This window comes from Giraffa tippelskirchi, chromosome 10 (assembly GCF_054371585.1).
Source record: "Giraffa tippelskirchi isolate mGirTip1 chromosome 10, T2T-mGirTip1v1.2.pri, whole genome shotgun sequence".
NCBI lineage: Eukaryota > Metazoa > Chordata > Mammalia > Artiodactyla > Giraffidae > Giraffa > Giraffa tippelskirchi.
The window spans coordinates 92,636,751-93,134,970 of NC_137284.1; the positions used below are offsets into that span (position 1 = coordinate 92,636,751).

General features: G+C 43.1%; 5 protein-coding genes and 2 long non-coding RNA genes across 34 annotated transcripts; 2 read left to right on the top strand and 5 right to left on the bottom strand.

Annotated features, from left to right (window-relative positions):
- Nucleotides 1-39,481: 39,481 nt before the first annotated feature.
- On the bottom strand, nucleotides 39,482-92,076 carry PUS7 (pseudouridine synthase 7). 7 transcript variants are annotated; one of them, XM_081535881.1, is made up of 18 exons: nucleotides 91,871-92,076; nucleotides 87,519-87,643; nucleotides 82,247-82,667; nucleotides 80,954-81,038; nucleotides 80,719-80,820; nucleotides 74,502-74,646; nucleotides 68,165-68,276; nucleotides 65,969-66,046; nucleotides 53,278-53,406; nucleotides 52,189-52,314; nucleotides 48,622-48,683; nucleotides 47,511-47,671; nucleotides 46,746-46,838; nucleotides 46,109-46,235; nucleotides 44,784-44,885; nucleotides 42,272-42,401; nucleotides 41,234-41,325; nucleotides 39,482-40,633 (listed from the first exon to the last, which is right to left on the bottom strand). In XM_081535881.1, exons 2-18 carry the CDS (start codon nucleotides 87,604-87,606, stop codon nucleotides 40,497-40,499), a joined length of 2,190 nt encoding a protein of 729 aa, XP_081392007.1. In that variant the 5' UTR covers nucleotides 87,607-87,643; nucleotides 91,871-92,076; the 3' UTR covers nucleotides 39,482-40,496. The 7 variants fall into 7 exon arrangements, with proteins under 7 accessions (XP_081392007.1, XP_081392006.1, XP_081392009.1 ...); XM_081535880.1 differs by lacking the exon at nucleotides 87,519-87,643; XM_081535883.1 differs by lacking the exons at nucleotides 46,746-46,838; nucleotides 87,519-87,643 and adding an exon at nucleotides 69,721-69,738.
- Nucleotides 92,077-97,134: 5,058 nt separating this feature from the next.
- On the top strand, nucleotides 97,135-122,101 carry RINT1 (RAD50 interactor 1). Of its 5 annotated transcripts, none has more exons than XM_081535879.1 (15): nucleotides 97,135-97,308; nucleotides 97,753-97,798; nucleotides 103,477-103,665; nucleotides 105,449-105,690; nucleotides 107,903-108,076; nucleotides 108,175-108,324; nucleotides 108,877-109,033; nucleotides 110,848-110,958; nucleotides 111,055-111,280; nucleotides 112,020-112,161; nucleotides 113,983-114,178; nucleotides 117,559-117,773; nucleotides 119,362-119,542; nucleotides 119,616-119,734; nucleotides 120,645-122,101. In XM_081535879.1, the coding sequence occupies exons 4-15, from the start codon at nucleotides 105,599-105,601 to the stop codon at nucleotides 120,835-120,837; spliced, it is 1,956 nt and encodes a 651-aa protein (XP_081392005.1). In that variant the 5' UTR covers nucleotides 97,135-97,308; nucleotides 97,753-97,798; nucleotides 103,477-103,665; nucleotides 105,449-105,598; the 3' UTR covers nucleotides 120,838-122,101. The 5 variants fall into 5 exon arrangements, with proteins under 5 accessions (XP_081392005.1, XP_081392004.1, XP_081392002.1 ...); XM_081535878.1 differs by having other exon boundaries at nucleotides 112,020-112,157; nucleotides 113,979-114,178; XM_081535876.1 differs by having other exon boundaries at nucleotides 103,477-103,661.
- EFCAB10 (EF-hand calcium binding domain 10) lies at nucleotides 119,487-136,241 on the bottom strand. Of its 3 annotated transcripts, none has more exons than XM_081535888.1 (4): nucleotides 136,107-136,241; nucleotides 122,309-122,473; nucleotides 122,111-122,198; nucleotides 119,487-119,532 (listed from the first exon to the last, which is right to left on the bottom strand). In XM_081535888.1, exons 1-4 carry the CDS (start codon nucleotides 136,213-136,215, stop codon nucleotides 119,487-119,489), a joined length of 408 nt encoding a protein of 135 aa, XP_081392014.1. In that variant the 5' UTR covers nucleotides 136,216-136,241. The 3 variants fall into 3 exon arrangements, with proteins under 3 accessions (XP_081392014.1, XP_081392013.1, XP_081392015.1); XM_081535887.1 differs by lacking the exon at nucleotides 119,487-119,532 and adding an exon at nucleotides 120,950-121,027; XM_081535889.1 differs by lacking the exons at nucleotides 119,487-119,532; nucleotides 122,309-122,473 and adding an exon at nucleotides 120,950-121,027.
- Nucleotides 130,782-133,065, bottom strand: LOC145524149 (uncharacterized). The gene is made up of 3 exons (XR_014067258.1): nucleotides 132,446-133,065; nucleotides 132,187-132,325; nucleotides 130,782-131,223 (listed from the first exon to the last, which is right to left on the bottom strand). It is a non-coding gene; the product is annotated as an uncharacterized LOC145524149 (long non-coding RNA).
- A 15,779-nt stretch (nucleotides 136,242-152,020) lies between the features above and the next one.
- Nucleotides 152,021-407,438, bottom strand: ATXN7L1 (ataxin 7 like 1). Of its 16 annotated transcripts, XM_081535896.1 has the most exons (14): nucleotides 407,229-407,361; nucleotides 406,649-406,717; nucleotides 309,224-309,328; nucleotides 260,735-260,916; nucleotides 197,686-197,908; nucleotides 179,773-180,056; nucleotides 176,503-176,585; nucleotides 175,383-175,639; nucleotides 165,927-166,122; nucleotides 161,929-162,050; nucleotides 160,148-160,453; nucleotides 156,761-157,700; nucleotides 153,894-153,968; nucleotides 152,021-152,269 (listed from the first exon to the last, which is right to left on the bottom strand). In XM_081535896.1, exons 4-14 carry the CDS (start codon nucleotides 260,769-260,771, stop codon nucleotides 152,228-152,230), a joined length of 2,565 nt encoding a protein of 854 aa, XP_081392022.1. In that variant the 5' UTR covers nucleotides 260,772-260,916; nucleotides 309,224-309,328; nucleotides 406,649-406,717; nucleotides 407,229-407,361; the 3' UTR covers nucleotides 152,021-152,227. The 16 variants fall into 16 exon arrangements, with proteins under 16 accessions (XP_081392022.1, XP_081392017.1, XP_081392016.1 ...); XM_081535891.1 differs by lacking the exon at nucleotides 260,735-260,916 and having other exon boundaries at nucleotides 152,021-152,266; nucleotides 407,229-407,438; XM_081535890.1 differs by lacking the exon at nucleotides 260,735-260,916 and having other exon boundaries at nucleotides 407,229-407,438.
- Nucleotides 407,439-407,463: 25 nt separating this feature from the next.
- LOC145524155 (uncharacterized) lies at nucleotides 407,464-408,869 on the top strand. Its single transcript, XR_014067261.1, has 2 exons — nucleotides 407,464-408,103; nucleotides 408,574-408,869. It is a non-coding gene; the product is annotated as an uncharacterized LOC145524155 (long non-coding RNA).
- A 74,127-nt stretch (nucleotides 408,870-482,996) lies between these two features.
- Nucleotides 482,997-483,599, bottom strand: LOC145524153 (GTP-binding nuclear protein Ran-like). The gene has a single exon (XM_081535908.1). The coding sequence runs from the start codon at nucleotides 483,597-483,599 to the stop codon at nucleotides 482,997-482,999; it is 603 nt and encodes a 200-aa protein (XP_081392034.1).
- Nucleotides 483,600-498,220: the final 14,621 nt, after the last annotated feature.

The following is a 498,220-nucleotide window of genomic DNA, read 5'->3' on the forward strand; positions in this document are numbered from 1 at the left end:
TCCAACTCCTCAGACATTTCTTTAGTTCTCATTCTTTCTTTCTTCTTTCTCCTCATGTCCAATGCTATATTCATCATCACCTAACATCTAAATAATCTGGTCATCACAAGTTGGGTGTTGCCTCAGCTGTCTATGGCTACAAAACCACCCAAAATCAGCAGCTTAAAACAATGATTTATTATTATTGGGTGGTTCTTCTGATCTCATCTTGGTTATTCATGCCACTGCATCCAGCTGGTAGGTCAGCGAGACCTGGAGGCCCAAGGTGACTCCATCTATATATCTGGGGCCTTGAAGGGACTAAAAGACTCAGAACTCTTTCTGTCCCCAGGTTATCTTTCATCATTAATTATTCTATCTGAGCTTCTTTACATGGAAAGTCACAGGAGAGTTATGGCATAAGCTGTGAAGACTCCAGAACTCACATGACATTGTTTTGACAATATTCTATTGGTTTAGGCAAATCCTATGGCCAGATTCAAGACTGCTATGGCCAAATCAAGACTGCTGGGAAAAATATCAATAACCTCAGACATGCAGATGACACCACCCTTATGGCAGAAACCAAAGAGGGCCTAAAGAGCTTCTTTATGAAAGTGAAAGAGGAGAGTGAAAAACTGGCTTAAAACTCAACATTCAAAAAACTAAGATCATGGCATCCGGTCCCATCACTTAATGGCAAATAGATGGGGAAACAATGCAAACAGTGACAGACTTGATTTTCTTAGGCTCCAAAATCACTGCAGATGTTGACTGCAGCCATGAAATTAAAAGACGCTTGCTCCTTGGAAGAAAAGGTATGACCAACCTAGACAGTATATTAAAAAGCAGAGACATTACTTTGCCAACAAAGGTCCGTCTAGTCAAAGCTACGGTTTTTCCAGTAGTCATGTATGGATGTGAGAGTTGGACCATAAAGAAAGCTGAGTGCCGAAGAATTGATGCTTCTGAACTGTGGTGTTGGAGAAGACTCTTGGGAGTCCCTTGGAATGCAAGGAGATCAAACCAGTAAATCGTAAAGGAAATCAGTCCTGAATATTCACTGGAAGGACTGATGCTGAAGCTCCAATACTTTGGCCACCTGGTGTGAAGAAGTGACTCATTGGAAAAGACCCTGATTCTGGGAAAGATTGAAGGCAGGAGGAGAAGGGGATGACAGAAGATGAGATGGTTGGATGGCATCACTGACTCGATGGACATGAGTCTGAGCAAGCTCCAAGAGTTGATGATGGACAGGGAAGCCTGGCGTACTGCAGTCCATGGGGTCGCAAAGAGTTAGACATGACTGAGAGACTGAACTTATGGCCAGATTAACTGTGAAAGGCAGCCACACTAGGGCATGCATTCAGAATTCAGAGAGGCAAGATTCATTAAGGTCGTTTTACAACAATCTACCATGGGTGTGTATCTGTATCATCCCATTGGACTTCCTTTGAAGCATATTTTTTGCCAATGCATGTAAGCCTCTGTAAGGTCAGTCAACAGTTTTTTTTTGAGCAGCCACAAGGAACAAAGTAATAGGCTAGGAATATATATTATCAATTTCTGGCTAAAAGAATGCTTTCAAATCCTTTTTTTTTGGTTGCACTGTGTCTTCATTGTTGCACATGGGCTTTCTCTAGTTGCAGCGAGCAGGGGCTACTTGTCGAAGCAGTGCACTGGCTTCTTCTTGTGGTGGTTTCCCTTGTTGTGGGGCACAGGCTCTAGGTGCACAGACTTCAGTAGTTGTGGTGCACAGGCTCAGTTGCTCTGCAGCATGTGGAATCTCCCCAGACCAGGGATCAAACCAGTGTTCCCCTGCATTAGCAGGCAGGTTCCTATCCACTGTATCACCAGGGAAGTACTCAAGTCCACTAAAAAAATAATTTTTTTTTTTTAAACCCACCCTGTGAAATAGGTAAAGCTGTATATCTTGGTGGTACTGATTATAATAAGAAATACATTTGGTCTTTGATTCCTGTCCCTGGCACAGACCTTTGGGATTTCCTGAGTAACAGGAGTGCCTTTTGTTATTCATAATAAGCCCCTTTATATATGCCTGGCTAACCTAGGTTAGGGTCCCTAGATTGTCTCAGGATGAGGCCAGACATCAAAGATCAAATGATGAGAAAGTTGGAAATTTCAGCCCTACCTCTCACCTCCAGGGAGGGGAGGAGAATTGTTCTATAAAAACTCTCGAAGGAGATTTGAGCTTCAGGCTGTGAACCCTCAAGGTGCTGGGAGACAAAAAGCCCACAGAGGAAATAGAAACTCTGCACCCCACCACCCAATTCCTAGTCCTATGCATGTCTTCTATTTAGGTGCTCTTGGGTCGTATCCTTTATAACAAATCTGTAAAATGCCTTCCTGAGTTCTATGAACTGCTTCAGCAAATTATCAAATCTGAGGAGGGGGTTATAGGAAGCCCTAGTTTATAGCTAGTCCAGTCAGAAGCATGGGCAGTCTCTCCAGGACATGCCTGAAGCTGGGAGGGGAGCAGTCTCATGGGACTGAGCCCTTGAGCTTTGGGATCTGCACTGACTCTGGGTAGCTGGTATTAAAACTGAATTGAATTGAGTTGAATATTTCAGTTGTTGTCTGGAGAATCAGAGAACAGGTTGTTGGCTTTGGAAAACACCCTGGAGTCCCCATTTTGCAGTAGGAAGGAGTGCTAGGGCACACACACACTCTTTTTAGTCAACATATACTTCTTTTTCGACATTGGTTGCTCCTCTCAAAAAAAAAATTTTTTTTCATGAATCACAAGAGTTTGCCCCTGCCCTCTTTGTATGTGTGAAAGAACTAGAGAACATTAAACCTAAGGCCAAAGGGAGAAATTGGAGAGTAAGAATTCCACATCAGACTCTCCAGCTCTAGCAAAACTTTCTGGAGGGAATCAAAGCTCTTACAACCCAGTCCAAAGTTCCAAGGAGAAAATTGAGTTGACAGTCACATATTTATGTATATACACACACAGCACCACTAGAAATGAGGCATCTAAGCTGTCTGAAAACAAATAAACTGAATATCATGAAAGCAAACATATCTGCTTATAGTTCCTGGCAAGCATTAAAATCAATCTAGAGAAGATAGTGATGCTGGAAGTGTCCGGGAAATGAATTATGCTGAGACACTAAAAACAAACAAACAAAAAATTCTTACTATAAATATTTTCAGTGGGATAAGGTCTACAAATAGACCTAAGTCTTTTAAAAGCACAGATTGGTAGCTGTATTATATAATGGCAATCTGCAGTTACAGAGTATCGTCCTGCCATGTTATTCTCTAAAGCAGTTTGGGAGCCCCTCCCTGGGTCCCGTGCAGCACCTTGGACAGAGGAGAAGGTGTTCTCTCAGCCTCAGCAGCTTTCTGGGGCCCCGATTTAGGATTCTACCTAAGAGCCTCTGAGGTCTATGAACCCACTCCCCAACTTCTTCACCTTGGAGTGCAGATGTCTTCTAAATAGTTTTCTCCTTATATTGTGCTGTTTGACTATATAAAATTGTGGTTTCAAAAAACATATAATCCAGGGGAGAAAGGTAAAAATATTTTACACTTAAGGTACAAAATTACTGTTAATATAGTCGCTCAGTGGTTAACTAGTCTCCTAAAACCAGCCTTCCTCACTACAAATAGTCTATACTAGTAACACTTATAGCTACTAACACTATAGCCAGACTTTCCCTCTGTTTCAGACTTCTCATTGCTAATCACAGCCTTCTAGAAACTTGTTTCTTGCTTCATACAGACATAATAGAAGAAAAAGTTTACTTTTTTTGGCCTTCCCATGCAGCGTGTGGGATCTTAGTTCCCTAACCAGGGATTGAACCTAGGCGCTTGGCAGTGAAAGCACAGAGTCCTAACCACTAGACCACCAACCAGGATAGTCCCCAAACTTACTTGTTCTGCTTTTTCTTGGGTCACTCTTACACTTCCCTCCTCATCTGTCTTATACCCCAGATCCAAACCAGCTCCCTCCAGTAGCAGACATCATTGCTCAACTGGAAACCATCTTCCTTTTCCTCCATAGTTTTTGTTTCCGTATCCATCATCCCTCCATGATTTGAGAATATTTTAACTGATCTAAGCTAGTAGTTCTCAAACTTTTTGACTTCAGGATCTCTTGACACTCTTAAAGATGGTGAAGAACCTCAAAGAACTTCTGTGTTATATTCTGCCCCATCATTTTAGAAAATAAAACCAGAAAAATATTTATGTATCAATTGATTTTAAGGAACAATACACCCACTATATGGTCATTTAAATAACATGTTAAATGAAAAAAATAACTCTATTTTCCAAAATAAAATCTTTAGTTAGAAGAATGGCACTATTTTCACATTTATGCAAATCTCTCTGCTGTCTGACTTAATAGAAGAGAGATTCTCACACCGGCATGCGCATTCAATCCGTGGCCATCCTAAGTCACAGAGCCTCCGGAGGACTCCTTTGCACATTCCTGAGAAATATGAGAATGAGAAGGAAAACACGAAAAATGAAAATAGTTTGGACTACCTAAAGAAGGTTTCCCAGACAGCATGTTAGGAGTCACTGATCTAAACCAAGCATGGTTGGTGGTCCTTCAGGGGTGAGCACGTGACCAAGATCTCCTCAACGAGGCATGTGACCCAGTTCTCAACGAGATATGAAGAAACTCTTCTAGAGGGCTTTTGGGAATGGCTTCTTTGCCCTTAAAAAGAGAGAGAGAGACAGAGAGATGTTTATCAACCAGTGACTGGTTTAATAATAGAAACTACTCTAAGTATATCAAACAAAAATGGACTTCATACAGGGAATAAGGTGCTTAGACAGTCACTGAAAGGGCTGGGAGAGCAGACTAAGAGGCTGCCACTGGACTTTAGCTCAATATCACATCGCTGTAGCTGCAATGCAAAGAAGAGAAAGCTGTTATCAGTGCCTCATACTCACAAAACTGGCGATTAGACTTGGGAATTCACAGTAAACTCTGCCTCGGTCATCTCAGCCACAAGAAATGCTTTCCTTCTCATTCCCATATTTTACCTCTCTCAACTTCATCTAGTTGGCAGGACCTGATTTTCCAGAATTCTACTGTCAAGGAATATGGAAAATACAGCTTATAGCTTTCTCGACTCTCCAAAGAGAAAAGAAGTAAAATGGATATTGAGAGAACCAGTCCAAGGATCTGCCACAAAAGGCAAAATAAGAATAAATCCTTTTCTGGGATTTCCTTGGTAGTCCAGTGGTTAGGAACCTGCCTTGCAACGCAGGGGACATGGGTTTGATCCCTGGTCAGGGAACTAAGACCCTGCAAGCCGTGAGGCAACAAAGCCTATGAGTCATAACTACTGAAGCCCCGCTTGCTCTGAAGCCCATATGATGCAGCTGGAGAGTCCATGTGCCGCAACAAATATCCTGCATGCTACAACTAGGACCCGATGCAGCCAAATAAATAATTCATTAATTTTAAAAAAGGGAATAATCCTTTTCTTTCTGCAGGATGCAACCACGAGGAGAATTGAGAGGGAGTTCATGAAAAGAGAACATAAGAAGGATGGCAGGGGGAAGTGGGGAAGGATATTGGGCCTTTGACAACATGATTGAGCTACTGAATTAACAAACCTTGAAACTGCTTACCTCTAGGTTTGTCACTATATGAGATAATAAATCTCATTATTAAAACCATTTTGAGTTTTCACCCAACCTTTCCTTTTTTCCCATTTAGTCTTCTTCTATCTTCAAGGGCTTGCCTTTATGTTTTCATATGCATGAAATAAACAACCTGCCTTCTCCCTTTTCAATCTCAGCTACAATCCTCCTAAAATATAGTTTCTCTGAAGAACCAAACTCATTTTATTTTTAGAGATCTGAGGTAGTTACTTCAATGGTAAGAATTTGGTGGTTTACTGAAGGCTCCTAGTTCAAATATCCTTCCACCATTGCACAGAGATTTCACCATTAGAAAATCATTTCTTTGAGGCTTTTAATCTCAATAATTCATTTTTAATTTCTGGGTGAAATTATATAATTTCTGGGATTTGCTAAGAAATTCCCCAGTGGTGCAGATGAAGAGTGGGTAGGGATATAGGTGAAACAAAACTGGCCATGAGTGGATAAAATTTTTGTTTTTGTTTTTTGTTTCTGTTTTACAGGAGTAAAACAAAAATTTTCTTTTGTATATGTTTGAAATTCCTCATATTATCACCTTAAAAAAATCATCTTGAAAATTACACACCCTTGAGACTTCCCTGATGGTCCTGTGGTTAAGACTCCACACTTCCAGTACAGGGGAGGTGGGTTAGATCCCTGGTCACCGAACTCAAGATCCCACATGACACAAAGTACAGCCACCCCCCCCAAAAAAAAATTACAAATACTTTACTTGAGGGTTATATACTAAGAAATTATCAGCCATTAACATCTAAAGAGGCGTTAGATGTTCAAACTACTGTCCACTGCAACAACTAGGCTAGAGGCCATGGGATATGAGCTTCACTGGAAGGAAAAGAGGAGGAAGAAGGAGGCAGGGGTGCCATATGGGGGTGCTAAGACTGTATCCAGCCTGTCACACTAACATGTTCTCTTGGCCCACACAGTGTGCAATGAAGCATGGTTAAAATTATTTTGTTATCTACATCCAAATATTGAAAGATTTTGTAAAAAGGAGTTCAGATTTTCACCTTCTGCTAAAAGCATAAGCTCTGTCCACACTGGAAACTCATTCCACAAGCAGTACCTATTCTCTGTTTGCCAGCATCTTCAGCAAGCCTGCCTCACACAAAGACATTCAGTATAGACAGGGGTGCCAGACTGCTCAGGGGTGGGAACCTGGCTCCACTATTTTCTGTGCTGCTACACAAGAAATTTAGTTTCTCTGTGCCACAGCTCCTTCTTGTATGAAATGAGGATTATAATGATATTTATGTCAATGGGTTACTGAGAAAACTAAAGGAGTCAAAATATGTCAGTTGCTTAGAATAAGTCTATTAGTCACAAAATGAAGAGACTTTCATTTTTACTAAAAATATCGTCTTTCATTTCATCCTGGTGCTTAAGTTTTAGTTTGGTACTTGGTTTTTATCATTATCAAAGCCCAAAGGGTATCCCATGAAGGTCTACAACACAATAAACATATATGGAAAAGTTTATCAAATAATGATAATGGATAGAAATGCTTATTCAAATAGTACTCATAATTTTCTATTTTTAACCCAGTTCTTCTTAAATCTGAGTAGATCATTGTTTTTATCTGGTAAAGTAGCTTTCTAAGAGTTTATACTAAATATACACTTATTAGTTTGTCTGTCATTGTTAGTTTTTGCCCACATATTAGTGTTATCTTCAATTTGTGATTTCTCAAATTTTTTGGTCTCAGGACCCTTTTCTACTCTTAAAAATTGTAAACACTGAGCTTTTTTTTAAAATGTGTGGCTAAGGAGTTCCAACCAGTCAATCGTAAAGGAGATCAACCCTGAATATTCATTGGAAGGACTGATGTTGAAGCTTGAAGCTCCAACACTTCGGCCCCCTGATGTGAAGAGCTGACTCACTGGAAAATACCCTAATGCTGAGAAAGACTGAAGACAAAAGGAGAAGAGGGCGGCAGAGGATGAGATGGTTAGACAGCATCACTGACTCAATGGACATGAATTTGAGCAAACTCCGAGAGATACTGAAGGACAGGGAAGCCTGGCACGCTGTAGCCAGTGGAGTTGAAAAGACTCAGACATGACTTAGTGACCGAACAACAACAACAATGTATCTACTAATATTCATCATACTGGAAATCAAAACAGCAAATTTTAAGTGCAAGAATCCACAAGTACACATTCTATTTGCACAAGAATGCTGATGTCATCACAAGTCACAAAGCCTCTGGAAAACTCCACTATAAACTCAGGAGAGATGGAGAGTGGAAAAAGGCATATGCTTCCTTAGTCCTATGTATCTGGGACTTACAGATCTTCTGTGGGTATCCAGACCACATGTTGAGAATCACTGGTCTAGGGGAGTCTTTTTAAAGCCAAGGTTGATTTTCTAAGGGTTGGTTTCATTAAACAAAATAATAAAACCTACAAATCTTGAAGCTAGGCTTATGTAATCTGCAATTAGCCCAAGAGTCTAAAGTTTGATAGCACCACTCTCAATACCTCCATGTCAAGGAACTCTTGCTCTCTCCTCAGAAGAGCATATTTGACACTGAATGACTGAGGTTATGAACTGACAGGGTGCCAGAGTCAAAAATCCACACACTAAACATTGGCTGAGCTGAATTTTACATTTATGTACAAATAAATATAAATACAGGGTATAATAGTTATTCAAATCCCAAGCTTCCCTGGTGGCTCAGATGGTAGAGAATTGGCCTGCAATGTGGGACACCTGGGTTGAATACCTGGGTTGGGAAAATCTCCTGGAGAAACGAATAGCTACCCACTCCAGTATTCTTGCCTGAAGGATTCCATGGACAGAGTAGCCAGGCAAGCCTCAGTCCATGGGGTCGCAAAGAGTAGGACACAACTAAGCAACTTTCACTTTCACTTTCAAATCCCAAGCAACCAGCACTCTACTGTAGACCACTAGGTGTAGTATTTGGGGGTATTATCTAAAGAGAAGAGCCTAGCAGAGGGCCCTAGGGTGGGTTGAGGTGTGTCCCCCGAAAGATATGTTTCTATCTTAACAAACGTACTCTTCACCCCCATATCTGTGAACATGACCTGATTTGCAAACAGTTTTTGCAGATGTCATTAAGATGAGGTCATACTGGATTAGGCTGGATCCTAATCCAGTGACTGGTGTCCTTACAAGATGACAGAAATTTGGATATAGGAATATAGAAGACATGAAGATGGGCCCCATAGTGGAGAGGTCTTTTGAGTCTTTGAGAAGATCTGAAAATAGGGAGAGGAAAAACAAATTTCAGGTGGTATTCTCCAGCTTTGTCTTTCAAAATCTATTAGCACAACTAGTTATATGTCACATTCAGAGCAATTATTATTAATTATATATATATTTTTTCTTTATCCTAATTTGCTATTTACTTTCTTATCCTACTTCTATTTCCCAGCTCAGCAACAATCAAAGCAAAATTCTATTCCTTATTATGTATTTCAAATAAACCGGTGTGACCTGGCAATAAATAAATTGCAATAAATATTTATTGTGTGTTAGATGCTCAGTCATGTCCAACTCTTTGCGACCCCATGGATGGTAGCCCACCAGGCTCCTCTGTCCATGGAATTCTCCAGGTAAGAATACTGGAGTGGGTAGCCATTTCCTTCTCCAGGGTATTTTCCCAATTAACCAATAATAAATAACATTATTAACTAATATCAATAAATATTTATTAACTAATGTAAGAAATAAGAAAGTTCTTCTAAAGGATACATATCTACGCAAGTCTTAAATTTCTGCAGCTTAGAGTCTGCTTAATATAAATTGCTATAGCCACTATGAAAAACAGCTGGAGGTTCTTTTAAAAATTAAAATTGGAGCTACCATTTGATTCATCAATCCTACTCCTGGATATGTATTTGGAAAAAACAAAAACTCTAATTCAAAAAGATACATGTACCCCAATGTTCACAGCAGCACTATTTACAATAGCCAAGACAGAGAAACAACCTAAATGCTCATTGACATATGAATGGATAAAGAAGATATGGTACATATATATAATGGAATACTGAAACCGAAAAACTTGAACTGTTAGTCACTCAGTCGTGTTGGACTCTTTGTGACCTCATGAGCTGTAGCCTGCCAGACTCCTCTGTCCATGAGATTTCCCAGGCAAGAATACTGGAGTAGGTTGCCATTTCCTTCTCCAAGGGATCTTCCCAACCCAGGTGTCCTGCATTGCAGACAGATTCTTTACCATTTGAGCCACCAGGGAAGCCCCACAATTAAATACTGCTACTGCTGCTAATTCGCTGCAGTGGTGTCCGACTCTGTGCGACCCCATAGACGGCAGCCCACCAGGCTCCCCCGTCCCTGGGGTTCTCCAGGCAAGAACACTGGAGTGGGTTGCCATTTACTTCTCCAATGCATGAAAGTGAAAAGTGAAAGTGAAGCCGCTCAGTCGTGCCAACTTTTAGCGACCCCATGGACTGCAGCCTACCAGGCTCCTCCCTCTATGGGACTTTCCAGGCCAGAGTACTGGAGTGGGATGCCATTGCCTTCTCCGCAATTGAATACTACTCAACCCTAAAAAGAATAAACTATTGCCATGTGCAGCAACATGGATGGACCTAGAGAACATTATACTTTGTGAAGTAAATCAAACACCACATGATATCACTTATATGTGGAATATAAAAAATAATAAAATGAATGTATATACAAAACAGAACTAAACTCACAAACACAGAAAACAAACTTATAGTTACCAAAATGGAGAGGGAGAGAAGAGGAGACAGAGACAAACTCACAGTGCAAGATTTAACAGATACAAACTACATAAAATAGATGAGCAACCAATAGGATTTACTACATAGCACAGGGAATCATATTCAATACCTTATAATAACCTATATTGTAGTATAATCTAAAAAAATAACTGAATCACTTTGCTTTATACCTGAAACTAACACAATATTACAAATCAATTATACTTCAATAAAAAATTCTTTTTTATGCTGAATATCTGTTAATTTTTCTCATCAGTAAATTTGAGTAGAACACTCCGCAACTGGTAAGAATTTTACATATTTTTTTGTTTAGGGTATTTCAAAATGGCTTAAATGGTATAAATTAATTATAAATTTCATTGTTTATAATATATCAAATTTGTAATTTTTCAAATGAAATAAAGCATTTAAACTATTTTACCATCTATTAGAGCCCAAAACACAAAGACTTGTTCTTTTCTCCTATTTTTATACATATAGTCTGAAGTCATTAAATTAATTGCTCAAAAGAGATTTTTAAGAACAAAGTGCCAAATCTGATGATTTTTTGCATGTGTGTGCAGTTAAGCCTAAACTTTTCATCAAAATGGGCAAATAAGTTCACACAAGTTCCTACAAATAGTTGTGACTGTGTTCATTTTAAAATCTGTGCTGTATTAACTATTCATTTAATAAGTTCATAGCATGAGTAAATTTATAATAAAATGGTAGTTGGAATTAACACTAGGAAGGAAGTGTCATTTAAACAATCATATTGAATTCAACACCGTGTCTGAATCCTGGCCAGTAGAAGGCCAACTGATTTCCGTCCCAGCTCTGCCACACCCTAGCACCGACTGTAGACAAGTAATTCAGTCTTTCTGGGTCTTATAGTCTTCTCCTCTGAAACACGAGATTAACAATATTTGCCTCATGGGGATTTTGTGGTTTTGTAAAAAATGGAGTTAAATATGTGAGAGGCACCTAGCACAGTGCCTAACAGATAGCAACTGTCAATGAGAGGACATCATTAATAACAGTATTGATGCAATTAAAAGTTCAAAGACAGATGTGAAATTCTTAAAGTGCCACAGGACTTGAGAACAATGACCCATTTGGCTAGTGAGGGTATTTGTCCTAACAGTAAAGGACATTACATAAAACACTTGCCAGGACTTTCTGTCAAAAAGGTTAAACACATTTAGAGCTTGGGGCTCTCTTATACTTATAATTTCCCTGACTTCTTCATCATATATGGAATTCTGATCATCATACTCCCTATTCATAATATGCTCCATAAATGTATCTGCTTTGTAAAGTAGCACTTCTGTTTTTTTATCCTAAACAAAACTTTTCAAATTATAAAAATTTTCTCATTCTTATACTGTTACTGAAATAATTATAAAATGGTGTACTGAAACAAAAAGAAAAGCAAGCTCAAAGGAAGAAATGAAGTAACCTCAGATTAATAAAATATAAACTGTTTTCCAAGGACTTACTTGGCAATCCAGCGGTTAAAATTTTACACTTCCATTGCAGGGGGCATGGGCTGGATCCCTGCTGGGGAAACTATGATCTTGCATGCTACACAGCATGGCCAAAAAGCAAAACAGGCAAACAAACAAAAAAACTGTCTTCCGTTAACACAATTATTATGTGTATAAGAATACCAAAATGATCTCTTGAATTTTTTACATACTTGAATAGTAGTTTTTGGTTTGAAATAGAAGTATTTATAACTCTTAGAGGCACATACATTTTACAGTATACACAGGTACATATAAGGCATATATAATAACACATACATAATGTGTAATTCTTAGAGGCATAAAACATTTTAAACAGGAATGAGGTGGTGGTCTTTATTACTTAAACTTATGAAAAATTAACCTATAAATGGAGACTATTTGAATGAAAGATGTTAAAAGATAAACTGTGATATATTAACATTTAGAAGAGTTCATCTTAGCAAATACTTGGCAGTGCCAAACCAAGAATGGTTAGAAGTGTTCTGGTGACAGTAGTTAGGGGAAAGACTTTGAGAGAACAGCCTGGAAGCAAAGCAAAGAACTTATTTGATTGACTAAGCAATTGCCTTTTTTAGGAAAGCCTGGTTGGCTTTGTAGTTGGTTGTTCTTAGGTTTTGATTTCTTATGCTTGAGACATTTACAGGAATCTACTCTGGCTTAGGTTTGCTTAAGAAGGCTAACAAGACATTAGAGCCACCTTAGTCTAATAGAGGACTTGTTTGATGACATAAAATATCTAAATATCATCTGTTCTTTAACCAAAGAAACGTTTATAATGAGAAGTATTTTGGATGGAACAAAAATATATTTTCTTCTGACATCTGAAACTGAAATTCTTCATCCTTGAAAATGAATAAAACAGTGGGAATGGATTTAGTAATAAGCCTTTTATTAGCTGGCAGGTTGGGGGGGGGGGTAAAGTTTGTAAACATTTTAAAATTATAATGAGTATAAAAAATGGCAGCTACAAAAATATAATCAAGGATGGGTTCCCATTGACTTGGGGCAAGCTATAATAGGAACACACTACATTCAATTCTGAGAAGATGCTTGAAGATCAACATTATTCAGTTGAGGAAATACATGAGAGATTACTTAAAGAAAATAGTGTGAAGGTTTTCTGAAAATATGGTGATTAAGGCAGAAGGAATGCAAACTGGTTCATATAATTTTAGTATTAATTGTTAAAACATATTGTCCAAAACCCAGAAATAAGGCATAGAGAGGTCAGCGTGTCTTTTCAATGACACATCGAAGTACTGTTTAACAGGCTCAGCAAAGCATTAAATTTCTTTATCGATTATAGAATCTAAGGGCCAGTAGACTTTTTCTGTATAGAGCCAGATAGTAAATATTCAGGTTTTAGGTTTGTCTTTTTCTGTTTTTGTTTTTTACAATCCTTTAATAAAAATGTAAAAGCCATTCTTAACTCATGGGTTACACTGAATCAGACTAGCAGCTAAACTAGCCAGCTGACCAGTCTGCTGACCCTCTTCTAAAGGAAGCCCCTTTATTTGTTTCACTATTCAGTACTGACTAAAGGCTTAGATTTTATGAATTTACATGTTAACTTACAGATTTTTGTCCAGTAAAGGAGTTAATTTGGTAAAAATATAACAAGTTTGAATTTTGAGATTATTTCAGGTTAACATGCAGTTATAACAAATAATACAGAACTGTTGTACATCCTTTACCCAGTCTCTCCAGTGGTACCACCTCATCCAGTGGTAACATCTCTCCAGTGGCAATACTGACCTGTAATACAGTATCACGGCAAGAATGTTGACATGCATAGAGTTAAGATGCAGAACATTTCCATCATGATCAATCTCCCTTATGTAATCTTTTTTTTTTTTAACTGAAGGATAATTGCTTTACAGAATTTTGTTTTCTATATATATATACATATATCCCCTCCTTTTTGAGCCTCCCTCCCATTCCCCTCCCCATCCCACCCATCTAGGTTGATACAGAGCCCCTGTTTGAGCTTCCTGAGCCATAGAGTAAATTCCCTTTGGCTATCTATTTTACATATGGTAATGTAAGTTTCCATGTTACTCTTCCCATACGTCTCACTCTCTCCCCATGTCCATAAGTCTATTCTCTATGTTTATTTCTCCATTGCTGCACTGTAAATAAATTCTTCAGTACCATTTTTCTAGATCTGTATATGTGTGTTAGAATATGGTATTTATCTTTCTCTTTCTGACTCACTTCACTCATGTGGTCATTTTATAATAGTCACATCACCTTTCTCAGGACTCCACTCACCTCCTTCTTAACCCCTGGCAACTATTAAAATCTATTCTCCATTTCTGTAAATTTGTTACTGCAAGAATATTAAAAAATTGTATAGTATGTAATCTTTTGGGATTGGGTTTTTTTCACAGAGCATAATTCTCTGGAGATCCATCTAGGTGAAAGATGAACACCCTGACTTAAAATTTCCCTTTGGAAAGGCCTCACAGTACCTAGTTCCTCAAATACTCTTTGAACCAGCTGTATCATTCTGTTTTTTCCTTCACTAATGACTTGAAATACTTTTCCATTTGGTAATTCTCTACTTGTATGAGTCATACCTTAAACTTTTTGAAAATAATACTTTGATATAATTGCTTATCTTGTTTGCCCCCTAGAGATAGTTTCCAGTTGGCTCAGTTTTTTATTTAGAAAACTTCTCTGTAGTCAGAAAAGATCAGACCATATCTGCTCTCCTCCAGTCAGAATAAAAATGTAATTTGCTTTGTTTGAGTTTCAAAGTAATGATAAGAATGATAAGATATTTTCTCTCCAGTGACAGGTCATTTCTGTGAGATATTTGGGTGAGTTAAGAAGTAAGTTTTAAAACAGCATTTTTATCTGATGCCACTGGCTCTTTTTTTCATCTTTTAAGCAATGCTTCCAACAGTAAATCAGCACAGAGATTTATGAGTAATTGGTCAAAAAACCCCATGAGTCCTTCAGACTTTGATTTTTTGCTTCTAGTGAGAAGTAGAAAGTTTTATGATAGAGATTATCATTTAATAGAAAAAGCACATTTTCTTGGATGGGAAGATTAGAAGCCAGTGAGTCCACTCCGCTACTTTGGAGCATGACTAAAATAAACTTTCTTTTAAAAAATCAAACAATGATTTATCATGGAAAATCTCAAACATTCACATTTGTAGGAAGAACAGTATAATAAAGCCCCACATAACCATCATTTAAATGCAATATTAGTATTATTTGGATAATCTTGCTTCATATATACCCATCATTTACCCCAATTCAGTAAATCCCAGATATTATATAATTTCATCCATAAATACTTCAACATATATCTGTAAGAGATAAGACACTTTTTAACATAACAACTCCATTATCAAACACAAAAAATATTAATAATCCCTTAACATAATCTAATACCTAGTCAGGATTTAAATGTTCCCTCTTGTCTTAAGCATCATTTTACAAATGATTTGAAACAGGATCTGAACAAGACCTCTGTGCATATTTGGTTCTTTTTTTTAAACATTAGTTATTTATTTATAACAGCTTTACTATGGTGAAACTGACTTACCAATAAACTGTACATGTTAAAGATCAATTTGATAACTTTTAACATATTATTCACCTGAAAAATTATTACTACAACCAAGGTGATGAATATATCCATCACCTCCCAAAATTTTCTCATGTTCCTTGGTAAATCCCTCCTTCCCAATCTCCTGAAACACTTCCACTCTTAAATTAAGGAACTACTGACCTGCTTTCTAAAGATTAGTTTGCATTTTCTAAAATTTATTAAAAATGGAATCATACAGTATGTATACTTTTCTGGTCTGGCTTCTTTCCCTCAGCATAATTATTTTCTGTGTGTGTTCAGTCGCTCAGTCATGTCTGACTCTTTGTGACCCCATGGACTGTATGTAGCCCACCAGGCTCCTCTGTCCATGGAATTATCCAGGCAAGAACAATGGAGTAGGTTGCCATTTCCTTCTCTTCCCAACCCAGGGATCAAATCTGTGTCTCCTGCGTCTCCTGGTTGATGGGTGGATTCTTTGCCATTGCTTCACCTGGGAAGGCCCATAATTATTTTGAGATTCATAATATTGTTGCATGTACCATCAGTTCATTCCTAAGCAGAATTGTGTTGAATGGCTATATCGCAATTTGTATAACTATTCACTTGTAGACGGGTATTTGGACCGTTTCTAGTTTTGGGCTATTACAAATAAAGCCGCTATAAATATTTATATAAAAGATTTTATAGGTACTGTGGTTTCAATTTTCTTTGAAAATACATAGGGATGGGATTACTGGGTCATACGGTAGGGTATACCTTTAACTGCAGACCCCATGGACTGTAGCCTGCTAGGCTCCTCTGTTCATAGGATTCTCCAGGCAAAAATACTGGAGGGGGTTGCCATTTCCTTCTCCAGGGATCTTCCCCACCCAGGAATCAAACCTGGGTCTCCTGCACTGCAGTCAGATTCTTTACTAACTGAGCTACAAGGGAAGCAAATACACTAATAACAGAGAATGGTTACAATCCATCCACCTCTGGGTTATGAGCCCAGCATACTTCTGCTGCACCATTCTGCTGTGACTCTAATTTTTAAGAAACCACCAAATTGTTTTCCAAAGTGGTTCTACCAATTTACAGTCTCTCCAGTAACAGAATGAGAACTATGAAGTTCCAGATTCTCACTAACATCTGGTCGGTCCTTTAAAGTTTAAATATTAAGATTTTAAACATTTTGATAGGTGAACTCCCGCTTTTCTAACTGCATTTGTTTAAGGGCAGATAACCTTCAACCAAAACAATATATTGCAACAGGATGAATGTAAAAGCAGATATGAAATCTAGCTATTTTCTATCAGACCAGACATCAAAGAGGCTTGCCAAAATGTAAAACAATACCCTTCTTACTATTTTGTATCTTGGAAATATAGTTTTTCCCATTAGAATATAATTTATAAAGTTTGTTATCATTATTAAAATGTTTTAAAGATAACATTCACACAAAATGAAATTCACCATTTTAACCCTTTTGAAATGCACAACTCAGTATTTTTCAATTATATTCACAATGTTGTGCAACTATCATTATCTAAACCAGAGTATTTCCATCAAGCCAAAAAGAAACCCCGTAACTTCCAATTCCATATCTCCCAGCTCCCGGAAACCACTAGTATATTTTAAGTTACTATGGATTTGACTATTATGGACATCTCATATACATGAAATCATGTATGTGACATTTTATATCCCAAATCTCTCACTTAGCATTGTTTTCAAGGTTCACTCATATAGTAACATGTATCAGTACTTCCCTTGTGGCTCAGATGGTAAAGATCCACCTGCAATGCAGGGGACCCAAGTTTGATCCCTGGTTCAGGAAGATTCCCTGAAAAAGGGAAAGGCTATCCACTTCAGTATTCTTGCCTGGAGAATTTCATGGATGTAGGAGCCTTGTGGGTTACAGTCCATGGGGTCACAAAGATTCAGACACAACTGAGCAACTAACATTTTCACTTTTTTTTTTCATCAGTACTTCATCTCCTTTTATGGCTGAATAATGTTCCATATACTATGGAATATTTAGCTGATGAAAATTTAGGTTGTTTCCACTTTTTTGTTATTATAGGTATTAATGTACAATTTTTTGTGTGAAATGTTTTCATTTTTCTTGGGTACATAGCTAGAAATGGAGTTTTTGGCTCATATGGTAACTCTGATGTTTAACAGTTTGAGAAGTGCCAAACTGCTTTCAACAGCAGCTATGCCATTCTACCCTCCCCTCAGCAATACATGAGAGTCCAAATTTTTTTCACATTTGGACCGATACTTGCAATTATATTATTATTATAACTACAGCCATCCTAGTGGGTGTAAAGTGTTATCACATTGTGGATTTGCTTTCTGTTTTCCCGATGACTGATGATGCTGTGCATCTCTGCACGTGCATTTTGGCCACCTGTATTTGGAAAAATGCCGTTTCAAATAATTGGGTTGTCTTTGTTGTTGAGTTGTGAGCCTTCTTTATATGTTCTGGATAACAGATTCTTATCAGATGTATGATTTACAAACATTTTATGGGTTGTCTCTTCACTATCTTTATAGTGCCCTATAACACAAAAAAGTTTGAAATCTGGACAAAGTCTAATTTATCTACTTTTTCTTTTATTCTTGTGCTTTTGATGTCCTATCAAAGAAGCTGTTGCCTAATTCAACATAATAAAGATCTACACCCATGCTAAGAACTGACCACAGATGTACAGATTTATTTCTGGATTTTCTATTCTACTCCATTGATTTTTACGGATGTTTTGAAATCAGTAAGTATGAGTCCTCCAACTTGATTTTCTTTTTCAAGACTGTTTTAGCCATTTGGAGTCACTTGCATTCCTTTTTGGCCACACCATGGGTCTTGTGGGATCTTAGTTCCCTGAACAGGGATCTAACCTGGATCCCTAGCAATGAAATTGCAAAGCCTAATCACTGGATTTCCAGTGGTGGAGTTCCTTGCATTTTTCTTTTCTTTGTTTTTTTGGCCACACCGCATGCCATGAGGGATCCTAGTTCCCTACTCAGGGGTAGAACCCGTGCCCCCTGCAGTGGACGTGCAGAGTCTTAACCACTGGATCACCAGAGTCTCTTATATTTTTATCTGAATTTTAGGAACAGCTTGCATCTCCTGCAGAAAAAAAGGCAATTGTTAGGGTTTGCATCAAATCTGTAGATCAACTTGGGGATTATTGCCAAAAGTTACTATTATAAGTATTTTGTAGTGTCCTTTTAATTATCCTATCCATAAATGAAATTTGTTGATCATATTATTTTTACTCAAATATAACTTCATAAAGGATCAAGATAATGAATGTTCCAACTACATTATAAACCAGAAATAAAGGAGATAGGCATTTGCATTTCAGACATTATTACACAAGAAACCTTAATGAAATAAATCAGACAATTGAATCTCAATGTAATATCGAAGTAAATGTGATCAGTTATAAGTGAAAGTGAAAGTTGCTCAGTTGTGTTTGACTCTTTGCGACTCCATGGACTATACGGTCCATGGAATTCTCCAGGCAAGAATACTGGAGTGGGTCGCTGTTCCCTTCTTGTGGGGAATCTTCCCAACCCAGGGATCAAACCCAGGTCTCCCACATTGCAGGTGGATTCTTTACCAGCTAAGCCACCAGAGGTCAGTTATAAGTGCAAAGTAACTCAAGTGTGTTGTATAGTGAACTGAATATCCTGCATGGTGCTGACATAGGTGATATGCTGAAAGAGTGAAAAATTCTTGCTAAGGATCAGACCATAACCCAGTCAAATCTTCCTTGAATATATATGAAAACTGTTTTCTTGGGAAATTCGGGATATACTTTAAAATGTGTAAAAAATACTTGTGTTTATGTGTAAAATGAAGTTTATTTCCAAGGTCACATAAACAGATTTTCAACCCACGTTTGATAGGACATTTGGAAGTTACAGGGGTGAATGACAAGACTTCATTAAACGTGAATGTCCCTGTATGGCAGACATCTTGTATCTGCAATCTCCATGCATTAAAAAGCCAGTAAAGCCATCCAATTATTGTGACAACTGACAATGCCCTCACACATTTTCAAAATGCTGAGAGGGCACTGCTGCCCACTTTGAGAAGCCAAGGTAGAGGAAAGAGCACTGAAAAGTGCTGGAAAGGTGTTAGAGATGAGAGGGGAGCTCACTGTGGCCTAAGTCAATATGTTACCCTGGGTCTCATTTTCCTCATCTGGAAAATGGTCTCCAAGAGCTTTCTGATGATTCATCATAGACTGATATCCTTCTTTTTGCTAGTTGAAAAGTATAGCTGCTACACAGAAAAAAATGAAATTAGAACATTCTCTTAGACCATGTACAAAAATAAACTCAAAATGTATTAAAGACCTAAAAGTAAGACTGGATATTACAAAATTCCTTGAAGAAAATGCAGGTAGGACACTGACATAAGTCGCAGCATTAACTTTTTAGATCCATTTACAAGAGCAATGGAAATAAGCACAAAATCAACAACTGGGACCTAATTAAATGTAAAAGCTTCTACACAGCGAAGTTAACAATAAACAAAATCAAAAGACAACCTACAGAATGGGAGAAAATATTTGCAAACAATACAACAAACCAGGGATTAATCTCCAAAATATACAAACAGCTCAAAATAAACAAAGACCAAACAACTCAATCAAAAAATGGGTAGAAAAATCTAAATAGACACTTCCTCCAAAGAAGGTATACAGAAGTCCAAAAGCCACATGAAAAGATGGTCAACATCACTAATTATTACAGAAATGCAAATAAAAGCTACAATGAGGTACTATGTCACTACAGTCAGAATGGCCATCAACAAAAAAATCTAAAAACAAATGCTGGAGAGGGTGTGGAGAAAAGGGAACTCTTCAGCATGGTTGGTGGGAATGTAAATTGGTGCGCCTTTATGGAGAACAGTACGGAGGTCTCTTAAAAAACTTAAAATAGAGCTACCATATGATCCAGCTGTCCCACTTCTGGGGATACACTTGGAGAAAAACCGTAATTTGAAAAGATACATGCTATGTTCACAGCAGCATTATTTACAATAGCCAAGATATGGAAGCAACCTAAATGACCATTAACAGATACACAGATAAAGATGTGGTGTGTGTGTGTATATACACACACACACACACAATAGAATATTACTCAGCCATAAAGATGAATGAAATCATGCCATCTGCAGCAACATGGATGGCCCTAGAAATGATCATACCAAGTCAGACAGAGAAAGACAAACTTCATATGAAATTGCCTGTATGTGAAATCTATAAAAATGGTACAGATGAACTTATTCACAAGAAAGAGAGAGAATTACAGATAATAGAAAATAAACCTACAGTTATCAAAGGGGAAAGAAGGTAGAGAGATGGATAAATTAGGAGGCTGGGATTAACTTATACACACTACTATATATGGGCTTCCCCAGTGGCTTAGCGGTAAAGAATCTGTCTGCAATGCAGGAGATGCAGGAGACACAGGTTTGATCCGTGGGTCAGGAAGATCCCCTGGAGAAGGAAATGGTAACCCAATCCAGTAATCTCACCTGAAAAATCCCCTGGGCAGAGGAGCCTGGCAGGCTACAGTCAATGGGGTTGCAAAAAGTCAGACACAACTGAGTGACTAAGCACAACAACTACGTATCAAAACATATAACCAACAAGGACCTGCTGTATAGCACAGAGAACTATACTCAATATTCTGTAATAACCTATAAGGCAAAAGAATCTGGAAAGGAATATATACCTGAATCACTGTGCTGTACACCTGAAACTAACATGATATTGTAAATCAACTATTCTTAAATTAAAAAAGAAAAAGAAAAAGAAAAAAAAGTGTAGCTGCTAAAAGCTGTATAGCCTTGTCTCCCTCTGCTGGCTGAGTAACATGTCATAAATGTCAAAAAAAAGAAAAGATTTCTATTCTTTTAAGTGTTGAAGTTGTCATCTTTAAGAATTTATAAACCACACACAAAATGTTAACCAATTACAAAGAGAGACTACATTCAAGTCTTGGTTACCATCTTCAGTTTTCTAGGTCCTTTGTAAATATATATGTATCCCAACAGTGTCCATCTTCTCTTCATGTAAATTAAATTTAGAAAAGCAGGTTAGATTTCAAATGAAATTGACATATTATGTTGGTCAAGGACTTTTGGCTGGAATTATTTGGCTCATTCTCTCAGATGTCTCCAGTGGATCACTATCTCCAAAAAAGGGAATTTTCTGCTGGAGTTAACAGAGAAATATTCAATATACAAAAAATAGTCAGCAGAGCATTAATCTCTTAATGGCTAAGCCATGAGAAATCTGTTACATACATGTTAAATAATTTTTAAAGACCAACGTTACCTTAGCTTCAAACTTGCTATGATGATTTTCTCTCCTTCCCAAATTCATCTAATTATTACTATTATTTTTGTCGCTTTTTGTGTATTTGTAAGTTTCTTTAAATGCTTTTGGAACACGAAAGATTTGGTACTATTTTTAAACTATTTAAAAATTACAGTGCACACCCAAGGTTAAAAAAAAAAAGGCAGAAAAAAATTGAAGTAGTACTGAAGGGTAGAAAATGAAAAGTGAAAGTCCCCCTCACTCTCAGGGACACATACAAAGACAACCACTGTTCATAGTTTCTGTTGAATTCTTTAGTTCATTATAATAGTTAAGTTCCTTTGTTTTTGTATTCTGAATTATCAGACATTAGACTTTTTTACTTCCTGGTATATAAGGTACGTTATCACCCTTACGACAAATCCCCGATTCTCCCCATTTACCTCTCAACAGGTCTAGTTGACTTTTATTTCTCCTTCTCCTAGTGGCTACCTTTTTGTCTTTATTATATGAAGTCATCTATTTCTCAAATGATCAATGTCACATTATCTACTGATCCTTCTCTGAAAATCAGTAAGTTGATACACTTGTTCTTTTTCATCTTGTTATATTATTATTTTACTTTGTTGACATAATATTTACAGTTTATCTATTTAAACCTAGAGCTAAATTTCCTCTTTGCTGCAGCCATACATACATGTTTCTGCCTCAGGGCCTGGACATTTGCTCTCCATGGCTTACTCCCTCACTGGATTTTGATCTTAGCTCAGATGCCAGCTCTCCTGACTAACTTACCTAAAAGAGCAACCTTTCTCAGTCCAGCCACTCTCTGTTCCCTTCCTCTAGTTAACTTTCTTCACAGCATTTATCAAGGGCCTTCCAAGTGGCGCAGTGGTAAAGAATCCACCTGCCAATGCAGGAGACACAAGAGGCGCAGGTCTTGATCCCTGGGTCGGGAAGATCCTCTGGAGGAGGAAATGGTAACCCACTACAGTATTCTTGCCTGGAGAATTCCATGGACAGAGGAGACTGGTGGGCTATGGTCTGTAGGGTTGCAGACAGCTGGACACGACTGAGCATGCACACTACAAAAAACAACATTTATCATGACTTAACATTATATATTTAAGTTTCCCCACTAGAAGGTAAGCCCACGTGGGAAGTTTTGTTGTGTTCCCCTGAATATGCCCAATGCCAAGAACAAGTCCTGGTACATAGGTGCTCAATAAACATTTGTTGAATGAATGAATAAATCCTAAAAGAAGAAAATCGTAGTGTCATAAAAGCTATGAAAATCCAAATATCATTACAGAAGCAAATAGTCTATTGCAACCAATGGAAAAAAGGAAACTATAACCCTATGTTGTTAACATATTAATGGCAATCAAACGAGAATCTTTCAAATATCAATATCTAATGTATTCTCTATCATTAACCATATTGTATTATACTTTCTTTCTGCTACACCTATGTCTTCTTCTTCTTTTGGATTTATTTTGATATTGCTAGAGAATCTTTTCAAAAAATTTCTCATTAGGGAGACAGATTTTTTGAATATCTCTATGCCTGAAGATATCTTTATTTTGCTTCCACATTTGGTATATCTTAGCCAAATATAGAATTTTTTAAATTTAAAATTTCAGGTTCCAACCCTTTTCTCCTCTAACTTTGAAAACATTGCTCCAGTGTTTTCTACCTCTTGATGATGAGAAATCTGAAACTGGTCTGATCTGGATGCTTTGCAGGTGTCATGGCTTTTCACCTTACTTTGTGGAAAATTTCTGAAATGTCATCAGAATGTGTGGACCTCCTCTGCCCTTTGTTCTCTCCTTCTTTACATTAACATATCCTCCATCTGCTGGCTTTTTGGTTTCTGAGAGGCTTCCTCTCCTTTATCCTTCCAGTTACTCAGCCTCCAGGTTTCTACTTTATCGTTCTGATCCAGTTGGTTATTCTGGCAATCACTCTTTCAGTGGTCTGACTGATTCCCTTTCATGGCAGACTCGGTGTGATAGATGCACTATCCTCTGAGTACGCTAATTAGGACAATTTGAAAGTCTCTTCTGTTTTTAGATTTATCTATGTCTCCTACAGGGCTTGTTATTTCAGTGAGTTCATTTGGGTCCTTCTCTTCCGTGCTACTGCTGCCTTTCCTCTCGTCTGGTGAGCCCTGACATTCACTCAGATGTAGGAACAAAGAAAGGCCTCATTGCTTAGCCTGGACCATGGCGGGTGTGTTTCTTCAGTAGTGGAGCTCTCCGTTCCCCAGCTGGCCTCCCTCAAGCGGAGCAAGTGGCAGGGCTTGCCTTCCAGCCTGCCTCACCAGATGTGTGGGTGCAGAGGCAGCAGGCAGGCTGGGGAACCCCACAATCACCTAATTAAGGAGGGCTGTGCTTTGCATGGAGCAGGTTTAGCGTGTTTCTCTCCCTCTGAGCTGCCTTTCCTTCTCCCCACCCACAGCTGCCTGCCATGGAGTTCTGAGGCTCGGGCTCTGCTCTCCTTCGCCCAGACTTGAAGCACTTCACTGGGTGCCCTCCTTAGCCCATCTGCCCACTTTCTTCAGGAAAAAACACTTGGAACAGCGCCTAGTGCTTTGCAATGTGCTCAACAATTCTTTGTTGAATAAATACATGGTGGAAGATAAGTGGGGAGGGACCCAAATCTCCCTGTGATTCCAAGCATGCTTTGGTACTCAATGGTCCTAAAGAGGCCTTCCTGGTCCAGCCCTGCTCTTGTACTGACCTCAAACTAGCCAGGTGCCAGGATTTCCTTCATTACATACCGTGTGTGGAACTAAGTGCAATTCCCTCGTCTTTTTCTCTATCAGTGTGATCCCACCTGCTCACTCTCTTTTAGAATTTCATAATTTAATGAGACCTTGGGAGAGAAAGAAGATGTATGTGTGTTCAGTCTGTCATATTAAACCAGAAATATATTTGAAAGGAAAGCTACCAAAAGAAATTTATTTTCAAACATTTGTTGGACTCTTACAAGATGGAAAATAGAAAAACTTAGTTCAGCTTTTCCTATTTATTATATGTTGCTATTTTATTTGGAAATTAGGAACATAATGATATAATTGAATACTTGTATGAAAAACAGTGAGAAATGAATTAAAATGTTCTGGTCTGTATTTATCAGAATCACATTTTAATATAGTATGAATACAGTGTATTAATATATGCTAAATATAATGTATATATTAATAATATAAATGAAATTTCAGGACTCCTGAGGAAAAGTCCAATTTTCTCAGTTGAATATAAACCTAACTTGAAATAAATTTAGCTTTTAAAGAGAAAGGAAGTACAGAGAATATTAAGTGGAAAAAGAAGTTGCAGAATCATATGATACACACATTACCATCACATAAAAAATGTGTCCATATATATGTGAGTACATACCTATAGAGGCATATGGTATATACACACATATAGATACAGATAAATACACATATATAAACAGAGGAAAAAATCAGAAATCACAGCAAAGTGTTAACAAGTTATTTTAGGTGGTTTGGGTGTTTGAGAAGCACCAGCATCGTAAAAATTTATTTCAAGTAAGAGGGATTAATTACATAAATGTTTAATTTGAAAAAATACACACGGAGGGGCTTGAAGAGTCAGCTCTGATACACTGAGTTTGGAAGCTGTCTCTCACATCATTAAAAGAAAAAGGATGAACAAACTGAAAAATCGATGACTTTAATGGCTTCATTTGGAGTCAACAGAAAATTGAGGCAGCAGGACAAACTGTCACCTCAGAATCTGGAGAGAGAGAACAGAGTGAATCACAAAGATCAGTTTACCTGAAAAAGAAGCTGCAGGAGCCATAAACCAGTAGGAAACTAACATGGAAACTCTGATGAATTGCTAAAGGCTGGGTATGGATACTAACATTAGAATGAAAAACTCTTGAGGGGCTGTTTTCGCAGAGAGGCCTCCATCCTTCAGTGGACGTTACTTCCAGGAACCCCACTAGGTTCTCATCATGAAGAGCCAAGAAGAAACACTTGTGTTTCTGGCAGGGGGAGGGGAAAAGTAACCATTTTGAAATATGCCCAGTGTTCTCCTTAACAAAGATCTATTCAGCAGGGAGAAAATACTTCACCAGAGCCTTATCTGACTTGGTGGAAGGGAAATTACCCAAATTAACACCCCCACCACCACCCCCAGCTTTCTTCTCTCACCTTAGGAGGAAAAGTGCTGAGAAACACTTGTGAAAGTTCAGGGTCACAGGGCCCATTAAAAGACTGAGATTTAAACACAGGATGATAGAACATTTCCTCTCTGGCCAATACATTACCAGGTCAACAGGGCCACGGCTGTAACAGTGGATTACAGCTGAAAGAGCTGCAAGGTGCAGATTCTATTCAATCACAGAGACAACAGGGAAGACAGAAACAAGGACACTAGAGGAAATGAGTCTCTGACACCTACAGCTACAGCAAATATGAAATACAGTTCAACTCTTAGCAAGATTAATATAAAACTTCACACGGAACACCTATTGATTTCAGTTCTTATTAACTAATACACAATGTTTGGCTTTCAACAATGATTTACAAGGCATATTAAGTTTTAAGGCAAGAGGCAAAAGGCAAGCATCAGAAATAGATTTAGATACGGCACAAACTTTGGGATTTAAAATAACTATGATTAAGGTTCTAATGAAAAAAGTAGATAATATGCAAGAACAGGTTGGTAATGTAAGCAAAGAGATAGAAACACTAAGAAAGAATAAAAAAATACTAGAAATTTAAAAAATCACTGTAACAGAAATGAAGACTGCCTTTGATGAGCTCATCAGTAGAGTGGACATAATCAAAGAAAGAATCAGTGAGCTTGAAAATGCTACTATATAGTCAATGACTGTATTCCAGGAGTGCCTATATCTTCTCAAGCTCACGTGGAGCATTCACCAAGAATAACCATATTATGGGTCATAGGATACACCTGAAGGAACTGGAAGAGAAAAAGAAAAAAATCTAAGTATATTCTCACTTCAAAATGAATTAAACTAGAAATCAAGAACAGAAAGATAGCTGGAAAACTCCAAAAATATTTTTAAATTGAAGTGTAGTATATCATGGAGAAGGGATAGGCTATCCACTCCAGTATTCTTAGGCTTCCCTGGTGGCTCAGATGGTAAAGAATCTACCTGCAATGCGGGGGACCTGGATTAGATCCTAGGGTTGGGAAGATCCCCTGAAGGAGGGCATGGCAACTCACTCTAGTATTCCTGCCTAGAGAATCCCCATGGACAGAGGAGCCTGGAGGGCTACAGTTCATGGGGTCTCGAAGAATCGGACAAGACTGAGTAACTAAGCACAACACAGCACGTATTTGATTTAAAGTATTGTGGTCATTTCTAGTTGAGGCAGTGATTCAGTTTAACTTACATATATACACATATGTGTGTGTGTGTATATATATATATATATATATATATATATATATATATATTTCTTCTTCCTTATGGTTTACTACAGGATATTGAATAGTTTCCTGTGCTGTAACAACAGAATCTTGTTTATCCATTCTATATATAATAATAGTATTTTGCACCTGCTAGTCCAAAACTCCCAATCTATCCCTCCCCTGCCACCCCAAGCCTGTAGCAATCACAAGTCTGTTCTGTCTAGTTTTTGTTTCATAAATAAGCTCATCTGTGTCATATTTTAGATTCTACATAAAAATGATATAATATTTATCTTTCTCTTTCCGACTTACTTCACTTAGCATGAAAATCTCTAGTTTCATTCATGTTGCAGCAAATGGTATTGTTCTTTTTTATGGTTGAGTAGTATTGTATTGTATATATGTACCACTTCTTCTCTATCCATTCATTTGTTGATGGACATTTAGGTTATTTCCATCTCTTGGCTCTTGTAAATAGTCCTGCCATGAACACAGGGGTGCATGTATATTCTTGAATTATAGTTTCGTCTGGATATATCCCCAGGAGTGCGACTGTTGGATCACAATGCAACTCTACTTTTAGGTTTTTGAGGGACCTCCATACTATCCTCCATAGAGGCTGTACCAATTTATATTCCTACCAGCAGTGTAGAGGAGTTCCTTTTTCTTCACACCCTTTCCAGCATTTATTTGTAGACTTTATAATGATGGCCATTCTGACCACTGTGAGGTGGTAAACTCATTATAGCTTTCTTTTGCATTTCTCTAGTAATTAATGATATTGAGCATCTTTTCATGTGTCTCTTGGCCATCTGTATATCTTCTTCTGAGAAATGTGCATTTGGGTTTACTGCTCATTTTTTGATGGGATTGTTCGTTTTTTGTTACTAAGTTGTATGAGCTGTATGTATATTTTGGAAATTAAGTTCTTGTTGATTGCATCATTTGTAAATATTTCACCTAGCCCATAGGCTTTTTGTTTTGTTTATGAAAATTTTCAAATATTTGGAGATTAAACAAGATTCTTTAAATAACTTATCAGTCAAAAAAAGAAGTCAGAAGAAAAAAATTTAATATTTTGAACTTAAATGAAAGTGAAAATACAACTTTTCAAAATTTGTAGGATGCAGCAAAATCAGTGCTTAGTAGGAGATAACATTAAATGTGCATTTCAGAGAAGATCTAAAGTCAATAATCTAATTTTCCATCTTAAGAAACTAGAGAAAGAGCAATTTATGCCTAGAGCAAGGAGAGAAAAACAATGTAAAAATCAGAGCACAAATCCATGAAAAAACAGGAAAACAATCGAGAAAGGCAATGAAATCAAAAGCTCATTCTTTGAAAAAAAATACAGTGAATTCTTCAACATTCGCTTTGATAGTTTTTGTTAGAAAGCCTTTAGAAGATGAGCTGTAAGAAAAATCATTTGTAGTTATTTGTATTAACATTAATCTTGCCATTAATATTTTATTGGATCACAAATTCTCTGGTTTTCTTAACACAGCTGATCTGTGTAGTTATGTCTTTAAAATTATGTCTTTGCTGAGCATCAAATTAGGAAATTGCTCATCTAAGGAGAAATATATTCTTTTACTCATTCAATTTTTTAAAATTGAAATGTACTTTATTTACAATATTTTGTCAGTTTCAGTACAGCATTGTGATTCAGCATTACTGTGATTACACTGCATTACAGGTTATTTCACAATAATTGGTATAATTCCTTGTGCTGTACAGTATATCTTTGCTGCTTATTTCATATATAGTAGTTTGTAGGAGAAATATATTATTAATGTGTCTAATGTTACAAACTTCACATTCAAAATTTTGTGAAAAGCAACTATCTCCAGTCTCTTCATTATCCACTTAATGTCCATTTTCTGATTCATTTTCATTTTATTATGCAGTCAGGCTTCCCTTTCTAGCATGCTTTTGGACTGTTTTTTTCCTGCCATCAGTTGGTATATACAGGAAGGAAGTACTGGACAAACTAATTTCAAGAGCTCCTTGAAGGCCAAGGTCTCCTTAAAGATAAACCAACACAGTGCTTTCCATATACAGTCATACTCAGACATACTGTGGGTTCCATTCCAGATCATCACAGTTAAGCATATATTGCAATAAATGAGTCACATGAATTTTTTGGCTTCCCAGTGCATATAAAAGTGTTGTACTATTAACTATGCAATAGCATTATATCTTAAAAAAAAAGTAAATACCTTAATTAGAAAAATACTTTATTGCTAAAGAATGCTAACCATTATCTGAATCTTTAGATAATCTTTTTGCTGGCAGAAGGTCCTACCTGGATGTTGATGCTGCTGATCAGACTGGTGGTTGCTAAAGGCAAGGGTGGCTACGTCAATTTCTTAATAAGACAACAATGAAGTCTGCCACATCGATTGACTCTTCCTTTTGTGAACAAGCTCTCTGTAGTATGCAAGTGGTGTTTGATGGCACTTTACCCACAGAAGAACTTCTTTCAAAATTGGAGTCATTCCTCTCAAACCTTCAAAAAGTTGAAGCATCAGTCACTCTCTGCAATGTCATGAACTGTAGCCCGGTGGACTCCTCTGTCCATGGAATTTTCCAGGCAATAATACTGGAGCAGGTTGCCATTTCCTTCTCCAGGGGATTTTCCCAACCCAGGGATCAAACACAAATCTCCCGCATTGCAGGCAGATTCTTTACCATCTGAGCCACCAGTATAATTGTCTAAGTTTCTATAATATTCTAAATCCTTTGTTATTATTTTAACAATCTTCTCAATAATCTTCAACTATCTTCTCAGTCTACTCCTTGCTAGGAATAGACTCCATTCTCAAGAAACCACTTTCTTTTTTCATCCATAAGAAGCAACTCAACTGTTAGAAGTTTCATCATGATTGCAGCAATTCAACCTCATCTTCCACCTCCACTTCTAATTCTAGCTCTCCTGTTACTTCTACCATGTCTGCAATTACTTCTCTATTAAAGTCTTGAGCCTTCTCAAAGTTATCCCTGAGGGTTGGAATCAATTTCTTCCAAATTTCTGTGAATGTTGATATTCTGGCCTCTCCCTATCAATCAAGAATGTTCTCAATGGCACCTAGAATGGTGAATCCTTTCCAGAAGGTTTTCAATTTATTTTGGCCAGATCCATCAGAGGAATCACAACCTATATTAGTTGCTGCTGCTGCTGCTGCTAAGTTGCTTCAGTCGTGTCAGACTGTGTGACCCCATAGACGGCAGCCCACCAGGCTCCCCCGTCCCTGGGATCCTAGGGCCTTAAAAAATGTACTTCTTCAATAATAAGACTTAAAAGTTGAAATTATTCCTTGAACATAGAATGGATGTTCTGTTAGCAAGCATGAAAACAACTTTTAAATTCACTGCACATCTACATCAGAGCTCTTGGATAGCCAAGTGTTTTGTAAACAAGTAGTAATATTTTGAAAGGAATCTTTTTTTAAAAAAATCTTTTGTATTGGGGTATAAGCTATTAACAATGTGATAGTTTCAGGTGACCAAGGGGACTCAGCCATACGTATACATGTACCATTCTCTCCCAAACTCCACTCCTATACAGGCTGCCACATAAAACTAAACAGAGTTCCCTGTGCTATTAAGAGTTAAGTCCTTATTGGTTATCCATTTTAAATACAGTCATGTGTACATGTCCATCCCAAACTTCCTAACTATGGAAAGGAATTTTCTTTTTTTTTTCTGAGCAGTTAAGTCTCCAGTGTGTTTAACATATTCAGTACACCATGCTGTAAACAGATGTGCTACCATCCAGGCTTTGTTGTTCCACTTACACAGCACAGGCAGAGTAGACTGAACATAGTTTTTAAGAGCCTTAGGAGTTTTTGGAATGGTAAAAGAACACTGGTTTCAACTTAAGGACACCAGCTGCATTAGCCCCTAACAAGAGTCTTCATCCTGTCTTCTGAAACTAGGCAATGACTTCGCCTTTCTCATAGCTGACAGTTCTAGATGGCATCTTCTTCCAACAAAAGACTGTATTTTTTGTCTACAATGAAAATCTGTTGTGTAGTGTGGCCACCTTCATTAATTACCTGAGTGTGATCTGGAAAATTGCTGGAACTTCTACATTAAGATTTGTTGGTTCACCTTGAAATTCTATGCTATGGAGATGTCCTCTTTCCTTAAACTTCATGCTAGGTTCAAAGTTTTCTTCTGAAGCTTCCTCACCTCTCACAGTCTTCAAAGAGAGCGTTAGCACCTTGGTCTGGATTAGACTTGGCTTAGGGCAATGTTGTGGCTGGCTTGATCTTCTATCCACATCTCTAAAACTTTATCCATCAGCAATAAGGTTGTTTCCCTTTCTTATCACTCACATGTTCACTGAAGCAGCACTTTTCTTTCAAATTTCTCTGCATTAACAACTTGGCTAGCTGTTTGGCACAAGAGGCCTAGCTTTTGACTTTCAACATATTTCCTTGCTGTTTAATTGATTCTAGCTTTTGATTTAAAGTGAGACATATGACTCTTCCTTTCACTTGAACACTTGGAAGCCATGGTAGGGTTATTAACTGGCCTAATTTCAATATTATTTTGTCTCAGGGAATAGGGAGGCCGAGGAGAGGGAGGGAGACTGGGGAACAGCTGGCAAGTGGCGCAGTCAGAACACATATAACATGTATTATGCTCACTATCTTACATGGTTACAGTCTGTGGCATCCCAAAACAATTACAAGAGTAACATCAAGGTCACAGATCACCATAACAAATATAATAATGAAAAAAATTGAAATATTTTAAGAATTACCAAAATGTGACAGAACTGTGAAATGAGTACATGCTGTGAAGAAAGAGGCCAATAGACTTGATCCACATAGGGCTGCTACAAACCTCCAATTTGTAAAAAACACAGTATCTGTGAAATACAGTAAAATGAGGCATGCCTGTACCAGGAATGCAATAAACATTTGGGGTAAGAATAATGCCTACATTTTCTTTATAGAATTAGAGGTATCAATAAGCTATGCTATATTTAAAGTAAGTGATGTCTAAGTTTGAGTTGTCACTTTTGGGACTTACTCACATCATGACTTCTTCCTAACTAAAGCACAAGGGCCTGGCCCTAAAAAGCCAAGATGGCACATGAAAAGAAACAGACAGGCTTTAGCTCCACATTATCAGACAGAGTATTAGAATCAACTAAGGCAGTATCATTTTTCCAAAGGGTTAAGTCAGTGGACGATGGCTTCCTTGTCAAATGAAGTAACTGTGTCCTCTAGACCAAGGTTTTTGAGAGTGAAATATCTTGGTTAAAATCAGATCTTCTATGTTGAAAACTATTTGTGTTCAACTTTCTGCAACCCCTTAGACTGTAGCCCGCCAGGCTCCACTGTCCATGGAATTCTCCAGGCAAGAAGTGGAGTGGATAGGCTTTCCCTTCTCCAGGGGATCTTCCCAACCCAGGGATTGAACCCATGTCTCTTGCATCTCCTGCAATGGCAGGTGGATTCTTTTCCACTGCGCCACCTGGGAAGCCCAATTAGTCATTAGGGAAATGCAAATCAAAACCACAGTGAGATACAACTTCACAACCACTAGGGTGGCTATAATCAGATAAAAGTGTTGCTCAGGATGTGGAGAACTGGAATCCTCTTACACTCCTGGTGAGAATGTAAAATGATGTTTTGGAAAACAGTATGGCAATTTATCAAAAGATCAAACACAGAGTTCCTACATGACCTGGCAATTCAACTCCTAGCTATGTATTCAAAAGAAATAATAACATACATAACAGAAACTTGAACAAAACTGTTTATAGTAGCATTATTCATGTCAGCTAAAAGATGGAAACAACCCAGACATCCATCAGTTGATAACTGGATAAACAAAATGTGGCACATTCACATATGGCATATTATGTGGCAATAGAAAGGAATGATGGATTACAGCCTTGTCTTGGTGAAGGGGCTTGCATAACTCAATGAAGCTATGAGTCATGCCATGTAGGGCCACCCAAGACGGACAGGGTCATGGTAGAGAGTTTTGACAAAACATGGTCCACTGGAGAAGGGAATGCCAAATCACTTCAGTATTCTTGCCTCAAGAGCCTCACGAACAGTATGAAAAGACAGAAAGATATCACAACCGAAGATGAGCTTCACAGGTCGGTAGGTGTCCAATATGCCACTGGGGAAGAGCGGAGAAATAGTTCCAGAAAGAATGAAGAGGCTGAGCCAAAGCAGAGATGATGCTCAGTTGTGGATGTGTCTGATGGTTAAAGTAAAGTCCAATGCTGTAAAGAGCAATATTGCATAGGAACCTGGAATGTTAGGTCCATGAATCAAAGTAAACTGGACATGGTCAAGCAGGAACTGGCAAGAGTGAACATCGACATTTTAGGAATCAGTGAACTAAAATGAATGGGAATGGGAAAATTTAATTCAGATGACCATTACATCTACTACTGTGGGCAAGAAGCCCTTAGAAGAAATGCAGTAGCCCTCATAGTCAACCAGAGTCCAACTGCAGTAATTGGGTGCAATCTCAAAAACAACAGAAAATAGTGCACTGATCATAGCAAACACCCTCTTCCAACAACACAAGAGAAGACTTTGCACAAGAACATCACCAGATGGTCAATGCCAAAATCAGATTGATTATATTCTTTGCAGGTGAAGATTGAGAAACGCTATACAGTCAGCAAAAACAAGACATGAAGCTGACTGTGGTTGAGATCATGAGCTCCTTATTGCAAAATTTAGGCTTAAATTGAAGAAAGTAGGGAAAACCATTAGACCATTCAGTTATGACCTAAATCAAATCCCTTATGATTATACAGTTGAAGTGACGAATAGATTCGAGGGATTAGATCTGGTAGACAGACTGCCTGAAGAACTATGGATGGAAGTTTGCAACACTGTATAGGAGGAGGTGACCAAAACCATTCCAAAGGAAAAAAAATTCAAGGCAAAATTGTTATCTGAGGAGGCCTACAAATAGCTGTGAAAAGAAAAGTAAAAGGCAAAGATATACCCAATTGAATGCAGAGTTTCAGAGAACAGCAAGGAGAGATAAGAAAAGCCTTCTTAAGTGAACAATGCAAAGAAATAGGGGCAAACAACAGAAAGGGAAAGATTAGAGATCTCTTCAAGAAAACTGGAGGTACCAACGGAACGTTTCATGCAAAGAAATAATAAAGAATAGATATGGCAAGGACCTAATAGAAGCATAAACTATTAAGAGGTGGCAAGAATACACAGGAAGAACTATACAAAAAAGGTCTTAATGACCCAGATAACCATGATGGTATGGTCACTCACCTAGAGCCAGACATCCTAGAGTGTGAAGTCAAGTGGGCCTTAGAAATATTACTATGAACAAAGCTAGTGGAAGTGATGGAATTCCAGGTGAGCTATTTAAAATCCTAGAAGATGATACTGTAGTACTGCACACAATATGCCAGCAACGTTGGAAAACTCAGAAGTGGCCACAGAACTGGAAAAAGTCAGCTTTCATTCCAATCCCAAAGAAGGGCAATGCCAAAGAATGTTCAAACTACTGCACAATTGCATTTATTTCACATGCTAGCAAAGTAATGTTCAAAATCCTTCAAGCTAGGCTTCAACAGTATGTGAACTGAGAAATTCCAGATATACAAGCTGGATTTAGAAAAGGCAGAGGAACCAGAGATCAAATTTCCAACATCCATTGGGTCATAGAAAAAGAAAGAAAATTCCTGAAAAACATCTACTTCTGCTTCATTGACTACACTAAAGCCTTTGTGTGGATCACAACAAACTGTGGAAAATTCTTAGAGATGGGAATACCAGACCATCTTACCTGCCTCCTGAGAAACCTGTGTGCAGGTCAAGAATCAACAGTTAGAACCAGACATGGAACAACAGACTGGTTCAAAATTGGGAAAGAAGTATGTCAAGGCTGTATATCGTCAACCTGCTTATTTAATTTACATGCAGAGAGCATCATGCAAAATGCTGGGCTAGATAAGTAACAAGCCAGAATCAAGACTGCTGGCAGAAGTATCAACAACCTCAAATATACATATGATACCCACTCTAATGGCGGAAAGCAAACAGGAAGTAAAGAGCCTCTTGACGAGGTGAAAAAGGAGAGTGAAAAAGCTGGCTTAATGCTCCCAACATCCAAAAAACTAAGATCATGGCATCCAGTCCCATCACTTCATGGCAAATAGATGGGTAAAAAGTGAAAACAGTGGCATATTTTATTTTCTTGGACTCCAAAGTCACTGTAGATGGTGATTGCAGCCACGAAAGACACTTCCTCCTTGGAAGAAATGCTATGACACATCTAGACAATGTATTAAAAAGCAGAGACACACTTTGCCGACAAAGGTCCATATAGTCAAAGCTATGGTTTTTCCAGTAGTTAGGTACAGATGTGAGAATTGTACCATAAAAAAGGCTGAGAGCCAAAAAATTGATGCTTTCAAATTGTGGTACTAGAGAAGACTCTTTAGAGGACAGCAGGGAGATCAAGCCAGTCAATCCTAAAGGAAATCAACCCTGAATATTCATTGGAGGGACTGACGATGAAGTTCCAATACTTTAGTCATCTGAAGAGTCGATTTATTGGAAAAGACCCTAATGATGGGAAAGATTGAAAGCAAAAGGAGGAGAAGGGGAGAGAGGACAAGATGGTTGGATGGCATCATCGACTGAATGGACATGAGTTTGAGCAAACTCTGGGAGATGGTGAAGGATAGGGAAGCCTGGTATGCCACAGTCCATGGGGTCGAAAAAAGTCAGACATGACTCAGCGACTGAACAACAATAACAAAAAGGAGTGAAGTGCTGATATTTACTACACCATGGATGAAACGTGAATACATACGGTAAGTGAAAGAAATCAGTCACACAAGATCACATACTGTATAATTTCATTTATACAAATGACCAGAACAGACAAATCTATAGAGACTGAAAGTAGTTCTTGCCAGGGGTTGGGCATGGAAAGTGACTGCTGATGGGTCTGGGGTTTCTTTTCTGGGGTGATAGAAGTATTGTAAAATTGATTGTGGGGATGGCTGCACAACTGTGAATATACTAAAAACCCCTGAATTATATACTTTAAATGAGTTAACTGTACAATATATGAAATATATCCCAACAAAAGCTATCAGCAAAAACAAGGCAAACACTTCAGCCCTGCTTCAATCACCTTACCACGTCTGTACAAACAACCTGAGCTCCCCAGCTTTATATGCTAACCAGTCACAAAATCCTCACTCTCATCCCTGAAAGCTCAATTCATATTCCATATATTTGGAATCTAAAATTTAAAAAGAAGTTGCACTAGGGATTAGCTCTGATTTATTCAGAGGAGAGAAAATTACACTGTGTCATTGGAACTGCTTAAGGAAAATTTCAAGCATCCTGAAATATTTCGCATCTATTAGCAGTCATGTTTGTTATGTGCTCCCATTGCAAAAATATTTACTCCCAATCACCATAAAATGTAATCATCTATTAAGCATTTCAAAATCACATTTAACCAGCCTTACTCCCAACTGACATATTCCCAGTTTTACAAGTTAAACCTTAATACTCAAGACAAATGTACTACTATAACAATGACATGCAATAAAGAAGTGATCTTTCAAAACCTTATTGTCTAATATGGTAGCCATTGGCCACATGTGGCTATTGAATACTGACATGTGGCTAATCCAAACTGAGATGTGTTGTTAAGTGTAAAATGTACACAGCATTTTGAAACAGACTCAATGTGATTACTAGAACATTTTAAATTATATACGCAGCTCACATGATATTTCTATTGGAAAGAGTTGCTCTAGAAAAACATTTAGAGCTTTTATGGGGATGGTAAATATGTATCAGAGAACAGGGCTCTGAATAACTTCTCCCATTACAGCTCTCTGTTGCCACCTCTTTTATATACTGGTCACTTGGCAGGAGTCTTCAGTATGGGTGAAAAAGCTGTAACACAGTCATCATAGTACTTCTCAAGACAACAGAATCATATGAACCCTTCAACCCTTCTTGCTTTCATAAGAAGCTATAGTGTGTACCAGCCGGGAAGGAAAGTTTTTAATGACAGCAGTTTAGACTTTTTTCTGATTAAGCCATCAGTGTAAGCCCCGGCTCTAACAGCACTGTAACCCCACTTGCACCTTTGGAATGTATTTACCTGAGCATTTGCCTTTCATCATTAGCATCACTGGGTGTCGCACCTCCCGTGTATCCTGGGTGACGGATTTGTTATCCAGAGCAGTGCTGTCTTACTAGCCACACAGATGGCTATGGGGCTGTTGAACTGTGCCTAGTGTGACTGGGAAACTCAATTTTAAGTTTTATTTTTAGTGAAATTTAAATTAACCACATGTGGCAAGTGGCTGCTATACTGCCCAGCACACTACAGGTCTACAGCCTTGCTTCCCCAAATGTGGTGTGCAGACCAGTAGCATAAGCACTTCTGGGACTTTGTTAGAAACACAAATCTACCTGGACTTCCTGACATACCGTGCACTGTAACAAGACCAGGTGATTCCCATGCACATTAAACTCTGGAAAGCACTTATTCAGAGTAGGGGGTCTTAGCTGAATATTACACAAAATTGTATGAAAAACTGGCACGTGTGTGTGTGCGTGCGCGCACATGTGTGCACTGAGTGTACACATGCTTTACCCTTTTCTTTCCCCTGGAGACAATGTCCATACTTTTCCCCTGATTTTCTAAGGAGTTTGCCATTAAAGACAGAGGTTTTATCCTACAGGAATGTAGCCCCATAAAATAGATTTCACTGAATAAAGAAAAGCCTTTCAATTATCCTTTGTTTTGCAAGTACGCTCTTCAATTTATGAAGGGCAGAACCTGGCCATCCACGGCTTTGAGGTTCTTCCACTGTATTTTCACCCATGCTAACCACAGAGTACAACGCTCCTAGACTGTTTTTATGTCTCAAAATACCACACGTACACACATTAGCACAGATAAAAAGTTAGTATAACATTTATATATATTCTATTTTGTATTATGTACCCACACCCATATCCTTATTTTTTAGCGCGAAACTGGCCACAAAATGCATCTCAGGGCAAATACATACCAGTTTGTGCCAATCTGTACAGCCTGGAACAATTGGTAGAGTTTTAAGTATGGATGGGCTATTGCAGCTGCTACTAGTTTTTCATTTGATTCAGGAATCAACCAGGAAAAAAAAAATTTTATTAGTATCATAGCTGTCTAGTTATTACCTACTACATAAAACCATGAACAACAAAACAGCTGGTCAGGCTATGATTACTGAGCTTACTTTTCTATTAGTAAATAGAACTGCTTTCACATTATAATAAGAAATACTCATCCTTTATTATTTCTTTCAGGTAAAAATTTAGGAAACAAAGAATTTTTTTTTTTTTCAAAGATACTTTTATGTTAAGGATGAAGTTGGTGCCAGGCATCATTAATCTGCCTCAGGAATCCTGTCATCCGCCTCCAAGTGTTAACAACAAAATGCTAAGGCAATGATTTCTCCCAGTCGACCAAGTCCCTAGAATTAATTGTCCCCAAGTCTCAAAATGGCTCTGAGAATCTGCCGTGAACCATTATTTTCCACTGGTGTCTAAGAGGAGACATATACAAATTGGTAGTTGGCTTATGCAGCCAGGAAACTTAACTTGTCACAAAGAGCCACAGGTATTTCAAAAATGAAGAAAACATAAGTTTAGCCTCACTTTTTTGGGGGGAGTAAGGTAAATTTATAAACGCAGCAGTACTGAATGTACTTACAATATGTAGAGTCAGGTTCTCATAATAAATACTTTCACACTAATCAGTCTGATGAAGAATAACTTGCTAGCACTGTAAAGTACAAACAGTCCAATATACATTTAATACCTTTGGTCCTTGTGAGGCAAAAGATTCTTTAGAAACTAGCCAGCTGAAAGGCTAATTTACCAGAAGAGTTCTAACCTTTTTAACCTCTACAATGTGACAGACAGCATTAAAATACCAGCACTAAAGAACAGTTTTCCACCTTGTTTCCACTGCCAGACAGAGGATGGACAACATCCACACTCCCCTGGTGTGATGCTCCTGGCAGGGCAACTTTTCTCCATCCCTGTCTCTTCCACCGAGAAAGCACGCTGGAAGGCAAGTGAGTCGTGCTACTGTAAGAATCACCTTGCCTCCAGTTTCACAGGGTCTATCAGCCCTACAATTCTACATGCCATCATTACCCCACACTCGCTCATGACACACCTGTTCTGAGGAGCCCTTCTTCACCTGGTTTTTTGCCTTCAGCAGGGCCAAGAATCTCATTTGCATTCAGTTTTAGGTTTTTATGTCATTTATTAATATTACCAGTAGGACAGAGTTTTAAAAAATATTTATTATATTTGGTTCTAGAAATGATAGAAAATAAAAATTGATACAATAATGTCACACACCCTTGGAAAGGCATATTTATGCTTTCGTACCAGAGCACAGTTTGATGCATGGCCAGAACTGGAAAGATCTCCGCCATGGGTAACAAAGGGAATGCTGCTGATAGGAGGAGCCCTTGTTAAGTTTGCAAAAGTTTTCTTCTCTATCATTTATTTTTGGGCAAATATCAGTCCAGCGGAAAGAGTTAACATAAAAGGCACCTGAAGTAAAAAGTAGATCTTAACTAAAAATAGCTGCACATGTTTACATAAAGAAAAAAAGCCCTATTGATGCAACTCTCCTGCAAGGCAATGATAATAATAAATGCAAAAGCTATTGCAACCGGAAAGTCTATAATACACTTAGTCGAACCTGGTTCATGGATAATAACAATCACTTTTGTGTTTATAAACCTGCGGATGTTTTACCACCATTAATATAAGCATGAGTACTGTTATTTATATTTATAGGGTTTTTCTGAGGGGAGGGGTGTCACTAATTATTATCCATAGTCGATATTTGTTTCATTGCATTTTCTCTTAAAATGCATTGTTATGTATACATTCAGAGATGCATTAAAAATTCCTATTGCCCTTCAAGAATGTAGCAAAATGTAAAACTGCTACTTTAAACCAAATTTCTTTAAAATGACTATAAAGCCAATAAAAGCTGACATTTTGCTATGATTTAAGCACCTGAAATATATTCTAACCAATTTATATTCTCTGAACTAGAGTGAGGATCCTCACGATTTCTATATACGTACAAATATTGCAAATTAAGCTAATAAAAACTTGGAAAAATACAAATAGTCTTTTACTACAAAGATCCAAAATCCACACAGGGGTCTGCACTAAGAGGAAAATCAACAGGAAGCCAGCCAACACAAGTCTGCATTTTCTAATATGGGGACACAGGCCTTAGCGGAGCCAGGTGGTGTTCAGCTGGGTCTGGTTCTTGATGCTGGTATCCATTTTAAGCACTTCGCGAATGGCCATGGTCGCGTAGGTAGAAGGAGGGAGAGAAAAATCCATCTTCAGAGCTCTGTATTTGCCGTCTGCCAGGCAAGAAAGGAGACAACAGACAGAAAAGTAAGGCAGCTGCAGACAGCCTGGTGTGAGTCACGTAATCTCCATACAAAAAGAACTGTGGTCCTTTCCTCAGCTGGCTTCCCAGAGAAGGAGGGTGGCAGAAGGGGATCTGTGAGTAAAGGATCCAGCTGACTCTCTACAATAATTCTACCTGGACCCTTCCTAAAAAGGGTGGGTGACAGAAAAGGAAACCCATGTACAATGTTTTCACCACACGGTGAAACTGGACAAAGAAAAGGCAACAAGAATTTGATGGTGAAAAGGCAGACAATGTCTTAGACTCTCTTGCTGGATTTTCACTCATCTTCGTTAACTCTCTATGGTGGAGGGGAGGATATTCAATCACATGATATTATAACCTTCTATAATGTTCATTCATTTTCAGTGCAAAACACTGCTTTCATCACTGACCTCCAGCTCTAATCTTAAAACTAAGATGACAAAACACAAAATAGAAATCACAGAGTGGGCTGGGAAGTGGTTGGTGATGGTAAGTTTTTTAAAAATGTTTCTGTATGAGAAAACACCTCCAAGTTGACACAGAACTGGTGGCTAAGTAAACTTACCAGAAGCAAACACTGGTGGTGGTTTACCTTCCAGGTTGTCCACATCTGTGTTGAAGAGTGGAATTTTAGGATCATCATATGCAACAACTTCCCTTCAAACATATAAAGAAAGAAAAGTGTGAATGTGAATTTCTATAACAGGTACTAGGCTGCTCATCACCATTTGCTTAAGAAAAACACATAGGCCTAGTGGAGATAATTCTAGGTGAGACTATTCAGCAACAGAATAAGGCTAGATTTTATATACAAATACTACACAGCAAAGTGACAGATGATGGCAATCTATGTGAAAGACGAGAGATGCTTCCCTAGGATGGAAATTCTTTTGTATGTGGTTGATATGTAGTAAACTTCACTTGGCAGAGATGAGACTGAATTAATCACAGCATTTATATTTTTTCCAGAGTGGTTATTACCACTAACAGCACTGTGTCATTTTGAGAAACTGCTCTCCAGAGTGGGCAAGAGCAAGGACAACTCTGCCAACCTCTTCCTGCAATCCAGAGAACAGGAGGGAGGAGGCAAAGCGAGAAGAGGAGACAGAGAGAAGGAAATGACAGAATTTCCTGACAGTGGGCAACTGGTCCAGGCTTTAAGTTTTTATTTATCAAATAAAGCTTTACATAATACTAAGTATTAAGGAATTTTAAAATGGGTTAATACAAATGTTTTTTTCTCTCTAGAAAAATGGTGTTGAAACAATCAAAACAGTGTGGAACTAACAGCTAATTCTGAGTAAGATAGCTAGAAAATACCAAGTTTCTTTAGAAACAGGGAAAAAGTTCATTCTCGGCACATCTCTTCAATAATTAACCAATGTCAATAAGATGTAAACTTAGCCACTTTCACTATATTTGAATTCATTTATCTCCTGATAACTTGAAAAATACTGAACAGTAGTAGTTATGAGAATACTATTTAATAACAACAATAACACTCATATACCAGGCTGTAAGCACTGAAAAATATTTATGTGATGCAAAAGCTTAAAATCTCACATAGTAATTCAGTCCTATTTCATTCAAGACTATTACTCACCAGCTGACATTCTGAGGACGAATAATGATCTTTCGGTAGGCCCCTGATAAGGAATAATCTCTAATTTTGTGTCTCATGTTGTCAATATCAAGATTGTCTGCTGTGAGCATTTCCCTGTAGGCTTCACTAACTAATAAAAAACACAAAAAAGTTAGGTGGAACGCTGCATGTCAGCAAGCTACCTTGAGCTTGACTACAAAGAAGGTAACAAAAGTTCAGTTAGATCATCTTAACAAAATTAGTCACATCAATTTATAATCCAACCTCTTCTCTGGAATTAAAATTTACTGCCTTACTAACTAGTACTAGGTGTGTCCAGTTTAGGTTTGTTTCCAACTTGTAGATTATCTCTCCCACCAGACACAGTATCTGGGTATAAGGTTCCCAAGCCAGGCACAAAAGACCATTTCATCAGAAATTACTCAACTGCAACTTACATGTACTCAGAGTTGGAAGAGACTATATACAGAGCCTCAAACTCTTTCCAGAAGAAGGTAGTTATAAATAATTGTATAAAAATAAGAGACCTGGGAACACCATCTGGCTCACCCTCGCACCTGATGCAGAATCTTTTTTTATAACACCAGAGAGAGACAGGCACCCAGCCTTTGCGTGCACGTTGCCATCCACAGGGAGCTACTACCTCGTGAAGCATGCAATTATTGGAAAGATCTTCTTTTGCCAAGCTGAAATACTCTTTGTGTGACTTCCGTTGACTGGTTTCAGACACAGATCAATTGCCCCCTTCCACAGGTGTTCATAAGTACTGGGACTTTAAGCCATCTCTTCTCTAGACCAACATGTTCCCCCAAATGCTCTGTAGTCCCCACCGAGTCCTAATCTGCCTTGGGTGACAGGTTTATGGTATAGTAACACTGGATAGCTTTTATGAAGACTACCACCAAAGTAGCCTTTTCCATCTACACATTTGATCTTTGAGCATAAATGTGAGAATTTACATTTAACTGTATTAAATGCCCTCTGTGGTACTTTAAATACCTTTTAAATACTTACTTTTCATATAATTAACTATTTTGGGTAATACTACTTGCAAACATTAAATCAGATTTCTTATTCAAGTCATTTGTAAAAAAATGTTAGGTAGACCAGGGTCAAGGAAAGACCTCATAACCCACTTATGAGGACAACTGGGAATGCCTAACCCAAAGTTTCTGACCTTGAGAGGTACCAGAAAGAAGAAAAGAATGTTTTCTTTTACTCTCTTGGAAAGAGGGCAAGTGTGGCTCTGAGCACCTCAGTGCCTTCTTTCTCTAGCTCCTGGTACAGGTCTCCTGGGTTCCCCACCAGGCCATGCCCACCAACCCCACGGCACAGGCAGGCCGCGTCCCTCGGGCATGCACCTCCTTTACTTCTTCTCCCACTCTTCTCTAATCCTTCTCCCTCCATGAGGCCAACTTCACACAGCAATGTGATTAGGTCAACATGGAAATGGAAGATAACCACTCAACTCTTTCATAAGTATTTGCCTTATAAAAGAAGGGTGCTAATCCTAAGCATTTTGTTATTTCAAGGAATATAACATCAATAAGCAAACTATTTCTGTCCTCTCAAGAGAATTTTTAACAGGAAAACACCTCCTACAGACCAGCCCTGGCGAGGAGTAAACTTTCAGGGTCAGTTCCACCAAGTTGGTCCCACACTCAGGGCTGCTTCTTTTTTTTCAAGTTCTGAATCCTTGAACAATGAAAGTTCCAACCATCCTCCCCCCACCCCAGCCCCCGCCAATGGCATCCATGAAGGTACAAAAGTAATTTTCAACAGCCTCTAGGACATGGGAAATAAGGGTAGGGAATTTCCAGTTTATAAATTTTCTAAGTTTCTGGAAATTTCTAAGTTTCCAGTTTATAAACTTCTGAGTCCAATGAACAATATTACTTATATGGTTAAAAAAATAAAAGCTTTAAAAAAAGCAATGTTAAGTAGAATTGGGGCTTCCCTAGCAACTCAGTCCATAAGGAATCTGCCTGCAATGCAGGAGACCCAGGTTTGATTCCTGGGTCGGGAGGATCCCCGGGAGAAGGAAATGGCAACCCACTCCAGTATTCTTGCCTGGAGAATCCCATGGACGGAGGAGCCTGGTGGGCTACAGTCCATGGGGTCGCAAAGAGTCAGATACAACTTAGCAACTAAACCACCACAAAGTAGAATTATTCAATCACTTTCTCAATGACACTTTCCAAATCCTTCCATCCTTAATAAGAATTAGCGAATTTCAGAAATTTAAATAATAGTGCCAATAATAACAGCAACAACAATAATAATACCAACAATATCACTATCACCACAATCTCCACCATCTGGTTTCTTAATTTAAATCATCCATCTGAATGCATCCATATCAGGGAGACTTTTACAAGTAAACATGGCTTACGTATATTTGAAATCTAAACATTTTTTTCAAGACTGATGGAAATTAATACTGATTTTATTTTCCTCTCTCTGTACTCTGTACTCTTAGACTTTAACTATTTTCCCCACACAGGGAACTTACTTTTATGCTTGGGGTAGATAACATCAAAACCAGGCAAAGGCATTACCACATCATGGATGGAGTAATTATTAACATCATCTTCCTCAATAAAGGTGGCTGTGGCTGAAAATACACCAATGAATAAATTAAGAATATGGGCAGCATTTTCAAGAGTCCAATCTTCTAAAATTACATACATCTAAGCAATCAGAAATGCAAGCTGATATAGGTTCAGTGGCCCATGAAGCTTAAAGAAATTAATTTGGAATATATGCCTTTCTGTCTTTTCTATTTATCTATTTAAGAAATAAATATGGATTTAGAAAAAGCAGAAAACTTAAAGTAAACCATTTCTCAGCTGCAACTTTATGTTTTAGGAATCCTTTTAGCTTTTTCCTCAAATAATACTACAAAATACAATCTTGAAAGCTATCACAAACGAGTGCACTTTGCTAGAAGAATAAACTATGGCGAAAAAGACAACCCGGTCAGTATTCACAGGATGAAATGTGGTGGCACAGGGGACATTAAAACCCACCAGATGTGAGCACTATTGGATAAGGAACAATTAAATCAGGAACAGATTAATTAAAATTTCTGTACAAATTAAAAGCTCTAGTGGATTTACTGGGCACACCTACAGATGAGCAGGCTCTGTCCCCAGACAGTTTCGGGGCAGACTATACCAGGAGAACATCGACTTTGGAAATGGACAGACTTAGTTCCATTCCCAACTTTCTCTGTTTTTTAAACCAGCTGTGGAACCTTAGGGTGAGTGACTGAACCTCGTCTGAAAAACAGCATACTTCACAGTAATACTGAGAGCTTTAAAGTAAAGGGCTTACTTAGAAGACCTGGCACACAGTAAGGGGTCAATAGCAGATGGGGCTGTTTGCTCATTTTATGAACATGTCAGGCACTGAGTATGCACTAAAAGTCTATCATATCAGAGCCCCCAAGCAAAGTGAGCTCCAGTCTTGTGTTGACTAAAAGAAACTCTTTGAGGCTGACCTAGAACAGCAGGGAGGCTGAAGTACCTTCAGAGGTGTAGAGAAGTATTTGACAGACGCAGGTTAGGATCTGGAAAGGGATTTTAGGCAACACTTATTCCAAATCTTATCCGAGTTAAGACAATGGAGACTAAAGTGCATATTTTCAACTCAGAAGCATTTTTCTTTAAAGATAACAGATCCAAACCAGTCAGTCTGAGCTTACACTGTCCTTTCATCTCAAGCTTACCAGACACAAGCTCTCTATCTTAACCAGAAGCCAGGCTGGATTTTCAGCACTAGTGTCAAACAACTGACCCCAAAGTGGGCTGAGTAAGGATGGTGTCTGCCTTTTACCTCCTTTAAGAACAAGGTCGCCTGGCACAGGCTTCAGCCCGTACTCATCAATCCTCTTGCTCACCATGTTGTTCCACACGTAACTCTGATAGCTGTGAATGTACATTAAGCGATTGTTTCTTGGTATCTGAGGGGAGGAAAAAAAACAAGAGAAAAAAAAAATATTCTGAATACTAAAAGTACTGTACTTGCCAAGATATCCCATTTGTTAAGTGGCACGCCTCATCTAAGAAATTCCTAACTTCCATCTCCCACTTTTTCTAAGAGCTTACAGAAACAGCGACTGATCCATGGCAACCGATTCAGAGATGGAACCCCTCAGACTGCAAGGTATTCACAATCAGCAGCAGCTCCCTTTTCGTACCCACACAGTGCAGATGTGAATGTGAAGAAAACAAGTGCTTTGGAATTCATACTCTACATCAGCGGTTCCCAACTTTTTTGGCACCAGGGACTGGTTTCGTGAAAGACAATTTCTCCACGGACACAGAGGGTGGGGAGGGGTGGGATGATCCAAGTGCATTATGCTTACTAAGCCGCCTCTGATCTGACAGGAGGCGGAGCTCAGGGAACAATGCAAGAGATGGGGAGTGGCTGTAAATATAGATGAAGCATCTCTCACTCACTCACTGCTCACCTCCTGCTGTGCAGCCTGGCTCGTAACAGGCCATGGACGTAACAGGCCATGGACGGGTATCAGTCCGTGGCCCAGGGGCTGGGGACCCCTAAACTAAATCAAAGACACAGACTTCAAACTCAAGGAACTTACACATCACACATCAATCTTAGAGCTAACAGTGCTTTCTAATTGTACAGAAGGCAAAAGCCTATATGAGTGATTGAGAACTAATTTCCTGGAACAGGAATCCTGATTTTTTGGGGGTACATCTGGGGAACAACAAGCAAGACTTAACAATTAAAAGTGAAACTTTTAGTCTATTGGGATTACAGTATCCAAACACAAATATAGGCTATACTCACCAGGATGGTACCCAGAGAAACCACACTAAATGTACTGTGTAACCCTCTCACTGAGGCAGGTTACATTCTAATGCTGGAGAGTGATCAAGAAATGACCTCTATGATGAGTTCTGAATTTCTCAAATACCAAGACATTAATACCTCATTTAAATCAAACCTCCTCATAGCTACTATTTCCCACATGGATGCTTTTTTCACGCCCTCCATGTTAATTGTCACTGCTCCACTGGCTGCACCCGCCGCCCTCCCAGTCACCATCCAGGGTCTAAACAAGGATCAGTCAGGTAACACAGCTCTCAGAGATCACCAAAGGAGCCTTATTTACCTTCTGTTCTTTCGAAATTTAGTAAAGTTTAAAGATAAAAATTTCAAAGCATTAAGCGACCTTGAGTCAGGGCCTGACTTCACAAATTGCACTCACTATGCCAAATGCAGAGACTATATTCTTCATTCCGTATTTTGAAAGTCCTCGGAGAAGCTGCCCTTCCACACACCTTTTGACAGGTAGTTTTCGGAGGGCAGCGGCTGGGTCTTTGGTCTTCGCCCATTCCTCCCTGCATTTAACCAAGTACCCCTTTTCAGCTGGGGGGGGGAGGGGCGGAAAAAAAGCAGTGATTAAACACTTTATCCAAAAGACAGACTTCCATAACTTAAAACATTTCACAAAGACAAAATTAGGAAGCGCTATTTATGACAGAGGTACTCGGAAGAGCTTCTGCTCACCTGATAGTAATAATCAGAAATGAAAAGACAGGAAAGGCAGAGAGCTTACAGAACTAGACGGCTTTCATGCTACCATCTCAGGACTTAAAGTCAACTGCTGAGCACTGCCAAGCCGACTCAACGTCAGACAAAACCTAGGCAGCCCTTTCTTCCTTCCCTCTCTTTTTCTACTGTATTGTCAAATGTAATGGGTTACGTTCCATAAAATTACACAACCTTATCTCTTTTTAATGTGCAAATGAATAATCATCCACAGTGGACATAATTATTTTGGTGATTTATAAAGTGATACTTAAATCCTTTTTCAGTACAGTATGACATTAGAATTTTTAATGAACTCTTCGGACAAAAATTCTCAGTGTGCTTTCTCCAAGTTTTTATATTATATTACACTCTGTTTTTATAACAAATTCAGTTCAGTTCAGTCGCTCAGTTGTGTCCGACTCTGCGACCCCATGAACCGCAGCATGCCAGGCCTCCCTGTCCATCACCAACTCCTGGACAAATTAACCACCAGTGAAATCTGTTTGGATTCCTGTACATTCAGAGATTTAGTAGTGCACAAAGAAAAGGAAATGAATGTATTCATTTATGAGTTAATAAATTAGATGAGCTTGAGCTAAAGAGCTGAAAATAAGAGATAAATTACAAGTCTCTAATATATACATAAGACTTGTACAAAAATAAAGATACAAAAATTTTGAAATAATGAAGCCAATTTGCACCTATACTTTTACTCAAAGCAATTTCATGAATATCGAGTCATATATTCTTTTTTTTTTTTTTCTTAAGATGATTTTTATTCTCACCTCCAGAACGGGGTTTCAATATTAAATCCATGACTTCAGCCCAGGAATTTTGTAGTATAGCTCTAAAATTAAACAGCATTTATTTTACTTAATTTTGCATTAAGATGAGTTTTATCTGTCCAAATTTGTAGAGTCAACAAATCATGTTAACTTTATATATTTTATTAAACTTAAAAGCAGAAAAACTAATATTGATATAATGACATGGGTTTCAAAGGTAAATGTCAAAAGAACTAAAAAGAGAAAAGAAAATTAAGAATATAACATTTATATCATTTAGTACCATAACATTTAGTATCATCTCATCTTTAAAATGCTATACAGTATAAATACTATCTAGTCATGCTTTAAGCTGTTATACATGGTATTATCTGTATAAATCAGTCTTTACATATCAATATTTGAAACTTTCAAAAAATTTCTCCCCTATATTAAAAAATTTCTTGCCTAGGTAAAGAGAATAAATACAATTTATCTTTCTGCATTATAATTCTCACCAAAATGGAAGTATCTTTACTTTTGCTAAGTTATACATGTTTCTATAAAATTAAACAGTACAGAACAAAGGAGGTTACCTGGTATCTAACCTCTAAAAAACAAACACTGTTAACACTTCAGAGTGTAGATTTCAAGACCTGTTTGATCTTTACGTGTATTTTTCCTTTTCCTTTTATTATACTATCTTTTGCCACTCAGAGGATATATTTCGTGTATCTTACCTGAACATTTTTTCCTCGTTAAGATTTCTGGGCTTGTAGTCAGAAAGCCCTTCCTACTACCAGAAAACAAAAATCCCTCCTATTAATTTTTCTGTTTTTCTACTTAACTAGGGTTTTTATTTTTCACACTTAAGTTAATCTATATGAGATATTTCTTGTGTTTTATGTAAAATGCTACTGTATATACTAATGAGATCACATTTTTAACCTACTAGTTAACTAACTAGTAGTTAAATAACTAACCTACTAACTAGTTAGTAGAGTTTTAACCTACTAGTGCAATGAATTATTCTAAAAGATATCCCACTGCTGGCCATTCTTGAAGTCCTGGAACAAGCCATGCTCCAACAGTCTTTAAACACCCTCCTGAGTAAAACATTACTCAGCTGGCCTAGGCCTTCGGTAATATTTCCAAAAAGAGCACAGTGCTAATTCAGGACGAGGTGGTGGTGCACCAGGTAACATGAAAAAAAGACTTCTGTGTGCAAAAACCTTTGCTCTCTGGCTGACCACTTGATTTTGCAAACAGTTCTACTGAAAACCAGCCGTGTTCATTAACATGTGCTATCTCTGGTTGCTTTCACCCTGTAACAACAGTGCTGAGGAGCTGCCGGACACACTCTGTGGCCCACAAAGTCTAACTATTTATGACCTGACCCTCTACAGAAAAAGTGTGCCAACACTTGGTATAATGTAAAGTTGCTTAACTACGAGACTTCTTACATAACACTTTTAAGATACTACCACATGCATGAAGGTTCAGTATATGTCACCATAGTAAAGATGGATATATGTGGTTTACAATAAGCCATCCTATGTTAAAATGTTTTCTACTTTTCTGACATTATTAGTATATTTCCTTTTTTCATCTTCTTTTATAAACTGTGTAAAGTATATATAGCATAAAATTTATCATTTCAGCTATTTTTAAGTGGACAGTTCTGTGACATCAAGTCCAGCCACACTGTCATATAACCATCAGGACCATCTGCCTCCAGGGCTCTTCAATCTTTCATGACCAATTCAGGATTCAGTAGACAGGAACTCCTTCTTTCCCCTCCCCACAGCTCCTGGCAACCACCATTCTACTTTGTCTATGAATTAGACTACTCTAGGAATCGCAGGTAAGAGGAATTACATAGTGTTTGCCCTTTTGTGACTGGCTTATTTCACTTCGCATAAAAGTCTTCAGGTTTATTTGTGCTGTAGCATGTGTCAAAACTGCCTTCCTTTTTAAGGCTGCATCCCACTGCATCTATGGACATTCTGTTTATCAGTTCATCTGTTAATGGACACCTACCTATTTGGCTGCTTCTACCATTTAGCTATTGTGAACAATGCTCTTCTCAACATAGGTGTATAAATATCTGTTGAGTGTTTTTATTTCTTTTGGGTATACATCCAGAAATGGAACTGCAGAATCATATAGTAGTAGCTCTGTGTTTTAGTTTGGGGACTGTCCATGTCATTTCTACAATGGCGGTTCCATTTCATATTCTCACCCGCAGTGTGCAAGGGCTGCAACTTCTCCACACCCAACACTTACTTTCTTTCCCTTTTTTTAAGTAACAGCCACCCTAATGGGTACTAAGTCATATCCTACTGTGGTTTTGATGTACATTTCCCTAATAATTAATGGTACTAAACATCTTTTCATGTGTTTATTAGTCATCTGTGTATCTTCTTTGGGGAACAGTCAAATTCTTTGTCCATTTTAAAATTAGGTATTTTTATTGTTATTGAATTATATGAGTGGTTTTTGTCTTGTTTTTTTTTTTTTTGGCCACTCCATGTGGCGTGTGGGATCTTTGTTCCCTAACCAGGGATTGAACCCTTGGCAGTGAAGCACGGAGTTCTAACCACTGGACTGCCAAAGAATTTCCCCCTTTTTCCTGAGCTTTTTACCCTCACAACACAGTCTCAGAGAGGTAGAGGAAATACTACTACATGATATTTTCATTTTGTGCTCTTAAGGATGCGTGAACAAATGCAACTTCATAGAGTCATGGACTGAAATCATGGGACTGAAGTTGAGAAGATCCCTCTCCTCTCAGGACTGCAGGTGACAAACCAGTGAGCTCCAGCTGCGTCCCCAAGCCCAAATTTCACCTTTGCTAAAGCAAAAAATTTGAAGTGCCTGGAAGAACATGAACTAAATAATCTCTCAGATCACTTCCAACTCAAGCTTCCCAATCCTAACTGCCATGTGAATAATCATTTAGGTAACAGAGTATCCACTGGACAGCAGGATAGTGTAAGTAAGCTTAGAAACCCAAGTCTTTACTGATGGGATTCCCATCCAACTCACCTAGAGCGATTTCCTATTATCACAAAGCTGATCAGAGAGTTCTTAAAATAAATTTTATGTGCTAACTGCATCCTACACCACTTTCTTTAAAGGGTGAGGGAAGGGCAGGTACCAGTTTAAGAAATTAGGAAGCACCTGTTAACAGAGACCATAAACTGTATGTCTCCTTCAGGCTACTCTGGGCCTGAGTTACCCAACTGCTACTGCTGGGTCACTTACTGAGCCAAGATGTACCTGTGTAAAAGAAAACACAATCCCTGGATGGGCTATTAGGTGGGAGAGAAAAAACTGACTTATCAGGTTAAAGCTCTTTGAACCCTGACTTACTTTTTCACCTTGTACATGAACTATCATAAAACAGAACAAAACTTAGAAGGAGGCTGTAGATCAGTCGGTCATCTAAAAGGATTTATTTGGTCCAGTTTTCCAGGAAATCTAGAAATAACTAAAAACCCCACTGACCAAAAAAAAAAAAAATCCTTCTTTTTTTTTTAAATGAGCGAGTTCTTTCAGACAAAAGTTAAGAAATTAAATACAAACCTTCCAACTTGATATGTGGGGACAGCTGTGGTTCCGAACCTTTGCATTCCATAGTAGTTGATAAACCCAATCTCCTTGAGAGAGTTCATGGCTTGTTCCACTTGGTTGTCTGTTCCTGTTATATTTCTGGGGGGCGGGGGGTGCCAAATGACCCAGAGAGAAAAATTTACAGGCAAACACATTCAGAGATGCAAATCATAAGTGGCATGGCTTGGCTCCTGTGCCTTTTCCTTGTCCTGTGGAGCTTTCTCTCTACCTCCCAAGGATTTTGTCTTTTTAAAAATTGCAAAGTATACACAACACAAAATTTACCATTTTAGCCATTTCTAAGTGTGCAATATGGTAGCATTAAGTACATTCACAGTGTTGTACAACCTCTACCACTATATACTTCCTGAACTATTTCATCTTCTCAAATTGGAAACTCCAGTTACTGAACAGTAACTCTTCATCTTCCCACCTTACACCCCTGCTGCTGCTGCTGCTGCTAAGTCGCTTCAGTCGTGTCCGACTCTGTGCGACCCCATAGACGGCAGCCCACCAGGCTCTGCCATCCCTGGGATTCTCCAGGCAAGAATACTGGAGTGGGTTGCCATTTCCTTCTCCAGTGCATGAAAGGGAAAAGCGAAAGTGAAGTAGCTCAGTCGTGTCCGACTCTTAGCGACCCCATGGACTGAAGCCTTCTAGGCTCCTCCATCCATGGGATTTTCCAGGCAAAAGAGTACTGGAGTGGGGTGCCATTGCCTTCTCCGCTTTACACCCCAGGTAACCTTTATTCTACCTTTTTGTGTCTACGAATCTGCCTATTCTAGGTAGGTGGAAGCGTAGGCTGTCTTTTGTATTTCAAGGAGACGGCCTCACTCCAAAGGTGGCGCTGAGTGAATAGCGGAGTATTGGTACAGTAGTGGCTGTATTGGTACAAACACTACAGCTGGGTTTGCTCTCCCAGCTCCATCGGACCCCACCTCACCTTCCTAGGCCGCCAAGACCATTGGTGCCAGCTCACTGGAATTAACAACCATTCTGAAGAGACTCGAGGTGACCCAAGAAGATCCTCCCTGATCTGCACTCCCTGCTGCAGCTCTTTACCTGAGGACAACCGTGAAGTGATTTCCTTGAAGCTCTCCCAATTTCAGAGGGTTTTTCTGATAACTGAAATTCCCCAGCTTAAAGTTCATCAAGCACTTGTTCAAGTGGGCAAGTCTTTGTGCAGTTATTCTAAAAAATACAAAATGTAAAAGGAGCAGAAAGATGGTCATGACATGTTGCCTGGCTAATATGATCTAGGACAGTTTATGACAGAAAATGGCAGCTTAAAATGAGACTGTGATGACAGAAGCGAAAGGCACCAAGGCCAGTGGGGTAAGCTACCTTTCATTTGCCCCTGGAATGTTTCTCCAGCCTGAGGACACCTGTTCCTACTGGAATGATGTAACCTGGGCCATCGTTATATTCTTAAGAGTCTCATGTTACTTGCATACTGATAATGGAACAATTCTGTTTGAAATTTGAAACTCAGTCTCATCAGCTAAAAAAAAAAACCGATAGTATCTAACTTTGAATTTCCTCCTTTGAATTTCTTTCTTTCTTAAACACACGTCAGATATATGTATATGATCTTTATCTGACTACATATATTTAGTCAGAATCCTATTACCATAATCTATACTTTCCTGCTATCATTTAAAAGGTATTTTACTAACTTCTTTAACAGCAATACACGTAAAAAAAGAAGTACAGTACTAGAAAGCCTCTGCTGTACCTCTGTCCCTCAATACCCTGCTCCACTGGCAGCCAACATGAACAGTTTCTTGTATATCCCTCTAGAAACACTTTCTGTACACATAAGTGTTCCTATTATCTTCTCTCTCTTTGGAATTTCTCAGTAAGCTTCTAATATATGTTATATGGACAGATATGCTTGACAGATTTTCAGGAAGTGAATGCAACCATGTAACCAGTACCCAGATCCTCCCTTTTAATAAACAATTTTTGTTACATTTACAAATTGTTTACCATCTCCCTTTATTCACTGAAAACTGGAAAACTGCATATTAGAGACCTGCCTTATCCAGAGAGTCCTTTCAGAAGCTGCCTCGCTCTGTGTACAGGTGCACAGGGTGGCAGCCGCACTGCCTGGATCTCTTCTCTGGCCTCATCTGACCAGTGCCCTGGGATGGCCATTTAAATTGCTACTCATCTTCTGCTATTATTATAAAGTACTCTCTAACAAACATCCTCATACAGACTTCATGGTGCACTTACATAGGTGAGTGATTTAGATATGCTCATACCTAAGGAGAAGGTGCGGATTTTAATTTTTAACCCCTACTGTCCCCCAAAAAGGTTATATCAATTCACACTCACATCATTAATATGTCAGTGCCTACTGTCTCATGCCTGTCTCCTCACACAGCATGTTATAAACCTTTTTTTAACTCTGCCAGGCAAAATTAAAAATGCTATTTTCATTTTTACTTACCTGCTTTCTTACTGTGAGAGAAGTTAAACATTTTTTCATATCTTGACTGTGGAGTACCTGTTCTTCCTACTACCTCTTTTTCTATTGGATTGTTAACACTCTTCTGTTTTCATAGATTAAGGAAATCTATCCTTTACCACATAATGAGAAAATATTATCTCCCATTTTGTGGGTTCACTTTATTTACAATATTTTTATACTTTGGAAAATTTCCCAACTTAATGTTAAGAAAAAAAACTGGTTAACACTGTAATGAAGTCTTCTACTTTACACTCAGATTTACCAATCGCTAACATTTTCCCACTGTACTTTACATGTATTTCTAGATATATGAACACCCCCATACCACACACACATGCACAGATACACATACACACACATACACACATTCTCAACCAAGTGAGAGTGAGCTGCAGCCTGGGGACATCTCACCCTTAAAGAGAGTGCAGTGTGAGTCTCCTAAGAACAGCAGTCTCTCAAGCTACTCACCACCAGTAACCCTCAGGGAGCCTACAGGAATTCAGTGCTATCGAACAGCAGTCCAGATTCAAACTCACCCAATTCCCCCAATAACATTACTGAGACTTTTTTGTGTGTGTGCTTAGTTGCTCAGTCGTGTCCGACTCTTCGCAACCCCATGAACTGTAGCCCACCAGGCTCCTCTGTCCATGGGGATTCTCCAGGCAAAAATACAGGAGCGGGTGCCATGCCCTCCTCCAGTGGATCTTCCCAATCCAGGGATCGAACCCAGGTCTCCCGCATCGCAGGCAGATTCTTTACAGTCTGAACCACCAGGGATTTTTAATGCTACTTAACTTCAGGATCTAATCAAGGACCAGGACAATCATTATTTCCTCAACAGTAAGATTCCCATAGATTATGCTCAAAATTTACTGTGAGGAAACAATGATAGTCCTGGTTCTTGATTAGATCCTGAAGTTAAGGAGCTTAAAAAAAAATCTAAATGACGTTATTGGGAGGAATTGGGTACGTTTGGACGTGGACTGCTCCTCAGGAGCACTGAATATTCATTGGAAGGACTGATGCTGAAGCTGGAGCGCCAATACTTTGGTCACCTGATGTGAAGAGCCAACTCCTGGAAAAGACCCTGATGCTGGGACAGACTGAGGGCAAAAGGAGAAGGGGCAGCAGAGGATAAGATAGTTAGATAGCATCACCAACTCAAATGGACAAGAATTTGAGCAAACTCTGGGAGACAGTGAACGACAGAGGAGCCTGGCATGCTGAAGTCGATGGGGTCGCAGAGAGGTGGACATAACTTAGTGTCTGAGTGACATGACACTCACGTCTGAGTGACTGAGCAACAAAAAAAAGGACTCCCATATTTTGGTGGGAGTGTCACGCAGGTGATGCTATGGCCTTTTCAGTGTATCACAGCAAAATGGTACCTCTCTCTCCTTTTCCTTTTTACATTTTTAACCTGCGGGGTGCCATTTTAAAAATTCTGTGACTATCATGTTTCCCCACTGCCTTTCATCCAATTGTTTAGGTACCCAAGGATAACTGTTGGCTGGCGCAAATATTACTGTGTTGACTGTGAAAGAGTGTTTTTTTAAACCTACCATTCCTCCTATATCAGTTGACATTCTACAAATATGGACTAGATAGTAAAATTTTAATTAAGAGTTTTTAAAAATAGCTCTGGGATCTAAGGTTTACTTAGAAAGGCTGCTCCTAGTTGGAGATTACTTTTTTAAACAGTATCCCCAGGTGTAAGTAGAGTGCCTTTTTTTTTTTTTAACTTTTTATTTTGTATTGGAGTACAGCCGATTAACAAACAATGTAGTGCTTTTACACTTGTTCAGTTGTTGTTTCAGAGTAAAAAGGATACTTTTTCTTCTGTTTCATTTTGGCTTACAGTAGTGATGTGTCTCATTTACAGCAGTGCTGGCCTCCATGCAATCATTAATACACTAATCTTCACCACTGGTCTTTTACAAAAGTTTACACTGGCTGCAGCAAAAAAGGAAAGAACTCCGGGCACTGGGGTTCCAGGGCTTTGACTGGGAGTTTCTGTTTACTCTCCCCAGTCAACTGCTGATGCCAAAAGTGGCTCATTTAGAAAGGAGGGGGATGAGGTCATGCTTTCTCTCCCGGCTTTAAATTATGGACTCTCTTCATCCCAGGCAACAAGGAGACTAAGGAAAGAAGAGGGGAAAGTTTTTCACACAGAAGCCAGTAACTGCATCAGCTGCTGCTCAGTGGCTTTGGTTCTGCATTTTAAATTAACAGTATCACATGTTTCTTTTTGACTTTTTTTTTTTTAAAGGTAGATTATGGAGTATAAACACTACATCAAAGACTTGGCCACAAAAAATAAATATTCACAAATTCACTAGCTCAGAACATCTTTCCTCTGCTGATTTTAAATGCTACTTTGATTACACACTAACTGTGGACATATCTGGGTCTGTAATTATTCTAATTCTACCCATTTATGTGTAAGTATCACACTGCTTTAACTGCTATACTTCTATAACAGGTTTAAAATATACTGTGGCTAGACAATCACATGTAAAAAAATGAAATTAGAACAAATTTTCCAACATCATATACAAAAATAAACTCAAAAAGGATTAAAGAGCTAAATCTAAGACCAGATACTATAAAACTCCTAAAGGAAAACAGGCAGAACACAACTTGACAAAAATCACAGCAGTATTTTCATAAGTCTGTCTCCTAGAGTAATGGAAACAAAAGCAAAAATAAACAAATGGGATCTAATTAACCTTAAAAGCTTTTGCATAGCAAAGGAAACCATAAACAAAATAAAAAGACAATCTACAGACGGGGAAAAAAATATCTGCAAATAATACAAGCAACAATGATTTAATTTACAAAACATACAATTTATATAGCTCATTATCAAAAAACAAACAGTGCAATCAAAAATGAGCAGAAAAAAATAAATAAATTTTTTAAATGGGCAGAAGACCTAAACAGACATCTTTCCAAAAAGACATACAGATGGCCAACAGGCACATGAAAAGATGCTCAATAATGCTAATTATTAGATAAATGCAAATCAAAATTACTGTAAGGTACCATCTCACACTGGTCAGAATGGCCATCATTAAAAAGCCTACAAATAGGGCTTCCCTGGTGGCTCAATGGTGAAGAATCTGCCTGTCAATGCAGGAGACATGGGTTCGATTCCCGGTCCAGGAAGACCCCATATGCCTCAGAGCAACAAAGCCTGTGCGTGCAACAACTGCTGAGCCTGAGCTGCAACTACTGAAGCCTGTGCACCCTACAGCCCATGCTCTGCAACAAGAGAAGCCACCACAGTGAGAAGGCCATGCACTGCAACTAGAGAGGAGCCCTGCTCACTACAACTAGAGAAAGCCTGCACAAAAACAAATACCCAGCACGGTCAAATACATTAAAAAAAAAAAATTTACGAATAATAAATGTTGGAGATGGTGTGGAAAAAAGAGAACTCTGTGCACTGTTGGTAGGAACGTAAATTGGCACAGCCACTATGGAGAACAGCATGGACATTCCTCAAAAACTAGTAACAGAGTTGCCACATGATCCAGCAATCTCAGTCTTGGGCACACACCCAGAAGAGAGGAAAACTCTAATTCAAAAAGATACATGCACCCCAATGTTCATAGCAGCACTATTTACAGTCCTAGTCAAGACATGGAAACAACCTGAATGCTCATCTAGAGATGAACGGCTAAAGAAGATGTGGCATATATATACAATAGAATATTACTCAGCCATAAAAGAATGAAATAATGCCAGCTGCAGCAACATGATGGACCTGGAGATGATTATCCTAAGGAAAGTAAGTCAAAGACAAATATATGATATCACTTACATGTGGTTAAAAAAAAAAAAAAAAGGAACTTGTTTACAAAACAGAAACAGATGCACAGAGAAAAACAAACATGGTTACCAAAGGGAAAAGACAGGAGGGAGGAATAAATTTGGAATGTGAGACTACCATATATACACTACTATATATAAAATAAACAAGTGTGTACTACATAGCACAGGGAACTATATTCATTATCTTGTAAAAACCAATAATGGAAAAGAATCTAAAAAAGAATATGTGTTTACATATAATACAAGAATAAAATCGACTTTGTCGTTCATCTGAAACAATGTAAGTCAATTGTACTTCAATAAAAATAAGTAAATTACTCTAAAAAAACCAGGTGATAAGTGAAAGAAATAGATTATTATAAATCCAGAAATATCTTAGGGTGGACAGTGTGGTAAAAAGGTTTTAGTAATCTAAATGTACAATTTACTCCAAAATCACCATGGGACTGTTTTAGTAAGAATACTTTTAAATGATATATATATATATATATATTTCATTATATATTTTGACACTAATCCCCCTTTATTCATCATTTCTTCCAGAGTTTTTATGGTTAGTTCTGACTCTTTCCCACATTATGATCAGCTTGATTAGTCTGAAACAATCTATTGGTATTTTCATTTAGTATCAGTATAAATGTACATATTTATTAAAGAACATTTGCATGTATCCAAGGACAGATTACAGCATTCACTTACTCAAGTTCTTTTACATCTATCAATAGCATTTCAAAGTTTTCTTCACAGAGAGATCTTACACTCTCCAGAAAATTTTTGTTTCTAGGTATGTTCTTTTCTTCACCTTCTTTTGTGTAAAAGAGTTTTTTCTGTTATAATTTCTAATAGGCTGTCATCTGAATACTGATTTTTGTACATACTCTTTCCTATCTTGTATAACTTTCAGTCAACTCCTTGAATGGAAACAATCATATGTCACTAACAAAACTGCAGTCTGGTCTCCTCCTAACTTTTACATCACTTATTTCCTAATTATTCTTTGTATTGCAGTATGCCAAGAACAAAGATAAGTAGTAGTAGTAATAGTGTGGTCATCTTCATTTTGTTCTCAGTTCTAATAAAATGCTCTAATACTTCATGGTTAAACAAGATATTTGGTTTTTCACTCGCACATTTTGCCATTTTAAAATATTTTCACATTTTCTTATGTTAGTATTCATCTTTCTCTACTTTAGCAAAGAGCATTTTAAAAAATCAGAAATAATCTAATATAGTAAAAAATAACCCATCAATTATAATTTACTTAGTCATTCATTTTATTTAAGACTTTTCAATTTGGGTCACCTGGGTTGTTGACAATTTTTTAAAGCTACAAATAACGCTACACAGTACATCACTGTGCCTCAGCAAGTGGTTTTAACTTTTTTTCTGAATTCAAGCTTCCTCTGAAGAGCTGAGGAACTACCAGAACAAAGGGTGTCTGAGCTCCACTTTGTTGACTACACTTCTCTCATTTTATGACTCTGGACTGCATGGTGTTTCTCAGAGTGGGCCCTTGAGCACATTTTTACTGGCTCTTGTTGCCAGGAGCCACATTCCAGCTTTGGCGGGAAGTAACTACTGGGGTTGGGAGGGTCTGGAGGTGGCTCTTGGGCCCTGGGCCTGCATGAGAGGCTATTCTGCCCCTAAGTGCCTGGTCTAGAGACCCAGGCCTGTATTTGGACTCAGACCATAATTACGGAAGCAGCCCCACAGGGGCCTGTGCAGCCTACCAAGTCCCAACATTACATGAAAAATTACTGGGGAAATTTTATCTTAGTTCTTCATTAAAAATACACTGCTACTGAGTTAAATTGTTTAAAATCCACCATATAATACCAGTTTGCCATTTCATCTCAGAGAATTCTTGTTCCCTTGCTGAAAATTTAGCCATATTCCCTGAAGACAATCAATTTCTTGATGCATTATCAATCAATTTGTTTCCTGGTTCAATATGTCCAGAAGCAGCCTGACCAAATTTCTTAAGGAAAGAAGATGTGTCACTGTCCACTAATTATTATAAAATGCAGGAAGCTAGCCAGAGAAGCAGGCAAAGCTCACATTCCATTACCCTCTCTCCTGGCCCTGAATGCCCTGTCCAACCCTAGTACCAAAAGGTGTGAAGTGGGTCTGTACCGGCTTGGGCCAGCTGTTGAGGGGAACCAGGTCCTTGACTTTAGATATACGGAGATGACAGTAGAACCACAGGGCATCAATTAATCCAGAAACAGTATCCCAACGAGTCCAGGAAGCAGAGGATCAGGATGAACAGTGGGAGGAAAGAGAGGACAGAACCCCTCTTCAGTCAGTAACTATTGCTATAGAAATGAACAGGAAATTTAAGAGTCAGAGGGAAGAAGGAATCAGATAGGCAGCTTGGCAGTTCTGGAAAGAGATTAGGGAGACAGCTTCCCAACAGCCATGATAGACAGCTTTGTTCTTTTTTTTTTTTCAATAAAGTTGAGCTAAAATGAACGTAACAAAAAACTTATCATTTTTTTTTATAAATTAATTTATTTATTTTAGTTGGGGGCTAATTACTTTACAATATTGTAATAGTTTTTGCCATACATTGACATGAATCAGCCATGGGTTTACATGTGTAAAACTTATCATTTTAAGCATTATAAAGTGTACAATTCGGGGGGTTTTGGTATATTCACAATGTTGTGCAACTGTCACCATTATCTAATTCCAGAATATTTCCATCACTCCCAAAAGAAACCCTACACCTATGAAGCCCCTTCCCTTTCTCTGTGACCCCAGCAACCACTAACCCATTTTGTCTTTACAGATCTCCCTATCTGGGACATTTCATACAGATATAATTACATAATATGTGGTCCTTTGTGTATGACTCCCCTTACTTAGCTTACATAATGTTTTTTAAGATTCATTCGTGTTGTAGTATGTATCAGGGCTTCCCTGGTGGCTCAGTCAATAAAGAATCTGCCTGCAGTGCAGGAGACCTGGGTTAGATCCTTGGGTTGGGAAGATCCCCTAGAGAAGGAAATGGCAAACCACTTCAGTACCCTTGCCTGGAAAATCCCATAGACAGAGGAGCCTGGTAGGCTGCAGTCCATGAGGTAGCAAAGAGTTGGGCACCACTGAGCAACTAACACATGTACTTCATTCTTTGTCATGGCTGAATCATATTCTACAGTTGATTTTTGAATACACAAAAACATGTATTTGTGAATCCCACTAGCACAGCAGAAAGCAAGAGAACACTCAGTTCTTGCTGGTGTGGGTGCTCCTTGAGAACTGATGGGATGAAGTTGACAATACCTTTCATGATACTGTTCACAGTTTTAATTTTGATGATCCTGGATCAAGCTCTTTGGTTGTAAATTCATAGCAATCCTATGAGTAACTTGGGAATACCAAAATCTCACTTTTAAATACCAGGAGCCAACCTAAGCGGCATGTTGCACAAAATGCTTTTATTAACAAAGCCAGGGAAATACTGGCCCAGGCTCAGAAAGGAGACTGGCAGGAAGAGGCAGGAAGAGAAACAAATCATGCTGTATGAGGCTGTTCCTGCTTGAGATCCTGTGAAAACTACTAGGTGACTTTGGAGAGTTATATGAAGCTGAAAAGCTGCTTATCCCAAACACTGATCAATTCAGCAGTAATTAAAATCCTTGCGTGGCAGAGTGGGTTTATCCTGTCTACCAGTTCTCACGGGAAAGGCCAATCCACTCGGCCCCACATACCCATTAAGCAAACGAAGGGTGTAGCCTGCATCCGTGAGATAAGTGCTATGTGCTTTCCAAAGGCCACCGTTTAGGTGTTTAATATGGTTTCTTACTAAGTCAACAGGAAGACGATAAAGGCAGCAAAGGTCTATGAAGACAGAGTCGCAGTGTGATCAAGTATGACACCTGGTGGCTGACTAAGAAGAGAAATAAGTATACCTTCATTCTTTGAAGAGGTCACATCATAAAATGAAATACAAAATAAGGAGATGCCCTGTTTTGACCCTCAATATTAGTAAATATCTTTTTTTTAAGATTAAAAGGTGTCAGGGAGGATTCTGAAGAAGAATAAAGGTGATAAACTGGTACCACCTTTCTAGAGGTCAATTAAACTCTGGATCAAAAACCTAACACCTAGAATTTCAAATTCTGCTGCTAAGTGTATCTTTTTTTTTTTTTTTGCTAAGCTTATCTTAATGAAGTTATCACAGATGTATGCCAAGATTTAGCTACCAATATGTCCATCATGGAACTGCTTATAATAGCAAGAAATGGGAAACCATGTAAAATTAAAAAATAGAGTAACAGCTCATAAATTAGGATACACTGGAAAAGACCCTGATGCTGGGAAAGACTGAGGGCAAGAGGAAGAAGGGGGTGACAGAGGATGAGATGGTTGGACAGTATCACAGACTCAATGGGCGTGAGTTTGAGCAAACTCCGGGAGACAATGAAGGAAAGGGAAGCCTGGTGTGCTGCGGATCATGGGGTCGCAAACAGTTGGACATGACTTAGCGACTGAAGAACAACGACATATATTTAAATATCTTTTGCTACACGCTAACAGGGAAAGATGTACATCATTTACTGTTTGCAAGAAAAAACACACTTTAGTTTATAAGGAAAAAAAAGTCTTCCACAAAAAATACATCAAGCCATGAACAAGGCAATCTGAAAAAGTACAACTGTGGTAGTACTTTCACTTTCTACCTTATGTTTTCTGCGTTGAAAACAAAACAAATGAATCTATCTTTAAATTTAGGTGGAGAAATTCAGAGCCAGCTGGCCAGAAAGCACAGGAGTTGACTACAATGATATTTCAGACACCAAAGAGAAGGCAAGAACCCTCTCTGCCCCATATCGAGTATGGGGAAGGCTGACCCCTTGAGCCACTGCCAGTCCCCTGTTCTCAGGAGCTGCTGACCAGCCCATCACCCACAGAGGCTATTTCAAATCTTCCCAGTCTTTTCAAGTTCCCTTTCCCACTCCCATCCCCTTCAGTCTCAGCAGATGACCCCACATTCCACGCGTCTCAGGAACAAAGAGACCAGGGCAACAGGTGGGAGCGCCAGCATCTTCAGGTGTCACTCCCGCTCTGTCCCAGACACGGCACCATGCACACCACTGCTAGTGAAGTCGTATCGTAGAGAGCGGATGTTCTCGACCTGCCTTTATGCCTTTACCACGACCTCATGCCCAGGGTTCAAGGTCAAGGAAGAGAAGGGCTGGAAAATCCATTAGGATGCAATTGGGAACTCAATCCTGACACTATCTCAAATGAATCAGAAGGCAGGAAGGGAGCCAAATGGCAGGGGACTGTGGGGTGAAGAGGAGGTGCCACCTTAACTTCTTTATGAAAAGACAGGGGAATTACAAGCACACATATGCCTTTATTTTAAGTGGGGATAGCAAGCACAGATGACTTTAGAATTATCAAGTTGGTAAACTAAAATGCCAGACTGGATGAGTTATAAGCTGGGAACAAGACAGGCAGGAGAAACATCAACAACCTCAGATATGAGGATGATACCACGCTAATGGCAGAAAGCAAAGAGGAAATAAAGAGCCTCTTGCTGAGGGGGAAGGAGGACAGTAAAAGAGCTGGCTTAAAACTAAATATTAAAAAAACTAAGATCATGGCATCCAGCCGCAGCACTTCATGGCAAATAGAAGGGGAAAGGGCGGAAGCGAAAGTGACCAATTTCCTCTTCTTGGGCTCTAAAATCACTGTGGACAGTGATTGCAGCCATGAAATCAGAAGACTATTGCTTCTTGGCAGAAAAGCAATGACAAACCTAGATAGTGTGTTGAAAAGCAGAGACATTACTCTGCTGACAAAGGTCTGTACAGACAAGGTTTTGGTCTTCCCAGGGGTCACATATGGTTGTGAGAGTTGAACAGTAAAGGCAGAACGCCAAAGAATCGATGCCTTCAAACTGTGGTGCTGAAGAAGACTCCTGAAAATCCCCTGGAGAGCAAGGAGATCAAACCAGTCAATCCTAAAGGAAATCAACCCTGAATACTCATTGGAAGGACTGATGCTGAAGCTGAAGCTCCAGTATTCTGGTCACCTGATGAGAACAGCCGACTCATTAGAAAAGTCCCTGATGCTGGGAAAGATTGAGGGAAGAAGGAGAAGAGGGCGTCGGAGGAAGAGATGGCTGAATGGCATCACTGATGCAACAGACATAAACTAGGGAAAACTTCAGGAGATGGTGAGGGACAGGGAGGCCTGGTGTGCCGCAGTCCATGGAGTCACAAAGAGTCAGACAGGACTGGATGACTGAACAACAATAAACTGTACATATGCAAAATGTACAAGTTTTAACACGTGAATAAGCCTGTGAAACCATCACCGCACTCATGACAACAAGCATCTGCAACCCCCATTTCCTCCTGCCCCGTTACTTCTCCTTTCCACCACCCCCCACCTCAGAGGTACGTAAGCATGGACACCTGAGCCTGTCTGACCGCCCAGCCTTCTAGAATCGAGGATGGACACCTGAGTCTGTCTGACCACCTGTCCTTCTAGAATCTAGACCAGTGGTTCTCAACCAGGGCTATTCTGCTCTTCAAGAGACATTTAGCAAGGTCTGGAGACATTTTTGTCTGTCACAGTGCTGACATGAATGGGAGAAAGTTACTGAAATCCGGTGGTAGAGAGAGACCAGGGCTGCTGCTGAACGTCCTAGAGTGCACAGTATGGCCCCTTCAATAAAGAATTATCCAGCCCAAAGTGTCAGCAGTGAAGAGGCAGAGAAAGCCCAGTCTAGATTAAAACTCGAGCATCTAGGGAATTCCGTGGTGGTCCAATGGTTAGACTCCACATTTCCACTGCTGAGGTCTTGGGTTTGGTCCCTGGTTGGGGAACTAGGATCTCACAAGCCGAGTGGCACAGCCAAACTACACAAAGAAAAAACCCTCGAGCATCCCATTTTCTGTGAAAGCCTCCCTGGCCTGCCCCCCACAATGAGTGCCATACTTTGTTATCAGGTCTACCCTAACACCCCAAATACACTTCTATTTTAGCATTTATATCACTGTGTGTAAATTCTGATTTACCTGTCTGCTCCATTATAATTACTTCTAAAGCAAAGACCACCTTTTTCCTCTATAGATCTTCAGTGTATAACAAAAGAGCTCATTCACTGTTTTGTAATTAAATTCTAAATAACTTACATTTAACAATCAGTGAATAAGAGACAAAAGAGAAAGAAGCACATATTCTCTTGGTTCTACCACACAAATCCTTTAAAAATGACATAAGCAATACGAGCTTGCTGCGAAAATATTAGGGAATGCAGATAAGCAAGAAGAAAAGAAACAAATAGAAAAGCAGTTTTTTGAATAGAAGGAGGCACCATCTAAAGACGGAAGAGGTAAACCCCAGAAAGCAAATCATCGAACTTGGAAATACAGTGCTAGGATTTTTACAGAACGAACCCCAGTACGTACTCCTACTTACTTGAGAACAGCAACCTCCTGAACGGTTATGGCCCTTTTATCTTTGGTCCCCATGTAGGAGAATATGTTTGGCTTGACTCTGATGAGACAAAAGCAAAACCACATGAAGTCGTATACTGTTAGGAAATCACGCTTCTCATAATTTAAGATTTAAAATAAATATACTTAAAATAGTAAATATTTATTTAAAAAATATTTTATATATATATATAAATATATATGTAAATATATATTTATTTAAAAATATATCCAGGAAAACATAAATTAGTGTTTCTTAAAAGCTAAGAAACTAAATGATGCCCGGACAACTCCCTCCTCATCTCTGTGTGACTTGGAATGTGTCAGAAAAGGAAGTAATGCACTTCCTGCTGATTTCATGCAATTCATATAATTACATAACTGTGAAGGTAAAGAACTATCCATCCTAGATGTATCATGTATCACTTCAAAAATTTTGTATTTTCAATTTCCAAAAGTTAATAGTTATATGAATTTTCCATAAATACATGCTATTTCTTTATATAAAGCCAAATGCTACAACAAGGATCAGAATAGTTTTAATACGAAGATACAAGTAAGCTAGATAACTAAGAAGAATTTAATAAAAACTGCTCCACATGAATAGGAGAGAAACGGGGAGGATTTCTTGAACTCTGAGCAATCCAGATCTCAGAGGAGCTCTCTTCCCAACCGTTTACTCTTACATCGGAATTGTCTTCTCCCTGGGGTTCAGGGACAGACAAGGCAGGAGAGAAAGCTAGCAGTAAATAAAATGTTGCTTTATTAGGTACTGTGTCCTATGGGATGAACCGTGCTCCCCTAAAGTTTCTGTGTTGAGGCTGACTCCCGGTAGCTCCAAACCCAACAGGATTTGGAGCCAGAGCCATAAAAGAGGTTATTAAGTTAAAACGAGGCCCTCATTCAATTAGACTTGTGTCCTAGTATAAGAAGAGGAAATCTGGACTCACAGAGGACTCTGGGACACACACACTCAGAGGCAAGACCATGGGAGGGCACAGAGGAGGTGGCCACCTGCAAGCCAAGGAAAGGCCTCAGCAAACAACCAAACCTGCCAGCACCCTCAGCTTGGGGCTTCTAGCCACCACAACTGAGGAAAACGAATGGCTGTTATTAAAGCCACTCACTTCTTGTTAAGGCAGTCAGAACTAACACAGTATGTACTATGTTTAAACCAGGTTAAATACATATCAGAAAGTATATTTCCATTGTGTACAGATTTGCTCTGGTACCTGAATCCGTTTCTGAAAATAAAACGGCAACCTGGCCCATCCTCAGAGACCCAAATTCTATTGCATTTGCATTCCTATGAGAAAATCTGACTGGTCTCAGGTTTCCAATCCAGTTGATCTCTAGGAGTTAAGAACTCAGATTTAGCAGCAGACCTCTGCAACCACATCAAAGTATGAGTTTTCAGGAGAGACAGTTAATTTTTCTTTTTTTTCCTAAATATTTATTTTTGGCTGTGCTGGGTCTTCATTGCTGCAAGTGGGCTTTCTCTAGATGCTGCGAACAGGGGCTACTTTCTAGCTGTGGTGTGCAGGCTTCTGACTGCAGTGACTTCTCTTACTGCAGAGCATGGGCTCTAGGGCATGTGGGCTTCAGTAGCTGCAGCACTCAGGCTCAGAAGTTGCAGCTCCTGGGCTCTAGAGCACAGGCTCAATAGTTGAGGTTGAGGTGCAGGGGCTTAGTTGCTCTGTGGCATGTGGGATCTTCCTGGACCAGGGATCAAACCCACGTCCCCTACACTGGCAGGTGGATTCTTAAACCACTGGATCAGCAGGGAAGTCCAGCTAATTTTTACTGTAGCTGGATGGACTAGTAACTCTCTACTGCATGTAACCATTTACTTAGAGAATTGTCATTTTGAATCACTGACCATATGCAAGGAGGTTAAAAAAAATTAATTCAACTATTGTCTACAAAAACTAAAATTGGGAATTCCCTGGCAGTCCAGTGGTTAGGACTCAGGACTTTCACTGCTGTGGCCCAGTTTCAATCCCTAGTTGGGGGACTAGAATCCCACAAGCCACAGCCAAAACAATTTAAAAAACTGTAATTGAGAGGTACATTTGCTACCTGTTTGCCTATTTTCCCATTCCCTTCTCATCAGCATGCAAAGAAAAAAAAAATGTTTCTGTGTTTTGATTTTGCATAGGCCCAAGAACAAGATACTAACCTTAAATATTTGGACAATAGATTAATAGCATCCATGGTGTCTTTGTTTTCCTTGTACAGTACAAAGTGACAGTAACTTCCCCTAGATTTTGGCCAAGAATGTTTCCTTGGATCTTAAAAACAAAAAAAAGTTAAATGTTATGTACACCATAATAAACATTAGCTGAGTTTTTCCTCATGAAACTCTACAAGATCATTTTTGCTAGAGAATCCTTGAACGAGAAATCAGATCCAGACTGACAAGAAACACAGGTTAAATGGTTATAGTTGTGTGGACCACTGGCATTATTAAACTTTCTGATTGCATACTTATCTGTCTCTATTTGAAATCAAAAGTGAGAAGTTCTGGTCATACGACAAGTGATTAAACCTAATGAGCGATCTTCACACAGAGAAACACAGAGAAGTCCAACCATCCCCTGGTTTAGTTGATAAGCAGGTGTCTGAAAGGGGGTCAACGGGCTCTCCAGAATGTATGCAGGCCAGGGGGGCACCAGAAGTCATGAAGGAACCCACAAACCTTGCCTTGCCTTGCCAGTTAGGTGTTCCCACAACAAGCTGGTCATTTTGGCAGGGATGGGGGTACAGTTTGTGAGGAACTGGCTTGGTGACACGGTGAGACTTTCTAAAGGCCACTTCTGTCACAGAAGTTTAGTTAACACTAGATCATTTACAAAGGTCTCCAGACAGAGAGAGCAGCTGGCATTCAATACCTAATTGTCAATCTTTGGGCAAGAGGAGACTTTAAAAATTAAAAGTCTGAGCCATTGCTACTTCAACTGCTCAACTTTTTAGAAACTGACAAACATTTCAAGACTTTGGAGAATCTGACTTCACAGCTGTTCTTTTAAACATTTAAATTATACTACCAGAAACATCTATTCAAACAACATTAAGATTTAGACTTCATTGCTGAAAGGTGTTCTGAAAAATCAACACTTTGGGAAAAATGTGTAAGCCACAACTGCACTTCCCAGATGTTGTACAAGAATGTCCATGAGTCTCATGTGACACACAGATGCAGCTGCTATTGACAATGCATCTAACTCACTTCATTTCTGTAACCCGTTGAAAGAAACAGACTGTGAAAAAGTATTTCACACAATCCCTAGAAAAGTCTTTGTCTTTTAGAAATGTTCCTTTTTCTTTGTGCATAAAATAACCCTTTAGCATCAACTCATGAATTCTGCATCTTTAGAGACACAACAAACTTCTGGTACTAAAGTTACTTACACACCTGCCTTTGCCAAGGCAAAAAGCGTTGCTTGACAGGTTAGTTATGTAAGCTACAATGTATAGAACAACCTCATCAATAAGCCATTTGGAAAACTGCCACAGCATGTATGCTTAAAGTATTACAGAAAAAGCACTGCAAGTATTTCTTTGGTTCTTGGTGTGAATTCCTTACAACTCATCCTCAGGAAATTGTGAACAGGGATACTATTTTTGGTTTTCCTTCCAGCTCCCTCCATTTAAGCAAAGTTGTCTATACTTAGTACTTGTGACAAAAATCATTGGCATTTCATTTTACCTACATGAAACGCCAACCGCTCTTACCTGCTGCAGTTCTGACCTCTGTCCAAATGCACAGCATAAAGAGCACAAGAGAGCAGTATTTAATTTATAATAACATTAAAGTGCTTTAGAAGTGAACATGCAAATGATCGCATGGGAAGTTGCTACCGAGGAACTCCTACAGCATCTGGTGGTTATGTGGTGGGTTGACAGTGACTTAGACATTAACAATGGAATGTCGCAGAGGCAAACAGTGAACAAGCAGAAAACTCACCGACAGGTTCAAGCCTCCCTGTCTCAATGGCCTTACAGTGGCCTGTTCATTGATCCTCAAAGCTGCACTGTCTGTGCCCACAGGACATAGCAAAAGGTGTGAGACTGGATGCAAAACGCCTCCCCATCCAGAGATTTGTTTTCTTAAACATGGGAGGACGTGTACCAGAACACTATTCGTAATTATCTTTTGGTTGTTGAGGCTGCAAGTGATGACTGTTTTGTATTGTGCTTTTCTGTGTTCATGAATTTTCTGCACTGATTTTTTTATTTAAAAAAAATGCAGAAATTATGGAAAACACTTTTCAAACCAATAGATAAAAAGAGGTTGAAGAGACATCCGTCGAATGCAATGTTCTGACCTTGTCTGTATCATGATTTAAACGAGTCCTCTGTATGCAAAAGGCATTTCTGAGACAATCAGGGAAAAAACTGAACATGCACTGGGTATGAAATATTAAGAAATTATTCCTGATTTTGTCAGGAGGTGATACTAGTTTAGGGCTTTAGTCCTTTACTATCAGATACATGCTGAAGTATTTATGTGTGAAATGAAGTACTACATACGATTTTCTTTAAAAACACCTCAACAAGGGAAAAAAAGTGGGAGGAATAGATTCAACAATAAAATGTTAATAACACTGAAGATGGTTGATGGGTACACAGGGGTTCAATATACTACTTCCTTTACTTGTCTCCATGTTTGAAAATGTACATAATAAAAAGTTAAAAAAATATTTGTGATAAAAGCTGATGAAGTGTAAGCTACATTTTCCTCTGACTACCCATTTGGTACATTTAGTGACAAGAAACAAATGAAACCACAAGACTAAAATACTAAGTGCTCTTACACCTTACAAGAAACCATGACAACCGATATGAGTTTGGCTCACAAACATGCATCTTATTAGCAAATCCAAGCAGTGAGCATGCATTCAATTATCTCCTCTGTAAATAACATACAAGGATTCTTTTTCCAAGTGCACTCAGTACACAAACTGTTAATAAGCATATGTATTGATTAACTGGAAATGTTTTGAAAAATGAAAAATCAGTGAGTCTCAACTTCCTTTGGGCGATTTGTTTGACTTTATAGAACTCCAAATCCTTGGAATGTTAGGTAGCAATTTAAGTGAATTTAAAATAACTTTCACATATTTTTGAGACACGCTGATTTAAAATGCGAAAGCAACGAATTCTCAGGCTAGGAAGCAACCTTCTGATGGTCTGATACTGCAGCCCCAGGGAGAGGAGAAACAGAATCCAGATAAAAAAAGAAAACTACATTCAGGAAGATTCACATATTGAGCAGAGATCCACATGAATAAAGAAGGAAAAACGTTTGCAGCTCAAGAAAGACGACAAGATGGGTAGCATGCAGAACATTCTTTCCTTCTCATTCAAGACAATTTCCCCTGCTGCACCCTAGCACACCCACCCTGCAGCTTCCTCTGGGGTCCTGCTCTAGCCTCCATCACCCAGCTCCCTCTCCATCAGCTCTTCCCCTTCAATATATCAATATGCTCAGGGCTCTTGTATTTTAGTCAAACCTACGTCTCCCTCTCCTTAAGCATGTTCCTTTTCTTTGTCCTTCTTTTTATGGCGGATTTATTATCTTTCATCCTAACCTACTGTGTGAACTGGTTTCCAATCACTCCACTAAAACTGCTCTGGCAAAGACACCAATGATCCCCAAGATCCTAAAAATTGGTGGACGTGTTTCAGAGTTCTTATGTTGCTGGACCTGTCTGTAATATTTTCCATGGCTAACCACTCCATCACTGAAATCCCCTCTTCCTGTTGATTCCATAACACCAGTCTCTCCCAGAAAATGAACTTTTTATCTGTCTGACTCTTCCTCCTTAGTCTCTGCAGATTCCTAGATACAGGTGTGCCCCCTGGAAACCATTAATTTCACACAGAATGGAGCATCTCTACGGTGAAAAAAAAATTTTTTTTTAACTTAAATCTTTAAAAAGTTTTTTGGAGATGTACACTATTTATCTCAAAATATAAGTTAATTTACCTAAGTACATGGTCTATGATAATTATACAGTATTTTCAGAAAAATACCATAAGTATGCTTCGGTAGATAAATCAATGTGCCCTGTCTATCAGGTTGTATTAACACATCAAATAACATTAGGGTTAAAAGAGCTGGTATCGATAATCTGTGTTTGGCCACCATGATTTAGAATCTATCACACCGGCATTTTAGGCTGCGTGGCTCTATCTGAGGTTAAAAATGTTGCAAACCTGCTACATGGTGCCTGGCCCACCAATAACAATTTACGTCAGGGTTTGGTAGTGAGGCAGCTCAAAACATTCCAACTTAGCTTTGCAATGAGACTTTAAAAGCTAATCTGTTCAAATAGCAGGCGAAGTGCCCTAGGAGGACAAGCTGTCACTGTTTCTGGGTTCTGTCTGCATAGGCAAGAACTGCCGTCTCCAGACACCAGCTCTCCCTACGTCGCCAGTGTTGCTTACTTGAGGTGGCCCCCAGCTCGCAGGTGGGGGCCGGACCTGGAGACGCTCACGGGCTCTCCGGTGCCAGTTGGGCCTCTGAGGCAGTGGTAGAGAACACGCAGAGAGCAGGCCTCTAGCCCACCTCTGAATAAACACCACAGCCCCTCAAGCACCAAAGGGCCAGATCTTCATCCACACACTGATTCAACTGGACTTGCCTTCATGCTTCTTTTTTATAGTGAGAAATTAATATTTTATTGAAAATGTGAGAAGGGAAAGGGGTGGTTCATGTCACACAGCTCAGTACCTCACTTGGAAAACCTTAAGGAAAGTTTTTATTTGGCGGGGAAAAAAGGAAGGTGTGGTGTGGTGTAAGCACAGAAAAGGTGGATAAACACAGAACATCAGAGATTCAGCACCACTCACTTGAGGGGCAAACTGCCAGCCACTGTGGCCTGCAAATACCAAGATCACAAAACTTGGCTGCCTCTAAGGAGGAGCAACCATTTCCAAGAAGAACCAGTCTGACAAACACAGGCTTTGCCTTCCCTTTTCCAGTCTGCTTCCTCAGGACCACCTGTCAGAACAAGACCCTGCCTCTTCCTCCTGCCTTTGCAAAAAGGCGGCTGACCGAAGAGGACTGCCTCTCTCCAAGGAACATCTCCGCAGCAGCCCTTCTCAACCTGGGTTCCTGGAGAGAATTAAGACTGAATGCAGCAAATCACCTATGTACAAATTCACCTTCTCTCCTCCACTGCTAGATAAGTTACCAGCTACATGCCCACTTGTGGGAGAATGGAAAAAACAAGAGTCACTCACGTCACTCCCCACTGGGCTTAAATCTCCCAGACAACCCCGGCTGCAGAACAGCTGTCAAGGTGATATTTTATACTGTCACTCAGTCATCAAAGAAACATATAGCACTCAAGCCATGAGCCTCTGAACTGAAAAGTGATTAACAACTCATGCCCTCAAGCAGTCCCAGAACACATCCTCTCACTGCCCTTTCTGGTTATCTGCTGTGAAGTGACCTCCAACCTCCACTTTCTTCTCCCTATTGCTCAAGGATTCTCACTTCTATATCACTATCCAGATCTACTGACTTGACGACATGATTTTCTCATGCACGGCTAAATCTTATTTCTGCTCCCATTTTTCTCACATCCTCTCCTTTCACTACAACCACAGTTATAGATAAGGCTTCATCCACTCACAGCATTATCCCAAGAGAATACTGACAAAGCACTGATGGTTTGAACAGTCTTCTGTTACATAACAATTGTGGAGTTTTACTCCAACAAATACATCTAGAAGTAACTCTTCACTAACAGGAGTCATCAATGGTAGGGGAGGAGGAGAGGAAACAATTTTTCCTTTTATAATTTTCATAAAAACTTTATCTACTGATCTGACAAATAAAAGAAGAAAAGTTATCATCCAATATTTCTTAAGGTTATATGCAAATAGTTATTTTCATGGTTGTAGAACATAGAACACAAATAAACAGGATTCACTGACAACATACCCACTTCAAATGAATGCTACTCAGTGAAACACGGGCTTGGGTGAAGGGGTGGTTTTCTATATATTCCATGTTTTTTATGTGTAGTCAACAAGGTACTCACGGTTGGAAAGCAGCGGCACTGTCAATATAGGGACTTTGCAGAATATGCCACTGGGAGAGGTGACAAGCAGTTTCTGTTCATCTGAAAGCTTTCTTACCCCCATTAGGAGGGACAGAAAGAGCAATATTCTTCTGTCTTCTTCTTGAATTACCACTCAGCCTGCTCTGCTCGTCAGGGAACGTATTAAATTACATAAGACTCTCTCTGGCACCACTATCATTACAGCAAATCCATACTCACATGTAAGACCTACTGCCCCCTTTACCAGACACATGATTGTGTGATTGTGATTGTGATTTCAGATGCAGGATTCCTCTAGCATCTGAAAGACTGTTCACTTTCTTTGAAGGAATGATATGGTCAATATCCTTCTCGGAACAACTGCAAAATGACCCTTGAGTGTGAACAGGCAGGGAGAATGAGGAGGCAGAAGAAACGCCAGGTCACAAGCCCACTTACTTGCCAGAGCCTTTTTTCCAGCTGCATGATAGGCTACTATATATTTCTTCCCCTCTCTGTCTTCTGTTTTTGTCTCTAATCCTGGAAACAGAGATTTAATCGCTTGATGGATGATGGTTCTTTTCTCTTTGGTGTCCTCAATAACCTATTAAAAACACAGATAATGATACTAATTTAACAAACAGTAAATAAAGGAAATAATACTAAAGAATTAGTAAAAACACTAATTATCTTAATAATGATATACAGTAATCAAAGTAGAAGGGTACAATTTCAGAAGTCTTTTTTTTTCTTTAGTTAATTATTTTTTTATTGAAGTATAGACCATTTACAATGTTTCAGGTGTAGAGGAAAGTGATTCAATTATACATATATAATCACAAGATACTGAATATAGATAGTTCCCTGTGGTATATGGTAGGTCCTTATTGTTTACTATACATATAGTAGTTTGTATCAGTTAATCCCAAATTCCTAATTTATTCTCCCCTCACCCCTTTCTCCTTTGGTAACCTTGAATTTGTTCTCTATATCTGTGCGTCCGTTTCTGTTTTGCAAATAATTCATGTGTATCATATTTTAGACTCTACATATAAGTGGCATCACATGGTATTTACCGTTCTCTATCTTACTTCCCTTAGTAGATCCCTCCATGTTGCATGTTATTTCATTCTTTTTTATAGCTAAGTAGGATCCCAGCATATATATGTACCACATCTTATTTACCTATTCATCTGTTGAATGATATTTAGGTGCCTTTCATATCAGAAATCTTTTAGACCTTTACAAATTGCAAATCATAAGAACCCATTTATTGAGTCTGTCCAGCTGCCAGGTACTGTTACCAATCATTTCACAATCACTGTCTTATTTAATCCCCATCAGTTCCCTATCAAGCCACCAGCACATTTATTTAGAGATGAGAAAAGTGAGGCTGAGAGAAGTTAAGATTATATATTTGGAGGGGAGCAGAGCCAGATGTGAATTCCTCACCCATCACAGACGCTGCCTTTCAGGGACTCAGCTAAACAATGAACACCTCAGGGCTCACAGATGGAAAAGCAAGAGAGCTGTGTGTTTGGGGATATCAGAAACTCGATTCCCTGAACAGTGCACTCTAATCTACTCCTGCGTCTAATGAACCCTGCCCTATACTGAGGAACTTCATAATGATAATCCAGTATATTTGTTTACTAAAAGAGAAAAATCTACATCAAGAAAATGTAAACTAACTAGTTATACAACTGTTTTTCAATTTCTGAATGTATCTTACAGTGAGAAATACATTTCATACCTGGATTCAGTATCCAGCAATATATATTAATATGTGATGGGTTTGTTGCTAAGTTGTGTCTGACTCTTACGACCTCATGGACTGTAGCCTGCTAGTCTCCTCTGTCCATGGGGTTCTCCAGGCAAGAATACTGGAGTGTGTTGCCATTTACTTCTCCAATATATTATTATGTATATGCACCTTATTAAAAATCTAAAAAAATGTACAGAACAGTACATAATCCTTATAATGTGCAATGCACTGTTATTTTCTAGTTCACTTCATTATGTTATAAAAATGTTGGTTAGCAAGAGCAGTTTCTCTGAAGAGGTAAACAAAAATCGACAAATCTCTGGCCAGGCATTCCAAATAAACAAAATAAGAAATTAAAAAGAAGAAATAATAACCAATAACACAGAAATACAGAAAACCATAAGAGAATATTGTGAACAACTATATGCCAATAAAGTTTCTTTGCCAATCTAGAAGAAATGGATGAGTTTCAAGAACATACAGTCCACCAAAACTGAATCAGGAAGAAACAGATAATTTGAACAGATGGAGCACTAGAAATGAAACAGAATCTGTAATAAAAAATACTCCCTGCAAACAAAGGTCCAAGACCAGATGGCTTCACTGGGGAATTCCATCAAGCATACAAAGAGAAACTTACACTGATCCTTCTCAAACTCGTAAGAGGAGGGAACAGTCTCAAAGTCATTTTAAGAAGCTATTATAGGCAATAGCACTTCACTCCAGTACTCTTGCCTGGAAAATCCCATGGACGGAGGAGCCTGGTAGGCTATAGCCCATGGGGTCGCAAAGAGTCGAACACGACTGAGCGACTTCACTTTCACTTTTCCCTTTCATGCACTGGAGGAAATGGCAACCCACTCCAGTATTCTTGCCTGGAGAATCCTAGGGACGGCGGAGCATGGTGAGCTGCCGTCTATGGGGTCGCACAGAGTCGGACACGACTGAAGCGACTTAGCAGCAGCAGCAGCATCCCATACCAAAACCAGACAAAGACACTATAAAGAAAAATATTATCTTTGATGTAAAAAATTTTAACAAAATATTAGCAAACTGAATCTAACAACACATAAAGATTATACACTATAATCCAGTTGGATTCATTCCAGGGTCACAAGGATGGCTCAACACATGCAAATCAATCAATGTGAGGGACTTTCCCTGGCAGTCCAGTTAAGACTCTGTGCTTCCACTGCAAGGGGCAGAGGTTTGATGTCTAGTAGGGAAACTAAGATCCCACATGCTATGGCCAAAAAAAAAAAAAAAAAAAAATTAATGTGACACATCGCATCAACAAAAGACAAAACCATATGATCATCTCAATAGATGCATAAAAAGTATTTGATAAAATTTAACATCCATTCATGATATAAACTCTTACCAAAGTGGGTATAGAATACAAACAAAAGCAAAACAAATGGAACCTAATCAAACTTACAAGCTTTTGAACAGCAAAGAGAATTATAAACAAAAATGAAGACAATCTACCAACTGGGAGAAAACATTTGCAAATGATGTGACTGACAACAGACTCACTTCCAAAATATAAACAGCTCATATAGCTCAATATAAAAACAAACAAACAAACAAAAAACCCAATCAAAAATTGGGCAGAAGATCCAAATGGCTATTTCTCCAAAGAAGATAATATAGGTGGCCAACAGACATGTGAAAAGATGCTCAACACTGCTAATTATTAGAGAAATGTAAATCAAAACTACAATGAGGTATCACCTCACACCAGTCAGAATGGTCATCATTAAAAAGTGTACAAATAAATGCTGCAAAAGGTATGGAGAAAAGGAAACACTCTTAAATGGTTGGTGGGAATGTAAACAGTGCAGGCACTATGGAAAATAATCTGAAGGTTCCTCAAGAAACTAAAAATAGAATTCCCATATGAACCAGCCATCCCACTCCTGGACATATATTTGGACAAAACTATAATTTGAAAAGATACATGTTCATGGCAGCACTATTTATAATAGCCAAGACATGAAAACAACCTAACTATCTATTGACAGGTGAATGGATAAAGATGAGGTATTTATACAACAGAATACTACTCAGTCATAAACAAGAATGAAATAATGCCATCTCCAGCAACATGGATGGACCTAGAGATACGTATATAAACGAAGTCAGAAAGAGAAAGACAGATAAAATATGATATACCTTGTATGTGGAGTCTAAAATATGATACAAATGAACTTATTTACAAAACAGAAACATACTGACAGACACAGAGAACAAACTAAAGGTAACCAAAGGAGAAAGAGGGTGGGAGAGGAATAAATTAGGAGTTTGTCATTAACAGATACAAACTACTATATACAAAAACATAAAAAACACGGTCCTACTGCATAGCACAGGGAACTAACATACTCAATATCTTATAATAAACCCTAATGGAGGGAATTCCCTGGCATCCAATGGTGAGGACTCCATGCTCCCACTGCAGTAGGCATGGGTTCAATCCCTGGATGGGGAAACTAAGATACCACAGGCCACAGTGAGGCCAAAAACAAACCCAGAAACAAACAAACCTAATGAGAAGGAATATGAAAAAAGAAAAAAAAAAAATATATATATATATATATATATAAAAACTGAATCACTTTGCTGTACACCAGAAAATAACACAACACTGCAATTAAAAAATAATAATGTTGGTTAAGATACAGTACACTAATTTCATGACCCACTGATGGACTGTAACCTGCAAGCTAATAAGATGTAATATAACTACTACTAGCTCAACCTAAGAATATTCTAGCAAAATAAAAAATATAAATGAATATGTATCTAAAAGAAAAATACATTATAATATAGATAAAAGAGATTTTACATATCTAAAAGTGAGTCTAGGGCAATCTCTGGTGGTCCAGTGGTTAGGACTCTGCAGGTTTGATGCCTGAAGGGGGAACTAAGATCCTGCAAGTTGGGTGATACAGCCAAAAAAAAAAAAAAAACAAAACCTGAGACTAGATCTAGAAAGCAATGAGATGGAACCATAGTTTGTATGTATGAGTGAATACATAGTCAGACCTCAAAAATTCAGAAAGTTTATCTTCCTATTTTATAGATGAGGACATCTACCCAGGGTTCATGCTCTTTAAGGTAAAATCTTTCAGTAGATGGCATAACTATAATTTTTAAGGTGATAGTAAATCTTGCCGTCTCTGCAGGAAAAAGCATATTATAGAGATAATATATCACTGCACTGCCTGGACCATCCTCCTAGAGTGCCCTCAAAACCAATTCTTGGGAATTTTCTTCTTGGCATTGTTGACTATTTTGTCTATGAGTAAATTCAGTCATTTAAGATCTCTAAAATTTTAATAGTATATACTTCTGAGAAATTTTGGTGGGGAGAAGAGGAGATGAGAGTTGGAGGCAAATAATAAATTCTGAAAGTGAAAAAAGTGAAAGTGACATCGCTCAGTCGTGCCTGACTCTTTGCGACCCTACAGAATTTGCCTGCCAGGCTCCTCCATCCATGGGATTTTCCAGGCAAGAATACTGGAGTGGGTTTTCTTCTCCAGGGGATTTTTCCCAACTCAGGGATCGAACTCAGGTCTTCCACATTGCAGGCAGACTCTTTACCGTCTGAACCATGAGGGAATCCCCCAAAATTCTGAGAAGTTACAGTAAACTCTTTTTACATGGGAGCAATGGAAGTGGCAACTTCAGACAACCCAAAATCCAGCAAGTCATCAAAATATAGTACAAGATGAATTTAACATAAACTTACAATTCTAAAAGTCTTGTGCTACAAGATTCTTAGAATCTTGTATTTTCTTTGCTATAGAGATCACCTAGAGCTGCTGTGTCCCTTATGGTAACCACTAGCCATACATAGCAACTGAGCACTTGAAACATGGCAAGTCTGAAATGAGATGTGCTACCAGTATAAAGTGACACAGGATTCTGAAGACTTAGTAGGAAAAAAAGAAAACAAAACATGTCATTAGTAATTTTGAAAATACTGATTATATATTGAAATATTTTGAAAATAGTAGGGCAAATAAAATATACCGCCAAAATTATTTGCCTGTTTGTTTTTACATTTTTTGAAGATTTGAAATTAAAAACATGTCTCGCATCACAATTTCACTGGACAGGATCGTGGTGGTGGTAGTTTAGTTGTTAAGTCATGTCCAACTCTTGTGACCTCATGCACTGTAGCCCACCAGGCTCCTCTGTCCATGGACTTCTCCAGGCAAGAATACTGGAGTAGGTTACCATTTCCATTTCCTTCTCCAAGGGATCTTCCCAAGCCAAGGACTGAACCCACGTCTCCTGTATTGCAAGCAGATTCTTTACCACTGAGCCACCAGTGACAGCACTAACTGAGAAGAGTAAAACTTCCATAACAAACAGCTTTCAAAAACACATTTACTGTTATATTTAGTAGCTGAGTTCTTTTTTGTATGAACAGAAGTAGTCTCAAGATAAGCAAAGCAACACTCCCTTACCTCCTCCCCCCAATTCCCCTCCCTTCCAGTGACTCATTTGAGACTAGGAGTCCTTTGGAGCTGGGGCCATGGCCTCCCTGTCAGGACCACACTCAGTCAGGCTGTGATAGTCCTTTGCAGCAGATACTATGTGATACAATGGTCACTCTGCAATTCCAAACAGATTTTTTTGTCGATTTGTGGTCGTGTAAAAAAAATTTTTAAAGCAAAAACATAACTATTTTTTTCTTTTGGCCATAGCTTATCTGAATACTTGTTACCTACCATTGATAAAAAACATTTTTTAATGCAATGCTCTTTTAGATCAAATAGGGCAAGTCCACCCTTTCGTTACCTACTGTAATTCTTCCAGAAGACACTTATTAAACATCTATCCCAAAAGATGCAATTAAAACCTTAAAAAAAACTTTTCACATGTTTTTGCACTACTTACCTCAATCGCAACACTGGTTTCCTTATTTTTAAAAAGCTGGAGCTCTTCTAAACGCTGCTTTTCTTCAGCTGTTAAAACTGTAAATACATCTTCTGAAGGATCCTTTAAAATAACCATGAGAACTCCCAGTGAGTCACACACAGAATTTGAGGCTGTCAAAGCTCTGTATTTCTATGATCTCCAGGAAATATTATTTTTATACAGAAGGTGACTTTTGCTAGGGAGCTGTTCCTACCTCTTCATCTACTGGGACAGACAAGTCACTCAAATGGCTGATTTGTCCATCTCTTCCTATTTCGTGAACGACAAAGTCAGAGTATCTGAGGAAAAGAAAATCAGAGCATTAACATTTTGCTGCCTATTAATTTTAGGAGAAAGAGTGTCAACAGTAAACCTTATTATTGTGCTAAAACAGGTATTAAAAACAAAAACTTTCAGTGCAAAGTCATGTAGTTATTTTTTCTGGTTTTATGATGAAGTCTAATCCACACCTTGGCCTGGCACCAGGTACAGAAAAGACCTTCTGAGCTTCTAGAATATTCTTCCAGAAAAATGCCTAGATCAAAGCTTATTAATGTTGCCCTATGATTATATAGTTCATTCTAAAGTGAATCATGAAACACAGCAAATTTAATTAAATTGGAAGCCAGTGTATCTACCTTGAGCCACCCACCCTGAAGCTTACCCTTATGCTAAATACTTTACATACATTATTTAAAGTCCTATTAACTATTCCTAGGTAGCATTATGACCCATTTTTCAGACAGGAATTCTGAGGCTCAGAGGAGTTAAGTAACTATGAAGTGGCTGAACTACATTCACATCTAGGTCCACCTGGCTACAAAAACCACCTTCTTTCTCCTGTCAATGTGGCCCATTCAGGTAAAATAGTTTAAGACTTTAAGATCAATTCAAGGGAAAACTCAAAATCATTTAATTACCGTTGAAAGTAATTTATTTTCAGGAAATACCCATTCACATACTAACAAAGCATGCCACAGGGAAATTGCTATTTTTACTCAAGGAGATCCAACCAGTCCATCCTAAAGGAGATCAGTCCTGGGTGTTCACTGGAAGGACTGATGTTGAAGCTGCAACTCCAATACTTTGGCCACCTGATGCGAAGAGCTGACTCACTGGAAAAGACCCGGATGCTGGGAAGGATTGAGGGCAGGAGGGGAAGGGGACAAGAGAGGATGAGATGGCTGGATGGCATCATCGACTCGATGGACATGGGTTTGGGTAGACTCCGGGAGTTGGTGATGGACAGGGAGGGCTGGCGTGCGCGATTCACGGGGTCGCAAAGAGTCGGACAAGACCGAGTGACTGAACTGAACTGAACTAACTCATTTTATATTCAAATAGTTTCATTTACTCATTTGGGCAGCTTTCCTTCATCCTATTCCTGACTGACCACTGCTGTGAAAAATCCTTGGGGACAGAATGCTAAATGGAAGAATAGACTGATTTCTTTTTAAAGAAAAGAATTAATAAAACAAAAATAATTTGATACAAAAACAAAACAAACCTTTCTTTTAAGATTCCTGAGAATCCCTGGTGAGAACTTACGAACTTGGTGATGCCCACATCCAGCTCAGTGAGCCCATGCTTCATCATGTCTGCAAAGCTCTCCGCTTCCTCCTCCTCCTCACCCTCCTCTGAGAGGCCATCTTCTTCCTCCTCTTCCTCTGACGGAACTTCAGAGTTCTTTTTACCCTGTCCAGCAGTTTCAGGAGGCCCAGGCACCTTTTCGCTGCTGGGTAGAGAGCTGTTCTCTAGCCTGTCTTGACCTGTGGTTGGACAGCATTCTGAGACCTTCTGTCTCTTGGCCTCCTCAGCTGGGGACACACTGTCATTATCTTCGATGGCAACGGACCCCCGCTTCAATGACACGCTAGTCATTTCTGTCATCTCCATTTTCAAGTATCCAAGAAAACATTTAAGAGAACCTTTTAGAAGGAAGAGAGTAGGTGGTAAAATCACTTCTATACAGAATTGGGTTTCAGCAAACAGAGGCACAGTTAACTTTGTTCCTAAGGTCCTAAGTATCAATCATTAAAATAATTCTTCCAAATATGCTTTTAGTGGCATAGAAAAAATGGTACAACACTTCTGCAGGGAATTTGATATCAAAAGCCTTTAAAATATGCATGCCTTTTGACCCAGAAATACTTCTTTAAGGGATTATCCTAAGAAATTAATTAAAGTGCTTCAAGTTTTAGCTGTAAGGATGCTCATCTCAGTGCTTTTACATAAAAAAAAATTAAGAACAATGACATTAAGGTACATAAGCCGAACAATATGTAAAAACAATGTTCAAAGAAACAGGAAAAGGCAGTTACTTCTAGGAGAGGGTACAGGTGGCTGGGGACAGCAGGAAGACTTGTTTTCACTGAAGACCACAGTTGCATTATCTAACTTTTGCTTCAAGGATCTTGCTATCTTTTCGAAAAATTGATTAAGATAAAAGTTTATACATATATTTACTGACATGAACACATACTCATACCATGTCATTTTTTTTTTTTAAAAGCAAGGAGAATGAGATTTCCCTAGTGGTCCGGAGCCTTCCAATGCAGGGGATGTGGGTCTGATCACTGGTCGGGAACTAAATCCCACGTGTCTTGGGGCAACTAAGCCCGAACCTTAACTACTGAGCCCAAGCACTTTAGAGCCTGGGTACACAACTAGAGAAGCCCGCACGCCACAATGAAGACTCAGCACAGCCAAAAAATAAAAAACGGGCTTAAAAAAAAGTGAGGAGAATAAAGAGTTGTTTAATTTAAGTATAGAGTTTCAGTTTTGCAAGATAAAAAAGAGCTCTACATATTGGCTGCACAATGTGTATGAACTTAACACTACTGAACTATATATTTAAAAATGGTCAGAATGATGTTGTGTGTATTTTGCCACAATTAAAAAAATACAGAGCATTTAAAGCTAGTACACAAATTACTGAGCAAAAGTCTAGGAAGCCGTATATACTTTGCAGCACAGAGCACACATTTATTAATATCTAAGACTGAAAGTGCCTGTCTAATTTGATTTTATTTGATGCTCTAGGTGAAACAGGGATAAGGTTTTTTCTTATTTTAATTATATGGTTATTTAGTCACTAAGTCATGTCTGACTCTTTTGTGACCCCATAGATTGTGGCCCGCCAGGCTCCTCTGTCCACGGGATTTCCTAGGCAAGAATACTGGAGTGGGTTGCCATTTGCTTCTCCAGGGAACCTTTCCAACTCTGGGATCGAACCCGTGTCTCCTGCATTGCAGAGTGGATCCTTTACCACTGAGCCACCTGGGAAGCCCTATATTAATTATATAGGGAGATGCTAAAAGTAACATACAAACTCAGTAAACATAAAGAACATAAATGAGCAGAACACCCTAGTTCTCCTTCTCTTGGTTAACCAGAATCCCATCTATAGAAGTATCTACAGCAGAGGAATAATTATGAACAAAATTTTAAGAATCCATGTTTGATCTTGCCTCATTGTCAAAAATCAAGAATGGAAAGAAAAGGAAAAGGAAAAAAGGGTCATGACGGCTACAAAAAAAGGGGGGGGAAGGTAGAGGAAAATGTCAGTAAAAATAATTTTGTTTGAAAGACAAAAAAAAATTAAGAAAACGGAAGAAACCAAGAAACAGGAATAGAAGTGGACTGCAACTAGTTATACAATTTATAAAATTATTTCTTAATTCAAGTAAGAAAGCACTTATTTTTTATGTGTTCTAAGCAAGATACAACAAAGGAGAACACTGACTTATGTGATGTTGGTGCTATTTCATTCTCATTTTATTTCAACAAAACTGCCCTCAGAGCTTGTACATCAGTGAGGGAGGCAGACAGGGCCTGGGGCTTACTTGGAGTCATTAAACACACAGAAGACCATGGGGGCACTGGTGGTGAGGGTGTCTGAGAAAACCCCTTCCTAATGAAAGACCAGAAGTGAACACCTGAGCTAAGCTTTGGGGAATGAGTAAGAGAGAGGCTGTGGAAAAGGGGGGAGGAAGGTGGTGCAGCATGCATAGAGGCTCGGAGAGCTAGAGGAACCCCACCAAGCTGGTCCCGCGTCACAAAGAGTGAAACATGCAAGGAGAGAGCCTGGAGTTAAAGCTGAGAGCTGGTTGAAGCCACACCAGGCTGAATGGAGGGAATTACATCTGAGAAACCAAACTGCCATCTGATTCATGAGTCAGATATATTTCACGGCATCTTTTCCAAAAGAAAGATGGGGTTAGGCTGGGAGATTAGGTAAGACAACAACTGGGGAAAGAAATCAGCTTGAGCTAAGGCTGAGGCAAGGGTAACAGAAGGTAGAGGTGGGTTCAGGAATATTTAGGAGGTGGTGTGGACAGGACTGGGTGACCAGTGTGGGAAGAAAGAAGAAATACTATAGAATGACTCAGGTTTTCCGTCCTGGGGACTTCAGAGGGTAGGGGAACTCTTCCTGACATGGGAACCCCAGGAAGAGGCATGGGGACATGGGGGCATGGGGGTGGGGATGAGACAAGCATGTGTACAGTCCAGAGATGTTGCTGGCACCTGGCGGACATCCCTGAGTCACTTACTACACTGTGTCACACACAGTCTTCCCCCCAAACCCACAATGGCTCCCCAGCAGCAGTGTGGACCTCAACCAGGGACTGAGCACATCTTGTGAGCTGCTGACCCGGAACCGTGGCCTCCAGAGCAAGCGGCATGGCTGCAGAAGTGCCTGCAGGAGGCCAAGAAGGAGGCGCCGCCCACCGAGAAGCCCCAGGTGTGAAGACACAGCTGTGCAATGTGATTATCCTGCCTGAGGTGGTGGGCTGCACGGTGGGCATCTACAATGGCAAGACCTTCAACCAAGTGGAAATTAAGCCTGAGATGACCAGCCACAGCCTAGGAGAGTTCTCAGTCGCCTACAACCCAGTGACATCAGGGCCACCCACGTGTCCCAATTCATTCCCCTCAAGTAGCCTGCCAGCCAAAAGAGACACAGACATCTCTAGAAGAAAACAACCCCCCCACCCTAAGTTCCCAGCTGGCATGACAGGATCTATCGGGAGGTCCTGATACCGTTCCGGGTCCTGCACTCTGCTCTCTTCAGGCAGGGCTCAGGCTTTACGGTGAGCTGCCCATCTACCTCCTTCCCAGAATGCAGAGAACTCATCAGGCTCTTTCTCAACAACCTGAGGACCACGAGCCTTGACAGAAACACCAGTTACTTCCTCTTCCCCATTCTGCTTCGGCACCGTCCATCATCCGGCACTGTGTTGACTTCCAATCCTCCACACACGCCTCTCACTCAGGCCCAGCCCCCACGGGTCCCAATCCCAGCCTGACTGCTCACAGAACTCTCTCCAGTGGGAGGTCCTCCATATCTGTCTGTATTCTCAGATTAACCTAGTCTCACCTGACTCGATGGACATGAAACTGAGCCAACTCCAGGAGACAGTGAAGGATGGGGGAGCCTGGTGTGCTGCAATCCATGGCAGTGCCGAGTCCGACACGACTGAGCAGCTCACCGCCACCACCACCAGTCCTTTAAGACTCATCTGAAGACCTTGAGGCCCAAATCCCATGCCCTCCTCTCTACTAAGTCCACGTCTTCCCATTTTACCTCCCTTCATGTGCACTACCCATATAGGCACCCAAATACCAGGCTTTCCCACCCCACTTTCCAGCTGTGTAACTGGCCAGAGTAAATAACCTCTCCTGGCCCCTGTTCTTCAACTGAAAAACATGAATAGTATGTGCTTCATAGGACTGTTGTGAAAATGAAATGAGATGACAAACAGAGTGGCTAGCTACAGTAGGAACTGAATAAATGCTAGTCTTTTGTCCTCCTTCAAGAGGTGTGCAGACTCTGAGGATATTAATTCTCTAATACCTGCCAGAGAATCCAGAGAAGTATAATAAGCATGAGTAGATATTTTTGAGAAGTCTTGAAACAGGTGCTGAAACTCTTCCCCATCTACAGAGATCAAAGATACACTAAGTAGCAATTCCCTAATGAAATACTGGCCCTGGACAATGACATCAACGGCCACTAACATCACAAAAAAGAGACAACCAGACGTTGCAGGCCCCTGAAAGGACACGCTGTCGTCTATGAAGTTCTTACTGACTGAAACTATGTCTACTAGTTTAGATGGCATAAAGAGACAGAAGATGTTATGTTCACCACCACCACGGGGAAGCAATCAGCAGAAGTCTGAATGTGGAAAACTCAACAAGGATCAAGACAGTCCCTCAACTAATGAACAGCAACAAGAAAAGGAGGAAAGGGGAATGTACAAATAGATAAACCTGGATCCTTCTTTGAATCCAGGTTTAACAAGCCAACTGTTAAAAATGTATTTATGAGACAATCAGGGATATTGAAACAGTGGGGACAGTTGATGACATTAAGATAGTATGGTCAACTTCTAAGGTGCAATATCACTCTTCAATTTAGTTGCTTAGTGGTGTCCGACTCTTTGTGATCCCATGGACTGCGGCATTCCAGGCTTCCCTGTCCATCACCAACTCCCAGAGCTTGCTCAAACTCATGTCCGTCAAGTTGGTGATGCCATCCAATCATCTTGTCCTCTGTCATCCCCTTCTCCTCCTGCCTTCAATCTTTCCCAGCATGAGGGTGTTTTCTAAGAAGTCAATTCTTCGCATCAGGTGGTCAAAGTATTGGAGCTTCAACTTCAGCAATATCACTGTGGTTACACTTAAAAATAGAATCTTTATGTTTTAGAGATACAGACTGAAATCTTTATGGTTGAAAAGATATGAAGTCTGGACTTTGTTTCAAAATAACTTACCAGTGGTGAATGGAAGTGGAGTGGGGTACAGATTTAAAACAAGACTGGCCATGAGTTGATAGTTGTTGAAACTGGATGATGGGAACATGGGGCTATCTTCACGTCATTCTCTCTACTGCGCATGTCTGAAATGTTTTATTATAAAAGTTCAAGGTATAAAAAGATACACTAATTATTCCACTCTCATCAAACCACCACTGTTTCCAGCTCTACTGCTCCCTCTCTCCCATCACCTGTTCTTCAAACACACCAAGACCTCCAGTTCCAAGATACCACCTCTTCCATCTTCATTTCCTCAAGTACTCCAAAGCTCAACAACTCCAAACTCCTAACCAACACTCAACACCCTTGCTCACCAGTCCTGCTGCAAGATCCCTGCTAAACCTCAACTGAGTACCAATTCTGCTGTCTCCACCCGGGCTCCTGGCCGGAGAACACAACGCCAGGTGAGTGGACTTCTTCTCGTGACAACCCTCCAGGCTGTCTTGCCATCCCTCCAACTCCTGTGTGACATTCACAAAGAAAACAGGGGTCCTCAGGCAGTGCACCTCCTACCAGCACATTCACAAAACCCCTTATTATAACCATTGCCAAGCAACGGCAGCCCTCTGAAGGGAGGTCCAGACTCATTTTAACACTCATTCACTCCTCGTACCTGTACTTCATCCCCTCAACAAACACTCACCATGCACCTCTGTGCCAGGCATTATTCCAGGCACCATACACGCCACAACATGACACACAAGCAAATCAAATAAACACCCCATCAGCATGAAGCTTACGTTCAGGTGGAAGATCTGGCCTCTACTCCATGCTTTTCTCCTGCCTCTCGAGGTGCTCTTTTCCCCTCCTGCTCAACTTGCTGCTTACATTTGGCTTCCCCGGGTTCCTTCCCCCGTCTTGATCCCTTCTCAGTCTCGTTTTCCAGCCAAGACTCATCTCCAACTCCCTGTTCACTCGAGGGTCCAAGGCAATGGGAAAAACAGCTAAACAATGATAGTGTGTGCACACTGAGCTCATTCAAGCCTCTCTTCAGCCCTGTGACTTATGTGTTATTATTATTCCCACCTTAGCCCCTAAAAAACTGAAGCCCAGAGAGTATCTTGCTCTAGTTCACATAGCTAGTAAGAGGTGGAATCAAACATCAAATTCAACACACCTTGAAGTGATCTCATCTTTTCCCAACACAAATGCACTTCTTTTAAATTGCATCTCTTACCTCAAAGAATCTTACCAACAAACTACCAGTCACCTAAGCCAAAATACGGGTATCACTCCATCCCCTCATCTTCCCCTATGTGAATGAAATTCTAGAAGGCTTAGGACAGCATTGTTAACACCTAACATCCCTGGAATGAGGATATTAGCAGATGGTGGATCTGAAGTATCAACCACTGGTGTCAACTCTTGTTTGGTGAGTGGCAGTTTGGGCATAGGACTTGGAGTCTGATCTAGATTGTGCCATTTACCAAGTGAGCCACCACTCTTAAGTCTCAGTTCCTTTCTCTGTAAAGCAGAAAAATGATGACTTGGTCAAAGGTCTGTTCTAGCTGTTGCTATTCAACTGTTGGTCATTAATATTTATTATGGATGCTTTCCATCGCAGAACTGTGCTGCTGAGTCTGGGAAAAAAATCAAAGCTTCTTATGGTTCTTTTGTTTTCTGGGCTAATGGTTAAGCATGGCTCTCTCCTTCAAACATCGTTTCAATTTTAAGAGACCCTCAAAGCACTGCCAAGAGCACCAAATAAATGGGCCTTTAGTGTTTTTTGGCAGTCTTTTTCTTGATACTTGTGGACATTTGCTTGATCTCTTTTTCTTGTTACATTTAATTGCAAAGACAAGCTCATTAAACAAAATTATACTTTCCATTTGTTTTAGCCGATGGCCCTAATACAGACATTAATTATTAAGGTATATGCAGCACAAGTGATTATAAATCACTTAATTTATATTTTGCTAAGTTCTGTCTGTGGGCCTGGAAGCTGAGAACATATTTACTAGGACAGCTGTGCAAAATTCTGGACCAGGAGAGGCAGAACTAAAATCAGTGTCAATTTCTTAAGCAGAAAATACATAAACGAGAAAACTGAAATGAAATATAATTTCTAAATGAGAGAGGACCATGTGAACATCCAAGAGGCTGAGAAGAATTTAACCAGAAAGATGGAACAACCCTGACTGCCCCCATTTGATGGCTCTAAGGAAATGAGCTTTGCATTCAGGAAAATCCAAATATACATATTCAAGTCTTCTACAGCAAAGCTGTAAAAAATGACTGGCTTGAAAAAAAAGGGAGGAAAAAAAAGGGGGAGGCAGGGATAGGAAGTAAAAGGCCTAGCTTTATGAATTTTTAAAATGGTATTAAAATTCCAAAAATTTTCAAAAAACATAAAGTTGCGCAAATACACTATCCAAAATAGTAAGACAGCATCTCAAATGTCAAGCAATCTTTATTAGAGACCAGAAACTTGATGTTTCTGGGAAGAAAATGAAATCCACTGATACGTACCCATGAACTCGAAGTCCTACACAACACATTAGAGGAAATACTAACGTAATAGATTTCATTCCTTTTACACTCCAAATGAACCAAATGGGATTAGAAATTTTACAATTTCAACAGTTTTTAAGTTTTTCATTAAGAAATTAGATTCACAAATAAGCTTCCTCTACAATCCACAATAAAAATCAAGTTTAGCATTTTCAAAATTTTAATGCAACATTGATAGTCCCTTAACATATTTCCTGCAAAATGAACGTCGAAAAAACAGCAATATTAGTCTCAATCTCATCTGTACTTCAAAATCCTCCATAACTTATCCTTTTTAAATGCATCTCTCTTCTTCTGCAAACCATTAAGAATCCCTCCAGCTCTCACAATAAGGAGCCCTCTCATTAGGGCAGGGCACACACTACACTCTTAGAATGTGAAGTAATGAAGTCCGTTAGATTTGTTCATTTCACAAATATTTATCGAGCACCTCTTATTTGTCTGGCACTATTCCAGGCACTGGGGAAAAGAAAATTTCCTGCCCCCACTGAGCTTACATATCAGAGAAAAAAATTAAAACAATCTCAGGAAACGCACATCTGTAAAAGCCACAAATCAAGCAGAGTAAGGACAGTGAGAATAAGAGGGGTGCTCTTCAGTGAAGTCTAAGGAGGTGCCTTGTGAGCAAAGGCTTGAAGCAAGAACTAGACATGAAAAGATGTGTGTGTTCTGGGCAGCAGCGGAAACAGGACCAACAAAGGACCTGAGATAGGAGCAAACTTAGTCAAGGGACCAGCTGGACTGTCATTTCTCTCTCCTATCCGGGGCCAAAAGCCATGTTTTACTAATCGCTCTACTGCACCAGTTTCTACCAAAATATCAGTTCAAAAGGAGTTGTAAATTAATACATACGAACTGTTGGCTACTCTGCCTAATGACTGACCAAAATCACTGCATATCCAGCAGTCCCTTTTCAGTGTAAGTGTACAGTAGTCTGATTTTTGACAGTTCCCTCAACTGCCAAAGCATCCCCAGGTGATGGGGCATGCCCGATTCACAGATAATTAGAGACTTGAAACAAAAACCAACCTTTAGTTATCCTATATTTTCGGAATAAAAAAAAAAGTGGTCTGACAACAGAACTAAATATGTGACAGACTAAACTCTCCAAACCTTATTTCTTGGCAGGCCCTATTACCCAGGCAATGAGAGTGTACTTTTAAATCTCTCGGTGCAGGGCTGGCGGTAAAGACACCTTGCGGATTAGTTTCAACACGCCCAGCAACCCCCTGCTGCATCCACTCATTTAAATCTGACCGAGAAAAACTCTGGTTTGCTCCTACACTGGGAAACGTGTATAAAACAGTCACCTGAGAGCCTGCCCTGCACATAGTAGGATCGCTGTTAGTAATGAGAGATAAATAAGACGATGAAAGAACGTGGGCGGGAGCAGCGGTGCACCGGAGCGCTGTAAAGGGCTTCAGGATAAAGGCGGGTTGTCTCTTCCGGGAGGAAGAAGAGTTTAGGAACCCTCGGGGGCAAAGAGAGGAGTGGGACAGGGATCCAAGCGCTGACAGCGCCGCTGGGAGGAGAGAGGGCGCGGCGGCCGCTAGGACCCGCCCGGAGAGCAGGGGGCGGGGCGGGACTGGCACCGCCGAGGCGCAACACCAACCGGGCTCCAGCCGGGTTCCCGCGGGCACGATCCGTAATGGAGGTGCCGTGGACGCGCCACGGGCTCAGAACACGACCGGGACTCCTTCCGAGTCCATGCTGCCCCTCCAGGAAGGGTTTCGGGCCGGGGCGCCGGGCCGAGGGTTGGCCGCGGAGTCCAGGCGGTAGAGGGGAGGCCGCACACTTACCCCGGGTTTGAGAGCGTGCGCGCGGCGCAGGCAGGGCGACGAGAAGGCGGGCGCGCTGCTCCGGGCGCAGGAGGAAGGCGGAGGTAAGGGCCACTCGGATGAACCAACCGCGAGGGCGGCCCAGCATAGGCAGCGAGCGCGGTTTACGCCGAGGCCCCCGCAGCGCTCAGGCCGACTCACAGCCGCCTCGCTCGCACACGTGCGGCGCAGCGACGCGCCGCTGCCTGCTGGCCCCTCCCATGAGGGCGGAGCCTGCCCTCCGCCGCCGGCCCCGCTTTTGGCCCTGCCCACCGATCAGGGGAGGTGGTCTCACCCACTTCATCCGGCTCCTGCTTCTTGGACCTGGGGAGGCATAACGCTCGCATCTTTTGGCCTCGCAACCTGTGGGGGCTGGAGCTTACTGTGGTCCTTTCACTCCAGGAGCTCACAGGCTGCCGCACTTGGACTTTGGTGGGGTTTAAACCCAGAGAGAAATTGCAGTGTCATATGGTAATTATGTCCATGGGGGCTATGGGGCCGCAAAGAGACACCACTGAACGACTGAACAACAATGGTAATTTAACATTTTTTGACTAACCCCCATATAGTTTTCCATAGCAGCACTTCAGTTCAGTTCAGTCGCTCAGTCGTGTCCGACTCTTTGCAACTCCATGGACTGCGGCACGCCAGGCTTCCCTGTCCATCACCAACTCCCGGAGCATGCTCAAACTCATGTCCATCCAGTCCGTGATACCATCTGTCGTCCCCTTCTCCTCCTGCCTTCAATCTTTCCCAGCATCAGGGTCTTTTCCAGTGAGTCACTTCTTCACATCAGGTGGCCAAAGTATTGGAATTTCAGCTTCAGCATCAGTCCTTCCAATGAACACCCAGGACTTATCTCCTTTAGGATAGACTGGTTGGATTTCCCTGCAGTCCAAGGGACTCTCAAGAGTCTTCTCCAACACCACAGTTCAAAAGCATCAATTCTTTGGTGTTTAGCTTTCTTTGTAGACTTGTTTTTAAACCCTGGGTTTACATGTGGGAATCTGGTTAGCTGATTATAGGTAATTCGTGCAGACTGGTAGCATTCTATCCTGCCTTCCTCTGATATTATTCATCTCAGTTAAGTACTTCGGGTAGTTTTCTGTCCCTAATGCATGTACAATCACATATTCTTGAACTGTGGTTAGTTCATAGGTTAATGTCCCAATAACAGCAAACTGCAAATATTTTTACCACACCCACACAGTAGAAATTCAATCTAAATTTAATTTTTGCATACAGTTGACCCTTGAACAATACAGGGGTTAGGGGCACCGACTCTGTTCAGTTGTTGTTCAGTCACTAAGTCGTGTCTTTGGCGCTCAGCCTTCTTTATGGTCCAACTCTCACATCTGTACATGACTACTGGAAAAACCATAGCTTTGACTATATGGACCTCTGTCACAGAAGTGATGTCTCTCCTTTTTAATATGCTGTCTAGGTTGGTCATAGCTTTTCTTCCAAGGAACAAGTGTCTTTTAATTTCATGGCTGCAGTCACTGTCTGCAGTGATCTGGAGCCCAAGAAAAGAAAATCTGTCACTGCTTCCACTTTCTCCTCTTCTATTTGCCATGAAGTGATGGGACCATATGCCATGATCTTCGTTTTTTGAATGCTGAGTTTCAAGCCAGCTTTTTCACTCTCTTCTTTCATTCTCATCAAGAGGCTCTTTAGTTCCTCTTCACTTTCTGCCATTACGGTGGTATCATCTGCATATCAGGTTGTTAATAGTTCTCCCAGCAATCATGATTCCAGCTTGTTGTTCATCCAGCCCAGCATTTCACATGATATACTCTACATGTAAATTAATGAAGCAGGGTGACAATATATAGCCTTGTTATACTCCTTTCTCAATTTTGAACCAGTCAGTTGTTCCATATCTGGTTCTAACTGTTGGCCCACATACAGGTTTCTCAGGAGACAGGTAAGTTGGTCTGGTATTCCCATCTCTTTGAGGATTTTCCAGTTTGCTGTGATCCACACAGTCAAAGGCTTTACATAGTCAATGAAGCAGAAGTAGATGTTTTTCTCTGTCCAGTGGAAAATCCAAGCATAACTTGATAGTCAGCCCTTTGTATCTGCAGTTCCACATCCATGGACTCAACTAACCGTGGATGATACAGTACTGAAGTACATATTTATTGAAAAAAATCTGAGAAGTGGACATGGGTAGTTCAAACTTATATTGTTCAAGGGTCAACTAACTGTCCTTTAAAAAGTTATCTTCTCTGAAACTGTGGACCAACTCCTTACAAACACATATGGAGGAAAGAATGTTCACATTTTTTTGTACATTAACTAACTCTGTGGTCAAAACTACCCTCTTTGCATTTCAGCCTAAGCTGCCTTAGGCAAGATCCAAGTAAAATATACATTTTTACTTTTTTTGTTCTCCAAAAAGGCAGTTCTTGATTGGCTTTTATAGTTAAAATAACACAGAAATGTTCAAAACTTCTTCCCCGTTCCAACTCCCTTTAATAAACATTTGACAGTTTAATGTTCTCTTTGACTTTAAAATTATATCCTAACATGTATATTATGTGTAATATTCAGGATCCTGCTTTTACACACTAGCACTATGGATTGGGCTTCCCTGGTGGCTCAGACGGTAAAGAATCCACCTGCAATGCAGGAGACCTGGGTTCCATCCGTAGGTGGGGAATATCCCCTGGAGGAGGACATGGCAACCCAATCCAGTATTCTTGCCTGGAGAATCCTCATGGACAGAGGAGCCTGGCGGGCTGCAGTCCATGAGGTCGAAAAGAGCTGGACACGACTGAACAACGAAGCACAGCACTATGGATTGCTAACTGCCTAAAACACACAGTTTATCTCTTGTTTCATCCTTATTGTCTCATATTCTGCCCATCTTATATGCCTCTTTACATTTTCCAGATAGTAGTTAATTGTTTTTTGTGCTCCCTCAATCAATGCAAACATATGCCTTGTTGAGCTTACCTGCACTCAATCTTACATTAATATTCATGTCTATTTCCTTCACAGGACTGAGAATTCTTCAGAGGCAAAATTTGGGGTTTAGAGTAATCTTTTTTCTCTTAATCTATTTTTTAAAATTTTTATCAGAATTATACATATCTGTGAGTTAGAGTCAATTCTGCAAAAATCCTGTAAGTTTTGCAATGAAACAGCAGAGTCTATATTCCCACCTCACTCCTTCCCCATTTCTTCTTCCTCAAAGTCATTTCACCTCTTTCAATTGGTTATGTTAATATTTACCTTCATTTCTATGAAATGTTTGCATTTCTATTGCTTGCTGTGTCACTTTTAGGCACTATCTATTGACTTCACTTAATGAAAAATGAGGGTTTATCTCGTATTCCTTCCCTTAGCCCTTCCCCAACCCCCACCACACTTCCCACCTCTTTATGTGCCCAATATCGTTATATTGTACTTGTAAAACAGATTTGTGTTAACTTCATTATGATTAGGCAAATATCTTGAGCAAAGTAATATATTTTGATTAATTGTATTCCCTTCACAGTTTTTGTTTTTCTTGAAGTTAATAATGGTCTTATTTTGTTTTACTATTCATCATTAAACCAAGCCCTGCCTTCTTAATGATTGTTTAAACCTCTCTCTCCAGAGATTCTGACAGATAAGCAGTCTCACCTTCTATCAGTCTCACCTTTTCGAAGGAATCTCTTCTGGAGCCTTTTGACCTGTACCACCTATGTCAAGTGCACAGCTGTTGTTAGGGCTTCCCACTTTATTTTTCTCCTGTGCTGTATCTTCTGTCTCCTGTATCACGTGCATTCTTTTCCTTTGTTTAGTCCTCATTTTAATGGAGTACATACATCTCCAGTAGCTTCCTGAAGAAGGAGAAATAAACGAAAGGGAAATTTGTTGAGGTCTTGAATGTCTGAACACACCTTTATTCTTTATCCACATTTGATTGGTAGTTTACTAGTCATGTACAGAATTTCAGTGTGAAATAAATTTTCTTTTGAAGTTTGACAGACCTGCTCTGATGTCTTCTGGGTTTCTTTGTGACCATTGAGAAATTGAATGATATACTGATTCTTGATCCTTTCTAAATGATCTCTTTTTTTTCCTCTCTGGAAGCCTAGGATTGTCTTTTTGACCTCAGCCTTCTGCAGTTTCACAGCGACAAGCCGCGGGATGAGTCAGGTTGTATCCATTGTGCTTGGCTCTCAGTGGGACCCAGTTCAATCTGGAAACTCAAGACCTTTGGTTTGGAGAAATTTTCTTTAATTGTTTTGCTGGTGATTACTCTTTCCCTAATCTTTGTTGTTGTTTTTTCTTTTAGAATTCTTATTTTTTGGATTTTAACCCCCCTGGAGTAGTCCTCTAATTTATTTTTTCTTTCCTATTTTTTACTTACTTGACCTTTTGCTTCCCCCCTCCTCCCCCCCAGGATACTTCCCAACATCCATCTTCCAACTATTTTATTGAAGTTTTCATTTCTACTATTATATTTTTTTGTCTCTAAATGCTCCTTTTAAAATAGTAGACTGTTACTGCTTTATGGTTGCAATGGGGATCACGCATCTCAGGATATAAAGAAAGTTTTCTCCTCATTGAATGCTTTCTGTTTTCTCTAAGGGTTGCTTATTTCCCCTCCCCCTGTTTGCTTCAGTCTCCACGGTAACACTTGCACGTTTGTTTTGAAGTCGTCAAATCCCTGGGTTCTCCATTTAACTCTTGCTGGCAATCTTAGTCCTCCTCCCTAGCAAAGAACAAGCTTCTTTGGTCTCTGCACTGGGCGAAGTGTATATTAGATGCCGAGTCCTTTTCCTCCTTTCAGCTCCCGGAATGTTTACAACTAGATCTGCACCCTCCAGGTAGGAAGTTGGAGGGTTACCTCTAGGTGTATCTGATCTGTAAAAGAAGGATCCAAAGATAAAACGCATTGGAAATTCCGCAGCTAAACATTCCAACCAAAATTACATTAAAGCCAGTCAACAAGCTGGCTCTCAGAACTCACACTCTCAGAACATCTGGTATATCATCGGAAATATAAGTTGAAATGATTTAAATGGAATTTATGGTGTGGAGGGAAGGGTACCTTCAAGCTCCATTATTAACGACCTCAATGCAGTGGAGACGATTTTACCGAGGTTGAGTAAGACCTCCTCCCCGCCCCTCTCCCCAGCTTCTCTTTCCAGAGGGGTTGATCCGACCCCCGGACGGCAGGGGGAGCCTCTGCACACGGCCGGCGGCTGCACGGACAGAGCCTCTCTGGGAGGGAAGGAAGAAACCATAGAGACGGTGCAGGAAGTTGCCGTGGCGTCCGGCGCTACGATCTCCGAGGCTCATCTCTGATCGCTGGCCGGAGCCAGAGTCCATTGGCCACGGTGGCTGCGCAAGGAGCAGACGACTCGCGCGGAAGCAGGATGCTCCCGGCCAGCGAGATCGGCGAGGCACCCGTCACTCCGGTGAGGTGGCCCTGGTGACCCGGGGAGGGGACACTGGTGGTCCGGTGAGGTGGCACAGACCTCCAAGGGAGAGTGTCTCAGTGAGGTGGAGTTGGCGGCCTGGGGACGCGGTTGCCGTGACCCCGGGGAGATGGCCCTTGGTGCTCTGGTAAGGTGGCAGACCTCCCGGGGGAGGTGGCCCCAATGCGGTGGCTCTGGCGATCCCTGGTGACATGACCCAGATCGTTCTGGAGAGGTGCCCCTGGAGGCCAGGCAAGGTAACCCCAGCTCTCCTGGGGATGTGACAGTGGTGGCCCCAGGGACGTGGCCCTTTGGGAATCTCCAAACTCGGGCCTTTTAGGAAGTTGAGAAGTTGTCCTCCACTGGATGCCTCCTGAGAGCCCTGCGTGAGTTCCACCTGTCACATCAGTCTTAATGTGTTTGTCTTACCTGTTCTCCTTCTAGTGCTGCTCTGAAAATGGTGATCAAAAGAAGAACCTCAAGGAGAAAAGTAAGCAGATTCCAAACACCTTAGCACTTTCCACCCAGCCATCTCTCCAAAACTCAGTCCTCGGGTCTGCGCTGAGAAGGATCTTATTAGCCTGTTAATCTTTTATATAAAGTATCGTTTTTTCCTTTTTGTACAACCTGCTTGCATAGTTGTTGAGTCACTCAGTTGTGTCCGACTCTGCGACCCCATGGACTGCAGCACACCAGGATCCTCCATCCTTCACTATCTCCCTGAGTTTGCTCAGATTCATGTCCACTGAGTCGGTGATGCTATCTAACCATCTCATCTTCTGCGCCTTCCTCTCCATTTTCCTTCAGTCTTGCATAGTTATAAATACTAACTATCATCATGCACATATTTTTGACTTTCAAGATTGTAGAATGTGGGGTAATTTGGAGAATAGCACTTCCTGATCCCTACCTAGTGCAAGGACTGGTGTGGTTTCACTCCATTGCTGCCCTTCCACTGGGTTCAAAATAACTGGGGCCTGGCCGTTATTTTAATGAAGCATCAACTTGTTAAGCATCGGGAATTTGGAGGGGCTAATGATCTAGGAGAGATGACCATCATCATAGTTGCATTTAAAGGAGTCAAATAATAATTGTTTAGTTGTACTTTACCTTCAATGAATTTGCAGTTAACATTGATCTGGGAAGAGCACAACAGATCACTTGGTTCCTGGATCTTGAACTGGACAAGGAAAAGGGAAAAGGTCAATGTCTCCATTTACTACTTGCAGGGGCACATGCCAGGGTTGTGAACATTTGGCATTTTACTTTAATGAGCTAAATGTGACAAGCTTTTGGAAATGAAAGAATCATCAAGGGCTTTTGAAGTGAAATTTATGGGGAGAGGAAGGGGGAAGCATGGAACAGCTGTTCCATCAAAGAGTTTTTGGTTCTTCTGACCATGGCAAACAGCCTGGGAATGAGTAGTGGTAACAGAAAGGGTGCCCATGTTACCATATTGGCTTTAGGACTTAGACTTGCCCTTAACATTGCCTATTGCTACAGTCTGTCTCAGAAAGAAAGCTATGATCACTTCATAGTACTTGGCAGTCACAGCTGCTACAACTCGGCTCCTTTTACCTAAAGGCAAAGGATTTGAGAGTATCTCATACCATTCAGTTACTCGGAGAAGGCAATGGCAACCCACTCCAGTACTCTTGCCTGGAAGATCCCATGGACAGAGGAGCCTGGTAGGCTACAGTCCATGGGGCCGCTAAGAGTCGGACATGACTGAGCAACTTCACTTTCACTTTTCTCTTTCATGCACTGGAGAAGGAAATGGCAACCCACTCCAGTATTCTTGCCTGGAGAATCCCAGGGACAGCAGAGCCTGGTGGGCTACCGTCTATGGGGTCGTACAGAGTCGGACATGACTGAAGCGACTTAGCAGCAGCAGCAGCAGCATACCATTCAGTTAAACCCTTCCCTTTCCACCTTTCCCCCATTCATATGCTTGGGAAGTTGATGCCACTGAGCTATAAATTTTATCTTTTTCCCTCCTTTGGTGGCTTGGTCAATTTCTCTGCAATTAAAAGTGTGCTTTACAAAAAATAGAGGAGAGACATTAACACCTCCCTCCCCACCCCCGCAAATCACCAGTGGGTCATTTTAAAGGATGTTATTTGAATAAGAATGTACTATGGTGCATTTAAATGGTTAAATCAAAAGAATATAATTTTTTTGTAAAAAGTGAAGATAGAATTTACTCTATAAGCTACAGCAAGCTTAGAGTTCACAAAACATTCCCTCTGCTCATAGCCCTGCCTCTGTGTCTGCAGATACATCACACTAACTTACATGTTTTATGTAAGATAAATGAAAAGACATGGCATTGAGACTCCTGTACATAATAGTATATAGATTCCTGTAGTAATAAAGTTTGATGCAGTCCAGCCAATTCTGATCATATCTGAAGGAGAAGAAGAAAAGAATATTGTGTTAAGAGTAAGGAAACATGGATTTTAGTCCCATTTACAATCTTTTAAGTGTAGGCTGGGCAAATGTTAGAATTTATAGTTGGGAAGTTGAGGCATAGACTTTTATTAGTTTTGCTTCTACCTACCAGTGGGCTACTGGTTCTCACAGCATGTGAAAAAGCATTTAATTCTTACAAATTGAATAGAACAAAGGAGAAAAAAATATTTTTATGGGCTGGGGGAACAATATGTTAAACACTGGTATATATTATGTTAATTGCTGATAGTTACATTTTACACTTAAGCATATCTTTATTTAGATATTCTTTCATTTTGTCAGAAGTGACTGTTGTTTTCTTATGAGGCTGATTATAATCTCTTGCCCTTCACTGCTGTTTCTTTAAAACTTTATTTTTGAGAAGCAGACTCACAGATACAGAGAACAAACTAGTGGTTACTCATGAGGAGAGGTAAGTGTGGACAGGCAATATAGGAGTAAGGTATCTAGAGGTATAAACTATTACATATAAAATAAGCACTGAGTGAAATAAGTCAGACAGGCAAAGATAAATATCCTATGATATCACTTACATGTGGAATCTAAAAAAAATGGTACAAATAAATTTATTTACAAAACAGAAGTTTTTTACATATGTAAAAAACAAACTTATGGTTACCCGGGGTTGGTGGTGGTGGGGAGAAGAAGAGGGAGACTTGGATTGACACATACACACTACTATATATAAAACAGACAACTAATAAAGGACCTACTGTATAGCAGGGAACTCTACTCAATACTCAGTAATGACCTATATGGGAAAATTATCTAAAGAAGAGTGGATATATATATATATAACTGATTCACTTGCTGTACAGCAGAAACTAATACAACATTGTAGATCGACTATACTCCAATAAAATTTTTTTTTAAAAGCTATGAGGATATGTTGTACAACATGGGGAATATAGCCAATATAACTATAAATGGAATGTAGCCTTTAAAAATTGTGACTCACTATACTGTACACCTGTAACTTTCTGTACAGCAACTAACTATACTTATAAAAAGAAAAACGCTTTATTTTTGGTAAAGAGCCCAGTTCTACAACGTTAGCTCCAAGGAAGAATGGAGGTGAAGTCCAACCAGGAGTGCTCCCCAGGAGGCTCTGTATTGTTCCCCCAGCTTTATCTCTTACGTGCATACCTTGTTTGTTTTATGGTTTTGCTTTTTAAGAAATTGCCATAGTCTTTGTAATGAAATATGTGCTAGTACAATCAAGCTTTTAACAAACCATAAATGGTTTGTTTAGAGAAGACCAAATCCTTTAGACAAACCTATAATAGAGAAATGCATGGTAAATGTTCAGGTTTATCCTAATGTTTGGTTTCCATGAAGTCCACTCTCTTTCTCTGGGGCCTTCTTTTATAGTATTTATTTTCATTTGGAGTTCAATGGCTATTCCTCTAAATTTTTACATTATCTTGGGTTTTTGTTTTTTAAATTTCTAGGTACAACTTTTATCTAGCGAGATTAAACCCTGTAAGTGAAATAATTCAAGTTGTGGACTCAGTAGAGTTGAGCGTGTTTAGTATCAGGGAACTTAATGGTTGCACAGTGACATGATGGTGTTACCAGTATAAAGTCTGACCCAAACTTCAGGTTTCCTAAGCTTCTCCAGGAAGAGGGAAACCATAAGGAACCAAAAGGAGAAGCTTACACATAGAAACACACTTCAAAGGGAAACAGTTCATCTTAGCACACGGGGGTGGGAGGAGGGGAAGGGTCTGGCAATCAGCTGTGGGTAGTGACTCTCCTACCTTCTTTGCCAAGAAGCTGCTCTGGGCCTTTGGCTTTGTCAGGTTCAGGGCATGTTCAGAAAGCCATCCTGGTGTAGACCATCACAAAGGTATAGCTAGAGATAATCTGGAAAAGAGAAGCAGTGCTGTTGGTCCACAAATTTAGGACCGTGGAAAATAATTGCCTTTGAAGTGAATTGTTTAACTAGAAATTTGTTTTCTGAAGTGTTTTGTTTAAATAAAAATTAGAATTTTAAAACTGAAATATTTGAATCTTCCTTCATTCTACAAAGAATTCAAGGTAACTTGCTTAATTATACCTTAAATATTCTGAATAGTAGAAGAAGGTATAGAGTCTTGCAGAGTGAAAAACTGACTTGTGAAATACAGGACATCATTGACTTTTTTTGCCATGGAAACATCTCACTTCAGATCGTACAATTTAGTTGTTGTGCTAGCCATTTTGAGTTTTTCCTGGTAATTTGTGTTTTCTCTCATATTTCCTTTTTTCCCTGTGTCTGAAATGGTCAATTTTGTACAACTGCATTTGAAACTTTTAAAACTCTTTTACATAAGGAAGAGTTTTTATTCATTGGTCTCCCTTTCAGATTTTTTTCATATACTTGAGATCTTTCCATACCATTTTTTTTAAAAAACATTTTAAAACCAGAGTCCTCCTTTGATGTTATTCTAGATTATACCATCTGGTTCTTTATAAATTTTGAAAATATATTACTAATTTAATAGAAGCTGCATCAGTAGAATCAGATTTGACCTTTCCTCTCCAGTAATAAAATAGATTCTTAAGATACAGTTGTCTGGAAACGTTTAATGTGTTTGTAACTGCATTGTCATACCAACATCTATTGAAACCTCTAGTTACTAGGACAGAATTTAGTAATTTTTCCTTCACTCTGAATTGCCTCATCTCTTAAGCATTTTGTAGTATACTTGATCAATAAATTGCTTTATAGATATTCATTTGGGTATTTGTCTATGTGTATATTTATATATATACCCATATATAATATTTGTGACGCTGAAGAAGACTCTTTGAGAGTCCCTTGGAATGCAAGGAAATCAAACCTGAATTAGCTGAAGCTCCAATACTTTGACCACTTGATGCGAAGAGCTGATTTATTGGAAAAGACTCTGATGCTGGGAAAGATTGAAGGCAGGAGAAGAGGGCGACAAAGGATAAGGTGGTTGGATAGCATCAATGGATATGAATTTGAGCAGACTCTAGGAGATAGTGGGGGACAGGGAAGCCTGATGTGCTGCAGTCCATAGGGTCACAAAGAGCTGGACGTGACTTAGCGACTAAACAACAACATATATATATATATATGCATATGAAGTCATCACTTGGTATCCATGGGGCATTGCTTTCAGAACCCTTGCATATATTAAAATCCCTGGATGCTCTAGTCCTTTATATAAAATGGCACAGTATTTGCATATAGCCTACACATATCCTCTGTATGCTTAAATCATCTCTAGGTTACTTATAATACCTAGTGCTAATAATAATAGTGTACATATTAATACAGTGTCAATGCTATGTAAATAGTTATTGGAGCATGGCAAATTTATGTTGATTTTTGGAACTTCCTGGATTTTTTTTGACTTTTTTTTATATGCAGTTGGTTGAATCCATGGATGTGGAGGGCTGACTATATATATAAATATATAAGATATAGTGTGTATATATATATACACACACATATATTCATATTCATTTATACACACTATATTCATTTGGGTATTTTTGTGAACGTATATATATATATATATACACACACACACACATACATACAAATACTGTATATAAACAAAATGCTATATATAGTGTTTATTAACTTTTGAAAGTAGACATGTTGCCTTATATATCATTTGCATTTCCTTTAACTCTATAGTAGTTAGTGGTGTTGAGTAATTGTTATTCTTTTCATTTTAGGTGACATAAATATTGCAGCTCTTGTTGAAAATGAACAAGTCTGTGAAGGTACAGATAATGGTGATCTCCCTTCCTGTGTGTCGGCATTTATAGAAAAGGAAGTCGGAAATGACCTTAAATCTTTAAAGAAACTTGATAAACTCATACAACAGATGACAGAAAGTAAAATGCAGTTAGAAGAACAGGCAAGTATTAAAACTCATTGAAACAACATCAGCAGTATATTCATTATGTGCTGTGTACTCAGTTGTGTCTGAATCTTTGTGACCCCAAGGACTGTATATAGTGTGCCAGGCTCCTCTGCCCATGGAATTTCCCAGGCAAGAATCCTGGAGTGGGTTGCCATCCTTCTCCAATACACATTATGCTGCTGCTACTGCTGCTGCTAAGTCGCTTCAGTCATGTCCGACTCTGCGACCCTATAGACGGCAGCCCACCAGGCTCCCCCGTCAGTGGGATTCTCCAGGCAAGAACACTGGAGTGGGTTGCCATTTCCTTCTCCAATGCATGAAAGTGAAAAGTGAAAGTGAAGTCACTCAGCCGTGTCCGACTCTTCGTGACCCCATGGATTGCAGCCTATCAGGCTTCTCCATCCATGGGATTTTCCAGGCAAGAGTACTAGAGTGGGTTGCTTCTCTGAATACACATTATAATGTAATGTAAATACAACTAATATATCAATACATATAAATCTCTTTTAATGGTTCTATGGTATTCAAATATGGCTGTACATAATTTATTTAATCAGGCCCTTATTGGTTGATCTCTTTGCTGTTCCCAGTTTTTATCATAAATAATATGAAAATAAACATGGTTATCATATTAAATCATAAATCCCACTGAATTATTCCTTTATTAAAAACTCGTCATAGCGTCCCATTGCTTATTGGAAAAAGCCAGGCATTCTTGTAATGCTCAAGATGCCCCCTACCTATTTTGGCTCATCTCTCTTTTCTTTGAACTGGATTCTGTGCCCTCCTCCCCATTTTGCTATTCTCTGATCATGACTGAGCTGTTTCTTTTGCCTGAAATGCCCTTGCTTTCCAAACTTTCCTGAAAATTTCCACCAAGCCTGCAAAGGTCTGTGCATGAGCCCTGCAAGTACAATTGCCTGGAACCCTGTAAGAAATGCAGAATTTCAGTCCCTACTTCAGACCTGTTGAGTCTGAATTTGCACTATTACTAATCTCTAGGTGATTCCTATGCACATTCAAGTCTGGGAAACACCACCTTAGTACACCATTATACCTGGCATCTCTTTTATTGCACTAATCCCACTATTGAAGATGTGCCTGCATCTTTCTTTCATAACAACTGAGATTAAGGGCAGATGCTGTGTCTAATTTATCTATCAGTCCCTAGCACAGTGCCTGGTGTAGAGTGTCTCATCAGTGTTGATTAAATTGGAATTCCTCTAATATATTCTCATCATATTGTACTGATGCCTGATATTTGATGCCTGATATTTTTATGTGTTTCTATCTACTATAAGAAAAATCCATTTAATAAAATACCATTTCTAAAGGCATTACCTGGGTATCATCTTACCAAGCAAGTCAATGGTTTGTTCTTAACCCTGGCTTAAATCAGAATCACCTGGGGAACTTTTGCAAAATACAGAAACCCAGACTTTTATAATCACAGTCTCATTTGTTTTTGAAGGAAAATCTTTAGTGGGTAAAGCAGGTAAATGTTCTCTCACTGGACTCTCTGAAAGTGCTTTGTGATAGTAGACCCAAAGATATATACTGTTTACCAGGGCCCTCCCTACACACCTCCACATTAGCATTTCATGTTGAGGCTTGGGTAGTATAGGATGCAGAAATCCAACCTTTCTTTTGAAGCTTTTAAATGACAATTTTTATTTCTATTTAGAACAAACATGCATTTTGAAGGTAACTAATAAAGAAGGTTTTGAGACTCTTACCTGATTGTTGTTGTTTTTTATTGTTTTTATTTTTGGTATGGTCAGGTACTTACAGTTTCATCAGAAATCCCTAAAAGAATTCACAGTGCCTTAAAAAATGCAGAAGAATCAAAGCAATTCCTTAATCAATTTCTGGAGCAAGAAACCCATCTCTTCAGTTCCATTAATAGCCATTTGCTGACCGCACAGCCCTGGATGGAAGATCTTGGCGCCATGATTAACCAGATTGAAGAGATTGAACGTCATCTTGCTTACCTTAAATGGATTTCACAAATAGAAGAACTAAGGTAAAATAAGCCTCTTTGTTCTCATAATTATTATTTTCCTTTGAGGATCTGTCTTAGAGAATACATGGATGCCATTAAATAATTCAGTTAATGAAAGATTATAATAATGTGATTTTACCAGTTGTTATGAAAATAGCATTATGATAATGATCCTTTTCCTTTATTATGAATGAACATAAACTTTTCAGGGGGCGTAATTTGCATTTAAAAGAAAGGAATCCAAGTAAAAAATTCAAGTCCCATAGTTGTACTGTGCACACATGATGAAAATTATGCCATATTAATAAAAAGTTCATCAGAGGAGTAATATTCATCTTTTTACCTTTTAGCAGTGGTCACTTAATGAAATGGATTGCTTTATCTTTGATTTTTTTTTTAGTGGATATCACCTAAGCAGAGCTACATAGTATATTATTACATGAATAACAAGCCCTCCTACTTTTGAATAGGGAGAAAAAAAAGATGGTAGACCCTTGAACAAAGTAGAGGTTAGGAGCACTAGAGCTCCTCCAATGCCAAGTCTGCCTACATCTTATAAGCAGACTGAAAGTGAAAGAAAGTGAAAGTTGCTCAGTCGTGTCCGACTCTTTGCGACCCCATGAACTATACAGTCCATGGAATTCTCTAGGCCAAATGGAGTGGGTAGCCTTTCCCTTCTCCAGGAGATCTTCCCAACCCAGGGATCAAACCCAGGTCTCCCTCATTGCAGGTGGATTCTTTACCAGCTGAGCCACACGGGAAGCCCAGACTTCTATAAGCAGACTCCTACAGTTCAAACCCATGTTGTCCAAGGGTGTATTGTACTTCTTTTTAAATTGAATACATATCATTGATTGATTATGTCTGGTATTGCCTTTCAAACAAGCTGAATTAACATTTCTGCTTAGATTGGCAGATGTTTTGGTTGCATAATTTCAATCCTGAAAATAGCTATGAAAGACAAAATCTGTTAAAAAACTTAATAAGAATGATTAGAAAAGGGGAAGAAAGAAAAATGAGAGAATGAGAGAAGGGGAAGACCAAAGCACTGTCAGAAATATAGAACAGTACAAACGTGAGCTACTGCCTGAAGCAGAGCCAGTGGGAAACAAAGGTGTGGAGGAAGGACGGGGAACGGACTAGTGCCGACAGGAGCTGGGCAGAGTGACGGTGACACATGCCTGTTCCTACAGAGGGCGCTGTGCCCACCCAGCAGCGGAACTGACGCGCTGCAGGAACCCAGCTCAAAGGCACCTTCCTGCTCCTCAGCCAAGCCTTAGTAGAATGCACACAGGCTGCCTAGAGAGAGAGCACTTACTTCCAATTTCCTGATGACCTCTGAACAGAGATTAATCACTGAAGAGGTTAAATTTTGTTCCTTATTCTGGCTTAAGATATGGAACGTGATTTTTATCAAAAGAAGCATTTCATCTTCAAATGTTCTTTGAGCCAGTGTGCAAAATGGTAGTCACATGCTGAATTAGTCCTGAAGACATGTTGTATTTGGCTTGTTTTAAAGAATTTGATTAATAGTTTGATTTTACATGGAAATCTTGATTTCTGATTCTCCTGAAAATGTTTAAGATTTGGCCACATTAGACCTACATTCCAGTGTGACAGCCATAGGCTAAAGCCTTAGGGTGGGGTATGTGCTTTTTACTTGGTCCCACTTTGCTTTTCTTAATTTACTTTGCCTGTCAGGCCTTTCTAGGCATTTGACTTTGCTACCCTCACTATAGAGCTTGCCTTAAATTTTATGTGCAGCCTGGCAGTAACTTGAAAGGACTCGACTCTGAGGTGTCACCTCCCTAAGTTCCCTATAGTCAAGTTCAGCTGGGCAAAGTAGATACAGATTGAAGACTAGCATATTTGACTTATCAGATGCCACCCACATTCTCCCCTTGGATTAAGATTCTATAAAAGACAGATTTCTTAGAAATGAGGGGTGCCTGATGGAAAGTGACAGAGGAAAAGTCTGTCCTGTTGGGAGAGGTGGGAGGCAAAGGTGGAAGGAGATGTCCTGAACACAGCCCACTGCTCTTAGGAGGATGCTGAGGATTCCAGGCTCCTAAAGACTGGGGTATCAAGTTAAAAAAAAAAAACAACTATAAGTTGGTGCTTCCTTCTTCTTTTGGTTGTAGCTTTATGTAAAGCAGGAGGAAGAAGCAGTTTTCCACATTTGGAATTATTCTGAACAAAGTGTCTTTCAACTTTGCTATGCCTTGTCTTGCAGTGATAACATTCAGCAATATCTGATGACCAATAATGTCCCAGAGGCAGCCTCTACTCTGGTGTCTATGGCAGAACTTGACATCAAGCTTCAGGAATCGTCCTGTACTCATCTTCTTGGTTTCATGAGAGCCACAGTTAAATTCTGGCATAAAATTCTCAAGGACAAGCTTACAAGGCAAGGAATTTATCCATATTTCATGGTAATTGCTTTCAGATGGCTATTTGATGTTCATTGTGTTTTATGGCAATACTTCTCTCAATTTTCTGTTACAGTGACTTTGAGGAAATTTTAGCACAGCTTCACTGGCCATTCATCACACCCCCTCAGTCTCAAACTGTTGGCATAAGTCGACCAGCCAGTGCCCCTGAGATATACAGTAGCCTGGAGACACTGTTCTGTCAGCTTTTGAAACTACAAACCTCGTATCTTTTGGGGGGTTAAAACTTACTAAAATTTCTTTTTTCTAGAGTGGATTTGAACCAGAAGGGAAAGCTTTCTGAAAGTGGCCAAGAAGCAAAATGGGAGGAGTACTAGGTTTGGACTTAACCTGTGTATGCTTATGTAGTGGGGGGTGCTATTCTCCTTCCAAATAAACTGCATGTGGGTGGAAGGACTGGGAGGAGTTCTGAAGTACGTGACTGACCCAAGTGTGCATCACATATAGGTCTCTTGGGACAACCAAAAAACTGGGCAAAATTGGAAGGAAGCCTTAGTAACTTAGTGTTAATTTAATAAAATGATTATTTGAATGTGTTTCCTTACTTATTATCTTTTATCTTAGGAAAGACAGATTAATTCTAATAACATTTCTCATGGACTTTTTACTTAAGTCATATGTAATTTAAAGTGAGATTACATATTACCTGTTATAATTTTACTTAGTATCATATATATCTGTTGGAAAAATGTACTATGTGTATACATACCTATATCTACATATATGCTTTTCTTTTTCCTTGACTTTACTATGTCAGAGATGAATTATTTACTGAGCCAAAACAGCTTCCAGAAAAATACTCTCTTCCCGCATCCCCTTCTGTCATCCTGCCCATCCAGACTATGCTGACTCCCCTTCAGAAGAGGTTCAGGTATCACTTCAGAGGGAACCGCCAGACTAATGTTATAAGCAAGGTGTGCTTTGCTGCTTCTTGCCTTGGTTTTAATTAATAGCAAATACTAAGGATTTCTATACTTTTGCTGGCTTAAGTTAACTTCTGATTCTATCCACATTACTGTTTTTCTCTAAAGAGCTAAATTCCAGTTTTGTCACTGCCCTTTACAGATAGATGTACCTTGGGATTTGTGTTGATATGTTGTTAAGAACCAGTGCACTCATTAACACACCATCTGACCACTTCCTCAAGTTTCCTCTGGGGTGTGCTGTAGCATTTGCTGTGGCACTTTTTTACAACTGGGTCCACATGTGTTCCACTGTGCAAACTGCTCCTTCAGGTTTATAAGTACATCAGAAAGAGAAGTGAGAGTCAACAGATAATAGAGCATTGGCTTTTGAATGGAAGTGCTGATGTGTAAGTGATTTGTAGTGGGTCTTCCCTGGTGGTCCAGTGGTTAAGACTCTGTGCTTCCACTGTAGGGGGCGTGAGTTTGATCTTTGGTCAGGGAACAAGGATCCCATGTGCCATGCAGCACGGCCAAAAAATAAAAATAAATAATAGTAATTTAAAAAATATAAAATGATTTGTAGCTATGCAAGAAAGAGTATGGGGATAAGGGACAGGAATGACTTTGAGGAAATTATCACCAGCATTTTAGTTGAGGGACCACACCCATGTGTATTGGACATCCTGTTGAGACTTTTTCTTTAATCTGCTCTGAAAATCACAGACAACTGTTTTCAATGAAATTTGATTGAATGTGTTGAGAATTATAACCTTGGGAGTTGCTAGGCGGTGGATATGTTTAGCCTTGACGTCTTCCTACATGTGATGCGGTGCAAGTAGCAGAGGGGTCCTACAGTAAGTGTTTTGAATTAAATGATTTTAAATGCCAGATTATACCAGGCATTGTACATGTCACATATAAATGAGTTTATAGGCTTTATAGAATTGTAAAGGAATCAAGGGCTAGCCAGTTATATCTATGTAGGGAAGGGTGGAATGACAATGAATTTCTGGTTCTCAAATTCAGCTTGTTCTTTTGTACTTTGTGGGTCTTCCTCTCTTGGATGGGGTGTTGGTGGAAAGAAGAGTAGAACCAATTAGTAAGTGGTAAGTGACACAAAAAAAATCTAAACTGTAGAGAGGCAGTAATGATTTGAGGTAAGAAAATTGTTAGTTCTGTTGGTTGCTTTTTAAATTGTAGTGCCAGTGATCCTAGTACTCTGACACGAAGCCTGAACTCTGCAGGCCCTGAGATTAACTGCCCCTTTTTCATTTCTGTATTCCCAGCATCTAGCACACAACAGGGTTGTGCCTTTCAGAAAATGTTTTAGAGTTCCTGTCTAACAAAACTTAGAAGGTTTATAGAATCATCTCTAGTGACAATTTAAAAAACTACACACTTACATTACTTTTCTATAATTACACCTGCTTTAAGTCTTTATATTTTTTGTAATGCAGACCAGCCAAATTTTTCTTAATTTAGCTTTTGAAAAAAAGAAAAAACAGAAGAAAGTCATGTTTAAAAATTACTTTGGAATGTTATTTCCAAAAAAATTATATAAAGGCCATCATTCTTTGTGATACTTATATTTTACATATTTCTAATGTGCTAGGTTTTAAATATTCATGGTATTGTAAATTTATTATTTGACTTAAGCCACATTATTGAAATTTATTGGGAGTACATTGGGAAACATTTGATTATTAAGCCTTCCATAAATGTAAAGTTCAGAGTCAAAATTGTGCTCTTATGTATACAAACATTAACTGTAACTTTCTAGTTGGAATGACTTAAGAATTCAAACTGTTCATCTTCTTCCTTAGCCTGAATGGTATTTAGCTCAGGTTCTTCTGTGGATTGGGAACCACACTCAGTTTCTGGATGAGAAGATTCAGCCAATATTGGAGAAAGTGGGCTCTTCGGTAAATGCAAGGGTACGAGATTCAGTCCAAAGCATTTCAGTTTCAGAGTTGCAGGTGTCCATGAATAAGCTGTCATTTTCATTACCTTATGCTTCTATATTTTTTTAGCTTGAATTTTCTCGGGGCCTTATGATGCTGATTCTTGAGAAGTTAGCTGCTGATATTCCTTGTCTGCTCTATGACGACAGTCTCTTCTGTCATTTGGTGGATGAGGTGCTTTTGTTTGAAAGAGAACTACACAGCGTTCATGGCTATCCTAGCACTTTTGCTAATTGTATGCATATTCTATCAGAGGAGACCTGTTTTCAGAGATGGCTGACTGTGGAGAGAAAATGTAAGTGCTCATATGGCCGTAGGCTGGGGAGAGACATATCTTACTGTGTATACACAATTTTAGGTGTTATTCTTCTCCAGTTCTGGGTAGAAACTAGAGCCATCTAAATTTTTCTTGGTTGAGGTTTATCAAGTTGCCTTCAGAGATTATCTTCTTTTCTTCCCATCAAGCTTCAGTTTTTCCCAGAATTGTATGTATTTCTAGGGTAGCATATTCAAGCCAGGGACTTCTCTGGTGGTCCAGTGGCTAAGACTTGCGCTCCCAATACAGGGGGACTAGGTTTGTTCCTCAGGGAACCAGATCCCACATGCTGCAACTAAGAGTTTGCTTGCTGCAGCTAAAGATGCTGCATGCCACAACTGAAAAGATACTGAGTGCCGCAACTAAGACCTGGCACAGCCAAATAAATAAAAATTTTTTTTTTAAAAAGTTAAGCCAGTAGAGTTAACTGTTTTATGGATTTTACATATAGTATTTCTGCTCTTATGGAATCATTCTGGATGTGGCTTTTCTAGTCAGTGAAGATTTTTTTGAAGATTCTGGGTAGGTGTGGCGGGCAGAGGTAAAAGATCTTACTTAACCTTAAAATAGAGCATGTTCTATATAGTGCAACTAGTAGGAGGGAGTAGATTTATTTTTTTATAGAAAAATGATCATTCCTAAGAAATCATGAGTTGAAAGATTAGGAATTTCAATCTCTAACTACTTGTTTGACATGATTTTCTTTCTTGCATTCCAGTTGCTCTTCAAAAAATGGACTCAATGCTCTCATCAGAAGCTGCCTGGATATCCCAATATAAGGATATCACTGATGTGGATGAGATGAAAGTTCCAGACTGTGCAGAAACTTTTATGACACTACTGTTGGTTATAACTGGCAAGTATAGTCTTAAAGATATAACTTTGTTTTTTTAGAAGTGTTGACTCTTAACAAACTTGTGGTTATCAAGGGGGAAGGGGAATGGTGGAGGGATGGAGTCCATTAGGTGATAAACCATAATGGGAAAGAATATGAAAAAGAATATATATATGTATAACTGAGTCACTTTGCTATATAGCAGAAATTAAACACAACATTGTAAATCAACTCTACTTCAATAAAATTTTAAAAAGTAAATAAAAGTACGGACTCTTCACTCAGTACTTTTTAAGTAGTTTGACAAAATACCATATAGTGGTTATTATAGTATCTTCAAATTCAATTTCGGTAAAACTCTAGCACAGTATTTTAGCTTTTGGATTTTTTGTAATTTAACTAAGACCTTAAACATTAGTTTACATGAGGGGAAAATTCCTCAATTGTTACATAAAAACAAATAAGCATTTAATTTTATTACCTGAATTCCCTTGTCTTTCAACTTTTCAAGTATCTTCAGTAAACGGTGATTGACCCAAGTTTTATATATTATTTTCTTCACCCTGATATATCAGAGTTTGTAGAATAGTAGAATAATAAAGTAACTTTAAGGATAGGAATGGGGGCTTCCCTGGTGGTTCAGATGGTAAAAAGTCTGCCTGCAGTGCAGGAGACCTGGGTTCAGTCCGTGGGTCGGGAAGATCCCCTGGAGAAGGCAAAGATCGGAATAGTAACAGGAACTTCTATGGTCCAAGAATGTTCTGGCTGGAGGGTGGCCCAGCTGTCTCTAGCCCTGGCTGGTCTGTCCCTGTCCATGTTGCCCCTAGGGCACTGCAGACCTGCTGGTTTTCCAGGTGCCACTGAGCTGTCACTGCCGTGGTCCTTCTGTGTCTTGTCCATTTCTTGGGCCTGTGCAGTAACCTGAAGAGGTGTCATTCTAGCCCAGTCAGTAAATAATTCTGTATTCTTTAAGAAAAATATGAAAAACACTAAAATACAAAAATATTTAGCAAAACTGATTAAAAAACTTTTATTATGGAAATTTTCTCATATATCTAAAAGCAGCATAACGAACCCTCAGGTAATCTGTTCCTAAGGTTGAAAACGATCACTTTTCTATTATGTATTTTTCCTCCCCAAAATACAGATTGTTTTCCTGAAGTATTTTAAAGAGCATTTTAGACATCTTATCTTTTCATCTATAAATCTTTAACTACATATTTCTTTTAACCTCTCCTAGTTCCTCCTTCCTTTTTTAAAAAATGTCATTTGTTGAAGAAATGGAATAATTTTTGTATATGATTTTCTCATATGCCTTTTAACCTTTTAAAAAAAATTGAGGCATAACTTTTAAACTGAAGCACAGTTGATTTACAACATTGTGTTAGAGGCATAACTTATATACAGTGAAATGCATAGATCATCAGTATATAGATCAGTGAGTTTTGACAAATACTAGTACTTGTGAAACACACATCCTCAGGGAGTTTAGAAATGGATCCATACTTGAATGGTTGGTTGATTTTTGACAAAGGCACCAAAGCTAGCCAATAGGAAAACCCTATACCATAAAATTTCATGTGCTGTGCGTGCTAAGTCGCTTCAGTCATGTCCAACTCTTTGCGACCCTATGGACTGTAGCCGACCAGGCTCCTCTGTCCTTGGAATTCTCCAGGCAAAAATACTGGAGTCGGTTGCTATGCCCTCCTCAAGGGGATCTTCCCAACCCAGGAATTGAACCCCCGTCTCTTACATCTCCTGCATTGGCAGGTGAGTTCTTTACCACTAGTGCCACCTGGGAAGCCCATAAACCTTCATATGTCTTGTTAATTTTCTCCACAGACAGGTATAAAAATCTTCCCACAGCTTCCAGAAAGTTGCAGTTCCTGGAGTTACAGAAGGACTTAGTAGATGATTTTAGGATACGATTAACTCAGGTGATGAAAGAAGAGACTAGAGCTTCCCTTGGCTTTCGGTACTGTGCAATTCTTAATGCCGTGAACTACATCTCAACAGTGCTAGCAGACTGGGCTGACAATGTTGTAAGTTAATCTTTTCTATTAAGTAATATATTAGTAATTTGAACAGTTTTACCTTTTGAAATGTTGAATCTGTAGCAAGCAGAAATAACACATTAGACAGAATCAAAACTGGGCCAAACTTAGGAGGTATGATTACAGTACATATTCTTCTCATCTAAGTCTCGTATAGTTAAATCATCCTGATATTTTAATCATTGGAAAAGAAAGCCATCCTTTCATGAAATTTTAGTTTATAAAGTAAATCTTTCCTCTATAGATTTTAAATTTGGGAAATATATTGAATGGTAATTGCCATCTCAGAAAAAGCTAAGCTTGTATAATGACATCAAAATCAATAAAATTCAGAACTTAGAGGAAAAAAAAAGAATAACATTTGATACCTCTTAAAAGTGAAAGTGTTAATCACTCAGTCATGTCCGACTCTTTGTGGCCCTGTGGACTGCAGCCCGCCAGGCTCCTCTATCCATGGAATTCTCCAGGCAAGAATACTGGAGTGGGTTGCCATTCCCTTCTCCAGGGGATCTTCCTGACCTGGGGATCAAACCCGGGTCTCCTGCATTGTAGATGGATTCTTTATTGTCTGAGCCACCAGGAAAGTCCCTATTGAGTGCCTTCAAACACGACAAATTATGAAGAGTCATAAAAATGGAAACATTTTTAACCTAAATATTTCATACATTAAAATATTGTTTATATTTTGTTTTTTTGAAACATACTCAAGAATAAATAGATGGTAAAATGAACTCTAATGTGCCTATCGCCCATCTTCTAATACCAATTTTGTTTCATTTAAGCCTTTCTTCTACCCCTTATGCAGAATTATTTTGAAGTAGATCTCAGATATATTTCATGGTAAATATTTCCATACGTATCTCTAAAAGATAAGAATCCCTTTTAAAAAAAGCAGTGTGGTATGTGGGGATCCTAGTTCCTCGACCAGGGATTGACCCTACACCCCCTGCACTGGAAGTGTGGCGTTTCAACCACTGGACCATCAAGGAAGTCCCCAATATACTATGAATTTATAACAAAATATTATACTATACTGCTAGCACATCATACAGAAAAAAATGTATTCCTTTACTGCGAGAGAAAAACAAAACGAAAGTCTTTATCTTAAATCCAGGATAATCAGCCAAAAAACAGGAAACAAATATACTAATAATAGATGTAAACAAGATAAATACCTGGTAAACACAATCATAATTTATTTTAATCTGGGCTTTTTGGCTGGGATTTAGTAATTATTTAAAGACTTTTTTACCAAATGTTAACTGAAATACATGTGCATGATATCATTCTGCTGAGCAAGGTTAATAATTATTTCATAAAATGAATATTAGTGGAATGTAATGATCAATGCATTTGTCTTTATAAAGTCACCTAATCAGAATATGTTCATTCACTATGTACTTTTATGTGTCATGTTCCTAATTTTAGTAGGTGCTTTATTCACTCACCCCCCCAACCCCCACAGTGCTCCGTTTTCTGCTTAGCTTTTTTGTAAAACAAACTGTCATTCTTGCTTCTTGTGCCAATGCTTTAATAAGAGACTCATTCAGGGGCACATTTTTAGCTTCAGTGAAATATTTGTAGAACATCATTAACTACTTTACTCAGTGCTGTAGTCAGTTTACATAGATGAACTGGCCATCATCCCTGTCCTTAGAAAATTAATAATCTGATATTGAATTAACTGGTTCCTTCTGTCAACAGAGAAATAATCAAATTTTAGAGTTGACTCTTCGAATCATGAATGAATTTTGTGTCTGGTATGTTATTATGGTACAAATTCTGTTTAACACCAGATATCACTTAACCACATTCATAGTCCTTCAGCTTGTGAATGCTCTAAATAAAAATCATGTAAGCTCTTGAATTACCCAAAAATAGGAAAAATAGACAGAGTTCGGCTTCCATTCGTTAGATTCTCTACTTACAGCTGTCTGACCATTGCCAGATGGTGCCGAGCCTGACATACCCAGCCTGTTCAGAATTAGGAGTTTTTCAGTCATAGGTGGCAGAAACCCAGATTAATGCTGGCCTAATTTGGGGAGTGGGGTGGCATGAGGTGAGGAACTTGTTTGTGTAACTGAGGCGTGGCTGCTCTAAAGTTGTTCATTTCTGGCTTCACTCAGGCAGGCTCTGGTAAATGTGGCCATAGGTGGCTCTAGGCTCCCACGGTCTATGAACAGTCTCAAAAGGACAGTGCTACTACCCTGACAGCTTCAGCAGAAATGCCGAGGCGGGCTCTTACAGGTCATCTCTGAACAATCCCTAGTAGCCACGCCCAGTCCTCTACTAACAGACATTTAGGGTTTTGGTTTTTAATGTTTTACTAATTATCCACAGTGTTATTTCTGCCTATAAGGCAGAAAGAAGACTATTAATTCCACCTAAAATAGCACTGTAAAAAATTATATTTTAATTCTTTTAACTCATGTATCTGTTAGGTTTACTACAGCTCTCAATCTGTGTCTCGAAAAAATGAGATTAGCCATTAGGGGAATGCAAATCAAAACTACAATGGGATACCACTGCATACAAACCAGGATGGCTATGATAATAATAATATACATCATTTATAAGCACAGCGTGGATAAATTTGTACCCTCATACACAGCCAATAGGAATGTAAAATGGTAGAGTTGCTATGGAAAATAGTTTGGCAATTCCTCAAAAGGTTAAATATAGAATTACTATATGATCCTGAAGTTCTACTCCTTGGTATATATCCAAGAGAAACGAAAACATGTATCTGCACAGAAACTTGTACACAAATGATCATAGCTATATTATTCATAAAAGACAAAAAGTGGAAACAAGCCCAGATGTCTGTCAACTAATGAATGGATAAATAGAATATCATTTGGCCACGAAAAGTAATGAAATACTGATACATATTACAACATGGTTGAACCTTGAAACATTATACCAAGTGAAAGAAGCTAGTTATAAAGAATCATAGATTATATGAGTCCGTTTGTATAAAATGTCCAGAACAGGCAGATCTAGAGACAGAAGAGGAGTGGTTGCCTAAGGGTGGGAGTGGGGGATGAGGAGGACGTTGGGAGATGATGGCAGAGTGTGGGATTGCTTTCTAGGGTAATGAAAACGTTGTAAAACTGACTGCTGAGAGATGCACGACTCTGAATGTATGAAACGCCACTGAACTGTATATTTTTTGGCCACACTGCGCAGAGTGTGTTATCTTAGTTCCCTAACCAGAGATCAAATCTGTGCCCCCTGCAGTGGAAGCGCAGAGTCTTAACCAAGAGACTGTATACTTTAAAAGAATGAATTATATGATATATGAGTTAGATCTCAAGCTGTTAAAAAAAAAAAGTGTCTTAAACATGTTGACATATTTTTGTTTTCAGTTCTTCTTACAACTTCAACAGGCAGCATTGGAAGTCTTTGCAGAGAATAACACTCTAAGTAAACTGCAGCTAGGACAGCTAGCCTCTATGGAAAGCTCTGTCTTTGATGACATGATTAACCTGTTAGAGCGTTTAAAGCATGACATGCTGACCCGGCAAGTAGACCATGTTTTTAGAGAAGTTAAAGATGCTGCAAAACTGTATAAAAAAGAGAGGTAAGTCCTCCGTATTTTCTTCCTCTGTATTTTCTTATAAGTCAACTCTCAACTACAATTTATAAAAGTTAACAGATAACATGCAGTCAGATTTCCAAAGTGTCCATAGATAGCACGGAGTTTGGCCTTTTGCATTCCCAACTTTTAACCATTTTTGATGGAAATCTTTCTAAAATGTTTTGACAGTCTTAATCAGAATAAATGGATAATAACTTAACCTTCAGATGTGGCTATAAATCCAGAGAGCTGGTGTCTGATACGGGGTTAAATGGCCTAGCCTGTCACCCACTGACAAAGCAAGGTGCTGCTGTAGTACCTGTGCATGCCTGCACTGTAGCGTAGTCACTGTCAACGATTCCTTGTGATGTCTGTTACCTCCCCCAGATGGTGGCTTCCTTGAGCACAGGCAGTGTCTGTCCTAGCACAGTCATGTCACACGGAGGACTTATCAGTTTAGAAGTGTTAGTAGTCTCTGTTGTTTTGCTGAAAATTAACAGTGTAAAATTAGCTGATGTCTCAAATGTTAATGCATTTTACATTTTAACTATTTTATATCAGTAAATCATATTAAATTTGGAGGTTTAAAAATTTTATCATCCTCATTAAGAGTATTTCATTGAGAGCTAAAGTATAAACATGAAAGAAAGTGAAAGTGAAAGTTGCTCAGTTGTATCTGACTCTTTGAGACCCCATGGACTATACAGTCCATGGAATTCTCCAGGCCAGAATACTGGAGTGGGTAGCCTTTCTCTTCTCCAGGGGATCTTCCCAACCCAGGGATCCAACCCAGGTCTCCTGCATTGAGGAAGATTCTTTACCACCTGAGCCACCAAGGAAGCCCAAGAATACTGGAGTGTGTAGCCTATCCCTTCTCTAGCGGATCTTCCTGACCCAGGAATTGAACCAGGGTCTCCTGCACGAAGGCAATGGCAACCCACTCCAGTACTCTTGCCTGGAAAATCCCATGGACGGAGCAGCCTGGTAGACTGCAGTCCATGGGGTCGCTAAGAGTCGGACACAACTGAGCGACTTCATTTTCACTTTTCACTTTCATGCATTGGAGAAGGAAATGGCAACCCACTCCAGTGTTCTTGCCTGGAGAATCCCAGGGAAGGGGGAGCCTGGTGGGCTGCCGTCTATGAGGTCGCACAGAGTCGGACATGACTAAAGCGACTTAGCAGCAGCTGCAGCTCCTGTATTGCAGGCAGATTCTTTACCAGCTGAACCACAAGGGAAGCAAAAAGTATAAACATAGGTACAGGGAACTCCCTGGCCATCCAGTGGTTAGGACTTGGGGCTTTCACTGCTGAGGCCTGGATTCAGTCCCTGGTCAGGGAACTAAGATCCTGCAAGCTGCGAGGCATGGCCAAAAATAAAATAACATAACATAAAATAAACAAACAGGTACATTTATTTTCTGAGAGCACTTTTAATGTTGGACTGTACACTTTTTCTCATCCAGAATGCCCCAGGAGAGTGTACTTCCCCAAATTTAAAATAATTAAAAAATCTTAAACATACAGAATGATGAAAAATTTCATAATAAAAATTAATATGCTGCAGACAGTGCTGTTTCTGCTTTTTCCAGGTGGTTGTCCTTGCCATCGCAGTCTGAACAGGCGGTGATGTCCCTGTCCAGTTCAGCTTGCCCCTTACTGCTTACTTTACGAGACCGTTTACTTCACTTAGAGCAGCAGCTTTGCTTCTCCCTATTTAAAGTTTTCTGGCAAATGCTTGTAGAGAAGCTGGACATATACATCTACCAAGAAGTAAGTAAGAGCAGACTGTATTTTGGGCTGTGATGATAAAGGCAACTCCTATATGGATTGTCCTTTTTTTCAGATAATTCTTGCCAATCACTTCAATGAAGGAGGAGCTGCTCAGCTGCACTTTGACATGACTCGGAATCTTTTCCCTTTGTTTTCTCACTATTGCAAGAGGCCAGAAAATTATTTTAAACAGTAAGCACAATATTTAACAATTAACTTCGATGTTATCAAATTGTTAGAGGAGGTTGTTTACTTTTTAAACAGCTTTAAGGTTCCAGTGATGTAAGTATACATAGCATCAATTAACAACTTAAAATAGTCATAAGATGTGACGATAAAATGTGACCCATGACCTCCAAAAGTTGACCAGAACTGGATATAAATTATATGTTGAGCTTTGTTTTCTAACATTTGGTTTAATGCTTATTACTTGGAAATAAATAGAATATGAAAGCAAATGCACTCCTGCCATATTGAATAAATAGAAGAAGTTTAAAATGTTTAGTACTCAACAACAGGCTAGGCCTGAAGAAAAATTAAAGTTTGTTTACTTAAACATTTGATATTAATTTTGGTTCTAAGTATAACTAACATGATATACGAAGAATTCTTAGAAGTTTTTTTAGAAATTGGTGTAAAACTCATTTAGATTTTTGAGATTATAAAATATTCCTTTTAAACATATAAAATGAAAGGTTTTTTGCTCATTTCAGTATGACACTTATTTCTGCTTTTTTTGTTTTTTAGTATTCTGTATATCTATCTGCTTATATTTTGTCCCTTAATTTTCTCTTTTCCCATATCCTAAAGTTTTACCTACATTTAATATACTGTTAGTATCAAATATCATATTTGGGGAAGTAATGAATATATGTTAAAACAATGATCCTTTTACCTTATAGTAATCTAATGAAATATAAACTCTGTACATATACAGTCAACACATGTTGAAAGAGCCAAATAGTTAATCCATAGTTTTATAGAGGGCATATGATCTGACAGTGCAGGGCAGCTGTTTAGTTTTTCCCAATGACATCGTTAGAGGACAATATGGGATGATAATGGAGATCTCATTTCCTTCCTGCTCTTTTTTTTTAAACAGTGTAAAAGAAGCCTGTATTCTTTTGAATTTGAATGTTGGTTCTGCCTTACTTCTGAGAGATGTCCTACAGTCAACTTCAGGGCAACCTCCTGCCACAGCGGCACTAAATGAAGTTGGGATTTATAAACTGGCTCAGCAAGATGTTGAGATTCTACTTAATTTGAGGACAAACTGGCCTAACACTGGAAAATAAAGGGTCTTTTTTAGTTTGGGATTTTTGTTTTTTGTTGTTTTAACAAAAAGGAAGCCTGTTGGATTTCAAGTTATATGCTGAAGTTCTGAATTAATGAAACTGGACAACTGAAAACTTTATAGAATCATTTATTATCTGGGACTTAGAGTGTTATTAAAATGCTGACCATATTTCCTGAGTCCTCTTGTTCCTAAGAAAACAAAAAACAAAAAGCTCAGAGGCCATGAACACTCAGAGTAATTCCATTTACAAATATACACAGTGAATATGTTGAATAAAATACAGGAGCAGGGATAATAAATTACAGTCAACTTTTAATTTCTTTTTCCAGTTAGGGAAGACTGTTGCAGGTAATCTAACATAACATAAAATTTTTTAAAAAATCACTTTAAAATGTATGTTTATAATTGAAGTTCTGTATCTAGTTTGGAAATTCACTATGTTTACCATAAGAAAACAGAAGAGATGGTGACTGAAATAGAATTGCTCTCTTTCCACAAATGTCTATTTAGAACACTTGCTAGTTCCATTCCACGTGACAGTGGGCAACCTTTGCTTTGTGGACGAAACATTTTAACTAGAGCACTGTGATGCTACCATTTTCTCTGAGGTAGGGAATGGAAGTAAATATTTTTTGTTGAATATCTGTGTAACTAATGATGAGATGAGAAAAAACTTTCTTCCAGCTTTTCCTATGTTAAATTAGACTTTTAAACAAATTGAGCTAGCTTAGCTAAAGGCTTCTTTCTGTAAGTAGTTTCATTCCCATGGTTTTTTATTTCCTGACTTAGCATTTAGTTAATACCGTTCACGCTGTAATACCTCAAATCCAAAACTGTCAGGCTGGCATGCAGCCTGTACTGCCGATAAACATTTACTTTCTGAGAAATGATTCTGAGAAAAATTTCATTACTCTATATACAGAGATTTTCCAACTAGTATATTGAGGTTAAAGCTTTTCTGTTAGTTCTTCTGGCTGATTAGGGCTTCTCTATCTCATTCTCTGAGAATTGCTGGGGGTTCCCATTGAGAACAGAATGAAGCGGCCTCTGGAACCTCCTTACCCCAGCATCCTCTTCCTCCCCTCCCCCCAGGCTTAGAGACTGCTGTCAACACTCCCTGTCCTCACTGTCTAGACAGAAAGCTGAAAGTTTTCAGGGAATGAAATGCTTCTATCAAAAGGTAGGAACCTCTGTTTTAAAATGTATTAATTGTACATCAACATCATGCCACATTATTTACATAAAATAAAGTCACTTAAAAATAAGCTTACACTTCATTCCTGAATTTTTCTAAAGTTACTCCATGTCCATCGTCTTTTAAAACTTCATCTGCAGTACACAGACCCAGGGTTTTTAGTGCTATAAGAGAATAAGAAAAAAGAAAACTTTACAAAGTGAGAATTAGTTTCAGCTAGGGAAACTTATGTAATGACTACAAATTATTACCTCAGTTTGTAAAAGATACTGACCTTCTTTATACTGTATGAATGATATGGATCCTTTATTCGAGGAGTCCAGCATCTCAAACATAGATGCAATGTTAGAGTTATCCATAAAGAAAGGGAGAGCCACGCCTGATAGTTTGGCAATTCTCAGCCGTTCCAATATAGATATTAAATACTCTCTTGGTCTTTCTGTAAAAGAATAGTTCCAATTCTTTCTGATAAGAAATTAAAATATGTCTGTCATAAACGGAAATAGTCATGTAACAATTACTAAATACCTGTGTTTAAAGTACTGTACTAGGCACTGGGAATATAGGCCTTGCTTACAGGAAAGGTAAGACATTGAACAATTAAATATTTATATACACAAGTGCTCTACTCCAGATGATTGAATAAATGTCCATTCAGGTCTACTGTATCCTTCTACTTCTCTGTATATTCATTCTAGTAATTTCTGAGAGTTTGATATTAAAACTCCAACTAAAAACTTAATTCATCTACTTAATAATTGTTATAGTGGACCTATATGTAACCTTGTTTTGTATTTTCCAAGTCTCCTGTAAATGTTATCATACTTTCATAATTTAAAAAAATAAAAATCAAGAGATGGAACCAAAGACCGAAAAAAAAATTGTCCAGAGACTAGACTTGTGCATTTTTTAAAAAAGTCCTCAAGTGACTCTAATTTACAGTGAGAGTTGAAAACCCCCAAGTGGAACAGCATGACATAGGAAAGAAGATCAACTAAAAGGGTAAAGAATAGACTTTCAAAAACAAACATTTAGGTTAATATAGTCCTCCAGTTAGGAAGCATAAATGTTCAATCCTAATATAAGGGCAGTATTTTAGATACATAGGCTATCTTTCATCTAAACAATGTTAAATATGAAATATCAAGATCAATTCACTCTGCAGAAATAATGCAGGGGAGCTGTGATAATAAAGCTAGAAGAAGTATAAAAATGGTGTGGCTTAGAAGATGAATGCCTCATCTGCTCCATCACTGTAGTTCAATCCTGGGAGACAGATTCTCAAAACAAGAAAACTTAAGTCATTAAGAATTTCATACATCTATAAAAGTAGAAAAGTATCATGATCTCATCACCAGCTTCAACTGTTACATTTTGTGGCTAGTCTTATTTTACCATGATTCCATCTAGTTCCCTCTGCCTGTATTTATGTTGAAGTAAATCACAGTAATCATCTCTCATTAGTGAATGTCTTAAGTGTGCACTTCTAAAAGATCAGAACCCCCTCTTTTTGGTTGAGATATAATTGACATATTGTGTAAGTTTAAGGTGTGCAACTTGTTGGTGTACATTTATGCTACAGGAGGATTGCTATGGTAGTACTAGTTAATGTTTCTATCACATCACACAGTGACCACTGCTTTTTTGTGATGGGAATAATTAAGATCTAGTCTCTTAGCAAGTTTCATGCTTATAATAAGGCATTGTTCTCTGTAGTTACTATGCTGTGCATTAGATCTCCAGGACTTACTATAGTTATCTACTAGTTGCAAGTTTGTACCCTTAAACAACATCTCTCCTATCCCTCACCCGCCAGCCTCTGGTAACCACCATTCTACTCTCTGTTTTGTTTTGTTTTTTTTTTTTAAATATTTATTTATTTGACTTTGCTGGGTCCTAGAAGCCAGCCGTTTTTCTTTCATGTGTGTGTCTGCTCCTGTGTTTTCCTGGTCTATAATGTTAAAGTGGGGCAAATAACACAGGCTTTTGCGATCTAAATGTGCGACATACGGAATTGCCTTTTCATTGAACTTCCTGCACTGACCCTGGCGTGAGACGGGTATTCAGTCGTATCTGAGGAGTTAATGAAACCCGGGGTCCCTTGTGGTTCAGACGGTGAAGAATTTGCCTAAAATGCCAGATTATATTATATGCAGTGTACTTCATGAGTGGAGAAGGCAATGGCACCCCCCTCCAGTACTCTTGCCTGGAAAATCCGATGGACGGAGGAGCCTGGTAGGCTGCAGTCCACGGGGTCGCTAAGAGTCGAACACGACTGAGCGACTTCACTTTCCCTTTTTCCTTTCATGCATTGGAGAAGGAAATGGCAACCCACTCCAGTGTTCTTGCCTGGAGAATCCCAGGGATGGGGGAGCCCGGTGGGCTTCCGTCTATGGAGTCGCACGGAGTCGGACACGACTGAAGTGACTTAGCAGTAGCAGTAGCAGTTGTGGCACACAGGATCTTTAGTTGTGGCATGTGGGATCTAGTTCCCTGACCAGGGATCGAACCCAGGCCCCCTGTATTGGGAGCGCAGAGTCTTAGCCACTGGACCACCAGGGAAGACCCCTACTCTCTGTTTTTATAAGTTTGGCTTTTTTAGATTCCACATTTAAGTGATACCATACAGTATTTGTCTTTCTCTCTTTGACTTATTTTACCTAGTCCAATGTCCTCAGGGTCCACCCGTGACAGCTGATCTAACAGGTGTGAGCTGATACCTCAGTGAGGTTTTAACTTGCATTCCCCTGATGATTTGTAATATACAGAGCATCTTTTCATGTACCTGTTGCCCTGTGGATATCTTTCTTAGGAAAAATGTCTATTTAGTTCCTCTGCCCATTTTAAATCAAATTGTTCATTTATCATATATATGATCTGCAAATATTTTCTCCCATTCCACAGACTGCCTTTTCATTTTGTTGCTTGTTTTTTTTTTTTTTTGCTGTGCAGAAGGGCTTCCGCTTTTTGTTTTGGCTGTGCCATGTGGCTTATGGAATCTTTTTCCTCAACCAGGGATCAAACCTGGGTCCCTGGAAGTGAAAGTGCCGAGTCCCAACTGCTGGACCACCAGGGATTCCCTGTGCAGAAGTTTTTCAGTTTAATTTAATCTCCTTGTTGATATTGGCATTTGTTGTTTGTGTTTTTGGTGTCATTCATACCCAGAAGTCGTTGCCAAGACCACTGTCGAGGAGCTTCTTCCCTATGTTTTCTTCTAGGAATTTTACAGTATCAGGTCTCAGGTTTAAGTCTTTAATCCATTTCAAGTTAATTTATGTGAATGGTGTTAAGACAGGGGTCCAGTCTCCTTTTTCTGCATGTGGTTCCTCATTTTTCCCAACACCATTTGTTTGAAGAGGGGACTCCTTTTTCTTTTTCATGTTACTACAATACTGTCATCTTGATACAATTTACACATCCAACAAAATTCTTAACATTCTCAAATAGCCAGACATTATTCAAATTTCCAGTTGTCTCACAAATTTCATAAATTATAAATGCTCTTTAAAAATCAGTAATCAAATAAAGTCCACTCACTGTGATAGGTTATGTTTTTAAATCTCTCTTAATTATATAGGTTTCTTCCTCCATGTATTTCCCTCCTTGGAATTTGTGTGTTGAAAATAGAAGTAGGTGAACTTTTAATCTAATACAGTGCCTTTTGGTGCAACTTTGAATACACCATAGCAGCAAATAGGTTACTAACGCAATCACATATGCAATCTACGTCATTTCTTTCTTAACTATATTTCAAAATCAGAAAACATCTATGATTGAATTTCAGTTCATTATATTTCTTTTTAAGGATAGAATAAACAATGCTGATGGAACTTGCTGTGTTACTTTGATGAAGATTTGTTGTTGTATATCCTTTAGACTATATGGGGTGCTATAATGCTTATATTTGGAATCTATATACTCTACCTGCTTCTAAAAATGTTTTGAAAATGCTTACAACAGTGCAAAGTCACTTTAGTCATGTCTGGCTCTTTGCAACCTCATGGATTGTAGCCTGCCAGGTTCCTCTGTCCATCAGATTCTCCAGGCAAGAATGTTGGAGTGAGTTGCCATTTCCTTCTCCAGGGGATCTTCCCGACCCAGGAATCGAACCCGGGTCTCCTATATCTCCTGCACTGGCAAGTGGGTTCTTTACCACTAGCACCACCATATTTGGAATCTATAATTTATACTCCATCTGCTTCTAAAAATGTTTTGAAAAATGCTTGTAACAGAAGTATATATAATAAGATGTAAATTTTTTTTTAAAAAAAGGGAAGAGCCAAATGTTACTAACCACTTAAATCACATAAATGTCGATGATGACATTGACATTGACATTTGATGATGACAATCAGTTCTTCAAGGAACACAAACTTCAAGTTCAACATTGTAATACTAATAGTATGTACTGAGCCCTTACTATGTGCCTGGTACTACGCTAAGTGTTTTCTGTGGCTAGCTTCGTTTCCTCCTCCCAAGTGTCACTTGCTCAAGGCCACACAGTCGGTATAAACCTAGGCAGCTCCTTCCACAGCTCCTGGCCTCTACCACACCTGACTCACATGAGAAGCATTTGCTATACCCAAACCTAGTCAGTCATGAGGATCTCTCCCAAGTCTTTATCAATAGTTCTCAAATTCATCCTATCTTCACCACTCCCAAGCAGTAGCTCTCACCTGGGTAACTACAATTGCCTCATTAAAAAAAAAAAAAAAAAATCCTGATTTCTTTAATGCTATCCCCTAAAAAGGTACACTCCCTCCTTCCACAGCATAGAATTGCCCCTGGGAAGGGCTCCCCAGTCAGAGGCTGTATTTCCCAATACATCCTAGGAAAGGCCATATTTTCTTACCAAATGATTCAGGTTATGTCAGATTTGGCTGTTAAATGAGTTATGAAAATCTATTGGCTTTCAGAGATTCCAGAATTTGGGGATCAAGGATATGGGATCATGGATGTGTTGTCACAACAGTAATAGCCCAGCCACGCTGTCCTGTCTTATTTTCCATAACTCCCTTACAATTCTAAGGTTTTCAAACTGAGATACATATCATAATGCCAGGAGCTTTGCAAACATCCAAGATAAAGATACATCGTTTCTTTCTGAGCATCATTCAGGTGTGTGTAAGTCGCTCAGTTATGTCCAACTATTTGTGACCACATGAACTGTAGCCCACTAGTCTCCTCTGTCCATGGGATTCTCCAGGCAAGAATGCTGAAGTGGGTTGCCATTCTCTTCTCCAGAGGATCTTCCCAACCCAGGGATTGAACCCAGGTCTCCTGCGATTCTGTACCATCTGAGCCACCAAGGAAGCCTGAGCATCATTCATACAATAGTAAATATGTTTCTTATTATTCACTATTGTATGAGCATCATTCTTACAACAGTGAATAATAAGGAACATTAAGAAATGGAGCAGCTTTCCTGGTGGCCAAGAGGTTAAGAATCCACCTGGCAATGCAGGGGACACCAGTTCGATTGCTCATCTAGGAAGATCCCACATGAAACTGGGCAACTAAGTCCTTGCACCACAACTGCTGAGCCTGTGCTTCAGAGCCTGGGAACTGTAACTACTGAGTCCACGTTCTGCAACTACTAAAGCCCACGCACCTAGAGCCTGTGCTCCACAACAAGAGAAGCCACCGTGATGAGAAGCCTGTGCAACGCATCTAGAGAGTGTCCCCATTCTCTGTAACTAGAGAAAGCTCATGCATAGCAATGAAGACCCAGCAGAGCCAAAAACTTTTTTTTAATATTTTTTAAAAAGTGAAAAAGAAATGGATATACGATGTTTCCCCCTTATCTATCCATGGAGAATACATTCCAAGACCCCTGATAGATATCTGAAACCACAGATAATACTGAGCCCTATATATTCTATGTGTTTTCCCATACATACATCTATCTATGATAAAGTTTAATTTATAAATTAGGCAGAGTAAGAAATTAACAACAATAATAAAATCAAACAATTTTAACAATATACCATAATAAAAGTTATATGAATGTGGTCTCTCTCAAAATACCTTATTATACAAACCAATGCAATGGACATGAACTTCAGTTAGTTGTTTGTAAATTTCAAACTTACAGTGTTTGAAAGTGTGAAATTTCAAAGTGTTTGTAGTGTGAAATTTACAAATTCCAGGATATGGTGAGGGACAGGGAAGAGTGGTGTACTGTATACAGTTCATGCAGTCGCCCAGAGTTGGCTACTGAACAACAACAAATGCCTTTTCCATCTTAACTAAGCATTTATCATGCACTGTGGCTGTAACTTTTGTAGTGTGACATGCAACAATAAAATTGGAATTTCTTTTTCCTTCTTCACAGTTTCATGGATAGAAGATTCATTCTTACCAAAGATCTTAGCACCCTCAGCACTCTGTGACTTTTTTTCTTTCCTTATTAAGTTGAGAACGTTCACCTTTTCACTTAAAGGAAGCGTTTATAGCTTCTCTTTGGCATACCCAAACTGGGAGCATCATTGGTCTGGTGCTTTGGGTCCAGTATTCAGTAAAATCTGTAAATTTTTTTTGGTAAGAAAAAAGGGTGACTTGAACACAAGCACTGCAGTCCTGTGACCATCAATCTGTAACTGAGATGGCAACTAAGTGACTCAGGGCAGACAGGCTGGACAAAGGGACAATTCGAGGCCGAGGCAGGATGGTTCAAGATTTCATCAGCACTACTCAGAAGAGTGTGAAATTTACAACTTATCAATTGTTTATTTCTGAAATTTTCCATTCAATATTTTCATACTGCAGCTTACTGCAGGGAACTGAAACTGCTGAAAGCAAAACTGTGGATAAGGAAGGACACTCATGTGTCTGTAGGAGAACAAAACATTCATTTCAGCTAAAACAAGTGACTTCAAAGAAATTTGCTATGCAGCATCAGGATGAGGTCTCAGATGCTAAGGGTACAAGTTGCCTTTCTGCTGGCATTTGGAGGGCTTGGGTGGAAGCTGAAGAGCACACCCGTGCAGCGAGTGAGGGAAATCCCTGGATAATTACTGTACAGCAGGGGGGGTGAGAGGTCAGTCCAGACTGGAGCAGGGGGGTTGAGTGGGGGAGGTGGGGATGGGGATGACCTGATGAACGTACATGAGATGAATGTAATGAGATGAGATCTGTACTTGTGAAAAAAGAGCATATGGGTGAGCTAGCGATAATTACACAGAAAACTCAAGCAAACATTTAAAATGTAGTATTATTAGCTTCGGGGGAAAAAAACAAAGGAAATATAATCATAACATACTACATGGATTAGTTGTGGATATCTGCCTAATACTAATAATGTAAATTCTGAACACTGATAATATCAAAATTGGGTTCTAACTTTATTGGGAAGATGAGAGTGACTGGGAACAGATGTGAATGTGTATGTGTGTGTGTGCGTGGGCATGTGTGCACTTCTGGAACTGTGGTGGCTACTGTGGGAAATTTTTAACAGGTAAATCCACTTAAGGGGCACCCTTAAAAGAGAGGATCCCAAACCTCTCAGAGACAATGAAATGTGTTCTTTGGTTGGTATGCAGAAGCTTCTAAAAGACAAAATGACTTCAAAATCTAATAGGATCCTTACAGCATGCAAATCAAAAATCTTTAGTGAGAAACCTTTGGCCATGTGAGCAGGTAATCTTAATTTATCTGTCAGAATTACAGTGTGGCTCCAACTGGTTGGAGTTTTGTATTGCAATACTTGTTTGTCGTTGTTGTTTAGTTGCTAAGTTGTGTCCGACTCTTTTGCAACCCCATGGACTGTAGCCTGCCAGGCTTCTTCTGTCCATGGGATTCTCCAGGCAAGAATACTGGAGTGGGTTGCCATTTCTTTCTCTAGAGGATCTTCTCAACCCAAGGAATGAACCCGCATCTCCTGCACTGGCAGGCAGATTCATTACCACTGAGTCACAAGAGAAGCCCCTACAGTACCTGAAAGTGAAAGTGAAAGTCGCTCAGTTCTGTCCGACTCTTTGTGACCCCATGGCCTATACTGTCCATGGAATTCTCCAGGCCAGAATACCAGAGTGAATAGCCTTTCCCTTCTCCAAGGGATCTTCCCAACCCAGGGATTGAACCCAGGTCTCCCACATTGCGGGTGGATTCTTTACCAGCTGAGCCACAAGGGAAGCTCAAGAATACTGGAGTGGGTACCCTATCCCTTCTCCAGGGGATCTTCCCAACCCAGGAATCAAACCAGGGTCTCCTGCATTGTGGGCAGATTCTTTACCAACTGAGCTATGACGGAAGCCCCTACAGTACCTGAGGTATGGCTAAAATTTAATGAAGGCTATGAGATCTTTGTTTGTGTCTGTCTGTATGTTTATGTATGTCTATGTAGATGTGGCATTTTTCTATTACTTTCAGATGGTACTGCCAAGATTAATTTATAAAAAATTCAATTTAATTGGCTTAAAAAATTGATATAATGTGCGAAAGCCGCTCAATTGTGTCTAACTCTTTGTGACCCCATGGACTATACAGTCCATGGAATTCTCCAGGCCAGAATACTGCAGTGGGTAGCCTATCCCTTCTCTAGGGGATCTTCCTAACCCAGGGATTGAACCCAGGTCTCCTGCATTGCAGGCAGATTGTTTACCAGATGAGCCACCAGGGAAGCCCTAAAAAATTAGAGCTTATTATTAATTAAGCATTCCTAAACTCTCAGAGATATAGAAACAAACAGATGATTTTCAAGTTCACATGATCTAGAATAAATAAAATGATCTTTGATAAATAAAAGCTATTGTTTAAGTTTGTTGGTTTAATAAAAACAATCATGTCTTCTCAGAATAGTCAATATTAAATGTAAGGCAAACACAACTTTTTCTACCTGGGTTTACTAGTCAAATAAGCTCATGCTATTTGTTACAGAATTTGCCAACAAGAAACATTAAAATCAGTTCAGTTCAGTCACTCAGTCATGTCTGATTCTTTGCAACCTCAGTGTCCAATTCTTTGCAACCCCAGGGACTGCAGCACGCCAGTCTTCCCTGTCCATCACCAGCTCCCGGAGCTTGCTCAAACTCATGTCCATCGAGTCGGTGATGCCATCCAACCATCTCATCCTCTGTTGTCCCCTTCCCCTCTCGCCTTCAATTTTTCCGAGCATCAGGGTCTTTTCCGATGAGTCAGTTCTTCACATCAGGTGGCCAAAGTATTGGAGTTTCAGCTTCAGCAGCAGTCCTTCCAATGAATATTCAGAGTTGATTTCCTTTAAGATTGACCGGATTGACCTCTTTGCAGGCCAAGAGACTCTCAAGAGTCTTCTCCAAAATCACAGTTCAAAAGCATCAATTTAAAACACTTGCTTTTAACAATTATACTTGGATTATCTTAATGTTCAATTGATGCTTTTGAACATTAAGATAATCCAGGTATAATTGTTAAAAGCAAGTGTTTTAAATAAATGTAAAGTTTATACTAAGTTAAACTAAATAATGACATTCATTGAATATCTAGATCATTCCCAGAGAAGATAATGTACTAAGACATTGACTGCTAAACATAAGTTTATTTACTTTTGGCTTTTAATTTTTACAGAGATAGAGAATATCTGCGTCTATTAATATGTCTTCTGCCACGTTACAAATTGTATAGTAAAAAACCATGTCTCTAAAAAATACGTTTTTAAGATTATGTCTTCATGAATTTGCTAATCCACTACAGGATATTAATATATGATAGTTCACAATTGCCTGCTTCCTAGTTTTCACTGGAAAGCAAAGATTACAAATAGTTAAAATTTATAATTTATATGTAAAAATAAAACTGCTAGCAACAAGGGTGAAAGAAAAAGTGTATAAAAAGTAGTAAGGAAAACAGAATATATCTTTTTGGATAAGCTGGACAACTTGATATAAACCTCAGAGAAATCACAACAGCTCATGTGTGGGCAACCTGCAGGCCTGCTGTTATGTGGCCACTCAGAAGGTCACAAGATACATTCAAAGTGCAAGCCAGGAAAATCCATCGGACTGTAACTGCCAGCCTCATTACACCATCTGGAGATGCTTCAAACTCAAATCTAAAAATGTTCTCAAATGGCTTTTCTTAAACTCAGAAACTGAATGTATAATTTGCTCAAACTATTAGCCTTTGTTTTTCTTTTGTTTCCATAGAAATGCCTCTTGTTAAATTATAAATTACCTTATGGCTCACAGCACAGGGAGGCCTCATTTAGGTGAAAGTTCACCTGCAACACTGGCTTCTTGAAATAAAACATCTTCACTTCATCCTGTTTTGAGGGATCATGAGGATACATGGTTGCTGACACACCAGGCTGTGCCTATATAAGTAACTTAAAATTAATGGCACATAATCCAAAAAAAAAACCTGTCGGTAGACTTAGAAAGGTAAAACGTTAGTTCTTCATGACCCAGACAATCACGATGGTGTGATCACTCACCTAGAGCCAGACATCCTGGAATGTGAAGTCAAGTGGGCCTTAGGCAGCATCACTACAAACAAAGCTAGTGGAGGTGATGGAATTCCAGTTGAGCTATTTCAAATCCTCAAAGATGACACTGTGAAAGTGCTGCACTCAATATGCCAGCAAATCTGGAAAACTCAGCAGTGGCCACAGGACTGGAAAAGGTCAGTTTTCATTCCAATCTCAAAGAAAGGCAATGCCAAAGAATGCTCAAACTACCACACAATTGCACTCATATCACACGCTAGTAAAGTAATCCTTAAAATTCTATAAGCCAGGCTTCAGCAATACGTGAACCGTGAACTTCCAGATGTTCAAGCTGGTTTTAGAAAAGGCAGAGGAACCAGAAATCAAATTGCCAACATCCAATGGATCATCGAAAAAGCAAGAGAGTTCCAGAAAAACATCTATTTCTGCTTTATTGACTATTGCAAAGTCTTTGACTGTGTGGATCACAATAAACTGTGGAAAATCCTGAAAGAGATGGGAATACCAGACCACCTGACCTGCCTCTTATGAAACCAGTATGCAGGTCAGGAAGCAACAGTTAGAAATGGACATGGGACAACAGACTGGTTCCAAATAGGAAAAGGAGTACATCAAGGCTGTATATTGTCACCCTGCTTATTTAACTTCTTTGCAGAGTACATCATGAGAAACGCTGGGCTGGATGAAGCACAAGCTGGAATCAACACGGCCGGGAGAAATATCAATAACCTCAGATACGCAGATGACACCACTCTTATGGCAGAAAGTGAAAAAGAACTAAAGAGCCTCTTGATGAAAGTGAAAGAGGAGAGTGAAAAAGTTGGCTTAAAGCTCAACATTCAGAAAACTAAGATCATGGCATCCAGTCCCATCACTTCATGGCAGATAGATGGGGAAACAGTGGAAACAGTGGCTGACTTTATTTTTCTGGGCTCCAAAATCACTGCAGATGGTGACTGCAGCCATGAAATTAAAAGACGCTTATTCCTTGGAAGGAAAGTTATGATCAACCTTGATAGCATATTTAAAAGCAGAGACATTACTTTGCCAACAAAGGTCTAGTCAAGGCTATGGTTTTTCCAGTGGTCATGTATAGATGTGAGAGTTGGACTATAAAGAAAGCTGAGTGCCGAAGAATTGATGCTTTTGAACTGTGGTGTTGGAGAAGACTCTTGAGAGTCCCTTGGACTGCAAGGAGATCCAACCAGTCCATCCTAAAGGAGATCAGTCCTGGGTGTTCATTGGTAGGACTGATGTTGAAGCTGAAACTCCAATACTTTGGCTACCTGATGCGAAGAGCTGACTCATTGGAAAAGACCCTAATGCTGGGAAGGATTAGGGGCAGGAGGAGAAGGGGACGACAGAGGATGAGATGGCTGGATGGCATCATTGACTTGATGGACATGGGTTTGGGTGGACTCAGGGAGTTGGTGATGGACAGGGAGGCCTGGCGTGCTGCGGTTCATGGGGTCGCAAAGAGTCGGACATGACTGAGCGACTGAATTGAACTGAAAAGACAGCTAGTTATAACCCATTTGAATTATTTAACTTGTTAAATTCTTGGCTCCTGGGAATCTCTGCTCTGGACAATTTTTCAATCCTTGGCTATTATTTTCCTTACAGTTAGCATATTGACCTCTCTAGTGTGTTGTATAGAGTCTTAAATGTCTGTCGCCAGCTACTCACATACCAAATGGCATCCATCAGGAACAGACAACCAGGCAAAATCAATAATAACCCTGTGAAAGATTAACAAAATGACCACACGGCTCTCCCACTTAAGGACTCAACTAATGCAAACAGTGTATATGTGATTCTTAGGCCTGACTACATTAATGGAAGTAATGGAGAATAATGCAATACTGGCTGGTCATACTTTTAAGCCCACTGAGAGAATGGCCAAAAGCAGGAGGCAGGGTGAGGAGGTGGATTGTTAAAATCAAGACCAAATGGAGACCAGTCTTGAAAAATTCCCTGGAGAGACAAAACCAATTAAGTCATACAAGCAAAGCTTTATTTAGCTTTTTCTGCAAGACTAACTTGACCTGGGTCATTTCTTGCTTCTGCCTCTGGAAAACGCAAGCAAAAACTTTAAACTGTTTCCCAAGTTTGATATGAGGTAACCATTCACCTACTCCCTATCATTTAAGAAGATACCAATATCCTAACCAATTTTTGTGACAAATAAAGTCACTGCCTTCTCACCACAATACACTGCTTTCTAACAATAAACCTCTGAGCCTCATTTCTTGTTCTGGTTTGAGTCCTCCTGGTTTGCAAACTGTCTTTTGGTGTATGCACAATGGTGATTATTGGTTTTACTTCTGCTATTTCTGAAGTTTTGACACACACACACACACACATATATATATTTGCCTCTAAAAGCGAAAGATTATTTTCACCACCATTACAAAAACCAGCAAGAGACAGTAGTCATTTTTTCAAAAAGCGGGTTTTTAAAAATTAGTTTGATAGCAACTTTTCCCCAGTGCATTAAAAAGTGCATTCCTTTGTATTTAAAAAAGTTTTTCTATTTATTTTTAATTGTTACAGAGTTTTTACTGCTTTATTGTCTTAAAACAACTAGAAAGAACTTGATCACCCTATACATGACCATACTGGTTGTGTGGTTTTTGACAAAATTGTAATGTTGGCTATTTACATTTCCTTATACAAAAGCAAACAGGCAATTTTGGCATTTTGGAAACTCCATATGAGGCAAGCTACCATTCTCCACCCTGAGGAGAAGTACATCAACTCATTTTCACCTAAACATAACTTTTAAATTTACAGGCCACACAAAAATTATGAAATGATTCAAACTTTATATGAATTATTCAAACTTTATACGCGGATCGAGTGTATTAAAAATGTCAGAAAAATCTGTCTCAAGAACATCCTTCTGTTCTACCCTATCAACTGTTTTTTACCAGATTAAAAACTGTTTGAGGACAGGGGTAACACTGGGAACATCAGTTGGTTGCGGACATAAGAATGATTTATACGTTATTCGTTTAATCTTCTCCACGTTGCCATACTGCTGCTGCTGCTAAGTCGCTTCAGTCGTGTCCGACTCTGTGCGACCCCATAGACGGAAGCCCACCAGGCTCCCCAGTCGCTGGGATTCTCCAGGAAAGAACACTGGAGTGGGTTGCCATTTCCTTCTCCAATGCATGAAAGTGAAAAGGCAAAGTGAAGTTGCTCGACTCTTAGCGACCCGTGAGATCGGTACTATTATAATCTCCATTTTCCACAAGAGGAGAAAGGAGTTCAGGCTCTTGCCTAGTCACAAAGTACTCAGGGATGGGGCCAGGAGCCAGACTGCCGAACCCCAGAGCCTCTCTTCCACCCGCGACAACCCTCACCGGCCAGAGTCCCACCACACTCGGCAAGAGGCAGGCACAAAGGGGCCGCTGCGTTAAGTCTTGTTTAATTGAAAGCCACAATGTTAACGGGCAGCAGGAGGGCTCAACTAGCCGAGAGGCATGAGAGAGTGTGGAGGAGTGGGGGAGGTGGTATCCGGGAAGGAAGCTGTCCTCCGTCCCCCGGGACGCACGCGTGGAGGGATGGCTACACGAGGAATTTCTGGGGACCGCTCGGTGTGGGACGGAAAGTCAAGTGGTAGGCAAGACACTTGCAAGACACTTACCCGGCCGGAAGAAGAGGAGGGCGCTGGTAAGATAGGTCAGCAACTCCATAATCCGATGTTTTTCCAAATAATTCCTGGCTTCGAGCTCCCTGCTGCTGCGAGCCTCCATTGCGCCTAACTGGGCTGTTGCTAGGCGACCAGGCAGCGTCTCCGCCGCTCGGCTCCGCCCCTTCCGCCCGGTTACGTGACGCGCCCCCCACTGGCTGAGACCTGGGCACCAAGTCTACACGTCATCGAGAAGAGGCAGTTTGGGAACTGTGGGGTGGGGCAGACGCGGAGGCAGGAGGGAGATTCGTGTACAGCCCCTTGCGGACAGATGTCCTTGTCCCCCATCTGGGCTGAGGGTTGGGCCTGATGATCTTTTCCTGTTTCTGTCTCTAGCACCTAGCTCGGCACTTGTTGATCCAGGGCCTCATGTGGTAATAATACACAGTGTGTGTGAATGTATTAGTCGCTCAGTCGTGTCCGACCCTTTGCGACCCCAAGGACTGTAGCCCTCCAGGCTCCTCTGTCCATGGAATTCTGCAGGCAAGAATACTGGAGTGGGTTGTTAGTTCCTTCCCTATCCCGACCCAGGGGTAGAACCCGAGTATCCCACATCGCAGGCAGGTTCTTTACCATCTGAGCCACCAGGGAAACTTCTGTAATAACAGAGGTGTCCAGTGGAGAGTCCTAGGCACCACCTTTGGTGTGAGCAGCCTGCAGAGCGGTGCTGGTGGTGAGGCAGGAAGGGGCCGTTTTCTCTAGGGGATGGTGCAGTCATGAAATACCTGGATCCTGAGCTCCTACGTGTGTTTGCTTCACTAGACCGTTTGGAGCTGGTCTTAAGGAGAAAGAGACCACTTGACAGTTTTGAGACAGAGTCACTAAGTAAGGTGGGATGCAGGTGGCGAGGAGGGGCAACTACTTAGCCATGGAAGTACCTGAGAAACTAAACTCTAGGCTTGGACTTCTGTTCTTGAGGGCCAGGCTCTGAGATCAGTGCCCTTACCCGCCACCAGAGAGTTATTCCAGAAGAGCCACTTCAAGAAGACGAAAGACAAATGGCCAATAAACATATGAAAATACTCTTAGCCTCTCCAGCAATCCTGTAAACAAAACTACAAGAAAATGCCATTTTACGCCCATTTTACATCTACCAAACTGGTAAAAATAAAGAAGCTGAACAGTATCAACTGCTGGCAAGGCTATAGTGCAACGAAACAACCAGTGATGATCGGAGCTTCCAAAGTAGAACATCCACCTTGGAATTATCTTGGTAGTATAAACATGCTTCAGAAATTCCACACCTACAGCAACTCTTGTACACCTGTACCATGGTAAGTACAAGGATGTTCAGAACAGCACTGTTCACGATAGAAGACATAGCAGCTCAAAGGTCATCAAAAGTAGAATGGATTAAAAAAACTGATAGAGTCACAATGGAATACTATAAAGCTTTGCAGGAATGGATTGTAGCTACTGGCAACAAAATGGATGAATCTCAAAAACATAATATTGTCTCAAGAATATAAACAGTATGAATCAATTTATATAGTTAAAAAACATACAAAACAAAACAATGTATTGTTTACAGATTCAAGCCTATGTAGGAAATCTCTTAAGAAATACAAGGGAATAATACACAAAAATTCAGCATAGTATTTGCCTTGGAGGTGAGAGGAAAGGGAATGGGTTTGTGGAGCAATATCTTGAGGAAGATAAGGGTAATTTTCTTTACCTGAGTCGTGGGCACACAGGTGCTCAATGGACTATGATTCTTTATACCTTATATGTACTTAATACATTAAAAAAAAATCTACCCAGGACTCCATGTTGGTGTCCTGGACACAGGGATTCTGCTCTGTGCTCGAAGCTCAACATATATGATCTCCTTGAGAACTTCATTTACTTACTCTTCAGAAGTTATTCAGTCCCTGAATAAACAGTCATGCTCTTTGACCCTCGACACTAGAACTTCAAATGACACTTGACCTCCTGATGTCTTCCCAAGTCACTGATTATTTTCTGTTCCAACAATTTTGGGTGCTTTTGTGTGCTCAGGGCTCGCTCCCATACTTCAGGCTGCTGCTAAGTCGCTTCAGTCGTGTCCGACTCTGTGCGACCCCATAGACGGCAGCCCACCAGGCTCTGCCATCCGTGGGATTCTCCAGCCAAGAATACTGGAGTGGGTTGCCATTTCCTTCTCCAGTGCATGAAAGGGAAAAGTGAAAGTGAAGTCACTCAGTCATGTCCGACTCTTAGCGACCCCATGGACTGTAGCCTACCAGGCTCCTCCATCCATGGGATTTTCCAGGCAAGAGTACTGGAGTGGGGTGCCATTGCCTTCTCCGCATACTTCAGGCAGCTCTGCCCCAAATCTTCAATTCCCCTGGAACTCATGCTAAAGAGAAGTGTCCAGACGCCACCTAGTGGGGTCAGCTCTTCTCTGTCGATGTCATCTCTTAAGCCAATTTGGGCTTCTTGAATCATCATCCTCATACTTCTTCAACTATTTGTCCTCCATCTCATTATTATTAAACCCTTTTAGTGGTTTGTGGCAGTAATGCCAGTGGCAGGCATCAAGGCAGTGGTTTTCAACCAGGATTGCACATTTGAACCACCTTTGAAGCTACTGATGGTCCTTTAAAAAGTACTGAGGCTTGGGCTCCATTCCTCGTCCAGGAGACTGAATCTTTTGGGATAGGGCCTGAATATTGGTGGTTTTGTTGTTGCTGATTTGAATAGCTTTATTGAGGTACAATTAACATGATAAACTGCACATATTTAAGGTATACTCCTGGATAAGTTTTGATGTATGTATGTATCATGAAATCACCATCAAGATAAGGAACATAGCTGTCAACCCCCAAAGTTACCCTGCGTCCCTTTCTAGTTCGTTCCTCTCACCCCTCCTTAATCCTGCCCCCACCCCCTATTGCCAGGCATCACTGACCTGCTATCTGTAACTGTAGGTTACATTTTCTAGAATTTTACATAAATAGAATCATACAGTATATATTCTTTTTTTTTTTTTTGGTCTATTATTTGGTCTTTTTTTTTTTTGGTCTATTTTTTTTTTTGGTCTTTAATTCAAAATTATTTTGGGGGATTCACCCATGTTGTTGCATGTATAAATATTTCATTCCTCTTAATTGCTGAGTAAGATTCCATAGGATGCATATGTTACAATTTGTTTATCTGTTCACCTACGGATGGACATTTGGGTTCCTTTCAGTTTGGAGTTATTACAAATAAAGCTGCAATGGCTATTCATGGACAGATCTTTGTGTGAACAGAGGATTTCATTTTTCTTGAGTAAATAGCTAAGAGTGGGATGACTGGTTCATATGGTAGGTGTATGTTTAACTTTTTAAGAAACTGCCAATCTGTTTACTCAAAGTGGCTATGCCATTTTATATTCCTTAATTGCTTGTTATTAAAGGCTCCTCTTATTATTAAAGATCCTAGTGGACAGTTAGGACTGAGATCCCACATTACAGCAGCTGGTGAGAATTGAGCTAAAGGTCTGGAAAATGTTGATCAGGAGTCCTGAGAGCCGCGACGCTCCCAACTCATGCTTGGTAGAGTCCCACAGCCCCTACCAACCCAGAACACTAGAAACTCCTGGAGAGTCATTAAAAAATACAGCGTCTTCTCCCTCACCCCCCAGAGACTGATATAATTGCTTTGGGGGCCAGAGCACAAGGGTGGAGGGCTACCTCAGGCATCATAACTTTTTAATAGTTTCCCAAGTGTTTCTAGAGCACACAATGACCAACTAACTGTCCTGGTTTGCTCAGGACTATGTGTGTGGGGAGGTCCATGACCATGAAGCTTTCAACCATAAAACCAGGAATGTTCCAGGTCAACTTACTATGGGGTCACTCCATTTACGGACCACTAACATAAAGAGCTTGGGCTTTGGTGTCACGGATGGACTTGTCAACCTGCCTGTAAACTTGGACTTAGAGCTCAGTGTTAGTGTGTCCGTTTGGGGGAGGGTATATATAAAAGGGATAATGGGGGGACGTGAGTGGCCAGGGCAGAATGTGGGTTAACTCCTTCCCTCCTTTTTCAGTATCATCCAGGGACAAGTTATAGATGTCTCATCTAGGAGTTTTGGTTGCTGTTTAAAGAAAAGGGAGAAAACATATGAAACCCATGTTCTGAGCATGTGTGTGGTGAGGCAGTGACCTGCAGGGGCCTCTGGAGCCAGACTGCCTCACTTTAAAACTCAGTTTTGGTCTTGGGCCAAACACCTAAATTATCTGCCTCAGTTTCCCCAAGGACAGGATGGAGACAGTATATCTACCTTACAGAAGATGTCTTCAGGACTGAGTTAATATATGTAAAGCTCTTATAAAAATGGTGCCGGGCATGTAGGAAGAGCTACATGAGTGTTTTCTATTATTATCTTAATAGCTTTGTTAAATTGAGAAGGCCGAAATCAGGACTAAATATAGTCTACAACCTATGTCCACAGGAGTTCCTACTTCATTTCCTATTAGAAGTGGGTTTTTTTTTTTGGTTAACCTTTCAGATTCTGTGTTGCAGCTTTAAAAGAGCTATAGATTCTTGGTTCTGTGTGTCAATGTAGGAGGAACTAAAGGTGTATCTACTATGCATTTAACATTTTTTATGCAAATATTAAGGGACACATAATTTAGAACCTGATAATTTCATTTTCACCAAGTTGCTTTATTGGTGAGCGGCATTTTTAAAGTGTTTTTTTAAAAAAACCCACCAGAACATGGTCTAGTAGTGACATCAGATTAATCTTTGCATAAGGTGGGACAAACACAGGTGCCTGTTTTAGCTTTACAACTGTGATTTAACAGGTAAACAGGGTTCTGTGGAACTCAGGTCTCAAACTTACAGTGTTTGCGAAATGGTAACACTCAATTATCTGTGATAGTGCCTCAATTATCTACTCAGGAGCTTTTCTCATTCTTCAATGACATAAAAAGAGCAAAAATGCTAAAAACATCTTGAAACAGTAATTTAAATTCATTTTACAAAACATGAAAATGTAGACAATATCAACAGCGTGGCCACAGTATGAAGGGTCCCAGCGGCAGACTGGGATAACTGGTGCTTTGGTATACCATGTACAGTACTTCATCAAAAAATTTTTTAAACTCTAAAATAGTTAAGATTCACAAGAAGTTGCAAAGTAATACAAAGAGTTCCAGTGTATCCTCCTTCAGCTCCTCCCAATGATAATGTCTTATATAACCGTAGAACATTGTCTTTGTTAAACAAGGACATCAGCATTGATACAATACTGTTCACTCAGGTATAGACCTCTTTCAGATCTCACCAGTTTTTAACACAAATTCTTCTTTTTTCTGTTCCGTTTCATTTGGGAGGCTACTTCTGCATTTCCGAATGTCACATTATACCCTAAGCCTAAATTTAGCCCCCAACACACCAGTTAGCTCTTTTTAAGCTTTCATTAGGTCCATCAAATTGAGGCCCAGAACAGAACTTAGGAACAACATTCTTTGAGCTTCTAAATTATTTGTATGAGGGATAACCTCAGAGGATCTGTTTACACAGCTTACTTGGGGAGTTAAGGACCCTTTACCAAGAGGCTTCCTCATTTACTAACTGTGTGATCTTGCTCAAATTACTTGACCTCTCTAAACTTGGTTTTCTCATCTGTGAAATGGGGGTAATAATCTTACCAACCTCATAGAATTATTGCAAGGATTAAATGAGAAAAGATGTGGAACACATAATCAGTTCACCCCTCTTCCCCCCCCCCCCCACACCATTACCACCACTACCACTGTCAGGGGAATTCCTGTCCTTTTAGCTGTTTTCTTGATGTCAGAGCAGTGCAGGTATGGCTTAGAGCTAGAAGTCTGCTCAGGGTACAGGCCAGAAGTCTTTACTCTCCTGGCAGTTGGCAGATGGCAGGGTGGCAGGAAGTGGTCTCTCATGGCTGGGATAGCAGCCAGGCAGCATATAATCCTGTCTTCCCCAGTTGGAACTGAGGACACATTTCTCAAAATAACACCCCTGCACTGACATCAGACTTCAGGTGCTCTGTGGAATCTATGGGCTTTTGTGGGCTGTCCTGCAACCTAATCACCCTTGATTTTATATTTAAGTGGAGGAAAATATTAGGTTCCAAATGAAACACTTGGAGCACAGCCCACAGAGTGGGGATTGCTTATAGAAGAAACACAATTGCTTGGATATTATTTTGGAAACTAAGGTATCCACTTTGCCTCAGTGCCCTTTTCAAGCAGGAATAAGTTTAAAACAAAACTGAAAAATGGTAAGAAATTGTTGATTTGAATGTTGGTTATTTCCAACTGATAGTAAATTCTCCTTGTTGGCCTGACTAACGGATTAGATTATTTCTTGTAGTTTAATGTGAACTGATAATAGTATTGCTGGTCATGAGTATGTCTTCTGCATTGGCCAAAGTCACTGTACACTGGAGCTGGTTTGCCCAGGCTCACGGGGGCTCATACGCACTCCTCTTCTCCTTCTGCATTCAGAGAGGTCATGCTGGTAGCTTGAATTCACTCACAGTGGGTGTGTTAACACCACAGAAATCAGCAAATGCTTCCCCTGCCACCCCTTAAGCTGGATGTTCAACATTTACCATCAGCACGCCACTCCATCATTTAACTCAGCAAACATCTATTGTATGCCAACAATACGCCTGCTACTGTTATAGGATCCAAACAACACTGAACAACACAGTCCTTTAAGAGGATCCTACAGATAAATTTGAAGTCCAGGGAAACATGAGATATAGATGTTTTTTGAATGAAAGAAACAAGCATGTCAATGTAACCCACATGGTAATCCACGCCAAACTCTACCAGCACAAGATCGCCTTTGGGAAAGTCCCTCTATGAAGGAGAATTGTTTTTTTAAAATGCCATCCCAGGCATTCCATTTTCAGCCATCTCTAGGACAGTGTATTCCACAACTATTCACTGCCATCAACTATATTTGATTACTTTGACCGCTTTGCTCTGGTCCTAATTCCAGTGTTTATAAGCTGCCAAGCCCAGAGCCAAACACTGTACTCTGGAAACACAATAGTGAGATCATCTAATGGCTCCCATATATTTCATCATTGTGTAGGCGTCCTGACAATATACTTACCTAAAATTTAAAAATATCAAAGCAACACATACACACACAATTTTGTATCAAACTAAAATTCTACAATTTGTGATGAGAAGAGACAATCTTCTGCCTCATTTCATCCCCTATCCCACCCCAAGACAACTTTCTCTGTTGGACCGGTCTCTGTGGATCCTGAATCTTGGCTTCCAATTGAGTTTTTCCAGATAATAACCCTTTAGTCTCCTGCTAGGGCTGAGAGAAAATAGCCACTTGGCTGCATGTGGGAGGTGAAGGGGGCTCGAGGGGTCTGACAACCTCATGTGAGATTTCAAGCCCCTCTTCCCTATTTTCAACCCACTGTGCACCCCTCCTCTGAGGTGCCTACTGCCTCTGGAGGATCTGGGGAGAAAATGGGCTTCTTATTAGTATTCTCCTCAAACCACCTGCTAACTTTCTTCTTTCTGCAAAGACAATTATCGCTCCAAGTTTGCCCTTTACCTTTTCTGTTTGTGTGTAAACTTTTACATTTAAAAGTGCATGGTAAAATGAGCAAATCTTAAGTACACAACCTGATAAATATTTCACCCACGATTATATTCAGGTCAAGATACAGAACATTTCTAGCATCAGAATCTTCCCCTGTGCCCCCAAAGGTAACATCTATTCTATAAATCTGTTTGTATTCATGGCTTTAATTCACCAAGGTTACTTAGAATGCCAATTCATTAATTAAAATGTTGAACAATGCTGGGCTCAGCATGGACCTGGCAGGAACATCCTCCAAGTGCTGGAAGGTGAGCACTGCAGGAGGTACCCTCGCTAGTGTGCCCTCCAGCCTCCAGTCAGGCGCAGTGCTATGCATCTAGTCCGGATCCAAACCTTCTCAGTTTATTGGGCTGGACAGAAAAAAACTTGTAAAAATTGCAAACAGAAACAAAAACATGCATCTTATTCTTTCCAAAGGAAAAGCTCCAGAATCATGTTTTCCTCTCCATTTTCTTCACTTCTATGAGGCTCTGCCTTTACCCTATTCCAACAATGTGCCAGAAATGTTACCCTCTCCCTGCGTCCCCCTACACTGTATCTGGTTTATTCAGGAACACTGGAGAGATTTGGGGTCGGGGGTAGAGGAAGGGGTTAGTGATAAGACCCGCTAGGAAATCAAACAGACAGGTGAAGTGGGCGGAGAGAAAACGAAAACCCTAACACAGAGCCCATGAGCTCCTACTTTCACAGCAGCTTCCCAGTAAGCAGCCAGCCCAGGTACCTGAAGATGCAAACGCTTTTGTGAGGCTGCTGCTGCTTTGATTAAAAATTTACTGAAGTGTTCAAAGGCAAAAGGCGCTACCCAGAAAAGTTACAGAATTTTTTAAAATTGAGAGACCTCTTCCAGTGTTAGTGACCTTAGATCAGATTTGTGATTTCAACTGTCACAATGAATGCAGCACCTCTGAACTATTGGCTTCCAGCATGATTCTCAATGATTCAGACTTGTCTGGGACTGACTGGGTGTTAGAGGCGTTCAGCTTCTTTACACCTTCCTCATTTACTTTTCGAGTTGGACAGCTTATGCAGATGTAATGAAGAGAAAATAAACTTATTGAAATACATTTCTTGGAACTTCACTCAGCGACATGGATACCTTAAACCTGATGTTCTGGAATAGCCCCAGATCAGGAAGCAAGAGACAATCCACTAGGCAAGTAGTTATTGACTAATGGGAAAAAATAAAACAGGAGAAAAAATAGGGTAGTATTGTAAAATTCCAGAGACCTGAGTAAACCAACTAGGAGATACACAGAACTGTAAAATACCTTTATGGAAATATCTACAATGGCTTAGGAAGAAACATCTGTAGGTGTTTATTTCCACAGGAGGCAAGGAACTACAATGGAAAGAGAACCAGACTGAAGGGAGGACAGGCTTGCCCATCAGCCCAGCTGTGTGCTCTTGATACCTCATTTGACCTGTGTCTCAGTTTCCTCCCTTGCATTAGAGGGTCTTCAAGATTACTTCCAGGACTTCCCTGGTGGTCCAGTGGTTGAGACTCTGCCTTGCAAGGCAGGGACACGAGTTCCATTCCTGGTTGGGAACTAAGATCCCACATCCACAGAGCAACTAAGCCCAAGCACCGGAACTACTGCAGCCTGCAGGACACAACTACTGAGCCTGCACACTGTAGAGCGCACACTTCAGGGAAAGATCCTACATGATGCAAGACCCAAAGCAGTCAAATACATAAATTTTAAAAAGATTACTTCCTGTTTTCACATTGATTCTCCAAGCTTATGACTAATTTTGAGAGAGCCTTCTCAGAGTTCCAGGATGTCTAGGCTCCTTTCAGAATGAAGTTAGAAGTCAACCAGGCCAGATCAGTGATGGGTAGCCAGTCACAGACGAAGCTCAGAACCAAGGGATAAATGATGTCTTTGGTGCTAGAAGCACTACACTGACATTTCATGTCTATGGATAATTCAGTTATACCTTTATGTGCAAAGTCAATGGGATTCCTTTTTTTTTTTTCTCTTCCGTACAATAGTAAAAATATTCACACTTTAGCCTGAGGCAAAACAAGAAATGCACCATGGTTCGCCTGAGAGTGTTGACTCCAAAGGGCCTTGCTCTGCCCTTGGTGTGCTCAAACAACTCTCTAAGACTGTCATCTCCATGTGAGGGCTGTGCTTTGATCAGGAATCATAAATATGCTGTCAATACTGCGTGGCAATTCACTTTCATTAGTAACTATTTCATTCTCTCTCTACTCTTCTCAAACTTCTTTTGAGATCTCAGGCACACCTGGCTTGCCCATGGTCACTGAGAAAGTGGAAGCTATCAGATGGGGATTCTCTCATCTTGCCAGCAGTGAATCTAGCTGACTTCTTCCCCTTTTCCCTGGAGGAAGTGTCCCCCTGACTACTGTTAAATTAATTAAACAAAGAGGCCATTAGACTGAGATGCTCTAATGCCCTTGGGACCTATGTAAGCAAACCAGAACCTAAGTCTGTAAATGTCTCAAGGTTACAAAATCAAAACGCTAGGGACAATCAATCACAAACAGCCAACAAGGCTTTAAGCTATAGCCAATCAATACTTTCCTTCCACCCTTTCTTTATAAAAATCTCTCCCTAGCTCCTGTTGGTGGAGCTCCTAACCACTTCTGGTTTGGTGCTGCCTGACTTGAATCCCATTTTTGCACAGATAAGCTCTTAAAATTTTTAATATGCCTTGGCTGATCTTTGTGCACCACAAAAGCCAATACCTCCACCCATGTTCAAATTCACTTTCCTCTTGCCTTTTCAAAAACTTCCTTTTAAAAAAAAAAGTTGGGACTTCCCTGGCAGTTCAGTGGTTAAGACTTCACCTTCCAATGCAGGGGGTGTGGATTTGACCCCCATTTGGGGAGCTGGAATCCCACATGCCTTGTGGCCAAAATACAAAAACTTGAAACAGAAGCAGTATTGAAACAAATTCCATGACTTTGGAAAATGCTCCACATCAAAAAAATCTTAAAAAAAAAATCACCCCCTTTTTTTGCTTCTTCAACCTCTCCCTTCTATTGTCCCAGCATCAGCAGCATATGAATCACAATCTGGACCCTTCTCCCTTGAAAAACACAAGAAACAAAATCTAAACACTCCCTTGTGCCTTCTAACCTTCTTAAGACTTGTCTACACAACTCAATGTCCTTCAATCTCCTGCCATTTCCACTTCATCACACCTGCTTTGCTATGGTCACTCTGTGTCCAAGTTGTAACCCTTAGAACCTGTTGAGTATGAATTATTTGAAAAAATGATGTAACTATGTTAGGTATCTTGAGAGGATATCATCCAGGATTCAGGGTGAGCCTTAAGTCCATGGACAGATGTCCTTATAAGAGAAAGGCCATAGGAGACTTGAAACCCAGGAGAATCAGGGCAGAAAGCCACGTGAAGGAGGCAGAGATGGCAGTGATGAGTCTATAAGCCAAAGAATGCCAAGGATTGTAAGCCATCACTGGAAACCAGAAGAGGCAGGGAAGGAATCTCCCCCACAGCCTTTGAGGGAGTGCAACCCTGCTTGATTCTTAAATTCTGGTCATCAGAACTCTGAGAGAAAGAATTCATGTTCTTTTAGGTCACCAAGTTGTAGCAATTTGTTACAACTAGGAGATTAATAGTCACCAATGACCTCCATGTTGTAGTACTTCAGACTCAATACCATCTCTCTCTTCCACTTTGCAACAGTCAACTCGGCTGACTCTTCCTTGCATGAAGCATCCTATAGCCCTAGCTTCCAGGGAACTACCTGTTGGGTTCTCTCTCTTCTCTTTGTGAGTGCTTCCTCTTTGGGTTGTGAGCTTTTCTGTTCCCACCTAACCTCTAAATGCCTGCTCTTCTTCCCCTACATTCTCTCAAGTAATCACACATATACCTGTGGCTCTAAATATCATCTATATAACAAAGATTCCCAAATTGATGCCTCCAACTTACCCCTGCTGAGAGCTCCCATCATGTGTTTCTCATGCCTTCTTGACGTAACAGCTTAGCGGTTCCACGGTAATATCATACATGAGCAAACATAAACATGCAAAACATAATTCTTTATTTCCATGAAATGTTTCTTTCCCCAAACCCTGTTCTTCCTCTGGTTTTCTACTTCTGAAGAAATGGCATCTCTACCCAATACAATTGCTCTATCAGAAAGATAGAGTCATTCTTTTCCTTATTCTCACATCCAATTCCTAAGCATATCTCATCAATTTAACATGTAAAATGGATCTTGAATCCCTTCACTTTTTTTAGTATATACTGTCACCATTCTGGAACCACACGAACACAATGTCTTACTAGGTCTCTTGCAACAACTTCTGATGGATTCTCTACACAGCAGTTAGAGATCCTTCAACAGATCAGATCACATCATGCCCTTATGTAAAACCCTTCAAAGGTTCCCACTGAACTGAGCACATAAATCCCAACTACGAAGCCTTTTGTGACCTTGCCACACCTTCTGGCCATCCTTTCCTTGCTCTGCCCATCCCTTTCCCTGTTCTGTCCACAGTGTTCTGTCCCTGTTCTGTCTTCCCTAGGCTCCAAGAATCTACCAGACTTTTCCCACTGTGGCTCAGCTCTGCCTGGGATTATTATCTCCCTGACACCGCCTTCAGCTCACTTTCTCAGAGGGACTCCTTGATTGCAAACCACCCCCTCAATCCATTTTACATTGGTTTCTCCTGTTATTCTTTATCATAGAACTCAAATCTTTCTACCATTTGCCACAATCTGCAATTATGCATTCCATTGTGTATTTATGTACCGTCTCCCCTACCTGGGTGCCTTCAGAAAGCATCTGGGACTGTATCTGTTTCTCATCACTGAGCAGAGTGCCTAGCTCAGAGGCAGCCACAGATGGGATACATAAATAAATATCTGTTGAATATTTATGGATACATCCATAAATATCTGTTGGATGAACTCTCTCTTCTACACCTTAAACGTGGGTTCTAGCAGGAAGGCTCGTCTGGTGAGGACATATACACCCAGAAGAATAAAAAACAATAAGCTAAATCTACATTTTATGAAAACCCAAAGACGACGATTTACAAACATATAAATTATTTTATTTACAAAGCCATGTTACAAAAAAAAAAAAAAGCAAAAAAAAAAAAAAATACAATCGCTCACTGGAGAATGTCTCCAGGCCTGGTGCTGAACCACGGCAGTATCAATAGATACATGTTTGTTCTTTCCTTTTTAAAACTGTAAGCCATAGAATTTACTATTTACACCTACTTTAGACATTTATTCTGCTTACAATATCACAGGCATGGAATGAATTCTATCTGATAGTGCTAATACATAAAGGTGCGGGACAAAGAAGGAAAATACTTAGTGTTACAAAATATGGATCGTAGAAAAGAAACCCACTCCACAAGTGTGGCATTTGTTTAGAATGTTTGGACATGCTTCTTCAAAATTTCTGGAAAAGGTTCTAAAATTGGTAGTAGGAAAGGACAAATGAGCAGGTGCAAATTCTCCTCTGTGCAACAACAGTTATTGAATATACCCCATGACTGACCAGCTACATAAAACCCACAGAGTTTTGTTAAAGTGCCATGGGCTGACAGCATAACAAAATAGAAGGTGTAAATAGAAAATTTTTTTCCTTTTTTAAAACAAGAGTTCACTGAGAATCAGCAATAATAGAATATGCTGTATAAACTATTCTCTACAAAGGTTGATCAGCATTATTTACAATTGGTACACTGATACAAAAGAAGGCATACAAGTTATCCAGGTCGCTTTTTTTTTATGGCTGACAGGTCTATGCATTGCGTTACGCTTTAACAACCAGAGCTTTCGAGCCTCTATGGCTGGCGACAAGTCACAAGATCTTCAGGCAGATGGGGATGTGTGCAGTCAAGGGGCTAGGAGAGAGGGCTGAGTGGGGTGTGCAGAACAGAAGTACCCAAAGGATATTCCCCCAATAATGCTTTATAGGCTGGTCCAGTTGAACTCCATCCAAACAAACTGAAAGAAAACCTTTTATTTGCATTCCATTTTTCAAGCTGTGAGTTTTGAATACATCATTATAAAGTAAACCTGTAGCTGACTGTGAAGGAAGAAACACCGTGGGTTTTCCCTTTTTGCTCAGTTTCCAGAAATGTCCTCACCTTGGTCAGAGCCAGTCTTTCACCAAGTAAGCAGCATTCAGTGGGGAGCCTCTTTATTCCAGCTTGCAATTCAAGATGTAGAGAGCTAAAATGTTTAAAATCCATTGAATTGCTCCTTTAGTCCCTGTCGAGACATTATTTCTCAGAAGCAGCCACTTAATCTCTCAACCTTTGTTTTCCCTCTTTGAGTGTAAGAGTTTGTAAATCAGAGGGTTATTTTGTTGCTGAGATTTTTTTTGTTTTCACTCCTGCAAGTATTACAACTCAAAATAAATTATTAAAAAAAAAAAAAAAGACTTCTAAAACTGAACGAGACAAAAATTGTGCAAAAATAACAAAGATATGTACATACTTTTCAGTTTGAAGAAATGTACAATAAAAACATAATTCAAAGAACATTTTAAAAATATAAACATTGCTTCAACTTTCCTAAGTTTCATATTGTTTCTGAAACTATTCTGGTCAGTTAGCTCTGTAATATAGTAAAACATAAATTATTACAAAATTAACACTATAAAAATTTACTTTAAGAATATCTTCTAAACTTTTTTCAAAGGGTCTAACCTTGTTTATAATTTCTTAAACATTTATAAGTCTTAAAATCTGCCTTAACCTTTTTTTTTTAAAAAAGAAAAAGTAACAATCTTCCCTTCAATTTGCAGTCTCTTTTTCCCAAGATGGAAATAAACCAGCATATAAGTGCACTTTTAACACTGTAGAAATAAAAATGAATTCATCTGAACTAATGTCCTAGTACCTAATATCAACTCCTGATTTTTAAAAAAATCATTTTATATTAAAAACTTTAGTAATCCTATTAAGAAACACTGTCAGTGCAATTCCATTGATGCAAATCACTCCGTTTGCCTCCCGTCTTTGCAAAATCCAATCATATGGTGAAATTTAACAGTAGTCTGATCTTTGGGTTTGGAGGGAATGGGAAAGAAAAGGAAAACTTTAGGGTAGGGATGAGGGTTTACATCCAGCGGCAAAACTGGCATTCATATCTGACTTATGGATGAAGCAAAAACTCCTAGTATCTCTTCCATTATACTGTACACAAAGTTACATGATTCATAGCACAGAACACCTATTTTATATGGGGAATTTCTTTCCTGATTACAATTCCCAATTAGAGCTTATGGTATCGTTTCTTTCAGAACTCCAGTGTGAACAGTTTTATAGCTGCAGGCCTCCGGCTTCTCCCTTCTGGCTCTTCTCCATAAGTGGTGGCCTTACCATTCTTTCCTGGGTGGCTGTGTTGGAATGGGGGCCTCTGGCCAAGGGCACAGTGGTGGGTGGGCAATGCTAGTATTTATCCTCAACAGGGGGTTGGCAATTAACCCTCCACAGCAGCTTTCCCTCAAGCCCTTTCTTCTGGCCCTGCTTTTCTCCTCTTGTCAAGCCCCAGAGGGCAGCTTGAGAACTTCCACAGCCCTGGGTACCATTCCTCCTCCTGAGTGGCTTCCTGAGGTCTTGTGCCCCTTTCCCTGGAATTCCTACCCCCCGGTGACTTGCTCGGCTTTGTGCCCTTGTACACGGTGCTCTGGGAAGGATTGTGTAGCATGGAGGCCTACCAAACTCAGATGATCACAGTAACCCAAATCCCACCACCTTTTGAAGATGTCTTTTCCTGCCTCCACACCATTCTTCCTGCAACCTTGTAGGCCTGTTCCTGCCCCCGTCCCTAACCCAGTACATCTGTGAGCTGCAAAGCTGCATAGTGGTACTGAGCGAGCCCCATCATTAAATGCTGTTCTCAACTTTGCATCTGGTTCCTGCTATTCTGCTGCCCTAGAAACCTGATGGGGACACTTGGCCCGCCCTCCAGCTCTCTGTTCCCCAAACACAGGCTGCTCCCCAGCAAAGCCCCTCCCCCATCAACACGCTGTCCAGAGGGGAGGTATGAGAGCCTGTTCCTCTGATGGCCAGTGGGGACCCAGATAGTGGCAGGTAGGAGGGGATGGGAGGGAAGGATGGAAGAGAGCAAGGAAAGGAGCACTGAATGTGCTCAAGTTCAAGAGTTTCAGACGAGGCCAACCAGGAAGAGACATTCTGCAATGTCTGCTCTTATGGCTGGAGCAAAATGATGCAGTAGCAGCATCAGAAGCTAGATGAGTGACTCCAAACTTGGAAGAAGGTATACACATGGCAAATGAAAGAACAGAAACAAAACACTGGTACTTGTTTTCTGTAAATCTCAAATTCACGTTCTTTTGCCTTTTTCTTTTTTCCTCAAAACTAAAAATTGGTCAATTAAAAAAAGAAGAAAGCCAGAGCCACAGGTAGGGCACAGGAAACACTCTCCCCCACTGCCCACTCCCCTCCCTCCTCTGGCTGGGGTGGGGCCCCGTGGCCAGGCATTGGTTTGGAAGTGGCTTCAGAGTCTTGTTATGGAAGAGTCCTTATCCTGCCCGTTCTGTTTGTGTTCTTCTAGGAAAGAAAAGAAAAAAGAAAAAGCTTGTTTCAAAAACATACATTTGGGGTTACCTACAAGAATTCAAAAAGATAGCTTCATTTCCTCATCTATAATAAAAAGGACACCATGCCACTTTCTACATTCAGCAGAAGCCAGCTGTGATGAGCAAATGAGGTGACTGAAGTAAAGGACTCAGTAAACGGAAGGTAGCCACAAAGATCCCAGCTGTGGAGGAAAGCACAGGGACAAATCTTGTAGATTCATGGGGCTCCTCTCCAGAAGGGAGGACTGGGATAGCTGATCTGTCTTCTTTGTTGTTTTGTTTTTCTGTCCATCTTTTCCTAACTAACCCACAGAGACCATGGAGAATTACCCAAGGAAGAAGTATAGTACTGGGTTAAGCATAAAGGTTTTGAATATATAGGTTTGGTTCAAGTTCCTTCACCTTTATCTGCAAAATGACATTTTTTCCCCGCAGTTTGTTAAAAGGTTGAAACGTATGTAATGTATGTGAGGGGCAGAGCACAGCTCCTACAGAGGAAGAGCTCAACAAAAGAGACTGTTGGTGTTATTGTTACATTCAGTTAGGCTGTCTGTTAAATCCCACTGTGGGTTCCCAGCTGATGTGCCTGGAGCTGTTGTTGATTGCACAGGTGCCTGCAAAGGGTCCAAGTGGAGTCTCCAGGCACACCTTGCAACCTGTTCAGGAGGCCTGCTGTCAACAGGCAGATTCCTGGAGCCCCTAGCACAGAGGATGGGCTGCAGGTACTCAGTGCAAACCCCACCACAAGTGACTCAAAATGGTGGAGATGCACTCCCTGATCTGAGAATACAAAATTGTTCCCTATTAACTTTCACCCACACTCCACCCAAGGTTTGTGGGGAAACACCAAAGGCAGAAGTGCAGAAAAACACTGTAATTTTGTATCTATAACACATATGGCACTTCTAAGACAATGTAACAGCCATACACATATTTTTTCCCATCATATACAACCCTCCCTGGCCTCCCTAGGACGTGCACACACTCCACTGGAGAAAATCACATCTACTCTGTTTACATACATCAAGTTTATAAAAAAACTCTTAAATCTACCCTGAACAGTTCCACCATGAAACCACATCCTGAACGATAGCTACAGCTCACCAGAAGCCTCGAGAAAGTGCTGACCCATGTCTGCCAAGAGCAAGGCCCGTTAGTCAACAGCATCTTATTTAACTTTCACAGCGACCTCAGAAGGTAGGTGTCGATTTTGCCATTTAACGGATGAAAAACCTGCGACTCAGAGAAGTAATCTGCCCAATATCATGCAACTGCTAACAGTAAAAGCTAGCATTTGTGTGTGTTACGGCTCAGGCATTTTGTAGAGGCTTTATGTCAATAAATTTAATCCTCACAAAAGCCGCATGAGATAGGGGTCATAATGATCCCATCTTACAGATGAGGAAACTCAAGCACAGAGAAATGAAGTAACTTGCCCAAGGGCACACAACCAATTACCAAAAGGCCTAGTTTCAGACTCCGGGCAGCCATTTTCTTAACCGGAGATGAGATGTGAACCAGGGTCTGACCCAAAAGCCCACGTTCTTTCCACCTTGCTGAAGACTCTTATGAACTTCTGCCCCCCAGTAACTTACCGGTCGGCTGTGTCCTGGGCTGGATATGCTTGAAGGACTGGATTGTGACAAAGCTAGGCTGCTATTTTTCCCAACCTGAAAGACACCAGTGAAGCCTTCCTCAGACACGAGCGTCAGCTTGGGACAGACTCCCGGATACCATGAGTCGCGAGGGGAGAGGAGGCTTCACGGTACCTCGCTGGCTCTCCTCCTGTGGTGTGGAACTCGTGTTTCCACCTTAAACGTCAGAGAAAATGGGTATGTTTCTGGGGGCCTCCACCACGCCCCTCTCATCCCAGAGGGAAAATTGAGGGGAGCTCTCAAGCCGTTCCCGTTTCCCAGACGCGCAGGCTGCAAGTTTTCTGGAAGAGGCCCAGTTTTCCCACCTGTGACTGCAGTTCCTGACCCATCTCGTCTCAGGCCCAGACTCCCTTGGACTGGCTGAGAATGAATGCCTGCGTCTTTTCTAAGTTTTTCCAGCACACTCCACGTCGTTAAGAAATGCGGCATGAGGCACCAGCTTCGCCTGCCCGTGAGAGCTTAAGCCCAGGCCTTCCTAGGACTTGCCCCACCCCCGGGGTGGGCGTGGCCGTCGTGCTCGCGGTGGGCGGCGGCCTCAGGGGAGGAGTTCCGCCCCACTCGTATTTTCATAGACGCCTGCCTTTCCTTCGCCGTCTTGTTTTTTGTTCAATTTAGTATCTCCGTGGCAAATTCTGGGGCCTTACAACTACCAGATACAATTAAATAGATCCTCTATTGGTCCCCGAAGCATATTTTACCTTGAATTTCTCACCCTCATGCCACGTCTCGCGCAGTCTCCTAAGAGATTCCAAAGGCCTAAGTTTTCCCCAAGGACTTAGATTTCCCCAAAGGCCTAACTCGTCCCCAAGGGCTTCCCGAAGGGCTTTCCCCAACATTTGGAAATCACCGGTGGTGACCCTGGACAAAGCCTTTTCTTAATGGCCTGGTGACAAGCACCCAGATATCAGCTGCAAAAGAGAACCAACATTGACTAGCTCCAAGGCAGCCATTACATTCATCCACTCTTTTTGATTTCCCTCCTGATGAGCACTCTATCTGATGGAGGCTTGTCTGCTCCTTTCACCACTGGTTTTGACTAATTCAGCATGCTTACAAAACATTTCATATGGTCCTGCACATCAAAGAATCAACAACAGTGCCACATTTACTCAAGACAGAGGTACTCCATCAATGGAGACAGAGATGAAAAGTCCAGACTCCAGAGGCAAACTGCCTGGGTGTAAATCCCAGCCCTAATTTACTCACTGTGTGACTTTGGGCACGTTACTTAACCTTTCTGTGCCTTGGTTTACTCATCTGTAAAATGGGGGTAATAACAGATGAAGATTAAATTAATATATGAAGGGCTTGGACAAGAGCCCAGGCCATAAGCAACAGTTAGCTGCTAGAACTTCATTGAAAACAGGTGGCACTATAGCCTTGCTGCTCAGTTTGTGGCCAGCACACCAGTGCAGTGGCACTGCCTGGCGTCTGTTAGAAATGCAGACTCTCAGGCTCCACCCCAGACCTGCTGACTCAGAATGTGCACTTTATTATAGAGAATCCCCTGGTGATTCATGTGCACATTCAAGTTTAACAAGCCCTGGATCTGCCCTCCATCCTGAGACCTAGAGGTGGCATGGAGGAGCAGTTATTAGTTTCAGGGTGGGGGTGCCTGGTGGGTGCTGGTCCCTCTCCCCAGCACCCCTGCAACTGCAGATGTGTGCAACTGTCTGGGCCCTGATGAGAGGACCTATGTACCCCTCGCAAACTTGGCCTTGGGTTGCAGCTTGTCTGGTCCTTGAGATCCAAAATGGCTTTTCTCGCATGTTTACTTGTGTTTTATGAATCCCCCTCAAGAGGTTCTCTTCATGAGGTTTTAACAAGTCTCACACAAAGATCATGAAAACCATGAAAACATCTTTTAAACAACTGCCTCTCATGCCTCCGAAGCCCTCACTCCCAGACAGGGATGGGGCCCACTGAATTCTGTCGGCCTGGGGCTGCTGCTACAGTCCATGCACACTGTGCTGCGAGGTCCCTCCCACTGGACTCACAGAGACCCCAGGCAGCCCCTCCCTACCTCTGCTCCTTCCTCTGCACACAAATGACACCCGAGTTGGGTGGGAGGGTTTCCTAAACAGCAATCCCGGCTGGAGAGGAAGGGGAAGACTTGAGGATGAGAACAAGGCTCCAGGGAAAAAACATGTGTTCTTCATGGACCACATCCCATTCCCCCAGCTTCCCTCACGACACGCTCATCTGTGTATAGTGGCCTTGAACACTTCTGTGCCAGGTGGTGTGAGCTGCAGTGTTACTTCAGGAAGTAAAGAGTTATCTTAGGAGTAGGGAGCCTTGTAAAGGGAGAAGCATAGCACCGCCCCCAGGTGGGACCCAGGTCATCATGTAACCTGCTAGGCCCTGGGTTCTTCCTAAGGAGATGGAGATGCCAACAGATCACACTGCTTGGCAACAGAACTCTTCAGTGAAATCATCCAGACTGACAATAGAGTGAGGTGGGGAGCTCAGAATCTCTCTGTGCCATAGTCTGCTCATCTGTAAAGTGGTGAATACAACAGCATCAACTGTGCAGGACTGTTGTGAGGATTCCATGAGGTGATACTCATATAGGACTCAGAACAGCACCTAGCACGTAGTGGGTACTGTAGAAAGTGTTTGTTACACAAATTTCTCTCAGAGCAGGGCATGGAATCACCTAGAGGGAGATCAAGGAGGGGACTCATGCTTGTATTACCTATCTGGACCACCTGTTTGGACCATGTGGCTAAGTGGGGGGGTGCTGCCTGGTTCCCCAACCCCCCTCCCTGGGCAGTGCCAGGAGGCTCCTGGAAGGACGGGTCCCTTACCTGCCGAGAGGAGGTGCTGTTAACGGGATCGGGCACCGGAGCAAGAAGGCTGGGCGGGTTCTTTCTGTGAACGCTATTCATTCCAGGCATTTTAGTGATTTTACAGGCTTTGCTACTAGAACTTGAGTTCTTACGCTTTTTTCCTTCTGATTTGTCAAAAGAGAGGGGCAGAGAAGACACAGCATTGTGTGAGGCCAGAGAGAGGTCCCCTGCAAGGGAGGGCACAGAGAGGGGACAGGAGTCACTGCTGCCGCCCCCAGAGCCCATGTGTCTCACTAGGTCCGTGGGGCCGCCAGGCAGCGAGGTCCGTCCTGAGGGCTCCAGTTTGGCACTGAGTGGGCTCACCCCATTGTTTGAGTTGTGCACAGACAGACTGTTATAGGGAGGGGCCGCCTGATAGGAGTTCAAAGCAGAACTGGCATTCAAAACACAGTTCTTTTTGTGGGGCCCTGACAATGGGGAGGCGAGGGATGTCTGCAGGGGTAATGAGGAGGAAGAGGAGGAAGTCGAAGACTGTGGCTTCCTCTTTTTGTTACTTGGAGACTCGTCGCTACGGGCAGACAGGTCTTTGACTTTTGAGGATTTGCTGGTTTTGGTTTTGGATGGCTTGTGGGATGGGGAAGCGATGACGGCTGGTATCGGGGACACGGCGGGTGGGGCCTTGAAGGTTGAGTCCATGATGCTGAGGGTTGCGGCCACATGAGGGAAAGCTGTGGTGTGTGACATGAGGGCGCTCGGGTCCGGCGATGTCACAAAAGCTGCATTTGAGAGCATGGCTGATGTCATTATGTAAGAAGAGGTGAGTCTCGAGCTGATGGGAGCTGAAGGAAGATACACAGCACTGGGGTTGCTGAAAGGCTGTAAAACGGATGCTGGAACAGGGGTGGTGAGGTGGGCTGCTGGCGAGGGCATGGGGCTATCTGCCGCAGGAGGGATCTTCCTAAACGTGAGAGAAGAGTGAAAGAGAAACAGTGAGAAATAGGTTTCGCATTGCTCCAGAAGCTCAATTAAGTGTGAGCATCAGGGCTACAGAGAAAACCCTGGTGGAAACCAGACTATGGAAAATGAAGCCTTGAAGGATGGCAAAATCTGATTTATGGCCCTTCCCTATGGCTTCCCCCCATTGCAACATCCGGCAAACTAGTTTTAATCACTTTCAGGTTTTCAGATCCTTTTCTCCATGCTTGGCTATTGGATAATGGCTGATTTGGGTTCCCGAACAAAAGGCAAATGTTAATTAGAATAGAAATCAACCCAACAGTATCCCCCTGCTTTCTTGCCCCTGGCAGTGATGAAGGTGATTTTTCATGAGAGGTGGTCATTTCACACTTAGGTCCTGGCTTGGAGAAGGGTGAGGACGGGGCTGTGCCACCTGCACGTGGGGGCCAGAACATCCCCCCATGCCCCTGCAGCCTCTGCCCCCCCCACCTCCACACCCTGCTCTTGACTGGGGTCACCCCTCTCCTCACAGGCCAGTCTGCCCCCGCATGTGCTCTTTGCAGTCTCCGGTTACCCTGTAGAGAGGCACTTCTACATTTGTTCCTCTTCACCTTGCTCTGCCTCCCCACTCACTCAGGAGCTGTCACTGGAGTATGGCTGTTCTTCAGCAGGTCTTCCCGTCCCCAGGTTAAGAAGTGGGGAAGGTAGAGGAACTCTCATAGATCCAGAGAAGGGGATCAGGAATTTCTAGTTTGTTCTGAAGGTAAATGCAGGAGAACACATGAATGGGGGGGTCCTTCCTGAAAGCTGGGGTGGGGGTGCCTGGGAAAAAACTCTCTGCCTCCTACCCTCTGTGGAGCCCAGGCCAGCACCAGGTAGAGGGTCGCCCTGGGAGTCCCCCTTCAAACTCCATCTTTTGACTCATGATGGAAATAGCTTCTGCTTCCAAGCTGTGGCCTTGGTTCATGTTGCTTCTTCTCTGGGGACCGGGAGGAGCCTGGGGTCTCGGGATGACTATGTCCCTGACTTTTCAGGAACGGATACAGACCTCAGGAGAGAGGATACTGATCTCAGGAGCCAGGTGCATATTTTCAAACAGGTTCTTTCCTGTTTCTCACCTTGCTCACCCCTCCCTGTTTCCATTGGGAGTCATTTTCCATGTAGCTGGGGCTCCCCAGAAATTAGGAACTAGCTCTGCCTCTTGGAAAGCAGCACTCGAAGGCAGGCAGGTGTGAGACAGTGCCTCCCTTCAGCAGCAGGACAAGGCAGGGAACTCTGGAAAGAGGCCCTGCTGGAGAGGACATGCCTCTCCTAGCCCTCCTCTCTCCAAGGATTCTGTTTTCTGCCTGCAATTTGGTGAGGCCCATGGCTTCCATCTCTAGGGTGGAATCCAGGGGGATCCTTGAATACACAAGCGCAGTGTCCTTGAAAACATCTGACTGAGATCAAATATAGGAGAAAAATGTTGCCAAACTCAGCGTGGCCATAATGGTGTTTGAAAAATCTATTTTCTCTCAAGCCTAAAGAGGGTAAAAGATGCTGTCAACACTAAACAAGGGCTCCATTAATAGTACTTGTTGCAATGAATGAATGACTGAATGAATGGATGGATGGGTGGGTGGTGGATGGGTGAGCGGATGAATTCTCAGCAGCAATACAACAAAGCATGCCAGCCAAGGACTCCCATAAATCAGATGAGAAAGGCCTAAACACACCCTTAGAACTGTCTGGCACTGCACCACCCTTCTCTAACAGCACCAGGGCCCATTTCTCAGAGGGTGCAATGTCCGCACACCACATCGTCTCTGCTGGCTGCTGCCTCCTGTGGTTCTCCAGGCATCCCACTCAATCTTTCCTTCACTCAAGTTTTGTACCAGCTAAAATATGGGTAGGAGTCCATATGGGCAGAGTTCTGGCAGTTACTTGTAATAAAAAGTTATTTACAAATACCAGATGGCTCATTTAGAGAGGGCCCCAATCGATGACCATAAGCAGGATCCATCTGAGCGTCCTGATCTGGTATTTCTCCATTACAGAGTCTATACTCAGGTTTCAGCCTGTGCTGACCAGAGCTGAAGTCCTCAGCCTGCTCTGGCTGACACTCAGCACTGGGATGGGCGCTATTTTTCTGCATACTTTCTACCTCTTCCCTTCCTCTCCCCACTCATCTTAAGTGGGTAGCAGAGGCAGGAGGGGCGAAGGGGCAGGGGGTGAAGCAGGGTGAGGGGCATGTGGCAGCTCACTGTCCCCAGGAACCCCTTCCCCCATGCTAGACAGTTCATGTGCTTTTCAGGTGCCAAATGGCAGTGGATTTCAGCTTGGTGGGCTGTGTCCCAGTTGCAGCTTTGCACGCTGGCCTAGGGAAGTCCCATACAAAAGCCCCCAGATGCGAATAAATTACAGTGCCCATCCTCCCCTGCCGGCTGGCACGGAGATCCAGATGCTGACCTGGCTGAAAGAGAATACTGTGTTGGCGTCTCCTGATGCAGAGTTAAATGCTTGTTAAAGAAAAAAGAGTCTTGGCCGTTCCTTTTCTTCCTAATGTCTTCCACGCCCCCATCGGCTGCCATCCCTCCAGGTTCGGGCCCGTCGGGGCCTGGGGTTTGGGCAGCGAGGTTGAGAGGGCAGCGGGGTGCTACGCTCTCCAGAGTTGACACCCAGGCAGCCCCAATGTTGCTCAGTGACAGCAGATTTGTTAGGCAAGTCCTGAAAAGGGGGGAGGGACCTGATGCCCTGTGGCTCGGGTTTCTGTGCCTGAGGAGGAAAGGAATATGGACTTGAGCTGACAGGACACCAGGCAGCGAAATACAGATCAACACATTCCTTCCACGTGTCCAGGATTAACACTTCCACAACACAGGAGAGCACAGAGCTGTGGGTCACCAGGGCCAGCCGCCATGCTGGGGGACCCGCGCACAGGGTTCAGTCACCCGACACCAGGAATACGGGAACCCCGCATGCAGCCTATCGTGTGCCACTCAGAAAGGACACAGGTAGAAAACGGGTGCCCTTGAGACACACTGGGCAGTCACTTAAGTGAGAAGAAACCATAAGCTTCTCTTGTGGCCCTTTCCTACTTCACAAGAAGTGTCAGTGTTTCATCCTAAGTCTGCTTGGAGAGCTTACAGCACACTCGGTGGGGCTTGCTTCTAGAAGTTCTGGAAGCTCTCAGGGCATCATGGGGAATAGGGGCTGAGGGGCCATCACCGTCTGGGAGAGAGGAGGCGACCTGGGAGCAGGCAGGTTTCGAATGCACTTCCCATCCTACCCTAGTACCTAGTACTGTTTCTCAGGAATGCCTTCCCGGCCTTTCCTGGGCTTCGCTGGGCAGGCTGAGGGGTTCGATGTTGGCTTTCCTGGACCTAGAGCTTGGGCCTAAAGCTGAGGGATCCACGATTCTACAGATTATGAGATCTTAAAAGCTCACCTTTGCAGGAGTGGGGGGGGCTGGAGATCGCCAGGGGGTCAGCCTGGCATTACCAAGTGTCCAGAATGGCAGTTCCTTAGGTGCTGTGCTTTGAGAGGACCTAGCATGTCACTCTGTACAACAGCATTGCATTTCCCTAAGTCAAGAAGGCTTTTTCCCTTTTTATGAATCTATTAAGATATAAATACATCGAGAGGTGTTGGAGAATAAAAGGACCATAGAGAAATGGGACATAAGTTCGGTTTAGGGTAGAGAGACGTATGTAGAGAGGTGAGGAGCGCGTCCTAGGGATGTGGGAAGGGCCAAAGACAAGCTTAACCAACTTGGTAACATGATTCTGGATCTGCCCTGTTGGCCACGTTGTGTAGTTTTTCATAGGACATTAAACAATTACAAATTGGTCAATAACCATCATGAAAGTTTTAGTATCAATACCTAGCATTAACATTACAAACAGAAGCATATTCTTAATATCTTTGGATAGTATTAGTCATGGCAAAAAGGCCCTTTAACACTGTTAAATAAACAAAGTCTTATCTAATATCTTTCCATTTAGTTAGAAGATAACCAACACAAAAGTTATCTCCAAAGAAGATAAAACATACCACACATCGTGGTTGTCTCTGAAAAACTACAGGCAAGCCACCAAGAGGGGCTGACGTTCAAGAATTAATCATGAATTCTGATTTTAGAATCATTTCATTCAATAAAAAGCCAACTAGGGACATTCATTTAGAAAACTGGGGTTCAGAGGGTTGTGGGGCAGCTCAAATCTCATATTGCACAAAAACTGCTCACTTACTTCCACATCTGTGAATTCAAGTGTTTTTCTACCATGGAGTTTAGTGCGAATCGAAAACGATCCCATCTTCTGTCAAACACATAGTACCCTCGTCCCATGAGGCGACTCCCAAATGAGCAAAACTGTGAGGGGGGAAAAAAAGCACATTTTAACTTTAATTACAGGTTAATAAGCTAATACAAGCCACAGAGAGACAAATAACATTTACATAAAAACACACAGGGGTATAGTTTTCCTCAAAATAAAGAAGCAAATAGTACCAAAGCCAAAAATATTTCTGTGTGAGATCCCAGATTCTCTGCAGAACCTCACAGGGTGAGTCAACAATAGTGACATTCAACCGTCTGTGGCACTGAGGGTTACCTTCTCTATCCCAGGGACTGAGCCAGCACTTTTAGTTGAAAAAATAAACAAACCAACAGTAGCCAGGACAATTTTTCAGCACCAGGGGCTGGTCACATCAGCCATCTTCTCAAGGAAGCTGGGGTTCCCTGCTTCCCATCACAGTAATGGCAACAGCTGGTTCTAAGGTTCTCCTGTTGACAGGTCATACCTCTCCTATCTGTGGTCACCAGAGCCACTTCCCTTCCAGCGGGGCTGAACCCCTTCGTCTCCTGGTGTCAGCCTCATCTCTGCTCCCATCCGCACTGCCAGGCTGCCTGGGACACAGCCACTGCCGCTGAGCTCACTCTCCTGCTGCTTCTCCCCTCTTCTCTGGGCTGTGTCCAGGTCTCCCCTCCCTCAGGGCCTGAATGAAGACCCCCCTTTCCAGTCGTCTTTCTCTGACTTACCTTGCCACTCTGAACTCCCACAAACCCCCATACACACTTCAGTACCTTCCACCTGGGAACAGCTATGTGGCTGTTCTACGTGACACTGAATGCTTCTGTGGCGGTCTTGATGACTGCAAGTGTCTAAAGGCCAGAGACCCCCATTGTCTTCTTCTTCCTCCTCAATATGAGGCTAGTAGGGATTTAGGCTAAAGGATGGACTATAGAGATAAGGTCCTACAGAGTGTTCAGAGTGAACTCACACTTTAAACACAGAGCTGAAACATGAGCAGTTAGATGGTTAATAAATGTCATTTGATGATGATGTTAGGACATCCAGAAGGCCAGCAGACAGAAATGCAAGAAGGTGACATTTGGCTGGTCAGAGCTCAGGCGAGTTTACAAGTGACTCTATAACTCAAATGCAGCTCCTCTCCCTCCCCCAGGCCTCTCCCAGCAGCTCCCTGGCCTCCGTCCCAGACACAGTGCTGGGCTGGCACTCATTCCACAAACGCTTCCTGGAACCAGTCTTTGGAACAGTTCTCAGGAGGAAATGCAAGACCTTCCCTTTGTTTTGTTTCTGCTTATGTTTGGGGGTCGGGGGCGGGGGTTGCACTAAAATCTTGCCACCCATCAAATCTGGTACTCCTGATGAAAAACTCTTTTCCGCACATTAAGTGCTTACTGGCCAAGCCAGAAAACATACAAAGGGAGTTCTCCCACATGGAAGCTGGTCCCCAACAGCATATAGGCACCGGTCCAGGTCCAGACATCTTTTCTTCCTTCGTCTCCTTGCTAAAGACACCCCCAACGAGGGTTCATCACAAAAACTGATTTAATGTATCAGTTGGCCATGAAAGAAAGGACAAAGCAAAGAAACAAATCCATGGCCTTTCCATTTAAATCAGCAAAACATGAAGGGCACACAAATCTGCCAGGCTCTGAGTTGAGCTAATCCACTGTAGCTTGGCAGCGTGTCATTTGGACAGAGATCTTGATGTGCTCCAGAGTCTGGCCTTCTGGTAGAGAGCCCTGTCTCACTTTCAGACTTGGAAGCTGGAGGCCTCTTATCTGTCTGTGCTACCTAGGTCTCTAGTTCAATAGAGATGCAAGGCTCAGCGCCCCAGAGGCTCCTGTTCTTAATCTCATATGGTGCCCCAGGCAGGGCTGTAGCTCCTTGCGGCACAGGCCACTGTGGCAGACCCTACTACTTGCCAAGCTCATCAACTGCCATCTCACCCCCAGCTCTCCCTGTTTTTTCCTAGCTAAGAGAACCATGCTTTTGTTCTGATATCTGGCATGGAGCAGTGAGCAGAGAAGGTGGGTTTCTTCCCAGAACCTTGGGATGAATCGTGGCTGGTCTCATCCTGTGTTTTGTTTTAGTTGCTAAGTCATGTCCAACTCTTTGCGACCCCATGGACTGTAGCCCACCAGGCTCCTCCGTCCATGGGATTTTCCAGGTAAAAACACTGGAATGGGTTAACATTTCCTTCTCCAGGGGATCTTCCTGACCCAAGGAACAAACCCGCATTTCTTGCATTGGCAGGCATTTTTTTTACCATGGAGCCACCTAGGAAGCCCCATCCTGTGTTCCTACAAGCCTATCCTCTGCCACTGATTGGTATAGGGGTGGCCATGTGACCTACTACTGGTGCATGGAAGGAAAGGTCTGCTGGGAGGGCTCATAGGAACATCATCTTCCCTAAGAAATGACATAAGAGCATCTTAGAAGAAGACTCCCTTCCCGTTGGTCCCTTTCCCCACTTTGTAGAATGCGACTTGGTGAGGATGTGACATTGGAGCTGGAGCCAACATATCCAGACCGTGCATGAAAGGTGAAAAGGGTTGGGGAATTCTCCCTCAGCAATATGACATCGAAGAGATGCAGAAACAAGCCTGGAACCACTCACCTCTAGAATTCTCATATAAGACAAGTAAATGGCTGATGAGCATATACGGTATAAGTTGAGTTTTCTATTACTGGCAGTCAGAAGCATTCCTAACTGTCCCTGTTTCTGTACTAGCTGAGAGGTTAAGTCTTAAGCTGTTGGTGAAGCACACTGGTAGAAGTGGGGAGGGAGTCCCTCTCTTGATGCAGGGTTGATTACACCTACACAGTCCATGCAATCTCAGTACAGTCAGAGCTAACCTTGAAGGCTTCACACTGGGACCAGAGCAAAGCAGCTATGGGGTCCCATGTTTCTGGCCTCCCTGAATTCGGCTCTGTTGATGGTAGCACCAGGCATTCCTTTTTTAAGTGCTCACAGGGCCAACACAAACAAGCTTCCAGCTGATGCTTCCTCATACCTCCCACCTGGATTTCAATAACCTTCTGAATTGTTAAAGTGGACTCTTCCAAGGAACGGGGGAGAAACTGACCTTTTCATTAACCTGCTATCATGCTGACATGAAATGCTTCCTTCTTTCCTACACACACAGACACAGACACACAGACACACACACAGAGTTTTGTGCCATATGGTCACACCTACTAAGAACAATAAAACTCAGAACCAACAGGGAAGAAAACCAGCCAGGGCTGGCACCTGGCACATTGCTCAGACAGACGGTTCCCAAAGCAGGTTAGCTAGACTGATTGTTGAAATCAGAGGCTGCCTTTCAGCTGGGCAAAGCGGGAAGGTCAGCTCCCCAGTGCTCTTCTATGAACACTGTTTCTCAAGCATTATCACTTCAAGGTGCACCATAAATTACTCAGGTGTTTAAAGGATTATGATCAGCTGGGTGCCCTTACCTTTCCTTCTGTGATTTGCAAGGGGATTTCTAAGGCAATCCAGAGAAGGCAATGGCACCCCACTCCAGTACTCTTGCCTGGAAAATCCCATGGATGGAGGAGCCTGGTAGGCTACAGTCAATGGGGTCGCTAAGAGTCGGACACGACTGAGCAACTTCACTTTCCGTTTTCCCTTTCATGCACTGAAGAAGGAAATGGCAAACCACTCCAGTATTCTTGCCTGGAGAATCTCAGGGACGGCGGAGCCTGGTGGGCTGCCGTCTGTGGGGTCGCACAGAGTCGGACATGACTGAAGCGACTAGCACTTAGCACTAGCACTTCTAAGGCAATCATTCGACCTCAGGGAAAGCCCTTTCAAAAAACACCGTCCTGGGAGGCCTCTGCTTAGGAAGGATGCTATCGGAGGACGTAGTCCCCTAAACACCGCAAAGCACAGGGAGAAAGAAATGCCTGGATGGAAACAGAAGGAGGCCTACCGCAAGAGGTCTGGGGTGGTGGGTGGAGAAATGACAGTCTAATAACTTCTCGGATTCATCGGTTCCGTCCATCTCCCCTTCATCACTCGACAGTCGGCTGGCGAGGTCACCTCCAACTGGGGGCAGAGGGGGTTCCGGAGTGTAGCCACTGTGATTTGAAGACGTGCTGCTGCTTATGCTATTTGCAGATGATGGTCTAAGGGCAAGAGAAAGCAAACAGAATAAACTTTTCTGAGGGAAACAGACCCACCCAGTTTCACGGAGCTCAGAATCAGATCAATTAGCCTTCCTGATACATTAAGGAAGGCAGGTCGATGACAGACCTGCACAAGGGAAAAATTCAGGCTGAGAGGGGAGGCAGCGACCAGCTCTCTATGCGATCGGGTGGAGCTGAGACTCTGCCCTGCCTGAAAGCGGGCACCAGGGAAAACTCCAACAGTGTAAGCGGAACAGAAAATACAAAAAACAAACTCATGTGGCAGAGAATTAATTCAACTTAAAACTAGTCATCTATGAATTCAGTTACAACTATTCATTCATTTGCATGTAAGGAATTTACAGTTGCCCTGTAGTTGCTTCTCTCTGAAAGCAGACCCTGATGGGAAGATCAACCAGATAAACAACCTCAAATCAGTCAACAAAATGTCAGTGATGACAAAAGACAGCCTTACAAACAGAGCTACTGAACTATGACTTTATGACACTGTTACCATACCTACAATGAAAAAATGTTTCGTCCCAGATGGGATCACAATTTCCCCACCCCGAAGCCAAGCCTGTTTCTTAATATCAAGTCACATGTAGTTTAATTGTATCTTCTGAGGCTGAATGTTTCCATTTAATTTTTGACAAGCCACTAGACCCACAGATTGGCATGGCTGACTCAACAGTAGGTGTTGAAGAAATATGTTTCTCAATGAAGGAGTGAATGAATTCCATGTGTATAAACAATCCAACAGATCTCATCCCAGTCATGGCTAAGCTTATAGAAAAGCAGTGTCACAGTAAGAGGCAGTACCAAGGCTTTCTAAGCAGTGAAAAACAAAAGAAAACACACCTCCGCATCAGGAGAAGAGTCAGAAGTATGGTCAAAGCTAGTTGTTAGTTGTTTTGAATGACCAGAGAGAAAGTCAGGGAGAAAAAGGTTTTAGAGAAAACCAAAAAATCAGGATTTTTTTTTTTTTGATGTGGACCATTTTTAAAGACTTTACTGAATTTGTTACAATATTGCTTCTGTTTTATGTTTTGGTTTTTTGGCTGTGAGGCAGGTGGATGGGAATCTTAGCTCCAGCATGACCAGGGATTGAACCCACAGTCCCTGCACTGGAAGGTAAAGTCTTAACCAATGGACTGCCAGGGAAATCCTCAGGATCTTCAAAAAAAAAAAGACAGGTTTTCTGCATTCTGCTTTGAAAGCTGCCCCATCAAGTAACATGAAGGGGCTTTTACTCATATACCTCTCTTCTCTCCCTCATTTTCACCTTGGACACTTTGTTGTTTTGAAATCTTTCTAGGTGTCAAATACCTGAGTTCAAACCAGATCCCCAAAGCACACTCACATAAAAACAAAGACACAAAGGTGGAAAAAAAATTGATAGATGAACAGATAAATAAAACATGGTATATCCACATAATGGAATATTAGTTAAGTCTCAAAAGGGAAGGAAATTCTGGCATATGCTACAGCATGGATGAACCTTGAAGACATTACACTAAGTGAAATAAGCCTGTCACAAAGGACAACTATTGTATGACTCCATTTAAACAAAGTATCTAGAACAGTGAAATTCAGAGGCAGAAAGTAGAACAGTGGTTATACCAGGTGCTGGGAATGCGGACTTAAGTGTTTAACGGTACAGAGTTTCAGGATTGAATGATGAAAAAGTTCTGGAGATGCATGGTAGTGATGACCGCACCACAAGGTCCTTAATGCCACTAAAAAAGATTTTTCTTTGTAAAGAAAAGCTGCTTTCCATCTTCATCTGGACCTTGTTTCTTCTGGATGTGCTGCAGCCATCTTGCTACAGACTTTGAAGATGGAGCCAAAAGACTGAAGAGGGTGGAATAAAAGGGCAGAGAAAGACAGCCAAGCCCTGATCTCTGGGACTGGCCCTTTCACCTCTGGACTTCCTGTCACCAGCAGTAAGAAATTTCCTAATTACTGAAGTGGTTAGTAAGCAAGGTTCTTTGTTACTCGCACTTGAAGTGTCCCAACAAGTGTGAACAAGAGATTTTAACCTGTTTTTAGGAGACAGACTGTAGCTGGAGAATGTTAACTGATGGGAAAGGGGCTGACCTACCACAGAACCCCGATAAGCAGGGCACCATGAGCAGCTAGAGCTGTAAAAGTCACAGATGAGGTGAGGACTAAACACAGCAGGAGAGCTGAAAGGCTTGGTATTTGCTTGTTGGACCCACAGGTCATCATTGTTACCTCACATAGCCAGATGACTTAGCACTGCCCCACCTGCCCGGTCCCCCGCAATCAACTCTCAAACAGAGAACATGAACTGAGATTCCAGACACGGGGCCACCAGCAGAGACTAGGAGGGAGCACAGGGCTAGAAAAAAGGGGGACTGTGGGCTGTCCCTGGTCAGATCCTTAACTGGCACTCCCGGAATGCCTATTGCCTGGCACATCAGCAGGCAGGATTCTTCCCTTGGGAAACTTAATGGCTGCAGAGAAAAGGGACTACTACTTCGCTTAAGTATCAACAAAAGGCTGACTGGTGATGTGATGACCTTATGGTTGACAGTCCCACACAAAGACCTCCAATCAGCTTATTAGAGTCTTTCTTTTAAAATGAATGGTTAGAAATCACCAAACATTCCTGAAACAATCTCCAACATTAGGCTGACCAACCAAACATCGAACACATAAACACATACATGAAACAAACCTGGGGGAAGTGAAGATAAGGGAGGAAAAGAAAGAAAACTAAGAAGTCTATCTTCAGAGATATTAGAATGGTATTACTTCTGCAAAAGATGGTATCTTGTAGAATATTATAAGAAGCAATCAGATAAAAAGAATTGGATCCTGGTGACTTCCTTGGCAGTCCAATGGTTAAGAATCCACACTTCCATTGGAGAGGGCAAGGTTCCCCTAGTCAAGGAACTAGGGTCCTGCATGTCACATGGTGCCATCAAAAAAAGAAAGAAAAAGTAAAAAATCAGAACCAGATCCTAAAATTTAACAAGCAAATCATAAATTATTTAATATGCAGTTTTAAAGGTAAAGTAAAAAAAAAGTTTTTTAGACAGTGGAACAAGAGATTGAGAGACAACAGGAGAAACGAGTAAGAGAATGAAAAGATCAGGGCAAAAGGTCCAACACCTAACTAATAGGAGGTTAAAGAGAATAAAGCTAACAGTGGGAATAAAATTATTTAGGATGTAATAGAAAATATCCCAGAAACAGGTGTTTCCAGATTTAAAGGATCTACTGAGTACCCAGTCCAATGAATGAAAAAAGACCTATATCAAGGGTGATCCCTGGGAACTTTCAGAGCCCCATGCTTCAGAAATAAAAAATGGAATCAGAATGATATTGAACTTCTCAATAAAAATCTTTGATGCCAAAAGTCAATGGAAAAACTGCTCTCAAAATTCTGTAGGGAAATAGTTTTCAACCCATTTATACATTCAGGGAGATGATCAATTAAGTGGGAGAGTAGAATAAAAACATTTTCAGGTGTATAAGGATTCTAAAAATTGACTTCCCATGTCCCTTTTCACAGGAAGCTAATGGAGAAAACGCTTCATCAAATAAAAGAGCAAACCAAGAGAAAAGGCAGCAAGAGGCCCCGGGAAAAAGGTGCTCTAACAGAGAGGGTAAAGTGAGCTCCAGGATGGAAGGAATTACTGTTTTTCACTCTCTTTTAGGACTGTTTGGTTTTGGAACAACATGTCTATATTCAGTTCAGTTCAGTTGCTCAGTCACGTCCAGCTCTTTTTGACCCATGAACTGTAGCATGCCAGGGTTCCCTGTCCATCATCAGCTCTCAGAGCTTGCTCAAAGTCATGTCCATCGAGTCGGTGATGCCATCAAACCATCTCATCCTCTGTTGTCCCCTTCTCCTCCTGCCTTCAATCTTTCCCATCATCAGGGTCTTTCCAATGAGTCAGTTCTTTGCATCAGGTGGCCAAAGTATTGGAGTTTCAACTTCAGCATCAGTCCTTCCAATGAATATTCAGGACTGATTTCCTTTAGGATGGACTGGTTTGATCTTTGCGTACTCCAAGGGACTCTCAAGAGTCTTCTCCAACACCAAAAAATTAAGTTTCATTAAGAAAAAAAAAAAATATGGGGGCTTGTGTGGTAGTCTAGTGGTTAAGAATCCGCCTACCAATGCAGGGGACAAAGGTTTGATCCCTGGTCAGGGAAGATCTTACATGCTGAGGAGCAACTAAGCCCCTCAAGCCACAACTACCGAACCCACATGCTGCAACTACTGAAGCTGTCATGCCTAGAGCCATGCTCAGCAACAACAGAAGCCCTGGCTTGCGCTGACTACAGAAAGCCTTCTGGAAGCAACAAAGACCCAGGGCAGCCAAAAATGAAATAAATAAAAATAGAAGAGTTAACAATTAAAAAAAAATAAAATATATTTCTAAAAAGAAAAAAAACCCTTTTTAATGGTTGAAACACTCAATAGTAAGTTCCGGGACTTCCCTGGTGGTCCAGGGGTTAAACCTCCATGCTTGCACTGCAGGAAGCATGGGTTTGATCCTTGGTCAGGGAACTAAGATCCCACATGCCATGCAGCATGGCCAAAAAGGAAAAAAAAAATTAGTAGATTCCAGTTGCCAGACAAAAGAGAGGAGGCAAGGGCAGGAGAATCATGGAGATTCATGGAGCATGAAAACTGCGAGTTCCAGAGCAGAAGCAGCTCTGAGAGCAAAGAGAGGAACATGAAGGAAGGATGCCAGGCATATGTGTGCACGTGTACAAAGAAGGGGCTCTGAATCCTTTCCTTTTCAGGCCTGTGTCACTCAGGGTGTGCGCACCCTCCTGGCAATGATGGAGTGGTGGATGCTTTCAAGACCTCCTTCCGGCTCTGACTGGTGCCCTCCAGGGTGGAACTTGGAGGGATGGAGTGTGCTGGAAGCAGCCTGTGTCTCTGAAAAGCCAAGGGTTGGTGAGGGTGACGGGGACCAGGGATACTGGCCATGAGAAAGTGTGGAAAAAGTCTCGCAAGTGTGTTAAGCTGCTGTCCAACCTTTCTTCCTCAGTACTACATCACACCTTCCCTCTCCACTTACCAGTTTGGTCTAAAGACAGTGCATATGATGATGGTCCCTGTCCAGTTCCCCTCAGGGAAACTTAAAGTCCCCACCCCCACCACTCTGAGGAAGCACAAGCATCAGTCAAGTGCTTTGGGGAAGAACACAAAGCAAACTGACCTTAACTGAGTCCCTAGTGGTAAAGAATCAGCCTGACAATGTAGGAGACACAAGAGATGCGGGTTCGATACCTGGGTCAGGAAGATCCCCTGGAGTAGGAAATAGCAATCCATCCAGTATTCTTGCCTGGAAAATTCCATGGACAGAGGAGCCTGGTGGGCTACAGTCCATGGGGTCACAAAGAGTGGGACACAACTGAGCACACACACACATAATATGTGTAGGCATGTCACATATATTTTCTCATCAGAGCTACCCACTGCCTTAGGCCTGTGTAACTATGACCTACATTCCTCAGATGAGGACACTGGTTGCCAAGCTAATAAAAAGCGGAAATGAGACTTGGTCTGTCTGCTTGATTTTAAAGCCCGAACTACTGAGAAATGGGTAGGAAAAGCCCAGGGACAAACCTAAGTCAAGGAGAGAAATGGATTCCACTTCGGTGATTATACTATCAATGAGTCACGAACTGAAGTAGCTTTCACTGCAGACTCACCTCTGCCCCTTCTCAGGTTTCTAGGACCTTCTGCCTCTTTCCCCGCTGCCTTCGTCAGTCTGAGATTCATTGGTGTTTGCCATTTTATACTTTAGGGTGAGATGTGTGTTCATCTATGAGACAGAGGGGAAGGTGCCCAGACCTTGTCAGCACTGACTTCCATGGCTGACCTTTCCTCCCTCCTGGGGGCCAGAACCTGGCTTGTTAGAGCCCAGCTCGACCCTCTGCACCTCCCCCTGCCTTTCCAAAGAGTCCTGATGGCTTTGGTTGGCCTGGTTATCCATAGCCCTTGGGCTCTATGGTGAAAACAAGGTGTTCCCTTAGAGTTGGGGGCAAGAAAGCAGAGCATATAGGTATGTTATCCAAGGGCCCCCAGGTTGAGGGACAGAGGCCAGGAGGATGGGTGAATGGAAACCAGGTCACTCCTAGGCCTTCACTGGCTCCCACTGCTTTCCCACTGACTACCATGGCCCTTCCTACCAGCTACCGTCAACTGAGTGCTTATTATGAGCTTGATACTCTCACTTAATTTTCCTTAGCTCCATTTGACAGATAAGCAGTTTGAGGCCAGAGAGGCTGAGAGACATGACCATGTTCATTTAGTTAGCAGACAAGGAGTTGATCCTTGCACTATCCAATCTTATTCCAACCCTTGCTAGTTGACTTTTACTTTTCTAATCCTAGACTCAAGTTCCCTTTTTAGAAACCCCTTACAAGAATGGGTTGCAATTCAAAAATATGAGAACTGGAAATATTTTCAAGGTTACCAAAATGATACTTAGGAAGTAAATGCACACATTGTTAGCATTTCCTACAAGAGAAATTCACAATTTGGGAGGGGATTATCATAATTCCACTCATGAGTCATTCTTTTGGTCAATTATAGATAATGAGTGTGATTGAAATATCTATTATATCATCAGTATGAGGGAAATAACGGTTTTAAGTCTTATGTGAGTACATTAACTTCTGATCATGCCTTTTCAATCTCTGATAGCATGGGGTCTTGTTTGAACCTAAAATAATCGAAAGAGAATGTTATTTCCCACTAACTTTGGAACAGAGTTCACCCCTGAGTCTTTTGGTGCCTTGAAAAGCATCCTCAAAAACTATTCTCTTACGAACATTTGTAACGTGCTCCTTGGCCTCCCTTTTCCTTTCAGAGACATTCTTTTTGCTGATTAGCCTCACCCTCTCTCTTTCTTCTGTTTCCCTAAAAGAAAATAAATACCTGGCATTTCTCTATTGATAAATATTCCCCTGAAAATTAAAACAGAAAGAAACAGAAAGAAGCAGCTCTTAAGGTCGCCTGTTTTCATTTTTTAATGGCTGTCCTTGATTTCACTGCTAAGCCAGGTACCACTGCTTGGGTGTGAAGTGCCTGCATCGGTCAAAATCGATGGAGCAATGTATAATAAAAGAGAATTTTCAGGGGCTTCCCTGGTGGCTCAGTGGTAAAGAATCCACCTGCCAGTGCAGGAGACACAGGTTTGATCCCTGGTCCAGAAAGATCCCACATGCCATGGAGCAACAAAGTCTGTGTTCCACAACTGTTGAGCCTGTGCTCTAGAGCCTGGGAATTGCAACTACTGAAGCCCGCACACCCTACAGCCCGAGCTCCACAATAAGAGAAGCCACCATAACGAGAACCCCACACGCTGCATCTAGAGAGTAGCCTTTGTTCACGAAAAGCCCGCGCAGCAGTGAAGACCCAGTACAGCCAGAAATAAGTCAATAAAATAAATACAAAGTGGGATTCCCTGAAGTTCTTAGTGAATCCGAGGTGATCCCTTAGATGGGCAGTGGGTTCTGGGTACATGTGTGATGAGAGCAGGGCTGAGATGGCTTCAGGTGGAGGCAGGTTTGCTTTTATATCAGGTATCATGAAAGGTTTTATGGGAATAAAATAATTCCATTGCCACCAAGAAGTATGAAAGCTAGTGTATATAGAACTGAAGCCCTGTCCAGAAGTTTGGAGTAGAACTGTCTCCTCAACTCTAAAGCAGGGGCAATCTCTTTCACCAACATCTGGCATTACAGTGAGAAGTCATTATAAAAGGATCTTGCAAAATGAGGGGCGGAAAGGAAAGTGGCAAGTAAATGGATGAAGACAATGGCTCAACAGTGGTTATGAAGATGGGGATGTGTGGGCGCTGACTCTGTCTGACTCCATCTTCCCAAATGTCTGAGGCTAAGGTTGGTGATTCCAGAGGAGGCTTCTGGCTGTCAAACTGGTCAGGTTTGCGCCAAAGTGGAAGGCACAAGACATCCTGGCAGGTCAGTAACAATTGTCATCAAATATTTGCTTTTACTTTAAAAATAAATTCTATCCTCTTCTTCTATAACTCTATTCTCTTCATGCCTGCTTGCTGACTGGACTACTCTTTGAGACTCACGGTGTGTGCATTAAAAATCATCAGAGGTTATCAGTATCTGCACTTATACTGTATTATTAATGTTTCCCTTTTATGATGTTGTGGATATGTGAGTCTTATCTTCTGAACTCTAAATTCTTGAAAAGCAGGATCTAGTTTCACTAATCTCTGTGCCTCTGCCTAAGAGTACCTAACATAGTACCTTGCTTATGGAGCAAGCACTCAATAAATATTTCTCAGTGAGGGCTCCCAGTCTTATCACCTGGAAATCGTCTGTGGCTCAATACGGCACTCCACTGCCTGTCAAAGCACACACGTGTGGATCTTAAATCACTCTAAATCCAAGTGGGTTTTTTTTCTTTTCTTTAAAAAACTGAAGTATAGTTGACTTACAATGTTGTACCCATTGTTTTCTATTCTTTCGTTTCCTCCCAGGACAACCAAAGAAAATCTCAAAGAAGTAGGTGAGCTTTCTCGGTGTGAAGGGAAATTTAAGGACAGACAGCTCCATCACACCAAATTTCCCTCCACCCTGACCACTGGAAAGTTGTGGGGAAAATTCACAAAATATTGTAACAAATGGGCTCTGCTGCTGTGCTGACTACCCTCCTCTCTACAAGGCTTCCCTCTAATCTAAAAACCCAGGCAGCCATGGGCTTTCCCTGGTAGTCCAGTGGATAAAACTCTGTGCTTCTAATGCAGGGGGCACAGGTTCAATCCCTGGTCAGGGAACTAAGATCCCCCATGCTGCATAGTGTTGCCAATAGATAAATAAATAGTTACTTATTGAAAAAAAAAACAAAAAACAAAAAAACACCAAACCGAACAAACCCCAACCAGGAAGTTGCCTGGTGGTTGAGTGTCACTTTCAGGTATTTATTTCCCGCTGACTCTTGCTCTGTGGAAACACATGCTGTCGGATTTGGGTCTGTTATGAGGTATGACAATGATGGCAACGATGGCCATAGTGAGCATGAGAATGGTGACAGTAATAAAATCCACCGAACACTACGTGGCAGACACTGGACTGAGCCCCTCACACCCATTCTCTCATTTCATGTTCACAACTGCCTCACTAGGTAGGACCACGATGACTCACAGGTGATCAGACCACACTGGACCCAGCCAGGCAGTCACTGACCATGGACTCAAGGCTTCCATCGCCAAGGGAGGACTTACCTAGGAAGCACAGAGTTGGGTGGCCTGGATTTTGCAGGGGATGCGACTTTAGGTTCTGGGCCCAAGCTCCCTGAAGGTCCCGGCAGTGAGTCCTGCGCTGGCCCGGGGGGATTGGGAAGTACTTCCCTTGCCGAAGTCAGGAGATGCTCTTTATTTTTAACTTCTTTTTCCCGGGACTTGGCTTTGTGTTCCGCCAGGAGGAGGTCAAATTGCTTCTTCCGGCCTGGGACTGCCCTCCGATGGCTTAGTGAGTGAGTCTAAGGAGAAGAGAGACGGAAAGCACAGCCTCTTTGATCAGCACATAAACCTGCTTCCCCAGGCCCTCCATTTCAGAAACTGCAATTCATGGGAATTTAGAGGTGCTTGAAAAGTCAACTTCAAGGCAACAGCTCCTGTTCTGCGGCTGGGAAGAGGCAGAGACCACACAAAACGCAACCGTGCCCTACACTCCTGGCGTTAAGGAGCCAAAGCTTCCTCCGAAAAATGGCCAAAGATGACGAGCTTCAGCGCTGCACCCCTGAGGACCTCCCTGACGACAGGCACCGGTGAGGACGCTGGAGTTAATCCAGGTGCAGATGGGAGGCTCGCTTTGGCCCAGACACACAGAGACACCAAGCGGAGAGGGCCACGGCCTCCGTCCCAAGAGGCACTAGCAGTTCAGTATGAAATACGGGGCTGGGGGCTACCCACGGGTGGCCGCTTCGGGTCAGCTGTCCCCCGGCCACCCCGGTGCGGCCGGATCAGGGGCGCGGCGGCTCGTCCTCCCCTCCGGGGCTGCCTTTCAGGGCGCTGCCGCCGCCGCCGCCGCCGCGCTGCTCCTGCATACATTAAAACGTAGCAGGGTTTAGAACCGCCTGTGAGTGCCTATAAATACAATTTACTGTCTGGCCTCACAAGTAACAGGGGAAGCCTATTTTTTTTTTTTTTCCTTCTTAAAAAGCCAGCCAGCTTGAGGCAGGCACTCTGCTACCATGGAAGAGAAGAAAGCATTTCCCTTACAAAGAGCAGCTGGGGGTCGTGTCGAGGCTCCACACCCTGCCGTGTGCAGAGAGTGGCATGCAAACATTTCGACAAAGGCCCCAGCGAGAGCAGGAAGTATTTTTTATGGAAAGAGAAATACCTTGCAGGTGAGGGATCTTGTGCAAGGTTTCTTTGTCTCGGGATCCAATACTCCACAGTGTTTATTTGGGTCAAATTCTCTCTCTGGTTTAAGAAACAAACAAAAAATATAAGAAAAAAGGAGACTAAATAGGATTTGGCATTAAGACTACATTTTAAAAAAAATGCACATTTGCACCAACAAGTGAGACATTGTCAGGCAATCTGTTTTTTTTTTTTTCCCTCCAACCGGCTGCCAAAATGCTTCCAGAACCGCTGGGGGAAGATGGCGCTTCTCTCTGAACCCAAGAGTTCCCACGTCCAGCTTTGGTGGGGATGTGGTAGGGATGGGAATGCACAAGGGGAGAGGGCGGGTGGGCAGCACAGGGAAAGGAGCCACGTGGTTCTCAGGCTTTATTTCACTCCGAACATCTATCTCCCCAGGCACCTCTGGGCAAAGCTGGCTGCAGACGGGGCAGAGCCACTGGAGGGCCCTGGGGCCACTTTCTCCCCTGTGGTAGCTCCAGGAATACATCACTCCCCCACACTGCCCTGCTTTCCTAATAGTTTGAGCCATTTGAGTGGGAAATTATTCCTTGACATGTCAGTGTGACCTGCCTCTCTCATGCTTTGGAAAGTCCTCAGCACAAGGCCTTCCATGCAGCCTTGCTGCCCGGATTTCCCCGATTCAGGAACATGTAGACAGGGGCAGGTATGGGCTTTACGCTGAGGCTGAACCTGCAGGTGTAGAGAGGGCAGGGCCTGCTGGCCTCACAGTTGCTCTGCCCCCGGCCTGGAGCCTGGTGCTCCAGAAGGGAATGAGTCAGGCAAGCAGTCCCCTCGGCACAAAGGATGGTTGAGGGAAGCAGGCTTTCCCCAGCTCCTGCCTTTCCACTGGAGTCCTGATGGCCCCTGTCGAGGTGACTTCTAGGGAACCTGCTCTTTTTATGCTCATTTTGGATCCTTCTTCCTTCTGGGCTACAAAAATGTTCTCCTCCCCTAGAAAATGGACGGTTGTGAGACAACCTCTTAAAGACACTGCAAGCTTTATAGTTCCACCTCTTGATGGCCTGTGCCATTTCCGGAAGACACCCAGCAAGCACCTGAGTCCTGCAGAGCAGGAATGACACGGTTCTTCTGGGCATTCACAGAGATGGGCAGCAGTGCGGGTGGGTGGGGAGGTGGATGGGTGGGTGGAGGGGCATGTATAAACTTGGTGGCATGTCTCCTTCAGGGCCTCCAATGGCTGCAAGCTATAAAGAAGTTACCTTGCCTGAAAAACTGTCTGAACTTGCTGGAGTAAAATCTGACCATAATAAATGAATGCATTCTATTTCTAAAAGAAGGTTTGGGAGCTGTGGGGTGGTTGCAACAGTGGTGATGATGATGTTTGCAATAAAACCATTCTCAGATCCAAGACAGATTTCCTGCTTGGCTATCAAAATTCATCCTGCCCCTTTCTTTTGCTTTTGTCTTCTTTTCTTAAGCTTCATTTTTTAAGAAGAGAAAACTGTTAGGCCTGGAGATGTTTGCTTCTTATGAGCCCTCTCTGCCCACCAAGGAGGGTCTGGGTGCCAGGCCCCAGGCCGCCTGGTGTGAGTTCCTTCCCTTGGGCCTGGTGAAGTCAGCCCCGTGCCCAGATCCACACCAGCACTCGTGTTGGCCTGGAACTGAACAGGTTGTTTGGCTGGGGGCAGGAGCTGGCTGCCAAATGTGAAAGCGAGAGAGAAATAAGCAAAAGACCCAATGAGACAAAACCACCAACAAAATGCAAAACCAACAAACACACACAAAAAAATCCCTAAACAACTTCAGATTAAGGTGCCGGCTGGAAGCCACAGTCATGCTTCTGTCAGGACGAGGGAGCCCAGCCTCACTGCGCCCAGACAGATCCACCAGCTCGTTCAGGAACACCACCTCCTCTGCAGAGTGACAGTGACCTTTCTCTGCAGGAAGAGAGCTGGGTGCAGGGGGCTCTGTCCACACAGAGAGGCCCCCCCCGCCAAAGACAGTGACAGGCTCTGCCTTTCTTGTGGGACAGTGGGTGAATAGGACATGGAGAGATTTTCAGGGTAATATAACTGTGTCATTTGAATGCTTTGGGCACAGGGTACTTTTCAGACCCAAACTTTTTAAAAGTTATAGACATAAGAGAAAACCTGAAATACAGATAAATACAAAGTAAAAAATAAAAATGACCCACAATTCTTGGGGGCACTTATGTTCACGCCAGAGGACACAGCTTCTATCTCACAGGGCAGTTTTCTCTGTATGGTGGACCCTTGAATAACTTGGGTTTGGACCGAGCACAGATATTTTTCAGTAGTATATACTGCAGTACTACACGACTGGAGGTTGGTTGAACCTGCGAATACAGAGGAACCGCATACACAGAAGACCTACTAGAAACCATATGAGGATTTTCAACTGCGTGGAGGGCTGGCACCCCTAATCCTTGCATTGTTTAAGGATCAACTGTATTTTCTTTTTTCTGGTTAACATCTGATAAATGCCCAGGGTGTATGAAGAAGTTATAAAATTTATAGCTTTTCTTGATCTTTTGGAGAAACTAAAACTGCCAGATTTCCTTTCACAACAAACAAAAAGCAAATACCATCCACTTGGGGGACCCGAGGGCCAACCACTGACTTAAGGACTGGCCATGTGCACCTTTCTGGGTATCTCCTGAGTGCCTACTCTGACAACCAAGTAGATTGCAGAGAGACCTCTCAGCACCCATCTGCTATGCCAGTCCAAGTGTTCCCAAGTGGGAATTCCAGTCTGCTTAAGTGGGAAAGGCATCTGTAGCCCCAGACCACAGAATGGACCTGGAAACCAATGAGACCAAAGGATGGAGATGAGCAGACAGCACCAATGTGACTGCCCCAAGCCTCCCCTGAGCTACCGGGAGATATCACAGTGGGCTATCCAAGTCTGCAGCCCTGAGACTTTTCAGAATCTAGAGGCGGTTTATCCTGTCAGAGCGAGGACAAAACCCTCCGAATCCACGGAGTGCTGTGGGGGTGCAGAGCTTCCTGCCTTGGGAACACCAGGATAACTCCTGCTAAGTGCTGAGCTAACTCAGCCCAGCCATCATCAATCTGGCCCGGGATTAAGAGAATCAGTTCTCCCTTGCATTTTGAGATGGGAGTTCCTGTTTGTAGGTAAACTCCGTGTTCCCCTTAAATTGAAACAGACCTGCTCAGTTATATGATCGCATCACTCCCTAGTTCTGGATGCGACTCAGCTGTGGTCTGATCATGAGCCAGACTCAAAGAACACAGACACGTACCTGAAAGTCTCCTGTAAGGCTTGTTGTTGTTTTTGGTGCCGTTTTGGTGTTTCTTGTCTATGGTGGTGGACAAAATTCCTTTGCCATTTAAGATCTTCTCTGGGGAAGGTGGCACTGACTTGGACATCAAGACCGGCTTAACGACAGGCGGGGTGGAGACAGCAGAGGATGAGGTGGAGCAGGAGGGGACCGCAGGAGTGGTCGTAGAGTTCATTTTGACATTGGCACCATCTGCCTTCACTAGGTTAGGAATTTTCTCTAAACTGACTACGGGAACCGGAACACTGAAAAATAAATGAACAAACACACACACAATTGCCTTCTTTGATACATCTGGTCTGCTGAGAAGATATCCCTGCTTATCGTTATCAGGACACTTCCTTATCACTTATTTATACTCCTCTTATAAGTGAGCAGCAGGATTCCAGTTTTGATGGGAGGGAGATGCATGCCTCAGAAAAGACTGACGGCGATGTGAGGTTGGCATGATGCCAGGGATGGCATCAGTACTGACTGATTACCTCCTGGATTGGTTGTCCCCATAGATCCTGTCGCTCCCCCATTCCTCTGTCCCCTTTGTCAGCAGTTTCCAAGACAGCACCTTGGGCAGAACAGGGTGCCTGCTGTGAAGCTCAGGAAGCGGTGCAGTCTGTCCCTGAAGACGGTGTGCCATGGAGCCGCGTGCTGAATCACGCCCCCTCCCCCGCTGCTCGGCTGGTCTCCCCCCCGGGCGACCGGGCCTGACATCTGCTCAGCTTGGAGTGCTGACAGGCTCACAGTACATGGAGGCAGGGCTATGGGCCAGCGGGCCACACTCAGCGCTGTCAGAGGACTCCTGGATCACTCATGTCCCAGGGATGGGCCGCCATGGAACATTATCTAATATTCCATTTTAGGCAGCTAGTTATGTAAATAGGCAATTCTCAAGGCTGGCAGGTGAGAGGATGAATTTTAAGAAGACAGAGCACAAAGGTATATGTTTGCTCTTCAGAATCTGTCACTCTAGCCCTGCTTCCCTGCCATTTCTCCTGTAATGGGTATGCATTTGATTTCTGTGCATTTCATACTGGAAGACCCTGTGTCTAGGGGGTGGTGGAGGACTCCTTCTCGGGGTCTGAAAGGATGAGATGAGATGAGTAAGCTTTGCTTTGGTTCTTGAACTAGATTCCCTTTCCTCCTTGCAGAAGGGCGGAATGCAAACACTTCAGCACCCTCAAGTCATCTCTGAGCTGAGAGTGTAGCCGACTTAGCTCTCTGAATGCCAAATGGGCTAAACTAGGGCTCAGACATGCCTGCAGACAATGAAGGGCATGAAAGACATGCTGGTTTTGCAGGGGAGGAGTCTTATCTGTCCTCACGGCTGGCTGGTTTTCCCTTCTCCAAGATTCATTCACAGATCATTTCTTTGATCAATTTGTTCATGAAATTATTTCAGCAACCCCCTCAGCCCTTGTTGTTGTTGTTAGCCCTTGCCCCTTTTCTGACTTTGAAACAGGATCCTGGATGTTATTTATAGGCCTTTGCCAGTGAGAAGGGCACTCAGTGGTGGAGCACACTGCTCCCAAACCTCAGACTTCACCCCAAGACCACGTGCTTTCTTGGCGTGGGGAAGCGTGGGGTGGGACCTCAAGCCCCACGTGAGGGGAAACTGCAACAGCAGCTTTAAGTAAGACACCAAGTTACTGACAGTTCTGTCTTTGATCAGCGTCTCAATCACTGAGATAAAGCTACACTGCCACCACTTTCTAGTTAATGGCAATTCTCAAAGCACTCATCCTATGGCTGAAGAACAGCACAAGAAGCCCTTGAAAAGTCAACACACTAAGAAGCTGCAAAAGAGATTGCCTGGTGCTGCATTCCTGACTTCTTCTAAATGGTAAAATACGCGATGCTGTGGGATACTAAATTCTTCCAGGCTCGTTCCTTCACTCCATTTTAAAAGGTACAAATTACAGAAAGCAGAGTGGTGAAGAGGTATCTGTATACCATGTTCTTAGCAGCATTATTCATAAAGGCCAAAAGGTGGAAGCAACCTTAATGTCCACTGATGGATGAATGGATAAACAAAATGTGGTAGATACATAGAGTGGAATACTATTCAGCCTTAGAAAGGAAGGAAATTCTGACACATGGATGAAGGTTGATGACATTATGCTAAATGAAATAAGCAAGTCAGAAAAAGATTACTACTCCATGATTCCAATTGTATGAGGCACCTAGAGTTCAAGTTCATGGAGACTGAAAGCAGAATGGTGGTTGCAAGGGAGCTGTTGTTTAGTGGGTATTAAGTTGCAGTTCTGCAAGCCTTTTTACATTTAACACTCCTGAACTGTACATTAAACACGGTTAAGTTGGGAAATTTTGTTATGTGTGTTTCACCATAGTTCAAAAAATTTTAAATGCACAAACTAGGGGAAAAAAATCCCACAAATTATAAAACTCATGTAGCTTATTCTCCAATATCCTGATTTAAAAAAAATATAAGAACCTGCTTAAAAAGCTCTTGTTGATTTATTTGTCACCCTTGTTCTAACCTGTTGACTTCTACTTCTTTAGGAAAAAAGGGAAACTTCAAGTGTTGACATGCACACATGGACTCATAGCCAGGTGAGAAGATTCTCTAGCACATGAGTGACCTCCTCCCGTATACTTCCCTGTGAAGCCAAGTGAGTTCAGGAAAGGAAACTAAGACCTTCACGTTCCAGATCCACTCTTGTCTCCTATGGGTCTAAGTCACATGCTGAGTGAGTACTCATGAGCTTAACAGACCGAGATGATATCAGGACAGGATGATCCAGAGAAACTGTACCAACTGAAATAAACATAAAAAAGGAGTCAAGTGGTCCTCAGATGCTCATAGCACAGTCTGCGTTTCTTCCCTGAGGTCACCGTCTAGCTCCAGTGAGCCCCATAAGGCAGCCAGGCGAGCACATGTGCACCAGGTCGAGCCACTGGAACAATGCCAGACCGGCAAATGTGTGTGACTGATCTCCTAATATGAGATTTTATCCACTACGTGAGTGTGGTCCACTCACACCCTCTACTGCCAGCACTTCCAGAACTCCAGCTGGACTTCAACCCTAGTGCCCATAGATGGGATGTGAAACTAACACCCATCAGTAAAAAGAAGGGAAGGCTGATATGTGGTCCTCTGGGATTGGAATGGGGAGATGTTAGTGAAGAAAATCTGATCAAGAATGTTTCAAAGAGCTCTAAAGACCAGATGGGTCAGTAAGGAACAGAGCCACTAAGTAAATACCCCTGAAGTCATGTAAGTTGCCACTTGGCAGCAGAAAGAGAAGGGAGATTGAGTTGATGGGATAGGAACGTTAAGGTTGTCCACTAGCTAATGGAGAAGGGCTACAGACAGAGAGGAGGAGCGCCTGAGGACCATCCCTGATCCTTTTCTCTGTATTATCCCTTCTTTCCCCAAAGGCTCTGAGCTTCCCCTTCAAGGCAACCTGCTTCTTGCCTGAGCTGAGATGGTACTTCTGGGAATTAAGAGAAGACTGGGAGGCAGTCAGCTCAGTGATAGCGGGAAGGGTCAAATACATCCTCAGAGGAAATGAGAGAGCAAAAAGAGAGAGAGAAGTGTAGATCCTTCCTAGTTAACCTCACCAGTCTCATCCCAGCATAAATGCCAGCCATCAGTCCAGCCATCCAGTCTCCTTTCTTCAGTCCTATTGGCAACAGCCCCCAGATCCCAAATGAATGAACAAAGAGGGAAATGACTGCAAGATGGTGGCTCACAATTTTGAAAACCAACTCCAAAGTTTCCATCTTTTCTCAGTTCTGGCTAACATAAGACTCTACAGAGAGCCCCAGGTCCTGTTTCATATACATACAGACCCCTGCATGTGTGAGGAGGGCAACTGCCTGGGCACTGTCATCTCAAGACGATCTTCTCCTTTCTCTCACTGTCCCCTTTCTCACTCCCCTCACTCCTCTGCCATCACCTCTCCCAGTCAATAAACACAGTGTTCCAGCCCTAGGCAACAGACCCTGAATAACAGGTTAACTTTTTCATCTGGAAAGAAGTCAAAAGATTCTGATCCCTGCTGTCACAGTTTGGGCATCTCTTCCCTTTTCTGTGTCAAATCATAGGCTCTCCAACACCTTCCTGCTAGGAGTTGAGTGGGGTGGAGGGTTGGCAATACCCAGATGACTGACTAAGCAATTTATTAGTCTGTTTGCTTGGCTCTCCCTAAGGTTAACCAAAGCCCCTCAAGTTCCTTCCCTTTCAGTCTTAAGGTGTGCACTTAACACACTTCCCCAGGTCTCACAATTAGTTGCATTTATCAGTTCACCATGTCCTTTCTTTGAGGAGCAATATTTGAAAGGGAAGGACGAGTCCCTGATCTTTCCCTGCTGCTTTCATAATGCCTGCTTTGTTCGCTTGGGATGAACTCTTTCAGGGAGCTCAGGGCTGCAGCTGGTCCCCCTGCTGTGTCTACTACTACTGGGAGCACTTATCTCCTTGTTATCTCGGCATCTCTGTCTCAGCTCCCTAGAAGGGATCCTATAGTCGAGAACAGTCCTCCCTTCCCTTCCTTGCTGGCTCTACCAGTGCTGCTTCAGCTGCCTGTGTCTTCTTCCTGGGTACTTGGCCTGTCTGAATTTACCTTTCTGGACCAAGGAGGGTCCTCTGACTTTAAGAAAAATGGTTCTCCTGGCCCTGAGTAGATTCACCTCCCTGCCCAGTGATGTCTGCAAAAGAGCAGAGGTGGAGAATCTTCTCATGCCATTTCAAGGGCCACCAACATGTCACAGGGCCAGCTGCTCCCCTGCCAGCTCTGCTTTCTTGCTAATCATGATTTATCCTTTCATCATCAACAGATAAGCCTTGTAAGAATGGTTTAGAAAATCTTTAGGCCTGCAGAAATCATTGCCAGCCCTGCTCCACTTAGCAGCACAGGGGAAAGATGGATTTGACAGGCAGGAGCCTGAGGACATATGGTATTCGTGCTGTGGATTACATGTCTGATGAGAGTTCTCAGCTGTCTGATTTCTTCCCACCAAGTCCTTCAATAAAGACCCATGAACCTGTGCTTCTGGCCTGGCAGAATTCTGAGGATCTCTGATTTACTGGCCAATCCTTGAAAGGGTCATCTCACTCAGCCTCTTGTCTTCTAAGCAGGGACAGTAGGTAAGTCATCCCAAGTCAAGAGGAACTGACCCTACTTTAAAAGGTCTGCAGAGAAGGAATTCTATTTGGTTCTCTTGGATGCATTCTGGGGGTTGCTATCAGGACATGATGTCAAATTTAGATTTTTTAAATTGAAGAAATAGGTGGGACATTCTTGAAGTCTGAAAGTCAGGCAATCACTAAGAATCAGCCTAAATAACAGAGCTATAAAGTCTTACCTTGGTATAACAGACACAGGAGGAGCTACATAAACCCTGGCACATGAATACATAGTATTTTTTTTCAACCTGGAAAAAGACTGGGAAAACTTTCAGAAAGCCAATATGTGAATACCTTAAGCAAAAAAAAAAACAGGGTAGTCAACCACAGAGCATAGGAAATAAGGAAATCTACCAGATTAATCTAATATTATTTTGTGGCTGAGTGTCAAGGCCAGGTGGGCAGAGAGGAAGCAGCGGGCATAATCTCTCCTGGCCTCTGCAGTTTTGGAGGCCCTCCCACATAACACACCCTCCGTAAGCTGGAAAAATGTGGTCAGACCACACAGCTGTTGGGGATGAGGGACCCTGGCAGCCGAGGTGAAAAAAGATTGGTTAGTAAGATTTTCTGCTGGCCCAGAGCAGTACCTAGTGGAACTCAGAGGCACCCATCACTGGCCAAGAAGATTAAAACATCTTCATCAGTGACTTGGGTGATGGGCCGAGACCTTGTCCATCAGTTGAGGGCAGAGGAGATTAGCTGTTGGGAAGAATGATGTGGGATTTTCCCTTAGGAGGTGGGGAGAGATGAACAAGCTGACTTTGATAAATTGTAAATGTGGCCAGAGGCTGCTGCTGCTGCTGCTGCTGCTAAGTCGCTTCAGTCGTGTCCGACTCTGTGCGACCCCATAGACGGCAGCCCACCAGGCTCTGCCATCCCTGGGATTCTCCAGGCAAGAATACTGGAGTGGGTTGCCATTTCCTTCTCCAGTGCATGAAAGGGAAAAGTGAAAGTGAAGTCGCTCAGTCGTGTCCGACTCTTAGCGACCCCATGGACTGTAGCCTACCAGGCTCCTCCATCCATGGGATTTTCCAGGCAAGAGTACTGGAGTGGGGTGCCATTGCCTTCTCCGGTGGCCAGAGGCAAGTGAGATCAAATCAGGGAAGACGAGTAGGGCTGAACTGGGCGTCTGTGCCTTATCACCATTCTAATAAAGTCACAGAATGGAGGGTGTTGCAAGAGAGTTTAGAATAATGGTTAGGAACACAGGCTTTGAAATCAGACAAATCTAGATCTGAATCCTGCCTTTTCTATTGCTAGATGCATTCTAGTGGGAAAGCCATCTGAATTCTGTGGGTATTAGAAGGGTAGCTGGCCTGGAAAGCTGGCTTTGGCGCCTCCTTGCCTCCTCATTGGGATATTCTCGAGGGCAATGCCCAGTCAGGCATATGAGGCTGCCCTGCCTGGCTCATCTCAAAACCTTACTTCTCTGGCCCCAATTTCCTTATCAGTAAAATGAAGGTCATGATAGATATCTGAAGTGATTAACTGAGATAATATGTATAAAGCACTTAGCTTAGTCCCCGGGCAAATAGTTGACCCTCAATAAACTGTAGCTAAAACAAGAAGGAGAGACACCACCCCCGCGGACCCTGATGCTCCTGGGGTATATGTCTGTGTGCAAGTCATTGTCACCGTCAGAACTTTTTGTCCTCTTGAGTCTTCTGGTCCCACAATGGAGGGAGGAGGTGGATGAGAAGGAGGAGAAGGCAAGGAAAGAAGTTGGGTGGGAGCAACTGGCCCTCCATATTCACCCAGAGTGGAGGACCACTTCCTGGGGGTGGCAAAGGGAAAAGACGGAGTTGAGTAAGAAGCCTTTGCAGACTCGATCCCTTTCCAGGAGCCCTCAGCCCTGCTTTGCAATCCCACCTGCTTCTCTGTCCCAGTCTCCTAGGCATTGCCCAAGCCTGGACTAGTGGTAAAAGTTCCCACATGGATACATATTCTACAAGAGTGAGAGGAACTTCAGTCTCCTCTCATATAAACATGTTGTCTTCTGCAACCCTGAAGTGTGTGAGGCAATGGGGATCTCTGTGATGGCACTAAGGTTTCTTCCTCTGGAAGAACTGCATGTGCCCCCTTCTTGGCTGCTCCAGATTCCCTAGAAGCAAGAAGTCCCAGCATCACCCTCTGTTAGTGTTTCTGGCACTTTTGTTAAGCAGGGGTTCCCAAGGCAAGGAGCTCAGGAGGTAGTCTCCGGACCCAATAAGAGATCAACGGGCACTTAATGTGCTGACATTCCTGGGGAGTTGTGATGCTCCAAGACCATGGAAAAAAAATCAGCAATCAGAGGAGAGAGGAAGATAACGAAGGGAAAACAGAGTCCTGGCATGGTAGGGTACACAAAGCTGGACAGGCTGTCTCAGGAGTGCACTGGAGACCGGCCTGCCTGCAGGGGTGCTGCCTCCGGTGATAAATCCCAGAGGAATTTAAGACAAGCCCTGATCAAACAACCATACCTGCTCAGTGCCTTTCCTACTACATATGAGAAGGAGAAGCCTCATAATGAAAATGAGTACCCAGTGAAATTCACAGCAAGGCATGAACGGTATCAAGGGCCTTTGAGGGCAGGATCTGAGATGGAAGAGATCAGGAATCAAGTGGATTCTGGAGGGAGCACTGCTGCAGGGCAGAATGGAGCCCCCAGAGTAGCCAGGCTTTGCTCAGGAGCGGCCAGTGGGCGCGCTTCCACCTGCAGCCACCAGAGGTCACCAGCTCCCGCTGCTGGAGCTAAAAGCCATCCAGCCTGCCCCTGCCTGGCCTTCCACAGACAGCACACTACCACGTTCACGGCCTGTCTCAAGCCCTGTGGCCAACGCTGACTCGGAGAGACAAGACTTTCCAAGAACATCTTCTGTGCCCTTGCCAGGGAAGCAGGGGAGCAGGGACCAGGGCTCAGGCCCCCAGCCTTTGCTTTCAGGAAGCTTGTTCGGAGCATAGCATCCCTGGCTACTGTCAATGCTCCAGCCTCTGCTCCCAGCTTCCTTCACAGGGGCACTTCCCCAGGAAGCATCTTTCCTACTCCTCCTTCTCTGTGTTGGACTCCAGCACTGGGCAGGCAGTCCCACACCAAACCACCTCCATCCAGAATGCCAAGCACATTTTGTTTAAACCTTCAAGAGTTGAGTCTTCACACTGATCTATAGCAAACTCAGGAGATGCTTTGCCTCAAATTAAATACAGTTTGTGTTTTTAAAAAATTCTACGCTATCAACATCTCCTTTCTGCATTACTTCAAGCCCCATCATCACTGTCCTCACTGCTTGCCAGAACCTGGATCAAAATCCTATCATCAGATCTTCCATCTAGCCTCTCTCTGTGTTCAAGTCGTCTCCACCAATGCAAATCCGACCCTGCTATCCTGCTGCTTAGAGGGCTTTGCGGGCTTCCCACTGCCCAGCGGACCAAGTCCACCCTCACAGATGGCCCCACACGGCTCCTGCCCTTGGCACCTTCTCCCACAGCCTCCAGGAACTCTCACTCCTTGAACACTGTGTGCATCTGCCTGGCTCTGGGCCTTTCGGTGGGTGGGCGGTTCCTTCTGCTGCTGTGCCTGCCTTCTTCTTCAGGGTGAACACGCCCCCATCTGCCTTCATCAGGTTGATGGGTCCTCTCCTCTCTCAGCGCTGGCTCTGCCTTCCTTGGTGTTACTGCCGCACTTATCACATCAAAGAGAAAGGTTTTAGTTCTATGGCTCTGGGACCTGGCCAGACCATGAGCTACCTGAGGACAGGGACCTGGACCAAATGTATCCATCACTCCAGAGTTATCCTATATATATATATATATATATATACATATACACACATACTATTTAGCACTTGGCCCAATCAGTGTTTGATGAATGAGCCAATCTTTGTAATGAAGGTTAAATCATACAACACAATACAAAGCGGATCAGCTCTACACCAGTACAAATGCTTCAGGAAAGGACTAGCCTCCAGCTGTTTCTATTCTTGGTAGAGGAGCCACTGGGATGACAAAGGTGCGGGGGGGGGGAGGGGTTGTTGACCTCCCCCCATCCCTTACACACAGCACCTCATTCACCCTTGCCATGCACACACTGAGCACTGCTGGGTGCTGGGTGGTAGGCTGTGCCCACACACGGGAGGTCATGTTTCCTCCTCACCCACAATTTATAAATGAGGAACCTAAGGCTTAGAAAGGCTGGCCCAGGACACTAATTCAGCAAAGTGAGGGGTGGCAAGGGGGCTTGACTTCACGGTGCTCTAAGAGCAGGGCTCTTGACCATAGCTCCAGCTCCACCCCTGTCCAGCTTTGTGTGTGTCATCTCAGGCCCAACTCTTCATCACCTTGGACTTCTGTTTCCTCATCTCATCACCAAGCAGCCTTGAGGCTCAAAAAGGAGTAGCACAAAGGCATGAATGCCTATGAAGGCATCTAAAACTGACAATGTCCTCTGCAGATACGAAGGACCATGGTTACTAGCTTTCTAGGCTCAGACTCTCTCCCCCCTGCCCCCAACATATCATTTCTTTTCCCACCCTAGTTGTCCTAGAGTATATTTTCCTCCTTAGATTCTAGTCCTTATTAACATTTATTCATTTATTTTTGGCCACACCACATGGCATGCAGGATCTTAGTTCCCTAAGGATCTAACCCTCATCCCCTGCAGTGAAAGCACCGAGTCTTAACCACTGGATTGCCAGGGAAATCCCATCTAGCCCCTATTTTTGAGCACTTCTGTAACTTGACAAGATAAGTTGAGTTTACACCCAAGGAGCTGTCCTTTGTTCTTCTGAAACTGAGGGAACAGGCAGCACTTAGATGGTTAATTTTCAGATGCCTCCCTGTCCTGGCAGAGATATTATGCCCTCTGGATGCCTGCATCTTCTAACCTGCCCCCCCCCCATCCTCGTACCCACCTGCCCTTTCTATTTCTACTCTTTCTTCTGTGGCTCATCACAGTAACCTCCATCTACTTCTTCAGGCCACCTGCTTTCTGCCCCTCATCCTCTGCCTCACTCCTTCTTGCCTGACACCCACACCTGAACCACTAGGGGCAAAAACTGGCCTCCGGATGTCCCCCCCCCCCCACCCATTTCTTGTGCGAGGGGCTGGATCTGTAAGCAGGAGTCCAGGGAGGGACTTCTGTGGAACGCCATGCCACCTCTTCACTTCCCTTCTGATCAGGGTGTTCTTTATAACATCCTGGGACATGACATGCAGGGGTTGTGTTGTTGGTATGACTGTAATTGTTGCCTCTAACTTAAAAGAAATTACCTTTCCCTTCTTGCCAGAGCACAGAGGGTTTTTCCTTTTTATCACTTAGGACCTAGTTCTCCATTCCTAACTCTTATAATTGTAACAGGGAAAAAGAATTCCACAATGGCACATGGCACCCTGATTTTAAGAACTCAAAAGATCATTATTTATACCTGCTGTTTCCTTTAGCATCAGAAAAATCTCTGTGAGGAAAAAGAAGGCAAAGGAGCAGTTTCAGTTTCACAGACTCCTTCATTCGTTCACTCACTCATCACATATTTGTTTATGAAACATCTGCTGGATGCCAAATTCCATGCTAAAAAATGGGGATGTAGCAGGGGGCAAAGGAGGATAGAGATGCAAATAAGTACCATGTATGATGGTAGCTCTTATACTGGCATCTTGAGTGTTAATGAAAGCTTAGAAGAAGGAGCATCTCAATCTGTATAAAAAGTCCAGGAAGGCTTCATGGAGGAAGCAATACTCATGCAGAGATTTTAGGCATATGTAGGGACATGCATCACAGACTTAATAGACATGAGTTTGAGCAAACTCTGGGAGATGTTGAAGGACAGGGAAGCCTGGTGTGCTGCAGCCCATGGGGTTCCAAAGAGTCCGACATGACTTAGCAACTGAACAACAACAAAAAGGGACAGGCAAGAAGGCTGCTGCTGTTAGGCGAAACAGCACACACCAACACACGGAGGCCTGCAGAGGAGCTTCAATGAGATCGGGACACCTGGAATATGAAACGAAGGGGTTAAAACACTGGCAGTAGCAGTTAGACAAGTGGAGAAATGCCAGATCATATATCTACCTCCAAAGGGGTTAAACTTCTGCAGTCAAACACCCGAGAGCCACTGAAGAGTTCTGAGCAGGGCAGGGCCACTGCAAGAATCAGGCTGTGGGATCTGGGGTAGTCAGAGGAGTCAGGTCACCTGGAGGGTCTGCAGTCCTTTGAGTCTCTAGAATTCCCCAGCCTCAGCTAAATCCTGAGATGACTCCCTACGTCCTGTGGGAGCTATCAATACTGAGCTATGGTCGTGCCCCCAGTTCACACCAATGCCAAGCAAGAGCAATAAGCCAGCCGCCTTTCTCCCAGGGCACCTGGCAGAGCCTCTCAAGTTATCACTTCCTGCTCCACAGAGTTTCCAGTGCTCCTAGCCCCCAGCTCCCACTGCCCAGGAGGACACACCTCCCATCCTAAGCACCTACAGGAGTCCTGCCTCCTTGAGGAGGGGGGCCCTCCCCCACCCGCTGCCAGGCACATGCAGGGAAACCGAGAGCCTGCTGATTTTTCTTTTGCTCTGGCTCATTTTCCTTCTGGAGCAGCAGGCTCATCTCCTGCATTTTTAATAGCTGAGCACATTTAGCATTCAGCACACATGAGTGGGTTGATAAGGCCCAAAGAGGAGGCAACCAGCCATGCAGGGGAGGAAAACCTCCTCCCTGTTCCCACCCACATCAGTGGCTTTGCAAATTTGAGCTCCCCCATCAGCCCATCAGGCTGGACCAGGGAGGCTGAGGCGGCAGCAGGTGGAAAAGTCACAAGAAGCTGGTCCCCTGGCAGAACACAGACATAAGTAAAGAGCCAACTAGTCAGAATTCCTTCTTATCTTCCACCTGGGAACAAAACCCTTTTACTCACTTTCCTCCACCTTTATGGGCTCTGTGGACTTCAGGCAGGATATTCTCTGGCCTCTGGCTTCCCCAGGGGTGGTCTCCACTGGTGAACTAGAGGAGAGGGGCTCTGAGAGCCTGGGTGCTGGGCAAACCCTGAATGTTGCTGGCAGAGGGGACAAAGCTGATAGCTCAGGGATGCCCTGTGTCCTCTTCTCTTCTAATGCAGTTACTTTTTAACCTCTCCAGGCACAGAAGGGAGAAAACAACAAGCCCATGGACCATTTAACTTTATGTGAGATGGCAGGAGGTGGTCCTGAACTTAGGAGTGGTGTTGTATGGCCAGACATGTGAATTTGAGCTACTTGGAAAAGGGCGACCCTAACCTGCTGCTAACCTCATCTAAAAGCCACATTCCCCACCTGCAGGCACAGCTTACACTTTGGCCTTTGGATTCAGAGTTCCTGGAAGCAGGGAACAGAGCTTGGGCAGGGGATTCTCTGCATGACCAAACTGGGTCCTCCAGCTCCGCTCCCACGGCACCCCCAGGAGCAGCAGGTGAATATGAGAAAGCAGGAGGGTTCCTTCCATCTGGGAATTTAACAACTCCTGTCAGGAAGTATAACATTAAAGAGATCTGAGGAGTCACCTTCACACACCTGTAAATCAAAGAACCAGAGGAACCCACCCAGGGTCACCTGGCCCAGGTGTCCAGGTCTGTGCTATCTGATAGAGCACTTAAGATGAACTAGAGGAGAGGGGCTTAAGATGTGGCTGAGGATCTGATGTTAACTTTTATTTAACTTTAATTCACAATTTAAAAATAGGTACTTGATTCAGTTATTAGGAAATGTTTTAATTATATTTTGGAACAACGTGGGTACACAAATCTATTTTATAATCATTATCTATTAAAATGCAATCTAAATATGGAGCAAGTATTTCCAATGAAATTTTAGTGTACAAATTGAGATATGCTCTAAGTGTAAAACACACACAAGGTTTTGAGGATTTTGGGGAAAAAAATGAACTCTCTCACTGATTATATATTGATAATACTGTTATATTAGGTTTAATAAAACTGTTCAAAATTAATTTCCCTTATTTCTTATCACTTTTTTCAGCATGGCTACTAGAAAATTTCAAATTACATGTGTGGTACACATTATACATGATTGGATAGTGCCAGTCTAGACAATTCTAGATAAAGGGTTAACTGTCTCCATGAATGGAAATCTTATGATCCTTTCCAATGGTCAGATCTATTTCATTCAGTTCAACAAATATTTACTGACAAGGGTACTGTGTTTGCTGAGTGTAAGAAGCTGCTGTATAAAAGGCCCTGCGATTACCACGGAGCAGAAGGAATACAGAGGTCTCATCTACAACATCACAGAGGCATGGGTAAGGCAAAAATGAAGAGCGGCGGGGACTAAAAGGAGATGCCAGTATATCAAGTGGCTGGTAACAAGGAAGAGAATGAGAGAGAAAGACTTTGAGAAGAAGGTGGTCCCTGGGATAGGCAGTGAAGAGCAGTGAGGGTTTGAGCCAGGAGAGAAGGGACAGCCACCCCCCCCACTCCGCTCTGCCCAGCCCCCATTCTCCAGGGCCCTGCCCTTGGCCCCTGCTCTTCTCAAGCCCTGTATCTGCTAGGGAAATCCCATCTGTATCACTGCTTCAATGCCCACGTCTACGCTGACAACTCTCAAATCCCCATTCCCAGCCCAGGCTTCTTTCCCGATCTCTGGTTCCAGACACTCAATACCCAGCAGACATCTCCACACGGATGTTTCTCAGATACTTCAAACTCCACTGACTCCCTAGCTGAACTCCTCCTTCCCTCCCCACCCTAGACGCTGGTCCTTTCTGTCCTTCTCTTGAGGAAGTGGCAGGACCAGTCACTCAGCTATTCAGGCCAGAAACACTACCCTAAACTCTTCCTTTGTACTACAAGCCCTAACACAACCAGCCCCAAAGTCCTGTGGAGCTTTCCTCAGTATCTCCCAACTGGTCCCTTCCGCACACGTCCACTACTGCTGTCTGGGTCCAGGCTGTCATCATGCCCGACCTGGGTCATACAAAAGCATTTTCACTGTTGTGGCTGCTTCCCAAGTGGCCCCTCAAGCCACCTTCATACTGCTGCCATGGGGATCTTACTACCCCTTAAAACCACTCCTCTCACAGCTCCATGCAGCTTTCAGGGTGAAGTCCAGATTCCTAAATTTACCTCATACGAGGAATTTTATAATCTGGCCCTCATTCACCTATTCAGTTTCATCACCTGCCTCTCCTGACAAACAAGTACCTCTGTATGTTCTGTTTCCTTTGCCTAGGACATCATCCCCATTTTCTTATTAAAAAAAAGGATTTTAAAAAATTGTGGTTAAAAATATATTATTAGATTTATATATGTATGTGTGTGTACTATATACATATACATAATCTATATCAATATAAGATTTGCCATTCTAGTCCAGTTTTCTTTGTCTAGTTTAATTCCTATTTATCCTTCAAATTCAGCTCAAGTGTGGCCTCTTCTGAAAAACCTTTTATGAGTCCTCGGCCTGGGTTAGGTGCCTTTCTTCTGTGCCACCAAAGTCTTAGCTCCTATCACACTGTACTCTGTGTTGGCTATTGTTTCCTTTTACAGACTTTCTAGGACAGTGTCTCTTATTTAATTTTGTGTCACCAAGGCACAGTGTACAGTTGTGCAGGTTGTGCACTTCACTAGATGTCAGGCTGAGGAAGTGAGTAAGGGATGATGGTCATTAGCCAATTGTGCTCTCTGGTCCAGGGCTGTATCCAGGCTTTTTTTTTCAGCTTGCACAAAGGTGCCACAGGTGACAAGCCCTGTACATCCTTAGGGACTGTTACAGAGCTGGGACATAGTGTTACAGTAGGTGCTCATTAAATGTTAAATTGAATAAAGATCGATGGATGTTTTGGGTAAAGGGACCAAGGGAAGACATGGTGGGGAAGCTAGAGTAAAGGGATAGTATCGAATGAGCACAACTGGATTAAGGGGTTTGCAGCCAGTTTGTAGAGGGTGTTTATAGATAAACCTCCTTCTAGATGTAGCTGTTTGGCTTTTAAAGGGGGATTCAGCCTTGCCTCTGCTTTCTCCCCACTTCAGGCACCCACTAGAATGGGATCTATAGTATATAATGGGCTGAGATTCTAACTCAAACTCAGTAGACAATTAAGAAACTTGGAGAAGTTTTGAGGACTGTGAATTAAAAATTACAAAATATTCAGGCTTGAAAATAAGACTTAGAGAAGTTAAATGACTTGGTCAGGGTCATGCAGAATGTTAGTGGCCAAGCTGGGACTTAAATTGGCTTTTCTTGTCTGTTGGCCAGTGCTTCTCCCACACAGCCCTCTAGGGAAGCCTTCCTGAACTGAGGTAGGCCCTGGAAGCCACCAAATCAACTATTCCCAGCCCTCCGATACACCTCGCTGGCGTTGGTGGGCAGGGGACGGACTGACCAGAGATGAGAGCAGTCAGGAGGCTGCTGCTTCAATGCTCAGTCTCACTGGTCCTGCATCCCTTGATCTGTCTAGAATATCCACCTACTTGCAGTCAGGTAGGTCACCCAGGACCTTTCTGCTCTTCACACAAGGTCAGTGCTGTAGTTTTTGGAGTCCTTTTCTCAGAATGGCTATTTCTCCCCTTGCAATCCTTTTGATTGTCTTTCTTTGGACCCTGGCTAGTATCTTCAGATTCTCTCAAAACCACCTTCTATCTCTAGCTGAAGGGGCCTTGCCCAGAGCAGGGCTTAGTAAGTGCAGGCTAGTTGGTGTGACCCAAACATGGTGGCTGATCTAACCCCAGTGGTCCTCCTGAAGTCTTGTTTCCTAGGAGAATTCTTGGTGCTGTGTCTCACCCTTGGGGACCATGTTTATCATTTACAGCATTCACACTGTGATCTGTGACCCCCAAGTCTCCTCTTAACTTACTCCCCATGAGCCTTGACCCAGTTTCCCTCATTTGGTTGCTCTAGAGCTCATTTCTAGACTCTGAATCAACAGTTATCTTTTTCCATTTTCAACTTCAGTCTGAGTCTGAAGAACCATCTCTCTACTTTTACCAGGAGATTTTGCTTCTCAACCTGTATCCCTGGTTATAGGAGTTCTGGTCTTTGGCACATGTGACAATAGTGATAATGATAACATGATCATCATATTTATTGACTGTGTGCTCTGCTCCAGACATCACATTTGATGCTTTTAAAAAACTTAGATTACTACATCCTCATGAAAGTGAAAGTGAAAGTCACTTAATCATGTCCAACTCTTTGCGACCCCATGGACTACATAGTCCATGGAATTCTCCAGGCAAGAATACTGGAGTGAATAGCCTTTCCTTCCTCCGCTCTCCAGGGGATCTTCCCACCCCAGGGATCAATCCCAGGTCTCCTGCATTGCAGGCGGATTCTTTACTAGCTGAGCCACAAGAGAAGCCATCCTCATGGGGATAGACAAAATCCCGTGGGGCAGATATCATTAACTGCATTCCTTATTTATACATGAGGAAAACTGAGGCACACCAAAATCAAGCCACTTGCCCAAGGTCACCAGCTGAAATCTGTATACAGGCAGTGATTCAGGAAGCACTTATATCAGGACACCAGATGATGCCTTGGCAAACAACCTTTCAGGTGCTCTCCGAGGTCACCACAAGAGGGACACTCAGGTGACCAGCAGGCAGGCCCAAAGGCCACCAGCATCACTCATAGGCTAGCTCTTCCCTAACCAGTTACAGTCACGTCCTACAGCATGGAGATCCTAACACTCGGAAGAGAGCAAAGCCTGGCTGTGAACCCTGGCTGCACGACAGGTGACTCCCCTTCTTGACAGCCACGTCTGAACCCTTCCTCTCTGTCTTAAGAGGCTCCTCAGTTGATCTGGCACAATTAGCTCTTTACAAAGTCATCATAATTTCCCACGTGCAGTGACAAACCAATTGATGATGACTTTTGCCCACAGCTTTCCCAGCTATGAATGTAAGTGTAATTAACTAGCATGAATTAACAGAAGACTTCTTCCTCTTTAAACATATAGATGAACAATCTCCATACTTATCCCTCGTCTGCCTTCACAAGGCCAGCAAGATAAGGCTGGAGGCTCTGTACTAAGCCGGTCCCTAAGGGCTCTTGGCATTTGAAGATACTCATCTTCTGCTTCCTGTCCTCGTTTTCCGTTTGGTTTTCTATCTGTCCATTCCACAGGTAACCTTTTCTGACTTTTCCGTAAAGATGGAGATAAAAAAAAGTGAATTAAAAGCCTCTGATTTTTCACAGTCACCTGCAGCCAGCCCTCTCCCACCCCATCAAAGCGGCGACATTCTCTTTGGATTTCCTCTCTTCCTCCTGTGGTCAGCTCCCAATTACCTGCCCCTGTTGGCAGTTACTTCACGGAGCGGAGACCAGGCTGCTTGTGATGGGGCCTCTGTGTGTGGGGGGGTGTCCTGCCTTCCAGGGCCCTGGGCAGGACCATGGCCTCACTCCCTGCTGGGCGGACTGGCTGTGGTTTTGATTATTTATACCAACACGTCTCTTCACTGGGGCAGAAAATTGAGAGGTGACCGTGTAACTGAGGAATATTTCTCTGTTTACTCTCTTCTTAGACACAACTTGCCTCCGCTCTCAGGAGTGGAAAAAATCACCCTGTCAGGCAGACGGTCCTTTAAGGTTCCTGGTTCTCTCCAGTGTTTAGGTTTCTTATCCCATCACGATGGTTTTCTGTCCCTTTTCTCCCCACTTCCCCTGATTCCTGGACACGATGCCCAGGAACAAAGACAATGAGTAGGCACTGCTTCCTGTGGTCACAGGGACAAGCTGCAAGAACAGTCAGCCAGCTGCCAGCACCCAGCCAACACTCACCATGCTTTGTCCCTTGATCCCTTCGCTGAAAAGATTGTGTGCTGTTTGCTGCTGGAGGTAAGTAGATTGTCTTTGGGCGTTTTGAATGGCTTTGAGGAGCTGCTGGCAGAGTTATGGCCACTGAGACAGGCTTTCGTTTTCACCTGTGCTAGTGATGTCCTGGAATTGGAGGGTGGAGACGCCGGAGATGGAGAAGGTCTACACATTGAACCGTGTCTTCTCTCTACAGGGGGAGAAAGAATAGAACTCAGCACGTCATCTGTAGCAAGTGAGTCACATGCACGCTAGCATGCACAACAGGCAGAGAGCAGAGTGCTGATCTTGCAGTGTTGGCCCCTGGAGCCTCCGTTCTGACTACAGTTTGCTTGACATCCTATCCCACCAACTAGCAGTGATTACCTTCTGAATTTCTGTATAAAATGGCACACTGCACTCGCACCACAGTTCTCTGGAGGCATTTACCAGGCAATCCTCCAAAATCATTTTCACAGATGGGAACAGAGAGGGGACCCCAGGGGACTGTCACCTGGGCACAGTGAGAGAACCACACAACCCTAGTCATCCTCAGACAGCCACTCAGAGGCCACAGGGTCCCTCAGGGCAGTGAGGAGGGTAAGACTTTTAAGAGAGCCAACAGAAATTTCTCAAACCTGACCCCTAGTATGTGTTAAGTCACTTCAGTCATGTCCGACTTTTTGCAACCCCATGGACTGTAGCCCGCCTGGCTCCCCTGTCCACGGGATTCTCCAGGCAAGAATACTGGAGTGGGCTGCCATTCCCTTCTCCAGGGATCTTCCCAACCCAGGGATTGAACCTGCATCTCTTATGTCTCCTGCATTGGCAGGCAGGTTCTTTACCACTAGTGCCACTTGGGAAGACCCCTAGTGGGAGCACCGAAATCACAAGGACCTGCAGGGCTGAATGAAAGGGTCCTCTAGATCTGGGAGGTGGCCAAGCTTCTGTCCACATGTCCCTGTGGCCTCTCCAGGGCTCACTGAGGCCCAGGGCCACAGGTGCCATGTGAGGACTTGCAGGAAGACATAACAATGGAGGCAGAATCCACAGGAGCAGGGCCTGGACTTAAGCAGCCAGGTCCAGCTTCCTGAGGTTCCAGGGACACCAGACCTGCCCCACTCGTCCACCCTTGGTCATCTGAGGTCTCAACTCGATGGGTGGGATGAGGATGCAGGAGAGCAAGTGCCCGGGGCAGAGCTCTAGTGCATACCCACTACAGCGGTTCCCATCTGTGATAGGGTAACAGATTTGATAAACATTAAAGACCCCTTCCCAAGAAAAATGCCCCCAAACTCTGTACACAATTACAGGAAGGAATCCTGAACCTCCCAAAAGACAAATGCTCTGAAATCCTAAGCCCCCTCTGGCTCCCTCTTAACTACCACAGAGCCCCACATATGTAACAGTTAGTACCTAGTTACTATGTATAAAATAAATAAATGAAATTATAACAGATATCCTAATGCGAAAGACCAGATATCAAAAAGCTGGACATCTGGGTTGAATGTGATAACGAACAAGATGAGGGCAAAGCTGGCTGATCCCACTGTCCCTCCACCTCCAGCCTGAGTCTCAGGGTTTTCTCATTAGGGAGATATTTCTGGCTGCTATTCTAGGTACTCTGACCAGGAGAAGAAAGCCAGACTGACTCTGACTACCAAGGACAAGTCTTTGGGGTTTCTCTATGCTCCCTGGTCCCAGCAGGCTGCCAAGTTGTCTCCAAGCAGACTGACTCTAGTCCTCTGAGGAAGTGGGAACTGGGAGGGGAAAGTGGGTTTTTGAGATCATATCTGATTGTTGGTTGTTTTTGCCTGACCAGGGTTCACAGGTTGCCTGCACTGAGTAACTTCACTGGGGAGTCTTTCTTCACAGAATCAAGAAGAGGCCTTGCATACATGTGCAGTTCCCAGAGGCATCACATTGAAGGATTTGGAAACCAAGAGTTCTAGGACCTCTGTTTGGATGTAGAAGAGAGGACCCTGGGCTGAAAGCCAGGGGATTCAGGCGCCAGCTCCAACTTCATCACCATTATTAGGCTTATGACCTGGAGTTCACCACTTAAACTTGCTCAGTTTCCATGCTTGTATCTGTAAATGAAGTGGGTCCCTAGATGGCCTTGAAGGCCTCTTTCCACTCCATTATCATGTATACAAGGCACTCTTACACCTGTTCCTTCTCTTCCCATCTCTTATGACTCCTGAATGTTATAGCAACAATTACAGCTAAAGTATTGAAATATCTTACTCAGGTGGGATCTTCCTTGGAGGAAGTCATCTTTTGTAAAATTGTACTGGCCTTTACAACCCCTGTGAGACAGGCAGGAAGCAGCCAGCCGTCTCCACCCTCCTCATGGCTGACTGGCCAAAAAAGACCCAGAAAGCAGGAGGTGACTAGCCAAGGTCAGGGCCAATGGCTGTGAGAGGAATGGGGCCTCTATGCCGTGGGCAGGGACCGAGCTGCTTCTCAGGAAGGCAGGAAATGGGGTGTACTGTGACCAAGATGCAAAGCCAAGAAATTAGGAAGTGCAAGACTTAGAATCACTGAAGATTAGAACCGAGTCTTAAAAAGTCAGCTCATTTGATCTGCTTGTTGACAGATGAGGTTATCAGTGAGAGAGGTTACCAGTTACCAGTGTGCAGGGTTGAGACCAGAACCAACTCTTCTCACATCAAATTCATAGCTGTTTCTGCCCCTTAGAAATGTCTTGCTTAGCAATTTTTTTCTATTGGCAGAAGTTTCCAAAACTAAAAGAAGACTTGATTTTTACCACTACTGCTTTGGATTTTTCTGCAGACTTTATTCACTCATTTGCTTTCATGTACTCAACCTGGCAGAAGTGGGAGAAAGGATGTGCAGAAATATTCCTCTGTTCTGGTGGGGGAGATAAGCCTTCAAAATGAAGAGAATTTTTATTCTGTTAAACTAAGAGCTGAAAATAATACAAGTGAGCAAGATAAATCAGAAGGAAGAGTGACCTTAAGGACAAATGAATGGGCCAGATCAGTGATTACAAGATCACCCCCAGAGAATGACAATTAGTGACCCTGCCAAAACATTCTGCTATTAAACTCACAGAAAAAATTAAATCAATTAAACCTTCTTTGAGAGAGAAGAAAAAGACTTATATATATATATATATATATATATATATATATATACACACACACACACACACACACACACACACACACAATACACATATAGGCTTTCCAGGTGGCTCAGTGGGTAAAGAACCCATCTGCAGTGCAGGAGGCACAGGAGATGTGGCTTTGATCCCTGGGTTGGAAAGATCCCCTGGAGGAGGGCATGGCAAACCACTCTAGTATTCTTGCCTGGAGAGTCTCATAGACAGAGGAGCCTGGTGGGCTATAGTGCATAGGGTCACAAAGAGTCAGACACGACTGAAGTGACTGAGCACACACGCATGTGTGTGTTTGTGTGTGTGTGTGTGTGTGTGTGCATGCTCAGTCCATATACATATTCCCTTCTCCAGGGGTTCTTTCTGACCCAGGGATTGAACCCAGGGGTCTCCCACATTGCAGGCAGATTCTTTACTATCTGAGCCACGAGGGAAGCCATATAATTTTTTCTTGAATGACCAATTGAAAGAACAAATTGTATACAAGAGAATACTCATCAAATTTGGAAGACAGCCCTTCACCCTCCTTTTGTTTTAACTGGGAGATTTCTGTATCATAATAAAGAGATTGAAGCAGTATTTCCTATTTGCAAAACTGTTCTGTGTTGATCAGACTGAATTAAATCTGTCACATCTTCAAGGTATTCCACAAACAGACCTGTACTTTTTTCCCTCAGCTTTGAGAAGGAGCTTACCAGCCATGGTGCAGGTGACAAAGCCTATGTAAGTGGGGAAACAGTGTCAAAGTGACTGGAGCTTCACTTAGGAGATAAGCATCACACTTACTTCATTTGGGTAAACTTTTGAAAATGGGTAGTACTGATGTTTGGGTAGGGCAGAGTCTATTTTTGAGTAGATTTTTCAGAAAGACGTAATACCTATCCAATCTGTTTCTCTAGTCTGTGACAACCTTGTCAGAGAAGTGGGTGGGCTGGTGATGGGAAAGACAGTCTTGGTTTCTTGTAGAAAGATGTTGCCAGGCAGGTGGAATGTCTCTGGGTAAAGTGTTTCACATTCACATCACAATCATAATACAAGAACTCACCTACATTGGGTTTACTCATACCCCTCCCCCCCCGCCCTCCCCCCCCCACCGTTTTGGTCAAGGGATTGCCTCAGGTGGATCCCTATAATTATTCTAATTACATTTGCTTTGCCCAGAAACAGTTTAAAGAACATTGTATTTTTTACCCACTGTTAAAAGATTCCACAGATAAATCTCAGAGAAAAAAATCTTTTTCCTCCAAATTTTCTCATTCTTTGTTAATATATCAGTTCAGTTCAGTCACTCAGTCGTGTCCAACTCTTTGCGACCCCATGAATCGCAGCATGCCAGGTCTCCCTGTCCATTATCAACTCCCGGAGTTTACCCAAACCCAGGTCCATCAAGTTGGTGATGCCATCCAACCATCTCATCCTCTGTTGTCCCCTTCTCCTCCTGCCCCCAATCCTTCCCAGCATTAGGGTCTTTTCCAATGAGTCAACTCTTCACATGAGGTGGCCAAAGTATTGGAGTTTCAGCTTCAACATCAGTCCTTCCAATGAACAACCATGACTGATCTCCTTTAGGATAGCCTGGTTGGATCTTCTTGTAGACCAAGGGACTCTCAAGAGTCTTCTCCAACACCACAGTTCAAAAGCATCAATTCTTTGGTGCTCAGCTTTCTTCACCATCCAACTCTCACATCCATACATGACCACTGGAAAAACCATAGTCTTGACTAGATGGACCTTTGTTGGCAAAGTAATGTCTCTGCCTTTTAATATGATGTCTAGGTTGGCCATAACCTTCTTTCAAGGAGTAAGCGTCTTTTAATTTCATGGCTGCCATCACCATCAGTAGTGATTTTGGAGCCCCAAAAAATAAAGTCTGACACTGTTTCCACTTGTTTCCCTATCTACTTTCCATGAAGTGATGGGACCAGATGCCATGATCTTACTTTTCTGAACGCGGAGCTTTAAGCCAACTTTTTCACTATCCTCTTTCACTTTCATCAAGAGGCTCTTTAGTTCTTCTTTGCTTTCTGCCATAAGGGTGGTGTCATCTGCATATATGAGGTTATTGATATTTCTCCTGGCAATCTTGATTCCAGCTTGTGTTTCTTCCAGCCCAGCGTTTCTCATGATGTACTCTGCATATAAGTTAAATAAGCAGGGTGACAATATACAGCCTTGACGTACTTCTTTTCCTATTTGGAACCAGTCTGTTGTCCCATGTCCAGTTCTAACTGTTGCTTCCTGACCTGCATACAGGTTTCTCAAGAGACAGGTCAGATGGTCTGATATTCCCATCTCTTTCAGAATTTTCCACAGTTTATTGTGATCCACACAGTCAAAGACTTTGGCATAGTCAATAAAGCAGACATAGATGTTTTTCTGGAACTCTCTTGCTTTTTTGATGATCCAGCGGATGTTGGCAATTTGATGTCTGGTTCCTCTGCCTTTTCTAAAACCAGCTTGAACATCGGGAAGTTCACGGTTCATGTATTGCTGAAGCCTGGCTTGGAGAATTTTGAGCATTACTTTACTAGCATGTGAGATGAGTGCAATTGTGTGGTAGTTTGAGCATTCTTTGGCATTGCCTTTCTTTGAGATTGGAATGAAAACTGACCTTTTCCAGTCCTGTGGCCACTGCTGAGTTTTCCAGATTTGCTGGCATATCGAGTGCAGCACTTTCACAGCATCATCTTTGAGGATTTGAAATAGCTCAACTGGAATTCCATCACCTCCACTAGCTTTGTTCGTAGTGATGCTTTCTAAGGCCCACTTGACTTCACATTCCAGGATGTCTGGCTCTAGGTGAGTGATCACACCATTGTGATTATCTGGGTCATGAAGATCTTTTCTGTACAGTTCTTCTGTGTATTCTTGCCACCTCTTCTTAATATCTTCTGCTTCTGTTAGGTCCATACCATTTGTGTCGTTTATCGAGCCCATCTTTGCATGAAATGTTCCCTTGGTATCTCTAATTTTCTTGAAGAGATCTCTAGTCTTTCCCATTCTGTTTTCCTCTATTTCTATAGATGCATTAACAAAACTGTAATCAATCAATACCTTGGATTATTCTTTTTCAACTTACGTTATGCTACTTATATGTTTCTAATTCCCATATATAGGTCATTTAAAATGGTTAGGTAATATTTAATCAGGGCTTCCCTGGTGGCTCAGACAATAAAGAATCTTCCCGCAATGCAGGAGACCTGGGTTTGATCCCTGGCTCAGGAAGATCCCTTGGAGAAGGGAATGGCTACCCACTCCAGTATTCTTGCCTGGAGAATATTTAATCACTGACATGTTGTAGACTACTTAGTTTTTCTCTTACTACTTACTGTCTGACCTTTTTTTCTTTCTTCTTTTTTTTTACAATTTAGTTAAAAAGTCATTCAGGATTATTTCTTTGAGGTATAGTTCCCAAAGTGAAAAAGGCTATCGTTCTTAAAACACATTTCTTTCTAGATTGTGGAACAGAAAGACCAAAGCAATCTATTGTGCTGAGGCTGATTGTGAGTACCAGTTACCTACCGAAGTGAAAACAGGAAATCACTCATGCAGAATTAAGTGTCCACTACATCAATAACAATCTCAGTGATTGATGTTGTATCAACAACCTCTACTCTCACCCTTTTTGTCCTTTGACCAAAAATAATAATAACTTACTAAGATTTTTCCATGTGCCAATGGAAAGAATTCTATGAAAGAAGAACTCTATGAAACACTTGGATTATCTTATAGTATTTAGTTCTTGCAACACTCTGAGAGATGTGCAATTATTATATCAGTTCTATAGAAGAAGAAACTGAGGTCAGAGAGACAAGCTGACTGAGTTCATGGAGCTAGGAAACATTACACCTGGGGATGCCTTCACAGTCTGGGCTCTATCACCTTGAGTCCTGGAAGATGCTGTCGTGGGCAGGGAGCACCTGGAGGGCTGCTGGACACACCTCTCCTCCCCAGTGAGTATGGGCATTTCAGCAGGGCACCTGACGGCCCCAGGGAGGGGGGTTGGGAAACACCTAATTGGCATCTTTTAAGGTATCAGCCAGCCACAGCCTGAGACCTCAACCCCAAAGAGTTGGGGACCCCAGGACCAAAGAAATAAAAAACCAAATCCTTTTACTGTTTTGCATTTCCATTACAGGAGATTCGGAGCCCTGCCTGTGTCACCAACTGTTCTAAGACCACCTGCTTCACTGTGAATGGTTAGGTGCCACCATCCAGGGTGCCATCCCAGAGACCAGATGAGCAGGGGGCTGGCAGACACTGTGTGGAGAGTCCTGGTGTCTCCACAATTCTCTCCCTGTACTCTCCACTGGGAGAAATCTACCGGGTTCTCAGGCGATTCTACCTCAGTAAAAATTCTAAACCCTCCCCTCCCCCTAGGCTTATTCACTGAGATATTTTTATACTCAGAGCATCAATGTCCTGCATTTAAAACCTTAGCACAGATGCCTCATGAATGACCAAGCCAGCCGCCAACACCCAATGTGGTTCCCTGTATCAGTTTTAGAAAGAACTCATTGGGAACTTTCCAATATGGTGTTTAAGGGATCAATTCCCCCCACCCCCCCCAACAGAGTGTGCACACACACCAGTCACTTGTGGCCCGACATGCCTATGTAAGCTCCCTGGGGCTGAGGCCAGCTCCTGGCTTGCTCCTCAGACAGTGCCGAGTCCCTCTTGTCCCCCACGTCTGAGAGCAGGTGTTTGGCAAATCATTAGCTGGGTTCTATTTTATCAAGGGACTCTACCTACTTTAGTAGCTGGAGTCAGGATGCTTTCCATAAAGGATACCTCTGAACTTCCAAAAGTAAACTGAAGCTGGAGTGTGAGGGGCAGAGCCCAGACTTTAGCCCGGGGAATCATGCAGGAACCACCTAGCTGTATCCTGTGACCACTCGGTGAGGCGATGGGGTAGGAACTCCCCCAGTTTACAGCTGTGGACGCTGAGGCAGGCTGCATTTGGGAAACCCGTTGGAAGTCTACGTCAGAAGTCTACGTGGAAGACTTGGAAGTGGAGAGCAGGGTGTCAGCATGTGAGCTTGTGGTCTCATTTGCCACAGTTGTAGCAGGGCACTAAATATAGTGTGCCGGGGTGGTTAGAAGGGGGATATTGAATCACCCTTCCTCAGTGGGGAGGAAATGAAGACACAGGAAAGTCAAGTGACAAGGCAGGCGGAGAGCGCAGACAGAACCGTGCCAAGCAGCTGTGCTGGGAGTGCTTGTGAGCTTCCCGGGAGCCCTGTCCATCCTCAGGTCGGGCCAGGCTCTTTAAAAAGCTGTCAGAGCCTGAGTGGCTAGGAGGTGTTCCTTCAAGTAGGGGTGCCTGTCACCAGTTCACCAGTTAGCTTAGACTAGATCTTTACCTCTCTTCACCTGCTACCCAGACAGGCAATGTGCATCACTTGGGGGCACTTGACAAAAGGCATTGTGGGCCAGTGCCTGTATTGCTCAGGTCAGCCCAACTCTCAAATTCTCCCAAAGGGCTGCGTTTGTTTCTCGGCCATCTGGTTCCCCTGTGCCCATTCATTCAGTTAGGAAGAGGAGCAGCATTTTTGGGTGCCTACTATGTGTCAGGCTCTGAGCAAGCTGCTTTTACACCTACCAGTTTACGTATAATCTACCCAACAACCCCTCAAAGTGGATACTGTTAGCCTCCTCATTACAGATGGGGAAATTAAAGCTTAATGAGATTATGACCAAGTGTGACCAAGGTCACACTGACCTTGGCAGTTGGAAGGAGAGCCCAGGCCTGCCTAGCCCCAGAACCAATGCCTTTTGTACTTCTGGGATGCCCTCTTTTCTCCGCACTTAAGCCATCCAACCTCTCGGAAGATTCTTGACAAAGCATCTCCCGTTTTCAGAGCTGGCCTGGCATACAACACTGAAGTCAGAAATAACTTGGGATGCTTTTTACCTCTCCCTCTCAGTAGCATCCCCCTTCCACCTCTCTTCTATTAGTTATGTATACTCAGGTGTACATTTCTGGCATCAAGCCCTGCTGGGTAGGATTTGGGGAGTCCCAGGGACTTTCCAGGGCCCTGAAGTATTTCCATCAGCCACCAAGGATGCGCTCACTAGACACTTAGCCAAGCTGAAAGAGAAACCCCCACCACCAACGCCCCCAGCAACGTAGAGCAGTGGGGAAACAAACACATGTACACACCCCTGGGGCTACTTTCAAGGGACGACAGTTCTCTCGAGAGCAACCTCGTGCTGATGACAGCAGTTAAAAGGCATTCACAGCATTTGATCTGGTAACCTGGTAATTTTAGTCTGGAAAATAGACCTCAAGGAAATATCCTCCCCCAAGGAAAGTTCAAAGATAGTCTCAGCAGCACTGTTTAGAATAATGTAAAAAAAAATAACACAATCAACCGGATCTATGATAAAATAACTGAAAATGACAGGTATGAGGGTTATCTCAACCTAAGGAAATGTGTATGTGAGACAGTATTACCTAAATTCACAAGAAAATAAAAAATATCACCAATATCTGCAAACACTAAACATTACTTTATAAAAACATGAAACATTATATATATATATATATATATATATATATATATATATATATATATATATAAGAACAGATGAAAAGTGAAAGTATCTCAGTCGTGTCTGACTCTTTGCGACTCCATGGGCCATACAGTCCATGGAATTCTCCAGGCCATAATACTGGAGTGGGTAGCCTTTCCCTTCTCCAGGGGATCTTCCCAACCCAGGGACTGAACTCAAGTCTCCTGCATTGCAGGTGGATTCTTTACCAGCTGAGCCACCAGTGAAGCCCAAGAATACTGGAGTGGGTAGCCTATCCCTTCTCCAGGGGATCTTCCCAACCCAGGAATAGTACTGGGGTCTCCCGCATTGCAGGCAGGTTCTTTACCAGCTGAACTACCAGGGAAGCCGTGGTATATAAACAGATACGTATCCATATATCTGTTACTATATATACGGATATCTAACATAGATAGATGAGGAAAAAAGGGAAGATATAGGATGGCTCTGGTTTTGTTAAGGTTGTTTTTTAAATCCACACAAGAGAAAAGAAAAACACAAACAACAACAAACACTAATACATTCTTAACCAGAGAGGCCAAAAGGGGAGAAAAAAGGTGCAAATTCAACAGGAGGAAGGAGAGAAAAGCATAGTTAAAGTCGCACCTCATTTGTTCACTCATTCATTCACTCGTTTCTTCTTTTCTAGCATCTCTTTGGCACTGAAATACAATGGTAGTGACAAGACAGACACAGCCATGGCCCAAGGGTTCCCTCAGGAAGAGGAGACAATCTCCAGATCCAGGTTGACCACCACCTGGTCATCCTGAGAGTAGAGAACAGGGTTCCCATGGGAGGTGGGCTGAAGAACCTGAGGCCAGTGTATAGCCCGTCTGCCCCTGGGGACAGAGATGTCATCCTCACCTTTTACTGCCCCAGCTGCTCCCATGTGTCCAGAGCCAATACAGTAGTGGAGGGGTTGACAAGATGTCCCACTGGTATGGTATTAATTCTTCCATCAGAGTGATTTCTGCCCCAACCACCAACATACCCACTGTGCAAGTCACATGAGTATAACAGTGTCACCACAGCTCAGGTGAAAACTAGTGGCTTCCAGCTTTCTGATAAGCTGTTGGATTCTCCCTTAAAATGGCACAACTGACATCATCCCTGCCCCAGGGGCACCAAGGGGACAGGAGCGGCAGGCAGCTGGACAATGGGCAAAGCTGGGGTATCTTTGGTGGGACGACACAAGGACAGGGGGATTCCCAATGTCTAAAATACCTCAACAGCTGGGCTGAATCTTCCCAAGACTGTCTTGAGGCAACTTCAGTGGCCTTTACCCAGGTGCCTTGGCTAAGCACACAGAAAGCCCTGGCCCTTGATCTCAGGCATGCGCGGTCCACATCTCAAGGAAGGGCCAGAGGATCCCAAGGTGAGAGGTTGGGAAAGCACCTACGCCACCATCCACCTGAGACTGCTCAGTGCCACCCAGACCTCTTGGAGAGCAAGGCCAAGGCCCCCAAACCTGTATTTTTAAAAAGATTCCAAGGTGATTCTCTTGTTCTGCACCAGCTTCGGGAGTCAGTGGAAATGTGGATCAAACACTGCTGTCTTTGGAATCAGAAAGATCTGGGCTCAAATCCCAGCTCTGTCACTCATTAGCTGTGACTCGGGCAAAGAACTTAACCCCCTGAGCCCCAGTTTCCCTACCTATACAATGGGGACAATAATGGCCATGTCATACGGTTACGAGGGGGCAGGTGCCCCTATAGCACCTTGAGGGCCCCACCTGAGCACATGCCCCATGTTGTAATTGCTGGTTTACTGGTCCAGGAGTCCTGTCACTGGATGCATCAAGGGCAGGTGTCTTGTGCCCTCTCTCGTCCCTGGCATTCAGCCCAGAGACTGGCCCCGATAGACATACGTTGCATTTGCTCTTGAAGAAATGAGCCTGTAAGGATTTGATAATACATGGAAGGTGGTTGCCCTGGTGACAATGCACAGTAGGCACTTCATACGAATCCCCTAATACATGAAAATGTAGATTTAAAAAAAACATACAAGAAGTAGGTTTCCTAGGTGGGCAGTCTCCACCTTCTCCCTGCCCCCTGAATTAAAACTATTCCGTTTATAAGAATGCTCTGGGAGCACAATGTTTAAAAACACGGGCTGAGTAAGGAGAGGCCAGGACTGCTTGATTCCTATCTGTACCGACCTTCAATTTCAGGAGTGCAGGCCACAGTCTCCCACAACAGAAGGTGCAAAGTCCCAACTCACTGCTAAGCTCGCGGCGTCACACAGAACCACTCACCCACAGGCTGTCGTGGTCCTGCAGCAGCCACTAATAACGGAACCATTTCTGTTCTCCTTGGAGTGGCAGTTGGCAGTGGCAAACAGGAAGTTGTCTTGAAGTAGGGTGTGGCTTTGCCCTGTCAATGTACGCGCACAGAGACACCACTTGTTTTTCCCCCCTCCAGCCCTTTTCTGTTTCCTTCTGCTCCTTTTTTTTTTAAGGAGCAGAAGGTCTGAATTATTTCAGTGAAAACAGTTTTTTTTTTTAACATGATTTAAGATCAAACATCATCACCATACAAACAAAACCCAAGGGTAGAAAGGAGTCTAAAATACAGCAAGGGTCTATTTCAATATCATTAGCCACTTGCTTGTGGCACTGAGTTAGTCCCTGGCTATGCATGAGGGGGCGTGAGCCCTCCCTTGGTTTTCCTGGGCACATGGGAAACCAGACCCGCTAGAAACCAGGCCAGGTGTGTTGCCAATCGTGCTCAGGCACCGGCCAGTCCGCCAGCGAGCCGGCTGCCAATGTGGACTCAGGGCCTGCTGTGCGCATACACTGGACCCAGGACCATCCACAAATAGCAAAGAAGGAAAAACACAGGTCGCCAGTTTCCAGCAATTTTTAAAGTGGAGCGAAAGAGACCCAAAACATTTCTTAACACCACTTGCGTATAAAAATGAGTGGTGTTTTACCAAGAAAAATCAGTGGTGAGTAGATAAATGCATCAAGTGTGGTTGGAGCTGCACATAAATGCAGAGGAGTGGGGGTGATGGACTGGTAAGGTTCAGTGTCACTGCTTCCCGGGGCTAGGAGAGGTGTGCTAGAAAATTTTCCACTCTATTCCTCCCCAGGCCACAAGGCTGGCGCCTCCAGAAGGCCTGTCGAAAATAGACGGGTCCCCAACCCAGCCTCCTACTCCTGACCTCTTTCTCAGGCAGCTCCTCTCCCCATTCCATGCCTCAGCCCTGTCCCAGTGCCAGCCCACAGCCCAGGAGCACAGTCTAAGTTCAACCTTGGACTTGCTAAATGGATCACAGGCTGACAGCAAGCTCCGCCTGCTGTGACCTAGGCCCGGCCCCATGCCATCTTGTGTGGCAAGCGTGCCCTGCGCTCACACTTACACATCCAGGGGAGACAGCCTCGCCATTTGGGTAAGGAGGCTGAGCCACTGACACGCTGGGCAGCGCGACTGTGGGAGCCGTTTCCTGGCTCCTGGCTGAGGGCCCTGGCCAGTCAGAACGCACGACTTCCCCTTTAAGAGAGCACGCCCAGATGCGATTAGGGAAAGGCAGAAAGAAAAGCCCGGAATGGCCAGGGTTGTTTCCTGAATTTGGCAGATGAACTTGGGTTTGCCTGAGCAGCACACACAGGAGGTGTGGTCGGAGGAGGCAGCGTCCTCAGAGTAGGACTGGAGCAGCCACTGGGTGGGAAGGGCCGGGTCCCTCCTGCAGCTCCACTGCACAATGGCCCCTGCAGGTTGCGTGGGCCCCTGGCCTGGCCTGGTCCCTGTGCCTGCAGGAACCTCAGGCCTTTCCGCTCCCCTTTCCCTCAGGGCCTGTCTGTCCTCATGGGCAGAGTCCACTGCAATATCCAGCACTATGCTTTGGAGAGACGTCATTACAAAGATTGAAAAATACTTCTGTATTTTTGTCCAAAAACACTTTTGGACATTTTTACTGTGAATTCAAGCGGAGAGTTTTTATTCATTCTTTATATTTAGAAAGTTTATTCCTTGATCTTGGCAGGAGACAGTAGATTTGGGGGACAGGGGAAGGGGATGTCTAAAAAAGACGATGGATCCCCGAATGTCACATGCCATATGATTCCACTGATACAAAATACCTGGCATAGGTAAATCCATAGAGACAGAAAGCAGATTAGTGATTGCCAGGGGCTGGGGAAGCAGGGAGCGGGGAGTGATTGCTTAAGGGGTACAGAGTCTCCTTTGGGGGTGGTAAAAACATTTTGAAGTCAAGCAGAGGTGATGGATGCACAACTCTGAACAGACTGAGTGTCTCTCAACCACAATTCTGGGCTTTAAGATGATTAATTTTGTTACGTGAATTTTACCTACATAAAAAAGAAAAAGAGCAGTATAGTGTGTTTTAGGTATTTTTATCTTCTACTAGGATCTCTCCTGTGTTGCTTGCAACATTTCTTTGTAAAACTTGCCTATTAATCTTAAGTTAACCCTGGCACAAGAGTATATCCCTTTTAACAAGAAGTAAAAACAAACCTTTAAGACACAAAAGCTTTCCAAGACGCAGAAGTATGCCTCTACTGGAGCATTTCAGACTGTGGGAAGACAGCATCATCTCAGACCATGGCACATAAGCTGCGCAGTGCTGACTTGGCCTTTGTAAGGCCACCTCAGGTTGGGACTGTCTCCAGCAGCTTGACCATATAACCAAAGCCAGAGAGAGAGAGTCTCCCATAGAAGAATTATTGTAGGAGAACATGATTTTGGGTCTTTAACTTTAGGCTTCCTTTTCTCTTGCAGTTTCTTCCCAGAATATAGGAAAACCTGCTTCTGGCTAGAGAGGGCTGTGCTGCTTGAGGAGGCGGGACTGGCTTCTATAATTCCATTTCTTTGGCATGGAGCCAGTGGGAATCAGGGAGTGTGGCCTGACCACCCACCTAACCCAGCCCCACTAGAGGGGGCTGGAGACAGGCTGCTCCCAAGAGTAACCCTGTGAGCCTTGTCCTCCAGACCCTAGGCCAGTGGGTCAAGGGCTCACAGGCACACTCCCCCAACTCAGGGGACTGTCAGGAGGAGGCCTGCTGGATATTGCAATACCCAGAAGAAACGCAGATGAAAGGGTAGGCCCCGTGGCCTGGGAGCCTGAGCCTTTCCAGAAACATCTGTGAATAACTTTCCTACGGTCTGCTGAGAGCTCCAGGATGACCTGGAGGAAAGAGAACACAGCTTCCATGGGCCTGCTCTCTCCCAGAACCCTCTGCTCCTTCTGGTGTACTTCCCCTGCCTCTTTCATCCTGTTCTCTCCTCATCTCAGGTACCAGGTAACAAGTAGGTGGCCTAGCTTTTCAGAAAACAGATAAGATGGGGACTTCCCTGGTAGTTCAGTAGCTAAGACTACAAACTCCCAAGGCAGGGAGCCTGGGTTTGATCCCTGGTAAGGGAACTAGATCCCACATGCCCCAGCTAAGAGTTCACACACGCCAACTAAATATTCCACATATCACAACTAAAAGAACCTGCATACTGCAAACAAGATTGAAGATCCCACATGTGGCAACTAAGATCTGGCACAGCCAAATAAATAAACAAATATGCTTTTAAAAGAGAAAAAGAGGATGGGGACTTCCCTGGCAATCTAGCAGTTAAGACTGTCCTTCCAATGCAGGGGGTGCAGGGTCAACCCCTGGTTGGAGAACTAAGATCCTGCATGCCAAGCGGGGAGGCCAAAAAGGGGAAAAAGAAGATGCAACATATATACTACTCTGGCATCTAAGGAGCAGCAAGTTTAGAACCTTAATTCTAAACACACAAACAGGCAGGCTGGGCTTCCCTGGTGGTTCAGTGGGAAAGAATCTGCCTGCCAATGCAAAAAACACGGGTTTGATCCCTGATCTGGGAAGGTCCCATATGCTGAGAAGCAACTAAGGCCGTGCGCCACAACTACTGAGCCCGTGCTCTAGAGCCCATATTCAGCAACAAGAGAAGCCATCGCAGTGGGAAGCCCATGCACCATGACCAGCGGGTAGCCCTCGCTTGCCGCAACTAGAGAAAAGCCCTCACAGCAACAAAGGCACGGCACAGCCAAAAATAAACAATAAAATTATATATATATATATAAACAAGCAGGCTCAGCCCAGTTTAAAAATGCGCAAGGGATCTGAACACACATTTTTCCAAAGAAGATACAGATACGGTCAATAATCACATGAAAAGATGATCAACATCATTAGTCATCAGGGAAATTCAAATCAAAACCACAATGAGATACCACTTCACACATACTAGAACGACTATGTATATAAAAACAACAACCAAAAAAACCCCAAAACGGAAAATAACAATGGTTGGTGAGGATGTGGAGAAATTGGAACCTCTGGGCACAATCTGTGGGAACGTAAAATGGTACAGCCTCTATGGGAAACAGGGTGGTGGTTCCTCGAAAAGTTGAACATGGAATCACCATACGATTCAGGAATTCTTCTCCTGGAGTATAAACCCAGAAGAAATGAAAACCTGGTACTCAAACAAATTCCTGTATATGAAGGCTCACTGCAGCACTATTAGCAAGAGCTGAATGGCTCAAACAACCCAAATGTCCATCAGTGGATGAATAAATAAATTGTGGTATATACATAATCAGTTCAGTTCAGTTGCTCAGTCATGTCTGACTCTTTGCAACCCCATGGACTGCAGCATGCCAGGCTTCCCTGTCTATCACCAACTCCTGGAGTTTACTCAAACTCATGCCCATTGAGTCGCTGATGCCATCCAACCATCTCAACCTCTGTCGTCCCCTTCTCCTCCTGCCTTCAATCTTTCCCAGCATCAGGGTCTTTTCCAATGAGTCAGTTATTCGCATCAGGTGGCCAAAGTATTAGAGTTTCAGCTTCAGCATCAGTCCTTCCAATGAACATTAAAAGACTGATTTCCTTTAGGATGGACTGATTAGATCTCCTTGCTGTCCAAGGGACTCTCCAAAGTCTTCTCCAACACCACAGTTCAAAAGCATCAATTCTTCACTGGTCAGCTTTCTTTATAGTCCAACTCTCACATCCATACATGACTACTGGAAAAACCATAGCTTTGACTAGACGGACCTTTGTGGGCAAAGTAATGTCTCTGCTTTTTAATATGCTGTCTAGATTGGTCATAACTTTTCTTCCAAGGAGCAAGCATCTTTCATGGCTGCAGTCACCATCTGCAGTGATTTTGGAGCCCCCCAAAATAAAATCTCTCACTGCTATTCAGCCATAAAAAGAAATGAAGTACTGATACATGCTACCATATGAATGAACCCAGAAAACCCTATGCAAATGAAAGAAGTCAGGTACAGAGGTCATGTATTATATACATTCTATTTATAGGAAATGTCTGGAATAGGCAAATCCACAGAGACAGAAAGCAGACTGGAGGTTGCCAGGGACTGAAGCGGGGGACTAGGGGGTAGAATAACTGAATGGGTATGCGGTTTTACTCTGGAGTGATGAAACATTTGGAACCAGATAGAAACAGTGGTTGCACAACATTGTAAGTGTACTCAATGCCACCAAACTGTTCACGTTAAAATGGTTAGTATTATGTTATATGGATTTCACCTCAAAAACAAAAAACCCCAAAGCTCTGCTGAAAGTAAGGGCCAAGACAATCCACACACAGAACAACCAGTTTCAGAATCACTGAAAAACTCTTTAAAACCCTTTAAAACTCTTCTTGGAATCACTTAAAGGAAGTAATTTTTAAGTTAAGATAACTAAGGCAGCCAGTAGGATAGCAGATAGGCACTCACTCCAAGACAGACAATTCAGGTCCATAAAGAAGTGTTAATTTGTCTTAAACAATACCCAGTCCCCACTTCCCCTACCAGGCACGATGGCTGCCCTTCTACTTACAGGTGGAAGGCTGAGGCACAGCTCCCCTCTGCCAGCCCCCTCGTCCCTGATACAGCCATCATTTCCACCAAAGGGACTCGGGTCTTAGACCTTGACATTGGAACATAGTCACAGACTTCCCCCTCCCCTCTTCCAGAGCAAGAAGAAACCCCATAGGTAAACATTCTCTGCTACCTCTGCTGGCCCCTTCCAGGGCTGGCATCACCTCCTTGGAGTGGCAGCTATGGGGCTGCCCAGCCTGGATTCTCCAGCACAGGCCCTGGGCTCTCCCAGGCCAGGCAGCACCACCGCTGGACAGTCTCGCCTCTGCCTGAATGTTAACGCCTGAATGTTGATTCCATTTCTGCCCCATGGGGGTCATCCCGAACCGGTCCAGTTCCCCTTCCATGGACACTTTGCCAAATGCTTTGTTCCCTGAAATCTCCTTCTCCAGGCTAAATACTCTCAGACATCTTCTAAAATCATTCCTCACAAAAGGTCATTTTCACTCTTCTCCTGATCTCTGGATCCTCTTTGGCTCCCATGTCCTTCCTAAACTGTGCCACTCAGAAGGGAGACCATTATAGGTGGGCAGCTCCCATCTGTCTGTTGTGGATATTGTACTCCTGTTAAGTCCACCAGGCACTCAAGCTATATTTTTTATTTCTAACAGCCACATCACCCTTAAGTCTTATTTCACACTCTTCACTGCCAAGCTGCTTATCCACAGATGTCCTTTACAAATGTCATCTTGTTGAAGTCAGTCCACTGCTCTGACCTCTGGAGATCTTTCTGGACTCTGACTCATTAATGTAATTGTTCTTCCTCCTAAATCTCTCCAATCTTGAAAAATTGGATAATCCTGCCACTAAGACTATTCTTCTTCCAAATCCTCATTTATAACATGGAAGAGGGGGACAGGGCCAAGTGCACAACATAATACATCCCTTGGGGTGACAGCAACCTGTGAACAGCACTCTAGAGGTGTGACTCTGCTGATCTACCTGCCATTCAGGGCAGGTATGTCACCTGATCCACACATCTTCATCTTCATTGGTACAGATCCCATAGATGACTACAAATGGGGCTAAAAACAGCCCTCCTGCTACCAGCAGTTGAAAGACTAAGTGTAAAGCTCTTATCAGAGCTTCACACAGTGAGCAATCAAATATGTCTTTATAACTGACAAGAAATACAATAAAAGGAGAAAACTCGGTTTTCCAATTCCCAGACTGCCCTCCTTTTTGGCAACCAACTATAGACATTAGGCAGCTGAAACCAATACAAGGAGCACTGGTGTCCAAAAGCTGGAATCTGAATACTGGCTCCCTCCTTCCAGAACCTCTGTGTTCTGAGGTTAAAAATATCTGCCCTTCAAGGCTATAGGGAGGAGTCAATGAGACGAGGTATGTAAAAGAGGTTTAAAAGTTGAGTCAGGCTATGCAAACATAAAAGAAGAGTATTATGATTATTACTACTATAAATCTCTCCAAGATACCATTCCCACTGGCAGAAAGCTACCAGTTAGGCCAAGGAAAAACCTATAGATGCACTCAGGCTGCCAGGAGGCAGGTCTTCCAGCACAGAACAGCTGAACTGCTGTAAAGCATCTTCCTTTTCCCAAGGATGGTGGGATGTGAGGGTATGGCCAATTCAAATGCAAAAGCCAAAGGGAGAGGATGGCTGGGAAACTTTTCAGTATTCACTGCCAACCTCTCCAACACAAACGCCTGTGGGTTCCCTTCAAGGTTCTTCATTCACTCAGGCCATGAGATTATCTATACAGTAGGGAGGGGGCACCCATAATCACTGTAAGCTGAGAAGCACACAATCTGAGACACCTCCAACCTAAGGCCTTCAAAGGTGGGTCTCCAATCTCATCCCAGCCTGACAGACAGGAGGAGGAAATCAAGAGTGTAACAGGGTCCCATCCATAAAAGCAGACTGGAATCAAATCAGAACAAAGAGTTTCTTACTCTCTGTGTTGCAACCAATTCATCCAGTTTGGATGGGGCAATGAATGAGAAGGCGGATGAAAGATGTATGTGTGCGGGCTGGAGCTCTGGCTCCCCAGCTTCACCGTCCAGGCTAAGCCCACGTCTTTATACTGGGACCAAAGGGCCTGACCTGTCCCTCTCCAGCTCAGTGGGGCTATCATGAGAAAGCATAGGACATGCTCTAAACAGTAGAAGACAAAAGCAAGCCTCATCCTTATTCTCTGCCAGGTTAGAGGAGACCAAAAAACAACACAAAATACAAACAACCTCGCTTGTATATTATTGTTGTTGTTATTCAGTCTCTTAATTCATGTCTGACTCTTTGTGACCCCATGGACCGCAGCACTCCAGGCTTTCCTGATCTCCACTCTCTCCACAGTTTGCTCGGGTTCATGTCCATTTAGTTAGTGATGCTATCTAACCATCTCATCTTCTGCCGCCCCCTTCTCCTTTTGCCTTCAATCTTTCCCAGCATTGGGGTCTTTTCCAATGAGTCAGCTCTTCACACAAATGAGAGAAACACGGAGGAGAAAAAGAAATCCACTGATGGTGCACTGAGCAGTGAGAATCATGTCATGTCTCAGCCTATGTCACAGTTACTACCTTGGAAATTTCCATTTCAACCACCCATTTTCATTTCATGTGTAAGTTGGTGATGATGATTGATAAGTTGGTGGGAGATTTGGACCTGTCTGAGAGGGACCCAGGGACCTGGATCAGGACAGACTTCCGACTTAGCAGGCCTTTCACAAGGCCCAGGTGATGTTTTCTCCCTCCCTTTCAATTTGTTTGGTTTAAAACATTTAACCAGAGGCACAATGAAGTGTTTCATTTGCCACGTTCTCCTGGACGATTAGACGGGGACTTCACACTCATTACGCTGATGAACATGCTACTTACCCATGCAAATTCTGGGAGCACAGAAACCGAGATGGGAGGTGCTCAAGGTACGCTCTCGGGGCTGATTTAATTACACAGCCACTCGGTGGGCAAAGCAGAGCAATTTTTAGCCAACTGCTCTAGTAAATATTATGGAAGCCCTTTCATGAGTGCTAATGCTGCCTTAGCGATTTCGAACATGCCTGGCTTTAGTTCTCATTCAAACACGCACGCGGTCCCCAAAGACGCCGCCACCGGGGCCAGAAAATCAAACAGATCGTGCATTAGCTGACATGCTGTCTTGCCGTTCAATATTATTATTATTTTAGTACTATAAACCGCTGAGTATTACTGTCATTAAGGTGAGGACAAACTGGAAACTCACTTTCCAGCAGCTGACTTCCTCAGCCCCTCCCCCAGTCCCACCGCCCAGTTCTGGGCCGGCTGCACTGCTCCCCAAGGTTGGACAAAACAACCACCAGGAACCTATTTCGGACGTTTGAAACAATACCCAATCACTGCATCCACTCTCCCAGAGCGTCCCAGAGGAAATGGCATCATTACTTTCATTTTACTCCATTTGTGACCAACCAAAAGAAAACAACACATCCTAAGACAATTATCAGGGAATCTGATGTCGGCAGCTGGAGAGGACGCTCCGGAATGTTATCAAGTGACCTCTCGGAGAAATTAATTTTCAAGAGCTAAAATAACCTTCTGCTGCACATGCCCGGCGGTCTCTCTAGCTGCAGAAACGGATTTCACTTTCCGCAGTTAGAAAACTCTCAGGCATCCCCGTTTTTCTCTCTTTTTTTTTTTTTTCAAAAAAGTCTATAAATAACCCAGGATCAGCAAAATTTATGCAAAACATCCTGCTAGAAGAAGAAATGTAAACTAAAACCACTTACAGCGAGACTCGGGCTGCCAACTTAATCTGATTCTACGACGACTGTAAACACGTTGTACTTTTGGAACCTGAAGTAATCCATATTAGCAGATGTCATCACAGAAAAGAGAAAAAAAAAAGAAGATCCCCTCCTCCCAAACTAAATAACAAAAGCCTGGCCCCCAAACAGAGCACTGTGATTGGGGGTCCAGGGTTCCGCACGGCCCAGGACCCAACGGCCGGCCAGCTGCAGTCAGTACTAGCTATCCGGACTTGCACACGCCAACTGTTTTGACTACAGGCACTTGTTAAACACAGAGTTTCAGGTCCTACCAGTTGGACACCAGAAGTTCATAGAACTGACCCAGTGCCAAGAACAACAAGCCCAGAAAGCGAAACGGCTGCCTCGTGTGCCGTGTTTTTGTTAACTGTTTATGCAAGCCCCAGACCAATTGGGTAACAATTAAGAAGACAACCAAACTTAAATAACAAAAGCAGAAGATTACCACCTTGAAGGAAATGGAGATGTTTGGCAGATAAAGGACAGTTCAGAGGTGGGGTGGGTGGGGGGTTTTCAGAGAGAATAGGGAGGAGGGGCAGGTGTCACATGACAAACTGCGGTTATTAGCAGAAGGAACTGGGTGCTTCCTTGAAGCATCTTTAACTTAGAGATTGACATAGAGATTCTGCAAATGCTGAGGCCTTGGTACACATCTGGGGTGACTATACAAGCACTGGAATTTGGACGTTGGCAAATCCCGAAGGAGAAAAAAGGGGTGTGCTGAGCAGAGGTTTTGAGACACAGAAAGGGACTTCCAAGTTCCCTGCTTCGTGCAGCAAGGCCAGCGAGCCACAGAGGAAGCAAGTGACTGAGCCATGTAGGAAGTGAATGGAGGGACTGCATCCCTGGGCTGCTTCTCACCTGGTCCCGAGAAAGGCTTCCCTTTTCTCTTTGAGGTCAGGGTTGCTGGGACCAACCTCCCTTTTTCATCCAGTCTGGAATCTGGATTCTCTTACAAGTGACAGTGAATAAAGTATTTTCATTTGGCAAGATAAAATAAAAAGGAATGCTTAGGGGCTTCCCTAGCGGCCTAGTGGTAAAGAATCCACCTGCCAATGCGGGAAACACGGGTTCAATCCCTGGTCCAGGAAGATCCCACATGCTGAGGAGCAACTAAGTCCATGTGCCACAGCTACTGAGGCCCGCCCACTTAGAGTCTGTGCTCCTCAAGCAATAAGAAGGCCATGCACCGCAACGAAGAGTAGCCCCTGCTTGTCACAACTAGAGGAAAACCCTCGTGCGCAGCAACCAAGATCCAGCACAGCCAAAAATAAATAAATAGTTAAAAAAAAAAAAAAGGAATGCTTAAATCACATATTTAACAAAGTTTTTCGCTTCTTCCCCAGAATGCATTAAGCCCTATCTCATTTTTACACCAACACAATTGACCAGATCAAATTTTAGAATTATCTGAGGATTTGAGAAAAGTGAATCCCAAGATAATTGGGGTACAAATGTAAGCATGAGAATTTTAAAATTGCTGAATGGATTCAAATCTAACCTCTGCCCCACCTTCTTCTTCCCTCTCTCATTTGCCTCTGAATTGAAGAATAAAATGTTGCCCCTTTCCCACTCCAGAGGTTTATGGAAACTAATGAGTAGGCAGAAACAGGTTGTTTATAAAAACTATTTTAACCATGGGCCAGGTTCATGTTGATTCTGGACAGTAAATGTCGTTCCTCTGGTCCCAGGGATCTCCAGTGCAGTGGTGGAGGGTATCCACACCCATGTAATGGCTGACCCCTTCCTCCCAAAGGAACCCACATTTTCTTACAAACTACACAGACATATTTCACTGGGATCTGAAACGCAGCAGTTGCCTGATGGATCAAGACAGAACAGCATAGGCAGCTTGGAGCCTCCCAGACAAAGGAAAGCCAATGGGAGGAAGAGGTTGAGGGAGGGGAGAGGAGAGGGGAAGGGTCTCCCTGGAGAGAAGGGGCAGGTGGGGCAACGTGAGGCTCACTACAGCCCCCGGCCCAGGATTGACAACTGACTTCTTAAAGCGACCCCAGAATTGTGAGATTGGCCTCTCACTTAGAACTCCAAGGTTTACTTGTCCTCTTCCTCATTCACTACAATTACAGGGCCAGTATGATTATCCCCATTTAACAAGGAGGAAAACAGAGGCTCAGAGAAACCTCGGTCTCAGCCCCATGAACAGTGGCTGTGCTGGTGTGGTGCTTTATTATCTGCAATTATTTTCATTTTCACAGACAAGTAAACTGAGATTTCTGGAGAGCCTACAAATCACATTCAAGGCCACAATGCAAATCATCAACAACATCAAGTCTCCTAACCTAACCCAGTCCTCCTTGCTTGCCTCTATCACGTTCCAGAACACATAATGATAGAACTGAATAGGCCAGTAAAAAAGCACTGATGTCTTAGTAAAAAAGCACATCATCGTCCCTGATTTTCTCAAACTCCCATCTTCACGGTTTTTCAGTTCTTAGATTGCAACTCCCTAACAGGGAGGGTTCCTCTCCACACTGTGCGGAGAGCTCTGGAAGTCTGCATTCCAGAGCTACTATTTCAATGCAAAGCAACCACCTCCACCCAGTCTGCACCCAGTCCTCCTTTGATTTCATTAGCACATCCAGCTGCTAACCCCTGGCTCCTCACCTAATCCCAGTCTAAGCAGCCGCCAGAGCGGATGCCCCAGCAGGCCTGCCAAGCTGTAATGATGCCACCTGCATCTCCAAGGTGTGCTGTCTCGCAAGCAGAAGGGATCTGCCTGCATCTCTTCTCCAACGTGTGTTTCAAGGTTAGGCTTTTGCTGGGTTCTTTTGTTACAGAGGCTGATGGAAATAATGGACCAAATGAAGGATCCCACTGTCATATCCCTTGTCTGTGCCAAGTGGACACACTCCCAGCTTGATAGGGGGTGACATTACTATCCTGTAATACATGAGAGTGGGTTCATTGTAGGTTTGGGGCATTTTCTCCGAGAAGTTACAGTAATGAGTTTGCCCAGGGTTTGTAGGAATGAGTGGGGATGAATTTAAGCACTCAGGGCCGTGAACAGAGATGCTGAACATCGATTGCAGAGGGGGAGAGGTCAGGAGGGGATGATTAGAAAGTCCTAGAACGTTTTGTTGCCACTTTGTGAATCTACCTCTCCCCCTTCTTTCTCTCTGAAAATGCAACCAGCAGGGAAGCTGGGTGCTACAGTGGACTTCATGTTGAATATCACTACAACAGCCAACGTTGTGAAGACTCAGCAAATCCGTGTGCTGCTGTTGGTGGGAGAAGCTCTATGGTTAGATGCAATGCACACAGGTGGCACCTCCCACCAGTTTATTTGAGGTTGTTTTGGTAACCACAGGACATTTGCATCCATGCTGCCTGAAAAGCATATGGGGCCTGGGTAAATCAGAATAGTCTCAGCAGGAAAATTCACTGGCTTACACAACACAAAGTGAGGAGAATATTTCCATGTACCTTGTGACTCCTCTGAGCACAGAGACCATTTTTTTTTTTAAAACCAAAAAGTAGGACACAGGGTTTGACAAGCACTGGCATACTTAGGAAAGACAGGATAGTCTATTAAAAAGTAGAACTCCTGAAAATCTGAGGGGCATGGCCACTAAATTGGTAAAATTAGCAAAAGTAGGCTAGTAGAGGGATGCAGAATTATTAGCATTAGTTTGTTGTAGCTGTCACTGGTGTGCTTAACAAAGACAATTCTATCATGGACCAGACAAACACTGCTCTGCTTACGGATATGGTGATTTGGGGAAGGCTGGTAAGGACAGTACATTCAGTTCGGAGGAGGACAGCAGTGAAGGAGACAAAGCTGAGGTCTGCTGCCCATGCTCTGGGCATTCAGACCCCCTCCACTGAAGGGCACTGCATCAGAGTACATACACACAGAGGGAACCTGGGCAGGACCAAGTAAGGTCTTAAAAATATGGCCTGCATATGTGGCTAGGTTGCTAAGTTGCTTCAGTCGTGTCCAAATCTTTGTGACCCTGTGGACTGTACAGCCTGCCAGGTTTCTCTGTCCATGAGGATTCTCCAGGCAAGAATACTGGAGTGGGTTGCCATGCCCTTCTCCAGGGGATCTTCCTGACCCAGTGATCCAACCCACATCCCTTATATCTCCTGCACTGGCAGGCAAGTTCTTTACCACTAGCACCACCTGGGAAGCTGCATATGTGGCGAGCGGGTCAAGAAAAAGACAGAGGCCTCAGCTGTCAGAAGAAACAGAGAAGCAAAGCTAGCATGGCAGTAACTTGTGACTGCTGTTGGATACAGGCCTGATTTTACTCCCTGATGCTGCCCTGCAGACTTCCAGGTCAGGACCTGCGGCTCAGCTGGACACTATTCCCTTTTGCCCTGTTACCTGGGTTCACAGGGACTGGGCCAGCCTGCCTGGTCGTACCTGGACCTGGCTTTTGGCGTAACCCGTGGTAATGTGAACTCATGACCAGAGTTGCAAGAACAGGTTTGCACATACAGGACCACAGACCCTAGATTCTTCAGAAGATAGTCAGTTTCAACCAGCCTTAGCTGATAGTACACCATAATTTGAAAAATGACTTTATACTGAAGGTCAGCCAATGTGGGTTGATTGCAGTCTGGACTACTAGACTTCACATTCCTTGAGGACTTGTTCAGAGTCTCGCTTATCTTTGTAAGCCAATGTCCGGCTAGAGTATGGAAGTCTTGCTATGCCTTTTAATATAGGTTTTAAATGAATGAAGTTCCACTTAATGTGAACCACAGATAGAAGAATACCTTAGGAGATACACCTGAAGGTGAATATCTTTTTGTTACGTATGTATGAAATTTGGTGGTCAATTAATTTGGTTTCCTTTAATTAATTTTTTAAAAGTACAATATTTCATTATTGGTTTTTTAGGTTTATTCCCCCACCAAGTCAAATTTGGTATTTTTAAAAGTTGTATTATGGTTCAAGTTAGAGAGAAGGTAGAAAGGCTTTCCACTTAAGATTAAAAATACTAAATCTTCAAAAATTGTAGCTTTGTAATAGGAATCTTTCCAAAGGTCTTCATTCTCTTGTACTCTGTTCTCTTAAATGGTATATACTTTGAACATTATTTGATCTTTTTTTTTTTTTTTATAACTCAAGGTCACTGTTAAGGGCATTCATTTCTATACTTTGCTACAAAATGGTGATATCAGGGCCTACCACAGATTTCAAACTTTCTGACCCTGATCCACCTCAAGAAATGAATTTTACATAGCAGCAACCTAGTATGCATGAAAACTTCAAAGGTTGTAAGATTTATCTTTACCAAGTAAAAACCACTTGAATATTTTCTCTTCTCTTCTGTGCCACGGTTTCAAATGTTGGTCAGGGATGGCTAAAGTGATCACCCCCACTATCACAACAGGCACCTGTGGCACACAAACACTGAGAAAGTACACAGGGTTTCTGTCCCTACACAAAAAGGGCTTCGGCGTCCCCACTTGCAGCCTTTTACTTTTTTTTTTTTGGCTGCACTGGGTCTTCATTGTGGTGCAAGGGCTTTTCTCTAGTTGTGGTGTTAGGGGGCTTCTCTAGTGGTGGCATGTGGGTTTCTCTTGTTGCCATGGCATGTGGGAATCTTAGTTCCCCGACCACAGATGGAACCCGAGTCCCCTGCACTGGCAGGTGGATTCTTAATCCACTGGACCACCAGGGAAGTCCCTGGTTTTTACTTTCCTCCTGCATCTGGCGTCACTTTTACTCAGTCAAGGCCTGCCTCCACAGTCCCTGGAAATCAGACCATCCAGCTTGCTCGTGTAAATGGAGTGTAAAGTGTTGCTCCATGAAAGCCTGAGGGGTGCCCCATGGATGCCTCATGGGGTGAGGTATTCTTATGTGCTAGAGTTCCTGGTGGGGCTCCCAGGAGTCTTGCCCAGCGGCAGGGTTCATGACACTGAGGTGTTACTGGATTCGTTCACCCACATGTGAACATGAGTGTTTTCTCCTTTGAAAGGAATATTCTGATCACTTGGCTTCAAGCTGGAAGGGCTATTAAATGACAGAGGCTCCCAGCAGCAATGTAGCTTCGGGAATGACCAGCTCTGGGCTCCAGTGTATGAGGAAGTATTCCCTAGAGCAACTGACCCTACTTCAGGCAGTTTGTAATAGTGCAGTATCTTGATCTTGACTCTGATATGCCCTTTGCCCTGTAATTTACAGCTCCTCCTAGACTATGCTTCAACTCTCAGGAGTCTTCCCACTTAAATCAAAGATGATAAACTAACAGGTTTATGAATTGTCTCCTAGTGAAATTTTGAAGTGATGTGCATGTGTATGTGCGTGTAGATATCTTAAATTGATTTTAAATAATTACAGCAGAGGGGGTAGATATTGTATCCTTAAAGAAACCTAGATAACAAGCAATCAGGCACTGGTTACATAAACTATTGGCACATCTATTCAGTGGAATTGCTGGGAAGCTATAAAAATGATGATGTAGATCTATACTTACTGAAATATGTCCACAATAATTGTAGACAGAAAAAAAGATTTTAAGACAATGCCTACAATAGGATTCCACTTTTATTTGTTAAAATATAAAATATATGCAAAGAGGTACACATGTACAACACATATATAAACACACACATATGGAAAAAAGATGGAAAGTTTTACATGGAAATATTTACTTTTATTTCCTAAAATGTTGGTGGTTTTTAAAATATACCACTTTTATAATAAGAAAAAAGCAATTTCACTTTGAAAAAATAAAATTCTACATTATTATGCAAAAAAGTACTTCTGTTTGTGGCACTCACCCCATTCTCATCTCATAAGTGACTGCTCCCCCAGGAACACGCACTATATCCATGCATCCATCCACAGGGTGGCACACTCAAGCTGAGGCACACTCAATTCTCATGAGTTATGATGTCTTTTCAAACTTTTAAAAGAGTTCTATTCATACATAATAGGGTAAGTTGAATCTTTATTGGAGAATTTTCACATTAATGCATATGAAGGCAAAGGAAGGGCTTAGGTTTTACTTTTAAGGGTTATGTTCTTGTCTCTGATGGAGTTAAGGGGAAATGTAAATCCCGAAACTAGTTACCTCCCTGGCAGATGCAGGCTACCAGGTCTATCCATTCTCCAGGAAGACAAGGAAAAAACCGACACCATCTAGATTCTGAAGCTAGTTTTCTTCCAAGACAGAGTTCATTCAAAGCATAAACTGATGTTGGGTTTAAGGAACAATCCCTAATTTGTGTTCTCTCTACAAAGTGTATTCACATCCAAGGAATATTGCCCCCAAAAGTGACTAGGAGGAAGGGCAAGGAAGTGTACTATTCTCAAGTTGACAAATGAGGCAAATAAGATGTATCAAGGGGAGGCTTTCGAACTGTGATGCTGGAGAAGACTCTTGAGAGTCCCCTGGGCTGCAAGGAGATCAAACCAGTCAATCCTAAAGGAAATCAACCCTGAATATTCATTGGAAGGACTGATGCTGAAGCTGAAGCTCCAATACTTTGGCCAGCTGATGCAAAGAGCCAACTCACTGGAAAAGACCCTGATGCTGGGAAAGATTGAAGGCAGGAGGAGAAGGGGACGACAGAGAATGAGATGGTTGGATGGCACCACCAACTCAATGGATATGAGTTTGAGCAAACTCCAGGAGATGGTGAAAGACAGGGAAGCCTGGTGTGCTGCAGTCCACAGGATCGCAGAGTAGACATGCCTTAGTGACTGAACAATAATAACAATGCTACTAGAGAGAGGATTCAAACTATTCTTTTGGGTTTATTCTCCATGTTCTGTGCCACTGCATTCTTTTCAGAAGCAAAGTAACCATATACCTATTATCCTAACCAGACAACTTTGAAAGTGAAAAGAGGTGCATTTAAGCACAGGCTTCAGGGCATCAGGTACAAACTGTGACTCTCCCAGGCAAACTAGGCTTTATAGTCACTTTAGATATAATCTAGTGCTCTCCTATGCTACTCCCCTCATGATACCTTTTCAATAGGAGAGAAATGGAACATGCTGCTGCTGCTAAGTCGCTTCAGTCGTGTCCGACTCTGTGCGACCCCATAGACGGCAGCCCACCAGGCTCCCCCATCCCTGGAATTCTCCAGGCAAGAACACTGGAGTGGGTTGCCATTTCCTTCTCCAATGCCTGAAAGTGAAAAGTGAAAGTGAAGTCGCTCAGTTGTGTCCAACTCTTAGCAACCCCATGGACTGCAGCCTACTAGGCTCCTCCGTCCATGGGATTTTCCAGGCAAGAGTACTGGAGTGGGTTGCCATTGCCTTCTCTGGAAATGGAACATGGTTACCTGTCTAATTTACTTTAAAGAACTTGAGTATGTAAATAAATGCAAGAGGAAAAACAGTACGTAGCTGGTGTTTTATTGTGTATGAACCAGTTGGTCTTGGCTGTTACTTCTAGGGGTGATCAGCTCACAGGCTATGAAGAATACAAAGTCTGGATTCGTCAACTGGTATTAATCTGAGATCACATTCCCACACTGCCTACTTCAAGTCCTTTGGCTATCTGGATAAACATTCTGAACATAAAAAAATGGGCTAGTGTTGGTGAAACTTGTGATTTAGTATAACGAATGCTAGAAATGGGTACTTACTGGTGTTCAGGGTATGCAGCCTGGCAAAAAACATTTAGTGACATCCCCACCCTTGCGTAAGTAGGGTCATGGAGGCTGTCCTGAGTGCAGCTGTCACAGTAGGAAGGTTGATGACAGCACGAAGCTGACACAGGGAAACAGTCCTGTCTCTGGAATACTTCTGCAGCTGCCTTGAGCGAACCTGTTCTCTGAGGTATGGCTGGAACAACACAACAGAGAGAGGGCTGGGACTTCATCAAGTTCACCAAATAGGTTGGTCAAACTGCTTTCTCCCTACCTGATAAACATTTGTTTGATAAATGTCTGTCTCTGCAGCAGACTTCAGTCTAACTTCCATTCATTACCACCTGGTGGTGAGGTTGTGGGAGTAGAAGCTAAGCCTCACCACCTCAACCTTCTACAGGGGCAACTGTTGCATGGCCAAACCGCCTCAGGTCAGTCCAACAAACATGCCACTAGGGGAGGCTCACACAAGTTTCAGCACAGGATCCTTAAATACTTGGTCCCCTTCACCAGATTAGGAACTTCCTGAAAGCAAAGACCAGATGTGTCTTGTTCACTATTCCAGTCCTTAGCCTCACACATTGCCTGCTCATAGAAAGTGTGTGATGGGGAACTTTCTTGGTAGTCTAGGGGATAAGATTCTGTGCTCCCAATGCAGGGAAGCTGGGGTTCGATCTCTGGTTGGGGAACTAAGATCTCACCTGCTGCAATTAGAGAAGCTGCATGCCACAACTAGAGACATCTGTGTGCTACAATGAAGATGCAATGCAGCCAAAAAAGAAAAATAAAAAAGTGTGTGATGGATATTTATCCAATGAATAAACAAATGAATAGAAATTCTGTCATTTCTAGAATCTATTTTACTAGCTCTAAGCTGTGACTGTTCTTTATTCCACGAATGACAACTAATTCTCCAAAACCATAATCTACTGCTTGCCCTGGGTTAAGTTAATACTTTAAAAAGCAATAAACAAACTAGTGGTAAAAACCACTGGGATTACATTAATCCTCACAGAAAATGTGATGAGCTTGGTATTATTATCCCAGCATTCAGATGAGGAAATCAAAGTCCAGAGAGGTTAAAACTCGAGTTAGTAAAGTCAGACCTGAACTCAGGTCTGTCTGACTCCAAGTAGTCACTGCTACCCAGAGCTGGCCATCACTCAGTTCTGCAGGGTTTTCTTTTTTTTTTCTTTACTTTTCTCTCCCTTTTCTTTTTTAACCTACTTTTATTCTACTTACTTTATGTCATCCTATTGAACACACATCTTTTTGGCACTTCACCTTATTTTATCAAAAGTTTCTTCTTGGGGGAAAAAGCTGAATGGATGTTGGGATATATGAACCAGCTTTCCGGTTCTTCTGCTTTTAATTATTTTGATTGACACGTGGCACTGAGGGATGTCTAACGGCCTCTCATGTCTTTGAGCTACAGGAGAACCTATTTCAGCTCCCCTGGTCTCCAGGGCCCCCAGGCGCTAGGCTTATCCCTCCCCCTGCGACACCCTGCACCCCCACCACTGGACCACTGGACCACTGACAGTCTTTTGTTTCCTGTCTCTGGGAGTTGGTGCGTAGCGTTCCCTCCCTGGAATGCTTGTCCACCCTTCTGTTCTTCCCCTTGGCTAACTCTGTGGTGTTTTTTTTCAAAACCCAGTTCAAACATGGCCACATTTGGGATACCCTGGAATGCCTAGTCACCCTATACCCCTGCCAGGTCTCACAGGAGTCCCTCCTCCATGCTCGTGGCACGCTGGCTGCCCACACCTCAGCACCTGGCACCTGGCTCCCGAACCACTGACGGACCTGCTCTCCTCTTCCACTGCGCCAGAAAAAGCCAAGAAGTCAGGACTTTGCCTTAGTACTGGCCTGCAGCAGGCACTCAAAGTGTGTTAGATAATGAATGGATATATCAGGAAATAATTAGCCAACCCACGGTGAAGCACGAGAAAACACAGGGATCAGCGGGCCACCAGTTTCTAGAGGTCTGAGGGCTAGCTAACTTTAATTACCTCTCTTAGCCAGTGGGCTCAAAAATCATTTTTGAAGCCTAAGGGAATGATGGTGGGTTTATGAGAGGCAATAGACCATTTAACTCTGAGTGCTTGGCTCCTTTGCCTGTTACAGAATAAAACCTCTGAAAAGATTTTCCCACTGCAGCCAGGTCCCACTCTCTGATGCTGGGCCAGCCACTGGCCTCCTGTTGGGGGTTTGGGGTGATCTGACAGCAACCACGTGACAGGCTGCGCTGGCAGCTAACAGGGCTCTCGCCGGCTCCAAGTGCCCATCTAAGCCAAGAAGTTAGCAGGTCCCACATGCAGGCCAGCACAGGTTAAGCCAACCGTGGGACTTCAGCCTAATGAAATAAACAATTCCCAGCATAGCCTGACCCTTCAGAATGTAATGCCTTCTGACCGCACTGTGTAGATAAAAATAAGTTAGTGATTTCCTCCCACTAAACTCTTGGGCACAAACCAAGAAATCTGCAGTGTGGCTCTTCTGATGCTACTGTACAACTGCAAATATTTAGGCTTCTCTGAATTCTTATCAGTGTTTATCAGCAGGGATGCACCTGGCATTTTTGGCCGGACAAGTCCTCCCTGGGTGGAATCGTCCCAAGCACTGCAGAGGATTTAGCGCCTCTGATCCAAGCAATGATAATGACACAGTTCCGAGCATTCCTAGGGCTGAGAGGAACTGTGATTACTGGGAGTCCCTGTGGGCTTAGCTTTCATTCACTTTGCAGGAGGAGAATCTTGGAAGGGACTGCAGAGGCCACCCAATCCAAGGATAGGTGGGGACAAGGACCAGGGAGTCAGAGCATCTGAGAACAGGGGATGATACTCAGACCACAGCCTGTCTGCGGGAGAAAGCGAAGTCCTGAGAGCTAGGAGGATGCCTGCGGGCTCTGAATGAAGAAGGCGGGGCACTGAGGGAGTTGGCCTCACAGAACTGACAGATGGAAGCTTGAACAGAGGTCAAAAGAGTGCAAAAGGGACAAAGGATGAGCAGGGAGTGGGAAAAAGCCAGGGCAACAGCTCTGAACCCTAGCTGCACTCAGAGTCCTCCTCTCAGCTTGCAGGGATGTGTGAAACAAAGGGACCAAGAAGGCCACTGATTCTGGACAGCCCTAAGGGTTGGAAGATTTCATGTACCAACCAGCTCTCCTCCCCTGCCTGGTCTTAACAGAGCACTGGCAACCCAACAGCCACCCTGTCATTGTCACCATCACCACCGTCCGTGTCACATCCTGCAAATGTGACCCACTGCAGAGAACTTCCCAGTCCCTCAGAGTGACCATCAAGGGCATCTCGATCACAAAAGGGGAGAGGTTCTAAAGCCAGCCATAGAGAAAGCTCTGCCAAGGTGCCGGGCAGGCGAGCCAGGGACACAAGACTTAGCGCCAACTGTGCCCATTTAACAGCTGTATGGTCAATAGCCCTAGCAGGGTGGCAATGGGCAATGCTTCCGAGAAGCTACTTATTCCTCTGTCTTATCTTTCTCACTTGTTTTAAATTTACTTTATCTCCCTCTGTTGTTTGCAACTTTACAAGCAGCTCTAAATCCTTTTGCAACAAGGCTGGGTATAAATAAATAAATCGGAGAAATAAAATACCGGCTGCATTGTCAGCACCGCCAGACTGGGCATGAAGTGCCTGTCTGGGCTCTGATCTAGGAGCCAGGAGGCACTCTGGAAAAGTGGTGCAGGGAGGAGGGGAAAACTCCGCGGCATGTGCTAGGGATGCTGACCTGGACCCTGGAGCCTGGGTCCTGCCCTGTCCCTGCACTGAGGAGTCACAGAGCCTCCTGCTACCATACTGGCCTCAGAGTCCTCATCTTTAAAATGAGGGATCTGACTCAACGATTTCAAAGGTCCCTTTATGCCCAAGCACTGTGACTCTAAGCAGCACCCATATCTGGCTCTCTTCTTTCCCGATACACTCACTGCCTCTTCTTCAAGCAGAGTAGGCCAATCAGGGCTCCTTCCAGAAGAGTTTCTGTGTGTGATGACAAATGTCAGTTGTACTGGTCACCTGCTATGGTTTTTCCAGTAGTCATGTACAGATGTGAAAGCTGGACCATAAAGAAGGCTGAGAGCCAAAGAACTGACATTTTCGAATTGTGATATTGGAGAAAACTCTTGAGAGTCCCTTGGACTGTCAGGAGATCAAACCAGTCAATCCTAAAGGAAATCAACCCTGAACATTCATTGGAAGGACTGATGCTGAAGCTGAAGCCCCAAAATTTTGGCTATCTGATGTGAAAAATCGACTCACTGGAAAAGACCCTGATGCCAGGAAAGGTTGAGGGCAGGAGGAGAAGGCAGCAACAGAGGATGAGATGGTTGGATGGCATCATCAACTAAGTCCAAACAAACTCTGGGATACAGTGAAGGACAGGGAAGCCTGGTATGTTGCAGTCCATGGGATCACACAGAGTTGGACACGACTGAGCAAATGAACAACAATGACAACAACTGGCCACCTGAAGAGATAACTGGTCACTCCAAAGAGACTAATGCCCCATGAAAAGGACCTGAGGTACTACTCATTTGAGGGTATGGAAAGCCAGGCTTTCACTGGAAAATTCAATGACCAGTTTTCCCAGTGTAAAAATGGGATAAAAATACTGGTTTTTATCTCCATCCACTGATTGGGTAGTAAGTTACCTCCTTTTAAATAAGTTCTGTTATGGAAGGTAATACCATATCTATTTGTACAGTATCTGTGGCTGCTACAAAAACCATTATTGATAATCAAAAGAATTTTATTAAGCATAAGCCAAGAAATAGCAGGCACTGCTAATGTTTTTGGAGATTCTTCTCGTAGCTGTCTATTCAAGATGTCAGCCTTGTTTTAAGGTACCTAGTCTTACAAACCCAAAGTCATCATTCCTACTTGTACAGAGAATGGCTTAGGACATCTACTGCTCTTAGGGAACCGAGTTCAAAATGTCAGAGTGTCCTATGTGAGTGCTTCTCAAGCTGTAGGGGGTCTTGTTAAAATGCAGATTCTGATTCCATAGGCCAGTGCATTAGTCATGCCTTTTTATTTTTCTATATTTCTGATGCTCTGACATCTTAAGGCCTTGCTGATGCTGGCTAGTCAATTTCTAGAGATAGGAAAGGACTCACCTTCAAGTGCACTTTTAGTATGCAAACTGACAAATCCAAAGCTCCCTCCTCTCTCCTCTCACAACCAACTTCTACCCTCCAGGCCACTATTCCCCTGCCCTAATCACCCCAGGGTCAGGTACCAGACAACTGGAGGCAGCCCCTGCACCCCGGAGCCTTCTTCAATTATTCAATCTAGCCAATCTTAATTTTGCTTACTCTGCTTCACCTGTTCCTTTCCATGGAAACCAAAATAAAGGCCCTTGTCATGTTTTCCCCACAACCTCTGCCTCCTGACCGACCCAGGTGCTTCCCCATGTGGCCATGGGTGACATATCATGCCATGGCTCTCGGGGACTGTGAATAACAAAGTGCCTTTTCAGTGGCAATTATCTCCTGATCTGTTGGGATGCCGGGAGCCAGCCCACGAGATCCCACCCACGACAGAGTCATGGGAAAGAGGAATGATTGAGCACGGCTTCTCAGGCCTCAGGGATTCTCGGAAGGCTGCCTCAGCGCTCACCTTAAAGATATCTTTCTGATGTTTACTATAATAAACCTTTTCTTATTTTCTATGACTTAGGCAAAACGCCTTTCCTGATTCCCTTCTAAAATAGATCATTCTGAAACCTCAAATCAACAAGGCCCCTGAACGGTAGCACCCTAAATAAAATTATCTGGGATATAGAGCATGCTGATCTAAATTCCTTTTGCTAACATATTAGTTGTTTAATAAATAAGCCTGTGCCTTTAGAGCTAATATACATGACTGCTCCTTAATAATAAAACAGCATTGAGAGCCTCCGCACAGAAAGCCCCTATGGGCACAAAACCCTTCGCAGGAAAAAAGGCTTGTTAGGAAATATAAGAAATATTGCTTTATGAAACTGTTACTTAGTCTATATTTACTCACTATGTTTTTACTCTTAACGTATTTAGCCTATATAATGAAAGCATAATAGTTAAAAATTTATAAAAGTTTGGCTTTAATACAAATAATAAGACAATTGTTGATTTAACTGATGATTCTTACTTAAAGCTGAACTTCAGCTTGCTGTTCTATGACTTTATGGGACCACATTCTTTTCTGTTAAGCTCAAGGCGTAAATTACCGAAAACAGGTTTTACCTTGAAACTTTTTATTGATGAATTCTTTCCTGCTGTGCCTGATACAAAAGTGTTCTGACTGATCAACCCTTATCAATGGAGAGTCACAAGGTGTTAGCAGGCCCCCAGGCCAGAAGATGATGTAAACAAAATGAGGCTTTTTGCAACTAAAAACATGCAAACAGTTTCGATGAAGGTCAAAACTGCTGGCCTACTGAGCTGAATTGATAGGCCCATTAAGCTGAATTCATATGCCCATTAAGCTAAATTGGTATGCCCACTAAGCTGAATTGGTATGACTCTATACTTTACATTTGTTTCTATGTACCACAAAAAATATAAAAGCTGTCTTAAAAATAATAAACTTGGAAGACACTTGGGAGACACTTGGAAACACCGAGACTCGCTGTGTCTTCTCATTCGTATCGCCGACGCCGTCCATCCTGAGGGAACCCCTGGACCTGCTGGAGCTGGACTCCGGCATTGGGCTTACCATATCTGAATCATAATAAAACGTACATATTCAAACAGTCAGGGATGGGGCCTGGTGATGCTGATGTGGCTGACCCAGGAACCACACTTAGTGTAGGAAGGCTCTAAATTACTGTGCTCCTGTCACAGAACAGGGTGCTACAGCCGGACTCTGAGGGGAATGACTGCACTGTACACATGTCTGACTGCTCCAGAGCCCAAGGTTCTATAGGAATGAAATGGGCGAAGTGGCTGAAGCCACTGCAGAGGAGACCCTGAGGACAAGAGCCAGTGGTTCTGTCTTCCTTTCCAAATGATATGAGATCATGGAGCATCCTTGATAGAAATTTAATAAACAGCTGCAATGAAAAGGAAGCAGAAACTGAGGCCCTTAAATTATAGCAGGCACAGTGGCCATAAGGGCGACTCAAGGCCCAAGGGCAGAAAGGTAGGACTCCAGAGGGCCAACAGCACATGCTAACTGAATGCTACCTAAGCTGTCTGATGTGGGCCCTGGAGGTCACATGTACGTCCTCAGGATACCTGTCACGAGGTCCCAGAGGCCTTCTAGGGTAAGCCCTGGGATCCAAGCAACTTACTGGTCCCCACGGCAAGAAACTATCCAGGTACACATTAACCCTTCCGCCCAGAAGCAAATGAGGGCTATGCAGACCTCCCCTTCCCCAGGGAGACTTGGGGCTTACAGAAGAGACCTAGATAGGATCTCACACCTTTTGACTCAAAGGCCAGCAGCACTTTCCTTCATCCCAGGACTTTGTGGCTCCATGTGCTACTAATAAAAGCAAATCCTGATTAAGAACTATTGATTGTAAGTACTTCACATGGCTTATCTCATCTAATCCTCACAACTCTAAGAAGTAGCTGCCATTTAAATCCTTATTTTCAAGATGAGTAAGCAAGTCCAGAGAGGGTAAGCAGCTTGCCCAAGTCACCTTCTAATTGGCAGGATCAGAACTTAAATCCAAATTCTGCACCCATGAGCCTTTTGCCTGTCTCCATACTGAGGGCAGCATTACTCCAGGTGGAGGCCTCGGGCGCGTGCCCTGAGCATCAGCACCACTGACAGCAAAAGACAGCAAATCGTCTCACCAACCAATCCGCACTTTACGAGCTCTTCCGGCCAATCTGCTGCATGCCGAAGTCCCAGAAGCCTGTGTCAGAAGCAAACCTGATGGAAACTTATTTCCCAACCCAGGCTGATAGTAATACCACAAGTGAAACTCTAACTACAGATTTCTCAGCTTAGCCCAACGCTCCATGAGCCAGCCTGGCATGCCAGAAGGAATAGGCATGGGTTCAAAACCCGGCTCCAGCAGCAGGTGTCAGTTTGGAAACTGGACAAATAACAATTTCTCTAAGCATCCTTTATTCCTCACGTAGAGAATGGAATGTAATATCTACCTTCTAGAGTTCATGTGGTCATCTGGGTGAGATAATTAGATAAAGTACACTGCCCCATATCTAAACCCAGGAAATGCTCTGTGATGGACAGCCCCAGTGGTTCCTCAGAGCTTCCCAATCTTCTAAAATGTATGTCCTTTTGCATCATGCTTTACAGTAGTATGGCTCCCCTGGTAGTTCAGCTGGTAAAGAATCCGCCTGCAATGCAGGAGACCCTGGTTCGATTCCTGGGTCAGGAAGATGCATTGGAGAAGGGATAGGCTACCCACTCCAGTATTCTTGGGCTTCCTTTGTGGCTAAGCTGGTAAAGAATCCACCTGCAATGCAGGAGACCTAGGTTCAATCCCTGGGTTGGGAAGATCCCCTGGAGAAGGGAAAGGCTACCCACTCCAGTACTCTGGCCTGGAGAATTCCATGGACTGTATAGTCCATGGAGTTGCAAAGAGTCGGACACGACTGAGAGACTTTCACTTTACAAAAGTATGAATCTGAGTCCCCTAGGTGACCAAACTGAGACTAGTTTTCAGAAAGATTAAGGATAACTGAATCCTTAATCTTGATCTTAATCCTGGGTGCTATAGTCTTGGATAACTAGAGAGGTGAGCTATCTAAACAATGCCTAAAGGCATTACATTAACACCCACATGGAGCCCAGGTTCCCAATAATGTTGAGGGTTCCAATCCCAAGGATGGTGGTGAAGGAAGTGCTCCCTTGAGAATGGCAGAAATTCACATTTAAGCACTGGCCCTGTTTTCATCTCTATTACCTGACTAACCTGGCATGCCAGAAGGAACTGTCACCACTGGCATGTCTATCAAAAAACATACACAAATCTATATCCCAGAGGTGAAGCAGACATAATGGTGGCAAAAAAACCCGCCTCCAAGCACAGACCAAACACTGCAATGGTGACCCCAGTCCCTTCTGGGCCAAACCAGCCATCTCCAGCCCTGTAGCCCTCATATCTCTGCTGGGGCTGGGGCATCCCAACCAACACCAGCAGGCTTAAGGCACAGGTAAGGAAAAGGGATCCCTCCTTTCCCCAAAAAGAAAGAAGGAGAGAAAAAAGAAAGGATGTGGGAGAGAAAGAAGGGAGCCTCAGGGAACAATGATGCATCCCTAAACCACCATCAAGTATGCTTTTCAATTAGGAGAAGGGGATACAAGCAGAATTTAAAGGCTTTTTATTTTAAAGATAAAGAAATAATAATAATACCAGCTCCATTACATAAATTAAAATCCCAACTGTGACATGTAAGTAGTTAGCCTTCATATTCTCAATGAATGGGTTCAGGTGGCAAAATGAAAACCTGAGCAGACCTCATTTTTTCCTTATTCCCTTCAGGATTTGGGGATCTCTATGAAGGTAGTTACTCTGCTTTGCATGGGAGCCCAACTCTTTTCTGATCCTTTTAGATTTTGGTCCAGAAAAAATCCAAACCCTTAAAACTCCAAAATCAAAGTAGGTTCTCAGGTACCTTAACTCTGGCACTGCTATCAAATTCTCCATTCATTAAGACAAAAAAATATAATTATATAAGCTATGAGTATGTAATAAGGAATTCAGAAAATTCAGGTATGAATGAGGAAGAAAATAAAAATTACCCATAATTACTACACTTTTTTGTTTAAAGATAAGTGTACATGCATATTTTTTAAAAATATGACTGTACTGAGCACTTTATATTGTGTTGGCCAAAAACATCATTTGGATTTTTCCGTAAAATCTATTGGGCTTCCCTGTTAAATGCTCTTTTTTTCCTATCATGAAATTTCTTTGTCATGAAATATTAAAAAATATTTTTAGAGGTCTACTTCATAGTCTAACAGCCTTTACTGTTTGGCATTCCTACTGGTTCCAATTTTTTTGCTATTATAGATAATTCTGTAGTGAACATCCTTTAAGTAAGTGCTTACACACACTTCCATATATATATATATATGTATATATGTTTTCATATAAATTCCTAGAAGAAGAAATTTTAATTGCAGGCCCTTGATACATGCAGTCAAATGCCTGGCAGAAAGGGAGCCCCTACTTATATATCCACCAGCTCCATAGAGTCCGTTTCCTTTCTTTATCACTAATAGTGGGTACTATTAATTTCTCAACTTTTGCCATTTTCATAAGTGAAAAACATTGGTTTAATATTTATCAGTGAGGTTGAACATTTTTCATGCTTGGTCACCTGAACTTGTTTTTATGAACTGCTTATTCATACCCATTCTTTAGTATATGTCTTTTGTCATTAATCTCTAAGATTTTTTATAATACTAAGAATATAAGTAACTGAAAATTAGGAGTTGAAAATGATAATTCTTTCTTTGTAAGATTTAAAACCATGAAATGGTTAATGTCATTATGCATTAAAAATCTTTTCTTGGTGAAGGAAAGGACATGGGGGGAGGTAAAGTTTAAATCTGATAAAAAACTCTTTATTACCCAAGCTGATCCTACAACTCTCATTTTGAAACTTCTCCCTTTCCCAGGTAGCTCAGCTAGTAAAGAATTTGCCTGAGACGCAGGAGATCCCGGTTTGATTCCTGGGTCAGGAAGTTCCCCTGGAGAAGGGATAGGCTACCCACTCCAGTATTCCTGGGCTTCCCTGGTGGCTCAGGTAGGAGACCTGGGTTTGATCCCTGGGTTGGGAAGATCCCCTGGAGGAGGGCAAGGCAATCTACTCCAGTATTCTTGCCTGCAGAATTCCCATGGACAGAGGAGCCTGGTGGGCTACACTCCATGGGGTCACAAAGAGTCAGACACGACTGAGCAACTAAGCACAGCACCCGTTTTAAAACAACAGCAGCAACAACAAAGCACCAGACATAGATACAATGACAAGGTGACCTCTTAGAATGAGTCCTGTCCCTAAGCTAGGTAGCCCCCATGCTCTCCCAGGTAATCTGTAGCAGGACACCACTCACAGGGAAGAACATTCACGTGGGCACTTATGCCCATGGTTCCAGCTCGAGCACCTACAGGAAGTGCAGTACATTTTGCAGAGGTTCTTGTTTGGATTAGAGACAGAAAGTCTGTGGCCCAAATTCTGGGTTCCTGTGTGCCACCTGGTATGTGCTAAGTGATCAGAAAAACCCATAGAAATTGGAATCCGCCTCCACCCTCTGGGCAGACAGGACTGAAGAAGATTTAAGGAAGCTACAACACTGTGCTCGACTCACTGTTCCAAAGAGGCAGGGCCTCAGTCACCTTTTGGTGTGGTTGCTGAGGGCACCCCAGAGAGGCAGAGCACAGACCTGTAAACTCTGGAATCTCCCAGGCAAAGAAATACCTCTTCACACACAGTTTGCATTTCAGCAGCTGACAGCAGGAGGAGAAAATGTGGCCAGCCAGGTTGGGAGGGTGGAGGGTGACAACTGATGGGAGGCGAGCAACCACCTTGCACTTGGGGCAAACCCAGGTTACTCGGTGCAGGGCAGGTATTCAGGTTGGATGCTTACCATTCACATGGGCTCTGAGTCTGCCAGGGCATGTGTCCAGGCTCTGACTGTTCAAAAATAGAACAGAAGTCCAGAGCAGAAGGAAGGCTGTAGCACAGGAGTGCAAATGGAGAGAAAGGGTTTATCTCATGGGAGAGTCTCCAGATTGAGAGAAGAAGCACCAGCTCCAGGTATGAAAGACATCACAGACAGATGATGAATGGAGGCCAGGTACGAGGTTGCCTACAGCGTTTTCATATCACCTCCAGCTTTCAGAATGAGCGAGACTATAATACAGACCAAGCTATAACAGTCGCCAGGCCATGAGCACTCCCCACTATGACAGAGAGATGCCATGAGCACTCCCTACTATGACAGAGAGATTCTTCTTTTCTTTGGTAATCAGTAGTTGAAGGACAGATTAGTGAAAGGAAGCTAAGGAAAGACAAAAAGGAGTGGCTAGCTAGGGAGAATGTTTGGCAATTTGGCCTTTTCAGAATTCATTCCCCCACCCCATCCCATTTCTTCTTCCACTAACAGACCTTGATTTTGCTCTGGGGAACACCCTTCTCCCACATTCAGTCCGTGAGCACCCACAGGGCAGACCCTCCCCCACCTCTGAAGACTTGAGAGGCTCCCTCCAAGGACATGGGTAGTTTTTACAGTCATTAATCCAGGCAACTGTGAAGGCCTTATAGGTTAAAGAGCTTCCACATACAAAATTGCTACCCAGGGCTTTGGGTTGTTCTCGTTTCCTAAACTCAGGCACCACCTTGTCTCTTGGTTCCCTAGGTTAGGATTCAAAAGCGCCCCATGGCAATAACTGAACCCTAGAGGAGGGGCTAGGAACATTCTCTGTAAGCATCTTTGCTGCATTTTCACCGCAGAACTAATTGGCCGTAAGGCAATCTTGCTTTAGAAGAAAAAATAATTGGCTGACAGTTTAGTCTGACAAGTTTGGTTTCACTTCTCCACTGATGCAGGACTCCTATTCTTATACTGCATAAATCTTAGCCCTCATAATGGTCTATACAGTGAACAGTAGACATGTGGTCTTAAAATGGTGAATGAGAAGTACTATGTATATTGACTCGATAGAAAATATGGTGATAAAACTTATGGGAAAGTGTGAAATAAAAGAGGGCAAACCTGACTGCAGACTGCTAGAAAATGATAACATATCAGTTTGCAAATCCTCTAGTGATTTGAAGGCACAGAGTCGAACCCACGTTTCCCATAGAACTCTGGAATGTCTACAAGGGACAAGTGACAATGCACCAAGAATACACAATGGTGGGAGGTCTTCACAATGCAACACAGAGCTCAGTCACCAATGTGCATCCTAGTATTTGGAAACCGACATCTCACTCAATGAAGGAAGAAATTATAGTGAAAAAGAAAAAATGTGATGCTGAATGAGGAGAATAATCAACAACAACAACAAGGTATAAAATACTGTTAAGGGACTTCCCTGGTGGTCCAGTGGCTAAGACTCTGCACTTCCAGAGCAGGGGGCCCAGGTTTGATCCCCGGTCAGGGAACTAAATTCCACTTGCTGCAACTAAGAATTCGTATGCCACAAATAAAGATCCAGAGAGTTGCAACTATGGCCTGGCACAACTAAATAAACAAATATTAAAATAAAATAAAGTGAATAAAAGACTTGGAAGACAACTGCTTATGTACAACCCACAAAATAAAATCAGTTACTTGTGCAATATTGCCATGAATCTACACACATTTAAAATGTATTCAGGGATTTCCCTGGTGGTACGGTGGATAAGACTCTGCCTGCCAATGCAGAGGACACAGATTCCATCCCTGATCCGTGAGGTTTCCACATGCCTTGGACCAACTAACCTCATGCACCACAGATGGTGAGCCCATGCTCTAGAGCTTGCAAGGTGCAACTTCTGAGCCCACCTATTCAACTCTTGAAGCCTGAGTGCTTAGAGCCTGTGTTCCACAACAAGAGAAGCCACCACAAAGAGAAATCCGTGCACCACAACTAGAGAGTAGCTTCCCACTTGCCGCAACTAGAGAAAAGCCTGCATAGCAATGAAGACCCAGTGTAGCCAAAAATAAATAAAAAAAATGTATTCAAATATTTTGTATTTCACAATAAAGACTTTAATTTTTGTTTGTTAATTCTCGTTTTTTGTTTCACTATGGTTTTTTTTTAATGTTTCTCTTTTAGTTTCTGTTATTTAATATTGCTATCACAGCCAATGAGTTACGCAGTGAAAATGTCTGTAATGAAAATGCCTGTGGCAAAGCTGTCTACAGCCAAGATGCTTACGGCCAAAACAAACACACCAGAGAGGTAGCCCAGGGCTTCTGCTCAACCTGGAGCAGAAGCAGGTACAGTGGATACTGGTCAGGGGTCCAGACCTTCTCAGAAAGGGGGACTAAGTCTAGGAATGATTAGACTACATTTTGGGCAAATCTGATATGTATTTAAATCGGGGGTATACCTGGAAGTTTTGGTGGAGACAGGAAGAGTTAGGATTTGGCAGCTTCACAGACAAAGAACAAACTAAAACCCCACAAGTGACAGAAAAGCCAATTACATAAGGAGTGCATAGTGCTTTTGAAGTAGATTTCTGCTTTTCAGCAAGCAGTAGTGAACAGAGAGAGCCATCATAAAAGGTCTGGCCAAGATTATGCTCAAAGACTGGGCTGCCAGGGAGACTAGGAAAGGAGCCCCTCTTCAAATGTGTCCCAAATTCTGGAGTCTCTCAAAAGCCAGGGTGACTGGATAACCTCTTAAATGTCCTCTGGCCCTATAACTACTAAAGCTGAAATATAGTTGAATTAAGAATTGAATTCTTAAGCCATAAGAAACTTGGAGGTGTGGGCTGGAATCTGAAACCTGGAATCCACTTCTTTAAAAAGCCTGAACACCACTCAGGAGGCCTGACATCTGGATCTTGGTACAGCCCTTGGACCACAGTTCCTTCTCCGTGCAGTTATCGCCAGTGCAGGTGGTTAATTCATTAATATATGCAGATTGCATACTTGAATGGGTAGAGTCAACACAGCCCTTTTCTGAGTTAGCATCCAGGAACCTTCTCTTCGCCTCGGAGGAGCCGGTGTCTTTCAGGCATCCACTGGGGAGTCCCAGGGCGCTGTCCACCTGTCTGACAGAGCCAAAGCCAACTCTGCTGAGGCCGCCATGGACAGCCTTGCTTCCCTCCGCTTGGGCAAAGCCACTTGTTTCACTTCCTCCCTGTGGCCTTTTCATTCTCTTGGGACCTTGGGCTACAGAAACTTTTCCTTCACACACATGGCTTCTCTGCCCGGGTTCTGACCCTGCAGAAATCCTCAGCAAGGAGACCCTTTACCCACCCAATAGCATGGACAGCAACGACCACAACAACCCAAGCATCTGGGTGCTGAATGCTGGGGCCAGGATGCAGCTTCAGAAAGGAGTGGCCTTCCTGCTCCACCATTCTTTCTCTGGCCGCTGGGCAGTCGGTTGGCCCCGGTGAGAGAGGAGACATCCACACATGCCCTGGGTAACATTCATCATACAAATGAAATCACTTTATAGTGACTTCAAAATGCATTTTAATCCAGCCACGGACACTGGACTACCCTCAAACACTAGGAAGGCAGAGCTGGAAGACTGAGAGAGCAAGACAGTGCATGCATATGCCTGCACACACACGCATGTTTGGGGTTGGGTCTATATTAAGAAGATACAGAACTACTTCCTGTTTTCCAGCATTGTGGCCCCAGGTGTTGATACTCTTGTTCTTTGGCTGCACGAAGTGGGGTATATAATTTTGTGTTGGGGTCTCCGTGAAACAGGGGGCTAAGAGGGCTCAGGGTTACACAAACCTGGGTGTGAATCCTGATCCTGCCACTTGCCAGTTGTTGGTCTTACCGCAAGTTCCTTTACTCCCTGTGCCTCAGTTTCCTCATTGACACGCTGGGAATAACGCGAGTCCTTCTGCAAAGCTCTGCTGTGATTGCCAAATATGTTAACATACACAGTGCAGTTAGAAAATTTCCTGGCTCACAGTACGCATTCAATAAATATTTGGTATTATTATTCAACAAGTAGCAGATAGCATTATTATAAATAAAATGGGGTGGGAAAATGAACTAAATCAAACCTCAGTTCTTTTGCAGCTCTAAAATCCCACAATTTTATGATTTTTTTTTAATGGAAGATTCAATGGATCCTTTGAAGGAAAACACCAGCCAGAGGGAAAGAGGCCACAGAGAACCTAGGATTGTGCTGCCCACCCAAGTCCTGGACCTTGTATGTGCAAGCCTACATGTTTTGCTTTGTGGCAAAGCCCATGTGTTTCAGGTTGGCACAAACTGGGACGGCCCCCAGCCCTGTAGCCTCCTCCCTGTGAACACTGCAGAGTGAGGAGGTCAAGACTCTTTCTGTTTGGCCTTTTTGAAGATTCTAGCTCCACCTTCAAGCTGCAGCTCCATTATGCTGAACTGTTTAGCTGGGCCATGGGGTCAGAACAAATAGACTTCATGTGTCCATTCCACCACTGAGCTATTCTATTGGCTGCCAATAGAGTACTTCAGTGGCCACATGGACACAAAAACTCTTAGAACTAATAAATTTAGTAAAGTTGCAGGATCAATACACAAAAATCTGTCGTGTTTCTATACACTAATTATACACTATCAGAAACAGAAGTTAATAAAACAATTCCATTGACAAATTGCATCTAAATGAATAAAAAATCTAGGGATAAATTAACCAAGGAAGAGAAAGACTTATATATTGAAAATAATAAGACTTAAGTGAAAGAAACTGAAGAAAATGCAAATAAATAGATATTCCATGTTCATGGACTGGGAGAATTCATATTGTTTAAATGTCCATACTGAGCCCATGTGCTGCAACTACTGAAGCCTATGTGCCCCAGAGTTCATGCTCCACAACAAGAGAAGCCACTGTAACTTAACAGTAGCCTCGGCTTTCCACAACTAGAGAAAAGCCCGTGCAGCAACGAAGACTTAGCACAACCAAAAATAAGTAACATAAATAAAATTATAAAGAAAATGTCCATACCAGGACTTTTCTGGTGGTCCAGTGGCTAGGACTTCATGCTCCCAATATAGGATGCCAGAGTTTGATCCCTAGTCAGGGAACTAGATCCCGCATGCTGCAACTAAGAGTTCACATACCACAACTAAGATCCTGCAAGTTGCAACAAAGATAGAAGATCTTGTGTGCTGCAGCTAAGACCCAGCACAGTCAAATAAATAAATAAAAAATAAAAATGTCCATACCATTCAAAACAATCTATCTTGCCTAGAAAATTCCATTGACAGAGGAGCCTGGCAGGCTAACTCCATGGGGTTGCAAAGAGTCGGACACAACTGAGTGACTGAAAATGAAAAGCAATCTACAGATTCAATGCAATCCATATCAAAATACGATGGCATTACAGAAACAGAACAAACAGTCCTAAAATTTGTATAAAACCATAAAAGAAGCTGAATAGCCAAACTAACCTTGAGAAGGAAGAACAAAGAGGGGAGGCACCATGCTAATTAATTTTAAACTATAACACAAAGCTATAGTAATTAAAGCAGTGTGGTATTAGTATAAAAATTACATAGCTCAATGGAATATAATAGAGAGCCTAGAAATAAATCCATGCATACATAGTCAACTAATTTATAACAAAGGGGCCACGGATATACAATGGGAAATAGATAATCTCTTTAATAAATGGTATTGGGGTGCTTTCCTTGTGGCTCAGTGGTAAAGAATCCATCTACCAATGTATTAGACATAGGTTTAATCCCTGGTCCAAGAAGATTTCCACATGCTGTGGGACAACTAAGCCTGTGTGTCACAACTATTGAACCTGTGCTCTAGATCCCAGGAGCCACAATTACTGAAGTCCGCACACCCTAGAGCTAGTCCTCCATAACAAGAGAAGCCACGGCAATGAGAAGGCCTAGAACCACAACTAGAGAGGAGCTTACCACTTGTGGTAACTAGAGAAAAGCCCTCACAGCAATGAAGACCCAGCACAGCCAAAAATAAGTAGGCAAAATTATTTTTAAAACATGGTATTGGGACAACTAGACAGCAATATGCAAAAGAATGAAATGGGACCACATCTTACACCATCTACAAAAATCAACTCAAATGGATTAAAGATTTGAAAGTTATTCCTGACACCACAGAACCTGTAGAAGAAAATATGGACAGTGAGCTCCTTGACATAGCTTTTGGTAATGACTTTTATTCAATCTGACACTAAAAGCAAAAGCAATGAGGGCAAAAATAAACAAATGGGATCACATCAATCTATATAGCTTTCCACAAGCAAAGGAAATAATCACGAGAATAAAAAGGCAACTTGCTGAATGGGGAAAATATTTTCAAATCATATGTATATGATAATAGGTTAATGTCCAAAATATATTAAGAATGCATATAACTCAATAGCAGAAAAACACATAATCTGGTTACAAAATGGACAGAGGAATTGAACAGACATTTTTCCAAAGAAGACATACATATGGGCAACAGGTACATGAAAGGAAGCTCTCCCTCATTTATCACCAGTGAAATGCAAATTAAAACCATAATGAGATATCATATCTGTTAGAATGACTGTTATCAAAAAGATAACAAATAACAAGTGTTGGTGAGGATGTGGAGAAAAGGGAACCTTTGTGTGCTGCTGATGCAGCCACTATGGAAAACAGTATGGAGGTGCCTCAAAAAATTAAAAATAGAACTACCACATGATCCAGTAATTCTAATTCTGGGTATTTATCTGAACAAAACAAAAACACTAACTTGAAAAGATACGAGCACACTTCCCTGCAGCATTATTTACAATAACTAAGATACGGAAACAACTCTCAGTATCCATCAATGGATAAATGGATACAGAAACTGCAGTGTGTATATTTACACACACACACACACACACACACACACACACACACACACACACACACGCACACACGTAACAGAATACTGTTCAGCATAAAAAAGAATGGGACTTCCCCGGTAGTCCAGAGGTCAAAAATCTGTCTTGCAATGCAAGGAACATAGGTTTGACCCTTGGTCGGGGAACTAGGATCCCACATGCCATGGGGCAACCAAGTCCACAGGCTGCAACTAGAGAGTCATTTTTTTTTTCAATTTTAAAAAGAATGAAATTTTGCTATTTGCAACAACATGGATGGACCATGAGGGCATTATGCTCAGTGAAATAAATCAAAGAGAAATACCATGTAGGGGACTAAATATAAATATGTATACACACATATACCTCAAACTCATAAATACAGAAAACAGAGGCAAGGGGTAGGATAAAGGGGTCAATTGTTTTGGAATTTTTTTAAGTTTAAAAAAACAGAATTAAAAAGATAAAAAAAAAAATTGTCCCGTTGGCACTTGACTTTGCTGCAAAGCCAGGAGGAACAGGAGAAGCGGTACTTGCCAAATAGGCTAGATTTTGGAAGTGAAACTCATTGCTCAATGAGGGACTGGGTCTTTCTTTGATGGGAACAGAATATCTGGGTTTAAAACCTCTTCTTTCAAGAGAACCAAAAGACAGGGTGTATTAGTTTTCTACTGCTGGAACAAAGTACCACAAACTTTGTGTGGTAAACTGTGTCTTAAAGCAATAGGAATTTATTCTTTCCTAGCTCAATTGGCCAGAGTTCCAAAAGCAAATTGCTGGCAGGGTTGGTTCCCTATGGAAAATTTGAGGGAGAATCTGTTCCCTGTCTCTCAGTTTGTGGTGTCACCTGCCCCACTTCAATCTCTTGCCTCTGGGTTTACATGGCCTTCTTCCCTGTGTGCCTCTTTCCAAACCTTTCTCTCCTTTCTCTTGAGTTTACTGCCCACCTTAATCCAATACAACCTCATCTTAACTCAATTATTTTTGTAGATGCTATTTCCAAATCAGGTCACATTCACAGGCAGGGAGTGGGTAGGGTTTGAGCTTATTTTTTAGGGTACACAGTTCAGTCCACTACACAGGACAAACCAGATCCAGAATACGGTGTTGAGGAGAAAAGAAAGAGAGAGTTTACTGTTTGACCACTGATCAAACAAGAGAAATCCCCTTTGCTCTGAGAAAAGCTAGGAAAGAACTCTAAGTGGAAACAACCAGATCCTGTCCATCTCTGCCTTCCCCACTCTGGAGTCAGTTGTGGCAAATTACAGGACTATTGGGAGAATAAGTGTTTAATAATTAGTGTGCAATGAAAGATGCTCCATAAACCTTAAAAAAAATATCTGTTTGAATCCTTCCTCACCTCATCCTCAGATGGCACCATCTCCGCCTTCCCACGGTTGATAAGTCATGTGAGTGCACCCTCTTTGGAGCAATCTGCTCTTTGAATGTCATGCACATACCTAGTTCTGACTAATCAGAATGGGAACATGGTGAGCAACTTTTTAATTTAACTTTTCCGTTTCTGATGAACTGGAAGCACAGCATGTTATTAGCTTGCACACATCCATCCTAACTCCCAATCATCCGGGAAATAATTCCAGGAGCACAAAGAAGGCTGTGAGAATGCCGCTGGGAGGGATGCACATCTGGCATGTGCAGAAGGACTGAATCCACTGTTCACATTATTTTAGGATGCTTAATACACCCCCAGTCCTGCAGGCAGCACAGAAAGTGTCTCACTTGCCATTTAGTGGGAGCAAACCAAGACAGAGCTGAGGGTTAATGTAACAGCTGGCAGAGCTGGTGTGAGCAAGACCATGGCAGCATCATGCCACCCTCACCTCTGTCCCCTCCGTGCCAGGCTTCTTGCCTGGTGTCCAACATACACTCAATCAAACAGGAAAGGAAGGTTCAGAGATGCAGTGGTTACCCTCTGCAGAGGCATTCTGGGCGCTTCCAATCTGCCTGAATAACTAACTGGAAGGCAAAAAGGCATCCCAGTGCGCAGCTCTTAGCCCATGATGGCTGAACGAATAAACTCATGAACTTCCTACTCATCAGGAGCCTGTGAGAGGCCAGGAAGAATCTCACCTTGTATCTGCCATCGTGGTCCTTCTGTGACTGTGGCATCCCAGACCCCTGTCAAGCAAATAAGGAGCTCCTGCAGACTCATACAACTGCTGCAGCATCTATTTAGAATCAGTGTCTGAGAGTGGATAGACCACTCTCCCACATTGCTCCTTTTCTAATAGATTAACTATTAACATTTTAGAAATGCTTGAAATCATCACAGCATGAGGTTCTTTTAAATAACACACAATGGGTTTTACCCCATAGTTACTATTCTCCAGGGAGAAACATTAAGACAAATTAAAAACTAGCAATTGGATCCTCTTCTCTCTCCTCTCAGTCACATAATATAGAACAAGATTTTTTTTCTAGCTTGAATATGCTGATGGGTAATTTGACAGTAGCTGCTACAATTAAAATGTGCATCTCTATGCCCCAGCAGTTCCTGGGGAAACACTGCATATGTACAAGACTGTTCCTGCAGCATAGCTGGTAATAGTAGTAAGAGGAAAACCCCAGAATTGTAATCAACATGTCCATTCTATGCAATGAAATTCATGGGGCACAAAGCCATACACAGACTTGAAAGACAACCAAGATGAATTGTCTGGAGAATATCAAGTTGCAGAAGTCATGTATAATACCATTTATGTTCAAACATATATAGCAATATTAGTCATTTTCTATCAGTATATATATGCAGCCACAAGCGCAAAAGAAAAGCATGCACGGACATATCACATCTCAGATGAAGAATAGCATTTACCACTAGGAGAGGAATTGGGCTTGGAAGAGTATTAAAGGGGACTTTAACTTGTATTAATGTATCACTTATATAATGTGAAAATTACTTAAAAAAAACAACCCTGGGAAAATGAGAAAGTATGATTGGACTACTTTGTTTCTCATGGTGATTGTTCTCTATAAATTTATTATCTAAGATAAATTGACTTATTATCTGAGATAAAATATAAATTAAAAAGTGTGCCCTTAAGATCTCAGGAAGGAATGCATATGGTGACAAGAGACTAACTGTATTACAAATATATAAAACCACGCCACTGAAGAGGGCTGGGGAGAAGTGCTGACCTAAGTAGCTTTGGAAATGAATGGAGTCTGTAAGACTAAAGGAACATCAGCACTGCACTCTCACTGATAAAGCTGTTTCCCATGGAAACCTTTGTACAGATAAGCAAGGGGAGGAGGCTAGAAGAATCCATATGGTAATAGATTAGAGTTGGAGACATCAGTATGAACTCATGTTTCTACCTCAACATAAACACAGATGGTTACATACGGAAATGGGCTTCCCAGGTGCTGCTAGTGGTAAAGAACTTGCCTGCCAATGCAGGAGGTGCTGGAAACGTAGGTTCCATCCCTGGTGGAGGCGCATGGCAACCCACTCCAGTATTCTTGCCTGGAGAATTCCATGGACAGAGGAGCCTGGCGGGCTACATTCCATAGGATCGTTTATCACACATATATAGAAATATCTACAGACACGTATGTATACACAGGTTAGTGTACATATATATATATATACTTTTTTTTTCTTGCTCTGTCAGCTGAGAGGGCCAAGAAACAACAATACTTCAGTAGCAATGGATATTGGTTTCTGATATCATTCTTCAATCAAAAGAACCAGGACTCCTTGGAGAAATGGCTAATTCTAAGGAAGGAGAGCACACTTTCTATTCCTAAAGTGTGGACTTCCTTCCAAAGAGTAGTGTTTATAAAAGGGGACAGTGGAGAAACCTGACAAACATACCTCAGCCAGGCGACCCAGGGCAATGTCAACAGTGATAAACCATGATGACAGTGTGATGCTAATGATGCAAGGAAAGGGTACTCCTGTGATCTTGAGCCCTAAGACCCACAGCCCAAGTCTAATCGTGAGAAAAAATACCAGACAAATTTCTACAGAGAGCCTTCCTAAAAATCCCTAATCAGTATTCCTCAAAACTCTCAAGGCAGGGACTTCCCTGGTGGTCCAGTGGCTAAGACACCACACTCCCAATGCAGGGGCCCGGGCTTGATTTCTGGTCAGGGAACTAGATCCCACATGCTGCACTGAAAGATCCTGCATGATGCCTCAACAAAGACTGAAGTGCTGCAACTAAGACTCGGTGCAGCCAAATAAATTAAAAGAAAATACATATTAAAAAAACAAAAACAAAAAACAACTCTCAAAGTTACCAAGCAAGGAAAGCTCACAGCCAAGAGGGGCCTAAGGAGACAGAATGCAATGTGGTGTCCTAGAACAGAAAGACATTAAAGAAGATGAAGGAAATCTGGATGAACTATGGACTTTAGTTAATAATAGTGGGTCAGTATTGGTTCAATAATTGCAAAGTATATCATACTAATGTAAAATGTCAATAATAGAGGAAACTGGCTGTGGGGTATGTGAGAACTCTCTAAATTATCTTCGCAATATTTTTAAAAGTCTAAAACTGTCCTAAAAATCGTCTATTGGAAAAAAAATTGTTCCTTTAATGTACACATTCTTTCCTATTCTTTATTAAAAAAAAAGTAAAAATCTAAGTACAGATTTAAAATTTACAAGGTTAGATCACAGAATTTTAAACCTGAGAGATTTTAGGACTAGGAGGCCAACCACCTGAGACTACGGCTGGACTGTTTTTGTAGTTTGATTAAACAGCTTGGCATACTTGACCCCCAAGGCCCTCACAGCACTCAGTGATGGCCACTGAGGTCTTGGCAAGCCATGGATACAGTTGGCCTAGAATGAGCATTTGTAGTCAATGTGAGCAAACTGGAGCCAGCGTTGGGTGGGGTCATTGCAGCCTCGTGTGTAGCTCTTATCTATCTGTTTGCCCTGGTACTCATGCCATGCTGCTGGTTTAGATGTGGGCAATAACTGGTGAGCTAAATCAAGGAAGGTCTGCGGAGACCATCGCTCTTCTGCTCAAAATCCTTTAATCTCTTGGAACTGTCCGTCTCGTATACTCCCTTCTAGTCACACCGGCCTCCTAGGCATTCCTCAAACCCTCCAAGCAGACTCAGCACCTTTGCACTGTATGTTTCCCCTGCCTGAAATGCTTTTCCCCTGGAGCACCTCATGACTCACCCCCACCACTTCTTTTGGTTTCTGCTCAAATATCACAGTATCAGAGAGACCTTCATGGAGAAAATAGAAACCCCTTCAGCATCACTCTCTTCTTTCCTCGCTTGCTTAATTTTCTAAGTATTAATAATGTTGTCTATTTAGTTGCTTGTTATCTGTCATTCCCAAATAGAAGGTGATTTTGATGAGAGCACAGACTTTACCTTTTTTTGTTTACTGTTATATCACTAATACCTAGAACAGAACTGAGTACTCAGTAGGTTCTCAATAATAACTGCTGAATAAATACATGAATGAATGGGAGGTCTTTTTACATCAAAGTGTGGTGAATAATATGTCAATAAATAATAATAATTGCAGTCACATGCATTTCTCAGCCCCTTCTATTCCTTTTTGTTTTAAAATAATTTTTTTGGTTGCATTAGGTCTTTGTTGCTGAGCATGGGTTTTCTCTGCAGCAAGCAGAGGCCACTCTAGTTGTGTGCACAGGCTTCAGTAGCTGCAGCACAGGGTCTCATTAGTTGGGGCTCTCGGTCCCTAGAGCACTTGAGCTCCAGTAGTTGTGGTACATGGGCTTTAGTTGCCTGTAGCATGTGGAATCTTCTCAGACAAGGGACTGAACCTGCGTCCTCTGCCCTGGCAGGTAGATTCTTATCCACTGTACCACCAGAAAAGTCCAGCCTCTTCTATTCTTTAAGGCTTCAGAAGGTTAACCTTCTTCACAAACTCTTGTCTTGGTACAAAAGTATATGGCATACATAAGTAGATTGTTCATTCAACAAATATTTATTAAGTGGGTCTTGTATGTCAAAGCACAATAGTGGCACCAGGGGTACAGAGGTGAAAAAGACCCATTTTCCAACTTCCAGGAGCTCCATTCACTCATTTACACATCTATGCACCCATCCAATCCTTTTGAGGCCCTGCTAAGGGTCAGACACTTCATGGCTAAGCAATATTAAGTATATCATATTGTCTTTATCTCTGGATTGTTAACCCTTCTAATAGCAGAGAACTGAATAATTCAGTTGTAACTCTGCCATGTACTAATTATTTGACTCTGAAAAATCATCATTCTCTGAGTATTAGTTTCCTCATCTGTAAACAAGGGTTTGAGACTCCTGGACTGTCTGCCTCTCACCACTGCTGGGAATGTCAGATGAAATGATCCAAAAATAAATGTGCTTTCTGCACCAGGAAGACCCAGACACATGGAAGGGATTCTCAGCCAGTCAATGCTAAAAACAAAACTAAAACCCAAACAAACAAAACAAAAAAACCCCTCAAACTGAACCCTTCACTCCGATCACTTCTCAGTGGGCCTCACAGCCTGAGCAGCTGCTGTGGCTGGAGGGGCCAACCTGCCATCACTCAAAAATTCCATGGTTAAACAAAATTCAGGAGAGGCAGTCTGACTCTAGTTAAGGTAATCCTTTGAAGATTAAGCAGACCATCAGTAATCTTTGGTTAACATCTGAATCAAGTGTGTACCAGCTCTTCCCACCCTCGGCCCCTCCAGCTGGTGGTCTGTTGTCTATTGTGTGCTCTTCTGAAGCTTTAGCAGCCCTCAGTCTTCTTTTATATTTTTTAAAAAATATCTTGACTTGGCTGGCTCTGGAGTTTCTTAGAAGATGAAAAGAAAGAAAGTGAAGTCGCTCAGTCATGTCTGACTCTTTGCGACCCCATGGATTGTAGCCTACCACTCTTCTCTGTCCATGGGATTTTCCAGGCAAGAGTACTAGAATCGGTTGCCATTTCCTTCTCCAGGGGATCTTCCTGACCCAGGGATCGAAGCCGGGTCTCCTGCATTGTAGGCAGACGCTTTTACCGTCTGAGCCACCAGGGAATATGGAGCTTGTTAGTAAATGAAAGTGATTCTTAAATGTTGACATACAAACATCACTGACCAGCCCGGGCCCTTTTCAAAGGGAAGATACTGTAAGTCTTCCAAAGTCTAATCAAAGTGAATAAGCAGAGAGATGGGGGTGGAGTGGGAAGGAGAGGAGAGAATATGAGACAAAGTAAGGAGGTGACAGAGCAAGCAGAGAGGATACATATGAGCCACGACTGGATTTCTCCATTGCTCTGGAATTTCCTACTCTCATATTTATGTTCTCTCTTCCTGATGGGGTACATGACACTGTCAGCATTAACTGAAAAGGTGGAAGCTTTCAGACAGAGCTGGCAAATTTATTCTATGGAAACAAAGACTCACCCTTCCTCTGTGATCTCACCTATAAAGGCTAAAACAGTTTCAAATTAAATACCTTGAATACATTCTATTTCCCTCAGCCTCTTTCCCCCTAGACCCCTGTGTCCAGGGATACACTAACAACATCTATAATAATAACAGTGGGATCTGCTGACTCCCGTTCAGAGAGTGCTTTATCTGAGCCAGACACAGTGCTGAGCACTGTAATTTGTTGTTGTTTAGTTGCTCAGTTGTGTCTGACTCTTTGCGACTCCATGGACTCCAGCATGCAAGGGTCCCTAACCCCCGGAGTTTGCTTAAACTCATGTCCATTGAGTTGATGATGCCATCTAACCATCTCATCCTGTCACCCCCTTCTCTTCCTGCCCTCAATCATTCCCAGCATCAGGGTCTTTTCCAATGAGTTGGCTCTTCGTATCAAGTGGCCAAAGTGTTGGAGCTTCAGCTTCAGCTTCCGCATCAGTCCTTCCAATTAATATTCAGGGTCATAGTAGGCACTACAGTACATACATACATACAGTACACTAGCAGTGCATGCATGGGACCTTTTGAAGGAGGCCTCCATTATCTTCATTACTCCACCATACTTGGGCCCCAGGTAAATAACACAGAGGGAACACAGCTCCACCCATCAACAGAAAATTGGATTAAAGATTTACTGAGCAGGGCTCCCCATCAGAGCAAGACCCAGTTTTCCCCTCAGTCAGTCTCTCCCATCAGGAAGCTTCCATAAACCTCTTATCCTTCTCCAGCAGAGAGCAGACAGACTGAAAACCACAATCACAGAAAACTAACGAATCTGATCACATGGATCGGTGATCAGATTGGTTGTCTAACTCAATGAATTTGGGTGGCCGTATAGGGCCACCCAAGACGGACAGGTCATGGTAAAGAGTTCTGACAAAATATGGTCCACTGGAGAAGGAAATGGCAAGCCACTTCAGTATTCTTGACTTGAAAACCCCATGAACAGTATGAAAAGGCAAAAAGATAGGACACTGAAGATGAACTCCCCAGGTCGGTAAGTGCCCAGTATGCTCCTGGAGATCAGTGGAGAAATAACTCCAGAAAGAATGAAGAGACAGAGCCAAAGCAAAAACAACACCCAGTTGTGGATGTGACATAACAGAAGAAAAGTCTGATGCTGTAAAGAGCAATATTGCATAGGAACCTGGAATGTTAAGTCCATGAATAAAGGCAAATTGGAAGTAGTCAAACAGGAGATGGCAACAGTGAACACTGACATTTTAGGAATCAGTGAACTAAGATAGACTGGAATGTGTGAGTTTAACTCAGATGACCATTATATCTACTACTGTGGGCAAGAACCCCTTAGAAGAAATGGAGTGGCCATCATAGTCAACAAAATAGTCCGACATGCAGTACTTGGATGCAATCTCAAAAATGACAAAATGATCTCTGTTCATTTCCAAGGCAAACCATTCAATATCACAGTAATCCAAGTCTATGCCCTGAACAGTAATGATGAAGAAGCTGAAGTTCAACAGTTTTGTGAAGACCTGCAAGACCTTCTAGAACTAACCCCCCAAAAGATGTCCTTTTCATTATAGGGGACTGGAATGCAAAAGTAGGAAGTCAAGAAACATCTGGAGTAACAGGCAAATTTGGCCTTGAAGTACAGAATGAAGCAGGGCAAAGGCTAATAGAGTTTTGCCAAGAGAACACACTGGTCATAGCAAACACCCTCTTTCAACAACACAAGAGAAGATTCTACACATGGACATCACCAGGTGGTCAATACCCAAATCAGATTCATTATATTCTTTGCAGCCAAAGATAGAGAAGCTCTATACAGTTAGCAAAAACAAGACTGGGAACTGACTGTGGCTCTGATCATGAGCTCCTTATTGCCAAATTCAGACTTAAATTGAAGAAAGTAGGGAAAACCACTAGACCATTCAGGTATGACCTAAATCAAATCCCTTACAATTATACAGTGGAAGTGAGAAATAGATCCAAGGGATTAGATCTGATAGACAGAGTGCCTGAAGAACTATGGACGGAGGTTCGTGACATTGTACAGGAGACAGGAATCAAGACTATCCTCAAGAAAAAGAAATGCAAAAAGGCAAAATGGCTGTCTGAGGAGGCCTTACAGATAGCTGTGAAAAGAAGAGAAGTGAAAAACAAAGGAGAAAAGGAAAGATATACCCATTTGAACGCAGAGTTCCAAAGAATAGCAAGGAGAGATAAGAAAATATTCCTCAGTGATCAATGCAAAGAAATAGAGGAAAACAACAGAATGGGAAAGATTAGAGATCTCTTCAAGAAAATTAGAGACACCAAGGGAACATTTCATGCAAAGATGGGCACAATAAAGGACAGAAATGGTAGGGACCTAACAGAAGCAGAAGATATTAAGAAGAGGTGGCAAGAATACAAAGAAGAATTATACAAAAAAGATCTTCACGACCCAGATAATCACGATGGTATGATCACTCACCTAGAGTCAGACATCCTGGAATGTGAAGTCAACTGGGCCTTAGGAAGCATCATTATGAACAAAGCTAGTGTAGGTGATGGAATTCCAGTTGAGCTATTTCAAATCCTAAAAGATGATGCTGTGAAAGCGCTGCACTCAATACGCCAGCAAATTTGGAAAACTCAGCAGTGGCCACAGGACTGAAAAAGGTCAGTTTTCATTCCAATCCCAAAGAAAGTCAATGCCAAAAAATGCTCAAACTATCGCATAATTGAACTCATCTCACACACTAGTAAAGTAATGCTCAGAATTCTCCAAGCCAGGCTTCAGCAATACATGAACCGTGAACTTCCAGATGTTCAAGCTGGTTTTAGAAAAGCCAGAGGAACCAGAGATCAAATTGCCAGTATCTGTTGGATCATAGAAAAAGCAAGAGAATTCAAGGAAAACATCTACTGCTTTATTGACTATGCCAAAGCTTTTGACTGTGTGGATCTCAACAAACTGTGGAAAATTCTGAAAGAGATGGGAATACCAGACCACCTGACCTGCCTCTTGAGAAATCTGCATGCAGGTCACGAAGCAACAGTTAGAACTGGACATGGAACAACAGACTGGTTCCAAATCAGGAAAGGAGTACGTCAAGGCTATATATTGTCACTCTGCTTATTTAACTTATACGTGGAGTACATCATGAGAAACACTGGGCTGGAAGAAGCACAAGCTGGAATCAAGATTGCTGGGAAAATTTCAATAACCTCATATATGCAGGTGACACAACCCTTATGGCAGAAAGCAAAGAAGAATTAAAGAGCCTCTTGATTAAAGTGAAAGAGGAGAATGAAAAGGTTGGCTTAAAACTCAATATTCAGAAAACAAAGACCATGGCATCTGGTCCCATCATTTCATGGCAAATAGATGGGGAAACAGTGGAAACGGTGGCTGACATTATTTTTTTTGGCTCCAAAATCACTGCAGATTGTAACTGCAGCCATGAAATTAAAAGATGCTTGCTCCTTGGAAGAAAAGTTATGACCAATCTAGACAGCATTAAAAAGCAGAGACATTACTTTGCCTACAAAAGGCCATCTCGTCAAAGCTATGGTGTTTCCAGTAGTCATGTATGAATGTGAGAGTTGGACTATAAAGCAAGCTGAGCGCCGAAGAATTGATGCTTTTGAACTGTGGTGTTGGAGAAGACTCTTGAGAGTCCCTTGGACATCAAGGAGATCCAACCAGTCCATCCTAAAGGAAATCAGTCCTGATTATTCACTGGAAGGACTGATTCTGAAGCTGAAACTCCAATACTTTGGCCACCTAATGCGAAGAGCTGACTCATTTGAAAAGACCCTGATGTTGGGAAAGATTGAAAGCAGGAGGAGAAGGGGATGACAGAGGATGAGATGGCTGGATGGCATCACCAACTCAATGGACGTGAGTTTGAGTCAACTCCGGTAGTTGGTGATGGACAGGGAGGCCTGGTGTGCTGCAGTCCACGGGGTCACAAAGAGTCAGTCACGACGGAGCAACTGAATTAAATAGGTACTACCAACTGCTCTGCACCAAGACTCCAGTCCCTCTTTTTGGACTTTCCCCATTCAGTGTCAGGAATCTTCTGCCAGTTATGGGCTGATGGAACTCATTCCTGTCAACATGTTTTCTCTCCTATTCTTTTCTTTTCTTACAGAAGAAATTCAAACACACAAAAAGAATGGTGTAACAAATGCCTGTGTGCCCACCACTCAGTTCCAACAATTAATATTTTGCCAATCCTATATCATTTATTCCTACCTCCCAACTGTTCCTTTTAGGGAATATTATAACGCAAACACCAGATACTGTCCCATTTCACCACCAGTTCTTGGCATCTTTTGTCTTTTTCTCCTTTGGTTTAATGGTGCAGTGACTCCAAGAAGGATTTCCTGCTGTGGATGGAGGTGTACAGAGGAAGACAGTCTGCACTGCTCCTATATTAATTATCCAAACCTAAGCCAGCAATCTACTTATTTGTTCTTTTTATATTGTGTTATGGTGAGGATGGTTCAAGTTGCCTTATTATTATTATTCAATGAAGCAAGTGTAGAAATAAGATTTATATAGAAGACTGGGGCTGAAGACAGATATAAAACTAACAGGGCTGAGAAGACTTGCTCAACACAGGGTTTCCATAAACCTTCAAATTGTGATATCTGGAAAGTACAATAAAGCCAAGAACAATAAAAAAAAAAAAAAAAAAAAAAACCTAACAGGGTCGTCTCTGAGGAGGACAGGTGGTTGGAAGGGACCCTAGAGTCCCTGGTCAGGGAACCCAACTACTGGAAGAACAGGATGCAGGACATTCTTCCCTCTTCTGTGATGCTTACAGGGTGGTTTGAGGAGGCTTCAGTCACAGGCGGTCACAGTGCTGTGCATGCTGGTGCTGAATCCAGGAACTGGGGATGGACTAAGGAGAGCTAAAAATGTGGACTGATGGTGTGTCTACACTGCTATTTATTCACAGGGCCGCTCACCATGTAAGCTTAATCACCCTCCAGCACAATCATGAACAGGTCTGTCATTAAAATCCTCCTGAATTCCAGAGAGTAAAACTCTCTGTGGGCTCTCTTGGCCTTCCTTTGCAGCAGGCAAAGTTGCTGGCTCAGAACCCACAAATATGAGCGGTCTTATTCCTGACCAGGTCTTTGGTTTTTGAGGACAGGACACATGCAGCTCTGTGGAACCCCCTGGGCTCTGAAGGGAGGCTTGGTATGTCTGCAGCCAACAGCTGCTTCTTGTAGCTCTGGTCACGTGAAAGGATTGGTGGGAAGTCTCTCCTGGAACTGCTGCTCAACTCAGCTGGTTTAAGATCCATAAACCAGGCTTGTGCACTTAACGGGATTTCCAGTTTCCTTAAGCAGGGGCTCTGGGAAGCTGGAAAATGTTTCCATGGCCCGGCCCTTCCCCAGACTAATAAGGTCAGGAGTGGGGCCCGGTGAGGCTGCTCAGGTGATGCTTCCATGCCTCCAGGTGCAGATCTACTGCCAAAGCGAGGGCATGTCACGCACACCAAATCTTGCTTTCTTCCCTGTCTTTCTTTGTTAGGGTCATCTTTTACCTCAAAGCTTTTGAGATAGAAGAGATTTGTGCTTTTTAGGCTTGAATATTCAGGTCATGCTGGCTTCGTAAAACGAATCAAGGGAAATTTTCATCTTATTCTAGGGGCAGAAATAGTTTGAATAAGAAAGGCAATACCTGGTTTTTGAAGACTAGACAGTATCCAGTTATAAGACCATGAAGGCTTTTTAAAAAGGGTAACTCTTTAATGAACTCTATCTAAAGTGTTCTATGGTTATTGGTCTATTCAGATGTTCTGCCTCTTTGGGGGCAATTTTGATAATCTTTATTTTGCTAAGAAATTCCCCATTTCCTCTGGATTTTCAAATTTATTGTCACATATTTTCACATACAATGCCTTTTATAATCCTTTTACTCCTTTCCAAATTGGCAATTATATTTTCTTTCTCACTGTAACGTGGCAGACCATGAGCCCTTCCAATTTCCTCCATTATAATAATAATAGCTAATGCTTGTTGATCATTGACTCTGTGCTAAGACACAGTTCTGCTTTACCTGTACTAATTCATTTAACCTTCATGACAACTCAGTGTAATATGGACTCCTATGACCTTCATGTTACTGATGAACTCCTCACTTTTGGGCGTACAGCGAAGTTAGGCAACTTGCAACTGTATCATAGAGTAGCAGGCAGCTCTCTCTGCTGCCTACCCACGTGTGTGTGTGTGTGTGTGTGTGTGTCTGTGTGTGTGTGTCTGTGTGTGTGTGTCTGTGTGTGTGTGTCTGTGTGTGTGTGACAGAGAGAGAGAGAGAGACAGCCTACCATTTGAGTATATTATCCTTGGGTTAAGAGTTAAAGGGGGAGGAGAAGGGAGAAGAAAAACAACCTTGTGGGAGCTGCAGGTTCCTGCTCAAAGCTCTTAAGGAGGGAATATGGTCTTTTAAGAGTTCTGTGGCTGGGAGGTGACAAGATCCCACTGGCAGAGTGGCCCAGAAGTTCTGGGCTGTGAGCCCCAATGATTATATGTGTTCCTGGCTATGTGACCCTTATGGTGACCTGGCTGAAGGTCATTTAATTGTCCTGAATGTTCACTCAGACAATGAGAGAAGCCTGGATCAACACTGTGAGGTAGACAAGAGGAGGGATGAAGAAAATTAACTGCAATATTTGAAAGAGGGGAGTGGTTGTGACATTCTGCTCAGAACTGAGACACACTCTGTGATTTTTATAGGAAAAGTTATATTAAAAGATCTTCCAAGACTGGCTCTCTATTGCTTCTAGAATAAAATCTTAACTCCCCAGTGTGGCCTTCAAGGATTTCTACCACTTGGCCTCAAATGACATTCTAAGCCCATCAGCTACTGCTCCCTACAGGCACCCCTGTAGTGTGAGTCAGAACAAACTTCAGGTTCTTGATGTCCTGTGTGTCTGCCTCTGGGCCTTTGCCCATGCTGTTCCCACCACCAGGAATGGACTATCTCCATCTCTGGAGGATCCATGTTTGATGAATACTTCAGGCTCTAGCATGTCACGATATTATTCTCCGTTCTCTCACCCTACAACTAAATTATACCAGCACTGACATACAGCTTACCACAAGGGCCAGCACTTTATATTTGTTAACTCATATAATCTTCAAAACAACTGTACAAATTATGTGCTATTCTTGTCCCTATTTTATAACTAGGAAAACTGAGGCTCAGTAAATTATCCAAGTCTGCACAATTAGCAGCATAACTGGGATTTGAACCCCAGTCATCTGGCTACATGCTCTTAACCCCACCGCACAGTACCCGTACCTCTCAGCAGGCTTAAGTCATAGCAACGCAGGCACATGCCTTCCCTCCCTTGCAGGACGGCAAGCCCTCCCAGGACAGGCTGTGGATGTGGGCTTAGTGTTCCTTTAGATGCGCCCTCACTATTTGCTGATGGATGGAGTTAAGCCACAGCTGGTGATGACACGGCCACCTTTATCAGGAACCTGCAGAGAAGAGTGCAGCTGTAGGAGGATGGGCTGGGGAGGGCAAGGCGGAAGAATTTAAAACCATGGTCCTTGCTGTTGAGATACTTAAAAGTGTGGGTAGGGAGACCAACTTTTGATAAATGACCCAGTGGAAAATCACTGCTGAAGAGAAAGAAAGTGAAAGTCACTCAGTTGTGTCCAGCTCTTTGTCACCCCATGGACTGCAGCACGCCAGGCTTCCCTGTCCATCACCAACTCCCAAAGTTCACTCAAACTCATGTCCTCAAGTCAGTGATACCATCCAACCATCTCATCCTCTGTCATCCCCTTCTTCCGCCTTCAATTTTTCCCAGCATTAGGGTTTTTTCCAATGAATCAGTTCTTTGCATCAGGTGGCCAAAGTACTGGAGCTTCAGCTTCAGCATCAGTCCACCCAATGGACTATATGGACCATGGAATTCTCCAGGCCAGAATACTGGAGTGGGTAGCCGTTCTTCTCCAGGGGATCTTCCCAACCCAGGGATCGAACCCAGGTCTCTCACATATCAGGCAGATTCTTTACCAGCTGAGTCACAGGGGAAAGCCTGCTGAAGAGAAAGCAAATGCAAACCCACAAAGTATAAAGTGAGGCAGGCAAGGGAGATGCTGGCAGAGGTGAGGAAGTCTGCAGGTTCTTGGGGACATGGGACCATACCTTAAGGTCCTGCTACACAAAGCTTGGTCCCCAGACCAGCAACAGGGGAACCTGTCTTGAAACACAGAATCTCAAAGCCTCACCCAGATCTTAAGCCCAGTCTGCATTGTAGCAAGGCCCTGGGGGCAGGGGGTGGGGGCAGGGGCAGGAGAAGGCATATGCACATTAAAGTTTGAGAGGCACTCTCAGAAGGCCAGATGCTCAGGCCCACCCCCAAAGGTTGTCATTTAATTGGTTTGGGGTGGGCTAGAGCATCCATATTTTTAAAAACCTTTGCAGGTAATTCTACTGCAAGCATTCCACGTTAGGACCTCAGCTTAGGCTTTCCCTTGAGATCTGTGGAATGGAAAGATGGAGGAGGGCAAGGGGTGGAGAATCCCAGCTCTGCTACATGACCTCGGGCATGCCACTCAATGTCAAATCAAGAACGTAGATTAGATTCAGTTCAGTTCAGTCGCTCAGTCGTGTCCGACTCTTTGCGACCCCATGAATTGCAGCACGCCAGGCTTCTCTGTCCATCACCAACTCCCGGAGTCCACCCAAACCCATGTCCATCGAGTCGGTGATGCCATCCAACCATCTAGATTAGATTAGTAGTTCCCAAAACTCAGAATCAGAAAATAAACATTCTTGGGTCAAGTGAATTTTACTTTGTGGGGCTGGGCCTGAGGATTTGGCATTTTTAACAAATTTCCTAGGGGATCCAGTTTTGGAGATCAGTGGACCAGACAACGTCTACGTCTCTTGCTCTAACATTCTATGCCCTTAGAGGAGTAGCATTTTATTTCATGTTCTGAAGCAATGATAAGTATATTCCAATACAGCGCAGTTGAAACATTTTTTGTCTGCACTGTACTTTGTAACTCACAGTATGAAGGGCTTTTCATGGAGATCCCATATATATATATATATATATATATATATATCCTAGGAGGAGCCTGGCGGGCTATAGTCCAGAGGGTCACAAAGAGTTAGACATGACTGAGCACGCATGCATGCATATATATACACACATATGTGTATACATATATAAAATATATATTTGGACTATATATGTGTGTATGTGTGTGTGTACATGCTCAGTCGCTTCAGTTGTGTCCAACTCTTTGCGACCCCATGGACTGTAGCATGCCAGGCCTCCCTGTCCCTCATCATCTCCCGGAGTTTGCCCAAGTTCATGCTCATTGCATCCGTGAGACACCCTGATGCCATCTCATCCTCTGACACCCTCTACTCTTCTGCCCTCAATCTTTCCCAGCATCAGGGACTTTTCCAATGAGTTGTCTGTTCGCATCCGATGGCCAAAATACTGGAGCTTCAGCATCAGTCCTTCCAGTGAATACGTAGGGTTGATCTCCCTTAAGATTGGCTGGTTTGATCTGCTTGCTATCCAAGGGACTCTCAGAGTCTTCTCCAGCACCACAGTTCAAAGGCATCAATTGACTGGTGTTATGCCTTCTTTATGGTCCAGTTCTCACAACCGTTCATGACCACTGGGAAGGCCATACCCTTGACTATATGGACCTTTGATGACAAAAGTAATGTCTGCTTTTCAACACATTGTCTTGGTTTGCAATCACTTTCCTGCCAAGAAGCTGTTGTCTTCTGATTTCATGGTTGCAATCGCCATCTGCAGTGATTCTGGAGCCCAAGAAGAGGAAATCTGTCACTACTTCCACCTTTTCACCTTCTATTTGCCATGCCGTAATGGGGCCGGATGCCATGATCTTAGTTTTTTAATATTTAGTCTTAAGCTGACTCTTTCACTCTCCTCCTTCACCCTCATCAAGAGGCTCTTTAGTTCCTCTTTGCTTTCTCCCATTAGAGTGATCCAAAACAGAAATTTCATAGGACATTGCTTTTCTTTACTATGTAACCTACCCTATGTTCTCTTTTCTTCCCTATTTTATTTTTAAATGCATCGCTCTACTGATTTCATGATCCACTACTGGGTTTCCATGACAATTTGAAAAATATGGTGTAGACAATCTGTGAATGAAGGGTGATGGCTCTGTCAGGATCAGAAAACCAGAACCTGTAAGCCATCCGGTAGAAGGCATCCAGCTCCATGATGACCAGCCTAGCCCACGAAGGCCACAAAGGCAACTGATCACAAAGTGAGCCACTGCAAGAAAGAGGCATTGGTTGGGGAAGTCAGAAGGGAGAAAAGGGGTTAGTGAAGGCCCAAGGAGCTTAGCAATAAGCACAGAGGCAATGTGCAATACTCTAGCTTTTAGACCGGAAAGGATCACAGGACGTTTACAGCAGTGCTCTCAATGCTGGAACTATATCAGAATTACCTAAAGAGCTCTTGCAAAATAGGGTTACTCAGTCCTAACTCCCAGACACATCAAACCTCAAACCCAAAGTCCTACCAAGTGATTACACTCTGCAGCCAAGATGAAAAACCACTTGGATTTATGAGTTAGTTAAAGAGGCAATGTCACTCCAACAAGGGCTTAATTTCCAAAATATACAAACAGCTCGTACAATTCAATAACAGAAAAACAAACAACCCAATCAAAGAATGGGCAGAAAAACCAAATAGACATTTCTCCATAGAAGACATACAGATGGCTAAGAGGCACATGAAAAGATGTTCAACATCGCTAATTATTAAAGAAATGCAAATCAAATCTATAATGAGGTACCACCTCACAATCAGAATGGCCATCATTGAAAAGCCTACAAATAACAAATGGTGGAGAGGGTATGGAGAAAAGGGAACACTCCCACACTGTTGGTGGGAACGTAAATTGGTGCAGCCACTATGGAAAACAGTATGGAGGTTCCTCAAAAAGCTAAAAACAGAATTGCCATATGATCCAGTCATCCCATTCTTGGGCATGTATCTGGACAAAACTATAATTCGAAAAGGAACACGCACCCCTATATTCACAGCAGCAGTATTTATAATAGCTAAGACATGGAAGCAATCATAATGTCCGTTGACAGATGAATGAATAAAGAAGGTGTGGTACATATATACAATGGAGTAATAGTCAATCATAAAAAAGAATGAAATAATGCTATTTGCAGCAACATGAATGGACTAGAGATTACTATACTATCCAAAGTGAGTCAAAAAGAGAAAGATAAACACCATATAATATCACTTATGTGGAATTTAAAGTACGACATAAATGAAACTGATCCATGATACAGAAATAGACTTACAGACACAGAGAACAAGCTTCTGGTTGCCAAGGGGAAAGGAGGGTGGGGGGGGAGGAATTGGGAATTTGGGATTAGCAGATGCAAACTAAGATATATAGAATGGATTAACAACAAGGACCTTTCATATAGCACAGGGAACTATATTCAATCCTGTGATAAATTATGATAGAAAAGAAAAAAAAGAGGCAGGGTCATTTAATATAAAAATGTGGGTCCTTTAATTTCTTAATTAAGAGGTTTCCTATCTGTAAAATGGGGATACTAACACCTGCTTTAGCAGTTTGCTGTGAGGATTAAATAAGATAAAGTGAGCTTTATTGTGAATCCAACTTCCCCAGTGGACTAAGGAGAACACTAATCTCCAGAGAGGCAGGTCCAAGTTCACACAGCTGGGCAGCAGCAGGTCAGAGATGATACTCACTTCCCAAAGTTAATACTGTTGCACTGTGAGGCCACCTCTGGGTACCGGAATAGAGTTCAGAGAAAACTCAAAAGATCCCTGATGGCCCCTCTCATCATTCCCACACTGAACTTCAGCCAGGGAGCTCTGGGCCAATGTAGAGACCCCTGGGCCAATGCAGAGTCCCTCACACAAAATGAAGTCTTTACCCAGAACCAGGTCATACCCCAGCCTCCAACATGGTACAGGCTGGGCTTTCAACATGGTGCTGATGGTGTTTGATTTTGATCCATTTGAGCTCGATGTTGTTTTCGGATCACAGTATTAGGAACGCAATAGATGCCTCGTGGTGAAAATGGAGTTTTCCCTCCCTTTGTGGAAAGTGAGCGGGGATGAGAGGTGAGGGGTAATGGATCAGCCAGCTGGAAAGCAGTTTCCACAATTCAGACATGAGGGCTTAATGGATTGTGAATGTAAGGAGTTGAATTGTATGCCTTTAAATGATGTTGCAGTCTCAGCCCCCAGTACTTACGAAGTGAAGTGAAGTGAAAGTCGCTCAGTCGTGTCTGACTCTTTGCGACCCCGTGGACTATAAAGTCCATGAAATTCTCTAAGCCAGAATACTGGAGTGGGTACCTTTCCCTTCTCCAGGAGGTCTTCCCAAGCCAGAGATCGAACCCAGGTCTCCTTCATTGCAGGCAAATTCTTTACCAGCTGAGCCACAAGAGAAGCCCAAGAATACTGGAGTGGGTAGCCTATCCCTTCTCCAGCGGATCTTCCTGACCCAGGAATCAAACCAGGGTCTCCTACACTGCAGGCAGATTCTTTACCAACTGAGCTATCAGGGAAGCCCCAGTACTTATGAATATAACCTTATTTGGAAATAGGCTCTTTGCAGATGATCAAATTAAGACAAGGTCATTAGGGTGGGACCTAATCTAACACAACAGTGTCCTGCAGAAGGGAAATTTGAACACAGAGACAGATACATGCAGGGAGAACACAATGGGAAGATGAAAGAGAGATTGGGGTGATGAACACACATGCAGAGAAAGGTCAGTGGCTGTTCACAAACCACCAAGAGCTGGGAAGAGGAATAGAATCCGCCCATAGAAGGAACCAAGACTGCTGCCACCTTATCTCAGACATCTGGCTTCCAGAATTGTGAGACAATCAATTTCTTTTGTGGTACTTTGTTACAGCTGCCCTAAGAAACTAACACAGTGAATGTCAAGATCCTTGTTCAAAGAACACATTGTCATGTATGGCAGTAAAGAGATCCAAATGCCTGTCCTAGAGATCCAAGGCTTTAGAAGAGGAAACGCACTGTCCCACGTGTGCCTGTGTCTGGTGTACAAACCTAGCCTTGAGATATAGCTTGTGTCCTAAGTTCAGGATCACCAACCTCTTCGTTGGTGTTCTCAAAATATGCCTGGATACGAGCAAAATCCAATTTTCTCATTGACTTTCTCATCAGTACAACAGATAATAACTCTCACATAGTAGATAATATCTGCCAGTCACTTTTCTAAGAGTCTTATGTAAATGAATTCATTTAATTGACACAACAATCCTACCATGTAGGTACTATGATTATGCCCATTTTATAGACAAAGAAATCCAAACACAGAGAGGTGAAGTAACTTTCCCAAGGCTATACAACTAGAAATGCTGGAGCTGGGATGTAAACCTAGAATGTTTGCTCCAGAATCCATGCCCTTAAACACCACAAAAAATGATTACCACTTGCTGAGGGTTCATTCTGTTGCTATTCTAAATACTTATATTTGTAATCTAGTTTATATTCATAACCATTCATGCAAATGTTCAGACTGTTTATTTTTTCCATATTCTTACTTCCAGGAAAGTTATCTTCATTTTGAATCAAAATAGATACCCCACATCCCATACACATACATACAATCTGGTCCCTCCAACGAAACAGGTCACTGGCTGGTGATCCCACAGCTACCCCTAGTGGATGCCTCCCAGTGTTCACTGTTCCCCCCTCCCTATCTTGACACACCCACACCCAGTCCAGCATCCAGCCCTGATCCTCCAGCTAAAATGATGAAGTGCCAGTCTCCTAAGGTCAAGCTCACTGCTTTGCAAACCAGGATGTGTTGGGATTTTTTACTTTCCTGGTCGGAGATGAAGGGACTCAGCTTCCCAACTACTGTATGTTTATGCGTGCATGCTCAGTTGCTTTAGTCGTGTTCGACTCTTTGTACCCAGACAAGACTACTGGGGTGGGTTGCCATGCCCTCCTCCAGGGGGTCTTCCTGTCCTAGGGACTGAACCTGCGTCTCCTGCATTGCAGGTGGATTCTTTACCACTGAGCCACCAGGGAAGCCCATGTGATTTATATTCTGGCACAGAACAGTATCTCTTGCTTTGACTGAGGGAGTCCAAGAGGGGAAAGGAGGAGCAGCAGCACAATGTGTGGAGAAGGAAATGGACAGCAAGTACAGGATGGAGAAGAGGAAAAACCAGCGACGACTGCATATCTGTGCCAGGATCTGGGGCCAGGAACGCAGCGCACTGAGCCCATGGCCAGATGCTGGGAGTGGTTAGGCAGTCTGCTGCAGAGCTGGACTTGAACCCAGCACTCCAGCTGCTGCACCCAGGGTGGGCGGGGCAGCCTCGCTCAGCGGTTCAGACTGGAAGGAAGTCTTCTCTTCAGGAATCCTCGGCTGGGTAAAGAGGCAGTGATCACCATGGCATCGGCCACGCCTACAACGTGATCTCTACAAGGACCCACGTGCCCCTCGGGGCAACACTGAGAAGGCAGCGATGGTGGTTGAGGTTTCTTTACTTTGGAGGCTGACCACTGTGCCATGTCACATGGCCGTGGTGCAGCAGCCAGGCGGTACACGTACACATGCACTTAGGCCTTCCAACTCCCAGCCTCCTGGCTCATCACCATAGAAGCTCACGATGCCAGAGGCAACAAAGCTTCCTTTCAGAATCAGCCAGTGAGACACCCCGGTGATTATTGGTTGCCTCTAACTCTGATAACTTCTGAGGAAATCGATCTTTCCGCCTCAGTAACAACAAAATTGGTCTTTGCATCTGTGCAAATTATGCCGATGACAGCAATCCTGAATGCTAATCAAGTATCAGTCATTGACATGAGTGGAAAATGGAGCTAGAGTCTTTATTGAATCCTTGTTTTGAGCAAAGCCAAGCAAGGGTTGTTGGAGAAAACGCTCTTTTGAAATAGCACAGCTGAGTAGAAAGGGCATGAGCGTGGAGGCCCCTAAATGCACGTGCTCCCTGGGCCTCAGGTCTCCCATTTGTAAAACATGAGAACCATCACCACCAGCCCTCGGGTCACTGCTCATGCAGGCCTTATATAGAAGCAACGATTTATCAGACACTCAGAATAACAGGGGAGAATAAGTCTCCTGGGGAGAGGGTTCCCTTTCTTGCCAAAATGTTAGCTCAGAATGTATTTCACACACACCATGTCCACACCAGGTGAATATTCTCTTTCAAATCCCATTCAGGCTTCTGAGAGATCAGGTACCTACTCAAAGGGCTGTTCTGATTTCTGTTCATCCTTGGCGGAACTCAGATCTCATTCCCTTTAAGGACTCAGATTTCACCCCTTTAAACAGCCTTCCACTCCCAAATGCAAAACCTGAATCTAACCATGAGGAAGCATCAGGCAAACCAAATCAAAAGACATTTTACAAAACACATGACTTCGAGTCTTCACAAGGGTCAAGGCTGTGGATGGAAGACTGAATTACGGTTCCTGAGTTAGGCATGCTAGCTAGAGGCACAGGTCATCCTGGATTTCCAACACTTTTTTTGTTGTTGTTATACAGTGTAACTGGCAAAATTTGAGTTACGTCTATATCAAGGATATTAACTTTCTGATTTTGATAATTTAATACCATTACTTAAGAGAATATCTTTGTTTCTAGGAAACAAAGATATTGAAATATTTAGGGGTAAAGGGACATGATATTTGCAACTTACTCTCAAATTGATCAAAAATGTATAATAAGTTAAAAATGTAAAAATGGATACACACACACACACATATGAGGAGGAGTGTTTGAACTATTTTTGTAACTTTTCTCTAAGTTTGAAATCGCCTTCCTTGACCCTAAGAGCAGCATTCCACAATTGATTGCATGGTTTCCCTTTCACCATACAAATGTCTTTATAATGTGTTTTTTTTGTTTTAATGTGAGTGGTGTATGGGAATTCTTTTTACTCTTCATCCTGGTTGGCTTACAGGAAAACCATGTTACAGCTGGATGGATCCTGAGATCACCTGGTTCAGTCCCTCTAGGTGATGAGCCCAGGACCCAGGAGGGCCTTAGGCTGGTCATCACACAGCTGACAGTGTCTGAGCTGACCCCAGGACCCAGGTCCTGACCCCAGCCCAGAGTTCTTTCTTCTCCTTCATACTGTGTGACCACACTATGCATTTGGCTGCAAAGAAGTGACAGCTGTGACAGGACATTGATCCCCTCGGCCTTTGGGGCAATGGCGGGCCCCGTCAGGACAGGGGTCCAGGTCCATCTCTCTGTTTATTGCAGAGGAACCATGGAATGAAAAATGTTGGGCAGCTGCTCTAGTCTCATCTGTCCCCAGGGCTCTAAGGACCACCTATATGCTAATGAGCCTCAGACTCGTCTCTCTGACCCTGACCTCTGTCTGAACTCCACAATCCTATATCCAGCCATCTGCCAACTCCTGCCCATTGAACTGGCACATCTAATGTAACAAATGCATCCATAACCAGGTGCTACATTGCTTCCTCCAACTCCCTGCTTTTCCTTATCTCCATCCTGTACCAACATTCACCCCCTGTCCAGGCCCAAACCCAGGGGCCACCCTAGCCTCCTGCAGCTCTCTGACACCTCACAGACGATCCGCCCACATGTGTGCATGCTCAGTGGCGATCATGTTTAACTCTTTTTGACCTCATGGGCTCTAGCCCTGGGATTTTTCAGCAAGAATACTGGAATGGGTTGCCATTCCCTCCTCCAGGGGATCTTCCTGATCCAGAGATCGAACCCAAGTCTCCTGTGTCTCCTGCACTGGCAGGCAGATTCTTTACCACTGAACCACCTGGGAAGCACACCTTCCAAAGGCCTCCAGGATGCACTTTTCCCCAGTGTCACCGTCACCAGTCCCACCCAGGCCACCATGATTTCTCGCCTGAATTTCCCCAGGTACCTTCTGATGGTATCTGACCCCACCCTTCCCCTTTCTACTGGGTGTTCCCTACCCAGCAACCACAGTGAGCCTGTCTCTTTCCATCTAAAAGCTGTCCAAGAACTTCCATCTCAGAATCAAACCCAAGTACTTACAAGAGTTTAACTGACTGAGCCTCCACATGCAGTCTGGTTCCTTTCTCAGGATGCTTCACCCCCAGCAGCTCAGGCACCCAGCCCTTTGTTGTCCAGGAGCATGACCAGCTCACCTGTGCTCCAGTTTCAGGGTCTTCCCCCGCTGCCTGCTTTGCCCAGAGTCCTTTTGCCAAGTGTCCACAACGCTTTGACTTCACACTGGGCTTGGCCTCAAGCCTCTTCAGACAGGCCTTCCCTGACTAGCTCATGTACAAGAGCACCCCCTTCCCTTCTCCACACTGGCTTTTCTTCTCCTGCCAACACATGCTAATTTGTTTACTGTTTCTATCCTCTAACAAGTTCCTAGAGGCTGTGAATCTACTTGGTTCCCCTGGATTCCAGCCACTGCTTGGCACATAACAGGAGCTCAATATATATTTATTAAAGTAATGAATGAACCCATTACATTGAACAGGTAAGGAGCAGAATGATGCATATAACATACAGTCATTCATTAAACAAGAAAAAGAAATAAGCAAATCTATGCTTCCCCATCTTTGGGAGGATTTAACAGCTGTGGCCTCCAGGAGGGTCATTGGGTGACCTCAGTGGGGGGCCTTTTGGTGCTGTCTGAATTTTTCAGTAGGTACGTGCACTACTGATTGGATGAATTAAAAAAATATATACATATATCTAATCATTATATTATATACCTAAAGCAAATACAATGTTATATCAATTATATCTAAAAAAAAAAAAAAGTCCCCCTGTAATTAAATCCACATTTCCTCCTCCAAAGTGTAAAGGATACTTCTATCAGTATGTCAAAACATATATACATTACAAATATAAAATCACGGTACACAAATTCCATACATACAATACATAACTTAAGATATAACTTTTTTTCATTGTAACACAATGCAGTGTAGCTTATCAAAACCCAGGTTAAGAGACATTACATCTTGTACCTACAGTCACAGTTCTCAGAAAAATTCTACATATGCCAAAGCCCCTTAGAGATCTAAATAAAAAGTAACTGAGAAGAGGACTAAGAAAGCAGAAACAAATGCAAACATAAAACACGGGCTTCTCAGGTGGCACGAGTGGTAAAGAACTTGCCTGCCATTGTAGGAGACATAAGAGATGTAGGTTTGATCCTTGGGTTCATGAGATCCCCTAGAGGAAGTCATGGCAACCCACTCCAGTATTCTTGCCTGGACAGTCCCATGGACAGAGGAGCCTGGCAGGCTACAGTCCATTGGGTTGCAGAATCCAACATGACTGAAGCGACTTAGCACAGCACACATACATATGTATAAAACACATCTATACCTCCCAACCCCAAAGCCCAGCCTGGGTGGGTCCATGACTTTTCCAGGTCTGAGGGTCTTGTAACTCTCTGTTGGACCTGTTAATGTCTTGGCCACTCATAGTTGTGATCATAAAATAATTATGAGGAGACACAGTTACAGCAGACTTAGCTTCTATTTGTGAGAAGCAGCAACGGGCAGTTGTGGAATGCTGGACATGGACTTGGAATACCTGTGAGAGTGGCCCAGTGCTCTTCCTACCTGAGGGAACTCTGGGCAAATCACCTGCATGGCCTCAGTGAGTTGGAATGTGACAAGAGGATGTGGAGGCCTGATCTGTCACCTTGGAGGTCTCTCTAGCTTCAGCAGTCTGGTTCTGTTCTGATTAGATGGTGCTGGTTGGAACACATAAACAGACAGACAGATGCAATGCTTCTGAGATCCATGGAGACATGATCCTGATATCTCAGAAATCCTCCAGCCAGACAATGACCCAGAGGCGTATCCTCCAGGCTACCTGAGCCTGGCGATGACTGGGCCAGAGAACTGAGGCTTACCCTTCTGCCTTCAGAGGCTTCCTCCTCCAGTCTGGGGCTTGCAGCTTTTGCACCATGTGCCTCTGCCAGCTTTGACTAGCCAAGCGAAGCACTCTGGGCGCTGCCACACACAAGTAAAAGCAAGACAACCTGGAGCCGGGCGTGGGCAGAGCTGCCTCCGTGTCCCCAGAGCTGGGTCCACCCTGGGAGACCAAGGGGAGTGCAGGGCAGGCCAATTAAAGTGAGCTTCCCTTTCCTGAAAAACACTGGCGGAAAAAAATGGTGGAGAAGAGTTCTCAGCATCTGGGGAAAGGCCCTGAGATAGGGATGGGCATGGGAGCGGGAGAGGCAACTCGTGGACAATGGACAAGGTTCTCAAATATGCTGCAGGAGAGAAGGAAGGAAACAGTGTGGACACCCAGGAAACACCCTCTCACTTGGGAATGCCCCACGTTACTGTTCTCCTTATTAGATTTGTCTTGCTAACTATTTTAGCAGGAACTAATGTGAAGGTAGGTCTGCGCATGCCCTTTGCACATGCCAGGGAGTTGGTAGAGGGGTATTTAGGAATCCATTGGGTTTCAGAGGGGATTCCCTGTGGAATCAAAGAGTTCTCTAGATAGTCCTCCAAATAGAGTTTAGGGTATGGTTACTTCTCTGAATTCTGCTATGAAGGATATAGAGTTTAGAGGAAGAAAAGATAAAATGAAAATACTGTAAATGAAAATGAGAAAGAAAATGTGTCTTTCAAAAGGAGTCTGGTGATGTGTCTATGCTTTGATTTTCTCAACCGGCACTTGCTTTTAAGGTCTAATTCTGCCCTTATTTTGAAAACTCAGGAGTTTGAGACTTTGAGGCTGTCTTCCTGGGGAGGGGCGGGGTGAGAATCAAGGGTATACAAAGTTGTCACACTCAGAAAAGGTTGACAAAAAGAGGTTAAACGCCATTTCTGGATATTAAAGAAGATATAAGACAGCATTTAGGCTGGTGGACTCAGACTGAAGGAGCGGCAGACCCATTCATGGGGGTGTAGGTATGGGCCTGCACGTCTTTATTTCAAAAAGCCCCAGAGATAATTGTAATTCAACCCAGTTCTCTGTGGTCACTTCTGAATCCCCCTCCCCCAAGTCCAAACTCCCTGTTGAGAACCACTGTTGCACATATTGCCTAAAAAATGAATTAGCTGGTGAGGTTTCTCCCTGAACTATGATTATAAAATCTTACTGTATCTATAACAGCCATGCTCCATAGGAACCTCTTAGGCCTTCAAATGGGAGACCTGGGACTTTATCTTTTTGAAGAATTTTTTCTATTTAATTGCAGTCCAGAACAGTGTATAGATTATGGACACTTCAGAAAGAAGCTGAGATGGAAAAGTCTGTCTTCACACCAAAGGAAGATAAAGTCCCAATTCCCAGCTCCAGGGCCTGCTCTGTCATCCACCAGTTTGCATTTCGAACAATGTCTTTGTGAGCAGTTAAATATGACGGATGATATAATTTTATATTTACAACTGTACTTTCAAAAATGCCACCTTTATCAATCATCATCCTCAAAATCCGTAAGAGGCCCCTCACTGCTCCTTAAAATAAAGCACTCACTCTGAAAGTAGTTTTTCCTTTTTTCTCAATTGGTGTCCAAAGCTTTCTGTGGTCTGGCTCCAAGGTGATGTTTCTAACTGCCCTCTCTCACGCTCCCTGCCACGTACTCCTATCACTGCCAGCTGGCCTGTTGCCCCACTGTTTCATATTCCTCTTCAGGGCTGCAATAACTGCAGGGAACTGTATCATTAGGGTTATAGATGCATCTTGACTATTCCCCAACTGCTGGATTTTTTTATGTTTCTCTTCTCTGAATTCGGCTATGAAGGATATAAGGAATCAGCTAGTCCAGTGGTTCTGAATTTTGGCCAGTCACTGGAATATGGAATTATGAGCGAGGGGAAGGTGGGACTTTTTTATTTGATCACGGTATAACATGCATACAAGAGATGCTACAAATCACAGATGTGTCACCTGTGATTCGTACTTTGGATGTACAAAACACCCTCATGTAACCAGCACTCAGATCAAGAAACAGAAGCTACCAGCACCCCCAGAAAAGCTTGGGTAAAGGAAGCTTTTTAAATCTGACACATTTAAAACAACGATGCTGCTGCTGACAAGTGCTCAGTCCAACTCTTTGCGACCTCATGGACTATAGCTCACCAGGTTCCTCTGTCCATGGGATTTTCCAGGCAAGAATACTGGAGTGGGTTACCATTTCCTCCTTTAGGGGATATTCCTGACCCAGGGATCGAACTCGCATGTCTTGTGTCTCCTGCATTGGCAGGTGGATTCTTTACCACTAGCACCACCTGGGAAGCCTCCAAGAGCAACTATACTCTAACAACAACAACAACAACAAAATTCTCACTTTCAGCCCCAATCCTTCAAGATTCTGATTCCTAAATGTGAAGTGAAGCCCAAGAATTTGCACGTTTAAGATCTCCCCAGGGGTTTCCCACGTACCACCAGGCCTGGATACTACCAATCTACTGAAGGTTTCCAAATCACCTCTGAGATGTCACTCAGGGGTTGGCAGTGGAGACAGGGAGCTGTCAAACCTGCCTTCCTCTTCAGTCAGAGACACAGGCATCTCCTTCTTAAACAGGATCTCTCTCTGTGGACACAGACAATCCCTTAATCCTCAATTCTGAAAGCCACCTGTATTAGTCAGCATTTGACCCAAGAAGCGAACCTACAAGAATGGACCTGAACATACAGGTATATATACCTGTATACCTATGGGTCTATTCCAAGTATTTGACCTTTTGCAACAGCAATTGCTATTTAAAAGGCCTCTCTAAGGCTGTTGCTTTTGCATCTGATGATGAAGTGTGAAGTCCACAGGGCAAGCATTGGGAAGAAAAGAGGACAGAAAGTGGCAGAGACCAAGAACAATTTGGAACTCGTAAGCTTTAACTGGAACCCCATGAGGATGAACTGCAACTTCTGTCCATTCTTTATACCTTTGACTTCCATGTTATGCATGTTCCCACAGAAGCTGGAGCCCTTCAAGAAACTAAACACACAGACTTGGCCCAGGAGTTGGGGAGGCTGAACGAGGATCCAGGGAAGGTGGAGCAACTGCAGGTCTGGCCTCTGCCCACCAGCGAGGTGAGCAGCTGACTGGCAACAGTGCATGTGGTACAAAATGGCTGCTGCTGCGCCTTCCTCCTCCAGATCTCCCTGATCTCTCCATGGCCCAGCCAATGAGCAACCCACAGGACAGGGAATTCTGGGAAATGTAGTTTAATCCAGCCAAGTCGGTATAGTCAAAGCTAAGGGTTTTCCTATAGTCATGTATAGATATGAGAGTTGGACCATAAAAAAGGCTGAGGGCCTAAGAATTGATGCTTTTGAACTGTGGTGTTGGAAAAGACTCTTGAGAGTCCCTTGGACTGCAAGGAGATCAAACCAGTCAATCCTAAAGGAAATCAACTCTGAACATTCATTGGGAGGACTGATGCTGAAGCTGAAGCCGCAATACGTTGGCCACCTGTTGTGAAGGGCTGACTCACTAGAAAAGACCCTGATGCTGGGAAAGACTGAAGGCAGGAGGAGAAGGGGATGACAGAGGACGAGATAGTTGGCTGGCACCACCGACTCAGTGTGCATGGTTTGAGCAAGCTCTGGGAGATGGGAAGGACAGGGAAGCCTGGCATGCTGCAATCCATGGGGTTGCAAAGAGTCGGACATGACTGAGTGACTGAACAACAACAATAACCAGCCAGGTCAACACCTGAAAAGCCACTACCACCCATCTGACCACTGGTTCTCAAGCTTGGTTGCACATTGAAACCAATGTGGAGTTTTAAAAAACTGATGCCAGTTTTCTAAACCTGCCAACAGGATATGTGAAAGCTGCCCAGGTTGCCCTAACATGCAATCAAGGCCGACAGACTGACGTGAACTTCAGTGCTATCCCCAACCCAGGGTAACAGAAGATAAATTTTGCTCTTGTTTTGCCCTAAGAGGAGCATTAAAAGACCTGGTTATTTTTCTGAAGGTCCTAAAATGTTTTTCTCCTTATCCTGTCTTCTGGCATCTGTCTGCGTTCCCTTCTTGAACCTAGCCACAATCGTCCTCAGCACATTGGTAGCATGCATCTTGGACAAAGCCCTTCTTAGCTATCTTCCCAGTCTAAATGGATCAAGAGCATGGTGGGCAGATCCTGAGATCATCCCAAAGTAATCATAGTGAACTGGAGTCTCAGAGGTTTTCACTGTTAGGCTTCTAAATAAAGTATCTCTCCCCTCCTAGGCACAGACTAATTAAATGATTGTAACACTGCAAAGTGGTCAGTGAATGCTTAACCACTGTAACATGAGCCAGTGTTGGCAAGAGCCAGTGCCGTGAGCACGTGAGTCATTGAGATGCCACTTCGAGACCAGGGACTGAACCTGGGCCACGGCAATGAAAGCCTGGAGTCCTAACACTAGGCCACCAAGGAATTCCTGCTGGGTCCTTCTTAAGGATGGCTGAAAAAGGAGCCCAAGAAGGGTCACTGCAGGAAAGGAAGTAAGAAAAGAGGTGGGGGCTGAGAAGAGCATGGGTTCAAGTTCCTCCCATACCACTAACTAGTAGAGGAGCCTTGGGCAAGTCACTGGATTAGGAGTCAATGTTTCTAAGCCTCAGTACCAGCCCTGCCTCCCTCATGCAGTCACAGAGAGTATCAGAAGAGATGTAAGAGAAGTTAGAGGCAAGAAAGCCCCAAAGCACAGACATTTGTTTGTGCAAGGCAGTAGTGTTAACTCTGCTACAACACCTGTGTCATGGAATAGTTCTCTAGATTGTGGATTATTTAGATTCTTGTTTTCCTTCTTCCATATATGATATGGTTATTTCTAACGAGATCCACTAAACTGTGAGAATGACACCACTGGTTAAATAAGGTCTTTGGGATTTCCTTTGGGTTTCTATTATTTATGCTCTCTCCCTCCTTCCCATAGTAGACAGTGAAGACTGCTAGGCCACCCCAGTCTATACTCGGTAAGTTTACACAGAGAGAACCTTTCTAAGATATAACAGTGAAATAACCTTTCACAGCATTTGTGAAGTGAAACTGAAGAAGGATCAAGCAGTGCTACACCTTTTTACTGAACCATGTTTATTAGTTAAGGTAGATATTTCTGTGCCGGAATTAGGCTTTAAGCTCCCTGAGGGCAAGGGCTGACTCCAGATTCCACATCATGTGGATCTGCACCGGTGCCAAAGGCAGTGCAGCAGAAAGGACACTGGGTGTGGGGAGCCAAAGCTCCAGGTTCTAGGCATAGCCCTGCCCCTCAAAAGTCATTTTAATCCTCAGCCTCAGTTTCCTCCTCTATAAAGTGGGAGTGACCTACTTCATGGGATTTTAGACAACGTGAATTTAGACAATGTGTGGGAAAATACTTCTGTGACCCCAAAGTGCTGAGCTAGTGGAAGAAATGTGCTAAGAGCTGTCACTTCTCAGAAATGAAGTACTAGCTGATTTTCTTGTTGAAGACAGGGAGGCACAGAGTGGAGGGAGTCAACCCTAGGCTGCAGATGAGGAGATGCTCAGGGGTGGAGGTGACCAGGAAAGCGATGTCCCCAGAAGCCCGCAGTGATCAGAGTGACAGCAGTGGCTTTCTCATTGCCCACCTGTGCTCCTTTTGCTGCTGCAAGCTGTTTGTTGGCCTGGCCCCTTGTTTATTCATTTGTTCATCAAGTGTGTCTTGTTTTTTAATTTTTAAAATATTTATTTATTTTCAGCTGTGTTGGGTATTCGTTGCTTCATGGACTTTCTCTAGTTGCGGTGAGCAGGGGCTACTCTTTACTTGCAGTGCACTGGCTTCTCATTGCAGTGGCTTTTCTTGCTGTGGAGCACAGGCTCAATAGTTGTAGCGCACGGACTAGGCTCCACCTCACACCTCACGGCATGTGGAATCTTCTGGAATCAAGTATCGAACCCATGTCTCCTGCACTGGCAAGTGGATTCTTTACCACTGAGCCACCAGGGAAGCCCAGCTCATCAAGTTTTTATTGAGCATCTACTCTGTGCGAAACCTTGTGCTGGAGGCTGAGAATTGAATGGTGAGCAAACCAGGACAAGGCCCCTGCCCTCAAGCAACTGACCTACCCTACTGATTCCCAACAGGTCTGGACTCAGGCTTCCGCACTGACAGAGTTGGACAACTAGCTTCATAAAGCTGCCCCAGAGACAGGTGTAAATGTTATGTTTTAGTGAGATTCTACATTGAAGCTAAAAAATATCAACACGTTGAGGCCAGATCTGCTGAGAAGAGAAACAAGAAAAGGTAAACTCCCAACTCCCTTTCAGGTCTTCCCTCATTGGGCTCCCACCTCAGGTTTCCAGAGTCCTGTTTTTTATGACTTCAACCTCTATTGAAATGAACTCTCATTTAACTCATTCAAACTAAGATGGCAAATGCCTTGGTGAAAGCCTTGAGGTAAAGGAATGACATCCCAACTAGAGGAACAGGTCTGTCAGAGGTCACCCTAAAATCACATGAGGGTGGCCACTTCAGACTGGCATCTGCAGGGACCACAGAGGGGGAGAAGGTGGGGGACTAATAGCCGGGGTGAGTAAAGTAAGCAAATCCCCATGATTTTTGTTTATTGGCTACTATGGTGAGGCTTGTGGGATCTTAGTTCCCCGAACAAGGATTGAACCCAGACCCTGAGCAGTGAAAGTCCAGAGTCCTTACCACTCTGGACCACCAGGGAATTCCCCACTGTGGTCTTTAAAGATGACCCCAGATCAGGGAGGAGTGAGAGGAGGAGCAACGTGGCTGTCGTCAGGGTTCTAGGTTTTGTTTAAGGTGAGGAAGGTTTGTGGGTATGTAACCCATGACAGCTTAGATGGTAAAGCATCCACCTGCAATGCGGGAGACCTGGGGTTGATTCCTGGGTTGGAAAGATCCCCTGGAGGAGGGGATGGCAACCAACTCCAGTATTCTTGCCTGGAGAATCCCATGGACAGAGGAGCCTGGTGGGCTACAGTCCATGAGGTCGCAAAGAGTCGGACACAACTGAGCAACTAAAGATGACACAACTGAGCAACTCAAGACAGCACAACCCATGATGAAAAGCAAGGAACGAGATCATTAACTATAGAAATAAAAGGAGGGAAAAAAGAAAGACCAGGAGGTCTTCAGCAGCCAGAACTCATAAAATCTCCATCAATCGATCTTCTTTTTCTTTTCGATTTTGACAGAACTGCCAGACAACTCCATTGGTGCCTTTCCAGCTGGAATTGCAGTATTCCTCTTTGTGAGAAAGTAAGACATATTTTATTATAAGTCAAAGTCAAATTCCTTAAAGACTATAGGTAATGTGAACCCCAAGCGGACTCATTAAATGAAAACTTTGTGCTGTAAAATAAAGTACAAACACTCAAACCTGCACAAAACCAACGGGCAAACATCCTCTGGACACCAGGTGGAGGAAAAGAACCTCGCCAGTCCCTAGGCCCCTCCACACATCTATCCTATCCCTATCCCAATTGCAGCTCCTGCCTCCTTCCAAAGCAGCCACACTCTTGACTTACGTGTTTGTTTCCATGTGTTTATTTATGGTTTTATCGCCCTAGTGTGTATCCTTAGACACTGTCACTTAGTTTTGCCCATTTTTTAGACATCTTTTATGCTACTTTTAAGTGACCACTTCCTTCCATCTAGTTCCCTTATCATTTATCTGTTGAAAACTCAGGCCATCTAATCTGCAGTTTCCTACTGTCTGGGTTTTGCCCTTGGCGCATGCCAACACAACCAAGTGCATGATTTCTTAATGCAAATAACCTCCCATTAAAAAAAACAACTGGTACACAAGCCATGTTTTTAAGGAGGGCACAAGCCACCATAATCACCTTCTCAGGTGTGTGTGGGCAAAGAGAGCTCTCACAATAGAGGTAATGACGCAGGGAGAAAAAAACGTGATCTGGGGCGAGCTCTCTGTGGAACTAGTGATTTATGAAGTTTTTTTTGCAATTGGAAGTGACCAGGGAATGTTTCTTTTTAATGTTTTCCACTATAGTTTGCTTTAGTAGGAAACACATTTGCAATGGGGTCTGGCATCACGTTATGCTCCAGGGTCCAGGATTGTATCCCATTAGGTTTTATCAGAAATGACTGCATAATAGGAATCTGGATGTAGTAAAAACCTAAGGAATCTAAACCACTAACCAGACTCACCAAATGTAATAAATATAAATGATAGATGAAAGGAAGATAGATCTGGCCATTTACTTACGGTTTGGAGCAATAAAAGCAAGCTTTAAATTTTTTCCTTTTCTCTCATCTTAGCAGGCAGTCCCACGAACATACTTATTAGCATTTTCAAAAGGCTTTATCAAATATTGACTTAATAAAGAAGTGTATCCACTTAACGGTGACCTCCAGACACCCCCAATAAGTCCAGGACCCTAAATTATATGCTCCAGGGCTATGGCACCCACACAATGGAGAAAAGAAATGAATGGGGTCATACATGGAGACGGAAGGATTTTTAACGCTTAAAATTAAATATGTAGGGGACTGTTTTGATTTTTACAGGGAAAAAAAAGCTCCCAAACTGATGGATATAAAAAAAAATTAAAAAGTCAAGGCACTCTTAAAATATACACACTACTATAGATAAAATAACCAACAAGGACCCATGGTAAAACACAGGGAATTAAACTCAATGTCTTATAATAATCTATAACAGAAGAGAATGTAAAAATAAAAAGAACATATTTATATATATGTGTGTATAACTGAATCACTTTACTGTATACCCAAAACTTACACAACATTGTAAATCAACTATACTTCAACAATTTTTTTTAAAGACAAGAGATAACAGTAACAACAAAAAAAGTCAAGGTACTCTTCAAACCCAGTTGGCCTTTGAAACCTCACTACAGCGCTGGTTGTAAAGCCACAAAACCGGCCTAAATGACATCGGGTGGGGTTGACGAAAGAAATTAGGCAGAGGACTTAACTGATCCCATTCTGGTTCTATATTCTCCATGCTTCCTTTGGTTCTTTTAGGGACTGTATTTGTGAAAGAAATCAGGAATGTGTATTATTCTCCCTGCCAATAGTGCAGAGAAGGAGCCAGGGGGTGGGAGGAGATAATCAGGAGCAGGACTTAGTGTAGATTTCACAGCCAGGTTGATTTTTTTTCCCGGGCTCAGGAGTTTTTAAAATCTGCTTGCAAAATTGATTTCTACTCTTAGCGTATAGAGGGTAAAGTGATTTCCAACCCTGTTTTTACAACGCTCTAGGGTATTTCCAATGATTACAATGTGTGTCTTTAAAATTCCCCAAACCAAATTAATCTGAATTCATTGAAAAGGCAAATATGATTCAAAAACTTTTTCTGCTTAGTTATTGTCTAGTTTACCTTTCTAAAATGTTTGATACTCCTTGGAATTCCTTCCTGCTTGGACTCTGTGACAGTGTTACTCAGATGTTTCAGGTCTAACTGCTTGCCTTCCTGGCTGGCTTCTGCTTCTCTTTCAGGCCTCATCTCTGGATCACTAGGAATTCCACAGAGTTCTTTCCTGAACCCTTTTCTTGGCCCTGCCCCATTCCCACCCCAGCCCCCACCCCAAAAGCCCTTCATGAAATCCTCAAGATTTCCAATTCCAACCTCTAAGAGCTATTGGCTGTATGGAATACCCACCACGGGAAATTCCTCAAGGGCAGCCAGGCTGGGGCTCAGCAGCGATGCTCAAAGATAGAGGAGATATTGGAAAAGGGGTTAAATCTATCATGATTTCTGGGCTTCCATTAACTCACTTTTAAGGTTGGGGTGGGCTCAACCTAAACATGTTACATGCATTATGGCATTTAATCTTCACACCACCTCTCTGAGGAAGCACGATTATAGCCATCTTCTACACTTGAGATCTAAGATAAGAGACAGCGGGCCCTAGATGAAGCAGCTGGGCTGTGAGCCATCACACTCTTCTGTCTGAAGCACTGGTGATCTTATCCTTTATTTCTGGACAAATAGACTGGCTGGATCAGGGCCTGGCCGGAAGGTGAGCCCAAGCCCTACCACGATGCAGAAGCAGCCAATCAAAAGGACAGGAACTCAGTTGGGGTGTGTGTGTGTGTGTGTGTGTGTGTGTGTGTGTGTGTGTGTGTGTGTGTGTGTGTGTGTGTGTGTGTGTGTGTGTGTGTGTGTGTGTGTGTGTGTGTGTGTGTGTGTGTGTGTGTGTGTGTGTGTGTGTGTGTGTGTGTGTGTGTGTGTGTGTGTGTGTGTGTGTGTGTGTGTGTGTGTGTGTGTGTGTGTGTGTGTGTGTGTGTGTGTGTGTGTGTGTGTGTGTGTGTGTGTTTTAGAGTGACTTACTCTGCATGGATGGTTGTGGTAGGAAGTGAGGTGTGATCACAGGGAGAGAAAAATGCACATAGGAATGAGCAATTGCCATCAGAGCTCACACCACTGGTCCCTGCCTACACATACAGCCCTATTCTGACTGGAAGGCAGGGAGTTAAAAGTGAAACAGCCCTTGAAACTGAAACCAGATTATCCATGGCAACTTATTAAATACTAATGTTTTCTAGGCCTTATTAAAGTAAGTGTTTAGTGTATTTTCTTATCCTCTGACGTTCACTTCTTCACTTGTCAGCACCTGCTGGCAGCAGCTGGAGTAATCTGGCCAGCTCTGCTGTATATGCGAATCAATTTGATTTCCCCCCAAAAGATTAAAAATCAGTAGAGTGATTTACAAATAAGGCATGTCACTGAAAGCACCAACAATAGAAAAGAGTTGAGGAGGACACGCCCTCAGGTCATCACTGACTTCCTTCTACTCAAAGTAAATGATTTTTCCCCCCTCATTCTTCTTGCCTGCTCTACTGTATGTGATATTCTGGGCAATCAAAAGACTCCTCCTACTTTTTGAAAAATTCTCTCCTCTTTTGGCTTCCAGCATGCTGTCCTTATGCCAGATTCCCTTCTTGATTCTTGTGCTGGTTCTATAACTGATAATCTGTTCACCCATCCATCCATCCATCCATCCATCTTACAGATGTTTAATGACCCAATATACCAGGCATGAGCAAAATGATAGGGCATCTTTATACCTGGTTTTACAGTTGAAAATGTTTTTATATTATTTTATTAATTTCTTGCTACAACCATGTGAGGTGGCTGTTAGTACCTCTGCTTTAGAGGAAGAAACAGGCTCTGAGAGGATCTGGGATGTATTCATACCAGCATAGCCAGCAGGTGGCAGAGTCTGGACATGAATTCAGGTTTTTCTTGCCAGTAATTCACAGTGGTACTCTCTTACATACTGACTGGTCAAGTAGAATTTCTAAACTGGTCTCATTATTTCTAATGAAATGTCATGATACCTATACAACGCCTAGTTATTAAAACTGTGATAGGTTATGGGGAATGCAATGTCTGGGTTTCTACTCTCACACAGCTTGTGGCCCAGTTGTTATTATTTAGTTGCTAAGTCGTGTCTGACTCTTTTGCAACTCCAGGGACTGCAGCCTGCCAGGCTCCCCTGTCCATGGGATTTCCCAGGCAAGAATGGAGTGGGTTGCCATTTCCTCCTCCAGGGGATCTTTTCGATCCAAGGATCATACCCGCATCTCCTGCATTGGCAGGTGGATTCTTTACCACTGAGCCACCAGGGAAGCCCATTGTGGCCTGGTAGGGGAGACATGAATTATAAATTCACACCACAAACATTTGTTTTTAAGGTATGAGGGAGAGTGGACCAAGTTACAGCAATCAGGAAGTCTTCTAAGAGGTAATCACTAAAATGCATTTTAAAGGATGAGTCAGTTTCAGGAAGGGGGGATGAAAGAAAATCATACACAGAGAAGGAAAAGCATGTGCAAGGGCCCCCTGGCAGGAATACCCAGTGTGCTGAGATTTTGAAGGCCAGTTTGACTGGCACAGAGAGACTGAAAGGAAGCCCGGCACAGGATGTAGTTCAGACCACACAAGACTTTGTAGCCATGATAATGATTTTTACTTTTAGCTTCAGAGCAATGGGAAGACACAAGGCAGGAGAATGATATGATTAACTTTTCTGGTTCTCACTTCTGTGTGCAGAATGAATTGCAGAGGAACAAGAGTGGAAGCAAGGAAAAACAGCTGGCGGGCTTTTGCAGTTGTCCAGGCGAGAGGTGATGATAGCTTGGACCAGGGTGGTGGTGGTGGTGGACATGGAGAGAGGAATCCCATGGGTGCCCCCTGTTCTGCTCCAGCCCATTTTCTCCCTAAACCCTGTCACCAGAATGTGCTCACGAATTTGTAGTACATGGAAGCTTGTCCACACTTTGGGGCTCGGCGGGAGTCTCCTCTTCCAGGAAGCCTTCTCCAGACAATGCCAGTTCTCTGAGATCTTTCAGAAGTTGAGTCTATCTTCTGTATCTTTCATTTCACATCTGCTTCTTCTCTATGGCTTGGCTGTCCTCTGGTCCATTCCTGAAGATGCCTTCATTTCTCTTGTCTTGCTTTCTCCCTTTAGAAAGTAAATGCTTTGTTGGCATTTGCTGAATGGTATCAACAGGGCTCCTTTGGAAATTACATTTGTAAATGATTATTCATGCCAATTGCCTTTTTTTCCCCCTAAATTAAACACTGGTTACTTTAAATCTGTCTTCGTGATCTCGTTCTATCAAAATGTATGTCCCCATTTTTCTATTCTTTCCTTTCAACTCTTTTCCATATATGTCCTAGTAGAAAGCAGCTTCGGGGGAATGAAGTAGGGGCGGGGGGCAGGAGTGTAATTAAACAGGGGCTATCTGACCAGAATTCCTATACCTTTTAATGGGGTATTTGATTAATTCTTTCCACAGGCACCATTATTCATGCCTTGATGGAATCTCATTTTATAGCCCTTAATACATGGACCCAATTTATCCACATCACATTGTATTCTAATACTTGTCATCCAAGTTATTAGCTATCTCCTTCTCAGTGTAAAATCATCAGCAAGTTTGATTAGCTTATTCCCTGGGGATGATGGGGGAGATAAGAAGAGACATAGTACAATATGACCACCAACGGTTCGGCATCCTCAAGAGCAGACAGCTAAGCGGAATCCACTTATGGAGCTGGGGTGGCCACATAAGCATGTGTCCTCGCCCCCATGGGAGGTTATCTGTGTGGTACCCAGGAGCCATAGCCACAAAGGCCTGGCTGCTGTCATGCCTGGTGGTACTGAGCCATTATCCTGAGTGGGATCACTTCAATAAAAAGGAACAAGGTTTTTCCCCCTCCTGCTACATAACACCCCCCTGCCCCCCAAATATCATTCCTGAGAGGCACAGCTCGGAAACTCCTCTTTATTCCAGAACACCACTGTAGCCTGAGACCCCTGTTCTTCCTCTTCTGGGGACCTGGAGGGCAGACAATCTAGAAGGAGACACACTGTGCTCTGTATCGCTCTCTCATCAGTGCAGAGTTGGTTCTAAGCAGCCAGCCCCTCCTTCCTCTTCTCTGGAACCAAGCCTGAGCCTTGGGACTCAGAGGTGGCTTCACTCCTTTCTAAGCAAGAGAGAAGGGGCCCGCATGGCGCCTACAGGACAGTGGAATCAAAGCCCACAGAGAGTTTCGACTGCTTCTTCCCCTCCCCCCACCACCTGTCCTCAACTCAGTCAGGCAAAACCCCCAGAGCCAGCTCTGGGGTCCTTCGAAAAGCTCCCACTGCCTTTTAGCAAAGGCTTTTTAGCAATCACCCTGGTGTTCTCCTGAGCCCAGCAAGAGGAGGATGAATGGGGCCATCTCTTTGTGGTGGCACTCCTTCAGGAGGTGGAGAATGTGGGCCGGGCGTCATGACTCGTTCCTAAAGGACTGGAATCAAGCAGGAGTGACTGACAGTGAGTCACTTCTGAGATGAGCTCATCAATGGCATTTTGACTCCCCTTCCTCGTCCTCTGGTTGTTGGTTCTGAGGGTAGTGAGCCTCTGCACTGTCAGCAGCCCAACAGGGAGGCCTAAGGTACTGAGAGCAAGGGACCAAGGCCTCCAGCCAACAGCCAGCTCACTGAGCCACCTGGGAAGTGGGTCTGCTCATACCACCAAGCCTTCAGATGACAGCAGTTCTGAATGACAGCTTGGTGGCAACCTCATAAGAGACTCTGAGCCAGAACCACCCAATTAAGCCACTTCCACGTCTTGACCATAAATATTGGTTGTTTTAAGATGCTAAATGTTGGGGTCATTTGTTATGTAGCAATAGGCCACTAAATGCTCTCACTACCTCAAGCTCAAGGGAGGCCTTGGTCTTCTCCCTTCCTTCAACTGCCCCTCAGTTTCCATCTCGATGTTCTCTGAATTCAGGGAGTCTGGTATCCCTCTGGTACCTCTACTGGCCCATCCCTGGCCTTTACTGTGTGTCCTCACGGTCTCAAAGGCTCTTTCCCCACAAAAGGGGGATGCAAGGAAGGAGCCCCCCCAAGCCTGGGTTTGTAATTCTAGCTCCTCGTCTGCCATCCAAAGTGACATCTGGAACTAGAAGAATGACTCTGCAGAGAGCAGCCTTTCTTAGGCCATGAAACTCCCTCTTGTTTCTGAACCCAGTGGGGCTTAATGATTTCACTCAGGCTGACAGGCAGCAGGAAAAGACTTTGCAAAATAACGTGTTCCCTTATGTATCATATGCACCTCTCCTGTACCCTTTCTGCTCAACTGCAGCTTCTGCAAAAGGTCACATCTCATTTCAACTTTACAGTTAAGCGCATCTGACACCAAGTGTGGATTCCAGAACTGGATGGAGATGCAATGCGCCTTAAATGTTGCAAGGTGGGCCTCTCTACCCCCACCCTGGCTGGCTGTGTCCTGTTACAGCCATGAAGGAGGAGGCAACTCAATTCTTGCTTCTCTCATAATTGTACAAGGGACAGAATGTAGTTTTTGATTAAAAAAAAAAATTCAGGCAGCTCTTCAATCTGATCAAATCCTATCAATTTTGTATCTCAGTTCTACAAGGCAAGGTCAAACAGTTATAAATATCAATCTTTTGGAAGACTTGGAAAAGTGGTGCATGCATGCTAAGTCGCTTCAGTTGTGTCCGACTCTTTGCGACCCCATGGACTGTAGCCGGCCAGGCTCCTCTGTCCATGGGATTCTCCAGGCAAGAGTACTGGAGTGGGTTGCCGTGCCCTCCTTCATGGGATCTTCCCAACCCAGGGATCAAACCCATGTCTCCTCATTGGCAGGCAGGTTCTTTACTACTAGCACCACCGGAAAAGTAGAATGGCCCTCAAAGCAGTGGTTCTCAAAGTATAGCCCCTTGGGCAATAGCATTAGCATCACCTGCAGCCTTGGTGGAAATACAAGATCTCGGGCCCCATCCCAGATCCACTGAGTCAAAAAGCTCTGTGGGTGGAGCCCAGGCACCTGTATTTTAACAACCCCTCCACCCCCCAAGTGAACAATTCTGATGGCTAAAGGCTGAATATCAATGATTTAAAAGATTAAATATCTCAATCATTCATTCATTCATAGGACACTGATTGAGTGCCTACTATTTGCCAGATACTCTGAGGCAACGAAGAGGAATTAGAAGGCGCTCCTTCCTCAAGGATTTTGCAGTCTTCCCTTTCCTGGCTTTGTGACATAGCTTGGGAAGAGAGCAGAATTCAAAGACACTGATTCAAGGAATGGAAATCACTCTTTACATGTAAAGAGCCTTTTCAATGGACAGGAGGCACACCAAAATTGTTTTTTTTTTTCCCCCAGGAATGATCATCTCAAAATAGGAACTTTTCTAAAGTAAGAAAATGTGTGGGTTTAATATATCATGTACAGCTGGCTCAGCCTTTTTTAGCCTAAAAAAAAAAAGATTATGTGATTTCACCATGAATGAAATGCAGAATTACCTTAAAGATTCACTTAGTTTTGTGCCTGTCTTTTAATGAGAAAGCTATTCTGTTCTATCATCTTCCATGAAATCACACTTCCTTCCCTTTTTCTGTAAGTGTAAGACACCTTACTCAGCCTTAGAGCTAAGGTGTATCTATTAGGCTTCCAACATTTGTTAATTCATTTGTTCCTCCCCAACCTTATCAAGTAGATGCAGCAAACACACAGTCTGTAGATGAAGAACAGAAGCTGGAAGAGGCAGGAACAGGAACCCAGACCCATCTTTGAACCCCATGAGAATCACAGTGTGCTGTAGTCTAAGCCCCACAGGGTTCTAGAAGACAGCTAGTATGAACCACTGGCTAAAACTCAATCGGCTGGTCCAGGGCAGGCCTTGTGCTTCTACCAAGGAGCTGACTGTGTTGCTGGTCTGCCAAACAGCTTTGATTTCTTCTGTGGAAGAAATTTTAAATGTTACAGTTCATGTTAGTTTCTCCTTCAGAACCATGGAGACTGAGGAGCTGGCCATAAACTCCTTCTGGTCACCAGCAGCAGTAGCCTGTGTGAGAATCTGCTCCACACTGAGCAGATCCAGCTTTGAGAAGAGGCTCCACATCTGCTCCTGTCTCAGGCTGCTTCAGTGATGCTCAAGGATTCAGTGAGACACTATTGGAGCAGATATCCTCCCTGTGGTTAGGGATGAACTTGAGTTAACCCAGCCAAGCCTGGGCTCAGATACTCTGGCTCCTGCAGGGATGAAGGGTGTGGCCACAGAAGAAATCAAAGCTGTCTGGCAGGACCAGCAACACAATCAGCCCCTTGGTACAAACACAAGGCCTTCCCTGGCCAGCCAAGTTCACTCACCACACTGGCCCAGCCTTCACCTATTGGGTGTCACAGCTCACCCATGAGGCAACCCAGAGGCATCAGGAGACCTTTTCTGTCTACTGTATTCTTGGGAATAACCTGGTGACTTTAGTTTTATGCAATTGAGAAAATCTAAAGTCCATGTGGGCTGTGTAGAAAACTGTGTGGGTATCTTTCAAGTCACATACAGAGCATGCATCTTGAGGTGAACCCAAATGCATCCTCCATTCCCATTGGCTTTCTTTAATCAAGGCTTTTTAGAACGTCAAGTCCAACCCTTAGTTCTAATTCAGGGGTGCCTGTAGGCTTCTGCTGAGGCACTGATTTGATTAGTGGCATTCAGTGGAACTACAGACATGAGATGTTGAGCTTACAAATGTGTGATTTATTTCAGGATTCTGAAATAAGGAATGCATCTATCGATGGCACACTGGAGGCTGAGAGATTCTGAGAAAGCATTTCATGCATATAAACCGCACATGCAGGGGAAAAACAATGTGCTTATGGTCACAACCCAGAAGCTGGGAACCACCCCACTGTGTTCTCCACCCTCACGGAGTGCTGGCTCTGCAGGAAACCGCTGGGATTAGATGATCCTGCATTTGGACACCCATATCCCACCTCATTTATCTACCTGTGACAGGGACAGTGCTGGAAGAGAATCAAAAGATGACAAATTGCTTCTGGTTTTAAAGGAGCTGTTCAGGCTCGGTGTACGCCCAGGGGGAACCAGGTTTCATGCCAGCAGCCATCACTTCAACCCGTTATGAGGCCACATCTTGGCAAACACCAACCAGCAGATGATTGCTGTCTCCTTTCACCAGTGGATTTAAAGACACTTGCTCTGAACACCTGAAATCTAGTCATTCTGAAGATGTGCGCAGCACAGAGCAGACCTGCCCACACGCTGCTATGAGGCAGGATGGCAGACATTAGACAAGAGTTCCAGATGAGAGGGTTTTTTTCCCCCATGTTGAGGCAGACAGATAACAGGGGAATGATTTTGCAGGATTCCAGAGCAGAGATACAGTATCAGCAAATGACTGGGAAAGACTGACTCGTGTAAGATAAGGAGATAAAAATTTCTGGGATAGTGGCCACTGGAATTTGCTTTTGTGGATACAGACCCTTCTTACCCTCTCCCCTACCAAGCTTCCAACTTCCCTGGGAGCAGGGAAGAGGTGCATTGGGGTTTCAAGACCTGAGCAAAACGAGTCTTCCACCACCCACTCAGCCTACAGCCGGTGGTCCAGCCAAGGTGGGACATTGTTCTGGCTGTGACCCTTCTTTGTTCCAGCAGATGCTTCCTCTCTGAGAATGACCACATAATTCATGGTTGACATATTCAGTTCTCTAGAGGTGAACATTCCTCAACCCATCTAGTTTGTGTTTCTTCTCTGCCATGGGCTAGAATTCGCAAGGCTGGAGAAGTGCCTCATTATGCTTATGTATACAGACGTTAGGTGCCCTGACAGTCCTCCTGACAATCTTTGAGACAGGTACTATTATTACTTGCATTCTGTAGATGGGGAAACTAAGACACGGTGAGGCGTCAGCTGAAGGTCATCTAGCTGGTCAGTGGCAGAGCCACCGTCATGCCCATACAACTTGGCTGCAGGGTCTGGCTGTTTCTAACCCCTCCCTGCATCTCCAACACAACCAGCCTTCAAATACAGCAGCTGAACCCCACATGGGGACTGGTTAGATAAGACCTCTGGAGTTCACTGTGTGCCAGAAGCAGGAGCACAGAGCCTGCAATGTGAAAAGATAGAGGCTCATCTCCAACCCCCTGACTGCTTTCAAAATCCAGGCCAGACGTCCAAACATCTATTTTGTGTTGTTTGTTTGTTTGTTTTGAACATTCCACCACATTGCCCCAGGTGCTTCATACTTCTCTCTGTTCTCCTTCTTTAGACAAGCATCTGCCTCATTCCCGCACGCCTCCCACCTCTGGCAATCCTCCTGCTGCCAGTGACTGATGCCCTCTGCCTCACCTCATTATACATTTCAGCTAAAAACTCCTATTTTCCACATGGCAGCGAGGTGTATTTATAGCACGAATCACGTGCCAAGATGTTCTCAAGATTATCACCTTGAATAATAATCCTGGTGCATAATCACCATGCCCATTTCACAGATGGGCAAGGAGAGGTGGGAGGTCACAGCAAGGTTGCCAAGGAGTCCTAAACTGCCAGGTCTCTTAAGCCACTTACGTATCATCCTCTCTCCAGACTGCTTCCTCTCATCTTCCTGTTTAACAAACTTATCGAAGGCCAGAAGATGAGAGATACCCTCAAGACCAGGTTGTACTGTATCTGTGTCTGTACTCTGGTTCCCAGAATACTAACAAGCAATTCTGAGGTCCAGTGGCAGGAACATCAATGCTCAGATTTTTGCCAAAACCCATTCTCATTAGTAGGTTTACATGCATGAAACACGTATGTGTAATTTTTGGTCTGTACAATTCTCTCATCACCTGTTATAACTAATCAAAATGCTGAGTGGATTTATTCGCATGCAGATCACAACTAACTAACTGCCTTCAACGTCTACTGAAATGACCGTGACTTTGTTCTGAAGGAATCTTCAGGCCAAGAAATGAAAAGGCATATCATAACCTATAGGCAGCCTGAATAACATTTCTTCGGAGTCAACACTGTTAAGATTGTTTTTCAAATAGTTATAAGAGAAAGCTCAGATCTCAAGTGAAAGAGATATAAGAGAGTCAGAAAATGTGTTCATTGCCTGGAGCTGGGAATTAGAAATACAAAGACTGTCAGGTTCATAAAAGGTGAATTTGTCTCCGATTGTGGACATACTATTTGGTGGCCTCTGTGTATTTTTCTCACTGGGGTCTCTGTTCATGGCAAATGCACTGAGGTGAGATTTGTGATGTTAGGAAAGTTGCTAAACTTCTTTGAGCTTCCAAACCCAGGAAGCCAGCCCCCACCAACCCACCTTACTGAGCTGTTACTCAAATCAAAATGAACACGCTAGGAGAGGGTGCTTCGTAAATGGCAAGATGCTGTAGCTGTTTCTAAAGATACAAGATCATCCTCAAAAGGCAGTAGTGAGAACAGAAGCCTCTCATCTCTGTTTTCAAAGGAATCACCTTCCAGAGATACTGCTGAGAAGTGGCATTTGGGAATGTGACTGAGGAAGACAGTCTCCGTCACAGGATTCAGAAGCAGGCAAGAGCGCACCATTTCACTCGTTCACCATCTCTGCTCACATTCGCCCTTGAGTCCTTATCTCACCACCCAGTGCAATGCTTGGAGTACTTATAAGGACCCAGTGGTGACTCATACACATGAGACACACCAAAGGATGCCCATCTAAAGATTTCGGTTCCTCCAATACAGAAAGTTTATCCACGGGAAAGAAACTGGGGGATTTCTGGGAGCCCAAGTCTAAGGTAACCAGCTGACTTGGACTTGGATTTCTGGGTCAAGCTGGTCAGTGGACCTGAGCATCGTATGTGAATATACATTTTGCCTCCTCCCAGCTGGCAGGGAACACAGCATCGGAACTAAGGGAGGTCTGGAGAAAGGCATATGTGTCTCTGTGTTCCTAAAGAGTTTATCCCTAGAGATTTATAACCTGGGCACTCTCCCATCTCCTTTTGCTCCTATTAGTTTCAATTTCCCTAGCCAACACCATCTTCTCACCATCAGGAATCCAACAGAATCACACCCCTTCTATTTTTCCCGCGTCAGATTATCGCCTCTAAGATATCTCCCTGATCCCTGTTGGTGGCTTCCTGCCACCAGCTAAATCTTCTACCCAACAGCTCGAGGCATTCAGTGCAAAACTGCAGCCTTCAGGAGGACTGGGGCCTGGAGCTGCTGGGCGTGCCCTGTGTGACATTCACCAGGAACACACGTGTGTCGCAGAACCGTGGTCCGAATTGAGCACTGACTAGCGCACACAGCAGGGAAGTGGCATTTGGGGCCACTGAGGAGATGTGATCGGTGGGGATTTCCCCTTTAAAAACTTATAGCAAAAGCCTGCCTGAGACCATTCAATATTCATAAGTGGAAAGCAGAGATGGCGTTTCTGTTCCGCCAAGAGCAATAGCTATTTATCACAGCAAATGACTGAAATAGTTGTACGTACAATGCTTTACTCAGTGCTGTAAATTACGGTATACAGAAGATTAAACTTAAGCCTAATGCTACCCTTGAGCTTCAACAGCTGAGTCCTATAAATGGATACCCGTTAAGAAGAGAGAATCTTTTTCCTGGTTACTGTTTAAAAGTGTATCTCTATTAAAAGCTTGTCTTAGACATAAATTACCAGGAAGCCTGCCCCTGGCCCCAGGCAGGCTCTTCCTCAGGGCACTGACTCACAGAGTCACACCTAAATGACAAGCCTGAGAGCTCGTGCTGTGCTGAGCTGACCTCCAGAGGGATGGAGTTAAGGGGGACTTTACACGGGCCTGAATGAACCCTGGGCCAGGGCAGGGGTAGGCAGGGCTCTGCAGGGCCTTAAGGTGATCTTTATGATTGAAATGATCCTGAATCCTACCACTTCACAGAAAATGCTTCTGAAATCTGCTGTTCTGTGAAGTATCAAGGAACACAGACCTGGAGCCAAAGCCCCCTTTTACTAACTACATTTCATTCTCTAAGCACTCGCTTCTCAAAGTGTGGTCCATGGACCAAAAGCATCAGCATCAACTGGGAGCATGTTAGAAACACAAATTCAAATCTGCATGGTAGCAAGAAACCCCCAGTGGGCTCACATGCACATTAAATTTGGGGCATCAAGGGATAAGTAAGCAGGTGTTAACAGGGAGAAACCCCTTGATTTTCACACTGGAAATCATTACACGTGACAAATGGGATTTATGGGAACAGGTACTAACACTGGGCTGTAGGATTCTGAGCTCTCTTTGGTCTAATCCTACTTCAGAACATTTTCAGGAACTTGAGAGAGTTTTATGAGCTGGGAATGAACATATCACTCTGAACTAGACAGATGACCCAAAACACCCCAGGGTATAAAACAGAGTGAATTAGCAAAAATTCATGCTTTATTAATCAGTCAGGATGCCTCTAATCCTCTTGTGAATCAGGAGGCTGAGAACACATGGCAGTGTTTTGAGGAACACGTGGCAGTGTTTTGAGTCAAGATTTCAATTCTTTGTTGTAATTACCAGTTGACTTTAAGTATGTAAAAATCTGTGTTGTTTGAGAAGACATAGATCCTGAACAACTGTATGAGAAAAAAGTTATCATTTGGTATGCATGTTAAAAACTTAATGGTAGTCACTAAATAGATTTAAATAGACTAAGAGATAAAAGAAAATCTATTGTGACCAAGCTAGCAGAGGGGAAAATGGTGAGCATTAAGAAAACTTCTTTAACCTAATGGAAGGCAAGAAAGGAAAACAAAAGCAAATAAAATGCAAGGTACACAGAACACAAATTGAAAGACAGAGATAAGTCCAAATATATGAAGTACTCACAATGAATGTAAATGGACAAAACTCATCTATTAAAAGACACTATCAGATTGGATTTTTTAAAAAGCCACCTGTATACTGCTTACAAGAGAGACACCTAAAACAAAATGAAAAGTTGAAAATAAAAGACTGGAAAGAGATAAGGCAAATACATATTGACCAAAAGAAAATTAGGTAGCAATGTTAATCAGATAAAAATAGGACCTAAGGCAAAAGCATTAATAGAGATGAATACTCCATCACTAAAATGACTTGAGTCATAAACATATATGTATTCTTGTACAGCAAGGAGATCAAACCAGTCAATCCTGAAAGAAATCAACCCTGAATATTCACTGGAAGGACAGATGCTGAAACTGAAGTTCCAATACTTTGGCCACCTGATGCAAAGAGCCGACTCATTGGAAAAGACCCTGATGCTGGGAAAGATTGAGGGCAGGAGAGAAGGTGACAGAGGATGAGATGGTTGGATGGCATCACTGACTCAATGGACATGAGTCTGAGCAAGCTCCAGGAGATAGTGAAAAAGAGGAAAGCCTAGCGTGCTGAAGTCCATGGGGTTGCAATGAGTCAGACACGACTTACAGACTAAACAACAACATCCAATAGCACAGCCTCAAAATTGTAAAGCAAAAAGGAGAGACTGACATACAAGCATCATAAGAGACTTAAAACTCCCTTCTCAGAGATTACAGAGCAAGTGGACAAAAATGCAGAGGATATACAAGATTTGAATAACAAAATAAACAATGAATATATGGAACCCTGCACATAAAAGTGAGATTATACAAATTTTCTAATCACGTATGACATTTTAAAAAAATGCTATTGTAATCACAAAGGAGGTATCCTAAGTTATAAAACTTACTTTTTTTTGTTATGCCTTACCCTGTCTTACCCTTATAAGGATAACATAACTTTCCCTGGTTATCACAAATTAAACTAGAAATCAAAAATAAAAATAGTAAGGCCCCCTCACCAAACTTTACATTTGGAAACTAAAACCACACTCCTCAATTACTACTTGGCAATGGTGTGATTTTTTTTTCTACATGTGGCCTAGTTGATCTGGGACCAGGTTAATTTATATGACATTTGTCAGGAGTATCACCAGAAACAGGAAACTCCCCAAGCCATTATAGCTTCATTATTTTGTACTTTGAACTAAATTCTAAACCAAAGGGAAGGTGAAGCACCTGACTCCAGGAAGAAAAGAAGGGATGTGCCTGGGTTAATTACAACCTAGTCATACAGCCCAGAAGCTGCTGTTGGCTTGTTCCTCAGATTGTGCCCTGTTCTACCACACTATGCCCATCTCCTGGGGCTAGCCCAGGAGACTAGCCCAGTTAGCTGCTACTGCCTGGATGCAAAGACTGTCCTAGAAGGGCTCCAGTCACCTGGGGAAAGATGCTGTTCAATCAATGTGGCATCTTACAATTAAGAGGGTCCTGGAACGGAGCAAATTCCTAGTTAACAGTGGATATGGGACCTTTTGTCTGCCAGGAACTTCTGAGAAATGATCGAGGAATGCTGCATAGGACACACATACAAAACAGATAGGTCTGTGTGCCCCTCGGATAGAAAGTGGTCCCCCTGAGAAGTCCACTGAAATCAATCCCAAAACAACCGCTTCCTCTGGACTGTGCGGCCAGTTCAACCCAATTCCAGCACTGGCTGAATGATGAAAGAGATATTAGAAAGAAGAACACCAAACAACCTAAAAAGAACAGAATGTGAGATGGGGTGATACTGGTCAAGTCACACTGACCACAGGTCTGCAAGTTCCACAGGTCGGGGAATTGGAACAATAAGAAAATAAAAGAGAGGACCACAGCTCTTCTGCCTGGGCTAGGGGCACCTGTGGTGATCAAAATAGCTCAGTGGTTTCCTGGCTCGCAAATATGACCGGTCAGAGTGGGGGCAGCTCTCAGGGGAACTCCCCCTCCTGTTCTGGGCCTCCTCACTGGTCTCCCAGCCCCTTTCAAACATCAACACCGCCCCACTTTACAGAGGACCTGAGGCAAAGGCTCGCTATCAGGACGGAGGCTCCCCACACCTAGGGTGAGTGTCACAGTGGTAAGAGTATGATAGGGGAAGCTGAAATAGTGGTACTGCTGTCCAGGTCCTGCCTCTTTTAAGGCACCAGTAACTGGATCCACAAGCGCCCGGAGACAGTGCCACCAACAGACGACACCTCAGAGTTGACAGGTGGGTCCCTGAGTTAGGGGGTCAGTCAGGGCTAGTGGCAAAGCACTCTCACTCCTGGGGATGGCGCAGCAGGGCTCCTGGGGGAGGCAAGCACATTTGAGAGGATGACATATGGGGTGGGGACAGCCACCTAGCGAGACAAGCAGAAAATCACAGCCACCACAGCCATGAGGGAAGCCACATTCATTTTAGAAAGAGGCCTCAGGACTTTGGAGAAATAATTCCTGTGAGAGAAAAGCAAAGCATCTATGATGCTAATAAACAAACAAACAACAGGGTTAGTTAGGAAGCAAACCTTAGACAGAAATCGGTAGTTCCAGTTTTCTGAAATAAAGACTAGAGTTACTTTCTCTAGGGGGAAAAAAACCAAACATGATTATTCATTCCATGTGAAGTAAGATTCATCCCAGTGAACTGTTTACTTAATCTTTCGTCATATACTCCCTTCAATTTACATTTTCTCCCGGACGTATATTTATTTCCCGCGTGCTTTCTATGCAGCATTCCCCAAAGTGTACTTGTTTTCCAGAAGTGCCCAGCCCCGTGAAAGAGCAGTCCTGGGCAGACTCTTCACTACAGTATTTCCTTTATTCTAGGGTGCCATTGATTGTAAGAGGCCACATCAACCTAATAGCACCTTTTCTAGAAGAGAAGAAAACCTGCCATAGTAAATATACACAAGACATGGGAAGAAGTACTTCGACTTCAGAGACAATAGAGCTTGGAACCTTCTTTAGAGACACCTCCCACCCGGCCCCAGCATCCCCAAGGCAAGCCTATACATTCGGATATGTGACACTTTGGGAGGGACCTCACAGTGACCCCAGGCAAAGCACTCAGAATCAGCTCCTTGAGCAAATACTCCTGATGCTCTTCCAGAAGGAAAACTGATGGTGGAGTGGCAGCTTGGATGGGAGCTGGGTTCTAGCATCAGGGAGAGAAGGTGAAAATGAAGGAGAGTCAAAACCACCTTTGAAAACCCTTCCACTCATAAAGTACAGTAGACACAGTTTCGGGATGGGAGAGTTTCCACAGCCAATTTCTCCTCCAGGATTGGAAAAGATGTTTGTTTTTCTGCTTGGGCCATGAATGAAGGAGTGGGCTTGTATCTGGGACCAAATTACTAACAAAAACATTTATTATTGTTATTATTATTGTCACTCAGTACATGTTGGTGAATTCAGATAAATTAAGAGCGATGGGACTCCAAAGCAGAAGGGATGCATTTTTGTTTTTACTGCGAGACCTGTGAGTGCTTTGACGGGCTAACAGGTGCTGAGAACCTCCAAAGAGGAATCTGGCACACAGTCTTTTCCAGGCATGTATGCGTGCCCAAGCCCCAGCTCTCAGTGAACGGATGGACTACTCCAGGGAGGAAACACTGCTGTTCTGCTCACTGACCCAGATGGGGGCAATTCCAAAATGACCTTTGGAATCAGTGCTGGCAACGTTCTTTGCTTGGATTTAAATAAAGTGATGGCTGTTCCCCTAACTTTCCTCGGTTGATACAGCTCTGAGGAATGGAATGGAGCAGCCCATATAGCGAGGACAAGCCAGAGATGAGTCAGAAGCCTAGGGTCATGTTACAGTGACAGCCTTCCAGAACTCAGCTGTGGTCAGGGATCAAAGCAGCAGCCTCTCCAGTGCAAAGTGAGGCAGGATGGTTCCCCTGCATCAGCTGCATCTGAACAGAGACGATCCTTCTCTTTCAAGGGGCAACATCTTCTAAATGAAATGTGTTCGCTTACCTATGGAATTTGGCTTATTCCCAACTTGGAAGTAAGTTTTCCTTCCAAGCTTGCTTTTTCCCTCCTTCCTTCCGAAATGCCTTTTTTAAAAAGTGTTTTGAGCACCAACTGTAGATCCAGCATTCATCATGTTAACTTCGGGAACACAATGGTGAGCACTACAAAAGGGCTCCTCAAAACTCCTAGTCAGTATCTGTGTGTGCAACAGGGGTGGATGAGTAAACAGGCATTTGCAGTAGCTGTCATATATGCTAATGCTGGTGAAGTGGGGAGTGCCAAGAGCACTTAGAGGAGTCCTTCCTTCTTGCTGTCTGTGCACCAAGTCAGGAAATGTCTCCAGGCTGGGACACAGAGATGCAGAAGACACAGTCTCAGCCCTTGGAAGCTGAGTATCAAGAGCTCACAGGTGACTGTGGCAGTGACTGGTGGCAGCTGACAATTTAGATGGGTAGTAGCTGAGCTCAGCAGAAATGTGGAAGAACATTTGGGATGTCACTAGCTTAAAAAGTGGTTTATCAGTGATATAAAAATAAAATCACCTATACTTGGGAAAAAGAAATCCCAAGATATTGAATTGGCTATTGTCGAGGTCAACAGCATCCTTTGGTGGAAATCTAGTGACCTTTTCTCTTCTCGCTCAACCACTTGGCGTTTGATTGGCTCTACAAACACCTTCTGCTCTTGGCTCCCATGTTGTCATCCTCTGTTTCCTATAGGTCACTGGCCACTCCCCTTCTAACTAACTCTAAATGTTGACCTTTCCTTTTACAATGTAATCCATCAGCAGATGCTGTCAGCCACATTTCCAAAATAGATCTCAAGTTTACCCTTCACTATCCACCTGCACTGTTCATACTGTTCATGGGGTTCTCAAGGCAAGAATGCTGAAGTGGTTTGCCATGCCCTTCTCCAGTGGACCACATTCTGTCAGACCTCTCCACCATGACCCATCCGTCTTGGGTGGCCCCACACGGCATGGCTTAGTTTCATTGAGATAGACAAGACTGTGGTCCGTGTGATCAGATTAGCTAGTTTTCTGTAATTTTAGTTTCAGTGTGTCTGCCCTCTGATGCCCTCTCGCAACACTTACCGTCTTACTTGGGTTTCTCTTACCTTGGGCCTTGGGTAAATTCCTCTCACCCTGCTTATTTAACTTATATGCAGAGTACATCATGAGAAACGCTGGGCTGGAAGAAACACAAGCTAGAATCAAGATTGCCGGGAAAAATATCAATAACCTCAGATATGCGGATGACACCACCCTTATGACAGAAAGTGAAGAAGAACTAAAGAGCCTCTTGATGAAAGTGAAAGAGGAGAGTGAAAAAGTTGGCTTAAAGCTCAACATTCAAAAAACTAAGATCATGGCATCTGGTCCCATCACTTCATGGGAAATAGATGGGGAAACAGTGGAAACAGGGTCAGACTTTATTTTGGGGGGCTCCAGAATCACTGCTGATGGTGACTGCAGCCATGAAATTAAAAGACGCTTACTCCTTGGAAAGAAGGTTATGGCCAACCTAGATAGCATATTTAAAAGCAGAGACATTACTTTGCCAACAAAAGTCCGTCTAGTCAAGGCTATGGTTTTTCCAGTGGTCATGTATGGATGTGAGAGTTGGATGGTGAAGAAAGCTGAGCACCGAAGAATTGATGCTTTTGAACTGTGGTGTTGAAGAAGACTCTTGAGAGTCCCTTGGACTGCAAGGAGATCCAATCAATCCATCCTAAAAGAGATCAATCCTGGGTGTTCATTGGAAGGTCTGATGTTGAAGCTGAAACTCCAATACTTTGGCCACCTCATGCGAAGGGTTGACTCATTGGAAAAGACCGTAATGCTGGGTAGGATTGGGGGCGGGAGGAGAAGGGGACGACAGAGGATGAGATGGTTGGATGGCATCACTGACTTGATGGACATGGGTTTGGGTAGACTCCGGGAGTTGGTGATGGACAGAGAGGCCTGGCGTGCTGCAGTTCATGGGGTTGCAAAGAGTCGGACACAACTGAGCGACTGAACTGAACTGAACTGATCCACCTGCACAGCTATGCCTCAGTCCCTTCAAGGTCTCCCAGACTCCAAGCAGCCAGAGTGACCTTCTGAAAATAGAAGTCAGACTATGTCTTTCTCTCATGCAGGGTCCTCCCATGACTTCTCACCATACCCAGAATGAAGCCCAAACTCTGGGCTCTGCCCTACAGGGCTCTGCAGTACTGCTCCCATCTGCCTCTCTGAAGCTCTCAAAACACCTCACCTGATGTGCTCTTCCTATGGCTTGATATCATTTTCATCTACGTTATTTAAGCTATCAGAATGCAGGCTTCCAGAAAGTCACACTCTAGTCTTGTTCACCACTATTTATCTGCAGCACTAGAACAATAGCTGGCATATAGTAGGTGCTCAATAAATATTTTTCAAATAAATGAATGAATCAAAGCTATGTGACTCTGAAGAAGGTAACCCAAGAGATTCAGCGTAGAGCACCTTAGGGTGGCAGTAGGATTAAATAAAAAAAAAATCTTAGCATATATAAGTGCTCAATAATTGTTATTGGTACTTTTCATCTTCCATTAACAGATAAGAAGAAAAGCTAGGGTTTGGGACCAGGCTTGAATGAGATATAAGAAGAGGGTTTTTTTTCTTTCAAGTAAAAATGAATTAATAATACTAAAACTATGAAGATCCTCTTAATCTATCTCTAAATTTGAGCTGAATCATTACATCTGCTACTTGTCTACTTGTAAAATTTCCCTAATTCACAGAAATGTGCAAGAAAAGGGCATTCCATTGAATTTAGAGGAAATTATCTACTGTTTTGGTGGTGGGGGTGGGGATCTCACGATGTGCTCATTTGTTGGGGATGAACAAGAAACTACAGGCAGAACTGATGGTGGTCCCTGTTCCACCTCCCCCACAAGCTTGCTTCTTCTTACTTTTTGATATGTAAAGGTCTATCCAAATGCCACGACTCTCAACACATGGACTGTAATCAGTTTATTCTTCCATTCTGATTTCCCTCAAAATTGTGCCCAAGTTCTTCACCTATGCCAACAAGCAGACGATCAGAAGCATTAAGTTAGAAAAATGAGAGATAGGGAACTCAGGTGCCCACAAGCACCTGCATTTAGGTTCCAGCATCCTACAGGGGACCAAAACAACCTTTCTGTATGGAAGTTCAGTTATGCTATTGCAGGGAGTTTGAGATCCAAAACATTAAATCAGTCAAGTGATCAAGAGTCAGACATAGGCTGGAATTTTAGTTCTGCCATTTAAATCAGCGAGATCTTGAGGAAATTTATTAAATCCTCTGAGTCTCCCTGTCCTTGGGTGTGAGACAGGAATAATGGGACTGGAGCACCTTAGGGTGGCAATAGGATGAAATAAAAAAAAATCTTAGCATATATAAGTGCTCAATAATTGCTATTGGTACTTTTCATCTTCCATTAACAGATAAGAAGAAAAGCTAGGGTTTGGGACCAGGTCAACCTGCTATATTCTAGATACACTTTTAATTCTAATTTGAACATCAGCAAGTTCAAAAATATAAACATTTGAAGGGGCGCAAAATGTTGTCCTACTTTGTTGTAGATTTTTTCAGTTGTTAATGCTTGACATAAGGTATCACCATTTGTTAGTCCATGATTAATTTTGCTTTGGGATCTTCTTAGAATCAGCTGTAGGAATTTTCTTAGTATCTGTCCTATGGCTACACTTTACTGGAGAGTATGGAAAGATGAAATAAGAAGAAACAACCGCAGATATTGTTTCTGACTGTAAGGAACCCCAAAGATACATCAAGCCAGGAGTTAATTTTAGATCAGGGATACATTCATCAAATTAAGGTTAAAAAAAGAATCTCACTAACAAAATCAAGTTTGCACAGATTCACTTGATCTTGCCAAGTCTTATTAGTTAATATTGCTGGAGTTGATAAAGAATATGTTCAATCTGACCAATTTCCTTTAATTATTTTATTTGTCTCTGGTGTAAATAATCTAGTTCATAAAAAACAACTCACAATAACAACAGAAATTTAATCTCAACAAACAAATCCCACTTAACTGACCAAAAACTTCAGTCCTACTCTGTGGCAATCTACACCTTCAGAAAGGAAGTTCTGGCAGGCTAATTAGCCAGTGATGATACCCTGGAAGCCCAGGGGCACTGACACTGGGAGGGACTCCATTTCTCTAGGGCTCAAAAGAGCAAATGGTTTGTTTCCTACTCAACTAGAGGTCACCTGGAGATAGACGAAATAAAGAGAACAATTGCAGGAAACCCTGAAACCTCATTAATGAGGCTTCCATGTGTGGCACTGCTGGGCTCTGCTGCTCTTGGTCCCCACCCAGCAGCGGCATCTGCATGTGCACACAAGGGATGGAGGTGCCAGCCTCCAGGAGCTAGTTGCTGCCACTCATTTATTTTGTGGCTCAGCCCCTCTGCTTTAGCTCACAGTTCATTAAATTCTACTGCATCACCATCAACATGCAAAACAGCTACTTGAAGGGCATTCAAAAATATAATCAGAAAAGGGACTAAAAGGCTTTCTCTAAGAAGGGAAAAAACTAATCCTATCTTGTCTTTTGAATGACATCTAGGTTCTTTGGTTCTAATATATATTTAAGTAGCGGTGACATCCAAGGAATATCTGTCTGATGGTTGGGGTGTAGGGTCATATGGTTCTCTGCTTGGAGAGTGAGCACCAAAAGCGGCTGAAAAATTCTGAAGGATCTTTGTATGCGAATGTGTTATTTCTTTTGCCACTTTCCCCCGTTTTTTTTTATTTTGAGGTGGGAAGGACTGCAATTTTATGGACTTCAGCAATCTATCTTGTTTTATGCTTTGAATATGATGGTGATGGGGAAATTATCCTGATGACCAGCTCATTGGAGGCTGAACTAGTAAACTTTCCACATGCTACCATGTGGTTCCAGAGAACTAATCTCAGAGCTTAGTGTGCCCATGCACACACATGTATTTGAATGGGGAGGAAAACCTGAACACAGAAAAGCACAGAATACTACATGAGAAATGGAGATGTTATAATTCACAGCAGTGGCTTTCACCTGGGGGTCATTTTTGTCCCCTAGTGGACACTGTTTTCACTGTCATGACTGGGGATGGGGGCAGCTACTGGCATCTAGTGGATAAAAGCTAGGGAAGTTGTTCAATATCCTACAATACAGAGGACGCCCCCATAACAGAATTTTCCAGCCCCAAATGTTAACTGTGCTGCTGTTGAGAAACTATTTTTTATGGTAGTTTATTATGTAAATATATTAGCAGATAAGGACAGAAAAAATCATAGTCCTTTCATTTAGGCAAATCATACAACTTCATAAATGTCCAACCCAATTACAAAACCACAGCTAGATTCTACTTATTATTTTTCCCTTTACTTAGAATATTTCAAATTGATTAAACATATGTAACTTCTAAATGTAATAAAAATATTTTTTCATTGTAGGTACCTCGAACCTTCTAGTTTGAGCTTATATACAGGCTTATGCACACAAATGGGACCCCATACACACACACACACACACACACACACACACACACACCATACACAGAGAACTCTTCGGAAGAAACAGCACTCTCTGTGCACTGAGGTTGGGACCCACAGTACCAATGCAGAGAAAGTCACCAAGGTCACCCTCACACTGCACAGTATTCATAAATGAATATCATTTGGACAAGACTTCATTATAAATCTCTGTAGCTTATCACTTAGTTAATGAAAGCATAACTCTTTTTTTTTTTTTTTTAAAGCAAACTTTGTTCCACCACTGTGCTAAAAGTGCTTTCCACATGTGAGCTCCTTTAATCATCAAAACGATCTTAGGAGAAAAACTACTATCCCATTTTAAGAATAGGAGACTGAAGCACAGAGAGGCAAAGTAACCTGCCCAAGGTCACACAGCTAACAAGTGGCAGAGCTGGAACTTGAACCTAAGAAGACTCACCCCAGAGAGGCAATTCCCAACCACAAGGCTCCCTCATCGTGTCAGTGCATCAAGTCACAGCTTGGGCTGGACAGCTATGACGGGTAAGGATGTCGGCTGGGTGAGATCAGTTCACCCAAGGAGAGGCTTTTTCTGTTTCCCTCTTTTCTATCTTAATGCCTAAATAATATCATCAACTCACCTAAGAGACTTTAGAAACAAACCAATCCCTCAAAATCCTAGTCTCCTGGGCAGAGGTTTAAAAAGCATCTAAAGGGCTGCTATATAGAGGAAACAGACCTAAGGGGCCCACACAGGTGGAGTGGCACAGCCACTGGCACAGCCCCAGTGGCCTGGAGAGCGCCCCCCACCCCCAGGCCAGGCAGAGGTTCTCCTGAGCAATGGGTACATGCCTGCTTTTTACATCCAGGACACAAGCTTGGGGTGCAAAGTCAGGAGTAACAGGAAAGCAGTCAGTCCTGGGAGTGGGGGGGGGGGTGGTCAAGGCTGGCTTGACCTGGGCAGGGACCCCAGAGAGACACTGGGAGCTTCATGGTGTTTCCAAAGGAGCGGACACTGGAGCCCAATGTGAATGTAAACCATATTTGTAAAGGTGGATCCTCAGGACTACTGGCAATGTAATCATCTTTAGGCCAACAAGTCTTGCCTCCAAGAGTGTGGGAAGCCGAAGATGAATCACAGGCCAGAGTCCGCAGGCTGACCTCCATGCGCACATCCCCCGAGACAGGGTGAGAAACGAAGGCAGGAAGCACTTGACTGAATTGGTTTTCCCATTTTTCATAAGAAACATTCAACATAATAAAAAATAGCCACACTTTATTGACAATAATAGCTACCCTTTCTTTATTTCCTTACTATGTGCCAGGAAACTACTTTATCTCTGTTCCTCACAGTAACTCTGCAAGGCAGGAACTATCGCCTTCATTTCAGAGGAAAATGAGGCCCAGAAAGGTCATGTAATTAGCCTGAGGTCTCACAGCTAGGAACCCAGGTCTGTTTGACTCCAAAATTCACGATTTTTTCCATAATCACTTTCACTGTTTCACATTACCATCAACCTCCAAAGTCCTCAGAACCAACTGCCTAAATACACAACACACACACACACACACACACACACACACACACACACACACCATCAACCTCCAAAGTCCTCAGAACCAACTGCCTAAATACACAACACACATACACACACACACACACACACACACACACACTTCTTCCATTTAACTTAACCAGGCCACTGAAATCTTGAAGAGGGCCATGCACCCAACTCTCTGAATATGCTGTGATCCTTAAAATCAGGCACCAAATCCCAGGCGCTGAGAATGAGCAAGTTTCCAAGAGAACACATAGCCCAGTCTCCTGTCACTTAAAAAGGTGAAGAGTCTGGGGTCTTAGGGCTGGGTGAGGCTGAACTGGGACCTGGCCCCTGGGCTGTGTCCCTTCCACTGCACCTCAACTCTGCTTCCCAGGGCCAGGGCCAGTGATGATGAATTCATTTCTGGGTGCTGGGAATACGGAGGTGAAAAGGTATTATTAATACACCCCTGGTCCCGAAAGGATCCTCGAAGCTGGTGGACGTGGCTGAGACAGCCCACGGGTAACTGAAATGCAGGGCAGGAGCAGGGGAGGCTTTCTGTGAATATGAAGACGGACAAGCCGTGTCCAGCTGGAGGCCATGCGGAGATGCCATGGGGAGAAGAGAAATGAACCCATGCTCTGGGTGTACCTCAGGAAAGCGCCTCTCACCAGTCATTTCGTACCAAACCACCCTGCAGCAGACAGAGCACTCATTTTATAGACCAGGTAGAGGCCACCAGCCTGAGGTCATGTAGTTAATGGGGGAGTCATGTGAAGTGCTCTGTCTGCCTCCAAAGCCCATGCTCTCTCCGTTATAACAAACTTCAAATGCTGCTCTGAGGAACCCTGGTGGGTTAGTAGGCCAGGAAAGTGGCACTTGAGCCCTCACCCCAATTTCAACCCCCGTGGCTCTGCTGGGCATCTGTATTCATACCGGGGTTCTTTAGACGAGATTTCATTTGACAGAAAACTCTGCAGCTAACATGATTGAATCTGAAGCCAGGTATTATGATGCGCTCCCTGGCAGGCAAGTGGGTTCAGGCCTTGGAGTTTGGGCTAGGACAAGAGGGGCCTGGGAGCCACACAGGGAGGAAGTGAGGGACAAGGGCTATGCAAGCCAGGGAAACACACACTTCCCTCACTCAGGAGCTATGCTGCCTGCATTCAAAATCAGGCTCTACACCTGCTTAGTTTTGAGACCCTGGGCAAAGCAATACTAAGCCTTTGCTTCCTCAAGTTCAAACTGGAAGTCATATTGGTACCTACTTAGTGGGGGCATTGAGAGGATTACATGTTCAAAGATAAGGAAAGCATCTAGTACAGTCCCTGGCACCTTGTGCAAAGCCATTCTCATTAACTTGTTCATTATAGTAAGGCTAGTCATAGGAGGTAAAAGAGCAAGAAAAGAAATACTGTGATACCATAGGAGGAATTCTTAGGGCAGCTAAGAAATCCTCCCTGCCCCTTAAGTGTTGCCCTGGTTCTGAGCTCTGCCTTGCGTTCTCCTGCCCTTGATAAATGCGGGTGAGAACCTTTGGGATACGTACCTGACAGATGAGGGAGGCTTAAGGGCCTCCATTTGCTGAGCTGTGGTCGTGTCCTACCACTGCTTGTCAGCTGCTTCAGCAAGAAGCTCAAGAAGACTGGGTTTCAGGTGATGAGATCTGTAACCCCAAACCCCCAAACTAATTTACTGCCATTGCTCAGAGCACACGGCCACAAAACCCTTGGCTGTGCCCCTAAGTTTGACTTGCTCTTGAACCAAAAGGCCCAGGATAGAGGGAAGCATGTGTCAATGGAGCCAAGCCCTAGCCCTAGAGGTCTCCTTCACTGGCTATGTGGGGTCTTGCCTTGGGAGGAATTCTGCAGGGCACAGTGGGGGTCCTGGGTCCCATTTAGGTTCTTTCCATCAGAAACCCTGCCAGTGAATTAAGTTCCCAGAGAAGGTTTTGACGGCTTATGGGATTTTTCCTCTGTCTCGTTCATTGCTGTACCCCAGCACCCAGAACAGCAGCATATCCTAGGAATGAATGAATGATGATCCCTTCCTGAATCTTCATGAGACAAACAGGAGCAGGGACCACAGAGCTTCCATGGTTGCTCCCTGACCTGCCAGCTGTGTGGGATCTTCTTGCCACTGCTCTGCTACTGACTCCCCTACTTGTCACCTCCACTGGTAGCATCAGCACCGCGCCTCTGACAATCTGCCTGGGAGAGAAAGGTTTGGCCTTTTCTCTCCTCCGGGCGGAACGGAGGGTCATTTGCTACAGGGCATCTAGCAAGAAGGTCAGCGAGTGCCCAGCACACGACTTGCTCCTTTCATGCTCTATCTGCCAGAAATGAAAACGTTAGAGCGGGAAGCGCCCACAAAGTCATCACTCGTGGAAGAGACAAGGAAACCAAACCCTGAGACATTTAGCAAGTAGCCCCAAGTCACAGAGGTGGCTGCCAGGAGGGGCAGAAGACCTGGCCTCTCAACGGAGCTCTTTGTATGGCACTTGCTAGGAGCCTCTGTGCCCACGTAGGTCAGAAAGTCTCAGAAGCCTGGATTCTTCTTTCTACATATTATAAACATGAAACACAACCACAGTACACACACAGACGCAGGTTATACACATAAACACACGGCTATGTAAATGTCACATACATATATACATATTTGTAACTGATATTATGATATATATAACTATTCAATAGTCCCAAGTACCTTTACTGGTGAGATTAGATAAGTTCATCTCTTTTTATTTTATACCTATTTATTACAGAATGGTGATAACTGAAGGGCTAGGGGAAAAGAAGAAATCCTGAGTGTGAGAAAGGAGAAATATGTAATTTGCCAACGAGTATTCGATATTATAATTGCTTTGACTTTTTTTTTAGATACAATGTTTAATGCACTTTGAAATTTAACACTAAAGGGCATTGGATTTTATGTTCAACAAAGGAGAGGAGACTTTAAACCAAAAGATTGGGAACTACTGTTCTGGAACTCAGAGCATATTACAGCTTTGGAAATCGGCTGGTCCAACAATACCCCATTTGAAGAGAAGGAAACCTCCACTCAGGTTAAGCCACTTCCTATCCTCAGGTTAGTAGCTGTTTATCTGCTCCTAGGGGAGCAGCCGCGTGGACGTTAGCTGTGGTGTGCCCAAGGTACCAGCACTGAAGGAGGCCAGCATTTGCTGTGGAACTGCTGAAGGGTTTCACAACAAGGATGTAAAGATAGAGGGAAAGCAAGTTCCCAAACATGCCTGTTTTTTTCCCTTTTTTTTTTTAAACAAGCAGGATTCTTGGAAGAGGAGAAGCTGAACGCATGGCTTTGTTTGCATTTCCTGGGGGTTGGCACCCCAGTGGCCCCCACGGTGGGCTGCCCTGGCCCCTCTCTCTCTCGGAAGAACCGAACATCTGGCTGTGAGGTTGCAAGAGTGGCTCCTTGAGCCACTGCTGTCCCTCCCCTTTCTCCCTTGCAAAGACCACCACCCATCTACCTAAACAACGGGACATTTTCTGTCCGGTGTCCCCACAGCACCGAACATTTTGGCAGGAGGACTACCTCTGTCTACCCCTAAGGCAGTGGGTTTGGAAGCTGAGGCAGAACCCCAGAGGGATTCACCCAGGGCCTTGGGCTCAGACAGACCCAGGGCCAGACCACAGGGCAGGGCTCCTCTCGAATGTTGGACGTCGGCCAGTGCAGGAGTCCACTTACCGCAGTGGGACTGGAAGACCTGCGGCTTGACGACCTGGTTACAGGCGCTGCACACCACGAGGTAGAAGTCGTCGTGTGCTGGATAGTGGCCAAACAAGTGCATATCTGTGGGGGGAAAGGAAAACAGGTTGTTTTGAAAAAGCAACCAAGTCTTAGAAGGTGGACGGTTTCTTCTTGGAATTTCCTCCAGGACAGGTTTTCAAACAAGACCGGCAGAAAGGCAATCATCTTTGGGAAAGGGAACGCAGCTTGTCCAAATGCAGCTCCTTACTCTCAGAGAAGCCCACGCCTCTGAGAATCCCTCCTCATTTCCCTTGCAAATGGATGGCTACCGCTGATGGCTTAGTCCGTGGCATTTGGGCTGCCCGGAATCACATGCCATAGGGAGTCAATCTGTCCTGAAAGAGGGCCCCGGGGTTCACTGGGACCCAGTGAGGGTCCAGTTATTTTAGGATGAGGGGGAAGTTCACCCAAACCCATTTCAACATAAGCAGAGGCCTCTCTGGTGAGTGACAGGGCGAGAAGGGCTGGAGAGAGAAAAAGGAGTCATCCTGGTTTTGGCAGCTGTCTGGGTCCCCCCATCACCTGCAGAAGATGCCAGGGTAAAAGGAAGCATCCAGAAAAGTGGCTTGCTGGCTGCCATCATTATCCATTCTTTACTTGGCAAATATTTACCAAGTGCCTAAGTGTGCTGGGCACCAACCGTGCTGGGTGCCAGAGCTAACTGGTGAACAAGAACAAGGGCCCTACTCTCCTGGAGCAGAAAAGAGAAGCATCGACCAGATTCACACTGGTCATCATGTGGGTGTAACTGTGGTACCCACTGAGGAGGGGAGGAAGATGGTCCTATGAAAGCATGTCCCAGGCTGACCTAACCCTGACTGAAGCATTGGAGAGGCTTCTCTGAGGAGGGATTAGAGAAAGAAAAGGTCAGGGGAGAGGGGGGGAAGTTTCAGGTCCACTATGAAAGGAGATTCTGTGTGTTGGAGCAAGCTCTTGGCTAAAACAACAAGAGGGGAGCCCGGAAGGCGTAAGCTTTGTGGATCAACATGGAGAATCCCCATGGATAGAGGAGGCTGGAGGACTATAGTCCATAGGGTTGCACAGAGTCAGATGTGACTGAGCAACTAACACACACACACACATATAGATTTTGAACCTGACTTTAAGAACAATGGGAAGCTACTGAAGGTTTTTGAGCAAAGCGGTGACAGAATCAAATACATACTGTTGGAAGATCAGTTATGTGGCCTATGAGACACAACAGCATACTTATGTCCACACAAAAACCTCTTCATGCATGTTCATTGTAGCATTACTTATAAAAGCCCAAGGGTGGAAGCAACCCAGTTCAGTTCAGTTCATCAGTCGCATCTGACTCTTCATGACCCCACGGATCACAGCATGCCAGGCCTCCCTGTCCATGACCAACTCCCGGAGTTTACTCAAACTCATCTCCATTGATGGTGATGCCATCCAACCATCTCATCCTCTGTCATCCCCTTCTCCTCCTGCCTTCAATCTCTCCTAGCATCAGGATCTTTTCAAATGAGTCAGTTCTTCGATTGAGGGGGCCAAAGTATTGGAGTTTCAGCTTCAACAGCAGTCCTTCCAGTGAACACCCAGGACTGATCTCCTTTAGGATGGACTGGTTGGATCTCCTTGCAGTCCAAGGGACTCTCAAGAGTCTTCTCCAACACCACAGTTCAAAACCATCAATTCTTTGATGCTCAGCTTTCTTCACCGTCCAACTCTCACATCCATACATGACCACTGGAAAAACCATAGCCTTGACTAGATGGACCTTTTTTGGTAAAGTAATGTCTCTGCTTCTTAATATGCTGTCTAGATTGGTCATAACTTTACTTCCAAAGAGTAAGTGTCTTTTAATTTCATGGCTGCAAACATGATCTGCAGTGATTTTGGAGCCTAAAAAAATAAAGTTAGCCATTGTTCCCACTGTTCCCCATCTATTTGCCATGAAGTGATGGGACCGGAGGCCATGATCTTAGTTTTTTGAATGTTGAGCTTTAAGCCAACTTCTTCACTATCCTCTTTCACTTTCATCAAGAGGCTCTTCAGTTCTTCTTCACTTTCTGCCATAAGGGTGGTGTCATCTGCATATCTGAGGTTATTGATATTTCTCCCGGCAATCTTGATTCCAGCTTGTACTTCATCCAGCCCAGCGTTTCTCATTATGTACTCTGCATATAAGTTAAATAAGCAGGGTGACAATATACAGCCTTGACGTACTCCTTGTCCTATTTGGAACCAGTCTGTTGTTCCATGTCCAGTTCTAACTGTTGCTTCCTGACCTGCATACAGGTTTCTCAAGAGGAAGGTCAGGTGGTCTGGTATTCTCATCTCTTGAAGAATTTTCCACAGTTTATTGTGATCCACACAGTCAAAGACTTTGGCATAGTCAATAAAGCAGAAATAGATGTTTTTCTAGACCTTTCTTGCTTTTTCAATGATCCAGAGGATGTTGGCAATTTGATCTCTGGTTCCTCTGCCTTTTCTAAAACCAGCTTGGACATCTGGAAGTTCACAGTTCACGTATTTCTGAACCCTGGCTTGGAGAATTTTGAGCATTACTTTACTAGCGTGTGAGATGAGTGCGATTGTGCGGTAGTTTGACCATTCTTTGGCATTGCCTTTCTTTGGGATTGGAATGAAAACTGACCTTTTCCAGTCCTGTGGCCACTGCTGAGTTTTCCAAATTTGGTGGCATACTGAGTGCAGCACTTTCACAACATCATGTTTTAGGATTTGAAATAGCTCAACTGGAATTCCATCACCTCCACTAGCTTTGTTCGTAGTGATGCTTCCTAAGACCCACTTGACTTCACATTCCAGGATCTCTGGCTCTAGGTGAGTGATCACATCATCGTGATTATCTGCATTGTGACGATCTTTTCTGTACAGTTCTTCTGTGTATTCTTGCCACCTCTTCTTAATATCTTCTGCTTCTGTTAGGTCTGTACCATTTCTGTCCTTTATTTACCCCATCTTTGTGTGAAATGTTCCCTTGGTATCTCTAATTTTCTTGAAGAGATCTCTAGTCTTTCCCATTCTATTGTTTCCCTCTATTTCTTTACACTGATCACTGAGGAAGGTTTTCTTATCTCTCCTTGCTATTCTTTGGAACTCTGTATTCAAATGGGTATATCTTTCCTTTTCTCCTTTGCTTTTCACTTCTCTTCTTTTCACAGCTATTTGTAAGGCCTCCTCAGACAGCCATTTTGCTTTTTTGCATTTCTTTTTCTTGGGGATGGTCTTGATTCCTGTCTCCTGTACAAGGTCATGAACCTCTGCCCATAGTTCTTCAGGCACTCTATCTATCAAATCTAGTCCCTTGAATCTATTTCTCACTTCTACTGTATAGTCGTAAGGGATTTGATTTAGGTCATACCTGAATGGTCTAGTGGTTTTCCCTACTTTCTTCAGTTTAAGTCTGAATTTGGCAATAAGGAGTTCATGATCTGAGCCACAGTCAGCTCCCAATCTTGTTTTGGCTGACTGTATAGAGCTTCTCCATCTTTGGCTGCAAAGAATATAATCAATGTGATTTCGGTGTTGGCCATCTGGTGATGTCCATGTGTAGAGTCTTCTTTTGTTATGTTGGAAGAGGGTATTTGCTATGACCAGTGTGTTCTCTTGGCAGAACTCTGTTAGCCTTTGCCCTGCTTCATTCTGTACTCCAAGGCCAAATTTGCCTGTTATGCCAGGTGTTCCTTGACTTCCTACTTCTGCATTCCAGTCCCCTATGATGAAAAGGACATCTTTTTTGGGTGTTAGTTCTAAAAGGTCTTGTAGGTCTTCATAGAACCATTCAAGTTCAGCTTCTTCAGCATTACTGGTCGGGGCATAGACTTGTATTACTGTGATGTTGAATGGTTTGCCTTGGAAATGAACAGAGATCATTCTGTCATTTTTGAGATTGCATCCAAGTACTGCATTTTGGACTCTTTTGTTGACTATGATGGCTATTCCATTTCTTCTAAGGGGTTCTTGCCCACAGTAGTAGATATAATGGTCATCTGAGTTAAATTCACCCTTTCCAGTCCATTTTAGTTCGCTGATTTCTAAAATGTCGAAGCAACCCTGATACCCATCAACTGTTGAACGCATAGATGAAATGTGATATAGTCATACAATGGGATATTATTTGGCCATAAAAAGAAGTGAAGTACTGATGCCTGCTATAATATGCGTGCATGCATATTCAATTACTTCAGTCCTGTCCCACTCTCTGTGACTCTATGGACTGAGCTTGCCAGGCTTCTCTGTCCATGGGATTCTCCAGGCAAGAACACTGGAGTGGGTTGCCATGCCCTCCTCCAGGGCATCTTCCCAACCCAAAGAATTCACGTCTCCTGTGTCTTTTGCACTGGCAGGCTGATTCTTTACCCACTGAACCACCTGGGAAGCCCCACTACAAATATGGATGAACCTTAAAAACACATGCTAAGTGAAAGGAGCCAGTCACAAAAGGCCACATATTATATGATCCCCTTTATATGAACTGTCCAGAAGAGGCAAAGCCACAGACAGAGAGAGGAGATCAGTGCTTGCCTTGGGCTGGGGGGCCTGGAGGGAACTGGAGGAGAACTGCTAAAGTTTTACAGGTTTCTTTTGCAGATGATACAAACATTCCCAAATTGATAGTGGTTATGGTTGCACAAAGCTGTGAATATATTCAAACCACTGAATTGTATGCTTTAAATGGGTAAATTGTATGATACACGAATCATATCTCAGTAAAGATGGGGTGGGAGGTAGGGAGATCAGTTTGGAGGAAACCAGTGGTCAGCCTCCTCGTGGGCCGCTGGGTGGAGATAGAGCCCTGAAGGGCACTCCGCCTGCCTCTCCTTAGCTGACTGGCTCCAGGACCACTGAGAGCAGGGTGGACAAAGGAAATAAAAGACACAGCCTGCATGAAAGTGCTTTGCCTCACACATCGGAGTTTCCTCTCCCCACCCCGACACCCTCACTTTCTAGACTCAACCTGTGTTTTTACTGAAACCATCAGACACACCATGGTTCTCCTAGCTGCAGGGGGAGGCCACAGAGAAGCTGAGTTCCTCCTAATGTCAGGACAGCTCATTTATAACCCAACACATGTTTCCAGTGAAGCCTGGATACTTAGAAGGAAATGGAATCAACACATTGGTCACATGGCCAGGAGCCAAGACCCCTGTTCCAGGGGAGGCTGGACCGGAAGGGTGAGACGGGCCCTCACTGGTGCGAGGACCCCGCGCGCCCGTGGCGGGATGCGGGCCAGGCCAGGGCGCAGGCGCACTGAGTCTCTGCAGCAACTGTGGCCAGGCCTGTCACTTCCCCTCTAGGACTCGCCTCTGTTTCCACTCTGACTAAGACGTTACCGGAGGGGAGCGTTATTAGTCAGTGCCTGGTAGGCGGAGGCCTGTGACAAGAGAGGCTGAGAGAGAACCCAGCTGTGACAGAGGCCCAGGCTGGGCCCACCCAGCATCCGGTACCCTAGCTTCAGAGCCTCCCAGCACATGGAGGACACTCCCAGTCCCACACTGCTGACACCACTCTTGCTTTACTTTCAGCTTACAGAATATTTTTATAATATATATTCTTTTTTTTAAAATAACAAAAGTGATACGTGTGTTTTGAAGATACATTTGAAAAATACAGAAAAGCCAGAAGAAATTAAAAAAAAAAAATCACTGGCAGCCTTTATTAACACTTTGCATCTCATTTAGATTTAGTCACATTTTCTATCCAGGAACATGTGAAACCAGGAGCTGGCAAGGGCTAAGACATTTATTTATTCAACAGCATTGGGCTGCCTTACAGTCTTTCTACAACAGATCAGGCTATAAGGGAATGAAAGAAATGCATTAATTTAAAAAACAAAAAAAGCATTCGCAAACTTTCCTGAGCACCTACTCTGTGCCAGAAACTGAGTGCAGTAAGGGAGGCTGAGAGGTAGGGGGTGGGGAACATGGCTCTGGACCTTTGTCACGGGCCCCGATGACCTGTCCAAGGTCCGTCAGGCCTCTGGCTGCTGTTCTACTTCAGCATTCCTTCAGGAAGCTGTGGAGCCCCCCTCCCCGGCCACTCTCCCACACCTCTGGGTCGATAGTTGAAGGTAAACGTTAGGCTGGGCAGAGCCTGGCCACCCTGAGGGTGTCCTACTCTGGGCCCTTCCCTTCGTTGGGGCTGTTCTTGGTTTCCTGCAGGGCAGTTTCAATTGTGTCTGCTTAGAGCATGTCTCCTGTGGAAACTGAGAGGACCTGATGGCCTGCTTGCTTATTCCTTAGTGATCGCACCTCAGAATCTCAACAGGCTTCCTGGGTTCTGAGAGTCTGCCAGATGGGAGGAAGATAAAGCCTGTGGCTTCTCAGAAGATCACCACTTCCAGGGGCCAGGCCGTTTTGGTCAGTGTGTCGTCTGCTTGGGGATGAGGGAGGAAGGTCAGGGAGCACTGGAAATCACTATGCCTGGCATCATGTTGGATATACTATTAATTAACTCTCCCTCTCAATTTACCACCCAAACAGAACTTTCAGCACACAGTTAAAAATGGTGGTGTGTTGATGTGGGCTTGTACCAGCTTTTGAGAGCCAACTGTGCAAGTCTCCCAATGTGTTCTGTGAGATCAAGGAGGTAGCTTGAAATCAGATCTCATGGAGTATTTATACTATGGAAAGGGGCACTACAGATCAGGTTTTCTTTTCTTCAGCAAGCCACACTGTTAAACATTTACCAGTGTACCACTGAACAAAGATGGGAAAAAAAGGCAAAAGTGAAACCACTTGTAATGACACCACCTCGGGATAACCACTGTTAGCATGTTAAGATACATCCTTCTAGACTTTGCTATCTGATAACATTATCTCAGGTAATCCTCATAATTAACCCACAAAGTTGCCATCATTCCACTTTCCGGGCAAGGAAACAAAGCTAAGAGATCCCATGGCAGTGATCTGTGAAGCAGGATGAGATCCCTGCTCTATAAACCATGCTCCCATCTTAGCCAAAGGTCTTTCATAAGAGCAAGATCCCATTTTATTTTATTTATTTATTTATTTATTTATTTATTTTTATTTTAGTTGGGGGCTAATTACTTTACAATATTGTAGTAGTTTTTGCCATACATTGACATGAATTAGCCATGGGTTTACATGTGTTGCCCTTCCTGGCCCCCCCTCCCACCTCCCTCCCCATAAGATCCCATTTTAAAAATGAGGAAAACAGTTTGATGGATGGAAGGCTTGCACAGAGGACTAACAGACTCTGAGGAACCTCTGGCATTTGCACAGGCCTGGGGTCAGAAGGAGGGATTTTGAGCACAGTGCCCTTTGCTGTGTAACCTCAGGGAAGGTGCCCAACCTTTCAGAGCAACTGTTTCCTCATCCATAAAATGGGGCTTGCGTTTTTTGCCTCATGGGGTTGCTGTGAAGGCTTGTAAAACTTTCCTGGCCTTGTATTTTCTTCCTCCGGGGATTTGGGAAAGAGTGTAGAGAAAGCTTTACTCAAGGTCTTCTCCCCTATTTTTCAAAACTAATTCCTTCTCCCTCCAGTGGGAGAGTCTTTGCTCCAGGCAGCACATTCTTTGACTCTCCTTTACGACCATTCACAGCTGACCTCCTGGGGAAACTGCAAGGTCCCTCCGACCTGTAGAATTCCCTCTATGTGCACGGAACCATCACACACATGTGTGGACAGATGAGGGCTGCAAGCCACTGGGAGGGCTCTCTCTAGGCAGTGGTCAGGCCCCAAGAAAACATGCCCAAAGATGATGGGACTTTGCCCATCACAGTGTTCAATTCTTACCCCATCACAGTGTTCAATTCTTTCCCCATGTTCAATTATTTCCCTACCATAAATCCATGCCTGTCCTTTTGCTCCGTTTTGTCCCTGCAAATGAATCAACTGTTGATCAGATACATCAGATAGCACCACCATGGCACTGTCACAGAAGTGATCTTAATTATTCTCCCGGTGTGATCATCAGCAGGGTGAGAGCAAGATCCCTAGCTTCATTTTGCAGATGGGGAGACAGGTATACTCTTGATTCTAGGTTAAGTATTTTTTGATTTTTCACCCCAATCCATTATACACATATGCGCTGTGCTAAGTTACTGACAGAATGTGGTCCCCTGGAGAAGGGCATGGCAAACCACTTCAGTATTCTTGCCTTGAGAACCCCATAAACAGTATGAAAAGGCAAAAAGATAGGACACTGAAAGATGAACTCCCCAGGTTGGTAGGTGCCCAATATGCTACTGGAGATCAGTGGAGAAATAACTCCAGAAAGAATGATGGGATGGAGCCAAAGCAAAAACAATACCCAGCTGTGGATGTGACTGGTGATAGAAGCAAAGTCCGATGCTGTAAAGAGCAATATGGCATAGGAACCTGTAATGTCAGGTCCATGAATCAAGGCAAATTGGAAGTGGTCAAACAGAGGATGGGAAGGGTGAACGTCGACATTCTAGGAATCAGTTAACTAAGATGGACTGGAATGGGTGAATTTAACTCAGATGACCATTATATCTACTACTGTGGGCAAGAACCCCTTAGAAGAAATGGAATAGCCATCATGGTCAACAAAAGAGTCCGAAATGCAGTACTTGGATGCAATCTCAAAAACGACACAATGATCTCTGTTCGTTTCCAAGGCAAACCATTCAATATCACAGTAATACAAGTCTATGCCCTGACCAGTAACGCTGAAGAAGCTGAACTTGAACGGTTCTATGAAGACCTACAAGACCTTTTAGAACTAACACCCAAAAAAGATGTCCTTTTCATTATAGGGGACTGGAATGCAAAAGTAGGAAGTCAGGAAACACCTGGCGTAACAGGCAAATTTGGCCTTGGAGTACAGAATGAAGCAGGGCAAAGGCTAAAACAGAGTTCTGCCAAGAGAACACACTGGTCATAGCAAATACCCTCTTCCAACATAACAAAAGAAGACTCTACACATGGACATCACCAGATGGCCAACACCGAAATCACATTGATTATATTCTTTGCAGCCAAAGATGGAGAAGCTCTATACAGTCAGCCAAAACAAGATTGGGAGCTGACTGTGGCTCAGATCATGACCCCCTTATTGCCAAATTCAGACTTAAACTGAAGAAAGTAGGGAAAACCACTAGACCATTCAGGTATGACCAAATCAAATCCCTTATAATTATACAGTGGAAGTGACAAATAGATTTAAGGGACTAGATCTGATAGAGTGCCTGATGAACTACGGACAGAGGTTCGCGACACTGTACAGGAGACAGGGATCAAGACCATCCCCATGGAAAAGAAATGCAAAAAAGCAAAATGGCTGTCTGAGGAGGCCTTACAAATAGTTGGGAAAAGAAGAGAAGCAAAAAGCAAAGGAGAAAAGGAAAGATATTCTCGTCTGAATGCAGAGTTCCAAAGAATAGCAAGGAGAGATAAGAAAGCCTTCCTCAGTGATCAGTGTAAAGAAATAGAGGAAAACAATAGAATGGGAAAGACTAGAGATCTCTTCAAGAAAATTGGAGATACCAAGGGAACATTTCATGCAAACATGGGCTCGATAAAGGACAGAAATGGTATAGACCTAACAGAAGCAGAAGATATTAAGAAGAGGTGGCAAGAATACACAGAAGAACTGTACAAAAAAGATTTTCACAATGCAGATAATCACAATGGTGTGGTCACTCACCTAGAGCCAGACATCCTGGAATATGAAGTCAAGTGGGCCTTAGAAAGCATCACTACGAACAAAGCTAGTGGAGGTGATGGAATTCCAGTTGAGCTATTTCAAATCCTCAAAGATGATGCTGTGAAAGTGCTGCATTCGATATGCCACCAAATCTGGAAAACTCAGCAGTGGCCACTGGACTGGAAAAGGTCAGTTTTCATTCCAATCACAAAGAAAGGCAATGCCAACGAATGCTCAAACTACCGCACAATCGCACTCATCTCACATGCTAGTAAAGTAATGCTCAAAATTCTCCAAGCCAGGCTTCAGCAATATGTGAACTGTGAACTTCCAGATATTCAAGCTGGTTTTAGAAAAGGCAGAGGAACCAGAGATCAAATTGCCAATATCCACTGGATCATCGAAAAAGAAAGAGAGTTCCAGAAAAACATCTATTTCTGCTTTATTGACTATGCCATAGCCTTTGACTGTGTGGATCACAATAAACTGTGGAAAATTCTGAAAGAGATGGGAATACCAGACCACCTGACCTTCCTCTTGAGAAACCTGTATGCAGGTTAGGAAGCAACAGTTAGAACTGGACATGGAACAACAGACTGGTTCCAAATAGGAAAAGGAGTACGTCAAGGCTGTATATTGTCACCCTGCTTATTTAACTTATATGCAGAGTACATCATGAGAAACGCTGGGCTGGATGAAGCACAAGCTGGAATCAAGATTGCTGGGAGAAATATCAATAACCTCAGATATGCAGATGACACCACCCTTATGGCAGAAAGTGAAGAAGAACTGAAGAGCCTCTTGATGAAAGTGAAAGAGGAGAGTGAAAAAGTTGGCTTAAAGCTCAACGTTCAGAAAACTAAGATCATGGCATCTGGTCCCATCACTTCATGGGAAATAAGATGGGGAAACAGTGGAAACAGTGTCAAACTTTATTTTTTTGGGCTCCAAAATCACTGCAGATGGTGATTGCAGCCATAAAATTAAAAGACGCTTACTCCTTGGAAGGAAGGTTATGACCAACCTAGATAGCATATTTAAAAGCAGAGACATTACTTTGCCAACAAAGTCCGTCTAGTCAAGGCTATGGTTTTTCCAGTGGTCATGTATGGATGTGAGAGTTGGACTATAAAGAAAGCTGAGCGCCGAAGAATTGATGCTTTTGAACTGTGGTGTTGGAGAAGACTCTTGAGAGTCCCTTGGGCTGCAAGGAGATCCAACCAGTCCATCCTAAAGGAGATCAGTCCTGGGTGTTCATTGGAAGGACTGATGTTGAAGCTGAAACTCCAATACTTTGGGCACCTCATGCGAAGAGTTGACTCACTGGAAAAGACTGTAATGCTGGGTAGGATTGGGGGCAGGAGGAGAAGGGGACAATAGAGGATGAGTTGGTTGTATGGCATCACCGACTAGATGGACATGGGTTTGGGTAAACTCCGGGAGCTGGTGATGGACAGGGAGGCCTGGCGTGCTGCGATTCACGGGGTTCCAAAGAGTCGTACACGACTGAGCGACTGGACTGAACTGAACTGAAGTTACTTTAGTCGTGTTTGACTCTTTGCAACCCCGTGGACTGTAGCCCACCAGGCTTCTCTGTCCATGGGACTTTCCAGGCAAGAATACTAGAGTGGGTTGACATTTCCTCCTTCAGGGGATCTTCTTGACCCAGGGATTGAACCAGTGACTCTTAGTTCTCCTGCATTGGCAAGTGGGTTCTTTACCACTGGTGCCACCTGGGACGCCCCCATACACATATATATACCTGTTTTATCTACCCGTCCATCCATCATCTATCAAACACACACATTACACTCTCATATGTCCTCGTCTACTCATTTCTTTTTATGTTATTCTATTTCATTAAAAAAACATGCTGAGCTCTTGAAATTAATTTCATAATCCTTTAATAGGTCACAACTCAAAGTGTGAAAATCACTCTTTAAGGTAATCCAGTGAGTTAGGGGTTGAGCTGAACCTGAGAGTTAACTGGGGGTGTACAGAAGTCAGAGCTGGTTCTCAGTGCTCACCTGGCAGTCTGAGGCCATGAACTGAATCTTTAGTGCCAGTTATATGCTGCAGTTCACAGGAGCTGCTTGTATTTCTTCCCGAGTCTGCGTTCAGTGAGGCATGTTGGTGGCCTGAATCAGCCATGGTGGGAGTATTTACACCATGGGAATCAGCATCCGTCACAAACCAGGGCTGCTTCTCTTGGAGAGCTGGCTGTGAAAACACTCACCAGCACACCACTGACTAGCATCTACTCTGGCATCACTCTTCCCTGGATCAATTTCCCTAGTTACCAAAATGGAGAAAATTATATTTGTCATCTACCACATTGGATGCTGAAAGGCTTCTGTGAACTTGAGAGGAAATTAATATGTGAATATAAAATTATGATAATGGTATTGATCATTAGCCCCAAAACATATGCACAACAGAGGCAGGTAAACATACTGATCCTTTTCTGTGTCAAAGGAGCACAAAAAGGCTACAACTTGTTCAACTCTGGTGGTGATCAGGGGGCTGGGGGTGGGGAAGTGGCAATGAGGGAGTGGACAATTAAGTTCTTTTCAATGTCTGACAATACAATGCTTACTCTTTAAGGGTTATTCCTGGAGCTTATTCACAGATTAGGCTCAGACTATCAAATTAATGCCACTTAAACATGGATCACACACAGGTTATTCTCAGTGGCTTCCCTGGTGGCTGAGATGGTAAAGAATCTGTCTGCTATGTGGGAGACCTGGGTTCGATCTCTGGGTTGGGAAGATCCCCTGGAGAAGGGAATGGCTTGCCTGGAGAATTACATGGACAGAGGAACCTGGCAGGCCCTAGTCCATGGGGTCGCAAAGAGTCGGACACAACCGAGCAACTTTCAGTTTCACTTATACCAAGCAGTCCTTTACTCTTTCTCTTCCTTAACTTCTGGTGGAATTCTCATCTGTGGAAGTCAGTTGACAATGGCACTCATGTTACCAACTTCCTGGCATCTTGGGTCTGCCTCCGGACAGCACTTAGGTTCCCCACAGGTCTTTTCTGGCTCTCCCAGCTTCACCTCCCCCAAACACCCACCCCCTCCTCACCTTTCTGCCCCCTCCCACTCCCAGATGGCAGAGGAGGGATGGAAGGGACAGAGTTCAGCTCGGGAGGAAGAAGAGACACAGTTTAGGACACTAGAATGGTTGCTACAAAGGTAGAAAAATAACTGATTTCCTGGTGTAGTTAATGATCCGTTTCTTAAGTCAATACTGAAAAAGAAATTGGCAGGACTTGCCTGCTGGTCCAGTGCCTAATACTCCATGCTTCCAATGCAGAGGGCCCAGGTTACATCCATGGTCAGAGAACTAGATCCCACACACAGCCACTAAGAGTTTGCTTGCCACAACTAAAGATCCTGCATGCCGCAATAAAGACCTGGTGCAGCCAAATAAATAAACAAATAAATTTAAAAAAAGAAAGAAATCGGCAGGAGGAGCAGCATTTTATAAATGGCCTTCTGAGGGAACACTTCAAATAAGCAAAGTTGTGTATAAATTTTCCTTTATATCCAATATTCACTTAGTGAAAATGGCTGGGTGACATGTCCAATTAGATATTTGTACAGGATTTATTTCTATGATGGGAAGACAGTTGGTTTTGTGGCTGCAGGATCACACTAGATTCTGTATACTTTTGAATTTGCCCCTGCAACCTTCCAAAATTCAAGACCTGGGTATTACAAAGCAACAACTGGTGAGAGTTCAAAAGATAAAACACTTAAGAAAGAGGGATTCTTTCCTTTTGCAAGTGAGAAGGCCAAGTTAAGCAAAGGCTGCACACAGAAGCAGCTAGAAGCAGACTGGCTTTGAAGGCCGGGGGCTGAGGGGGTGGGCAGCTTCAGCAGTGATGCCTGCGCTCGCTCAGAAGATCCCACAGTAGGGAAAAGGAAGACAGCAAAGCAGACAACTTTGAATTTTAATTTCTTGGAAAAAAAAAAAGCCCCAGAAAATGGCCTCAGGTTTCCCCCAAAGTCTTTTCCAGGGTTCTGAAACCACCCTGGTTGCTATAGAAATTATGAAAATGCCAAGGTAGCATATGACTCTAGTATAACAATAGTCTCATATACTTTTAAAATTAAGTTTCCCTTTTGAACTGACTCTAAAAAAAAAACACAACATAATGAAAAAAACAGATTATGTGATTTCAACACACCGAATCTTTTGCAGGAAGCTAAGTGTGAGCCTCTGCCCGTGGTGGGTAATGGAATAGATCCACAGACTATGGTGGGAACTATGGATGTGACAACCCTGTGATGATGGCTGGAGAGCCAGTGCTACTGGACTCCCTTGGAAAACTACCAAAAAGATGAGCTTGGCTGGTAGTGGTTTTGATTTGTGGGTTTCCAATTACATAAACTCAAGACAGGGGAGATTATTGGAAGAACAGTAACTGTGATTCAAGGACACACATGGCTGCCTCCAAGTGGATTCACATTTAGACAGAGATGCCACTCAGGAGAAGTACCTTTCATGGTGGAAGAAGCTAGTCCTAAATGCCTTCCTTTCTCCCATTAATCTTAATACGCTCATTATCCAGTTTTTATTAATGTGTCTTTTCTCTCTGCTAGTAGAGTTTTCGGCTGCATTTTAATCACTTGTGTCAAATGGAAAGTGTGAGGCGGGGGGGAACTTTTCTCCTTTGCTCTCATGGCTGCGTGATTCCGTGTGTCCCCCAGCTCCAAACTCTCCTTAAAGTCACAGAACAAAATAACATGGGAGCCTTCACAGCAGTGACCTCTGACCTGACACCTGCCTCTCCTCCCTTGAGGAAAATTCAAAAAAAAAAAATTCAAAAAAAAAAAAATGCAGTCACTTTCCATTTTTCAGACTTCTGAAAACTCATGGCCTGACGGAAGGCTTCAAAAACAATGAAATCTGGAAAGGGAAACTGAAAGAGGAGGACTAGAAAAGCAAGCAGTGCGCAGTGCCAGCCAGCTTTCAGCGCCAAGGAGGGTGGGCACAGGTGGCAGGCATAGGGCCTTCTCTTACACTTGCTGAGGCTGGGCCACAAGGCACATCCTGGCAAGGCTGGAGCCAGGAGCAAGGCCCACAGCAGGTAGAAGCTCCCGACTCTGCTGCCTGGACTGACCCCTCCCAATCCCAACCCCAAACTCCACCCCTGCTTCCGCTTCTTTCATCACCCCCCCAACCCTGCAAACCCCAGCCAGCCCACATGGCCACAAAAGACAGCCCATCCCTCCCTCCGCAGGAGGAGGGCCTTTACAGACATGCTGTCATTGGGTATCAAGGCCAGCAGGCTGCACAGGGTCCCAGAGTTGGGGGGATCCCCCAGACCAGCCCCTCCCCCAGGCTCCCCTTCAGCTCCCACTCATAACCCTGAAGCAAAATGAAGGAAGGGAGACAGTATGAGGCTGGACCTGGGAGGTGATTTGAACCCAGAGTTGAGAACAAAAACCACGAGAGGTGAGCCTGCTCAAACGTGGTGCCTGAGGGCAGGGCTCTGGAGTCAGGTAGCCTTGTGTTCAAATCCTGACCCTGATTTTGGCTCAATAACCCCCTCTAAGCTTTTGTTTTCTCATCTGGGGTAAAACAACATGTTTGTGAAGGGGCTGGCACAAAGTAAGGATGTCAAGTCTCCAACTCACCCATCCACTCCTCTGGGAAGACTCCTTTGATGTGTCTGGAGGGGAGGCAGGGTCTCCCCCGTCCTCTTCCTTCCAGCCCTCAGCAATATGACCAGAGTTTTCTTAAGGCTGTACTGGAGTCACTGGATTACATCCCTCTCACCAGACTGGGATCTTCTTACAGAAATCACGACTTAAAAATGTCCTTAGCCAAACATTCTGACACATGGTGGCCACTGAATAAACATTAATAAGCTAACAAGGCTGAAGTTTCCAAGAAGTTGATTTACTTTCCATATTCCTTCATTTTCTCTTCTGTCAAAGGGGCAAGTTGTAAATGACAATAAGTCGTCCTAATATCCATGTTGCTAACTAAAATCATGAGGTTGACAATTATATCTATTTGTTCATTCCTGGAGCTCTTTGGAAGACAAGTACTACATGAAGCTAAGAAGGAGGCATGCATGGGGTGGCCACTGTTGTGTTGTTGTTCAGTCGCTAATTGTGCCCAACTCTTTGCGACTCCATGGGCTGCACCCCACCAGGTTCCTCTGTCCTTCACTACCTCCTGGAGTTTGCTCCTTGAGTCAATGATGTCATCCAACCATCGCATCCTCTGCATTGTGTAGAGTGGTTGATTCCTGTCCCCACCATCCTAAGCTCATGAAGGCTGGCTCCTTCCTTCTCCAACAAACCACAGCTACTCCTCACCCCACCCAGAGCGATGGCCCCCCCAAAGACAGAGTTTGGGATGGGCACAGGGGTTCTCTCTCACCCTGGGGACATCAGGACAGTGGGTGATACAGGGCCTCAAAGCTCCAGACTCCTCCCACCCTTCCCATTTCAGCTCTGGATCAGCGCAGCAGCCAGGCTCAGCCCAAGGCACAAGGAGCCATCTAAGCCCAGCCTGGTAGAGGATCTGACTGGCTGCTGGGCAGTGAAGACCCTCGTGGCCAAGAGAACCACAGCACAAAGGGCTGCCCTGTGTCTACTCCTGGCTTCGGCTTCAATGCCAACAGTTGGCCCCTAAAAATGTTCCCAGGGTGTCAAGTAAGCCCTAGTTCTCTCCCTCAAGCAGCTGCAGGACACCCAGGCCCCTCCCTGTCCAGCAAACTTGTCTGTCATTTCAGCCTGGCAGACTGCTGGCTTCTGGCCTGACATCCCCACCTCCGGCCCAGAAGACAGATGAGGAACATGTAACCATTTTGGTGGGATGCTGAGTCCTGAAACAGTAACCTGGCTAAAGCACTTCTTATAGCAAGGGTTGCTTGGGCTTACAGATAAGCTGCATGGAGAGGACACTCCCATTAGTCCCTCACCAAGTCAGCCCCCATGCCCTGGCCCAGCCAGGGAGAAGTTCTGTATCAGGGACAGGCTGGGTACAGCATGTTCAACAAAGACCTGGAAGTAAAGACTGTTTACGGGTGTGCCGAGACACTTCAGTCGCGTCTGACTCTTTATGACCCTATATAGGCTGTGGCCTGCCAGGCTCCTCTGTCCACGGGAGACATTCTCCTCCAGGCGTGAATACTGGAGTGAGTTTCTGTGCCCTCCTCCAGGGGATCTTCCTGACCCAGGGATCAAGCCTTCATCTCTTATGTCTCCTGCACTGGCAGGCAGGTTCTTTACCACTAGCACCACCTGGGAAGCCCCAAAGACTGTTTAGTTCACTACAATTCAATTAGAGAGAGAAGAGAAGCATCAACACATTGGGGAAAATTCTAGTCCCTCCCTGGGCTTTCCTGCCTAGTGACACTTAAAGACCAGACAAGTGGAGGGGCGTACGATGCTCTGGAAAGGTCACATGTTATCACAGGCTCCCTTCCCTCCCAGGTTCTCTTGCCTGAGTCACTTACAAGCTTAAATGCTCACTTAAACCTTTAAGCCCACATTACTGTCCACTTGAGAACTACAGTTAAGATAATATTTGTTTTCATAAAATCAGGAGGCCTCCCTGGGCTTTTTCCCTCAAGACTTCTTCAGAAGGCCTTGCTTTGTTTCTGTGGAATAGGCTTTTCCTCTCCTGGGCCTCCCTCACCAGAGAATGTTAACAGCTTGAGTGTGCAAAGCTGATTTCCAGAGGATTTAGGGGTGACTCCTTCCACCCCTGTCCTGGGGCATCTCCAGGGTCCAGGTAGGGTCTCTGGCCACAGTCTGTAATGTCTTCCCTCTTCCCACCCCCACCCAAGAGAGATCTGAGTGATGGGGAGGTAGGTACCATATTTCAGGGAAGAAACAGTGGGTTTGGGGATGAGGAAGTGATGCTGTTCCTTTTAAGACATGTTATGGTCAAAGAGAATTTCCAGATTGAATAGAACAATGCTGTTAAGAACAACTTAAATGGGTCAAGGGAAACCAAAGAAAACACTTCCTTTCCTGTCTTTTAGAATAGGATGGTCCACTTCCTTGCTGTGGCAAGCTGAGTCTGGAGGATGGACTAACTCATCCCTTAGTTTCCTTCCAGCTCCTCAGTTACGATGGCTGTCCATCAGGGAGTGTGTCAGGAGACGAATGGGGGAAGATGCCACACCCATGTTACAAGGGAAATCCCTGGAAAAGGTAAATAGAGCATAAAATCTGAGTGGTTTATTTTTAAGAGGAGTTAGCGAAGGTTGACTATCTATCTTACTACCCACCTAGTCACAGAGATGGTATCTATACAGATGATAGCATCTATCTCTATCACTTCTATCAGTCATCTAGCTTGATAAGAACCTACTGTATAGCATCTACTCAATATTCTGTAATAACCCATGTGAGAAAAGAATCTGAAAAAGAATGAATATACCTATAACTGAACCACTTTGCTGTACACCTGAAACTAACACAACATTGTAAATCAACTATACCTCAATATAAAGGAAAAATGAAATTGAAATAATCATCTATCTTGATCTGTCATAGCTATTCTATCCCTGTCTCTCATCTCACCTACCTCTGTGTCATACCTATCTGTCTATCATATCTATCTCTATCTATCTACCATCTCTATGTTTTTATCTCTATCATCTCTCCTCCTATCTTAGAAAGCATTCTAGTTTTGAGCACTGTGGGGTTCTGTGGTGGACTTAACTCAGTCTCAGCCTGATTTATGGTTTTGAAGGCTACATTTTTGAGTGACAAGGGTGAGATATGGCTTTACAAAACTAAATGAAAAGAAGGAAAAAAGAACTTAGAAAATAGCAAAAAACATCAGCTGGTTTTCAGGGGCTGTACTGTGAACTGCATAAGAACAAGGACTATGCTTCACACACAGCCCTGTGTCTCCCTCCTTCAGCACAGTTCTGTTCATGTGGCAGAAGCAAAGTGGAAGTATGAATCGAAGTGCTCCTTGAATTCAGCTTTCTCTCTGAAATCTGAATAGACTGTAGACTTCAAAAGAGGCTGCTCTGAGGCACACCTACGTCTGCCATCTTGTTTCTTGAGATTCATGGGCCCAGAGGCTTTCATTCCATCTTGAGAGAAACAAGACCAAGAGCTCAGGGCAAAGGGACAGGATGCGCTGGGGTCCTTAGGTGTCTGTGGGAGTCAAACCATGCACACCAGGGGCTTTCACAGCCCTGCTAAAACCAGAACCTTGATGCAAGCAGCACCTCCCATTAGGCTTTCCATCACTTTTTGGCAGTTAATTTAAAAATTGACTGGTAGGGCCAGGCACATCCACCACAGAGAAGATCGACCCTTCCCAGCACAGCGACCTGGGTGATTTCTTAGATGACACCTTGTGGGCCTCCAGTCTGTGAAGCAGCCTACCAGCAGCGCCTAGTGAACGCAGGAACTGTGACATTTGAAAAGACACAAACAGAGGCCTCCATGAGACTGCCTCCAAGGCAGGCCTCAGCTATTCAGGTATTGCTACAAATGCCATCTGAACATGCAGTGGGGGCTCAGGGCCAAGAAAACTCCCACCCCAGACATGCCAGCCCCTGCTCAGCTCTGGGTTGGGGGTTCCATCAATATTCTGCTTGCAGATTTGGGGATGAAGAAGCGGACCGACTCAGAAATCTGTGAGACTGTGGTCAGGAACATGAGGCCATCCCAGTGCCTAGGGATCTCGGTGAGTCCCATGGCAGTGCTAAGTGGACTCCTCTTCAGAGAGTCTATGACGAGAGACGGCTGGATCCTGTGGCACTTGTCAGTGGCTCTGAGTGCAAAGGAGAATTGGCTCTGGTCATGGTTTATCTGTAACTGGCAAAGAGATGGTGACATTTTTTTTCCCTGAGGCCATTTGTCAAGGCTATAGGGTCCTCCAGTGATTACAACCACCACCCAGATGATGCCGCCAGAGCTCCGAGGTAAACGTGCCATTTGGTTCTGTTATGAGACGCATCCACTTGGCATAGCCAGAGGGCAGTGGCAGGAATTGCTTAATGTCCCCAGGAGTCAGTGTCCAAAGCACTCAGGCCACTGGGACGGCCAGGCTGCAGGAAGCTGTTGACAGATATCCCAAGGCATTCCCCTGTGAAAGGGGGGCAAACAGGAGAGCCAGAGCCACTCCAGCTGGTACCGCCACTCATGTACCAGTGCTACTGAGGGACAGAAAGGACCTTCACTCTCAGAAAACGAAAAGAGGTATTTGTGCTTCCATCAAATTCAGGCTTCTACAACCAGTCATACGCACCTGGCAACTCCTCAGATGGGCTGGTGCTGAAAGCTGGTGGCCTTCTGAGCACAGAGGCCCAGGAAGAAAAAAATCCACCATGGAGAGGATTATAGAAAGCTATTTTAATGTAATGGAAAATAGGATCAATCAGCCGGAGGAGAAAAGTCACAACGTCTTCAATCACAAATCAAGCATGAAGTTAGTTCTGCACCCGAGGAGAAAAGGCACAGATTCTCAGGGAGCTTCCTGAGGCTCTGGGATCCAGCCCCACCACCCCTGAGTCCCAGGTTCAGCTTCCACCACATCCTCCTCCAGCACTGCCCCTCCTTTATCCCTCCCTCCACACTCATCAATGTCCTACACATCCTTCCAGGCCAGCATTAGTGCAACCTCCTCCAGGGAGCCTTCTCCAGTTCCCGCAGCCACAATAACCCTTTCTCTGTATCTTAGCCCAGTCTACCTGGTGCTGACAGGTACACCTATCTTCTCCCATTTGTATGCTAAAATTTTATATACTATCTCAGACATTTAAATGTTAAACATTAAGGCTGTCAGAAACACGCTCAAATATTTAAAAGAGTGCCAATGTCTCAACTGCCTCACTTTAGACTAAGGAGTCACCCAGTAGACAGCTGGGGTGGCTGCGGGGCTGGGGGATGAGCCACTAACTCCCGCTCCACCTCGAGCTTGCTGTGCAACACTGAGCAAGCCACAGAGGCTCTCTGGGTTTGTCTTTCCTTATCTGGAATATAGTAGTCACATCTTCCCCACAAGGTTTCTGGGAGGATTAAATGAGGTAGCTTATGCCATGCCAGCATCTTATAGGCACTCAGATGCCCAAGGTGGTGCCAGTGGTAAAGAACCCACCTGCCAATGCAGGAGAGGCAAGAGACATGGCTTCCATCCCTCAGTCAGGAAGATACCCTGGAGAAGGGCATGGTAACCCACTCCAGTATTCTTGCCTGGAGAATTCCATGAACAGAGGAGCCTAGCAGGCTACAGTCTATAGGGTCACAAAGAGTTGGACACAACTGAAGCAACTTAGCATGCATGCACAAGACAATGCCAGAATCTTATAGGCACCAAATGCCCAAGAAATTGAACTGAACTTCAGCTTGAACTAGTTAGGTCAAAAGACAAAGACTTGCAGAGGAACATTATTCTACAAACAGCTCAGTGTCATGTTTACAAGGTAGGTTCTAAAGTCAGTTTGTCTGGACTTTTCACCTTGGAAAATTCCTCTGGGTCTCAGTTTCCTCATCTGAAAATGGGGATGGTAACAATAAGATGAATGTCAGTATGAGATGGGTAACACACATCTGAGGTCTGGTGATTGGAAAGCTCTCAATAAGTGTCAGCTGTTACTATGATCTAGAATCTAATTTTGCATTGCAGGACTTTAAGAAAGCAACCCTGTTTGACTGGAACAGAACAGTGAGGGTCAAGAGTGAAATCATTATGTTGAAAGGCACCAGACCTTGAGCCATTGAAGTCATCGAAGCCACAGGGTGAGTAAACAGCAGTGATTATTGTGTAGTTACTAAATCGTGTCCGACTCCATTGCAACACCATGGACTATAGCCCACCAGGCTCCTCTGTCCATGGGATTTCCCTGGCAAAAATACTGGAGTGGGTTGCCATTTCCTTCTCCAAGGTATCCTCCTGACCCAGGGACTGAACCTGCAACTCTTGCATTGGCAGGCAGATTCTTTACCACTGAGCCAACAGGGAAGCTCAAAGAGTAGCTGAGGGTTTTTTAAAGTGTGAATATTACGTGCAATTTGGCACCTGAATGTAGATGACTGGACTCTATGACAGGTCTATAGAGTGAGATTCTCTAGGGGTGGAGCTCAGGAGGATGCACTTTAAAAAAAAAAAAAAAGAAAGAAACTTATTTATCTTTTGGCTACTGTATGTGGGATCTTAGTTCTCCCACTAGGGACTGAACCCATGTACCCTGCACTGGCATGAAAAAGCTGGCTTAAAACTCAACATTCAAAAAACTAAGATCATGGCATCCCGTCCTATCACTTCATGGCAAACAGATGGGAAAACAATGGCCAACGGTGGCAGATTTTATTTTCTTGGGCTCCAAAATCACTGTGGACGGTGACTGCAACCATGAAATTAAAATGCTTGCTCCTTAGAAAAAAAGCTATGACAAACCTAAACAGCATATTAAAAAAGAGAGACCTCACTTTGCTAACAAAGGTCCATCTAGTTAAAGCTATGGTTTTTCCAGTAGTCATGTATGGATGTGACAGTTGGGCCATAAAGAAGGCTGAGCGCCGAAGAACTGATGCTTTTGAACCGTGGCATTGAAGAAGACTGTTGAGAGTCCTTTGGACAGCAAGAAGATCAAACCAGTCAATCCCAAAGACAATCAATCCTGAGTATTCACTGGAAGGACTGATGCTGAAACTGAAGTTCCAATACTTTGGCCATATGATGCAAAGAGCTGACTCACTGGAAAAGACCCTGATGCTGGGAAAAATTGAGGGCAGGAGGAGAAGGGGGTGACAAGAGGAGGAGATGGCTGGATAGCATCACCGATTCAATGGACATGAGTTTGAGCAGACTCCAGGACATGTGAAGGACAGGGAAGCCTGGCGTGCTGCAGTTCATGAGGTCTCAAAGAGTTGGAGATGACTTAGCAATTGAACAGCTCTTGTACTGGCAGGGTAGGGCCTTAACCACTGGACCATCAGGGAAGTCTGAGGAGGATGCAGTTTTAACAGCCTCCTCAAGGGATGAGATAAAGCCAATAAATCCAAACAATGTGACCAATCACTGTTCTATCACAGAAACCACTAACATGGAGCCACTCATCAGTACATTTAGTGTCAGCCGGGAGATATGGATCTTCTTGCTGGTTAAAAGGTTCTACTGGCCAAGGGGGAGGAGTTCTCTGTACATAGAGGGGTGGGGCCACTGCGGTACCCCTGGCATGTGGTCCAGTGTACCCCTCTTAGGAATCTCTCCTTGTAAGCTTTTTGGATCTTCGAGTCAGAGACAGTTCAATAGTGGACTGCAGCCAACTGTGTGACTCTCTTCCCAACTCCACATTTAGTGACTTTACACTGGTCCTCTGAAAGTTACTGCAGTAAGAGTATAGTGTGGCAGAGTCAGACATGACTGAGCACAAAAAAAAGTCTACATATCAGGGCTCTTAAATTTGCCAGTACACCACTGGTTCTCACCCATAATAAAGTTCCATGCTGGAACCCAAACTCTATCCACTGTGGTCTAGGGCATTATACTTAGGTCCTTGAATGGTTTGGGGCCAGGTGAAGCCTAGTTTCTGAAAACCTATGTAAGAAAGATGCTAATACTATTTTGGTGTCTTAGCTCTTATAGCTCGGCTCAGAAGAAAATCTGCTTTGCGCTCTGTGGTCATAGAGCAGTTAGCTGGCCATATAGCAGGTTGCAGTAGTAACATCCAAATGAAGTGGGGTCAGGGTGTGGACACTTCAGGGTCAACCCCTCATCACCGCTGGAAAAACACCCCTGTTCTTCTGAGGGCTGCCCAGTGCTCTCCATACCTGCAGGAAACCAATCTACAACATGCAGGCAGAGCAGAAGTTCTATGATAAAGCTACTTCTCATTCTGAGAGTAGGGGTTCAGGTGTAGGGGTGGCTCGACTAAGCTTCAGCCCCAACCCCCAGCCTGCTATTCAGACACTCCCAGCTGTTTTTCAAAAGATCACCAGTTGAGAGCCGTAAGCCCTGCCATCGGCCCCGTTTCAGCAGATACGGCTGCGGGAAACACACATTTTCCCTCTGAATTCCTCCACTCAGCAGTCAGGTGAGTCAGGGAGAACCCAATCCAATTTCTCAGGAAATCCTACTATGCTCTGGAAGGACACGGTTTGAAGAAATCTATTTTTGTGCTTTTATTTACTTAAGGCCTGCATGCCTGGGGAAGCTTTTTCATAGTACCATCAAACTGCTTCTCACTTCCCAGAAAAAAATAGATCCCGCCTTCCTGGAACACTACCGGCCCCAGTGTGGCCACGTGGCCTTCTCCTCCAGCCCGCCACCCCCCTGCAGGCCTGTGACCAGCCTCCCTGGCACAGATGCCAGGGAGAGCAGTTTTAGGAGGATGCTTTCTCAAAGGCCCTGCAGCTCTGGGTCCTCAATTCCTGGTGAAAGGAGGCTCCCTCCAGCGCCCAGCACAGCCTGCCCCTCCCAGGGCTGTCTAGAGCTCACAGAGCTCTGTTTTCTTGGTTTAAATGCTGCTTTCGATCTAGATGCACAGCCTGTTTCCATGGGGTTTGTGCCTGCTGTTCTAGAGGCTTCCTAGTGTAAACTTCTGGGGCAGGGCCAGGGCTCTTTGGACAATCTCATCTTTCCAGAAGGGCCAAACACTTGCATCAGAAGATGATGTGCTCAGTGTACCAGGGCTTGGTAAACTTAGACATTGTCCCAACTCTGCTTTTGAGTCAAATTGACCCAGTTGGGCTACCGTCCAGTCAACTTCCACATGGACCCTTGACCAGACCCCAGTGCAGGTCACACACTACCAGCAATGGCGGGTTGTAGAGGTGCCCCAGATGTTGTCCCGAGCGGCCAGGGAGGAGGCTGATGGAGACGTGAAGGTGTACCTGCATTCAAACTGCAAACCTTTTCCAAGAATGGGAGAACAGCCCCTCTTCTCTGCTTTGGCTCCTTCCTAAGCTTCCCCAACACCATGGCCTGCTGGGGCCCCTAAGTCAGTGCCCCAGTGCGGGCCGTCACCCCAGTGACCCTGAGCCCATCCAGTCCAGGCCCTGACTACTGCTAAGAAGATGGCAGGGCTCAAGCAGTATCAGGGGCTTCAGATCTCCATTACTAGCTCATCATTGCAAAGACGTCTCTAGGTCCCCAGGGTGCCCCCCGGCTCCTGCCCCACCCAGTCATACGGTGGGACCAGGTATGTGGTTGTACATCTCAGTGAATGGCAGAATCTTTCAGATTTTAAGGTACATTCCTAGCTTAAAGTCAGACTGAATTAGAAATTCTAGGAGTCCCAGGAATCTGTATTGTGGAACAAAGCTTCGCAGGTGATTCTGATGTAACTGTTCAACCCCGTGCTGGGCGAGACTCCCCCAAAGGTTACATCCCATAAAACAGCCTATAATCTTATACACTTGTACCAGTTATGAGCTGAGAAGGGGAAGGGAAAGCCTAGGGGTGAGAATCATCTGCTGACTTGCCTCTCCAGCAAACAGAAAAGGGACCTGAATATTGTCCCTTCTCTGGCCCAGCTGAGTGGCCACCAGCCAACCACAGAAGGCAGTTCAGGAAGGAACCACCACAGCCGAGGGACGGGTGTTACCCTTTTGGGTGTCAGCCCCGCCCTTACCCAGAACTCCGTGGGTTAAAGGAAGATGAGGAGGAAGGAGGCAGCCCTCAGTCAGGGCACCTGAGTCCCACCACGCCCTGGGGCTGGACAGGTGTGGCCTCAGCCTCCTGTAGCCCCTGGATGCCCCGTCAGGTCCCCAGGCTGCCTTCCCCTCAGGAACGTGCCAGGAAAAGCCCTTCAAGACCAGCGAGAGCCAACTCAAAACCAGGAGAAGGCAACCGTAAACCCCTGATGTGAATGGCCAGGAAGGGCCTGGCTGTCTTATCTTGACAAAAGCCTGATGAAGGAGGTGGGGGCCCTCCTGTGCCTGGCTGTTCCAGGCAGCTGTGTGTCTGAGTAAAGACCCAGCACACTCCATCTTGTACCAAGACAAGATGCAGAACAGCATTAAGTTCAGAGAAGAGGGGAGTCCTTGTTGGAGAGGAGTGGAATTTCCCCCATTCCCTCCTCATTTCCAGAGGAAATGAGCCTCCCTTTCCAAGGAGTAAGGGGTAGAACTTCTGGGGCAGCCCTATGAAACCATCAGCATGCTAACCTGCTGTACCATGTGCCGGCCAGGGTCTGGGCTATGCTAGAATCTTCAGGGAAAGATTTACTGATAAAATAATATTGAAAACAACATCCATCATAGCAGCCAACATTTACTATTATTTATTTATTCCCTGCTAGGCAATGCGCTAAGTGCTTTACACTGATCGTTTCATTTAATTCTCACAGTAGCCCTGCAGGGGCGATGGTCTCTCCATTGTCTAGATAAGGAAACAGAAGCTCAAAGAGGGGAAGCTATTTGCTGCCAGGCTCACAGCTTGGAAATGGTGGAGCTGACATGTGAACATGGGTCTGCTGTCTCTTCCCTCCTAGGCATTTCTGCCTTTGCAAAGAGGACCGCGGCTAGAAGGAAAGGAGACCAGCGTGGAAATGACAGGAACAGGTGGGTTATAAGCAAAGACCTGTGGAGTAGCAATTAGCAAATGTCCAGAGACTGATTTAGTCAGAAGAAGTACCGTCTACACGAGGGTGCAGCTAGGACAACGTATGCTCTCAAAACAATGAATGAGCCAGACAGTAGAATGTACTGGTATAATAAAGGGCTAAGCCGTGCCAGACAGTTAGAGAATAGGACAGCATGAAGTGATGTGAGAACCAAGCAGAACAGGCAGAAAGGGTAAAGGGAGCAGGGGGAGGGAGCAGTGAACTCAGGCCAAGGCTGCTTTCAGAGGGTGGTTTCTGTGGGCAGAGAAGATCTTGGCAGGGGCCCCCACCTGGTGCTGGAGGCAGGAAGGGGGACACCATACCTCCTGTGTGTATGCTGGAAGCTGATGGCACCTGTGGTGATTCAGTACAGGAAGAAGGAGGCTGTTGGGGCCACCAACAACAACTTCCCTCATCAACTCACATGCCCATTCATTCATTCGTTCAACACTTATTTCTTGCCATTACTGAATGCCAGGCACAGGGATTCAGAGAAATGAATTAATTCCTGCCTTCAAGGAGCTCCTAGTCATGAAGGGAAGCTGGCCAATGATTCACTATGACACATGGTAAACAGGCATGTACAGAGTACAAAGGAAGGAGAGCTGGGCTGTAGCGGGGGTGTAGTGTGGGAGGTGGGGATGGGGGTTTCTCAAGATGACAACAGAGGTGGGTGCTGACAGATGAGCAGGAGTCCCCAGGCAGGCTAGGGTGGCTGAGCACCCCAGGTAGAGGGGAAGCAGAGGAGTGAGAGGGCATGGCCTGTTCAGGGAAACCCAGGTAAGTGAGGGTGGCAAAGACGAGGATGTCAGGAGGAAGGTTGGGAGATGGGGCCACAGAGGTGGGGAGGTCAGATCTTCTTGTACATGCATATGTGTGAGAAGAGTGTGGAGAGCAGAGATGGAGTGGGTGTTTTGGAGGCAATACTGAGCTTGCTGGAACAAGCCTGCAGGTGAGGAGGCTGCTTTGAGGAGGCTGCTGGTATCTGACCTGGGGGCAGTGGCTGCAGGGAGAGAGAGGATGAAGGACCCAGGAGGTAGCACTGACCCACTGTGGAAATGACCTGCAGCTTTCTGGCCTGGAATATTGGGAAGAGGGGAAAGTGGATAAGAATATAAAAGGAGGGGACTTTCCTGGTGGTCCAGTGGTTAAGAATCTGCTTACCAATGCAGGGGACATGAGTTTGATCCCTGGGCCAGGAAGATTCTACATACCGTGGAGTAACTAAGCCCATGCACCAGAACTACTGAAGCCCACATAACCTAGAGCCCGTGCTCTGCAACAAGAGAAGCCACCACAACGAGAAGCCTGTGCACCACAACTAGAAGTAACCCCAGCTCGCCACAAATGGAGAAAGCCCGTGCACAGCAATGAAGACCCAGCACAGCCAAAAACAAACAAACAATAATGTTATAATACACAAGTCAATTCATATTATTAATACAATAAAACTACTCTAAATATTTGTTTTTAAAAAATACAGCAGGAGGGCATGTATGCATGGTGCTGCGGAATGAATGATGTCCCCTCAAATTCATATACTGAAGGCCTAACCTCTCTCCATGTGATGGTATTTAGAGATGGGGCTTTTGGAAGACAATTAGGTTTAGATAAGGTCATGAGGATGGGGCCCTTGTGACAGAATTAGTGCCCTTATAAGAAGGGAAAGAGACACCAGGACTTGCTCTTTGTCTGCCATTGAGGACGCAGCTGTCTGCAAGCCAAGAAGAGTGCCTTGCTCCAACCATGCTGACACTCTGATCTTGGGCTTCCAGCCTCTGGAACTGTGAGAAATATATTTCTGCTGTTTGAGACACTCAGTCTATGGCATTTTGTCTGGCAACCTGAAAGATGAAGACAGATGGGGCGGTTATATTTATTTCGTAACCTATTGAGTCTGAGTAGCTGATTGGCAGGTTAATAGACAAGATGTGGCCAGAGAAAGACCTAGACAATCATGAGCACATAGATACAAGGGGACATGGTGAGGGTCAGCCTGTGAAATGATGCTGCTCACAGCAGGACTAAAGGTGGAACCTGGAGAACACTGACCAGGAAAAGATAAGAGGAGGGGAAGTAGCTGGTGCAGGACACTGAGAAGGGATGCTCAGAGGGGCAGGTGGTGAGCCAGGACAAGACACGGAGGATGCAGGCAACCGAGTCCGGTGCACGGAGATCTCAAGTAAGAAAATGCTGCAAAGTGACTGACGCCTCTGATAATGAGAACCAAAAGCTATTTTGGGCACAAGGTGGGGTGGGGAAGCCAAGTGACCACTGCTGGGACATGATCAGTCAAGCAAGGGTGATTGACTTGTTTTGATTTTAAACCACACATATTTGAATAAGGCTTGAGTCTGCAAGAGGCAAGGAGAACCTTCTGTATCCTTCCATCATCTTTGCCTGGCCTCCTTCAGTTAACCACATAGCCATACCTCCTGTATATGGGAAGCCTCACCCTCCCTCTGCCCAACCTGCCACCGTGAGTACCCCAAACTGCTCTCAGTGATAGCAGCTAGCACCAGATGCCAACTGTATGCCAGATGCTGTGCTACTTCACAGACCACCTCAGTCTTCTGAAGGAGCTGGTGAAGGGGGCTCACTCAGGCCCAGTTTATTGGTGAAGAAATCAAGCCTTTGAGAAGTGAAGTCACCACCAGACTATAGTCACAGTGGGTCAAACTGACTAGTGGGTCAAACTCCACTATACACCTTCATTTGCGTCTTTCTCGAAACAGCTGCCCCATACCAACCCTGCACACTCCACACAGGGACAGAAAAAGACACCCCTTTGACGGGCCACTCTTGGGGCAGATCCTTGCAGGAATGATCCCCAGTGTGTTTACTCTCCTGCAGATCCATGCCCCTGGGCATTCACCTCCCACCTTGATTCTGGAGTTGGTCATACAACTTGCCTTGGCCAAGGAGACAATGGCAAACGTGACACAAACAGAGATAAAGCACTTGTGCACCGGGGTTCATCTGTCCTCTCCTGCTGCTCTTTGGAACCCTGACACCTCACTTGAAGAAAGCCAGACTGGCCTTCTGTAGAATAGGATGAGCTGGTCCCATCCAGGCTGCTCTAGATCAATCCACCACCCAACCACCAGACAGGTGAGTGAGGCCACCCTAGACCATCTAGCCCTAGCTGAGCTGTCCACACCAGGAGAAGCACCCTGTTGACCCACAGAATCATGATAAATGATGCTTATTTTCTTAAGCTATCAAGTTTTGGAGTAGTTTGTTCCACAGCAAAAGCTGACTGATACAAGTCCTGAAAAAAGGTCCAAAGCAGCTTCTCCTTCCAGCTCTGAAGCAGTGGAGGTGAAATTCTAGGATCTCTGCTGACTCCTTCAGCAATGGAAAAACCACTCAAGAATATACCATCCCCTTAGGCCTGGAGGGAGTGGGAAAAGGGACAGTTTTTCTGTGTACTTTCCCTCTGGGATGCATGGTGGGCCCAGTCCCAATCAGCAGGCAGCTCCTGGCAGGTGCCAGATTATCTGGGGACAAGGTGACACAGTAGCATGCTTCTTCCATACAGTCCCTAGCCTAGTGTTTTTCCACTGATGAGAAAAAAAAAGGAGATCATCTGTTTAGTGAGCACTATAGCAAAGGCTTTGAGACAGCATTTCATCAAAAGGCACTGGAGGAGCTCTTTTGGGAGACTCTGCAAAACCCCATCATCTCCAGCTCCACTTAGCAAGGAGCCTGCTGTTTGTTTCTGGAGAGGCATAAAAATGAATGAGTAGCTAAGAAAGCTAACCTGATCACTGACACTTTGATAAGGAGATCAAATCACTCCCTCCTCCAGTCTGAACCCACTCCGGTGGTAAACTATTATGGGGAGGAAGCATGGACTAATTAGAAGCATCTCTAGGACATGAGAAAATCAGCACCTAAAATGCCCGAGAAGAGAGAATTCCTTGTTAAGAAGAGACAAAAAACAACAACAGAAATGCTAGGATGTCACTTTGCCCAGGCATATTTATAAAGGAAGGAGGAGGTAAGAATTAATTAGGATGGGAGCTTCTACCCAAGTGTCATGGAAGATGCAATTATTTTTGCTGCTTCTAAAGACCAAGTGCCCCTTCCAGGTGGGGACAGATGCCGGGGGCTGCCCACCAATTTGAAAAATGACTTTGAGGCTTTGCTAGTTCTAATGATGCTTGAAACAAAGATGGTTCTTTTGTTTACTCCTCCTGTTTGTGAAGCCCTAGCCACCCATCAAGAACATCAATGACTGGATTATTTATTTCTCATTGCCTAATCTATGGGGCATAGAAGAACTTTTTGGTGCCAAAATGTGAGGCATTTTCTCCCAAGGGTGTGTGGACCGTAGAGCATGGCCCATTAATCCGCTGGGATTTGACAGATAGTGTTGATGCCTAACTTTGGGTGGGACAAAGACTCAGAGAGTCAGAGGCTGGATTTCTGAACCCTCCTGCCATAAACAAGCTGGGAGGTCTTCCTTAACCTGGAGAAAATTCAATAAAATGAAGAGTGGGTTAGTGACTAATGACTTGTTCTTTTTATTGTGGCCACATAAGTAAATTACATGAGACCTACTCTCTTAACAAATTTTTGTGTATACAGTGCCGTTAACAATAAGCACAATGTTGTACAGCTGACCTCTAGAACTTTTTTATCTTGCAGGACTGAAACTCTATACCCACTGAATGCTGCTGCTGCTAAGTCGCTTCAGTCGTGTCCGACTCTGTGCAACCCCATAGACAGCGGCCCACCAGGCTCCCCCATCCCTGGGATTCTCCAGGCAAGAAGACTGGAGTGGGTTGCCATTTCCTTCTCCAAAGCATGAAAGTGAAAAGTGAAAGTGAAGTCGCTCAGTCGTGTCCAACTCAGCGACCCCATGGACTGAAGCCTGCCAGGCTCCTCCGTCCATGGGATTTTCAAGGCAAAAGAGTACTGGAGTGGGGTGCCATTGCCTTCTCCACCCACTGAATGGCAACTGGCTATTTCCTCCCTGTCCAGCCCCTGGTAAACACCATGTTACTCTCTGTTTCTAAGAGTTTGACTACACTTCATACCTCCCAGGAGTGGAATCATGCGGTGTGTGTCCTTCTGTGGTTTATTTCACTTAGCATAATGTCCTCAAGGCTCAAACATATTACATTCTTACAATAACACTGACATGGTACTCACGGTTTGCATGGCAAGTACTTACATATATTAACTCATGTAATCTTTACAAAACTCCTGTGAACTACAGTATCACTATGATCTCTTTCTGAGGCACAGTGGGTAAAGTAAGGTGCCCAAGCTCACCTGGTGTGAACATAATAAACACGGCATTATTTCTGTAACGCTTTAAACTTTCTATGTTAGGCAAACAGGCTTACAGAGATACTGAAGTCCCTGAGGATGATAGCAATAGATGGGAGAGGGAGAATAAACGAGTGTCTAAAGGATTCATCCTTGTGTAGTTGGAAGTGGTCTTTCACAGATTGAAGAGGGGAGGTCTTAGAGCCAGAGGGATCTGGGTTCAATTCTGACTCTACACCTTGCTCCAGGCACTCAGCAAACAAAAGTGAACTAAACCAACAAGACCCTTACCTACCTTATGGAGATTATGTCTTAGCGGGGGTGGGGGTAGGGACAAAGAATAAACAATACATACTTCAAATAGCAGACAGTTTGTAGGAGGAGCTGGAGAAGAGAATGGCAACGCACTCTAGTACTCTTGCCTGGAGAATTCCATGAACAGAAGAGCCTGGTGGGCTACAGTCCACGGGGTCATAAAGAGTCAGACAGGACTGAGCAACTAACACACACACGTGCAGAAGGAGAGTAGTACAGAAAAATTCACTTGAGCAGATATGGGATTAGGAATGCTGGTGGGAAGGTTAGTTGGAACTTTAAAAAGCACGTCGACATTTCAGTCGGTGCTAATGAGGAGGCTGAATCTAGAGCTTGTGACATAGAGTGAAGTAAGTCAGAAAGAGAAAAACAAATATTGAATACTAACTCATATATGTGGAGTCTAGAAAGATGGCACTGATGAACCTATTTGCAGGGCAGCAGTGGAGATGCAGACATAGAGAAGGGACTTATGGACATGGCATTGGGGCAGTAAGAAAGAGAGGGTGGGACAATGGAGAGAGTAGCATGGAAACACATACATTACCATATGTAAAATAGACAGTGAGAATTTGCTGCATGACTCAGGGAACTCAAACCGGGGCTCTGTGACAACCTAGGTGGGTGGGATGGGATGGGAGGTGGGAGGGAGGATCAAGAGGGAAGGGACATATGTATACCTATGGCTGATTCATGTTGATATATGGCAGAAACCAACACAATATTTTAATTATCCTTCAATGAAAAAAAATTTTTTTAAAAAAGCATATCATTGAGAAGATAATATTTGCACAAAGACTGGAAGAAGGCAAAGGAGTCAGTTATAAGGCAGATGAAGAAATCTAGGAGCCCTTGATCCAGGCAGAGGGAAGAGTTAGTGCAAAGGTCCTGAAGCTGGGTGAACCTAGGATGTAAGAAGAGCAGGAAGGCCACTGTGGTTGGAGAGGAGCAAACAAGGGCCAGAATAGAAGGTGATGAAGCCAGGAATGGCATGGGAGGCTGGCACTGGGAAGTGGGTGGCACAAGGATGCCAGTGGTGACCTCGGGTGACGTGGAAGCTAGTGAAAGGTCTTGAGCAGAGGAGTGCCATGCTCTGAATGCCTGGTTTTTGTAGTAACCTGGGTGATGGTGGCTCAGGTGAGGGCAGCAGAAGTAGAGGTGGGAGAAGTGGATGGTTGGCTCTGGACCTAACCCTAAGGTAGGTAAACCCTAAGCAGTGTTTCCTGGTGGACGTGGGTGTTGGGTGAAAGAAAAAGACAAGAGCAAAGGATGACAGCAGCGATTTTATCCACAGCAACTAGAAGAGGGAAGTGGCTATCAGCTGAGATGGGAAGGCTGTAGATGTAGCAAGTCAGTGGTTGTTACAGGTTGAACTGTAGATCCCAAAGATATGTCAAAGTCCTAAATTCAGTATGTGTGAATGTGATCTTATTTGGAAATAGGGTCTTTACAGAAGTTAACAAGTTGAGATCATTAGGGAAGATCCTGGTTCATTATGACTGGTGTCTTAAGGACACAGAGAGAAATGTCAAGTGATAAAGGAAGCAGAGATTAGAGCGGTGTGTTTGCAAGAAAGCCAAGGATCGTTGGTAACACTCGAAGCTTAAGAGACAACCCTGAGACAGTTTGTACCCTAGAACCTTCAGAGAGAGTCTAGTCCTGTCAACACCCTGCTTTCAGACTTATACCCAGAATTATGAGAGAACACATTTCTGCTGTTTTAAGCCATCCAGTTGCTGGTACTTTGTCATGGTAGCTCTATAAAATTAATGGACAGGGGAAGGCTAGGAATTGTTTTATATGTTAAACATATATGTTTTATATGTTAAATATGAAGGGGCCAACCAGATGCTGGGATATAATGAGTCTTGAGCTCAGGAGAGAAGCCTGGGCTGTTGGTACAAGCATGGGCTCCTGGAAGCCTATACCAGGTCTTGCCTTGTATTACTGGATTTATGGAATGTCTGTCTTTGCATGTGCAGCCTGCTCCTTGGCATAGCACCTGGCCCAGAGCAGATATTCAATAAACATTTGCGGAAATTAATGACTAAATAAACAGATTTTTGAAATGGGCCTCTTTTGGCAAACCACGTTTGGCAACCTCTATTAACACTAAGTTTAGAGTCAATTAAAACATATAAACTTTTAAATGTTTGTTAAGCTCTATCTCCCCCACACATACATGTTCAGTTGATTTTTAAGTCTCATGAATAAGATTTTACCCATATTCCTGTTTAACTTGATTGATTCAACTCAGACCAGTAAGAATATTTGAGGTCTTAGTTCTATCAGTTTAAATACTAGTTTTTACAGAGAACAGGCAGGTGGTTATGAGGCAAGAGGGTGGGTGAACTGGATGAAGGTGGGCAAAAGACACAAACTTCCAGGAACAAGATGAATCAGTTCTGGGGTGCAATATACAGCAGGGTGACTACAGTTAACAATACTGTACTGTGTATTTGAAAGTTGCTAGGACAGTAGATCTTAAAAGTTCTCAACACACAAAAAATTATAACTATATGAGGTGACAGATGTTAACTAAACTTATTGTGGTAATGTCAAAGTATATACATAAGCCATTATACTGTACATCTTAAACTAATACAAAGTTACATATCAAGTATATCTCAATAAAACTTGGAAAAATACTCATTTGGGGGCTTTTCTTTCTGCTCTCTACAGACTTTCATGAGTATATTATCAATAGCTTTGTTATTGTTGTTGTTTAATTGCTAAATTGTGTCTGACTCTGTGACCCCATGAACTGTAGCTCTCTAGGCTCCTCTGTCCATGGGATTTCTACTCAAGCACAGTAGGTGCTTCTGCAGAACACAGAGTAGGTGTTCTACATGACACTCAGTAGAGTGAACACAGGAAAGAATCCTGTAACATTCCATGAAGTGGTCTCCCTGGCTTAGCAGCAGTCCACTTGTTCAACAGATATTTACTGAGCATCCATTATGTGACTGGCATTGTGCTAAGTACCAGAGAATAAAATAAACATCCCCACCCTCATCGACTTACAGACAGGTACAGTCTTTCATCTGCCACAAATCTAACTACTTGCATGATTTTTAGAACAAGATTGTCCTCTCATACATATACATTCAGGAGAGACCTTGGTTAAAAGACTGGTTAAAAGCAGGGAGACTGTGTCTATAATATTCCCTGACTTCTCAGCCCAGAAGCCTCTCAGCTGGGAAATGGTCTTTCTCTGGCGTGTGCAGTTTCTAGTAAACCCAAGTTGGCTCCTGGTGATTACTGCCTTCTCTTCCAGTATTCACAGCCTACCATTTAAACAGTACAGTCTAGAATCTCCCTTGGTCTATCAGTTCTGGGATTAATTTTCTTTTCTTTTAGGAAAACCAAAAAAATCAACTACTTTCAGTCTTCTGGGTCTTTTCCTTTTCTCTGATTCTGCCAAGTTCACCAAAAGCAATTCCCTCTCATCTTTTTTTAGTATCCTGAACATAATTTTATGGACCTCAAATCTGAAGTTAAAAGAGCTGGGTCTTCTCTGATAATTTCTCCATCTATCTTGAACTCTAATTTCCTTTTACTAGTTATAAATCCCACCCTTCACAGTCTGCAAATATTAAAAAGAAACTTGTAAATTGCTTTATTAGGCTAAAGCAGCATACATTTCCCTAATAAAGCATTTCTCAGAAGATCTTACCAAGTTTTTTAAAGTTAACATGTATTTATAAGCCATAGCATGATAGATACACTGTCAATGTCATAAAAATACCATTAAGTCCAATTTAACTTGGTTGACATTAATTTTGACTCAGTGAATGAGCACTTAAAGTTAGACAACAAGGTTCTAATGTATAGCACAGGGAACTATATTCAGTATCCTGTGATAAACCATAATGGACAAGAATATTAAAAAAAAAGAACATGTATGTGTATATAACTGAGTTACTCTGCTACACAGCAGAGACTGGCACAACACTGCAAATCAACTACACTTCAATGGAGATTTTTTTAATTAAAACTATGGATATATTAGTAAATTGTCCATTTAGAAAATCTTTCTTCTTAATGACTCTCTGGCCTCAATCTTCTCTTCCCTAATTTCATTTTATATAAAAGCTGTTTTTCCCAGACACTGTCCTCAGGAAATCTTCCTGAGGTACACCGACTCCACAGCTGCTAAGTCGCTTCAGTCGTGTCTGACTCTGTGCAACCCCATAGACGGCAGCCCACCAGGCTCCCCCGTCCCTGGGATTCTCCAGGCAAGAACACTGGAGTGGGTTGCCATTTCCGCAGCCCTCGCCATATCCTGGAATCTCCCATCACCACTGGGTGCTCACTTCCTGCCCTTCAGCATACGCTTTCTGCCTAAGGGACTTCCCTGTCTAGCGTTTATTCTCTCACTCAGCTTACAACCATCATCCACAGCAAGACCAAGAACCACGTTGACACCAGAAAACTTGAGAAAACTCAATAAACTTATTGTTGCCTCCACTGTACTTGAGGTGGTGAGGGTGACTGTAATGATGATGTTATTCTCGAAGGGGTAGGGGGAGGAGAAACTATCAGTGCAGTGTTTTCTTGTAAGTTTTTTTCAGGGTCTAAATCTGAGGAATATGAGGAATACAAGGCTAAGATACCCATATATATTTGGCTACCAGATTATATTTACATACACTTATAGGTTATTAATAAGTATTTTATTATTACTTTTATTATGACTTGACCTTCAGGTGCGTTGCTTGGCTTTTCTCCCTGCTTCCTCATTTCAGGAACTCAGGACTCCAGTGCTTAGAAATCCTTTCAAATCCACATGAGGAAGGATTAAAAAAAAATGTATGAGAGAGGGAAATAGAAGAAGTAACGGCCTGAGAGAGTTGCAGTTTCTTGCATAGTTTAAAAGACATGTTTTAATTTGTCTCTCACATCCTCATGCCTAGACATTCAGAAAAGATACAGAAAGTGTGATATAAAAATAAATTCTTCTTTAAAGAAGAGAATGTTCTGAACTGCTTCTTCCTGGGGCTTTATATTTGTTACTGTGTTTCACAGAAATTGCCAGTCGAGAACAATCAGTTCACAGGGCTGTTACTAAAGATCAATTTACTGGGGACAGACCAGGAACAGAATCCTTGTTGGGAGGGGTGCAGGGCTGTGGAAGGGGCCAGTCCTTGGGGGTGGCAGGGCCTGTATGTCTTCCCATGCTTCCATCCCCACCTCACTTTCCTCTCTTCAGGGGAAGGAGAGAAACCATTCTTAGAGGTATGTAGATGTGCCCACTCCTTTTCTCTCCGACATTCTAAAAACTGTTCATTTGTGCCTGGAGAACCAGGTATTATGGAGAGAAGAAAGGAAGAAGTGGCAGGTGTAAGACCATCTGGGAGTCATAAACTGCAGACTTTGCACATCGGCACTTCATACCTGTGCACTTCTGTACACTGCAGGCTGGTTGGAGGCTGAATAGAGAGGCTGGACTTGTTTCCTCCACTAGAGGTTTCCTCTACCATTCCCCCATCTCTGCCTCAGCACCGTCAAGGAAATGAGAGCCTTATTCTCAGGAGAGACTGTTCCAGGCTGGTTCCTGTCAGTGCAGGATGGTACTGGATGAAAACAAGGAATGAAGTGAAAGTCTGTGTCCTGAACAGCAGGAAAATCTGTGTCCTGAACACCACACTCCGTGGCTTATGCTTTCCACGCAGAAGAGAATGGTCCAGTGTCCTTTGGGGGAGATGAACTAACTCCCTGTTTATAAGAATCACCAGACATTTGAGGAAAGCCTTCTCAAGTGAAAAAGTCAGACCAAAATCATCTGGAAAGTGGAACTCAAAGAAAACAACCAATTGAGGAAGAATAAGAAAACAGAGAGAGAGAGAGAGAGTGTGTGTGTGTGTAATCCTATAATTTAATGTCACCAGTGATGTAAGACATTGCATCTAGGAAGCAAAGGTACTCTGAAAAGAGAATCAGAACAGAAAAAACTCCTAGAAGTTAAAAACATGTCAACTGAAATAAAAAATTCTGTGGAAAATACTAGAGACTCAAGTCAAGCAAACAGTCCAGAAGGTAGAACAGACTCATAAAAGGACAGGGAATAAGAACAAAAGATAAAGGTAAAGGGCTTAGAGGTCAGTCTAGGTTGGCCCACATTAACTAACAGGGAGTTCCAGAAGGAACAGGGAAACTATCAAAGGAATCATTTGGAATAGAAACACATAATAGGATTAAAGAAAGGCATCTTCAGATGGAAAGCTTCCAATGAATGGCCTACTCAAGGAATGGGCCCAAAGGAAAGGAATGAATGGGAAGGAGGGAGGGAAGAAGGGAGGAGGAAGGAAGGAGGGAAGGAGTTAGTTAATTGGGAGAAAAGTGAAAAGTGAAAGTGAAAGTCATTCAGTAGTGTTAGACTCTTTGCGACCCCATAGACTGTCCATGGGATTCTCCAGGAAAGAATACTGGAGTGGGTAGCCTTTCCCTTCTCCAGGGGATCTTCCCAACCCAGAGGTCGAACCCAGGTCTCCCTCATTGCAGGCAGGATTCTTTACCAGCTGAGCCACAAGGGAAGCCCAAGAACACTGGAGTGGGTGGCCTATCCCTTCTCCAGGGGATCTTCCCAGCCCAGGATCTCCTGTATTGCAGGTGGATTCTTTACCAACTGAGCTATCAGGGAAGCCTTAATTGGGAGAAAAGGAAATAAAAATCCAGGGCAGCTTACTGTGAAGCTAAAGAGGAGATATCATAAACTTTCAACGATAACAGTGGTCACATTAAGGATTCAGAATGGCACTAGACTTTTCATTAGCAACACCAGAAGCTGGGAGGCAGTGGAGTGTTACCTTCAGAATTTGGAGGGGAAATCATTTCCAACTGAAAATTTTATACCCACGAACCATCATTCAGGTTGAAGGAGGAAAAATTCATTTTCAAATCTATGTAGTCTGAAAAAATTTTGCTTCCTGTGCACCCTTTCTCAGAAAGCTGCTGGAGGATGTGCTCTCCCCAAATAAAGATATAAAGAAAAAAGAGGTAGACATGGTGTCTAAGCAAAACAAGAATCCAAGACACAGAGGTATGGTGAAGTCCCCGGAGAATGCCTAGATGGTGACAAGCATAGATGGAGCAGGAAGACGGAAGATTCGGGAGCAGCAGGATAGGGCTGAACTGAGAGATTATATGATGCTTGTGAGCTTTTAGCAAATGGTACTGGTAGGCATTTGATAGCTCTACAAGGGCATTTGGGAAGAACGTGCAGCAAGTATGTAGTAAACTAAGCAATTTTTAAAGGCAATTATTAACTCTGAGGGGGAAAAAAAAACTATATAAGAAAAGCATAATTCCAGTATAGATGGTTCTCTAGTGAATAACACTGAAATAATCATAATACTGTAAAGTCTGATCACAGATTCCAACCCACTTTATGCATAACTCTCCTGGGAAGATGGGGAGGGGAAGTGAGGGTGGATGATGTCAGGGGGCCTAATGCCTCTAAGAGGAAGTCAGTAAGCAATACGTAAAACCTATACATCAGGAAATCCAGCATCAGCATCTAATTTATGGAGGTCAAGGAATTCCCTTATGATCCAGTGGTTAGGACTCTACACTTCTACTTCAGGGGGCATGGGTTTGATCCCTGGTCATGGAACTAAGATCCTGCAAGTTGTGCAGCATGACCAAAAAAGAAAAAAAAAATCACTTTATGGAGGTCAATACCAGAAGAAATAGCTAAAACATTTTAAAGAGGTTGCACTGGGGAATGGGTCTCAGGGAGCTGGAAAGGGGCTGAAAGAGGCACTAGCTGACTCTTAGAACATGTTTTTTAATACAGCTCCGATTAAACTGAGTTTTAAAAAAGTAATGTATTCCCTTGAAATTTTTATATAAGAAAGCTTTTCAAAGGGAAAATGGAGTGACAAAGCAACTCAATATGAGAGAGATTAAGGTGGAGAAGAACAAAGAGGAAATACGACAAAATTCTTACTGTCAAATGGTTCTGATTCAGAACCCAGAAATGTGATTTTTCCAGCTGCTGGAAACTTCCAAGCACAGCATTCCTGTAAAGCCATGCTCCTGTCTCAGGCCTGGGGCACAGGGATGTTACATATCCCGCAGGGAGGGGTTCAAGCACTGAGTTTTCCCAAATCACTCTCATCCTCACATCTGTCCTCAGCCCAAGTGGAGGCTTCTGGTTGGGAAATAAGTCTGCTGAGACTTGCCTCCAGCTGTGAGCCAGAATATTCAGGAATGTTTTGGAATGTCTGCTTCTTAGGCAGGAGAAGCCAAGAACTCGAGGAAACCCACAGGGTATGGGGAGCTGGGTGAGATGCAGCTGATGACAGGTGTCACAACAGTGACCTCCAAGTTTAGAAAACAATCAAGGGAGAACAGGCATCGGCCACTTATCAGTATTTTACCCCAGCTGCCAGAGTTCACGGTGAAAGTCAATCAGCAAGGGGAAGGCGGGCGAAGAGCGTGTGAATGACATTTCATTTAACTGAGAGCTCAGCCTCTTTAAGGGCTACAGACAGAAAAAAGCACCATTTCCCCACCGAATCAGGAAAGTGTTAAATTATACTGGTGTTTACTCTTGCATTTCCAAGACTTGGGAGTGGAGTATTTGTTTTACTACTTCTCTGATGTATTTAGAGACCCTAATGAAGGCAAAAAGTAAATAAACATTTGATTGGAAACAGAAATGTCAATATGCACCTTCTACCTATTGTTGATACAGGAGAAGGCAATTTTAATAAGACTGAAACAATCAGACATGCAGATTGCTATTTGTACACCACATGAAAATGGAAGTCTACTGCTCAGTGTGCAGAAGAAAAGAAACCACTGCTGTTTGGTGGTTTCTTCTGATTACATTAAATGCTTGGATGTTGTATGTTTTGAAGTTGATAACTGCACTGAGGTTACATAACAGAACAGTCCCCTTTTTAGACACAGTAATACTCTAGTCAGTAAAGTACTATGAAGAATTCACTTGCCCTCAAACAGTTCAGAAGAATATTACATGTGACTATATATTTCTGTCATTTATGTATGTGTGTTTGTATCTATCCATCTTAAAAGAAAATAATAAAACACATAAGGCAAAATGTGAACAATAGCTGGATTTGTGTAAAAGCTGTAGGGTATTCTTTGTACCATGGTTCTTGAAATTTTTCTGCAATTTGAAATAGTTTCCAAATAAAAAGTTTAAATAACATAAAATAGAATGAACACTTGGTATCTCAGGTGAAACCGTGAGAAAATGACTGAAGCTTCATAGACATTTTAAAAGCATCCTAGGTGAAGGCCAGACGCCAGATCTGAAATCTCACAAGCTACCTGGGCTAAAATCCTTCTTTTGGAATTGCTTTAGAACCAGCAAAAGCAATCTTAGAATGCTCAAGATGGAGGAAAACTCATCTCTGAGGGTTTACTTGACTCTGTGTGTGTCAGTCACTCAATCATGTCCAACTCCTTGTGACCCCCATGGCCTATAGCCCACAAGCTCCTCTGTCCATGGAATTGTCCAGGCAAGAATACTGGAGTGTGTTGCCATTTCCTCCTCCAAGGGAATCTTCCTGACCCAGGAATTGAACCCGGGTCTCCCGCATTGCAGGCAGATTCTTTACTGACTGAGCTATGAGGGAAGCCCAATATACTGTACCCAAGGGTAAATGTTTTACCCCCAAACTGGGGTACTGGAGCCAATTAGGACCTCAAAACACTGCAGCTGGAAAAGACAATGTCTATATTCATCCCTTACCACTGAACACAAGGGTGGCCAACCTTGCACATTAAATTTAACTTGGTTTTTCAACTTCAGGATTGAGGTTACTCTTGTGGGGTGGGGAAGGTGAGTGGGGACACAAATGCATTTAAACGACTATAAAAGTTCTCTCTCAACACAGGTGGTAGTGACACAAGCACTGGCCTAATATAAATTTGTGAATTTGTCTTATGAAGTTTCCTGCATTTGTGGTGGATATTTCACAATAAAAATAGTTTAAAATAAAAGTAAAGACATTAATCTGTTGCTGAAAATTTAAAAAAATAGTTGTGTCCCATTCAAATGTCCTCTATCACATCTGATATTGACAAAGATGTGATATTGTAGGTCACAGAAATAGAAACAAAGTCTTTCAAACTAATATTCAAGAAAATATATTACTTCCTGGTCCAAATGTACCAGGAAGTAATATACTGGCCTACAGTTCATAAGTGGGTATAGATGACTGATAGCTTAGAGTCTTCCTGAGGAGCAAAGCTTTTTGGAGAATGAAGCAAGAACATGAGTGGATGGGTATGAAGTGAAGGACCACCCTGGGCAGTGGGGGAAGGTGCTGGAATTGGAATGGGACCTTCAAGGCTCACCTGGCCCCTTGGTGAAACTGGACCGCCATTTGGATGGGTAACAGCTGTGGTTCTCAGTTTGCTAAAGCTCAGACATGTGGCTGCCTTCTGGTGGGCTGTGGATGCAAAGGGCTAACAATTTCCCATTTGTTTTCCAGCTTTGGGTAAAAGAGGATGGTTGGGTTTTTTATTGCAAATTTCCCTCGATGCCCTTGGAAGACTCGGCTATAATCTGCCAACACATTACCTGCTGCTGCTTTAAGATCCTGTGCCGGGTGGTGGGAGCCTGGGGTTCTATCCCAGCTTCTATCTAGCCCAAGGAAGTGGCTAGACTGGAAGATCTCTAGGTCCTTTCTAGTTTTGGTCCTCTTATAACTCCATAAAAGATGGGTTACATGGATATCTGAGACAGGTGAGTTGTCCTCAGTGGTAAAAATATACAACTCATCTTACAAAAAGAATAGAGTATTTAGGACATGGGCTCTAGAGACAGAAGGACCCGGGTGTGAACTGTGGCTCCACCATGACTATGGACAGGTTATTTAATCCTGCTCACCTTCAGCTTCCCTATCTGCAAAATGGAAAAGGAGATAGTGAGGACTGGGTGAGATCACGCATGTGCAGGCTAGGAGAGAGGAAGTAAGGGCTCAGAGTGGTTAACTGTCATCACTGCCACAGTTCTCATGGTGCTTATATGAACTGGTACTCAAACATTCCATTGTCCCCCTGCATAATGAATCCTCTACTTTGCTTGATGCCAGAGATTCAGTTTTGCTTTGCTGTGGCACTGCATGTACTCCAAACGTGTAAGCCCCAGACACCTTCCCGTGACTCAGAGACTTGCCACTAGGCAACTCACAGAGCCACTGGACTGAAGCCATGCAGCCCTTCTCTTTCCACTTGACCTGGACACACTGAAATTCTAGTCTCACGGACACTGCCGCTGCTTTTCAATGACAGATTGACTTTTGCCAAATCTATAATGTCTACAGTAAGCAGACCACAACACCCTTGGTACTGCTGGGGAAAATGTGCTCTTTTTTGACTGGACAGGATGCCATTGACTCACTAGTGCAGGATCTGGGCTTGGGGTTGCCTCTTGTTTTTGTTTTTTTTAATTTTTTTAAATTAATTTATCAATTTATTTTTATTTTTGGTTGTGCTGGGTCTTTGTTGCTGCGTAGGGGTCTTCTCTAGTTGTGGCAAGTGGGGGCTACCCTTCACTGTGGTGCACGGGCTTCTCATTGTGGTGGCTTCTCTCGTTGCAGAGCACAGGAGCTAGGCGCATGGGCTTTAGTAGTTGTGGTGCACAAGCTCAGCAGTTGTGTGCATGGGCTTAGTTGCCCCACAGCATGTGGAATCTTCCCGGATCAGGAATTGAACCCATGTCCCCTGCATTGGTGGGCTGCTTCTTATCCACCGTACTACCACTGAAGTCCTGTTTGTCTCTTTAGGTAAGAGTAGGACATTTTCACTGCTTCATTTGCCTCATTACTGCTTGTAACCAGCAGGAAGGCTTTCTGGATGGTGGAAAAGTACAGGTGGTGGTGGGAGGGGATGGGGACATGTGGAAGCCAACTGGTCACACAACTGGGTTTGTATATTGAGTACTCTACGGTTCACAGAATATCCTCAGATATGTCAGCCCATCACTTGCCCATCCACCCTGTGAGGAAGACTGGGAAATTGCAGGACAGTATTTTGTATTATATTTTTATTACTACCTCACAGAGGAGGAAACTAAGGCCCAGAATCAAGTGTACTGCCCAATATCCCCTGGCTAAGTAATGGTGGGTGGATCACCAAGGGCTCATTGCCACCCTCTCGGCAGGCTGTTTCTAAGTGAGAATCAGATGCCCACTGTGATCCACCAGGGAGGGGAAACCTCTAACTTTAATTATTTTTTTCTTCTTCTTTTAAAAATTAATACTTGATTTTTTAAAGTGCAGTTTTAGGTTCACAGCAATTCTAGTTATTTTTAGCTCATACTTTTAAATTTTTTTTATCTGTTTGTCTCATAATACTCCTAATAAATTATGAATTATAATTATAGCATAATATAAGCATATAATTTATAATTAAATATACATATGTTAGAGTGCTGGCTCCAAAAGTTTTAACTGATAAGACTGCAGGATTAAAACAGTTTGAGGAAGAGTCTTACTAATACTGTGAATTAACAGATCATTCTGCTCCTCTCTCTTTCTTTTACTAATATTAGTGACTTTTGGTCAGGAAGTTATAATGGTGTGTATTCTTCAGATTACACCACGGCTTGGTGAAGCGATAACCCTGATTTTATAAAGAGTCACAGAAAGTGTTTTCTATCTCCTACAAAGTCTAAGGCTGATACAAATCATCTCGCTGAAAGGATTCCTCTAATGTGCAAAAAGGTGGTTTCCAGCTCAGCCAGGAGAGGCACCCCAAGTTTCCAGCATCATTTGTAACCAATTACAAACAACAAAGGGGTCCCCAGGTGATTGCACACGGGTTCTTAAAGCACAGCAAGCCCAAGCTTCTTAAAGTTTATGTCACTACAATTGCTATTTGGGGCTACTTAAGAGTATGGCATTTTCAATAAACACAGTATTGGAAGCTTAAGAAAGAGGGAATTTATATTTTGCTCAATGCTCTATGTCTAGTGGTCCCAGGACCCAGTGGGCAGATGATCACTGTTTGCTAATTGACTGAATGAATGATGGATAGATTACCCCTCATTCTATTCTCTCAACCAAGATACTCCTAGCATGACTCCTGAAGTGAAGAAAAAAGATGAACACCAGATAGTGAAAATGGTAGATAGCAACACATTAGTAATGTTTCTGGAACAAAAGAAGTGGAGGAAGTAGTGTCCTAAATGTCTAGGAAGGGAGATGGAGGCAAGGTGAGTGGGTCTTCCTGGGTCATAGCCCTTGGTAGGCTTGGGAGCTGGAGACTACACATCAGTGGCGAGGTGAGCTGATGGCAGCTATATGAAAGTCTAAGGGTGTGTTTTCTAGGGAAATGGACTGGAAGAGACTCCAGGCTAGGGGACAGGAGGCTTGCTGAAGGATCAGGGTAACGGATGGATGGAAAATGGCTACACTAAAAGGCATGATGCCTGGGACTTCCCTGGCTGTCCAGTGGTTAAGACTGGGCTTCCACTGCAGGGAGTACAGGTTTGATTCCTGGTCGGGTAACTTCGATCCTGTATGTCATGCAGGGTGGCCAAAATAAAAGTTACAATGCGTTCGGTCCCAGTCCCCTGTCTGCTCTTGAAGCACACTGTGGGCAGGAAAAGGGCAGGATTCACCTCTGAAAAAAAACAGAATGGGCCTCAAGAAAAGGTTTCTACACATTGATAACTGAAAATCCTCCAAAAACAGTGAGTTTGCAATGCACTCCCCCTACACAGCAGTCAAAACCTCCACTGACACACACACCCAGAACGTCTGAGCCACCATGCCTCACTCTTAAATACAAATGACCAAGGATTAGACTTTTGAAGAAAACCACCAAAAGGAAAGAGACTCACATCTGCCAAGAGTAAGAGGAATGTGGAAACCACACAATAAGTAGAAGAAAAATCCAGAAAAGCTGTCATTAAGTAACATCAGAGATAAACCAAAACCAGGATGCAATGAAGAGGGAACAAGTAGAGTACAATCAAGAACTCTGGGAAATTAAAAATAAAATAAGTACAGAAAGCAAGGAGATCAAATCAGTCAATTCTAAGGAAATCAACCCTGAATATTCATCGGAAGGACTGATGCTGAAGCTGAAGCTCCAATACTTTGGTCACCTGATGTGAAGAGCCAACTCATTGGAAAAGGCCCTGATGTCGGGAAAGACTGAGGGCAGGAGGAGAAGGACAGAGAATGAGATGGTTGGATGGCATCACCGACTCAATGGACATGAGTTTGAACAAGCTCCGGGAGATAGTGAAGGACAGGGGAGCCTAGTGTGCTGCAGTCCATGGGGTCGCAAAGAGTCAGATGCGACCGAGCGACTGAACAACAAGTGAAAGAAAATTTTCAATGAATGATTTGCAAGATAAAGTATAACAACTCTTCTGTGAGGAAAACAAAAGGCAAATATTTAATAGAAACTGACAGTCTTTGAATCACTATGGTCCAATACCTGACAAACAGGAATCCCAGAAAAAGAGAACAAAGTAAATGGGGAAGAGGAAATGATCAAAAAACAATACAAAACCATTTTCCAGAACTGAAGATCATGCATTTCCAAAATTAAAAGGGCTCACCCTTACAGCGTCTGCTTAAGCAATGGAATTTTGAAGACTTCCACGGCACATTATCAAGAAATTTCAGAGCAAATGACAAAGAGAAGATCCTAAAAACGTTCAGGGAGTAAAACAGGTCACACATGAAGGACTGTAACCTAATATTATGAATGACATGAGAACTGGAAGACAAAATAAAAATGGCCTTTAAATTTTGAGTAATGATTATTTCCAATTTCAAATATTCCATAGCTACCAATTTTTTAATTAAGTATGAAGGCAGATTAAAGATATTTCCATATTTCAAGGACTCAAAAAACTTACCTGCCATGTGGAACATACCTAGAAGGGGTGTTCTAGCAAAGGGAGCAAATCAAGTAAGGGGACCAGGTCAGTAGCAACTGGACTTGCCTGGACGATGGGGAGGGGAGTCCCCAGCGGAGCACAACAGGCCATGTATCCAATAGGCATCAGAAAATACAGGGGAAATGATGGGTCATCATATGAGGGTCATCTGATGTCTGGCTAGTTGGGGAAAAAATATTGATGGGACATGTCCAATCTCAGAGGCAAAACAAAGAAAAGAACGCAAGTAAAAACCTATAAAGCAATCATCAGGACAAGAAGAAACTTATCTATGATGACAGGAAGTGTAAACATCAATGTAAAACTGATAAATGAATATGTAGTAAATAGACATACTTTAATAGACAGCATATTAAAAAGCAGAGATATCACTTTGCCGACAAAGGTCTGTTTAGTCAAAGCTATGGTTCTTCCAGTAGTCATGTACAGATGTGAGAGGTGAACCATAAAGAAGGCTGAGTGCTAAAGAATGATGTTTTCCAATTGTGGTGCTGAAGGCTCTTGAGAGTCAGCAAGGAGGTGAAACCAGTCAATACTAAAGGAAATAAACCCTGAATATTCACTGGAAAGACTGATGTTGAAGCTGCAGCTCCAATACTTTGGCCACCTGATGCAAAGAGCTGACTCACTGGAAAAGACCCTGATGCTGGGAAAGATTGAGAGCAGGAGGATAAGGGGGCGACAGAGGATGAGATGGTTGGATGTCATCACCAACACAACGGACATGTCTCTGAGCAAATTCCAGGGACAGGGAAGGACTGGTAAGTCTGGCATACTGCAGTCCATGGGGTCGTCACAAGGAGTTGGACACAACTTGACAGAACAACAACAAGAACATCTACTTTAAAGATACAGGGAGGTACATACTCCTGGACTCTGCAGTGAAAAATACAGATAACCCTCATTCTCCACATCCTTACTCTCTATCCTCTGGAAGTAAATACATTTGGATATTTTTTGGGGGGGAGGGGGAAATCAGTTTCTCACCATCTGAACTCCCACCACTCACATCTGAAACTCAGAAACTAAATAAATTTAGATCACATGGTGCCCCTCATTTTCTGAATGTGTTATGTTACTAAGGAACTAAATAGATTTAGATACTGGATATTTACATAAGCTTAATATAATCTCAGACCCTTAACTGTGGGCTGTGACAAAGCCATAGGGAAGGGATGGGGGAAGGAAAGTGGAGCGGAAGAATTTGGGGGCCAACCACCCCCCTTCTGTAACTGCAGGTTCACAGAAAATCTCTGAAATACCTAAAACTGATAAATAAAGAAGTACTCATGAGTGTGTTTCATAGAGACACGAGGCAGAAGGAACAGCCAAAAGAGGGAAGAGCAGTTCCCTCTAGGGGGGCAAGAGTAGGAGTGGAGAGAGATGGGGCAAGAGACTGCTCTTTGACTAAGTTGTTTAGTGTTATTTGTGGTTGAAATTGTGCAAGTATTACTTAGAAAAGAAAAAAGCACATTAAAACATTTAGTAAGAACATCAGCCTAGAGGCCTGGGTTCTGGTTTGAGGTCTGTCACCAGCCAACTGTGTACTGTTGAGCATGACATCTGTTGATCTCTTGGCCTCAAATGATCCCCATAAAAGGAGGAGTTGGGGTCCTTCCCAACTCTACATTTCCATGACTGCATAGTTCTAAGGTGCAAATTTAGGTTTCTTCCAATTTGGATGGTGTCATCCAAGCTTGAATTCCTGGACTGCACCTAATGTTAATTAGCACTGGCGTTAAGAAAATAGTATTTTATGAATGAAATAATGCCATTTGCATCAACATGATGGACCTATAGAGTGTCATACTGAGTGAAGTATGTCAGACAGAGAAGGAGAAATATCATATGATATTCCTTATATGTGGAATCTAAAAAGAAATGATACAAATGAACTTACTTACCAAACAGAAAGAGACTCACAGGCTTAGAAAACAAACTACGGTTGCTTGGGGGAAGGGAGAGTTAGGGAGTCTGGGAAGATCATGTACACATTGCTATATTCAAAATGGATAACCAAGAAAATGACATTTTATGACACTAAAAGAAAAAAAATAAACCCAAAGTGAAAGCATTTGTGAAGAACTTGCAATTAAGAGAGGCTTGTAGCTTACAGAAAAACAGGGGAATATAAACTGTAGCTATTTTGTAGAGGAATACAACATGCAAGAAAAAATAGGCCAGTTAAAGAAGAGAACACAACCTGATCACTTAGAAAAAACAAAGCCACAATAATCAAACAGACAAGAATCAAACTTAGACCAAACAAGGTCTAAGTTAGATTACAGAAGTGAAGGAATAGGACCAACGGACTTTTATGCATAAAGAAGTCTTAGAGAGTCAATGATATTGGCAAAAACATGTCATTGGAGATAAAAGAGATGAGAAAGATAGAAAGTGTAATGTTTTACCAAGAGATTTAAAAATCCTCTGCCTTTGGAAATAGAGAAGTAGGATGAGATCCCAAAGTTTCAAAGAACTGACAGAGTCTGACATGGAAGACAAAGGTTTCAAAAGGGGACTGAGGTAAGGATTTCCCAGAAACACAGCATTTCAGAGGGAGGCCACCCTGGACTCCATTCCAACCCATGCCAGACACATGCAGACAGAAGGAGAGACGGAAAAGGAAGACTGAGAACACTGTTTCTGCCAGCGAAAGTAAACCCTGGTGATCAAGAGTACAGAGAAAAATCTGACAGTCATAGTGGCATCCATATTTGTTTAAACTGGCTTCTCTTGTTGGATTCCGAATCTCTTTCCAAAATAAACAGTGTACTTTCTTCATGTCCAGGCAGTACAGTCCATTTTTATGTCATTCATTAAACATTGAACCGTTCAATAAAAAATAAACATTTTTATGGAGGTAAAATAAACCATTCATATTTAAGGACATAGTGCTCTTTCATGTCTTTGATAATAGCTAATGTTTGAGTACTTCCAGTCCAGTGACCATCCTAAGAGCTTCATGCAAAATCCCTTGTTTTAATTTTTCCAACAATCCCACAAAGTAGCTTCTGTAGACCCTCAATACCTTATCCCAAACTCTTGTCTCACTGAGCTTCCTAAATCAGAATTTATCAGATTTCAGCCAAGTAACAGGTACATATTACTTAAGACCCTAGCAGAATCTGGGGCTACATTCTATCATCAAAACCAGTAATATTTCTGCAGTGAAACATAGGAACAATCATACTAACTTTAGATAAAGAGTATAATAAATAGCCATATGTCAGTTCTGGTCAGATTTTGATGCCATATAAGGGTGCCTCAAGCTTTGGGAAAAAACTCGGTTTTCAGAGTGTTGGAATGCAGACCTCTCATAATAAAGCAGTATTATCACTATTTGACAGATGAGGAAACAGGAACACAAAAAGTTTCTAACTTCTCCAAGATCAGTGAGTAGGTGGTGGGGTCAGTTCTGACCCCAAGGCAGTCTGACTTCAAACCCAGGCTCTTAAGTGCACTGTCATATGGCTTCTTTGTGCATGGCTTAGGATTGGAACTGGATTGTTTAGGATTGGGGCTGGCGGAGGGCATATATTACATTTTCAACATACAAGTAGTCAAGGAACTTGGTACCAGATCGCAGCAGAGCCCTGCTGATATGTAAGAGAGTCAGGTGACATCAACACTTCCCATCCCTGGACAACAGAGAGGCTAACTTGTTTGAAGACCAAGGTTTCCATAAGCTGACCATGAACTAGAAATACTCGGCACACAGAGCACTTTGGATAAGACTGCCCTTGCTCTGAATTCCATGGAAAGACTTGGATAAGGAGAATATAAAAAAGTCTCAGGTGTAAATATGGCCAGTGAGACTGGTGAATCTGTACAAGAGATATGAGAAAATACTGAAGAGAAAAAAACCACAAGAGCTGTGTATCACGCACATCCTATGTGTCAAATACTGTGCTAAGCACTTTGTATGCAATATCACATCTTATCCATTCAACAACCTTTTCAGGGAGGAACACTATTACTCCCATTTTACAGGAGAGAAGTCTGAAGCCATCTCCATACACTTCAGTTTATCAGAGGCGGAGCCCAAAGGGAAGAAGAAGCAGGTGGGAGGAAAAGCACAGGGTGTAGAAGCTAGGACACTCACTGAGGGAGATGGGAGGTTGTGAACATCACCGATTTCTACCGGAGAAACACATGGGTTCTGTTGGCAAGGGCATTCATGGCTTACACGATGAGAGTTATTTTCTATGAAGATACTTTTCAAATTATGTCTTCATGGGATAATGCCTTTGACACAGTAAATGAAAAGAGAATTTAAATACTAAACAGTCTTATTTGCTTTTTCACAAGGAAAGATGAGCAAATATGTAGCTTCAGATTCCCAACTTGGAGATAGCAATCAACATCTTTGACAGGTTGGTCCTCGACTAGCAAAGTGAAAACACAGAGACAAAGTTCCTATGGGCCCATGTGGAGGAGGGAAGAGAAACACCTGCAGGATTTTGAGACAATTTAATTATTTTAAAGATCAGAGACAAAACACCCACAAATCCACACTCACTGAGAAATCCACACTACTGCCAGCTTCCCCTACTTCAACACTGACCAAAATTGTAGACTTCATGCAAATGATCAAAATGCACTTACCAAAGTAAGACTATTTCCTCTAGAGGGGAAAACACTGAAACTTCCTTTCAGATCAGGCCAAAGACAGAATGTTGTTTACATTCCAAGCAAAATCACAGGCACTTAACAACTGATGTTACAATGACCCTACAAGGACCTTCTCTGGAAAGAAGGGACTATCCAGTTATTACAAACTGCTGCATGAGGCTGGGGCAGAGACAGCTTTTCTAAAATCTTCTTCTCAGGAAGGCTGTGGGGGAGCAGAAGTGCCCTCTCTAGTACATGAATTCTAAGGAGGAGTTCACTAGAAGAATCCTTGTTGCTGGGGTCCTCCCAAGAGCCTCAGTCAAGGCTGGTAGCTGCAGCCCCACTTTACAGATGAGGAAGGGGAGGCTCTGGGAGGTGGACTCACTCATCCCAAGTATCAGAGGCAGAAGTGACACCAGGGTCTGTCCCCACAGCCGGGACCTCTCTATCAGAGCTGGGGGTGGGGGTTGCCATGGGGGTCTTCAGCCCTCCTCATCCCATTTGTCAACTTAAGCTGGGGCTCCATTTTATCAATTTTATTGATCAGGCTTTTGCTTAAGATTGCTTTTGGAAAAACCGCCTTATTCTGCCAACAACGTCACAAAGATGACGACTTTAAAAACCACAGCCCTATGCCTGAGACATGCTTTGATTTGTGACTAGAAGGGTTTTTACCTTCTTCTCCCCCACACCCCAGGTGGGGAAGTGGGGTGTAGGGTGTGACCGGTGATGACTGTGGAAGGGGATAAGATGTCACTGCATGGGAAACGTTATACATACCTAATGTGTGATTTGGCAACAGAAGATAACATCTGAGTCATAAAGCAGCCCTACATCAAAACAGTAAATCAAAAGCAAACAATGTGGGAAAATAAATTCCTGTATTCTTACAGAGCCCGTGTTGGGAGGATTCCCATCCCAGGGCTCTTAGCCCATAAATCAACAAATCTGTGCCTTCTCTAAGAGACAGTGAGAACCAACATTCCCGCCTCTGCACAGGGAAACGGAGATTAGGGCAGTGTATGCTATGCCTGACACGTCCACTGGCCGCAGAGACCGGAGGGGGCTGCATGTCCTGTCATCCCCACTTGCAAATGGTATTTTATCATAGACTATTGCAGGGTGAACATTTTAAAGGGCAAGGTTCACAGAGATGTCCTATTGAGACTTTAGAGACATCTTCAAGTCCAGTGCTTCTCTATCCAGGCTCCCAAGGAGCCCTGAGTAGCCTCAGAAGTATTTTGGGGTTCACCCCAGGGCCATTCTCCTTCAACCAGAAAAGTTTCTCTTCCTGTGTTTTCTATGGAGGGCTCTAAGAAAGATTTGGGTAAGAAATGAGGTGTTCCAGTCCACTCTTATCATAGGGACAGAGAAGAGGCTCAGAGAGGGAGAGTAAGCTGTGCACTGTCACACAGCTGGACAGTGGTCAAACTCCAGCCTGCCTACTCAATGCTTTGCTCCTTTTACCACCTTGGTAGCAGGAAGTTTTATTGTTTCCAAGTAACTGAATAACTGTGAATACCATGTAGTCTCATCACTGCAAGGAGAAAGGCTAAAGGCACTGAGGTCCATTCAGAAGGTCTCCTAAACTGCTCAGGGGAAATCAGGAGGGATTTAGAATGACTTCTGGGACTTCTCTGGTGGTCCAGTGGTTAAGAATCCTCTTACCAATGCAGGGAACATGGGTTCAATCCTTAGTCTAGGAAGACTGCACATGCTACCGGGCAACCAAGTCTGTGCACCACAACTACCAAAGCCCACACGCTCTAGAGCCTGTGCTCTGCAACAAGAGAGGCCATCATGAGAAGCTCACGCACCGCAACCAGAGAAAAGACCCTGCTCTCTGCAACTAGAGAAAAGCCCATGCAGCAATGAAGACTCACTGCAGTCAAAAATAAATAAATAAGTAGAATGCCTTCTGGAAAGCCAGTGCTTGTGGTAATGGTGCATCCAAATTCCCAATGCCCAACTCTGTGGACTGAACTGAGCAACAGGTGGACAACATCATTATGTAAGGAACACCTGCCAACATCCATTAAGGGAAGGTCGTGAGCCAGGAAGTATGAAAAATGTTCTGGGAGACATTTGGTTACATGTGGCAGATTGATCACTATGCTTAACTCTACTCTCTCCTAAAGTCCTCTTAAAATGACAGCAAATTTAATTTGAATAATATGACTAAGAAAGGAGATAACAGTAGACCCAAGATACCAATAAAATTTTGGATGTAGCTGGAGAGCAGCTGGACAAACTGCAAAGGACTTAGTAAACCTCAGCCTCTGAATGGGGTGGGGTGGAGTGGGAGGTAGACTCAGGCAGATTTAAGCTCCAAGGGCCCAGGAAGACCCAGGATTGGAGGCACAGGCTACATTGAAAACAGTAGTGAGGGGTGGACAGGAAGTTTGCTGAAAAGTCTGTGCAACCTCATAATCTGCCTCACTGGCTAAAGACTATAGAAATCAAGGAGATGTTTAAGAAAGGACATGAAATAATAGTACACTAGGTGACCCCTAGTACACTAGGAACCAGAGATCAAATTCCCAACATCCGTTAGATCATCGGAAAAGCAAGAGAGTTCCAGGAAAATATCTACTTCTGCTTTATTGACTACGCCAAAGCCTCTGACTGTGTGGATCACAACAAACTGTGGAAAATTCTTAAAGAGATGGGAATACCAGACCACCTTACCTGCCTCCTGAGAAATGTGTATGCATATGAAGAAGCAACAGTTAGAACTGGACATGGAACAACAGACTAGTTCCAAATTGGGAAAGGAGTATATTGTCACCCTGCCTGTTTAACTTATATGCAGAGTACATCATGCGAAATGCTGAGCTGGATGAAGCACAGGCTGGAATCAAGATAGCTGGGAGAAATATCAGTTACCTCAGATATGCAGATGACACCACCCTTATGGCAGAAAGTGAAGAACTAAAGAGCCTCTTGATGAAAGCGGAAGAGGAGAGTGAAAAAGTTGGCTTAAAACTCAACATTCAAAAAACTAAGATCATGGCATCTAGTTCCATCACTTCATGGCAAATAGATGGGGAAACAATGGAAACAGTGACAGACTTTTATCTTTTTTGGCTCCAAAATCACTGCAGATGGTGACTGCAGCCATGAAATTAAAAGATGCTTACTCCTTGGAAGAAAACCTATGACCAACCTAGACAGCATATTAAAAAGCAGAGGCATTACTTTTCCAACAAAAGTCTGTCTAGTCAAAGGTATGATTTTTCCAGTAGTCATGTAAGGATGCGAGAATTGGACTATAAAGAAAGCTGAGCACCAAAGAATTGATGTTTTTGAACTGTGGTGTTGGGGAAGACTCTCGAGAGTCCCTTGAACTGCAAGGAGATCCAACCAGTCCATCCTAAAGGAGATCAGTCCTGGGTGTTCATTGGAAGGACTGATGTTGAAGCTGAAACTTCAATACTTTGGCCACCTGATGCAAAGAACTGACCCACTGGAAAAGACCCTGATGCTAGGAAAGATTGAAGGCAGGAGGAGAAGGGGACGACAGAGGATGAGATGGCTGGATGGCATCACCGACTTGATGGACATGAGTTTGAGCAAGCTCTGGGAGCTGGTGATGGACAGGGAAGCCTGACGTGCTGCGGTCCGTGGGGTCACAAAGAGTCGGACATGACTGAGTGACTGAACTGAACTGAGGCAAGCTGTGAGTTATATTTGTGTGTGTTGGTCGCTCAGTCATATCCAACTCTTTGTGACCCCATGGACTATAGCCCACCAGGCTCCTCTGTCCATATGATTCTCCAGGCAAGAATATTGGAATGGATAGCCATTCCCTCCTCCCAGGGGATCTTCCTGACTCAGGGATTGAACCTGGGTCTCCCGCACTGCAGGCGGATTCTTTACCATCTGAGCCAGCAGGGAAGCCCAGAGTTATACTTATATGATCATAATGATAGAAGAAGCCTCCATACCAATTTAGTGAAATACTGCCACGTAACTATATTGGAAGGATGGATGGAGAAGTGTTTATGTGCAGGATCTATCGAAATCTTCATCTCCCATGAAAGTTATTAGATAATATGAAACTTTAAAATATATAAAAATGGCAAGGAAAGCCAGTTATATATTTTAAATTATAGAAGAAAATATAACAAAAAATAGTCAAAAGTATTCTGGACGTAGTTTCATCTGGGGAATAGAAATCAAGGAAAGGGAGGAGACTGCTGATTTTCCTTGCAAAATGTATAGTTTGGTTCTGATAAAAATAAAAATTTGTGATGCTAGGGCCAAGACTTGTTAATCAAAGGAAGAATTTTTACTGACAACACTGAACTGGATTTTTTTCTTTCTCTGCAATAACTTTTTAACTTGTTCCCCTGGCTGCAGGGCTAAATCTTGAGCACATTTAGCACGTACTTTACCAGGGTTTTTCCTGGGGGCTTTCCTAGTGGTTCAGATGGTAAAGAATCTGCCTGTAATACAGGAGACCTGGGTTTGAGCCCTGGGTCGTGAAGATGCCCTGGAGAAGAAAATGGCAACCTACTCCAGTATTCTTGCTGGGAGAATTCCACGGACAGAGGAGCCTGGTGGGATACAATCCATGGGGTTGCAAAGAGTCAGACATGACTGAGTGTCTAACATTTTCTTTTGCCAGGGTCATTTTCTGGCAGATCTCTGTGATCACAGCAGAAGGTCCATGGGCTAGAAGACGAAAACCACATCCTGAGCCCAGCAGTCCATCCACAGCTTTCTCCTAAGTTCCCCAACCTGGCCCTCTAGCTCTCTCTGGTGGGTATCCTCAGCCCTGGATCAGTCTGCTCCTCACCCCCTTTTCTGCAGGAGGAACCAGCCATCCCCTCTGTATGCAAGTCTCACCTCCTGTCAAGGTCCTCCCTGAGTACCTCCACCTGACTCTAGGAAAGGATCCTCCCCCTGTTCTGAACAAATCGCCACCCTGCACAGGGCCACTTTCCTACTCTCAGCACACTGGCTGCATTTCCATTTTCTTTTTCTAACCATTTAGGCCTCAGCACAGAGGTTAGCTGTAGCCTCCCCTATCCACCCTTCCCACCACATCACCCTGTCACATTTCTTTCAGAGTAGATTTTACCACCTGGGATTATCTCATTTGCTTATTTATTGTCTGTCTCCCTCCTATATGGGACAGGGGCTTTGCCTGTCTTAATCACATATGTATCCTTAGTGCTGTGTCTGTGCTCAGTAAACATCTGGTGATGAATGAATGAAGGAATAAACAATTTTTAAAAATGCACCCTCTGGACTTCTTGGACAAAAACAGGTCTGTGTGCTCTTTTTCAGCCCAGTCAACACAGAAATTCACTCCCACTGCTTCACTTTCCTGTCAAAGTCATCCACAGTCTCCAATTGGTCAAGTCTACTAGTTAATCCTCTTCTCCCTCTGCTCCTCAGCAGCATGTGACAGGACCCATCACTTCTGGAAACACCAGGAGGACACACCCTCTGGCTTTTCCTCTTTCTGCACAGCCTGAGCCTCTGATTCGACCTCTCTTTTTCTGTTTTCACCTCACTTCCTGGGTTGTCCAAGGGGGTATGTGTCCCAACTCAAAATTGTACATACTGGCCCACAATACCCTTTCTGCAATTCTGAAACCAAAAAGCTCTAAAAAAAGTTTTTACATAACTTTGGTGCCAAAACATCTTTTATGACAATACCAGATCCCAACTGACGTGATGCTCTTTCTAGTCTATTTCTCTACTGAAGTGTAAATATTATTATAACTTGCTGCAGATCTACCTGTGTGTTTGATTACAGGATGGCCCAGACCTCAATGGGAGCATTAGTTGATTATCTATCTAGAACCTGAATAGAGCTGAATTCTGAAACCCATCTGCCCCCAAGGGGGTTGCACATGGTCCTGTACCATCTGTTAACCAAAAAATCCCACAGTAAAAGCTCTGACCACCCCTCCCCCATGCTCATTGAGCCCCTGCCCACTTGACTCTCAAGGGTCTGAAAATGAAGATTGCAACCTGCACTCAGTGTGTCCAAAACAGAACTCTTGACTTCTCTCCTCCCCACAGGTTCACCCATATCAGTTACGCCCCCATCATGCACCCCAGCTGCTTGGACCAAAATACTAAGCATCAACCTGGATTCGTTTCTGTCCCCCACAATTGCAACCTTTAAGACCTCAGGAGGTAGGGTCAACTCCAAGGTGTCCTGGATGTGTCCATGGCCAATCACATTCACCACTACTCCCAGGGCAAGCCTCCTTGCTGGCTTCACCTCACTAGAGCTAACTCTCCACCGAGCAGACAGAGCTGTTAAAAACTGGAGTCAGATCAAGTTGCTCCCCTGATAACTACCCTCCAACAGCTTCCCTCAACACTAGATAAAACCCTAACTCCTTGTATAAACCTTCAAGACCCCATATGGCTGGGCTCCTGCCTCCCACTCTGGCATCACTTCCTATCACATTCCACCTTACTCAGTTTCTTCCAGCCATTGCAGCAATTCTCCTTTCCTGCCTCAGGACCTTTGCATCTGCTGAGCCCTCTACCCCCAGACTCTTATCTGTTTCTCTGGTCACATCATTCAGATCTCTGATCAAGCATTATTCCCTGCTATAGCCCATCACTCACTTGCCATCTCCTTGCTGTATTACCTTTGATTCACTGACTTTCTCCCCTAGCAGACTGTAAGTTCCATAAGGCTGGGAGTTTTGCAGTTTTGTGAGCCACTGACTGCCCTGTATTTAATGCACAGCCTGCCACATACACATGGTCAATAAATACCTGTTGAACAGAAGAATGAATACATGTACACATTGTATATCATTTGGAAAATAAAGAATATACTGAAGAAAATAAAATCATCTCCAGAATCCTACTGCATAGCTATAAACATACATACAAATAAGCATATGTGTTTAGTAAGAACAATAATCAACATAATTGGTAATGTTCTATATCTTGATAGGGATTTGAATATGCATTTGTGGAAAATCAATAACTGTACACTTAAGGTCTGTGTATTTCATTGTATGTAAATTTTCCCTTCAATGAAAAAATTATAAACGAATACTGAACACTAATTAACAGTATAGACGCTGAAGTACTGACAGGAAAGTGTACTAATGTCTGCAACTTACTTTGAAATGCATAAAAAAACAAGATGACTTATTGGATGGGTAGATGGAAGACAGATGGATATATATATATCAAATATATATATTTATTATATATATGATAAAGCAAATATAATAAATTATTAACAGCAGAACTAGCAAGGGAGAGTTTACTGCAAAATTCAGTTACACTATACGTTTGAAAATTTTCATGATCAAAGGTTGGAAAAAAATAATTTGGGAACATATCGATTACAATTTGTATCCTCCATGGTTCACTGTATATCTTATTGTATTTTCCCATATCATTACTGTCTTTGAAAGCACAGTTTCAAATGGTGGTACAGGATGCCACTGGGTTGATGTACCACAACTTACTGAACCAGTCTCCTATCTTTGGACACAGAGACCATCTTTAAATTTTAACTTTCATCAACAACAGGGTAATGAAAATCCTTGTCTATACATCTGTGTGCCTAATTATGTTTATATACTCAGTGTACACTCCCAGAAGGACACTCACTAGGGTCAAATGTCATAACATTTTAGAATCCTGATACATACATGCTGCCAACAGCCTTCTTGAAAGGTAGACATTGAATAGAGATGTTCTTATTATTTGGAGACTCTGTAGGATGCTTAAGGGAGAACAACTGTGTTATTCTGTCTCCACCACTAGGCACAGCATACTGTGGGCACAGGAGAAAATAACTTGGATTATATTAAAAGAATGTAGGACCAGACCTAATTCTGCCATTATTGGGGAAAAACAGTGAGAGATTCTTTTCTTTGTAGAAAATCTGAGGCTGCCTCTTCATCACCTATAGCAAGGAAAGGGCTGCAGACAGAAGGCAAGGACTGAGGTCTCCCTGAAACCCAGGATGTCACTGAGAACCTAGGACCAGTCTTTTCAGGGTTAAAGGAGGTCTCTGGGACTCACTGAAGAAATCATGGTTCAGTCAAATAATGCAACATTCTGTGGCCTTTGAACAGTGAGGTCAAGACATATGAACTATGGTAGGAAGATGATTAGGTTGGATGTTAAGTGTTAGTCACTCAGTCGTGTCCTACTCTTTGTGACCCCACAGACTGTAGCCTGCTAGGCTCCTCTGTCCATGGACTCTCCATGTAAGAATGCTGGAGTGGGTAGCCATTCCCTTGAGGATCTTCCGAACCCAGGGATTGAACCTGGGTCTCCCACATTACAGGCAGATTCTTTACCGTTTGAGCCACCAGGGAAATTGGATGCTAAGAGAAGCAGTGAGCAAGAGGCAGAACAGAGTGGCACAGGGGGAGGGGAGGTTGCCTTCTTTACTCCATGCCCCTAGGGACTGTGGTTTGTTGTTGATTGCTTTAAGCACTTATAACTTTCAAGAAAAGGTAGTTCCCAGAGGAAAGGGGGACAAAGTTGGTGGGGACTGTTCTTTGAGGCCTCTATTTGGATTTAGTATGTCAGTGTTCTGGCTAAGACCAGTATACTGTCCTTTCTGGCTTAAAATTCACTGGAGAAGTAGTTCTTAGCTCATAAACACATTTTGTTCCACAGGTTCACTTGTGAATTCTTGTTTAGAACTTGGGGTATATTTCCCTCTAAGATGGAAGCAGTTTCTATTCTGGCAGGCAAGATCTTTTTCTGATCCTTCATGAAATCAAACTAGGTCTGATTTTCATAAAGGGCAGGAACACACTATTGACAGAGATCATGAAAGGGACTTTTCACACGGCTGGTTACAGAGGCTGTAATTTTTCTTAAAAAAAAAAAATCTTTCTAGGGAAGTAGGGCTAGTGGTACCCCTATTTCCCATTTTTAATTTTTTTTTTAAAGAAGGAAGAATAGCTGCGGGGGCGGGGGAGGGGGAACCCTCAGAACTTTCCTTAGTAACGGACTAAGGGATGAAGGCAGAAGGGAAAGAGGTCTTAAGTAAATGTCTGAGAAGAAGCTTCCTTCTGAGGTGATGTGATCCAGTGAGCGAGGGGACAAGGGAAGGAAGGCCCAACACAGGCTGCATCCCCAGAATAAATTAGAAGAAGGGCAGTGACACCAAGAGGGGCAGAGTCCAGACCTGCAAGACTTGAGGCAGAAGAGTGTGGGGTGAGGGTTCAGAGATGAAGCCCACAGGGAACTTGAACCCTCCAGTGAACGGAATGTGTTTAGGGCCCAGATCTTGAAGGCAGCAAAGAAATATTCTTTAGCCTCATGTACATCAACAGAAACAAGAGCTTCCAATGGTCTGGAATTGCAGCAGGTCTCAATCTCACCAGCACTGCTCTTGGATCACTAATCAGTTTGCAGATGACAGAGACAACAGGGCAAATGACTGCCAGTAAATAATGTGTGTTTCTGTCGCGTGGGAGAGATAATACATTTAGCTGAAAGTCCTATTCTACCAGGAAGATGTTAAGCCCTGAATCACACAAGATCTGCAGGGTCACTCAAACAACCAAAAATGAATCTGAGGATGAGAAAAGCAACTTAAAAAATAAGCTGAATGTGTTACAAGCCCAGGAGAAAGCATTAGGAAGAAAAATGGAATCCCAGCATGTGAATGGTAGGGCAACAAGGCCCTGTGTGCACTGCAGAGGGTGATGCTTCCAGAAGTGAGGTGAAGGAAAAGTGAATTATCCAGAGACAGGTGGCAAACATGATTAGGCAGTATAAGTGAAGTGAAGTCGCTCAGTCGTGTCCGACTCTTTGCGACCCCATGGACTGTAGCCTACCAGGTTCCTCCATCCATGGGATTTTCCAGGCAAGAATACTGGAGTGGGTTGCCATTTCCTTCTCCAATTAGGCAGTATAAAAATCCCTAAAAGAAAGTGCTTCACTAAGAGCAGGCAGCGGCCGCCACACCTCTGCTGGCTGGACACCAGGCCCTGAACAGAAGAGTATCTGTGGATTTGAGGTTATCTTGAAGGCATTCACCAGAACACAGATTGGGCTTCTTCTAACTACTCCCTGTTACTTCAAATCTACAATGCATTTTATGTACTAGGAAAAAAAAAAAAACTGGGGAATCCCTGGTGGTTCAGTGGTAAAGAATCTGCCTGCAATACAAGAGACTGCTTGCAATACAGGAAATGCAGGTTAGAGCCCTGAGTCAGGTAGATCCCCTGGAGGAGGAAATGGCAACCCACTCCAGTATTCTTGCCTGGGAAATCCCATGGACGGAGGAGCCTGGTGGGCTACAGTCCATAGGGTCGCAAAAGAGTAGGACATGATTTACCAACTAAACCACCACCACCAAGAGAAACCTAACTGACCAGTTAAACTACAATACAGCATGAATTTTTATGATGCATCTCAGCTCTAGAGATGTCAGAATTGTAAAACAGTGGGCATCTTAGAAACATGAAAGATGGAGACTGAAAAGATACCCCACAACTGTTTTGAGAAGGGTGCATGGAACCATGACAACACCTTGCCCCTCCTCCCCCAGACCCCTCTCTTCAGCACCAGTGAGAGGGGGGCCAAGAATGGAGCTCCATAAAATGGGGAAAAAGATGGATGCATGGAAGAAGGATCCACAAAAGAAAGTAGGCCCAGGGATGTAACGACTCCCTGTGGATCTGATTTACAGTCTCCTTGGAAGGTGGACTCAGCCACAGAGCACAGTCTCCAGCCACACTTTCCTGCCCACACAGCAAGCCCAATGGCAAATGTGCAGCTTCCGTGGGACCAGCGGCAGGCACATCGGGCCCCTGGGGACAAGTGCCAAGTGCTCGCCTTCCTCATGAATGCACGCGGCACCAGAGCATCCTCTCACCCTCTCTCTATGGCACAGGTCCTAAAAGCAGGAGTTGGGCTACACAGGAAATGTGTTTGCAAAGAATGAACCAAGTCTTCTCCCTCGGAAAATAGCTTCCCTCCACAGCCTCCTTCAAGAGAGTTGGAAAGGAATGCTGCCCATTTGCAAATCAATAACTTACAGTGGCTGTGTAGACAATAAAGCACAATATGTGATGCTAGAGACCCATAATGGCTCAGTGTTCAAGCATAATCCTGCCCTCCAAGTAGCAGATGAGGATCCACACAGGCCTCCTGGCTGTGTCTGCCTGCTGCCACACTGAGGGCTGGTGGTCTGTCTGCCTTTCTTTCTTCTTTTTTTTTTTTTTTTTGTAGAAAATCAGAAGGCTACAGCTGAGACAGCTGCCAGGAGCCAACAACACTCGACATTTCACCACTTCCTCCTTTTCACAGCTATTTGCATAAGGGTTGTTAGGAAAACACCTATTCCAGAAGGGAGATGATTTAACGGAAAAAAAGCATCTCAATCATTCACTTTCAGCCAGAATCTCACACACTCAGAGGCACTTGACAGGACCCTTGGAAATCAGGAGAAACAGCTGCCGTGAAGCCACGCCCCCAGGGATGTCAGCCCTTTTGGTACCAGGGGAGTCGCCCGCGCAGATAGATCTGTTAGATGCTTAGATGCTGTGAGATCCAGACCAGGAGCAGCCGCTAGGAGACCACGTAATAAAACTGGTCTTTATGCCACCTGGATCAGCCCCTGCTCAATCTGCAGACAATAAAAAGGGCCTGGGGGGCGGCAACAATTTCCCCCTGAAGATTCCACATCCTTCTAATTACTCTCTGAGTTTGGCACCAGAGCAAGAGCCCTGGGACATGGAGCCATGACCTGGACTCTGGGATCCCTGAGAACCAAACCAGCGAGGTTCCTGGGAATTCAGGAATAAGCCATTATCAAACCACTTGCCCAATCTGAAGGGTTAGCGGGGCACAGTTCTGCTTCCTATCCACTCATGCAAGACAGACTCTGAGCAGACTCTGCTACTCACTCCCAGCAGAAAAGCAAAGAAAGCTATTTTTTCATGAAGGGTAATGCCTGCTCAAATATGCATCTCTCACATTAGACCAAACTGCTGAAGAACCCTTCGAATTGCCCAACTTCAGGGAAGCCAGCCTGGGAGGAGGCACCCTTACAAAGCAACCAGGCAGACGAGCCAATGACATCTGACATGTTTGACTGTGGGTGTTCTAGATACAGATGCAGAGGGTTTTTGCCTTTTGCAAGGGCCAAATGGCATACTGTTAACGGGCAGCGGCTCAGCAGAGGGAGGTTTTTAGGAAGCTGTTGCTGCTGTATGCAAAAAAAAAAAAAAGGAGTAAGAGAAAATAAAAATGAAGCGTCTGGATTTTGTGCACTTACAATGAATGTCAAAACTTGAACCTAGAAGATGGTTGCCTGTGGCTTGGCATTTCTCCCTGGCCTAAGCACTCTAAATCCAACATGGGGATTTCCGAACCTCAGCCCAACACACTCTTCATTGGACCTCACTTTCAGTCTGTTGGGCACATGAGTATAATTACTGGCAACTTCTGCATTTGGACTGGGTTCCAGACGGTACCTGATTAGCACGTATGAGTCTGTTTTAGCCATTTGGCCTCTAACGGACAGTCCATCTGGGGCATCTGAATGGCAGCTGTTAGTCAATTTGAGCACAGGGCAGAAGGAGATGAGTCTTTTCCTTACACCCCTCCCCTCAAATCTCAGCATCCCCAGAAGAGAGGGAAGAGCTTCAACACCCCACTGGCAGCCTTAAGTCCAGTCTTCTGTGCAGGACAGAGAACACTAAAGAGTCTACATGTCCTCCGCACACTAAGATAGCCTGTGAAAATACACCTACACAGGAAAATACACCTATTAAGCACCTACCACGTGCCAGGCATGGGAAAGAAGAATGTATATAAGACACGTGCGAGTGTGCTCAGTCGTGTCTGACTCTTTGGGACCCCATGGGCTGTAGGTCACCAGACTCCTCTGTCCATGGAATTTTCCAGGTAAGAATCTTGGAATAGGTTACCATTTCCTATTCCAGGGGATCTTCCCAACCCAGAGACTGAACCCACGTCTCCTGCATCTCCTGCATTGGCAGGGAGATTCTTTACCACTGGGCCACCGAGGAAGCCCACATGAGACACCCGCCCTCTCTTAAAGGAGCCCAGGGAAGAAAGATGTGAATAAGAAACAATGTCAGGATACAAAGATGGCATAACAGAACCACTTGAAATGTGCTAGGAAAGAGACAAGGACTTCATTAATCATGCCTATGGCTGGGGGCCAAGGGTGTCCGAGCAGAGTGACGATCAGCTCTGAATTTCGGAAAAATTATTCCGGAGATGGTAAGACTAGACAAGTGAGAGGCAGTAACTAGGAGGAGGGAGACTGGTTAGGAGGCTGCTATGAAGGTTCCAGAGAAATGAAGGTGTGGATGTGGGAGAGAAGAGGAGGAGGAGCCAGAGCCAAAGTGCTTCCGGCTGGCTGCAGGCAGGAGGGGAGAGAGGCCTACCTGGGGCCTGTGTGCCTGCAGCTAGGTTAAAAAGCCTGGTGCGCTAAATCTCCATCCAATCTGCCAACACTCTAGCCCTCTCTGCCACATTTTCTGAACTTGATCCTCAGATTCACCTCTGCTAGAATCTGAGCAACATTCTGGCTTCCGGTCCTAATTTTTATATCTTCTCCAGAACATGCATCATGCCTCCTGCACATCCCCCAGCTTCCAAACCTCTTATCTACCCAAGGGTCAAATGTGGGGTCATGGAGCCTTCCTGTCCTTCCCAGCATCTCCAGGGGCTCCAGAACTAGAAGCCCCAAGAAGGGATATACTCCCTGTATGAGCCTCTGCATGGGCCCCTTTCCAAATACAAACCACAAAGAGCTGACTGGAGGTGAGGTCCCCTTTTCAGGCTGACCTGCCTCAGCTGGTAGCAGGAATTCCAGGATCCATCTGGTCTGCCTCTACCTGCAGCAGCCCCTGGCCCAAGTCTGGCCCTGTGGACTAGCGCAATCTTGGAGTCTTCCCCAAAACTCCTCTGGGATATTTTTCTGTGACTAAATAAAGCTGGACATGAGATGACAATTCTAATTTCTTTGTTGAAGTCCAGAAGAAATGCATTGAGGGTGGGACCAGGACAGGTCGCCGGGGCAGAGGAGCCCCTGTGTTTTTCCTGAAACTCTAACTGCTAACATCTAAGGCAGGAGTAACGCTGGAGGTGTGTGTGCTCTACAGCATTTATATTCATAAGAGGATATCCCAGTGCATAACTGCATTAGATCCCTACAACAATGTAGGAGGTGGGGGCAGTTACCAACTCCTGGAAGGAGAGCATGAGAGCACAGTTTCTGCGGTGGATGCTTGGGCTGGAACCCAGCTCTGCTATTCACTGGTTCTCTGACTTTGGGTAAGTATTCTACTTCCATGCTTGCTCCTTAGAAGAATGATGTTTGCTGTCTGGAAGAAAAGCTATGACAAACCTAGATAGCGTATTAAAAAGCAAAGATTACTTTGCCAACAAAGGTCCATATAGTCAAAGCTATGGTTTTTCCAGTAGTCATGTACAGTTGTGAGAGTTGGACCATAAAGAAAGATGAGTGCTGAAGAATTGATGCTTTCAAACTGTGGTGCTGGAGAAGACTCTTGAGAGTCCCTTGGATAGCAAGGGGATAAAACCAGTCAATCCTAAAAGAAATTAACTCTGAATGATTCATTCATTGGAAGGACTGACGCTGAAGCTAAAACTCCAATACTCTGGCCACTTGATGCAGATAGCTGACTCACTGGAATAGACCCTGATGCTAGGAAAGACTGAAGGCAGGAGAAGGGGACAAAAGAGGATGAGATGGTTGGATGGCATCATCAAACTCAATGGATACATGAGTTTGAGCAAACTCTGGGAGACAGTAAAAGACAGGGAAGTCTGGTGTGCTGCAGTCCATGGGGTCACAAAAAGTCAGACACAACTTAGCGACTGAACAATAACAACAGATTCTACTTCCTCATGCCTCAGTACCTCTGGATGGGAAATGGGACTAACACTAATGCTTAGCACAGAGTGAGGACTTTATAAGCATTTGTTAAAGAAAGATCTCCACTTTAGAGGTGACTCAGACACACTGCTGGCAGGCTGAGGAACTTGCCTGAGGTTGCCTGGCTGGAATGTGAAGCGGGAAATTAGAATTCCTTGGCTCCTCGGCCACACTCTTCATGTTACATCAAGCTACTCTGGGAAGCACCTACTCTCCAGGAGGCTCCTTACCCTTCCTGGGAAAGGGCCTTTACAAGGAAAACAATGTATATCATCATCCTACAGCGATAACTATTAAAGCAGAGGGTATCTGTCTTTTGAAATGTATTATTGAGATAAAATTCATATAACATAAAATTTATCATTTGAACCATTTTAAATACACAATTCAGTGGTTCTTTAGTGTATTCACAGTGTTGTGAAACCATTATCATCATCTAATTCCAGGACACTCACCACCCCAAAAAGAAACCCTCACCACATTCTCCTTGTTTCCTAAGCCATGGCAACCCATATGTGGTACTTTGCTTCTGGCTTCTTTCACTTAGCACAATGTTTTCAAGGTGCATCCATATTGTAATGTGTCAGTACTTCATTCTCTTTTATGGGTCAATAATATTCCACTGGAGGATATACAACACTCTGTTGATCCATTCATCAGCTGGTAGACATTTGGGTTATTCCCACCTTTTGGCTATTGTAAACAGTGCTTCTATGAACACTGGAGTATAAGTTTTTGTGTGAACATGGGTGGTGATTGCAGCAATGAAATTAAAAGATGCTTACTCCTTGGAAGGAAAGTTATGACCAACCTAGATAGCATATTAAAAAGCAGAGACATTATTTTGCCAACAAAGGTCCGTCTAGTCAAGGCTATAGTTTTTCCAGTGGTCATGTATGGATGTGAGAGTTGGACTATAAAGAAAGCTGAGCGCCAAAGAATTGATGCTTTTGAACTGTGGTGTTGGAGAAGACTCTTGAGAGTCCTTTGGACTGCAAGATCTGACCAGTCCATCCTAAAGAAGATCAGTCCTGGGTATTCATTGGAAGGACTGATGTTGAAGCTGAAACTCCAATGCTTTGGCCACCTCATGTGAAGAGCTGACTCATTGGAAAAGACCCTGATGCTGGGAAAGATTGAGGGCAGCAGGAGAAGGGGACAACAGAGGATGAGATGGCTGGATGGCATCACCGATTCGATGGACATGGGTTTGGGTGGACTCAGGAAGTTGGTGATGGACAGGGAGGCCTGGCGTGCTGCGGTTCATGGGGTCGCAAAGAGTTGGACATGACTGAGCGACTGAAATGAACTGAACTGAACTGATCTGGGTATATACCTAGGAGTGGAACTTCTGGATCATATGGTAACACTATCTTTAGCCTTTCAAGGAACAGCCGAACTGCTTTCCATAGCCATATAAAGTGGCTATGCCATTTTATATTCCCAGCAGAAAGGTATAAGGGTTTCAGTTTCTCCATTTCCTGGTCAACATTTATAATTTTCCTTTTTACCCTCCAATATATATATTATAGCCATCCTAGTGATGTGAAGTGATAACTCACTGCAGTTTTGATTTGCATTTTCCTAATGACTAATGTTGAGCATTTTTTTTTTTATGTGCAGTACACCTTTATGTTCTTGATATTATGGTGATTAAGATAAAAGATATGAAGTCTTGGGCCCTTTTCTTAGATGAAGAGGTGGGCTTGGTGGACATGCACAAAGCTGACTCACACAGAGGATGGCAGCAGGGGAACCTAATACCAATGAACAGGATACTATGTGCAGCAAGCAACTGGTGGCCTCTAGGGGTAGGGAGGACTTGGGAATTTGCACAGCCCCACAGAAGCTATCATATCCATCATGGGCCCATCCTGATCTGTTCCTCTTCCTGATTATTGGGGCTCATCTGTTTTTGTAGGCTTTCTCCACTGCTGCCACCTTTAGAACGGCAGCCCAACTTTCTTCAAGGGCTTGAAGGGGGGATTAATTACTAAGAGGCTCTGAGACGCTCAGCTAGGAAACCAATCTCAAGCCTGAGAAAAGCTGGGGAGCTAAGGATAAACGCCTCATGACAGATCCATCTCAGAAGCTAAGGGAGCAGATGGCCTGAAACGCCAGCCAAAGTCAGGGCTGGGCACTCATTGAAGCAAGGCCTTCCTATGGTACAGGGGCAGCAATGTGGCCCCAGGGTGATTGATATATGAATGCTGTGAGTTTTGAGCCTCTCTACCAAAAGTAAAGGCAGACTGCAGCTGGGCAAAGAAGGATCTTTCAGAAAACAGGCCACTGGCCATCATGGTGAAGAATGCTTACCTCAAATATGGGTGTCCCTGGCCCCATGCTGCCATTTCTTTTCAATAGTCTGGCCATTTCATCATTTTCCTGGGCCTTCTCCAGCAACAGGAGAGAGAAAAGCACCACTGTGTGCTCCTACAATTCTTGCAGATAGGTATGGCTAAGGGAGCCAGGCTGAAGTCAATGGGTTCCTGCTCTGTCATTGTGCAATAAACTACTCCCAGAAGTTGTGGCTTAGAATCACAGATAACAAACAGAGAGTCTGTTATCTCTCTCACAGTTCTGTGGACTGAGAAGGCTCAGAGAAGCAGTTTTTCCTTAGATTTTTAGCTGAGATTTTAGCTGAGTAGTCGTATCTACTGGACTACTAGACTGGATGCCCTAGATGGATCATTTGCACAGCTGGTCCATACTACTGGCCATCAGCTGAAAGCTTAGCTAGGGATGCCCACTGGAGGAGTGCCAAAGGGCCTGGGCTTCTCACAGCATGGCAACTTGTTTCCAAGAGGGAATGTTCCAACAGTTAATGTTTCAAGAAACTCAGGGAGAAGTTGTAAGGCTCCTATGACCTAGGTGCAGCTGTCACACGGTATTACTTCTGTTGATCAAAAGTGAGTCACAGGAAACTCTTTCCAATTCCACAAGGCCAGTGTTACCCTCCCAGACAAAGACATCATAAGAAAAGAAAACCACAGATCAAATCCCTTATGAATATAGATGTAAAAATCCTCGACAAAATACTAACAAACTAAATTCAGCAACATATAAAAAGATTACACGCCATGAACCAGTGGAATTTATCTGAAGGATACAAGAGTGGATCAATATATGAAAAGCTATCCATGTAATACATATTAATAGAATAAAGAACAAAACCACATGACCATCTCAATGGATGCAAAGAAAGCATTTTGTGAAATCCAACACCCTTTCATGATAAAAACACTCAATCAAGTAGGAATAAAAGAAAATTCCTCAACTTGTTAAGGGTATTTATAAAAAGCCCACAGCTAATATCACACTTAATGGTGAAAGACTTGAAAGCTTTCTTTCCAAGATCAGGAACAAGACAAGGATGTCCACTCTTGTTACTTCTATTCAATACTGTACTAGAGATTCTAGCCGGGACAGTCAGGCAAGAAAGAGAAATAAAAGGCATCGGATGGGAAAGGAAAAAGTAAAACCATCTCTATTTGCAGATGACAGAAATATATAGAAAATCCTAAAGAATACATTGAACAAAAAGTTTAGCAAGTTGCAAGATAAAAGAACAGTATAAAAGAATCAACAGTATTTCCATATACTAGCAATGAACAACCTGAAAATGAAATGAAAAACTTCCATTTTCAGAAGCATTGAAAAAATAAAATATGAATAAATTAAGCCAAAGAGGTACAAAACTTGTATACTGAAAACTACAAACAACATATCTGACATAAATTGGATCTAAATACGTGTAAAGACATCTTGTGTTCATGTACTAGAAAACTTGGTATTGTAAACATAATCATAATTACTAAACTGATCTACAGATTCGACACGATCCCTGTAAGCATTCTAGCTACCTTTTTGCGGTTAATTAACAAGCTGCTCCTAAAATTCATATGGCAATTCAAGGGACCCACACTGTTTCAAGCCGAAACAATCTTGAAAAAGCATGAAGTTGGAGGATTCACATGTCCTTGTTTCAAAACCTATTACAGTAATCAAGATAGTGTGATATGGGCATGCTGCTGCTGCTGCTAAGTCGCTTTAGTCGTGTCCGACTCTGTGCGACCCCATAGACGGCAGCCCACCAGGCTCCTCATAAGGATAGACATATACATAGGTGGGATAGAGCTCAGAGTCCAGAAATAAATAAGTATTTACCTCTATGGTCTGCTGATTTTTTAACACGAGTTCTAAGACAATTCAAAGGAGGAAAGAATAGTCTTTTCAACAAATGGTGCTGGGACAACTAGAAAACCACATGAAAGAGACTGACTTTGGGCCCCTGCTTCACACCATATTCTAAAAAAAAAAACCTTAAAATAGATCAGAGATCTAAACTAGGACCTAAAACCATAAAACTCTTAGAAGAAAACATAAGAGTAAATCTTTGTGACCTGAGATTAGATAACAGTTTTTTAGATACGACACCAAAAGTACATGCAATAAAACAAATAATAAACATGGTAAGATAAAAATTAAAAGGTTTAAACTATTTAATTTAGTTTTTAAAGTTTTTATGGCACACTGTGCAGCTTGTGGGATCTTAATTTCCTGACCAGGGACTGAACCTGGGCCATGCACAGCAGGGAAAGCACCAAGACCTAGCCACTGGACTGCCAGGGAACTGCTTAAAAGTTTTTGTGCTTACAAGGATACCATCAAGAAAGCAAAAAGACAACTCACAGAATGGGAAAAAATATTTACAAATCATAAACCTGATAAGGGACTTATATCAAGAATACATTAAGAATTCTTAGAAACTAATTTGTAAAAAACACGTAATTAAAAATTGGGTAAAAAATTTTTAAAACATTTCTCAAAAAAATACTGCCAACATGTGCCAATGAGCACATCAAAAGATGCTCAACATGACCAGTCATCAAGGAAATGAAAATCAAAACAATGTGATACTGCTTCACACCCACTGGCATGGCTATAATAAAAAAGACAGACAATAATAAATGTTGGCAAGGATATGGAGAAATTGGAACCCTCATACATTGCTGGTGGGAAGATAAAATGATGCAGCTGCTTTGGAAAATAACTTGGCAGTTCCTCAAAAAGTTAAGCAAAGAGATATCATATAATCTAGCAATTCCACTCCCAGGTATATACCCAAGAGAAGTGAAAAAATATGTTCACACAAAAACTTGTACACAATTTCAAACCAGCACAATTTATAACAGCCAAAAGATGGAAAAAGAAAAAACAGCTGATGGATGGATAAACTGAATGTGGTATATTTATACAATGGAATACTATTAAGCCATACAAAGGAATGAAGTACTGATTTATGTAACAACGTGGATAAACTGTAAAAACATTATGCTAAGTGAAAGAAGCCAGACACAAAGGGCCACATAGGGTATAACTCCAATTATATAAAATGTCTAGAATAAACAGACCCATAAAGACGCAAAGCAGAGTAGTGGTTGCCGGGGACTAGGAGGAGGAGGGAATGGTGAGTGACTGCTAAGGTGTATGAGGTTTCTTTGTATGTTAATTAAAATGTTCTGGAATTAGGTAGTGATGTTTGCATAATTATGTGAATATGACAAAAACATGAACTTCCATACTTTAAAGGGGTGATTTTTATGGTATATGAAATATATCTCAATAAAGCTATTATTAACACACACACACACACACACAAATCATAGGGTCAGACAACTGTAGCAGAGAGCAGACTATACTGTGAAGCACGTTCACTGCAAGGGCATCTTTAAAGACCAGTTACCACATATTTTCAACCTGCTACACTTTATGGAAGTAGGTGAGGAAGTCTTGACTCGTAAATGCATGGTTTAACCTGAGAATGAGAGTTAGCTTGGTAGAACAGAAAGCCTGGGTAGCAGAGATGGGCAGATTCAGGTTCAAATCCAGACTCTGCCATTCAGCTGTATAAGCTCAAGTGAGGTACTTAATTTTTCTCTGCTGCAGTTTGCTTAGCTCTGCAGGATGATAGGATTAAAAGGCTAATACATGCAAAGTGCCTGTTAAATAATAGTTGTTCAGTAAGTAATAGCTCTTATTCTTAGCTCTCTCTTGTCAGCATAATTATTAATACTAGTGGCCCTTGTCAGCATTCAACAGCACCTATCATGTGGCTTGGGAATTACCTGGGAATTTCTATTTTCCTAGCTATTTGGCTCATCAGGCTAGATCAGAGAGTCACACAATTTTGGAGCTATGAAGATTTCCTAAAAATCATATGATTCACATATAAATAACAGATATAGTAAATTAGCTTTAATATATACATCAGTCTTGCAAATCAACAATTAAAAGATTAAGAGGCCAACAGAAAACTAAGCAAAGACCATGAAAAAACAACTCATACAAGCACACACATGGCTAACAAATGCATGAAAAATTTTCACCCTCCTTAGTGCTCATGAGAGTGCAAATTAAAGAAAGATAACATTTGAACTTATTAAATAAATATTTGAAAATCTTTCATGAGGTATTGCCCAAAGTTCAGAAAGAAGCCAATCTTATACACTCCTGATGGGAGTGTTAATTGGTACAATATTTCTAGATGGTAATTTAGCAATGGATATCAAAAGCCTCAAAAATAGCATACCCCTGGACTTAGCATTCCTCTTCCAAAAATTTATACTATGGAAATAATCATGAATGTGTGCAAAAATTTGACTACAAAGACATACCTTTATTGGTTGCAATATTATTTTTAATAATAAAAAACTGAAAACAACCAATATATCCCATGACAGGGAATTGGTTAAATAAATTATGGAACACATACACAATGGAATATTTAATAGCTAGGAAAGACGCTCACCATAATCAAAACAGTATGAAATTATCTCATTTTAAAAATTATTTAAAAAAAAGACCAGCACTTGTTAATTCTAGGTGACAGAATTATAGGCTAATTTTTCTCTTTCTTTTTTGTTGGTGTGTATTTTGTACAGTGATCTTGTATCACTTTTACATCATGAAAAAAATTTTTTTTCATAAATTTACTCATAGAGGCCCATTCAGTGTGCCTCTGAATGGTACATTTATACAATGGAATACTATTAAGGCCCATCCACGAATGCCCATTCAGTGTGCCCAGCCTAGAGAGCCTGTTGAATATCCATGCTCCTACATTCAAGCCCCTTCCTCCTATAGCCCAGAGAGTGTTCTCAGGCCAGGCCGCTGCTTCCTGCTCCTCTCCAGTTCCTCCTCCTACACTAATCATCAGCTCAGGGAATCAGGGGGTCTCTCAGCACCTCCATTCCCCCACCTGCAGATCTGCCTCCTCCCCAAGCCCCAGAGCCCAGTACTCTTGTGGAGAGAAATGCTCTTCTCAAGATGGTGACACTATGATTTCCAGTCTACTGTGAGTCTCCACAGGCCCTGGAGGTGCGGTCCCCTTCCTTGGCAAGGAGGTGGCAGGAGCCACCTCCAACACCTGCCAACACCAGCACTGCCCAGGGGCCGGTCTCCACCTGGTGATGCGCCAAGCAAGGGGCCCTGCAGAAAGGAGGCAGCTCAACCAGCTCCCTTCTTACCCGCCTGAGGCATGCCACCAATTTTTAAGGGCAAGATGCAAGGCTGCTTGTCCCCCAGAATCTGTGCCAACCAGGGCCAGGAGCCCGTTGGGAGAGGCACTGACTGGCCTGTGGGTCACAGGAAGCAGCGCCTCTCACTGTGTGAAGTGCTCTGTGGTTTCCAGCTCTGTTGACGTAGGTGGTTGTTTGCCTGCTTTCATGACGGTCCCTCCTCAAAGTGTTGCATGCAGATTTTCCCCCTTAGGTGAGGTTAACACACACAATGACTCCCTGAGGATGTTCAGACCCCAGGATGACAACAAGCACTCTGGAGTCTGGGGCTACTTCCCCTCAACTCCTCACTTCCCATCTAACCTTACAAGGAGATCAAACCCAGCCACTCCTCTCTCCTCTTAACTCGCAACCCTTTAAACTGAGTCACCCTGACTGTGGAGGCAAATTCACACATAGTTTCACATGCTGGGGCCATACCAAGAACTTTCCATGTTTCATAAACTTTCATGCTTTATCTTAAAAATTAATGTAAATTTGACTTTACATGCTATTTTTGTCCTACTATATTTCAATAATTCTAAGCTGTACTTTCCTCTCCTCCACATTGTAACATCTTTAAAACCTGAATGGAGCCTTAGAATCAATAGTGGCTTTAGTTTAATTGGCAGGTTACTTCCCCCTATGAAATATAACGATAAAAAAGTAATACTTTACCCTAGCAATCTTGGAGTAGAACTGATGTTCTGAAAGGTATGTCAGGCTTACATATTGCTGGCTCTCCTCTTAAGGCCCAAGTTCAAGGGCCATGGTGGTGCTTCCTTATGCTATAAAGTCCACCATCCAGAACACAGCCCCCCTGCCAAGGCATGTGCCTCATTCTAAACAATACCCTCTCCTCAGCCCTTCCTCTGGGAGATACTCAATGGCAATGTAAGGAGATGTTTACTGAGCACTTAAGACAGGCTGTGCATTGAGCTAAGTGCTGTAAGTTCCCTTCATTTAATCTTCTCAACACCCCTATGAGGTTCCTGTAATCATCCATTTTACAGATGGGAAAATGAGGCTTGAGGGGTGATGAGACCTGCCAGGACTGCCCCGAACCCAGGTCTCACTCCAGAGGCCTGGCACTGATCCCTAAGCTTTCAGCTATGAAGGCACACAGCAAGCATGAGACTTCTGCCAGCTAACATTTCGGACCCACTCGGGACCCAAGAGGCCTGCCCCTTTGTAAAGCAATCCTCTGCTGCAGGACAGCCCCTCTCAGGAACTGCCCAGCCAGTCTCTGCACAGGCCCACCCAAGGAGCCCAGGGGTGCAGGCTGAGCTGGAGGATCAGTTAAAGTCACAGCCCAGAGAGAAGGAAAGTTGAAGGAGAGGCAGAAAGCAGGTCTCTGCCCCCAAATGCTTCAGTTCTTACTCGTTCCTGGTGCCTGCTTCCTTCTAACTCATCTCCCCACCTAGAAGCTTCCAAACTTACCTTCCCACAACACCCCCCTCCCTTGGCTCTCAAATTCTGGCCCATTTTTGCTTACCCTATAATTCCTGCACAATCAAGCAGTTAACCTGTGGAAACCACTAAACTTCTTAGACCCACCCCCTCTGCCAGGCTACAGAAACAGCAGTCCTTTTCTGACCATCAGTGGTGTGTCAGCTCTTGCATTACCCCTGACTCTCCCTAGGACCAAGACTGTAGTCAAAATGAGCAAGCTGAGGCACAGAGAGGGGTGGTAGCTTGCAAACCACACAGCAAGCGGGCAGGGGAGCCCAGATGCAATCTAAGATCTGCCGACAAAGCCTGTGTTTTTCCTTCTCCACCGACAAGCTCCTCTACTAGTATCAGCTGTACCCAGGGACGAGATTCAAAGGTGGCTTCTTCATCTAGTATGCCGTGTTATCTGTTTCCCTCTGTATCTCTGTCTGTCTCCAAGTAAAAAGCCTGCATACAAATCATGCTGTGGCTGGTATTTAGTCGCTAGTCTAGTTGTGTCCGACTCTTTGCAACCCCTTGGACTGCAGCCTGCCAGGCTCCTCTGAACATGGGATTTCCCAGGTAAAAATACTGGAGTGGGTTGTCATTTCCTTCTCCAGGGTGGATCTTCCCAACCCAAGTACTGATCTTCCCAACTCAAGTATTGAACCTGCGTCTCCGGCATTGGCAGGCAGATTCTTTACCACTGAGCCACCTAGGAAGCCCCCACAAATCACGTTGGCAGGGCTAGATTTTAAAGTGGTTCCGCTACTCAGGCTTCTCCCGAGCCCTCCACCCCATCCCGGGGGGAGGCTTTTCCTCAGAGAAGATTTTAAAATGTCATAAACCCTAAAACCACAATTCAGCTGTTAAAGCAACACACACATCACTCGCTTGCCTGGATCCCCATGGATCCAGGTTGCCTGGAGCTCACCCCATGGTTATATCTGGGCATGTGTGTGGTTCCTTCACAAGCTATACATTTCTTTAAACACCTTTGCAAAGTCAAAGATCTGGAGCCTCTCTCCGCCTCTCCCCAACACACTGTGCCGGCTCTGAGCTCTGGGAACCTTAGTCTTACCCTCTCTCTTGTTTTGAAAGGGGCAGAGAGTACCATAGCTTGGAGGGGGGATTTCAGGAAAGCCCCAGAACCCCTCCTGAGGAAAAGTAGACACACACAAAATACGCCTTCACCCTTGCATCAGTCTTCACACCACTGGAGGGCTTTATACGTGAAAAATCAGAATCCCTGTTCTGCATCCCTCCTGCACCCTTAGCAGAGGTTCTGCACACAGAATTGTATGCTCCAGAATTTCATAAGGAAAGTAATAAAATCCCACAACCATCTTTGGTCTGAAAGAATGCAGCCATTCACTTGAGGCCACTGTCCACCAGGCACCTGCCTGATTTCTCCCTCCCAAAGTTTCTGGACTATTCCCCCTTGTTCTCTGAAGTTTTAGCACCATCTTCTCCTAGGCTCTGAGCCATCAAGCCTGCTCTCTGGCCCCCACGCCATCCAAACCCCATCCCCAGAGGCTGGCTGGCTAAGGTCTGAATGTTTGTGATCCCCCAAAATTCACATGTTGGAATCTAACCTCTAATGGGACAGTTTTGTGGGTGGGGCCTTTGGGAGGTGATTAGGTCATGAGGGAGAAGCCCACATGAATGAGATGAGAGCTCTCAGACCCCAAAGAGCTCCACAGCCTCCTCCTCCAGGTGACGACATAATGGGAAGTCTACGAACTGGAAGAGGGTTCTGACCAGTCCCTGACCATGCTGGCGCCCTGATCTTGGACTTCTGGGCTCCAGAACTGTGAGAAATGAATGTCTGTTGTTTATAAGACACCCAGTCTGGTATTTAGTCGTAGCAGCTGGGATGGACAGACACTGTCCCTAGCCTCTCCCTGCCACACTGTGTTGGCTCTGTGCTCTGGGAACCTTACAGTCTTACCCTCGCTCTCACAGATGAAGCTTGCCAGACCCTGCTGCTGCAACTGCCCAAGGTCATCCTGACTTCAGGCAGGGGAGACCCAATCCCAGGAACCCTCTGCACCAGCCTCTGCCCAGCAAGTGCCTTCTCACACCCAGGAAGCACTGGAGGTCACGTGCAATCTGGCCTCTCAGATTCTCTGCTCTGGTAGGGCTCTCTTGGATGCTAAAACAATGGAGCAGATGCAACCCACAGGATGCCACAGCTCCTCTGAGCCCTCGGGCCGGCACTCCTAAATGTGGTCTCATGTACGTGGCACACGTGTTCCTGGTAGCTCTGATGGGGAGCTGCACCTGAGTTGAGAGGAATCATCCCAGACAAACCGATTCTCTCCAGGCCTCTGTCTGACCCCCATCTGACACCACATCCAGAGCAGCGCAAGTCACGGTGGCAAAGGGGTCAACAGCCCAGGGTCCCTCAATGGATAAATGGACAAACAAAATGTGCTACATACACACAATGAAATATTATTTGGACATAAAAAGAAGGAAATTCTGACACATGCTACAATATGGATGAACTTTGAGGACATGATGCTACATGAAACAAGCCAGTCACAAAAGACAAACACATACAATTTCACTTATCTGCAGTGCCTAGAATAGGCAGATTCACAGAAACAGAAGGTAAGGTAGAGGTTTCCAGAATTGAGGTAGGGGGAGAATGGGGAGTTATCATTGAATGGATACAAAATTTGTTTGGGATGCTGGAAAATTTCTGAAAATAGGTAGTGGTGATAGCTGCACAACACTTTGTATGTACTTAGTGCCACAGAATTGAATACTTTAAAATGGTTAAAAAAATAAACCTTATGTTAGGTACATTTTTAAAAGTTTAAAAATTAAATGTGCTCTAGACTGTGACTTAAAAAAAAAAAGGCAACAGCTGCATCTGTCTTTACCTCACTTTTAAAAAATATGCTGCTGCTGCTGCTGCTAAGTCACTTCAGTCGTGTCCAGCTCTGCGATCCCATAGACAGTAGCCCACCAGGCTTCCCCGTCCCTGGAATTCTCCAGGCAAGAACACTGGAGTGGGTTGCCATTTCCTTCTCCAATGCATGAAAGTGAAAAGTGAAAGTGAAGCCGCTCAGTTGTGTCCGACTCTTTGTGACCCCATGGACTGCAGCCTACCGGGCTCCTCCGTCCATGGGATTTTCCAGGCAAGAGTACTGGAGTGGGTTGCCATTGCTTCTCTGTTAAAAGATATGAGGATGTGCTATATTGATACTTCCCATAAGGGCCTGACACACCAAGAACGTGACCTCAGTACTCTATCTCCAGGTACAACACCTCCACAGGGGCCTAACACCTTTGGCCCCTTGGCCAGCTAAGACCACCCTGGATGAAAGGTGCCACATGAATGGAAACATCCCCTTTTCTCTGCCCTTCCCTCCACCCATAGGCAGCTGATTTCTCTAAGAAGGCTGGGCAGCCAGGCCCATTCTGGGTCGGCATCAACTACCATCCTGTTATAAATCCTTCCCCACAAAGCACTGGAGACTGGTCCTCTCACTGTGCCAAGAAGTCTTTTTCCTAACCACCTGTAATCCATTCAAAGGCAGCCAGTAGGAAGTGGTGGCAAGGAAAACCCCTGCATAAGGCAACTGGTGGGACCACCTCACCTCTTGCTCACAGCCAACAAGAGGAAGTCCTCCTTTCTCTGGACACAGAACATCTGTGGGAGTTCTGAAAGCTGCCGGGCGCCTGTCAGGGCCTAAGCGTATTCTAGACAGATGCCCGCAGAATTTGGTCAGAAACACAAGCTGTATTGAATTTTTAAATTAACTCTGAAGAAAATTCATTTGAGAAACCAAAACAAACCCCAGACCCTAAGAGGGAAAAACAATAACAACAATATATGAAAACTAACCTCAAAAATGCTTTCTTCTGATTTCTGTGGACAATGAGACCACAACTTCAAATAGTTCCAATCATTCTCATCGTGGTTCCCCCTCCAGTCTGGTGTTGTCAGCTGCTTCTTCCTAATAGTGAGAGCTTCATTTTTTGACCCTATAAGCTGAAACTCTCAAAACATTGCAATAGTGAGCTGGGACTGGCCTATACAGGCTTGTAAAAGCAAATTATTAAATTTTCAGGAATTTGGTGAGCCAATTAAGAAATTACATAGGCTAAAATTAAATGTGCCATTTTTTAAAAGAGAATAAATACTCAAAACAAACCACTTCTATTTATCTTGTTACATTTTACTATTATCTACGCTTTGGGCAGAGGTTGAGAACTTTTTGCAGAAAGGTCCAGGTAGTAAATATTTTAGGTTCTGAGGGTCTCTGTCTCAGCCATCTCACTCAACCACGGTGGTGAGTGCAAAGTAACCTGATACAATAGATGAATGAATGAACATGGCTGTGCTCCAATAAAACTTTATTTACAATGACAGGTGGCAAGGATTTCACTGATGGGCCACAGTTTGCTAACTGCTGTTCTTTATTTATATTTACTGTATCTGCACAGAAGAAATCCTATATAAGGGCTCTAATGTGCACCTCTTCCCAACTCAGTTCAGTGATAACATACTGATGTGAAATGCGGTGATATGAGAGCTTACATCACAGAAACCATCAAATGCTACAAATCAGGGTTTTATTTGATTACCTAGTTTTAAGAAGGTGATGCAGGAAACTTTAGAGATGCAAATTTTAAAGTATATCATGTTGATAAAGAATATGCTGGAGGCTGCCAAGGGGGAGGGCGTAAGAGAGGGATGAATTGGGAGTCAGAGATTAGCGGATGCAAAACTGGTATACAGAATAAACAAGGTCCTACTGTATAGTACATGATAAACCAAAATGGAAAAGAATATGAAAAGAATATATATATATACATATATATGTGTGTATAACTGAGTGACTTTGCTGTAGAACAGTAATTAACACAACACTGTAAATCAACTATACTTCAATAAAGAAGAGAGAGAGAAAAAGTATATCATGTCGATAGCTGTATTTGAAGAGCACACAAAAATGAGACCATATTCTCTTGGTACTTGAGAACTATTATCCAATTCAGCAAGGAAGTCACTGTTGTCACCAATGATCGAGCAAAGTTCCCATGTACATCTTTGTTCTTTCGCTTTCATCTTCCTCACTGACTTAAATGAAAATATCAACCAGCATTTATATCAGATCAACACTTGTTGTCAATTTCAAACTTAGGTTGGCCAGGGGAATAAGATTTTGGCAAAAATCAACAAAAGCATTCTGTGAGAATTAACTGATGATGACATGAAATTACCATAAAGAGTATTAAATATTGTATGATTTTAAACTGTATGCTAAACACCCTTTTATCAGTAAAATGTATAATAAACCTATATATGTACACGTGCAAATTTGTTTAGAGAGTGAGCTGTTAAGCATTTACTAGCATAACGTTGATTGTGATAGAAAAGAATTTCCTGATTAACTTCCAGAGTAGTGAGACCTAACAGAGAAAGAGAGATTGACCCTACTCCCAGCACAATGAATAGCAAAACATACACAAACATTACCAAACAAAAAAGGCACCTGTTTCCTTGAAATGCCGTAAAAAAAATGGAATTGTACAGGGTACCATGTAGGTGTGCCATTGGAATATATTATGAACTGTTTCTCTTCAGTGTTAATGGCAGATCCAGGATTCATCCTAACTCCTTTTTCCAAAAATGACTTTCTGGAGGAACTCACAGCCCTCACTAGGTCTAGCCATTCTAACAATCTGTGATGAAGCACTCAGTCATTCACTCACTCATTCCTCAAACACTACTGGCCTCCAATTACACATCCTTACCTGTGCTCTAGACAGACACACTAACCAAAGAGTCTCTGCCCTCAAGTCAAAGGTCACGCAGGCCACAGACTGATAAAACCTCTTCCTTCCCTGGGCTCCATGCATTCAAGCCACATTCACAAAGTGAATGAATTCCACATTTCAGTCCTGAGTTCCTGGAGGTCAGGGGCCAGGGCTAGCCCACCTGTGCATTCTGCATGCCTCCCCCAACCCCTGCCCCCCACCCAGTGCCTGGGTGGTTGGTCACTTTCAAGGGAATAGGTGCTGTAGGAAGCACTGTTTTAGATACAGAACCTGAGAAGCATCACACAATTAACTTCAGCAGTTCACCAAACCCAGGCTAAATGCTGGGCTCCTGCTGGAAGGTGGGAGAGGGATTATTTTTAATGTAATTATCCTCTTCCTTCCCCAAATTAAAGAAGAGGATCACTTGAGCGTGTGGGAAAATGTTTCTCAATGTTTTTAAACTCATACTCTACCACGATGTGGTCACACTTTATTTCTGAGCTTTGCATACAAAGCTTGCTCTATATATCTAGAATTTCCCATTGATTATGGGTTTTCACACTATACGTGCATCTTACTGAAATATGCCCAGTCCTTACCCTTGCTCCTCCCTAGCTCAAACCATGGATGTTCAACTTCTTACTCTGAAAATTGGTAATTAGAGGGGAGAATGTAACTCTGCCTTTTTAGAAGGAACTTAATAGTTCATCTCTATTAATGAGAAAGAGCTCTTCTTTATATATGAATGTCAGCCAGTAAATGTAGATCAGAACGACAAAATTTATTTTTTATTTTTTTGGCTGCATCATGCGGCTGACAGGATCTCAGTTCCCAGACCAGTGACTGAACCCACACCCTTGGCAACAGAAGTGTGGAGTCCTACCACTGGACCACCAGGGAATTCTCAGAATGATGGAATTTGAAAATGACCACTCCACAACTCCCCAAGAAACAACTGATCCAGCAAGGATCATCAATGGAGGCCAAGATGGTTCTAAGAAATTTCTTTTTGGGGAACAGGGTTCTCAGTGCCAAAGCATCACCCACAGAATGGCATGCTAACTGTAGATGGAAAACATATCTTTGTGATAGAGAGAGGTGGTCACCACCTTTCCAAGTGATCAGTATCTAATAATGGGACACCTGACATCATAGATCCCCGCTGAAATGTTCAGTGAAGCACTTAGAATCACCTGGACATGTTTTTGCCAAAATGTTGAGCCTAAATCTGAGACTTTAGCTCTAACTTCTAGTATGTAGAGTAACCAGATCATAGAAAAAGAAGGTAAATGAAACCATGAGGAAGTGATCAGACAGATCAGAATGGGAAGCAATTTAAACAGCAATGTTATACACACACACACACACACACACACACACACATATACACAGAAAAACACACATACGCATATATATCTATACATATATACACATACATTCATGGTGGGGGTACCGCCCTAGATTTAAACTGACTGAAGAGGCATAAAAACCAAATGTAATTCATGAACCTTGATAGGATCCTGGATATATATTTTAAAAATATATTCAGAAATAAAGTAACTATAAACTTTTTTTTATCGAGGGGACAACAGGGGAAATTTGAATACAAACCAAACAGTAGATGCTATTAGGGGATTACCACTAGTTTTCTAAATGTGATTCTGGTATTATGATTATGTCAGAGAATGCTTTTATTTTTAGGAGATACATGCATGCGTGCTGTCCATGGGGTTCTCCAGGCAAGAATACTGAAGTGGGTTGCCATGCCCTCCTCCAGGGGATCTTCCCGACCCAGGGATTGAACCCGCATCTCATTATGTTTCCTGCATTGGCAGGCAGGTTCTTTACCACTAGTGCCACCTGGGAAGCCCTTAGGAGACACAAGCTGAAGTATTTAGGGTGAAGTGTCACGCTGTCTGCAACTTACTTCCAAATGGTTCAGCAAGAACACACATACATATTTATATAAGATGAGGCTCTGAGAACTTAAGTAAGTAGCTCAAGGTTACACAATCAAATGTGTCAAGATAATAAATATTTAGAGGTGAAGTGTCATGATGTCAACAACTGATTTCTAAAGGGTACAGAAATATATATACATATCTTTATAAAAAATCAGATTAAATGTAAACTGATTTTTAACTCTAAGGGATGCATATGTGAATGCCCATGGTGCTATTATTTCAACTTTTTTCATACATGTGAAAATTTTTAATTTTAACATTAAGATGGCGGGGTAAAAAAGAAACAAGGGTGCAAGTGGTGGGGTTTACCACCAAATCTGAACCAAGAAACTTCATGCTGCTTAAAGGTTTCTATGAGCCAAACCATAGCACTCTTCCAGTAAATTTTCACCACTGATGCAGGACCCCATGGAGGATCCTGGGACTGCAACACCCTATGCTGAGCTGAGCCTTTTTGCCATGTGGCTCCAAAGAGCCACCTGAGCAGAAACTTCAGGAGGCTTGCCAGTTCTCAGAATCGTAACAACATCAAAAAATCAGGTGCTAAATCAAAGAGACTCACAGATCATCTCCAGACTGCTTCTAAAGAGGAAAATATAAATGTAGAGTTGTTTAAAGGATATAAAGCTTCAGTTTTATGAGATAACAAAAGTTTGGGGGATTAGTTGCAGGACAATGCAAATGTACTTAACACTCTTGAAAGAGAAAGTCACTCAGTTGTGTCTGACTCTTTGTGACCCCATAGACAATACAGTCCATGGAATTCTCCAGGCCAGAATACTGGAGTGAGTAGCCATTCCCTTCTCCAGGAGATCTTCCCAACCCAGGAATCAAACCCAGGTCTCCTGCATTGCTGGTGGATTCTTTACCAGCTGAGCCACCAGGAAAGCCCAAGCATACTGGAGTAGGTAGCCTACCCCTTCTCCAGGGGATCTTCCCAGCCCAGGAATCGAACCGGGTCTCTTGGAATGCCGGTGGATTCTTTACAACTGAGCTATCAGGGAACTGTACCCTTAAAAATGATTAAACTGATAAATTTTACGTTATTTGTGTTTTACCACATTAAAAAAAGAAAAGAAATGAAAATGTAGGTCTATCAAGACACATACCTGAATACCAAACTGGATGTCTAGCCAAACTGTAGCACTCTTTTTAGTTGAAAACAACTCAGGAAAGAAAAAGGGAAGATGTGGTTCCTTCTCCCTTACCTCCAAATCCACCAGATTATAATGAATGCAGTTGTGAAAATAATGTATCAGGTGAGCAACAGAATGGCCACAAAATGTAAGATGTAGGGGCTGAAATGCATGATGGGTATGGCCAGCAGCATGGTATCCAGAGGCAGGGCAGGCAGCACAGCCTGTGAGGCTGGGGAAGCTTCTGCAGAAGGAATGGGGCCTGGGCCCTGGGGCCTGGGCCCTGCAGCAGGAAAGGGAGGCAAAAACCAAAGATGAGCACAAGGAAGGAACGGGGCTGGTAAGGGGCAAACCACCTGTTAGGATTTGAAGGGACTGAGGCACAGGGGACCCAGAACACTGCATTAACTGCAGTCAACGGGGGAAGTGATGATAGGTTTTCACTCCAGGAACAACCTGATAAAATGTGACTTTTCGGGAGATTAATTTCGAATTGGTATGCTGGGAAGATGGAGACAGGGAGGCCAATTAAGCAGCTATTATAAAAACTGAGGCTTGCCTGGGATGGGGGCAGAGGGAGTAGAGGGAACGGAGAGGGGTAAAGGACTGCTCCTATAGAGAGAGCAGGAGGGTGAGGAAGGGAGGGAGGGTCTTTCTCAAGACAGTGGCTAAGGGAAGATACAAAGGAAGCTCTGCACTGGCACTGTGTCTAGGGGGTTTAGGGGTGCAGTGAGAACATCCATGAGAGGTTGTCCAATACAGCACACCACAGGGGTGAGCAAGGAGCAGGGCAGGCTCCCACAGAGCAAACCCCGGAGGGAGGGGAAAGCCAGGAGCGGGGGGCCAGCAGGACAGGTGTAAAAGTGGGTATCACCAAACCTCTGGAAAGGAAAATAAGGTGTCCCAAAAGCTTGAGGACAGTCCACTATCTAATGAAATACCTAATAATCTCATTTGGAAAGCAATCAGCCCCCCAGTCTAAGGCTGGATTATTCTATGCTGGATTTGCACAAAACAGAGCCAGCTCTCTTTTTAAAGGTCTTCTGCCAGTAAGTGTTTGGTATGAGCCTCTGAAAGTGGCAGGGCTCTCTTGAGTCCCTTTGCCCTGCTTCTGCAAAAGATGGCGAGGAGGGACACAATGGTCAAGGTCAAGGGTGTAGCGCTAAAGAACAGAAGCCTGGAGTCTGAGGACAGGGCTCACCGGGCTGACGCTGGTGGGTGGGAAGAATGGAGCCAGCCTCACCCAAACATGACTTGTTTCACTTTCCCGACATTTCCCTTTCTTCCTGACAGTCTGCAGCAGATTCTGTTGTGCGGGAAAGGTCCTCCAGCCCACGAGCTCTTGGCCTCTCCAGGAGGATCAAAACACTGGCCAGCAGACCAAGTGACTGGGGCCCATCAAAGGTCACTTGAAACCCCACACTGATGAGGGAACTGAGTAGGAGGGACAGCGCTAAAGAGGAAACACATGCAAAACCATTGAGAGAGAGAGAGAAACTCCAGTTCCCTCTAGGATCAGCCAGGCCCCCACGTACCAAATGCAAAATGCCCTAGTTAATGGGGAGTAGCTGAAAGCCAGAATCATGAACCTGAACATCACCACGTGGCCCTGCCTGCATATGGGAGACACATTCTGTGTCTCTCTCGGCCACTACAGTCACAGACTCTTCTTTGTCACTGCTCCTCAGCCAGTCACAACTAGGGTATCTCTATAGCTGAAGAAGGCAAAGGTCTTTCACACCCACTTAGCAGGTGCACTGCCCATCAAAAGGACACCTCTAACTGGCAGGCAGTGAAAAGGAGTCTCCGTTCCATCCTCCAAAGGAGCACACCCTTCATGAAATTACTAACAATCCCAACGCCAAGAGGGAAACTGAAAAGCGGCTGAGAAAATGTTCAAAAGGAGGAAAAAAAGAGAGAGAAATCATCACTGTAGATAGATGCCCCTGGAGTTGCTTGGCAACCATCTTTGCTAACACCTTCTCCCAAAAAGGAACAGTTTGAGTCAGCTCCTGAGATATCCCTGAGGCCAGGGCTCTGACCACAGAGGCCCCAGAGCTGGGGCTTTGGGATGAAAAAGCATTTCACTGAGGGGAAGACCTGGGGCCCTATCAGCAGGCCCCTGGCTCACACACATGAGGGGGAAGAAAAACGTAACCATTTTGTTTAAAGATCATGCCTTTTGAGGCAGGGCTGGTACTAGGGTGAGGCAAGTGAGGTGCTCAGGCTACAACATTTAAGGAGGCCTTCGCTCTGCACTTGCAGGAGCCTGTGTGGGCATCTGTAAATGTGTGTCCTGGATGCCCCGCTGGCCTCACCTTAGTTCAAGCCCTGCTCCTAGAGCAACATTAGGACACAGTGCTTAAGAGTACTATCTCCAGGGGACTTCCCTGGCGGTCCAGCAGTTAAGACTCTGCTTCCAAGGCACGGGGTACAGGCTTGATCCCTGGTCAGGGAACAGATCTCACATGCCACATGGTGCAGGCAAAAATTTAAAAAAACAAAGAAAAAAGAAGAATAAAAAAAAAAAGTACTGCCTCTGGAATCATCCTGCCTCTCAGTTCAAATCCCAGCTCTTCTTCCTCACTGTATCACCTTGGGTAAATCACTTAACCTCTCTAAGCCTGTATCCTAATCTCTAACACGAGATTGATAATACAGGAATTGTCTCATAGAATGTCACGAGGATTACATGAGAAAAATGCACATTTAGTTCTATGTCTGGTACCTACTCAATACCCAGTAAATGGAAGCTAGGATTATTATTTTTAAAAACACATAAGCATCATCATCAATTTTTAAAACATGTAAGCAGCTCCCCAGAATCCCTTAAACTGAGCCTATGGAAACCAAGTGTCTGGGAGTGGTCCTGGAGTCTCAGATTTTTAAGAGCTTCACAAAGGATTCTCAAGGTGGGCAGGGTCAAGAGCTACTTCCTGTAACCAAAGTTCAGTAAATATCAGACCTACCGGGGAAGCTTGTTAAAATGCACACTCCTGTGCTCTAGCCCAAGTGCTTCTGATTCAGTGTCATTGCAACCTGGGATGCTAAGTTAAGTACCTAGGTAATTTCAACACAGGGTCCCCAAAACGGCCACACTTTGGAAAACTGAAACTGACTCACCCTTGAAAACTCACAGCACAGGAACATGGGTCCAACTCCTCTTGTTTTTATTCCTGGCATCCTTAAAGCACCAGGGATAAAATATTGACTAAAGATGCCCAGTGAGCCCAGGCACACTCCTGGAGCAGTAAGGATGCTATCTGCCCCTTGTAAGTGGCAGCTCATGTAAGGCAAAGAAAAGGACCCAAGTGTCTAGTAAAAGTGACAATCATCATAACAAAAGCTTACATTACTGAGTACCTAATGTATGCCAGATAGTACTTCATGTATTTTCACATCAACCCTAAGAGCTGGTATTATTCCTATTCTGAAAATGATGAAACTGAGGCTCAGAAAAGTTACCTTACTACACAGCTTGTAAGTGGCTAGGTCCAAATTTAAATAATGTTCCATGAAGTTTCTGAGTCTGCAACATCAATGTATATTTGCAATAAAATATACCTAAAATTTTATCATTTTAGCCATTTTTAAGTGTTTGGTTCACTGTCACCACCATCAATCTATCAGAACTTTTTCATTTTTCCCACCTGGAATTCTATACCCATTAAACACAGATTCTCAGTAGAGAATTCTCCCTCCCTAGCCCCTGGTAACCTTGTTCTCAATGTTCTCTGCTCTTGTTCTCGATGAATTCAATTCTTTTAGGAACCCTGCATAAGTGGGATCATACAGTATTTGTCCTTTTGTGGCCACTATGCTCTTAAAAAAAACTAGACACCACCTTGGTCTGACACAACCAAACTAAGCACGTGTCTCAACCACCTTCCATAGCCTGGTTAGTGTCATCAGTTTGGATGTCCTGTCTCCCCAACCCCAACCTGGGACTACATGACCTATTGGAGTATTGGGGCAGGGTCATTGAGTTCCTCTACTCTCACCATCCCCCAGCAGAAGATGTCCTTGAACTGTTCATATTCAGAGAATCACAATTAGCTTCACAGAGCAGGTTTGCTGATAACTGCTTCTGTGTTCAAAGAGCCTGTCAGTGAGTCACTTTTATCTTTTCCTGGTGTTACTCTGTCCTGCCCTAGAGAGTATTTACTTCGCTTACTTTTTTCTTTAAGCACCCGATCCCTAAAATTGGCAAGCAGAATTATGTTATGAAACCACAGGTACAAGGATAAAGCATCCATACAAAAACAAAAGCTTTCCCCACAGTGGAATTCCAGCTTGACTTGGCGGCAACTGCATAGCCAAGACTAATACTGGAACGGTAACAGTCCTCGGCCTCAGCTCCCTTGCAGGAAGCACTTCCCTAGACTCTCATCATTAGTTCAAGTGCCTCCGGGTCCAAACCCAGGTCCATTCGGCTGATGCGGCCAATCTGAGCTCTGCCACGGGAAAGACTAAGAGAGCCAGCCAACCAGCATTAGCTGGGAGCCCATCCTCGGCACAACATCATATCAAGAATTTTAGGCGAGAGAGACACAAGGAACTCAGCCCTTAACATTCAGTTTCTACAGTTTGGAAAAAGGTCAACCCGTTGACCAACCCTCTCCCTTTCCATTATGGCTACCTTCAATTACTGCAGTCATGATTAGACTCCCAGTGGTCAAGCCCTGGAGATTCCCCCATGGTCCCCATGAGGCAAGACAGGTGTGGGGGCTCCCAAGAAGTGACCCACAACACTGGGGGAGGTGGATGCCCCTCCAGCCCTCTGCAAGGAGAAGGGGCAGCCTCTCCTCAAGGTGCTGCCAGCCTGGGAGAGGGGCATACAGTTGTGGGCAGCTACTCCTCTGACCCTTCTGAAGTCGTCTGTCTTGCTCTCTGGCACAAGGATGTGCTCCAGCCTCACTTCCGTGTCTTAGGATTTTCTCAGTGGTGATTTGTCCACAAACAGCTGGTAGTTGTTCTTGAGAGGAGGGGTAAAGTTGGTAACAACCTACATTACCATCTTGCTGATGTCACTTCTGGGGCAGTCACTAAATGATTCGAGTTTCCGGATGTGAACACTGGGCCACCTCAGGGGATGTGGTCCTTGGGTAAAAAGGGGTTGATAACCACAGGGTCTTGGTGTGTCTGCTGCTATCATTTTATGTCTACTTCCAAAGGATGTCATGAATGAAACAAAACGTCATGAATGAAAGGTTAGCCCAAAGGATATAAACATGATGTACACAGAAAACCAGGCAAAACCCAAATCTGTCTAACTTTCTTAAATCACTTCTGGAGTGGAGACAGCAGGCCCCTGTGAGCCACCGGCTAGAGTGAACATGGCCTTCCAGTTCTAAACAACACCGCAGACCACTTGGCACATGGGCCAGAGCCCTAAGGAATCAGATCCTCCTCTCTCTCCCTATTTTCTAATCCTTAATGTGGAAATCCTGAAGCCAGCCGCTCTGCTCTCCATCATGTGCATCCCCATTTCAGACAAATCCCAGGGGTAATCAACTGCGCAGAATGCCAGTTGTATTTCCAGCCTGACTTTAAATATAAACCGAAATCCTTAATGCTTCACCATGCTGCTTTTGACATCGGGGTCCCCATACAATAAATGCCATTATTATCAGAATCGGTGGCTTGGGGTCTCCTCCACCCACAGTGAGGGAAGGCTGAGCCAAACCTGAATCTCAGCACTGTCACCATTTACTATGGACATGAAGTTTCGGTGGGGTCATCTTGGAAATTTGGAGGAAAGCTCTGTGAGGGGTGGAGTCTTCTCCATTTAGATGCTTCCAATGTAGCCCTCCACGGGCAACAGTCACAGCTCCACACCTGACTGTTGAGGATTCAGTAAGGCCGCCTCACGGGGAACTTGGGCCTAAGACATGGAGAGATAGTAGCAGAACATTTCTGAGTCTGTTTCTCTTGTGTTCTTACCTTTCCAGCCTCACGTTACACCAGTGGTTCTCTTATCAGGGTGATTTGGCACCATCCCAGCCCACTTCTGGGATCTTTGGCAATGTCTGGAGACATTTTTGGCTTTTTCAACTCAGGGTAAAGGGAGGTGCCACTGGAATCCAGTGATAGAAGCTAAGGATGCTGCTAAACATCCAACAACATCCCAGGACACTGCTCTACCACAAAGAAGTACAGTCCCTGCTGAGAAACTTTGTACCACTCTCTGCTTCACTATTGTCACGCAGTGACATACTTTTCAGTTTCTAGAACATTCCATATTTTCTCACACTTTGGGCCTGCACACACGTTGTTTCCTTTAAATCTGTCCCACCCAGCTCTGCATATTCATTCTCCAGGTTTTAGCATAAATAACATTTCCTCAGGAATACACACCCTGAGCCCTGAACCTAAATTAGGCCCCCCCCATCATGCTTTCCAATGGTACCCTGATTTTCCCTTTCTAAGCACTCATCATGGTTGCCATGACTTTTTTAACATTTGCCTTGGCTGCTAGGATGGGAGCATCACGAGGGAGGGGCTCGTGCTCGTTCACGGCTGTCCCCCCAGGCCTAGCCTAGTGTCAGCCCACTGTTACTCAGTCTCAAAGGCATGACGGAGGCCAAGAGAGCAGAAGCAGGTATTAAAAACTAACCAAGGGATTTCCCTGGTGGTTCAGTGGTTAAGAATCCACCTTCTAACGCAGGGAACGTGGGTTTGATCCCTAGTCGGGGAATGAATATCCCACATGCTGTGGGGCAACTAAGCCCATATGCCACAACTATTCACGCTAGGCCATGCACCACAACTAGAGAGAAGCCCACTCACTGCAACTGCTAAGCCTGCATGCTGCTAGGAAAAAGATCCTGCGCGACCCACAAAAGTCCTGCGTGCCACAACTAAGACCTGATGCAACCAAAAATCAATACAAATCAACCAATAAATAAAAACTAAGCAAGACACCCAGAGGCTTAAACTACCCTCCCATTACGCTGTTGTTTAGTCACTAAGTCGTGTCTGACTCTTTTGCGACCCCATGGACAGTAGCCCACCAAGCTCCTCTGTCCATGGAATTCTCCAGGCAAGAATATTGGAGTGGTTAGTATTTCCCTCCTCCAGAGGATCTTCCCAACTCAGGGATCGAATGCAGGTCTCCCGCATTGCAGGCAGATTCTTTTACCAGCTGAGCCACAAAGGAATACTGGAGTGGGTTGCCATTTCCTTCTCCAGGGGATCTTCCTGACCCAGGGATTAAACCCACAGCTCCTGTATGGGCAGGTGAATTCTTTACCACTGAGTCACCAGGGGAGCCCCATCTTCCCACTATGCAGGCACAAAAGAGAGAGGCAGGCTGAACTGCTTCTGATGTGGACCACTACCTAAGATAAATGGAAATGGCAAGATACTACGCAATACTTATAGGATGTTATCAGCCACATGAGTAAAGCAGGCAGGAAAAACTATCCATGTATCTGCTTGAATGCACATAGACGATCTTGGAAAGGATACATAAAGCAACTGGGGACAAGGTAAAAGAGAGACTTTCTTTTTCACTGCATATTCTTTTCAACTGTGTAATGTGAACGTTACTGAAAAAAATAAGAAACATTTGAATGAGAGAGAAAAACAGTTTACATCTTCCAGCTATAAAAGCATCATGCCTGTAGACTGACATGACGAGAACCTAGCACAGGGTTTAACTGGGCTTAGGCAGCAGGATCACATGCAGTGTTTCAAAGTGTGCCCAACCTGCCTAACTTCCTATTTTGGAAGGAGCTAGAGCCACACTTTCTCCACAGAAGAACTCAAGTGCATAGAAATACTTGTATGTATAAAAAGATACTTATTTTAGAGGCTCCGTATTTTCAGAACTAGATGGTGTTGAAAATGCCCTCTCTCAGCTTTGCCATCTCGGTCGTGGCGCTCCCCCTTCTCTAACAGCTGGATGAAACTGTGAAGTTGATTCATTCTCCAAGTCCTCTCCTCCTTTTCATCTTTTCTCCCTACTGCATTGAGGCTACTCCGCTTCTCCTGTCCTTTCATCCCAAGCACTGGGCAAAAGAAGAGAGATGATAATGAAATGCCAAAGTGAACAAATGTTGTTACTTATTAGCAAAAGGGGAGGAAAGTAGGCTTAATGGAGAAAGAAGTTGAAATTAATGGTGAAAATGAGGTTTATCAGTGTAATCTGTGGACTGGGTGTCTTCCCATTGCCTATTAGCATAGATAACAGAGTTGTCTGTATAATGATAAAGGGGACCAGTCCACAGTTTCCCATAAATCTCAACCACTTGTCGCTAGCTTCCCTGACTTGGATTCCAAGAACCCTTTGGTCTTATCAGGTCAGTTGCCATCTTTTCTCTAATATGCCCCCATCTAGCTATAACTGAAAAATTCCTAAACTCGAGTTGAACACGCTCCCATGTTCCCTGCTTCCCCCTGTGCTCCAGCCTAACTCCACCAGCATTAGTGGAACACCAAACTCTCACAGTTACAGCAAGATCTTACTGGCCCCAGAACAGTTTTCAGATTGGAAGCATTCCACAAGCTTACCTACATCAAATCAAAACACCTGGGAACACTGATGCACAGAAACATGCCTGAAGTAACGAAGGTAGGCCTCCAAAGGACCCAAACAATGATCCATTGAGGACTTTCTATCCTTACTGATCAAACAACTTATCAATCATTTAAAAAATATTTTTTAAAACATCCTGGTCCCCAGGAAGAACTCTGCAAACTCAGCCATAAGTCCCAAACTGCCAAAGTATTTTTTTCTAGCACTTGATAAAACTTATCAGTGACTATATATCAACTGTACTCCATCAAAAGCATGGATATCACAGAAATCAGCTTTCAAAAAATCTTCAGCTTTATAAAATTAAGATAACATGGTTTACTCTAGAAATAAAATTTCTGATTGGGTATATCTTTTCCATTCATCACTGGTTAGTTAAAAATCCTCATTAATTCTAATAATAAAATTTTCTAGAACTAGCTTCATTAATATATGATGATGATAATCTTAATAACATCTAAAATATAAGAAAGGCACAAATTCATTAAGCACTTACTATGTGCTAAACTCTTTTGTATTGTCTCAGTTAATCCTCACAACAACCCTGCTATTATCTTTGAACTTTTTGGGCAACTTGATGTATAGTTTAGGACATCGATGAGCCATACACACCTGGTCCTTACTTATAAATGCACATTCTTTAAAAAATAAGAAGTTCAGGTGAGGCAATTAGAAAAGAGAGGCATCTTTCTAAATCATGAAGTTTTCCCCCAGTTAGCTTGGAAAAATGTCTTCCAATAAATCTATGAAGCTAGAGAAAGAAAATTATTTTAAAAGGTTAGCTAGATGAATTGGCCTTCCTTGGAATTTTCTATCATAATGGCAGCTCACATCTTAGATTAGGCTAATCAGGTTTCTGGGACCCTTCCTTTGAAGAAATCTTAGTGCCTCAGATCCAGGTCTATCCCCTCTCCACTATGGGGAACACATCACCTTGGGTTTTGGACACAGACCCTTAGTTTTCTCACAGTCTTAAAGGCCACACACTCACAAACTATTTGTAGGACAATTAGGCTTGTGTACAAGATGCAGTGATGTTTGGCACCAAGAGATTATAAAAAAAGAAAATAAGTCCAATATTTGTAGTTTAAGATATTTCTAATGTGAAGGCTTGCTTTTTGTTGTTGTTTAGTCACTAAGTTGTGTACGACTCTTTGCGACCCCACGGACCGTAGCCTGCCAGCCTGCTGTTCATGGGATTTCCCAGGCAAGAATACTGGAGTGAGTTGCCATTTCCTCCTCCAAAGGATCTTCCTGACCGAGGAATGGAGCCCACATCTCCTGCACTTGCAGGTGAATTGTCTACCGTTAAACAGTCTGTGTAGTATGACTGTATTTCAAATGTAGGTACATTCAATAAAGGAACTTAAGTTCATAGGTCTCAGAGGGACCGGAAGAGATTTTAAATCCACTCCCTTACTTTACAAGAAACAGAGCAGGCCCAAACAAGGAAAGAGGTTCCCAAGGTCATACACTGGAATTAGAAAGCGGATTCAAAGCCCTCTCTCCTGCTCCCTTCACCCTTCAGTCTGCCCTCAATATAACCCCACATGACTACATTCAAGCACAGAAATAACTATGCCTTCTGAACCCAGGTGATGATCTGGCAAGGTTCAAAAGTATTTACCAAAAAAAAAAAAAAAAAGCATTTGCCAAATTCCTCTTGACATAATTGTAGCTAACTTTGGATAAACAGTAACATGAACACAAAGACTTTATTACAGAAATCTCAAATCATTCAGCTAACATTTCATACTGATATAGGTGGAGTATTGAAGTAGAAAAAGATTCAAGGAGTGGAGAAGGAACTATATTACAATAGTCAGGTTGTTCAAAAGTCTGCAACTCCTTCCTTCCTTCTGAAACTGTGGCCAAATGGAGCAGAAGATAAAATGATTCCTTTTTCATTTTTCCAGCCTGGCTTTTCCCCCAGAGTTTAGTCCATAAAAAAATATCATATCACAATGTTCACAGCACCATTATTCACCATAGTAAAAAGGTGGAAACAAGCTAAATGTCTATTAACAGATGGATGATAAACAAAACATGATATATACATACAATGGAATATTATTCAGCCATAAAAAGGAGTGAAATCGATACATACTGCCTCATGAATAAACAATGAAAATATGATGCTAAGTGAAAGAAGATGGACACGAAGGGTCATATGTTGCAAATATATAGTATCTAGAATAGGCAACTTCATAGAGACAGAGAATAGAATACAGGTTTCCAAGGCTCAGCCCCAGGGGAGGGGGAATAGGAAATTATTATATTAATATAATGGAGACAGGGTTTCTGGCTGAGATGATATAAAAGCTCAGGAAATGAATAGTGTTGAGAGTTGTACAACACTGTGACTATACTTAGTATCACTGAATTGTGAGACTTTAAAATGGTTAAAATGATAAATTTTATATTTATTTTACAATAAAAAAATTCACATCAAAATCTGGATCATATACCTTCATTTCTTAGTTGGAATTCCTAAATTCACCTATTAATTGTTATTAAAGCACAGTCTCAAAACCTGCTTACCTGCTTACTACTGATGACATCCTGGTCCATCTACGTACACTCACCACATGGAGAAACACAATCACGTTGTGTCCTGCAGAGATCCATACATAATCAGGTACCCAGCCTGGGACTTCCCACACAATGACTCCAGCAAGAAGGCCAATGGCAAGACGAAAGCAACCAGTGTTTCTGGGGACTTTGGCAACCAAATACCCTGATACCAAGTCTCAGCTAAACCTTTAAACTCCTCACCACAGGAAGGGAGATATACGGTTCGTGTATATATATACACACACAATCTATCCATGAAGAAAACTGTGTGCACATACCAGGAGAACTCCAGGAACTGCTAACCCAGGCCTGCTCCACCAGGCCCAGGAACAAAGAGATTTCAGCCCATAGATGGCTATTTGGTAAACTGAGCAATCGCACAGTTACACTGAAAAGTGGGGCTCTGTAATACAAATGTACATAGTTAGGAGCTAAATCTTTGTATCTTTACACATGAAAGAATATAATAAGCAAGATGTACCACTTGCGGCTTCTAAGGAAAGGAGAGCTTTACATTTTTTTTTTTTTCCTTAAAAGAATCTATTTCTTATGAGGTAAAGAGAATCTGAAAATAAGGGTCTTCTGAAATTGAAGCCTGGGGGAGGGTGCAGAATATTTTTGTGTGATATAGTCATAATCTATCAACCAGGCCTAAGAGATGCCAATTCTGGGCCATACCATGACCATTATTCAACTTTAAAGGTTTTCACAAGCTCATCTTTTCTGGAAACCTCTTCATTGCCACTGGTCTGATAACTGAGTCCCAGAAGCTTTTAAAGGTGTCAAGAGTTTGTCTGTGAAGAAAAACAATTTCCAGTGATACTTTCCAAAGCCAACACACATGGACATTGAGCACAAATAAGCTGCCACTTGTAAGTAAGCCACTTGACATCATTCCCTTGTGCATCCTAAAGACACATGTCAAGATCACACTAAGATATTTAGAGGCAAACATCTTTAGAATTCGGTTTCGTTTCCAATCAAAGTGCTTAATTAGCAGAAACATTATGCTAGAGAGCTGTCCTTGAATATGCATGCATTTTAACCTCCATGTCATTTTTTTTCTGAAGCACAAATTCTCCTCTCACTGGATGGTCAGGAAACAATTAGGCACAGAAAACCAACTGTCTGAGGTGTGATCCGCAAAACAAGTTCCATCTTTCCAAGCAGGTTTCAGCTGCCTACCAGGGTGACATCGCATTTTATGAGGGAAACCATCCTTTGGCATCTAATGGCCTTTTTCTCCATTCATTTTGGATGAGCCAGGCTCCTATGGCCTAGTTATGGCTGAACGCTTTCAACACTTCCCGCCAACCTCTTCTGCACCCCTGCACTTCCTCCCACCTCCAATTTCAGTCAACCACATTTACAAGACACCAGTTAGTAAATCACAATTCAATTGAACCCATCCATTCGTTCAACAGAAAGTGGTCTTTGGAGTTGCTCCATGTGAAGCCCATAGGCCACAGTTACATATGGCAGGCTTGCAAACGTGAATAGGCCATGATTTATTTATGATGACCATGTGTGTTTGATGCCCAGTTCCAACAGGCTGTGGCTTCACTCACCTGTCTCTGTCTGGGATGACCTAGCTACTCACTGTGTTCCATTTTAGGTACTGTATTTCCACGCTGGGAAAACAGAGATGTGTGACCGGCTGGAGGCTATATACACAGATGCCCCTAACTCTGCTCACCACATTACAATCTGACCAAACGCAAAGTGGGCCAAACGTAACTTGCTGCAAAGGTTTGCCATGTGCCGTGGCTTTCAGCGGAGAAGTAGCTGCTGGGATGACTGATCACGTGGGGTTCATTAAACTGTTCTGTATTTACCCACAAGGAAGGCTGGGATGTTTGTGAGTGGAGCCCCGCTCCTCATTTCAACGATTTCCACCCCCCACTATTTGGCAATAATGCTCCAAAGGCGAATAGCAGATATGTATCAGAAGGTCCAAATGTGGACTCCAGCTGAAGTGCAGGAAACTTCTGCCTTCAATAGTCTCGACCCCTCTACCCCCCAGCTGCATTTGTACTTTGAAAGAAGTTAACATGAAGCAGTAGTCACCTGGGCGTGCTCAATTTTTGACAAGCCTTAGTCACTCTGTACCCAGCAGAACAATTCACATTATAGTCGAAATCCTGTGAAGATTCTGCCACACATGCTAACACTAAAATGCCAGTAGCTCCACTTACCTTCTTTATTAAGCCTCATAACCTCCCTGCTTTTTCCACCCTCTTTTCCAGCCTCTTCTAAATCTACATCTGCAGATGAAAAAGAAAAGGAAAAAAGAAAATAAGGAAAAAAAGAGAGAGAAAAAGGGGGGGAGGCAAAGTCAAGGGGGGAAGGGAGAGTGTTTATTTGCAAACAGATCGATATAAATACTGGATATGAAAATCTTTTAAAAATTGACAATGCAACATTTTCTCCCAAGTCCGGATTTCCATCTACCTGGCCCATATAGGTACCAAAAAAATAACTATGCAAGCAGCAACAGAGTAGCCTTTTAAACGGATACACCGTGGGGCTGTGAAAGCCCACACCGCGGGCTGCCACGGGGAGAGGGCACAGACAGACAGACAGACACCCCTGGCAGCAGGGCCTCTCTCTGTGCACTGATGATCTGTCTCTGTGTGTATTTATTTAGAGAGAGGGAGAAGCATGGAGGACACCGGGGGCCACTCTCTCTCCACACACACACTTTTTCCCAGTGGCTCTAGGTGAATGGAAAGGTTACAGGGTAATAAAAGGAGGAGGAGGCGGTGGGGTTCTTACTGTCGGAGCAGTGTAATTTGGCGGCGTCGATCCAGGAGGACCAGGGTTTGCCCAGAAACGCCTCCGGACTGGGCACTTTGCGATCCAGTGTCGCCATTGCTCTTCCTTCTTGTTGCTTTTTCCCTGTTCCTTCGGCAGCAGCAGCCGAGAGACACGGGATTCGAGAACGCTCCGACGTCATCTTCGGAACGTTCCGACATTGAGTGTTCTGAAAGGGGGAGGGAGGGAGGGAGAGATGGGAGGAGGGAGGCGGAGGAGGAGGAGAGAGCAAGGAGGAGGAGCCGGCGTTCAGCGCCGGGCCGGGCTCGGCTCGGCTCTCGGCATCCGCGGCCGCCAGGGGCAGCAGAGAGGCGCCCCGAGGCCCGGCGCCTGCACGCCTGCCGCCAGCACGCCCGCCGCCGGGGGCGGGGCTGAGAGCTGGGACCAGAGGATGCAGCGTGGGGCGTGAGGATGCTGCGGCGCCGCCGACACCGGCGCCCGCTAGCCGGGGTCCTAGGGGCCAGACATGCGAGAGGGGGTTGAGGGCGACCTGGCAGAGGCGCAGCCTGGGGCCGTGGGAGGGGTAGTCTTCCCCGCAGAGTTGCGCTCCAGGACGGAAAGTTTTTGCGTGCAGCCTTTCCAGCGCGTCCTGCCCTCGCCGGTTCCTGTCGCCCACGGTGAGGCGCCCCTGAGAGGATCCCTGCCGCTTAGTGGAGAGGGGCCGAGCAACCCCCCTCCCCGGACGACCACCTCAAGGGAGGAGACCCCTCTCCTCCCAGCCACCACTCCCTCCACCTTTTCTTCTCTTTCTCGGTGGACCTTGGGTGGTGGAGGATTCTGCGGATGCCTTTGGGAGCTGAGAGCAATGGGTAGATGGAAGTGGTTCTAAAAAGCAGGTGAGTTTGGAGCTAGAGGAGCTGCCTTTGCATCTCAGGCTGTGGAGCGTTGCAAAGCTCAAAACTCGGGGCCCCGCAATGCGAGTCTCCGGCTCTCAGAGAACCACTGCGCACACTTTGCTCCACATCCAAGGTAGTGGGAGTGAGGACTCACCCACTCTCCGAAGATGCTGCTTAGCGGACCAAGCCCCTGGAGCCGTTTCCAGCACTTCCTCCGTTGAGATGAGGGTCGCCCGGATTAGCGCAGGCAATCGGGCATCTGATTCTTGGGAGAATTCACTGCAGGCTTAACTGCTCTGGCCAGCTATTAATAGAGAGGAAGCGTTAAATTCCCTCTGGATTTTGGACATTTGATGCTTTCACTGAGATTCCCACCACTTCCTCCCTTCTCCCCCAGGGGTTGGCAGCAAAGGTGTTAAAAGGTCTTCTGGTATCTCTCATTTAAAAATAATTTTTTTTTCATTTTCTAGGAATTACCTAAAATATATGGACTCTACCCCACAATCGACGTATTTACCTCTTTTCCCCCAGCACCCTTTTAGTTCTCACAGACTATTTCTGCCCCATGACTGAAGCTCACGGATTTGAAGTTTCTTTGTCCTGAAGTCTGTTCTGGCTCTGTCATCTAATGTACCTGCACTTGGCATCCTGTACCTCAAAGCCAGGATCAGGATGAAGGAGGAGCTTCCGGTTGATCTTCAGTTGTGATGTTTGTGTGAATGGGCTTGTTTTTGGTCAGACCCGAATAAATTTCATTTGCCTTTGCTCTCTTTGGAAGGGTTCCTACATAGGAACCACTAAATGGCTAAGGTGTCACTGAGTGGAGATTCTCGTTTGAAGGACTGAGAGTATTAGCTGATATTTTTCTTACTGACTGATCTCATATGTCAGACACCGTGCTTGACATTTCCATCCATCCATCCATCTTTTCAACAATTATTGCTTGTCATAGACTACCATCCCCAGCAGAGAAAGACAAGTGAGACCCAGGCTAGTTCTGGTGATGATGCAATCTGATGGTCTCTGTGGAAGAAGGAAGGTGTGAAACTTACCAGCTTGTTGGAAAAACAAGCCATGTACTCAGTGACTGGCCAGGTCAGTGAGTGGTGTGGCCTCTCAGAGCTGTGCCTATCTGTGGGAGGAACTGAAATCTAGTTTGAAGTGATCAGAAAATATGTCACAGAGAAAATTAGGCACAGAGGAAACTACTCTGCTCTGCACTTTGGAAATGGGAGAGGATTTATAATGGTAAGGTGAAGATTGGTCTTGCCAAGGGAAGGGGGAGTAATGGTGTCAGCAGAGGCTTCAAGCTGAGCAAGTGTGGTGTGTTTGGGTGTTGACTGTGGTTTACCTGGGATGATGGGTTATTATTTGGGATTTGGGAGTGATGAGTTTGTAGTCAGGCTTGGGTCAAATTATGAAAGGCATCTTATGGCAGCCTAAAGAATTTGGGTTTTGTTGACAATGGGGAGCCACTAAAGGGCTTTCTGTAATAAAAGGATAAATAGAAAGTATGACTTATAAAGATTACTCTCTGGCCTTGGTACCCAGGATGTATTGGACTAGAGAAGCTGGTGAGAAAAGTAGTGCTGCACTATTCATGGTGGAAGAAATGAAAGCCTGAACTTTGGTGGTCCCTTGCATATGGAGAAGAAAGAGCAGGTAGGAGAGACACTGTGAAGTAAGGTGCCTCATCTGAGGGTGTGTTGCATGACTGGATTTGGGGAAAGGGAGAAAGACAGAGAGAGCTCTGAGGTAGAATAATGAGATCTCGGAACATTTTCCTCTTCCCCTATAGCTTTCCAATATTCTTTCCATTTTGGTGTTTATTCCTCATTGTATATGCAAAGGTGGTAGGCAGCCTCTCGGATGACCCCAATGATCCCCACATTTCAGTGTGCATGTCCTACTGTGTGGGCTGGACCTAGTGACTTGTTTCTAACCAACAGAATGTGGCAGAGTGATGCCCCTTCAGAGGTTAGGTTACAAAAAGACTGTGGCTTCTGTCTCACTCACTCTTGTTCTCATTGACTTGCTGTTAGGGAAGGCCACAGCCGTGTTGTGAGGTACCTTTTGGAGAGGTATGTGTGGCAGGGAACAGAGGAGGCCTCTGGCCAACAGTCCATGAGGAACTGAGGCTCTTTGTTCAGTAGGCTGTGAGGTGCTGAATCCTGTCAACAGCCACCTGAGTCTGGAAGCATATCCTTTTCCAGTCAAGCCTTGAGATCACAGCCCCGGCCCTCAACTGTGAAAGACCTGGAGGCAGAGGCTCCCAGCTAAGTCAAGCCTGTATTCCCGATCCACGTAAACTGTGAGATCATTAGTGCTTGTCATTTTAAGTTATTAAGTTTTGGGGTAACTTGTTACATAGCAATATATAACTAATACAGAGTGGTTTGGGTGTAAAGTGATAGAAAAACAAAAAACTTACTAGAAAAATATGTTTAACAAAGGAAAAAGTCTGAGCAGTGTTCCCTTGTTCCTCTTTTGAGCCTGCTGTGAGTTGTATACCATTTGTTTTTCAAAAAATTTTTGCCAGCTTTCTGCAACTGGTTTACACTAGTATCTCCTACATGCTGAGTTTGGTATTTTATCTTTATCCTTTGGGTACTCAAGTTTTTTGCTATTTAAACTCAATCGTTACTTCATAGAGAGATCTCCAACCATAAGGTCATTATGTAACTGTTGGGAAAAATTCTTTACTGACACTGATGCCACCACAGTGGTGGCTGTTACAACCCTACTCTCCTTGAGGTATGTTGAGGGTACAGTGATTAAGGGACTCAAGCCCAGGGACTGGGAGTCAGTGACTTGAGCTTCCAGAAAATTCTGTCTCTTCTGGGAGCCACTCTAAGTCACTCAAAAAAGAAAAAAAAAAAAATGAAAACTTGTATATCATCAGGAAATGTCAGGGCATCTAAGGTGCAGGAGAAACAAAGCCATGGTTCACTATTTTAACATTACTTTACTACTCCAGCTGAGTTTCTCAAGTTATTTCTGCCCAGCTCTCTGAAGATGGTATGACAGCCCAAATATTATTCCCTTCTATCTGGGAGGATTTTAGTTTGCAATATAGTAAAGTATGGGCTGGAATCTCAAAATGATTTGGCATCTCTCCAAAATAAGACTTTGGATACCATTGCCATGTTTCACTGATAGAACATGTATACATGATTGCAGTTAGAATCACCAGGTGTAATTGTAGTTTCCACTCCAAGCCTTCTGTAGTTTCTCTGACTATAGAGATAACAATAACCATAACCCATCTATGACTTTGTAACTGTGGATAACATAGCTGTCAATTAAATTACACTGCTGGGAGCCAGAAAATGAAGAAAGCCTTGCTCATCCAACTACTAGACTTTTACACTTGACTTTAGATGAAAATTGAGGTCAGTTGGGAGTAGTATTAGGGTCAGCATGGTGCATATATATTTTTATATACACGTCTATACTTACATACCAACTGTGTATATAGCAAATTTATTGCAGACTTGAATTTCTTTTGGTAGTAAATAGTCACAAATTTTCTTAGTGACAACAAGAATCTTACACATCCTTAAAAGGAATAAATTGACCTGCAAAACAGTAATTTAAAGCATGTTAGTATAATGTCTATGTGATAAAACTGTCTAGCAAAGGTGTAACACCTTCTTCCTGCATGATTAATGTTTAAGGAAGATAAAAGGGGTGTAAATATTTTTATTGTTTTATTATCTTTCTCAGAAAAATGACAGTGGTTGGTTTAATTAAAAAGGAGACTCTCCCACAGACAAAATAAAGAAATCAATTCAATGGAGATGACAATGGAAAATACCTATTTAATTTGAATAACACCTGGTTCTGGGGAAATGTGCATCAAATACAGAGACTGCATTCACTTAGTCTGATTCATGCGCTGTTTCAGCACATTATTGAAAAGAAGAGGGAATATTAGTGCTCTCATTTGAGGATATTAGACTCCTGCTGGGGTTGAGGTGCTGTGTGCACACCCTACTTCCTACCTAGACCGTTGTTGGGAGTTACCTGGAGGCGACAAAGAGAAAATGACATGTTCCATTGAAATGAGGCATCCCTGGAATTGTTTGATGTTCTTTGCCTTAATTGAATCCATCTATCCCATCTGCCACTCTGCTCTCTATTTTTCTAACCCTCTCTCTCTGAGAATTATAATTTGGGGGGAAGTTTGTTACATACGTTGTTACCTTTTATAAAAGCTCCCTGCATCTGGAGGGCAGGTGTGCCATCTTACTTGCCTTGTTAGATTAGGTTGCCTGCCTCTTTCCCGCCTCCTGCATGATGGTGGATCAAATAGGACTGGGGTAAAAGACACCCAGTAGCACCAGGAATAGGAAAGGAAACAGGAATTAAAGGCTTTTTGTTATTAGTTTCAATATAAGACCCTAGTCATGCCAGGTCTGAATAAACACAGACTCTATTAATAAATAATACTACAAAAACATGAAATCTGTATTCTGACTGGGGCAAAAAAGCCAACATAGTGTATTGTCTCAAGTAGAACTGCCTTGAATCCTCTGGCATATTCAACCATGACTTTGATCACTTGGGACTCCTTTGTTTTTGTTGTCTAGCCATTGTCATATACTACTCTTTGCAACCCCATGGACTGCAGCCCGCCAGGCTCCTCTGTCCATGGAATTTCCCAGGCAAGAACACTGGAGTGTGTTGCCAGTCCCTTCTCCAGGGGATCTTCCTGGCTCAGGGATTGAACCCAAGTCTCCTGCATTGGCAGGCGGATTCTTTACCACTGAGCCACCAGAGAAGCCCAGGGCTCCCTGGACCAGCTCTAATGCTACAGGCTAAGGTGACCTTTGCTCCCCGGTGTGTGGTAAAGCCAGCTGCATACCTAACCATTATTCTTTCTCAGGAGTCAGGCAGGAAAAAAGATAGCATCTGTTTAGCTTTGTTCTAGAAATCACTTTGAGCCCTTCACCTAAATATAAATAAATACAGATTTAACATTAATGTACACAAATTAATTGAAGCAAAGTCCACTCACTCCATCCAGACTGCCAGTAATATAGTAGGGGAGGCAGTACAGTTGGAGGCCAGAGCACAGGCTTGAGATCAGCAGACAGGAATTAGAATTGCATTTTAGTCACGTGTTTGAGAAGCTTTCTTAATCCATCTGACCCTCAGTTTCTTCATCTGTTAAATGAGTACTAAGGCTCTTTTCTTCAGATGGTTGTGAGGATTAAGCGAGATTCTGGGTACTGATCCCCCAGCGTAGGGCCTGGCACACCTTGGACAATTATAAATGTTCACTACAATTATTATTTCAGTTGCATTGCATCCTGTGGACAACAGCTGCCAGTCAGAAACAGGCTGATCCTCTGACACTAGGAGGGCTCCTATGCTTGCTTCTGACAATGTCCTTCTCCTTAAAAAGGAAACTAAAGCTCTTCTCTTTCGTTTGAATGGGGCTGCTGCCCTGCATCTGTTGGTGGAGACCACTGTCTGAAACATCTTTTGCCTGAAACTCCATCCTGACCTGGACTTCAGGACAGGGTAAATATCCCTTTGTTCTAGGAAGACCCTAGAAAGACCATTTTGTGATGCACAAGAACTGCAAAATCCAAAGTGTGGGTGGAGATGAAACAGCCTTTGCATGACAATGTAAATAGTTGTCTTAATAATAAATGGACTGGGGTCTCTGCAGATTATTTTTTTTCCTAAGAAAAAGTTTCTTTTGTGAAAGAATATTGAATTTTAAAAATCATGTGTAAACGTGTTCTTATGAGATGGCAAAACAATACAGACAAGGGGAAAATTCCCTTTGATTAACCCCTTCAAACGTCCCCAGATCACTACTATACCCCTAGCTCTGAAGGCATTTTTTCATACCATTTTTTGATACATTTACCTCCTGTATAGATTTAGCATTACAAGTCTAGATGATATTTGTGTGTGTTCTTTTCTATTTTTAAAACATCAATAGCATCATTTTGCAGGGATACATACACATCTATATATGTGTGTGCATATATACACATATATATATATTTATCCCTGGTTGAGGAAGAAGCTTTGCATGAGCATAAACAAGATTGACAGGTGCAACCATTCTCTGGATACTGTATTTTTCTTCTATAACTTTCTTTTTTCATACATACTGTTGCATGTCATTATATATGGAAATCCCTCATTCATTTAAACTGCTCCTTAATAGGTCATAAAATGTTCCAGAGTCTATTATCTTATTGGTGTACATTTAGATTTCTGATTTCATAAAAAATAGGGTGATCAACATCTTTACTTTTATATATGCTTTCTGAGCACATGAGGGAATATTTCTACCCAAAAGTAGAATTGCTAGGCATATACATTTTGAATACTAATAGTTCTGCCAAATTGTCTTCTAAATTAGCTGACTATACCTATTTCCTCATGCCCTAATTAACAATCAACATTTTCAAACATTTTAATTTTTGCCAATATTACGGTAAAAATAGCTTGTTTAATTTGTGTTTCCCTCATTTCTAGTATGTTTTTGAGCATTTGTTCTTATGTCCATTGTATTTTCACTCTGTAAATTGCTCTATCTTTTAATGATTTGTTATTGATATTTTCTTAGATCTTTCTACTGATTTGTAAGAATTCTCTATACATTCTAGATTTAGGTCTTTTGTCTGTTTGAAAATAATGTAATTTTCCAGCTTGTTGCTTTTCTTCTCTTAATCTTATTTATATCTTCTTTTCCAATACACTTGTTTTTTTTCATTTGAATGTAGTCAGATGTATCAGACTTGTCCATGAGGCCTTTTACTTTTTTGTGTCTTGCTTAAGAAGAACTTCTCTTCCTCAAGGTTTTTGTGTATTTTTTAATGCCTAATAAAGTTTTTTTTTTTTTTACACTTAGGTCTTATACATTTTTGGTTAATGATATAAAATAAAAAATTAATTTTTGATATTTTTCCTAACAGTTACCGATTTTCTGAGGCATATATTGAATTGTTTATCTTTGCTATAGTGAATCCATCACATACTCACTTCCCAAATATATGGGTATGTTTTTGAGCTCTTTTCTGTTCCACTGCTTAAACTATCTTTTCCAGCACCAATTCCTCTTTTTTTCCATTGAAATATAGTTGATTTTGAATGTTGTGTTAGTTTCAGGTGTATAGCAAAGTGATTCAGATATATACATATAAACACAGATTTTCTTTTTCCGATTCCTTTCCATTATAGTTTATTACAAGGTATTGAATATCCCTGGATAAGGGCATGGCAACCCACTCCAGTATTCTTGCCTGGAGAATCCCATGGACAGAGGAGCCTTGTGGGTTGCAGTCCATAGGGTCACAAAGAGTTGGACATGACTGAAGTGACTTAGCGCGCACAAGACATTGAATATAATTCCTTGTGCTATACAGTAGATCCCTGTTGCTTATCTGTTTTATATATAGTAGTTTGCCTCTGTTAATCCCCAAATCCTATTTATCACTCTCCCCATTGGTAACCATAAATTTGTTTTCTATGTCTGTGAGTCTGTTTCTGTTTTGTAAATAAATTCATTTGAATCATTTTTTAGATTGCACATATAGGTGATATAATATGATATTTGTCTTCCTCTTACTTCACTTAAGTATGATGGTCTCTAGGTCCATCCATGTTTCTTCAAATGGCATTATTTCATTCTCTTTTATGGCTGAATAGTATTCCATCATGTATATATACCACATCTTTTTTATCCATTCATCTGTTTATGACATTAGGTTACTTCCATGTCTTGGCTATTGTAAATAGTACTCTTATGAACATTGGGGTACGTGAATCTTTTCAAATTAGAGTTTTCATCTTTTCTGGGTATATACCCAGGAGTGGGATTGCAAGATCATGTGGTAATTCTCTTTTTAGTCTTTTAAGGAACCTCTATACTGTTTTCCACAGTGGCTGTACCAATTTACATTTCTACCAATAGTGTAGGAAGATTCCCTTTTCTCCACACCCTCTCCAGCATTTATTATTTGTAGAATTTTTGATGATGGTCATTCTGACTGATGTGAAGTGGTACCTGGTTGTAGTTTTAATTCCCTTTTCTGTAATAATTAGCAGTGTTGAGCATCTATTCATGTGCCTGTTGGCTATCTGTATGTCTTCTTTGAAGAAATGTCTGTTTAGGTCTTCTGCCCATTTTTTTGACCAATTCATCTTTTAGTTACTCTTGTTTCATAACATATGGGCTTCCCAGGTGTTCATTGGTAAAGAATCCACCTGCCAATGCAAGAGATGCAGGAAATGTGGGTTCGATCCCTTGGTTTGATCCCTTGGAGGAGGAAACGGCAACCCACTCCAATATTTTCGCCGGGATAATCCCATGGACATAGGAGTCTGTCAGTCTTCCTAGGGGAGGGCTACGGTCCATGGGGTCTCAAAGAGTCGTATAGGACTGATCGACTGAGCACACATATACGCGTTTCATAATATGTTTTGCTGTCTTTTAGGAAAAAAATGTTTCTTTGCCATTATGTATTTAGGATACTCTGTCTTAGTCCATTTGAGTTGTTGTAACAAGATATCACAGACTAAGTGACTTGAAAACAACAGAAATGTATTTCTCACAGTTCTGGAGGCTGGAGGTTCAGGGTCGGTGCAGGCAGATTTGATATTCAACAAGGGCTTCCTGCTTCATAGATGGCACCTTTTCACCATGAACCCACCTGGAAGAAGGGGTGCGCTAGCTCTCTAGGGTCTCTCTGATAAAGGCATTAATCCCAGTCATGAAGGCTCCACCTTCATGACCTAGTCACTTCCCGAAGTCCCATCTAACACTGTCACCTTTGTGATTAGGGCTTAGAGTACCACATCTCATGATGGAGATTGGGCCAGATCAAGAAAATCACTGGAAACCTGGCCTCACTTCCTACTCACAGGGAACCAAAAATGTGGACCCAGTGGCAACAGCCAGTTTGGACTTTTGGTGAAAGTATCCCCCAGGGTGATTTTCCAAACCATGTATCTCAGACTTAGGGAAACAAGTTGAGAGATGGTCTTTCAAGTATTCTGAAAAGGCCAGCCTCTCTGAATAGTGGGTGAGCCTCTATGTGGATATTCCCATCTGTCAGTCTTCCTGGGAGAGGAAAAAAAAGCCCTGGGAAGTGAAGACTGGAGAAGAAGAGGGAGGGAGCAGGCCTGAGACAAGCACTGGGCCCCTGTGCTTCCCAGATGGCATTATTCTGTCGGTCCCCCAGGTGGTAGGAATGAGGTGGGTGAGAGCCTTTCAGAGACTGGGAGCTGCCCAGGTAGCATCCAGTAGAAGAACCTGTCTGGGACGACCTAGGTGTGACTCTGGAATCCTTCAACCAGTATCCTTCCATTTGTAAGGTGCTGTCATTCTCTTGCCTTCCTCAAGTTTTTAAATGACCTGGTCTTAGGTAACTGTGTTGTGGGAAATTTGGTAATGGGCTTATACGTACATGGGAGCCACAGTAGCAAGGTTGCAAGTTGCTAGCTTCACTTCATGCCAGCCCTGTGTGGTAACAGCACCATTATTCAAGAAGAGATGGCAGCCCTGACTCTGGGAGGTGGCCAGGTACCAAGTGAGCAGGGGAATGCCTGGGGTGCACTGTCTCAGGTCAATACCCAGCAACCCATAACACCTCCAGCCTGGCCCTCCAAAGGAGGAAATTCTGAAAATGAGAGGCCAAGGTTTGGATTATATTTACATGACAGGAAACAGAAGCCTAGTGTCTTTAAGATCATAAAACAATCGTTGCAGAATTCAGAGCTAAGCCCAGGTTTGCTCAAACAAAGTCCCCGTTGTTTGGAGGCCAGCTTGCTCATAGATGACTACTTCTCAAGAATGATTCTAAGGCTATAAATTTAAATTTCTATGTAGGCCAGTATTTCTCAATGAGGGACAATTTTGCTGCCTCTGCCTTTTCTGCCCTGCCTCACCCCAAGGACATTCGGCGATGTCTGGAGACATTTTTGGTTGTCGTGACAGGGACACAGATACAGGCCAGGGATGCTGGTAAACATCGTACCATAAGATGCACAGACATCTCCCCAACAATGAAGATTTATCCAGCCCCAAATGATAGTGAGGGGGTCCAGAAACACTGATACAGGACCATCAATTTCCAAGTTTCCTTTTTTTCTCTTTTGCTTCCAGAGAATGAACACCCATCCCTCGTCAACTATTTTTCATCGTGGGCTTCTTTCATCACACAGACACCTAGCAAGGGTGGGGGCTATAAGATCCATCATTGCTACCAAAAAAACCCCCCAAAATTCAAGTCTTTTCATTTTCAATATATGAAAGCCAAGTTTTGTTACTGGATGAATTATGTTTGTAGAATAAAAGAAAATGTAAGCGTTCTATCTTAGGATACAGTTTTCAGGCAATAATCGAGTAATGTGATCATCTCTTTCTTATTCTCTGAATCCTTCACAGATCATTGCTTCCCTGTTCTAATGGGAAGGCTGATTGGCGCTGACACCCATGCTGGGTAGCTCTTATTATTCCCAGTTTACAGATGATGAAATTGAGGTGCAGAGGGGAAGTAAAATAAAGCACAACCCCTTCTCACTGAAGTTATCAACCCCCTGGCCAGGGCTACTGCACAGGTTGTACACTGCACAGTTGGGCCACTTTAAAAAAAAAATCATCTATTTATTTATTTTTGGCTGTGTGGGGTCTTCATTGCTGTGTGGGTTTTTCTCTGGTTGTGGCAAGCGGGGGCTACTCTCTAGTTATGGTGTGTGACTTATCACAGTGGTGGCTTTTTTTGTTGGGGGCACAGGTTCTAGGTGTGCGTGCTTTAGTAGTTGCAGCACCTGGGCTCAGTAGTGTGGTTCCTGAGCTCAGGTTCAGTAGCTGTGGCTCACGGGCTCAGCTGCCCAGCAGCATTTGGGACCTTCCCAGACCAGGGGTTGAACCTGTGTCTCCTTCATTCATAGGCAGACTCATTACCACTGAGCCACCAGGAAAGCCCAAGTTGCACCACTTTTAAGGGACCACCATTCATATCACAGACATCATTGATTTATTGTGACAGTCTTCTTGGTGAATGGCACTGAAGTGCCTTCTAACAAAATCAGAAATACAAAGATTATTTTGTAACAGATGGAAGAAAAATTTTCTTGGAGAAAGTGTATCTTTTCCTAATGCTCACGAAGATGCCAGATGAATAGCAGAAGGAAAGGGGGGTGTTGGTCCCTCTTTATCTATGTTAACAGTTCGACTGGGAGTTTTACATTTTGCTTGAACAGAGGTCACCTTCCCTTGCTGACCACAGTTGTGTAATTATAAAGTATTATAGAGTGAGGCAGGTTACAGTGAATTCATTTGAGTTGGCAGACTTCCCAAGAAGACTCTCACATATGAGAAATGTAGTGACTTGAGTGTTAGAATAAGTAAAATGATGTTGGAATAAATAAACTGATCTTGGTATCTAAATTTGGTTGTTCACATTTCAGGTGTAGATTAAGTCATCTAAAGGCTGGAGGAAGAGACATTGTATATCAGTTTAATAAATTTGGCAGCAGGAGTGCAACGAATATCATTTAAATTATGGATTGACCCATGATTGATTAGCAACGTGTGTTGCCTCGTTTGTGATCAATGCCAAGTAATGGCACATGCTGGACTTTTAGGAGGCCAGGGCAGATGCTGGAGCATTGATCAACTGATGGGCACCATGTTGGTCCTGTACAGGGAGAATTAAATACAAGTAAGATATTGTAAGATGGGAGTTGATAGTATTGCAGGTGTTAACAGAGCCTGTTCAAACTTTCATTCTTTGTACCTACAGAACCATCTTTAACATGCAGACACTACTCTAGGACAGAACTGCCCCAGTTTACCTTTGTTATGAGTCTGTACTGTGTCATTTCATGATGCTTTAAGGGAAGAAAGATCTCACTAGTTGCCTCACTTGAGAAGGCAATTTTTCCACCTATGCAAACACCCTGGCATTTAGAGACTTTGGCTAATCAAACTAATCATCTCTTATAATTTCTAGCAACCACCCAAGCTGGGGTAGGAGATGGAGTATATAAAGGAATTACAACCCTCATTTTATGATTGGGAGTAAGAGAAACTGACAGACTGACTTTGTCTGGCCACATGCCAGGTGGCACAGAATGTGAGTAATTGTGCCCACGAGGAGCTTACAGTCTGGTTTGAGGGCAATGTAGGTACAGTCAGTAACTGGAGAACAGAATAGCCTATGAGAAGGTGCTGATCTGATGTGCAGATAATAAATGCCTAGGTGCCTTAAAGGACAGGTTACTGTGGTGGTGGAGAGAGCTTAGGAGAGAGGAGGAATTTGAGCTAGGCCCTGAAAAACTGGGAGATAGAAATAGCCAGAAGGGAACAGAGTGATGGATAGGGGTTTAAGTACGTGCCTCAGGCCACAGATAATAGTTCCTCAAAACAAAGCTTAGTAGAAAACAGGCAAAGGCAAGAGTGGATTTGGAATCACACTTGAGTGGATTTAAAACTGTTACACCAAGTCAGATTCCAAGATTAAAATCCATAATATGAGAGAATGTGGGTAATAATACTGTGTTCTTAGTCAAGTGGCATATTTCTTTGAGAAATACTATTTAATCAAGAACAAATTTCTAAAATTAGGGCTCTCTTGATCCAAATGAGCTAACTAGGTGAGATTCTTGAACTTTTCAAGGTTCTCTAGCTATCTGAGCAACTTCCACTTCACTAGCCAACTGGCCAGCATGTTTAGAAATTGTACCCAATTATACTGATAAAAGGGCAGTCTCTGTGTTAGTGGTTTATCTTTAACATTTCAATACTGAGTCATCTTCAAAGACAAATTTCACAGACCTTCCAGTCTAAGCAGCCTGAACGAAAAGTCTGAGCTTGCCTAAGGAGTTCCAAATTATGCAAAATTATTAATAGACTCCCCCTTTTAGTCTCAAAAGTGTCCTGGTTTGGGTAATAAATTGTTTGGCTACCCTAATTCTAAATGAGCCACTTTGGACTTCTTTTTTGCTAATTCTGTGAATCCTCAATGGCTCAAAAGGATGCTTCCAGCTTAAGGCTATTTGTCCACATGTGCAGTCTGTCTTTTTGAAATTTTTTTTCCTCACATATAAAGCAATCTTTGCAAAAAATTCAGAAGAAAACAACATAAATAAGATAAATTATCATAAATCTAGAAATAAGTGTTAATATTTTGATATAGATGCACAACTGTATCTATTGATTTGACATATATTTATATATTTTTAGCTCCCCAATCTCCAAAACAAGCCACTTTACTTAAAATAGCATTCCAAATATATATATATGCTATTATATAAAATTATATATTTAGAACTATATAATAATATAAACAATATAGATAGATGTAGATATACTGACATTTTAAAATAAAATGTCACTTTAAAATAATCACTTTTAAAGACAGCAGACTATTCTAATGAAAGTGAAAGTCGCTCAGTCGTGTCCGATTCTTTGTGACCCCATGGACTATACAGTCCATGGAATTTTCCAGGCCAGAATACTGGAGTGGGTAGCTGTTCCCTTCTCCAGGGGATCTTCCCAACCCAGGGGTTGAACTCAGGCCTCCCGCACTGCAGGCGGATTCTTTACCAGCTGAGTCACCAGGGATGCCCCATTCTAATGAAAAGTTGTTCTTAAACTATAATGTATTTAAATTCTCAAAATGGGCAGAAGACCCAAATAAACATTTCTCCAAAGAAAACATACAGATGGTCAATAGGCGTATAAAAAGATACTCAGCATTGCTAATTATTAGAGAAATGCAAGTCAAAATACGATGAGGTACCACCTCACACGAGTGGCCACCATTATTATATAAAGTCCACAAACAATAAGTGCTGGAGAGGGTATAAAGAAAAGGGAACCCTCCGACACTATTGGTGGGAATGTAAATTGGTGCAGCCACTATGGAAAACAGTATGGAGGTTCCTGAAGAAAGAGCTACCATATGAGCTAGCTATCCCACTACTGGGCATACGTCTGCACAAAACTCTTTAATTTGAAAAGATACATGCACCCCAATGTTCATAGAAGCACTATTTACAATAACCAAGAGATGAACCAACCTAAATGTCCATCTTGCTAAGTCATGCCCAACTCTTGCAACCCTATGGACTATATCCTGCCAGTATCCTCTGTCCATGGATTTCCCAGGCAAGAATACTAAAGTGGGTTGCCGTTTCCTCTTCCAGGGTATCTTCCCAGCCCAGGGATTGAACCCATGTCTCCTGCTTGGCAGGAAGATTCTTTACAACTGAGCTACCTGGGAAGCTCACAATGAAACATTACTCAGCCATAAAAAAGAATGAAATAGTGCTATTTGCAGCAACATGGATGAACCTGGAGATTATCGCACTAACTGAAATAAGTCAGACAAAGACCAATACATAAGATATCACTTATATGTAGAATCTAACTGCTAAGTCACCTCAGTCGTGTCCGACTCTGTGCGACCCCATAGATGGCAGCCCAGCAGGCTCCGCCGTCCCTGGGATTCTCCAGGCAAGAACACCAGAGTGGGCTGCCATTTCTTTGTCCAATGCATGAAAGTGAAAAGTGAAAGTGAAGTCGCTCAGTCGTGTCCGACTCCTAGCGACCCCATGGACCATAGCCTACCAGGCTCCTCCATCCATGGGATTTTCCAGGCAAGAATACTGGAGTGGGGTGCCATTGCCTTCTCCGATGTAGAATCTAAACTATTACACAAATGAATTTATCTATGAAACAGAAACAGATTCACAAAGAGAACAGACTCGTGGTTGCCTGGGGTGGAGGGGAAGGGAGAACAGACTGGGAGTTTGGGATTAGCAGATGCAAACTAATATATAGAGTGGATAAACAATAAGGTCCTACTGTATATCATGGGGAACAATATTCAATATCTTGTAATAACCTATAAGGAAAAGAATCTGAAAAAGTATATAAATATGTATATTTGAATCACTTTGCTGTACACCAGAAAATATAACATCGTAAATCGATTATACTTTAATAAATTTTAAAGTAAATAAAAACATTTTTTAAATCCTCAATTCGAAGACATTTAGGTTTATTTTTTATTAACAATATTGTAATGAATGTTTTCTTCCACTAAATCTTTCTACACATTCATGATTGTTTAGAAAACTTTCTTATAAGTGAAACTGATAAGTAAAAAGGGATATACACTTAAAATTTTTAATTGTCAAATTTGGCCAGCATGAGCAAGAATTCCCCATGGCCTCATCTATGCAATATTTGTTACACTTTTTCATTTTTCCAGTTTGACAGGAAAGAACTTAATCTCTTGGTTATTTGAGTTGTATCTCTGGGTATTTCTTTTTAAATAAATTGCTCATTTTTCTTTCTTAAAAATAATTTTATTTATTTATTTTTGGCTGCTCTGGGTCTTCATTACTGCCCACAGCCTTTCTCTAGCTGCAGTGAGTGGAAGCTACTCTTCATTGCAGTGTGCAGGCTTATTGTAGTGGCTTCTCTTGTTGCAGAGCACAGGCTCTAGAGTACATGAGCTTCAGTAGTTGCAGCACTCGGGGCTCAGTCGTTGTGGTTCCTGGGCTCTGGAAATTGCTCATTTTTCTACTAGAGTGTTTACATTTACCTTACTGAAGTGTGAAAGTTCTTTGTATTTTAAACAAAGTAACCTTTTGTGTTAGAAGTTAGTTGCAAGATTTTTTTCTTACTATTTGTCTTTTAACTTTATGTATGGTAGATTTTTATCTGTGCATGGATATGTGTAGATTCAGATGTGTACTTTTTGTACAATTATACCTATCAGTCTTTCCCTTTTAAAAAAAAAATTTTATTTTTCAAGATCTTTAGTTGCAGCATGCAGACTCTTAGTTATGGCATGTGGGATATAGTTCCCTGACCAGGGATCGAACCCAGGGCCCTGGCACTGGAAGCGTGGAGTCTGAGCCACTGGACCACCAAGGAAGTTCCCCAGTCTTTCCCTTTATATTTTTATGTACTTTTTAAAAGGATTATTAACCTGAGAAATTTTAATCTCAATATTGACCTGAGAAATTTTCGTATTTTTTCTGATGCTTTCAAAACCCTTGAGCTCCTGTTTCAAACTTTACAGGGCAGACATTATAGATAGATGAGGCATACTTTTTATTTCTATGGTTCAGTATATCTCCAAGAAAGGGTTTAATCACTTTACAAATTCACAGATAAGTCACTGCAAGTAAGAACTGGTGATACGCATTCTTTTCCTCAACCATAAAACATGTATGCCTCCCTTCATGAAAAGCTGTAATGGGAGTTAGAAGAGACTAGTTTGTTTAGATTTCTGCCTAGTGAATCACTGTCTCATTAATATGCTTTATAACTTGCATGTATGTGTTCTCAGGAACTATGGCACTAACCCAAGGTTCTAATACACAGTCAAGGGAATGCCACAGCCAGTCATAGGTCCCCCAAAGCAAGCCACTTCCCATGGAATGCTGTCCCTGGGCTTCATAGCAGAGTTACCCTTCTGCGGTAAGGAGGGCACTCCAAGCAAATGCATTCCTAGTTCTGTGTGCATGTATATTAGTCGCTTAGTCGTGTCCGACTCTTTGCGACCCCATGGACTGTAGACCTCCAGGCTCCTCTGTCCATGGAATTCTCCAGGCAAGAATACTGGAAAAGATTGCCATTTCCTTCTCCAGGGGATCTTCCCCCACCCAGGGATCGAACCTGGGTCTCCTGCATTGCAGGCAGATTCTTTACTATCTGAGCTATGGGGAATTCCCTATAGCTACAGGGAAGTCTAGTCCTAGCTAGGAACATTGTGGCTGACCTTGTATCCAGGCTTCCACGCTGGTGTGCTGGGTTGAACCCCGTGTGACTTCAAAAACCCCTTCTTCATCTCTCATTTTAGGCCTGAGCATCTTGCTTTTTCCTTGGCCCTCTCTGTGCCTGTTTGGCCCTCTCATTGTTTATTCCTGGGAGAGAAGAGGGTCTCTCCCACTTACAGACCTCACGGAAGTTCTCTTGGGTGTCTTCAACTCCACCCCTCTTTCACCTAAGGCCCTCTTCCTGCAGCGTGGGAGAGGGGACGTCTTGAGCACCAGTGAGGGTTGAGTGTAAGATCCATGGTCACCACCACCATAATCCTGAGAAAGGGCAACCTCCCTTTGTCCTTGGCTGTCGGAGCTTTACCCCTGTTGCTCAGCCGTGGGGCCTCCAGGGCCAGGCTAGCTGCCATCTCAGGGCATCAAACCCCACCAGCTGATGGCTTCTTAAGAGAACCCCAATCATGGTGGGAGTCTGGGGAGGGAGACCATGGTCCCACCCCAGTAGATTTTACTCTCTGGTTTTGTCAAGGAATTAGTAAATAGTAATCCATGCAATAACTATAGAAAACTTGCTCTATAACCAAGGGATCAGGTTTATGATGCCACTCAGGGGACCAGACCAGGGATTTGAAAGTAGTTTTATTTATTTATTTATTTATTTTTTAACTATGGAATGATCCAATTATGGATTTGACTGACCCTTTCCCCAGGTACTACACTTCTGCAAGAAGTACCTCAGGGACCCCCTCAGTCGGGGGAAGATGAACCAATTTTCCTTCTGCCTAGTCAGTGCCATTTGATCTCCCTCTCCTCATACTTTTTTTTTTTTAATTGAAGTATGGTTGATTTACAATGTTGTGTTCCCCACTCCAATACTCTTGCCTGGAAAATCCCATGGATGGAGGAGCCCGGTGGGCTGCAGTCCATGGGGTCGCTGAGAGTCGGACATGACTGAGCGACTTCGCTTTCACTTTTCCCTTTCATGCACTGGAGAAGGAAATGGCAACCCACTCCAGTATTCTTGCCTGGAGAATCCTAGGGACGGCGGAGCCTGGTGGGCTGCCGTCTATGGGGTCACACAGAGTCGGACACGACTGAAGCGACTTAGCAGCAGCAGTTCATTTCTGCTATACAGAAAAGTGCTTCAGCTATACGTCCGCTCTCCATACTCATATTCAGCATCACAAAAGCCAAAGAATTAATTTGTCTACAACACAACCCTCCTCCGAGTGCTGGGGAGGGAGAAAAATCAAATAGGAGCAAAGCCCAAACCCTTCCTAGTGGGCAAGGCTCATTTGTAAATAATTTTAGTCTTGTGATCCATTTGATAACCATACATCCTTCCCAGTGGAGATCAGCAGTGTGTCAGATGGAGATCACTTAGGAGATTACTCATTTTCCAAACCCATTCTGGCTTCTTAACAGTCTGTGAACTGGGGAAGCCAGTGATAGGGGGCTGGGGTGGAGAGTTGTAGAGCAGAACCACATCTTCTGTGCACTTATTCATTCAAGAAGCATGGAATGAGCTTTCCTCTGTGGCAGGCAGTACCAGAGAAGTGGGAAAGAGGAATCCTGCATATACGATCTGTCTCGATTTTTGCAAAGACATTTCACAGGGTCACTAATGACATCTGCAGGAGGTTGAATGGTCCTCAAAAGATATCAGATCCTAATCCCTGAAACGTATGAATGTGCTATCTATGGTAATATATGGTCAACCTACATTGCAGCTGTGATTAGGACATTAGGTCCAGTTCAGTTCAGTCGCTTAGTCGTGTCCAACTCTTTGCGACACCACATTTCAAAAGTGATTAGGTTAAGCATCTTGAATTGGAAAGATTATCCTGAATTATCCAATTGGGCCATAAATGCCATCACATCTGTCCTTTTAATATGGAGGCCAAGAGAGATTTTAGAGTGACACACACAGGGGAGAAGGCAATGTAAAGATGGAGCAGAGAAAGAGATCAAGATGCTGGCCTTGAAGATGGCAGTGATGGAGCCACAAGCCAAGGAACCCTGGCAGCCACCTGAAGCTGGAAGAAGCAGGGGATACATTCTGTCCTAGAATCTCTGCTGGGAGTGTGACCTTTTTCACACCTTGATTTTGGTGAAATCAAAGTGAAACTTATCTTGGACTTCTGCTTCCAGAATTGTAAAAGAATACGTTTTTGTTGTTTTAAATCCCCAAACTTGTGATAATTTGTTATGGCAGTCTCAGGATACTAATGAAAGAAAGTGGAAGTCGTTAAGTTGTGTCTGACTCTTTGTAACCCCATAGACTATACAGTCCATGCAATTCTCCAGGCCAGACTACTGGAGTGAGTAGCTGTTCCCTTCTCCAGGGGATCATCCCAACCCAGAGATTGAACCCAGGTCTCCTGCATTACGGGCTGATTCGTTCCCAGCTTAGCCACAAAGGAAGCCCAAGAATACTGGAGTGGGTAGCCTACCCGCTCTCCAGGGGATCTTCCCAACCCAGCAATTGACCCAGGGTCTCCTGCATTGCAGGTGGATTTTTTACCAGCTGAGCTACCAGGGCTTCCCTGGTGGCTCAGACAGTAAACAGTCTGCCTGCAGTGCGCGAGACCTGGGTTCATTCTCTGGGTTGGGAAGATCCCCTGGAGAAGGAAATGGCAACCCACTCCAGTATTCTTGCCTGGAAAATCCCATGGATGGAGGATCTTGACAGGCTACAGCCCATGGGGTCACAAAGAGTCAAAGACAACTGGCAGGCTACAGTCCATGGGGTCACAAAGAGTCAGACACGACTGAGCAACTAACATGTAACTAATACAGGATAGCAATACAACATCCTTACAGATAAACGTGGGTCTAGAAGACAATTCAGGCAGATATCCATTCGGATATCTGACCAACTCTTTTTATCATTCACTCAGCACATACTTAACTAAACTGCAGTGTTCCAGGCATAGGGGATAGAGTATAAATAAGCTGACAATGTCCCCACAGACACTGGGGAGGGGGAGGGAACAGGTGATAAAGAGGTAAACAAAATACATTAAAAAGGTAACTTTAGTTATTGTTAAGTGCTTTGTAGAAAACAAAGTTAGAATAATGAGGATTTGGGAAGGGAATATTTTTGACTGGGTAGTAGGAAGGTCTTTCTGATGAGATAACCTTAGAGTCCTGGATATCTAAAAGGAGTTACCATCTAGAGAAAGCTTTCCAGGTGGAGGGTGCTGGAAATGCAAAGCCCCTGAGGTAGAAAAGAGCTTAATATGCTTAAGTTTAATCTGGGAAAAGATTGCCCAGAAAGATCAGATTCCTACAAGTCAACATAGAGAGACTTCTCTTATGGAGAATTGCAGAGTTCTGTTGGAGGCCCTGACCTATACAGTTTTCTTTCTTTATAACTAAACTGGAAGTAAATGCATAAATTGTATTTATCAAGTGTGTGGGTAATATGAAGCTAGTAGGCCTTGCCTTGGGTTAGATGTCAGGGATTGAGTTTTACAGTACCTTGACAGATGTGAACAAAACTCCAAAGACCCCTGACTTGGAACTCAAAAAAATTATTTGCCTAAATTAAGAGGGGGAACCCAGCTTGAGTGCAGCACTTGTGCAAAGGCCCTAAAGCTAAACACCAGCAAAGAACCTCATGGGACTGTTCTGAAAAGGGGAAGCACCTTTGAAGTTTTTAAAGTATGGAGTACAGTTCAAGAGAAGAGGTAGCCACAGGCTGTTTCTAGAGTTCCAAGTGGGTACCACAGTTTACAGGATCATAGAAACAGTTCATCATTCATTTAGTCATTCCACTGATAAATGTTTAATGAGCACCTACTATGTGCTTGGCACTAACTAGACTGTGGGGAAATAGCACTGAATAGGAAAGAAGCATTTGCTGACCTCAGAGAGCTTATATTCTAGGGAGAAGAAGACACAATGTAGACTTAATGATGTAATTATTATCTTTCTCTCTGTATTAGATTTCTTCAGGTTACAAATAATTTTATAGTAATAAAATAGCAAAAGCAAATGTTACAGAAATATATGACACAGAAAAGAAGCCCTCCCCCCACCACAAACTCATCCTCTTTCCCCAGTGATAGCCACTGTCAATGGCTTCTGCACTTTCCTCCAACTTTTAAAAATATACAGAATTTTGGACTCTGTGGGAGAAGGCGAGGGTGGGATGATTTGAGAGAATAGCATTGATACATATATATTACCATATGTGGAATGGATCGCCAGTCCAGGTTCAATGCATGAGGCAGGGTGCTCAGGGCCAGTGCACTGGGATGACCCTGAGGGATGGGATGGGGAGGGAGGTGGGAGGGGGTTTCAGGATGGGGAACACATGGCTGATTCATGTCAATGTATGACAAAAACCACTACAATATTTAAAGTAATTAGCCTCCAATTAAAATAAATAAATTAATTTAATATATGTATATATACATGTAATATCTTTAAGAAGCATAAAAAAGGAACCATACTTTTTTTTTTTAGCATAATGTATTTAGACATTTTTCCACATGAATACAAAGAAATCTCATTCTTCTAAATGGTTGGGTAACACTCCGTTTTATGAATGTACCACAGTTTATTTAGCTAGTGTCTTATTGATATGTGTATTACTTCCACTTTGTCACTATAGTAAACAATGTTGCAAAGAAAATTATTCTGGGCATCTTTTTACATAATGGTGTGAGTATTTATTTCTAAAGGATAAATTCAGGAATTCCCTGGTGGTCCAGTAGCTAGGACTTCATGCTTTCACTGCTGAAGGCTGGGGTTCAATGTTTGATCCCTAGACAGGGAACTAAGATCCCACAAGCCACATGGTAGAGACAAAAAAACTTCTATAAAAAAAAAAGATAAACTCAGAGAAGTGGAAACACTGGCTAAAAGGATATGAAAATTTTTAAATAAGTTGCTATCATATTTCTTGCTACTGATGTTATACCTGAATGAAAGCACAAATCAGAATGCATGCTTTCTTGCAGTCTCAACAGCACAGAATATTGTCAGTAATTTTAATATTTGCCTGTGTGATAGGCAGAAGATAATATCTTATTGTTTACATGAACCACTTTTGGCCTACAACTAAGACTAACAGTCAGGCAGGGATGTGTCGATCGTCCCTACACATCCCTGTGGAGCATAGGTAAGGATGTGGTAAGAATGTGGAGCACACAGGGGACCTCTGTGCAGGTCAGAGAGGCCAGAACTGCTGAGATAGGAAATTAACTAGGCAAAGGCAGTATGAGGGGTGACCAACGCTGGCCAGGCAGGACTAGGGTAGACACTGGACTAAGGTGGAGGATAGGCACGGGGAGAAGTGGGTAGATTTGAGAGTTATCTAAGTCACAGAATACATAGACACTGATGCTTGGATGGGCTTGGATGGGGAGTGAGGAAGAAGGTGGTATCCCAGAAGACTCCCAGCTGTGTAGAATGGGTTAGATGGGAGTTGTCTTCAGGATGGTGAGATTTCAAAGGACCAGGTGATGATCAGCCTAAAAAGTGAAGATTCACAGGAGAGAACTGCTTTGAGGAGCAGCCACTAGTCCACAGCTCCATCTGAGGCCAGGGACCATGTGATTTTGCCTGCTGGCCACAGCCAACTGGACTGGGAGAACACCTGAGCTGTGGCCATGACTTGATCCACATGAGTCTGCCCATGAAAGGGACAGTGCCAGATGGAGCCAATGAGACCACCTTCAGAGAGTTTGAAGAAGAAGCCAGGTGAGGGGAAACATTTGGACCTGGGGAACAGAAGAAAGGTCATGCCAAAGGGCAGGAAGGGAAAGTCCTGAGTAAGCCAAAGTTGGGAGGAAGGAAGGAAGAGAGAAGAGAAAAGCCAGTGGAGAGGTGGCTGAAGACCTGTAGAGCAGTACAGAGGTGCTGGTGACCCTAGACCCTGAGCTCAGCCTGGTGGTTAAGGGTCAGCTTTCTAGCTGAGCAGATCTAGGTTTGATTTCCCAGCTCTGATGCTTATTAGCGAGCTACGTGACCTTGAACAAGTCACTAAACTTCTCAAAGGCTCTGCTGTCTTCCCTCAACTATAAAATGACACTATAGTATTTACTTATTTGGCTTGCTGTGAAGATTCAACAGATATACATGAGAAAGGGGGAATTTTGCAACACATAAGACCACTAGAGAGCCAGTATCCAGAACTAAAAGTTGAAGAAAACATCTACAAATCAATAAGAAAAACACAACCAATACCCCCACCACCGAAAAATAAGAAAAAGATTCAAACAAGCTCCTACCCAAAGAAGATATTAACATAGTTTTAAAATATATGAAAATATGATCAACCTTAATGACAACAAGGGAAATACAGTGAGATTCTGTCTGAAACAATACAGATGAAACCTATAAATGCAATGTTGAGCAAAAGTAGCAAGATAAGAATGAATGTATGAAGTATAAGTCAATGTATTTGAAGTTTAATAACCAGGCATTAAAACTACAAATAAATACTATACACACACACCAGCTTGGAAAAATTTGAAAAATCTGATAATACCAAGCGTTGGTAAGGATATGGAGCAACAGGAAGTTCATATTTCCTGTTGTTGGTGGGAATGTATCAATAGATTAGTGTAACTATTTGGAAAATGCTTTGGCATTTATCTAATAAAACTGAAAATATGCACATTCCATGATTGAACAATTCTATTCTTGGAAATACATATCTAAGAGGAACTTGCCATGTACACTGGAACATATGTACACAACCATGTCCATAACTTTGATGCAACCAACACAAATATCCATCAATTGTAGAATAAACAAGTAGATTGTGATATAGTCACAGATGGAGTACTATACAACACTGAAAAATGAATGGTTTATGCTACAGGGAACAGCATGAATAAATCTTATAAATACAATGTTGAACCAGAGAAATAATACACAGCATATGATCCTAATTTAAAATAGGCAAAACTAAACCAAAAGCTATATAATGCAGTTTATATTATATAGCAATATATTGTTGAACAAACTATAAACAAAAGTAATAAAATTATTGTCATAAAAATCTGAATACTGGTTGCTTCTGGAGAAAGGAAGGGCTCTGAGACCAGAAGGAGGTACCAAGGGGAGGGGGATTCTGCAGTGCTTGGAGGTATTCAATTTCTTTACTGAGCAGGTAGTAATACAAGTGTTTGCTTTGCGATTGTTCATTATGCTGTACTTTTGTTGTGAACACTTTAATTGAAGAGTATTTTATTCCACAATTTAAACAGATTTTCAAAAAAGATAGCTAACACTTGTAAAATGCCTGGCATAGTGCCTGGCCCATATTAAGAGCTCAACAGATGGCAATTTTATTTACTGTTATAACCCAGTTGTTAGAGCCATGCTGTATCCTAAGCAACCTTCTAGCTTCTGGACTGAGCTCTAGTCTCTGTAAGGCCTGGCTCTGCGGTAGAGATGCTAGACTCCTCTGTTTCCTAGGGTGGTGGTCAAATAAACCCCATGACTTAGGACAGTGTTTCTCAATTGATATGCAGTGGTTTATTGAATGGCCTCAAACTCTTTCTGAGGGTGCTGCCAAATTTTGGCAACATGTAAGACTTTAAAAAAATCATCTCCTTTGTCATGCAAAATTTCAGAAAGAAAAATTGCTAAACTGAGCACCACCATGAGGTGGTGCACAGTCAAAGTCCAACTTGCTGCAGATCAGAGGTCAAGGGGCCAAGGTAGACCCTCCTGGCAAGTTGGTGCCAGAGAAATGAGAACATGTGAAAACTTGGTCTGTGTGGAAAGTAAAGTGAAAGTGAAAGTTGCTCAAGTCATGTCTGACTCTTTGCAACCCCATGGACTATACAGTCCATGGAATTCTTCAGGCCAGAATACTGGAGTGGGTAGCCTTTCCCTTCTCCAGGGGATCTTTCCAACCCGGAGATCAAACCCAGATCTCCCATATTGCCGGCGGATTCTTTACCAGCTGAGCCACCAGGGAAGCCCGGGGCAAGTAAGATCACACCCAAATAGTAGTGATGCAGAAGGGGACCAGATGAATCCCAGGATGACTGTGGGTGTCATTTAAACCCTTGAAGTGTGTCGCCCCCAAATCTAGCAATTTACAGAAAGGTTGTCAATCACTGCCTAAGGTCATCTGAAATGTCTCTATTCCTTGCAAGCCTAATGATGGAATCGCCATTTCATAGCTATTAGAAGGGTTGTTGTGTACAACAGCTCATTATAGTAATAGCTAATAATTATGGAGTGCTACTCATAAGCCAAGCATTGTGCTAATATTTCAGCCTCATTTCCACCTTAGGAGGTAGGTGCACTTATCATCTTCCTTTCATAGGATGAAACACAGAGGAATTCAGTGATTTGCTGAAGGAAACAGCTGGCAAGGGCTAGAGCCAGGAAGAAGGTTATTCTTATTCTCTGATTCTAGAGCAGGGCACAGTCCAGTGTTTGGGAGTTAGATGGAGGCAGGTTTTGTTAATAAACAAAAATGTCTTACCAGTGGAATGGCGAATTTTAGAGAACATCAGATTCCCTCTCACTAAGCAGAGGGGGCAAGACAGTTTATATTTTAAAAAAGAGATTCCTTGCACTGGCCGGCAGTTTCTACTAAATGCCTTTCAAGGTGCTTTCAAAGAAGCCCAAATTGTAAGTTTGGGTCTTGGTAGAGCTTCTAAATGGGGGAGGGTTGTGTGTGCTAGACCATCTGCTTATTTTCTTTTTAATATGAACCTCCAAACTTCAGTGCGTAGCTTGGTGTGTAAGCTGTTTCAGTTCACTTTCATATTGATGTTCACAAACTTCCTCGGAACATCTGAAACACAGGAAAATTATTTTCCCTGTGGGGTTGTTTTCTCTTAGTCTTTTAGCTGACAGTAGGTGTAAAAGGCCTTTCTGACTGGCAAGGAAATACCTTTTTCAGTTTTAGAAGAGAAATAATTTTCATGAAATGTTCTCCCACACTTATTTCATTTCAGACCAGAGGTACTGATCTTTTTCTATGGACTTTCCTGCCACACCTCCCACAAATGGTGTGTGCGGTGTGAGAACTCCGCGTGTGGCATTAACAATGGCGTTTGATAGCACTGGGGCTATTTAGAACATGCCCTTTAGACTGAAATGATATATCTGGCTTTGTGTTTCCAGGGTTACAGAAACTTCTGTAGTCTATTTCCATGGCTGTGTCCAGTGGAAATGCATTTCAGAAAGCCAAGCCTCTGCTCCCACCCTCCAGGATAATGGAGGCATACAGCAGCTAGTCAGGATTGGCTTTGGCTGAACCTTTTCTATTACCTGGTGAAACTGACTTTATTTTATTTTTTAAAGTAGTTTGAGGTTCATAGCAAAATTTAGCAGAAAGCTTAGAGTTCTCATATACCTGCTGCACCAATACACGCATAGCCTGTCCCACTATCAACATCCCCTACCAGAGTAGGTGCATTTGTTATGGTCCATGAACCTAAACTGACTCATCACTGCCACCCAAGATCAGGGTTCACTCTTGATGTTGTCCATTCTACAGGTTTGGACAGCTCTATAAGGACATGTACCCACCACATGGTGGTATTACACACAATTTGTACTATCATACAGAATAGTTTCACTGACCTAAAAATCCTCTGTGCTCTGCATATTCGACCCTCTCACCTCCTAGTCCCTGGCAACCACAGATCTTTTTAATGTCTCTATAGATTTACCTTTCCCAGAACGTCATATAGTTGGAATCATGCAATACACAGCCTTCTCAGATTGGCTTCTTTCACTTAGTAATGATTTTTTGTGTCTTCATAGCTCATTTCTTTTAAGTGCTGAATAATATTCCACTGACCAGATGTACTACAGTTTATTTATCCCTTCACCTAACTGAAGGACATTTTCATTGCTTCCAAGTTTTGGAAGTTTATGAATAAAGCTGCTATAAACATCCATGTGCAAGTTTTTGTGTGGAAATAAGTCTTCAATTCACTTGGGCAAATAACAAGGAGCACAATTACTGGATTATATGATAAGAATATATATATATAATATATATAATTAATATTAATTATAATCACATATACTTATTATAATTATATATGATATAATATATAATAATATAATTGTAATTATATTATTATATTGTTGTCATCCCCTTCTCCTGCCTTCAATCTTTCCCAGCATCAGGGTCTTTTCCAATGAGTCAGTTCTTCGCATCAGGTGGTCAAAGTATTGGAGTCTTAGCTTCAGCATCAGTCCTTCCAATGAACATTAAAGGACTGATTTCCTTTAGGATGGACTGCTTGGATCTCCTTGCTGTCCAAGGGACTCTCCAGAGTCTTCTCCAACACCACAGTTCAAAAGCATCAATTCTTCAGTGCTCAGCTTTCTTTATAGTCCAACTCTCACATCCATACATGACTACTGGAAAAACCATAGCTTTGACTAGACAGACCTTTGTTGGCAAGGTAATGTCTCTGCTTTTTAATAAGCTGTCTAGGTTGGTCATAACTTTTCTTCCAAGGAGCAAGCATCTTTTAATTTCATGGCTGCACTCACCATCTGTAGTGGAGGGTGCCTTAAATTGGTCTCTGCTGGCTTTCGGTACTTGAAGACTTCGCAGAACATCAGCTTGTTGGGGTCCTTGCAGAAAGGGTCCCAAAACATGGCAACAGGGACAAGATACATGTCACTGTTGGAGCATTCACACTAAAAAATATTAGAGCCATCAAAATTCCACTTGACTTTTGCCCATTTTTTTAATTGGGTTGTTTGATTTCTTATTGTTGAGTTTTATAAGTCTTGTTTTCGATAACAGTCCTTTATCAGATGTGTCTTTTGAAAATATTTTGTTCCAGTCTGTGGCTTGTTGTCTCATTCTCTTGAACTTACACTATTTTAACAGTACTATGCTAGATGTTGTATGGGCATATAAAATATATTTAAGACAGAATATCTGGCTATTAAGTTGCTTTTTGGGAAATATCTATTTCCTGGATGCAGAAAGAAGTACATTGCTTCTTTTATTGGTTACTAGTGAAGCTCTTGGGCTTTCCAGATGGTGCTAGTGGTAAAGAACCCATCTGCCAGTGCAAGAGACATAAGAGACCCAGGTTCAATCCCTGGGTCAGGAAGGTCCCCTGGAGGAGGGCATGGCAACCCACTCCAGTATTCTTGCCTGGAGAATAACAGGGACAGAGGAGCCTGGCAGGCTACAGTCTATAGGGTAGCAAAGAGTCAGACATGACCGAAGCGACTTAGCACGTATGCGAAGTGTAGCTCTTATGTGGCTCATAGGCGTGTTAAACACTCTAGAGAATTAGGAAACTTGCTTGGATATTGTTTTATGTGGTGAGAGTTCCATGATAAATCCTACTCCAGAACTTTAGGTATAGAAAAACTTGAGACTTTGACTTGTCTGGGAAGACAAAATGTTATTAGTATTCAAAGAAATGTCAGTGGCTGATATTTGTATATTCTTTAACATGTCACTTTCACTGATATTACCTCATTTGGCAATTATGAAGTGACTTATTTAAAAAATATAGCAATTTGGTCAAGGGAAAGAAATTTTGTTTTATCTGGCTTATTTTTTACTTTGAGATATTTAAAAATATGTTACATAATGGGGATCATTTCTCAATTGCACAGAGTCACAGGCGGTCCACCTCATATGATTTCACATGTGGAGTCAGCATTTGCTTATACAGAATTACATAATGTCAGCAAATGAACATGATATGCTTCGACTTAAGCAAACATGTTTAAAATTAAAAAAAACTCAGGAATTCCCAGGCAGCCCAGTGGTTAGGACTTGGTGCTTTTACTGCCATAGGCCCAGGTTCAATCCTTGGTTGAGAAACTAAGATCTCACAAGGCATGTGTGCATGTCTGCATGCTAAGTCGCTTCAGTCATGTCTGACTCTTTGCGACTCTGTGGACTGTAGCCCAACAGGCTCCTCTGTCCATGGGATTCTCCACGCAAGAATAATGGAGTGAGTTGCCACGCCCCCCTCCAGAGGATCTTCCCGACCTAGGGATAGAACCCACGTCTCTTATGTCTCCTGCATTGGTAGGTATGTTTTTTACCACTGACACCACCTGGGAAGCCAAAATATAAAATAAAAAATAAATAAGCAAAACTTTTCAGTGTGTCCATTCAAGGTAAAAAATGGGCCCGAAGACCCAGTGTGAATTGGATGTCAGATACATTCAGTCTGGATGCACCACATCAGCACTAATCAGCTGTTGCCAAAGTCATTTTGGAGCATAATGTCCAACTGTAAATCTTAAATGAAAAGGAAATTCAGACTTTGAGCCAAGGAGCAGAAGAGACAGACGATGAGCTGGATCTAGGACAGGTGTACTCAACACTCTGTCCAGTCCCAAAGAAGAAATAGTTCACTTGGCCAAATGTGCATTCTTCAGACAGCACCAGAGAGTGAAAGAGGGCAAGATGGGGCCAGAAAGAGAGGGGATCAGTGTATGTTCAACCAGGAAGATATGCTGGGTCCCCCAACTGCAAGTCCCTCTTCTTCATGAGACTGATACAGATGTTCTTCAAATTAGCCCTTGTTGTGAGGTTCCCAAAGGCAAAGATTTAAAAATAGGAGATGCAGAATATTAGGTCTAGAAGGGATCTATGTCCAGGGCTCTGTGACGTGTAAAGGTCATGGGTGTGAGACCTTTGCAGGCCTGGGTTCTGGTCCCAGCTGGCTCCTTATTAGTTAGATGACCTTGGACAACTAACTTAAACCTCTGGGCCTTCACTTCTTCATTTGTTAAACTAGAAGAATTATTTCTGCCATTTAGTACTGCTGTAAGGATGAACAATAATTTACCTGGTCCATAGTAGGGATTCAATAAATGTTAAGTGACTTAAAAAATCATTCAGGCTTGTTTATGTGTTTGACGACTCGACTATAAAGAAAGCCCAGATGCATTTTAAATACACTTCTGCTTATACTGCTTTCTTTGGAAATGAAATACTGTGCTAATGTGTTATCTCCTGTGTGGGTGTGTGTGCTCAGTCACTCAGTCATGTCCAGCTCTTTGCAACCCCATGGACTGTAGCCTGCCAGGCTCCTTTGTCCATAGGATTTTCCTGGCAAGAATACTGGAGTGTTATCTCCTACAAAGTATTAAACATGTATCCACTAGGATGCTTTGAGCTACAAGTTGCAAAACCTGCAACTCTAGCTTTAAAAAAAAAAAGTGAATTTATTGATTCATAGAACTCTAATATCCCATGATAAATTTAGCATCAGGAAAAGCTTGACCCAGCAGCTCCATGATGTATTAAAAGATCCAGTTTCTTTTTGTTTCTGCTCTGCTACCCATGGTATCAGTTTTATTCCAAGTCTGCCTTTGTAGTTGCAAGATGAATGTCAGCACAAGTCTGGGTCCATCTGTTAGAACTGATTTACTCTATTTGATGGAAAAGCTACTAATATATTGGCTATGATAAGATAAAAGTATATCTCTCACCTATATAAGAGAAATTTAGAGATAGGCAATCTAGGGCTGGTATGGTGGCTCTATCATATTATGGGTCCTAGTGTATAACTCCAGCATCTTTTCTGCAGTTTATTTTCTCTTCTTAGAAATTCTCCTCAGTAAACTCCCTGTTTCTATTTCTGACCTCATCTCTGATTTGCTAAGGTAACTTTTCTGTGCCTGAAGGTGTGACAATGAGAGATGATGCAGGAGGGCAAAGAGGAGATGAAGCATTGGGAGTAGGAAGGGGAGAAAGGCTGGTGTGGATCCCCCAGGCCACAGTCTCTCACCTGCTTAAAGTCGACCTCTGTTCCCAGGCTGAATCACTCAGAAAAAGAACAAGAGTAGACTCTATTTGTTCATGTGATTTTTACATCAGAAACACACCCTCAGTCCTTAGGTCTTGGAGCTCACTTGTCTGCATACTGCTTAGAGTTGAGCTTGTGGGATTATTTAGACTGAAATTCAAAGGTGAGGCTCTGTGTCTCGAGCTGAGAAAGCTTCATCTGGTTTCACCTAAGATAGTTTGTCCTCACCCTCCTCCAGCCTTCCCTTCTTGTTTTGGCAAAGCCGGAGGAGCTGGGAGAATTTACATGCAGTTTCCCACACAAAGAGCAGTCCTTGCACATCCTGGAGACCACATTTTCCCAGAGTGCTGCTTACCATCGAGTCTTAATAATCAGGGAGGGGATAAGAGCTAACATCAACTGCCAGTCACTCTAAGCACTTTGCATGGATGGTAAAAGTACTAGCTAACAGTCAATGTGATGCTAACCATATAACAGGCATAGTTTAAATTATCTTATAAATATTAATTTGGGCTTCCCTGGTGGTGCTAGTGCTATGGTGGCACTATGTTTCCTGCCTGCCAGTGCAGGAAACATGAGACTTGGGTTTGATCCCTGGGTCAGAAAGACTCCCTGGAGGAGGGCAGGGCAACCCACTCCAGAATTCTTGCCTGGAGAATCCCGTGGACAGAGAAGCCTGGTGGGCTGTAGTCCATGGGGTCGAAAAGAGTCAGACATAATAAAGTGACTTAGCAGGTATGGATGTATAAATATTAATTTCTGTTATTCCTCAGTACTCTTCTCAAGCATTAACTATCAGCATCTTCATTTTATAGATGAAAAATGGCTCAACAAGTTTCAGTAACTTGCTCTGGATCATTCAGCTAGTGTTGAGCCTGGATTCAAACTTAAATCATTGGGTTCTGTGTTCTTAACTAGTATCCTACAGTACCTCTCCAGGAGGCAGTTTTAGTAGTATTATGATACCTATTTTACAAATAAAGAAAATGAGGCACAGTAAGAGGAAGTGGTACTGAATTCAAAAGCATGCGAGGGACTATAGAGCTCGAGTCTTATCAGCCATGTCATGCTACCTTGTCCAGGGACATGCGGGAGGAACATCTCCTGACCTTACACTTCACATGGGGTAACCAAGGACCACATGCAATGATGTAACTATTTTGGAACAACTAGCAGCCCGGCGCAGGATGCACACGCCATCAGTCCTTGTGTTGCTTCTGGGGCCTGGAGGGGAATGAAGAAAGCAGAGCCTGAAATCAACAAATTATATCTCTGGCACCAGGAGCAGAATTCAGTGCTTTTGCTGCTTCCTAATCTCTTCTTTATTTCACCCCAGGGCAGTCGATCTGAGTGTCCTGGGACTTTGGGAGTTTTCAAAGCATCAGATACCACAACTAAAGACCATCAGTTAAATAAGAGAACTAGCAAGGGAAGCCATCATTTTAAATGTGGTTGATTGATTGACTGATACTATATTTTATTTCCCAAAGGATTTATGACAGCAGATAGAAATGTCTCCCATGCCAGGGAAGAGCATCAGTTAGGCTTGTGTGACAGTGAGGCTGGGGTTCCCACTCTCCCACTCCCCTCCCCAGGGATTGGACAGATGCTCCCCCCCACCCGCATCATCTGTCCACATTTTTAATCTTTAAATTAGAAATGATGTCTTCTTGGTGGAACCCAGTAATCACTGACGACAGTACACATAAAGTGCCCATTGCAAGGCTGGTCCACAGGAGGTGCTCAGTGGATTGTCATTGTTATTACCAAGTGGGGAATGATGCTGTGTAAGGAAAACATAGGGCAGGGTCATAAGACGAAGCCAGATGTGAGGCCTGTACAAAAGTACCCATCTCCAAGTCGTGCTTTTTCAGGACCAGTGAGAGGAGAGACATGCGGCTGCTAAATCATTCGCAGCGCTCATAAGAGGAAGACTGCGTGTTCCATCTGGAGAGGCGGCTTCCCAGGCTTAGATGGAAAGATCTCTCTCTTGAGCCCTTCTAAAGAGAATACTGCAATGTTATAAACAGTGTCTTCAACAACTTTAGAGTAAACCTAGTGACAAGTGCCACTGGCTGTCCCTTAATAGAGGCTAATGGCAACAAGCCATAGCATAATCCAACAGTAAGCATTCCACTGAGAGCCAGTGTTATAGAGTCCAGGCAAGGCACTCTGGGCTGTTGTGATTTAACCAGGGGCGACAATAGCTCATGCTTACTGAGCATTACGTGGGGCAGTGAGAGCCCTAAGCCCTCTGTCCTCATTTAAGTCTCACAAGTACAAAAAGGGATGAACCACAGGATTCATCATAGGATCATCCCATTTTGCAGTTGAGTAAACTGAGGCTCAGAAAACAGGTTATGAAAACTGCTAAGGTTACTGAGCTCATGATCTGTAGCCAGCCTTCACACCCAGGCAGGCAGGTTCTGGGGCCTGTGCCCCTCTGTTGCTCTGGAAAACCAGCTGGACTCAACCTCCTTGGGATGGTCCTTGTCGAATCTTAGGCAGTGGTGAGTTCAAGAAAAGGTCTAAATCCTATTGAGTTCCTGAGAGGCAGGTGCTTTGCAGGGCCAGTTAGTGTGGAATGGCTTTCCTCACCAGCCAAGACAGGATAGGACCAATAGACTCATTCAAGGGCTTAACTGAAGGTGCTCAGAAAAGAAGGCAAGCAGGGGAGCAGGACCAGATGGTCTCAGAAAAGGACCTTCCACTAGTGCACAGACACAGGCATGACTGAAGACCCCAAAGTTATAGCCATGTGTATCACAGCTGTAACAATTTTAGTCTGAAAAAGCGTCAAAGCAGTTAGATTCCTGTTTGGGCTATTTTTTTTAAAAAAAAGGAATACATGGGGGATACATTCCAAGATCCCCAGTGGATGCCTGAAACCACATGTAGTACTGAACCCTATATATACTGTACTATGATTTTCCTACACATATATAACTATGATAAAGTTTAATTTATAAATTAGGTACAGTAAGAGAGTAACAATAACCAGTAATAAAATTGAACAATTATAACAATACACTGTAATAAAAGTTAATGAACATGATCTGTCTTTCTTTCTCAAAATTTCTTACTGTACAAATTTAATGCCTTTTCCATCTTAACTAAGCACTTACCAATCACTGTGGCTGTAACTTGTTTTGCAACATTAAAACAGGCACAAATTCCTTTTTTCCTTCTTCACAGTTTCATGGATAGAAGATTCATTGTTACCAAAGATCTGAGCATCCTCAGCATATATTTTTTTCTTTCCTTTTTAAGTAGAGAATGTTCACCTTTTCACTGAAAGGAAGTACTTACATCTTTGGCATACCCAAATTATCAGCATTACTCTTGTGCTTTGGGTCCAGGATTCAGTAAAATACAGGTCACTTGAACTCAAGCACTGTGATACCATGGTAGTTAGTCTGATAGCTGAGACGGCTGCTAAGTGACTAAGAAGTGGATTGGCTGGACAAAGGGATGATTCACGACCAGGGCAGGACAGAATTGGATGGCTTGAGGTTTCATCATGCTATTCAAAAGGGGGCAGTAAGTTTTTCACAATTTAAAACTTATGAAAACTTATGAATTTTCTTTCTGGACTCTTTCACTTAATATTTTTTGGATTACCATTAGCTGCAGGTAACAGAAATCTCAGATAAGCGGCGAGGGGGACAGAACGTTGGGGGGAAACTACTGTGTACAGTACCCATAGGATATTCAGTCACATTCATTTTATTAGGATTTCTGCCTAGCATATTGGACTCCCTAAACTATCTGGCAGAAAACGTTCTCAAATTCCTTCTCTTCCCTCATGTAGCCACCATCACAGCAGAATGATCCAGAAAGGCGAAATAGAGTATTGTGCTATTTTTGCATGATAGACATTGTGTGTGTGGTTAGTCGCTCAGCATGTCCGACTCTTTGCAACCCCAAGACTGTAGCCCGCCAGGCTCCTCTGTCCATGGGGATTCTCCAGGCAAGAATACTGGAGTGGGTTGCCATGCCCTCCCGCAGAGGATCTTCCCAACCCAGGAATCAAACCCAGGTCTCCCACATTGCAGGGGGATTCTTTACCTGAGCTACCAGGGAAGCCCTGGGAAGGCCAAATAGAGCCTTGTGCTATTTTTGCATGGTAGACATTACGTGGCTATAATTGTAACACAGGCAGGACTCTAAGTGGTCCAGCCTTCTGGGCTCATCTTCTTGTGATCCAGACTAGTCAGCAGAGTCCATCTCCCCTTCTGTGAGAGCCAGGCCCTCATCAGGATTTCCTGAGATTGTGCCTGGGGCCTACTGGTCTCCTGCTCAGCCCACCACCTCTATCAGGGTTGTCAGGTACTGGCAGCAACTTGCCTTTTCCTGCCCAGGTCACTTGCTGCTGCACAGGACCCCAGTTCTCTTCTCCTTTGTGCCTTAGGTTTGTGCCTTAGGCAGCCCAGCTGGACTTGAAATTTGGTCTAGTGCAGAGATACTGGAGCACAGCACAGTACAAGCAAATGTCCTGCCCCTTATGGAAATCATGTACCATATTTCCTTAAGGCCCTGGCTGTCACTATCTTCGTGGGCTTGCTGCTCCCCATGACCTGCAATCAGGCCAACGAACTGCTTCCTCCAACTCCTCAATTCCAGTCACTTTCCTACAAAGCAGAACCGAGCTCATTTCCCATTTTCTCCTTAACCTTCCAGGCCATGCCCAGAGCTTGCCTTTCTCACCCAGAGTCTCATCAAGGCTCACGTAGTATGTTTCTTCACTGAAAGATAATTTAGGTACTAAAATGTGAAAGTGGCCACAGTCATGGTTAAATAGCATTTCCCCTGCTACATCGGGAGAAGGCAATGGCTTCTCCCATTCCAGTTCTCTTGCCTGGAAAATCCCATGGATGGAGGAGCCTGGTAGGCTGCAGTCCGTGGGGTCACTAAGAGTCGGACACGACTGAGCGACTTCACTTTCACTTTTCACTCTCATGCATTGGAGAAGGAAATGGCAACCCACTCCAGTGTTCTTGCCTGGAGAATCCCAGGGATGGCGGAGCCTGGTGAGCTGCCGTCTATGGGGTCTCACAGAGTCGGACATGACTGAAGCGACTTAGCAGCAGCAGCAGCAGCAGCAGCAGCCTGCTACATCGTATATCAAAGCTTACACAGTAGTTGTGAATTAAACTTTTACAAAGGAAGCACAACATAATAATAGAATAAAAATGACCAGAAATGAGCTTTCAAGTCATGAAAAGACATGGAGGAAATTTAAATGCATTTTACTAAGTGAAAGAAGATGATTTGAAAAGGCTACTGTGTGATTCCAACTATATAACATTCTGGAAAAGGCAAAATTATAGAGGGAATAAAAAGATCTGTGTTTGTTAGGAGTTGGGAGGAGACAGGGATGAATGGGTGGGGCACGGGATTTTCAAGGCAGTGAAGCTATTCTGTCTGATACTATAATGGTAGATACTTATACATTTGTCCAAACCTGGTAAGATGGACCACTCCAAGAGTGAACCCTAATGTAAAGTGTGGACTTTGGGTGATGATGATGTGTCAGTATGGCTTCACTGACTGTAACAAATGTACCACTCTGGGGGAGGTGTTGAGAGTGGGGGAGGCTGTGTGTGTGAAAAGGGCAAGAGGCGTAAGAGAAATCTCTGTACTCTGTTCAATTTTACTATAAACCTTAAAACTAAGACCTAAGACCCCAAACAGAAGACGGCCACACAGTACAATTAGGTAAGGAAGGGTGGTAGCAAAAATAAGGGTTGAAAAGAGATGGCAGTCAGCTGGGATGCCCCCACCTGGCTTTCAGAACAGGAAGTGAAAGGCTGATGGAGTAGTGAGAGATGCACCAGCTTTGACGAGTGGAATATCAGGAGGAGGTGGCCCCAGGAAGGAGGACAGGCTGAGTGAGAGCACAGAGGTGGCAAGACACACGACCCATGGGACTGTGGGCTGATCAGGAGTCCAGGCTGCTGGGAAGGGCAGGACCCTCACAGGTGAGGGAGGAAGCAGACCGATGACTGTAGAGACCCTGCCAACAGTTTTCTGAATCTCTGAAGTGAACTTGTTGACTGTCCTTCCCCTCGAATGAGACACTCAACAATGTAAACTGCTAGGTTGCAGCTCTCTAATGAAGTCTACTTCTTACGACATGTGTTTGTTTATTACAGAGAGCTGTGATAACTGAAGGGTGTCGTGTCAATCTCATTGTGTGCACCAGGGACACTAACAACCTGGATCCTGACACACAGGGGAAGATCACTGATTCACCAGGGAGGCTCCCCAGGGCTGGACCACACGGCTCCAAAGGGGTTTCGTTTGGAATGTGAGCCCACTTGACCTGAGTGAATGTAGTAGAAACGCCTCAAGTTGAAATGCCACTCCAGTGTCAGTTACTCCAGCCTGTGTCTGAGTCCCCTGGAGGTCTTATTAAAACAGAGTTTTATAACTGCCTATCCCCAGAGTTTCTGACTCAGAAGGTCAGGTGCAGGGATGGAGAATTTGCATTTCTAGCAGTCTCCTAGGTGATACTGATGCGGATGGTTGGAGATCACACTTTGAGAACCACAAGCCTACTTTTCAGAGCCCATTGTGAGCTTATAAAGCTCTTCCTCTCCAGTTCATCTTTCTGCAAAGGTGTGCCATCAGGAACTTCAGATTTGGGGAGAGGAGTGAATGGACGTGAAAAGATGAAAACAGCACAAATGTCGATCAGCAGATGAATGGATAAGCTAAATGGGATCTACAAGTACAGCAGAATATTGTTCAACCAAGAAAGAATGAAGTACTGAGTCTGTTACAACATGATGACCCTTTAAAACTTGCTAAATGAAAGAAGGTAGTCACATCAGGACACATATGACCCAATTCCATTTATAGGGAGTGTCCCAGAACAAGCAAATTCTTAGAGATAGGAAACAAATTGGTGGTTGCCAGGAGCTGAAGGTAGGAAGGAATGGGGAGTGACTGCTGATTGGGTTTCCATTTGGGAAGATGAGAAAGTTCTGAACTGGACAGTGATGATGGTGGCACAACATTGTGAATGGACTTACAACCACCAAACTGTACACTTTAAAATGGTTAAGATGGTGAGTTGTACGTTACGTGTATGTCACCACAATAAAAACCGAAAAGAGTGAATGGAGATGGAGTATTCCGACTCAAATTGTGAGGCCAGTGGATAGGTTTCCAGGATAAAAGTTGGAAAGGCAAAGGCCTACATTAGTGGTTCTCAGCCCCTACTGCATGAAGAATCACTGCGAGAGTTTTTGTACCATTCCCTTGTCCTAACTGTACCTAACACTGATTAAATAAAAATTTCTGGAGGTGAGGTCTAGGCATCAAAAATTTTAAAGTTCACCCCTAGGTTATTCTAATGTACAACCAGGATTGAGAACACTAGCCTGACATCGCAAGGGCCAAATGGGCTGATGACCTAGGTGCAAACTGGCCTGAATTTCGTCACAGAAAATATACCTTCATCTTTCCCCTAACTGGCTTGGAAACTGTATGAAGAGTAGAATGAAATGGCTTTGAATCAGTTTGAAACTCGGCTTCACTACCAACTAGCTGTGTGACCTTGGGCAAATCACATAATCTCTCTGAGCTTTTGTTTTCTCCAATGGAAAGAATCAAGATTGCCAGGAGAAATATCAACAACCTTAGACATGCAAATGATTCCACTCTAATGGCAGAAAGCAAACAGGAACTAAAGAGCTTCTTGATAAGGGTGAAAGAAGAGAATGAAAAAGCTGGCATAAAACTCCACATTCAAAAAACTAAGATTATGGCATCCAGTCCCGTCACTTCATGGCAAATAGAAGGGGGAAAGTGGAAACGGTGGCAGATTTTATCTTCTTGGACTCCAAAATCACTGTGGATGGTGACTGCAGCCATGAAATTAAACAATGCTTGCTCCTTGGAAAGAAAGCTCTGACAAACCTAGACAGTATTAAAAAGCAGAGACTCACTTTGTCAACAAAGGTCTATATAGTCAAAGCTATGGTTTTTCCAGTAGTCATGTAAGGATGTGAGAGTTGTACCACAAAGAAGGTTGAGCGCCAAAGAATTGATGCTTTTGAATTGTGGTGTTGGAGAAGACTCTTGAGAGTCCCTTGGACTGCAAGGAAATCAAATCAGTCAATCCTAAAGGAAATCAACCCTGAATACTCATTGGAAGTACTGATGCTGAAGCTGAAGCGTCAGTACTTTGGCCACCTGATGCGAAGAGCTAACTCAATGGAAAAGACTCTAATGCTGGGAAAGATTGAAGGCAGGAGGAAAATGGGGTGACAGAGAATGAGATGGTTGGATAGCATCACTGACTCAATGGAGATGAGTGAAGTACAGAGGAGCCTGGCAGGTTGCTGTCCATGGGGTAGCAAAGAGTCAGGCATGACTTAGCGACTGAACAATAACAATGGAAAGAACACATTTCATAAGGTTTGGGGGAGGCTTCTGTGAAACAGGCTACTTTCTTAGTTATAACAGTGTCAGACACTGAGTGGTCAACATGAATTTCTTTGCATCTCCTTTTAGACAAAAAGAGAGACCCATTGCCTTACTTGTGGGGAAATCCTATACTGCAGTATCTTGAACTATAGGTTCAATATTCTCCTCCTTCCTGAGGTTTAGGTGGGGAATTAGTGACAATGGTCTCCTGAGTCTACAATATACAAGTGGAGGAGACGGTGAGTCTGGTAGGAATCCCTTCTATACTCACGTTCAGACTTTCTTTAGTGTACCAAGCTTTACAGCAAATGTATAAATACATTCTAAGATAAAAGTGGATAAAATTCACACATAAATTCCTAAAAATAAAATCATTCAGATTTTTTAATGTTTCTGTTCAGTCCCTGTTGGTGGGTAATACAGATAGAATATTTTTATTCAACTATAATTAAGTCATAGATACAATTTAATATTGTTTTCTTCACTCAGTACTTTATCTTCTGCATTTTCTCATGTTTCTACTGTTCTTCATTACTGAAATTCTAATAGCTTAGTTCAGTTCAGTTCAGTCGCTCAGTTGTGTCCGACTCTGCGACTCCATGAATTGCAGCAAGCCAGGCCTCCCAGCTGTGGATGTGACTGGTGATAGAAGCAAAGTCTGATGCTGTAAAGAGCAATATTGCATAGGAACCTGGAATGTTAGGTCCATGAATCAAGGCAAATTGGAAGTGGTCAAACAGGAGATGGCAAGAGTGAATGTCGACATTCTAGTAATCAGCGAACTAAGATGGACTGGAATGGGTGAATTTAACTCAGATGACCATTATATCTACTACTGTGGGCAAGAATCCCTTAGAAGAAATGGAGTAGCCATCATGGTCAACAAAAGAGTCTGAAAGGCAGTAGAGTGAATGTCGACATTCTAGGAATCAGCGAACTAAGATGGACTGGAATGGGTGAATTTAACTCAGATGACCATTATATCTACTACTGTGGGCAAGAATCCCTTAGAAGAAATGGAGTAGCCATCATGGTCAACAAAAGAGTCTGAAAGGCAGTACTTGGATGCAATCTCAAAAATGATAGAATGATCTCTGTTCGTTTCCAAGGCAAACCATTCACTATCACAGTAATCCAAGTCTATGCCCCGACCAGTAACGCCGAAGAAGCTGAAGTTGAACGGTTCTATGGAGACCTACAAGACCTTCTAGAACTAACACCCAAAAAAGATGTCCTTTTCATTATAGGGGACTGGAATGCAAAAGTAGGAAGTCAGGAAAAACCTGGCGTAACAGGCAAATTTGGGCTTGGAGTACAGAATGAAGCAGGGCAAAGGCTAATAGAGTTTTGCCAAGAGAACGCACTGGTCATAGCAAACACTCTCATTCCAGCAACACAAGAGAAGACTCTACATGTGGACATCACCAGATGGTCAACACCAAAATCAGACTGATTATATTCTTTGCAGCCAAAGATGGAGAAGCTCTATACAGTCAGCAAAAACAAGACGGGGAGCAGACTGTGGCTCAGACAAGAACTCCTTATTGCCAAATTCAGACTTAAATTGAAGAAAGTAGGGAAAACCACTAGTCCATTCAGGTATGACCTAAATCAAATCCCTTATGAGTATACAGTGTAAGTGACAAATAGATTTAAGGGACTAGACCTGATAGACAGAGTGCCTGATGAACTATGGACAGAGGTTCATGACATTGTACAGGAGACAGGGATCAAGACAATCCCCATGGAAAAGAAATGGAAAAAAGCAAAATGGCTGTCTGAGGAGGCCTTACAGATAGCTAGGAAGAGAAGAGAAGCGAAAAGCAAAGGAGAAAAGGAAAGATATTCTCATCTGAATGCAGAGTTCCAAAGAATAGCAAGGAGAGATAAGAAAGCCTTCCTCAGTGATCAATGCGAAGAAATAGAGGAAAACAACAGATTGGGAAAGACTAGAGATCTCTTCAAGAAAATTAGAGATACCAAATGAACATTTCATGCAAAGATAGGCTCAATAAAGGACAGAAATGGTATAGACCTAACAGAAGCAGAAGATATTAAGAAGAGGTGGCAAGAATATACAGAAGAACTGTACAAAAAAGATCTTCATGACCCAGATAATCACAATGGTGTGATCACTCACCTAGAGCCAGACATCCTGGAATGTGAAGTCAGGCGGGCCTTAGAAAGCATCACTACGAACAAAACTAGTGGAGGTGATGGAATTCCAGTTGAGCTATTTCAAATCCTGAAAGATGATGCTGTGAAAGTGCTGCACTTGATATGCCAGCAAATTTGGAAAACTCAGCAGTGGCCACAGGACTGGAAAAGGTCAGTTTTCATTCCAATCCCAAAGAAAGGCAATGCCAAAGAATGCTCAAACTACCACACAATTGCACTTATCTCACAAGCTAGTAAAGTAATGCTCAAAATTCTCCAAGCCAGGCTTCAGCAATACGTGAACCGTGAGCTTCCAGATGTTCAAGCTGGTTTTAGAAAAGGCAGAGGAACCAGAGATCAAATTGCCAACATCCGCTGGATCATCGAAAAAGCAAGAGAGTTCCAGAAAAACATCTATTTCTGCTTTATTGACTATGCCAAAGTCTTTGACTGTGTGGATCACAATAAAATGTGGAAAATTCTGAAAGAGATGGGAATACCAGACCATCTGACCTGTCTCTTGAGAAACCTGTATGCAGGTCAGGAAGCAACAGTTAGAACTGGACATGGAACAACAGACTGGTTCCAAATAGGAAAAGGAGTACATCAAGGCTGTATATTGTCACCCTGCTTATTTAACTTATATGCAGAGTACATCATGAGAAACGCTGGGCTGGAAGAAACACAAGCTGAAATCAAGACTGCCAGGAGAAATATCAATAACCTCAGATATGCAGATGACACCACCCTTATGGCAGAAAGTGAAGAAGAACTAAAGAGCCTCTTGATGAAAGTGAAGTAGGATAGTGAAAAAGTTGGCTTAAAGCTCAACGTTCAGAAAACTAAGATCATGGCATCTGGTCCCATCACTTCACGGGAAATAGATGGGGAAACAGTGGAAACAGTGTCAGACTTTATTTTTGGAGGCTCCAAAATCACTGCTGATGGTGATTGCAGCCATGAAATTAAAAGACACTGACTCCTTGGAAGGAAGGTTATGGCCAACCTAGATAGCATATTTAAAAGCAGAGACATTACTTTGCCAACAAAAGTCCTTCTAGTCAAGGCTATGGTTTTTCCAGTGGTCATGTATGGATGTGAGAGTTGGACGGTGAAGAAAGTTGAGCACCGCAGAATTGATGCTTTTGAACTGTGGTGTTGGAGAAGACTCTTGAGAGTCCCTTGGACTGCAAGGAGATCCAATCAATCCATCCTAAAAGAGATCAATCCTGGGTGTTCATTGGAAGGACTGATGTTAAAGCTGAAACTCCAATACTTTGGCCACCTCATGCGAAGAGTTGACTCGTTGGAAAAGACCCTAATGCTGGGTAGGATTGGGGGCAGGAGGAGAAGGGGACGACAGAGGATGAGATGGTTGGATGGCATCACTGACTCGATGGACATTGGTTTGGGTAGACTCCAGGAGTTGGTGATGGACAGAGAGGCCTGGCGTGCTGCAACTCATGGGGCCGCAGAGTCGGACACGACTGAGTGACTGAACTGAACTGAGGCCTCCCTGTCCATCACCAACTCCCGGACTTTATCAAACTCTTGTCCATCGAGTCAGTGATGCCATCTAGCCATCTCATCCTCTGTCGTCCCCTTCTCCTCCTGCACCCAATCCTTCCCAGCATCAGGGTCTTTTCAAATGAGTCAACTCTTTGCATGAAGTGGCCAAAGTGTTGGAGTTTCAGCTTCAACATCAGTCCTTCCAGTGAACACCCAGGACTGATCTCCTTTAGGATGGAATTGTTGGATCTCCTTGCAGTCCAAGGGACTCTCAAGAGTCTTCTCCAACACCACAGTTCAAAAGCATCAATTCTGCGCTGCTCAGCTTTCTTCACAGTCCAACTCTCACATCCATACATGACTACTGGAAAAACCATAGCCTTGACTAGATGGACCTTTGTTGATAAAGTAATGTCTCTGCTTTTTAATATGGTATCTAAGTTGGTCATAACTTTCCTTCCAAGGAGTAAGCATCTTTTAATTTCATGGCTGCAATCACCATCTGCAGTGATTTTGGAGCCCAAAAAAGTAAAGTCTGTCACTGTTTCCCCATCTATTTGCCATGAAGTGATGGGACCAGATGCCATGATCTTAGTTTTCTGAATGTTGAGCTTTAAGCCAACTTTTTCACTTTCCTCTTTCATTTTCGTCAAGAGGCTTTTTAGTTCTTCTTCACTTTCTGCGATAAGGGTGGTGTCATCTGCATACCTGAGGTTATTGATATTTCTCCCGGCAATTTTGATTCCAACTTGTGCTTCCTCCAGCCCAGCGTTTCTCATGATGTACTCTGCATATAAGTTAAATAAGCAGGGTGACAATATACAGCCTTGACGTACTCCTTTCCCGATGTGGAACCAGTCTGTTGTTCCATGTCCAGTTCTAACTGTTGCTTCCTGACCTGCTACGTATCATTTAATTATTTAATTGAGTAGCCTTAATATAATTTAATACTTCTCTATTGTTAAGCCTTTGATGGCTTCCAAAATTTTAATATTAGAAATTGTGCTCAATGAAAATATTTCTGCATGTAACTTTCAAATTCCTTAGGCTTGTTTACTTAAATTCCCAGAAATAACAGGATCAAGGGGTCAAAACATTTTTTTTCAGTTCTTGGCCATATACCATGGCATATGGGACCTTGATTCCCCTAGCTGGCATGGAATGTGTGCCTGCTACACTGGAAGGCAGAGTTTTAACTACTGGACCACTAGGGATGTCCCAAGGGATGTGAACATTTGAAGATTCTTGATTGCACTCTCAAATTGCTTTGCTAAAGGATTGTATCAATTTACACTGCTACCCCGGGGTTTGGGTGTATCGTTTTCAACAACTTGCCAGCAATGAATTCCATAATTTGAAAGAGGTTTGCAAATTACAGAGCTATAATCTAATTTAATGTAAGTTAATAAATTACTATGTCTGACTTTTTGGTATGCAAAACATTGCTTCCTTGTTCCTTTTCTGGTAGCATCCCTACTATTTTGTAAATTGCTGGAGAGCAGTTTACAAACCTTGTACATTGTAGAAAATCAATGATTACTTTTTGAGGTAATGAATAATTCAGGCAATCCCTCTTCCCAATAACTCTTAGGTTTTCTAATAGGAGAGGATTTAAAAAAAAAAAATGAAATTACACTTTATGTTGGCAGTCTCAGAGAGCTCCTCTGGCTGGCAAAACGTATGAAGGTTTTTACTTGGTGGGAAGTGGACCTCCCCACACCACAAAAGGGAAGAAGCTAAATCATTGCTCTTTTCCTCCCAACTCTCTTTGCATGCCCATCTCATTTCCTGTCCTCACCTGAGGAGCCAGCTCAGTGTAAAGTGAGGAAAAGCTAATTGTAAAGTGCATGGGAGGGAAATGAACACAAATAGACCCTTCCTAAAGGCTTGAGCTTAGTTTTCACTCTCTTAAGCAGGAAAACGTTTGTGCACACCCAGATGACAGCGTTTGTCTTTTGGTACCCATCGATTGGAGCAGTTCTTGGTGATGAAAAGCTGTTTTGAGTTCAGTAAAGCTTTAAATAACTGTATGTATTTTATTAATTATAATAGTGTCTACATAAATTTCAAAATAGTAGTAAAAAATATGCCAGAGACCAATTTATCTAGCTACACACACAGTTTGGTGCACATTTGCAGAATAAACTAGTATCCCAGTATTATAACCCAGAGGTGGTTACAATGTCTAGGAACGTGCTTGTCATTATAACTAGTACTTTACTAGTACTAAATACTCTAACCTGCTTCCCACTAGGCTTAGGAACTCCTCAATTTTTGAAGATGGTTAATTTTAAAACTCTACTCCCTGCCTGTTCTCCTTCTTCTCATCAGTGACAGCAACAAACAATTAATGGCACTTCTTAAATGTCTTGCTGCCTGAAATAACATCTTCTTCCAATTAAAAAATAGCAAAGGCTGCACCTCTCCTCTGTTCCCTTCACTGGCCATAGCATCCTGACATCTCCCTCTGTCACCAGGTTTGTTTAAGACCTAGCTCATCTCTCAAAATGGAATCTGTTATATGTTCCTAGTGGGGAGGGATTATTTGTAATTATGGTTTTCAAAGGAAATTTATGCCAGTGGTTTGCAGTAAGTTGATGTATATCTAAAGGTCCCGTTGTCAGAGGGCAGCTGAGTCTCCATAGATGCACGTCATCTCCTGGATGAGCTGTTGTATCCTGGACAGGCTTGGGTTGTCATGTGGGTGGGGTCCCCCACTTATTTGCACTCTTTCACCTTCACCATTTCCTAAAAAAGACACTCTGACCCTCCTTTACTGTCATTTCACTCTTTAAAATCCAACTCAGTAAATATCATGTCGTTTACTCTTAAACTCAAAGTACCAGACTGGTTTCTCCTTTTCATCGGGAGATGAAATTGGGCTCACATTTTTCACTTTTTGAGGAAGTCATTGACTCTTGCTCTTCTTCTGTTCCTTGAGAGCTACCAATCAAGGCATTGACATTACACCCATTTATTCCAAATGGTACCAGAAATGGGACTATAAGCACCTCTTTTCAAAGCAAAGCACCTCACATTCATAGATGGTATCCCATGCTGGTCTCTAAGCGATCTTAGACAATATGACAGCTTCACTTCCTGGAAGTGATGAAGACTTGGTCTCTTCTAATTGCAACAGAAGGCGGCCATGAGTTCTTCCATTTCATGCCTCAAACTGCTATGATTGGACCTTGAACCAGGATAAGGCCTGGATTCCTACTTCTGGGCTGGGCTGGGCAAGGTTGGGTATACACATGAGGGTAAGGGTAGAATTAAGGCTGGAGATGGGAATAGTGCTGGGTAAGAGAGCTGGACACCTTAGAATGAGATTGGCAAGCCTTTGGTCAGCAGGGCTGGGAATTAAGACTGATGACTGGGCTAATAGGAGGTCAAGGGTCCTGGCAGCAATACAGTTGGGATGAAGGGAGAACCATGTGAACAAAGCCAAGCTGAGAAAGGTCTGAGATGGACCTGAAGCCAGAGAAGTTCACAGCAGAAAAATGAAGCTCACTGTGGGAGGCAGCGGAGGAGCCATGGACAAGAGCATGAGTTTTTCATTCACGTGGAAGGCTTGAGTTTAATCCAGTCTTCCTAGTTATATACAATGTGATGTGGGTCAACTTACTGAAACCTGTCCTAGTTAAATCATCTCTAAAATTAGAAAAATAGTAATATGTATCCTGCAGGTGACTTTAAGAATAGAAATAATGTATACAAAACACCTCACACTTTTATTTCTTCAACTGGTTGCACGGGTTTGCTTTGAGAGATCCAGATGGTCCCTATGGAATTTTATTTTCTGTTCTTAACTTTTTAATTTGTTTAAACTTGGAAAATATTGCTTAGAGAAGTTGCAGGTTCAGAGAAAAATTGAGTGCAAAGTACCAAGTTCCCTTATGCTCCATGTTGCACACATGCAGAGTTTCCCCCACCATCAATATCCCTCCACTAGAGGGTACATTTGTGACAATCAATGAACCGATACCGACACATCACCATCATCCAAAATCCACAGTTCACATTAGGGTTCACTTATGGTATGGTACATGCTACGGGTTTGGGCAAATGTACCATGGCATGTATTCACCATTATAGTATCAGATAGAGTAGTTTCACTTCTCTAAAAATCCTCTGAGCTTTGCATATTTATCCCCTCCTCCCAATTCCTGTACCTCTGGCAACCACTGATCCTTTTACTATCTCTATAGTTTTGTCTTTTTTAGATTGTCATATAATTGGAATCATACAGCATGTAGCCTTTTCAGGTTGGTTTCTTTTACTTAGTAAAATGAACTTAAGGTTCCATGAAGTCTTTTTGTGTCTCCAAAGCTCATTTTGTTTTAGTGCTGAACAATATTCCACTGTATAGCTGTACAACAGTTAAATATCCATCTACTGGTTCTTAACTTTTAATCCAGTGCTTTTCAAATGAAAGTCTTTGAACCTCTGGCTGGACTGAACATGTATTCTTGAGAACTCAAGAGTTTTAGAACTTGAGAAATACTAGCCTAGCATATAGTAGGTGCTCAATAAGTGTAAATAATTAATGACAAGATTACCACTCATATAAGAATGTAGTGAAGCAGGGCTGGACCAAGGCCCATGTTCATAGGGTTTATCCCAAGAGGAGAGTCTTTGTCAACTGGATTTGAAGTCAAAGCTGCTTTGGGGGTGGGGGTGCAGGATGGTTTGAGTTCCCTGGACCACTGCCTGGGGTTGCCCAGTCTTTTATGGGGACATTTCTAGGGCAGATGCTGGACACTGCTGTGACCTGATGGTTTCTGACAGCCCTATTTTTAAAACTTGGAGCATTTTCTCATCTTGGGCTTTCTGGTACTGTTTCCTCACTCCGTGATTTTCAGAGACTACAGCATGATTCCTCAGTTACCTCTTAAGGTCATCCCATTCCCAGGACTGTGATTCATGGGGCTGGGAGACCTGAACTCACTTAGAGCTGCCCAGAGCTCCATTGCTGCCTTTTCATCCGTCTTCAGCTACTGCTCCCTTGTAACCACCTGTGTTCCATTTTACTGGTGTTGGCGACTCTGTTTCCAGATGGCAAGGGCCAAAGTAAAACCCCAGCTGGACACTCCCATCAGGTTTCCCCAGCTACCCCAGAAGGTTGCCTTTCTTATTCATCTTCTTGCCCCAAATGCAATTTTCCAAGGTCCATTTTTTGCTCTCTGAGCATCTCACAGGCCTGAGCCCAGAGCTGTAACAGCACCATAGTCCCTTCTGTCTTGTCCTTACTTTCTGTCTCTACCTCCTCATTATAAACATTCCCTGTGCTTACACACTGGGGATTTTAGGTAACTCCTTGACATTAACTGGAATTATGCCTTATCATATTTTCAGAATTTCATTTTTTAGAGCCCTATTTCAGATCATATTTCCCTTTGGTTCTGGGGTTCTCAACCCTGGCTGCACAGTGGAAACACTGAAGCAATCTTTAAAAAGAACTGATGCTTGATGCCAACACAGACTGTTGTGGTTGTTGTTGTTCAGTCGCTAAGTGGTGTCTGATTCAGCGACCCCATGGACTGCGGCATGCTAGCCTTTCCTGTCCTTCACTATGTCCCAGAGTTTGCTCAGATTCATGTCCATGAGTTGGTGATGCTATCTAACCATCTCATCCTCTGCCACCATCTTATACTTTTGACTTCAATGTTTCCCAGCATTGGGGTCATTTCCAATGAGATATCAACACAGACTAGTTGAACCAAATCTCTGGGGTAGGACCCAGGCATGGGTATTTTTTTTAGGTTACCCAGATAATCATTTTTAAAAATGTTAAAATGATCTTCATTAAAATGAAAAACTCTGTCCATTAAAATATACTACTAATACAAAGAAGAAACAAGTCACAGACCAGGAGAAAATTTCCGCCACACCTGTTTCTGACAAAGGAATTGTATTTAACGTATCTAAGCAATTTCTACAACTCAGTAATAAAAAACACAAACAGCTCAGTTGAGAAACTGGCCTAAAAGTTTGAGTAGGCACTTTACAAAGGGAAAAATATAAACCGCTAATAAGTACATGAAAAAGTGTTCAACATCGTTAGTCATCAGGGAAATGCAAATTAAGACCAAAATGAGATACCCAATAATGGCTAAAATTAAAAGAATACTGAAAACTGCAGAGCAAGTATGACTCACTCTCTCACTCATTTTATCTGGGAGAATAAAATGATGTGACCACTTTGGAAATTGGTCTGGCAGGTTCTTATAAAGTGAAAGATACACCTACCCAATGACAACAATACTACTTCAAGGCTTTCATCCAAGAAAAGTAAAAACACATGAACATGAAAAGACTTAGCAACTTCATTAATAATAGCCCCAAACAGGAAACAATCCAAGTGTCCCTCAACTACAGAACGGAAGAACACATTGTGGTATATCCATACAATAAGATTCAATTCATCAACAGAAAAGGAAAAAACTACTGATTCAAGTGACCACATGGGTGGACTTAAAAATCATCATGCTAAGTGAAAGAATTCACAAACACACAAAGTACCTACCATATGATTCCATTTATATGAAGTTCTAGAATAGGCACAAGATAGGGAGAAAGGGATAGGAAACAGAGGTTGCTTCCAGGAAGAGGGGTTCTGGGAAGCTCACGAGGGGTTGTTCTAGGGTGCTAGAATTGTCCTGTATCTTGATAGTGGTGTGGATTACAAAGCATGTGCATTTGTCCAAATTCACTTTCAAAGTAGGGTCTTAAATGTGGTATATTTATATCTATTCATTCAATTCAGGTAACATTCCTCAATCAGGAAAATTCAATGAATCAAAAGTTCCCCAGATGATTTTACTACACAATAAGGGTTGAGAGTCAAGGCTATGGGGCCTCAGTTCATAAAATCTTCTATCTTTTCTCTGTAGTTTGAAAACCTTCTTTCTTAACACCCAGACCCCTTGTCTGCCAGCATCGTGCATTCCAATCTCCTATAACACAGAACCCCAGAACATCAGGAACTTCTCACCTAAGATGGCTCTCGTTTCCAGCACACCTACTACATGTCTTTGTTGGTCAAAGTAAATCCAAAACACAGGGTCCACTTGCTGAGTAAGGACTTTTCAGGAAGATAACTGGAAAGGTAACCATCTGCTCTTTCTGTGAACCACTGAGATTTGCAGCAAATGTCTGGGGTGTTGAACCCTCTGGCCTTGTTCTCTTATCTGTATGCAAAGGTTTTATGTTGTGTTTTGGGAAATGCATCTTTCATCCACTTCATTGGATGAGCATCTTTTCACTTCTAGGGTTACTGATTTTGATGTAGTTGAATACATTCTTATTAAGAATAACTTCTGTGTCTCTGTTTCTTTTTTTTTCTGAATAAAACATACTTGAAACAAATACTATTTCCATTTTCAACCATCTCCAACCAAGACCCAGGGACATCCAGGAAGATACTTTTACTATGGTGCGTCTATAGTTTTAGATTACTTATTACTCATCACCTGTGCCTTGCTAATATTTTTATCTCTGGGAGATGCTGAGGCTTGCTTTAGGTTCTTTCTTGAGCTTGTGTCCAATAGCTATGAGCAATACAGAAGTAATATATCACCTACTCAGCAACCTTAACTACCCAGGACTTAGCTACTAATAACTAAAAAGCAAGCCATGAAGAAATTCTGAAGACATAAAACTGACGTCACAAAATCTATACATTTTACTTCAAAGTGAGTCCCTGTTTCCGAGTATTGGATATGGAAGTCCCTTCCTTGAAACTGCAGCCCTCAGGCAGGGCTGCTGCTCCTGCTAAGTCGCTTCAGTCGTGTCCAACTCTGTGCGACCCCATAGACGGCAGCCCACCAGGCTCCACCGTCCCTGGGATTCTCCAGGCAAGAACACTGGAGTGGGTTGCCATTTCCTTCTCCAATGTGAAAGTGAAAAGTGAAAGTGAAGTCGTTCAGTCCTGTTCGACTCTTTGTGACCCCATGGACTGCAGCCTACGAGGCTCCTCCATCCATGGGATTTTCCAGGCAAGAGTACTGGAATGGGTTGCCATTGCCTTCTCCGTCAGGCAGGGCTCTAGGGTTCTAATCTGGAGTTCTCTCTGTTTACGCAGTACCTGCTGCCCTTCTTCCTCAAAGCCTCCGCCAACTGCTATCTTCTCCTACCTTCATATTTACAAGACTGGTTATCTCTGGGTGGACTCTTCACTCTGTAAATCCATCTGAGGCTTGGCTGTTAATCCTATTTATCTGAAATAAAAAGAAGAGAATCCTACAGAACTTCTGCAGATGATATGATAAAGATGCTTGGAATTTGTTTTTAAATAATCCATTGGGGTGAGGGAACGAAAGGCATAGATGAAACAAGATGGTTATTGACAACTGTTGGAGTTGAACATCACGGGAGCAGATCAACATATGAGCTCTTTTTATGCATATTAGAAAATGTCCATAAATGTAGAAAACAAACTAAGTTACCAGGGGACTAGGGTGGAAAGAGGGATAAGTTGGGAGATTGGGACTGACATATACACACAATTTGTTTGGAGAATCCCATGGGCAGAGGAGCCTGGTGGGCCACGGTCCAAGGAGTCACAAAGAGCCAGACACGACCAAAGTGACTTAGCATGCACATACTCACAACTGTGTATAAAACAGGTAACTAATAAGAACCTGCTGTATGGCACAGAGAACTCTACTCCATACTCTGTAATGGCCTATATGGGAAAGGAATCTAAAAAACATTTTTAAAAAGAGTGGATATATGTTTATATATAACTGATTCACTTTACTGTACACTTGAAACTAGTACAACATTGTAAATCAACTATACTCCAATAAAAATTTTTAAAAAGAGGATGTCCATTAGAAAAGAAAGCATGTGATGTTATATAACTGAATGTAAAGTTCTTACTCTCATTTTCATGCAGTACTGGACAGGGAGCATACATTTACTTTACCATTAACCTAACATTACTAAAAATTGCTTCTTCAGTAACTTCATCCAGGAGACAAAATATCTGGGAAGTTTTGTTTTGTTTTGTTTTTAAAGAGTCTCACAAGTATGTCTGCCTCTTGCTGTCCAATATACTTCAGGGTGCAGATTACTGAGAGCAGCTTTAAAATGTCAACATTAAGGGAAACTCCATGGAGTCAGGGACAAAAGCCAAGGTGAAGTGCTCCTTTACCTTTGAAGAGTTCTGGCACCCAGACCCACGCCTACAATCCAGCTCTGCAGTCAGGATGTCAGAGAGGCAGGAGGCCAAGAGTGAATGCACATGAATTCTGTGCTTTGAGGGACTTGAATCTGCAGAAAATTGACTCTCTCTGCCAAAAAATGACCTCCCTTCTCCTCCATTGGCTCAGCTTTTCTTCCGTTCTCTTCCCTTCCATTTCCTTTTCTTTCCTCCTCTCTTCCTTCTTTCCTCCCTCTCTCCCTTCTTTGTTTCCTTCCTTCCTCGGAAGCAAGGAAGGAAGCACTCTTTTCTCCTTTTAAACCACTGCTACCACCACAAAAACCCATAGCATGTTCATCTGAGACCTCATAGAGTTGTTGTAAAGATTAAGATACAAATGTGGGAGAAAAGGGGAAATTTTAAATTAATTAGAATAACTTTGATCGTTATAATCATAACAATTTTTAAATTATCGACACTTTCAAACATATAAACATCTGTCTGACTAATATATTAAACCCCTTGTACCTATTACCCAGCTTCAATCCTTGTTCAAAGGTAGCCAGTCTCCTTTTATCTGTCCCCCTATCCCATTCCCAACATCCCCCACCCCACTCCAGATTACTTTAAAACAAGTTCAAGGCAACATAAAGTTTTATCTGTAAATACTTAAGTAGTATCTCTAAGAGATAAGGTCTGTCTTTCCTTTTTCTAGTATAAGCACAATGCCCTCATCACATCTAAAACATAGCAATAATATGTTAATATTATAAAATATTCAGGCATACTCAAATTTCCCTGATTATCTCATGATTTCTTTTTATTCTTGGTTTGCTCAAATCAGCAACCAAATAAGATCCACATATTGTATTCTGTTGAAATATCTCTTGTACTTTCTAATATAAAGGTTCCTTGCCCTCTTTTTCCCCATAGCCATTTATTGAAGAAACTGAGCTGTCTTATAGAATTTTCAACATTCTGGATTATGCTCATTGCATCCTCGTGGTATTACTTAACATGTTCCTTGATTACCTGTAATTTCTGTAAACTGAGAATTATAACTCAGATATTAGTAATATAGAAGAGCTCACTTCTAAGACTGACAATTAATTTTTTTAATTTAATTTAATTTTATATTGGTGTATAGTAGATTTACAATGTTTAGTTTCAGGTGTACAGCAAAGTGATTTGGTTATATATATACATATATATATATATACACACACACACACATACACATACATATATCCACTCTTTCAGACTATTTTCCCATATAGATTATTACAGAATATTGAGTAGACTTCCCTGTGCTATAGAGTAGATCCTTGTTGATTATCTAATGTATATATCGTAGTGTGATCAAGACTCAGAATTTCTATGTATGATATCTCCCCACAGTGAGTAAGGCAACTCCCAAATTCTCCTGAGGCAATAGAAAAGAAGATAACTATTTTGCAATAATGCCAAATCTAGTCTCTGTTGACGTCATCAAAAATATCTGGCCAGAATTCATCATTAGCTCCACAATGATTATCAACTAGAACGTGCTGGGCCTTTTCTCTGTGCAGAGAACAAGCATGGTCAGGTGGAAGGAACGTGAACTTGGGAAACTGACAGCCCTAGATTTGAATTCTGACTTTGCCTTTTATTAAATCAATTCCTTGTCTAATTAACTTAATGTTTTTTCATCTCAGATTCGTGTATATGAGAGTCATGTCTATCTCACTAGGATGCTGAAATGTACCTGCCATGTAGTATATATGTTCAATAATCACTTGTTTCTTTTCTAATGTAGGTTAAAAAGAGAATATGTGTTGAAAATGACAAATCCATAGAGTTTAAGTCCAAAAGCAAATATGGCATTTACCAGCTTCCCAGAAAATAGAGGAGGTTTTCAGCTAAACCTTAAGAAAGAGCATGCAGGTGGGGGAAGGACTATGAGAATAGGAAATATTGCTCTCCTTCCCTCCTACTTGCACTCAAGAAAAATTCAGGAAATTCTTCCCAAAGAAAGCATGACCTGTTTCAGCCTGAAAAATTTTCTGTTCTCTAGACTGTGCTGGCTTGGGAACATATTTCTTTTACCAAAAGATGAGTTCACAGTAAATGACTCAGAAACATATGGATGAAATTTCCCTTAAGCCACTCAGGGGATTAGAAATTAAGGGAAAGAGTGCTTGGCAAAATGCACTTGGGGTTTTGCCAAACCTAAACCAACTGAGAAATAGTTAAGACACAAGGCAGATCTCAAATGCTGCCAAGTTTACCCATCTTAGCGGGACAGGGATTTATAATTAGAGCTGCTCAGAAAAGCACTGCCTCACGGGTGGCAAAGGACAAAAAAGCCTTTGTCCTCAATGTCTCAACGTGGCCGCTATTTCCCAGATGGGCCCTTTACACACCCTCTTAATCACCAGGATCCTCAAAGCCACCTCCACTGGCCTCTGGCTTCCTCTTCTACATCAAGCCCCTGACACTCTCTCCAGGCCTCCTTTGTTTCCAGGCCAGGCTGAATGTTTCTCACAGTGAATTCCTGGATGTGGGAGAGCAGATCTTAGATCTTATATGGGTGTTCTTGAATTACAGTGATGAACTGTCAAGGAAAATATGACCAAGTAGATTCTTTCTCTGACATACACTTTTTGTTTTTTTGATCTTTTGTCTCTTACCTTTGACACCTTTACACTTTTCTCTGCTTTCCATGGGTTTCTTTCTCTGTAAAATGAAGGGATTGAGTCAGTTGCTTTCAAACTGTGCTGCCTGGCGCCTTTTGGAGGCTTGGCTGGGCCCAGTGGAAGGGGGCAGGAGATAGTGAACAATGCTGGCTTCCAGAAGGAGGAGGGAGCTCCAGGTTAAGACTTCAGGTGAACCAGGGGCTCAGGGTTAAATGATCTGAGAATCATGAGGCTGCATCCCTTCTGACTAGGCAGTACCGGGGTCATAGGCCCCGCTCCTCAGTCTCCACTCACTTCCTCGAATATCACTCTAGAGGCTTCTCTCCCCAGCACTCGTCAGAGTGCTCTGTGTGCTAGGCACTGTACTAAGCTCTGAGCAGTTAGCAGTAAACAAAACAGACCTGGCCCCCATCCCAGTGGAGCTCAGCGACTAGCTGGGGTGGCTGGTGTTAAATATGCAAATGAAGATGTAAATCTAAGTCGGTATGCATACACCATGAAAGACAAGATCATGCTGCATAGCAGGCCCAGGGAGACAGAGGTCCTAGGGATGCCTCCCGTTCAAAGCATCTCCCCCACCAGCCTGGCTGACCACTTGCCACTCTGTGGAATAGCTAATTATCATTGTCATTGAAAGTTTCCATTAAAAATATACCTCTTTTACCTGACAGGAGAGGGCAGGAAACAAGAGCAGAAGCAGCTGATGGATTTAGCTACTGTCACTACCACCTGATGTGAAAAACTGACTCATTAGAAAAGACCCTGATGCTGGAAAAGATTGAAGGCAGGAGAAGGGGACAACAGAGGATGAGATGGTTGGATGGCATCACCAACTCAATGGACATGAGTTTGAGCAAGCTCCAGGAGGTGGTGATGGACAGGGAAGCCTGGCATGCCGCAATCCATGTGGTCGCAGAGTTGGACACGACTGAGTGACTGAACTGAACTGAAATCCAGAAAGGTCTTCCCTGGTGGCTCAGTCGGTCAAGAATCTGCCTGCAATGAAGGAGACTCAGGTTCCATCCCTGGGTCAGGAAGTTCCCCTGAAGCAGGAAATGGAAACCCACTCCAGTATTCTTACCTGCAAAATCCCATGGACAGAGGGGCCTCGTGGACTACAGTCCATGGGGTCGCAAGAGTCAGATATGACTTAGCAACTAAACTACCACCACTGCAGAAAGAAAGAAGACAACCTTGAGAGAACAGATGAGGGGCTTTAGGTGGGTGAAGGTAGGAAGGTTTATAGGTAGGTGAGCCTGGAAAGATCTGAGAGGTTCAGAAGGGAAGAGACCCAAAGAAAAGGGAAAGCCAGACCAATGACTCCCTTCCCTTATTTCACTGTTGTATCTAGACCTCTCCTGTCTTTCCCCTATTCCTCACTGAATTTAATACGCTATACATGGTAAAATTAGCTCAATATTCATTTTAATTCTCTTGTTGTTCCTTTGCCTCTGCCCAGCTCTTATTCTGTACATTTTATAGAGGAAAAAGTGATTTTTTAAAAAATTTCTGGAAACATTCCCATGGTTCCTACTGTAGTATGGGGGCAATGCTCACCAGGACCGGGGTATACCTGACCTTTTATTTGGGAGGGTGGGTGGAATGAGGCAGAGGGAGGCTGGTTTATTGGCTTAAAGAGTTAAGACTCCTGTGGGGCACTAGATGGCAACATTTCTCCAAATCTAAACTTCGCAAAGACGAAGACCTGAAGGTCAGTCCTCACAGCTGCCAATCCCAACACACTCAACAATCCTGAACTTGTGAAGATGAGAAGACTAAAGCTATATCTGGTGGGAGGGAGATCCTCAACAGTTCATTTCTCAGGGCCTGTGGTCCATAGCAAGGGCCCAGTGGTATTAGCTGTTACTGCTACCACCATCACTACCATCACCATCACCATCACCACCTCCATCACTACCACCATCATCACTACTCCTCTGTCCATGGGATTTTCCAGGCAAGAATACAGGAGTGGGTTGCCATCTCTTTCTCCAGGGGATCTTCCCAACCTAGGGACTGAACCTGCCTCTCCTGCTTGACAGGTGGATTCTTTACCACTGAGCCACCTGGGAAGCTCAGATGGGTTACATATGTTGCTACTTTTGTTGGTGCTGAAAACAAAAACTTTATTCAAACCAGTTCTGGGAGGAGTGATCTAGTTAGACATACATCTTTTCTTTTTTTGCAAATATGTGCTACAACCTGACTAGCAACCTGCTGCCTGCTGCCTGGTAAAGAAACTTAGGAGAATTACTTTAATGAAGAATGATTTGTATTTGACGTATCAAGTTTTGGCTAGATAAATAGTTGCTTCTTATCTACTTAAGCAATATTTGAAAACAGTGTCCTTCCCTGTGGACTGAAAATGTCCTCCTGAGTTTAGTTTGCATTATCAATTTATTTAGCATCTTTCCGCTTAGCAACCAGCCCCACTCCCAAGCCCTGTCCTTTTAATTGGCAACCTGTCCCTGTATTTCAGTGTTTCTGCTGAGGAACATGAGCTAACCCATGAAGAGTCAAAACACATCACTTGACGTAGAAACATCATTTGCTGAGTTTTTCATATAGTTGGACTGGTCAGATGAACAGTTTCTTAGGGACCAGAAATTGAATTGAGGTGAGCTTATGTAAAAGACTGGATATCCAGGTGCTCAAGAGCATGAGAATGACAAGGGAATAGGGTGGCGAGGCAGAGTTACAAGACTGATAGCCAGTCGCTTGTTTTAAATTATTCATTTTGTGCCTTAAAGCCCCCAGGACTCCATGGCTGCCACCTTCCAATGGTAGATTTTTTTTTTCCAAAGGTCCATTCATGTGTTTAACCAACACCTAATGATTAACTTCTAACATATGCCCGTGTGGTTCCACGCTCTAGGTTTATAGCAGTGAGTGTGGTATCTGCCCTAGTGATGCTTACATATTGGAGGAGAAGAAAAACAAATAAACACACTGCTAAATATAATTCAGGTTTGATAAGCACTAATAAGAACAGCGAGGCAGGATTTGTACTGACAGATATGTGTGAGAGTGTGTGTGTTTGTTTCCACTGACTGATGGAGTTTGATTCATCAAGGAAGGCTGCTAGGAAGGACTGACATTTTAACAGACAGAACTGAATGAAATGAGGGGTGAGTCATGTGAGAGTCCCTGAGCTAGAAGGAAACCACGTGTCTCCATTATTATGAACTGGTCTGAGTCAGTCGGGTCAGGATGCACAGCTCTTAGGGTCTTACTAGTCAGGATGCACAGCTCTTGGGGTCTTACTAGTTGACAATAACTATTAAAAGAAGATTGATGTAAATGAGAGTAAACTATTTACCCTACAACTAAGCTCCCAGTTGGGAAAGGAGGCAAATCTTACACCAAATTTGGTCACGCATACAGAAATTTATTAAGCAATTTTTATTAAAAGGTTCAAATAGTTTCACAAACTGTTTGGTAAGCTCAGTGGGGACCCAGCCCTCTGTCCTCGGAGCTCTTACTGCCACCTCGCGTGTGAAGGTCACTTGAGACAGAGGCAGAACCTCATCAGAGGCAGGCTTCTGTCACACTGAGACTCAGCAGCAGGTAGCCAGAGCTCCTCTTCACAAGGCCCAGTAGCTGGGTTGCCTCAGTTACCATCCCTAAGGATACATTATGGTGGTTAATTTTATGTATCAGCCTGGCTGGGTATGGTGCCCAGCTGCTTGGTCAAACACCAGTCTGGATGCTATTATGAAGGCATTTTTTTTTTTTTTTAAGATGTGATTAACACTTATATTAGTAAACTTTGAATAAAGCCAATTACCCTCCACAATGGGGGTGGGCCTCATCCAATCAGTTGAAGGCCTTAAGAGCAAAGACTGAGACACACCACTGAAGAAGAACTTCTGACTCCAGAGATTCTGCCTGAGTTTCCAGCCCTCAGATTCACCAATTAACTCACGAGTTGCAATGATAATTCTTACTTGAATTACCAGTCTGCCAACCAGTCCTCTGGGCTTTGGACTTGCTACTCTCCACAGTCAAGTGAGTTAATTCCTTAAAATAAATCTCAATCTCTCTCTCTCTTTCTCTATCTCTATGATACATCTATCTATATGTATAGATATATCTCCTATTAGGATCTTCCCTGTAGCTCAATTGGTAAAGAATCTGCCTGCAATGCAGGAGACCTGGGTTTGACCCCTGGGTCTGGAAGATCCTCTGGACAAGGGAATGGCAATCCACTCCAGTATTCTTCCCTGGAGAATCCCATGGACAGAGGAGCCGGGTGGGCTACAGTCCGTGGGGTCGCAAAGAGTCGGACACGACTGAGAGACTAACACTACCACTATATCTCCTATTAACTCTGTTTCTCTGGAGAGCCCTGACTAATAGAGATTTTGGTACTAGGAAGTGGGATAACAAATACCTAAAAATGCAGAAGTGACTTTGGAATTGGGTAAAAGTAGGGGTTGGACAGATTTGAAGTGCATGATACAAAAAGCCTAGATGGCCTTGAAGGGATTGTCGATAGAAATATGGACATTAAAAGAGATTCCGGTTAAGAACTCAAGGAGAAGAGCTGTAGAGAAAGTTCCTATTGTCTTAGAAAATACATACATCATTACAAACAGAATGTTGCTAGAAATATGAATGCTAACAATGTTCCTGGTAAGGTCTCAGAATTTTGGACACGGACACAAATATGCATTGAGGAAAGATAGTGTGAAGAGACACAGGGAGAAGACAGCCTTCTACAAGCCAGAGAGAGGCCTGGAACAGATAGATCTCTTCCTCACAGGCCTCAGAAGGAACCAAACTTGCCAACATCTTGATTTTGGATTTCTAGCTTCCAGAACCATGAGACAGTAAATATGCATCATTGAAGCTGCCCCGTCTGTGGTGCTTTGTTCTGGCAGCCCCAGCACCTACCACAGGGGTGGTATCCTCTTCCCTATTTGTCACCAGTTAGGTTCTCTGGGAGCAGGGGCCGAGACAGAGCTCAGGGTGCCAAATGTTTATTAGGGATCAAACCCTATTAAAGGAAGGGGAAGGATCCATCATCAGAAATGAATGCAACCAGTTAATATATATGACCAGCTAGTTCTGCTTAAAAAAAGTTAAAAATAATTGAATGTCAATTCCACCTTCACTGATCCTTGTTTTCTCTTAGTATTTATCAAAAGTATGATATAATTAGGTATTTATTTCCAAATTGATGGAGCTTTATTAGCTACATACCAAAAGGTTATTAGCACTAAGTCAATGCTAATGACTTAATATACTATAACCTAATAATTATTATTATCTACTTATTAATAACTGCTCTGTTCGAATCTGCTTCAGTTACAAGAATTTGAGTAAAAGTTAAAGTTTTTAAAAAGGAGGGGGAAATGGGTAGATAAATTGGAACATTGGGATTGATGTGTATATATATGCTACTATATATAAAATAAATAACTAGTAAGGACATACTGTGTAGCACAGGGAACTATACTCAATACTCTGTAATGGCCTATATGGGAAAAGAAAAAAAACTAAAAAAGAATGGATATATGTATATGATAACTGATTTACTTTGCTATACAGCAGAAACTGTATATCACTTTATACAGCATTGTAAAACAACTGTACTCCAATAAAGATTTTAAAAAATAAATAATTTTTCCAAAAAAAAGGAAGACTAGGCAGAGGGAAAAGTTGAACAACAATGCACATCCCATGAGGCCTCAGCCAACCAGTGTTGAGCTCAGGACTGACTATTGCCCATCAGGGCTGTCTTGCATTTGGTCAGAATGGCTGGGGTTTTATCCCCCACCTGGCTCGGTAACTGGATCAGGGCTGCCCCAGGAAGAGTGGCTTTGGGCGAGAAGGCTCTCCACAAGTGAGGGCGTGGGTGGCTGACAGAGTCTGCTGACCGTACCACCTGCAGCCAGGCAGTGAGCCCTTCCTGGGCCACATGTCTCTGTGGCCATGAGCCATGCTGCTCACAAAACAGGGAAGAATGGTACATAGCTATAATATTTTAGCCAATCCACCCATCTTGAATATCTTTAATTTCACCAACAGGAGTCCACTTCTAATGTTCATCTTACTAACAATGAACTAATTTCAACAATAAAAATCCATTCCTCACATTCACTATGCTAATGAACAAAGCCATAAGTAGTCAGTGAGACACAATCACAGAAGCATTTGAGGTAGTGGCTTCTGGAATATGGCTTTTCTGACAAAATCCTAGCTGATTATTCTGGAGTGGAATTTTCCATTAGAGCAACTGATGGTCCTTAAAGTAGAAGCTTAAAGCTTAAACGAACCAGCACACACACAATATGACTGACCCTACTTGCTGAATGAAGTATTTCAAAGTAAATCACAGACATCCTGACAACTCTCTTTGCAATATGCTTATCTTTGGGGATCTTAGACATCTATTCCCTCATCTTGCCCAATCACATTGTCTTAGGGACTATTTAGTTGTAAGAAACAGAAGCTACTCAGACTAGTTGAGTTTAACAGGGGTTACTGTCAGGACATAAGGATTCGACATACAACCTCCAGATACTGAGGCTGGAAATGAAGACTCTCTAGATCCCTTGGAGTGGAGCTGGGGTGCTGGCATCTCAAGCTGTCCCTGCGTCTCTCCTGGGGCCTCTGGCTCTCTTCTGTGTGTCAGCTCCTGTTTCCAGCTTCTCTCTGCCTTTCCACCTACTCATTGGCATTGGCATTCCCCCGCCTTGATTTGACATAACCATCGTCACTGGACCATCTCTATGTCTCTTAGGTCAATGTTTTGAGAGAGGATAAAAAAAGAGAAAATATGACAGGCAAAGCCCCAACAACAACCTAGTGTCCCCTGAGTTGGTTGAACACTGTGGTCCAGTCACCTGTATAAACAAGGCAGATTGACTCCTCCTTCTAGGGCCTATGGGAGGACAAATTCCCCAAGAAGAGGATAGAAATGGGGAGTCTCTTGCAGGTCCACCCTAGTTGCACACACACACACAGGTACACATGCACACCATATGTAACCGATTAACCCAATTCAACAGTTACTGCCAAAGGCCGTGTATTCAAATTACAGTATTTAAACACACACATAATGTGTCTTCCTCAATCTGGCTCAGAAGGAAATGTCTTCTGGTTATCATTCTCTGAAACCTCATCTGGCACAAATACCACCTTCCTGGTTAGAACCCAAGGAGCTCTGAATCAACTCTTCCTCAGTGATGGCCACTTTCTATTTGGGGTGCTGCCATGGCTAGAATGGTGCAGTCCGTCCCCCGCAGATACACATCGTCAAAGGCTGTGAGTCAAGTAGCTCACAACCAACCCTATTCTATAGAAGATTCCCCAAGGAAACTCTGGCCTTGGCCTCCGCTCTAACAAGACCTCAGCATTAATTACCAACCCCGGGAACTGATGCATGAAAGCAGAGCTGTCCTCTAGCCTGGGTACATAGAAACCTCAGCTTGTTCTGTGTTTCCTTTCATGCTTGTTTGCACCACTTAGAATTTCCCAGGGACACTAGTGTGTCAACTAATCAAATCAGCCAGTCATCCTTAAACAGGCAAAGCAATGACGCAAAGAGAGCCCTGGGTCCAGCTTGGTGGACCACACACTTCTGCCAAGGGCAGAGACCGGGCAGCCCCTGCCTGGGTTTGGTGGGCTCCCTCATTCCCCACATATTTTTCCCTTGCTTCACATCCCCTTAATGGGGGCAGAGTCTTTATCCCCATGAAGATGAAATGCAGAAAATGTGCATACATCTCAGGCAGGATGGACCCTGCCAAATTCAAAACCTCAGAAACACTTAAAGAGAAAAGGCTATTGTTCCTTCTCAGACCACTTTGCTAGGGTAGGAATAGAGAAAAGCTGAATAAAAACTTTTATTTGCCCGATCCCCCCTCTCCCCCCTCTCAAGTTCATATGGCTGGAGAACTCACTGACTTCCAGGAATAATTGTTTGCTGGAATATTCTCTCCTGGAAATCTGTTGGAGAAACATCCAAAACTGAGGGCATTGAATAAAACCTTTCTTCTTTTCAGTTTTACCAGAGTCTAGCTGCACTGGTAAGTGTCAAGGGATCCAGACGTGATGGGGCCCCTTGCGATGAAGTCCAGGAGATCTCCACCCACGAGAAGCCAGGGCCTCTGAGCTCTCAGGCTGTTGCCCCAGGCCTCGGTCTAGGTTTGTGGGTGGTTCCACGGGCCAGCTTTGCCACAGGGCTCTTCACTGGGAAAGAACCCCTGTTGGTCTCGGGTTACCCATTGTCTTTAGGGGGGCTCTTGCTGCAGAGACATTGGTCCTGGCCCACTCAGTATCACAGCCCCTCTTCTCAGGCCTTTGCCCTAGGGATCAAGGGTTGGGGCTCTTCTTCTCTCCCCCAAACAAAGCACAGAGCATTCATTCATCCCTTCCTTTTTTTTCCCACAGGCAAGCTGACTGCTTCGCTAGCAGGTGCTGGTGCCTGTTAGGGAGATGAAAACACCCTGAGCCGAAAATACTGAAGCGCCTGTCCCCAGCTGAGAGTCATAAGCACCCAGATCCCAGAAACACCTTCCTTTCCTTCCCCACGATAGGGCCCCTTCCTGCCCCCACCAGTTCAGTGAGTGACAGCAGGACTTTTTGCTATAGCAGCAAACAACAAATGAACAAAAGAAAGAACCAAACCAAACCAGATATAATCCTCAGGTCTGTAGGTTCTTCCCATACACCCCTCCCACACAGCTATTTTTTTTTTTTCCAATGAGTACAGGGATAGGATTAACAGAGAAGTGCTAGGAGCAAGGGGCACTGTTCTATTTGTGTGTTATCTGTGTATGTAGGTGTTCTTTGTAGTCCAATAATCGGAGACAGGCAAGCTACCAGTACAGTGACTGGGAACCCAGACTTTGGAACAGAGTTGCCTGGGTTTGAATCCTGGCTCCATCACTTCCTGGATTTGTAACACTGGGCTCGTTACTGAACTTCTCTGTGCCTTGGTTTCCTCATTAAGTAAAAAGGAGGATAATATTAGTACAGCTGTTCCACAGTGGTGTTGTAGGGACTAAATGAGTTGCTGCTGCTGCTGCTGCTGCTAAGTCGCTTCAGTCGTGTCCGACTCTGTGCGACCCCATGGACGGCAGCCCACCAGGCTCCGCCATCCCTGGGATTCTCCAGGCAAGAATACTGGAGTGGGTTGCCATTTCCTTCTCCAGTGCATGAAAGGGAAAAGTGAAAGTGAAGTCGCTCAGTCGTGTCCAACTCTTAGCAACCCCATGGACTGTAGCCTACCAGGCTCCTCCATCCATGGGATTTTCCAGGCAAGAGTACTGGAGTGGGGTGCCATTGCCTTCTCCGCTAAATGAGTTAATATATAGTAAATATGCCAAGTGTTGTCTAGCACATAGAAGGCACTGTATGAATGCTCACTTTTGTTATAGAGATAGCTGTGATATAAGGTTTCTGTTTCCATCACTATCAATTTGGTTACTGCAACTTTTAAGTGCATTGCAAGTCTCATTAATAATTTTTTGATAATGTATACCCTGCTACTTCAAAAAAAGATTTAAAGTACATGAACGACAGTAGCTGTAAAATTTATCAATGAAGGTCTTGTTTATAGTGATTTTGTAAAGGGTAGTAATTTTTAACCTGAAGGAAAAACTTCCTTCCTGCCTTCCTTCCTTCCTTTATGATGGTGGTGTAGTGGAAAGCATCAGTAAGTGGAGAAATCTTCCTAAAAATCTTGGCAACAATGTAGCGTTCAGTGCCTCTCTGTGGGATGCAATGATACTGTGTCTGAGCAGCTGCAATGTGCCCAGAATTTGATGCTTCACACAGATGCGCCCTTTGATTCTCACAATGAGCTCTGCAAGGGAGAAAGTACCATTATTTTTACCTTGCAAATGAGGAAGCAGAGTCAGGGGTTTAAGTGACCTGCTCAGTCACAAAGCATATAAATAGAGGAGCAGGTTCCAGGTTAAGTCCAAGTCCATGGGCTTCCTGCTCTGCCCCCACCTATCTTGTGATGGGAAAAGATGCAGAACTTCTCTGGATGCTACAGGGCAAACCTGAGAGGGACCAGTACCTCCTAGGTCTTCACATCTGGATAAGGAAGGCTAGGCCCTCCGCCTGGGAATCAAGCAACTGAAGCTTGTAGAATCCATATCAATTTTTGACATCCAGTCGAGGCTGTAAACAATGAGCCTGACCTTAATTCAAACACTAGGTGATTATGTTTGACAAAGAAATGTAAACAGGGCTTTAATTGATTCCTGTGCTTACAATGGGTGGTTCATTTATGACTGTCTTCTCTGTAATAGCCTCTGTCTGGGATCTAGGGATTGGATTGATAACACAGAATCCTGCCACTTGTTTGAGCTCAGGTCCAACATTCCTGTGTTGATTCATTCATTTGTTTAACAAGTTAATGGTGCTGTGACCCGTACTGGTCTACAGTCAGGAACAAAACAGATGTGGGCCCTGCTTCATGGCACTCATAGTCTGATTGGCTGTGAATAAATAGCCTCATGAAGAAATACACAGTGAAAACTGTGGTCAGCCCCATGGATGAACGAGATGAAGGGGCTTGGAGGGAGAATGATCAGGAGCGGATGGTCAAGGAAGATCTCTTAGAAGAGGGACATTTAACTGGAGACCTGCGTGTTGACAAGGAGTCAGTCACGGGGCCAGTGGAGGAGATGTATGTTCCAGACAGAGGAAAGAGTGAGTGCAAAGGCCCTGGGACAGGAAGGGCTTGATGTTCTTGTGGGGATACAAGGCCAGAGTGGAGTCGGGGGTGCATTGCCTGGGATGGGATAGTTAACACGAAATACAGCAAAAACATAAACATTTTAAACAATGCATGGGAGTATAATCATTAGAATATAAACTGTGGGAATATCCATAAGAAAAATGACCCAGTTTAATAAACAAAAAATGATTTACAAGAGAAAAAAGAGGCAGAGGGAAAACCTATAGATTAAGAAAATGGAGGATGTGGAGAAATTGGAACCCTCACACATCACTGGTGAGATTGTAAGGTAGTGCCATTGGCAATGACAGCAGACCTGGAGTACAGTACATGTATAATATTAATGCAATACTCCCCTCAACCCAGTCCTACACACCATTCACTTGTACCCTGAATAGTTTCTATTGCAGGTTGAACTGTGTTCCTCCAAAAGGTGTGCTGAAATTCTAATCCCTGGTACTGTATTAGTATTAGTCAAGTTTCTTTAGAGAACTGTGTGTGAGGATTTTCCCGAGCAGGGATGGGACCCGTGTCCCCTGCACTGCCAGGTCGATTCTTAACCTCTGGACTACCAGGGAAGTCCCTGGCATTCTCATGAAAAGGAAAATTTGGATACAGAGACAGACATGCACACAGAGACAATGCTATAAAAAGATGAAGACAGATATCAGGGTGATGCCAACAAACCACCAGGAGCCAGGAGAGAAACATGGAACAGATTCTTCCTCAGGGCCTTCAAAAGGAACCAATTGTGCTGACATCTTGACCTCAGACTTCTAGTCTCTGGGATGAGAGATAAATTCTTATTGTTAAAGCCACCTAGTTTGTGATACTTTGTCATGGCAGCCCTAGTTTCCAATAATCCAAACAGTGCAGAAATAGAAAACAAAGACACAACTCCTTGGCTTTAGAATCCATTATCTAGGTAGGCATGCGTGTCTGCTTAGTCACTTCAGTTGTGCTTGACTCCTTGATACCCTATGGACTGTAGCCTGTCAGGCTCCTCTGCCCATGGGATTCTCCAGGCGAGAATACTAGAGTGGGATGCCCTCCCACTGGAGGACCATGCCCTCCTCCAGGGGATCTTTGTGACCCAAGGATTGAACCCATGTTTCCTGCGTCTCCATCTCCTCCATTGCAGGGGGATTCTTTACCCACTGAACCACCTGGGAAGCCCATCCAGGTATAGACAGAAGAAAACTGAAGTAAGATATGAGCAAGCAGCACCCATTTCTCCCTGCTTTCTCTCCAACCACATTCTCCCCACTTCCAAGGCAACAAATAAAGCCTTCAACCCAAATAGAGGAGGGTTGAAGAGTTAAAAAAAGTTAGATGCAGCATGGAAATCGTGCATCCTTTCAATCCTCCCTACATCAGCCAGCTCACAGGTGTGGGTGTGTCTGCTGAGGATACGCAAGGAAATCCTTGTAATTTGGAGATCTGAGAGTGGAAGGGAGCTGTGCTCTGTTTGATGGAGGAAGTGCAGGGCAATTGTAAGCTTGCTTCCACTGTTCTGTTATCAACAGTGGGGTAGAAATGACGGCATGACATATAGGGCCAGAGGCTGTCCTGAATTCCCTGTATTCTTAAAGGGGTGTGGGTGGTCATCAGAAAATACGCAAGACTCCTGAGTGAGACAGAAAAAATATCCGGAGGAGAGCAGACCCACGGGGCCTTGAGACCAGAACAATGAGACACCACTTCCGTCCAAAGGATGCAGCCCATGGACAGGACCGCAGGAGATCTGGGAGGTCGTTTTGGAGACTGGGAAGGATGGGGTTCATCTGAAGCAGCAGGCCATCAGAGCACCAAAAAGTAGGCATCCAGCCACCACCCCCTTCCCAAGCCCTCAGCACCATGTTGACAAATGTGAAAGCAGCCAAACGTTGATGTCAGCTTCAGGGATAAGGAGAAAGAAGGAGAAGAAAATCTTGATTGTGACTCATCTATAAAACCAGACTGGCTAGGAAGGCAGTGAAATTGACTGGGTGTATCTGAAAATAGCTAGATTAAATTTTCTAAATCAGTTTAAATGAAAATTCTAGACAGAAATTCTCATTTCCTGGTAACACCTTCATACACATGTAGAGTCCTGCATATGTGCATTTGGCAGCTCTTGGCAGAAGCTGCTCTTTCTTCCTGACTATGACCTTCTGGATCAGAGCTCCCCAAGGCATTTTCTTGACTTAATAATTCTGTCCCAAGCATAACCACCCTTTGGAGAGGAAGGAAAAAAGTATTCCATTGTCCTCAAATTGTGGAGCCAACCAGGAGGGGCCTGGCTCAGATGGTTAAAGAGAACTCTGAGACAGCTGCTGGACAGAGAAGTTCCCACTGGATCCCACCTCACACCTGAAGGGATGACTCCAAATAGATCAGAGGCCTCCAGTGGAAAATAAAATGATAAATGTATGCTTCAGTCCATGCAGGCTGCTATAACAAAACACCACAAACCGGGTGGCTTATAAACAACAAAAATGTATTTCTCACAGTTCTGGAGGCTGAAAGTCTGAGATCAGGGTGCCAGCATGGTCAGGTGATGACCTTCTTTCCAGTGTATCTTCACTTGGTGGAAGGGGGAGCTAGCCCTCTGGGGCCACTGTGGGGTCTCATTGATAAGGCCACTAATGCCTTCCATGGGAGCTCCATCCTCATGAGTGAATCACCTCCCAAAGGCACCACCTCCTAATATCATCACATTGAGCATCAGGATATCAGCATATGAACTTTAGGGAGACACAAACATCCAGACCATAGCAAAGTACTAGAAGAAAAGATGAAATTTAAAAAATTATCTCAGAGAGATTTTGTGCGCTACTTAGCCATGGAACACAAGTGATAAATTTGACTATGTAAAAATAAAAATTTTTTACATGGCCTAAATTCCTATAAACAAAGTCAAAAATCAAATGGTAAACTGGGGAAATATGTGCAATGCCTATTACAGACAAACTGTCAATTTCCTTAACACAGCAAGACTTCCTGCAAGCCAGCAAAAGATGTATCAAAAATTCAGTAGAAAAATAGAAATGAACAGAAAATTTACAGAAAAGGAAGCAGTATTGATTCCTTAATATTGAGGAAAGATGCTCAACCTCACTCATGAGATGAGAAATGCAAATTGAAGAGAGATGTGGTGTTTTGCCTAGAGGTGGACACCACATCCAGACAAACTCTGTCAAAAACCATCACACCTCCTCTCTATTCTTCTAAGGGCCCTAAAAATCTTTCCTAAAAATAATTTTCTTCCCCCTAAGATCATGTACCTCCCCTCCTAGTTCCCTATTAAGATGGTGTTTAATCTTGAATACTAAGCTACCCTGGAAATCACTCATTTTTCCCTGCCAATCTCTTGTGTATCCGTGTTATTGTTGTTTAGTTGCTCCATTGTGTCCGACTCTTTGCGACCCTATGGACTATAGCCACCAGGCTCCTCTGTCCATGGAATTGGAGTGGGTTGCCATTTCCTTCTCCAGGGGATCTTCCCAACCCAGGGATTAAACCTACAATGTCTCCTACATTGGCAGGCAGGTGCTTTACTGCTGAGCCACCAAGGGAGGCCCGTGTTTCCATGAAGTATACATATTAAAATTTCTGCTTGCTTTTCTCCTGCTAATCTGTCTTTTATTACTGGAGTCTCAGCTGAGGATTCAGAGGGCAGAGGGAAATTATTTTTCCTTTCCTACTGAGACTCAGCTTCAGAGGGGCCCTTCCTGGGATCCTCATGGCCCTCTGGAAGTGAGTGACCCTGAGGTTCTAGAAGTAGGGAAGGGTGTGCAATTTAATTTCCTTCCCCACCAGAGCTGAGGGGCTCTCACTGGATGGGTGTTCTGGGTAGGGGAGAGAATGGCACAGGGCAAGGGAGTAGAAAGTAAATTCAGTAAGTCCACAATATTTTGAGCACCAGCCATGTATCTGGCTCAGTGTTACATGTGAAGCAACCAGGATGCAATAAAGTTTAAGAGCTTCTCTGGCCTGGAAAGGCATGCTAGGACTGATGGGAGACAGATGTGTGAGAGAACCCTGGGAGTGGGGTGCTGGAGCTGTGTGCATGCTGATACAGCAGTTACACAGGGAAGCCCTTGTTGAGGACTGTTTCCCATTCCTACAAGCAGCTTCATGCTATCAGCATGGCCGCTGCTGCTGAGAGGGCGTGCTGGGCCCTGAGGACTCTCTGCCCAAGAGGAGCCTGTGAGGCAGGGGCACGTGAATGGTGTGACCTGGGGGTCCTGTCCCAGGGTTTGGATCCTGGAAGTCCCCAGTTTTCCAGCACTGGATGAATGGGAACCACGGACAGAGCTTCCCCGCAGACATAAAGGTGGCCACGCTTGCTGGCCAGCCCCTCCCTGCCCACAGACCTACTGAAGGAGCTGGACTTTTCGAACATTCACAGCAGTGCTTCCACTTCTCGACTGAAGTATATAGCATTTTGTGTATCAAGTACATTACAGATAATGTAAGGGTTTGTAGGTGGCAAGTCATCCATCTGTAGGAAAGTATGTTCCAAGTTCCAATTTGACGAATCTTCAGAACACAACGCCTTTGCTAGCAAATTAGACACTTGCAGTAGCTGGATCCCAGGAAAGTCCCTTCAGGTACTTTATGGGTCTGAACCATTACTGGGCCAGATATGATGTGGAAGTCTCCCCAGGTCTTCCATGTGACCCCAGAGAGATGCCTGCCCTCAAGCTACCCAATTCATCTCACCTGACTGAGACCTGGGTGGAACCAGGGCTTAGGATCTCAGAGGTCAGAACAAGACAGCAGGGGGCCTCAGGGTCCTGTTCAGCCTCTGTGTGATTCTGGCCCAGCTGGGTCCTAGATGCCTGGACTACACGATTTCAGAAGGAGATGTGAGCCGACAAACGGACAATACACCATGATAATGGCAGAAACAGCCTTAGGGGCTAGAAAGAGATGCTGTCATTACAGGAGGAAAAAAAACCCATAGCAAATTCCAAAACCTGACCCTTATGATCCCGGGACCAGGGAGGGGAGGGAACGGGAGATTCCCCTATTCCTGGTGAAAACAAGGCAACATGAAGAACGCTGTGCAGTTAGGCTGAAAATTAAACAGATGTGAGTTTCTTTCATTCAAAGCCTTAATTATTCTGACGTCTTCCATAACTTAATCTGAGGCATCACTTCAGCTTTAATTATGCCTAATGAAATGGATTATTTACAGTAACTAATATGACAGGAAAAACTGAGAGTGAGAATTGGTAACTTGGCAACTATTTATTCATCATTTTTTCAGCCCATGTTTATTGACTACCTACTATGTTGCAGCTTTTACTACAGCCCTATTAGGAAAAATACAGTATTGCTCAAACACATGCTATGGGCTAGTTTCTTTCACCTCATTAGCTCATGGACTATTTGCAATAATACTGCATCACAGGTATTATTCTTCCTGATTTGTAGAAGCAGAACTGAGATTCTGAAAGGGTAGGTAATTTGCCTAAGCTCACACAACAAAACCTATGTTTTCCTTGCCATTTAACTATTTTAGACAGAAACCTACCTACAGACTGACATTATATTCAGAATCTCACTTCCTGCTTTATATAGGAAAAGTCGACTTTTCTCAAGGGAAAAATGAGGGGTCAAAATTGTACTTTTGGGAAAATAACCTGACAGTTTCCTACAGGATGCATTGGATGCTATGGAGACAATCCCAGTCAGAGGCCAGGACCTAAGTAAGCCCCAGTGAAAGGGAAAGTTGCTCAGTCGTCGTGTCCGACTCTTTATAGTCCATGGAATTCTCTAGGCCAGAATACTGGAGTGGATAGCCTTTCTCTTCTCCAGGGGGTCTTCCCAACTCAGGGATCAAACCGCATTGCAGATGGATTCTTTACCAGCTGAGCTACAAGGGAAGCCCCTAAGCCCCAGTGGTGGCAGCTAAACTGGAAAAAGAAGCTGCAGGTGGCACTGAGGCAGCTAGAAAGGGCTTGACGAAGATTTGGACATAATGGGCAAGTTACACATCCTCTCTGAGCCTTACTTCCCTTGTGCCTAGGAGTGGCTGTAACTGGTTTATCTAGAAGTCTCAATCCAGGGGTATATAAACAGAAATGGTTTTGTTTCCTCTAGCCATCGTTTTTCATCTGCCTCTGTTACATCTCCCTTTCTTGTTCCTTAATAGCTTGTTTTCTGTTCACTTTCAGTTAGTCATCATCCTTGATAGCTTTCACAGCTTCCGTCTCAAACTCAACTTAAATCTTGTTTTCAGCCTCTCCCCTACTGCAGCATTGGCACCTGGGTATGGGGTGTCATCTGGTTTCTTTGCCTGGGGAGGAGGGAGAGGAAAGGGGACAAGCATGGCTCCTTAGCTGGCCTTCCGCGTTGTCTCTCTCGATCTGTTGTGGCAGTTTTTGGAGCTCTTACAGACTAACTGGCCAGGGCTGACCTTTGTGTATCCAGATGCTGGTTCACTGGAGGGGCACATGTAGTTTTCAGAGCTCCTGAGGGTCTCCCAGTGGCTTATGTTCCTGGTGCCCCCACCCGTCTCTTGCCACCAACCTTGGGCTGCTGGGTGGGCACCCCTCCCCCAGCAGGCATTTCTTGAGTGAAGGGAACAGAAGAGAGGGTCCAAGTCCCGCTTCCTTCCACTGTGTCCACTGTCTTCCTACTGCACCACGTTGAGGTAACAGGCTGCTCCACCCCCACCGTCCCCCTGCACAGCCACTGCTCCTTGTCTGAATGGGTGCTGGACTCCAGCTGTGTCTCACTCACCAGGGCTTGTAGCCTCACACAGAGCTGTACAGGGCATGGAAGCATGGCACAGGGCAATGCAGCCCCAGGGACAGGCCACATCACTTCCCTGTGCATTCAAGCTTCCACCAAAATCTTCCTCCACAGACGTCTTTGAGGGCTGCCGGGGTGGGAGGGGGAGTTGGTGGGGCGTGGATGGAATCTGTCTTGAGGAGGGGTCTGACCCCAGCTCTTGGCTACTCTCTTTAGAATGAATGCTTTAGTCTCCAAATCTGAGTCTAACTCATCAATTCAGAACAGCAGAAAAATTCTTACTTCCTATCCGTTTCTGTGCCTGGTGACAGGACAACTGAGCCTGTCAGGGATGACACCGCTGTGTTCAGCTCTTCATATCACCTCAGTGTCTCTGCTCTTTCATTGCTCTTTTGACTTCTCTTCTGGGGCTCTCTGTGCAGACGCACCCTGAATGTGGACTTTCAAGATGGGCTCTGAGCTGACCTCATCAGCTGGTTGGCTGACCTCTTGGTACCATGCCATCACAGAAGCAGGTAATCAGACAACAAACAGTCCTGTGGTGTTTGGAGTCTCCCTTAGTGACACCAAAGCCTCTGCTTGATTTCTTGAGTGGCAACAAAGCCAGGAGCAGAAGGTGAGCAGCACCTAGAATAGACCCCGGGTATAATAACGCGGGGTTCAGGACCTGGAAGATGCACTAGAAGGGTACACAGAAGTGAACTATCAAAGATGCAGGAGGTCGTCCTCTTCCTGCTTCTCCTGAGTGCTCTATCAGGTAGGAACTCTGTTTTACCACCTGACTTGACCCACTCAGTTTGCTCAATATCATTGTGTGATAAAGTCCCCGAAGGAGGAAACTGCCCGTGGGGGGCCCTGTTCAAGTGTGGGACTGCCAGCATCAGGGAGCCTGGTGAGGTTGGGGTGGGATATCCGGAGAAGAGGGTACCCCAAAAGCCCCATCTAGTCGATGTTCATACAGACTGTTTCACTTCCCCTCTTGGCCTGTGTAGTCCTTTCAAGACTTAAAGCTGGGGAAAGAACTTTCCTTGCAGAGCTTTGTGTATATGTCAGCTAGTCTTTGTGCAGATTCTGGCCTTACTCTGGAGCTCTCTAAGGGCAAGCTGATGCTGCCAAGTCACCCTATGCGGAAACTGAGGTACAGAGGGGCTAGTGTCTTAGTCCTGAGAAGAAAATTTCTGATAGAAGGCAAAGATTCACCTTGTGTTCCTGGCATTCTCTCTTTCTTATTCAAGAGGTTCAAGAATCTTGGATGATTTTTCAATGTTGTCAGCTTGGATTATTGAAATTGAGCTTTTTAAATTAAATCTTAGTTTTGAATAGGTAGTATATGCATAATGTATGGAATTCAATCGTATTAAATTTGCAGATTAATTTAGGGGTAATTTACATCTTTGATGAGTTATACAGTAAAACGCTTAGAGGAGTGTCTGTTATCTAGTAAATGCTTAGTAAATGTTACTGATTATGTATGACACTGAGTTTTCCTGTTCAAGAATAGGGTTCTAGAAACATGTTCAAGTCTTCATTTTCTCATGAGTATTTTGAGATTTCCTTCATATGGATCTTGCACATTTTGATTATATTTCTAGTTCTTTTTCTTTTATTTTTTAGCATTTGTAAATGAAATCTTCTTTTGTCTTTTATCTTTTAACTGATCTTTATATAATGTATTGAATTCTGTTAATGAATTATCTTATTTGTAATGATGTTTCTGTTGATTTTCATGGACTTTCCAGGTTTGAAAATAATAAATGCTTATACTTTTCCTTCCTTGTTATCCTATATCTCTTTTCTTTCTCTTATTCGTCTACTGGCCCTATACCTTCAGACTGTTATTAAATAATGATACGAGTGTCTACTCTTGTCTTGTTCTCCATAAAGCGTCATGTTAACTTTTGGTACGAAATAGAAATGTTTTATATGTTAAGGAGATAGCTTTTATTGTTATTTAGGCTATTTGCTTAAATTTAGCTACTTGGCATATAGGATCTTAGTTCCCTGACCAGGGATCAAACCCATGCCCCCTGCATTGGGAGCTCAGAGTGTTAACCACTGGACCACCAGAGAAATCCCAAAATGAATTTTTTTTTTTTGTAAGTGAATCTATTAATATTTATTCAATATTTTAACAAATTAAAATATATCTAATTTTACCCTTTATAGTCCATTTTTCCATATACTTAAAAGGGATCCTTCCCTGCTTTTAGGTAGAAAAGTAATCATTTAAGGACAATTGGATATCTCTTTAAAGAACTTTGGTAAACTGAACTATAGTACAGTAGTACTTACAAGAGCAAAATAGCTCATCTTGATTTCTAATTGCTACACTATAGTGTCAGTGAGATCAAACTCAGGCAAGACAGACCCAATTCATGTTTATATGTGGAAACCATACAATGTAAGTGGTTAATCTACTGAAAGTTTGGCAGTCGTTTCACATCACTGAGAACCTTACCTAAGATCTACTTTTATGCTGCAACATCCTGTGGTATTCTTGCACCACCCACAAAAATTCTTTGGGGGGAGAAAAATCATCAAAACTATGATATATCCAATGAAATCTTTAATCTTTGATAATCTTTAAAGCTTGGGAGTACTTATCAGCATGTAAACATGGTACATCTTCCTAGAATACCAACTTTACATTAAACATGTAAATGACAGTAACAAACAAGATTCCACCTCTCAATATTGTCATATGACTATAGCAGTTTTATATTTGAAACTCAAATAACTGTGTTCCAAAATACCTAAATATGCAGGTCCAAAAAATGAAGGTATTTTTTTTTAAATTGCCACATTCACTCCAAAGCCCATCCATCTCCTTCAGCATCCAAAGATGAAGCACATGTTCTGCTTAGCTATATAATAAAGTGGCAAACATGCTGCACCACTGACATCACAGGACAATTGCCTATAAAACTAGACTTCTGATGCTGGGCCCCAGCTTCATTTTCTCACAGGTCATCATCTCCATCCGGGAGAGAAGTTGTCTGAGCAACCTCTAAATCGGCGCATACTCTGCTGCCAAGGCTGGGTTCATGACCACCTCTGGCGGGGCAAGAGCAGGCATGGTGACAAACGCCAGGTTAGGGTCTCCAATCAGTTTTCTAGCAAGCCAAAGGAAGGGCTTTTCAAAGTTGTAGCTACTTTTGGCAGAAATGTCATAGTACTGAAGATTCTTCTTTTGGTGGAAGACAATTGACTTTGCCTTAACCTTTCTGTCCTTAATATCCACTTTGTTGCCACACAACACAATCAGGATGTTCTCACACACTCGTACCAGATCTCTATGCCAGTTAGGCACATTCTTGTAAGTAACTCTTGATGTTACATCAAACATTATAATGGCACACTGAGCTTGTATATAATAGCCATCTCTCAGTCCACCAAATTTCTCCTGACCAGCTGTATACCATACATTGAACTTAATCAGTCCTCTGTTAGTATGGAACACAAGAGGATGGACCTCAACATTCAAGGTAGCTACATAGTTCTTCTCAAATTCACCAGTCAGATGACATTTCACAAATGTAGTTTTTCCAGTACCACCATCACCAACCAGTACAAGTTTGAACTGAACTTGGGGTTCTCCTTGGGCAGCCATTGCAATGTTACTTCCAGAAGTGTCTCTGTGCCCATCTGACTGAGACCAAAATGGATTTTTAAATCAAATTTTTTCTCAAGATCTATAAAGAAGACTATTTGATTTTTCCCCTTTGATCTGTTAATAGATAAATAAATCACGGGTCTCCTAATAATATTGAACTCTCTTTAACCTTGAACTTTTAGAGGGCAGGAGGAACTGAGTGTGAAGTTGGGCCTTGAGCTGTGCAGACTCTTACTTGAATTAAACATTGGAGATTTCCCCAGAAATATAGGCTTTTAGGACCATAATCATTTGAGTTAAGAGGTGACATTTACTGCCATTAGGGGAAGAGTGAGGTTAGAAAAACCCAGCATCTCATACTGAAATATTATCATTTGGAGTCTTCTCATCAGATGTATGAAAGAAACAGATCACAAAAATCTGCAAGAAATACTTGAGATTTTTAAATAAAAACCACATTCTAATCCCTCCCTCTCCAAAAGACCACACACTGTACTGCACTTTTGCTTCCACAGGTCAAATACAATTTTTTGGAATGTCTGCTGTGATGCAGACTGCTCCTCTCTCACCTTCTCAGGTGAGTCTGAAAACCTACTCCTTACCCTTGATCTCAAAAACACCAGGGTCACAGAGGATTCGGTGAGGGGAGCCGTCATAGTACCTGCCTTCAGCAGACTGGAAACAGGCAACACCAAAGTAATCACAGACAAAGTAACATTTTCCAGTATTCTGTTCCTCTCATTTGGTCTAACTGGTGTGTATCCTCCAGCTCCAGGCAAGCTCCACCTCCTCCATGGAGCCTTCCCAGATTGCCCTACCTCTTAGTGGGTGCTCTTTCTGTTGTACCCTGGAGCTCCTCTTGCCTGCATGCGGAATGAGTGTCAAGGGTTTAACACAGTACCTAACACAGAATAAGTGCTCAATGAAAAGTAGCAGGAGTTATAATTCATCCATTATGTATCTGTTCTGGAACCCTCAACTGGAATGCTAGCCCTACAATAACAGGTTTCATATTTCTTATTCCTTTGTGGTCTCTGAATACCAACACATACAGGGTATCTGATAAATTTTTGTTGTTGTTGATCATTATTCCTTTGGGGGCCTGTTTTTTTCCCTCCACATTTACTGATATCCCCTAAATGCAGTAATGCAGATCCTCTGCCTGCTTATTGAGATTAGCTTCTGTCTGGTATTGAGATTGGCATTGAGATTGGCATTGAGATTAGCTTCTGTCTTTTTCACCTCCTATTAAGATGAGGGAAAGAAAATATTTTCTCTTTGGGATGCTTTAGTGTCCCTTTCCAGCAACAACTTAGAAAGCAAGGCCCTTAAAGGACATAAACTCCACAAGACTCTCGGCTGTAGCACAAGAAAGAGTTGGGGTGAAACAATCTCTGGCTCCATCAGTACCAAAGGAACATGTGTCACTCCTGGGAGATGGAGGACTTAGCAAAGGCCCCTCAGTGTATTTAAATTCACTGCACACTGAGGCTGTCTCCACTTTGAGAAAGTCTCCAGGGAACTAGCTTTTGTCTGAGTTCCACGGAAATGAAAAATGCCAGGGTGTTTAATGAGAGAAGGCTCTCCTTGGTAGCTAGAAGATCCACGTGAACACAAAAAAGGTACCAGGCTTGTTGACCTGAGTTTTGTCCACTGAGCACCACATGTGAAGCCAATCTTTGATCTCTCTAGGGTGATCCACAAGTCTGCCATCTGGGCCTGGCCCCCAGCTGGTGAGTCAGGAAATTAAAAGAGGCCCAAGGCTCAGTATCTTACACTCCTTGAGGACCAGGTGTACATCCTTCTTCATGCTCTCATCATTTAAAAAGGCAGGAAGATGTAGTCCATTTCCAGGAAGTGTTTCTGTGGGTGATTAATCCTATATATGGGATCCAAAGAACGTTACAAAAAGTTTCCTCTTCTCTACCATGTCTGTTTCCTATGAAGACAACCTCAGAAAAGAAAGGCCATCCCTCTGCTCAGCCCCACTTCCTTCTTCCTTTTCCAAGGGAACCTGGTTGTCTTTCCCTCACTCCCGCTGAAGCACTCAAGTTACTGGAATCTGTCTGCTTTTCCATCTCTGTAGGGTTAGATGTTGGCAAGAAACCCGCCTTTCTCAGGCCTGAAACAGAGTGATGCTCCAAGACAAACACCTCCCTCTCTTGCTAATGATGACCTGGTGTCATTTACAGAATCATTAGAAGTCTCACCACCTTTTCTTCTGTGTCCTACCTTCCATTAGCCTTTGGGGGTGTGAATCAGCCCCCCAAAGTGGGTGGGTGAGCATCCCATCCAGGAAGGTATAACATTGTGAAAATGAAAGACACAGGAAGATGTTGCATATACTAAAACAACAACATTCTATAATGTTTTATAGTATACGGAGAAGGTAATGGCACCCCACTCCAGTACTCTTGCCTGGAAAATCCCATGGACGGAGGAGCCTCGTAGGCTGCAGTCCGTGGGGTCGCTAAGAGTCGGACACGACTGAGCGATTTCACTTTCACTTTTCACTTTCATGCATTGGAGAAGGAAATGGCAACCCACACCAGTGTTCTTGCCTGGAGAATCCCAGGGACGGCGGAGCCTGGTGGGCTGCCGTCTATGGGGTCGCACAGAGTCGGACACGACTGAAGCGACTTAGCAGCAGCAGCAGCAGCATACTGAGCATATGCATTTTCTTACATGGTACCCATAAGAGTGAATTCCAGTAGGACTGGAATTAGTCTGAGTGGCTTTGCTAAAGTTCCTGCACACAGCTAACTCTGGTTCAAGGCATGGAGCCTGCTGACTAATAGCACTGCATTGTAAACATGGGTCCCTGGAGGCTGGGGATGGTCTGCAGTGGCCTAAAAGCAATGTTCATTGATGAGGGTGAGATTGACGATTTGCCCCTGGTCTTGGTGAGCCCCTCAGAGGGCTCTGCTGTTGGGGCTAGTTATGTAACAGGATGGTGCCTACAGGACCAGTGAAATATTCAATACAAACAGTTCTAGCAGAGACTCTAATTTGGATTCACCATTTCCAAGGTATCAGTGACATAGTTGGTGGTTTCTGGTCTGAGCAAGTGCAGTTAGCTATGGCCTTAGGGAAAGAAGATAGCAGGAGCCTGCTGGCTCTGGCCTCTCCCATCCTCTTGCTATGAGGCAGCATTCAGCTGGGATGCACATCCTTACTTTCCTGTAAGTACTATACCATCTCCATTTTCTGTAATCAACTGTGGATGTGGAAGCATTCTCGTTTGGGTCCTGTGCATCAACTTGAACAATTGAACAATTGGAAACGTTTAATGGCCACTGTAGTGTAGCTCCACAGCCCTGAGAGACAGAGTGGACATAAGGTCCAAAGAACTTGAGGGACCAGCCCAAGGCCATACAGTCAAGTGGTAGCAAAATTCAGATTGGCTCTGACTCCAATTCTCTTGCCCTTTTCACAACATTCCTCTGGGTTCTTTCACTATGATTTTGATTGGTTACTAGAAGGAAGAGGCATGAATTGAGCAACAGCCTCAGATGAGTACTGCCCTGTGTACTGAAAACAGAGTAAGTCAGAGCAGCTGCATCCCCTGAGGGAGAAGAAGGAATGTCCCCACACTTCCTGAACCACCTCATCATCTTTGGTGTCAGAGACCCAGGTGGCCAGCTTCCTCCCCTGGAACGGAGGCTACGGAGGCCTTCATGATCCCAACATGGGCTCCAGGGTAGGGGCCTCCTTGGACCCTTTCTGGCAAGGCAGTGATTTCACTTATTTGGAAACAAGCAAACCCATCATCCGTCCAAGCTCTCAGCCATAGGCTAGATGCTTCAGTGGGCTCAGTGACTGATAATCATTTTGTGTGCCTTTTCTTTTTCAAAGTGTATCCATCAGGCAATTCTAATTTGCTTCTTAATTAAGATGCATGTGTAAGTCAAATTCTATTAAAGCCTCTTTCTTGAACTCCAGCACTCGGACCACCAGAGAAAGTTTGGAAGGAAAGTGAGTCATGTCTTAGGGAGAGATGGCCCCTGGTTCCTGGCCTTCCCTCTGCCAGAGAAGGCCTGATTAGTGCAGTGCCTTTGGATATATCCTCTAAACTTATCTGTAGAATGAACAAATTGAATATTTGGTGAATTCCGTACCATATTAATTGCTCCATTTTTAGATGGCGGACCCTTGCCACTAGTTATTACTATTAATACTGCTACCACAATCAAATTGCCAATATCCACTGGATCATCGAAAAAGCAAGAGAGGTCCAGAAAAACATCTATTTTTGCTTTATTGACTATGCCAAAGCCTTTGACTGGGTGGATAACAACAAACTGTGGAAAATTCTGAAAGAGATGGGAATACCAGACCACCTGACCTGCCTCTTGAGAAACCTGTATGCAGGTCAGGAAACAACAGTTAGAACTGGACATGGAACAACAGACTGGTTCCAAATAGGAAAAGGAGTATGTAAAAGCTGTAGATTGTCACCCTGCTTATTTAACTTACATGCAGAGTACATCATGAGAAATGCTGGGCTGGATGAAGCACAAATTGGAATCAAGATTGCTGGGAGAAATATCAATAACCTCAGATATGCAGATGACACCACCCTTATGGCAGAAAGTGAAGAACTAAAGAGCCTCTTGATGAAAGTGAAAGAGGAGAGTGAAAAAGTTGGCTTAAAGCTCAACATTCAGAAAACTAAGATTATGGCATCTGGTCCCATCACTTCATGGCAAATAGATGGGGAAACAGTGGAAACAGTGGCTGATTTTATTTTTCTGGGCTCCAAAATCACTGCAGATGGTGATTGCAGCCATGAAACTAAAAGATGCTTACTCCTTGGAAGGAAAGTTATGACCAACCCAGACAGCATATTAAAAAGCAGAGACATTACTTTGCCAACAAAGGTCCGTCTAGTCAAGGCTATGGTTTTTCCAGTGGTCATGTATGGATGTGAGAGTTGGACTATAAAGAAAGCTGAGCACCGAAGAATTGATGCTTTTGAACTGTGATGTTGGAGAAGACTCTTGAGAGTCCCTTGGACTGCAAGGAGATCCAACCAGTCCATCTTAAAGGAGATCAGTCCTGGGTGTTCATTGGAAGCACTGATGTTGAAGCTGAAACTCCAATACTTTGGCCACTTCATGCAAAGAATTGACTCATTTGAAAAGACCCTGATGCTGGGAAGGATTGGGGGCAGAAGGAGAAGGGGACGACAGAGGATGAGATGGTTGGATGGCATCACTGACTCAATGGACATGGGTTTGGGTGGACTCTGGGAGTTGGTGATGGACAGGGAGGCCTAGTGTGCTGTGGTTCATGGGGTCGCAAAGAGTCAGACACAACTGTGCAACTGAACTGAACCGAACTGAACTGAACCACTGCTTTTAATAGCAAAGAAACTGGAGGAACTGGGTGTTGGACTAAGACTCGGGAGATTCCAGCTTGGCCACTTGCCTTATCAATGTCCCTGGAGTGTCTGCCTCAAAGTTTTCAGGATTCAGATACACAATCCTGGCACACATAACCTTTTCTTGGGAGGAAAGACCACCAGATGAAGAGCAGAACAGGTCCGGCAAGAATGTCGACAGAAATATTCACAGACACAGTCCAGTTTTATCCAGACAGTTTCCAACACAAAGTGCCTGAGGGTCACTGGATAGATCCACTTTTCCCTCCCCAACACTTCCCTCACCACTGTGAGGAAGTGGGACCACTTGAGGTAGACCAGGGCAAGCCCTGTAAGTGTCAGGAGGCAGCATGGAACCATGAAAAGGAGCCCTGCCCTTGGTGTCAGATGCCTTGGATTGGAAGACTGGTTCTTATCTAGAATTAGCCTCTCACACCCAGAGTGTATTGAGGTTATGATTAAAGCAACAAGATCAAGGGATACACTCCCCACAAAGCAAAGTAGAGGCTGTCTGCTGGAGATATTCGGTGAGCAATCTCTCCAGTTTAACACAGCAAGGTTGGTGGCTGTGGTAATCTCCCTGTTGAGGTTGAGGTTGAGGTCGTGGGAACCTCTGAGTAGGGCTTAGCAAAGCCTCTTATAGCTGAGACCGTACCAAGCTAATTCTCCAGCACTCTTCCTTATGCTGTTCCCCTAAAAGGCCTCTTACATGTCACTCCACCCAAATCTAACATCTGGGTGCAGAGTCCAATCTCTTACCATCCCCAGCACCATCTTGCTATGGTGTTACCAGGTTACAGATTATCCACGATTCATCTCACGTGCAGGGTCATCTGACAAGCATGGATCAAAAGCCTACAGTAGAGACATGCAGTTTGCTATCTACAGACCCAGATGTGCGAACCAAGGCCCTCATGGCCACTTACTGGGTGTGTAGTCTCAGGGGTGTGACGTGGTGGCAGTAATGCTTATTTCCAGGGACCATGGTTAGAGCAGATGAAATCAGGCATACCTAACACGATGCCTGGTGCATAGGTGCTCAGTGAAGGTGAGTGGTTACCAGTTTTAGTCTGTCCTTTGGGCTGTATACTACCTTACCCTGGGCTATTCTCTCTCTCTATTTTTTAAATATTTATTATCAAGCTCTTTACAGAGAAAGCTTGCCAATTTTTTTTCAAAATCTTGTTTATTTTTGACTGTGCTGGGCTTTTGTTGCTGCGCGGGCTTTTCTCTAGTTGCGGCGAGCAGGGGCTATTCTCTAGTTGCAGAGTGCGGTCTTCTCATTGCAGGAGCTTCTCTTGTTGCTGAGTACAGGCTCTTGGGCACATGGACTTCAGTAGTTGTGGCTCCTGGACTCTAGAGCACAGGCTTAGTGGCTCCCATGGCATGTGGGATCTTCCTGGATCAGGGACTGAACCTGTGTCTCCTGCACTGGCAAAACGATTTTTTACCACTGAGCCACTAGGGAAGCCCTACCCCAGACTGTTCATGAGAAAAATCTAATGAGTTATATCTTTGCCTAAACATACATAGAAGCCTCCTTCCTTGTTGGTTAGAGAGGCACAAGTCACTGGGGCAAGATCAGGTGGGATCCTTGGAAACAAACTGCCAGTCTTGCCTTTTGCTCATGACTGTCTTGCCCCGCTGAGCCGGAAGGGAACACTCTTGTGAACAACTTGGCTGGGCAGGGCGGTGTGCTGGAGACTGCGATGGTGGGAAAAGAGGGCTTGAGGTAATTATACCCACAAAACCCAACCCACCACAGCAATTGATTATTTTGCTCATTTTGAAAAACTATTTCAGGGAAATTTTTGCCTCTAAATACTCTAGATGTACTATATTGCTGCTGGGGTTTTTTTAATCACAAGAATGCTATAATATTAAAGTCAATATTAATAGATTAAAAAAATCCATTTGTATTCACATCACCCTAAACCTCAGCTGTTTTGATATTTCTGAGTCCTTGTACAGTCCTTGTCCATAAAACCAGATAATTCTACCAGCAAAAAATAACTTATGCATAATGCATTTTAGTCTCTAGACGAAATCAGATGATTTTAGATTTAGGAATGTTTGTATCAATGAATGTGTTTGTATTTCAATTTTTCCTGCATTTCCACCTGCTCCTCTGCCTCCCCTCCCTCAAATTTGAAGTAAAAACATTATCTTATAAAAGCCAATGTTTTTCCATGGCTTGTTTGTTTCTAGAAATTCTGCACCTTTCATATCTTTCCACCCTGTAGATCTGTCCCGCCTGTACCTCCTCCCATTCTAGGGACTTTGTCCCCAATGGTTAGTGGTGGCCAAGGTTGGAAGCTGGCTGAGAAGATGACCTCGGTGTAAATTTTGACTTTGTTACTTATTATTCACTGTGTGTGCTTCAGCTCAGTTTCCTCATCAGTAAAATGATGACACTAATGTTTATCCAAAAGGATTGTTTTGAGGAGTAAATGAGGGAAAGCATTTTACAGGATGCATTTATTTGGAACATTGAATAAGTGGCAATTGATTCAGTTTCCTAGGGCTGCTATAACAAATTACCACAAACTGAATAGCTTATTGCAGCAGAAATTTATTCTCTCACAATTCAGGAACCCAGAGGTCTGAAATCAGGGTATCAACAGGGTTGGTTCCTTCTAGAGTCTCTGAGAGAGATGCTTCTCCACACCTACATCCTGACTTCTGGGGGTTGTTTGCCATGCCTTGGTTTGTAGCTGCATCACTATGGTTTCTCAGTTCACTTCAGTTAAGTCACTCAGTCAAGTCCGATTCTTTGTGACCCTATGGGCTACAGCACGCCAGGCCTCCCTGTCCATCACCAACTCCTGGAGTTTACTCAAACTCATGTCCATTGAGTCAGTGATGCCATCCAACCATCTCATCCTCTGTCGTCCCCTTCTCCTCCTGCCTTCAATCTTTCCCAGCATTAGGGTCTTTTCAAATGAGTCAGCTCTTTACATCAGGTGGCCTAAGTATTGGAGTTTCAGCTTCAACATCAGTCCTTCCAATGAATATTCAGGACTGATTTCCTCCAGGATGGACTGGTTGGATCTCCATGCTGTCCAAAGGACTCTCAAGAGTTTTCTCCAACACTACAGTTCAAAAGCATCAATTCTTCTGCGTTCAGCTTTCTTTATAGTCCAACTTTCGCATCCATACATGACTACTAGAAAAACCATAGCCTTGACTAGATGGACCTTTGTTGGCAAAGTAATGTCTCTGCTTTTTAATATGCTGTCTAGGTTGGTCATAACTTTCCTTCCAAGGAGTAAGCATCTTTTAATTTCATGGCTGCAATCACCATCTGCAGTGATTTTGGAGCCCAGAAAAATAAAGTCAGCTACTGTTTTCGTGGCTATTTGCCATGAAGTGATGGGACTGGAGGCCATGATCTTAGTTTTCTGAATGTTGAGCTTTAAGCCAACTTTTTCATTCTCCTCTTTCACTTTAATAAAGAGGCTTTTAGTTCTTCTTCACTTTCTGCCATAAGGGTGGTGTCATCTGCATAGCTGAGGTTATTGATATTTCTCCCAGCAATCCTGATTGCAGCTTGTGCTTCCTCCAGCTCAGCATTTCTCATGATGTATTCTGCATGTAAGTTAAATAAGCAGGGTGACGATATACAGCTTTGATGTACTCCTTTCCCAATTTGGAACCAGTCTGTTGTTCCATGTCCAGTTCTAACTGTTGCTTCCTGACCTGCATATAGATTTCTCAAGAGGCAGGTCAGGTGGTCTGGTATTCCCATCTCTTTCAGAATTTTCCACAGTTTCTTGTGATCCACATAGTCAAAGGCTTTGGTATAGTCAATAAAGCAGAAATAGATGTTTTTCTGGACCTCTCTTGCTTTTTCGATGATCCAGTGGATGTTGGCAATTTGATCTCTGGTTCCTCTGACTTTTCTAACACCATCTTGAACATATGGAAGCTCACGGTTCACATATTGTTGAAGCCTGGCTTGCTGAATTTTGAGCATTACTTTACTGGCATGTGAGATGAGTGCAATTGTGCAGTACTTTGAGCATTCTTTGGCAATGCCTTTCTTTGGGATTGGAACGAAAACTGACCTTTTCCAGTCCTGTGGCCACTGCTGAGTTTTCCAAATTTGCTGGCATATTGAGTGCAGAACTTTCACAGCATCATCTTCCAGGATTTGAAATAGCTCACTGGAATTCCATCACCTCCACTAGTTTTGTTCATTGTGATGCTTCCTAAGGCCCACTTGACTTCACATTCCAGGATGTCTGGCTCTAGATGAGTGATCACACCATCATGATTATCTAGGTCGTGAAGATCTTTTTTGTACAGTTCTTCTGTGTATTCTTGCCACCTCTTCTTAATATCTTCTGCTTTTGTTAGGTCCATAGCATTTCTGTCCTTTTTTGAGCCCATCTTTGCATGAAATGTTCCCTTGGTATCTCTAATTTCCTTGAAGAGATCTCTAGTCTTTCCCATTCTGTTGTTTTCCTCTATTTCTTTGCATTGATCACCGAGGAAGGCTTTCTTATCTCTCCTTGCCATTCTTTGGAACTCTGCATTCAAATGGGTACATCTTTCCTTTTCTCCTTTGCTTTTCTCTTCTCTTCTTTTCACAGCTGTTTATAAGACCTCCTCAGACAGCCATTTTGCCTTTTTACATTTCTTTTTCTTGGGGATGGTCTTGATCCCTGTCTCCTGTACAATGTCACGAACCTCTGTCCATAGTTCATCAGGCACTCTGTCTATCAGATCTAGTCCTTTGAATCTATTTCTCACTTGCACTGTATAATCGTAAGGGATTTGATTTAGGTCATCCCTGAGTGGTTTAGTGGTTTTCCCTACTTTCTTCGATTTAAGTCTGAATTTGGCAATAAGGAGTTCATAATCTGAGCCACAGTCAGATCGCAGTCTTGTTTTTGCTGACTGTATAGAGCTTCTCCATATTTGGCTGCAAAAAATATAATCAATCTGATTTCAGTGTAGACCATCTGGTGATATCCATGTGTAGAGTCTTCTCTTGTGTTGTTGGAAGAGGGTGTTTGCTATGACTAGTGCGTTCTCTTGGCAAAACTCTATTAGCCTTTGCCTTGCTTCATTCTGTACTCCAAGGACCAAATCTGCCTTTTATTCCAGGTGTTTCTTGACTTCCTACTTTTGCATTCCAGTCCCCTATAATGAAAAGGACATCTTTTTTGGGTGTTAGTTCTAGAATGTCTTGTAGGTCTTCATAGGACCATTCAGCTTCAGCTTCTTCAGCGTTACTGGTCGGGGCATAGACTTGGATTACAGTGATATTGAATGGTTTGCCTTGGAAACGAACAGAGACCATTCTGTCGTTTTTGAGATTGCATCCAAGTACTGCATTTTGGACTCTATTGTTGCCTAGGATGGCTATTCCATTTCTTCTAAGGGATTCTTGCCCACAGTAGTAAGTATAATGGTCATCTGAGTTAAATTCACCCATTCCAGTCCATTTTAGTTCGCTGATTCCTAAAATGTCGATGTTCACTCTTGCCGTGTCCTGTTTGACCACTTCAAATTTGCCTTGATTCATGGACCTAACATTACAGGGTCCTATGCAATATTGCTCTTTACATCATCGAACCTTGCTTCCATCACCCGTCACATCCACAACTGGATGTTGTTTTTGCTTTGGCTCCATCTCTGCAGTCTCCACTGATCTCTAGTAGCATATTGGGCACCTACCAACCCAGATGGGAGTTCATCTTTCAGTGTCCTATCTTTTTGCCTTTTCATACTGTTCATGGGGTCCTCAAGGCAAGAATACTAAAGTGGTTTGCATTCCTTTCTCCAGTGGACCATGTTTTGTCAGAACTTTCCACCATGACCCATCCATCTTGGGTGGCCCTACATGACATGGCTCATAGTTTCATTGAGTTAGACAAGGCTGTGTCCATGTGATTAGATCGGATAGTTTTCTTTGATTGTGGTTTTCAGTCTGTCTGCCCTCTGAGGGAGAAGGATAAGAGGCTTATGGAAGCTTCCTGATGGGAGAGACTGACTGAGGGGGAAACTGGGTCTTATTCTGATGGGCAGGGCCATGCTCAGTAAATCTTTAACCCAATTTTCTGTTGATGGGTGGAGCTGTGTTCCCTCTCTGCTATTTACCTGGGGCCAAACTATGGTGGAGGTAATGAAGATAATGGTGACTTCCTTCAAAAGATCCCATGCATGCACTGCTACACTCAGTGCCCCCAACCCTGCAGCAGGCCACCACTGACCCACGCCTCTGCTGGAGATGCCTGGACACTCACAGGCAAGTCTGGGTCAGTCTCTTGTGGGGTCACTGCTTCTTTCTCCTGGGTCTGGTGCACAAGGTTCTGTTTGTGACCTCGAAGAGTCTATTTCCCAGTCCTGTGTAAGTTCTGGCAGCTCTATGGTGGGGTTAATGGTGACCTCCTCCAAGAGGGCTTATGCCATACCTAAGTCTGCTGTACCCTGAGCCCCTGTGGCAGTCTACTGCTGACCCATACCTCCACAGGAGACAGTCAAACACAGTTCTGTCTCAGTCTCTGTGGGGTCCTTGGGTCCTGGTGCTACAGTTTCTACCTCTGTGCTAACGATGCTTCTTCCTTCTATGTGTCTCTTTGTGTCCTGTCCTGTTCTTATAAGGACACTAGTCACTAGATTTGGGGCTCACCCTAATCCAGCAAGACATCCTCTTAACTAATTCCGTCTACAAAGACTCTATTTGCAGATAAGGTACTTTCTGAGGTTCTGGGTGGACATGAATTGGGGGAGGGGGCACTATTCAGCCCCTACAGTAGTGTTGTTATAGAAGCATAAAGATCGCAACCCACTCCTCTCCTCTGTGCTGGCAAAATCCTCTAGAGTGTCAAAGAGAACTTAGACCATCCTAAAGCTTTCCTGGTAGCAAAAATTAACACATTTTCTCTGACATTGTAAAATTCCCTGTCTGTAATGCAGCCCAAGGTAATTCACAGGCTTGCCCTGAGTCTCTCACTTCCTTCTCTTTGAAACAGGAGTTACTCTGTTGAGCACAAGGTACCGATCAAGGCTCTACATGATGCCCTCAGCATCTAATGATAACAAGTCATTGTCCATGAGATTATACTTAGGGATGTGGGGAGAGCTGGTGTGATTTTGGAGTTCTCCAGTCACGCACATTCCATTCTCAATGTCCTCTGTATCTAACACTGACACAGAGAAAGAAAATAAACTCTTGGAGGCTCCCTGGCCTTTGTAAGACAGAGGATGCTGTGGCCAGACTGGGTCCTTCAAGGGGGTGTCTATGTTCTAAGATATCATGTTTCCTTCTCCCTGGCTCTCCACAAAAGCTGGGAGAAACACGAAAGGAAGCAGAGAGGTAAGAGGAAAAACAGCAGCTTTATTTCCAGAATGACAGAAGCAGATTTCATGGTTGTATAGTGGTGGTTGTTTTCTTGGCTCCGAGAAGATCTCACATTCCTATTTCCAGCTCTTGGCAAGAGCCTTCATTCCTGGGGAGTGATCGGGTTCCAGCTTTGCCCTGAGCTACTAGTTGAAGCCATAGACCAAGCTGCTAAGTCCTTGTTTTCAGCACAAGGCTTTGTGCTCATGTCATTTTGCATCCTTTTTATATCTGCAGGCGGACGGGCACTACACCTAATCCACTTACCCGCTATGAGCAAAGTGGCAGAGAATTCTCCACCTGAGACTTCAGTGCACATGTTTTCTGTGAAATTATCAGCATCACTGTCACCTGTGGTTCCAGGGTTCCCCCTGATAATCAACTCCAGTCCCCTCACTCGGGCCTTCAGGGTGAACTGGCTGTCAGACACCAACTTTGAGGTAAGCACCATCGTATTCCCAAGGGAGCTGCTCACAAAGAGGGGTCCTGAAGATGTTATGGGTGGAATTCTAGTTCAGTGGTCACTTCTTCCTCTTTTCCTGCCTTAATCTTCCCTCTTGTAAGATCTGGGCATTCTGTTTGGGGCATTCTAGAGCCCTCTGTGCTAGATGCCCCTGAAGCTTTTGGACCTTTTTGCCTCCATTTAATCCAGTCCAAATGAACAGTATGTTCAATCTGTTACAAATAAAAGGCTCCTTTCTTATTGCCAACCACCTTCATATGATAACAGGTGTTAGGAGTGCCAGTGGTAGCCGAATTCTTTGGGTGGAATAGTTTGTATAACGATCTCCTTAGAAACCAGACCCTGATGAACTAGTACCTGGTGATTCTTCTTTTCTATGATTCTGTGATTTTTCAATAGGAAATTTATGAGAAGATATTTCATATGGAAGAACACACCTTTAATAAAAATATAAGTCTGGATGTCTAGCCATGCTGCGTGAATGTTTCCTCTTGGGCAATTCAGACCCAATCAATCACATTCAAGAGCTATGCCACTGCGGCTCTGTTTTCTAGTGTGTCATCTGGTCTTTCCCAAAGTTGTCACTTCTCCTTAGGCATGATGAACCTGCCGATTGCATGTTTTCCACTGACAACCTCAAAGGCCTTCTAAGGATGTCTTTAGGGTCTAGGTGTCTGGACCCTGTTGAAGTGCATTTTCCCCCACGTCTGCCTCATTCCTCAGTGGGGACAAGGACCTCCTACAGTCATCATCAGCCCTGCCCCAGCTCCCGCCTGCCATTGTTCTGGGTTCTAGGGGGACCCAGTGGGCCTGCTTGGTCTGAGCTTGGTTGCCTCTCTGAGAGACATATGAGGTGTTCTTAAACCCAGCTGATGATTAGAGTCACTAGGGGAACTTTCAAAAAGTGCGTATCTGGGCCTCAGAACACACCTGTGGAGCCCATGGACTTGGGGGCCAGAGCCCAGCATCTTGTATTCTCCGCACCCCAGGGGTGGGCCCTCTGGCACGCAAGGAGCACACATTCAGGCAACCTCCACCTCAGCGTCCAGTGCACATTCCTGGGGCCCAGATGCCGTTTCTGTGACTTCCCTGCCTGTAGACCTGCTCCCTTGACATCTGGTTCATCTTTAACAGCTGCTGCTCATCTGTGCCTCCAAGCCTTGCTAGTCGTTTACACTTACAGAGCACATAGTATACACTGGACACTGAGGAAAGGACTTGACATGTGCTCTTTTGTAATATACACAACAATCCAATGATTTTATTTGTATGATTGTTCCCTTTGTACAGATGGAGGAAATGAGGAAAAATTTAGTAGAGAGGTGAAATAACTTGCCCTGTGTTGCACAGCTATTGCTGTGCTGACACTGGAAGGTAGGCTGTGTGGCTTTAGATCTCTCACCATTTTTTTTAAACAGCTC

Coding starts and splice junctions, on each gene's coding strand:
- ATXN7L1 (XM_081535890.1), bottom strand. CDS start 407,409: ATGACGTCGGAGCGTTCTCGAATCCCGTGTCTCTCGGCTGCTGCTGCC. Junction 180,057..197,685: donor GGATCAAGGGACAAAGCATG/GTGAGTGTTGGC, acceptor TTTATTTTTCAG/TGTTCCGGTTCCCGTAGTCA. Junction 153,969..156,760: donor ACAGCACCTCCTCTCGGCAG/GTAAGGGACCCG, acceptor GGTGTCTTTCAG/GTTGGGAAAAATAGCAGCCT.
- LOC145524153 (XM_081535908.1), bottom strand. CDS start 483,599: ATGGCTGCCCAAGGAGAACCCCAAGTTCAGTTCAAACTTGTACTGGTT.
- EFCAB10 (XM_081535888.1), bottom strand. CDS start 136,215: ATGGAGGCTCGCAGCAGCAGGGAGCTCGAAGCCAGGAATTATTTGGAA. Junction 122,474..136,106: donor CCTCCTCTTCTTCCGGCCGG/GTAAGTGTCTTG, acceptor ATTCTTTTACAG/AAAGACCAAGAGAGTATTTA. Junction 119,533..122,110: donor GAAAAATTCAGGAATGAAGT/GTAAGCTTATTT, acceptor ACTTCTTGGTAG/ATGTATATGTCCAGCTTCTC.
- PUS7 (XM_081535880.1), bottom strand. CDS start 91,997: ATGCTGGGCCGCCCTCGCGGTTGGTTCATCCGAGTGGCCCTTACCTCC. Junction 52,315..53,277: donor CACTTCACGGTTGTCCTCAG/GTAAAGAGCTGC, acceptor CCCGCCCCCCAG/AAATATAACAGGAACAGACA. Junction 48,684..52,188: donor CCCACATATCAAGTTGGAAG/GTTTGTATTTAA, acceptor GTTTAATTTTAG/AGCTATACTACAAAATTCCT.
- RINT1 (XM_081535876.1), top strand. CDS start 97,267: ATGCTCCCGGCCAGCGAGATCGGCGAGGCACCCGTCACTCCG. Junction 108,325..108,876: donor CTTTTGAAACTACAAACCTC/GTATCTTTTGGG, acceptor TTACTATGTCAG/AGATGAATTATTTACTGAGC. Junction 111,281..112,019: donor GCTGACTGTGGAGAGAAAAT/GTAAGTGCTCAT, acceptor CTTGCATTCCAG/TTGCTCTTCAAAAAATGGAC.